Genomic DNA, 525248 nt, shown 5'->3' on the forward strand with positions numbered 1-525248 from the left:
CCTCTGTTGGTCTCTGTAGGCTTCCCAATCCCCTGGTTTCCCACTGCTCTTCGCCACATTGTAAGCTTTCTCTTTAGCTTTTATGCTGTCCCTGACTTCCATTGTCAGCCATAGAACCATAGAACCATAGAACACTACAGCACAGAAAAACAGGCCATTCGGCCCTTCTAGTCTGTGCCGAAATATTATTCCGCTAGTCCCATTGACCTGCACCTAGTCAATAACCCTCCAGGCCTATCCCATCCATGTATCTATCTAATTTATTCTTCAAACTTAAGAGTGAGCCCGCATTTACCACGTCAGATGGTAGCTCGTTCCACACTCCCACCACTCTCTGGGTGAAGAAGTTTCCCCTAATGTTCCCCCTAAACCTTTCCCCTTTAACCCTAAAGCCATGTCCTCTCGTGTTTATTTCTCCTAATCTAAGTGGAAAGAGCCTACTCGCATTTACTCTGTCTATACCCCTCACAAGCCATGGTTGCCTTGTCCTCCTTTTAGTATGCTTCTTCTTCCTAGGGATGAATTTTTCCTGCGTCCCCCAAATTACTCCCAGAAATTCCTGCCATTGCTGTTCCACTGTCTTTCCTGCTAGGCTCATCTCCCAGTCAATTCTGGCCAGCTCCTCCCTCATGCCTCTGTAGTTGCCTTTATTCAACTGTAATACCGTTACATCTGATTCCAGCTTTTTCCTCTCAAATTGCAAGGTAAATTCTATCATATTATGGTCAGTTCCTCCTAAGGGTTCCTTCACCTTAAGTTCCCTTATCAAATCTGCCTCATTACACATCACTAAATCTAAGAATCTCCTGGTGTATCTTGTGCCCCACATCCTGACTACTGTTCGGAGGCCTGTACATAACTCCCATTATGGTTTCTTTACCTTTGCGGTTCCCCAACTCCAACCACACAGATTCTACATCATCTGACCCTACGTCGTTTCTTGCTATCGATTTAATTTCATTTCTTACTAACAAAGCAACCCCACCCCCTCTGCCAACCTGCCTATCTTTTCGATAGGATGTATATCCTTGGATATTTAGCTCCCAGTCCTGATCCCCTTGCAGCCATATCTCCGTAATGCCCACCACATCATACCTGCCAATTTCAATCTACACCACAAGCTCATTTACCTTATTTCGTATACTGTGTGCATTCAGATACAACACCTTCAGTCCTGTATTTCCCGTCCCCTTTCTCATTGTCGTCCCTTTATCTGATGTGCTTGAAGTTAGATTCCTAGCCCTTTCCAAACACCCTGTCCTATTTTGTGTTCTGATGACTTTAATAGCCTCTCCTGGGCTCTCCTTTCTATTCAGTTTTTTCATAATTTTCCATGAAGTTGAATCCACCCCCCAACACGCTAACCTGCTGCTTTGTTTCCCATTAGTCATATTTCTTGGAGTTCTACCCTTCCCTCCCCCCCAACTTTCTAGTTTAAAGTCCTGTTGACCACCCTATTTACCCTTTTTGCTAGAACATTGGTCCCAGATTGGTTCAGGTGGAGACCGTCCCAACGGCACAGATCCCTCCTGTTCCAATACTAATGCCAGTGCCCCACGAAATGGAACCCTAACCCTAAACCTAACCCTAACCCTAAACCTAATCCTGATCCCTAACCCTAAACCCTAACTTCAACCCAACCTGTAACCTTAACCATAATCCATCTCTCATTAACCCACGTAGAAATTCAACTTCACATAGAACACGCTCACCTTCATGCCAATAACCGAACTTCAACTCTATTCTTAATTCTTGCTTTAACATCTTAACCATTATTCTAACCCCAAAGATAACAATTAAACCAGATATAAAATAGCACAAGAGGAGAACATCTCAATGCAACTCCAAACCTAAGTGGTGCATACTATCACAGACAAAACCAAAAATACCTGGAAAAACTCAGCAGGTCTGACAGCATCTGCGGAGAGGAATAGTTAACGTTTCGAGTCCATATGACTCTTCACCAGAACTAAGGAAAAATAGATAAGAGGTGAAATATAAGCTGGTTTAAGTGGGGGTGGGACAAGTAGAGCTGGATCGAAGGCCAGTGATAGGTGGAGTTAGCCAAAAGATGTCATAGGCAAAAGGTGATGTTGTTGTCTGGCGTACTGGCCTCTACCTCACAGAGGCTGAGCGTCAACTCACAGACACTTCCTCCTACCTCCCCCTGGACCATGATCCCACCACTGAACATCAAGCCATTGTTTCCAGGACTGTCACTGACCTCATCTCCTCTGGAGATCTTCCCTCCGCAGCTTCATAGTCTCCCAACCTCGGACGGCCCACTTCTACCTCCTACCCAAAATCCACAAACAGGACTGTCCCGGCAGACCAATCGTGTCAGCCTGTTCCTGCCCCATGGAACTCATTTCTTGCTATCTTGACTCCATTCTCTCTCCCCTTGTATACTCTTTCCACCTACATCTGTGATTCCTCTGACATCCTACATCATATCAACAATTTCCAGTTCCCTGGCCCCAACCGCCTCCTCTTCATCATGGACATCCAATCCCTCTTCACTTCCTCCAAATAAAAGGTGTGGCTACGGGTACCCGCATGGGCCCCAGTTATGCCTGTCTCTTTACGGGGTACGTGGAACATTCCTTGTTCTAGTCCTACTCTGGCCCCCTCCCACAACTCTTTCACCAGTACATCGATGACTGCTTTGGTGCTGCTTCATGCTCTCGTCTGGACCTGGAAGAATTTATTAATTTTGCTTCCAATTTCCACCCCTCCATCATTTTTACATGGTTCATCTCTGACACTTCCCTTCCCTTCCTTGGCCTCTCTGTCTCAATTTCTGGTGATAGACTGTTCCTTCGCCTTCTCTTCCCTTTCTTGGCCTCTCTGTCTCAATTTCTGGTGATAGACTGTTCCTTCACCTCTGTCGCATCTGTTCTGATGATGCTACTTTCAAAAACAGTTCCTATGACATGTCTTCCTTCTTCCTTAATCGAGGTTTTCCACCCACGGAGGTTGACAAGGCCCTCAACTGTGTCCGGCCCATCTCCCGCGCATCCGCCCTCACACCTTCCTCTCCCTCCCAGAACCATGATAGGGTCCCCCTTGTCCTCACTTATCACCCCACCAGCCTCCGCGTTCAAAGGATCATCCTCCGCCATTTCCACCAACTCCAGCATGATGCCACCACCAAACACATCTTCCCTTCACCACCCCCCGGCGGCATTCCGCACGAATCGTTCCCTCCGGGACACCCTGGTCCACTCCTCCATCACCCCCTACACCTCAATCCCCTCCCACGGTACCTTCCCATGCAACCGCAGAAGGTGCAACACCTGCCCCTTTACTTCCCCCCTCCTCAATGTTCAAGGGCCCAAACACTCCTTCCAAGTGAAGCAGCATTTCACTTGCACTTCCCTCAATTTAGTCTACTGCATTCGTTGCTCCCAATGCAGTTTCCTCTACATTGGAGAGACCAAACGCAGACTGGGTGACCGCTTTGCGGAACACCTTTGGTCTGTCTGCAAGCATGACCCAGACCTCCCTGTCACTTGCCATTTCAACACACCACCCTGCTCTCATGCCCACATGTCCGTCCTTGGCCTGCTGCAATGTTCCAGTGAAGCTCAATGCAAACTGGAGGAACAGCACCTCATCTTCCGACTAGGCACTTTACAGCCTTCCGGACTGAATATTGAGTTCAACAACTTTAGATCATGAACTCTCTCCTCTATCCGCACCCCTTTTCCGATCCCCCTTTTTCCAATAATTTATATATATTTTTCTTTTCCCACCTATTTCCATTATTTTTAAGTGTATTTCCATCCATTGTTTTATCTCTACCTTTTAGCCTATTTCGGCCCCTTCCCCCCACCCCACCCCCACTTGGGCTATCTGTACCTTGCTCATCCTGCTTTCTACCCTTAATGTCACCATTAGCGCATATCTTAGCTAATATCACCACCTCTTTGTCCTTTTGTCGATGACACCTTTTGGCAATCTCCACCTATCACTGGCCCTCTATCCAGTTCTACTTGTTCCACCCCCCCTTAAACCAGCTTATATTTCACCTCTTTTCTATTTTTACTTAGTTCTGATGAAGAGTCATACAGACTCGAAACGTTAACTGTGTTCCTCTCCGCAGACGCTGTCAGACCTGCTGAGTTTTTCCAGGTATTTTTGTTTTTGTTTCCGGCATCCGCAGTATTTTGCTTTTATCTTGGTACATTACTATGTTCCAATGAGTGCCAACAACAATCAAAGAAAAGAATTAACCTGAGTCACAAAGATATGTCTACAAAGCCAATGATTGGCAAAAACCTCTAAAACAAAGGACTCATATGATTGCTGATGAGAGACTTCATTGGTGTAGCATGCACGAGTGTGACAGTTGGAATTAAAATCTTTTCTGAATATTTTCCTTAGTCACCTGCACCTCATTTGGAGCTGGACTTTTCTGGAATACGTTGAGACTGCTGTCTGTCATAAACAAATCAGTAAGAGCTTGAGTCTTTTACAAGCTGTATGAAAACTTCTTTTCACAGAAAATATTTTGGCTCACTACGGTTGAGATTTGTATTTTTGTGGATCATTTTTTTCCCCTGGTGAAGCAACAGAAATTGCAAAAAATGTCAGGAATATAATCTCAGAAAAGGTGAAATAAGCCACAGTGAAGCCTCAGTAGAGAAAACCTAAGTCCAAGTAACATTTCAACCATTGTATTAATTGAGCATAAATTTTCAATTAATTTTGTACTTTTACACAAACATCCTCAGAAAAGGAATATTTTTAGAAGCAAAGAAGGCTGTCCGAAGCGAAGGAAACAAAAAAGACAATTGCCACTTTACTTGATTTCATAACAAAGACAAGAGATCCTTGAACAAAGGGAGAATTTTTGATCTGGCAAGATGATCCTTTAAGAAAAAACATTCTAGAAAAGGAGCAATTTTTGAAACACAAGGACCAACCCCCAACAGAAGAAACCTCAAACTCTAATAACACCCTTTAGCATATTGGAGCAACTCAGTCTCATTGGAAAAAGGACTTTATGACACAAAGGCCGGCCTCAACAGAATTGTCCAACAAACTCTAGCAGCATATTGGATCTATTAAAAGTGGTCACCATTTTAATTGATTCCTTAAAATACAATGTATATATTGTATATGTACAACATGTTTTGGTTAATAACATTTCTCAAAATTTATCAGGAATATTTCCCTTTTGTTCTATATCTGAATAACTGTAGCCCTAACTGTTTACCCTTGGCACTAACACCTTAGCCCTTAACCCCAGGCCCAAATCACAACACCTAATGCACACCTAATGCCAAATTCTAACTTAAACCCTAACCCTACGCTAACCATAACCCTAATTACCCTACCCTAATAACTCTAACCCCAACCCTAAACACTAACCCCAACCCTAAACACTAACCCCAACCCCAACATCAACCCCTAACCCTAACTTTAACCCTTATCCCTAACCCTAAACCTAACCTTAACCCTAATCCTAGCCCTAACACTCACACCAACCCACAAACTAACCCTAACACGAACCCTAACCCTAATGCACCCTAGCCCTAAATGCACCAACCCTAACCCCTAAACCTTAACCCACACCCTTACCCTGAACCTAATCCTCACCCTAATCCCCCCAATCATAGACCTAACCCCCAAACCCTAACTCTAACCCACTAACTCTACCTCTAATCCTAACCTTAACCCATGAAGGGGAAAATAAAGAAGTTGCAGAAGCAAAGGCTGAAAAGCCCCAGAACGGGAACAGCTAAGCACATGAGGGGGTTTGCCCCCTTCTGCCCCATCCCTAAAACCTAACCATAAACCTAACCCTAACCCTAACCTCTAACACTAACCCAAACACCAACCCAAATTTAAAACAGGCAACTGTAGAAAATTTCTGAAGGCAAAGAATTCTAGGCAGATAAGAATGCTGGGCGTGAGCCAAAAAAAGTGGCAGAACCATAGGCTAATGAGCCCAAGAACGGGAATAGCCAAGCACAAGAGGGGAATTGCCCCCCTACTGTCCAAACCCTGAAAACTAACCTAAAAGTGACACGTACATTAGTTGGTCCAAATAGTGCCACAAAAACGTAGAAACAAATAATACAATCCTCTCCTAAACCGATCCCTAACCAGTCACCACACCCCAATCCTTACTCCAATCCTTGCCTCTTAACCCTCACTCCGAGAGGCACGAGTGAGACGGTTGGAATTAGAATCTTTTCTGAACATTCTAGAACATTTCTTTACTCACCTGTCAAGAGTCAGAGGGAGATAGAGGAGCAGAAATGTCGGCAAATCTGAGAGAAGTGTAAAAATAATAGGGTAATAATAGTCGGGGATTTTAACTTCCCCAATATTAACTGGGATAATCTTAGTGTGAAAGGCTTAGAGGGGGCAGAATTCTTAAAGTGCATCCAGGAGAGCTTTTTGAGCCAGCACGTAGAAAGTCCAATAAGAGAATGGGCGATACTGGACCTAATCTTAGGGAATGAAGCCGAGCAAGTGGTAGAAGTGTCAGAGGGGGAGCCTCAGGGATCAGTCCAGGGGCCACAATTATTTACAATATATAATAATAACTTAGATGAGGGAAATGAATGTACTATCGCCAAGTTTGCAGATGGCACAAAAATAGGTGGGAAGGCAAGTGGTGAGGATGACAAAAGGAGTCTACAGAGGGATACAGACAGGTTAGGTGAGTGAGCAAAAACTAGGCAGATGAAATATAATGTGGGAAAATGTGAAGTTATGCACTTGGCAAGAAGAATAAATGAGCTGAATATTATTTAACTGGAGAAAGACTGCAGAAAGCTGCGGCACAGAGGGATTTGGGGGTCTTTGTGCATGAATCGCAAAACGTTAGCATAGAAGTTTAACAGGTAATAGGGAAGGCAAATGGAATGTTGGCCTTTATTTCAAAGGGAATGGAGTATAAAAATAAGGAAGTGTTGCTAAAACTATACAAGGCACTAGTTAGAACACACCTAGAATACTGTGAACAGTTTTGGTCCCCTTATCTAAGGAAAGATATACTGGCATTGGAGGCAGTCCAGAGAAGGTTCACTAGGTTGATCCCGGGTATGGAGGGATTTTCTTATGAGGAGAGGTTGAGTAGGTTGGGCCTGCACTCATTGCAGTTTAGAAGAATGAGAGGCGACCTTATTGAAACATATAAGATTCTTAGGGGGCTTGACAGGGTAGATGCTGAGAGGTTGTTTCCCCTTGTGGGAGAGTCTAGGACCAGAGGGCATAATCTCAGAGTAAGGGGACATCCATTTAAAACAGAGATGAGGAGGAATTTCTTCTCTCAGAGGGTAGTCAATTTGTGGAATTCTTTACCGCAGAGGGCTGGAGAGGCTGGGTCGTTAAGTATATTCAAGGCTGAGATAGACAGATTTTTGATCAGTAAGGGAATCAAAGGTTATGGGGAAAAGGCAGGAAAGCAGAGTTGAGGATGATCATGTCAACCATGATCTCATTGAATGGCGGAGCAGATTCGATGGGCCGAATGGCCTACTTCTGCTCTTACATCTTATGGTCTTATGTGTCTGCCACTCCTTTTATCCCTGCCTCTCACCTTTCACCCCCTTATTGCTGCTGCCCTCAGACGTCAGGTGGCTTTTCTTTTCATCCCAACTCTGGTCCCACTCTTGCTGCTCCTCACATAATCACAGAATTGTTATGCAGAAGGAGGCTATTCGGATCATCGACTCTGCACCAGCTCTCCGAATGAGCATCATGACTCAGTCCCATGCCGTTGCTTTTTCCCGGTAACCCTGCACATTGTTTCCATTTAAATAATCATCTAACGTCCTCTTGAATACCTCGATAGGTCCCCATGAACCTATAATTTTCCTATAATTGTAAAGCACTCTGAAAGAGACACATAGGCTGCATGACCTACCTACATGCTGAATCACTTTATGATTTAACACTCAAAACAAAGCTCAAATAGTTGCACCAAACCCCCGTAGCACTAAAATAAGACAAAACACTCACAAAGTAGTTTGTTCAATTAATTTTAACATTTAATCATAAAATACTCAATATACATTTCATTGCCATTGTTTACAATCTCCAAAAATGATTGATAATGAAAGCAGCAACATCTAAAGTGCATCTAAAGCTATTTCTTAAGCAGCTGGACTGAGCAATGACCCATATTCAAATATCCAACAAGGACACTAATGCAGTGAGTCAAATTTTCCAAACTTACCTGTCTAATCAGACTTGTCCATTCACAGATATGAGGTAATGTTGTAGCAATGACTCCATCTGCATACCTTGAACGTACTGAATTAGTCAAACAAGACAAAATACTGAAAGTGAACAGAGGGCTATATGTTTTTGTTGAGAAAAGTGCACTGTATTACTCATTCACTTTTGTGCTGCTGGCTATCTGGCTACCCTACTAAATTTAGCAATCATGCATTCACAGTGGGGTGTCAGGCCAGAGATAAAGAAAAGGTGGCAGCTATATAGCGCCTTTCAGGTCCAAAGGACATCCCAAAATGCTTTTCAGCCAATTGAAGTAGGGTTACTGTTGCTGTGTGGGATACGCTGCAGCCAATTGACACACGTGCTCCTATAAACAGCAATGTGATAATAACTAGATAATCTGTTTTTGTGATGTTGATTGAGGGATAAATATTGGCTAGAACACCAGGGATAACTCCTCTGTTCTTTGAAATAATGCCAAATAATGCCATGGAATCTTTTATGTCCACCTGAGAGAGCCCACAGGGCCTCGGTTCAATGTATCATCCATAAGGCAACAACTCTGACAGTGCAGTATTCCCTCAGTACTGCATTGGAGTGTGGGTCTAGATCGTTGTGCTCAAGTCCTGGACCCCACAACCTTCTGACATAGAGGTGAATGTGCTGCTCACTGTGCCTGGGCTGACACTGGTGAATGGGGCCATAACAGATTCTTCAATCCCTGCTCTTCAAGAGCAGTAGTGTTGAATTTGCCTTTATGACTAGATAGTAACACATGAACAATTACATCTGATCAAGCAATGTACATAGTTGCTGGTGAACACAAAGGTCCATCTGTCACATTCAGCTGCAATGTGTTGTGACTGAGAAATTCCAAAAGCTAAAGGCGCATATTTGATTTTTAAGTTCAAAGTTTTCCTAATAATGTAAAAGCTTTTTAATGAAGCCAAAGCATTTCATTTTTCAAACATTTCACTCTTATCAGTAATTTAAAATTTGCTGTAAAATCCTTTTGCAATGACAGTAAAAAATATTCAATATTTATTTTTGTTACTATAATTGTGCCATAGAACAATTTTGACACTTGCCCTGAAATATAAATAAAATGTTACTATAATACCTTAAACTTTTCTAACTCTCAATCTTGAAGGTGGTCGGGCACAATTCAACAGGTGCAAAGTCCACTCTGGCATTTCAATCAAGTGGTCATTCTTCATACGTGCCTGGCGTGAGTGTCGGAGATTATTCTATAGTGTTTTCACTGCCAAGTCCAGTCCTAAACTGATGTCCAAATGGCCAAAAGTAGCAGCCTGAAAGGTTTTCATTCCACCCTCAGCTCAGACAATGGGAATGAGCAGGTTGTCTTATGAGGAAAGGTTGGCCAGACTGGGCTTGTTTCCACTGGAGTTTAGAAGAGTGAGGGGTGATTTGATTGAAGTATAATCTATACAAGATCCTGAACGGCCTTGACAAGGTGGACGACAAAAGGATGTTTCCTCTTGTGGGTGAGTCCAGAACTAGGGGACACTGTTTTAAAATTAGGGGTCGCCCTTTTAGGACAGAGATGAGGAGAAATTTTTTCTCTCAGAATGTTGTGCAACTTTGGAACTCTCTGTCTCAGAAAGTGGTGGAGGTGGGGACATTGAATATTTTTAAGGCGGAGGTAGATAGATTCTTGTTAGGCAAGAGAATTAAAGGTTATCAGAGTTAGATGGGAATGTGGAAATTGAAACACAAGCAGATTAGCCATGATCTTATTGAATGGCAGAGCAGGCTTGAGAGGCCGAATGGCCTACTCCTTCTATTTCTTATGTTCTTATTTTATGGGGTTTTCTGACAGTGAACTGTGCTTGTCATTGATTTAGTGCATAGGAAGATTAACGCTGAAGCCCTTAAGTTGTGGGTTGTCACCTACTGTTCTGACACAGGCTTTGCTGCCACCTCCTCCCTGATCCCAATTTCAGAGCCAAAAATTAGTAAAGTCAGTTGGTGTGATGAGAACTTACCCTTTTCTACTCTCCTATTGCTGTTAGGAATGCTGTAAAAAGTTGCACCTTGCTCAATCAGCTGCAACTGTGTTTTAACAGTGATCTGAGGAATAACAATTGCTGAATAACTGCTCTGGCCCTGAAAAAGTAATTTTACATCTGTGGAATGTTGTTAAAAGTGATATGATTCCAACAGCTAAGGGAACAGATGAATGTTTCTGTGGCCAAAGGTGTGAATCCAGGATGTTGTGTTGCCTCCCAGGTACTAGGGTCAAGGTCACTGAGAAACTGTAGAGCACTCTAAGTGGGGAGAGTCAATGATCATGGTCCATATAAGTACCAATGACATACGTAGAAAGAGGGATGTGGTCCTGCAGTCAGGTTTTAGGGAGTTAGGAAAGAAACTCACAAGGAGGACCTCAAAGGTAGTAATCTCCAGATTACTCCCAGTACCAATTGCTAGTGAATATAGAAATAGGAGGATAGAGTACAAGAACACAAGAATATAAGAACCAGAAGGACATAATTGGAAAGAATACAGAAGAGATTTTTTAAAAATTCATACATGGGATGTGGATGCCTCTGGCTAGCCCATCCCGTGTTCACAGGGCATCTAAGAGTCAACCACATTGCTATGGGCCTGGAGTCACATGTAGACCAAGCCAGGTAAGGATGGCAGATTTCCTTCCCTAAAGGACATTAGTGAACCAGATGGATTTTTACAACAATCAGCAATGGTTTCATGGTCATTATTAGACTCTTAATTCCAGATTTTTATTAAATTCAAATTTCACCACATGATGCTGTGGTGGGATTCGAGCCCAGGTCCCCATAGAATTACCCTGGGTCACTGGAATATTAATCCAGTGACAATGCCACTGCACCACCACCTCCCCTGATTTACAAGAATGTTGCCAGGGTTGGAAAATTGCAGCTATGAGGAGGGATTGGATAGGCTAGGGTTGTTTTCCCTAGAACAGAGAAGGCTGAGGGGTGACCTAATTGAGGTGTACAAAATTATGAGGGGCTTAGATAGGGTCGACAGGAAAGACTTATTCCCTCTAGCTGAGGGGTCAATTATCAGGGAGCACAGATTGAAGGTGATTGGTAGAAGGATTAGAGGGGACATGAGGAAAAACTTTTTCACCCAGAGGGTGGTGGTTGTCTGGAATTCACTGCCTAAATTGGTGGTTGAGGCTGAAATGCTCAACTCATTTAAAAGGTACCCAGATCTGCATCTGAAATTCTGTAACCTACAAGGCTACAGACCAGGTGCTGGAAAGTGGGATTAAAAATGAGCAGCTAGTTTCCCTTTTTCTCTTTTTTTGGCAGACACAGGCACGATGGGCTGAATGGCCTCTTTCTGTGCCGTAACTTTTCTATGGTTCAATGGTGAAGACCATGCAGTCCATCAAACTGGTTAATCTTGGGCTTGAACTCCACTTTCCTGCCCACTCCCCATATCCCTCATTTTGCTGAGAGACCAAAAAGGTTTCTCAGTCTTAAATATATTTAACAATGGTGTATCCACAACCTTCTGGGGTAGAGAATTCTAGAGGTTCACAACTCTTTGAGTGAAGAAATTTCGGCTCATCTCCGTCCTAAATAATCAGCCCCTTATCCTGAGACTGTGCTCTATGTTTTAGATTCCCCAGCCAGGGGAAACAGCCTCTCAGTATCCACCCTGTCAAGCTCCTTCAGTTCTTGAATATTTCAATGAGATCACCTCTCATTCTTCTAAATTGCAGGGAGTTATTCAGCCTCTTATCATGGAACAACCCTCTCATACCAGGGACCAACCTAGTGAATCTTTGTTGTACTGTCTCCAATGCAAGAATATCCTTTCTTAAATACAGAAGCCAAAATTGCACACAGTACTCCAGATGTGGTCTCACCAAAACCCTGTACGATTGTAGCAAGACTTCTTTATTCCTGTACTCCAATCCCCTTGCAATAAAGGCCAACATGCCATTTGCTTTCCTAATTGCTTGTTGTACTTGCATGCTAACCTTCTGCATTCCTTGTACAAGTACAGCCAAATCTCTCTATTTACAATTTTCAAGCATGTAAACAAAACTCCGATTTTCCATTCTTATGACCAAAGTGAATAACCTCACACTTCCCCACATTATACTCCATCTGCCACCTTGTTGTCCATTCATGTAAACTGATTATATCACTTTTCAGCCTCTTTGTGTCCTCCCAACTGCTTGTATTCCCACCTAGCTTTGTATCATCAGCAAACTTGGATCGAGTCACTCTTTGTCTCTTCATCTAAGTCAGTGCTTTCAACTGGGGTTCCCCGAAACCCAAAGGTTATACGAGGATCTCTAAAGGATCAGCTCAATTTTCAGGTAATTTGAAATTTGTACCAACAAAGAGGATTTTAAAACAAGTTTTGCACTCAAAACTAAATTGAATTAATTATGCTAACAATATGCAATCCATAATAACTGTTGCTATTGCTGAGTTCTTGATTTTACCTGCTTACCGAGCAATAATAAAGACAATGTTTGGAGGAGAGGGAACTCAACAAGGTCCCACTTTCTGATAATGGTAGGCAAATTACTGACATGTCAAATGATATTGAAAGCAATATCATGGATAAATTTTTAAAAATTGTTTGCCCTTCAAGTGGATGAATCCATGGATATTAGTCAAAGCACAGCTTCTGACATTCAGTCATATTGTTGAGATGGGATTATAACTGAACACTCCATTTCCTGTATAGAACTACCAGAAAGAACAAAAGGCCAAGATGTGTTCGGCACTTTAACTTCTTATTTGGAATCTTGCAATTTGTCATGTAATCTATGTGTGGGGATTTACTCTGACGGTGCAGCTTCAATGATAAACTTTGTCAATTAAGAAGCGAAAGAATCCTAAAGTTGCAACCACTCATTGTTTGTCACATCAGGAAGCCCTTGTTGCTAAAACAAAGGACATGATTCCAAAATAGTCTTAGATCAAGTTGTAAAAATGGTGAATCATGTAAAACAAAGACCATTGAAATTGTGCATTTTAATAAAATTTTCAAAACTATGGAATTCTGTGCATGTCAACTCATACAACATGTTGCGGGAAAGATATTGTCCCGAGTTTATGAACTAAAAGAATTGTTGCTTCTCTTTATATAAGAAAATCTAGTTGATTTTTCTAATTTGCTCAGCAATGAATTCTGGTGTTCAAAGTTGACATACTTAGCTGAAATTTTTTTAGCATTTGAACAAGCTGAACACTAATATGCGGGACTAAGAGAGAATATCCTGAGTTCAACTGACAAAATTAAGATGTGGAAGATGTGTGCCTCAGACGGGAATCTGGGCATGTTGGTCTGGTTGTCCAGACGAAATATGAAGAAACTCACCCCCTTATTTCAGATCATCTCAATTTGTTACAAGAAAGTATCGGTTGTTATTTTCCTTCTTTGTCAGTTGAAAACTACGATTAGATTAGAAACTCATTCCTAAAAGTACCTTACAGTGCAGGGCAATTCACTCTCAAGAAGAAGAGGAGCGGACAGATATTCAAAATAATTGAACACTGAAGTTGAAATACCTCGATCTACCTCTGGTCTTACTTTGGATATGCATCAAACCAAATACCCCAACATTGCAAAGAAGGTCCTGAGAATTTCATCTGTGCAAACACAGATTCTCAGCTCCTACCAAAATCAAAATTAAGAAAAGAGAATGGCTATCTGTCAAGAAAAAATGTGAATGATTTTATTCACAATTCATCCAAGAATCAAAGAAATATGGAAAAGTCATCAATCTCAAGTTTCACACTGAATCTTAATTTTTCAAATTTCAAGAAAGATTTTTTTTTTGCATTTTCAATTGTGTTTTGCTTTGTTTTCATTTTTGCTTTATCTGGTGGGAGGGGAGGTTGGAGAGAGGGTTAGGGTTTCACAGGATTTTACAATATGGTATAAGGTTTATTAACCCTTAATGTAAATAGCTGAGGCCCCAGCACTGATTCTTGTAGGACACCACTAGTCACAGCCTGTCAACTTGAAAGTGCCTCATTTGCTCTACTCTGCTTCCTGCCTGTTAACAAATCTTCTATCCCTGCTAAGGCATTACCCTGAACTCCATGAGATCTTGTGTATTAAACTTTTTGTGTGACACCTTACCAAAAGTCTTTTGAAAATCCAAGTATACAACATCCACTGGTTCCCCTTCATCTAGCCGACTAGAGACATCCTCAAAAAACTCTACCAAATTTGTCAAACAAAATTTCCTTTTCATAAAATCATGTTGACTTGTTCCAATCATACCATGTTTTTCTAAGCACATTGCCAAAACTTCCATAAAAATAGATTCCAGTACCTGTTTTCCCTCTCTTTCCTTTCTTCACACTTGTTACATTTGCTAACTCCAATCTGCTAGGACTGTTCCAGGATCTGCGGAATTTTAGAAAATCATAGCCAGAGCATCCACTGTCTTTACAGATATCTCGTTTAGAACCCTAGGGTGTAAGCTACCAGGTCCTGGGGATTTGTCAGACTTTAGTCCCTTGAGTTTCTCCAGTAATTTTCCTCCACTCTTATCAGCCCCTCTTACCCTCTATTTCTGATTCTGTGTCATCTACTGTGAAGACAGACATAAAACATTTGTTCAATGTCTGTGCCAGTTCCTCATTACCCATGATAATTTCTCCTGCTCTGCTTCTAAGGATCCATATCATTTAACTACTCTGTTGCTTTTTATTACCCAGTTTATGCCCTCTCTACAGTCTTAGCTATATGACCCAACTGGACACTAGCCCCAATGCAGTTCAGGTGAAGAACAGTACAACTCCCTCTTTTGCCAGTACTGATGCCAATGTCCCATGAATCAAAGCCCATTTCTCCCACACCAATCTTTGTGCCACGTATTCATCTCACTAATCTTATTTACTTTATGCCAATTTGCTCATGACTCAGTAATCCAGAGTCTATTACGTTTTTAATTGAGTCCCTGGCTGCTAATATGCTCTCAGGAGAACCTCTTCTTTGTCTTCCCATGTCATTAATACCCATGTGGACCACGACAACTGGATCCTCCCACTCCAAGTTCCTTTCCAGCTTGGAGGAGAAGTCCTGGCACTGGGCAGGCAACACAGCCTTCAGGATTCACGCTCACGCAACAACATTGTCTAACTCTCTAACTATACCGACACCTCCTGCAATAACACTCCTTCTTACTCCCCGCAGAGCCTAAGGGCTGGAGAGATGGTGTGGGTTAGATTCCTGGGTCATTGAGACTGGTTCTGGATGAGGTAGGATCTACACAGGTCAGATAGGAGCAATGTTCTTGTGGAGTTAGAGCTAGGGTTAGGAGTCAGTATTAAGACCAATACTATTCAACATTTGCAGATGTTGCAAGACTTGGAAGTATTGTGAACAGTAAAGAAGATAGTAACTTCAAGAGGGCATGGGCAGGCTGGTGGAATGGGTGGAGAGGTGGAAAATAAGATTTATTGCAGAGAAGTGTGAAGTGATACATCTTGGTAGGAAAAATGAGGCAATAAAAATGAAGGATACAATTCCAAAGAGGGTGCAGGAGCAGAGGGACCTGGAGTCTATGTGCACAAATCAATACACGCATACGAGCAGGAGCAGGCCACTCAACCCTTCGCACCTACTCTGCCCTTAAATAAGATCATGGCTGATTTGATTGTAACCTCCTCTCCACATTCCCGCTTACCGCTGATAACCTTCCACCCCACCCCTCCCCACTTATCAAGAATCTATCCACCTCTGCCTGAAAAATATTCAAAGATTCTGCTTCCAGCACCTTTTGAGGAAGAGAGTTCCAAAGACTCACTACTCTCTGAGAGAAAAAATTTCACCTCATCTCTGTCTTAAATGGGTGGCCTCTTATTTTAAACAGTGACCCCTAGTTCTAGGTGCTTCCACAAGAGGAAACATCCTCTTCACATCCATCCTGTCACGACCCCTCAGGATCTCATATGTTTCAATCAAGTTGCCTCTTGCTCTTCTAAACTCCAGTGGATACAAGCCTAGTCTTTCGAAGCTTTCCTCATAAGACAACCCACTCATTCCAGGTATTAGTCTGAGAATCACAGAATTTTAACAGCACAGGAGGCCATTCGGCCCATTGTGTCTGCACCAGCTCTCCAAATGAGCATTATGACCTGTGCCATTGCCCTGCCTTTTCCCTGTACCCCTGCACATTGTTTCTATTCACATAACCATCTAATGCCCTCTTGAATGCCTCAACTGAACCTGCCTCCACCACACCTCCAAACAGTGCATTCCAGACTCAAACCACTCGCTGTGTGAAACAGTTTTTTCTCACGTCACATTTGCTTCTTTTCCAAATCACTTTAAATCTGTGCCCTCTCGTTCTTGAGTCTTTTACGAGCAGGAACAGCTTCTCCCTATCTTCTATGTCCAGCCCCCTCATGATTTTGAACATCTCTATCTAATCTCCTCTCAGCCTTCTTCTCTCCGGGGAGAACAGTCCCAATCTCTCCAATCTATCCTCGTAGCTGCAGTTTCTCATCCCTGGAGCCATTCTTGTAAACCTCTTCTGCACTCTCTCCAATGTGTTCACATCCCTCCTATAATGTGGCGCCTAGAACTGTACACAATGCTCCAGCTGAGGTCTAACTAGTGTCTTGTATAAGTTCAGCATAACCTCCTTGCCCTTGTACTCTATGCCCCTATTAATAAAGCCCAGAATACTATATGCTTAGATAACTGCTCTCTCCACCTGCCCTGCCACCTTCAATGATCTATGCACATATACACCCAAGTCTTTCTGCTCCTGCAGCCCTTTCAAAATTTCACCCCATATTTTATATTGTCTGTCCATGATCTTCCTACAAAATGCATCGCCGCACACTTCTCCACATTGAAGTTTACCTGCCACCTATCTGCCCACTCCACCAACTTGTCTATGTCCTTCTGAAGTTCCACACCGTCCTCCTCACAGTTCACAACACTCCCAAGCTTTGTATCTTCTGCCAACTTTGAAATTGTCCCCTGCACACCAAGATCTCGATCATTAATATATATCAGGACAAGCAAGGGTCCCAATACTGACCCCTGGGGAACTGACCATTACTCTCTGCTTCTTATTTTTCAGCCAATTTTGTATCCAATTTTGTATTTCTACTGTCCCTTTTATTCCATGAGCGATAACTTTTCTCACAGGTCTGTTGTGTGGCTCTGTATCAAATGCCTTTTGAAAGTCCAGGTACACCACATCAACAGCATTACCTTCATCGACCTTTCCTGTTGCCTCTTCAAAAAACTTCAACAGTTAGTTAAACATGATTTTCCTTTAGAAATCCACATTGGCTCACTAGTCTTGTAAACCTTCTCTGAACTACTTCCAATGCATTTACATCCTTCCTTAAATAAAGTGACCAATACTACACAGTACTCCAAATGTAGTCTCATCAATGCCCTGTACAATTGAAGCATAAACTTCCTACTTTTTATATTTAATTCCCCTCACAATAAACGATAACATTCTATTAACTTTCCTAATTACCTGCTGTACCTGCATTCTAACCTTTTGTGATTCATGCACTAAGACACCCAGATCCATCTGCATCTCAGAGCTCTGCAATCTCTACCATTTAGATAATATGGTTGTCTTTTATTCTTTCTGCCAAAATGGACAATTTCACATTTTCCCACATTATACTTCATTTGCCAGATCTTTGCCCACTTACTTAACCTATCTACGTCCCTTTGTAGCCTCTTTATGGCCTCCTCAAAACTTACTTCCCTACCTATCTTTGTATCATTAGCAAATTTAGCAACTATCCCATCCAACCTTTCATCCAAGTCATTGATATAAATTGTAAAAATGTACCAGGGCAGGTTGACGAGCACCCTTGTTTCACTGCTTCCAATGAAGGGCATTGAGGTGAAATGTAGGGTCCCTCCTGCTGCCCTGGGAAGATATGTTATCACAGTGCAGGAGTGGAAACTGGAACTTTTCTTGTCTGCATGACTAATTATCATCCCACAATTTTAAAAAAAAAAGAATTCTTTAATGGGATCTGAGCACACTGGCTAGGCCAGCATTTATTGCCTATCCCTTATTGCCTTTGAGAAGGTGGTGGTGAGCTGCCTTCTTGAACCGCTGCAGTCCATGTGGTGTAGGTACACCCACAGTGCTGTTAGGGAGGGAGTTCCACGGTTTTGACCCAGTGACAGTGAAGGAACGGCGATATATTTCCAATTCAGGATGGTGAGTGGCTTGGAGGGAAACTTCCAGGCGGTGGTGTTCTCATCTATCTGCTGCCCTTGTCCTTCTAGATGGTAGTGGTCACAGGTTTGGAAGGTGCTGATGAAGCAGCCTTGGTGAGTTGCTGCAGTGAATCTTGTAGATGGTACACACACTGCTGCTACCATGTGTGTCAGTGGTGGATGGAATGGTAGTTGAAGGTGGTAGATGGAGTACCAATCAAGTGGGCTGTTTTGTCCAGTGTGCAGCTGACTAACTGAGTGAAGGCTTGGAGTTTGGTGAGAGGGGAGTTTTAAGTGTTTTAATTGTCCTTAAATTTTCCTCTTAAAAATTAATCTAGTCTGTAATTGGCAGTAACTGGAAAGTCCTGTGTAAGCAGGCTAAATTCTTTCTTTCTTGCAGTTTAGACGGGATAAACTCACTCTTGGCTGGAGGGGCTGAGTAGTTAATTAGCTAACTGGTTGAATTCGATTACTGTAGCCCCAGTTCAGTTTACTATAAATTCAGGGTTCTTTAATGCAGCCTTGACTAACTGAGTGAAGGTTGGGAGTTTGGGAAGGAGGTGTTTGTTTCCTCTTTCTATCTTTCCATAGAAATTGCTCTACTACAGGGAAAGGAGCTAGCTGTTTGGTGAGTATCTGGTGAGTGGATAAGTTCCATTCTATTCCTAAGGTTTAAAATAGTACACAATTTAGTGGTAAAGTTAATAAAATATATAAGAAAGCAACATAAATAAGTGATTAATGTCATGAAGTAATTATTTAAAACACATTGAGGATGGCACAAAGGTGATGTGTGAAGGCTGCAGCCTGTGGGAGCTCCTGGATAACATTGTGATCCAGAGCAAACACGTCGGCAGTAAATGTTTGCAGCTCGAGGAACTTCAGCTCAGAGTCACTGAACTGGAGGCTGAGCTGCAGACACTGCGACACATCAGGGAGGGAGAAAGTTACCTGGATGCTTTATACCAGGAGACAGTCACACCACTGAGGACAGGGTCTTCTGATTTATTCAGTGGCCAGGGCCAGGAGGGTGTGCCTGCGAGTAAGGCAGGTAAGAGGACCCACATGGCAGGAGTACAGGAGTGTGAGCCTCTGCAATGGTCCAACAGGTTTGGGGTTCTCTCAGTTTGTTAGGATGAGTGGGGGCTGCAGGGTGGATGAGCAAACTGACCATGGGACTGTGATGTAGGAAGCCATCAAAGTGGGGGGAGCAAAAAGGAATGCAGTGGTAGTAGGGGGCAGATTAGTAAGGGGGATTGACACTGTTCTCTAGCAAGGAGCGAGAGTCCAAAAGGCTTTGTTGCCTGCCTGGTGCCAGGGTTCAGGACATTTACTCAGTGGTAGGGGGAGGATCTAGTGGTCATGCTCATATAGGTACCAATGACATAGGCAGGATGAGGAAGGAGGCTCTGCATAGTCAGTGTGATGACCTAGGCACCAGATTGAGAAGCAGAACCTCAATAGTAATAATTTTACACCCCTAACCAAACTGTTCCAGTACAGCTACAACACTGGATTTGAACCCAGGCCCCCAGAGCATTACCCTGGCTATCTGGATTACCAGTCCAGTGACAATACCACTAAACCATCACCTCCCCAATTACCACCCAATCAGTCTACTCATGATCATCAGTAAAGTAATGGGAGGGATCATCAACAGTGCTATCAAGCGGCACTTACTTAGCAATAACCTGCTCACTGACGCCCAGTTTGGGTTCCACCAGGGCCACTCAGCTCCTGACCTCATTACAGCCTTGGTTCAACCATAGGAAAAAGAGCTGAACTCCCGAGGTGAGGTGAGAGTGACTGTCCTTGAAAGGCCGCATTTGGCCGAGTGTGGCATCAAGGAGCCCTAGCAAAACTGGAGTCAATGGGAATCGGGGAAAACTCTCCACTGGCTGCAGTCATACCCAGCACAAAGGAAGATGGTTGTGGTTGTTGGATGTCAATCATCTCAGCTCCAGGATATCACCGCAGGAGTTCGTCAGGGTAGTGTCCTCGGACCAACCATCTTCAGCTGCTTCATCAATGACCTTCTTTCCATCATAACGTCAGAAGTGGGGATGGGGGGGTGGAGGTGGTGTTCACTGATGATTCCTCAGATACTGAAACAGTCCATGTCCAAATGCAGCAAGACCTGGACAATATCCAGGCCTAGGCTGACAAGTGGCAAGTAACATTTGTGCCACACAAGTGCCAGGCAATGACCATCTGCAATAAGAGAGAATCCAGCCATCGCCCCTTGATGTTCAATAGCATCACCATCACTGAATCCCCCACTATCAACATCCTGGGGGTTACCATTGATCAGAAACTGAACTGGACTAGTCATATAAATACTGTGGCTACAAGAGCAGGTCAGAGGCTAGGAATCCTGCGATGAGTAACTCACCTCCTGACTCCCAAAGTCTGTCTACCATCTACAAGGCACAAGTCAGGAGTGTGATGGAATACTCTCCACTGGCCTGGATGAGTGCAGCTCCCACAACACTCAAGAAACCTGACACCATCCAGGACAAAGCAGCCCATTTGATTGGCACCACATCCACAAGCATTCACTCCCTCCACTACCAACACACAGGAGCAGCAGTGTGTGTACCATTTACAAGATGCACTGCAGAAATTCACCAAGGCTCCTTAGATAGCACCTTCTAAACTCACGACCACTACCATCTAGAAGGACAAGGGCAGCAGATAGATGGGAACATCACTACCTGGAAGTTCCCCTGCAAGTCACTCACCATCCTGACTTGGAAACAAATCACCGTTCCTTCACTGTCCTGGAACTCCCATCCTAACACCACTGTGGGTGTACCTACACCACATGGACTGTAGCGGTTCAAGAAGGCAACTCACCACCACCAACTCAAGGGCAACTAGGGATGGGCAATAAATGCTAGCCCAGCCAGTGAAGCCCACATCCCATGAATAATAATAAAAAAAAATTGGTATCATTACCTGAACCACGTGCAAATTGGCATAGGACAAATAAGATGAGAGAAATGAATGCGTGGTTCAAAGACTGGTGTGGGAGAAGTGGTTTCTGGTTTGTGGGGCACGGGCCCCAGTATGGGGGAAACTGGGATCTGTACCATTGGGATGATCTACACCTGAACCATGCTGGGGCTGGTGTCCTCACACACTGCCTAATTATGGTTTTAAACTAAATAGTGGGGGCAAGGGTGGTAAACAAAAGAGCAGAGACAAGGCAATAGAGACAGTTATTAATATGGGAAATGATAAACAGACCATGACAGGAAGGGACCATAGAACCATAGAACACTACAGCACAGAAAAACAGGCCAATCGGCCCTTCTAGTCTGTGCCGAAATATTATTCCGCTAGTCCCATTGACCTGCACCCAGTCCATAACCCTCCAGGCCTCTCCCATCCATGTATCTATCCAATTTATTCTTAAAACTTAAGAGTGAGCCCGCATTTACCACATCAGATGGCAGCTTGTTCCACACTCCCACCACTCTCTGAGTGAAGAAGTTCCCCCTAATGTTCCCCCTAAACCTTTCCCCTTTCATCCTAAAGCCATGTCCTCTCCTGTTTATCTCTCCTAATCTAAGTGGAAAGAGCCTACTTGCATTTACTCTGTCTATACCCCTCATAATTTTGTAAACTTCTATCAAATCTCCCCTCATTTTTCTACGCTCCAAGGAATAAAGTCCTAACCTGTTTAATCTTTCCCTGTAACTCAACTCCTGGAGACCTGGCAACAACCTAGTAAATCTTCTCTGCACTCTTTCAATCTTACTGATATCCTTCCTGTAGTTAGGCGACCAGAACTGCACACAATACTCCAAAGTTGGCCTCACCAATGTCTTATACAACCTCACCATAACATCCCAACTCTTATACTCAATACTTTGATTTATGAAGGCCAGTATGCCAAAAGCTTTCTTTACAACCTTGTCTACCTGTGATGCCACTTTCAGGGAATTATGTATCTGAACTCCCAGATCCCTTTGCTCCTCTGCACTCCTCAGTGCCCTACCATTTACCGTGTATGTCCTACCTTGGTTTGTCCTTCCAAAATGCAACACCTCACACTTTTCTGCATTAAATTCCATCTGCCATTTTCTGGCCCATTTTTCCAGTTGGTCCAGATCCCTCTGCAAGCTTTGAACAGAGTACAAATCTAAGAGTAAATCAGCAGATAAGGCTGGACGCTACAAAAATAATAAAAGGACAAAACTAAAAGCTCTGTATCCAAACACACGTAGCATTCAAAACAAAACAGATGAACTGATAGCACAAATAGAAATAAATAAGTACAATCTGATAGCCATTACAGAGACCTGGCTACAGGATGACATAGATTGGAACCTGAATATCGAAGGGCATGTGACAATTAGGAAGGATAGGAAGTTAGGAAAAGGTGGAGGGGTGGCTCTGTTAATTAAGGATAGTATTAGCACATTAGAGAGGGTTGATCTAAGTTCAGGAAACCATGATGCAGAAGTGGTTTGGGTTGAGATGAGGAATGATAAAGGCAAGAAGTCACTTGTGGGAGTGGTGTACAAGCCCCTCTAATTGTAACTACACAGTAGGACAGAGTATAAAAGAAGAGATAATGGGAGCTTGCTAGAAAGATACAGCAATAATCATGGGGGATTTAAACAAAGATATAGACTGGAAAAATCAGGTGGGCAAAGGTAGCGCAGGTGAGGAGTTCATAGAATGTTTTCAGGGTAGTTTCTTAGAACAGCATGTTCTGGAGCCAACCAGAGAGCAGGCTATGCTAGACCTGGCATTGTGCCAGGAGATAATGATTAATTGATGACCACCTAGTGAAAACACCCCTAGGTAGCAACGATCATAATATGATTGAATTTTGCATTCATTTTGAGGGAGAGAGAAGTGCACCCAAGACTAGTATTTTAAACTTAAATAAGGGCAATTATGAGGGCATGAAAGCAGAGCTAGCTGAAGTGAACTGGAAAATAAGGTTAAGGGATATGTCAATAGAAGTTCAATGGCAGACATTTAAAGGGATATTTCAGAATACACAGAATATATGTATCCCAATGAGAAAGAAAATTCCAAGGGGAAGGCCCACCATCCATGGTTAACTAAAAAAGTTAAAGACAGTACCAAACTTAAAGAAAAAGCATAAAATTATGCAAAGACATGTGGCAGGTCAGATAATTGAAAAGAATATAAAGAACAGCAAAGAATGACAAAAAGATTAAGGAGGGAAAAATTAGAGTATGAGAGAAAGCTACCTAATAACAAAGATAGATGATAAGAGTTTCTATAGATATTTAAATAAGAATTGAATTAACAAAGTGAGCATTGGTCCTATAGAGCGTGTGTCTAGAGAATTGATAATGGAAAGTAGGGAGATGACAGATGAATTAAAAATGTATTTTGCTTCGGTCTTCACTGTAGTGGACACAAGTAACATCCCGGAAATAGCTGTAAATCAGGAAATGGAAGGGAGGGAGGAACTCGGAAAAATTACAATCACCAGGGAAGTGGTATTGAGCAAATTGTTGGGGCTGCGGGCTGACAAATCCCCAGGTCCGGATGGGCTTCACCCTAAGGTCTTGAAAGAAGTGGCCAGTAAGATAGTTGAAGCACTGGTTTTTAAAAAAAGAAAACACCGGCTTTCATTAATATGCGATGGCGAAGCATGGCCAAATGTTTGTCTTTTGCTATTTATAAAAAGTTATTCAAATGGTTTTAATGTTCCAAAATTCCCTAGATTTGGGGAATGCTCCATTAGATTGGAAAACAGCAAATATAACTCTTTATTCAAAAGGGGAGGGAGACAGAAAGCAGAAAACTATAGGCCAGTTAGCCGAACATCTGTCAGAGTGAAAATGTTAGAAGCTATTATTAAAGATGTTATAGCAGGGCATTTAGAAAAATTCAAGGAATTCAGGCAGAGTCAATATGGTTTTCAGGAACCTTGGATAACGAAGGATATTGTGAGATTAGTCAAAAAGAAAAGGGAAGCATTCGTAGGGGCTAGAAGGCTGGGAACAGATGAAGCCTGTGGAGAATATAAAGAAAGTAGGAAGAAACTTAAACAAGGAGTCAGGAGGGCTAAAAGGGGTCATGAAAAGTCATTGGCAACCAGGATTAAGGAAAATCCCAAGGCGTTTTATACATGTGTAAAAAGCAAGAGGGTAGCCAGGGAAAGGGTAGGCCCACTCAGGGACAGAGGTGGGAATCTGTGTGTGGAACTAGAAGAAATGGGAGAGATACTAAATGAGTACTTCTCATCAGTATTCACCAAAGTGAAGGACTTAGTGGTCGATTTGTCTAGGTGAGAGTGTGTAGGTAGCCTGGATCATGTTGAGATCAAAAAAGAGGTGTTAGGTGTCTTGAAGAATATTAGGGTGGATAAGTCCCAGGGCCAGATGGGATCTACCCCAGAGTACTGAGGGAGGCAAGGGAGGAGATTGCTGGGGTCTTGACAGAAATCTTTGTATCCTCACTGGCTACGGGTGAGGTCCCAGAGGACTGGAGAATGGCTAATGTTGTTCCATTGTTTAAGCAGGGATAATCCAGGAAATTACAGGCCGGTGAGCCTTATGTCAGTGGTAGGGAAATTATTGGAGAAGATTCTTCATGACAGGATTTACTACCATTTGGAAGCAAATGTGCATATTAGTGAGAGGGAGCATGGTTTTGTGAAGGGGAGGTCGTGTCTCACTAACTTGATCGAGTTTTTCAAGGAAGTGACAAAGATGATCGACGATGGAAGGGCAGTGGATGTTATACACATGGATTTCAGTAAGGCCTTTGACAAGGTCCATCATGGCAGACTGGTACGGAAGGTCAAGTCGCACGGGATCAGAGGTGAGCTGGCAAGATGGATACAGAATTGGCTTCGTCATAGAAGACAGAGGGTAGCAGTGGAAGGGTGTTTTCTGAATGGAGAGCTGTGACTAATGGTGTTCCGCAGGGATCAGTGCTAGGACCTTTGCTGTTTGTAGTATACGTAAATGATTTGGAGGAAAATGTAACTGGGCTAATTAGTAAGTTTGCAGATGACACTAAGGTTGGAGGAGTTGCAGATAGTGAAGAGGATTGTCAAAGGATACAACGGGATATAGATCGGTTGGAGACTTGGGCGGAGAAATGGCAGATGGAGTTTAATCCGGACAAATGTGAGGTAATGCATTTTGGAAGGTCTAATACAGATAGGAATTATACAGTAAATGGCAGAACCCTTAAGTGCATCAACAGGCAGAGGGATCTGGGTGTACAGGTCCACAGGTCACTGAGAGTGGCAACGCAGGTGGATAAGGTAATCAGGAAGGCATATGGCATGCTTGCCTTCATCGGCAGGGGTATTGAGTATAAAAGCTGGGAAGTCATGCTGCAGCTGTATAGAACCTTGGTTAGGCCACACTTGGAATATTGCGTGCAATTCTGGTTGCCACATTACCAGAAGGATATGGAGGCGTTGGAAAGGGTGCAGAGGAGGTTTACCAGGATGCTGCCTGGTCTGGAGGTTATTAGCTATGAGGAGAGGTTGGAGAAACTCGGATTGTTCTCACTAGAGCGACAGAGGTTGAGGGGCGACTTGATAGAAGTTTACAAAATTGAGTGGCATGGACAGAGTAGATAGTCAGAAGCTTTTTCCCAGGGTGGAAGGGTCAATTACTAGGGGACATAGATTTAAGGTGAGAGGAGAAAACTTTAGAGGAGATGTGCGGGGCAAGTTTTTTATGCAGAGGGTAGTGAGTGTCTGGGTTTCACTGCCAGAGGAGGTGGTGGAAGCAGGTACGATAGTGGTGTTTAAGAGGCAGCTTGACAAATACATGAATAGGATGGGAATAGAGGGATACGGACCCTGGAAGTGCAAAATGTCTTAGTTTGACAGGCAATATGATCGGCGCAGGCTTGGAGGGCCGAAGGGCCTGTTCCTGTGCTGTACTTTTCTTTGTTCTTTGTTTTGTAAAAGGGAAATCATGTTTAATTAATTTATTGGAGCTCTTTGAAGGATTCACATGTGCTTGGGTAAAGAGGATCTGGTGGATTTACTTTACTTACATTTCCTGAAGGCATTTGATAAAGTGCCACATCAAAGGTTACTGCGGAAAATAAAATCTCATGATGTAGGGCGTAGAATGGATAGAAGATTGGTTAGCTAACAGGAAGCAGAGAGTTAGCATAAATGGGTCTTTTTCTGATTGGCAGGATGTGACGAGTGGTGTGCCACAGGGATCAATGCTGGGGTCTCAACTTTTTACAATTTATATAAATGACTTGGATGAAGAGACCAAAGGAATGGTTGTTATATTTGCTGATGACTCAAATAAATGTAGGAAAGTAATTTGTGAAGAGGACGTAAGGAGGCTACAAAGTGGCATAGAAAGGTTGCGAGTGGGCAAAGATCTGGCAAATGGAGTATAATGTGGACAAATATGAAATCATTCATTTTGGCAGGAAGAATAAAAACGCTTATAATCTAAATGGTGAGAGATTGCAGAGCTCTGAGATTCAGAGGGACCTGGGTGTCCTAGTGCATGAATCACAAAAGGTTAGTTTGCAGGTGCAGCAGGTAATTAGCAAAGCTAATAGAATATTATTACTTATTGTGAGGGGAATTGAATACAAAAGTAGGGAGGTTATGCTTCAGTTACACAGGGTGTTGATGAGACCACATCTGGAGTATTGTGTACAGTACTGGTCTCCTTATCTAAAGAAAGATGTAAATGCGTTGGGAGCAATTCAGAGAAGGTTTCCTAGATTAGGAATGGGTGGGTTGAACTGTGAGGAAAGGTTGGGCAGGTTAGGCTTGTATCCACTGGAGTTTAGAAGAGTAAGAGGTGACTTAATTGAAACCTTTAAGATCGTGAGGGGTCTAACAGGATGGATGTGGAGAGGATGTTTCCTCTTGTGGGAGAATCTAGAACTAGGGGTCACTGTTTAACAATAAAGGGCCACTCATTTAAAACAGATGAGGAGAATTTTTTTTCTCTCAGAGGGTTGTGAGTCTTCAGAGTTCTCTTTCTCAAAAGGCGGTAGAAGCAAAATCTTTGAATATTTTTAAGGCAGAACTAGAGAGATTCTTAATTAACAAGGAGGTGCAAGGTTATTGGGGTAGGCAGGAATGTGAGGTTGAGGTTACATTAAGATCAGCCATAATCTTATTGAATGGCAGATCAGGCTTGAGGGGCCTACTCCTGTTCCTAATTCATGTGTTCGTATGTGCTGGGTGGTGTCGAGCTTCTTGAGTGTTGTTGGAGCTGCATGCATCCAGGCAAGTGGACAGCATTCCATCACACTCCTGACTTGTACCCTGTAGATGGTGGATAGGCTTTGGGGAGTCAGGAGGTGAGTTACTTGTTGCAGGATTCCTAGCCTCTGACCTGTTCTTGTAGCCACGGTATTTATACGGCTAGTCCAGTTAAGTTTCTGGTCAATGGTAATCCCCAGGATGTTGATGGTGGGGAATTCAGTGATGGTAATGCCATTAACTGTCGAGGGGAGTTGATTAGATTCTCTCTTATTGGAGATTGTCATTGCCTGGCACTTGTGTAGCATGAATGTTATTTGACACTTATCAACTCAAGTCCAAGTCTTGGTATGGACATGGACTGTTGGAGGGAAGGTCACTGATGAAGCAGCAGATGTTTGGGCCTCGGACACGACCCTGAGGAACTCTCACAGCGAAGTCTCAGGACTGAGATTATTGAACTCCAAAAACCACAACCATCTTCCTTTGTGCTAGGTCTGACTCCAACCAGTGGAGAGTTTCCCCCCTTATTTCTTTTGACGCCAGTTTTGCCTCGGGCTCCTTGTTGCCACACTCAGCCAAATGCTGCCTTGATGTCAAGGGCAGTCACTCTCACCTCTCCCTGAGCGCAGCTCTTTTTTCCATGTTTGAACCAAGGAATAAATGGATTTTTTTTGGTGTGGCAGGCGGTGACTAGTGGTGTACTGCACGGATCAGTGTTTGGGCCCCAGCCATTCACAAGATATATCAATGATTTGGATGAGGGAACCAGGTGTAATATTTCCAAGTTTGATGACAACACAAAACTTGGTGGGAATGTGTGTGCTGAGGAGGTTGATAGATTGGGAAATGTTGATGTACAAAGAGACCTAGTTGTCCTTGTACACCAATCACTGAAAGCAAGCTGTTAAGAAGGCAAATGGTATGCTGGCCTTCCTTGCAAGAGGACTTGAGTACAGGAGCAAGGATGTCTTACTGCAGCTGTACAGGGCTTTGGTGAGACCACGCCTGGAGTATTGTGTGCAGTTTTGGTCTCCTTACCTAAGAAAGGATATACTTGCCATAAAGGGTTTGCAGCGAAGGCTCACCAGACTGATTCCTGGGATGGCAGGATTGTTGTATGAGGAGAGATTGGTCCGGCTAGGCCTGTATTCACTGGAGTTTAGAAGAATGAGCGGAGATTTCATTGAAACATATAAAATTATGACAGGGATGGACAGACTGAATGCAGGGACAATATTTCCTCTGGTTGGGGGTCTAGAACAAGGAGTCACAGTCTCAGGATATGGGGTAGGCCATTTAGGACTGAAATGAGGAGAAACTTCTTCACTCAGAGGGTGGTGAACCTATGGAATTCTCAACCACAGAGGGCTGTGGAGGCCAAGTCACGGCGGGAAATTGGAGTTGAGGCCAAAATGAGATCAGCCACGATCGTAATGAATGGCGGGGCAGGCTCGAGGGGCTGAATTGCCTCCTCCTGCTCCTAGTTCTTATGTCCTTAATATATTTAAGAAGGAAATAGATTTCTGGACTCTAAAGATGTCAAGGAGAATAGGGGGAGCATAGGAGTAGAGTGTTGAGTTAGAGGATCAGTCATGATCATAATGAATGGCGGAGCAGGCTCGAAGGGCTGAATGACCTACTCCTGCTCCTATTTTCTATGTTTCTATATTTTTAAGGCAAAGGTAGATAGATTCTTGTAAGGCAAGGGAATCAAAGGTTATCAGTGTTAGATGGGAATGTGGAAATCACAACACAAGAAGGTCAGCCATGATCTTATTGAATGGCGGAGCAGGCTCGAGGGGCCGAATGGTCTACTCCTGTTCCTATTTCTTATGTTATGTTTTTAAGGCTGTAAGGTGGTCAGGAGCTGAATGGCCCTGTTAGAAATCAAATTGAGCATCAGCGAGCAGGTTACTGCTAAGTAAGGGCCACTTGTTAGCACTGTCGACGACACCTTCCATCATTTTGCTGATGATCGGGAGTAGCTGATGGGGTGGTAATTGGCTGGGTTGGATTCATCCAGCTTTTTATGGATAACATCTATTCAATAAGCTCTGAGACAACTCTACCTTACAAGTATTAGTGCACAAACTCATAGCTAATCAAGCAATATATAAAATACGGCCTACAGACTCTTAAAAGTGGAATTTTTTGAAGTTTACTTACAGAACATATTCTGTGTACTGCAGGAATAATAACATATCAAACAATTAGAAAAGACCAGACATCCTCTGTGTTTCGATCTGAATCCACTTTAACCTGAACACACAAATCCTGAACTAGATATCAATCTCTTTCGGTAAGCTAGGCTCATGAAATCAGCATCCGAGCTCTCTGCAGCAAAGCTGGTTTATGATTTCCCCTTTGGTGCAGTGGCACTGTAGTGTCCTATCGTCCTGTATTAGGTTCTGTGCATTTGTGACCAGTGAACAACCATTTGAATATATGAAATGTAATCTAGCTTTTATAGTACACTTTGGGATCAGCACCATCTGGTACTTGCAATAGTGAGGTCAAGTGACAATCATCTTCAGGAAGACTTGGCTCCCCTTCCTCCACTCGCACAGGGTTGTCCACATGTTCAACACTTGCAGTGAAAGAGAAACCAAGCTTTTGCTTGTAGGAGAACAAAGAGAAATTGGTAGTAAGAGTATCTGAAATTTGCCATGCAATTGGCCAGAAACTGAACTGGACTAGCCATATAAATACTGTGGCTACAAGAGCAGGTCAGAGGATAGGAACCCTGCGAAGAGCAACTCACCTCCTGGCTCCTCAGTCAGCCTGTCCACCATCTACAAAGCACAAGTCAGGAGTGTGATGGAATACTGCCCTGGATGAGTGAAGCTCCAACAACACAAGAAGCTTGATACCATCCAGGATAAAGCAGCTGGCTTGATTGTCACCATATCCACAAACATTCACACCCTCCACCACCGATGCACAGTAGCAGCAGTGTGTGCCATCTACAAGATACACTGCAGGAATTCACCAATGCTCCTTAGACAGCACCTTCCAAACCCACGACCACTACCACCTAGAAGGGCAAGGGCAGCAGACATGTGGGGACACCACCACCCTTCACCTCCTTCACTGTCGCTGGGTCAAAATCCTGGAGCTCCCTCCCTAACGTACACCACATGGACTGCAGCGGTTCAAGAAGGCAGCTCACCACCACCTTCTCAAGGGCAACTAGGGATGGGCAATAAATGCTGACCTAGCCAGCAAAGCCCACATCTCAGGAATGAATAAAAAAGAAAAATGCAGATTTAAATAAGTAAGGAAAAAAGAGTGAACCCTGCGTTAGGTCTCCACACCTTCGATTACTGCTGTGCACGATGGCCAGCTTTCTCTGAAGGGGGATAGGATGTGCTGCTACGTTCCACCTTCCTCACTGGAAGCCTTCTGTCTCAAAGTATATGAATGAAAGAACAGAAAAGAATCCATTCAGTCCTCCAATCTGTTCTGACATTGAATTAGATTATGGCTGATGTGTATGTGAACCTTGTTTACTCACCTTGGTTCCATATCATTAGTATCCTTACCTAATAAAAATTTATAATTCTCAGTCTTTAAATCTCCAATTATTCAGACATCCACTAGACTTGACAGCATTTGAATGAGTGTGGCATCAAGGAGCCCTGGCAAAACTGGAGTCAATAGAAATCAATGAGGAAACTCTCCTCTGGTTGGAGTCATGCCTAGCACAAAAGAAAATAGTTGTGGTTGCTGGAGGCCAATCATCTCAGCCCCTGGACATCAAGGTAGGAGTTTCTCAGGGTATTGTTCTAGGCCTAACCATGTTCAGCTCATTCGTCAGAATTGGGCATGTTCACTGATGTTAGGAGTGTTCTGTACCATTTGCAGCTCCTCAAATCCTGATGCAATCTGTACCCGGATGCAGCAAGAGCTGAAGAACATTCAGGTTGGGGCTATAAAGTGGGAAGTAATATTCATAAGTGCCAGTCAATGGCCATCTCTAACAATAGAAAACTTAACCATCTGCATTTGACATTCAAAAGCATTACCGCTGAACCCCCCACGATCAACATCCTCAGAGTCAGATTTGACCAGAAACTTAACTGGACCGAACACACAAATACTGTGACTAATGATCAGGTTAGACCCCGTCCACCACCATAAACATCCACCAACAGTGCACCATGGTTGCAGTGTGTATCACCTATAAGAGGATCGTGAGTCTGTGGAACTCTCTTTCCCAGTGAGAGGTAGAGGCAGGGTCATTGAATATTTTAAGGCAAAGGTAGATAGATCCTCGACTAACAAAGGAGTCAAAGGGTATTGGAGGTAGGCATGAAAGTGATGTTGAGGCCACAGTCAGATCAGTCATGATCTTATTAAATAGCAGATCAGGCTCGAAGAGCGGAATGACCTACTCCTGCTCCTAATCATATGTTCGTATGCAAATCACCAAAGCTTCTTTGATAACACCGCCTTGACCCCTTTCGCCAAGAAGAACAAGGGTAGCAGGAGCAACAGCACTTTCAAGTTCCCCTTAAAGTTGCTATAATCCTGACTTGGAAATATCGCTGGGTCAAAATCCTGGAATTCCCTCTCTAACAACAGTCTGGTGTACCTATATTACTAAGACAGAAGCTGTTCAATAAGGCAGCTCACTATGAGGTTCTCAAGGGAATTAGGGATGGGCAATAAATGTTAGCCTTGCCCAAGGATGCACATATTGTTTTTCTATTTATTCATGGGATGTGGGATTGTTCAGAGGGCACTTAAGAGCCAACCACATTGCTGCTGGTCTGGAGTCACATGTAGAACAGAACAGACCTGGTACAGGACAGCAGATTTCCATCCCCAAAGGACATCAGTGAACCAGATGGGTTTTTACAACAATCATTTCATGGTCATCATTAGACTTTTAATTCAAGGTGATTTGAATAAATTCAAATTCCACCATCTGTCATGGGAACCCAGGTCCCTGGATTACTAGTCCAGTGGCAATACCACTACACCATCACCTCCCCCATGAACCAATAAAGAAAAACTTAATGCTTGATGATGTAGGAAAACTCAATATCAAGAGAAGGAGGGAAATTACCTCCTCCGGAGGTCCCCAGCATCACAGGTGCCAGTCTTCAGCCAATTCAATTCACTCCGCATGATATCAAGAAACAACTGAAGGCACTGGATACTGCAAAGGCTATGGGCCCTGGCAATATTCCAGCAATAGTACTGAAGACTTGTGCTCCAGAACTTGCCGTGCCCCTAGCCAAGCTGTTCCATTACAGCTACAACACTGGCATCTACCTGGCTATGTGGAAAATTGCCCAGGTATGTCCTGTACATAAAAAGCAGGACAAATCCATCCCGGCCAATTACCGCCCCATCAGTCTACTCTCGATCATCAGTAAAGTAACATAAGGAGTCATCAACAGTGCTATCAAGCTGCACCTGCTTAGCAATAACCTGCTCACCGATGCCCAGTTTGGGTTCCGCCAGGGCCACTCAGCTCCTGGCCTCATTACAGCCTTGATTCAAACATGGACAAAAGAGCTGAACTCCCGAGGTGAGGGAAGAGTGACTGCCCTTGACATCAGGGTTGCATTTGACCAAGTGTGGCATCAATGTGCCCTAGCAAAACTGGAGTCAAAGGGAATCAGAGGGAAAACTCTCTGCTGGTTGAAGTCATACCAAGCACAAAGGAAGATGGTTGTGACTGTTGGAGGTAAATCATCTCAGCTCCAGGACATCACTGCAGGATTTCCTCAAGGTAGTATCCTCAGCCCAACCATCTTCAGTTGCTTCATCAATGACCTTCCTTCCATCATAAGGTCAGAAGTGGGGATGTTTGCTGATGATTGCACAATGTTCACCATTCGCAACTTCTCAGATGGTGAAGCAGTCCATGTCCAAATGCAGCAAGACCTGGGGTAGGATTTTCCCGTTGGTGAGCGGGGGGCAGGACCCGCTCGCCAGCGCGTAAAATGACATGTGGTGACATCGGGCGGAACTCCACCACGCCTCATTTAAATTTTCAGGTAGGCGGGGGCTCAACAAAATTAGCTGTGTGCCTGCTGACCTGTCAATGGCCAATTGAGACCATTGACAGAGTCATTTAAGTAATTAATGGACCTGCCCGTCCAACCTTAAAGTTGGCGGGCAGGCCAGGGGCCCTGGCGGGCATTAGAAAAAGCAGGAAACCTCATCCATGGGCGGGATGTGCTTTCATGTAGGTTTTAAAAAGTTATGGACATGTCCCAACAGTGTCACGAGGGGACATGTCAGGGACTTTTTTTTTTCTATTTTTAATAATTTTGTATAATAGAGCCGATCTCCCCGAGGCAGCACTTAGCTGCAGGGAGATGAGTCGCTCTGTCGTGTGCATGTGCAAAAGAGCGCACTCTCGGGTTTAGGGGAATCCCCCCGCCCGCACAGGGAGCGCATAGCACTTCCGTGCGGACGTCACGCTGGGCAGGCCTTAATTGGCCCACCCACGTAAAATGGCGGTGCACCCCCAACCAGGGGCGATGATCGGAGGCGCGCCTCTGCGGCCCCGCTCTTCAACTTCCCCTCGACGGGGGGAAAATCCTGCCCCTGGATAATATCCAGGCTGGGGGCTGACAAGTGGCAAGTAACATTTGTGCCACACAAGCATCAGGCAATGACCATCTCCAACAAGACAGAATCCAACCATCACCCCTTGATGTTAAATGGCATTACCATCACTGAATCCCCCACTATCAACATCCTGGGGGTTAGCATTGACCAGAAACTGATCTGGACTAGCCATATAAATACTGTGGCTACAAGAACAGGTCAGAGACTAGGAATTGTGCGACTAGTAACTCGCCTCCTGATTCCCCAAAGCCTGTCCACCATCTACAAGGCACAAGTAAGGAGTGTGATGGAATACTCCCCACTTACCTGGATGAGTGCAGCTCCCACAATACTCAAGAAGCTGGACACCGTCCAGGACAAAGCAGCCTGCTTGATTGGCACTACATCCATAAACATTCACTCTCTCCACCACTGATGCACAGTGACAGCAGTGTGTGTACCATCTACAATTGCACTGCAGGAATTCACCAAGGCTCCTGAGACAGCACTTTCCAAACCCACGACCACTACCATCTAGAAGGACAAGGGCAGCAGACAGATGGGAACACCATCACCTGGAAGTTCCCCTTTAAGTCACTCGCCATTCTGACTTGGAAATATATCACCGTTCCTTCACTGTCACTGGGTCAAAATCCTGGAACTCCCTCCCTAACAGCACCGTGGGTGTACCTACACCACATGGACAGCAGCGGTTCAAGAAGGCAGCTCACCACCACCTTCTCAAGGGCAACTAGGGATGGGCAATAAATGCTGGTCCAGCCAGCGAAGCCCACATTCCGTGAATGAATAGAAAAAAAAATGATGGAATATACAACTCATAGACGTTTAAAGCACAAAAGGAGGCCATTTGGCCCATCATGTCTGCGCCTGTCAACAAAGATCTGACTACATTAATCCCATTTTCCAGCGCTTGTCCCAATAGCCCTGGAGGCTATGACAACACAAGTGAATATCTAAATACTTCTTAAATATTATGAGAGTTTCTGACTCAACCACCCTTTCAGGCAGTGAGTTCCAGACTCCCACCACCCTCTGGGTGAAAAAATTTCTCCTCAACTCCCCTCTTAGCCTTCTACCTCTTACCTTAAATCTATGCCCCCTGGTTATTGACCCCTCTACTAATGGAAAAAGTGCCTTCCTATCCACCCTCTCTATGCCAGTCATAATTTTATACACCTCTATCAGGCCCCCTCTCAACCTTTGCTGCTCCAAGGAAACCCCAGCCTATCCAATCTTTCCTCTGCATCAAAACCATTTCGTGAGGTTAGAACCATAGAACACTACAGCACAGAAAACAGGCCATTCGGCCCTTCTGGTCTGTGCTGAAATATTACTCCGCTAGTCCCATTGACCTACACCTAGTCCATAACCCTCCAGACCTCTCCTATCCATGTATCTATCCAATTTATTCTTAAAACTTAAGAGTGAGCCCGCATTTACCATGTCAGATGGTAGCTCGTTCCACACTCCCACCACTCTCTGAGTGAAGAAGTTCCCCCTAATGTTCCCCCTAAACCTTTCCCCTTTCACCCTAAAGCCATGTCCTCTCATGTTTATCTCTCCTAATCTAAGTGGAAAGAGCCTAGGTTCAGGTTCAGCTGCAAATCTGCAGTTCAAATACAAATAACATTGAATTGTTTAAAACATTGCAAGATCTTGCTGGAGGGGGTTGCACAGTTGCAGTGGCCAACCTCCCAGCATTAGTATGTAGCAATTAGGGCCACTTGAGGGTCTAACTGCGGCACGATGCCACCGCCACAATCCCCCCAATCTTAGCTCTCTGCTGAAATCTGACAGGCACCTTTCTTTAAATTTATTTTTTCATGGGATGTGGGCACCACTGGCAAAGCCAGCATTTGTTGGCCAGCCCTAATTGCTCTTCAACTGAGCTGAGTCATTTCAGAGGGCTGTTAAGAGTCAACCACATTATTGTGGATCTGGAGTCACATGTAGGCCAGGCAAGGATTGAAGATTTCCTTCCCTAAAGGATATGAGTGAACCAGATGGGTTCAACTGATGATAGTTTCATGGTCATTATTACTATTATATTCTAGATTTTATTAATTGAATTCAAATTCCACCAGCTGCCATGGTGGGACTTGGGCCCACACCCCCAAAGCCTGGGCCTCTGTATTACAAGTCCAATATCATTACCACTGGGCCACTGTCATCTGGAGGCAGCTTCTTGGTAGAAGGTGGGGGCTGGGGCCCATCGATGCCTCCTCTTATACCCCATCCTAGAGCTGTAGTGATCAGAGTGTTAATGCTATGTGGAAGGCACTGTTTGAATAAGTATCTTGAGCACATATAAAGAGAGACTTCCTAACTGCACTTGAGGCATAGAGGCAGCTCAAACATCTGGTAGATTCTTATCTGAACTGACACCATTTGGGCACAATTTCACATTGGCCCTCTGTCCCTAAACCTGCCTGAGGGACCCTGGCCCCAACATTTGAGCTGTCTTGTGGAAATTCCCTCCGTGCCTTTCCTTTCTGCACAGAGGAGTTTCTTGTACGGGTTGCTGCTGCACACCCTTCATTCACTTCCTTGGCCTTGTCAACCATCTGGACATGCCATCCGCAGGTAGCGGGGGTCCCGAGTGGAGTGCTGCCTACATGGGGGTCCTCCCCTTTACCATCGGGGATTTGGAGGGTGTTGTATTCAGCAGTCCTATATAAGCCATCTGTATTTTTTGTGGCCCCGATGAGTCTGTGTTCCACGTTTATATCGGTTGAGCAAGGTTGCAGCCCTTTTTCGTCTATTTGAGGGTGCTGCTCCTCAAATTCTGGTTACACTTCAGCCTCGTGTTCCTGATCTTCGGCCACCCCCCGAGGGGCTCGAGCAGATTGGAGGACTTCTCGTGGGTCTGCTCCTGGTTCTGGCCAAGGTAGCCATGAACAAGTCCAGGCAATGGGCCATGGAAGGGGTCGTTAGGCTTGACTTTCTGCCCCTCTTCTACGACTACATTTGTGCTCTGGTGTCCCTGGAGAGGGAGCATGCAGTGTCCACAATCAGCCCCAGAAACAGTGCCCCTTTAAGGGGCTTTCACCCAATTAATTAGTTTGTTTATGAGTTTTAAAAAAGCATATACAGAGACACTCCTGGAACACTGGGGGTTGGTTCGGGAGGAGACAGGCATTTGTAATGATTTATCCTTTAAATAAAGCTAGTATTAAGCAAAGGATTGGTGTCTGGTTTCCTACTTCACCAACTGGCTTCACAGAATCACAGAATCTCACAGCGCAGAAGAGGCCCTTCAGCCCATCGAGTCTGCACCAGCACATGAGAAACACCTGACCTACCCACCTAATCCCATTTACCAGCACTTGGCCCATAGCCTTGAATTAATTAACACAGAGGGCCACAGCCACAAACATAAACCATCCTGTGGAGTAGCTCCCCCTCCACAATATGGGCCTGACAGCTGTAGGTATTCTTTATTTTTAAATTTCTGTATGGCTTCAGAGGCTTGAGGCACCCTCTAACATCCTTCAGCAGCACTCACCTCTTTTAGCAGGGGTGCCAGCCATCCACATCTTTAGGCCCTGTGAATTGGCCTCCCGCCTTAGCTGCCTGACCACTGTCCTTAATTGGACTTGGAACACAGAAAAGCCTCTTAATTAACCACCCCCGGGAAGATCAAGGAAATGGGTGGAACACATTGGGTTCAGAACCCTGGTATCCCAAGTATCCTCTAAGGTTAGAAAATTCTGACCAGAGAGTGGGAGACATGGAAATAGAGAGAGAGAGAGTGGGAGAGAGGGAAAGAGAAAAATAGAAAGAAAGAGAAACAGAGTTGTGAGCATGTCAGCAATAGAATCTTACACAACAAATAAATATATCTTGTAGACTTTTCAAGTCTGAATTCATTCCTACCACATCCTATAAATAATATTTAAAATTCAGGGCTTCACATTTTCCACTAATGAATGAAGAAGATTAAATATATATATATATTTATAATAATCCTACAACATGTAAATCACATTTTACCTGCCCATTAATATTTTCCCCAACATAAAATCATAGAATTATTGAATGGTTACTGCACAGGAGGTGGCCATTTGGTTTATCATGCCTTTGCTGAAGGAACAAATCACCTAGTGCCATTCCCCTACCTTTCCCCATTGCCCTGAAACTTTCAGATAAATGCTTAACTAAACAATATATTTTTACAACAAGTCACATTTGTGAGGGCATCCTGGAAAGTTTGGCACAGCTCTGACACTGCCAGTTTACATTGGCAGTAATTAATATCAACAAAATAAATGCATCCGACTCTCACTAGGCACATGCAATACACTTACACAAAACCAGTCAGTGACATCCCACTAATCAGAACGATTATTATTATACCTTAAATGAATTAACAGCAGTCTGTCTTTACATCATGATGTAATGTTACTTATAGAGTCTGCAAAAGCTAGTTTTGTATCTTGGATCATGACTGTAATGGGCTTTGCATAATACAGTTTCACAATGGAGCACACTGCTTCATTATTGAATATTTCACTGCGAACATAATGTACCTTGCACATTACATTATGTTGGGCTGTGACTGTAATGAACTTGCAAAGAACAATGACATTTATTCCCACTTAGAACAAATTTTGCAGGTTTGATTGCAGTTGTAAATTGAATGATTTACTGAGGATGCATACATTTCATGTCACTGTTGCCATTGATACTCCAGGTACCTGAAGGCAGCCTCCTGGTAGAAGGCTCATTGACAGCACCTTCCAAACCTGCAACCTCTAACATCTTGAGGACAAGGGCAGCAGATAGATGGGAAGTTCCCTTCCAAGTCACTCACCAACCTGAGTTGGAAATATATCGCCGTTCCTTCACTGTAGCTGGGTCAAAATCCTGGAACTCCCTTCCTAACAGCACTGTGGGTGTACCTGGAATTTTTAAAAATTCCAGTTCCTAGAATAAAATTGATCAATAAATATCATGTGCAGATAATTCCAAAGCCAAAATAATTACCTTATGTACTTTTTTAAATTAATTCATTCATGGCACATCACTGGCTAGGCTAGCATTTATTGCCCATCCCTAATTGCATTTAAGAACCAACCACATTGCTGTGGGTCTGGAGTCACATGTAGGTCAGTGGATTTCCTTCACCTGAAGGGGATTAGTGAACCAGATGGGTTTTTACAACAATTGTTCTATGATCATTAGACTTTTAATTCCAGATTTTTATTGAATTCAAATTCCATCTGCTGTAGCAGGATTTGAACCCAGACCCCAAAGCATTACCCTGGTTATCTGGATTACTAGTCTAGCAACAATACCACTATGCTATTGCCTCTCCATGGTATGCAGCAGCTCAAGAAGGCATCTCACCACCACCTTCTCAAGGGCATTTAGAAATGGACAATAAATGCTGGCCTAGCGATGCCCACTTTCCATGAACAAATTAAAAAAAAAGTACCTAGTACATAAGGCATAGTACATACTTCGGCTTTGGAATTATCGGCACATGATATTTATTGATTAATTTTATTCTAGGAAATAAAGTTCACGATAACATTTCAAAAAAGGCAGTGAGAACTGATATTGGGATTTGGGGAGCCAATGGTATTGGGACTTGGAGGGCCAATGATATTGGGACTTGGAGGGCCAATGGTATTGGGACTTGGAGGGCCAATGATATTGGGATTTTGAAAGCTAATGATATCGGAACTTGGAGGGCCAATGGTATTGGGATTTGGAGGGCCAGCGATATTCGGATTTGGAGGGCCAGCGATATTCGGATTTGGAGGGCCAATGATATTGGGATTTGGAAAGTCAATGATATTGGGGCTTGGAGGGCCAATGACATTGGGATTTGGAAGGTCAATGAAATTAGGATTTCGAAAGCTAATGATATTGGGACTTGGAGGGCCAATGACATTCTCTGAATAATCTGAAATATGTTAACGCCATGAAGAAACTCTGAGATAACAAGATTTAAAATTAGTCATTTGGCAATACGTAACTTGAGTATTGCTGAAAAAAGATATCTTGTCAAAGCTTTTTGTCTTGCACTCATCAGGACAATCGCAAGAATACCAATGTCAGGGGAAGCATTAACTTTATAGTGTATGAGAAAAGAGTGCTGATTGGTTGGCAAATGGACACTGATTGGTAGAGGTATTGCAATGGAGAATGCACCAGTTAATGGTGACTGACAGTTAACTGCCAAGCATTGTTTGACATTTTAAACCAGGTGGAGATGATGGCATAGTAGTATTGTCGCTGGACTAGTAGTCCAGAGAACCAGGGTAATGCTCTGGGGACCCAGGTTCAAATATGTCATGGCAGATGGTGGAATTTGAATCCAATAAAAATCTGGAATTAAAAGCCTAATGATGACCATGAAACCATTGTTGATTGTTGTAAAAGCTCATCTGGTTCACTAATATCCTCTAGGGAAGGAAATCTGCTGCCCTTACCTGGTCTGGCCTACATGTGACTCTAGACCCACAGCAAGCCAATAAGTTGTATCACAAATTCACAAAAAAGGAATGAAACTGGATGGACTGCCCAGCATCAACCTAGGCACTGGAAACGACAATGGCAGTTGCAGTCCTATCGACCCTACAAAGACCTCCTTACAAACATCTGGGGGCTAGTGCCAAAATTGGGAGAGCTGTCTCACAGGCTAGTCAAGCAACAGCCTGACATAGTCATCCTCATGGAATCATACCTTACAGATAACCATCATCATCATCCCTGGGTACGCCCTGTCCCACTGGCAGGACAGACCCAGCAGAGGTGGCTGCACAGTGGTATAGAGTCGGGAGGGAGTTGCCCTGGGAATCGTCAACATCAACTCCGGACCCCATGAAGTCTCATGGCATCAGGTCAAACATGGGCGTGGAAACCTCCTGCTGATTGTCATGTACCGCCACCCAACGCCCCCCTCCCCTCCCCTGCCTACAGCTGATGAATCAGTGCTCCTCCATGTTGAACATCACTTGGAGGAAGCACTGAGGATGGCAAGGGCACAGAATGCACTCTGGGTGGAGGACTACAATGTCCATCACCAAGAGTGGCTCGGTAGCACCACTACTGACCGAGCTGGCCGAGTCCTAAAGGACATAGCTGCTAGACAGGGTCTGTGGCAGGTGGTGAGGGAAAAACATACTTGACCTCATCCTAACCAACCTACCTGCCGCAGATGCATCTGTCCATGACAGTATCAGTAGGAGTGACAACCGCACAGTCACTGTGGAGAGGAAATCCCGCCTTCACATTGAGGATACACTCCATCGTGTTGTGTGGCACTACCACCGTGCTAAATGGGATAGATTTCAAACAGATCTAGCAACTCAAGACTGGGCATCCATGAGGCGCTGTGTGCCATCAGCAGCAGCAGAATTGTACTCGAACATGATCTGTAACCTCATGGCCCGGCATGTCCCCCACTCTACCATTACCATCAAACCAGGGGATCAACCCTGGTTCAATGAAGATGCAGGAGGGGATGCCAGGAGCAGCACCTGGTATTCTTGTGATTGTCCTGATGAGTGCAAGATGAAAAACTTTGACAAGATATCTTTTTTCAGCAATACTCAAGTTATGTACTACCAAATGACTATTATCTCAAGAGTTTCTTCATACCTAAAAATGTTGAGTCAACCTGGTGAAGCTATAACACAGGACTACTTGCAAGCCAAACAGCATAAGCAGCAAGTGATAGACAGGGCTAAGCAATCCCACAACCAACGGATCAGATCTAAGCTCTGCAGTCCTGCACATCCAGCAGTGAACGGTGGCGAACAATTAAACAACTCACTGAAGTAGGAGGCTCCACAAATATCCCCATCCTCAATGATGGAGGAGCCCAGCACAGCAGTGCAATAGATAAGGCTGAAACGTTCGCAACAATCTTCAGCCAGAAGTGCCGAGTGGATGATCCATCTCAACCTTCTCTGGAGGTCCCCAGCATCACAGATGCCAGTCTTCAGCCAATTCAATTCACTCCACGTGATATCAAGAAACGGCTGAAGGCACTGGATACTGCAAAAGCCATGGGCCCTGACGATATTCCGGCAATAGTACTGAAGATTTGTGCTCCAGAACTTGCCGCGCCCATAGCCAAGCTGTTCCATTACAGCTACAACACTGGCATCTACCCGTCTATGTGGAAAATTGCCCAGGTACTGTACACAAAAGCAGGACAAATCTAACCCGGCCAATTACCGCCCCATCAGTCTACTCTCGATCATCTGTAAAGTAATGGAAAGGGTCATCAACAGTGCTATCAAGCTGCACCTGCTTAGCAATAACCTGCTCATTGATGCCCTGTTTGGGTTCCGCCAGGGCCACTCAGCTCCTGAACTCATTACAGCCTTGGTCCAAACATGGACAAAAGAGCTGAACTCCTGAGGTAGGTGAGAGTGACTGTCCTTGACATCAAGGCCACATTTGATAGAATGTGGCATCAAGGAGCCCTAGCAAAACTGGAGTCAATGGGAATCAGGGGAAAACTGTCTGCTGGTTGGAGTCATACCCAGCACAAAGGAAGGTGGTTGTGGTTGTTAGAGGTCAGTCATCTCAGCTCCAGGACATCACTGCAGGAGTTCCTTAGAGTAGTGTCCTAGGCCCAACCATTTCCAGCTGCTTCAACAATGACTTTCCTTCCATCATAAGGTCAGGAGTGGGGATGTTCGCTGATGATTGCACAATGTTCAGCACCATTTGCAACACCTGCTACTGAAGCAGCCCATGTCCAAATGCAGCTAGACCTGGACAATATGCAGGCTCAGGCTGACAAGTGGCAAGTAACTTTTGTGCCACACAAGTGTCAGGTAATGACCATCTCCAACAAGACAGAATCCAACCATCACACCTTGATGTTCAATGGCATTACCATCATGGAATTCCCCATGATCAACATCCTGGGGGTTACCATTGACCAGAAACTGAACTGGACTAGCCATATAAATACTGTGGCTATAAGAGCAGGTCAGGGGCTAGGAATCCTGCTATGAGTAACTCACCTCCTGACTCCCCAAAGCCTGTCAGGGCACAAGTCAGGAGTGTGATGAAATACTCCCCACTTGCCTGGATGAGTGCAGCTCCCACAACACTCAAGAAGTTGGACACAGTCCAGGACAAAGCAGTCTGCTTGATTGGCACCACATCCACAAACATTCATTTCTTCCACCACCGACACACAGTAACAGAAGTGTGTACCATCTGCAAGATGCACTTCAGGAATTCACCAAGGCTCCTGAGACAGCACCTTCCAAACACACGTCCACTACCACCTAGAAGTACAAGAGCAGAAGATAGATGGGAACATCACCACCTGGAGCTTCCCCTCCAAGTCACTCACCATCCTGATTTGGAAATATATCACCGTTCCTTCACTGTTGCTGGGTCAAAATCCTGGAGCTCCCTTCCTAACAGCACTGTGGGTGTACCTACACCACATGGACTGTAGCGGTTCAAGAAGGCAGATCATCAGCACCTTCTCAAGGGCAATTAGGGACGGGCAATAAATGCTGGCCTAGCTAGCGAAGCCCACATCCCGTGAATGAAAAAAAAGCTTGACTCTAATTGGTCAAGGCATTGCACTGAGGAATGAACCAGCGAATGGCTATCACTTTATTTTGTTTAGCTGAAACAGGTGCAATATATATACATGTTCTTTCTGTTTGCAAAGAACAGGGCCTTGTTTATTAATATATGTAGCTTCCAGTACACCCAAATGCGCCACATTGCAAGCCCGGCTGACAGCCTGGTTGTTAGCATAATTTTTAGCACACTGAGGATTATTTAGAAAATGCTGTCCAATCATGGAATCACATCCAAATGTATCGATAATCCTAAAGTGAGAATAGTCCCACAATTAAACGAGCATTTATGCGAGATGAGAATGTACAGATTGGTAATAGGGTTACTAATATGCGTCCGCCTATGTATGATCTGCCCAAGACATACAAAAGTGATGGTCCTTTACACCCCATCTTATCCATGACTGGTTCTGCCCAACATGAACTGGCCAAATGTTTGGGCGAGTTGTTACAACCAATTTTGAATAAGTAAATACAGTGACTGATTCCTTCACACTTGCAAAGGCCACACATGACCTGCATATCGATAGCAATGCTGTGTCCTTGTGCTCATTTGGCATTGCTAGCCTATTCACCAATGTTCCACTTAAGGAAGCCATAGGTATTTGCATTGGTGATCTAGACTCGCCACCATTGCGTGAATCAGTATTCATTGGACTTATGAACTCAACAACTCACGCAGTTGAGTTCAGTTTTAATGACATCATGTATGCTTAAATAGATGGTGTTGCCTTGGGATCCCCTCTAGGCCCAGCTCTCGCAAACATCTTTGTTGGATTCCATGAGAAACATGTCTTTGATGGAATGACACCTAACGTCCTACCACTTGTGGACGATACGTTTACTATATTTAAATCCGTAGCAGTATGTAATAATTTCTTTGCATGTCTTAATGGGCTCCATTCTGCACTCAAATTAACCTTTGAAATGGAGCATTAAATGAACTACCTTTCCTTGGTGTGTCAGTTGAGAAATTTGCCGGATGTTCTCTACCACAAGAATACCTTCACTGGTCAATACATGTGCTGGGATTTTTACAGTTCCACACGCTATAAGATTGGCCTTATAGACCCAAGCCATTTGTTCACCATGCAAGCTTGACACTAAAATAGGGCACATTAAAGACAAAATGCGGGATATTGACTACTCTGATCAGATCATCTCACATGGTATATCACACAATCTTATGAACGGGCCTAAGGCCGTCACTTTCGGCCATGAAAAGTGTCCAGTTTACCTCAGATTATCCTGGAAGGGCAAGGTATCTCAAAAAGTTTAAGCAACAGGTGAAGTTAGCTGTTTCATGCTGCTACAATGCAGTAGCAACACAAATGATATTCGCCACGAACCAGATGCTGCCATCAAGCCAAAAAGACGTTTTGCTTATCACACAAATGAGTGATGTGGTATATGAATCTCAGTGCCAGTGTGATGCTGGGTGTGTAGGCTGTACGTCCCAAAGACAGGCAGGTCATATCAAACAGCATGTCCCTTCCGCTATTCGCAATGGGCAAGATAGAGACCGTACCCAACCAGCCTGTGCTTGCAAAACACAGTGTCCAACATTAAATGTGATTCCGTGATTGGACATTTGCTAAATAATCCTCAGTTAAAAATTATGCTGACAACCAATTTAAGATTAACAGAATTACCTGGAAAAACTCAGCAGGTCTGGCAGCATCGGTGGAGAAGAAAAGAGTCGACGTTTCGAGTCCACTCTTTTCTTCTCCACCGATGCTGCCAGACCTGCTAAGTTTTTCCAGGTAATTCTGTTTTTGTTTTGGATTTCCAGCATCCACAGTAGTTTTTTGTTTTTACCAATTTAAGATTGTCAGTTGGGCTCTCAGTGTGATGTATTTGCATGCACTGGAAGCTACATATATTAATACCTAAAGCCCTGTTCTTTGCAGACAGAAAGAACATGTATACACATTGCTCCTGTTTCGGCTGAACAAAATAAGTGATAGCCATTCACTGGTTCATTCTTCAGGGCAATGCCTTGACAAATCAGAGTCAAGCTGTCAGTCACCATTAACTGGCATGGCAAAGCCTCTACCAATCAGTGCCCACTTGCCAACCAATCAGTAGTCTCTTCTCGTACAATATAAAGTTGTTGCTTCCCCTGACATTGGTATTCCTGCGATTGTCCTGATGAGTGCAAGATGAAAAACTTCCACAAAAAGCATTTTTCAGCAATACTCAAATATCAATAATGCCCTCATGTCATTGCCAATTCTAATATTGGAAATGGACTGTTTAGGTACTTAGCAGCCTCTCATATTCAATAGGAAACCAGTTTCAACAGAAAAGAATCTGATCATCTGCTTTAGTGCTAAGATAGATGGTGTCACACAGAGTTTTATTGTTTGAAAAGCTGATTTTAACAATGTGGCAAAAACTTTAGTATGGCTCACTCTCTGGTGGCTCTTGTAACTGCTACCCTCTCCCTTACAGGGGTTCAGGTAGTGCCGATTCAAACTATTGCTTCTCCTCTTGCTCGATAAAATTTAGGGCTTTGAAACAAGACTTTGTGCAGAAGCTCAGAAAATATATTTTTGCTGCAATTTGGTGCCTTCATGACTAAAATATAATTGAATCAAATACTTACTATGAGAAGAGGAGAAGCCATGAGTAGAATGGGTGACGTGACCTTCTGTAAATGAAAGGGAGCTGTAAGAGATTAGCATCATCCCTTCCCACTTCATAGTCAGTGAGAGAGGATTTGTGACCACACTAACTGATACTGGGGCTTGCAGGGCCAGTGGAAACAGCCTGCAGTATAAATGGTTCTAGTGTTAAAGGTGTGATTCACAGAGAGTCACTTGGGTTGATATTGTTTCTATTAAGTGCAGTCTCACCTGAAGAGTCACTGGTTCAAAGGCTGTTCCATTTTGGAATGTTTCATAAAGAAAAGCACAACGAGAGTGGCATTTTGGCCCCCCCACCAGCTCATCCTTCTATACAAACTTACTGTCCTGCCAATAGATCATGCAACTGGCTTTCAATCTCATAGCCAGAAGTCCAGCTCTTGACAGTGTGAAAAACTGCTTTCTGATCTCAGGCCTATGTTGCTTTTTACCAGATTGTATGTTCAGCTCCTCCTTGTCCTGAAGCTGTAGTTTCATTTCATTTGATATGTTACACACTTCTCTAAGGTACCCTGTCAAGGTCTTGCTACTCAGAGGTCTTTTCACTCAGACACCATATGGTTTGATATTGGCTACATTACAGGGTGTCACACTGAAACATCAGTTGATTTAGTGCTGGTTCCATTCATTTATCTGATGGTTTCAACACAATTGGTTTCAGTGGGCAAATTAATGTTGTTCCTTTATAGGGTGCCTCATTGAGAAGTTACTTAGCTTGTTGCTGCTTCTAACACAGACCTTCAGGGTGACTTGGTTTAATGTTGGCTCATTTGATTGAATAATAGGTCTGAACTGATGTTTCCAATATGTCTTATTGCAGATAGTTGGTTTAATTCTATCTTTTTAAATCGGGTATGTTGTAGATGCTTTATTGGCTTAATGATAGTTGCAGTACCGAGTGAGCTGAGCTGTAAAGGCTCTGTTAGCTTCTCGTTCTGATCAAACATTTTAGTAAAATGTGTTTTCAGTAAATGGTACTTTTCAGTCGAAGTGATGGTTTCAGTTGAGATTGCTTCAGTTTGTTTTTGTAAACTTCAACAAATACTTTCCGCTTTGATATGAAGAATTTTTGAAAAGCCAGGCCTTTTCTTCAGAGCCTAATGGGTTTAAGCAGAAAGATATAATCCATCAAATCAGTAAACTGTAAAGCATGTAAAAAGAACCTCATAGTATCTGATCAGAGCAAGCTTTGACATAAGAACATCAGAACATAAGCAATAATAGCAGGAGTAGGCCATTCAGTCCTTGGCGCCCGCTCCACCATTCAATAAGATCAATTAGTTGTGGGTGGTACTATAACTTAGTAAACACAGTAAATTGCAGTATACATAGGAATTATTCTAAATTAATTAAGAAAGTAACTGAATTAACTAAATAACATACGCAACAATGGCAGGACGGGTGTTATGTTGCAGCTGTGGAATGTGAGGGCTTTTGGACATCAAGGCGATCCATGACAAACAAGTTTGCAGGAAGTGTAAGCAGCTTGAGGAATTCCGGATCAGGATTATTGATCTGGAAGCCGAACTGCAGACACTACGCAACACAAGGGAGGGGGAGAGATACCTGAACACCTTGCTCTAGAAAACGGTCACACCTCTTAGAATAAGGTGGTCTGTTTTGGCCAGCAGTGAGGGATAGGAGGATGTGACCTTGAGTAAAATAGGTAAAGGGACCAAGCAGACAGGAGTGGAGGGTCCTCAGAACTTTCAACTGTCAAACAGGTTTGAGGTGCTCAAAACTTGTGTGGACGAAGGCTAGATTTGCAAGGTGGATGAGCACCATGGTACAGGAAGCCTTTCAGCGGGGGGAGAAAATACAAATGTAATTGTAGTAGGAGACAGTATAGCGAGGGGAATTGATACTCAATCCCCTTCAAAGAGCAAAGAATGAGAGTCCAGATGAGTGTGTTGTCTGCCCGGCGCCAGGGTTCAGGACATCTGCTCAGAGCTGGAGAGGAACTTGCAGTGGGAGGGGAGGATCTGGTTGTCGTGGTCCATGTTGGTACCAACGGCATAGGTAGAACTAGGAAAGAGGTTCTGCATCATCAGTATGAGAAGCTAGGCATTAAAATAAGGAGCAGAGCCTCTGCAAATTGACATAGGACAAATCAGATTAGGGAGATGAATACATGGCTCAAAGACTGGTGTGGGAGAAGTGGGTTCCGGTTCGTGGGGCACAGGCACCAGTACTGGGGTAAGTGGGATCTGTACCGTTTGTAAGGTCTACAGCTGAACTGTGCTGCAACCGGTGTTCTTGCGAGCCATATAATTTAGTTAATTGCTAAATTAAAGAAAGATTAGACTTTCCCTCAATTTAACCCTTAAACTCCCTCAGTCACCAAACTTCAACTGAAGCTCTCTACTGCACCCAAATACAGCACTCCTGTGCAGGCTAGAGAAGTAGAGAGGGTTTTAAACTAAGTAGTGGGGGCAAGGGATCAAATTTGGGAAGATGTGGTAAATCAAAGAGTTGAGTCAAGGCAAAAGATTGGCTGATTAACAGAAAGCAAAGAGTAAGCATAAATGGGTCTTTTTCAGGTTGGCAAGATATAACGAGTGGTATGACACAGGGATCAATGCTGGGACCTCAACGGTTTACAATTTTTATAAGTGACTTGGATGAAGGGCTGGATGGGATGGTTGCCAAATTTGCTGATGACATAAAGGTAGGTAGGAAGGTAAGCTCTGAAGAGAATGAAAGGAGGCTACAAAAAGACATAGGTAGGTTAAGTGAGTGGGTAACGATCTGGCGAATGGAGTATAATGTGGGAAAATATAAAATTATCCATTTGGCAGGAAGGATAAAAGAGAAGCATATTATCAAAATGGTGAGGGATTGCAGAGCTCTGAGATGCAGAGGGATCTTGGTGTCTTAGTGCATGAATCACAAAAGGATAGTATGGAGGTAGAGCAAGTAATTAGAGAAGCTAATAGAATATTATCATTCATTGCGAGGGGAATTGAAAACAAAAGCAGGGAGATTATGTTTCAATTGTACAGAGACTAATACCTGGAATGGGTGGGTTGTCTTCAAAACATAGAAAATAGGAGCGGAGTAGGCTATTCAGCCCTTCAGACCTTTTGATCATGGCTGATCCTCTATCTCAATGCCATATTCCCACTTTCTCTCCATACCCCTTGATGCCCTCAATGTCAAAAAATTTATCAATTTTTTTCTTGAATATACTGTGACCCGGCCTCCAAAGCCTTCTGTAGTACAGAATTCCACAGGTTGACCACCCTCTGAGTGAAGAAATTTTTCCTCATCTCAGTCCTAAATGGCCTGCCCCGTATCATGACACTGTGGCCCCTGGTTCTAGACTCCCCAGCCAGGAGAAACATCCTCCCTGCATCCAGTCTGTATAGCCCTGTTAGAATTTTATGCATTTCAATCAGATCCCCTCTCATTCTTCTGAACTCTAGTGAATACAGGCCCAGTCGAACCAATCTCTCCTCATACAACAGTCCTGCCATCCCTGGTATCAGCCTAGTGATCGTTCGCTGCACTCCCTCTATGGCAAGTATATCCTTTCTCAGGTAGGGAGACCAAAACTGCAGGTAATACTCCAGCTGTGGTCTCACCAAGGCCCTGTATAACTGCAGTAAGACATCCCTACCTCTGAACTCAAATCCTATTGCAATGAAGGCCAACATACCATTTGCCTTCCTAATTGCTTGCTGCACCTGCCTATTTACTTTCATTGACTGGTGTACAATGACACCCAGATCCCTTTGTACATCCACATTTCCTAATATATCACCATTTAAATAATACATATGTTTTTCACACTGAAGCATATAACTTCACATTTATCCATGTTATACTGCATCTGCCATGTGTTTGCCCACACACACTTGTCCAAATCGCCCTGAAGCCTCCTTGCATCCTCCTCACAACTCACAACCCCGCCCAGTTTTGTGTCATCAGCAAACTTGGAAAAATTGCATTTGGTTCCCCCATCCAAGGCATTTATATATATCATGAATACCTGGGGCACAAGCACTGATCTCTGCAGTACACCATTAGTTACCACCTGCCAACTGGAAAAAGACCCATTTATTCCCACTCTCTTTCCTTTCTGTCAACCAATTCTCAATCCATGCCAGTATATCACCCCCAATCCCATGTGCTTTAATTTTGCCCACTAGCCTCTTATGTGGGACCTTATCAAAAGCCTTCTTGAAATCCAAATACACCACATCCACTGGTTCTTCCTTATCTATTCTATTAGTTACATCCTCAAAAAACTCCAGTAGATTAGTTAAGTATAATTTCCGTTTCATAAACCCATGCCGAATTTGTCTAATCCCATTAATCCTTTCTAAGTGATCTGTCACCATGACTTTTATAATAGACTCTGGCATTTTCCCCACTACTGATGTTATGTTAACTGGTCTGTAATTCTCAGTTTTTTCTTTCCCTGTGTTTTTAAATAGTGGGGTTACATTTGCCACCCTCCAAACTGTAGGAACTGCTCCAGAGTGCATAGAATTTTGGAAGATGACCACCTATGTATCTACTATTTCCAGGGCCACTTCCTTTAGTACTCTGGGGTGCAGGATATTAGGCCCTGGACATTTTACAGCTTTTAACCCCATTAATTTCTCTAGCACCATTTTTTCACTAATACTGATTTTCTTCAATTCCTCCCTCTCACTAGACCCTTGGTTCCCTAACACAGAATCACATAGTGCAGAAGAGGCCCTTTGGCCCATCGAGTCTGCACCGACACATGAGAAACACCTGACCTACCTACCTAATCCCATTTACCAGCACTTGGCCCATAGCCTTGAATGTTATGACGTGCCAAGTGCTCATCCAGGTGCTTTTTAAATGATGTGAGACAACCTGCCTCCACCACCCTCCCAGGCAGCGCATTCCAGACCGTCACCACCCTCTGGGTAAAAACGTTTTTCCTCATATCCCCCCAACACCTCCTGCCCCTCACTTTGAACTTGCGTCCCCTCGTAGCTGCTCCCTATCCATCCTGTCCATGCCCCTCATAATCTTGGACACCTCCATCAGGTCGCCCCTCAGTCTTCTCTGCTCCAACAAAAACAACCCAAGTCTATCCAAACTCTCTTCATGACCTGAATGTTTCATCCCAGGCAACATCCTGGTGAATCTCCTCTGCACCCCCTCCAGTGCAATCGCATTCTTCCTATAATGTGGCGACCAGAACTGCACACAGTACTCCAGCTGTGGCCTCACCAAGGTTCTATACAATTCCAACATGCCTCGATTGATCAAGGCAAGTGTCCCATATGCCTTTTTCACCACCCCACTAACATGCCCCTCCGCCTTCAGAGATCTATGGACACACACGCCAAGGTCCCTTTGTTCCTCAGAACTTCCTTGTGTCATGCCGTTCATTGAATACTTCCTTGTCAAATTACTCCTTCCAAAGTGTATCACCTCACACTTTTCAGGGTTGATTTCCATCTACCACTTACCTGCCCATTTGACCATCCCATCTATATCTCCCTGTAGCCCAAGACACTCAACCTCACTGTTAACCACCCGGCCAATCGTTGTGTCATCCGCAAACTTACTAATCCTACCCCCCACATAGTCATCTATGTCGTTTATATAAATGATGAATAATAGGGGACCCAGCACAGATCCCTGTGGTACGCCACTGGACACTGGCTTCCAGTCACTAAAGCATCCTTCTGTCATCACCCTCTGTCTCCTACAACTAAGCCAATTTTGAATCCACCTTATCAAATTACCCTGTATCCCATGTGCATTTGCCTTCTTTATAAGTCTCCCATGTGGGGCCTTGTCAAATGCTTTGCTGAAATCCATATAAACTACATCAACTGCACTACCCTCACCTACACACCTGGTCACCTCCTCAAAAAATTCAATCAAATTTGTTAGGCATGACCTCCCTCTGACAAAGCCATGCTGACTATCCCTGATCAAACCTTGCCTCTCCAAGTGGAGATAGATTCTCTCCTTCAGAATTTTCTCCAATAGTTTCCCTACCACTGACGTGAGACTCACTGGCCTGTAGTTCCCTGGCTTCTCTCTACAATCCTTCTTAAATCGCGCAACCACATTAGCTGTTCTCCTGGAAAAACTCAGCAGGTCTGGCAGCATCGGCGGAGAAGAAAAGAGTTGACGTTTCGAGTCCTCATGACCCTTCAACAGAACTGAGTAAAATTAGGAGAGGGGTGAAATATAAGCTGGTTTAAGGTGAGGGGGGTGGTGGGAGGAGAGAAGTTGTGGGGGGGCGGTGATTGTAGGGACAAGCAAGCAGTGATAGGAGCAGATAATTAAAAGATGTCACAGACAAAGGATCAAAGAGGTGTTAAAGGTGGTGATATTATCTAAGAGAATGTGCTAATTAAGAATGGAAGGCAGGACACTCAAGGTACAGCTCTAGAGGGGGTGGGGTGGAAAGACTGACAGGGCATTACAGGTATAGATTTAAAAATAATGGAAATAGGTGGGAAAAGAAAAATCTATATAAATTATTGGAAAAAACAAAAGGGAGGGGGAAGAAACGGAAAGGGGATGGGGATGGAGAAGGGAGTTCAAGATCTAAAGTTGTTGAATTCAATATTCAGTCCGGAAGGCTGTAAAGTGCCTAGTCGGAAGATGAGGTGCTGTTCCTCCAGTTTGCGTTGGGCTTCACTGGAACAAGGCAGCAAGCCAAGGACAGACATGTGGGCAAGAGAGCAGGCTGGAGTGTTAAAATGGCAAGCGACAGGGAGGTTTGGGTCTTTCTTACGGACAGACCGCAGGTGTTCTGCAAAGCGGTCGCCCAGTTTACGTTTGGTCTCTCCAATGTAGAGGAGACCGCATTGGGAGCAACGAATGCAGTAGACTAAGTTAGGGGAAATGCAAGTGAAATGCTGCTTCACTTGAAAGGAGTGTTTGGGCCCTTGGACGGTGAGGAGAGAGGAAGTGAAGGGGCAGGTGTTGCATCTTCTGCGTGGGCATGGGGAGGTGCCATAGGTGGGGGTTGAGGAGTAGGGGGTGATGGAGGAGTGGACCAGTGTGTCCCGGAGGGAACGATCCCTACGGAATGCCACCGGGGGGGTGAAGGGAAGATGTGTTTGGTGGTGGCATCATGCTGGAGTTGGCGGAAATGGCGGAGGATGATCCTTTGAATGCGGAGGCTGGTGGGGTGATAAGTGAGGACAAGGGGGACCCTATCATGTTTCTGGGAGGGAGGAGAAGGCGTGCGGGCGGATGCGCGGGAGATGGGTCGGACACGGTTGAGGGCCCTGTCAACAACCGTGGGTGGAAAACCTCGGTTAAGGAAGAAGGAGGACATGTCAGAGGAACTGTTTTTGAAGGTAGCATCATCAGAACAGATGCGACGGAGGCGAAGGAACTGAGAGAATGGGATGGAGTCCTTACAGGAAGCGGGGTGTGAGGAGCTGTAGACGAGGTAGCTGTGGGAGTCGGTAGGCTTGTAATGGATATTGGTGGACAGTTTATCACCAGAAATTGAGACAGAGAGGTCAAGGAAGGGAAGGGAAGTGTCAGAGATGGACCACGTGAAAATGATGGAGGGGTGGAGATTGGAAGCAAAATTAATAAATTTTTCCAGGTCCCGACGAGAACATGAAGCAGCACCGAAGTAATCATCGATGTACCGGAGAAAGAGTTGTGGGAGGGGGTCGGAGTAGGACTGGAACAAGGAATGTTCCACATACCCCATAAAGAGACAGGCATAGCTGGGGCCCATGCGGGTACCCATAGCCACACCTTTTATTTGGAGGAAGTGAGAGGAGTTAAAGTAGAAATTGTTCAGTGTGAGAACAAGTTCAGCCAGACGGAGGAGAGTAGTGGTGGATGGGGATTGTTCGGGCCTCTGTTCAAGGAAGAAGCTAAGGGCCCTCAGACCATCCTGGTGGCGGATGGAGGTGTAGAGGGATTGGACGTCCATGGTGAAGAGGAAGCGGTTGGGGCCAGGGAACTGGAAATTGTTGATGTGACGTAAGGTGTCAGAGGAATCACGGATGTATGTGGGAAGGTACTGGACAAGTGGAGAAAGAAGGGAGTCAAGATAACGAGAAATGAGTTCCATGGGGCAGGAACAGGCTGACACGATCGGTCTGCCAGGACAGTTCTGTTTGTGGATTTTGGGTAGGAGGTAGAAGCGGGCCGTCCGAGGTTGGGCGACTATCAGGTTGGAAGCTGTGGGAGGAAGATCTCCAGAGGAGATGAGGTCAGTGACAGTCCTGGAAACAATGGCTTGATGTTCAGTGGTGGGGTCATGGTCCAGGGAAAGGTAGGAGGAAGTGTCTGCGAGTTGACGCTCAGCCTCCGTGAGGTAGTAGTGATGGTACTGAGCCACTCTTGGTAATTGGACATTGAAGTCCTCCCCCCCGCCAAGAGTGCATTCTGCACCCTTATCACCCTCAGAGATTCTCAACATGGAGGAGCACTGATTCATCAGCTGAGGGAGGGCAATACATGGTAATCAGCAGGGAGTTTCTTTGCCCATGTTTGACCTGATGCCGTGAGACTCCACAATCGATGTTGAGGACTCCCAGGGCAACTCCCTCCTGACTATATACCACTGTGCCACCACCTTTGCTGGGTCTGTCTGTCTGTCCTGCCCACAGGGGCAGTGCATACCCAGGGATGGTGATGTTTGTTGAATTCAAATTCCACCATCAGCCATGGCAGGATTTGAACCCGGGTCCCAAGAGCAGTATCCTCAGTCTCTGGAATACTAGTCCAGCAACAATACCACGATGACATCACCTCCCCCTAGTACATGAGTCACAAAAAGTTAGTATGCAGGTACAGCAAGTAATTAAAAAGGTTAATGGAATGCTATCCTTTATTATGAGAGGAATTGAACATAAAAGTAAGGATGTTATGCTTCAGTTATACAGGGCATTGGTGAGACCACATCTCCAATACTGTGGGCAGTTTTGGTCTCCTTATTTAAGGAAGGGTGTAAATGCATTGGAGATGGTTCAGAGGAGGTTTACTAGATTGATACCTGGAATGAGTGGGTTGTATTATGAGGAAAGGTTGGACAGACTGGGCTTGTATCCACTGGAGTTTACAAGAGTGAGGGGTGATTTGATTGAAGTGTATAAGATCCTGAACAGCCTTGACAAGGAGGACGTGGAAAGGATGTTTCCTCTTGTGGGTGAGTCCAGAACTAGGGGGCAATGTTTTAAAATTAGGGGTCACCCTTTTAGGACAGAGATGAGGAGAAATTTTTTCTTTCAGATGGTTGTGCGACTTTGGAACTCTCTGCCTCAGAAGGTGGTGGAGGCGGGGTCATTGAATATTTTTTAAGGTAGAGGTAGATAGATTCTTGTTAGGTAAGAGAATCAAAGGTTATCAGGGTTAGATGAGAATGTGGAAATCGAAACACAAGAAGATCAGCCATGATCTTATTGAATGGTGGAGCAGGCTCAAAGGGCCGAATGGTCTACTCCTGTTTCTATTTCTTATATTCTTATGAGTCTTTGGAGTTCTGTTCCTGAAAAGGCAGTGGAAGCAGAGTCTTTGAATATTTTTAAGGCAGAGGTGGACAGATTCTTGGTAAGCAAGGGGATGTTAGGTTATCGGGGGTACACGCGATGCAGATTTGAGGATACTATCAGATCATCCTTGATCTTATTAATTGGTGGAGCAGGCTCGAGGGGCTGAATGGCCTACTCCTGCTTCTTGTTTGTATGTTCATATCTCTGTGCCACTGATCGGTCCAGGCCACTCAGAGTCGCATGCACCCTGTGTATGTCAGTACACTGGGAGTAATTTGGGAGACACAGCAAAAATTCATCCCTAGGAAGAAGAAGCACACTAAAGGGAGGACGAGGCAACCATGGCTGACAAGGGAAGTCAGGGACAGCATAAAAGCTAAAGAGAAAGCATACAATGCGGCAAAGAGCAATGGGAAACCAGGGGATTGGGAAGTCTACAAAGACCAACAGAGGACAACTAAAAAAGAAATAAGGAGGGAGAAGATTAAATATGAGGGGAAACTAGCCAGTAATATAAAAGAAGATTGCAAGAGTTTTTTTAGATATATAAAGGGTAAGAGAGAGACAAAAGTGGACATTGGGCCACTGGAAAATGATGCTGGAGAAGTAGTAGTGAGGAACAAAGAAATGGCGGAGGAACTGAATAGGTACTTTGCGTCAGTCTTCACAGTGGAAGACACGAGTGACATCCCAAAGTTCAAGAGAGTTGGGGGGCAGAGGTGAGTATGGTGGCCATTACCAAGGAGAAGGTGCTAGGAAAACTAAAAGGTCTGAAGGCGGATAAATTACCTGGACCAGATGGATTACACCCCAGAGTTCTGAAGGAGATAGCTGAAGAGATAGTGGAGGCGTTAGTGGTGATCTTTCAGGAATCACTGGAGTCAGGGAGGGTCCCAGAGGATTGGAAAATCACTAATGTAACCCCCCTGTTTAAGAAGGGAACGAGGCAAAAGACGGGAAATTACAGGCCGATTAGCCTGACCTCGGTCGTTGGTAAGATTTTAGAGTCCATTATTAAGGATGAGATTTCAGAATACTTGGAAGTGCATGGTAAAATCGGGCAAAGTCAGCATGGTTTCATCAAGGGGAGGTCATGCCTGACAAATCTGTTAGGATTCTTTGAGGAGGTAACGAGTAGGTTAGACAAAGGAGAGCCAATGGATGTTATTTACTTGGACTTCCATAAGGCCTTTGACAAGGTGCCGCACAGGAGGCTGCTCAGTAAGGTAAGAGCCCATGGTGTGAGAGGCAAGGTACTAGCATGGATAGAAGATTGGCTGTCTGGCAGGAGGCAGAGAGTGGGGATAAGGGGGTCCTTCTCAGGTTGGTGGCCGGTGACTAGTGGAGTTCCGCAGGGGTCAGTGTTGGGACCACAACTTTTCACTTTATACATTAATGATCTAGATGAAGGAACTGAGGGCATCCTGGCTAAGTTTACAGATGATACAAAGATAGGTGGAGGGACAGGTAGTATTGAGGAGGCGGGGAGGCTGCAGAAGGATTTGGACAGGTTAGGAGAATGGGCAAAGAAGTGGCAGATGGAATACAACGTGGGGAAGTGTGAGGTCATGCACTTTGGTAGGAAGAATAGAGGCATAGACTATTTTCTAAATGGGGAGAGAATTCAGAAATCTGGAGTGCAAAGGGACTTGGGAGTCCTAGGCCAGGATTCTCTTAAGGTTAACTTGCAGGTTGAGTCGGTAGTTAGGAAGGCAAATGCAATGTTGCCATTTATTTCGAGAGGACTAGAATATAAAAGCAGGGATGTGCTGCTGAGGCTTTATAAGGCTCTGATCAGACCACATTTAGAATATTGTGAGCAATTTTGAGCCCCGTATCTCAGGAAGGATGTGCTGGCCCTGGAGAGGGTCCAGAGGAGGTTCACGAGAATGATCCCAGGAATGAAAGGCTTAACATATGAGGAACGTTTGAGGACTCTGATCTATACTCGATGGAGTTTAGAAGGATGAGGGGGGATCTGATTGAAACTTACAGAATACTGAAAGGCCTGGATAGAGTGGACGTGGGGAAGATGTTCCATTAGTAGGAGAGACTAGGACCCGAGGGCACAGCCTCAGAGTAAAGGGAAGATCTTTTAGAACAGAGATGAGGAGAAACTTCTTTAGCCAGAGAGTGGTGAATCTATGGAATTCATTGCCACAGAAGGCTGTGGAGGCCAGGTCATTGAGTGTATTTAAGACCGAGATAGATAGGTTCTTGATTGGTAAAGGGATCAAAGGTTACGGGGAGAAGGCGGGAGAATGGGGGTGAGAAACTTATCAGCCATGATTGAATGGCGGAGCAGACTCGATGGGCCGAATGGCCTAATTTCTGCTCCTATGTCTTATGGTCTTACACAGATCCTGCTCTCCAAGTGCTGCTCTATAGGATTCTGGCAGTGTATCCAAGATTGTCCAATGATGCTTTGTCACTGACAGTGGCTGTTATCTCAACCCAGGCCTACTTGGTTTGTATGGATGGCTCTCCCTCATCGCTTCCAGCGAGGCAGGCAGGTAGTGCAGGAATTCCCCGAGGATATCTCACTCTCTAACTGCTTTTCCATTTTGGATACTGGTGAGCGAGATGGTTCCTCAGAGGACTGTAGCAAGAGCCAAATTTGTGGCACCACAGGTGACTCAGCTGCACAGGAGGGGAGGAGGAAGAGTGGAAGTGCTATAGTGGTAGGGGATTCCATAGTTAGGGGAGCAGACAGATATTTCTGTGGCCATAGCCATGACTCCAGGATGGTATGTTGCCTCCCTGGTGCCAGGGTGAAGGATGTCACAGAAAAGCTGCAGGATATTATTTTGGGGGAGGGTGAACAGCCAGAGGTCATGGTCCACATTGGGACCAATGACATAAGCAGGAAAAGGGATGAGGTGCTGAAAGCAGATTTTAGGGAGTTAGGAAGGGAATTGAAGTTTTCTTTCTTTTTCCACACACTAACTTGCAATAAGTATTTAAACACTGGGCAAAATTTTAAATACTTACTGCCTCAAGCTTGCACACACCACTCCAAACATTGAAGGCAAAAAGCAGCACTTCCTTCCTCCACTGCATCAAATTTCCACTCTCATTAAATTCCCAACTTTGATACTCTGTTTACAATACATTCTGTTAATGACCAGCATTAGGGTACCATTGATATAATTTACTTGTTTACATCGTTCATTTCTCTATATTCATAGAACATCACATTGTTTGTTATATAATTTGGTAGGGAAATTATTGGAGAAAATTCTGAAGGAGAGAATCTATCTTCACTTGGAGAGACAAGATTTGATCAGGGATAGTCAGCATGGCTTTGTCAGATTGAATTTCTTGAGGAGGTGACCAGGTGTGTAGATGAGGGTAGTGCAGTTGATGTAGTTTATCTGGATTTCAACAAAGCCTTTGTCAAGATCCCACATGGGAGACTTATAAAGAAGGCAAATGCACATGGGATACAGGGTAATTTGATAAGGTGGACTCAAAATTGGCTTAGTTGGAGGACAAAGGGCGATGACAGAAGGACGTTTTAGTGACTGGAAGCCAGTGTCCAGTGGCATACCACAGGGATCTGTGCTTGGTCCCCTATTATTTGTTATTTATACAAACGACATAGATGACTATGTGGAGGGTAGGATTAATAAGTTTGCGGATGACACAAAGATTGGCCAGGTGGTTAACAGTGAGGTTGAGTGTCTTGGGCTACAGGAAGATATAGACGGGATGGTCAAATGGGCAGATAAGTGGCAGATGGAATTTAACCCTGAACAGTGTGAGGTGATACACTTTGGAAGGAGTAATTTGACAAGGAAGTATTCAATGAATGGCATGACACTAGGAGGTTCTGAGGAACAAAGGGACCTTGGCGTGTGTGTCCATAGATCTCTGAAGGCGGAGGGGCATGTTAGTGGGGTGGTGGAAAAGGCATATGGGGCACTTGTCTTTATCAATCGAAGCATAGATTACAAAAGTAAGGAGGTCATGTTGGAGTTGTATAGAACCTTGGTGAGGCCACAGCTGGAGTACTGTGTGCAGTTCTGGTCACCACATTATAGGAAAGATGTGATTGCACTGGAGGGGGTGCAGAGGAGATTCACCAGGATGTTTCCTGGGATGGAACATTTATGAAGAGAGGTTGGATAGACTTGGGTTGTTTTCGTTGGAGCAGTGAAGACTGAGGGGCGACCTGATCGAGGTGTACAAGATTATGAGGGGCATGGACAGGGTGGATAGGGAGCAGCTGTTCCCCTTAGGAGAAGGGTCAGTCACAAGGGGACATAAGTTCAAAGTGAGGGGCAGGGGGTTTAGGGGGGATGTGAGGAAAAACTTTTTTACCCAGAGGGTGGTGATAGTCTGGAATGCGCTGCCTGGGAGGGTGGTGGAGGCGGGTTGCCTCACATTCTTTAAAAAGTACCTGGATGAGCACTTGGCACGTCATAACATTCAAGGCTATGGGCCAAGTGCTGATAAATGGGATTAGGTAGGTAGGTCAGGTATTTCTCACGTGTCGGTGCAGACTCGAGGGGCCGAAGGGCCTCTTCTGCACTGTGATTCTGTGATTTTGTGAACTAGAAAAAATAAATTCATTTAATTATCAATTCCTGAATATAAAAATTATAAGTCTTACAATCATAAAACCATAAATATTGGTTTGATCTGGTGGGTTTTTTAATTATTCCATATTACAGGACACAAGGAATCTACCTGAAGTTTGCTGACCATTTCCTCAAACAACTTTCGAGCTTCTGGGCTGTCAGGATCTTCAAAGTAATCGACTATACCAATGTGCACCACAATCGATTTTAAACTGCGACAGACACCTTGGAAAGGAAGAACAGTCATAGTTATCATGAGAGGTACAGATCATACCTTAAGGGACTGGGTAGCCAGAATATTCCAACAGTTTCATTGTGCAGAAACAGAGAGAGATTCAGACAGAAAGACAGCTAAGAGATAACAAAAACTGAAAGTGCTGGAAAAACTCAGCAGGTCTGGCAGCATATGTGGAGAAAGAAACAAAGTTAACGTTTTGAGTCCAAAATGATGTTGAAAAGAGGGAGAGGGTCAGTTGGAGCAAAAGAGAAGGTAGGGATAGGTGCTCTCACTATTTCTGTCATTGGACTGCTGCAATGTTTCAATTTTTGAATTCCAATGCAAGCTTGAGGAACAGCACCCCATTTCAAATTACACACTACAGCCTTCTGGGCTCAACATTGAGTTCAACAACTTCAGACCATGAACTCTGTCCTCCATTTTGTCCTGGTCAAGTAGAGAGGCTCTGTATCATGGCCAAAACTATCCAACCCAACTCCATTGCCATTAACATGAGCACAAAAGTGACATGGGTGTTTTTCAAAAACAAGTTTTACTTGTAAATATTTCACATTACATTGGTTTCACTTTACTCAAGTATGCATTATTGTTATTTGTTGAGACTAACTCAGGCAGAAAGGTAAATGTACTGGCACAGCTCATGGTTAGCACATATCGATGGTTACAAGGTGTTAGGGACATTTCCCTTATTGTGGAAGAAACAATGTTATGTTTTTTTCACTCTTTATTGAAAGTTCATGTTAGCGTCCAGTGTTACTCTCTCCACTCTGTTGGACATGGCTGAACTTACAGGCTCGGCTGGCCCTCCCTTCTACGCAATCCAGGCAGATTTCAGGCTGGAAAATGTAACTCCACTATTTAAAAAAGGAGGGATGGAGAAAACAGCAAATTTCAGACTGGCTAGCCTAATATCAGGAGTAGGGAAAATGCTAGAGTCTATTATAAAGGATGCTAAAAAGACCACTTAGAAAATATCAACGGGATTAGGCAAAGTTGGTCTGCACTTGAGTGCTGATTTGGCTGCAGTTGAGTGCTTCAGTTGGTGTTTGTGACTGAGGGAGTTTAACGGTTAAATTAAGGATTAAATTTTATCTAAAGTCCTATCTTTTTTTAATTTAGCAATTAACTAAAAATTGCTGTTAGGGTTGGAAGAAGGTGAGTTTTATTTCAGCCTTAAAACAGGTTCATACAGGCTCTGCTTGCAGCTGTAACTAGTTAATTAGATACAAAAACAAAAAGTGCTGGAAAAACTCAGCAGGCCTGACAGCATCTGTGAAGAGAAAGATAGAGTTAACGTTTCGAGTATGACTCTTCTTCAGAACTAAAGAGCAGTAAAAATGTCGCAAAATAGATACTGTTTAAGGGAGGTGGGACAAGTGGAGCTGAATAGAAGGCCAGTGATAGGTGGAGGCAAAGGAGAGATTGCAAAAGATGTCATAAACAAAAGGTCGAAGGGGCGTTGATGGTGGTGATACTGGCTAAAGGAGGTGCTATTGGTGACATGAAGAGTAGAAAGCAAAGTGAACAAGTGACAGATGGCCCTAGTGGGGGTGGGGTGGGAGGAGGGGATGGTGTGAGAAAAAAGATCGAAATAGGCTAAAAGGTGGGGATAAAACAATGAATGGAAATACATTTAAAAAATAAATAAAAATAGGTGAGAAAAAAAAATATATAAAAATTAAAAAATAAATATTTGAAAAAAGGGGATCGAAAAGGGGTGAGGATGGGGGAGAGAGTTCATGGTCTGAAGTTGTTGAACTCAATGTTAAGTCCGGAAGGCTGTAAAGTGCCTAGTCGGAAGATGAGGTGCTGTTCCTCCAGTTTGCTTTGAGCTTCACTGGAACATTGCAGCAGGCCAAGGACGGACATGTGGGCATGAGAGCAGGGTGGAGTGTTGAAATGGCAAACGACAGGGAGGTCTGGGTCATGCTTGTGGACAGACCGAAGGTGTTCCGCAAAGCAGTCACCCAGTCTGCGTTTAGTCTCTCCAATGTAGAGGAAACCGCATTGGGAGCAACAAATGCAGTAGCTAAACTGAGGGAAGTGCAACTGAAATGCTGCTTCACTTGAAAGGAGTGTTTGGGCCCTTGGACGGTGAGGAGAGGGGAAGTAGAGGGGCAGGTGTTGCACCTTCTGTGATTGCATGGGAAGGTGCTGTGGGAGGGGGTTGAGGTGTAGGGGGTGATGGAGGGGTGGACCAGGGTGTCCCGGAGGGAACGATCCCTGCGGAATGCCACCAGGGGGGGTGAAGGGAAGATGTGTTTGGTGGTGGCATCATGCTGGATTTTACGGAAATGGCGGAGGATGATCCTTTGAATGCGGAGGCTGGTGGGGTGAAAAGTGAGGACAAGGGGGACCCTATCATGGTTCTGGTAGGGAGAGGAAGGTATGAGGGCGGATGCGCAGGTATGGGTCGGACACAGTTGAGGTTGTTCTGTCTTTCTCTCTACAGATGCTGTCAGGCCTGAGTTTTTCCAGCAATTTTTGTTTTTGTTTCAGATTTCCAGCATCCGCAGGACTTTGCTTTTATCGTAGTTAATTAGATAACTGGCTTAATCAGGTTTTCAGAGGCTAGGTTCAGAGAATATAAAGGTAGGCTATCTTATAGTGCTGACTTTGTCTGCACTGGAGTGCTGTCTTTGGCTGCAGTCGAGTGCTTCAGTTGGAGTTTGGTGACTGAGGGAGTTCATGGAGGAGGTGCTCTTTTCTTTTCCTACCTTTTCTCAGAAAGAAAAGCGGCGGCTTTGGTAAGTAGGACCTGGGAGTAAATTAGAAAAGTGTGATATTTTTAAACAAGTTGCTATACTTGTATTTAACTGAGAAATGCCAGGAATAAGGGAAATTTAGGGCCAATATAATGAATTAATATAAATAGTCCAAAGTAGAATAAAGTTAACGTAAGGGAAGTAGAGTTAAGACATGGCAGGGCATTTCAGTCGAGTGGAATGCATGTCCCGTAATATGTGCAAAGTCATGGAAGCTACCGGTGTCCTAGATGACTACATGTGCAGGAAGTGCTGTCAGCTGCAGAAACTTGAGCTCTGGGTTTCAGAGCTCGAGCAGTGGCTGGAGTCACTGTGAAGCATCGCGAGGCTGAGAGCTATATGGATAGCACACTCAGGGAGGTGGGCACACCGCAGCTTAAGGGCCTGGAGACAGAAGGTGAATGGGTGACCACCAGGCAGTCCAAGATAAGTAGGCAGGTAGTGCAGGAGCCCCCTGGGGTTCTGCTCACAAATTGGTTTTCCGTTTGGAAGCTAGTGAGGCCACTGATTCCTCAGAGGAGTCCAGTCAGAGCCAAGTTTGTGGCACCATGAGCGCTTGTTTGTACAGGAGGAGGGAAGAAGAAAGGAAGAGCTATAGTGATAGGGGATTGCCATGAATAGATATTAATGTCTATAATGTTATTGGAAATTATTTTTTAAATAGAATTGTAGTGGGGTGTGTGCCTGTGTGTGTCTTAATTGGATTAAAGCTAGCTAGTCTGAGCACTATGATGTACAAAAAGGAGTAGGTTTGAGATGGTAATTAGATAAACATGGAGAAGTTTAGAAACATAGGTGTCAAGGGGGCAATTTGTATTTTTAAATAAAGCATTCAAAAAAATGAGTAAAATCTTATACCCAGCTGGGAGACACCAAAAAATGTGGTTATATTAATAATAAAATTAGTGGAATGAAAATATTATTGTTAGAAGATATGATGTTAAAAGTCTCGGATACAATGGAAAGTTCGCATTCAAAGGGAAGCTAAGTATAAACAGAAAGGAGTTTGTGTGTGCAAGTCAGAGGAATTTAAGATCTAACCAGCCTGTAAGCTTACAACTGTGTCTGCAAAGAAACCAAATTGCAAGGAACCTCATTTTGAATTTGTAAGGTCAAATGTGCTTTGCCTGGTGTCTGTTTAAAATCTATGGGCTATTGTTGCCTTGGTGAAGATTTATCTGGGAGGGATAATTTGGGGATTTGTTTAAAAGTTATTATGGTAGTAATTTGTAGACATGTGCACGTGTTTAATTTGTTGTTAAATTAATAAATGTTGAAATTAGTTTTATATAAAAAACCTTTTAAGGCTTGGCGGTTTTATTTCTGAATTCTGAGCTGCATCTCGAACATACCCAATTGAAAATATAGGTTATGACAGTTGCTCAAATTTCCCTCTGGGATTTAAACAACTCAGCCTTTGCCAACTACTGTGTCATAACAGGATTCATTGGTTAGGGGAGCAGGCAGGCATTTCTGTGGCCGTAGACGTGACTCCAGGATGGTACGTTGCCTCCCTGGTGTCAGTGTCAAGGATGTCACAGAGCGGCTACAGGACATTCTTCTGGGGGAGGGTGATCAGCCAGAGGTTGTGGTCCACCTTTGTATCAATGACTTAGGTAGGAAGGGGGATGTGGTCCTGCAATGTGGAGCTAGGTAGAAAATTAGCAAGCAGGACGTCAAATGTAGTAATCTCTGGATTACTCTCCCAGTGCCACATGCCAGTGAGTACAGAAATAGGAGGATAAGGTGGATGAATGCATGGCTGGAAAGATGGTGCAGGAGGGAGGGCTTTAGATTCCTGGGACACTAGGACTGGTTCTGGGGGAGATGGCACCTGAACAAGCCCAATGGGTTGCACCTGAACAGAGCCGGGACTGAGTTCCTTGCGGGTCATTTTGCTAGTGCTGTTGGGAGGGCTTTAAACTAACTCGGCAGGAGTGTGGGAAGCAAGAGAAAATATTAGAGAGGAATACCAGGGTGCACAAAATACTGGGAGGGACAGATAGCACTAGTATAGAGAATAGTAAGTTAATAGGTAAAAAAGGAGATTGAAATTAAGACAAAGAAGAAAAAGTGTGCTTATGACAGGTGTCAGGTAGAAAATACAATTGAGAACCAAGAGGAATAGAAGATTCAGAGGGGAGGTGAAAAAGCACATTCGAGAAGCGAAGAGAGATTATGAAAAAAGACTGGCAGCCAACATAAAGGGGAATCCCAAAGTCTTCTATAGACATATAAATAGTAAAAGGGTGGTAAAAGGAGGAGTAAGGACGATTAGGGACCTAAAAGGTAATTTACACATGGATGAAGGGGCCATGGCTGAGGGATTAAATGAATACTTTGCATCTGTCTTTACCAAGGATATAGATGCTGCCCAGGCCATGGTGACAAACGAGGAAACTCTGAAACTAGAAGGATTCAAAATTGGCAAGGAGGAAGTGTTGAATAGACTGTCGTTACTTAAAGTTGACAAGGCACCAGGACCAGATGAGATGCATCCAATTATATTGAAGGAAGTGAGATTAGAAATTGCAGCGACACTGGCCATAATCTTTCAGTCTTCCCTAGGCTCGGGGATGGTGCCAGTGGACTGGAGAATTGCAAACATTACTCCCTTGTTCAAAAAAGGTTGTAAGGATAAACCCAGCAATTGCAGGCCAGTCAGTTTAACTTCAGCGGTGAGCAAGATTCTAGAAACAATGATTCGGGATACAATTGGTAGTCACATGGAAAAATATGGGTTGATAAGAAGAGCCAGCATGGATTTCGAAAGGGGAAATCACGTTTAACTAACTTGCTGGAGTTTTTTGAAGAGGTAACAGAAAAGGTCGATGAGGGTAATGCTGTTATGTGGTGTACATGGACTTTCAAAGGGCATTTGATACAGAGCCACACAACAGGCTTGTGAGAAAAGTTATTGCTCATGGAATAAAAGGGACAGTAGCAACATGGATGCAAAATTGGCTGAAAAATAGGAAGCAGAGAGTAATGGTGAATGGATATTTTTCGGGCTGGAGGAAGGTTTGTAGTGGAGTTCCCCAGGGGTCAGTATTGGGACCCTTGCTTTTCCTGCTATATTAATGATCTAAAATTTGGTGTGCAGGGGACAGTTTCAAAGTTTGTGGATGATACGAAGCTTGGGAGTGTTGTGAACTGCGAGGAGGACAGCGTGGAACTTTAAGAGGACATAGACAAGTTGGTGGAGTGGGCAGATAGGTGGCAGATAAAGTTCAATGTGGAGAATGTGATGCATTTTGGTAGGAAGAACATGGACAGACAATATAAAATAAGGGGTAAAATTTTGAAGGGGGTGTAGGAGCAGAAAGACTTGAGTGTTTATGTGCATAGATCATTGAAAGTGGCAGGACAGATTGAGAGAGCAGTTAATAAAGTATATAGTACCCTGGGCTTTATTAATAGGGGCTTAGAGTACAAGAGCAGGGAGGTTATGCTAAATTTATATAAGACACTCATTAGACCTCAGCTGGAACATTGTGTACAGTTCTGGGTGCCACATTATAGGAAGGATGTGAACACATTGGAGAGAGTGCAGAAGAGGTTTACAAGAATGGTTCCAGGGATGAGAAACTTCAGCTACGAGAATAGATTGGAGAGATTGGGACTGTTCTCCTTGGAGAGAAGAAGGATAAGAGGAGATTAGATAGAGAAGTTCAAAATTATGGGCTGGACAGAGTAGATAGGGAGAAGCTGTTCCTGCTCGTAAAAGGATCAAGAACGAGAGGGCACAGATTTAAAGTGATTTGCAAAAGAAGCAAATGTGAGGTGAGAAAAAGCTTTTTCACACAACGAGTGGTTCAGGTCTGGAATGCACTGTCTGGGAGTGTGGTGGAGGCAGGTTCAATCAAGGCATTCAAGAGGGCATTAGATGGTTATTTGAATAGAAACAATGTGCAAGGTTATAGGGAAAAGGCAGGGCCAGGGCATTAATGCTCATAAGAACATAAGAACAAGGAGCAGGAGTAGGCAATTCAGCCCCTCGAGCCTGCCCCGCCATTCAATACGATCATGGCTGATCTCATTTCGGCCTCAACTCCAATTTCCCACCCTCTCCCCATAACCTTTCAACCCGTTACTAATTAAAAATCTGTCTATCTCCTCTTTAAATTTATTCAGCATCCTGGCATCCACTGTGCTCTGAGGTAGTGAATTCCACAGATTCATGACTCTTTGAGAAAAGTAATTCCTCCTCATCTCTGATTTAAATCTACCACACCTTAGCCTAAAACTATGGCCTCTCATTCTAGAATGCCCCAGAAGGGGAAACATCCGCTCCACGTCTACTTTGTCTATCCCCTTTAGCATCTTATATACCTCAATTAGATCGCCTCTCATCCTTCTAAACTCTAGCGAGTATAAGCCTAAACTGCTCAATCTCTCCTCACAAGACAAACCCCACATCTCTGGAATCAATCTAGTGAACCTCCTCTGAACCACCTCCAGTGCAATTACATCCTTCCTCAAGTAAGGGGACCAAAACTGTGCACAGTACTCCAGGTGCAGTCTCACCAATGCCTTGTACAGTTGCAACAACACTTCCCTATTTTTATACTCTATTCCTTTAGCAATAAATGCCAAAATTCCATTTACCCTCCTTATTACCTGCTGTACCTGCATACTAGCTTTTAGTGATTCATGCACGAGGACACCCAGATCCCTCTGCACTGAAGCATTCTGAAGTTTCTCTCCATTTAAATAATAAGTCGCTTTTTTATTCTTCTGACCAAAATAGATAACCTCACACTTATCCACGTTGAATTCCATCTGCCAAATTCAGGCCCATTCACCTAACCTGTCCGTATCCATTTGTATCACAGAATCACACAGTGCAGAAGAGGCCCTTCGGCCCATCGAGTCTGCACTGACACGTGAGAAACACCTTACCTAGCTACCTAATCCCATTTATCAGCATTTGGCCCATAGCCTTGAATGTTATGACGTGCCAAGTGCTCATCCAGGTACTTTTTAAAGGGTGTGAGGCAACCTGCCTCCACCACCCTCCCAGGCAGTGCATTCCAGACCATCACCACCCTCTGGGTAAAAAAGTTTTTCTTCACATCCCCCTTAAACCTCTTGCCCCTCACCTTGAACTTATGTCCCCTTGTGACTGACCCTTCAACTAAGGGGAACAGCTGCTCCCTATCCACCCTGTCCATGCCCCTCATAATCTTGTACACCTTGATCAGGTCGTCCCTCAGTCTTCTCTGCTCCAACGAAAACAACCCAAGTCTATCCAACCTCTGTTCATAACTTAAATGTTTCATCCCAGGCAACATCCTGGTGAATCTCCTCTGCACCCACTCCAGTGCAATCACATCCTTCCTATAATGTGGCGACCAGAACTGCACATAGTACCCCAGCTGTGGCCTCACCAAGGTTCTATACAACTCCAACATGACCTCCCTACTTTTGTAATCTATGTCTCAATTGATAAAGGCAAGTGTCCCATATGCATTTTTCACCACCCCACTAACTTGCCCCTCCACCTTGTAAATTTCTTATTTCTTCATTGCAACTTACTTTCCCACCTATTTTGGTGTCAGCTGCAAATTTAGCTATAGTACCTTCTATCCCTGAATCTAAGTCATTAATATAGATTGTAAATAGTTGGGGCCCATGGACCAAACCCTGTGGCACCCCACTAGTTACAGCTTGCCATCCAGAAAAAGACCCATTTTTCCCGACTCTCTGCTTTCTGTTGGTTAGCCAATCCTCTATCCAAGCTAATATATTACCCCTAACTCCGTGTGATCTTATCTTGTGTATTAATCTTTTGTGCGGCACCTTATCTGGAAGTCCAGATATACTACATCTACAGGATCCCCATTATCCACTTTGCTCGTCACATCTTCAAAGAACTCTAGCAAATTAGTCAAACATGATTTACTCTTCATAAAACCATGCTTCATTTGGAGAGCCGGTGCAAACACGATGGGCCAAATGGCCTCCTTCTTTGCTGTTAAAATTCTGTGATTCTATGATTCTGATTCTGTGAAGTTAACCTGGATTTATGAAAGGGAAATCGTGTTTGACAAACCTACTGAGTTTTTTGAGGACGTAACTAGCAGAATAGATAAGGATGTGGATGTGATATATTTGCATTTTCAGAAAACTTTTGATAAAGTCCCATATAAGGGTGAAAAATTAAAGCACATGGCATTGGGGATAATATATTGGCATGGATTGAGAATTGGTTCGCAGACAGGAAGCAGAGAGTAGGAATAAATGGGTCTTTTCTCAGAGTGGCAGGCAGTGACTAGTGGGGTACTGCAGGGATCAGTGCTTGTGTCCCAGCTATTCACAATATATATCAATGATTTGGATATGATTTGTAATATTTCCAAGTTTGCTGACGACATGAAACTTGGTGGGAATGTATGTGATGAGGAGGGTGTTAAAAGGCTTCGAGGCAATTTTGACAGGTTGAGTGAGTGGCCAGATACATGGCAGATGCAGTATAATGTGGATAACTGTGAAGTTATCCACTTCGGTCCGAAAAACAGAATGGCAGAGTATTATTTAAATGATGATAGATTGCGAAATGTTGATGTACAAAGGGACCTAGTTGTCCTTGTACACCAATCACTGAAAGCAAACATGCAGGTGCAGCAAGCAGTTAAGAAGGCAAATGGTATGTTGGCCTTCATTGCGAGAGGACTTGAGTACAGAAGCAAGGATGTCTTACTGCAGCTGTACAGGGCCTTGGTGACACCACACCTGGAGTATTGTATGTGCAGTTTTGGTCTCCTTATCTTCTTTTTTTATTCACTTACGGGATGTGGGTGTCGCTGGCTAGGCCAGCATTCATTGCCCATCCCTAGTTGCCCTTGAGAAAGTGCTGGTGAGCTGCCTTCTTGAACCGCTGCAGCCCATGTGGTGTAGGTACACCCACAGTGCTGTTAGGAAGGGAGTTCCAGGATCTTGACCCACTGACAGTGAAGGAACGGTTATATATTTCCAAGTCAGGATGGTGAGTGACTTGGAGGGGAACTTCCAGGTGGTGGTGTTCCCATCTATCTGCTGAACCTTGTCCTTCTAGATGGTAGTGGTCGTGGGTTTATAAGGTGCTGTCTAAGGCGCCTTGGTGAATTCCTGCAGTGCATTTTGTAGATGGTACACACTGCTGCTACTGTACGTCGGTGGTGGAGGGAGTGAATGTTTGTGGATGTGGTGCCAATCAAGCGGCTGCTTTGCCTGGAAGGTGTCCAGCTTCTTCAGTGTTGTGGGAGCTGCACTCATCCAGGCAAGTGGGGGGTATTCCATCACACTCCTGACTTGTGCCTTGTAGATGGTGGACAGGCTTTGGGGAGTCAGGAGGTGAGTTACTTGTCACAGGATTCCTAGCCTCTGACCTGCCGAAGAAAGGATATGCTTGCCATAGGGGGAGTGCAGCGAAGGTTCACCAGACTTATTCCTGGGATGGCACAATTGTCATATGAGAGAGATTGGGCCAACTAGGCCTGTATTCACTAGAGTTTAGAAGAATGAAAGGAGATCTCATTGAAACGTATAAAGTTCTGACAGGGCTGGACAGACTGGATGCAGGGGTGACGTTTCCTTCCTCTGGGGGTTCTAGAGCAAGTGGTGATAATCTCAGGATACAGGGTAGACCATTCAGGACTGAGATGAGGAGAAACTTCTTCACTCAGAGGGTGGTGAACCTATAGAGTTCTCCACCACAGAGGGTTGTGGAGGCCAAGTCACTGAATATATTTAAGAAAGAAATAGATAGATTTCTGGACTCTAAAGGCATCAAGGGGCATGCGGAGCGGGATTACAGCATTGAGATAGAGAATCAGCCATGATCATACTGAATGGTGGAGCAGGCTCGAAGGGCCAAATGACCGTATTGCCGATATCACTGTCAGCGGGGATAATTGAAATGTTCTCGGTGAATTCAAAGTCCTCTAAGGACTCTGCCAACCAATACCCTTTTGTGTGCTACCAGCCCAGTACTGACAGCACCCTTTAGGCCCCTCATTTTCTTACCTTGACTGACTGTTCCCATCACCCCTCCCCCACCACACCCAGGACATCAAGCCATTCCCACTTCACTCCTCCATGCACCTGACCCTATCCTCTTCCCTCCCTTAGATCCCTCTTCCACTCTTCCATATCCCTGACTCCACTCCATACTGCCCCCACTCCATACTGACCCCCCCACTCCATACTGACCCCCCCACTCCATACTGCCCCCACTCCAAACTGCCCCCACTCCATACTGCCCCCACTCCATACTGACCCCCCCACTCCATACTGCCCCCACTCCATACTGCCCCCACTCCATACTGCCCCCCACTCCATACTGCCCCCACTCCATACTGCCCCCACACCCCCCGACCACTCACTCATCCTTGCTGGTCCTGAGCAAGCTGCCATTCTCCTGCTACTCTCCTTTGTGTGATAGAATTAAACAAGAAAAACCACCAACCTTACATGCAATTGCACAAAGCCAACTGGTGCACACTACCTTTAAAACAAGTGTGAAGTGGGTGCAATGAGATTCTTGTGCGTTGCTAACTTTATCTTTCAGGTAGGATATAATGGAAAAAGAATCACAGAATCACACAGTGCAGAAGAGGCCCTTCGAGTCTGCACTGACACGTGAGAAACACCTGACCTACCTACCTAATCCCATTTACCAGCACTTGGCCCATAGCCTTGAATGTTATAACGTGCCAAACGCTCAACCAGATACTTTTTAAAGGATGTGAGGAAACCCGCCTCCACCAACCTGCCAGGCAGTGCATTCCAGACTGTCACCACCCTCTGGGTAAAAAAGTTTTTCCTCACATCCCCACTAAACCTCCTGCCCCTCACCTTGGACTTATGCCCCCTTGTGACTGACCCTTCAACTAAGGGGAACAGCTGCTCCCTATCCACCCTGTCCATGCACCTCATAATCTTGTACACCTCGATCAGGTCGCCCCTCAGTCTTCTCTGTTCCAATGAAAACAACCCAAGTCTACCCAACCTCTCTTCATGACTTAAATGTTTAATCCCAGGCAACATCCTGGTGAATCTCCTCTGCACCCCCTCCAGTGCAAACACATCCTTCCCATAATGTGGCGACCAGAACTGCACATAGTACTCCAGCTGTGGCCTCACCAAGGTTCTATACAACTCCAACATGACCTCCCTACTTTTGTAATCTATGCCTCGATTGATAAAGGCAAGTGTCCTATATGCCTTTTTCACCACCCCACTAACATGCCCTTCCGGCTTCAGAGATCTATGGGCACACACGCCAAGGTCCCTTTGTTCCTCAGAACTTCCTAGTTCATGCCGTTCATTGAGTACTTCCTTGTCAAATATTAATTCCAATGTGTATCACCTCACACTTTTCAGGGTTAAATTCCATCTGCCACTTATCTGCCCATTTTACCACCCCGTCTATATCTTCCTGTAGTCCAAGACACTCAACCTCACTGTTAACCACCCGGCCAATCTTTGTGTCATCCGCAAAATTACTAATCCTACCCCCCACATAGTCATCTATGTTGTTTATATAAATGACGAATAATAGGGGACCCAGCACAGATCCCTGTAGTACGCCACTGGACACTGGCTTCCAGTCACTAAAGCATCCTTCTGTCATCACCCTCTGTCTCCGACAACTAAGCCAATTTTGAATCCACCTTATCAAATTACCCTCTATCCCATGTGCCTTCTTCATGAGTCTCTCATGTGGGACCTTGTCAAAGGCTTTGCTGAAATCCATATAAACTACATCAACTACACTACCCTCATCGACACACCTGGTCACCTCCTCAAAAAATTCAGTCAAATTTGTTAGGCATGACCTCCCTCTGACAAAGCCATGCTGACTATCCCTGATCAAACCTTGCCTCTCCAAGTGGAGATAGATTCTCTCCTTCAGAATTTTCTCCAATAGTTTCCCTACCACTGACGTGAGACTCACTGGCCTGTAGTTCCCTGGCTTATCTCTACAGCCCTTCTTAAACAGCGGAACCATATCAGCTGTTCTCCAGTCCTCTGGCACCTCCCCCGTGGACAGAGAGGAATTAAAAATTTGGTCAGAGCCCTTGGCCTCCCTCAGCAGCCTGGGACACAAATCATCGGGAGCTGGAGATTTGTCCACTTTTAAGCCTGCCAACACCTCCAATACCTTGTCACTCCCTATATCAATTTGCTTAAGAACCTCACGGTCTCTCTCCCCGAGTTCGATACCTTCATCCTCATTCCCTTGGGTGAAGACGAATGTGAAGTATTCATTCAACACTCTAGCGATGTCATCAGGCTCCATCCACAGATTGCCCCCTTGGTCCTTTATGGGCCCTACTCTTTCCCTGGTTATCCTCTTCCCATTGATATACTTATAGAATATCTTGGGATTTTCCCTACTTTTACCAGCCAGAGCTTTCTCATATCCCCTCTTTGCTCTCCTAATTGCTTTCTTAAGCTCCACCCTGCACTGTCTGTACTCCACTAATGCCTCTGCTGATTTGCTTCCCTTGTACCTGCTAAAAGCCTCTCTTTTCCTTCTCATTGTAACCTGAATATCTCTGGTCATCCATGGTACTCTGGGCTTTTTTCTCTTCCCTATCACCCTAGAAGGAACATGTTGAGACTGTACCCTCCCCATTTCATTTTTGAACGCCCCCCACTGTTCCTCTGTAGATTTCCCCACAAGTAGCTGTTCCCTGTATGTCTTGGCTAGATCCTGCCTTATTTTACTGAAATCCACTCTACCCCAATCCAAAACGTTTTTTTGCGACTTGTCTATTTCATTGTCCATGACAAACTTAAACTTTACCATGTTGTGGTCGCTATCACTAAAATGCTCGCCCACCACCACCTCAGCCACCTGTCTGGCTTAATTCCACAGAATTAGGTCCAGCACTGCGCCATCCCTTGTTGGACTCTCTACATATTGACCTAAAAAGTTCTCCTGTACACTTTTCAAGAAATCCACTCCATCCAAGCCGTTAACACTATGTCTATCTCAATTAATGTTGGGAAAGTTGAAATCACCTAATATAATTACCCTATTGTTATTGTTTTTACACACCTCCGCAAATTGTGCACATATTTGTTCCTCAATTTCCCGCTGACTATCTGGGGATCTATAATAAACGTCTAACAATGTGGCTGCCCCTTTTTTATTTCTAAGCTCTACCCACAAAGCTTCATTCGATGCCCCCTCCAAGATATCATCTCTCCTTACTGCAGTAACTGACTCCTTAACTAATAATGCAATGCCTCCTCCTCTTTTACCCCCTCCCCTGTCTCGCCTGAAGATTCTATATCCCTGAATGCTGAGCTGCCAATCCTGCCCTTCCCTCAACCACATCTCAGTGATGGCTACTATATCACAATTCCACGTCTCAATCCTCACCCTTAACTCATCAGTTTTACCTGTAATACTCCTGGCATTAAAGTAGAGGCCATCCAGCCTTGCCTTACTCCCTTGAAACTCAATGCAGCTGTACTCCCTCTGACTTGATTGTTTTACTGTATTATGATGTGTCCCTATTCTGCTAACATTCTGTGTCCCCTCCCCTTGCCGAATTAGTTTAAACTCCTCCCAACAGCACTAGCAAACCCGCCCACAAGGATGTTAGTCCTGCTCTGGTTCAGATGTAGACCGTCCCACTTGTACAGGTCCCACCTTCCCCAGAATACCCGCAGGATTCCTAACCTCTGACCTGTTCTTGTAGCCACAGTATTTATATGGCTAGTCCAGTTCAGTTTCTGGTCAATGCTAACCCTTAGGATGTTGATAGTAGGGGAATTCAGTGATTGTCATTGAATGTCAAGGGGCGAAGGTCAGATTCTCTCTCACGTTGCAGATGGTGGAATTTGAATTCAATAAAAACCTGGAATTAAAATTCTAACGATGGCCATGAAATCATTGTTGATTGTTGTAAAAACCCATCTGGTTCACTAATGTTTAGGGAAGGGAATCTGCCATCTTTACTTGGTCTGGACTACATGTGACTCCAGACCCACAGCAATCTGGTTGACTCTGAAATGGCCTTGCAAACCGCTCAGTTGTATCAAACTGCTACAAAGTCTCAAAAAAGTAATGAAACCAGACGAACCACTCGGCATCGACCTAGGCACTGGAAATGACAATGGCAATCTCAGCCCTGTCGACCCTGCAAAGCCCTCCATACTAACATCTGGGGGCTAGTGCCAAAATTGGGAGAGCAACAGCCTGACACAGTCATCCTCATGGAATCATACCTTATAGATAATGTTCCAGACACCACCAACACCATCCCTGAGTATGTCTTGTATCACCAGCAGGATAGACCCAGCAGAGGGGGTGGCACAGTGGTATACAGTTGGGAGGGAGTTTCCCTGGGAATCCTCAACATCAACTCCGGACCCCATGAAGTCTCATGGCATCAGGTCAAACATGGGCAAGGAAACCTCCTGCTGATTACCATGTACCGCCCTCCCTCAGCTGATGAATCAGTGCTCCTCCATGTTGAACATCACTTGGAGGAAGCACTGAGGGTGGCAAGGGCGCAGAATGTACTCTGGGTGGACTTCAATGTCCATCACCAAGAGTGGCTCAGTAGCATCACTACTGACCGAGATGGCTGAGTCCTAAAGGACATAGCCGCTAGACTGTGTCTGTGGCAGATGGTGAGGGAACCAACAAGAGGGAAAACCATACTTGACCTCATCCTCACCAACCTGCCTGCCGCAGATGCATCTGTCCATGACAGTATCAGTAGGAGTGACCACCGCACATTGTGGAGATGAAGTCTTGTCTTCATACTGAGGATACCCTCCATCGTGTTGTATGGCACTACTTCCGTGCTAAATGGGATAGATTTCGAACAGATCTAGCAACTCAAGATTGGGTATCCATGAGGCGCTGTGGGCTATCAGCAGCAGCAGAGTTGTACTCAAACACAATCTGTAACCTCATGACCTGGCATATCCCCCACTCTGCCAATACCATCAAGCCAGGGATCAACCCTGGTTCAATGAAGAGTGCAGGAGGGCATGCCAGGAGCAGCACCAGGCATACCTAAAAATGAAGTGTCAACCTGGTGAACAGGACTGCTTGCATGCCAAACAGCATAAGCAGCAAGTGATAGACAGGGCTAAACGATCCTACAACCAACGGATCAGATCTAAGCTGTGCAATTCTGCCACATCCAGTTGTGAATGGTGGTGGACAATTAAACAACTCGCTGGAGGAGGAGGCTCCACGAATATCCCCAACCTCAACGATGGGGAAGCCCAGTACATCAGTGCAAAAGATAAGGCTGAAGCATTCGCAACAATCTTCAGCCAGAAGTGCCGAGTGGATAATCCATCTGAGACTCCTCCGGAGATCCCCAGCATCACAGATGCCAGTCTTCAGCCAATTCAATTCACTCCACTTGATAGCAAGAAACAGGTGAATGCACTGGATAGTGCAAAGGCAATGGGGCCTGACAATATTCCAGCAATAGTTCTGAAGGCTTGTGCTCCAGAACTTGCCGTACCCCTAGCCAAGCTGTTCCAGTGCAGCTATAATACTGGCATCTACCCGGCTATGTGGAAAATTGCCCACAATTGTACACAAAAAGCAGGACAAATCTAACCTGGTCAATTACCGCCCAATCAGCCTACTCTCGATCATCAGTAAAGTAACAGAAGGGGTCATCAACAGTGCTATCAAGTGGCACTTGCTTAGCAATAACCTGCTCACTGATGCCCAATTTGGGTTCTGCCAGGGCCACTAAGCTTCTGACCTCGTTACAGCCTTGGTCCAAACATTGACAAAAGAGCTGAAGTCCAGAGATGAGGTGAGAATGACTGCCCTTGACATCAAGGCCTCATTTAACCGAGTGTGGCATCAAGGAGCCCTAGCAAAACTGGAGTCAATGGGAATCAGGGGGAAAACTCTCCGCTGGTTGGAGTCGTTCCTAGCACATAGGAAGATGATTGTGGTTGTTGTTGGCCAGTCATCTCAGCTGCAGGGCATCACTGCAGGAGTTCCTCAGGGTAGTGTTCTCGGCCCAACCAATTTCAGCTGCTTCATCAATGACCTTCCTTCCACCATAAGGTCAGACGTGGGGATGGTGATTTCACAATGTTCAGCACCATTTCCTCAGACACTGAAGCAGTCCATGTCCAAATGCAGCAAGACCTGGACAATATCCAGGCTTGGGCTGACAAGTGGTAAGTAACATTCGGGCCACACGGCAAGAGAGCATTATCCAGAGCATTACCCTGGGTCTCTGGATTACTAGTCCAGCGACAATACCGCTACGCCATCGCCCACACCCCTCCCTCCCCACCTCCCCATGATATAACAGCACCAATCAGTGACTGGGTAAACACGTTGGTTAATTTATTTAGACTAGGTACACAAGAACATTTATACAAAGGCAGAAAACGTGAAGAAATCAACAGCAGAGCTGTGTGTGCTGTGTTCTGCTCAAAGGCCAAAGTGAAATTGAGACTGGATCACATGACACACTTCCTTTCTAAGGATGGCATGCTGCTATTCCTTAAAGGCATATTACAACATCCACCCCCGTTTTTTTAAAGATACATCCCCCCCTTCCAAAGAAGTACAACTATTTACACTACACGTTCACATTTAGTTACCAGTGCATAAGTATACAACCGACGAATCCATGAGTCTCTAAAAAGCAGAGGTAATCTGCTGATATGTCCAGATATTGTAATGAATACCTTATCTGGAGCTTTCTTTGATGGTTCACAGTGATCTGTGTGGCTGTCATTTTTGGATGTCGTTCCTGGTTGTGTTTGGGATCTAGCCCTCGATACAAGAGGACTGCATGGTGAATGAGGATCTGGAATGGAACTGATTTGTCCACCTGTTCTGTCTCACTGTTACACCTTTATGTGTGATGATATCATAGGGCCTTGGCTCTGAACAAAGCCCTGTCACCTTGGCTGGTTGCCACGTACCTTCTGTGGGATCCTGGATGTGAACTTGTTGTCCCAGCTGTAAACTTGATAAATTCTGTACCTACATTTTTATCGTGCACATTGGTCATCTTCTCTTGCAGTCTTAAAAGTTGCGCTCTTGTTTCTGAGAGAGTAAAATGGGTAAGAGTAGGTAGATTGGTACACACTGGTCTGCCAAACATGAACTCTGGTGTTGCTCTCTCTCAGCTGTCACATTGCAATGAGTAGATCTTGCTTGGCCAGTCTACATTTGAGAATACGGGATTTCACCCTGCAAATCATTTGTTCAGCTAGGCTGTTAGACCTAGGGTCATGAGGAGAAGGAATTGTGTGATTGATATTCCACTGCTCACCCGTATCCTGAAATGGCTTACCAATAAATTGCAGACCATTATCAATAATGATCTCTTTGGCACACCAAATAAACTGAAAATAGCACTTAGTGTGTGCGGCAGTTGCACTTGATGTATTATGCAATTGTCAAATAAGGGGTTCTTGGTAAAGTAGTCGATCATGGACATGAAAGAGGTCAGATGCAATTTTTCACCCAGGATAGGTAGGAACTTCATGTGGAATCAGTGGTTCTTTGTGCTGACTTGGCAGGTGCTTTTGACATGCTTCGCACTTCTTGGCAACGACTTCAGCATCATTGTACAGTAACCATGCTGCAATTTCAACACTGTCTGACACTGCAAACTCATTGTGGTCCGATCAGAATGTCAGGAGTCATCTCACAGAATGTTACTATGCAGAAGGAGGCCATTCGGCCCATCATGTCTGCACCAGCTCTCCGAATGAGCATTTCACCTAGTGCCATTCTCCTGCCTTCTCCCCTGAATATTGTTGCTTTTCAAATAATCATCAAATTCCATCTTGAATGCATTGATTGAACCTGCTTCAACCACATTCTGAGGTAGTGTATTCCAGATCCAAACCACTCACTGTCTGAAAAAGATTTTCTCATATTGTTTTTGCTTCTTTTGTGTCTCATGCCACGTAGCACAATCTAAGCCTGTTTAACAAGTCATTCCTGTACTTAATGTTGCTTCCAGACTGTTTGACCACCAGTGGACACTTTGTCCTGTTTTTATACTGATATAAAGGCAGCAATTATTCATAAAGGATACACATAGTGGGTTCATGTATTTAGACTAGGCACAAAAGAACATTTATACAAAGGTAGAAAGCATGAAAACATCAGCAGCGGAGCTGTGTGTGCTGTGTTCTGCTCACAGGCCAAAGTGAAACTGAGACTGGATCAAATGACACACTTCCCATCTAGTGATGGCATGCTCCTATCCCTTAAAGGCATATTACAATGGTAACCACCACCTAGAAGAGTGGGGGAAAGAGAACCCAGAGGCAGTAGCCACCACCTAGAAGAGCGGGCAAAAAGAGGACCCAGAGGCAGTAATGACCATCTAGAAGAGCAAGTGAAGAGGACCCAATGACACTCAGCAGCACCTAGAAGAGCCATCAATCCAGTGCAATCTGTGGCTCCAGAGCAGAGTGGCCATGTCCTGAGAGAAGTCAAAGTGTGATATCATAGGAAAATAGATGCGATTGGTTGGTGAATATTTTGCCCTTTTATCTTCAAAACTCAAATAATTTGTTAGTAATTGTAAAGTTTTATCAGTTGTAGTAAGGTTTACCAGCAGGGATAAAGGTTATTGGGAGTATAGGGAGTAAAGGGAGTGTTTATTAATTATAAAGATACCAGGGTGATCAGGGCAAACAAATCTGCAGTAACTAGCTTGAGGAACTTTGGCTCAGAGTCATTGAGCTGGATGTTAAGCTGAAGATACTGTGATGCATCAGAAAGAGGGAACATTACTTGGACACTTTGTACCATGCCCTTTAGGATTGAGTCTTCTGACTTGGTCAATGGCCAGAGACAGGAGGTCATGACTGTGAGTGAGGCAGGTGTGGGGACCCAGGAGGTAGATGTGGAATTGCAATTGTCTAACAGATTTGAGGCTCTTGCAGCCCGTATGGATGAAAGTGATGGCTGCATGATGGACCAGAAACCTGACAACGTTCAGGAAGCCATTCAAGTGGAGGGAGTTAATAGGAATGTAGTGGTAGTTGGGGACAGTCTAGTCAGGGGGATAGGCACAGTTCTCTGCAGCTGAGAGTGGGAGTACAGACGGCTATGTTGCCTGCCCAGTGCCAGGGCTTGGGACATCTGCTCTGCGCTGGAGGGGAACTTGCAGTGGGAGGGGGAGGATCCAGTGGTCATGGTCTATGTAGGTACCAGTGACATAGGTAGAACTAAGAAAGAGGTTCTGCTGCAAGAGTATGAGCAGCTAGGGGCTAAATTAAAAAGCAGAACCCCAAAGGTAATAATCTCTGGATTACTACTTGTCATGAAGAGATATTAATGTCTATAATGTTATTAGAAATTATTTTAAAAATGGAATTGTAGTGGGGTCTGTGTCTATGTTTGACTGCGCATGTCTTAATTGGATTAAAGCCAGCTAGCCTGGGTGCTTTGATGTATAGTAGTTTGAGGTGTTAATTGGGTAAACAGTAAGGAGGATAGAAGGTAAAGTGTAAATTTGTATTTGCTGAATAAAGCATTCAAGAGTGGGAGTAAAACCTTGTACCTAGCTGGGAGACACCAAGCAATGTGTTTATATTACTAATAAAATTGGTGGAATGAAAGTCTATTATTGTTAGGAAATGTAATATTAACAGCCTGGTGTTACAATGGAGAATTTATATCCAAAGGAAAAGTTAGGTATAAACAGAAGGGAGTTTGGGTGTGTAAATCAGAGGCATTTATGATCTAACCAGCCTGTAAGCTTACAACTGTGTCTGCAAAAGAACCAAATTGCAAGGAACCTCATTTTAAATTCGTAAGGTCAAATGTGCTTTGTCTGGTGTCAGTTTAAAGTCTATGGGTTACTATTGCCTTGATGGAGATTTACCTGGGAGTGATTAATATGGGGGTTTGTTTAAAAGTTATTATGGTAATAATTTGTAGACATGTGCATGTTTAATTTGTTGTAAATTAATAAATGTTTAGTTTAGGTTTATGTAAGAAACCTCCTGAGGCTCGGTGGTCTTATTCCAGAATTCAGAGCTGCATCTCAAACATACCAATTAAAAATATAGGTTATGACAGTTGTTTTAAGTTTCCCTTTGGGGCTTAAACAATGCTACCTGAGCCATGAGCAAATTGCCATCAGGAAAATCAGATTAGAGAATTAAATGCATGGCTCAAAGATAGGTGTGGGAAAGTGGAAGTTGTACTGTTGGGATGGCCTTCACCTGAAATGTGCTGGGACCAGTGTTCTGGCAAGTTATATAACTAGGGTAAAAGAGAAGGCTTTAAACTAAATAGTATCAAGGTATCAAGTTTTGGAAGATGTGATAAATTAAATAGGGAAGACAAGGTAAAAGAGCAAGGTCGAATTAAGGAAATGATGATCAGAGTGTGGTAGGAAGGGACAGAGTGTACAAACCTAAGAATGAATCAGCAGGTAAAACTAGAGGTTACAACAAAGTAAAAAGACAGAACTAAAGGGCCCTATCTGAATGCAGGTAGCATTCATAACAAAACAGATGAATTGACAGCACAAATAGAAATAAATGGGGAGGTGATGGCGTAGTGGTATTGTTGCTGGACGAGTAATCCAGAGACCCCAGGCAACTGCTTTGGGCCAGGTTTGAGTCCCACCACGGCAGATGGTGGAGTTTGAATTCAATAAAAATCTGGAATTAAAAGTCTAATGATGACCATTGTCGATACCCTCTGAAATGGCCTAACAAGCCACTCAGTTGTAACAAACCGCTATGAAGTCAACAAAAAGGCTGAAACTGGATGGACCTCCCGGCATCGACCTAGGCTCTGGAAACGACAACGGCAATCACAGCCCTGTCGACCCTGCAAAGTCCTCCTTACTAACATCTGGGGGCTAGTGGAAAATCTGGCCCACAACTTTCTTCACATTAAGGATACCCTCCATCGTGTTGTGTGGCACTACCACCGTGCTAAATGGGATAGATTTCAAACAGATCTAGCAACTCAAGACTGGGCATCCATGAGGCACTGTGGGCCACCAGCAGCAGAGTTGTATTCGAACACAATCTGTAACCTCATGGCCCGGCATATCCTCCAGTCTACCATTACCATCAAGCCAGGGGATCAACCCTGGTTCAATGAAGAGTGCAGGAGGGCATGCCAGGAGCAGAACCAGGCATACGTAAAAATGAGGTGTCAACCTGATGAAGCTACAACACAGGACTACTTGCGTCCCAAACAGCATTAGCAGCAAGTGATAGACAGAGCTAAGCGATCCGACAACCAACGGATCAGATCTAAGCTCTGCAGTCCTGCCACATCCAGTTGTGAATGGTGGTGGACAATTAAACAACTCACTGGAGGAAGAGGCTCCACAAATATCCCCATCCTCAGTGATGGAGGAGCCCAGCACAGCAGTGCAAATGACAAGCCTGAAGCATTTGCAAGAATCTCGAGCCAGAAGTGCCGAGTGGATGATCCATCTCAGCCTCCTCCGGAGATCCCCAGCATCACAGATGCCAGACTTCAGCCAATTCAATTCACTCCACGTGGTATCAAGAAACAGCTGAAGGCACTGGATACTGCAAAGGCTATGGGGCCTGATAATATTCCGGCAACAGAACTGAAGACTTGTGCTCCAGAACTTGCTACGCCCCTAGCCAAGCTGTTCCAGTGCAGCTACAATACTGGCATCTACCTGGCTATGTGGAAAATTGCCCAGATATGTCCGGTACACAAATAGCAGGACAAATCCAACCCAGCCAATTACCACCCCATCAGTCTACTCTCCATCATCAGTAAAATAATGGAAGGTGTCATCAATGGTACTATCAAGGGGCACTTGGTTAGCAATAACCTGCTCACTGATGCCCAGTTTGGATTCCGCCAGGGCCACTCAGCTCCTGACCTCATTACAGCCTTGGTTTAAACATGGACAAAAGAGCTGAACTCCAGAGGTGAGGTGAGAGCAACTGCGTTTGATATCAAGGCAACATTTGACCGAGTGTGGCATCAAGGAGCCCTAGCAAAACTGGAGTCAATGGGAATCAGGGGGAAAACTCTGTGCTGGTTGGAGTCATACCGGGCACAAAGGAAGACAGCTGTGGTTGTTGGAGGTCAGTCACCTCAGCTCCAGGACGTCACTGCAGGAGTTCCTCAGGCTAGTGTCCTCGGCCCAACTATCTTCAGCTGCTTCATCAATGACCTTCCTTCCATCATAAGGTCAGAAGTAGGGATGTTCACTGATGATTGCACAATGTTCAGCACCATTCGTGACTCCTCAGATACTGAAGCAGTCCATGTTTAAATGCAACAAGACCTGGGTAATATCCAGGCTTGGGCTGAGAAGTGGCAAGTTACATTCGCACCACACAGTGTCAGGCAATGACCATTTCCAACAAGAGAGAATCCAACCATTGCCCTTTGATGTTCAATGACATTACCATTACTGAATCCCCCACTATCAACATCCTGGGGATTACTATTGACCAGAAACTGAACTGGACCAGCCATATAAATACTGTTGCTACAAGAGCAGGTCAGGGGCTAGGAATTGTGCGATGTGTAACTCACCTCCTAACTCCCCAACGCCATTCCACCATCTACAAGGCACAAGTCAGGAATGGAATACTCCCCACTTGCCTGGATGAGTGCAACTCCCAGAACACTGAAGAAGCTGGACATCGTCCAGGACAAAGCAACCCGCTTGATTGGTACCACATCCACAAACATTCACTCCTTCCACCACCAACACACAGTAGCAGCAGTGTGTGTACCATCTACAAAATGCACTGCAAGAATTCACCAAGGCTCCATAGACAGCACCTTATAAACCCATGACCACTACCACCTAGAAGGACAAGGGCGTCAGATAGATGGGAACATCACCACCTGGAGGTTCCCCTCCAAGTCACTCACCATCCTGACTTGGAAATATATCACCGTTCCTTCACGGTCACTGGGTCAAAATCTTGGAACTCCCTCCCTAACAGCACTGTGGGTGTACCTACACCCCATGGACTGCAGTGGTTCAAGAAGGCAGCTCACCACCACCTTCTCAAAGGCAACTAGGGATGGGCAATAAATGCTGATCTAGCTAGTGAAGCCCACATCCTGTGAATGAATAAAACAAATATGTATGATCTGATAGTCATTACAGAGACATTAATATTCAAAGGTACATAATGTTTAGGAAGGACTGGAAGCTAGGAAAAGGTGAAAGGGTAGCTCTGCTAATTAAGGATGAGATTTATAGAGTAGAGATGACCTTAGTTCTGGAGATTATTTTTATATATTCATTCATGGGATGTGGGCGTTGCTGGCTAGGCCAGCATTTATTGCCCAGCCCCAATTGCCTTTGTTCACAGAGCATTTAAGAGCCACCCACACATTATTGTGTGTCTGGAGTCACATGTAGGCTAGACCAGGTAAAGACAGCAGATTTCAGGAATAATTAATGCCTTCATGGTGAAGGCACCCATCGGTAACAGTGATCATAATATGATTGAGTTTCGTATTCAGTTTGACGGAGGGAAGATTGTATCTAAGGCTAGTATTTTAAACTCAAGTAAGGGCAATTATGAGGGTATGAATACAGAACTGGGAAATTAGGTTAAGGGATAAGTCAGTAGAGATACAGTGGCAGACATTTAAAGAGATATTTCAGAATGTTCAGAAAAGTTACATTCTAGTGAGAAAGAAAGACCTGAAGGGAAGGACTAACCATCCGTGGCTGACTAAGGAAAGCAATGATAGCACCAAATTGAAAGAAAAAGTGTATAATTCCTCAAAGATAAGTGGCAGGTCAGAAGATTGGGCAGAATACAAATAACAGCAATGACTAATAATGACTTAAAGGTTAATAAGGAGGGAGAAATTAGAGTACGAGAGAAAGCTAGCAAGAAATAGAAATTTTCCTGAAATAGTGAGTTCCTACAGGTACTTAAAAAGGAAAAGAACAAGTAAAGTGAGCATTGGTCCTCTTGAGAGTGAGAATGGGAAATTAAAAATGGAAAGAAAGGAAATGGCAGATGAATTGAACAGATACTTTGTCTGTATTCATGGTGGAGGATACAAATAACATCCCAGAAATAATTGTGAATCAGGAGGTGAAAGGGAGGGAGGGACTTAAAACAATTACAATCAACAGGGAAAGGGGACTGAGAAAATTATTAGAACTAGAAGCTGACAAGTCCCCAGGTCATAGAAACATAGAAAATAGGAGCAGGAGTAGGTCATTCGGCCCTTCGAGCCTGCTCCGCCATTCAATATGATCATGGCTGATCCTCTATCTCATTGCCGTACTCCCGCTCTCTCCCCATACACCTTGACGCCATTAGAGTCCAGAAATCTATCTATTTCCTTCTTACATATATTCTGTGACCTGGCCTCCACAACCTTCTGTGGTAGAGAATTCCACAGGTTCACCACCCTCTGAGTGAAGAAGTTTCTCTTCATCTCAGTCCTAAATGGTCTACCCCGTATCCTGAGACTGTGATCCCTTGTTCTAGACCCCCCAGCCAGAGAAACTATCATCCCTGCATCCAGTCTGTCCATCCCTGTCAGAATTTTATTTGTTTCAATGAGATCCCCTCTCAGTCTTCTAAACTCCAGTGAATACAGGTCAAGTTGGCCCAATCTCTCCTCATATGACAATCCTGCCATCCCAGGAATCAGTCTGGTGAACCTTCGCTGCACTCCCTCTATGGCAAGTTTTATTTTTTTTTCATACATTCACGGGATGTGGGCTTCACTGGCTGAGACAGCATTTATTGCCCACCCCTAGTTGCCCTTGAGAAGGTGGTGGTGTCAGGAAGATATAATAATTCTCATAATGTAATTAGAATTTATTGTAAAATAGTGGTATCTGTTATCGGTAAAATAGTGTGTGTGTGTGTGTGTCTGTGTGTGTGAGACTTAATGGATGAAAGGCAGCTGGTCTGAAGGCTTTGATGTAAACATGGTAAACATGGGGGAAGTTTAGAATGTAAGGTGCAAAAAGGACATTTGCATTTTTAAATAAACCAGACTGATTGTGTTCACATTTTTATGAACTAACAAGTGTGAAAAGCCTTCAGCATCCATGCCTCAACCCATGTTGTTTTCAAAGAACTGAAGTTAAGAAAACTCACTTTGAATTTGACTGGTTGTGTGTCACCTTGCCAGGGTCTTTTAGAATCTACGTGCCTTACTGTTGCCTTAACAAAACTGGGAGTTAGGTTAATTAGGAGATTTAGAAGTTATCATAGTAGTAATTTGTAGATCTATGTATGTGTTTAAAATCATTTCTCTTATTAATAAATAGAACCGTAGAACCATAGAACACTACAGCACAGAAAACAGGCCATTCGGCCCTTCTAGTCTGTGCCGAAATATTATTCCACTAGTCCCATTGACCTGCACCTAGTCCATAACCCTCCAGACCGCTCCCATCCAAGTATCTATCTAATTTATTCTTAAAACTTAAGAGTGAGCCCGCATTTACCATGTCAGATGGTAGCTCGTTCCACACTCTCACCACTCTCTGAGTGAAGAAGTCCCCCCTAATGTTCCCCCTAAACCTTTCCCCTTTCACCCTAAAGCCATGTCCTCTCGTGTTTATTTCTCCTAAACTAAGTGGAAAATGTTTAATCTAGTTTTGCAAAAACCTATAAGACTTGGTGATCTTATTACCACTGATATCAAGGCACGCATCTCGAAATTTATACAAACCGCAAAACAAGTTGTGACAGTTGTTTCAAATTTCCCTTTGGGATTTGAACAACTCAGCATTTACCATCAGCTGTGCCATTACATAGTTGGGGGCTCTTTGCGGGATTCATTTGAAATTCCTTGATTGGTTTGGAGTTGGTGTAAGGTTACAAGTACGAGAAGCACTTTGAATTCCGGAGTTCGGGTGAGTCCTTTTTGTAATGGTGAGACTGCAATATGGCTTTGGCAGTTGCTCAGGCTTGTTTGGGAGTTGAAGTTATAACTTTGACTGGTTTACAAAAGGTACCTAAAGTTAAGTTAATGGAATTGGCGGATAAAATACAACTGGGGTTACCTGCAGGAGCTAAGAAAGCAGATATAATTGAAGGGATAGCGCAGCATTTAACGTTGGAAGTGATACCTGACACAAGTGAGTCACAGCAGGAGGTAGTAAGACTTCTGTTAGAAATGAAAGGGCTTGAACGTTAACAAGCAAATGAACTGAGAAAACTTGAATTGGAGGCAAACGAAAATGAAAAAGAATTGGAAATGAAAAAACTAGAACTAGAGGCAGCAGAAAAAGAAAGGGAAAAAGAGAGATTATGTCAAAAAGAATGGAAAAACGAAAATGCGATCTCCAGGGGGAAAAGTTAGCCGTATGTTGGAGCCTCTCACGCTGTTTTTATAATCCCTCCGCTTCTCAGAATCGCAGAATCACACAGCGCAGAAGAGGCCCTTCGGCCCATCGAGTCTGCTCCAACACGTGAGAAACACCTGACCTACCTGCCTAATCCCATTTACCAGCACTTGGCCCATAGCCTTGAACTTATGACGTGCCAAGTGCTCATCCAGGTACTTTTTAAAGGATGTGAGACAACCCGCCTCCACCACCCTCCCAGGCAGTGCATTCCAGACCATCACCACCCTCTGGGTAAAAAAGCTTTTCCTCACATCCCCCCTAAACCTCCTGCCCCTCACCTTAAACTTTTGTCCCCCGGTGACTAACCCTTCAACTAAGGGGAACAGCTGCTCCCTATCCACCCTGTCCATGCCCCTCATAATCTTGTACACCTCGATCAGGTCGCCCCTCAGTCTTCCCTGCTCCAACGAAAACAACCCAAGTCTATCCAACCTCTCTTCATAACTTAAATGTTTCATCCCAGGCAACATCCTGGTGAATCTCCTCTGCACCCCATCCAGTACAATCACAACCTTCCTATAATGTGGTGACCAGAACAGCACACAGTACTCCAGCTGTGGTCTCACCAAGGTTCTATACAACTCCAGCATGACCTACCTACTTTTGTAATCTATGCCTCGATTGATAACGGCAAGGGTCCCATATGCCTTTTTCACCACCCCACTAACATGCCCCTCCGCCTTCAGAGATCTATGGACACACACGCCAAGGTCCCTTTGTTCCTCAGAACCTCCTAGTGCCATGCCGTTCATTGAATACTTCCTTGTCAAATTACTCCTTCCAAAGTGTATCACCTCACACTTTTCAGGGTTAAATTCCATCTGCCACTTATCTGCCCATTTGACCATCCCGTTGATATCTTCCTGTAGCCCAAGACACTCAACCTCACTGTTAAGCACCCGGCCAATCTTTGTGTCATCCGCAAACTTACTAATCCTACCCCCAACATAGTCATCTATGTCGTTTATATAAATGACGAATAATCGGGGACCCAGTGCAGATCCCTGTGGTACGCCACTGGACACTGGCTTCCAGTCACTAAAGCATCCTTCTGTCATCACCCTCTGCCTCCTACAACTAAGCCAATGTTGAATCTACCTCATCAAATTACCATGTATCCCATGTGCATTTGCCTTCTTTATAAGTCTCCCATGTGGGACCTTGTCAAAGGCTTTGCTGAAGTCCATATAAACTGCATCAACTACACTACCCTCATCTACACACCTGGTCACCTCCTCAAAAAATTCAATCAAATTTGTTAGACATGACCTCTCTCTGACAAAGCCATGCTGACTATCCCTGATCAAACCTTGCCTCTCCAAGTGGAGATGGATTCTCTCCTTCAGAATTTTCTCCAATAGTTTCCCTACCATTGACATGAGACTCACTGGCCTGTAGTTCCCTGGCTTCTCTCTATAATCCTTCTTAAATAGTGGAACACATTAGCTGTTCTCCAGTCCTCTGGAACCTCCCCCGTGGCCAGAGAGGAATTAAAAATTTGGGTCAGAGCCCCTGCGATCTCCTCCCTTGCCTCCCTCAGCAGTCTGGGCCACAAATCATCCAGACCTGGAGATTTGTCCACTTTTAAGCCTGCCGACACTTCCAATACCTTGTCACTCCCAATATCAATTTGCTCAAGATTCTCGGAATCACAGTGCAGAAGAGGCCCTTCAGCCCACCGAGTCAGCATCGACATGTGAGAAACACCTGACCTACCTACCTAATCCCATTTACCAGCACTTGGCACGTCATAACATTCAAGGCTATGGGCCAAGTGCTCATCCAGGGATTTTTTAAAGGATGTGAGGCAACCCGCCTCCACCACCCTCCCAGGCAGCGCATTTCAGACCGTCACCACCCTTTGGATAAAAAGATTTTCCTCACATCACCCCCTAAACCTCCTGCCCCTCACCTTGAACTTATGCCCCCTTGTGACTGACCCTTCAACTAAGGGGAACAGCTGCTCCTTATCCACCGTGTCCATGCCCCTCATAATCTTGTACACCTCGATCAGGTCGCTCCTCAGTCTTCTCTGCTCCAATGAAAACAACCCAAGTCTTTCCAACCTCTCTTCATAACTTAAATGCTTCATCCCAGGCAACATCCTGGTGAATCTCCTCTGCGCCCCCTCCAATGCAATCACATCCTTCCTATAATTTGGCAACCAGAACTGCACACAGTACTCCAGCTGTGGCCTCACCAAGGTTCCATACAACTCCAACATGATCTCCCTACTTTTGTAATCTATGCCTCGATTGATAAAGGCAAGTGTCCCATATGCCTTTTTCATCACCCCACTAACATGCCCCTCTGCCTTCAGAGATCTATGGACACACATGCCAAGGTCCCTTTGTTCCTCAGAACTTCCTAGTGCCATGCTGTTCATTGAATACTTCCTTGTCAAATTACTCCTTCCAAAGTGTATCACCTCACACATTTCAGGGTTAAATTCCATCTGCCACATATCTGCCCATTTGACCAACCCGTCTATATCTTCCTGTAGCCCAAGACACTCAACCTCACTGTTAACCACCCGGCCAATCTTTGTGTCATCCGCAAACTTACTAATCCTACCCCCCCACATAGTCATCTATGTCGTTTACATAAATGACAAATACTAGGGGACCCAGTACAGATCCCTGTGGTACGTCACTAGACACTGGCTTACAGTCACTAAAGCAGCCCTTTGTCATCGCCCTCCATCTCCTACAACTAAGCCAATTTTCAATCCACCTTATCAAATTACCCTGTATCCCATGTGCCTTTGCCTTCTTTATGAGTCTCCCATGTGGGACCTTGTCAAAGGCTTTGCTGAAATCCATATAAACTGCATCAACTACACTACCCTCGTCTACACACGTGGTCACCTCCTCAAAAAATTCAATCAAATTTGTTAGGCATGACCTCCCTCTGACAAAGCCATGCTGACTATCCCTGATCAAACTTTGCCTCTCCAAGTGGAGATAGATACTCTCCTTCAGAAATTTCTCCAATAGTTTCCCTACCACTACTGGCTTGTAGTTCCCTGACTTATTTCTATAACCCTTCTTAAATAGGAAACACATTAGCTGTTCTCCAGTCCTCTGGCACCTCCCCCGTGGACAAGAGAGGAATTAAAAATTTTCGTCAGAGCCCCTGCGATCTCCTCCCTTGCCTCCCTCAGCAGTCTGGGACACAAATCATCAGGAGCTGGAGATCTGTCCACTTTTAAGCCTGCCAACACCTCCAATACCTTGTCACTCCCTATATCAATTTGCTTAAGAATCTCGCAGTCTCTCTCCCCAAGTTCCATACCTTCATCTTCATTCTCTTGGGTGAAGACGGATGAGAAGTATTCGTTCAACACTCTAGTGATGTCCTCTGGCTGCACCCATAGATTGTCCCCTTGGTCCTTTATGGGCCCTACTCTTTCCCTGGTTATCCTCTTCTCATTGATATACTTATAGAATATCTGGGATTTTCCCTACTTTTACCAGCCAGAGCTTTCTCATTTTCCCTCTTTGCTCTCCTAATTGCTTTGTTAAGCTCCACCCTGCACTGTCTGTACTCCACTAATGCCTCTGCTGATTTGCTTCCCTTGTACCTGCTAAAAGCCTCTCTTTTCCTTCTCATCGTAACCTGAATATCTCTGGTCACCCATGGTTCTCTGAGCTTGTTACTCCTTCCTATCACCCTAGAGGGAACATGTTGAGCCTGTACCCTCCTCATTTCCTTCTTGAACACCCCCCACTGTTCCTCTGTAGATTTCCCCCCCCCACAAGCAACTGTTCCCACTCTACCTTGGCCAGATCCTGTCTTATTTTACTAAAATCCACTCTCCCCAATCCAAAACATTTTTTTGCAATTTGTCGATTTCTTTGTCCATAACAAAACTTAAACTGTACCATGTTGTGGTCGCTATCGCTAAAATGCTCGCCCACCACCACCTCAGCCACCTCTCCGGCTTCATTCCCCAGAATTAGGTCCAGCGCTGCGCCGTCCCTTCTTGGACCCTCTACATATTGACTTAAAAAGTTCTGCTGTACACATTTCAAGAAATCCAATCCACCCAAGCCCTTAACACTATGCCTATCTCAATTAATGTTGGGAAAATTGAAATCAACTAATATAATTACCCTATTGTTATTGTTTTTACACATCTCCGCAAATTATGCACATATTTGTTCCTCAATTTCTCGCTGACTATTTGGGGGTCAATAATAAACACCTAACAATGTGGCTGCCCCTTTTTTATTCCTAAACTCTACCCACAAAGCTTAATTCGATGCCTCCTTGCAATCTCTCGCCCGGGGTTTGATACCTTCATCCTCATTCTCTGGGGTGAAGACGGATGTGAAGTATTCGTTCAACACTCTACCGATGTCCTCTGGCTCCACCCATAGATTGCCCCCTTGGTCCCTAAGGGGCCCTACTCTTTCCCTGGTTATCCTCTTCCTATTGATATACTTATAGGATTCTCGTCTGTTTTTATAATCCCTCCACTCTCAGATCTGTCCCCGCTTCTCGGCTATTTTTATAATCCCTCCAGGAAGTGCCACTGGCTAGACCAGGTTGAGCAACGGGTTTCGGAGCTTGAGTGTCAGCTGGAGACACAGTGATGCATCCGCATGGCTGAGGGTTACGTGGATAGCACATTTTAGGTGTGACCACCAGTCAGATGAAGGGAGGCAGGCAGGTAGTCAGGAACGCCCCAGAGTGCATCTCACTCAAGATCCATTTTTCTGCGTTGGAAAACAGTGAGGGTGAATGTTCCTCTGGAGGGTGCAGCCAGAGCCAAGAGCCAGAAGGCGGGGAGGCTGCAGAAGGATTTGGACAGGTTAGGAGAATGGGCAAAGAAGTGGCAGATGGAATACTACGTGGGGAAGTGTGAGGTCATGCACTTTGGTAGGAAGAATAGAGGCATAGACTATTTTCTAAAGGGTAGAAAATTCAGAAATCTGAAGTGCAAAGGGACTTGGGAATTCTAGTCCAGGATTCTCTTAAGGTTAACTTGCGGGGTGACGCGGTAGTTAGGAAGGCAAATGCAATGTTGGCATTTATTTCAAGAGGACTAGAATATAAAAGCAGGGATGTGCTGCTGAGGCTTTATAAGGCTCTGGTCAGACCACATTTAGAATATTGTGAGCAATTTTGGGCCCCGTATCTCAGGAAGGATGTGCTGGCCCTGGAGAGGGTCCAGAGGAGGTTCATGAGAATGATCCCAGGAATGAAAGGCTTAACATATGAGGAACGTTTGAGGACTCTGGGTCTATACTCGATGGAGTTTAGTAGGATGAGGGGGGGATCTGATTGAAACTTACAGAATACTGAAAGGCCTGGATAGAGTGGACGTGGGGAAGATATTTCCATTAGTAGGAGAGACTAGGACCCGAGGGCACAGCCTCAGAGTAAAGGGAAGACCTTTTAGAACAGAGGTGAGGAGAAACTTCTTTAGCCAGAGAGTGGTGAATCTATGGAATTCATTGCCACAGAAGGCTGTGGAGGCCAGGTCATTGAGTGTATTTAAGACCGAGATAGATAGGTTCTTGATTGGTAAGGGGATCAAAGGTTACGGGGAGAAGGCGGGAGAATGGGGTTGAGAAACTTATCAGCCATGATTGAATGGCGGAGCAGACTTGATGGGCTGAATGGCCTAATTTCTGCTCCTATGTCTTATGGTCTTCATGGCACTGTGGGTGGCTCAGCTGCACAAGGGGGGAGGAGTAAGAGTGCAAGAGCAATAGTGGTAGGAGACTCAATAGTGACGGGTGCAGACACGCACATCTGCGGCCGTAGACGTGACTCCCTGGTGCAAGGGTTAAGGATGTCACAGAACAGCTGCAGGGCATTCTGAAGGGGGAGGGCGAACAGTCAGAGGTTGTGGTTCACATTGGTACCAACGACATAGGTAGGAAGGGGGATGAGGTCCTGCAATAAGAATTTAGGGAGTTAGATAGCAGGTTAAAAAGCAGGACCTCAAAGGTTGTAATCTCTGGATTACTCCCTGTGCCATGTGCTAGTCAGTATAGGAGGAGGAGGATAGAGAGGATGAATGAGTGGCTGAAGAGATGGTGCAGGAGGGAGGGCTTTAGTTTCCTGGATCACTGGGTCTGTTTCTGGCGAAGGTGGGACCTGGACAAGTCAGACGGGCTGCACCTGAACCTGAACGGGACCAACATCCTTGTGGGGAGGTTTGCTAGTGCTGTTGCCGGGGGTTTAAACTAATTTGGCAGGGGATGGAATACAGAGTGGAGGTGCAGTTGGGGTGACGCACAGCCAAACATAGATGAGAAACTAAGTGTCTGGAAGGCAGAGCTAATATCGACCTGTTAAAGCTGGATTGTATCTATTTTAACGCAAGGAGTCTTACAGGTAAGGCCAATGAATTGAGGGTGATGATTAACACATGGGAATATGATATTGTTGCTATCACAGAGACATAGAAACATAGGGGAGAATTCTCCCCCCGTTGAGGGGGTTTGTATGGGGTGGGCGCGGACTTGATCAGTGCTGCCGATCGGATCTGTGCCGCCATTTTAGGTGGGTGGGCCAGTTAAGGCCCGCCCAGCGTGACAAGCATCCGGAAGCACTGAGCGTCCCTGTGCGGGCTTGGGTTGGGGGGGTGGGTGGGACGGGTTCCCTGAGCGCAGAAAACTCCTGGAGGCACAGAGCTGCATTAGGGAGATTAGTTTAAGTTCCCAAAATTTTAATAAAGAAGAGAAATAATTTGAAGACATGTCCCGTCATGTGAGTGTCACATGAGCTGGGACATGTCACTGAACATTAATGAAAAAATTTATTTAATTTATAAACCCTTCATGAAACCTCATCCCGCCGTGGATGAGGTTCCAAGAAAAATGCGGAGGCTGCCTGGGCTCTTCACCTGCCCGCCAACATTAAGGTTGGACGGGCAGCCCAGCTCATTAGTTTAATGCGACCACAACATGGTACGGTTTAAGTTTGTTATGGCAAAGAAATAGACAAGTTGCAAAAAAATGTTTTGGATTGGGGGAGAGTGGATTTTAGTAAAATTAGGCAGGATCTAGCCAAGGTAGACTGGGAACAACTACTTGTGGGGAAATCTACAGAGGAACAGTGGGGGGTGTTCAAAAAGGAAATGGGGAGGGTACAGCCTCAACATGGTCCCTCTAGGGTGATAGGAAGGAGTAACAAGCCCAGAGAACCATGGATGACCAGAGATATTCAGGATACCATGAGAAGGAAAATTTAGAGGATTTTATCAGGTACAAGGGAAGCAAATCAGCAGAGGCATTAGTGGAGTACAGACAGTGCAGGGTGGAGCTTAACAAAGCAATTAGGAGAGCAAAGAGGGGATATGAGAAAGCTCTGGCTGGTAAAAGCAGGGAAAATCCCAAGATATTCTATAAATATATCAATGAGAAGAGGATAACCAGGGAAAGAGTAGGGCCCATAAGGGACCAAGGGGACAATCTATGGATGGAGCCAGAGGACATCGGTAGAGTGTTGAACGAATACTTCACATCCGTCTTCACCCAAGAGAATGAGGATGAAGGCATGGAACTCGGGGAGAGAGACTGCGAGGTTCTTAAGCAAATTGATATAGGGAGTGACAAGGTATTGGAGGTGTTGGCAGGCTTAAAAGTGGATAAATCTCCAGGTCCGGTTGATTTGTGTCCCAGACTGCTGAGGGAGGCAAGGGAGGAGATCACAGAGGCTCTGACCCAACTTTTTAATTCCTCTCTGGCCACGGGAAGGTGCCAGAGGACTGGAGAACAGCTAATGTGGTTCTGCTATTTAAGAAGGGTTGTAAAGATAAGCCAGGGAACTACAGGCCAGTGAGTCTCACGTCAGTGGTAGGGAAACTATTGGAGAAATTTCTGAAGGAGAGAATCTATCTCCACTTGGAGAGGCAAGGTTTGATCAGGGATAGTCAGCATGGCTTTGTCAGAGGGAGGTCATGCCTAACAAATTTGATTGAATTTTTTGAGGAGGTGACCAGGTGTGTAGATGAGGGTAGTGCAGTTGATGCAGTTTATATGGATTTCAGCAAAGCCTTTGACAAGGTCCCACATGGGAGACTTATAAAGAAGGCCAATGCACATGGGATACAGGGTAATTTGATAAGGTGGATTCAAAATTGGCTTAATTGTAGGAGACAGAGCGCGATGACAGAAGGCTGCATTAGTAGAAGCCAGTGTCCAGTGGCGTACCACAGGGATCTGTGCTGGGACCCCTATTATTCGTCATTTATATAAACGACATAGATGACTATGTGGGGGGTAGGATTAGTAAGTTTGCGGATGACACAAAGATTGGCCGGGTGGTTAATAGTGAGGTTGAGTGTCTTGGGCTACATGTAGGTATAGACAGGATGGTCAAATGGGCAGATAAGTGGCAGATGGAATTTAACCCTGAAATGTGTGAGGTGATACACTTTGGAAGGAGTAATTTGACAAGGAAGTATTTAATGAATGGCATGGCACTAGGCAGTTCTGAGGAACAAAGGGACCTTGGTGTGTTTGCAGAGATCTCTGAAGGTGAAGGGGCATGTTAGTGGGGCGGTTAAAAAGGCATATGGGACACTTGCCTTTATCAACCGAGGCATAGATTACAAAAGTAGGGAGATCATGTTGGAGTTGTATAGAACCTTGGTGAGGCCACAGCTGGTGTACTGTGTGCAGTTCTGGTTACCACATTATAGGAAGGATGTGTTTGCATTGGAGGGAGCGCAGAGGAGATTCACCAGGATTTTGCCTGGGATGAAACATTTAAGTTATGAAGAAAGGTTGGATAGACTTGGATTGTTTTTGCTGGAGCAGAGCAGACTGAGGGGCGACCTGATCAAGGTGTACAAGATTATGAGGGGCATGGACATGGTGGATAGGGAGCAGCTGTTCCCCTTAGTTGAAGGGTCAGTCACAAGGGGACATATGTTCAAGGTGAGGGGAAGGAGGTTTAGGGGGGATGTGAGGAAAAACCTTTTTACCCAGAGGGTGATGACGATCTGGAATGCGCTGTCTGGGAGGGTGGTGGAGGCGAGTTGCCTCACATCCTTTAAAAAGTACCTGGATGAGCACTTGGCACGTCATAACATTCAAGGCTATGGGTCAAGTGCTAGTAAATGGGATTAGGTAGGTAGGTCAGATGTTTCTCACGTATTGGTGCAGACTCGATGGGCCGAAGGGCCTCTTCTGCACTGTGATTCTGTAATGGATATTTAAATAGTCTTAATAGGCCTTTGACAGATCGCCGGGTGCGCAGCGCAGTTAACAGCCCACCCGCCGAACTGAAAATCCAAATGGTACGCAGTGATGTCGGGACGCCCGCCCGATGTCATCACGCGTAATTTTATGCCTTGGTGATTGGGACCCACCCCTGCTCGCTGAGCCGAAGATTCAGGCCATAGAAACTAGGAGCAGGAGTAGGCCATTCGGCCCTTCGAGCCTGCTTCTTCCATTCAATATGATCATGGTTGATCCTCTATCTCAATGCCATATTCCCGCTTTCTCTCCATACCCCTTGAAGCTCTCAGTATCCAAAAATTTATCGATTTCTTTCTTGAGTATACTCAGTGACCCGGCCTCCACAGCCTCCTGTGGTAGAGAATTCCACAGGTTGACCACCCTCTGAGTGAAGAAATTTTCCCTCGTCTCAGTCCTAAATGGCCTGCCCCGTATCCTGAGACTGTGGCCCCTGGTTCTAGACTCCCCAACCAGGGGAAATATCCTCCCTGCATCCAGTCTGTCTAACCCTGTAAGAATTTTATGTTTCAATCAGATCCCCTCTCATTCTTCTGAACTCTAGTGAATACAGGCCCATCCGAACCAATCTCTCCTCATACGACAGTCCCGCCATCCCCGGTATCAGCCTAGTGAACCTTCGCTGCACTCCCTCCATGGCAAGTATATCCTTTCTTAGGTAGGGAGACCAAAACTGCACGTAATACTCCAAGTATGGTCTTACCAAGGCCTTGTATGACTGCATTGAGACATCCCTACTTCTGAGCTCAAATCCTATTGCATTGAAGGCCAACATACCATTTGCCTTCCTAATTGCTTGCTGCACCTGCCTATTTACTTTCATTGACTGGTGTACAAGGACACCCAGATCCCTTTGTACATCCACATTTCCCAATATATCATCATTTAAATAATACTCTGCCTTTCTGTTTTTCACACCAAAGCGTATAACTTTATATTTATCCACGTTACACAGAATCTGCCATGTGTTTACCCACACACACAACTTGCGTAAATCACCCTGAAGCCTCCTTGCGTCCTCCTCACAACTCACAACCCCGCCCAGTTTTGTGTCGTCAGCAAACTTGGAAATATTGCATTTGGTTCCCTCATCCAAGTCATTTCTGGTTGAGGGAAGGGCAGGACTGCCAGTGGTACAGGAATACCAGCGGTACAGGAATACCAGCGGTACAGGAACACCAGCGGTACAGGAACACTAGCGGTACAGGAACACCAGTGGTACAGGAACACCAGCGGTACAGGAATACCAGCGGTACAGGAACACCAGCAGTACAGGAACACCAGTGGTACAGGAATACCAGCGGTATTCCAGGGTACAGAATCTTCAGGCATGACAGGGGCTGGGATGTAAAAGAGGAGGTGATATTGCACTATTGATCAAGGAGTCTGTAAGGAGGGATGGTATCTTAGAAGGTTCCTCAAATCAGGCCATATGGGTAGAACTTAAAAACAAAAATGGGGCAGTCACTTTGCTGGGAGCTTACTATAGGCCTCCAAACAGTCAGGGGGAGATAGAGAAGCAGATATGTAGGCAAATCTCAGATAAGTGTAAAAATAATAGTAAGGGATTTCAACTTCCCCAAATTAATAGTCTGGGACTATCTAGACTGGGAGCAGCTACTTGTAGGAAGGTCTACATCAGACCAGTGGGAGTCATTCAAAAAGAAAATAGTGAGAGTTCAGGGCCAACATGTTTCCCGTAAAGGTGAAGGGTAGGACCAACAAGTCCGGGGAACCCTGGATGTCAAGGGATATAGAGGATTGGATAAGGGAACAAAAAGGAGGCTAACGGCAGATACAGAGGGCTGAAAACAACGGAAGCTCTAGAGAGTACAGAAAGTGACGGGGGGTACTTAAAAAAGAAATTAGGAGAGCATGAAAAAGCACTGGCGGGCAAGTTAAAGGAAAATCCCAAAGCATTTTATAAATATATTAAGGGCAAAAGGATAACCAGGGAAAGAGTAGGGCCCATTAGCGACTAAAGTGGCAATCTGTGCAAGGAGCCGGAGGACGTAGGTGAGATTTTGAATGATTACTTTTCATCTGTGTTCACTATGGAGAAGGACGATGTATGTGCAGAAATCAGGGAGGGGGGGACTGTATATACTTGAACAAATTAGCATTGGAAGGGAGGAGGTATTAGCGGTTTTAGCAGGCTTAAAAATGGATAAATCCCAGGCCCAGATGAGATGTATCCCAGGCTGCTATGTGAGGAAAGGGAGGAGATTGCAGGGGCTCTGACACTAATTTTCAAATCCTCCCTGGCCACAGGAGATGTGACAGAGGACTGGAGGACAGCGAATGTGGTACCATTACTCAAGAAGGGTAGTAGGGATAAACCAGGTAATTACAGGCCAGTGAGTCTGACATTAGTGGTAGGGAAACTATTGGAAAAAATTCGGAGGGACAGGATTAATCTCCACTTGGTGAGGCAGGGATTAATCAGAGACAGTCAGTATGGCTTTGTCAGGGGGAGATCATGTCTAACAAATTTGATTTAATTTTTCGAGGAGGTGACTAGTTATGTAGATGAGGGTAGTGCAGTTGATGTAGTCTACATGGATTTCAGTGAGGCTTTTGACAAAATTCCGCATGGGAGAATGGTCAAGAAGGTAAGAGCCCATGGGATTCAAGGCAATTTGGCAAATTGGATCCAAAATTGTCTTAGTGGCAGGAGGCAGAGGGTGATGGTCGAAGAGTGTTTTTGCGATTGGAAGCCTGTGACGAGTGGTGTACCACAGGGATCGGGGCTGGGACCCTTGCTGTTTGTAGTGTACATTAATGATTTCGATGTGAATATAGGGTGTATGATCAGTAAGTTCGCAGATGACACGAAAATTGGTAGTGTTGTAAATAGTGAGGAGGAAAGCCTTAGATTACAAGACGATATAAATGGGCTGGTAAGATGGGCAGAGCAGTGACAAATGGAATTTAATAATGAGAAGTGTGAGGTGATGCATTTTGGGAGGACTAACACAGCAAGGGAATACACAATGAATGGTAGGACTCTAGGAAGTACAGAAGATCAGGTGGACCTTGGTGTACATGTCCATAGATCCCTGAAGGCAGCAGCACGGGTGGTTAGGAAGGCATATGGGATACTTGCCTTTATTAGCCGAGGCATAGAATGTAAGTGCAGGGAGGTTATGTTGGAGCTGTATAGAACCTTGGTGAGGCCACAGGTGAAGTACTGTGTGCAGTTCTAATCACCACACTATAGGGAGGATGTGATTGCACTGGAGAAGGTGCAGAGGAGATTCGCCAGGATGTTGTCTGGGCTGGAGAATTTTAGTTATGAAGAGAAACTGGATAGGCTAGGGTTATTTTCCTTAGAGCAGAGAAGGCTGAGGGGGGACCTGATAGAGGTATACAAAATTATGAGGGACATAGGGAAGATAGGAAGACACTTTTTCCCTCAGCAGAGGCGTCAGTAACTAGGGGGCATAGATTTAAGATAGGAGGTTTAGAGGGGATTTGAGGAAAATTTTTTTCACCCAGAGGGTGGTTGGAATCTGGAACACACACCCCCTGAGGGGGTGGTAGAGGCAACAATTAAGAAACATTTAGATGAGCACTTGAAACGCCATAGCATACAGGGCTACAGGCCAATTGCTGGAAAATGGGATTAGAATAGATTGGTGGTTGATGGCCAGAATGGACATGATGGGCCGAAGGGCCTGTTTCTGTGCTTTATAACTCTATGACAACCATAGTTCAAACATGGTCAACAAAGCTGCGCTCAAGAGGTGTGGTGAGAGCGGCTACCCTTTTGACCGTGTATGGCATTATTTTTTCCTCTTTTTTCATTCACGAGATGTGGGCTTCACTGGCTGGGCCAGCATTTATTGCCCATCTCTAGTTGCCCTTGAGAAGGTAGTGGTGAGCTGCCTTCTTGAACCGCTGCAGTCCATGTGGTGTAGGTACATCCACAGGATGTTAGGGAAGGAGTTCCAGGATTTTGACCCAGTGACAGTGAAGGAATTGCAATATATTTCCAAGTCAGGATGGTGAGTGACTTGGAGGGGAACTTCCAGGCGGTGGTGTTCCCATCTATCTGCTGCCCTTGTCCTTCTAGGTGGTAGTGGTAATGGGTTTGGAAGGTGCTGTCAGAACAGGCTTCGTGAGTTCCTGCACTGCATCTTGTAGATGGTACACACCGCTGCTACTGTGTGTCAGTGGTGGAGGGAGTGAATGTTTGTGGATGTGGTGCCAATCAAGTGGGCTGCTTTGTCCTGGACAGTATCAAGCTTCGAGTGTTGTTGGAGCTGCACTCATCCAGCAAGTGGGGAGTATTCAATCACACTCTTGACTTGTGTCTTGTAGATGGTGGACAGGCTTTGAGGAGTCAGGAGGTGAGTTACTCACCGCAGGATTTCTAGCCTCTGACCTGCGCTTGTAGCCACAGTATTTATTTGGCTAGTCCAATTCAGTTTCTGGTCGATGGTAGCCCCCAGGATGTCGATAATGGGGTTTCAGCGATGGTAATGCCATCAATGGAGATGGTCATTGCCCGGCACTTGTGTGGCACGAATGTTACTTCCCACTTGTCAGCCCAAGCCTGGATCTTGCTGCATATGGACATGGACTGCTTCAGTATCTGAAGAGTCATGGATGGTGCTGAACATTGTAGAATTATCAGCGAACATCCCCACTTCTAACCTTATGATGGAAGGTCATTGACCTCCAACAACCACAAACACCTTCCTTTGGGCTAGGTATGACTCCAACCAGTGGAGAGTTTTCCCCTTGATGCCACACTTGGTCAAATGCTGCCTTGATGCCAAGGGCAGTCACTCTCACCTCACCTCTGGAGTTCAGCTCTTTTGTCCATGTTTGAACCAAGTCTTTGATGAGGTCAGAAGCTGAATGACCCTGTCGGAACCCAACGGCATCAAGGTGCCCTAGCAAAACTGGAGTCAACGGGAATCCGGGGAAAACTCGCCACTGGTTGGAGTCATACCTAGCACAAAGGGAGATAGTTGTGGTTGTTGGAGGTCAATCATCTCAGCTCCGGGACGTCACTGCAAGAATTCCTCAGGGCAGTGTCCTCGGCCAAACCATCTTCAGCTGATTCATCAATGACCTTCCTTCCATCATAAGGTCAGAAGTGGGGATGTTCGCTGATGATTGCACGATGTTCAGCACCATTCGCGACTCCTCAGATACTGAAGCAGCCCATGTCCAAATGCAGCAAGACCTGGACAATATCCAGGCTTGGGCTGACAAGTGGCAAGTAACATTCGCGCCACACAAGTGCCAGGCAATGACCATCTCCAACAAGAAAGAATCCAACCATCGTCCCTTGACATTCAATGGCATGACCATTGCTGAATCCCCCACTATCAACATCCTGGGGGTTACCATTGATCAGAAACAGAACTGGACTAGCCACGTAAATACTGTGGCTACAAGAGCAGGACAGAAGCTGAGAATCATACGACAAGTAACTCACCTCCAGAATCCCCAAAACCTGTCCACCACCTACAAGGCATAAGTCAGGAGTGTGATGGAACTCTCCCCACTTGCCTGGATGAGTGCAACTCCCACAACACTCAAGAAGCTGGACACCATCCAGGATAAAGCAGCCCACTTGATTAGCACCATATCCACAAACATTTACTCCCTCTACCACCGATGCACAGTAGCAGCAGTGTGTACAATCTACAAGATGCACTGCAGGGATTCACCAAAGCTCATTCAACAGCACCTTCCAAACCCACGACCAATACCATCTAGAAGGACAAGGGAAGCAGATACATGGGAACACCACCACCTGGAAGTTCCCACCAAGCCACACAACATCCTGAGTTGGAAATATATCACCGTTCCTTCACTGTCGCTGGGTCAAAATCCTAGAACTTGCTCCCTAACAGCACTGTGGGTGTACCTACACCACATGGACTGCAGCGGTTCAAGAAGGCAGCTCACCACCACCTTCTCAAGGGCAACTAGGGGTGGGCAATAAATGCTGGCTCAGTGAAGCCCACATCCCATGAAAGAATTAATTGCCCTGTCTTCAAAGGAGATGTGAATTATTAGGCTTCTATCCTCTGGAGTTTAGAAGAGTAAGAGGCGACATGATTGAAACATGTAAGATCCTGAGGGGTCTTGACAGGGTGGATGTGGAGAGGATTCTTGTGGAAGAATTTAAAACTAGGGGTCACTGTTTAAAAATAAGGGGTTATCTATTTAAAACAGAATTTTTTTCTCTCAGAGGGTTATGAGTCTTTGGAACTCTCTTCTGGAAAAGGTGGTGGAAGCAGTCTTATGGCAGCGGTGGATAGATTCTTGGTAAGCAAGGGGGTGATAGGTTATCTGGGGTAGCTGGGATGCAGATTTGAGGTTACTATCAGATCAGCCATGATCTTATTAAACGCGGAGCAGGCTTGAGGGGTTGAATGGCCTACTCCTGCTCCTTGTTCAAATGTTCATATTCGTATAATTTCCTAAATCAAAGCAAGATTGGAAAACAACTAATAAACAAGGAAAGGTCTTAAAATATTCATATACTTTTCAGATCAAAGAGCATGTTTTGAAAGGTAATCTGTGACAACCCAAGCATGCCAAGTTGCCATGGGGAAAGGTAGCAGCGGTTTTGAGTCAGTTTCCTCACAGACACAAACAGTTAATGTCTGGAGACTAACCTTAGGTTAGTGTCAGGAGAAGTGAAGGAGCCCTAAAGGTCCCAGAAAGTATAGGGGAACTCTTGGGTGGAAATAATAACAAAACAGGGAGTGACCCACTGGGATTTTCAGGCATAAATCACACGAGTTTAGGAATATCGCGTTAAATTAATAGCACTTTCCTTCTTTAATTCTCGTGCAGTAAAAGTTTTTATTTAAAACATTAAATCTTGTGGCATAATTCTTTCAGTTAATAACTGGGAGTTTGAGTTTCTTTTTAAAAGTTAATGGTCTCCCTTGAGATCATAATTGATATTTCTTTGATTGCAATTTTAAGTGAAAAGACACACTCCTGATTTTCCTAAATTCACATCTCATCTCAGCCATAGGTATTGGTATTGAGTGAGATTTTATGAAAAGAGATTTTTGACTAACAAGGGAGTCAAAGGATATCAGCAGGTGTGCAGGAAAGTGGAGTTGAGGCCACAATCAGAACAGCCATGTTGAATGGTGGAGCTGGCTCGAGGGGCCGAATGGCCTACTCCTGCTCCGTACGTTTGTAATATCCTGTTGCAAATATTCAAATTTCCAATTGTCCATCTCTCAACCACTACTAACATTATTCCTTTTTCCTGTGTGAAATCTGTAGAATGTTTGCAAGAACAAATTCTACTTACTGTTAAAATGGAGTAGAGCTTTAGGGGTGACAGGGGTTGATGTCAGGACCAGCATTTCTAATCCCTTTAATCCTTCCCGACAAACTTCTGCTGCTACTTCCTGGTTTATTTCAGTCACGTGATCAAGTTCCAGAACTTGTAATCGGATGCAGTTCCGAGCTGAAGAATAAATTTTATTCAGAATGTAATTAATAAATAACCCCATGATAAAATTTTACTGTTTAACAGCAGAACAATCTAGAAATCATGGACTGATTTAAGTAGTACTTAAGACAAAGCCAGTTCAAAATTTGTATGTGTAGTGCCTGTTTTTTTGGGCACAACAAAATAGCATATAAAATGGCATCTGTACTGCACACACACATTAGTGTGATCCATGCCAAACACCATACTGGTCGTCAATATTGAGTGTGCTGCCGAGATAAGTGAATTTATCTGCTGAGACAGGTTCTGGTCTTGGACTAAAACTATGGGCTCGAGATAGGGCTTTCCTTGAGTAGGCTGGTACATTACTTCAGTTTTCTTTGTGCCAATCTTAAGTCCGAAGTTGTGGCATGCGTTGGAGAACAAATCCATGCTACATTGCATGTCCAGCTCTGAACCGACAGCTGATGCAGATATCGGCAAACAGGAAATCATGAAGCACAGCACAGACAGGTGGCCTCCTTGTCGCTGTAACCATGCTATGATGTCCTTGGAGACTTTGGCCTTTGCCTGGATTCATCTACGATTGAGCAGCTTCCTGTACATGTGATATCTGATTTCGATGTCAAGGTATTCAGCATCTAGGAAGGATAGGCAAAAAGGAAAGGGAGGTGGGGTAGTGCAGTTAATAAAGGGTGAGATCAGTATGGGTGGAGATAAGAAACAGCAAGGGGAAGTAAACATTGGTAGGAGTTGTTTATAGACCACCAAACAATAGTGGTAATGTAAGTAAAGGCAAAATGCTGGAAATCTGAAACAGAAACAAAAAATGCTGAAAAAACTCAACAGATCTGACAGCATCTGCGGAGAGAAAGACAGAATTAACGTTTCGAGACCGTATGACTCTTCTTCAGAGCTCCTGAAGAAAAGTCATATGGACTCAAAATGTTAACTCTGTCTTTCTCTCCACAAATGCTGTCAGACCTGCTGAGTGATAATGTAGGACTCAGTATAAAGCAGGGGATTAGAGGTGCATGTAACAAGAGTAATATGTAACCATGGGGAACTTCAAATTACATGTGGACTGGGTAATCCTAAACACCACTAATGCTGTGGAGGACAAATTCTTGAAATGTGCACGAGGTGATTCTCGAGAACAGTTTCCTAGGTCAGAGGCTAGGAATCATGCGGCAAGTAACTCACCTCCTGACGCCCCAAAGCCTGTCCACCATCTACAAGCCACAAGTCAGGAGTGTGTTGGAATACTCTCCACTTGCCTGGATGAGTGCAGCTCCCACAACACTCAAGAAGCTGGACACCATCCGCTTGATTGGCGGATCCACATCCACAAACAATCACTCCCTCCACCACTGACGCACAGTAGCAGCAGTGTGTACAATCTACAAGATGCACTGCAGGGATTCACCAAAGCTCTTTCAACAGCACCTTCCAAACCCACGACCACTACCATCTAGAAGGACAAGGGCAGCAGATATATGGGAAAACCGCCACCTGGAAGTTCCCACCAAAACACACAACATCCTGAGTTGGAAATATATCACACCGCAGATGAAGGGACCTGAGGAAGAAAGGGAATAGGTGACTACCAGGCAGTCCAAGAGAAACAGGCAGGTAGTTCAGGAGTCCCCTGGGGTCCCGCTCGCAAATCAGTATTCCATTTTGGAGGCTGATGAGGGCGCTGGTTCCTCCAGGGAGTGCGGACAGAGCCAAGCTTCTGGCACCACAAGCAGCCTGTCTGTACAGGAGGGGAGGAAGGGAGGAAGAGCAATAGTAATAGGGGATTCTATAGTCAGGGGAACAGATAGGTGCTACTGTGGCCATCAACATGACTCCAGGATGGTGTGTTGCCTCCCTGGTGCCAGGGTCCGGGATGTCACTGAACAGCTGCAGGGCATCCTGAAAGGAGAGGGTGATAAGGCAGAGGTCATGGTACATGTTGGTACCAATGACATAGGTAGAAAGAGGGATGAGGTCTTGCATCAGGAATTCAGGGAGCTAGGCAATAGACTAAAAAGCAAGACCTCTCGGGTTGTAATCTCTGGATTACTCCCAGTGCCATGTGCTAACGAGCTCAGAAATAGGAGAATAGCGCAGATGAATACATGGCTTAACAGTTGGTACAGGAGGGAGGGTTTTAGATTCCTGGATCACTGGGACCATTTCTGGTGGGACCTGTACAAGCGGGATGGTCTACACCTGAACCAGAGCGGGACTAACATCCTTGCAGGCGTGTTTGCTAGTGCTGTTGGGAGGAGTTTAAACTAATTCGGCAGGGGGAGGGGAAACAGAATGTTAGCAGAATAAGGAGACATCATAATTTTGAGATCAAAAAAGAGGTGTTAGGCCGCTTGAAGAATATTAAGGTGGATAAGTCCCCAAGGCCAGATGGGATCTACCCCAGAGTACTGAGGGAGGCAAGGGAGGAGATTGCTGGGGCCTTGACAGAAATCTTTGTATCCTCACTGGCTACGGGTGAGGTCCCAGAGGACTGGAGAATGGCCAATGTTGTTCCATTGTTTAATAAGGGTAGCAGGGATAATCCAAGAAATTACAGGCCGGTGAGCCTTACGTCAGTGGTAGGGAAATTATTGGAGAAGATTCTTCGTGACAGGATTTACTACCATTTGGAAGCAAATGGGCGTATTAGTGAGAGGCAGCATGATTTTGTGAAGGGGAGGTCGTGTCTCACTAATTTGATCGAGTTTTTCGAGGAAGTGACAAAGATGATCGACGATGGAAGGGCAGTGGATGTTATACACATGGATTTCAGTAAGGCCTTTGACAAGGTCCCTCATGGCAGACTGGTACAGAAGATAAAGTCGCACGGGATCAGAGGTGAGCTGGCAAGATGGATACAGAATTGGCTTGGTCATAGAAGACAGAGGGTAGCAGTGGAAGGGTGCTTTTCTGAATGGAGAGCTGTGACTAGTGGAGTTCCGCAGGGATCAGTGCTGGGACCTTTGCTGTTTGTAGTATACATAAATGATTTGGAGGAAAATGTAACTGGGCTAATTAGTAAGTTTGCAGACGACACTAAGGTTGGAGGAGTTGCAGATAGTGAAGAGGATTGTCAAAGGATACAACGGGATATAGATCGGTTGGAGACTTGGGCGGAGAAATGGCAGATAGAGTTTAATCCGGACAAATGCGAGGTAATGCATTTTGGAAGGTCTAATACAGGCAGGAATTATACAGTAAATGGCAGAACCCTTAAGTGCATTGACGGGCAGAGGGATCTGGGTGTACAGGTCCACAGGACACTGAAAGTGGCAACGCAGGTGGATAAGGTAGTCAGGAAGGCATATGGCATGCTTGCCTTCATCGGCAGGGGTATTGAGTATAAAAGCTGGGAAGTCATGCTGCAGCTGTATAGAACCTTGGTTAGGCCACACTTGGAATATTGCGTGCAATTCTGGTTGCCACATTACCAGAAGGATATGGAGGCGTTGGAGAGGGTGCAGAGGAGGTTTACCAGGATGCTGCCTGGTCTGGAGGTTATTAGCTATGAGGAGAGGTTGGAGAAACTCGGATTATTCTCACTAGAGCGACAGAGATTGAGGGGCGACTTGATAGAAGTTTACAAAATTATGAGTGGCATGGACAGAGTAGATAGTCAGAAGCTTTTTCCCAGGGTGGAGGAGTCAATTACTAGGGAACATAGATTTAAGGTGAGAGGAGAAAACTATAGAGGAGATGCGCGGGGCAAGTTTTTTACGCAGAGGGTAGTGAGTGTCTGGAATTCGTTGCCAGATAGTGGTGTTTAAGAGGCAGCTTGACAAATACATGAATAGGGTGGGAATAGAGGGATACAGACCCCAGAAGTGCAAAATGTTTTAGTTGACGGGCAATATGATCATCGCAGGCTTGGAGGGCCGAAGGGCCTGTTCTGTACTGTACTTTTCTTTGTTCTTTGTTCTAATACAGTAAAACAATCAAGTCAGAGGGAGTACAGCTGCAATAAGTTTCAACGGAGTAAGGCAAGGCTGGATGGCCTCTACTTTAATGCCAGGAGTATTACAGGTAAAACGGATGAGTTGAGGGTGAGGATTGACATGTGGAATTGTGATATAGTAGCCATCACTGAGATGTGGTTGGGGGAGGGGCAGGATTGGCAGCTCAACATTCCGGGATATAGAATCTTCAGGCGAGACAGGGGAGGGGGTAAAAGAGGAGGAGGCGTTGCAGTTAGTTAAGGAGTCTGTTACTGCAGTAAGGAGAGATGATATCTTGGAGGGGGCATTGAATGAAACTTTGTGGGTAGAGTTTAGGAATAAAAAAGGGGCAACCACATTATTAGGTGTTTATTATAGAACCCCAGATAGTCAGTGGGAAATTGAGGAACAAATATGTGCACAATTTGCGGAGGTGTGTAAAAGCAATACCAATAGGGTACTTATATTAGGTGATTTCAACTTTCCCAACATTAATTGGGATAGAGATAGTGTTAACGGCTTGGATGGAGTGGATTTCTTGAAATGTGTACAGGAGAACTTTTTAGGTCAATATGTAGAGGGTCCAACAAGGGACGGTGCATTGCTGGACCTAATTCTGGGGAATGAAGCCAGACAGGTGGCTGAGGTGGTGGTGGGTGAGCATTTTAGCGATAGCGACCACAACATGGTACAGTTTAAGTTTGTTATGGACAAAGAAATAGACAATGTTTTAGTTTGAGGGAGAGTGGATTTTAGTAAAATAAGGCAGGATCTGGCCAAGGTAGACTGGAAACAGTTACTTGTGGGGAAATCTACAGAAGAGCAGTGGGGGGTGTTCAAAAAGGAAATGGGGAGGGTACAGGCTCAACATGTTCCCTCTAGGGTGATAGGAAGGAGTAACAAGCTCAGAGAACCATGGATGACCAGAGATATTCAGGTTACGATGAGAAGGAAAAGAGAGGCTTTTAGCAGGTACAAGGGAAGCAAATCAGCAGAGGCATTAGTGGAGTACAGAAAGTGCAGGGTGGAGCTTAACAAAGCAATTAGGAGAGCAAAGAGGGAAAATGAGAAAGCTCTGGCTGGTAAAAGTAGGGATAATCCCAAGATATTCTATAAGTCTATCAATGGGAAGAGGATAACCAGGGAAAGAGTAGGGCCCATAAGGGACCAAGGGGGCAATCTATGGGTGGAGCCAGAGGACATCGCTAGAGTGTTGAATGAATACTTCACGTCCGTCTTCACCCAAGAGAATGAAGATGAAGGTATGGAACTCGGGCAGAGAGACTGCGAGGTTCTTAAGCAAATTGATATAGGGAGTGACAAGGTATTGGAGGTGTTGGCAGGCTTAAAAGTGAACAAATCTCCAGGTCCAGATGATTTGTGTCCCAGACTGCTGAGGGAGGCAAGGGAGGAGGTCGCAGGGGCTCTAACCCAAATTTTTAATTCCTCTCTGGCCACGGGGGAGGTGCCAGAGGACTGGAGAACAGCTAATGTGGTTCCGCTATTTAAGAAGGCTTGTAGAGATAAGCCAGGGAACTACAGGCCAGTGAGTCTCACGTCAGTGGTAGGGAAACTATTGGAGAAATTTCTGAAGGAGAGAATCTATCTCCACTTGGAGAGGCAAGGTTTGATTAGGGATAGTCAGCATGGCTTTGTCAGAGGGAGGTCATGTCTAACAAATTTGATTGAATTTTTTGAGGAGGTGACCAGGTGTGTAGATGCGGGTAGTGCAGTTGATGCAGTTTATATGGATTTCAGCAAAGCCTTTGACAAGGTCCCACGTGGGAGGCTTATAAAGAAGGCAAAGGCACATGGGATACAGGGTAATTTGATAAGGTGGATTCAAGATTGGCTTAGTTGTAGGAGGCAGAGGGTGATGACAGAAGGATGCTTTAGTGACTGGAAGCCAGTGTCCAGTGGCGTACCACAGGGATCTGTGCTCGGTCCCCTATTATTTGTCATTTCTATAAACGGCATAGATGACTATGTGGGGGGTAGGATTAGTAAATTTGCGGATGACACAAGGATTGGCCGGGTGGTTAACAGTGAGGTTGAGTGTCTTGGGCTACAGGAAGATATAGACGGGATGGTCAAATGGGCAGATAAGTGGCGGATGGAATTTAACCCTGAAAAGTGTGAGGTGATACACTTTAGAAGGAGTAATTTGACAAGGAAGTATTCAATGAACGGCATGGCACTAGGAAGTTCTGAGGAACAAAGGGACCTTGACGTGTGTGCCCATAGATCTCTGAAGGCGGAGGGGCATGTTAGTGGGGTGGTGAAAAAGGCATATGGGACACTTGCCTTTATCAATCGAGGCATAGATTACAAAAGTAGGGAGATCATGTTGGAGTTGTATAGAACCTTGGTGAGGGCACAGCTGGAGTACTGTGTGCAGTTCTGGTCGCCACATTATAGGAAGGATGTGATTGCACTGGGGGGTGCAGAGGAGATTCACCAGGATGCTGCCTGGGATGAAACATTTAAGTTATGAAGAGAGGTTGGATAGACTTGGGTTGTTGTTGTTGGAGCAGAGAAGACTGAGGGGCATCTTGATCGAGGTGTATAAGATTATGAGGGGCATGGACAGGGTGGATAGGGAGCAGCTGTTCCCCTTAGTTGAAGGGTCAGTCACAAGGGGGCATAAGTTCAAGGTGAGGGGCAGGAGGTTTAGGGGGGATGTGAGGAAAAACCTTTTTACCCAGAGGGTCTGGAATGCACTGCCTGGGAGGATGATGGAAGCGGGTTGCCTCACATCCTTTAAAAAGTACCTGGATGAGCACTTGGCACGTCATAACATTCAAGGCTATGGGCCAAGTGCTGGTAAATGGGATTAGGTAGGTAGGTCAGGTGTTTCTAACGTGTCGGTGCAGACTTGATGAGCCGAAGGGCCTCTTCTGCACTGTGATTCTGTTCCTTCACGGTCGCTGGGTCAAAATCTTAGAACTCCCTTCCTAACAGCACTGTGGGTGTACTTATGCCACATGGACTGCAGCGGTTCAAGAAGGCAGCTCACCACCACCTTCTCAAGGGCAACTAGGGATGGGCAATAAATGCTGGCCCAGCCAGCGAAGCCTACATCACGTGACTGAATTTCAAAAAAGTTTGTGGAAGAGCCAACTAGAGATTGGGCTATTTCAGGTCAAGTATTGTGCAATGAGAAAGGGCTAATTAATACGGATGGTGATGGCGTAGTGGTATTGTTGTTGGAGTAGTAATCCAAAGACCCAGAGTAATGCTCTGAGGACTTGGGTTTGAATCCTGCCATGGCAGATGGTGGGATTTGAATTCAACTAAAAGTCTAATGATGACCATGAAACCATGGTAGAGTGTTGTAAAAACCCAACTGGTTCACTGATGTCCTTGAGAGAAGGAAATCTGCCATCCTTACATGGTCCGGAAAAGTGTGAGGTAATGCACTTGTGAAGGGCTAACAAGGCAAGGGATTACACAATGAATGGTAGGACCCAGGAAAGTACTGAAGATCAGAGGGACCTTGGTGTGCATGTCCACGGATCCCTGAAGGTAGCAGGGCAGGTAGGTAAGGTGGTTAAGAAGGCATATGGGATACTTGACTTTATCGGCTGAGGCATAGAATATAAGACCAGGGAGGTTATGCTGGAACTGTATAAAATGCTGGTTAGGCCACAGTTAGAGTATTGCGTGCAGTTCTGGTCACCACATTATAGGAAGGATGTGATTGCGCTGGAGGGGGCGCGGAGCAGATTTACCAGGATGCTGCCTGGGCTGGAGGGTCTGAGCAATGAGGAAAGATTGGATAGGCTGGAGTTATTTTCCTTGGAGCAGTGAAGGTTGCGAGGGGACTTGTTTGAGGTGTATAAGATTATGAGGCACATAGGTAGGGTGGATAGGAAGGCACTTTTTCCATTAGCAGAGGGGTCCATAACCAGGGAGCATAGATTTAAGGTAAGAGGTAGAAGGATAAGAGGGGAGACAAGGAAACATTTTTTCACCCAGAGGGTGGTGGGAGTCTGGAACTCACTGCCTGAAAGGGTGGTTGAGTCAGAAAACCTCATAACATTTAAGAAGTATTTAGATATTCACTTGCGTTGCCATAGCCTCCAGGGCTATGGGCCAAACGCTGGAAAATGGGATTAGTGTAGTCAGATCTTTGTTGACCGACGTGGACACGATGGGCCAAATGGCCTCCGCCTGTGCTGTAGGCACCAATGAGAACTTTCTAATGCTATGAACTCTTTTAAATCACATGTGTATCGGGAATGACACCCTGAAATATATCCTGACAGTTACCCAAGGAGGCTAGTCCCTGCAGTCCACATCCTGCACCACCAACTCCCAGTGCTCGCAAGTGTGGCCAACAGCGTCCGATCATCTGTAGGCTACGGTTGTTGAATCGAGTTGGCTGGTGGCTGGAGGGAAAGAGATTGAGAGAAAAACACCACATTACGGAGAGTTACTCATCTTAAAATCATACAAAACAACTGATTGAAAAGAACCACAAACAGTTACAATCTAAACTATTTCTATCTTTCAGTCCAAAGATGGCATTTTCCATCCTTTCCACATGAATTGCAGTTCCCATGAAGATGTAAAAGTATTCGATTACAGCAGCTTCTAAACATTGATTTAAGCCTCAGTAAATTATTCCTATTTGGCGTTGAGGAGTTGATGACAATCTACAAGTGCTCTCCCTGTACGTACTATATCCCCCAGGGCTTAACCCAATCACAACACCAATCCAGAATTGTACATGTAGAGATCAAGTTGTCGATAGTCGCCTTAGTCCTGAAACCAAGATGATACTGTAAGGCTTCGTGGCCCAATGGGGCCTTGTGAGGAAGGTAGGGTGCTAATCATGGGTGATATGAATCTACATATAGATTGGACAAATCAGATTGGCAAAGGTAGCCTGGTTGATGAATTCACGGAGTGTTTTCGGGAGAGTTTTAGAGCAGCATGTATTAGCACCAACCAGAGAGCAGGCTATTCAAGATCTGGTAATGTCCAATGAGACAGGACTAATTAATGACATCATAGTGAAGGCACCCCTAGGTAGCAGTGATCATAGTAGGGTGGAAATTCACATTCATAGAGTCATACAGTCATAGATGTCTACAGCACAGAGAAAGGCCCTTTGGCCCATTGAGTCTGCACTGGTGAAACAAGTACCTAATCCCATTTTCTAGCACTAGGCCCATAGCCTTGTATACCATGGCATCGCAAGTGCACATCCAAATACTTCTTAAATGGTATGAGGGTTTCTGCCTCTACCACCCTTTCAGGCAGTGATTTCCAGATTCCCACCACCTGCTGAGTCAAAAAATTCTTCCTCACATCCCCTCTAAACCTCCTGCCCCTTACCCTAAATCTATGCCCCCTGGTTATTGATCCCACCACCAAGGGGAAAAGTTCCTTCCTGTCTACCCTATCTATGCCCCTCATAATTTTATACACCTCAATCATGTCCCTCCTCAATCTCCTCTGCTCCAGGGAAAATAACCCCAGTCTATCCAATCTCTCCTCATAACTAAAACTCCAGCCCAGGCAACATCCTGGTAAATCTCCTCTGCACTCCCTCTAATGCAATCACATCCTTCCTATATTGCGGATTCCAGAACTGCACACAATACTCTAGCTGTGGCCTCACCAGCGTTTTATACAGTTCCAGCATAACCTCCCTGCTCTTATATTCTATGCCTTGGCTAATAAAGGCAAGTATCCCATATGCCTTCTTAACCGCCTTATCTACCTGTCCTGCAACCTTAAGGGATCGGTGGACACGCACGCCAAGGTCCCTCTGATACTCGGTACTTCCCAGAGTCCTACCATTCATCGTGTATTCCCATGCCTTGTTTGCCCTGCCTCAGTGCATCACCTCACACTTATCCAGATTAAATTCCATTTGCCACTGATCAGCCCATCTGACCAGCCCGTCTATATCCTCCTGTAGTCTAAGGCTATCCTGCTCACTATTTATCACCCCACCAATTTTTGTGTCATCCACAAACTTACTGAACATCCCTCCTACATTCAAGTCTAAATCGTTTATATATACCACAAATAGCAAGGGACCCAACACCGATCCCTGTGGAACCCACTGGACATAGGCATCCAGTTACAAAAACACCCCTCGACCATCACTCTCTGCTTCCTGCCCCTCAGCCAATTCTGGATCCAATTTGCCAAATTGCCTTGGATCCCATGGGCTCTTACCTTTGTTGTCAATCTCCCATGCGGGACCTTATCAAAAGCCTTGCTGAAGTCCAAGTAGACTACATTGAATGCATTGCCCTCATCTACACACCTGGTCACCTCTTCGAAAAATTCAATCAAATTGGTCAGACATGACCTCCCCGTAACAAAACCATGCTGACTGTCCTTGATTAGTCCCTGCCTCTCCAAGCGTAGATTAATTCTGACCCTCAGAATTGCTTCCAATAGTTTTCCCACCACTGAGGTTAGACTGACTGGCCTGTAGTTCCTTCGTTTATCCCTCGAATAACAGTACCACATTGGCTGTCCTCCAGTCCTCTGGCACCTCGCCTGTGGCCAGAGGTATTGAAAATTATTGCCAGTTTGAGGGAAAGTGGATATAAGACTAGTGTTTTAAATTAAATAAGGGCAATGTTGAGGGCATGAAGACAGAACTGGCTGAAGTGAACTGGGAAATTAGGTTAGGGGATAGGTCAATGGAGATGCTGTGGCAGACATTTAAGGAGATGTTTCAGAATATTCAGAAAAGATGCACTCCAGTGTGAAAGAAAGACTTGAAGGGAAGGACGCACCATCCCTGGCTAACTAAGGAAGTTAAAGGTAGTATTAAATTGAAAGAAAAAGCATAAAATTCTACAAGGATGAGTGGCAGGTCAGAAGATTAGACAGGATATGATGAACAACAAAAAGGTTAATAAGGAGGGAAAAATTAGAGTGCTAGAGAAAGCTAGATATATAAAAACAGATAGTAAGAGTTTCTACAGGTATTTAAAAAGGAAAAGAGTAAGTAAAGTGTGTTGGTCTTACAGAGAATGAGTCTGGGGAATTAATAATGGAAAATAAGGAAATGTTGAATGAATTAAACAGATATTTCGCATCTGTCTTCACTGTAGAGGAGAGAAAATAACATCCCAGAAATAACTGTGAATCAGGAGGTGAAAAGGAGGGAGGAACTTAAAACAATACAATCACCAGGGAAAGGGCACTGAGAAAATTATTAGAACTAAAAGCTGACAAGTCCACAGGTCCTGGTTGGCTCTGTCCTAGGGTCTGGAAAGAAGTGGCTGCTGAAATAGTCGATGAATTGGTTTTAATTTTCCAAAATTTCCTCGATTTTGGAAAGGTCCCATCAGATTGGAAAATAGTACCATAAGACGTAGGAGCAGAGTTAGGCCATTCGGCCCATCGAGTCTGCTCCGCCACTCAATGAGATCATGGCTGATCTGATAATCCTCAACTCCACTTTCCTGCTCTTTCCCCATAACCCTTACTGATTAAAAATCTGTCTATCTCAGCCTTGAATATACTTAACGACCCAGCCTCTACTGGCCTCTGCGGTAAAGAATTCCACAGATTCACCACCCTCTGAGAGAATAAATTCCTCCTCATCTCTGTTTTAAGTGGGCGCCCCCTTACTCTGAGATTATGCCCTCTGGTTCTAGACTTTCCCACAAGGGGAAACAACCTCTCAGCATCCATCCTGTCAAGCCCCCTAAGAATCTTATATGTTCCAATAAGGTTTTCTCATTCTCATTCTTCTAAACTCCAATGACTACAGGCCCAATCAACTCAACCCCTCCTCATAAGAAAATCCCTCCATCCCAAGGATCAGCCTAGTGAACCTTCTCTGGACTGCCTCCAAGGCCAGTATATCATTCCTTAGATAAGGGGAACAAAACTGTTCACAGTATTCTAGGCTTTCTCTAACTGGTGCTTTGCATAGCAAAGACTTTTGCTTAGCAAGACTTCCCTATTTTTATACTCCATTCCCTTTGAAATAAAGGCCAACATTCCATTTGCCTTCCCTATTACCTGCTGAACTTGTATATTAGCTTTTTGCGATTCATGCACGAGGTCCCCCAAAACCCTGTGCTACAGCTTTCTGAAGTCTTTCTCCATTTAAATAATATTCAGTTCCTCTTTTCTTCCTGCCAAAGTGCATAGCCTCATATTTTCCCACAATATATTTCATCTGCCAAATTTCTGCCCACTCACTTAACCTGTCTATACCTCTCTGTAGACTCCTTGTGTCATCCTCACCACTTACCTTCCGACCTATTTTTGTGTCATCCGCAAACTTGGCGATAGTACATTCACTTCCCTCATCCAAGTCATTAATATATATTGTAAATAATTGTCACCCCAGCACTGATCCCTGTGGCACTCTACTAGTTACAGGTTGCCATCCTGAAAATGCCCCCCTTATCCCAACTCTTCTTCTATTAGTTAGCCAATCCACTCTCATATACTACCCCCAGCACCATGGGCTTTTATTTTATTAAGTAGCCTTATCGGTATCAGTAATAAACTGAATGTGAAATTCCAAATATATTACATCTACTGGTTCCCCTTTATCTATCCTGCTTGTTACCTCCTCAAAGAATTCTAATAAATTTGTTAGGCATGATTTCCCCTTTATGAAGCCATGCTGACTCTGCTTGATTAGATTATGTATTTCTAAATGCTCTGCTATTACATCCTTTATAACAGACTCTAACATTTTCCCAATGACAGATGTTAAGCTAACAGGCCTATAGTTACCTGTTTTTTGTCTCCCTCTCTTTTTGAATAAGGGTGTTACATTGGCAGTTTTCCAATCCTCTGGGACTTTTCCAGAATCTAAGGATTCTTGGAAGGTTACCACCAGTGCACCCACTCTCTCTGCAGCTACTTCCTTTAATATCCTAGGATGTAACCCATAAAGTCTGAGGACTTATTGGCCTGTATCCCTATTAGCTTCTCTAGTACTTTTTCTCAAGTGATTGTTATTGTATTTATTTCCTCCCCCTCCTTTTGCCCCTTGATTATTTAGTATTTTTGGAATGATATTAGTGTCTTCTACCGTGAAGACTGATGCAAAGTATTTATTCAACTCCTCTGCCATTTCCTGGTTCCCCATTATTATTTCCCCAGCCTCAATCTCTAGGGGGTCGATGTTCACTTTGACCTCTCTCTTCCTTTTTATTTATTTAAAGAAGCTCTGACTGTCTATTTTTATATTACTTGCTAGTTTACCCTCAAAGTTTATTTTCTCCCTCTTTTTTATTTCTTTTGGTCATCTTTTGTTGGTTTTTAAAACTTTCTCAATCCTCTGGCTTACCACTAATCTTTGCCACATTGTACGTTTTTTCTTTCAATTTGACACTATCCTTAACTTCCTTGGTCAACCATGGTTGGTTTACCCCCTTCCTAGAATCCTTCTTCCTCAGTGGGATATATCTTTGCTGTGGGTCATTATTATGGCACAGCTGATGGTAATGGCTGAGTTGTTCAAATCCCAGAGGTAAACTTGAAACAACTGTCATAACCCATTTTTGCAATTTGTATGTTTCGAGGTGCAGGCTTTGAATTCAATAGTAATAAGACCACCAAGGCTTAAGAGGTTTTTATAAAACTATATTAAACATTTATTAATACAAGAAAGATTGTAAACACATACATACATCTACAAAATTACTACTATAATAACTACAAAAATTCCCTAATTAACCTGCCTCTCAGTTACACCTCCGTTAAGGCAACAGTAAATCTCATAGATTTAAAGAGACATCTGGCAAAGCAAATCCTGGACAGTCGCATTCAAAATGAGTTTCTTTCAGCTATGGGTCCTTGCAGGCAGCAACTTGAGGCTTACAGGCTGGAGGCTTCTCACACTTGTTGGATCTTAAAATGCCTCTCCCTTACACACCGTCTCCTTTCTCCTTTATACATATCTTTCTCTTTGAATGTCAATTTTCCATTGTATCACAAGGCTTTTAACTTTACCTCTTCTAACAATAACCCACCAATTTTATGAGTAAGCTGAAAAAAAATAAGCACGTTGCCTGGCATCTTCTCACTAGGTGCAAGATTACGGGTGAAATTTTACACTTGATCTTCTACCCTCCTTACATTTACCTAATTAACATCTCAAAACTACTATACATCAAAGCACCCAGATAAACTGGCTTTAATCCAATTATGACACACACAGACACGGAACCCATTAGAACACTATTTTAAAAATAATTTCCAATAACATTATAGACATTAATATCTCTTTGTGACAGTCATGAACTATTTTCTTAAACGTCTGCCATTGTTCATCAACTGTCTTTTCTGCTAAACTCCCTTTCCTGTCCACTCCAGCCAACTCTGCTCTCATTCCTTTGTAATTACCCTTGTTTAAGTTTAGCACAATTATTTCTGACCTAAGTTTCTCACTCTCAAACTGAATGCTAAATTCTACCATGTAATGGTCACTGTTCCCTAGGGGATCTTTTACTCTGAGATCATTTATTAAACATGCCTCATGACACATTACCAGATCCAAAATAGCCTGATCCCTGGTTGGATTCACAGAGTCACACAGTGCAGAAGAGGCCCTTCAGCCCATTGAGTCTGCACCGACACGTGAGAAACACCTGACCTATCTATCTAATCCCATTTACCAGCACTTGGCCCATAGCCTTGAATGTTATGATGTGCCAAGTGCTCATCCAGATACTTTTTAAAGGACGTGAGGCAACCCGCCTCCACCAGCCTCCCAGGCAGTGCATTCCAAACCGTCACCACCCTCTGGGTAAAAAAGTTTATCCTCATATTCCCCTTAAACCTTCTGCCTCTCATCTTGATCTTATGTCCCCTCGTGACTGACCCTTCAACTAAGAGGAACAGCTGCTCCCTATCCACCCTGTCCATGCCCCTCATAATCTTATACACCTAGGAAACTGTCCCGAATACACTATGAATTCTTGCTTGTGGCTACCTCTGCCAATTTGATTTTCCCAATCTACATGAAGATTAAAGTCACCCATGATTAATGTACTGCCTTTTTTACATGCCCTCATTATCTCCTGATTTATTCTCTGCCCTACAGTATAGCTACTGTTAGGGGGCCTATAGACTATTCCCACCAGTGTCGTCTTCCCTTTGTTATTTCTTACCTCCACCCATATGGATTCTACATCTTCCGATCCAAGGTCATTTCTTGCTATCGTACTTATTCCATCTCGTGCTAACAAAGCTACCCCACCACCCTTTCCTTCCTGCCTGCCCTTTCAAAAAGTCACATACCTCTGAATATTTAGTTCCCAGCTTTGATCTCCTTGTGACTATGTCTCCGTAATGGCTATAAGATCATATCCAGTAACCTCTATTTGTGCCCTTAATTTATTTATTTTGTTCCGAATACTACATGCATTTAAGTAAAGAGCCATTAATTTTTTTTTGTCTTTTTACCATTTTTTTCCCCCTTTGACCCTATTTGCTGCTGTTTTTTTTATATTTGTACACTCTGTCCCTTTCTGTCACGCTCTGGGTATCATTACCTAAATAGCTACCCTGGAAGGCTGCCATGTCCTTTTGCTTTGTAAGCCTACGTATTCCCCTCTCCAGAACCCTCCCCCCACTCTATTTAGTTTAAAGCCCTTTTACAGCCCTAGTTATTTGATTTGCCAGGATACTGGTCCCAGCACGGTTCCAGTGAATCCTGTCCCACTGGAACAGCTCCCTTCTACCTGAATACCCATGAACTGAAACCCATTCCTCCCACACCAATCTTTGAGCCATGCATTCAACTCCTTGACTTTATTTACCCTATGCCAGTTTGCCCACGGCTCAGGTAGTAATCCTGCGATTATTACCTTGCTTTTTAATTTAGCCCTTGGAAACACGTTGCTCCCATGGCAAACGGGATCCTCCTCCGCCCGCCTGCCATCATCCCGCTGTTAGATCATGCCAGGTCCCATGTTTAAAGGTCAGCTGCAAGCATAATGCTCATTGCTTCCAGCTCACCACTGCTGCCCAGGAGACATGGCCCTCAAAGGCCAGAAGACTGCAGCCCCCAGGTTTAATAACGGATCCCACGAGTGACTGCTGGATGCCGTGGAAGCCTGCCAGGATGTCCTGTACCCCCACTATGGCCGCAGGATGGGCAGCAACGTGACCAACCCGGCTTGGGAGGCGGTGGCAGTCAGTGCTAACGCCCTGCAGAAGAGAACAGCCACCCAGTGCCGCAAGGGGATGAATGACCTCCTCCATTCCGCCAGGGTAAGTCACTCTTTTCATCACTCTCAACTCACACACTCACAAACCCATCACACATCCAGAGAACTCTCACTCACTGCCAGTGCAAGGGACATCACCATTCACCCTCTCACACACACACCTTCATTGTCCTCAGCCCATGCATAGGATCACTCACCACCCACATAGGCCAGGCATGTTTATCATCTGGCCCGGCAGGTGTCCTGATACACTTTCCTCATCTCTATCCATGTTGGACAAGCTGGCACACAACAAGGGGGAGAGGTCGCAGATCGGTGGAGCAATGCCAGAGATCAAGGGCCTCACAGACTTCGAAAACAGAGCCATCCAGCTGGCCGGCGATGACCAGGACCGTTACTGTGCTGACGGTGAGGTTGGCGCTGCTCTACCAAGTGAGGATCCAGCAGTGCAACATCCATCAGACAACCATGCCGTGAGTGATGTGTCCTCTTTCACAGGCCACTACCATGCACTAATTATCTCTCCTTGCTTCCGCAGGCACATCTGCCAAACAGCCGACAGAGTCCATGACCATGGGCCTCCAATCAAGCCCCGGTGAGACCTCCGAAAATGAATCTGAAGGCACCCTCCCCTGAAGTCCTGTCACAGCGCTCCATACCCATACCCTCCACCAGTGCAGAGATACACACCTCAGTGGGACCTAGCTTTAGAATAGACACGGGATCACAATCTGGTGAGCACATCGCACTGTCTGAATCCACAGCAGGCAGCGGCAGAGACTTCCCAGGTCCCTGGCACTCGGAGGACTGCTGAAGGCCAGAACGTTGCTGAGTCTGAGTCAGATGATGAGCCTCTGGACTCAGTCATGTCTCAGTTGCTGGAGCTGCAAAGACAAGCTTGGGAACATCAGGAAGGGATGTCCTTTGCACTCCACAGATTGCAAGGCACGATGGAGGAGTCCATCTGTCTTCAGGCTGAGGTGATACTGCCGGCAAACCAAAGCACCAAGGTCAACACTGGCAGGATGGCAGCCGCCATGGAGACCTTGGTCCAGGACGTCGCGACTGCACTGCTGCGCGGGCTCAACTGAATGGCTATAAATTGAGAGAGGGGAATGTGCAACGAGACCTGGGTGTCCGGTACACCAGTCACTGAAGGTAAGCATGTAGGTGCAGCAGGCGGTAAAGAAGGCAAATGGTATGTTGGCCTTCATAGCCAGAGGATTCGAGTACAGGAGCAGGGATGTCTTGCTGCAATTGTACAGGGCCTTGGTGAGACCACATCTGGAATATTGAGTGCAGTTTTGGTCTCCTTATCTGAGGAAGGATGTACTTGCTATAGAGGGAGTGCAGTGAAGGTTTACCCGACTGATTCCTGGGATGGCAGGACTGACATATGAGGAGAGATTGAGTCAATTAGGATTATATTTGCTGGAGTTCAGAAGAATGAGGGGGGATCTCATAGAAACCTATAAAATTCTAACAGGACTAGACAGGGTAGATGGAGGAAGGATGTTCCCGATGGTGGGGGAGTCCAGAACCAGGGGTCACAGTCTGAGGATATGGGGTAGACCATTTAGGACTGAGATGAGGAGAAATTTCTTCACCCAGAGAGTGGTGAGCCTGTGGAATTCGCAATCGCAGAAAGTAGTTGAGACCAAAACATTGTATGTTTTCAAGAAGGAGTTAGATATAGCTCTTGAGGTGAAAGGGATCAAAGGATATGGGGAGAAAGCGGGAGCAGGCTATTGAGTTGGATGATCAGCCATGATCATAATGAATGGTCGAGCAGGCTCGAAGGGCCGAACGGCCTACTTTTGCTCCTAGTTTCTATGTTTCTATGTTAATTCCATCACTGACCATAGTTGGCCTCCAACAGCGTGTACGCGAGAGGGGTGTTGGGAAGCTTGGTCTCACTCCAGCTACCCTTTCCTATCAAGGAGTCAGCCAGGGGCCTTCGGGCACCCAAGGGAGGAGGATCAACAGGTGCGCACTGCGGGCCCATCCACCCAGGTGACTCTGGGAGTGACCAGCCCATCCGAATCCCCTTAAGCTGCGGTGTGACCACCTCTCTGAACATGCTATCCACGTAGCTCTCACCCCGCTGATGCGCCACAGTGACTCCAGCCGCCGCTCAAGCTTTGAAACCCGGAGCTCAGGTTTCTGCAGCTGGCAGCACTTCCTGCACATGTGGTCGGCTAGGACACCGGTAGCTTCCATGACTTGGCAATTGACTGTGCTGCCGTGCCATGTCTTAATTCTACTTCCCTTATGTTAACTTTATTCTACTTTGTATTATTTATGTTACTTTGTTATATTGGCCCTAATTTTTCCTTATTCCTGGTGCTTATCAGTTAAATCCAAGTATAGCTACTTGTTTAAAAATATTACACTTTTCTAATTTACTCACCAGGTCCTACTCACCAAGGCAGCAGCTCTTCTTTCTGAGGAAAGGTAGTAAAGGAAAGGAGCACCTCCTCCATGAACTCCCTCAGTCACCAAACTCCAACTGAAGCACTCTACTGCAGCCAAAAACATGCCAGTGCAGACAAAGTCAGCACTATAAGATAGCCTACTTTTATACTCCCTGAACCTAGCCTCTGAAAAACTGATTAAGCCAGTTATCTGATTAACTAGTTGTATCTGCAAGCAGAGCCTGTATGAGCCTTGTTTTAAGGCTGGACTAAAACTCACCTCCTTCCAACCCGAACAGCAACTTTTAGTTAATTGCTGACTTAAAGAAAGATGAGGCTTTAGATAGAATTTAACCCTTAAACTCCCTCAGTCACCAAACTCCAAAAGAAGCTCTCTATGGCAGCCCAAAGCAGTACTCCAGAATTAATGATAGTGTTAGCACATTAGAGAGGGATTCCCTAACCTCAGGAAAACAGGATGTAGAAGCGGTTTGGGTTGGGATGAAAAATGATAAAGGCAAGAAGTCACTTGTGGGAGTGGTGTACAAGCCCCTTAATTGTAACTACACAGTAGGACAGAGTATAAAAGAAGAGATAATGGGGGGTTGTCAGAAAGGTACAGCAATAACCAGGGGGGGTTTTAATCTACATATAGACTGGAAAAATCAGATGGGCAAAGGTAGCATAGTTGAGGAGTTCATAGAATGTTTTCGGGATAGATTCTTAGCACAGCACATTCTGGAGCCAACCAGGGAGCAGGCTATACTAGGATAAAAGCAAAAAACTGCAGTTGCTGGAAATCCAAAACAAAAATAAAAATACCTGGAAAAACTCAGCAGGTCTGACAGCATCTGCGGAGAGGAACACAGTTAACGTTTCGAGTCCGCGTGACTCTTCAACAGAACTAAGGAAAAATAGAAAAGAGGTGAAATATAAGCTGGTTTAAGGGGGGGTGGGACAGGTAGAGCTGGATAGAGGGCCAGTGATAGGTGGAGATAGCCAAAAGATGTCATAGACAAAAAGGACAAAGAGGTGTTGACGGTGGTGATATTATCTAAGGAATGTGCTAATAGATAACATTAAGAGTAGAAAGCAGGACGAGCAAGGTACAGATAGCCCTAGTGAGGGTGGGGTGGGGGGAAGGGATCGAAATAGGCTAAAAGGTAGAGATAAAACAATGGATGAAAATACATTTAAAAATAATGGAAATAGGTGGGAAAAGAAAAATCTATATAAATTATTGGAAAAAGAAGGGGAAAATCGGAAAGGGGGTGCGGATGGAGGAGAGAGTTCGTGATCTAAAATTGTTGAACTCAATATTCAGTCTGGAAGGCTGTAAAGTGCCTAGTCGGAAGATGAGATGCTGTTCCTCCAGTTTGCGTTGACCTTCACTGGAACAATGCAGCAAGCCAAGGACGGACATGTGGGCATGAGAGCAGGGTGGAGTGTTGAAATGGCAAGCGACAGGGAGGTCTGGGTCATGCTTGCGGACAGACCGAAGGTGTTCTGCAAAGCGGTCACCCAGCCTGCGTTTGGTCTCTCCAATGTAGAGGAAACCGCATTGGGAGCAGCGAATGCAGTAGACTAAACTGAGGGACGTGCAAGTGAAATGCTGCTTCACTTGAAAGAAGTGCTTGGGCCCTTGGACGGTGAGGAGAGGGGAAGTAAAGTGGCAGGTGTTGCACCTTCTGCGGTTGCATGGGAAGGTGCCGTGGGAGGCGGTTGAGGTGTAGGGGGTGATGGAGGAGTGGACCAGGATGTCCCGGAGGGAACGATCCCTGCGGAATGCCGCCGGGGGGTGTGAAGGGAAGATGTGTTTGGTGGTGGCATCATGCTGGAGTTGGCGGAAATGTGGAGGATGATCCTTTGAATGCGAAGGCTGGTGGGGTGATAAGTGAGGACAAGGGGGACCCTATCATGGTTCTGGGAGGGAGAGGAAGGTGTGAGGGCGGATGCGCGGGAATGGGCCGGACACGGTTGAGGGCCCTGTCAACCACCGTGGGTGGAAAACCTCGGTTAAGGAAGAAGGAAGACATGTCAGAGGAACTGTTTTTGGAAGTGGCATCATCAGAACAGATCTTAACCAGCTTATATTTCACCTGTTTTCTATTTTTCCTTAGTTCTGTTGAAGAGTCATACGGACTCGAAACGTTAACTGTGTTCCTCTCCGCAGATGCTTGTCAGACGTGCTGAGTTTTTCCAGGTACTTTTATTTTTGTTTTGTAGCAGGCTATACTAGACCTGGTTTTGAACAACGAGATAGGATTAATTAATAACCTCCTAGTGAAGGCACCCCTAAGTAGCAGAGATCATATGATTGAATTTTACATTCATTTTCAGTGAGAAATGAATGCGTCCAAGATGAGTATTTTAAACTTAATTAAGGGCAATTATGAGGGCATGAAAGTGGCAGATATTTAAAGTGATACTTCTGATGCAGGTGTAGAAATCAGGGAGGGGGTGTGTGATATACTTCAACAAATTAGCATTGAAAGGGAGGAGGTATTAGCGTTTTAGTGGGCTTTAAAATAGATAAATACCCAGGCCCAGATGGGATGTATCCCAGGCTGCTTTGTGAGGCAAGGGATTGCAGGGGCTCTGACACTAATTTTCAAATCCTCTCTGGCCACAGGAGAGGTGCCAGAGGACTGGAAGACATTCGGTAGGTAGAAAGGTAGTAGGATAAACCAGATAATTACAGACCAGTGAGTCTAACATCAGTGGTGGGGAAACTATTGGAAAAAGTTCTGAGGGACAGAATTAATCAGGGATAGTCAGCATGGCTTTGTCAGGGGGAGATCATGTCTAACAAATTTGATTTAATTTTTCGAGGAGGTGACTAGTTATGTAGATGAGGCTAGTGCAGTTGATGTAGTCTACATGGACTTTAGTAAGGCTTTTGACAAGGTCCCACATGGGAGAATGGTCAAGAAGGTAAGAGCCCATAGGATCCAGAGCAATTTTGCAAAGTGGATCCAAAATTGGCTTAGTGGCAGGAGGCAGAGGGTGATGGTCGAAGGTTGTTTTTGCAATTGGAAGCCTGTGACGAGTGGTGTACCACAGGGATCGGTGCTGGGACCCTTGCTGTTTATACTGTACATTAATGATTTATACGTGAATATAGGAGGTATGATCAGTGAGTTCGCAGATGACACGAAAATTGGTGGTGTCGTAAATAATGAGATAGAAAGCTTTAGATTACAGGATGATATAGATGGGCTGGTAAGATGGGCAGAGCAGTGGCAAATGGAATTTAACCCTGAGAAATGTAAGGTGTTGCATTTTGGGAGGACTACACAGCAAGGGAATGCACAATGAATGGTAGGACCCTCGGAAGTACAGAGGATCAGAGGCACCTTGGTGTACATGTCCATAGATCCCTGATGGCAGCAGCACAGGTAGATAAGGTGGTTAAGAAGTCATTTGGGATACTTGCCTTTATTAGCCAAGGCATTGAATATAAGAGCAGGGAGGTTATGTTGGAGATGTATAAAATGCTAGTTAGACTACAGCTGGAGTACTGTGTGTAGTTCTGGTTGCCACGATAGAGGAAGGGTCTGATTGCACCGGAGAGGGTACAGAGGAGATTCACCATGGTGTTGCCTGGGCTGGAGCATTTCAGCTATGAAGAAAGACTGGATAGGCTAGGGTTGATTTCCTTAGAGCAGAGAAGGCTGAGGGGGCACCTGATAGAGGTACACAAAATTATGAGGGCATAGATAGGGAAGATAGGGAGAAACTTTTCCCCTTGGTGAAGGTATCAATAACCAGGGGGTATAGATTTAAGGTAAGGGTCAGGTGGTTTAGAGGGGATTTGAGGAAAATCTTTTTCACCCAGAGGGTGGTTGGAATGTGGAACACACGCCTGAAGGGGTGGTAGAGGCAGGAACCCTCACAACATTCAAGAAGTATTTAGATGAGAACTTGAAAAGCCATAGCATACAGGGCTATGGGCCAAGTGCTGATAAATGGGATTAGAATAGATAGGTGCTTGATGGCCGACACAGACACGATGGGCTGAAGGGCCTGTTTCTGTGCTGTATAACTCTATGACACAAGTAACATCCCAGAAGTAGCTGTAAATCAGCAAATGGAAGGGAGGGGGAACTCAGGAAAATTACAAGGGAAGAGGTAGTGAGCAAATTGTTGGGGTTCGGGCTGACAAATCCTCGGGTCCAGGTGGACTTCACCCTAAGGTCTTAAAAGAAGTCGCTACTGAGATAGTTGATGCATTGGTTTTAATTTTATGAAGCTCCCTGGATTCAGGGAAGGTTCCATTAAATTGGAAAATAGCAAATATAACTCCTCCATTCTGCAATGGAGTGCTGCTCTGGGCTGCAGTAGAGTGCTTAAGCTGGAGTTTGGTGACTGGGAGACCGGTGAGGAGGGAACGAGGTGATCCTTTGAGTACTGTGAGTATGGCTGGGTAAGTATTTACTATTTTTGTCGCTTATAGTTTTTAAGCTCTTATTTTGTAGTTCATCATTTGTAAGGGCTATGTTCTGCAACAATGAGGAGCAGGGAGGAAGGGCCCTAGAGTAATTGATATTATTTGATATTAAGCATCTTCCAAAAGGTTTAGTTTAACTTAATTTAAAGGGGTAAGTCATAGCAGGAGAGCTCAAAGCCGTGGTATGCTCCTCCTGCTCTATGTGGGAAGCCGGGAACATTTCCAGTGCCTGGGGCCAGCATGTGTGCGGGAAGTATCTCCAGCTGCAGCTCCTGGAAGCTCGGGTTTCAGAGCTAGAGAGGAGGCTGGGGACACTGTGGAGCATCCGCGAGGTGGAGAGTATCGTGGATAGCACGTATAGAGAGGTGGTCACACCACAGGCTAAGAGTCCACAGGCAGGAAGGGAATGGGTGACCACCAGGCAAAGCAAGAGGACTAGGCAGGCAGTGCAGGAATCCCCTGTGGCTATTCCCCTGCACAACAGATATACCGCTTTGGATACTGTTGGGGGGAATGGCCTCTCAGGGGAAAGCAGCAACAGCCAAATTCGTTGCATCACAGTTGGCTCTGCTGAACAGGGGAGGAGTAAAAAGTGTGGGAATGCAATAGTTATAGGGTATTCAATTGTAAGGGGAATAGATAGGCGTTTCTGTGGCTGCAAACGAGACTTCAGGATGGTATGTTGCCTTCGTCTCCGTGCTCACTTCTTTGGGCAGGAGTCCTCTCCTCGTTCAATGGATCCTTTTACCCACCTCCAATATTCTCCCTCCACCTGAACCCCTCCCTCTGGATTCTTACCTTCTCTTGATCTTTTCATTGAGAACTGTCGGCATGACATTAGTCATCTCAATTTCTCTGCTCCTCTCACCCATTCTAACCTGTCTCTCTCTGAACTTGTTGCACTCCGTTCTCTCAGGTCCAACCCTGACATTGTCATTAAACCCGCTGACAAGGGTGGTGGTGTTGTTGTCTGGCGCACTGACCTCTACCTCGCAGAGGCTGAGCGTCAACTCACAGACACTTCCTCCTACCTCTCCCTGGACCATGACCCCACCACTGAACATCAAACCATTGTTTCCAGGACTGTTACTGACTTCATCTCCTCTGGAGATCTTCCTTCCACAGCTTCCAACCTGACAGTCTCCCAACCTCGGACGGCCGGCTTCTACCTCCTACCCAAAATCCACAAACAGGACTGTCCCAGCAGACCGATCGTGTCAGCCTGTTCCTGCCCCATGGAACTCATTTCTTGCTATCTTGACTCCATTCTCTCTCCCCTTGTCCAGTACCTTCCCACCTACATCTGTGATTCCTCTGACACCCTACATCATATCAACAATTTCCAGTTCCCTGGCCCCAACCGCATCCTCTTCACCATGGACGTCCAATCCCTCTACACCTCCATCCCCCACCGGGATAATCTGATGGCTCTCCGTTTCTTCCTCGAACAGAGGCCCGAACAATCCCCATCCACCACTACTCTTCTCCATCTGGCTGACCTTGTTCTCACACTGAACAATTTCTCCTTAAACTCCTCTCACTTCCTCCAAATAAAAGGTGTGGCTATGGGTACCCGCATGGGCCCCAGCTATGCCTGTCTCTTTATGGGGTATGTGGAACATTCCTTGTTCCAGTCCTACTCAGGCCCCCTCCCACAACTCTTTCTCCGGTACATCGATGATTACTTCGGTGCTGCTTCATGCTCTCGTCTGGACCTGGAAAAATTTATTAATTTTGCTTCCAATTTCCACCCCTCCATCATTTTCACATGGTCCATCTCTGACACTTCCCTTCCCTTCCTTGACCTCTCTGTCTCAATTTCTGGTGGTGGACTGTCCACCAATATCCATTACAAGCATACCGACTCCCAAAGCTACCTCGACTACAGCTCCTCACACCCCGCTTCCTGTAAAGACTCCATCCCATTCTCTCAGTTCCTTCGCCTCCGTCGCATCTGTTCTGATGATGCCACTTTCAAAAACAGTTCCTCTGACATGTCTTCCTTCTTCCTTAACCGAGGTTTTCCACCCACGGTGGTTGACAGGGCCCTCAACCGTGTCCGGCCCATCTCCTGCGCACCCGCCCTCACACCTTCTTCTCCCTCCCAGAAACATGATAGGGTCCCCCTTGTCCTCACTTATCACCCCACCAGCCTCCACATTCAAAGGATCATCCTCCGCCATTTCTGCCAACTCCAGCATGATGCCACCACCAAACACATCTTCCCTTCACCCCCCCGGTGACATTCCATAGGGATCGTTCCCTCTGTGACACCCTGGTCCACTCCTCAATCACCCCCTACACCTCAACCCCCTCCCACTGCACCTTCCCATGCAACCGCAGAAGATGCAACACCTGTCCCTTCACTTCCCCTCTCCTCACCGTCCAAGGGCCCAAACACTCCTTTCAAGTGAAGCAGCATTTCACTTGCACTTCCCTCAACTTAGTCTACTGCATTCGTTGCTACCAATGCGGTTTCCTCTACATTGGAGAGACCAAATGCAGGCTGGGTGACCGCTTTGCAGAACACCTTCGGTCTGTCCGCAAGCATGACCCAGACCTCCCTGTCGCTTGCCATTTCAACACTCCACCCTGCTCTCATGCCCACATGTCCGTCCTTGGCTTGCTGCATTGTTCCAGTGAAGGTCAACGCAAACTGGAGGAACAGCATCTCATCTTCCGACTAGGCACTTTACAGCCTTCTGGACTGAATATTGAGTTCAACAATTTTAGATCACGAACTCTCTCCTCCATCCGCACCCCCTTTCCGATTTTCCCCTTCTTTTTTGTTTTTTCCAATAATTTATATAGATTTTTCTTTTCCCACCTATTTCCATTATTTTTAAATGTATTTCCATCCATTGTTTTATCTCTACCTTTTAGCCTTTTTCGATTCCTTCACCCCACCCCACCCCCACTAGGGCTACCTGTACCTTGCTCGTCCTGCTTTCTAACCTTAATTAGCACATTCCTTTAGATAATATCACCACCATCAACACCTCTTTGACCTTTTGTCTGTGATATCTTTTGGTTATCTCCACCTATCACTGGCCCTCTATCCAGCTCTTCTTGTCCCAATCCCCCCTTAAACCAGCTTATATTTCACCCCTTTTCTATTTTTCCTTAGTTCTGTTGAAGAGTCATGTGGACTCGAAACGTTAACTGTGCTCCTCTCCACAGATGCTGCCAGACCTGCTGAGTTTTTCCAGGTATTTTTGTTTTTGTTTTGGTATGTTGCCTCCCATGTGCTAGGGTCAAGGATGTCTCAGAGCGGCTAGAGGACATTCTGAAGGGGGAGGGTGAACAGCCAGTGGTGGTGGTACGCATTGGTACAAACGACACAGGTGAAAAAAGGGTTGAGGACCTAAAAGCAGAATATAGGGAGTTGGGAAGTAAGCTGAAAAGTAGGACCTCAAAGGTAGTGATCTCAGGATTACTACCAGTGCCACGTGCTAGTCAGAGTAGAAATAGCAGGATATATCGGATGAATACGTGGCTGAAGAGATGGCGTGAGGGGGAGGGTTTCAGATTCCTTGGACATTGGGACTGGTTCTGGGGGAGGTGGGACCAGTACAAACTGGACAGGCTACACCTGGGCAGGACCGGGACTGATGTCCTAGGGGGAAGATTTGCTCGAGTGGTTGGGGAGGGTTTAAATTAAAATGGCAGGGGGATGGGAACCTATGCAAGGAGTCAGAGGAAGGGGAATCAAAGACAAGAAAAAAAGGCAGAAAGGGGAATAAGAAAAGTGATAGGCAGAGAAATCAAGGTCAAGAATCAAACAGGGCCCCAGTGAAAAATAGTGGGAAAGGGACAAGTAATGTTAAAAAGACAAGCCTTAAGGCTTTGTGCCTTAACGCGAGGAGCATTCACAATAAAGTGGATGAATTAACCGCGCAAATAGATGTAAACAGGCATGAAATAGTTGGGATTATGGAGACATGGCTGCAGGGTGACCAGGGATGGGAAATGAACATCCAGGGGTATTCAGTATTTAGGAAGGACAGACAAAAGGGAAAAGGCGGTGGAGTTGCATTGCTGGTTAAAGAGGAAATTAACACAATAGTGAGGAAAGATATTCGCTCCAACGATGTGGAATCTGTATGGGTAGAGCTGAGAAACACTAAGAGGCAAAAAACGTTAGTGGGGGTTGTATATAGACCCCCAAACTGGTAGTGGTGATATTGGGAATGGCATTAAACAGGAAATTAGAGACGCATGCAATAAAGGAACATCTGTAATTATGGGCGACTTTAATCTGCATATAGATTGGGCAAATCAAATTAGTAACAGTACTGTAGAGGAGGAATTCCTGGAGTATATACGGGATGGTTTTCTGGACCAGTACGTTGAGGGAACCAACTGGAGAACAGGCCATCCTAGGCTGGGTATTGTCATGAGAAAGGAATAATTGGAATCTCGTTGTGCGAGGCCCCTTGGGGATGAGTGACCATAATATGATAGAATTCTTCATCAAGATGGAGAGTGATGTAGTTGATTCTGAGACTAGGGTCCTGAACTTAATAAAGGAAACTACGATGGTATGAGACGTGAGTTGGCTATGATGGATTGGGAAACGTTACTTAAAGGGATGACGGTGGATAGGCAATGGCAAACTTTCAAAGAGTGCATGGGTGAACTGCAACAATTGTTTATTTCTGTCTGGCGCAAAACTAAAATAGGGAAGGTAGCCAAACCATGGCTTACAAAGAAAATTAGAGATAGCATTAGATCCAAGGAAGAGGCATACGAATTGGCCAGAAAAAAACAACAGACCTGAGGATTGGGAGCACTTTAGAATTCAGCAAAGGAGGACCAAGGGATTGATTAAGAAGGGGAAAATAGAGCTCGAAAGTAAGCTTGCGGGGAACATAAAAGCTGACTGTAAAAGTTTCTATGGGTATGCGAAGAGAAAAAGATTGGTGAAGACAAATGTAGGTCCCTTACAGTCTGAAACAGGAGAATTTATAATGGGGAACAAAGAAATGGATGACTAACTAAATGCATACTTTGGTTCTGTCTTCACAAAGGAGGACACAAATAACATACCAGAAATGTTGGGGAACACAGGGTTTAGTGAGAGGGAGGAACTGAAAGAAATCAATATTAGTAGGGAAATGGTGTCGGAGAAATTGATGGGATTGAAGGCCGATAAATTCCCAGGGCCTGATAATCTACATCCTAGAGTACTTAAAGAAATGGCCCTAGAAATAGTGGATGCATTGGTGGTCATCTTCCGAGGTTCTATCGACTCTGGAACAGTTCCTACAGATTGGAGGGTAGCTAATGTAACCTCATTATTTAAAAAGGGAGGTAAAGAGAAAACAGGGAATTATAGACCAGTCAGCCTGACGTCGGTAGTGGGGAAAATTCTAGAGTCCATTATTAAAGATTTAATAGCTGAATACTTGGAAAACAGTGGCAGAATCGGACAGAGTCAGCACGAGTTTATGAAAGGGAAATCATACTTGACAAATCTACTGGAATTTTTCGAGGATGTAACCAGTAGAGTTGATAAGGGAGAACCAGTGGATGTGGTTTATTTGGACTTTCAGAAGAATTTCGACAAAGTCCCACATAAGAGACTGGCGTGTAAAATTAAAGCACATGGGATTGTGGGTAGTGTCTCGAGATGGATAGAAAACTGGTTGGCAGACAGGAAATAGAGTAGGAATAAACGGGTCTTTTCTGAATGGCAGGCAGTGACAAGTGGTGTACCGCAGGGGCTGGGACCCCAGCTATTCACAATATATATTAATGATTTAGATGAGGGAACTAAGTGTAATATCTCCAAATTTGCAGATGACACAAAGCTTGGTGGGGGGGTGAGCTGTGAGGAGGAGGCAGAGATGCTTCAGTGTGATTTGGACAAGCTGCGTGAGTGGGCAAATGCATGGCAGATGCAGTATAATGTGGATAAGTGTGAGGTTATCTACTTTGGTAGCAAAAACAGGAATGCAGATTATTATCTGAATGGCTATGAATTGAGAGAGGGGAATGTGCAATGAGACCTGGGTGCCCTCGTGCACCAGTTGCTGAAGCTAAGCATGCTGGTGCAGCAGGCGGTAAAGAAGGCAAATGGTACATTGGCCTTCATAGCCAGAGGATTCGAGTACAGGAGCAGGGATGTCTTGCTGCAATTATACAGGGCCTTGGTGAGAGCACACTTGGAATATTGTGTGCAGTTTTGGTCTCCTTATCTGAGGAAGGATGTTCTTGCTATAGAGGGAGTGCAACGAAGGTTTACCCGACTGATTCCTGGGATGGCGGGACTGACATATGAGGAGGGATTCAGTCAGTTAGGATTATATTCGCTGGAGTTCAGAAGAATGAGGGGGAATCTCATAGAAACCTATAAAATTCTAACAGGACTAGATGCAGGAAGGATGTTCCCGATGGAGAGGGAGTCCAGAACCAGGGGTCACAGTCTGAGGATACAGGGTGGACCATTTAGGACTGAGATGAGGAGAAATTTCTTCACCCAGAGAGTGGTGAGTCTGTGGAATTCGCTACCACAAAGTAGTTGAGGCCAAAACATTGCATGTTTTCAAGAAGGAGTTACATATAGCTCTTGGGGCGAAAGGGATCAAAGGGTATGGGGAGAAAGCGGCGGCAGGCTATTGAGTTCGATGATCAGCCATGGTCATAATGAATGACGGAGCAGGCTCGAAGGGCCAAATGGCCTACTCCTGCTCCAAGTTTCTATGTTTCTATTCAACAAGGGAGGGAGACAGAAAGCAGGAAACTACAGGCCAGTTAGCCTAACATCTGTCATAGGGAAAATGTTACAAGCTATTATTAAAGATATTGTAGCAGGGCACTTAAAATAATTCAAGGCAATCAGGCAGAGTCAATATGGTTTAGTAAAAGGGAAATCATGTTTAACCAATTTATTGGAATTCTTTGAAGGAGTCACATGTGCTGTGGATAAAGGGGAACTGGTGGATTTACTTTACTTAGATTTCCAGAAGGCATTTGATAAAGTGCCACATCAAAGGTTACTGCAGAAAATAAAAGCTCATGGGTATAGGGTGCAACGTATTGGCATGGATAGAAGATTGGCTAGCTGACAGGAGGCAGAGTGTTGGCATAAATGGGTATTTTTCTGGTTGGCAGGATGTGACGAGTGGTGTGTCACAGGGATCAATGCTGGGACCTCAATTTTTTATAATTTATATAAATGACTTGGATGAACGGATTGAAGGAATGGTGGCTAAATTTGCTGATGACACAAAGATAGGTTGGAAAGTAAGTAGTGAAGGGAGCATAAAGAGACTATAAAGTGACAGATAGGTCAAGTGAGTGGGCAAAGATCTGGCAAACAGTATAATGTGGGCAAATGTGAAATTGTCCATTTGGCAGGAAGAATGAAAAAAGCTTATAATCTAAACGGTGAGAGATTGCAGAGCTCAGATTCAGAGGGATCTGGGTGTCCTAACACATGAATCACAAAAGGTTAGTATGCAAGTACAGCAGGTAATTAGAAAAGCTAATAGAATGTTATCATTTATTGTGAGGGGAATTGAATATAAAAGTAGGGAGGTTATGCTTCAGTTGTACAGGACATTGGTGAGACCACATCTGGAGTATTGTGTACAGCATTGGTCTCCTTTATTTAAGGAAAGATGTAAATATGTTGGAAGCAGCTCAGGGAAGGTTTACCAGACTAATACCCTAATACCTGGAATGGACGGGTTGTCTTATGAGGAAAGGTTGGACAGGTTAGGCTGGCATTTAGAGTAAGAGGCGACTTGATTGAAACATATAAGATCCTGAAGGGTTTTGACAGGATGGATGTGGAGAGGATGTTTCCTCTTGTGGGAGAATCTAAAACTAGGGGTCACTGTTTAAAAATAAGGGGTCGCCCATTTAAGACGGAGATGAGGAGAAATTTTTTCTCTGAGGGTCGTGAGTCTTTAGACCTCTCTTCCTGAAAATGTGTTTGGGGGGGGGGGGGGGGGGTGGAAATTGGTGGGGCAAGTGCTGCCCTGCCTCGGAGGCCACTGGCGGGTGTGGGGGGATGCAATGCTGCCCTGGCATTGAATCTCACGCACAAGCATTTGAGGTGGGGGCGGCGTAGGATGGGTGAGGGATTCAGCCACGCATTAGGGACTACATTGGGATCATGGAGCCTGGTGAACTAGCTGTATGCCTGATGACCTACAGGTTGTAAAGAAGATGGAGGAGAGAGCGACTGAGGCTCCTGGCTGCACAGAGGCAGGAGCAGCAACCTCATGGAGAAGGGGCGGCTGGGGCTCCCGCACATGCTGCCCAAGAGCCACAGCAAGCTGACTGGTGCCGAGTAACACCCAAGGTCTATAGACGTTGCCTTTCGTTCCTGCAGATCACCGAGAACCAGTGTCACCGAAGACGGCACACGTCTTGGGAACTGGTCACTCACGTCTGCCATTCACTACAGGATTTGGTGCCATGGGTCCATGGAGGGTATCCACTGCCAGTGGCTGTGAAAGTGACCACAGCGCTAATTTTTTATACCGGTGGCTCCTTTCAGGGCTCCACAGGTGACGTCACAGACTCATAGGCATTTACAACATAGAAGGAGGCCATTCGGCCCATGTCCGCGCTGGTCAACAAAGATCTGACTACACTAATCCCATTTTCCAGCTCTTGGCCCATAGCCCTGGAGGCTATGGCAACACAAGTGAATATCTAATACTACTTAAATGCTACGAGAGTTTCTGACTCAACCACCCTTTCAGGCAGTGAGTTCCAGACTCCCACCACTGTCTGGATGAAAATATTTCTCCTCAACTCCCCTCTTAGCCTTCTACCCTTATCTTAAATCTACGCCCCCTGGTTATTGACCCCTCTACTAATGGAAAACGTTCCTTCCTATCTACCCTATCAGGTCCTCTCTCAACCTTTGCTGTTCCAAGGAAAACAACCCCAGCCTATCCAATCTTTCCTCATAGCTCAGGCCCTCTAGCCCAGGCAGCATCCTGGTAAATCTCCTCTGCAACCTCGCCAGTGCAATCACATCCTTCCTATAATGTGGTGCCAAGAACTGCACGCAGTACTCCAGCTGTGGCCTAACCAGCATTTTATACAGTTCCAACATAACCTCTCTGCTCTTGTATTCTATGCCTCGGTTAATAAAGACAAGTATCCCATATGCCGCCTTAACCACCTGCTACCTTCAGGGATCTGTGGATATGCACACCAAGGTCCCTCTGATCTTTAGTATTTTCCAGGATCCTACCATTCATAGTGTAATCGCTTGCCTTGTTAGCCCTCCCCAAGTGCATTACCTCACACTTTTCCGGGTTGAATGACATTGGTTCTCTCAAGCCTCCACCCACAAATGCATCGATGAGATCACGGATGCCATCTTCTCCATGGCACACAACTTTATGCATTTTGCCCAGGACCAGGACAGCCAGATGCAAGAGCGATTGTATTCGCCCAGATCTTGGCTTTTCCACAGCTGCAGGGTACGACTGACTGCACTCATATGGCACTCAGACCTCTATTGCAACACAAAACGGACTACAACGGCTTTCATTCGCTGAATATGCAGCTGGTGTGCAACCACCAGAAACGCATCCTGCAGGTGTGCGCATGGTTTCCAGGGAGTGTGCACGGCGCCTACATCCTGAGTCGCTCGTAGATCCCTGCAGTCTTCCAGGATCCACAGAGGCTGCAGGGTTGGTTCCTTGGGGTCAGGGGCTACCCTCAGAGGCCGTGGCTGATGACACCCGTGAGGTGGCCTCAGACTGCTGCAGAGCGACGCTATAATGAGGCTCATGCAGCAGCTTGCAACTTGGTGGAGCAGATCATCGCGATGCTGAAGAAGCGGTTCCAGTGCCTGGACCGGTCTGGTGCAGCCCTAAAATACAGTCTGCAGAGGGTGTCACGCATCATTGTCGTCTACTGCTCCCTTTGCAACCTGGCGCTGCAACGGGGAGACGAGCTGGCTGAGGAGGAGATGAGGGAGCTGGAGGTCTCCTTAGTTAAGGAGGGCATTGGCAGGGATGAGCGTGAGGTGGTGACGATGATGGGGATGAGGCTCTCACAATGGATAGATGAGGCAGGCGCGCTCGGGAGGCCCTCATAGCTGCCAGATTTGGGGAGGATGATGACGACATGCAGTGTGGTGAACCTGTAGATCCTCACATTGCAGTTGTGAACGTTTGAGTTCGATCTGGCTTATGGCAGCGTGAATACCCTCTGAGAATGCTCCTGTCATGGCGATGCAGTGGAGTCCCTAATAGTCGCTCGGTCGCAGGAGGATGATGACAACATGCAGTGAGGACACTCCATAGATCTTCACGTAGCCTCTGAGAATGTCTGACTCCTGTCTGGCTGAGGGAAGCTCGCTTCCGCTCCATGATCAGAGTCATCTCATAGAGATGCAGCCATGAGAATTTAGAAACATTTGATGCTTTGTCCGCCTTCACCTGAGCCCCTTAGGAGCTGGAGCACAGCATTAGTGGTTACAGATGCTAAAGAAATGAGAACCAGCCCCTCAAAGTGCCTTAGGATCTGAGAGCACAGCGAGGGAATGAGAGAACTCTGTGGCGTCTGCCAGTACATTCTGGCAGCAATGACCTGCACTGCCGAGTTGCAGGCAACAGTAATGCTTCCAGGGTGTGTGAGGCTGGACCAATACTTTGGTCTGAAAGCTACACAGAGCAAATGGGAAGAGGCCCTGTACTGCGACATCTGCCTTTATCTCACACAGAAATGTTTCACATCAGAGTGAAATAGCATTGAGGAATGGGTGACCACCAGGCATGCGAAGAGAAGAAGGCAGGTAGTGCAGGAGCTCCCTGGGGTCCAATTCACAAATCGGTTTTCTGTTTTGGAAGCTGGTGAGGGTGCTGGTTCCTCGAGTGCAGTCAGATCCAAGTTTGTGGCACCACAAGCGGCTCAGCAGTACAGGAGGGGAGGAAGAAGAAAGGGAGAGCTATAGTGATAGGTTAGGTGACTCACATTAGTTAGGGGAGCAGATAGGCATTTCTGTGGCCATAGAAACATAGAAAATAGTAGCAGGAGTAGGCCATTCCGCCCTTTGAGCCTGCTCTGCCATTCACTATGATCATGGCTGATCATCCAGCTCAATAGCCTGCTCCCACTTTATCCCCATATCCTTTGAACCCTTTCACCCCAAGAGCTATATCTAACTCCTTCTTGAAAACATACAATGTTTTGACCTCAACTACTTTCTGTGATAGCGAATTCCACAGGCTCACCGCTCTCTGGGTGAAGAAATTTCTCCTCATCTCAGTCCTAAATGGTCTACACTGTATCGTCAGACTGTGACCCCTGGTTCTGGAATCCCCCATCATAGGGAACATCTTTCCTGCATCTACCCTGTCTGGTCCTGTTAGAATTTTATAGGTTTCTATGAGACCCCCCCACCTCATTCTTCTGAACTCCAGCGAATGTACAGGGCCTTGGTGAGACCACACCTGGAATATTGTGTGCAGTTTTGGTCTCCTTATCTGAGGAAGGATGTTCTTACTATAGAGGGAGTGCAGCGAAGGTTTACCAAACTGATACCTGGGATGGCGGGACCGACAAATGAGGAGAGATTGAGTCGATTAGGATTATATTCGCTGGAGTTCAGAAGACTGAGGGGGGATCTCATAGAAACCTATAAAATTCTAACATGACTAGACAGGGTGGATGCACGAAGGATGTTCCCGATGGTGGGGGAGTCCAGAACCAGGGGTCACAGTCTGAGGCTATGGGGTAGACCATTTAGGACTGAGATGAGGAGAAATTTCTTCACCCAGAGAGAGGTGAGCCTGTGGAATTCGTTACCACAAAGTAGTTGAGGCCAAAGCATTGTATGTTTTCAAGAAGGAGTTAGATATAGCTCTTGGAGCGAAAGGGATCAAAGGATATGGGGAGAAAGCAGGAGCAGGCTATTGAGTTCGATGATCAGCCATGATCATAAGGAATGGCAGAGCAGGCTTGAAGGGCTGAATGGCCTACTCCTCCTATTTTCTATGTTTCTATATAATCCTAACCGACTCAATCTCCCCTCATATGTCAGTCATGCCATCCCAGGAATCAGTCTGGTAAACCTTCGCTGCACTCCCTCTACAGCAAGAACATCCTTCCTCAGATAAGGAGACCAAAACTGCACACAATATTCCAGGTGTGTTCTCACCAAGGCCCTGTATAATTGCAGCAAGACATCCCTGCTCCTGTACTCTAGTCTTCTTGCTATGAAGGCCAACATACCATTTGCCTTCTTTACCGTCTGCTACACCTGCATGCTTACCTTCAGCGACTGGTCTATGAGGACACCCAGGTCTCGTTGCACATTCCCCTCAATTTATAGCCATTCAGATAATCTGCCTTCCTGTTTTTGCTACCAAAGTGGATTATCTCTCATTTATCTGCATTATACTGCATCTGCCATGCATTTGCCCACTCACTCAGCTTGTCCAAATCATGCTGAAGTATCTCTGCATCCTCCTCACAGCTCACTCTCCCACCCAGCTTTGTGTCATCTGCAAATTTGGAGAAATTACATTGAGTTCCCTCATCTAAATCATTAATATATATTGTGAATAGCTGGGGTCCCAGCACCGATCCCTGCGGTACCCCACTAGTCACTGCCTGCTATACAGGAAAAAGACCTGTTTATTCCTACTCTTTATTTCCTGTCTGCCAACCAGTTTTCTATCCATCTCAATACACTACCCCCAATCCCATGCGCTTTAATTTTACATGGTAATCACTTATGTGGGACTTTGTCGAAAGCCTTCTGAAAGTCCAAATAAACCACATCCACTGGCTACCCCCCATCAACTCGACCAGTTACATTCTTGAAAAATTCCAATGGAGACCACATCCTGAGTGAGACACAGCCAGAATGGGTATTGGCAATTTGGTGCAAAGTGGGAATTCGATGCATAGGGGATGAGGTGCTCTTTGCACTTTTTCTTTGCTATCCAACTTCTTAAATCTTCAGAGCGTGGGTCTTGCCCTGCTGCAGCAGTAGAGGCTACAAGGGAAAGGAATCACTGGTAAGTAGTGGGTAAGGTATTTACTACTTTAATCGCTTTTGGTTTAAGGTCTTTTTGTAGTTTACAGTTTGTATATTCTGTAGTAACGAGGATCAGGAAAGAAGGGCCCTAGAGTAATTGATTTAAAAGGTTTAATTTAAAGGGATAAGACATGGCAGGAGAGCTCAAAGCCGAAGTGTGCTCCATGTGGGAAGCCGGGGACATTTCCAGTGCCCAGGACCAGCATGTGTACAGGAAGTGTCCAGCTGCAGCTCCCGGGAGCTCAGGTTTCAGAGCTGGAACGGTGGCTGGAGACACTGTGGAGCATCCGCGAGTCTGAGAGCATCGTGGATAGCAAATTTACATAGGTGGTCACACCGAAGATGAAGGGACTTGAAGGAAGGGAATGGGTGACCACCAGGCAGTCCAAAAGAAACAGGCAGGAAGTTTAGGACTCCCCTGGGGTCCTGCTCACAAATCGATATTCCATTTTGGAGACTGATGAGGGCACTGGTTCCTTCAGGGAGTTAAGACAGAGCCAAGCTTCTGGCACCACAAGCAGCCTGTCTGTACAGGAGGGGAGGAAGAGCAATAGTAATAGGGGATTCTATGGTCAGGGGAACAGATAGGCGCTACTGTGGCCGTCAACGTGACTCCAGGATGGTATGTTGCCTCCCTGGTGCCAGGGTCCGGGATGTCACTGAACGGTTGCAGGGCATCCTGAAGGGGGAGGGTGATAAGGCAGAGGTCATGGCACATGTTGGTACCAATGACATAGGAAGAAAGAGGGATGAGGTCTTGCATCAAGATTTCAGGGAGCTAGGCAGTAGACTAAAAAGCAAGACCACTCGGGTTGTAATCTCTGGATTACTCCCAGTGCCATGTGCTAGCGAGCTCAGAAATAGGAGAATAGCGCAGATGAATATGTGGCTTAAGAGTTGGTGCAGGAGGGAGGGTTTTAGATTCCTGGATCACTGGGACCGTTTCTGGGGAAGATGGGACCTGTACAAGCGGGACGGTCTACATCTGAACCAGAGCGGGACTAACATCCTTGCAGGCGGGTTTGCTAGTGCTGTTGGGAGGAGTTTAAACTAATTCGGCAGGTGGAGGGGGACACAGAATGTTAGCAGAATCGGGACACATCATAATACAGTAAAACAATCAAGTCAGAGGGAGTACAGCTGCATTAAGTTTCAAGGGAGTAAGGCAAGGCTGGATGGCCTCTACTTTAATACCAGGAGTATTACAAGTAAAACTGATGAGTTAAGGGTGAGGATTGACACGTGGAATTGTGATATAGTAGCCATCACTGAGACGTGGTTGAGGGAAGGGCAGGATTGGCAGCTCAACATTCCAGGATATAGAATCTTCAGGCAAGACAGGGGAGGGGGTAAAAGAGGAGGAGGCATTGCATTATTAGTTAAGGAGTCAGTTATTGCAGTAAGGAGAGATGATATCTTGGAGGGGGCATCGAATGAAGCTTTGTGGGTAGAGTTTAGGAATAGAAAAGGGGCAGCCACATTGTTAGGTGTTTATTATAGGCCCCCAGATAGTCAGTGGGAAATTGAGGAACAAATGTGTGCACAATTTGCGGAGGTGTGTAAAAAAAAAAACAATAGCGTAATTATATTAGGTGATTTCAACTTTCCCAACGTTAATTGGGACAGACATAGTGTTAAGGGCTTGGATGGAGTGGATGTCTTGAAATGTGTACAGGAGAACTTTTTAGGTCAATATGTAGAGGGTCCAACAAGGGACGGCGCATTGCTGGACCTAATTCTGGGGAATGAAGCGGAGAGGTGGCTGAGGTGGTGGTGGGTGAGCATTTTAGGGATAGCGACCACAACTTGGTACAGTTTAAGTTTTGTTATGGACAAAGAAATCGACAAGTTGCAAAAAAATGTTTTGGATTGGGGGAGAGTGGATTTTAGTAAAATAAGGCAGGATCTGCCAAGGTAGACTGAGAACAGTTACTTGTGGGGAAATCTACAGAGGAACAGTGGGGGGTGTTCAAAAAGGAAATGGGGAGGGTACGGGCTCAACATGTTCCCTCTAGGGTGATAGGAAGGAGTAACAAGCCCAGAGAACCATGGATGACCAGAGATATTCAGGTTACGATGAGAAGGAAAAGAGAGGCTTTTAGCAGGTACAAGGGAAGCAAATCAGCGGAGGCATTAGTGGAGTACAGAAAGTGCAAGATGGAGCTGAAGAAAGCAATTAGGAGAGCAAAGAGGGGATATGAGAAAGCTCTGGCTGGTAAAAGTAGGGAAAATCCCAAGATATTCTATAAATATATCAATGGGAAGAGGATAACCAGGAAAAGAGTAGGGCCCATGAGGGACCAAAGGCGTAATCTATGGGTGGAGCCAGAAGACATCACTACAGTGTTGAATGAATACTTCACATCTGTCTTCACCCAAGAGAATGAGGATGAAGGTATCGAACTCGGGGAGAGACTGCAAGGTTCTTACGCAAATTGACATGGGGAGTGACAAGGTATTGGAGGTGTTGGCAAGCTTAAAAGTGGACAAATCTCCAGGTCCGGATGATTTGTGTCCCAGGCTGCTGAGAGAGGCAAGTGAGGAAATCGCAGGGGCTCTGACCCAAATTTTTAATTCCTCTCTGGCCACAGGGAAGGTGCCAGAGGACTGGAGAACAGCTAATGTGGTTCCGCTATTTAAGAAGGGTTGTAGAGATAAGCCAGGGAACTGTAGGCCAGTGAGTCTCACGTCAGTGGTAGGGAAACTATTGGAGAAAGTTCTGAAGGAGAATATCTATCTCCACTTGGAGAGGCAAGGTTTGATCAGGGATAATCAGCATGGTTTTGTCAGAGGGAGGTCATGCCTAATAAATTTGATTGAATTTTTTGAGGAGGTGACCAGGTATATAGATGCGGGTAGTGCAGTTGATGTAGCTTATATGCATTTTATCAAAGCCTTTGACAAGGCCCCACATGGGAGACTTATAAGAAGGCAAATGCGCATGGGATACAGGGTAATTTGATAAGGTGGATTCAAATTTGGCTTAGTTGTAGGAGGCAGAGGGTGATGACAGAAGGATGCTTTAGTGACTGGAAGCCAGTGTCCAGTGGCGTAACACAGGGATCTGCGCTGGGTCCCCTATTATGTGTCATTTATATAAACGATATAGATGACTATGTGGGGGGTAGGATTAGTAAGTTTGCGGATGACACAAGGATTGGCCAGGCGGTTAACAGTGAGGTTGATTGTCTTGATTACAGGAAGATATAGACGGGATGGTCAAATGGGCAGATAAGTGGCAGATGGAATTTAACCCTGGAAAGTGTGAGGTGATACACTTTGGAAGGAGTAATTTAACAAGGAAGTATTCAATGAACGGCATGGCACTAGGAAGTTCTGAGGAACAAAGTGATCTTGGCGTGTGTGTCCATAGATCTCTGAAGGCGGAGGGGCATGTTAGTGGGGTGGTGAAAAAGGCATATGGGACACTTGCCTTTATCAATCGAGGCATAGATTACAAAAGTAGGGAGGTCATGTTGCAGTTGTATGGAACCTTGGTGAGGCCACAGCTGGAGTACTGTGTGCAGTTCTGGTCGCCACATTATAGGAAGGATGTGATTCCACTGGAGGGGGTGCAGAGGAGATTCACCAGGATGTTGCCTGGGATGAAACATTTAAGTTATGAAGAGAGGTTGGATAGACTTGGGTTGTTTTTGTTGGAGCAGAGAAGACTGAGGGGCGACCTGATCGAGGTGTACAAGATTGAGGGGCATGGACAGGATGGATAGGGAGCAGCTGTTCCCCTTAGTTGATGGGACAGTCAGAAGGGGGCATAAGTTCAAGGTGAGGGGCAGGAGGTTTAGGGGGGATGTGAGGAAAAACTTTTTTACCCAGAGGGTGGTGACGATCTGGAATGCGCTGCCTGGGAGGGTGGTGGAGGCGGGTTGCCTCACATCATTTAAAAAGTACCTGAATGAGCATTTGGCCCATAGCCTTGAATGTTATGACGTGCCAAGTGCTGGCAAATGGGATTAGTTAGGTCAGGTGTTTCTCACATGTCGGTGCAGACTCGATAGACCAAAGGGCCTCTTCTGCACTGATTTGTAAAGCACGATTTCCCTTTCGTAAATCCATGCTGACTTTGTCCGATTCTGCCACTGTTTTCCATGTGCTCAGCTATTAAATCTTTTATAACGGATTCTAGAATTTTCCCCACTACCGCGTCATGCAGACTGGTCTATAATTCCCTGTTTTCTCTCTACCTCCCTTTTTTAAATACATAAACATGACTCCAGGGTGGTATGTTGCCTCCCTGGTGCCAGGGTCAAGGCTGTAACATTGCGGCTGTTGGACATTCTTCTAGGGGAGGGTGATCAGCCAGAGGTCGTGGTCCACATTGGCACCAATGACTTCGGTAGGAAGGAGGATGTGGTCCTGCAATCAGAATTTAGGGAGCTAGGTAGAAAATTCGCAAGCAGGACCTCTAATGTAGTAATCTTCAGATTGCTCCCAGTTCCACGTGCCAGTGAGTGAGTACAGAAATAGGAGGATAAGCCAGATGAATGTGTGGCTGGAAAGATGGTGCAGGAGGGAGGGCTTTAGATTCCTGGGACACTGGGACTGGCTCTGGGACAGATGGTGCCTGTACAAACCGGACAGATTGCACCTGAACAGAGCTGGGGCTAAGATCCTTGTGGGGCGTTGGGAGGGCTTTAAACTAACTCGGCAGGAGTGTGGGAAGCAAGAGAAAATGTTATAGGAACACCAGGGTGCACAAAATACTGGAAAGGACAGATAGCACTAGTCTAGAGAATAGTAAGTTAATAGGTAAAGTCAGGGTAAGGAAGAAAGTAACAGAATCTAAATTAATGTTACCATGCATGTATGTGAATGCACGGAATATAGTAAATAAGATTGGGGAGTTACAGGCACAAATTGCCATGTGGAAATGTGAATTTGTGGTGATAAGAGACCTGGCTCAAGGAAGGGCAAAACCGGGTGTCAAATATTCCCAGGTACAAGGTGTTCAGAAGAGATAGGAAAGTAGGAGGAGTGGGGATATTGGTTAAGGAAAGCATTGCAGTACTGGAGAAAGAGGATGTCCCAGAGGGTTCGAGGACAGAATCAATTTGGCTAGAGCTAAGGAACAAAAGGGGTGCAATTACATTGCTCTGTGCAGTCTATAGGCTGCCAAATAGTGAGAAGGACGTAGAAGAACAAATCTGCAGGGAAATTACAGAGATGTAAGCATTACAGAGTAGTTACAATGGGGGACTTTCATGACCCAAATGTAGACTGGGACAGTGGTAGTATAAAGGGCGGAGAGGGGCAAAAGTTCTTAGATTGTGTTGAGGAGAATTTTCTACAGCAGTAAGTGTCCAAACCAACAAGAAAAGACGCACTGTTGGACCAGGTTCTTGGAAATAAGGTGGGCCAAGTAGATCAAGTGTCAGTGGGGGACATTTAAAAGACAATGATCATTGTATTGTGCGTTTTAGGATGATGATAGAAAAGGATGATAGGCAATCCAGAGTAATTAACTGGGTGAAATCTGACTTTGATGGGGCAAGAAATGAGCTGGGTCAGATAGACTGGGACAAAAGATTGGTAGGAAAAACTGTAGCTGAACAATGGGCTACCTTCAAAAAAGAATTGGTTCGGGCACAGGTAAGGTATATCCCATCGAAAGGGAAAGGTAAGGCAAACAAATCCAGAGCTCCTGGAAGAGAAAGGATATAGAAATTGAGATAAAGAAAAAAAAAGTGTGTTTATGACAGGTGTCAGGTAGAAAATACAATTGAGAACCAAGAGGAATACAGAAGGTTTAGAGGGGAGGTGAAAAAGCACATTCGAGAAGCGAAGAGGGATTATGAAAAAAGACTGGCAGCCAACATAAAGGGGAATCCCAAAGTGTTATATAGGCATATAAATAGTAAAGGGGTGGTAAAAGGAGGAGTAAGGCTGATTAGAGACCTAAAAGGGAATTCACACATGGATGAAGGGGCCATGGCTGAGGTATTAAATGAATGCTTTGCATCCGTATTCAGCAAGGAGGTGGATGCTATCCAGGCCATGGTGACAGACAAGATCACTAGAAGCTAAAAAAAAAAGTATAGAGTAGTACTGTACAAGTATAATTAGTCAAGAAACAAGGTTCCTAGCTAACATAAATAAGCCCCAAGCTAGCGTATTTTTTTAAGGGAGTAACTAGCTTAATCGAGAGGGACGTCATGGCAGGAGAACTCAGATCTGTGATATGCTCCTCCTGCAGGATGTGGGAAATGAGGGACGCTTCCAGCGTCTCTGTTGACCATGTGTGCGGAAGGTGTGTCCAAATGCAGCTTCTAGCTAACCGGATTTCGGAGCTGGAGCTGCGGGTGGACTCATTGTGGAGCATCCGTGATGCTGAGCAAATCGTGGATAGCACGTTTAGCGAGGTGGTCACACCGTAGGTGAAGATTACACAGGCAGAAAAGGAATGGGTGACCATCAGGAACAGTAAAAGACTCAGGAAGGTAGTGCAGGAGTCCCCTGTGGTCATCCCCCTCTCTAACAGATATACCGCTTTGGATACTGTTGGTGGGGATGGCCTCTCAGGGGAAAGCAGCAACAGCCAAGTTCACGGCACCGTGGGTGGCTCTGCTGCTCAGAGGGGCGGGAGGAAAACAAGTGGCAGGGCTATAGTGATAGGGAATTCAATAGTTAGGGGCACAGACAGACGCTTCTGTGGCTGCAAACGTGAATCAAGGATGGTATGTTGCCTCCCTGGTGCCAGGGTCCGGGATGTCACGGAGCGGTTGCAGGACATTCTGGGGAAGGAAGGTAAACAGCCAGTGGTCGTGGTACACATTGGAACCAATGACATAGGTAAACTAAGGGATGAGGACCTGCAAGCTCAGTACAGGAAGTTAGGAGATAAATTAAAATGCAGGACCTCAAATGTAGTAATCTCAGGATGCTAGCGAGAGCAGGAATAAGAGGATAGACCAAATGAACACATGGCTGGAGAGATGGTGTAGCCGGGAGGGATTCAGATTCTTGAGGCACTGGGACTGGTTCTGGGGAAGGTGGGGCCTATACAAACCGGATGGGCTACACCCAGGCAGAGCTGGGACCAGTGTCCTTGTGGGGGCTTTTGCTAGTTCTGTTGGGGAGTATTTAAACTAGTGTGGCAGGGGGATGGGATCCCAGGAGTAGGATCAGATAGGTCAGATTCAGATCAGAAAAATGGAGGTAGAACATTAGCTAGGGACGTTGTGATAGACATGGAGTTACAGGAGAAGCAAAGTTTACAAAGTGTCCAGCAAGGGAAATTGACGGGGTTAAACTGTTTATACTTCAATGCAAGGAGTATTACAAACAAGGTAGATGAGTTAAGGGCACAGGTAGACACATGGCAGCAGGATGTCATTGCTATAATGGAGACCTGGCTAAAGAAGGGACAAAAATGGCAGCTTAATATCCCTGGTTATAGAGTCTTCAGACACAATAGAGTAGGAGATAAAAAAGGAGGGGGGGTAGCACTAATGGTTAAAGAATCAATTCCAGTTGTGAGAAGGGATGATATACTAAATGGGTCAACAAACGAGGCTTTATGGATTGAGCTTAGAAATAAAAAAAGGGGCAGTCACACTACTGGGAGTATACTACAGACCCCCAAATAGTGAAAGGGAGATAGAAGGACAAATATGTAGACAAATTTCTGCTTGGAAGAACAAGAGGGCAATAATAGTAGGAGACTTCAATATCCTAATATCAACTAGGATTCAAACAATACAAGGGGCACTAAGGGAGAAAAATTCATGCAGTGTGTCCAGGAAAATCTTTTCAACCAATTAGTGACAAACCCAATGAGAGGAGATGCAATTCTAGACCTAGTCTTGGGGAACGAAGAAGGGCAAGTGGGTGAAGTGACAGTTGGCGACCATATCGGGGACAGTGATCACAATTCAGTTAGATTTAGCATTACCATGGAAAAGGACTGAGATAAGGCAGGAGTAAAAGTCTTGAACTGGGGTAAGACAAATTTTGCAGAAATGATAAGGGACTTTGCTGAGGTGGACTGGACAGCACTGCTGGAGGATAAAACAGTGGAAAACCAGTGGGAAGCACAAAAAAGTGAGATCCTAATTGTACAAAGTAGACATGTCCTCTACAAAAATAAGAGTGGTACTGCCAAATCTAGACCTCCCTGGTTGTCTAGAGGAATACAGGGGAAGATCAAACAGAAAAAGAAAGCGTACAATAGGCACAAAGAACTAAGCACTGCAGATAGCCTAGACGAATATAGGAAGTGCAGGGACGAAGTAAAAAAGGAAATAAGGAAATCAAAGAGAGGGCATGAAAAAAGATTAGCAAGTAAAGTTAAAGATAACCCAAAGATGTTTTAGGGAGGTGATGTTGGAGTTGTATAGAACCTTGGTGAGGGCACAGCTGGAGTACTGTGTGCAGTTCTGGTCGCCACATTATAGGAAGGATGTGATTGCACTGGAGGGGGTGCAGAGGAGATTCACCAGGATGTTGCCTGGGATGAAACATTTAAGTTATGAAGAGTGGTTGGATAGACTTGGGTTGTTTTTGTTGGAGCAGAGAAGACTGAGGGGCGATCTGATCAAGGTGTACAAGATTAAAGGGGTATGGACAGGGTGGATAGGGAGCAGCTGTTCCCCTTAGTTGAACGGTCAGTCACAAGGGGGCATAAGTTCAAAGTGAGGGGCAGGGGATGCGAGGAAAAACTTTTTTACCCAGAGGGTGGTGACGGTCTGGAATGCACTGCCTGGGAGGGTGGTGGAGGTGGGTGGCCTCACATCCTTTAAAAAGTACCTGGATGAGTACTTGGCACATTATAACATTCAAGGCTATGGGCCAAGTGCTGGTAAATGGGATTAGGTAGGTAGGTCAGGGGTTTCTCACATGTCGGTGCAGACTCGATGGGCCAAAGGGCCTCTTCTGCACTGTGATTCTGTGTGTGTGTGTTTTACCAATACATTAATGCTAAAAGGTTAGTTAAGGAAAAAGTGGGACCTATCAGAGATGAAGATGGAAACTTGTGTGTAGATGCAGAGGCTGTGGGAAGGGTTTTGAATGAATATTTTATCTGTGTTTACAAAGGAAAAGGAGGACGTAAATATAGTAGTCCAGGAGGAACACTGGGAGATATTGGACGGGATAGTCATAAAGAGAGAGGAAGTACTCAAAGGGTTGAAATCCTTGAAAGTTGATAAATCACCAGGGCCAGATGGATTGTTTCCGAGGCTGCTGAAGGAAGTCAGGGAGGAGATAGCAGATGCATTGAGGATGATTTTCCAATCTTCACTGGATACAGGGGAGGTACCGGAGGACTGGAGAAATGCAAACGTAGTTCCATTGTTTAAAAAGGGATCAAAGGAAATGCCAAACAATTATAGGCCAGTTAGTCTTACATCGGTGGTGAGCAAATTAGTAGAATCAACCCTGAGAGATAGGATTAATTGTCATGTGGAAAGGCATGGACTAGTCAGGGATGGTCAGCATGGATTTGTTAAAGGAAGGTCTTGTCTCACAAATTTGATTGAATTCTTTGAGGAAGTGACAAGAAGGGTTGATGAAGGTAGTGCAGTGGATGTTGTGTACATGGATTTTAGCAAGGCATTTGACAAGGTCCCACATGGTAGATTGGTCAGGAAAGTAAAAGCCCATGGGATTCAGGGTAATGTGGCAAACTGGATAGAGGGTTGGCTTTGTAACAGGAAACAAAGGGTAATGGTCGATGGATGCCCTTGCGAATGGAAAGTTGTCTCAAGTGGTGTTCCACAGGGCTCGGTGTTGGGACCCTTGCTGTTTGTATTATATATTAACGATTTGAACGTGAACGTGGGGGGCACGATTGGGAAATTTGCAGATGACACAAAGATTGGCCGAGTAGTGGATAGTGTAGAGGATAGCCATAATCTCCAAAACGATATAGATGGGTTGGTGGAGTGGGCGGTAAAGTGGCAGATGGATTTTAACATAGAGAAGTGTGAGGTCATACATTTAGGGAGGTCAAACAGTTACAGGGATTACACAATAAATGGGAATATACTAAGAGGGGTAGATGAAGTGAGAGATCTTGGCATACAAGTACACAGGTCCCTGAAGGCAGCAGTTCAAGTAGACAAGGTTGTAAAGAAGGCATATGGAATGCTCTCCTTCATTGGCAGAGGTATAGAATATAAAAGTAAGGATATAACGTTGGAATTGTATAAAACATTGGTGAGGCCACAACTGGAGTATTGTGTGCAGTTCTGGTCACCACATTACAGGAAGGACGTAATAGCTCTGGAGAGAGTGCAGAGGAGGTTTACAAGAATGTTGCCGGGGTTAGAAAAGTGTAGCTACGAGGAGAGATTGGATAGGTTGGGGTTATTTTCCTTAGAACAAAGAAGACTGAGAGGTGACTTGATTAAGATGTACAAAATTGAGGGGAATAGATAGAGTGGACAGAATAAAATTGTTTCCCTTGATGGAGAATTCTAGAACCAGGGGATATAGATTCAAGATAAGTGGCAGAAGGTGTAGGGGGGACATGAGGAAGAACTTTTTTACGCAGAGGGTAGTGGGTGTCTGGAATTAGCTGACCAAGTTGGTGGTAGAGGCAAAAAAAGTACCTGGATCTGCACCTTAAGTGCTGTAAACTGCAGGGCTATGGGCCGGGTGCAGGACGGTGGGATTAGAAAGGGCACCTGGGTGTCCTCAGTCTGGCATGGACAAGATGGGCCAAATGGCCTCCTTCTGTGCTGTAACTTTTCTATGGTTCCACGGGCTTGACAGGGTAGATGCTGAGAGGCTGTTTCCCCTTGTGGGAGAGTCTAGGACCAGAGGGTATAATCTCAGAGTAAGGAGTCACCCATCTAAGACAGAGATGAGGAGGAATTTCTTCTCTCAGAGGGTGGTGAATTTGTGGAATTCTTTACCGCAGAGGGCTATAGAGGCTGGGTCGTTAAGTGTATTCAAGGTTGAGATGGACAGATTTTTAATCAGTAAGGGAATCAAGTGTTATGGGGAAGACAGGAAAACGGAGTTGAGGATTATCAGATCAGCCATGATCTCATTGAATGGCGGAGCAGACCCGATGGGCCTACTTCTGCTCCTTAGTCTTATCCTCTTTTTATGAAAGGCTATGTGTCAGAAGGCCATGTAAAATCTAATAGGAGTACGTGAAATATCCATAATGAAACCTTCGGCATTTGTGCGTAAGTCTGCTGTATAACAAAACTGAAGTTGGGGAAAGCCATTTGGAATTCCACTACCAGGTGGGTATTGTGTTAACTTGCTGGTTCTGTTTTAAATCTTAAAATCTATTCTGGACAGTTGCCTTAAAGGCAGTGTAACTGGGGGTCATGTTTCTTAGTAATTTTAGGAGTTATTATAGTAGTAAGTAATTGTATTCTTATCTATGTACTTGAAATCTTTTATAATTTGTTAATAAATATTTTAATTTAATTTTAAAATCTCAAGGTCTTGGTAGACTTATTACTTCTGAATTCAGTGCACACATCTCGTAATAAATGCAAATTATAAAACGGTTGTGATAGTGCGACCAAGTTTCCCTTGTGGATTTGATCCACCTGGTGCACATCATCTGCCACGTCCTGACAAATTGAGGGCTCTTTGCGGGATATTTGAAATTCCTTGATGATTTGGAGTTACTGAATCTTAAAGCTACAAGTACGAGAAGGACATTGAATTCAGGAGCTTGCTGTAATGGATTTTGAAGTGGTGAGACTGGAAAAATGGCTGTATCCATGGCTAAAGCCTTTTTGGAAGTAGAAGATATAACCTAATTGGGTTACTAAAACTACCTAAGGATTAGTTAACAGAGTTGGCGGATAAGTTGCAGTTGAGGTTACCTGTAGGGGCAAAGAAAGCAGACATAGCTGAAGTGATAGCACAGCGTTTGAAGTTGGAAGTGATACCTGACACTAGTGAGTTACAGCTGCAGGTAGTGAGGCTTCAGTTACAAATGAAGCTTGAATTTGAACAAGCAATGTAAATGAAAAAACTTGAACTAGAGGCAACAGAAAAATAACAGTATTTCAAAGGGAAATGGAAATGCGAAACCCCAACCTCCAGAGGGAAAAGTTAGCAATGGAGGAGAGAGAGAAGGAAAGAGAAAGAACACTAGCTTAAAAAGCTGAACTTTAAAAAAAGAGACCTCAGATCATGAAGGTTCTGATGATGAAAAAATCTTCAACCTAAAACTCACTGGGGGGGATGTTTAAATCTGTGCAAGCTCTTCCGAAGTTTGAAGAAAAGGACGTAGAGGCGTTCTTTATTTCATTTGAGAAGATAGCTAAGCAGATGAAATGGCCACAATAAAACTGGACATTGCATTTACAGCCTAGGTTAGTGGGTAGAGCTCATGAGGTTCATGCTACACTGTCAGAAGAAGTGGTCCCAGGGATGAGAAATTTCAGCTATGAGGGTAGATTGGAGAAGTTAGGACTATTTTCCTTGGAGAGGAGAAGGCTGAGAGGAGACTTGATAGAAGTTTTCAAAACCATGAGGGGACTGGACACAGTAAATAGGGAGAAGCTATTCCCACTCGTTAAAAGGATCAAGAATAAGAGGGCACAGATTTAAAGTGATTTGCAAAAGAAGCAAATGTGATGTGAGAGAACTTTTTCATACAATGAGTGGTTCGGGTCTGGAATGCACTGCCTGGAAGTGTGGTGGAGGCAGGTTCAATTGAGGTATTCAAGAGGGCATTAGATGATTATTTGAATAGAAACAATGTGCAGGGATACGGGGAAAAGGCAGGGCAATGGCACTAGGTCATAATGCTCATTGAAGAGCCAGCGCAGACACGATGGGCCGAAGGCCTCCTTCTGTGCGTTAAGATTCTGTGCTGATGCGGTAAAAATAGCTATTTTGAGTGCATATGAGTTGGTTCCTAAGGCATACAGGCAGAAATTTGGGAATATAAGGAAACAGCCTGGGCAAACTTTTATATTGAGTTTGAGAGAGTAAAACAAAGTAATTTTGACCAGTGGATATGGGCATAAGGTAGAGACAACATATATAGCTCTTAGAGAAGTAATTCTTTTGGAAGATTCAATTCCTTCCGTAGTGAGAACTCATTTGGAGAAAAGAGGGTTAAAACGGTAAGACAAGCAGCAGAGATAACAGATGATTATGAGCTAGTCCATAGAGCTAAACCTTTTCTTCGTCACCCTTACAAATCAGAGAAGGATAGGAAGTGGCAAGGTGAAAGGAAGGTGGGTAGTCGGGGGAGAGAAGGAGTAGTTGGAAATTACCAAAAAGTTTTTTCGCAGACTACAAAGGAAGCTGCTGAGGGTAGAAGTGACTTTCAAAAATTGAGGTGTTTGATTTCGTGTGCCCAACATTATTACAATGAAATGTGTTGGAAGTAACAGGTTTTACCCGTAACAGTAATTGGGATGCAGAAAAGTTCTGTAAGTAAGAGTACTGTGGGTTTTGAGGTTCAGGTTGCGTACAGGTAAAGAAGGAAGAATCAGTAATAGGTAAAGAAGTGGGAATGTGTTCACAATTTACCCAAGGAAGCCCTTAAGAGCAGGTTGCAGAAATGTTTAAAGATTTTGTATGTGAACAGTCTTTCCACGCGTACAGGGTGCAGTAGATAAAGATATTTAAATTTTAAGAGACACGGGCTAGTCAATCCTTAATGATATGGGATAGTGATATTTGTTGTTCAGATGGTGTTTTGCAGGAACAGGTGATAATAAGTGGGGTTCATGGAGATGCTAAACCTATTCCATTGTGGAAGGTAAATTTAAAGAATAAGTGGAAAACATGTGAGGTGATTGTAAGAGTAGTAGAAAAATTGCCCATTTCAGGGGTCCAATTTATTTTAGGTAATGATATAGCTGGGTCACAGATTTGGGTGATGCCTATGGTAGTTGAGCAGCCTGTAGAGGTGCATTCAACAGAAGTGTTGCAGAAAGAGCATCCTGGATTGTTTCCAGATTGTGTAGCAACGAGATAAGCTCATAGGTTGAACAGGAAGAAGAGGAAGTTAAAAGGCAGGGAAAAGGTTTTGAAGTCCAATTAGCTGATACTATCTTTGGTAAGATTGTTCAGGAAGAGAGAATGAAGCTGAAATGTTTAGCTCAAGGCATTTGGTAGAGTTACAACAAAGGATCCGTGAATAAAGCAGTTATATCAGACAGCTTACTCAGAAACAGAGGCAAAATGTATTCCAGAATGTTATTACCTTAAGGTTAATGTGTTAATGAGGAAGTGGCGACTGTATCCAGTTTCAGCCGATGAAAAATGGATGGAGGTGCATCAGATTATTATACCATCTGGATAGATTAGCTCATTAAAGTCCTATAGGGGGACATTTAGGAATTAGAAAGACACAGGTGAAAATACAAAAACATTTTTTATTGGCCTGGATTGTATAGAGATGTAGTCAAATTCTGTAGACCATGTCACACATATCAGGTGATAGAGAAACCACAATCGGTGTTTAAGCCGGCACCTTTAATTCCAGTTCAAGCATTTGAGTAACCTTTTACTTGGGTCATGATTGATTTGTGTAGGATCCCTCCTTAAGCTAAAAGTGGAAATCAGTACTTACTGACAATAATGGATGTGTCTACAATGGTTCCAGAAGTGATACCTTTGAGATAAATGCAGGAGGTATGATCAAGAAGTTCGCAGATGACATGAAAATTGGTAGGGTGGTAAATAGTCAGGAGGATATCAATGGACTGGTCAGGTGGGCAGAGTAGTGGCAAATGGAATTCAACCTGGGAAAGTGTGAGGAATTGCACCTGCGGAGGGCTGACAAGGCAAGGGATTACACCATGAATGGTAGGACCCTGGAAAGTACTGATGGTCAGAGGGACCTTGGTGTGCATATCCACAAATCCCTGAAAGTAGCAGGTCAGGTAGATAAGGTGGTTAAGAAGGTATATGGGATACTTGCCTTTACTAGCCGAGGCATAGAATACAAGAGCAGGGAGGTTATGCTGGAACTGCATAAAACACTGGTTAGGCCACAACTGAAGTACTGTGTGCAGCTCTGGTCACCACATTATAGGAAGGATGTGATTGCACTGGGGGGGTGCTGCAGAGGAGATTTACCAGGATGCTGCCTGGGCTGGAGGGTCTGAGCTGTGAGGAAAGATTGGATAGGCTGGGGTTGTTTTCCTTGGAGCAACAAAGGTTGAGAGGGGTTGATAGAGGTAATAAGATTGAGGGGCATAGATAGGGTGGATAGGAAGGCACTTTTTCCATTAGTAGAGGGGTCAATAACCAGGGGGCATAGATTTAAGGTAAGAGGTAGAAGGGAGTTGAGGAGAAATTTTTTCACCCGGAGGGTGGTGGAGTCTGGAACTCACTGCCTGAAAGGGTGGTTGAGTCAGAAAACCTCGTAACATTTAAGAAGTATTTAGGTATTCATTTGCATTACCATAGCCTCCAGGATTATGGGCCAAGCGCTGGAAAGTGGGATTAATGTAGTCAGATCTTTGTTGCCCGACGCAGACACGATGGGCTGAATGGCCTCCTTCTGTGCTCTAGATGTCTGAGTCAAATTTCATGTCACAGCTGTTTAAGGAAGTAATGCACAGTTTGGGGATAAAACAGTTTAAGTCAACAGCTTATCCTGAATCACAAAGGGTTTTGGAAAGATGGCATCAAATTTTAAAAACCATGATGAGGGCTTACATTCAAAATATCCACAGGGTTGGGATGAAGGTGAAGGCAGATAGGAGAGCAACAGCTCATAGTTTTGTTGCTGGGGAAAAAGGGTTAGTTTTATTACCAGTTGTGAGTGGTGGCCGAGTTTGTAGTATAGATAGAGTTGATCAGCAGACACTTCTTAGATGGAAACTTTTAGTTTATTTACAAAGGTACTCAGCAGCAAACACATTTGTGCTTTCATTTCAAACTCTACCTCTGCACAACTAACTACAGAGGTAGCCTGTGCTACTCTCCTATTGGGTACTAAAGATCACGTGATCTTCCTGAACAACCATTCTTAAAGGTGTATTACACACTAAATAAAGCCAAAGTGACCACACCAGTACTGGGTGAATCGTTAGTGGGCCTTATAGGATTGAAAAGAAACCGAGTGAAGTAAATTATTTAATAAATACTCGAGATAGAAGCAGTGTGTGTGTCATGTAAATATCGATCCACAATATTTAATCAAATCCCTTCCTTGTTTAATCAAAATTCAGAATTGGAAATTTAAGAAAAATTGATGGTGGGCTCAGAGCATCTCTACCTTCAGTCAAACATTTGAGCAGAGCTTTGTCCTGGTCCTTAAATTTAAAAAAAGCTCTCGCCCAGTTCACTTACAACAGCACTTTCAAAACCCCAACTTTCGAGTTCTTGGCACTTCATGGGGAGGCGGTGGTGTGGTCCTGTTACTGGACAGAGATCCAAAGTAATGCTCTGGGGACCTGGGGTCGAATCCTATCGGATTTGATATCCGTGGCATTCAATAAAATGTTTAATGATGATCATGAAATCATTGTCGATTGTTGTAAAAACCCATCTGGTTTACTAATGCCCTTTAGGGAAGGAAATGTCTGACCTACATGTGACTCCAGATGTGTTTGACTCTGAAATGGCCTAGCAAGCCACTCAGTTGTATAAAACCACTACAAAGTCTAAAAAGAATGATAGCCCATCCAGCAATGACCTAGGCACCAGAAATGACAATGACAAGCTCAGCTCTGTCGACCCTGCAAAGTCCTCCTTACCAACATCTGGGGGCTAGTGCCAAAATAGGGAGAGCTGTCTCACAGACTAGTCAAGCAACAGCCTGACATAGTCATCCTCACGGAATCATACCTTACAGATAATGTCCCAGGCACCACCATCACCATCCCTGGGTATGTCCTGTCCCACTGGCAGGACAGACCCAGCAGAAGTGGTGGCACAGTGGTATACAGTCGGGAGGGAGTTGCCCTGGGTGTCCTTAACATTGACTCTGGACTCCATGAAGTCTCGTGACTTCAGGTCAAACATGGGCAAGGAAACCTCCTGCTGATTACCACGTACCGCCCTCCCTCAGCTGATGAATCAGTGCTCCTCCATGTTGGACAACACTTGGAGGAAGCACTGAGGGTGGCAAGGGCACAGAATGTACTCTGGGTGGGGACTTCATTGTCCATCACCGAGAGTGGCTCGGTAACACCACTACTGACCGAGCTGGCTGAGTCCTAAAGGGCATAGCTGTTAGACTGGGTCAGCAGCAGGTAGTGAGGGAAAAAAACATACTTGACCTCATCCTCACCAACCTGCCTACCGCAGATGTATCTGCCCATGACAGTATCGGTAGGAGTGACCACTGCACAGCCCTTGTGGAGACGAAGTCCCATCTTCACTCTTTTTTCTTTATTCATCCACAGGATGTGGGCTTCACTGGCTGGGCCAGCATTTATTGCCCATCCATAGTTGCCCTTGAGAAGGTGGTGGTGAGTAGCATTCATGAACTGCTGCAGTCCAAGTGGTGTAGGTACACCCTCAGTGCTGTTAGGAAGGGAGTTCCAGGATTTTTACCCAGCGACAGTGATGGATATATTTCCAAGTCAGGATGGTGAATGACTTGGAGGGGAACTTCCAGGTGGTGGTGTTCCCATCTATCTTCTGCCCTTGTCCTTCTAGATGGTAATGGTCGTGGGTTTGGAAGGTGCTGTCAAAGGAGCCTTGGTGAATTCCTGCAATGCACCTTGTAGATGGTACACACTGGTGCATCGGTGGTGGAGGGAGTGAATGTTTGTGGATGTGGTGCCAATCAAGCAGCTGCTTTGTCCTGGACGGTGTCAAGCTTGTTGAGTGTTGTGGAAGCTGCACTCATCAAGGCAAATGGGGAGTATTCCATCACACTCCTGACTTGTGCCTTGTGGACAGGCTTTGGGAAGCCAAGAGGTGAGTTACGCGTCGCACGATTCCTAGCCTCTGACCTGCTCTTGTAGCCACAGTATTTATATGGCTAGTCCAGTTCAGTTTCTGGTCAATGGTAACCCCCAGGATGTTCATAGTGGGGGATTCAGTGATGGTAATGCCATTGAACATCAAGGGGCGATGGTTGGATTCTCTCTTGTTGGAGATGGTCATTGCCTGGCACTTGTGTGGCGCGAGTGTTACTTGCCACTTGTCAGCCCAAGCCTGGATATTGTTCAGGTCTTGCTACATTTGGACATGGACTGCTTCAGTATCTGAGGAGTCATGAATGGTGCTGAACATTGTGCAACCATCAGTGAACATCCTCACTTTTGATGTTATGATGGAAGAAGGTTGATGATGAAGCAGCTAAAGATGGTTAGGCCGAGGACACTACCCTGAGGAACTCCTGCAGTGATGTCCTGAAGCTGAGGTGACTGACCTCCAACAACCACAACCATCTTCCTTTGTGCTCGGTATGACTCCAACCAGTGGACAGTTTTCCTCCTGATTTCCATTGACACCAGTTGTGCTAGGGTTTCTTGATGCCTTACTCAGTCAAATGCTGCCTCGATGTCAAGGGTTGTCACTCTTACCTCACCTCAGGAAGTCGGCTCTTTTGTCCATGTTTGAACAAAGGTTGTAATGAGGTCAAGAGATGAGTGGCCTTGGCGGAACTCAAACTGGACATCATTGAACAGGTTATTGCTAAGCAAGAGCTGCTTGATAGCACTGTTAATAATTCCTTCCATTACTTAAGTGATGATCCAGAGTATACTGATGGGGCGGTAATTGGCCGGGTTGGATTTGTCCTGCTTTTTGTGTATAGGACATACCTGGGCAATTTTCCACATAGCCGGGTAGATGCCAGTGTTGTAGCTGTACTGGAACAGCTTGACCAGGGGTGCGGCAAGTTCTGAAGTGCAAGTCTTCAGTATTATTGCCGAAATGTTGTCAGGGCCCATAGCCTTTGCAGTACCCAGTGCCTTCAGGTGTTTCTTGATATCACGTGGAGTGAATTGAATTGGCTGAAGACTGGCATCTGTGATGCTGGGGACCTCCGGAGGAGGCTGAGATGGATCATCCACTCGGCACTTCTGGCTGAAGATTGTAGCAAATGCTTCAGCCTTATCTTTTGCACTGATATGCTGGGCTCCTCCATCATTGAGGATGGGCATGAGTTGTTTAATTGTCCACCACCATTCACAACTGGATGTGGCAGGACTGCAGAGCTTAGAGTTGATCTGTTGGTTGTGGGATCTCTTAGCGCTGTCTATCACTTGCTGCTTATGTTGTTTGGCATGCAAGTAGTCCTGTGTTATAGTTTCACCAGGTTGACACCTCATTTTTAGATATGCCTGGTGCTGCTCCTGGCATGCCCTCTAGCATTCTTCATTGAACCAGAGTTGATCCCCTGGCTTGATGGTAATGGAGTGGGGGATATGCCAGGCCATGAGGTTACAGATTGTGTTTGAGTACAATTCTGCTGCTACTGATGGCCCACAGTGCCTCATGGATGCCCAGTCTTGAGTTGCTAGATCTGTTTGAAATCTATCCCATTTAGCACGGTGGTAGTGCCACACAACACGATGGAGGGTATCCTCAATGTGAAGGTGGGACGTCGTCTCCACAATGATTGTGCGGTGGTCACTCCTACAGTGAGGTTGAGTGTCTTGGGCTACAGGAAGATATAGGTGGGATGGTCGATTGGGCAGATAAGTGGCAGATGGAATTTAACCCTGAAAAGTGTGAGGTGATACACTTTGGAAGGAGTAATTTGACAAGAAAGTATTCAATGAACGGCATGACACTTGGAAGTTCTGAGGAACAAAGGGACCTTGGCATGTGTGTCCATAGATCTCTGAAGGCGGAGGGGCATGTTAGTGGGGTGGTGAAAAAAGCACATGGGACACTTGCCTTTATCAATCAAGGCATAGCTTACAAAAGTAGGGAGGTCATGTTGGAGTTGTATAGAACCTTGGTGAGGCCACAGGATTACTGTGTACAGTTCTGGTCGCCACATTATAGGAAGGATGTGATCGCACTGGAGGGGGCGCAGAGGAGATTCACCAGGATGTTGCCTGCTGTTGCAGCTGATGTAGGAGGGGAGGCATCAGATTTCTGGGGCATTGGGCCCAATTCTGGGGAAAGTGGGACCTGTACAAGCTGGACAATCTACACCTGAAAAGGACTGGCATGAGTATCACAGAATCACAGTGCAGAGTCTGCACCAACACGTGAGAAACACCTGACCTACCTACCTAATCCCATTTACCAGCACTTGGCCCATAGCCTTGAATGTTATGAAGTGCCAAGTGCTCATCCAGGTGCTTTTTAAAGGATGTGAGGCAACCCGCCTCCACAACCCTCCCAGGCAGCGCATTCCAGACCATCACCACCCTCTGGGTAAATATGTTTTTCCTCATATCCCCCCTAAACCTCCTGCCCCTCACCTTGAACTTATGCCCCCTTGTGACTGACCCATCAACTAAGGGGAACAGCTGCTCCCTATCCACCCTGTCCATGCCCCTCATAATCTTGTACACCTTGATCAGGTCACCCCTCAGTCTTCGCTGCTCCATCGAAAACAACCCAAGTCTATCCAACCTCTCTTCATAACTTAAATGTTTCATCCCAGGCAACATCCTGGTGAATCTCCTCTGCACCCCATCCAGTGCAATCACATCCTTCCTATAATGTGGCGACCAGAACTGCGCACAGTACTCCAACTGCGGCCTCACCAAGACTCTATACAACTCCAACATGACCTCCCTACTTTTGTAATCTATGCCTTGATTGATAAAAGCAAGTGTGCCACATGCCTTTTTCACCACCCCACTAACATGCCCCTCCGCCTTCAGAGATCTATGGACATAGACGCCAAGGTCCCTTTGTTCCTCAGAACTTCCTAGTGTCATGCCATTCATTGAATACTTCCTTGTCAAATTACTCCTTCCAAAGTGTATCACCTCACACTTTTCAGGGTTAAATTCCATCTGCCCATTTGACCACACCGTCTAAATCTTCCTGTAGCCTAAGACACTCACCCTCACTGTTAACCACCCGGCCAATCTCTGTGTCATCTGCAAACTTACTAATCCTACCCATAACATAGTCATCTATGTCGTTTATATAAATGACAAATAATAGGGGACCCAGTGCAGATCCCTGTGGTATGCCACTGGACACTGGCTTACAGTCACGAAAGCAACTTTCTGTCATCACCCTCTGCCTCCTACAACTAAGCCAATTTTGAATCCACCTTATCAAATTACCCTGTATCCCATGTGCATTTGCCTTCTTTATAAGTCTCCCATGTGGGACCTTGTCAAAGGCTTTGCTGAAATCCATATAAACTACATCAACTGCACTACCCTCATCTACACACCTGGTCACCTCCTCAAAAAATTCAATCAAATTTGTTAGGCATGACCTCCCTCTGATAAAGCCATGCTGATTATCCCTGATCAAACCTTGCCTCTCCAAGTTGAGATAAATTCTCTCCTTCAGAATTTTCTCTAATAGTTTCCCTACCATTGACGGGAGACTCACTGGCCTGTAGTTCCCTGGCTTATCTCTACAACCCTTATTAAATAGTGGAACCACATTAGCTGTTCTCCAGTCCTCTGGTACCTCCCCCGTGGCCAGAGAGGAATTAAAAATTCAGAGCCCCTGCGATCTCCTCCCTTGCCTCCCTCAGCAGTCTGGGACACAAATCATCTGGACCTGGAGATTTGTCCACTTTTAAGCCTGCCAACACCTCCAATACCTTGTCACTCCCCATATCAATTTGCTTAAGAACCTTGCAGTGTCTCTCCCCGAGTTCGATACCTTCATCCTCATTCTCTTGGGTGAAGACGGATGTGAATTATTCATTCAACACTCTTGCGATGTCATCTGGCTCCACCCATAGATTGGTCCCTTATGGGCCCTACTCTTTCCCTGGTTATCCTCTTCCCATTGATATACTTATAGAATATCTTGGGATTTTCCCTACTTTTACCAGCCAGAGCTTTCTCAGATCCCCTTTTTGCTCTCCTAATTGCTTTCTTAAGCTCCACCCTGCACTGTATATACTCCACTAACGCCTCTGCTGATTTGCTTCCCTTGTACCTGCTAAAAGCCTCTCTTTTCCTTCTCATCGTAACCTGAATATCTCTGGTCATCCATGGTTCTCTGGGCTTGTTACTCCTTCCTATCACCCTAGAGGGAACATGTTGAGTCTGTACCCTCCTCATTTCCTTTTTGAACACCCCCCACTGTTCCTCTGTAGATTTCCCCACAAGTAACTGTTCCTAGTCTACCTTGGCCAGATCCTGCCTTATTTTACTAAAATCCACTCTCCCCCAATCCAAAACATTTTTTTTGCAACTTGTCTATTTCTTTGTGCATAACAAACTTAAACTGTACCATGTTGTGGTCGCTATCACTAAAATCCTGGAACTCCCTCCCTAACAGCACTGTGGGTGTACCGATTCAAGAAAGCAGCTCAACACCACCTTCTCAAGTGTCAACTAGGGATGGGCAATAAATGCTGGCCCAGCCAATGAAGCCCACATCCCGTGATTCGTTAAAAAAATGATACTCACCAAACAGCTAGATTCTTCTCCAAGCAATCAAATTGCTTCTTCCCTGTGATGTCATAATTTTCTTTCCATTTTCCTTTCGAGTGCTGGCCGGTTCTGAGCAGCTGACAGGTCCACCTCTCCGACTGCTCTTCCCCAAGGTGAGTGATGTAGGCCGCACTCCCCGGGCTCCATTTATCCTCTCTCTGCTCCATGTATCTCCTGCAGGTCTGCCTCTCTGACTGCTCTTCCCGAAGGTAAGCTCCTCTCCAGCCCTGAGCATATGTCCCAAACCTTGACAACAGGCGAACAACACAGCCTTCTGGACTCTCACCCTTTGCTGCAGAGAACAGTGTCAACCCCCTCACTATACTGCCCCCTGCTACCACTGCATTCCTTTTTGCTCCCCCCCCACCCCCAGCCTGCCCTGGTTGAACTGCTCCTTGTACCATGGTGCCATAGCTAACCTGCTCATCCACCCTACAGACCTTGCTTTCATCCACAGAGGTTGCAAGCACCTCAAACCTGTTTGACAACTGCAAAGGATGAGGGCTCCGCCACTACCGTCTGCTCGGTCCCTTTACCTGCCTCACTCATGGTCACATCCTCCTGTCCCTCATCGCTGACCATAACAGATGACCCTATTCTAATGGGTGTGACCATCTCCTGGTACAAAGTATCCAGCTATTTCTTCCCCTCTCTGATGATGCACAATGTCTGCAGTTCAACTTCCAGATTAATAATCCTGAACCAGAATTCGTTCAGCTGCTTACACTTTATGCAAGCATTGTGCCCTGGATCGCTTTGGTGTCAAGGGTCCCACATTCCACAGCTGCAACACAACACCTGTCCTGCCATTGTTACTTGTGTTACTTAGTTAATTTAGTTTAATACTTTCTTAATTAACTTAGACTAATTCCTATGCATACTCCAATGTACTGTGCTTATTAAATGCCAGTGCCACCTACAATAAGTTATACATTTCTTAATTCCTAATTGACTTACCAGATACTCACTCAACAACTAGCTCCTTCCACCACACTAAAGTAAGAAAAAGGTAGAAAAAAAAACAATTCTTCCCCCTCACTGAACTCCCCACTCACCAAACTCATATCAGCTTATTCTGCTTGCAATGTATTTCTTTCTGTTTCATCTACGTATAGCCTCCACTCTCAACCTCACATCAGCAATGGTAGTTCATTCTATATCACAACTAAGTCCTCAGTTCCACTATTTTATAATTGCATACACTTATGCAATACAGGTAAATACTTAGTAAATATCTCACATCATTCAGTGTGAAACCTCGCAGTCTTTCTTTTACATCAAAATTTGAAACTTTGGCAAGAATTTATCAGAAAAATCACACCTTAGTGCAGCTTCTAGGTTTTAGCCAGCTGTTGCACATGGAATTTTGACTTCATCAGCGTGGGATGGCTGAGAGTGTTGAGTTGCACAATCAATTGAGTCACATATGGAGCACAGCTTACCGGTAGAAATTCTTAAAACTGAATAGTCATCTTCAGTCAGGATGATTGGCTACATTTTCAGCATAGCTTGGTGTATCAAGGTCACATACCCGACAATAGCGTATCTTACTCATTTGCCACATCTGGATTCCCAATTCTAGTGGCAAATAGTTAACAGTTGATGAAGAATGGAAGGTAATGTCCTTACCATGGATGTAATGGTGCAACCTGCAGAGAGATGATGTCTCTACACCCGGCTCCCAAAGCCCAAATCACTTCATGGCCAACTGGATCTGTTGAACTCCTTAAAATATAATATAAATTTAAGGTTTAGTTAGAACAAACTGGAAAGAACACAAATCAATGTAAAACTATGGCAATAGCAGTTCAGTTGCCCCTGTCATTTTTTTTCATTCATTCATGGCATGTAGGCTTCGCTGGCTGAGCCAGTATTTATTGCCCATCCCTAGTTGCCCTTGAGAAGGTGGTGGTGAGCTGCCTTCGTGAACCGCTGCAGTCCATGTGGTGTAGGTACACCAACAGTGCTACTGAGAAGGGAATTCCAGGATTTTGACCCGACGACAGTGGAGGAACGGTGATATATTTCCAAGTCAGGATGGTGAGTGACTTGGAGGGGAACTTCCAGGTGGTGGTGTTCCCATCTATCTGCTGCCCTTGTCCTTCTAAATGGTAGTGGTCGTGGGTTTGGAAGGTGCTGTCGAAAGAGTCTTGGTGAATTTCTGCAGTACATCTTGTAGATGGTACACTCTGCTGCTACTGTGCATCTGTGGTAGAGGGAGTGAATGTTTGTGGGTGTGGTGCCAATCAAGCGGAGCTGCTTTGTCCTGGACGGTGTCGAGCTTCTTGAGTGTTGTAGGAGCTGCACTCATCCAGGCAAGTGGGGAGTATTCCATTACACTCCTGACTTGTGCCTTGTAGATGGTGGACAGGCTTTGGGGAGTCAGGAGGTGAGTTACTCATCGCACGATTCCTAGCCTCTGACCTGCTCTTGTAGCCACAGTATTTATTTGGCTAGTCCAGTTCAGTTTCTAGTCAATGGTAACCTCCAGGATTCAGTGACGGTAATGCCATTGAACATCAAGGGGTGATGGTTGAATTCTCTCTTGTTGGAGATGGTCATTGCCTGACACTTGTGTGGCGCAAATGTTACTTGCCACTTGTCAGCCCAAGCCTGGATATTGTCCAGGTCTTGCTGCATTTGGACATGGATTGCTTCAGTATCTGAGGAGTCACGAACAGTGCTGAACATTGTGGAATCATCAGCGAACATCCCCATTTCTGCCCTTATTATGGAAGGAAGGTCATTGATGAAGCAGCTGAAGATGGTTGGGCCGAGGACACTACCCTGAGGAAATCCTGCAGTGATGTCCTGGAGCTGAGATGACTGACCTCCAACAACCACAACCATCTTCCATTGTGCTCGGTATGACTCCAACCAGTAGGGAATTTCCCCCCTGATTCCCATTGACTCCAGTTTTGCTAGGGCTCCTTGATGCCACACTTGGTCAAATGCTGCCTTGATGTCAAGGGCAGTCACTCTCACCTCACCTTGGGAGTTCAGCTGTAATTGCCCAGGTTGGATTTGTTCTGCTTTTTGTGCACAGGGCATACCTGGAATTTTTCCACGTAGCTGGGTAGGTGGCAGTATTGTAGCTGTACTGGAACAGCATAGCCAGGGGTGCGGCAAGTTCTGGAGCATAAGTCTGCGGTGCTATTGCCGAAATATTGTCAGGGCCCATAGCCTTTGCAGTATCCAGTACCTTCAGCTATTTCTTGATATCATGCGGAGTGAATCGAATTGGCTGAAGACTGGGACATGGACTTTAGTAAGGCCTTTGACAAGGTCCCACATGGGAGGTTAGTTCAGAAGGTTCAGACACTTGGTATCCATGGAGAGGTTGTAAACTGGATTCGAAATTGGCTGTGTGGGAGAAGACAGAGAGTGGTATTGGATGATTGCTTCTCAGACTGGAGGTCTGTGACTAGTGGTGTGCCTCGAGGATCTGTACTGGGACCATTGTTGTTTGTTGTCTATATCAATGATTTGGATGATAATGTGGTGAATTGCATTAGCAAGTTTGCTGATGACACTAAGATTGGAGGCTTTGTGGACAGCGAGGAAGGCTTTCAAAGCTTGCAGAGAGATCTGGACCAACTGGAAAAATGGGCCAGAAAATGGCAGATGGAATTTAATGCAGAAAAGTTGAGGTGTTACATTTTGGAAGGTCAAACCAAGGTAGGACAGACACAGTAAATGGTAGGGCACTGAAGAACTCGGAAGAACAAAGGGATCTGGGAGTTCAGATACATAATTCCCTGAAAATGGCGTCACGGGTAGACAAGGTTGTAAAGAAAGCTTTTGGCATACTGGCCTTCATAAATCAAAGTATTGAGTATAGGAGTTGGGATGTTATGGTGAGGTTGTATAAGACATTGGTGAGGCCAACTTTGGAGTATTGTGTGCAGTTCTGGTCGCCTAACTACAGGAAGGATATCAGTAAGATTGAGAGAGTGCAGAGAAGGTTTACTAGGATGTTGCCGGGTCTTAAGGAGTTGAGTTACAGGGAAAGATTAAACAGGTTAAGACTTTATTCCTTGGAGCGTGGAAGAATGAGGGGAGATTTGACAGAAGTTTACAAAATTGTGAGGGGTATAGACAGAGTAAATGCGAGTAGGCTCTTTCCACTTAGATTAGGAGAAATAAACACGAGAGGACATGGCTTTAGGGTGAAAGGGGAAAGGTTTAGGGGGAACATTAGGGGGAACTTCTTCACCCAGAGAGTGGTGAGAGTGTGGAACGAGCTACCATCTGACGTGGTAAATGCGGGCTCACTCTTAAGTTTGAAGAATAAATTAGATAGATACATGGATGGGAGAGGTCTGGAGGGTTATGGACTAGGTGCAGGTCAATGGGACTAGCGGAATAACATTTCGGCACAGACTAGAAGGGCCAAATGGCCTGTTTTCTATGCTGTAGTGTTCTATGGTTCTATGGGACCTGTGATGCTGGGGACCTCCGGAAGAGGCCGAGATGGATCGTCCACTCAGTACTTCCGGCTGAAGATTGTAGCAACTGCTTCAGCCTTATCTTTTGCACTGATGTGTTGGATTCCTCCATCATTGAGGATGGGGATATTGGTGGAGCCGCCTCCTCCAGTGAGTTGTTTAATTGTCCACCACCATTCACAACTGGATGTGGCAGGACTGCAGAGCTTAGATCTGATCCGTTGGTTGTGGGATCGCTTAGCTCTGTCTATCACCTGCTGCTTATGCTGTTTGGCATGCAAGTAGTCCTGTGTTATAGCTTCACCAGGTTAACATCTCATTTTTAGGTATGCCTGTTGCTGCTCCTGGCATGCCCTCCTGCACTCTTCATTGAACCAGGGTTGACCCCTGGCTTGATGGTAATCATAGAGTGGGGGATATGCTGGGTCATGAGGTTACAGATTGTGTTCGAATACAATTCTGCTGCTGCTGATGGCCCACAGTGCCTCATGGATGCCCAGTCTTGAGTTGCTAGATCTGTTTGAAATCTATCCCATTTAGCATGGTGGTAGTGCCACACAACTCGATGGAGGGTATCCTCAAAGTGAAGGGATTTCGTCTCCACAATGATTGGGCAGTGGTCACTCCTACCGATACTGTCATGGACAGATGCATCTGTGGCAAGCAGGTTGGTGAGGATGAGGTCAAGTATGTTTTTCCCTCTTGTTGGTTCCCTCACCACCTGCTGCAAACCCAGTCTAGCAGCTATGTCCTTTAGGACTCGGCCAGCTCGGTCAATAGTGGCGCTACCGAGCCACTCATGATGGACACTGAAGTCCCCCACCCGGAGCACATTCTGCACCCTTGCCACCCTCAGTGCTTCCTCCAAGTGATGTTCAACATCAATCATCATCTGAGGGAGAGCGGTATGTGGTAATCAGCTGGAGGTTTCCTTGCCCATGTGTGACCTGATGCTGTGAGGACCCCCAGGGCAACTCCCTCTCGACTGTATACCAATGTCCCAACACCTCTGCTGGATCTGTCCTGCAGGTGGGACAGGACATACCCAGGGATGGTGATGGTGGAGTCTGGGACATTATCTGTAAGGTATGATTCCATGAGGATGACTATATCAGGCTGTTGTTTGACTAGTCCATGAGACAGCTCTCCCTTTAGCACTACCCCCCAGATGTTAGTAAGGAGGACTTTGCAGGGTGGAGAGGGCTGTGATTGCCTTTGTCGTTTCCAGTGCCTAGGTCGATGCCGGGTGGTGCGTCCGGTTTCATTTCTTTTTTGCCTACATGTGACTCCAGGTAAGGACGGCAGATTTCCTTCCCTAAAGGATATTAGTGAACCAGATGGGTTTTTACAACAATCGACAATGGTTTCATAGTCATCATTAGACTTTTAATTCCAGATTTTTATTGAATTCAAATTCCACCATCTGCCGTGGCTGGATTCAAACCCAGGTCCCCAGAGCATTACCCTGGGTCTTTGGATTATTTGGATTAATTGTTTCAGTGACAATACCACTACTCTATCGCCTCCTCCTTTCCATATTCCTGAGCTTGCATCTCTGTCTCCAATTTCTCCCCTAGCTCCATTCATTTCCCATTCAAAATCCAAGGCTTCATCCATCTTCAGCTCCATAACACCCATTGGTCTATGTTTCTCCAAATTTGGTGCATCCCCAACTTGCTCTGGAGTTTCCAACCCAAACCTTTTTGTCGTCTCATTATTAAAACCTACCACTTTGTCCGAATGTCAGCATTTTACGCTCAAAGTAAATTTTAACTGATAACTCTCTTGTGAGATATCTTGGGATGCTTTATTATGTTCCAAGGCGCTACATAAATGTAGGTTGTGTTATGACGTGGCAGATGATGCCAGGCGGACCAAATCCACGAGGGAAACTTGGTCACACTATCACAACGGTTTTGAAATTTGTATTTATGACATAGAAACACAGAAACTAGGAGCAGGAGTAGGCCATTCGGCCCTTTGAGCCTGCTCTGCCATTCAATATGATCATGGCTGATCCTCTATCTCAACACCATATTCCCGCTTTCTCTCCATACCCCTTGATTCCCCTAATATCCAAAAAATTGTCAATTTCTTTCTTGAATATACTCAGTGACCCGGCCTCCACAGCCTTCTGTGGTAGAGAATTCCACAGGTTGACCACCCTCTGAGTGAAGAAGTTTTTCCTCATCTCAGTCCTAAATGGCCTGCCCCGTATCCTGAGACTGTGGCTCCTGGTTCTAGACTCCCCAACCAAGGGAAACATCCTCCCTACATCTGGTCTGCCTAATCCTGTAAGAATTTTATGTTTCAATCAGATCCCCTCATTCTTCTGAACTCTAGTGAACGGAGGCTCAGCCAAACCAATCTCTCCTCATACGACAATCCTGCCATCCTCGATATTAGCTGAGTGAACCTTCGCTTCACTCCTTCTATGGCAAGAATATACTTTCTTAGGTCGGGAGACCAAAACTGCACACAATACTCCAGGTGTGGTCTTACCAAGGCCTTGTGTAACTGCAGTAAGACATCCCTACTTCTGAACTACCTACACCACATGGACTGCAGCAGTTCAAGAAGGCAGCTCACCACCACCTTCTCAAGGTCAACTAGGGATGGGCAATAAATGCTGGCCCAGCCAGCGAAGCCCACATCCCGTGAATGAATGAAAAAAAAAAGAACTCAAGTCCTCTTGCAATGAAGGCCAACATAACGTTTGCCTTCCTAATTGCTTCCTGCACCTGCCTATTTACTTTCATTGACTGGTGTACAAGGACACCCAGGTCCCTTTGTACATCCACATTTCCCAATATATCACCATTTAAATAATACTCTGCCTTTCTGGTTTTCACACCGAAGCGTATAACTTCACATTTATCCACATTATATTGCATCTGCCATGTGTTTACCCACACACAGAACTTGCCTAAATCACCTTGAAGCCTCCTTGCATCCTCCTCACAACTCACAAACCCGCCCAGTTTTGTGTCGTCAGCAAACTTGGAAATATTGCATTTAGTTCCCTCATCCACGTCATTCAAAATATCATGAATACTGATCCCAGCAGTACACCACTAGTCACTGCCTGCCACCCAGAAAAATGATCAGGCCCTGGGAATTTTTCAGCCTTTAACAGTCCTATTAACCAAAATATGCATTCAATTCTTCTGCCATTTCTTCATTCCCCATTATAATTTCCCCCGCTTCTGACTGTAAGGGACCTACATTTTTCTGTGCTAATCTTTTTTTCTCTTCACATATTTATAGAAGCTTTTATAGTCAGTTTTTATGTTCCCTGCAAGTTTATTCTCATACTCCATTTTCCCTTTCTTGATCAATCTTTTTGTCCACTTTTGCTGAATTCTAAACTGCTCCCAATCCTTAGGCTTGCTGCTTTTTCTGTCTAATTGATATGTCTCCTGTGTGGATCTAATACTATCCCTAATTTCTTTTGTAATCCATGGTTTAGCCACCTTTCCTGTTTTATTTTTGTGCCAGCCAGGAATGAATAATTGTTGTTCATGCATACGTTCCTTAAATATTAGTCATTGCCTATCCACCATCAACACTTATAGTTCCCCAAGTCCAATAAGGTTCCCCAGTCCATAATTGCCAACTCGCGCCTCATACCCTCGTAGCTCCCTTTATTTAGACTCAGGACACTAGTTTTGCATTCAACTTCTTCACTCTCCATCTTAATGAACAATTCTATCATTTTATGGTTGCTCTTCCCCAAGGGACCCTGCACAACAAGACTGTTAGTTAATCCTTTCTCATTGCATAATATCCGATTTAGGATAGCCTGCTCTCTAGTTGGTTCCTCAACATATTGGTCTAAAAAACCATCACGTACACACTCCAGGAAATCCTCCTCCACAATATTATTGCTAGTTTGGTTTGTCCAATCTAAATGTAGATTAAAGTCACCCATGATTACAGTTGTACCCTTATTGCATGTGTCTCTAATTTGCCATTTAATGCCTTCCCTTACATCTCCGTTACAGTTTGGGGGCCTATAGACAACCACCACCAACATTTTCTGCCCCTTGGTGTTTCTAATCTCCACCCAGATTCCACGTCATGATTTTCCAAGCCAATAGTTCACGAATGTGTTGATTTCTTCCTTTACTAACAATGCTACCCCACCTCCTTTCCCTATTTGTCTGTCCTTCCTAAATATTGAATACCCCTGGATATTCAGTTCCCATCCTTGGTCACCCTGCAGCCATGTCTCCGTAATTGCAACTAAATCATAACTGTTTATATTTATTAGCGCTGTTAATTCATCTACCGTATTGCAAATGCTCTGTGCATTAAGATACAATGCCTTTAGACTTGTCTTTTTAACCTTGTTAGTCATCTTAGCTTTATTTTACACTTTGACCCCATTTGTTTTTCACCCTTGTATTTTCACCATTTCTTCAGCCACGTATTCACCCGATATATCCTGTTATTTGTATTCTCGCTAGTACATGGAACTGGTAGTAACCCTGAGTTTATTAGCTTTGAGGTCCTACTTTTCAATTTACATCCTAACTCCCTATATTCAGCTTGCAGAGCCTAATCCCTTTTTTTTTACCAATGTCGTTGGCACCAATATGTACCACAACAATTGGCTGTTCGCCCTCCCCATTCAGAATGCCCTGCAACCTCTCTGAGACATCCTTGACCCTGGCACCAGGGAGGCAACATACCATCCTGGAGTCTCTTTTGCAGCCGCAGAAATGCCTGTCTGTTCCCTTTACTGTTGAATCCCCGATCACTTTAGCCCTGCCACTCTTCTTCCTTCCCTCTTGTGCAGCAGAGCCACCCGTGGCACCATGGACTTGGGTCCTGCTGCTTTCCCCTGAGAAGTCGTCTCCCCCAACAATATCCAAAACGGTATATCTGTTAGAGAGGGAGACAGCCACAGGGGACTCCTGCACTACCTGCCTTCTTCTACTCTGCCTGATGGCCACCCATCCCCTTTCTGCCTGTTCAGTCTTTACCTGCGGTGTGACCACCTCACTGAACGTGCTGTCCATGACAATCTCAGCATCGCGGATGCTCAACAGTGAATCCAACCGCAGCTCCAGCTCCGAAATGCCAGTAGCTGCAGCTGGGCACACTTCCTGCACACATGGTTGCCAGGAACACTGGAAGTGTCCACAGCTTCCCACACAGCACAGGAGGAGCATATCACGGGTGTGAGCTCTGCTGCCATGACTTCCCTTCAGATTAAGCTCATTAGTTACTCCCTTTAAAAAGAGTACTAATTTTGCTAGGGGCCTTATTCCACTCCAAACACTCCCACTACAGTACAAAGTCCTCACCTTATTTTATTTAAGCTAATGGACTGCAGGAAGTTTAATAAGTAGAAAAAGTAGAAGGGGAAGTATCCACCTGACCCTACTTACCAACCAGCTACCTCCCCTGCATCGCGTCACTTTTTGAATCGTGATGTCACTTCGAACTCCACCGCCTGAAGGTCCCTGAGGGTACATCTCTCCTCTCCGGTCTCTGCCTCTGTTTCTCGTGCCCTTTCATACTGCTCTTGCTGGCCTCTGCTCTCCGGTCTAAAACTCACCACCTTCTTCCTCACCTAACAGCAACTTTTAGTTAACTGAAGCTCTCTACTGCAGCCAAACACAGCACTCCAGTGCAGACAAATTCAGCACTATAAGATAGCCTACTTTTACACTCTCTGAACCTAGCCTCTGAACCTGATTAAGCCAATTATCTAATTAACTATTTACAGTTGCAAGCAAGCACAATCTGTATGAGCCCTGTTTTAAGGCCGGACTAAAACTCACCTCCTTCCAACCCTAACAGCAACTTTTAGTTAATTGCTAAATTAATGAAAGATGTGACAGTTGTTATTAAGACTGTTTCTTCTACAGGTGACATGAGGTGATTCCAAAGAGACTGGAGCCATGAATGGATGGACATGTGGCATGTGGCAGATGAAATTTAATAGCAAAGTGTGAAGTGATACATTTTCGAAAAAAGAACAAGGAACAAAATAAAAGATAAAACGCTAATGGGGGTGGAGGAGCAGAGGACAATGGGGGTCTATGTACACAAATCTTTGAAGCTGGCAAGGCAGGTGAAAAAAGTGGTTAGTAAGGTATACATCCTGGGCTTTATGAATAGAGCCAAAGAGAACAAAAGCAAGGGAAATGGTGAACCTTTATAAAACATCAGTTCGGCTGTATCTGAAGAGAGAAAATGCAAGGCTATGAGGAAAAAGCAGGAGATTGTGATCACCTGAGTTGCTCTTACAGGGAGCAAGCATGGTGGCCTCATCTATGCTGTGGCCAATCTAGTATCTATGCATTTTTCAGCCAATTATATTAAACCTGTGTCCTTGGTTTCTGATCTGCCTGATATTGGAAACAGTTTTTCTATCTACTCTACCAAAACCTAATATAATTTTGCACAGCAAAATTTTGAATTTTAAATCTCCTTTTAACAATCTTTGCTTTATGATAAAAAACAGAGCTACCCTAGTCTCCAACCAAAATTGAAGTATGTCATTGCTGGTACCATTCTGGTAAATTTCCTTTTCAAGGCCTTGAGATACTTCCTAAAGTATGGTGCCCAGAACTGGACACAGTACTCCCGCTGGGGCCTAGCCAGTAATTTAAAAAGTCTTAGCATTGTTATGATCCCAGCTGATGTTACTACTGGACAAGCCTGACCCCAGGGAAGATCCCTTAAGGTAGCGAGACAGGTAGATAGGGTGGTGAAGAAGGCATATGGGATACTTGCCTTTATTAGCCGAGGCATAGAATATAAGAGCAGGGAGGTTATACTGCAACTGTATAAAATGCTGGTTAGCCAACAGCTAGAGTATTGCGTGCAGTTCTGGAATCTGCATTATGGGAAGGATGTGATTGCACTAGAGAGAGTGCAGAGGAGATTTACCAGGATGTTGCCTGGCCTGGGGAGTTTTAGTTATGAGGGGAGATTGGATAGACTGGGGTTATTTTCCCTGGAGCAGAGGAGATTAAGGGGGGGGACATGATTGAGGTGTATAAAATTATGAGGGGCATAGTTAGGGTAGACAGGAAGGAACTTCTCCCCTTGGTGGAGGGATCAATAACCAGGGGTCATAGATTTAACGTAAGGGACAGGAGGTTGAGAGAGGATGTGAGGAAATGTTTTTTCACCCAGAGGGTGGTGGGAATCTGGAACTCGCTGCCTGAAAGGGTGGTAGAGGCAGAAACCCTCATAACATTTAAGAAGTATTTGGATGTGCACTTGCGATGCCATGGCATACAAGGCTATGGGCCTAGTGCTGGGAAATGGGATTAGAATAGTTAGGTACTTGTTTGATGCAGACTCAATGGGCTGAAGGGCCTTTTTCTGTGCTGTAGACTTCTATGACTCTATGGGCTGAATTTCCCCCCCATTGGGGGGGAAGTTGATGGGGGGTTCGCTTCCGATCGGTGCCCCCAATCGGAGGCGCACCGCCATTTTATGTGCGCAGGCCAATTAGGGTCCGCCCAGCGTGACGTCTGCACAGAAGCGCTATGCTTCTGCCCCTCACCTTGAACTTATGTCCCCTCGTGACTGACCCTTCAACTAAGGGGAACAGCTGCTCCCTATCCACCCTGTCCATGTCCCTCATAATCTTGAACACCTCGATCAGGTCGCCCCTCAGTCTTCTCTGCTCCAACAAAAACAACCCAAGTCTATCCAACCACTCTTCATAACTTAAATGTTTCATCCCAGGCAACATCCTGGTGAATCTCCTCTGCACCCCTCCAGTGCAATCACATCCTTCCTATAATGTGGCGACCAGAACTGCACACAGTACTCCAGCTGTGGCCTCACCAAGGTTCTATACAACTCCAACATGACATCCCTACTTTTATAATCTATGCCTCGATTGATAAAGGCAAGTGTCCCATATGCCTTTTTCACCACCCCACTAACATGCCCCTCCGCCTTCAGAGATCTATGGACACACATGCCAAGGTCCCTTTGTTCCTCAGAACTTCCTAGTGCCATGCCGTTCATTGAATACTTTCTTGTCAAATTACTCCTTCCAAAGTGTATCACCTCCCACTTTTCAGGGTTAAATTCCATCTGCCACTTATCTGCCCATCTGACCATCCAGTATATAATCTTCCTGTAGCCCAAGACACTCAACCTCACTGTTAACCACCCGGCCAATCTTTGTGTAATCCGCAAATTTACTAATCCTACCCCCCACATAGTCATCTATGTCGTTTATATAAATGACAAATAATAGGGGAATTTCCAGCATTATCTGGCTTTATTTATGAATAGCACTGCATTTGTCCCTTCACTTATTTCTCACAGTTAAACTCAGATAAGTTATAAAAAGATGACCATTTTACTTACCTGTAAGTTACTGCTTGTAGTGCACGGCAGTAACAGCTTGCCAACCAAAGAGAACGGTCAGTCAGGATGTTTGGACAATGGGAAACCTTCAAAATTAAGAGGTTGCTGCCAGCCGCCTTCAGCAGGGATTCCAGCCCAGTCTCCAGACAGCCACTGGCATAACAAAATTAAACATGTGTTTATTTGTGGACTCATTGAAAACATCTTTACAATGACACCAGAGCTATTCGACTTGTGTCCCAACTGTTATTGTTAACAGACCTTTGTCTTTTACACTCCCAGCATTTTGTAGCTGATATCAACAACATTGCCAAATATCCTCTCCACCACATTTTCAAGGGCAATTAGGGATGGGCAATAAATGTTGGCCTCGCCATTGATTCTCACACCCCATGAACCTTGTATAGAACCTTGGTGAGGCCACAGCTGGAGTGTCGTGTGCATATTATAGGAAGGATGTGATTGCACTGGAGGGGGTGCAGAGGAGATTCACCAGGATGTTGCCTGGGATGAAACATTTAAGTTATGAAGAGAGGTTGGAAAGACTCGGGTTGTTTTCATTGGAGCAGAGAAGACTGAGGGGCGACCTGATCGAGGTGTACAAGATTATGAGGTGCATGGACAGGGTGGATAGGGAGCAGCTGTTCCCCTTAGGTGAAGGGTCAGTCACAAGGGGGCATAAGTCAGGGCGTTGCATAGGGTATAGAATATAGGGATAATCAGGGGGAATCATTATGTAAGATATCACAACATAATGCCATATGCAGTAGAGATAGAGGGTAGTATGGTTAGTACTTCATTAGATAGATGCACTCATAAGAACATAAGAAATAGGAGCAGGAGTAGGTCATTCGGCCCCTCAGGCCTGCCCCGTCATTCAATAAGATCATGGCTGATCTACCCCAGGCCTCAACTCCTCTTTCGTGCCAGCTCCTCATAGCCCTCAACTCCCCGATATTTCAAAAATCTATCAACCACCTCTTTAAATACTTTCAGTGATCTAGCCTCCACAACTCTCTGGGGTAGAGAATTCGAGACATTCACTACCCTTTGAGAAAAGAAATTCCTTCAAATCTCAGTTTTAAATGAGTGTCCCCCTATTCTGTAACTATGCCCCCCTAGTTCGAGATTCCCCCACTAGCATCTACCCTAGATCAACATCTACCCCATCAAGCCTCCTCAGAATCTTGTACATTTCAATAAGATCATCCCTCATTCTTCTAAACTCTAATGGATAAAGGCCTAACCTGTTTAGCCGTTCTTGATAAGTCAACCCCTTCATCCCAGGAATCAGCTTAGTGAATCTCTTTTGAACTAATGCCAGTATATCCTTTCTTACATACGGGGACCAAAACTGTATACAGTACTCCAGGTGCGGCCTCACCAACACCCTGTACAGTCGTAATAAGACGTCCCTATTTTTAAACTCCAACCCCCTAACTCATCCAAAATATGAAACAGAAGAGGCAAGGTGCGGATTTAATGCTACAGCTAATTATACAATGGAGACGATATGGGCTGCAAAAGAGCCAACAAGTTGCATACATGGGTAATGGGAGATATTGTATTACCACGTGGCAGAAAAAGTTCTGGTACGGGTACATGGTACGGGGTCATGCCCAAAGACAACCATTCAGTGAAGTGCTGGCAAGAGTGGGGAAGGTACAACTGGTTGAAATATATGAGAGGAACAGTTAATGTTCAAGCTGTGGAAAGTGTAAAAGGCAACCTGACGTAGTATATAGGGATTTGGGAGTCCTAGTCCAGGATTCTCTTAAGGTTAACTTGCAGGTTGAGTCAGTAGTTAGGAAGGCAAATGCAATGTTGGCATTTATTCCGAGAGGACTAGAATATAAAAGCAGGGATGTGCTGCTGAGGAGTTATAAGGCTCTGGTCAGACCACATTTAGAATATTGTGAGCAATTTTGAGCCCCGTATCTCAGGAAGGATGTGCTAGCCCTGGAGAGGGTCCAGAGGAGGTTCACGAGAATGATCCCAGGAATGAAAGGCTTAACATATGAGGAACGTTTGAGGACTCTGGGTCTATACTCGATGGAGTTTAGAAGGATGATGGGGGATCTGATTGAAACTTAAAGAATACTGAAAGGCCTGGATAGAGTGGACGTGGGGAAGATGTTTCCATTAGTAGGAGAGACTAGGCCCCGAGGGCACAGCCTCAGAGTAAAGGGAAGAGCTTTTAGAACAGAGATGAGGAGAAACTTCTTTCGCCAGAGAGTGGTGAACCTATGGAATTCATTGCCACAGAAGGCTGTGGAGACCAGGTCATTGAGTGAATTTAAGACCGAGATAGATAAGTTCTTGATTGGTAAGGGGATCAAAGGTTACGGGGAGAAGGCGGGAGAATGGGGTTGAGAAACTTATCAGCCATGATTGAATGGTGGAGCAGACTCGATGGGCCGATTGGCCTAATTTCTGCTCCTATGTCTTATGGCATCTCAGCCAGTTGCTATGCTATTCCACTATTGCCCAAGCACCTCACCCTAATCCAGGCTAAGGCCCAGAGAGTGTATAGAACATATTATATTCTCCAGAAACAGGCTCGAGCCTTAACTGATGACATTAGACAAATAGATTCTACCACCTGATAGGAGGAACTGTGGAATTGGGGATCGAATGTACAGATACACCCGTGGATTTGGGTTATCTCCCATGCTCTGGTTATTGCCCAACTATTATTAATTTTATATTAACATGCCTGATCTATCGCACCAGGAGGTTGCACAGGGAATGGCGATGGGGACTCTAAACTTGGGGCAACAAAGTGTTAAATCAGGGGCCTAAATTGAAGAGCCGACTAGTACAGATGGCCTGACCCATTACCTTTACATCCCTAAGCAGGATACCTGGCCAGCATCAATGGGTGGCAGAGCATAAAGGGAAAGGACTGCACCACTGAATTGGCTACCATGGTCTAGGTCAAGGGCCAAAAGGGGGGACTGTAAGAGGTAAACAGGGATTTCTAAGGTCAGCAAAACTCTCCAGAAAGACCTTGGGATCGTAAGGGATTAACTGCTTTGAGGTTTTGGCTCGAGAGGCTTAGGCGAGCAGAGGCTGAGGACGAGCTTGCTCCCAGTGGGGTAGGGCCGGGTAAAGTCCTTTAAGTAAATTAGGAGTAGGTAATGGAGGCAGCAGTTGGGGCAGTCGAGTGCTCCGAATGCAGCATGTGGGAAGTCATGGACAGCACAATTGTCCCTGATGACTACACCTGCAAAAGGTGCATCCAGCTGCAGCTCCTGAGAAGCCGAGTTAGGGAACTGGAGCTGGATGAACTTCGGATCATACGGGAGGCAGGGGCAGTAATAGACAGGAGTATCAGGGAGACAGTCACCCCTAAAAGTCAGGAGGCAGGTAGCTGAGTGAATGTCAGGAGAGGGAAGGGGAATCGACAGAAAGAGCAGAGCACCCCTGTGGCCGTTCCCATCAACAATAGGTATACCGTTTTGGATACTGTTGGTGGGGACAACCTACCAGGGACAAGTTGTAGTGGTCGCGTCTCTGGCACCGAGGCTGGACCCTCAGCTCAGAAAGGAGAGAGGGAAAAGAGGAGAGCAGTAGTGATAGGGGATTCGATAGTTAGGGGGACAGATAGGAGGTTCTGTGGGAGAGATCGAGAATCCCGGATGGTCTGTTGCCTCCCTGGTGCCAGGGTCCGCGATATCTCGGATCGAGTTCTCAGTATTCTCAGGAGGGAGGGTGAGCAGCCAGATGTCGTGGTCCATGTAGGGACCAATGGCGTGGGTAGGAAGGAGGAGGAGGTCCTGCAAAGAGAGTTTAGGGAGTTAGGTGCAAAGTTGAGGGACAGGACCTCCAGGGTTACGATCTCAGGAGTGATACCCGTGCCACGTGCTAGTGAGGCTAGAAATAGGAGGATAATGCAGCTAAATACATGGCTAAGGAGATGGTGCAGGAGGGAGGGCTTCATGTTTCTGGACAATTGGGCTCTGTTCCTGGGAAGGTGGGACCTGTTCCAACGGGACGGTTTGCACCTGAACTGGAGGGGGATTAACATCCTTGCGGGTAGGTTTGCTAGTGCCACTCCTGGGCATTTAAACTAGATTTGCAGGGGGAGGGGAACCAGAGTGTTAGAACAGATAGTGAGGTGAAGGAGGATAAAGGTCAAGCGAGGAATGCATGTATAGATAGAAATCAAGGGTCCGTACGTGATAGAAATGTTCTCAGGTGCATCTATTTCGATGCAAGGAGTATAGTCGGAAAGGCAGATGAGCTTAGGGCGTGGATTGGCACGTGGGATTACGACATTATTGCTATTAGTGAGACTTGGTTGCAGGAGGGGCAGGACTGGCAGCTCAATGTTCCGGGGTTCCGTTGTTTCAGACGTGATAGAGGGGGAGGGATGAAAGGGGGAGGAGTGGCATTACTAGTCAGCGAAAATATCACAGCTGTGCATAAGCAGGACAGCCCGGAGGGCTCGTCTACAGAGGCCATATGGGTGGAGCTGAGGAATGGGAAAGGTGTGACCACACTAATGGGGTTGTATTATAGACCGCCCAATAGTCAGAGAGAATTGGAGGAGCAAATCTGTAGAGAGATAGCAGACCGATGTAAGAAACAGAAAGTTGTGATAGTAGGAGATTTTAACTTTCCACATATCGACTGGGACTCCCATACTGTAAAAGGGCTGGATGGCTTGGAGTTTGTCAAATGTGTTCAGGAAAGTTTTCTAAATCAATATATAGAGGTACCAACGAGAGAGGATGCAATACTTGATCTCCTATTAGGGAACCAGACAGGTCAGGTGACAGAAGTATGTGTAGGCGAACCTTTTGGGTCCAGTGACCACAATGTCATCAGTTTTAAGCTAATTATGGATAAGGATAGGTCTGGTCCTCGAGTTGAGATTCTAAATTGGAGAAAGGCCAATTTTGTGGAAATGAGAAAGGATCTAGGAAGAGTGGATTGGCATAAGTTGTTTTCTGGCAAGGATGTGTTCAGTAAGTGGAAGGTATTCAAAGGCGAAATTTTGAGAGTGCAGAGTTTGCATGTTCCTGTCAGGATTAAAGGCAAAGTTAACAGGCATAGGGAACCTTGGTTTTCAAGGGATACTGGCGATCTGGTTAAGAAGAAGAGAGAGGTGTATAGCAGGTATAGGCAATAAGAAGCAAATGAGGTACTTGTAGAGTATAGAAAATGTAAGAAAATACTAAAAAAGGAAATCAGGAAGGCAAAAAGAAGACATGAGGTTGCTTTGGCAGATAATGTGAAGGTAAACCCGAAGGGTTTCTACAAGTATATTAAGAGTAAAAGGATAGTAAGGGACACAATTGGTCCCCTTGAAGATCAGAGTGGCCGTCTATGTGTGGAGCCTCACGAGATGGGGGAGATCTTAAACAGTTTTTTTGCATCAGTATTTACTCAGGAAACCGGCAAAGTGTATAAGGAAGGAAGGGAAACAAGCAGCAGTTTCATGGAACATATTGAGATTGAAGAGGAGGAGGTGCTTACTGCCTTACAGCGAGTAACGGTAGATAAATCCCCCAGGCCTGACATGATATTCCCTCAGACCTTGAGGGAGACTAGTGTAGAAATTGCAGGGGCCTTGGCAGAAATATTTAAAATGTCCTTAGCCACGGGTGAGGTGCCGGAGGATTGGAGGGTTGCTCATGTTGTTCCGTTGTTTAAAAAAGGCTCCAAAAGTAAACCAGGTAATTACAGGCCAGTGAGTCTGACGTTAGTGGTAGGTAAATTATTGGAAGGTGTTCTGAGAGATCGGATATATAATTATTTGGACAGCCAAGGGCTGATTAAGGATAGTCAGCATGGCTTTGTGCGTGGTAGGTCGTGTTTAACGAACCTTGTAGAGTGTTTCGAGGAGGTTGCCAAGAAAGTAGATGAAGGAAAGGCTGTGGATGTTGTCTACATGGACTTTAGTAAGGCCTTTCACAAGGTCCCACATGGGAGGTTAGTTCAGAAGGTTCAGACACTTGGTATCCATGGAGAGGTTGTAAACTGGATTCGAAATTGGCTGTGTGGGAGAAGACAGAGAGTGGTAGTGGATGATTGCTTCTCAGACTCGAAGCCTGTGACTAGTGGTGTGCCTCAGGGATCTGTACTGGGACCATTGTTGTTTGTTGTCTATATCAATGATTTGGATGATAATGTGGTGAATTGCATTAGCAAGTTTGCTGATGACACTAAGATTGGAGGCGTTGTGGACAGCGAGGAAGGCTTTCAAAGCTTGCAGAGAGATCTGGACCAACTGGTAAAATGGGCCAGAAAATGGCAGATGGAATTTAATGCGGAAAAGTGTGAGGTGTTACATTTTGGAAGGTCAAACCAAGGTAGGACATACACAGTAAATGGTAGGGCACTGAGGAGTGCGGAGGAACAAAGGGATCTGGGAGTTCAGATACATAATTCCCTGAAAGTGGCGTCACAGGTAGATAAGGTTGTAAAGAAAGCTTTTGGCATACTGGCCTTCATAAATCAAAGTATTGAGTATAGGAGTTGGGATGTTATGGTGAGGTTGTATAAGACATTGGTGAGGCCAACTTTGGAGTATTGTGTGCAGTTCTGGTCGCCTAACTACAGGAAGGATATCAGTAAGATTGAGAGAGTGCAGAGAAGGTTTACTAGGATGTTGCCGGGTCTTAAGGAGTTGAGTTACAGGGAAAGATTAAACAGGTTAAGACTTTATTCCTTGGAGCGTGGAAGAATGAGGGGAGATTTGACAGAAGTTTACAAAATTGTGAGGGGTATAGACAGAGTAAATGCGAGTAGGCTCTTTCCACTTAGATTAGGAGAAATAAACACGAGAGGACATGGCTTTAGGATGAAAGGGGAAAGGTTTAGGGGGAACATTAGGCGGAACTTCTTCACTCAGAGTGGTGAGAGTGTGGAACGAGCTACCATCTGACGTGGTAAATGCGGGCTCACTCTTAAGTTTTAAGAATAAATTAGATAGATACATGGATGGGAGAGGTCTGGAGGGTTATGGACTAGCTGCAGGTCAATGGGACTAGCAGAATAATATTTCGGCACAGACTAGAAGGGCTGAACAGCCTGTTTTCTGTGCTGTAGTGTTCTATGGTTCTATGGTTCTAACTGGATAGAAGACAGAAGTTGGGGGTGAGGATAAACAGATTAGGTGAAGGGGGAGGCAGTGGTGTAGTGGTATTGTCACTGGACTGGTAATCCAGAGACCCAGGGTAAAGCTCTGGGCATCCAGGTTTGAATCCCACCACGGCAGATGGTGAAGTTTGAATTCAATAAAAATCTGATGATGACGATGGAACCATTGCTGATTGCCATAAAAACCCATGTGGTTTACTAATGGCCTTCAAGGAAGGGAATCTACTGTCCTTACCTGGTATGGCCTACATGTGACTCCAGACCCACAGCAATGTGGTTGATTCTTAAATGCCATCTGAGCAAGGGGGCAATTAGGGATGGGCAATGAATGCTGGCCTGGCCAGCGATGCCCACATCCCAAGAATGAATTAAAAAAAACAGGGCCAAGTATGGAGCCAGGCTAGAACAAAATAAAGAGACCCTGTCCTTGGATCGGAAGATGTAGAATCTATATGGGTGGAGGTAAGGAATAACAAGAAGAAAAAGACAATGGTGAGAGGAGTCTATAGGCCCCCAAGCAGTAGCTATACTGTCGGACAGAGGAAAATATCAGGAAACAATGAGGGCACATAAAAAAGGCAGTATATTCATCATGGGTAACATTAATCATAGAATCACACAGTGCAGAAGAGGCCCTTCGGTCCATCGAGTCTGCACAGACACAAGAGAAACACCTGACCTACCTACCTAATCCCATTTACCAGCACTTGGCCCATGGCCTTGAATGTTAGGATGTGCCAAGTGCTCATCCAGGTACTTTTTAAAGGATGTGAGGCAACCCGCCTCCACCACCCTCCCAGGCAGTGTATTCCAGACCGTCACCACCCTCTGGGTAAAAAAGTTTTTCCTCACATCCCCCTTAAACCTCCTGCCCCCCACCTTGAACTTAGGTCCCCTTGTGACTGACCCTTCAACTAAAGGGAACAGCTGCTCCCTATCCACCCTGTCCATGCCCCTCATAATCTTGTACACCTCGATCAGGTCGCCCCTCAGTCATCTCTGCTCCAACGAAAACAACCCAAGTCTATCCAACCTCTCTTCATAACTTAAATGTTTCATCCCAGGCAACATCCTGGTGAATCTCCTCTGCACCCCCTCCAGTGCAATCACATCCTTCCTATAATGTGGCGACCAGAACTGCACACGACACTCCAGCTGTGGCCTCACCAAGGTTCTATACAACTCCAACATGACCTCCCTACTTTTATAATCTATGCCTTATTATCTATGCCTAATCTATGACACACATGCCAAGGTCCCTTTATTCCTCAGAACTTCCTAGTGCCATGCCGTTCATTGAATACTTCCTTGTCAAATTACTCCTTCCAAAGTGTATCACCTCACACTTTTCAGGGTTAAATTCCATCTGCCACTTATCTGCCCATTTGACCATCCCGTCTATATCTTCCTGTAGCCCAAGACACTTAACCTCACTGTTAACCACCCGGCCAATCTTTGTGTCATCCGCAAACTTACTAATCCTACCCCCCACATAGTTATCTATGTCGTTTATATAAATGACGAATAATAGGGGACCCAGCACAGATCCCTGTGGTATGCCACTGGACACTGGCTTCCAGTCACTAAAGCATCCTTCTGTCATCACCCTATGCCTCCTACAACTAAGCCAATTTTGAATCCACCTTATCAAATTACCCTGTATCCCATGTGCAATTGCTTCTTTATAAGTCTCCCATGTGGGACCTTGTCAAAGGCTTTGCTAAGATCCATATAAACTGCATCAACTGCACTACCCGCATCTACACACCTGGTTACCTCCTCAAAAAATTCAATTTAATCTCCATGTAAATTGGGAAAATCAAATTGGCAGATGCAGACACGAACAAGAATTCATAGAGAGTATTTGGGACAGTTTCCCAGAACAATATGTTGTGGATCCAACCAGGGATCAGGCTATTTAGGATCTGGTAATGTGTAATGAGGCAGGTTTAATAAATGATCTCAGAGTAAAGGATCCCCAAGGAAACAGTGACCATAACTGGAATTTAGCATTCAGTTTGAGAGTGAGAAACGTAGTTCAGAAACAACTTTGCTAACTTTAAATAAGGGTAATTACAAAGAAATGAGAGCAGAGTTGGCTGGAGTGGACTGGGAAAGGAGTTTAGCAGAAAAGACAGTTGATGAACAATGCCAGATGTTTAAGAAAATACTTCATGACTCACAACAAACATACATCCCAGTGAGGAAGAAGGATTGTAGGAAGGAACTAACCAACCATGGTTAACTAAGGAAGTTAAAGTTAGTATCAACGTGAAAGAAAAATCATACAATGTGGCAAAGATTAATGGTAAACCAGAGGATTGAGAAAGTTTTAAAAACCAACAAAAGATGACCCAGAAATAATAAAGAGGGAGAAAGTAAACTTTGAAGGTAAACTAGCAAGCCATTCGGTCCACCATGTCCGTGCCGGTCAACAAAGATCTGACTACGCTAATTCCATTTTACAGCGCTTGGCCCATCGCCCTGGAGGCTATGGCAATGCAGGTGAATATCTAAATACTTCTTAAATGTTACGAGAGTTTCTGACTCAACCACCCTTTCAGGCAGTGAGTTCCAGACTCCCAACACCCTCTGGGTGAAAAAAGTTCTCCTCAACTCCCTTCTTAGCCTTCTACCTCTTACCTTGAATATATGCCTCCTGGTTATTGACCCCTCTACTAATGGAAAAAGTGCCTTCCTATCCACCCTATCCATGTCCCTCACAATCTTACACACCTCTATTAGGTCCCTTCTCAACCTTAGTTGCTCCAAAGAAAATAACCCCAGCCTATCCAATCTTTCCTCATAGACCAGACCCTCCAGCCCAGGCAGCATCCTGGTAAATCTCCTCTGAACCCTCTCCAGTGCAATCACATCCTTCCTATAATGTGGTGACCAGAACTGCACACAGTACTCCAGCTGTGGCCTAACCAGCATTTTATACATTTCCAACATAACCTCTCTGCTCTAATATTCTATGCCTCGGCTAATAAAGGCAAGTATCCTATATGCCTTCTTAACCACCTTATCTCCTGACCTGCTACTTTCCGGGATCTATGGATATGTACACCAAGGACCCTCTGATCATTGGAACCGGTTCTGGGGGAGGTGGGACCAGTACAAACTTTACAGGATACACCTTGGCAGGACCGGGACTGATTGGCAAGACCGGGACTGATGTCTTTGGGGGGAATATTTGCTCGAGTGCTTAGGGAGGGTTTAAACTAAAATGGCAGGGGAATGGGAACCTATGCAAGGAGTCAGAGGAGGGGGAATCAAGGACAAGAACAAAAGGCAGAAAGGGGAATAAGAAAAATCAAGGGAAAGAATCAAACAGGGCCTCAGTCAAAAATAGTGAGAATGGGACAGGTAATGTAAAAAAGACAAGCCAATAAAGTGGATGAATTAACAGCGCAAATAGATGTAAACAAGCATGATATAGTTGGGATTACGGAGACGTGGCTGCAGGGTGACCAGGGATGGGAACTGAACATCCAGGGGTATTCAGTATTTAGGAAGGACAGACAAAAAGGAAAAGGCGGTGGAGTTGCATTGCTGGTTAAAGAGGAAATTAACGCAATAGTGAGGAAAGATATGAGCTCCGACGATGTGGAATCTGTATGGGTAGAGCTGAGAAACACTAAGGGGCAAAAAACGTTAGTAGGGGTTGTGTATAGATCCCCAAACTGTCGTGGTGATGTTGGGAATGACATTAAACAGGAAATTAGAGAAGAATGCAATAAAGGAACATCTGTAATTATGGGTGACTTTAATCTGCATATAGGTTGGGCAAATCAAATTAGTAACAATACCGTCGAGGAGGAAATCCTGGAGTGTATATGGGATGGTTTTCTGGACCAATACATTGAGGAACCAACTATAGAACAGGCCATCCTAGGCTGGGTATTGTGTAATGAGAAAGGAATAGTTGGCAATCTAGTTGTGCGAGGCCCCTTGGTGATGAGCGACCATAATATAATAGAATTCTTCATCAAAATGGAGAGTGACGTAGTTGATTCTGAGACTAGGGTCCTGAATCTTAATAAAGGAAACTACGATGGTATGAGGCGTGAGTTGGCTAAGATGGATTGCGAAACGTTACTTAAAGGGATGACAGTGGATAGGCAAACGCAAACGTTCAAAGAGCGCATGGGTGAACTGCAATAATTGTTTATTCCTGTCTGGCGCAAAAGTAAAATAGGAAAGGTGGCCAAACCATGGCTTACAAGGGAAATTAGAGATAGTATTAGATCCAAGGAAGAGGCATACAAATTGGCCAGAAAAAACAACAGACCTGAGGATTGGGAGCATTTTAGAATTCATCAAAGGAGGACCAAGGGATTGATTAAGAAGGGGAAAATAGAGCTCGAAAGTAAGCTTGCGGGGAACATAAAAGCTGACTGTAAAAGTTTCTATAGGTAGGTGAAGAGAAAAAGATTGGTGAAGACAAATGTAGGTCCCTTACAGTCTGAAACAGGGGAATTTATAATGGGGAACGAAGAAATGGCTGACCAACTAAATACATACTTTGGTTCTGTCTTCAGAAAGGAGAGCACAAATAACATACCAGAAATGTTGGGGGACACAGGGTTTAGTGAGAGGGAGGAACTGAAAGAAATCAGTATTAGTAGGGAAATGGTGTTGGAGAAATTAATGGGATTGAAGGCCGATAAATCCCCTGATAATCTACATCCCAGAGTACTTAAGGAAGTGGCCCTAGAAATAGTGGATGCATTGGTGGTCATCTTCTGAGATTCTATAGACTCTGGAACAGTTCCTACAGATTGGAGGGTAGCTAATGCAACCCCACTATTTAAAAAGGGAGGTAGAGAGAAAACAGGGAATTAAAGACCAGTCAGCCTGATGTTGGTAGTGGGGAAAATCCTAGAGTCCATTATAAAAGATTTAATAGCTGAGCACTTGGAAAACAATGGCAGAATCAGACAGAGTCAGCGTGGAGTTACGAAAGGGAAATCATGCTTGACAAATCTACTGGAATTTTCCGAGAATGTAACTAGTAGAGTTGATGAGGGGGAGCCAGTGGATATGGTTTATTTGGACTGTCAGAAGGCTTTTGACAAAGTCCCACAAAAGAGATTAGCGTGTCAAATTAAAGCACATGGGATTGGGGATAGTGTATTGAGATGGATAGAAAACTGGTTGGCAGACAGGAAACAAAGAGTAGGAAAAAACGGGTCTTTTTCCGAATGGCAGGCAGTGACTATTGGGGTACCGCAGGGATCAGTGCTGGGACCCCAGTTATTCACAATGTATATTAATGATTTAGATGAGGGAACGAAATGTAATATCTCCAAATTTGCAGATGACACAAAGCTGGGTGGGAGGGTGAGCTGTGAGGAGGATGCAGAGATGCTTCAGTGTGATTTGGACAAGCTGAGTGAGTGGGCAAATGCATGGCAGATGCAGTATAATGTGGATAAATGTGAGGTTATCCACTTTGGTAGCAAAAACAGGAATGCAAATTATTATCTGAACCTATAAATTGAGCGAGGGGAATGCGCAATGAGACCTACGTGTCCTCGTACAGCAGTCGCTGAAGGTAAGCATGCAGGTGTAGCAGGCGGTAAAGAAGGCAAATGGTATGTTGGCTTTTATAGCGAGAGGATTAGAGTACAGGAGCAGGGATGTCTTGTTGCAATTATCCAGGGCCTTGGTGAGACCACACCTGGAATATTGTGTGCAGTTTTGGTCTCCTTATCTGAGGAAGGATGTTCTTGCTATAGAGGGAGTACAGCGAAAGTTTACCAGACTGATTCCTGGGATGGCATGACTGACATATCAGGAGAGATTGAGTCGGTTAGGATTATATTCGCTGGAGTTCAGAAGAATGAGGGGGGATCTCACAGAAACCTATAAAATTCTAACAGGACTAGACAGGATAGATGCAGGAAGGATGTTGCCGATGGTGGGGGAGTCCAGAACCAGGGGTCACAGTCTGAGGATATGGGGTAGACCATTGAGGACTGAGATGAGGAGAAATTTCTTCACCCAGAGAGTGGTGAGCCTGTGAAATTCACTATCACAGAAAGTAGTTGAGGCCAAAACATTGTGTGTTTTCAAGAAGGATTTAGATATAGCTCTTGGGGCAAAGGAATCAAAGGATATGGGGAGAAAGCGGGAGCAGGCTATTGAGTTGGGTGATCAGCCATGATCATAATGAATAGCGGAACAGGCTCGAAGGGCCAAATGGCCTACTCCTGCTCCTATTTTCTATGTTTCAGTACTTTCCAGGGTCTTACCATTCATAGTGTAATCCCTTGCCTTGTTACCCCTCCCCAAGTGCATTACCTCACACTTTTCCAGGTTGAATTCCATTTGCCACGACTCTGCCCAACTGACCAGTCTATTGATATCCTCCTGCAGTTTACGGCTATCCTCCTCACTATTTACCACTCTACCAATTTTCATGTCATCCGCGAACTTCTTGATCATACCCACTACATTTAAGTCCGAGTCATTTATGCACACCACAAACAGCAAGGGCCCCAGCACCGAGCCCTGTGGAACCCCACCGGAAACAGACTTCCATTCACAGAAACATCCCCCTACCATCACCCTCTGCTTCCTGCCTCTCAGCCAATTTTGGGTCCAATGTGCCACTTTGCCTTGGATCCCATGGGCTCTTACTTTCTTGACCAGTCAGCCATGAAGGACCTTATCAAAAGCCTTGCTAAAGTCCTTGTAGACCACAACATTACCCTCATCAACACTCCTGGTTACCTCCTCAAAAAATTCAAATTTGTCAAACATGACCTTCCCTTAACAAATCCATGCTGACTATCCCTGATTAATCTGTGTCTCTCCAAGTGCAGATATATTCTGTCCCTCAGAATTTTTCCAGTAACATCCCCACCACTGAGGTTAAACTGACTGGCCTGTAATTTCCTGGTCTATCCCTTCCTCCCTTTTTTAATAATGGGTCAACGTTAGCAGTCCTCCAGCCCTCTGGCATCTCACCTGAGGCCAGAGCAGATTTGAAAATTACTGCCAGGGCCCCTGATATCTCTTCCCTTACCTCCCTCAACAGCCTGGAATACATCTCATCCGGGCCTGCGGATTTATCCACTTTTAAGGCCGCTAAACCCACTAGTACCTCCTGTCTCTCTATGTTAATTTCCTCTACTACCTCACAGTCCTCCACCCTGATGTCTATACCTGCGTCATCCTTTTCCATTGTGAAAACCGACACAAAGTATTCATTGTACCCACCTCTTCCGGGTCCACACACAGATTACCTCTATGGTCCCTAATTAGCCCTACTTATTCTCTTGCTCTTGATATATTTAAAAAACCCCTTTGGGTTTTCCTTTATTCTACCCACCAATGCTTTCTCATGCACTCTCTTCGTTTTCCCAATTTCCTTTGTCAGTTCCCCTCTGCACTTTTTATACTCCTATAAGGACTCTGCTGTATTGAGACCTCGGTATCTGCCATAAGCTTCTCTTTCTTTTTTAATCCTAACCTTTATGTCCCTTGACATCCAGGGTACTCCGGACTTGCTCCCCCGCCTTGTCTTTATGGGAACATATTTGCCCTGTACTCTCGCTATTTCCTTCTTGAATATCTCCCACTGCTCTGACAGTTTAATCTGCAAGTAGCTGCTCCCTTTTCCACTTCTACTAGATCGCATCTCACCCTTTCCCCAGTTTAGAACTTTTATTCCCGGCCCAACCTTATCCTTTTCCATAATTATCCTAAATCTAACTGAGTTATGGTCACTATCTCCAAAGTGCTCCCCGACTGATACACCTTCCACCTGCCCGGGCTCATTTTCGAATGTTATGTCCAGAACTGCCCCCTCCCTTGTTGGTCTTTCTACGTACTGGCTAAAAAGGTTTTCCTGGATGCAACTGAAGAATTTTGCTCCATCCCCACCTTGCATACTAAAACTATCTCAGTTAATATTAAAATCCCCTACTATTACTGCCCTATTATTCTTACACTTCTCTGAAAGTTGATTACATATTTGATCCTCTATCTCTCCCTGACTGTTTGGGGGTCTATAGTACACACACAACAGCATGTTTGCCCCGTTTGCGTTTTTTACTTCTACCCATATGGCCTCATTTGATGATCCTTCCAAGATATTGTCCCTCCTCACTGCTATAATTGATTCCTTAATCAATATTGCAACTCTCCCTCCTCTTCTATCCCCTTACCTCGCTTGAATATCCTATAACCAGCAATGTTGAGTTGCCAATCCAGCCCTTCTTTTAGCCAAGTCTCGGCTATAACTATGATATCATACTCCCACATGCCTGTCTGTGCCCTCAGCTCATCTGTCTTATTCCTCAAGCTCCTTGCATTAAAATATATTCCATTCAGCCTTGCTAAACTCACTTCTTTCTTATCTAGCCTATGTTTCCTCTGCCTTCCAGACTCACTGTTGAATGAATACTTCACGTCCATCTTCACTCAAGAGAATGAGGATGAAGGTATCGAACTTGGGGAGAGAGACTGCAAGGTTCTTAAGCAAATTGATATAGGGAATGACAAGGTATTGGAGGTGTTGGCAGGCTTAAAAGTGGACAAATCTCCAGGTCCGGATGATTTGTGTCCCAGGTTGCTGAGGGAGGCAAGGGAGGAGATCGCAAGGGCTCTGACCCAAATTTTTAATTCCTCTCTGGCCACGGGGGAGGTGCCAGAGAACTGGAGAACAGCTAATGTGGTTCCGCTATTTAAGAAGGGTTGTAGAGAGAAGCCAGGGAACTACAGGCCAGTGAGTCTCATGTCAGTGGTAGGGAAACTATTGGAGAAATTTCTGAAGGAGAGTATCTATCTCCACTTGGAGAGGCAAGGTTTGATCAGGGATAGTCAGCATGGCTTTGTCAGAGGGAGGTCATGCCTAACAAATTTGATTGAATTTTTTGAGGAGGTGACCAGGTGTGTAGATGAGGGTAGTGCAGTTGATGTAGTTTATATAGATCTCAGCAAAGCCTTTGACAAGGTCCCACATGGGAGACTTATAAAGAAGGCAAATGCACATGGGATACAGGGTAATTTGATAAGGTGGATTCAAAATTGGCTTAGTTGTAGGAGGCATAGGGTGATGACAGAAGGATGCTTTAGTGACTGGAAGCCAGTGTCCAGTGGCGTACCACAGGGATCTGTGCTCGGTCCCCTCTTATTTGTGATTTATATAAACGACATAGATGACCATGTGGCGGGTAGGATTAGTAAGTTTGCGGATGACACAAAGATTGGCCAGGTAGTTAACAGTGAGGTTGAGTGTCTTGGGCTACAGGAAGATATAGACGGGATGGTCAAATGGGCAGATAAGTGGCAGATGGAATTTAACCCTGAAAAGTGTGAGGTGATACACTTTGGAAGGAGTAATTTGACAAGGAAGTATTTAATGAATGGCATGGCACTAGGCAGTTCTGAGGAACAAAGGGACCTTGGCGTCTATGTCCATAGATCTCTGAAGGCATAGGGGCATGTTAGTCGGGCGGTGGAAAAGGCATATGGGACACCTGCCTTTATCAATCGAGGCATAGATTACAAAAGTAGGGAAGTCATGTTGGAGTTGTATAGAACCTTGGTGAGGCCACAGCTGGAGTACCGTGTGCTGTTCTGGTCGCCACATTATAGGAAGGATGTGATTGCACTGGAGGGGGCGCAGAGGAGATTCACCAGGATGTTGCCTGGGATGAAACATTTAAGTTATGAAGAGAGGTTGGATAGACTTGGGTTGTTTTCGTTGGAGCAGAGAAGACTGAGGGGCAACCTGATCGAGGTGTACAAGATTATGAGGGGCATGGACAGGGTGGATAGTGAGCAGCTGTTCCCCTTAGTTGAAGGGTCAGTCACAAGGGGGCATAAGTTCAAGGTGAGGGGCAGGAGGTTTAGGGGGGTGTGAGGAAAAACATTTTTACCCAGAGGGTGGTGACGGTTTGGAATGCACTGCCTGGGAGGGTGGTGGAGGCGGGTTGCCTCACATCCTTTAAAAAGTACCTGGATGAGCACTTGGCACGTCATAACATTTCAGGCTATGGACCAAGTGCTGGTAAATATGGGATTAGGTAGGTAGGTCAGGTGTTTCTCACGTGTCGGTGCAGACTCGATGGGCCGAAGGGCCTCTTCTGCACTGTGATTCTGTGGTTCTGTGATTCACTTGCTGGTCTTTTAGCTTCTAATTCTATTTCAGCTTCTCTCCCTCTAAACTGCTTTTCAGGATCCCATCCCCCTGCCAATTTAGTTTAAATCCACCCCAACAGCATTAGCAATCCTCCCCACGAGGATGTTGGTCCTGTTCTTGTTCTCATAATCCCAAAGTCTTCTGTAAGCACATAAACAGTAAAAAGGTAATAGGAGGAGTAGGGCCGATTTAGGGATCTAAAAGAGAATTTTCACATGGATGAAGGGGCCATGGCTGAGGTATTAAATGAATACTTTGCATCCATCTTTACCAAGGATGTAGATGGTACCCAGGCCATGGTGACAGACAACGAATCGCTGTCACTAGAAGGGTTGAATAGACTGTCAATAGTTAAAGTTGACAAGGCACCAGGACCGGATGAGATGCATCCAAGGATATTGAAGGAAGTGAGAGTAGAAATTGCAGGGGCACTGGCCATAATCTTTCAGTCTTCCCTAGGCTCAGGGGTGGTGCCAGGGGACTGGAGAATTGCAAACATTACGTCCTTGTTCAAAAAAAGTTGTAAGGATAAGCCCAGCAATTACACACCCGTCAGTTTAACTTCAGTGGTGGGCAACATGTGGTGTACGTGGACTTTGAAAAGGTATTTGACACAGTGCCACACAACTGACTTGTGAGAAAAATTATTGCACCTGGAATAAAAATGACAGTAGCAACGTGGATACAAATTTGGTTGAAAAATAGGAAGCAGAGAGTAATGGTCAATGGATATTTTTCAGGCTGGAGGAAGGTTTGTAGTGGAGTTCCTCAGGGGTTGGTATTGGGAACCTTGCTTTTCCTGATATATATTAATGATCTTTGTGTGGGGACAATTTCAAAGTTTGTGGATGATACGAAGCTTGGGAGTGTTGTGAACTGTGAGGAGGATGGTGTGGAACTTCAAGAGGACATAGACAAGTTGGTGGAGTGGGCAGATAGATGGCAGATGAAGTTCAATGCAGAGAATTGTGAGGTGATGCATTTCGGTAGGGACAACATGGACAGACGATACAAAATAAGGGGTTGAAATTTTGAAGGGGGCACAGGAGCAGAAAGACTTGGGTGTTTTTGTGCATAGATCATTGAAGGTGGCAGGACAGGTGGAGAGAGCAGTTAATAAAGCATTTAGTGTCCTGGGTTTTATTAATAGCGGCATAGATACAAGAGCAGGGAGGTTACGCTGCATTTATATAAGACACTCGTTCGCCCTCAGCTGGAATATTGTGTATAGTTCTGGGCACCATGCTATAGGAAGGATATGAACACATTGGAGAGAGTGCAGAAGAAGTTTACAAGAATGGCTCCAGGGATGAGAAACTTCATTTATGAGGATAGATTGGAGAGGTTGGGACTGTTCTCCTTGGAGAGAAGAAGGCTGAGAGGAGATTTGATAGAGATGTTCAAAATCATGAGGGAGCTGGACAGAGTAGATAGGGAGAAGCTGTTCCCGCTCATAAAGGATGAGGGTGCACAGATTTAAAGTGATTTGCAAAATAAGCAAATGTAATGTGAGAAAAAACTTTTTCACACAATGTGTGGTTTGGGTCTGGAATGCACTGTCTGGGAGTGTGGTGGAGGCAGGTTCAATCGAGGCATTTAAGAGGGCATTGGATGATTATCAGAAACAATGTGCAAGAATACGGGGAAAAGGCAGGGCAATGGCACTAGGTCATAATGCTCATTTGGAGAGTCGGTGCAGCCATGATGGGCCAAATGGCCTCCTTCTGTGCCGTTAATATTCCGTGATTCTGAGACCCAGGACAAATTGAGCGATGTTTCCGAGGTGTAAATAGCAGTCTTAGTGATGGCGCAAGCATGAGGCCATAAGTTCATGTCAGGGTCAAACATGACACAAAGATTGCAAACAGACTGGTTTAATCTCAGATTGATGCCAGGGAGAGGGATGGGGAATGCAACTTGGAGCATGGACTGAAAACAATGCTTTCACTCTTCCCAATATTTAACCAGAGTTGTGGAGGCAAGATCACTGAATGTGTTTAAAGAGGAGGTAGACAGATTTTTGAAATATCGGGAGCTGAGGGCTATGAGGAGCTGGCACGAATGAGGAATTGAAGCCTGAGGTAGGTCAGCCGTGATCTTATTGAATGGCGAGGCAGGCTTGAGGGGCCGAATGGCCTACTCCTGCTCCTATTTCTTATGTTCCTCTGAAATACATCTAAAGTATTTGCTTTCAACACTCCCTGAGGACATGAACTCCACATTGTCATCATTGTTTGGACAATAAAGTCTTGCAACTCACTGCGTGCTTTTGAGATATTCCTCCTTACTCTCCTTCTTCCCTTTTGGACGAGGTTTGATGCCTTGCAGAGTAAGTGAGTGTGTCTGTGTACACCATTGGGAAAGGGTCACCATGAACTGAAACATACAGAATATTATGTTACTGTAATTGCAATCCAAACAGATTTCACCTATACATATGAAGAAAAGAGATGCAGGATGTTACTAATGAGTAAATAAAATCACCTGACACGCTCTTAAATTTCATCTGCTCTTGTCCGCCCATTCCACCAACCTATGTCCTTTTGAAGTTCTGAGTTCCTGACCTCATTACAGCCTTGGTCCCAAAGAGCTGAACTTAAAGGGTGAGGTGAGAGTGACTGACCTTGACCCTCAAGGCAGCATTTGACCGACTGCGGCATCAAGGGGTCCTAGCAAAACGAGTCAATGGGAATGAGGGGGAAAACTCTCCACTGGTTGGAATTACTCCTAGCACAAAGGAAGATGATTGTGGATACATATGAACACAGAATTATGAGCAGGAGTAGGCAGTAGCATAGTGGTCTTGTCTGGAATCAGTCTGGTGAACCTTCGCTGCACTTCATCTATGGCAGGTATATCCTTTCTTGGGTAAGGTGACCAAAACAGCACACAGTACTCCAGATGTGGTCTTACAAAGGCCCTGTAGTAAGACATCCTTGCTCCTGTACCCAGGTCCTCTCGAAATGAAGGCCAACATACCATTTGCCTTTTTAACTGCTTGCTGCACCTGCATGCTTGCTTTCAGTGATTGATGTACAAGGACACCCACGTCCCTTTGTTGACCCATGGCTGATCTGGCTCAACTCCACATTCGTGCCTACCCCAGTAACCTTTGACCCCCCCTTTAGACAAGAATCTATCTACCACTGCCTTCAAAATATTAAATGACCCTGTCTCCACTGCTCTCTGCGGAAATGACTCACAACTTCAGAGAAAAAAGTTTATCCTCATCTCCATTTTAAATGGGAGACCCCTTATTTTTAATCACCCCTTTCTATCCCATTTTCGATCCTTTTTCCCCCACCATCGCCCATCCTCCCACCCCACCCCCACAAGGGCCATCTGCTACTTGTCCATGTTATTATTTTCAGAGTGCTTACCCTTGTTAAAAAAAATTGGTAGCTCTGAAGAAGAGTCATACGGACTCGAAACGTTAACACTGTTTCTCTTTCCACAGATGCTGTCAGACTTGCTGAGTTTTCCCAGAATTTTCTGTGTTTGTTTCAGATTTCCAGCATCTGCAGTATTTTGCTTTATTTTAGCCCTTCTTTTATGTTCCATTCCCTTTGCAACACATAGGAACACAGGGGATAGGAGCAAGATTAGGCCATTCAGCCCATCGAGCCTTCTTCGCCATTCAAACAGATCATCTACCTCTATCATTCTTCCCCACTATCCCCTATCCCTTGATTGTCATCAGTATCCAGAAATCTATCAATTTCTGTCTTGAACATGCTCAACGATTGAGCTTCCACAGCCCTCTGGGATAGAGAATTCCAAAGATTAAATGGCCTATCCACATCTACCCTCTCATGCTCTGTAAGAATGTTCTCAGTTTCAATAAGATCACCTCTCATTCTTTGAAACTCTAGAGAATACAGGCACAGTTTCCTCAGCCTCTCCTCATAAGACTAGTATTCCAGAGACCCAGGGTAATGTTCTGGGGACCTGGGTTCAAATCCTACCACGGCAGATGGTGGAATTTGAATTCAATAAAAATCTGGAATTAAAAGTCTAATGATGGCCATGAAACCATTGTTGATTGTTGTAAAAACCCATCTGGTTCACTAATGTCCTTTAGGGAAGGAAATCTGATGTCCTTACCTGGTCTGGTCTCCATGTGGCTCCAGTCCCACAGCAATGTGGTTGACTCTTAAATGCCTTCTGAACAAGGGCAATTAGGGATGGGCAATAAATGCTGGCCTGGCCAGCGATGCCCACATCCCATGAATGAATTTGTAAAAATCCTGCCATCCCAGGCATTAGTGTGGTAAGCCTCCATTGCACTCCCTCTATAGCAAGTATATCCTTCCTTAAATAGGGAGACCAAAACTGTACACAATACTCCAGATGCAGTCTCACCAAAGGCTCTATATGATTGCAGCAAGACATCTTTACTCCTGTACTCAAAACTTCTTGCAATGAAGGCCAACATACCAGTTGCCTTCCTAATTGCTTGCTGCACCTGCATGCTGCCCCCCACAAGGTCCATTTGGGCATCAACACTCCCCAATCTCTCAACATTTATGAAATATTCTGCCTTTCTGTTTTCCTACCCAAGTGGATAATTTCAGGCTTATTCACATCTGCCATGTTCTTGCCCATTCATTGAAGCTGCCAAATGCCCATGAAGCCTCCTTGCATCCTCCACACAACTTACATTCCAACCTAGTTTCATGTCATCAGCAAATTCAAAACTATCGCATTTGGTCCCCACATCAAATCATTTATATAGAGGGACAAAGTATTTGACAAACAAATGGGACTAAATGGGACAAACTAATGGGATAAAGGCAGATAAGTCGCCAGGACCTGATGGCCTGCATCCAAGGGTTTTTAAGGAAGTGGCTGCAGAGATAGTGGAGGCATTGGTCGAAATATTCCAGAACTCACTGGATTTCAGGAGGGCCCCAGCGGATTGGAAAACCACTAATGTGATGCCTTGTTCAAGAAGGGAGGGAGGCAAAAAGCAGGAAACTATAGACCAGTCAGCCTAACATCTGTCATTGGGAAAATGCTAGAACCCATTATTAAGGAAGAAATAGCAGGACATTTAGAAAAGCTTAATGCAATCAAACACAGTCTGGATTACTAGTGCAGCGACAATACCCCTACGCCATCACCTCCCCGTTTATTGCAACTCTCTCTTTTCTGGCCATTAACAAATTCTCAATCCATAGCAGTATATTAACCCCAATCCCATGTGATCTAATTTGGTTTACTAGCATCCTGTGTGGGACCCTATCAAAAGCCTTCTGAAAATCCAAATTCACCACATCCACTGGTTCAACTTTATCTATGCTACAAGTAGCATCTTAAAAAACTCCAATGGGTTTGTCAAACATGATTTCCCTTTCATAAATCCATGTTGACTCTGCCCATGGCAATGCTAAATCTAACTGAATTGTGATCACTGTCCCCGATATGGTCGCCAACTGTCACTTCACCCACTTGCCCTTCTTCGTTCCCCAACTCTAGGTCTAGAATTGCATCTCCTCTAGTTAGGTTTTTTATTCTCCATTATAAATTTATAGGTTTTTTATTCTCCATTATAAATTCGCTTGTCTCCACATGAAATGGGCCCACATTTGTTCTTGCTAATCTTTGATTGCCTTGTCTAACAAGAATCTATCTATAAGGTGTTTACTAAAACCCGCTTTCACAGCCATATTTCCTTCCTCAGTGACTGTCTCCGTCTCCGACTTACCCCACGTGGATTTCAACTGAAGTTCCATCCCTCATGTTTCAAAACCACCCAGGATTTCTGGTATCTCCAGGACATACAACAATCCTCGGACTGCTGTTCTCGTAGCATTCTGAGATCCACACTCAGTGCCATGCACCGCCATATGAACACACTCGACCTCTTCCTCAGCACCGCCGCATCCTTTTTCTAAGCTGCGCGTGCCCCAAGTTTAATTTTATTCTTCGTCTCATCCGACACCTCAACAAGAAACTTTTTCTCTTTCTCTCAAGTGCTAAGGAATGCAAGCTTCAACAACTCATCGACACCAACACCCATCTAGGACCCTCCACCCCTGCCTGTCCCTCTGTCCCCATCCCGTCTTCCAATCCCAGCCCCGGCCGTGTATTCACCATACCCCCTGACCTTCCCCTCTCCGAAAATAAAAAAATTATTAACATGTCCCCCTCATGTGACAATGCCACATGAGATGGGACATGTTAATAAATATGACTAAAACTTTATTAAACTTTTTAAAATCAGACATGAAACCTCATCCCGCCAGTGGATGAGGTTTCATGTTTTTTCAGAAGCCCACTGGGGCTCCTGGCCTGCCCACCAGCCTTAAGGTTGGATGGGCAGGGCCTTTATTTGGGTTAACTACCCTGTCAATGGCCTCAATTGGCCATTGACAGGTCGGCGGGCGGACAGCTGATTTCGCTGTCCCCCTGCCTTCCTGAATATTTAAATGGGGCGGGATGACGCTGGGGGGAACCCCTGATGTCATCCCGCATCATTTTCGCGACAGCAAGCGGGCCCCGCCCCCAACTCACCAATGGAAAAATTCTGGCTATTGTTTCTGAGTTTAACCTGGTTAAGTGTAATATTTCACCTGCTCTTTTGAATGGTCTATTTAAAAATGCAAATAACCCCCTTTACACCTCACCTTCTAATTCCCTATGTCTACCTAATTACCATTTCAAACCGACTTCTCATCTGTACATCAAAGCTTCTAGACAAACTGACTTAAATCCAATTAAGACACACACACATACACCACTAAATTCTATTGTAAAATAATTTCCAATAACATCATAGACATTATTACATCTTCTTGACAGCCTGTATCTGTTTAAGTCTATATTTTTTTTACCGTTGTCTTAACAGTGGTGTAACTGGAAGCTAGATTAATTAGCGGTTTTAGGAGTTATTTTAATAGTCATTTGTAGACCTATATATGTGCTTGAAATCTCTTCTTTTGTTAATAAATGTTTAATTTAGTTTTCCAAAAGGTCTCTGAAGCCTTGGTAGACTTATTACTTCTGAATCCAGGGCACGCACCTCGATATAAAAAGCAAATTGTAAAATTATTGAGACTGTGAGATTAAATTTCCCTTGTGGATTTGATCCGCTTGGCACACATCGTCTGTCGTGACATAACAGTCTCCTTATTTAAAGAGAGATGTAAGTAAGTTAGAAGCAGTTCAGAGAAGGTTTACTAGACTAATACCAGGAAAGGCTGGACAGATTATGCTTGTATCCACTGGAATTTAGAAGAGTAAGAGGTAACTTAATTGAAATTTTTAAGATCCTGAGGGTTCTTGACAGAGTGGCTGTGGAGAGGATGTTTCCTTTTGTGGGAGAATCTAGAACTAGGGCTCACAGAATCACATATTCTTAACGACACAGAGGGTGGCCATTTGGCCCATCGTGTTTGCACCAGCTCTCCAACTGAGCATTATGACCTAGTGCCATTGCCCTGCCTTTTCCCCGTATCCTTGCACGTTGTTTCTATTCAAATAATCATCTAATTCCCTCTTGAATGCCTTGATTGAATCTGCCTCCACCACACTTCCAGACAGTGCATTCCAGGCCCAAACCACTGTGTGAAAAAGTTTTTTCTCATGTCACATTTGCTTCTTTTGCAAATCATTTTAAATCTGTGCCTCTCATTCTTGATCCTTTTACGAATGGGAACAGCTTCTCCCTATCTACTCTGTCCAGCCCCCTCATGATTTTGAACATCTCTATCAAATCTCCTCTCAGCCTTCTTCTCTCCGGGGAGAACAGTCCCAAATTCTCCAATCTATCCTCATAGATGAAGTTTCTCATTCCTGGAGCCATTTCTATTCAAATAATCATCTAATTCCTTCTTGAATGCCTTGATTGAATCTGCCTCCACCACACTTCCAGACAGTGCATTCCAGGCCCGAACCACTCAGTGTGAAAAAGTTTTTTCTCATGTCACATTTGCTTCTTTTGCAAATCATTTTAAATCTGTGCCTCTCATTCTTGATCCTTTTACGAATGGGAACAGCTTCTCCCTATCTACTCTGTCCAGCCCCCTCATGATTTTGAACATCTCTATCAAATCTCCTCTCAGCCTTCTTCTCTCCAGGGAGAACAGTCCCAAACTCTCCAATCTATCCTCATAGCTGTAGTTTCTCATTCCTGGAGCCATTCTTGTAAACCTCTTCTGCACTCTCTCCAATGTGTTCACATCCTTCCTACAATATGGTGCCCAATATTGTACACAATATTCCAGCTGAGGTCTAACGAGTGTCTTATATTTCCTATTTCTGTGTAGAATAAACTAACCTTTGAGGAAATACTTCAGTTTGCTGTGGATTATTCGTGAAATTGGATCACACAAAAACCCAGGGATTTGGAAAATGTGTCACTGCTTATTCTTTAAAAAAAATTAATTCAAAACACCTTCTGATTACGGATAGGTGGTAAGAGGAAACTAATGGTGTTTGAACTGCCCCTTCTTGTCCTTAAAACTGTAAAGGAACCATTTGGAAATAGTGACCATAACATGATAGAGTTTTACATTAAGTTTGAAAGTGATATAGTTCATTCTGAAAATAGAGTCCTAAATCTGAACAGGAATAATTATGAAGCTATGAGGGGAAAGTTGTCTGCGGTGCATTGGGAAAATACATGAGAGGTTTTGACAGTAGATGGGCAATGGCTAGTATTTAAAGAAGTATGACCTGGTCTACAACAAATATGCATTCCTCTCATACAAATACCCAACAGCAAAGGTGAATCAACAGTGGCTATGAAAAGAAGTTAAAGATTGCATTCAATCCAAGAACATGGCTTATAACAAGGTGAACATGGAAAGGATGTTTCCTCTTGTGGGTAAGTCCAGAAATAGGGGCCACTGGTTTAAAATTAGGGGTCGCCCTTATAGGACAGAGATGAGGAGAAATGTTTTTCTCTTAGAGAGTTGAGAAACTTTGGAACTCTCGCCTCAGAAGGCAGTGAAGGCAGGGTCATTGAATATTTTTTAAGGTGTAGGTAGATAGATTCTTAACAAAAATAAAAATACCTGGAAAAACTCAGCAGGTCTGGCAACATCTGCGGAGAGGAACCCACAGTTAACGTTTCGAGTCCATATGACTCTTAACAGAACTAAGTAAAAATAGAAAAGAGGTGAAATATAAGATGGTTTAAGGGGGCGGGGTGGGACAAGTAGAGCTGGATAGAGGGCTAGTGATAGGTGGAGATAGCCAAAAGATGTCATAAACAAAAGGACAAAGAGGTGTTGAAGGTGGTGATATTATCTAAGGAATGTGCTAATTAAGGGTAGAAAGCAGGACAAGCAAGGTACAGATAGCCCTAGTGGGGGTGGGTTGGTGTGAAGGATTCGAAAAAGGCTAAAAGGTAGAGATAAAACAATGGATGGAAATACATTTAAAAATAATGGAAATAGGTGGGAAAAGAAAAATCTATATAAATTATTGGGAAAAAAAGGGGGGGATTGGAAAGGGGGTGGGGATGGAAGAGAGAGTTCATGATCTAAAATTGTTGAACTCAATATTCAGTCCGGAAGGCTGTAAAGTGCCTAGTAGGAAGATGAGATGCTGTTCCTCCAGTTTGCGTTGAGCTTCACTGGAACATTGCAGCAGGCCAAGGACGGACATATGGGCATGAGAGCTTCGGTCTGTCTGCAAGCATGACCCAGACCTCCCTGTCACTTGCCATTTCAACACTCCACCCTGCTCTCATGCCCACATAGGAGGCAGAGGGTAATGACAGAAGGATGCTTTAGTGACTGGAAGCCAGTGTCCAGTAGCATACCACAGGGATCTGTACTCAGTCCCCTATTATTTGTCATTTATATAAACGACATAGATGACTACCAAGATTAAGGAAAATCTCAAGGCCTTTTATACATATGTAAAAAGCAAGAGGGTAGCCAGGGAAAGGGTAGGCCCACTCAGGGACAGAGGTGGGAATCTGTGTGTGGAGCCAGAAGAAATGGGAGAGATACTAAATGAATACTTCTCATCAGTATTCACAAAAGAGAAGGACTTAGCAGTCGATTTGTCTAGGGAAGAGTGTGTAGATAGCCTGGATCACGTTGAGATCAAAAAAGAGGAGGTGTTAGGTGTCTTGAAGAATATTAAGGTGGATAAGTCCCCAGGGCCAGATGGGATCTACCCCAGAGTACTGAGGGAGGCAAGGGAGGAGATTGCTGGGGCCTTGACAGAAATCTTTGTATCCTCACTGGTTACGGGTGACGTCCCAGAGGACTGGAGAATGGCCAACGTTGTTCCATTGTTTAAGATGGGTAGCAGGGATAATCCAGAAAATTACAGGCCGGTGAGCCTTACGTCAGTGGTAGGGAAATTATTGGAGAAGATTCTTCGTGACAGGATTTACTACCATTTGGAAGCAAATGGGCATATTAGTGAGAAGCAGCATGGTTTTGTGAAGGGGAGGTCGTGTGTCACTAACTTGATCGAGTTTTTCGAGGAAGTGACAAAGATGATTGACGATGGAAGGGCAGTGGATGAGGGGCGACTTGATAAAAGTTTACAAAATTATGAGTGGCATGGACAGAGTAGATAGTCAGAAGCTTTTTCCCAGGGTGGGAGAGTCAATTACTAGGGGACATAGATTTAAGGTGAGAGGAGAAAACTATAAAGGAGATGTGCGGGGCAAGTTTTTTACGCAGAGGGTAGTGAGTGTCTGGAATTCGCTGCCAGAGGAGGTGGTGGAAGCAGGTACGATAGTGGTGTTTTAGAGGCAGCTTGACAAATACATGAATAGGATGGTAATAGAGGGATACGGACCCTGGAAGCGCAAAATGTTTTAGTTGACGGGCAATATGATCGGCGCAGGCTTGGAGGGCCGAAGGGCCTGTTCCTGTGCTGTACTTTTCTTTGTTCTTTTATCCCCTGAACTCTCTGTGTTTGATCTGCCGGGTCCTCGCTGTTTTATCTCCTGAACTCTCGCTGCTTTATCCCCCAAACTCTCGCTATTTTATCTCCTGAACAATTCCTGTTTTATCCGCTGAACTCTCACTGTTTATCCCCTGAACTGTTGCCGTTTTATCCCCTGAACCAACGCTGCTTTATTCGCTGAACTCTGTTTTATCTCCTGAACTCCCACTGTTTTATCTCGCAAACTCTCGCTGTTTTATCACAACTCTCGCTGCTTTATCCGCTGAACTCCCACTGTTTTATCTCCCAAAATCTCGCTGTTTTATCCCCTGAACTATTACTGCTTTATCTGCTGAACTCTCGCTGTTTTATCCACTGAACTATCACTGTTTTATCTCCTGAAATATCACTGTTTTATCTCCTGAACTCTCACTGTTTTATCTCATGAACTCTCGCTGTTTTATCTTATGAACTCTCGCTGATTTATCCATCGAAAGTCCGCTGCTTTATCTCCTGAACTGTCACTGCTTTATCCCCTGAATTCTCTGTTTTATCCCCTGAACTCTCACTGTTTTATCTCTTGAACTCTCACTGTTTTATCCCCCAACTCCCATTGTTTTATCTCCTGAATTCTCACTCTTTTATCCCCTGAACTCTGTTTTATCCCCTGAACTCTCTGTTTTATCTCCCGAACTCTTGATATTTTTTCACTCCTGAACTCTCTCTGTTTTATCTCCTGAACTCCCACTGTTTAATCCCCCGAACTCTCGCTGTTTTATCCCCCTAACTCTCGCTGTTTTATCCTCTGAACTATTGCTGTTTTATCTGCTGAACTCCCACTGTTTTATCTCCTGAACTCTCGCTGTTTTATCCCCTGAACTCTGTCTGTTTTATCCCGTGAAGTCTCGCTGTCTTTTCTCTCAAACTCCCACTGTTTTATCCCCCGAACTCTTGCTGTTTTATCCCCTGAACTCTCGCTGTTTTATCCCCTGAACTCTCGCAGTTTTATATCGTGAACTCTCGCTGTTTTATCCCCTGAACTCTCGCTGTTTTATCTCGTGAACTCTCGCAGTTTTATATCGTGAACTCTCGCTGTTTTATCCCCTGAACTCTCGCAGTTTTATATCGTGAACTCTCGCTGTTTTATCCCCTGAACTCTCGCAGTTTTATATCGTGAACTCTCGCTGTTTTATCCCCTGAACTCTCGCTGTTTTATCCCCCGAACTCTGGCTGTTTTATCCCCTGAACTCTCGCTCTTTTATCCGCCGAACTCTGACTATTTTTTCTCCTGAACACCCACTGTCTTACCTCCTGAACTCTTGCTGTTTTATCTCCTGAACTCTCGCTGTTTTATCCCCTGAACTCTCGCAGTTTTATATCGTGAACTCTTGCTGTTTTATCCCCTGAACTCTCGCAGTTTTATATCGTGAACTCTCGCTGTTTTATCCCCTGAACTCTTGCTGTTTTATCTCGTGAACTTTTCGCAGTTTTATATCGTGAACTCTCGCTGTTTTATCCTCCGTACTCTTGCTGTTTTATCCCCTGAACTCTCGCTCTTTTATCCGCCGAACTCTGACTATTTTTTCTCCTGAACACCCACTGTCTTATCTCCTGAACTCTTGCTGTTTTATCTCCTGAACTCTCGCTGTTTTATCCCCCGAACTCTCGCTGTCTTATCCCCCGAACTCTCGCTGTCTTATCCCCCGAACTCTCGCTGTTCTATCCCCCGGATTCTCGCTGTCTTATCCCCCGAACTCTCGCTGTCTTATCCCCCGGACGCTCGCTGTCGGATCCCCCGAACTCTCGCTGTTCTATCCCCCGAACTCTCGCTGTTCTATCCCCCGAGCTCTCGCTGTCTTATCCCCCGAACTCTCGCTGTCTTATCCCCCGGACGCTCGCTGTCGGATCCCCCGAACTCTCGCTGTTCTATCCCCCGAACTCTCGCTGTTCTATCCCCCGAACTCTCGCTGTTCTATCCCCCAAACTCTCGCTGTTCTATACCCCAAACTCTCACTGTTTTATCCCAAATACAGGAGGCTTTTCACACTTCTGGTAGATCTTACAATGCCTTCCCTGACAGATAGCCTCATTCTCCTTTATACACATTTCTCACTTTTAATGTCAATCCCATTGTTCCCATATGTCTTTGGAGCTTTATTTTCTCATAATGAAACCATTTCATGGTGTTAATATCAGTAACCTTTGGGAAAAATAAACACACTGCTTGGCCTAGCTTCTCTGGCTAGGTGTAACATCCTACCATCTCTTTGAAATTCAAACTGCCCTGATTTATATAAAAAATGCAAATTCTCCTCACCTCACATTCTAAGACTTCAGCCATGTTTGCATATTTAGCATTTCAAACCTAGTTTTTTTTTAATGAGTCAAAGCCTCCAGACCAGCTGTCTCCAATTTAATTAAAGATAACGCGCACACACACCCACACGCACACCCACACACATGCACAGAAACTATCCAAACCCCACTATTAACCTGCTTTTACAATAAATCACAATAATATTATAAGAATTATTACATTTTCATGACAGAGGACCAGTACTGTACATGATACTCCCGATGTGGATTCAGCAATCTCCTGTACAACTGAAGCATAGTCTCCCTACTTTTGTAATCAATTCTCCTCATAATAAATGATAACAATCTATTAGCTTTCCTAATTACCAGCTGTACCTGCATACTAGCCTTTTGTGATTCATGCACTAGGACACCCAGATCCCTCTGAATCTCAGGGCTCTGCAATCTCTCACCATTTGGATAATAAGCTTCATTTTTATTCTTCCTGCCAAAATTAACAATTTCACATTTGCCCACATTATACTCCATTTGCCAGATCTTTGCCCACTAACATAACCTACCTATGTCACTTTGTAGCCTCCTTACATCCTCTTCACAATTTGCTTTCCTACCTATCTTTGTCTCATCAGCAAATTTAACATACATTCCTTCGGTCCTTTCATCCAAGTCATTTATCTAAATTGTGTAGGTCCCAGCACTGATCCCTGTGACGCACCACTCGTCACATCCTGCCAACCAGAAAAACACCCATTTATGCCAACTCTTTACTTCTTGTTCGCTAGCCAATCTTCTATCCATGCCAATATGTTACTCTCTACACCATGAGCTTTCATTTTCTACAATATCTTTTGACATGGCACTTTATCAAATGCCTTCAGGAAATCCAAGTACAGTACATCCCCTTTATCCACAGCACATGTGATCCTTCAAAGAACTCCAATAAATTGGTTAAACATGATTTCCCTTTTACAAAACTGTGTTGACTGCCTGATTGCCTTGAATTTATCTAAATGCCCTGCTATAACATCTTTAATAATAGCTTCTAACATTTTCCCTGTGATAGATGTTAGGCTAACTGGCCTATAGTTTCCTGTTTTCTGTCTCCCACCCTTTTGAATAAAGGAGTTACATTTGATATTTTCCAATCTATTGGAACCTTCCCCAAATCTAGGGACTTTTGGAAAATTAAAACCAGTGCATCAACTATCTCACTAGCCACTTCTTTCAAGACCTTAGGGTGAAATCCATCTGGACCTGGGGATTTGTCAGCCCCAACAATTTCTTAATACCATTTCTCAATACCACTTCCTTGGTGATTGTGATTTTCCTGAGTTCCTCCCTCTCTTCCACTTCCTGGTTTACAGCTATTTCCGGGATGTTGCTTGTGTTCTCTATAATGAAGCAAAATAGTTCTGAAAAAGAGTCATACGGGCTCGAAACGTTAACTCTGTCTTTCTCTCCGCAGATGCTGTCAGACCTGCTGAATTTTTCCAGCAATTTTTGTTTTTGTTTCAGATTTCCAGCATCCGCAGTATTTTGTTTTTACCTTTTTAATTTGTCCGCCATCTCCCTACTCCCCATTATCAATTCTCCAGACGTACTCTCTGTAGGACAAACTCTCACTTTGTTAACTCTTTTCTTATGTAAATATCTATAGAAACGCTTGCTACCCATCTTTATATTATTAACTGACTTTCTCTCATACTCTAAATTTTTCCCTCCTTATTAATTTTTTTGTCATTCTTTGCTGTTCTTTATATTCTTTCCAATTTTCTGACCTGCCACCTGTCTTTGCATAATTATATGTTTTTTCTTTCCCCTCCCCTTGGAGTTTTCTTTCTCATTGGAATTTATCAATTCTGTGTATTCTGAAAAATCCCTTTAAATGTCTGCCACTGAATTTCTATTGAAATATCCCTTAACCTCATTTGCCAGTTCACTTTAGCTAGCTCTGCTTTCATGTCCTCATAATTGCCCTTATTTAAGTTTAAAATACTAGTCTTGGCCACAGTCATTTCTCTCTCAAAATGAATGTAAAATACAATCATATTATGAACTCTGCTACATAGGGGTACCTTCATTAGGAGGTTATCAATTAATCCTATCTCATTGCTCAATACCAGGCCTAGTCTGGTCTGCTGTCTGGTTGACTCCAGAATGTGTGGTTCTAGGAAACTATCCTGAAAACATTCTATGAACTCCTCATCTTTGCCCATCTGATTTTTCCAGTCTATGTGTAGATTAAAATCCCCCCCATGATTATTGCTGTACCTTTTCTGGCAAGCTTCCATTATCTCTTCTTTTATGCTCTGTCTTACTGTGTAGTTACAATTAGGAGGCCTGTACATCGCTCCCACAAGTGACTTCATGCCTTTATCATTCCTCATTTCAACCCAAACTGCTTCTAAATCCTGGTTTCTTGAACTTGGGTCATCCCTCTTTAATGCGCTAATACCATCATTAATTAACAGAGCTAACCCTCCAACTTTTCCTAACTTCCTGTCCTTCCTAAATGTCACATGCCCTTCAATATTCAGGTCCCAATCTATGTCATCCTGTAGCCATGTCTCTGTAATGGCTATCAAATTGTACTTATTTATTTCTTTTTGCCCTATCAGTTCATCTGCTTAGTTTTGAATGCTATGTGCATTTAGATACAGAGGACAGAATTTTGCCCTTGGTGGACGTGCGGTCCCCACCGGCTCGGCAGTGGACGGACAGCCAACCCCCCCGCCGAAACGGGGCCCGCTGCCATTTTGAGTGGGCGGGCCAATGAAGACCTGCCCAGCGGCCTGCCCGACAGGAAGCGCTATACACATCCTGTGCCAGGGGTGGGAGGGAATCCCCAGCTGTCAAAGTGCGCTCTTTCACACATGTGCGCATTGTTCCCTGAGGCAAAGTGCTGTCTCAGGGAGATTAGTGACAGTGTAGAAAACTTAAAAAATAGAAAAATAAAAATATTATTAACATATTAACAATTCTGGCCAGAATTGACTGGGAGATGAGCCTAGCAGGAAAGACAGTGGAACAGCAATGGCAGGAGTTTCTGGGAGTAATTTGGGAGACACAGCAAAAATTCATCCCTAGGAAGAAGAAGCACACTAAAGGGAGGACAAGGCAACCATGGCTGACAAGGGAAGTCAGGGACAGCATAAAAGCTAAAGAGAAAGCACACAATGCGCGAAGAGCAGTGGGAAACCAGGGGATTGGGAAGCCTACAAAGACCAACAGAGGACAACTAAAAAAGAAATAAGGAGGGAGAAGATTAAATATGAGGGTAAACTAGCCAGTAATATAAAAGAAGGTTGCAAGAGTTTTTTTTAGATATATAAAGGGTAAGAGAGAGGCAAAAATGGACATTGGGCTGTTGGAAAATGACGTTGGAGAAGTAGTAGTGGGGAACAAAGAAATGGCGGAGGAACTGAATAGGTACTTTGTGTCAGTCTTCACGGTGGAAGACACGAGTAACATCCCCAAAGTTCAAGAGAGTCAGGGGGCAGAGGTGAGAATGGTGGCCATTACCAAGGAGAAGGTGCTAGGAAAACTGAAAGGTCTGAAGGTGGATAAATCACCTGGACCAGATGGATTACACCCCAGAATTCTGAAGGAGATAGCTGAAGAGATAGTGGAGGCGTTAGTGGTGATCTTTCAGGAATCACTGGAGTCAGGGAGGGTCCCAGAGGACTGCAAAATCGCTAATGTAACCCCCCTGTTTAAGAAGGGAGTGAGGCAAAAGACGGGAAATTACAGGCCGATTAGCCTGACCTCGGTCGTTGGTAAGATTTTAGAGTCCATTATTAAGGATGAGATTTCAGAATACTTGGAAGTGCATGGTAAAATAGGGCAAAGTCAGCATGGTTTCATCAAGAGGAGGTCATGCCTGACAAATCTGTTAGAATTCTTTGAGGAGGTAACGAGTAGGTTAGACAAAAGAGAGCCAATGGATGTTATCTACTTGGACTTCCAGAAGGCCTTTGACAAGGTGCCGCACAGGAGGCTGCTCAGTAAGATAACAGCCCATGGTGTGAGAGGCAAGGTACTAGCATGGATAGAAGATTGGCTGTCTGGCAGGAGGCAGACAGTGGGGATAAGGGGGTCCTTCTCAGGATGGCGGCCGGTGACTAGTGGAGTTCCGCAGGGGTCAGTGTTGGGACCACAACTTTTCACTTTATACATTAATGATCTAGATGAAGGAACTGAGGGCATCTTGGCTAAGTTTGCAGATGATACAAAGATAGGTGGAGGGACACGTAGTATTGAGGAGGCGGGGAGGCTGCAGAAGGATTTGGACAGGTTAGGAGAATGGGCAAAGAAGTGGCAGATGGAATACAACGTGGGCAAGTATGAGGTCATGCACTTTGGTAGGAAGAATAGAGGCATAGACTATTTTCTAAATGGGGAGAGAATTCAGAAATCTGGAGTGCAAAGGGACTTGGGAGTCCTAGTCCAGGATTCTCTTAAGGTTAACTTGCAGGTTGAGTCAGTAGTTAGGAAGGCAAATGCAATGTTGGCATTTATTTCGAGAGGACTAGAATATAAAAGCAGGGATGTGCTGCTGAGGCTTTATAAGACTCTTTTTAGACCACATTTAGAATATTGTGAGCAATTTTGAGCCCTGTATCTCAGGAAGAATGTGCTGGCCCTGGAGAGGGTCCAGAGGAGGTTCATGAGAATGATCCCAGGAATGAAAAGCTTAACATATGAGGAACGTTTGAGGACTCTGGGTCTATACTCGATGGAGTTTAGAAGGATGAGGGGGGATCTGATTGAAACTTACGGAATACTGAAAGGCCTGGATAGAGCGGACGTGGGGAAGATGTTTCCATTAGTAGGAGAGACTAGGACCCGAGGGCACAGCCTCAGAGTAAAGGGAAGCCCTTTTAGAACAGAGATGAGGAGAAACTTCTTTAGCCAGAGAGTGGTGAATCTATGGAATTCATTGCCACAGAAGGCTGTGGAGACCAGGTCATTGAGTGTATTTAAGACCGAGATAGATAGGTTCTTGATTGGTAAGGGGATCAAAGGTTACGGGGAGAAGGCGGGAGAATGGGGTTGAGAAACTTATCAGCCATGATTGAATGGCGGAGCAGACTCGATGGGCGGAATGGCCTAATTTCTGCTCCTATGTCTTATGGTCTTATGTCCCCCTCATGTGACAATGTCACACGAGATGGAACATGTTAATAAATATCACATTACATTTATTAAAGTTTTTAAAAAGGAACATTAAACTTCATCCCGCCAGTGGATGAGGTTTCATGTATTATCAGAAGCCCACTGAGGCTCCTGGCCTGCCCACCAGCCTTAAAGTTGGACAGGCAGGGCCTCTAATTACTTTAATTAACCTGTCAATGGTCTCAATTGGCCATTGACAGGTCAGCGGGCGGACAGCTGATTTCGCTGTCCGCCCAACTTCCTGAAAATTTAAAGGGACCGGGATGACGCCGGGGGTTCCTCCCGACATCATTCCGCGTCATTTTCCCCTCGGCAAGCGGGCCCCGCCCCCAAATCGCCGACTGGAAAATTCAGGCTAGAGCCTTCAGTTTGTCCTTTTATTATTTTTGTAGTGTCTAGATGTATCTGCTCATTTAGTCTTAGAATTGTACTCTCTGTCCCTTCCTGCCATGATCTGTTCACCATTTCCCATATTAATAACTGTCACTCTTAGAACATAAGAACATAAGAACTAGGAGCAGGAGTAGGCAATTCAGCCCCTCGAGCCTGCCCCGCCATTCATTACGATCATGGCTGATCTCATTTCGGCCTCAACTCCAATTTCCCGCCCTCTCCCCATAACCTTTCAACCCGTTACTAATTAAAAATCTGTCTATCTCTTCCTTAAATTTATTCAGCGTCCCGGCATCCACTGCGCTCTGAGGTAGTGAATTCCACAGATTCACGACCCTTTGAGAAAAGTAATTCCTCCTCATCTCTGATTTAAATCTACCACCCCTTAGCCTAAAACTATGGCCTCTCGTTCTAGAATACCCCAGAAGGGGAAACATCCACTCCACGTCTACTTTGTCTATTCCCTTTAGCATCTTATATACCTCAATTAGATCTCCTCTCATCCTTCTAAACTCTAGCGAGTATAGGCCTAAACTGCTCAATCTCTCCTCATAAGACAAGCCCCGCATCTCTGGAATCAATCTAGTGAACCTCCTCTGAACCGCCTCCGATGCAACTACATCCTTCCTCAAGTAAGGGGACCAAAACTGTGCACAGTACTCCAGGTGCGGTCTCACCAATGCCTTGTACAGTTGCAACAACACTTCCCTATTTTTATACTCTATTCCTTTAGCAATAAATGCCAAAATTCCATTTGCCTTCCTTATTACCTGCTGTAAATAGAAAATAGGAGCAGGAGTAGGTCATTAGCCTGCTCCGCCATTCGATATGACCACGGCTGATCCTCCATCTCAAAGCCATGCTCCCACTCTCTCTGAATATCCCTTTAGAATCTAGAAATCTATCTTATTCCTTCATATTCAGTGACTTGGCCTCCACAGCCTTTTGTGGGAGAGAATTCCACAGATTCACCAACCTCTGAGTAAAGAAATTTCTCCTCATCTCAATCCTAAATGGTCTACCCCGTATCCTGAGACCATGACCCCTTGTCCTAGACCCCCCCAGCCAGAGAAAACATCATCCCTGCATCCAGTCTGTCCAGCCCTGTCAGAATTTAATACGTTTCAATGGGATCCCCCTCATTCTTCTAAACTCCAGCGAATACAGGCGGAGTCGACCCAATCCCTCCTCATACAACAATCCTGCCATCCCAGGAATCAGTCTGGTGAACCTCCGCTAATCTCCCTCTATGGCAAGTATATCCTTTCTTAGGTAAGGGGACCAAAACTGCATGCAATACTCCAGGTGTGGTGTCACCAAGGCCCTGTACAGTTGTAGTAAGACATCCTTGCTTCTGTACTCAAATCCTCTTCCAGTGAAGGCCAACATACCATTTGCCTTCTTAACTGCTTGCTGCACCTGCATGTTTGCTTTCAGTGATTGGTGTACAAGGACACCATAGGGGCCACGGTGGCAAAGTGGTATTGTTACTGGACTAGTCGTCTAGAGACCTGGGGTAATTCTCGGGGGACCTGGGTTTGAATCCCAACATGGCAGATGGTGAAATTTGAATTCAATAGAAAAGATCGGGAATTAAAAGTCTAATGATGGCCATAAAACCGTTGTCGATTGTCGTAAAAAACAACCTGGTTCACTCATGCCCTTTAGGGAAGGAAATCTGCTGCCCTTACCTCGTCTGGCCTACATGTGACTCCAGACCCACAGCAATGTGAAATGGCCTAGCAAGCCACTCAGTTCTCAAGGGCAATTAGGGATGGGCAATAAATGCTGGCCCAGCCAGCAATGCCCACATCCCATGAATTAATTTAAAAAAAAGGTCCCTTTGTACATCAATGTTTCCCAATCTATAACCATTTAAATAATACTCTGCCATTCTGTTTTTCCTACCAAAGTGGATAACTTCACACTTATCCATGTTGCACTGCATCTGCCATGTATTTGCCCACTCACTCAACCTGTCTAAATTGCCTTGAAGCCTCTTCAGTGGTGGTCAAGATTCTAGAAACAATTATTCGGGATAGATTTAGCAGCCACATGGAAAAATATGGGTCGATAATGAAGAGTCAGCAAGGATTTATAAAAGATAATCATGTTTAATTAAATTGTTGGAGTTTTTTGAAGAGGTAACAGAAAAGGTCGATGAGGGTAATGCTGTTGATGTGGTGTACATGGACTTTCAAAAGTCATTTGATACAGTGCCACACAACAGACTTGTGAGAAAAGTTATTGCTTATGGAATAAAAGGGACAGTAGCAACGTGGATACAAAATGTATATATATATATGTATATGTAAGTATGTATATGTGTATATGTATGTATATGTGTGTATATATATATATGTATGTGTATATATGTATATATGTGTATATATATGTGTATATATATAAATACATATATGTATGTATGTGTGTGTGTGTATATATGTGTGTGTATATATATATATATATATATAGTAATGATCTTGGTGTGCAGGGGACAATTTCAAAGTTTGCTGATGATAGGAAGCTTGGGAGTGTTGTGAACTGTGAGGAAGATGGAGTGGAACTTCAAGAGGACATAGACAAATTGATGGAGTGGACAGATAGGTGGCAGATGAAGTTCAATGCGGAGAATTGTGAGGCGATGCATTTTGTTAGGAAGAACATGGACAGACAATATAAAATATGGGGTGAAATTTTGAAGGGGGTTCAGGGGCAGAAAGACTTGGATATATATGTGCATAGATCATTGAACGTGGTAGGACAGGTGTAGAGAACAGTTATCTAAGCATATCGTATCCTGGGCTTTATTAATAGGGGCATAGAGTACAAGGGCAGGGAGGTTATACTGCATTGCATAAGGCACTTGTTAAGCTTCAGCTGGAGTATGGTGTACAGTTCTGGGTGCCATATTATAGGAAGGATGTGAACACATTGGAGAGAGTGCAGAAGAGGTTTACAAGAATGGTTCCTGGGGTGAGAAACTTTAGTTATGAGGATAGATTGGAGAGATTGGGACTGTTCTCCTTGGAGAGAAGAAGGCTAAGAGGAGATTTGATAGAGATGTTCAAAGTCATGAGGGGGCTGGACAGAGTAGATAGGGAGAAACTGTTCCCACTTGTAAAAGGATCAAGAACGAGAGGGCACAGATCTAAAGTGATTGGCAAAAGAAGCAAATGTAACATGAGAAAAAGCTTTTCACACAGTGAGTAGTTTGGGTCTGGAATGTACTGTCTGGGAGTGTGGTGGAGGCAGGTTCAATCGAGGCATTCAAGAGGGCATCAGGTTACAATTTGAATAGGAACAATTTGCAGGGGCACGGGGAAAAGGCAGGGCAATGCTCATTTGGAGAGCCAGTGCAGACATAATGGGCTGAATAGCCTCCTTTTGTGTCGTTAAAAGTCTGTGATTCTGTGATTCCTCACCTGTCGCACTCATGTAATCCGCAACCTTGGAAATATAACACTTGGTTCCCCCATCCAAATCACTGATATATATTGTGAATAGCTGAGGCACAAGCACTGATCCCTGCAGTACCCCACTAGTCACTGCCTGCCACTCTGAAAAAGACCCATTTATTCCTACTCTCTGTTTCCTGTCTGCTAACCAATTCTCAATCCATGCCAATATATTACCTCCAATCCCATGAGCTTTAATTTTGCACACCAACCTGTGTGGGACTTTATCAAAAAATCCTATCACACCACATCCACTGGTTCTCCCTTATCTATTCTCCTAGTTATGTCCTCAAAAACTTCAGTAGGCTTCTCAAACATAATTTCCCTTTCCTAAATCCATGCTGATTTTGTTTAATCCTGTTGATATTTTCTAAGTGTCCTGTTAATCACTTCCTTTATAATAAACTCTAGCATGTTCCCTACCACTGTTGACTTCCCAGGAGGACATTAGTGAACCAGATGAGTTGGATGCCAGCTGCTGTTTAATTGTTTAGTTGTTTAGTTGTCCAGCACCATTCATGACTGGGTGTAGCAGGACTGCAGAGCTTTGATCTGATCCATTGGTTGCAAAATCACTTGGTTCCTATCACATGCTGCTTCTGTTTTCTGCTGCATCTGGTGGCCTTTGATAGGAAGCAGCACTATAAGGAAAATTCATAATTTCTTTAAAACATCTGTGGCATCTATAATTGGTTTTAAGAATGTTTGAAAAGGACTTTGAGTTTGCATCAAATGTAAAGAGATCTGTAGTAATTTTATTGAATAATAAAGTGACTTGGTGACCCTTGACCTAGAAGCAGTAATAACAGGAAGGAAGTTAACATACAAAAGTTGTGTGGCCAGACAAAAAGGGGAATGGAGGCTAAGGAGAGTTGCAGGAGAAAGGAAAACAGAGAAGACACATTTATAAGTACGTACGTGTGTGCATGTAATGCAGTTAAACAGGACAGAAAGCTGAAGACAGGATATTGTGAATTGGACAATTTTACTGCTGCTCCTTTACTTTTGCCAGAACCAACCAGGCCGTTTATGGGACAAAAAAAAAATACTAGAAAAACTCAGCAGGTCTAACAGCATCTGTGGAGAGAAAGACAGAGTTAACATTTCAAGTCCGTATGACTCTTCTTCAGCGTTTTTGTTCCAGATTTCCAGCATCTGCAGTATTTTGTCTTTACATTAGACCATTTATGGGGTTTATTTCATGGATCAGATAAAGGAGTGTCTAGGGAATCTGTGCCATGAAGACTGTCTTGAAGCTACCTAAGGAGATTCTACAGCCGTGCCGTTTGGGTGACTGCTGCTCCTGACATGTCCGCCTTCACTCTTCATTGAACCAGCATTGATCTCTTGGCTGATGGTAGTGGTAAAGTGAAGGATATACCAGGCCATGAGGTTACACATTATGATTGAATACAATTCTGCTGCTCATGGGAGCCCAGTTGTGAGCTGCTAGATCTGCTCTGAATTTTTATTTATTTATTTACTCATGGGATGTCATGTATGGATGTCACTGGCTAGGTCAGCATTGATTGCCCAATCCTCATTGCCCTTGAGAAAGTGATGGTGAGTTGTCTCCTTGAACCACTTGCAGTCCATGTGGTGTAATTACACCCACAGAGCTGTCAGAAAGGGAGTTCCAGAATTTTGATCTAGCAACAGTGAAAGAACGGCGATATAGTTCCAGGTCAGGATAGTGTGTAGCTTAGAGGGGAATTTGCTGATGGTGGTGTTCCCATGCATCTGTCATCCTTGTCCTCCTAAGTTGGTGAGGTTGCAGGTTTGTGGGGAAAACTTTCCACTGGTTGGAGTCATCCCTAGCACAAAGGAAGATGGTTGTGGTTGTTGAAGGTCAATCATCTCAATCCCAGGACATCACTGCAGGAGTTCCTCAGGGTTGTGTCCTAGGCCCAACTATCTTCAACTCCTTCACCAATGACCTTCCCTCCATGATTGCACAAATGCTCAGATCCATTTGCGACTCCTCAGATACTGAAGCAGTCCCTATCCGTGCGCAGCAAGACCTGGTCAACATTCAGACTTGGATTGATAAGTGGCAAGTAACATCATGCTAGTCAGGTGCCAGCCAATGACCATCTCCAACAAGAGAGAATCTAACCATTGCCCCTTGACATTCAGTGGCATTATCATCGCCAAATCCCCCACTATCAACATTCTGGGAGATACCATTGACCAAAAAACGGAACTGAACCAACCATTTAAATACTGTGGCTACAACAGCAGGTCAGAGGCTACTGAATGTCAGGGGGTGATGGTTAGATTTTCTCTTGTTGGAGATGGTCATTGCCTGGCACCTGTCTAGCATGAATGTTACTTGCCACTTATCAATCCAAGGGAATTCTGCAGAGAGTAACTTACCTTCTGACTCCCCAAAACTTGTCCACCATCTACAAGGCACAAATCAGGAGTCTGATTGAATACTCTCCAATTGCCTGGATGAGTGCAGCTCCAATCATACTCAAGAAGCTGAAAAACATCTGGGACAAAGCAGCCTGTTTGATTGGCACCCTATCCACCACCTTCAACAATCGCTTTCTCCACCATTGAGGGTTTTCCCCCTGATTCCCACTGACTTCAGTTTTGCTAGGGCTCCTTGATGCTGTACTTGGTCAGATGGTAGAGCAATTGGATGGCAGGCAAATTGATACGACGGATGTACTGAAAGGGCTGGCTATGCTTACAGTGGATAAATCACCTGGTCTGGATGACTTGCATTCCACTTTGCTGAAGGAAGTGGAGGTGGAGATAGCAGAAGAGCTTGCCATAATCTTCCAATCTTCCCTCAATACAGGGGAGGTGTACAAGATTATGACAGATTTAGATTAGATAGCTGATGGTACATGGACGCGGGGAGAAAGATTTAAGGGTTGGGGCAAGAGTTTCAAGGGTGATGTAAGGAAGAATTCTTTTACACAGAGAGTGGTAATGACCTGGAACATACTGTGTATGAGGGTGGTGCAAGCTTAGATGATGAATGATTTCAGTAAGAAATTGGATAGTGACTTAAGAGAAATAAACTTGCACAGCTACAGGGATAGAGTGGGAGAATGAAAGTAATTGGATTGCTCTGCCTGGACTTGATAGGCTAAATAGCCTCCTTCTAGAACCATAGAACACTACAGCATAGAAAACAGGCCATTCGGCCCTTCTAGTCTGTGCCGAAATATTATTCCGCTAGTCCCATTGACCTGCACCTAGTCCATAACCCTCCAGACCTCTCCCATCCATGTATTTATCTAATTTATTCTTAAAACTTAAGAGTGAGCCCGCATTTACCACGTCAGATGGTAGCTCGTTCCACACTCTCACCACTCTCTGAGTGAAGAAGTTCCGCCTAAACCTTTCCCCTTTCACCCTAAAGCCATGTCCTCTCATGTTTATTTCTCCTAATCTAAGTGGAAAGAGCCTACTTGCATTTACCCTGTCTATACCCCTCACAATTTTGTAAACTTCTATCAAATCTCCCCTCATTCTTCTATGCTCCAAGGGATAAAGTCCTAACCTGTTTAATCTTTCCCTGTAACTCAACTCCTTAAGACCCGGCAACATCCTAGTAAATCTTCTCTGCACTCTCTCAATCTTACTGATATCCTTCCTGTAGTTAGGCGACCAGAACTGCACACAATACTCCAAAGTTGGCCTCACCAATGTCTTATACAACCTCACCATAACATCCCAACTCCTATACTCAATACTTTGATTTATGAAGGCCAGTATGCCAAAAGCTTTCTTTACAACCTTGTCTACCTGTGGCGCCACTTTCAGGGAATTATGTATCTGAACTCCCAGATCCCTTTGTTCCTCCGCACTCCTCAGTGCCCTACCATTTACTGTGGATGTCCTACCTTGGTTTGACCTTCCAAAATGTAACACCTCATACTTTTCCGCATTAAATTCCATCTGCCATTTTCTGGCCCTTTTTTCCAGTTGGTCCAGATCTCTCTGCAAGCTTTGAAAGCCTTCCTCGCTGTCCACAACGCCTCCAATCTTAGTGTCATCAGCAAACTTGCTGATCCAATTCACCACATTATCATCCAAATCATTGATATAGACAACAAACAACAATGGTCCCAGTACAGATCCCTGAGGCACACCACTAGTCACAGACCTCCAGTCTGAGAAGCAATCATCCACTACCACTCTCTGTCTTCTCCCACACAGCCAATTTCGAATCCAGTTTACAACCTCTCCATGGATACCAAGTGTCTGAACCTTCTGAACTAACCTCCCATGTGGGACCTTGTGAAAGGCCTTACTAAAGTCCATGTAGACAATATCCACAGCCTTTCCCTCATCTACTTTCTTGGTAACCTTCTCGAAAAACACTACAAGGTTCGTTAAACACGACCTAGCCATGCTGACTATCTTTAATCAGCCCTTGGTTGTCCAAATAATTATATATTATATATTATGTATTCTGTGTGGTAGTTACTCTATGACTGTGCCATAATTATTCTATGATTGTATAGCTACCCACAATAAGCAGACAAGTCCAACCTGACTAATTAACGCCCTATCAGTCTACTTCTCAATCATCAGCAGAGTGATGGAAGTCATTGTCGACAGTACTGTCAAGAGACAACAGAATACTGTGGATAAAAGCAAAAAACTGCAGATGCTGGAAATCCAAAACAAAAACAAAAAAACTCAGCAGGTCTGGCAGCTTCTGTGGAGAGGAGCACAGTTAACGTTTCGAGTCCGAATGACCTTGAATTGACCTTCTGTTGAAGGGTCATTCGGACTCGAAACATTAACTGTGCTCCTCTCCACAGAATACTGCGGATTTTGGAAATCTGAAATAAAAACAGAATCACAGAATTGTTACAGCACAGAAGCAGACCATTTGGTTCATCATATCTGCACTGGCTCTCCAAAAGAGCAATTTACCTAGTCCACTCCCCATAGCCCTGTACATTCTTCCTTTTCAGATAATAACCCCTTGAATGCCTCAATTGAACATGCCTCTACCACACTCTCAGACAGTACATTCCAGATCCCAACCACTCATTGCGTGAACATCTGTCTAATTCAATAATTCAGCCTTGAATAACTACGCTCTGATTGACATGAAAAACTAATGTAACAATGAGTGATCTTTAAGGAGGAGATATTTCAGGTACAGGCTAGATACATTCCAATTGGGCGTAAGGTGAGGGAAGCAAAACCAGGGCTCTTTGACCTCCTGTCTCCCCAAACTCTATCCACACCATCTATAAGGTACAAGTGGTTTTCTGTGGTTCTAAGTCAAGAGTGTGATGGAATACTCTCCACTTGACTGAGTACTACAACACCATACACCAAGCTCAACACCATACAGAACAAAGCAGCCCACTTGATCAGCACCTCACCCACTATCTTAAACATTCACTCCCTCTACCACTGATGCACCATGGCATCCTGTTATTTTAATTCTTCACCTTGCTCTCATGCTGACCACGCCATCATGCAGTGTTCCAATAAAGCTCAACATCAGCTCAGGGAACAGCACCTCGTATTTTGTTTGGGAACTTTACAACCTTCTGGACTCAACACTGAGTTCAACAATTTTGGACCATAATCTGCCCTATTTTGTTTCCTTTCCTTCTGCAGGTTTTAGTTTTACTCACATTTTTCTCTTGTTTTTACTATCCAACAGTAGCTCTTCATCATTCTGTCATTCACACCTCCTCTTATATTTGTCCCTTTACCATTCCATTTTTAGTTGTTTAAATTCTCCTGTCCTTCCACCCTATCACAGACTTTCCTTTTTGTTCTTTACCCACTCTCCCACCTTTCATTTCCTCCCTAACATTTCCCAGTTCTGATAAATGATCATCAACCTGAAAGGTTAACTCTGCTATGCTGAATATTTCCAGTATTTTCCTTTATCTTGCAGATTTCCAGAATATGCAATATTGTACCTTTGTTTTTATGCTCAAGTGCCTGACTCAGAGGTGAGAATGCTAATAACTGAGCCATGAATGACACCTAAAAAATAAACCCACTGGTCACCGAGACTCCTCTCAATAGCTACACGACTATTGATTCCAACCCAAATAAATTCCCTTGTTAATACTTTTTTTTAGGTGTCATTACAGCAAAAGAACTGTTCCCAATGTGAATAAATTATTAACATTTCATACTAATGTACAATGGGGAGTAACTTAGAACATGTATTTATATAATTCATACCTTGGAGGACACTCGAGCGTTCTCCAACAGAACTCTGGTCCAAACTGCTGGATGTCGAGCCACATATTTCCAGTCCCGACAGACCTCAGCTGTTTTCAACAATGTCTTAGTGTCCAGGTATGTGAAAATACAAAATAATGCTGCTCGCATCTTTAGAACCTCAGGGCTGATAACTTCATTAGATCGGGAGGGGCTGCCCTTCTGGAGTTTGGCTGCTTTGTAACCAACTGGTTTGGCATTACCTAAAGAGAAATATCAAGGACACATAAGTTTCAGAGCCAAAACACTGATATGAATAAAGCTATAAAAGAATGTTCAAAACGACTAAATTGTAGAATGATGCACAGAAATGTATTTTTACGTCCAAACTAGCCCTGGATAATTTTTCTTTTCTAATGCCATTGAATGTCAATGATAGATGTTTAGATTCTCTTCTGTTGGGCATGGTCATTGCCTGGTACTTGTGGAGCAAATGTTACTTGCCACTTATGGGACCAAGCTTGAATGCATCTAGGTCTTGCTGCATTTAAGCATGTGCTACTTCATTATAATGAGGAGCTGCAAGTGGAACTGAACACTGAAATCACAGAAACATAGAAAATAGGAGCAGGAGTAGGTCATTTGGTCCTTTGAGCCTGCTCCGCCATTCAATATGATCATAGCTGATCATCTATCTCAACGTCATGCTCCCACTCTCCCCCCATACCCCTTGATGCCTTTAGACTCTAGAAATCTATTTCCTTCCTTCTTAAATATATTCAGTGACTTGACCTCCAGAGTCTCCTGTGGTAGAGAATTCCACAGGTTCACCACCCTCTGAGTGAAGATGTTTCCCCTCATCTCAGTCCTAAATGGCCTACCCTGTATCCTGAGACTGTGACCCCTTGTTCTAGACCCCCCCAACCAGGGGAAACATCATCCCTGCATCCAGTCTGTCAGAATTTTATTTGTTTCAATCATATCTCCTCTCATTCTTCTAAACTGCAGTGAATACAGGCCTAGTCAGCCCAATCTCTCCTCATATGACAATCCTGCCATCCCAGGAATCAGTCTGGTGAACCTTCGCTGCACTCCCTCCATGGCAAGTATATCCTTTCTTAGGTAAGGAGACCAAAACTGTGCACAATACTCCAGGTGTGATTTTACCAAGGCCTTGTACAGCTGCAGTAAGACATCCTTGCTCCTGTACACAAGTCCTCTCAGAATGAAGGCCAACATACCATTTGCTTTCTTTACTGCTTGCTGCACTTGCATGTTTGCTTTCAGTGATTGGTGTACAAGGACACCCAAGTCCCTTTGTACATCAACATTTCGCAATCTATCACCATTTAAATAATACTCTGCCATTTTGTTTTTCCACCAAAGTGGATAAACATAGAAAAACTAGGAACAGGAGTAGGCCTTTCGGCTCTTCGATCCTGCTCCGCCATTCAATATGATCATGACTGATCCTCTATCTCAACGTCATACTCCCGCTCTCGCCACATACCCCTTGATGCCTTTAGAGTTTTTTTTTATTCATTAATGGGATGTGGGCATCGCTGGCTAGGCCAGCATTTATTGCCCATCCCTCATTGCCCTGTTTAGAGGAATCACATTTAAGAGTGAACCACACTGCTGTGGATCTGGAGTCACATGTAGGCCAGACTAGGTAAGGATGGCAGATTTCCTTCCCTAAAGGACATTAGTGAACCAGATGGATTTTTACAACAATCAAGTCCAAAAATCTATTTCCTTCTTAAATATATTCAGTGACCCGGCCTCCACAACCCTCTGTGGTAGAGAATTCCACAGGTTCACCACCCTTTGAGTGAAGAAGTTTCTCTTCATCTCAGCCCTAAATTGCCTACCCCGTCCCCTGAGATTATGACCTCTTGTTCTAGACAGTGTCAGAGAAAACATCATCCCTGCATCCAGTCTGTCCATCCCTGTCAGAATTTTATACGTTTCAATGAGATCCCCTCTCATTCTTCTGAACTCCAGTGAATACAGGCCTAGTCAGCTCAATCTCTCCTTAACAACTTCACACTTATCCACATTATACTGCATCTTCCATGTATTTGCCCTCTCACTCAACCTGGCGAAATCACCTTGAAGCCTCTTAACACCCTCCTCACCGTACATATTCCCACCAAGTTTCTTGTCAGCAAACTTGGAAATATTACATATGGTTCCTTCATCTAAATCATTAATATATATTGTGAATAGCTGGGGCCCAAGCATTGATCCCTGCGGTACCCCATTAGTCACCACCTGCCAATCCAGTAAAGACCTATTTATTCCGTTTCTTGTCTGTTAACCAATTCTCAATACATGCCAAAATAGTAACCCCAATCCCTTGTGCTTTAATTTTACACATTAACCTCCTATGTGGGATTTTATCAAAAGTTTTCTGAAAATCGAAATACACCACATCCACTGGTTCTCCCTTATCTATTCTGCTAGTTACATCTTCAAAAAGCTCCAGCAGGTTTGTCAAACATGACTTCCTTTTCATAAATCCATGTTGACTTTGTCTAATCCCATTGATATTTTCTAAGTGTCCTGTTACCACATCTTTTATACTAGGCTCTAGCATGTTCCCTGCTAGGAGATTGGGCTAACCGGTCTGTAATTCCCTGTTTTCTCCCTCTGTCCTTTTTTAAATAGTGGGGTTACATTTGCCACCCTCCAATCTGCCAGGTTCTACAGAATTTTGGAAGATGACAACTAACGCATCCACTATTTCCATGGCCACTTCCTTTAGGATCCTGGGATATAGATTATCAGGCCCTGGGGATTTATTGGCTTTCAGCCCATAGTGCCTAATCTTTTGGGTCAATCATAAATGTGAAATATTGGATTTTTTTCCAAAACTCTTTTACTGTGCTCCTTTCATTTTATTCTCAGAAGTAGAAAATGAAAGCGCTCCAGCACTATTGTTTTAGCAATACTAATTTCCTTCAATTCCTCCTTCTCACTAGACCCTTGGTTCCCTAGTATTTCTGGGAAGTTATTTGTGTCTTTCTCTGTGAAGACAGAACTAAAGTAGTTGCTCAATTGCTCTGCCATTTCCTTGTTTTCTATTATAAATTCTCCCGTTTCGACTGAAAGGGACCTATATTTGTCTTCACTAATCTTTTTCTTTATACACACTTATAAAAGCTTTTACAGTCCACTTTCATGTTCCCTGCAAGTTTACTCTCATCTTCTATTTGCTCCTCTTAATCAATCTCTTGGTCCTCCTTTGCTGAATTCTAAACTGCTCCCAACCCTCAGGCTTGCTATTTTTTCTAGCAACTTTATATGACTCCTCTTTGGATCTAATACGATCCTTAATTTCTTTTGTTAGCCATGGTCGGACCATTTTTGTGTCAGAAAGGAATGTTTAACTGTTGCAATTCATACAATTCATTCCTTAAATATTAGACATTGTCTAGTCACTGTCATGCCTGTTAATGAAATTCCCCAATCTATCTTAGCCAACTCACTCCTCATACCATCGCAGTTTCCTTTGTTAAGATTTAGGACCCTAGTTTCAGATTGGACTACTTTATTTTTCATCCAAATGAAGAATTCTATCATGTTATGGTCACTGTTCCCTAAAAGACCCCTCACAACAAGATTATTAATTAAAGGTTGGAAAGGTTGGTCAGACTGGGCTTGTTTCCACTGGTGTTTAGAAGAGTGAGGGGTGATTTGATTGAAGTATACAAGATCCTGAATGGCCTTAACAAGGTGGACGTGGAAAGGATGTTTCCTCTTGTGGGTGAGTCCAGAACTAGGGAGCACTGTTTTAAAATTAAGGGTTGCCTTTTTAGGGCAGAGATGAGGAGAAAATTTTTCTCTCAGAGGGTTAAGCGACTTTGGAACTCTCTGCCTCAGAAGGTGGTGGAGACGGGAACATTGAGTATTTTTAAGGCAGAGGTAGATAGATTCTTGTTAGGTAAGAGAATCAAAGGTTGTTGGGGTTAGATGGGAATGTGGAAATCGAAACACAAGAAGATCAGCCATGATCTCATTGAATGGTGGATAAGGCTGGAGGGGCCAAATGGTCTACTGCTGTTCTATTTCTTATATTCTTAACCTTTCTCATTGCACAATACCAAATCTAAGATAGCCTATTCCCTAGTCAGTTCCTCAATGTTATGGTCTAAAAAACCATCTCGTACACACTCCAGGAATTCATCCGCCACAGTATTATTGCTAATTTGGTTTACCCAGTCTATATGCAGATTAAAGTCACCCAGGATTACGCTAGCACCCTTGTTAAATGCATCTCTAATTTACTGTTTAATGCCACCCCCACCTTATCACTACTGTTTGGAGGCCGACAGACAACTTGCACTAATGCTTTCTATGCTTTTGTTGCTCTTTAGCTCCACCCAGACTGATTGATTTTCTCACTATCACTATCGCACTGATTTCATCCTTAATTAACAACGCCACACCATCTCCTTCTCCTTTTTGCCTGTCCATCCTAAATATTGAGTCTGAATAGTTTATCTTTGTTTCTCTCTCTCATGTCTTCCCACTCAGGTTCCCATCCCCCTGCCAGTCTAGTTTAAACCCTCCCGCACAGGACTAGAAAATACCCCTGTGAGGATATTGGCCCCGGTCCTGCTGGGATGCAACCCGTCCAGCTTGTACAGGTCCCATCTTCCCCAGAGTTGGTTCCAATGTGTCAGCAATCTAAATCCTTCCCTCCTACACCATCTGTCCAGCCACATATTCATCTGGTCTATTCTCCTATTCCTGATCTCACTACCACATGGCATTGGGAGTAATGCTGAGATTACTACTGTTGAGGTCCTGCTTTTTAATTTATTTCCGAGCTCCCTAGATTCTGCTTTCAGGACCTCATCTCTCTTTTTACCTATGTCGTTGGTACCGATATGGACCAAAACCACTGGCTATTTACCCTCCTTCAGCATGTCCTGCGAGGAGGTGATGCTGTAGTGGTATTGTCACTGGACTAGTAATCGAGAGACCCAAGGTAATGCTCTTGGGACCTGGGTTCGACTCCCATTATGGCAGATGGTGGAATTTGAATTGAATAAAAATCTAAGGATGATCTGTCGTCCTTACCTGGCTTGGCCTACATGTGATTCCAGATCCACAGCAATGAAATGGCCGAGGAAGCCACTCAGTTGCATTACGACTGCTACAAGGTCACAAAAAAGGAATGAAACCGAACGGACCACCCGGAATCGACCTAAACACCGGAAACGACAATCACAATCTCGGTCCTATCGACCCTGCAAAGTCCTCCTTACTAGCATCTGGGGGCTAGTGCCAAAATTGGGAGCTGTCTCACAGACTAGTCAAGCAACAGCCTGACATAGTCATCCTTACAGAATCAGACCTTACAGATCGCGCAAATGAATACGTGGTTTAAGAGTTGGTGCAGGAGGGAAGGTTTTAGATTCCTGGATCACTGGGATCGTTTCTGGGGTAGGTGGGACCTGTACAAGCGGGACGGTCTACATCTGAACCAGAACGGGACTAACATCCTTGCGGGCGAGTTTGCTAGTGCTGTTGGGAGGAGTTTAAACTAATTGGGCAGGGGGAAGGGACACAGAATGTTAGCAGAATAGCGACACATCATAATACAGTAAAACAATCAAGTCAGAGGGAGTACAGCTGCAATAAGCTTCAAGGGAGTAAGGCAAGGCTGGATGGCCTCTACTTTAATGCCAGGAGTATTACAGGTAAAATGGATGAGTAAAGGGTGAGGATTGAGACGTGGAATTGTGATATAGTAGCCATCACTGAGATGTGGTTGAGGGAAGGGCAGGATTGGCAGCTCAACATTCCAGGATATAGAATCTTCAGGCGAGACAGGGGAGGGGGTAAAAGAGGAGGAGGCATTGCATTATTAGTTAAGGAGTCAGTTATTGCAGTAAGGAGAGATGATATCTTGGAGGGGGCATCGAATGAAGCTTTGTGGGTAGAGTTTAGGAATAAAACAGGGGCAGCCACATTATTAGGTGTTTATTATAGACCACCAGATAGTCAGCGGGAAATTGAGGAGCAAATATGTGCACAATTTGTGGAGGTGTGTAAAAACAATAACAGTAGGGTAATTACATAAGGTGATTTCAACTTTCCCAACATTAATTGGGATAGACATAGTGTTAAGGGCTTGGATGGAGTAGATTTCTTGAAATGTGTACAGGAGAACTTTTTAAGTCAATATGTAGAGGGTCCAACAAGGGACGGTGCATTGCTGGACCTAATTCTGGGAATGAAGCTGGACAGGCGGCTAAGGTGGTGGTGGATGAGCATTTTAGTGATAGTTACCAAAACATGGTACAATTTAAGTTTGTTATGGACAAAGAAATCGACAAGTTGCAAAAAAATGTTTTTGATTGGGGGAGAGTGGATTCTAGTAAAATAAGGCAGGATCTGCCCAAGGTAGAATGGGAATAGCTACTTGTGGGGAAATCTACAGAGGAACAGTGGGGGGTGTTCAAAAAGGAAATGGGGAGTGTACAGGCTCAACATGTTCCCTCTAGGGTGATAGGAAGGAGTAACAAGCTCAGAGGACCATGGATGACCAGAGATATTCAGGTTACGATGAGAAGGAAAAGAGAGGCCTTTAGCAGGTACAAGGGAAGCAAATCAGCAGAGGCATTAGTGGAGTACAGAAAGTGCAGGGTGGAGCTTAACAAAGCGATTAGGAGAGCAAAGAGGGGATATGAGAAAGCTCTGGCTGGTAAAAGTAGGGAAAATCCCAAGATATTCTATAAGTGTATCAAAGGGAAGAGGATAACCAGGGAAAGAGTAGGGCCCATAAGGGACCAAGGGGGCAATCTATGGGTGGAGCCAGAGGACGTCACTAGAATGTTGAATGAATACTTCACGTCCGTGTTCACCCAAGAGAATGACGATGAAGGTATCGAACTTGGGGAGAGAGCCTGCAAGGTTCTTAAGCAAATTGATATAGGGAGTGACAAGGTATTGGAGGTGTTGGCTGGCTTAAAAGTGGACAAATGTCCAGGTCCAGATGATTTGTGTCCCAGACTGCTGAGGGAGGCAAGGGACGAGATCACAGGGGCTCTGACCCAAATTTTTAATTCCTCTCTGGGAACAGGGAAGGTCCCAGAGGACTGGAGAACAGCTAATGTGGTTCCGCTATTTAAGAAGGGTTGTAGCGATAAGCCAGGGAACTACAGACCGGTGAGTCTCACGTCAGTGGTAGGGAAACTATTGGAGAAAATTCTGAAGGAGAGTATCTATCTCCACTTGGAAAGGCCAGATTTGATCAGGGATAGTCAGCATGGCTTTGTCAGAGGGAGGTCATGCCTAACAAATTTGATTGAATTTTTTGAGGAGATGACCAGGTGTGTAGATGAGGGTAGTGAAGTTGATGCAGTTTATATGGATTTCAGCAAAGCCTTTGACAAGGTCCCACATGGGAGGCTTGTAAAGAACGCAAAGGCACATGGGATACAGGGTAATTTGATAAGATGGATTCAAAATTGGCTTAGTTGTAGGAGGCAGAGGGTGATGACAGAAGGATGCTTTAGTGACTGGAAGCCAGTGTCCAGTGGCGTACCACAGGGATCTATGCTGGGTCCCCTATTATTCGTCATTTATATAAACGATATAGATGACTATGTGGGGGGTAGGGTTAGTACATTTGCAGATGACACAAAGATTGGCTGGGTGGTTAACAGCGAGGTTGAGTGTCTTGGGCTACAGGAAGATATAGAGGGGATGGTCAAATGGGCAGATAAGTGGTAGATGGAATTTAACCCTGAAAAGTGTGAGGTGATATACTTTGGAAGGAGTAACTTGACAAGGAAGTATTCAATGAATGGCATGGCGCTACGAAGTTCTGAGGAACAAAAGGACTTTGGCGTGTGTGTCCATAGATCTCTGAAGACAGAGGGGCATGTTAGTGGGGTGGTGAAAAAGGCATATGGGATACTTGCCTTTATCAATCGAGGCATAGATTACAAAAGTAGGGAGGTCATGTTGGAGTTGTATAGAACCTTGGTGAGGCCACAGCTGGAGCACTGTGTGCAGTTCTGGTCGCCACATTATAGGAAGGATATGATTGCATTGGAGGGGGCGCAGAGGAGATTCACCAGGATGTTGCCTGGGATGAAACACTGAAGTTATGAAAAGAGGTTGGATAGACTTGGGTTGTTTTCATTGGAGCAGAGAAGACTGAGGGGTGACCTGATCGAGGTGTACAAGATTATGAGGAGCATGGACAGGGTGGATAGGGAGCAGCTGTTCCCCTTAGTTGAAGGGTCAGTCACAAGGGGACATAAGTTCAAGGTAAGGGACAGGAGGGTTAGGGGGGATGTGAGGAAAAGCTTTTTTACCCAGAGGGTGATGACAGTCTGGAATGCACTGCCTGGGAGGGTGGTGGAGGCGGGTTGCCTCACATCCTTTAAAAAGTACCTGGATGAGCACTTGGCACGTCACAACATTCAAGGCGATGGGCTAAGTGCTGGTAAATGGGATTAGGTAGGTAGGTCAGGTGTTTCTCACGTGTCAGTGCAGACTCGATGGGCCGAAGGGCCTCTTCTGCACTGTGATTCTGTGATAATGTCCCAGACTCCACCAGTCTTTGGTATGTCCTGTCTCATCACCAAGAGTGGCTCGGTAGCGCTACTGCTGGCCGAGTCCCAAATGACATAGCCGATGCGGCTGGGGGTCAGGGAACCAACAAGAGGGTCAAACATAATGACCTCATCCATTCCAACCTGCCTGCTGCAGATGCATTTGTCCCTGACTGGGACTGATGTCCTGGGGGGAATATTTGCTAGAGTGGTTGGGGAGGGTTTAAACTAAATTGGCAGGGGGTGGGAACCTATGCAAGGAGTCAGAGGAGGGGGAATCAAGGACAAGAACAAAAGGCAGAAAGGGGAATAAGAAAAGTGATAGGCAGAGAAATCAAGGGTAAGAATCAAACAGGGCCTCAGTGAAAAATAGTGGGAATGGGACAAGTAATGTTAAAAAGACAAGCCTTAAGGCTTTGTGCCTTAGCACAAGGAGCATTCGCAATAAAGTGGATGAATTAACTGCGCAAATAGATGTAAACAGGTATGATGTAGTCGGGATTACGGAGACATGGCATCCAGGCGTATTCAGTAATTAGGAAGGACAGACAAAAAGGAAAAGGCGGTGGAGTTGCATTGCTGGTCAAAGGGGAAATTAACGCAATAGTGAGGAAAGATATGAGCTCCGACGATGTGGAATCTGTATGGGTAGAGCTGAGAAACACTAAGGGGCAAAAAACATTAGTAGGGGTTGTATATAGATCCCCAAACTGCAGTGGTGATGCTGGGAATGGCATTAAACAGGAAATTAGAGACACATGTAATAAAGGAACATCTGTAATTATGGATGACTTTAATCTGCATATAGATTGGGCAAATCAAATTAGTAACAGTACCGTAGAGGAGGAATTCCTGAAGTGTATACGGGATGGTTTTCTGGACCAATATGTTGAGGAACCAACAAGAGAACAGGCCATCCTAGACTGGGTATTGTGTAATGAGAAAGGAATAATTGGCAATCTAGTTGTGCGAGGCCCCTTGGGGATGAGCGACCATAATATGATAGAATTCTTCATTAAGATGAAGAATGATGCAGTTGATTCTGAGACTAGGGTTCTGAATCCTAACAAAGGAAAATACGATGGGATGAGACGCGAGTTGGCTATGATGGATTGGGAAACCTTACTTAAAGGGATGACGGTGGATAGGCAATGGCAAACGTTCAAAGAGCGCATGGGTGAACTGCAACAATTGTTTATTCCTGGGATGGGAACCTATGCAAGGAGTCAGAGGAGGGGGAATTAAGGACAAGAACAAAAGACAGAAAAGGGAATAAGAAAAGTGATAGGCAGAGAAATCAAGGGTAAGAATCAAACAGGGCCTCAGTCAAAAATAGTGGGAACAGGACAGGTAATGTTAAAAAGACAAGCCTTAAGGCTTTGTGCCTTAACACGAGGAGCATTCTGCCGCAAAAGTAAAATAGGAAAGGTGGCCAAACCATGGCTTACAAGGGAAATTAGAGAAAGTATTAGATCCAAGGAAGAGGCATACAAATTGGCCAGAAAAGACAACAGACCTGAGGATTGGAAGAACTTTAGGATTCATCAAAGGAGGACCAAGGGATTGATTAAGAAGGGGAAAATAGAGTACGAGAGTAAGCTTGCGGGGAACATTAAAACCGACTGTGAAAGTTTTTATAGGTATGTGAAGAGAAAAAGATTGGTGAAGACCAATGTAGGTCCCTTACAGTCTGAAACAGGGGAATTTATAATGGGGAACAAAGAAATGGCTGACCAACTAAATACATACTTTGGTTCTGTCTTCACAAAGATGGACACAAATAACATACCAGAAATGTTGGGGAACACAGGGTTTAGTGAGAGGGAGGAACTGAAAGAAATCAGTATTAGTAGGGATATGGTTTTGGGGAAATTGATGGGATTGAAGGTCGATAAATCCCCAGGGCCTGATAATCTACATCCCAGAGTGCTTAAGGAAGTGGCCCTAGAAATAGTGGATGCATTGGTGGTCATCTTCCGAGATTCTATAGACTCTGGAACGGTTCCTATAGATTGGAGGATAGCTAAAGAGGGAGGTAGAGAGAAAACAGGGAATTATAGACCAGTCAGCCTGACGTCGGTAGTAGGGAAAATTATAGAGTCCATTATAAAAGATTAAATAGCTGAGCACTTGGAAAAACAGTGACAGAATTGGACAGAGTCAGCACGGATTTATGAAAAGGTGCTTGACAAATCTACTGGAATTTTTTGAGAATGTAACTAGTAGAATTGATGAGGGGGAGCCAGTGGATGTGGTTTATTTGGACTTTCAGAAGGCTTTCGACAAAGCCCCACATAAGAGATTAACGTGTAAAATTAAAGTGCATGGGATTGGGGGTAGTGTATTGAGATGGATAGAAAACTGGTTGGTAGAAAGGAGTCAAAGAGTCGGAATAAACGGGTCTTTTTCCGAATGGCAGGCAGTGACTAGTGGGGTATCACAGGGATCGGTGCTGTGACCCTAGCTATTCACAATATATATTAATGATTTAGATGAGGGAGCTAAATGTAATATCTCCAGATTTGCAGATGACACAAAGCTGGGTGGGAGGGTGAGCTGTGAGGAGGATATAGAGATGCTTCAGTGTGATTTGGTCAAGCTGAGTGAGTGGGCAAATGCATGGCAGATGCAGTATAATGTAGATAAGTGTGAGGTTATCCACTTTGGTAGCAAAAACAGGAAAGCATCTGTGGTGGCCTCGACAACTATAGGGAGCCCACTCAGTATTGAAAGGGTGAATGGAGAAATTGAATTAAATGCTTAGGCCTAAGAGAAAAATGAGAAACCTTGAAGAACAATAGCATATTGTCTGACCACTATAGCAGGATGGGCCTTGAGACATTCCATTTCTCTATCTCTTGGGCTGAATGTAATCAAAGTTGTGATAGTCAAATTATAAACAACTGCACTTGTGTAGGAATGGAAATTTACTGGAACATGGATTGGTCAGTTAACATATGCAAATAAGTGGATTGAGATGTGCAAAATTTACTGATTGGTTGTAAAATGCTTTTAAGTAAGTGTTTGTGTATTCTGCTTTGAGACGGTACAATAGCTCTCGCTGTATTGTTCTCCCTTGTGCACAAGTAATAAATGGGGTTTCTATGTACGAAATGATGCCTCGGCGTGATTAATCTCCAACACATCTGAATGGCTATAAATTGAGAGCGGGGAATGTACAACAAGACCAGGGTGTCCTTGTACACCAGTCGCTGAAGGTAAGTATGCAGGTGCAGCAGGCAGCAAAGAAGGCAAATAGTATGTTGGCCTTCATAGCGGGAGGATTCGAGTACAGGAGCAGGGATGTCTTGCTGCAATTGTACAGGCCTTGGTGAGACCACACCTGGAATATTGTGTGTAGTTTTGGTCTCCTTATCTGAGGAAGGATGTTCTTGCTATAGAGGGAGTGCAGCGAAGGTTTACCAGACTGATTCCTGGGATGGCGGGACTGACATTTGAGGAGAGATTGAGTCGGTTAGGATTATATTTGCTGGAGTTCAGAAGAATGAGGGGGGATCTCATAGAAACCTATACAATTCTAACAGGACTAGACAGGGTAGATGCAGGAAGGATGTTCCTGATGGTGGGGGAGTCCAGAACCAGGGTTCACAGTCTGAGGAAACGGGGTAGACCATTTAATACTGAGATGAGGAGAAATTTCTTTGCCCAGAGAGTGGTGAGCCTGTGGAATTCGCTACCACAGAAAGTAGTTGAGGCCAAAACATTGTATGTTTTCAAGAAGGAGTTAGATATAGCTCTTGGGGCGAAGGGGATCCAGACATATGGGGAGAAAGCGGGAGCAGGCTATTGGATGATCAGCCATGATAATAATGAAGGTGGAGCAGGCTCAAAGAGCCGAATAGCCTACTCCTGCTCCTATTTTCTATGTTTCTATGGCCACCGCATGAGATGAAGTCCCGCCTTCACATTGAGGAGTCCCTCCATCGTGTTGTGTGGCACTACCACTGTGCTAAATGGGATAGATTTTGAACAGATCTAGCAACTCAAAACTGGGCATCCATGAGGCGCTGTGGGCCACCAGCAGCAGAATTGTACTCAAACACATTCTGTAACCTCATGGCCTGGCATAGCCCCACTCTACCATTACCATCAAGCCAGTAGATCAACCTTGGTTTCAGGGCATGCCAGGGACAGCACCAGGCATACCTGAAAATGAGATGTCAACCTGGTGAAGCTATAACACGGGACTGCTTGTGTGCCAAACAGCATAAACAGCAAATGATAGACAGGGCTAAGCAATCCCACAACCAACGGATCAGATCTAAGCTCTGCAGTCCTGCCACATCCAGTTGTGAATAGTGGTGGACAATTAAACAACTCACTGGAGGAGGAGGCTCCACAAATATCCCCATCCTCAATGATGGAGGAACCCAACACATCTGTGCAAAAGACAAGGCTGAAGCATTTGCTACAATCTTCAGCCAAAAGTGCTGAGTGGATGATCCATCTCGGCCTCCTCTGGAGGTCCCCAGCATCACAGATGTCAGTCTTCAGCCAATTCAATTCACTCCACGTAATATCAAGAAATGGCTGAAGGCACTGGATACTGCAAAGGCTATGGGCCCTGACAATATTCTGGCAATAGTACGTCAGTACTATTCTTCAGACTTGTGCTCCAGAACTTGCCGCGCCCCTTGCCAAACTCTTCCAGTACAACTGCAACATGGCATCTACCCGGCTATGTGGAAAATTGCCCAGGTATGTCCTGTACACTAAAAGGACAAATCCAACTGGCCAATTACCGCTCCAGCAGTCTACTCTCGATCATCTGTAAAGTAATGGAAGGGGTCATCAACAGTGCTATCAAGTAGACTTGCTTAGCAATAACTTGCTTGCTGACGATCAGTTTGGCTTTCGCCAGGGTCACTCAGCTCCTGACCTCATTACAGCCTTGGTTCAAACATGGACAAAAGAGCTGAACTCCTGAGGTGAGGTGAGAGTGACTGCCCTTGACATCAAGGCAGCATTTGACAGAGTGTGGCATCAAGGAGCCCTAGCAAAACAGGAGTCAATGGGAATCGGGGGAAAACTCTCAGCTGGTTGGAGCCATACCTAGCACAAAGAAAGATGATTGTGGCTGTTGGAGGTCAGTCATCTCAGCTCCAGGGCATCACTGCAGGAGTTCCTCAGAGTAGCGTCCTCAGCACAACCATCTCCAGCTGCTTCTTCAATGACCTTCCTTCCATCATTATGTCAGAAGCGGGGATGTGCACTGATGATTGAACAATGTTCAGCACCATTCACGACTCCTCAGATACTGAAGCAGCCCATGTCCAAATGCAACAAGACTTGGACAATATCCAGGCTCGGGGCTGACAAGTGGCAAGTAACATTCACGCCACACAAATGTCAGGCACTGACCATCCCCAACAAGAGAGAACCCAACCATCGCCCCTTGATGTTCAGTGGCATTACCATCACTGAATCCCCCACTATCAACATCCTGGGGGTTACCATTGACCAGAAACTGAACTGGACTAGCCAAATAAATACTGTGGCTACAAGAGCAGGTCAGAGGCTAGGAATAGTGCGACAAGTAACTCACCTCTTGATTCCTCAAAGTCTGTCCACCATCTACACGGCACAAATCAGGAGTGTGGTGGAATACTCCCCACTTGCCTGGATGAGTGCAGCTCCCACAACACTGAAGAAGCTGGACACCATCCAGGACAAAGCAGCCGCTTGATTGGCACCACATCCACAAACATTCACTCCCTCCACCACCGATGCACAGTGGCAGCAGTGTGTACCATCTACAAGATGCACTGCAGGAATTCACCAAGGCTCCTTCGACAGCACCTTCCAAACCCACGACTATTACCATCTAGAAGGACAAGGGCAGCAGTTACATGGGAACACCACCACCTGGAAGTTCCCCTTTAAGTCACTCACCATCCTGACTTGGAAATATATCGCCGTTCCTTCACTGTCGCTTGGTCAAAATCCTGGAACTCCCTCCCTAGCAGCACTGTGGGTGTTCCTACACCACATAGACTGGAGTGGTTCAAGAAGGCAGCTCACCACCACCTTCTCAAGGGCAACAAGGGACGGGCAATAAATGCTGGCCCAGCCAGCGAAGCCCACACCCTAACAATTTGCTTAATACCACTTCCCTGGTAATTGTAATTTTCCCCGAGTTCCTCCCTCCCTTCCATTTCCTGATTTACAACATCCAGGATGTTACTTGTGTCCTCTGTAGTGAAGACCAAAGCAAAATATCTTTTTAATTCGTCTGCCATCTCCCTACTTTCTATTACCAATTCCCCAGACGCACTCTCTGCAGGACCAACACTCACTTTGTTAACACTTTTCTTATTTAAATATCTATAGAAACTCTTACTATACATCTTTATATTGCTAGCTAGTTTTCTCTCATAATCTAATTTTTCCCTCCTTATTAATCTTTTTATCATTTTTTGCTGTTCCCTATATTCTTTCCAATCTTCTGACCTGTCACCCATCTTTTTCTTTAAGTTTGATACTGTCTTTAACTTTTTTAGTGAACCACAGATGGCGGGCCCTCCCCTTGGAATTTTCCTTTCTCATTGGAATGTGTAGAATATAACATGTCATACATGGATATTGGTTTCAATGGTTTCACAATATCAGAGTAGAGTGTAGTACTTACTCGTACTCAGTCGGTAAGCTCTGACACGATTCGATCCAAATTTCTGTAGCTCTGCTGAACTTTTACTTTCTGGTTCCCAAGCTTCCGCCTCAGATTCTGTTGTTCTGGATCCTGCATCTGACACATCACCTTCTTCTCCCTCTGTGCTGTTACGATACGGCCTCTGGTGCCAGTTTTCAACAGCTTGCCTCCGTAGTGCTGAACTCCGGGACATGGGATCCCTGATGCACCTACCCGCTGAGTTGCGGCTTTGTTTATGATAATAGATCCTCTCAGGAGTCTGTTCAATGTGCTGCATATCTACAGATGGCGTGAAACTGTCACTATCATAGCATCGTGACACATGCGCTACTGGTTTTGATCTAGTGGAAACAGTACCAAAACAAAAAAGAAAAGTTAATAGATCTCCTTAGCTGAAAAATGTTTCAATAAATCATTCATTATATTAAATATCATTGATTAACCGTTAGTTCTATAATATAGCTCCCAATTATAAAGAACAAATTGCGTGGATAAGTACATAAAAAGGAGAAATAATGAATTATTTAACCAATCAAGCTCACTTTTCCAGTGGAAGCTGTGTAAAACAGCAGTACCATCCAACCATTAGCATCTATGCTGCCGCTTTGGAGATAACAAATCCCACTGCCCCACTTGCTTCCCATAATCTCATCAATCCAAAATTAATCCCATTTTCCATCTCTTTTTTAGAAGAATGAAAGGTGATCTTATTGAAACATATAACATATTAAGAGGCTTGACAGGGTAGATGCTGAGAACAGGGGAACGATCTCATCCTGAGTGAGACACAGCCAGAGTGGGTATTGGCAATTTGGTGCACAGTGGGAATTCAGTGCAGAGGGGAAGAGGTGCTCTTTGCATTTTTCCCTTGCTATCCAACTTCTTAAATCTTCAGAGAGTGGTCTTGCCCTGCTACAGCAGTAGAGGCTACAGGGGAAAGGAGTGACTGGTAAGTAGTGGGTAAGGTCGGGTATATATTTACTACTTTAATCGCTAATAATTTAATGACTTTTTGTGGTTTATAGTTTGTATATTCTATAGTAATGAGGATCAGGAAAGAAGGGCCCTAGAGTAACTGATTTAAAAGGTTTAATTTAAAGGGATAAGCCATGGCAGGAAAGCTCAAAGCCGTGGTGTGCTCCTCGTGCTCCATGTGGGAAGCTGGGGACATTTCCAGTGCCCGGGACCAGCATGTATGCAGGAAGTGTGTCCAGCTGCAGCTCCTGGAAGCTCGGGTTTCAGAGCTGGAACAGCGGCTGGGGACACTGTGGAACATCTGCAAGTCTGAGAGCATCGTGGATAGCACATTTAGAGAAGTGGGAGGGTGATAAGGCAGAGGTCATGGTACATGTTGGTACCAATGACATAGGTAGAAAGAGGGATGATGTTTTGCATCAAGAATTCAGGGAGTTAGGCAGTCGACTAAAAAGCAAGATCTCTCGGGTTGTAATCTCTGGATTAACGCTGGAGAAGTAGTAGTGGGGAACAAAGAAATGGCGGGGGAACTGAATAGGTACTTTGCGTCAGTCTTCACAGTGGAAGACACGAGTGACATCCCCAAAGTTCAAGAGGGTCGGGGGGCCGACGGGGTCGGTGGTCGGAGGTAATGGTGGCCATTACCAAAGAGAAGGTGCTAGGAAAACTGAAAGGTCTGAAGGTGGATAAATCACCTGGACCAGATGGATTACACCCCAGAGTTCTGAAAGAGATAGCTGAAGAGATAGTGGAGGCGTTAGTGGTGATCTTTCAGGAATCACTGGAGTCAGGGAGGGTCCCAGAGGACTGCAAAATCGCTAATGTAACCCCCTCTGTTTAAGAAGGGAGTGAGGCAAAAGACGGGAAATTACAGGCCGATTAGCCTGACCACGGTCATTGGTAAGATTTTAGAGTCCATTATTAAGGATGAGATTTCAGAATACTTGGAAGTGCATGGTAAAATTGGGCAAAGTCAGCATGGTTTCATCAAGGGGAGGTCATGCCTGTCAAGTCTGTTAGAATTCTTTGAGGAGGTAACGAGTAGGTTAGACAAAGGAGAGCCAATGGATGTTATCTACTTGGACTTCCAGAAGGCCTTTGACAAGGTGCCGCACAGGAGGCTGCTCAGTAAGATAACAGCCCATGGTGTGAGAGGCAAGGTACTAGCATGGATAGAAGATTGGCTGTCTGGCAGGAGGCAGACAGTGGGGATAAGGGGGTCCTTCTCAGGATGGCGGCCGGTGACTAGTGGAGTTCCGCAGGGGTCAGTGTTGGGACCACAACTTTTCACTTTATACATTAATGATCTAGATGAAGGAACTGAGGGCATTCCGGCTAAGTTTGCAGATGATACAAAGATAGGTGGAGGGACACGTAGTATTGAGGAGGCGGGGAGGCTGCAGAAGGATTTGGACAGGTTAGGAGAATGGGCAAAGAAGTGGCAGATGGAATACAACGTGGGCAAATGTGAGGTGATGCACTTTGGTAGAAAGAATAGAGGCATAGACTATTTTCTAAATGGGGAGAGAATTCAGAAATCTGGAGTGCAAAGGGACTTGGGAGTCCTAGTCCAGGATTCTCTTAAGGTTAACTTGCAGGTTGAGTCGGTAGTTAGGAAGGCAAATGCAATGTTGCCATTTATTTCGAGAGGACTAGAATATCAAAGCAGGGACGTGCTGCTGAGGCTTTGTAAGGCTGAGGAAGAGAGATCCAAAGACTCACAACCTTCCGGGAGAAACAAATTCGCTTCATCTCTGTCTTAAATGAGCGACCCCTTCTTGTTAAACAGTGACCCCAAGTTCTAGATTCTCCCACATGAGGAAACATCAACCCACAAGTTACCGTGTACATCTCTGACAGGCCCTACTTTTTTTTCTTAGTTATTCTCTTGCTCTTAACATACAGGTAAAACATCTTAGTATTTTCTTTGATTTTATCTGCCAATTTTTGTATCCTCTCTTTCACAGAATCACACAGTGCAGAAGAGGCCCTTCAGCCCATCGAGTCTGCACCGACACGTGAGAAACACCTGACCTACCTACCTAATCCCATTTACCAGCACTTGGCCCATAGCCTTGAATGTTATGACGTGCCAAGTGCTCATCCAGATATTTTTTAAAGGATGTGAGGCAACCCTCCTAGGCAGTGCATTCCAGAGCGATGTCCTCTGGCTCCACCCATAGATTGCCCCCTTGGTCCCTAATGGGCCCTACTCTTTCCCTGGTTATCCTCTTCCCATTGATATACTTATAGAATATCTTGGGATTTTCTCCACTTTTACCAGCCAGAGCTTTTTCATATCCCCTCTTTGCTCTCCTAATTGTTTTCTTAAGCTCCACCCTGCACTTTCTGTACTCCACTAATGCCTCCGCTGATTTGCTCTTTGCTTTCCTAATTTCCATTTTTACTTCACCCCTGTACTTTCTATACTCCTCTGGACTTTCTATAGTATTAAGTCTTGTGTGGCTGTCATGAGCTTTCTTTTTTTGCTTTAGCTTGGCCTGTATGCTTCCAGTTAACCAGGGGGCTCTAGATTTGCCAGTACCACCCTTCTTCTTTTGCGGTCATGACTACACTGTGCCCGTAGAATCTCGCCTTTGAATGCCTCCCACTGATGACAGTTTTTCGTCCTAATAACTGTATCCAGTCCACTCTCACTAGCTCACCTGTCAGCTTTGTAAAATTTGCCTTCTCCCATATTATGGTCACAATCTCCAAAATCGTCCCCACTGCTACTTCATCCACTTCCCCAGCTTCATTTCCTCAGACTAAATCTAGAATTGCATCCCCTCTCATTGCACTTGTTACATGCTGGCTAAAAAAGCTCTCTTGAATGCAGTTCAAGAATTTTGCACCCACTATGTCCTTCACACTGTTCATACCCCAGTTGATATTCAGGTAGTTGAATGCCCAACAATACTGCCCTATTGTTTTGCACTCAGAAATCTGTCTACATATTTGCTCTTCTAACTCCCTTCCACTATTCGGGGGTCTATAGTACACTCCTAGCAGCAGTGTGGCTGCCCCTTTTTTATTTCTGAGCTCAACCCATATGGCCTCATTTGATGCTTCATTTAGTAATCCCTCCTCACAGCTGCAGAACCATAGAACCATAGAACACTACAGCACAGAAAACAGGCCATTCGGCCCTTCTAGTCTGTGCCGAAATATTATTCCGCTAGTCCCATTGACCTGCACCTAGTCCATAACCTTCCAGACCTCTCCCATCCATGTATCTATCTAATTTATTCTTCAAACTTAAGAGTGAGCCCGCATTTACCACGTCAGATGGTAGCTCGTTCCACACTCTCACCACTCTCTGGGTGAAGAAGTTCCCCCTAATGTTCCCCCTAAACCTTTCCCCTTTCACCCTAAAGCCATGTCCTCTCGTGTTTATTTCTCCTAATCTAAGTGGAAAGAGCCTACTCGCATTTACTCTGTCTATACCCCTCACAATTTTGTAAACTGTCTATACCCCTCACAATTTTGTAAACATACAACACACACCAATGACAGGTGGTAAGAGTGGCAGAGATTCCTGGTCAACCATATGATGGAAAGAAAGTTGAAGCCTCTACCATCATTGTCCTTAACTCCCGACTACAACATGGATGTGAAAGTGCATGCTGCCACAGCATCTCAGATTTCAAATGATCCGTAACACACCACCACTATTACATTTCCTAGATTTCAATTCTGCACAACTTCTCCGGCACTTAGTTAAGTTTTCAAATGACAAATAATCATCATATTTTCTTTCTGTACCATGGGTTAAACATCATTCAGCCTAGGGGATTTAAAATTAATGTACATGATGAATTCTCATTTGTAGATAAATCTGAATAATGAATAAAGAAAATCTGTTTAACCTTTTTAAAATCCATCATATTTGTGATCCAGTATAAAAACATGAACAAAGAACTATATTAGAACATTAAACTCAGGCTGTTTGGTTCCCCTAGAGCCCATACCTGACATTTGGTAATGACTGTTGCTCAGATGCAGGCACATTCCCTCGGGAAACTCCAGCTGGAGGAATGGGTCTTTCACCCTGGAGAACAGGAAGGAATTGGAAAGTGAAGCGAAAATGAAATAAAAAGTGAAAATTAAATCTAAATCAAAAGTTAGTCCAACAATCAGAACCATTTCAAGGAATTTGAATGTTAATGCGGCACTGTGCAATGGAATTCATCAAATCATTCAATTTGTGGTAAAGTATCAGAAAAATGACCAACGCTCCAAGTAATCGTAAGAAGTCCCACTGATTTACTAATATCCTTTAGAGAAGAAGACCAGCCACCCCAACCCAGACCTAAACCACATTGTTGATTCACTATGGGTCATCAGCAGCAGCATAACTGTTATACCAACAAAATCTGTAACTTGCAGGCTGACATACCCTTCACTCCTTAATCCCTAAAGCAGGAATAGATCCCTGATTCAAAACATAAAGAATATGTCAGGCAGAGAATTAGGAATACTTTAGAATCAAACAGCTACAGAATGCACTGCGGGTATACCTACAACACATTTACTGCAGAAATGATCCATTTCTTTCTTGAATATACTCAGTGACCCGGCCTCCACAGCCTTCTGTGGTAGGGAATTCCATAAGTTGACCGCCCTCTGAGTGAAGACATTTTTCCTCATCTCAGTCCTAAATGGCCTGTCCCATATCATGACACTGTGGCCCCTGGTTCTAGACTCCCCAACCAGGGGAAACATTCTCCCTGCATCTAGTCTGTCTAACCCTGTAAGAATTTTATATGTTTCAGCCAGGTCCCCTCTCATTCTTCTAAATTCTAGTAAATACAGGCCCAATCAAACCAATCTCTACTCATACGACAGTCCTGCCATCCCCGGTATCAGCCTAGTGAACTCTCAACGGCAAGTATATCCCTTCTTAGGTAGGGAGACCAGAATTGCACACAATACTCTATTGTGGTCTCACCAAGGCCTTGTATAACTGCAGTAAGACATCTCTACTTCTGAACTCAAATCCTATTGCAATGAAGGCCAACATACCATTTGCCTTCCTAATTGCTTGCTGCACCTGCCGGTTTACTCTCATTGACTGGTGTACACAAGGACACCAAGATCCCTTTGTACATCCAAATTTCCCAATATATCGCCATTTAAGTAACACCCTGCCTTTCTGTTTTTCACACCAAAGCGTATAACTTCACATTTATCCATGTTATACTGCATCTGCCATGTGTTTGCCCACACATTCTTTTCTAAATCGCCCTGAAGCCTCCTTGCATCCTCCTCACAACTCACAACCCCGCCCAGTTTTGTGTCATCAGCAAACTTGGAAATATTGCATTTGGTTTCCTCATCCAAGTCATTTATATATATCATGAATACCTGGGGCACAAGCACTGATCCCTGCAGTACACCACTAGTACGCCTACCATCCAGAAAAAGACCCATTTATTCCCACGCTGTTTCAGGTCTGTCAACCAATTCTCAATCCATGCCAGTATATTACCCCCGATCCCATGTGCTTTGATTTTGCCCACTAGCCTCTTATGTGAGACCTTATTAAAAGTCTTCCTGAAATCCAAATACACCACATCCACTGGTTCTCCCTTATCTATTCTACTAGTTACATCCTCAAAAAACTCCAGCAGTTTAGTTAAGCATGATTTCCCTTTAATAAGCCCATGCTGACTTTGTCTAATCCCGTTAATGCTTTCCAAGTGTTCTGTTACCACGTCTTTTATAATAGACCTTAGCATTTTCCCCACTACTGATGTTAGGCAAACTGGTCTGTAAATTCTCTGTTTTTTCTCTCCTTCCTTTTTTAAATAGTCGGGTTACATTTGCCACCCTCCAATCAGTAGGAACCGCTCCAGAGTCTATATCCGATATATTTACTCCAGAGTATATTTCCAATATATACATATCCAATATTTCCAGAGCCACTTCCCTTAGTGCTCTGGGGTGTAGGCTATCAGGCCTTGGAGATTTCTCAGCCTTTAACCCCATTAATTTCTCTAGCACCATTTTTTTTACTAATACTGATTTTCTTCAATTTCTCCCTCTCACAAGACCCTTGGTTCCCTAACATTTCTGGGAAATTATTTGTGTCCTCTTTTGTGAAGACAGAACCAAAATACGTGTTCAATTCTTCAGCCATTTCTTTGTTCCCCATTATAATTTCCCCCGTTTCTGACTGTAAGGGACCTACATTTGTCTTTGCTAATCCTTCTCCCTTCACATATTTATAGAAGCGTTTACAGTCAGTTTTTTATGTTCGTTGTAAGTTTACTCTCATGCTCCATTTTCCCCTTCGTGATCAATCTTTTTGTCCACTTTTGCTGAATTCCCATCTACTCCCAATCCTCAGGCTTGCTGCTTTTTCTGCCAATTTTATGTTTCCTTTTTGGATTTTTAAAAATTCATTCACGGGATCTGGGCTTCGCAGGCAGGACCAGCATTTATTGCCCATCCCTAGTTGCCCTTGAGAAGGTGGTGGTGAGCTGCTTTCTTGATCCGCTGCAGTCCATGTGGTGTAGGTACAGCCACAGCACGGTTAGGAAGGGAGTTCCAGGATTTTGAGCCATCCAACCCGGCCAATTACCGCCCCATCAGCCTACTCTTGATCATCAGTAAAGCAATGGAAGGGGTCATCAACAGTGCTATCAAGCGGCACTTGCTTAGCAATAACCTGCTCACTGATGCCCAGTTTGGGTTTCGCCAGGGCCACTCAGCTCCTGACTTCATTACAGCATTGGTTCAAAGATAGACAAAAGAGCTGAACTCCTGATGTGAGGTGAGAGTGACTGCCCTTGGCATCAAGGCTGCATTGACTGAGTGTGGCATCAAGGAGCCCGAGCAAAACTGGAGTCAATGGGAATCCGGGGGAAAACTCTCCGCTGGTTGGAGTCATACACAGCACAAAGGAAGATGGTTGTGGTTGTTGGAGATCAGTCATCTCAGCTCCAGGATATCACTGCAGGAGTTCCTCACGGCCCAACCATCTACAGCTGCTTCTTCAATGACCTTTCTTCCATCATAATGTCAGAAGTGGGGATGTTCACTGATGATTGCACAATGTTCAGCACCATTCGCGACTCCTCAGATCCTGAAGCAGCTCATGTCCAAATGCAGCAAGACCTGGACAATATCCAGGCTTGGGATGATAAGTGGCAAGTAACATTCGCGCTACACAAGTATCAGGCAATGACCATCTCCAAGAAGAGAGAATCCAACCATCGCCCCTTGATGTTCAATGGCATTACCATCACTGAACCCCCCACGATCAACATCCTGGGGGTTACCATTGACTATGTGTGTGTGTGTGTGTGTGCGTGTGTATGGTTCTTATGTGGGGCTAATTTAATTAAACTAGAGGCAATTAGGCTGCAAGTTTTAAATTATCAAAGAAGTGGGGTATTGTTAGGAAATAGAGATAGTTTAAGTAAAATGTATTTGTATTTGTATTTTTTAATGTTTAAATTTGATTTGTAATTCTGCATCTCTGTGTTAAGAAAGGTCAAATTGAATTTTAGTTTCACTTTAAAAGGTACTTGCATTTCTAATGAGAGTTTTACGGCTGTAAGCTAAGTCAAACAAACAAGAGTAGAAAAAACAGTGAAGTTGCCTTGCAACAGGGGTCCAGAGAGGCAGGTCCCTCTCACAAACACACACAGAAGAAACTAGAAAACAGCAGTTTGATTTGGAAGCTGTTGAGTTCAGTCGGTTTTGAAAGTAGCTGCCAGGAGAGCCTTGAGAAAAAGGGACAGATAGCCAGCCCCAAGATAAAGAATAAGGTCCCCAAGAATCCAGGGGAGTGGAACAGGAGAAAGTCCCAAGCAGACCTTACAGTCAAAGGAAGGATAGGAACCTAGAAAAGGTCCTGTTAAGTGAAGTTACAAGTGAGGGGCAGAGAGAAAGGCTCCAAGCTTCAGATTTAAAGAGACAAAAGCTGCAAAAAGCAAATTTAAAGTGAGAACAGCTTACAAAAGACAAGAAGGTCCAAAAAAAGGCTGAAGGTCTGTAACTCGTTGCTATGGGCATGGTTAACACCTGAGTCAGTGAGAGAGAATGTGTGGAAGACAGCTTGAATGCATGTGGTGACCCAGGGGAGAGGAACAGCAGGAGGAGAGTTCAAAACCCTGGAGGTGAACCCTTGCGGAAGGCGTCTGAGAGAAAGCGTTGGTTTGGGAGAAGATTCGAAGGCGAGTTCTTGGAGAGAGGTGATTGGAAACCTTCGTGTGAAAGACGGAGTTCAGTGAGACGGATTGGCTTATGGTGTGACTGGTGTCTGGGGGGGGGGGGATGAGGAGAGATCCATAGCATCTGGTTCAGGTGGCATCTGTAACTTGGTTTCAGAGTGTGGTGTGTCTGACCACAGGGTGCCATAGATTTATATGAACTGTGTATGTACTGGGAACATTAAAATATAAGATCATTTTTGTAGCTTGTGTTATCCTTACAAATCTGTATATATCTGTAAAGGTATAGCTGTGGGTGAAGGAGTATTGTAATATTTCATCTTTTCCTATTGAATAAATGTTTTATTCCTTTGTTAAAAGTTCACCAGCTGACTTCTGTGACTCTTATCAGTAGCTACTCTCCATTTATCTAAACAAAGAATAAAAGTTAGGATCTATGAAGCTGGGTTCCACTCTGGGATCAGGCTTGTCCAGGGGTAACCTCAGCTGGGATCATATCAGTGCAAAATAAGCATTTGAAATGCTAGGGTGAAGTCAGCAGATACCATGTGAATGAAATTTGCACTTACAGGCAAGCGGGGAAGTGTTTGATTTTCAAAGGGACATGGAAAATGTTTACAACTGGCAAGATGAATAAGGCAAGAGTTTTTTCCCACATGTGCCAGCCATAATAAGACATGAAAGACTTTTATATTCTGGGAGAAGTAACTTTTAAAAACAAGTGGGAACACTGGGATTTACAAATCCTCAAAATGGGATAAAATATATTTAAAGAAGGTTGGAAGGCTGTGTGAGGTGTGGCTGTGTGAGATCTAGAAAGGTGACTGTCATAGATTCATAGAGGTCGACAGCACAGAAAAAGGCCCTTTGACCCATCGAGTCTGCGCCGGTCAAACAAGTACCTAACTATTCTAATCCCATTTCCAGCACTAGGCCCATAGCCTTGTATGCCATGGCATCGCAAGTGCACATCCAAATATTTCTTAAACGTTATGAGGGTTTCTGCCTCTACCACACTTTCAAACAGTAAGTTCCAGATTCCCACCACCCTCTGGGGGAAAAAATTATTCCTCACATCCCCTCTAAACCTCCTGCCCCTTACCTTAAATCTATGTCCCCTGGTCATTGATCCCTCCACCAAGAGGAAAGTTCCTTCCTGTCTACCCTACCTATGCCCCTCATAATTTTATACACCTCAATCATGTCCCCCCTCAATCTCCTCTGCTCCAGGGAAAATAACCCCAGTCTATCCAATCTCTCCTCATAACTAAAATTCTCCAGCCCAGGCAACATCCTGGTAAATCTCCTCTGCACTCCCTCTAGTGCAATCACATCCTTCCTATAATGCGGATTCCAAAACTGCACGCAATACTCTAGCTGTGGCCTAACCAGTGTTTTATACAGTTCCAGCAGGACCTCCCTGCTCTTACATTCTATGCCTCGGCTAATAAAGGCAAGTATCCCATATGCCTTCTTAACCACCTTATCTACATGCCCCATTACCTTAAGGGACCGGTGGACATGCACACTAAGGTCCCTCTGATCCTCGGTACTTCCCAGGGTCCTACCATTCATTGTGTATTCCCGTGCCTTGTTATCCTGCTCAGGTGCATCACCTCACACTTTTCAGGATTAAATTCCATTTGCCACTGATCAGCCCATCTGACCAGCCCGTCTATATCCTCCTGTAATCAAAGGCTATTCTCCTCACTATTAGCCACCCCACCAATTTTCGTGTCATCCGCGAACTTACTGATCAACTCTCCTACATTCAAGTCTAAATTGTTTATATATACCACAAACAGTAAGGGACCTAAAACCGATCCCTGTGGAACCCCACTGGACACAGGCATCCAGTCACAAACACCCCTCGACCATCACCCTCTGCTTCCTGCCCCTCAGCCAATTTTGGATCCAATTTGCCAAATTGCCTTGGATCCCATGGGCTCTTACCTTCGTTGTCAGTCTCCCATGCGAGACCTTATCAAAAGCCTTGCTGAAGTCCAAGTCGACTACGTCAAATGCATTGCCCCCATCTACACTAAACTAAATAGTGGAGGGGAGGGTTCAGTTGCATGGAAATATAAAAATCAAAGTTTAAGGGGAGGGTAAGAGTGCAGGTTAATGACGAGGCTGATTGTTACCAACAACTGAAAGGAAGGGACAGAGTATGTGAACACCATAATGCACCAAAGAATCATATAAGAGTAGGGAAAATTGACAATAGGGCAAACTTAAAAAGCTTTGTATCTGAATGCGCGTAGCATTCGGAGTAAAACTAATGAGTTAACGGCGCAAATAGAGATAAATAGGTATGATTTGGTGGCAATTACTGAGATGTGGTTACAGGGAGAACAGGTTTGGGAGTTGAATATCCAAGGGTACTCAGTGTTTCAGAAGGATAGGCAGGGAGGAACAGGAGGCGGTGTAGCTTTGTTAGTAAAGGAAGAGATCAGTGCTATAGTGAGGAATGATATAGGCACTGGAGAGCAAGACGTAGAGTCAGTCTGGGTAGAAAGAAGAAATAGCAAGGGAAAGAAGTCCCTGGTGGGAGTAATCTATAGGTCCCCAAACAGTAGTTTAGCTGTAGGGCACAGTCTAAACCAGGAAATACTGGGAGCATGTAAGAAAGGCACGGCAATAATCGTGGGTGATTTTAATATGCGTATAGACTGGACTAATCAAATTGGCAAGGGTAGCCTCGAGGGAGGGTTCATAGAGTGTATTAGAGATTGTTTCTTGGAGCAATATGTTCTGGAACCAACCAGGGAGCAGGCTATTCTGGATTTGGTTTTGTGTAATGAGATGGGATTAATTAATGATCTCATAGTAAAGGATCCTCTAGGGAAGAGTGATCATAGCATGCTAGAATTACAAGTTCAGTTTGAGAGCGAGAAACTTGAGTCCCACACTAGTGTTCTGGAGTTAAACAAAGGTAACTACATAGGCATGAGGGCAGATTTGGCCCTAGTGGACTGGGCAGGAAGACTACAAGGTAGGACAGTTGATGAACAGTGGCAGATATTTAAGGAGATATTCAATTCCTCCCAAGTAAAATATATCCCAATGAGGAAGAAAGATGGTAAGAGGGGAAAAAAGCATCCATGGCTAAGCAAGGAAGTTAAAGATAACATAAAGGCAAAAACTAAGGCATACCAAATTGCAAAGGTCAGTGGCAGGCTGGAAGATTGGGAAACTTTTAAAGATCAACAAAGGGTTACTAAAAAAAAATAAAAAGAGCAAAGGTAAATTATGAAAGAAAACTAGTGCAAAAATGTAAAAACTGATAGCAAAAGCTTCTACAAGTATATAAAAGGAAAGAGAGTAGCTAAAGTGAATGTTGGCCCTTTGGAGGATGAGACTGGGTGTTAATAGTTGGGAACGCAGAAATGGCAGAGACGCTTAATCAATATTTTGCCTCAGTTCTCACAGTGGAGGACATTAGTACCACCCCAATAGTAACAGGTAGTGCAGAGGGTATAGAGAAGGAGGAACTTAGAACAATCACCATCACTAGAGAAAAAGTACTGAGCAAACTATTGGGATTAAAGGGTGACAAGTCCCCAGGACCTGATGGCCAAATCCCAGGGTCTTAAAGGAAGTGGCAGCGGAGATAGTGGATGCATTGACTATAATATTCCAAAAATCCCTGGATTCTGTAAAGGTTCCAGTGGATTAGAAAAATGCTAATATTGCCCTTATTCAAAAAGGGGGGGGAGGCAGAAAGTAGGAAACTATAGACCAGTTAGTTTAACGTCTGTCATTGGGAAATTGTTGGAATCCATTATGAAGGAAGTAGTAATGGGGCATTTGGAAATTCAAAATGCAATCCATCAGAGTCAGCATGGTTTTATGAAGAGTAAATCATGTTCGACTAATTTGCTAGAGTTCTTTGAAGATATGACAAGCAAAGCGGATAATGGGGATCCTGTAGATGTAGTATATCTGGACTTCCAGAAGGCCTTTGATAAGGTGCCGCACAAAAGATTAATACACAAGATAAGATCACACGGAGTTAGGGGTAATATATTAGCTTGGATAGAGGATTGGCTAACCAACAGAAAGCAGAGAGTCAGGATAAATGGGTCTTTTTCTGGATGGCAAGCTGTAACTAGTGGGGTGCCACAGGGTTCGGTCCTTGGGCCCCAACTATTTACAATCTATATTAATGACTTGGATTCAGGGATAGAAGGTACTATAGCTAAATTTGCAGATGACATCAAAATAGGTGGGAAAGTAAGTTGCAATGCAGAAATAAGAAATTTACAAATGGATATGGACAGGTTAGCTAAATGGGACAAAATTTAGCAGATGGAGTTTAACATGGATAAGTGTGAGGTTATCCATTTTGGTTGGAAGAATAAAAAGGCGGCTTATTATTTAAATGGAGAGAAGCTTCAGAATGCTTCAGTGCAGGGAGATCTGGGTGTCCTCGTAGTATGCAGGTACAGCAGGTAATAAGGAAGGTAAATGGAATTTTGGCATTTGTTGTGAAAGGAATAGAATATAAAAATAGGGACGGGTTGTTGCAACCGTACAAGGCATTGGTGAGACCGCACCTGGAGTACTGTGCACAGTTTTGGTCCCCTTACTTGAGGAAGGACGTAGTTGCATTGGAGGCTGTTCAGAGGAGGTTCACTAGATTGATTCCAGAGATGCGGGGCTTGTCTTATGAGGAGAGGTTGAGCAATTTAGGCCTATACTCGCTAGAGTTTAGAAGGATGAGAGGAGATCTAATTGAGGTATATAAGATGCTAAAGGGAATAGACAAAGTAGACATGGAGTGGATGTTTCCCCTTGTGGGGCATTCTAGAATGAGAGGCCATAGTTTTAGGCTAAGGGGTGGTAGATTTAAATCAGAAATGAGAAGGAATTACTTTTCTCAAAGGGTCGTGAATCTGTGGAATTCACTACCTCAGTGCGCAGTGGATACCGGGACGCTGAATAAATTTAAGGAGGAGATAGACAGATTGTTAATTAGTAACGGGTTGAAAGGTTATGGGGAGAGGGCGGGAAATTGGAGTTGAGGCCGAAATGAGATCAGCCATGATCGTAATGAATGGCGGGGCAGGTTCGAGGGGCTGAATTGCCTACTCCTGCTCCTAGTTCTTATGTACACACCTGGTCACCTCTTCGAAAAATTCAATCAAATTGGTCAGACATGACCTTCCCTTAACAAAACCATGCTGTCATTGATTAATCCCTGCTTCTAAAGTATAGATTAATTCTGTCCCTCAGAATTGCTTCCAAGTTTCCCCACCACTGAGGTTAGACTGACTGGCCTGTCGTTCCCTCGTTTATCCCTTCCTCCCTTCTTGAATAACGGTACCACATTGGCTGTCCTCCAGTCCTCTGGCACCTCTCCTGTGGCCAGAGAGATATTGAAAATTATTGCCAGCGCCCCTGATATCTCCTCCCTTGCCTCACTCAACAGCCTGGGATACATTTCATCTGGGCCTGGAGATTTATCTACTTTTGAGCCTGCCAGACCACTTAGAACCTCCTCCCTTTCTATGCTAATTTCTTTAATTATATCACAGTCCTTCTGCCTGATTTCCATACCCATGTCGTCCCTCTCACTTGTGTACACCGACCCAAAGAATTCATTTAGAACCCTACCTACGTCTTCCGGCTCCACATACAAATTACCACAATGGTCCTTAATAGGCTCTATTCTTTCCCTAGTTATCCTCTTACTCTTAAATGTACTTGTAAAATAACTTTGGATTTTCCTTTATTTTACCTGCCAATGGTTTTTCATTCCCCCCTTTTGCTCTCCTAATTTCCTTTTTAAGTTCCCCCCTACACATTCTATACTCCCCTCAGGCTTCCGCTGTTTTGAGCCCTTGGTATCTGTCACAAGCCTCCCTTTTTCTCTTTATCCAATCCTGTATATCCCTCGACATCCAGGGTTCCCTGGATTTGTTGGTCCCACCCTTTATCTTTACTGGAATATGTTGGCCTGTACTCTCCCTATTTCCTTCTTAAATGAGTCCCACTGCTTTGACACAGATTTTCCTAAAAGTAGCTGCTCCCAGTCCACTCTGGCCAAATCATATCTGATCTTAATAAAATCGGCCTACCCCAAATTTAGAACTCTGATTTCTGACCCATCCTTGTCCTTTTCCATAACAACCTTGAATCTAATGGAGTTATGATCACTATCTTCAAAATGCTCCCCCACTGATACCTCTACCACTTGCCTGGCTTCATTCCCTAAAATTAAGTTTAGGACCGCCCCCTCTCTTGTAGGACCTTCTACGTACTGGCTGAAAAGGCTCTCCTGGATGTATTTTAAGAATTCCGCCCCCTCTAAATCTATCACACTATGACTAACCGAGTTAATGTTGGGGAAGTTGAAACCCCCCACTATTACTACCCTATTCTTTTTACACTTCTCTGAAATTTGCCTCCATAGCTGCTCTTCTATTTCTCTCTGAGTGTTTGGGTAAAACAGACTTCGGGAAAAAGCCTCCAGCCACCTGCAGAAGTTTGCTGTTCCAGTAATCAAAGTTGTATTAAAAGCCTTCGGAAATCCATTGTCCAGCAGGTGCTTGTGGAAAAATTGCTGAATGACTTTATAAATTTGGAATCTATTTGCACTGTTACCTTAAAGGGAGTGTGTAGTTGGAAGTCTGATTAAGTAGAAATTTTGGGAACCATTATAGCTGTGTAACTGTAATCTTGTATGTGTGTTTAGGTTTGTTCTTCTTTTGTTAATAAATATTTTAATTTAATCTTTAAAATCTCTAAATGTGGTAGTCGACTCATTACTTCTGACTTCAGTGCACAAGCCTTCTCATAATAAATACAAATTGCAAAATCGTTGTGATAGCGTAGCTAAGTTTCCCTGTGGATTTGGATCTGGCAAATACGACCTGCCCTTAAGATCAACAAAAGTTTCCATCACTTTTCTGTTGATCAAAAGTAAACTGATAGGGCAGTAATTGGCTGGATTGGATCGTCCATCTTTTTATGGAAAGTTACTGGGCAATTTTCCACATTGCTGAGTAGACGTTAGTTGTGCAGCTATACTGCAGCAGCTCGTCTAGCACAAGTCTTCAGTGCTATTGCCAGAGTATTGTCAGGGCCCATAGCCTTTGCAGTACCCAGTGCCTCCAGACGTTTCTTGATATCACATGGGGTGAATTGAATTGCTGAAGACTGGCATCTGTGACGCTGGGGTCTAGATCACCCACTCAACATTTTTGGTTCAAGATGGTCACAAATGCTTGAAGCTTGTCTTTTGCACTGGTGTCTGGGCTCCCCCATTATTGAGAATGGGGATATTTGTGAAGCCTCATTCTCTGATAAGCTGTTTAAATGTCCATCACTATTCACGACTAGATGTGGCAGGACTGCAGAGCATTGACTTGATCCATTGGTTGAGGGATCACTTAGCTCTGTCTATCGCATGCTGTTTCCACTGTTTGGCACACAATTAGTCCTGTGCTGTAGCTTCACCTGACACCTTATTTTTAGGTATGCCTGGTGCTGCTCCTGTCATGCCCTCCTGCATTGAACCAAGGGTGATTCCCTGACTTGTTGGTAATGGTAGACTGATGGGTGATATCCTCATGGACAGATGCACCTGTAACAAGAAAATTGGTGAGGACGATGTCAACTAAGTCAGTCAGCAGTGGTACCACCATCAACATCCTGGAGTTATCATTAACCAGAAACTTTATTGAAATAGTCACATAAATGCAGTGCCTATACGAACAGGTCAGCGCTGGAATTTTGCAGATGGTAACTCAACTCCTGACTCCCCAAAGCCTCTCCACCATCTACAAGGCACAAGTCAGGAGTGTGATGGAATACTCTCCACTTGCCTGGATGAGTGCAGCTCAAACAGCACTCATGAAGCTCGGCACCATCAAGGACAAGGCAGCCCACTTGATTGGCAACACATCTACAAACACTCACTCCCTCCACGACCGACACACAGTGTGTACTATCTACAAGATGTATTGCAGAAACTCGCCAAGGTTCCTTCGACAGCACCTTCCAAACCCGCATCCTCTGTCATGTAGAAGGACAAGGGCAGCAGGCGCATATGAACGCCACTACTGCAAATTCCCCTCCAAGACACAGATCATCCTGACTTGGAAATATATCGTTGTATCTCCACTTGGTCAAAATCCTGGAACTCGCTCCCTAACAGCACTGTGGGTGTACCTACACCATACGGACTGCAGTGGCTCAAGAAGGCAACACACCACCACCTTCTCAAGGTCAATTAGAGATGGGCAATAAATGCTGACCTAGCCAGCGACACCCACATCCCATGAATGAATTTTTATAAATAAATAAACAAATAAATAAGTAAATAGATGAATTAGTGAATGATGCCCACATGCCATGAAAGAATTTTTAAAAATGCCAGCGCCTCAAAGTACCGGAGAAGTACCACCAGTGATGTCCTCACAAGATCCTCCAAATCCAATGGCAAGAAAGGGTGATAGGAAGGAGTAACAAGCCCAGAGAACCATGGATGACCAGAGATATTCAGGTTACGATGAGAAGGAAAAGAGAGGCTTTTAGCAGGTACAAGGGAAGCAAATCAGCAGAGGCATTAGGTGAGTACAGAAAGTGCAGGGTGGAGCTTAAGAAAGCAATTAGGAGAGCAAAGAGGGGATATGAGAAAACTCCGGCTGTTAAAAGTAGGGAAAATCCCAAGATATTCTATAAGTATATCAATGGGAAGAGGATAACCAGGGAAAGAGTAGAGCCCATTAGGGACCAAGGGGGCAATCTATGGGTGGAGCCAGAGGACATCGCTAGAGTGTTGACTGAATACTTCACGTCCATCTTCACCCAAGAGAATGAGGATGAAGGTATCGAACTCGGGGAGAGAGACGGCGAGGTTCTTGAGCAAATTGATATAGGGAGTGACAAGGTATTGGAGGTGTTGGCAGGCTTAAAAGTGGACAATCTCCAGGTCCAGATGATTTGTGTCCCAGACTGCTGAGGGAGGCAAGGGAGGAGATCGCAGGGGCTCTGACCCAAATTTTTAATTCCTCTCTGGCCACGGGGGAGGTGCCAGAGGACTGGAGAACAGCTAATGTGGTTCCGCTATTTAAGAAGGGTTGTAGAGATAAGCCAGGGCCAGTGAGTCTTACGTCAGTGGTAGGGAAACTATTGGAGAAAATTCTGAAGGAGAGTATCTATCTCCACTTGGAGAGGCAAGGTTTGATTAGGGATAGTCAGCATGGCTTTGTCAGAGGGAAGTCATGCCTAACAAATTTGACTGAATTTTTTGAGGAGATGACCAGGTGTGTAGATGAGGGAAGTGCAGTTGATGTAGTTTATATGGATTTCAGCAGAGCCTTTGACAAGGTCCCACATGGGAGACTTATAAAGAAGGCAAAGGCACATGGGATACAGGGTAATTTGATAAGGTGGATTCAAAATTGGCTTAGTTGTAGGAGGCAGAGGGTGAGGACAGAAGGATGCTTTAGTGACTGGAAGCCAGTGACCAGTGGCGTACCACACGGATTTGTGCTCAGTCCCCTATTATTTGTCATTTATATAAACAACATAGATGACTATGTGGGGGGTAGGATTAGTAAGTTTGCGGATGACACAAAGATTGGCCAGGTGATTAACAGTGAGGTTGAGTGTCTTGGGCTACAGGAAGATATAGACGGGATGGTCAAATGGGCAGATAAGTGGCAGATGGAATTTAACCCTGGAAAGTGTGGGGTGATACACTTTGGAAGGAGTAATTTGACAAGGAAGTATTCAATGAACGGCATGGCACTAGGAAGTTCTGAGGAACAAAGGGACCTTAGCGTGTGTGTCCATAAATCTCTGAAGGCGGAGGGGCATGTTAGTGGGGTGGTGAAAAAGGCATATGGGACACTTGCCTTTATCAATCAAGGCACAGATTACAAAAGTAGGGAGGTCATGTTGGAGTTGTATAGAACCTTGGTGAGGCCACAGCTGGAGTACTGTGTGCAGTTCTGGTCGCCACATTATAGGAAGGATGTGATTGCACCGGATGGGGTGCAGAGGAGATTCACCAGGATGTTGCCTGGGATGAAACATTTAAGTTATGAAGAGAGGTTGGATAGACATGGGTTGTTTTCGCTGGAGCAGAGAAGACTGAGGGGCGACCTGATTGAGGTGTACAAGATTATGAGGGGCATGGGCAGGGTGGATAGGGACCAGCTGTCCCCCTCAGTTGAAGGGTCAGTCACAGGGGGGCATAAGTTCAAGGTGAGGGGCAGGAGGTTTAGGGGGGATGTGAGGAAAACATTTTTACCCAGAGGGTGGTGACAGTCTGGAATACGCTGTCTGGGAGGGTGGTGGAGGCGGGTTGCCTCACATCCTTTAAAAAGTACCTGGATGAGCACTTGGCACGTCATAACATTCAAGGCTATGGGCCAAGTGCTGGTAAATGGGATTAGGTAGGTAGGTCAGGTGTTTCTCACGTGTCGAAGGGCCTCTTCTACACTGTGATTCTGTGAAAGGCAGTCCAACAGCAACATCTCTCCCAAGCCAAAACGCCCATCATCAAGGTGCTAATCACTCAAAACCAGCGTCGCTGAGTGGACATGTCGTTTTTGTGTGCCTGACGCCAGACTCCCAAAGCGATTGCACTACCTGGAGCTCAGTCGTGGCAGGAGACTCCCAGGAGGACGGTGGAAACGCTTTACAGATGTCCTCAAAGCATCAAACATCCTCACCAACTCAGGGAAGTCCCTGGCTTGTGGCCCACAAAAATGGAGAAGGTTCATTTGGGAGGCGCCAAATACTGAGAGACTTTGTCAGAAACATGCAGAGGCAAAGTAAAGGCATCGGGGAAAGTACACAAACTCCCAAAACACCTCATCTACCAGACCCTTCAAACACTACCTGCCCTGCATATGGCAGAGTCTGCAGACCACACATTGGGCTTATCAGCCATCCCAGAACCCACCAAACCTGACTAGAAGCTCATATGCTTTGTTAACCACTCTCCCAAAATACCCTGTCATCTTCAAAGATCTAGGTGCACTCTTTATAATTCTGTCATTAAGTCGATATTGCCTCTCCCCGTCCTTTCTGCCAAAATGCATCACCTCACACTTCTCTGTATTAAATTCTATCCAATTTGCTAGTTTATGTCTTGTTGTAGCCTTGTAATGACGATAAGATCTAAACCGTTTGCCTCATTTGTGCCACAAATTCATCTGTCTTATTGGGCATGCTTCATGCATTCAGGTAAAGAGCCTTAATTTTTTTAACTGCTATTCTTTTCATGGACCTAATTCACTGTTGTATATTGCAATTAATCTCTTTCCTTTCTTATCCAATTTTACTCAAATCATCACGACTCTCTGCTTCAACTTTTGTCTTTAGATTTCTAAAACTCCCTCACTTGACCCCTTCCGCTCCCACCTTTTGATGCAAAACCCTAGCCACAGCCCTAGTTATATGATTTGCCAGGACACCGATTACAGCCTGGTTTAAATGGAGACCATCACAAAGGAAAACCTTCCTCTTTCCCTAATACTGGTACCAGTGCCCATGAATCATAACCCCTTCTTCCCACACCAATCTTAGAAACACATGTTTAATTCTCTAGTCTGATTGACCAATGCCAATTGGCACATGACCAGGAAACAACCCAGAGATTATTATGTTTGAAGTTCTGCACTTTTATCTGGGTCCTAATTTGGGATCCTCAAAATCTCTCAGCAGAATATCATTCTTGTTCTGCCTATGCTGTTGGTTCCTCTGTGGACCACGACAACTGGATCTATCCCCTCTCACTCCATGTTCATCTCCAGCTGTGAGAAATCCTTGACTCTTTACAGGCAACACACCTGGTCGGGGCTTCAGAGAACAGTATCTATCCCCCCTAACTATATTGTCTCCTACCACTAGCACATTCCTTTTCACTCTTCCCACTTGAATGGAATCCTGTACCATGGTGCCATGGTCAGTTTGTCCATTGTATTTGTTCTCATCCACACAAATAGCAAGTACCCAGCACCCAGCTCTGAAGAAGAGTCATATGGACTCAAAACATTAACTGTTTTTTTTCTCTCCACAGATGCTGTTAGACCTGCTGAGTTTTTCTAGCATTTTCTGTTTTTGTTTCAATACCCAGTAACTGCTGGTCAAGATCAAGGATCGTGGCTCCTCCAACACTGCATGCTTGTTCCCCATGACTGCCTGACTCACAGTCACACTCCTGTCTCTGACCAGTGACCAACTCTAAAGTCCTACTTAACCTAAGGGGTGTGACTGCCTCAGGGAACAAAGTGTCCAGGTAACTCTCACCCTTCGTGATGTCCTGCAATGTCTGCACTTGTGACTCAAGCTCAGCAAATGTGGTTAGGGAGGTTTCAAACTAAACTGACAGAGGTGTGGACACCAGAATATAGAAGTAGGAATGAGGAATAAGGTGCATAAAATGTGTTTGACAATACTAGAGAAGGGAGCAGTAACATATTAAATTGGAGCAGATTCTGAACTATGAGAAACGCATAGAGAGGTGTAGAATGCATGAAGTGAATGCACAAAGTATGGTGAACAGATGTATGGAGAGCTAGAAGCACAAATAACCATGTGGAGATATTATGATGGAGTGACAATAACGGAAATGTGGCTTAAAAATGATGAAGACTGAGCGCTTAATATACAAAGATATGAAGAGGTCAGAAATAATGGACAACAGAAAAAGGGAGGTGGGGTGGCATTGCTGATTAGGGAAACCATTCACCAAATTTGTACTTCACCAGACCCACCCGACCCAACCCAAGGAGTGGGCTCACAGGCAGTAGGGCAGTCGTCGTGGGATATGGCCAGTCCAGTTCAGTTTCTGGTCAATGGTAACCCCCAGGATATTGATAGTTGGGAATTCAGTGATGGTAATGCCATTGAACATCAAGGGGCGATGGTTAGATTCTCTCTTGTTGGAGATGGTCATTGCCTGACACTGTGTGGTGCGAATGTTGCTTGCCACTTGTCAGCCCTGGCCTGGATACTGTCCAGGTCTTGCTGCATTTGGATAGAAATTGCTTCGATATCTGAAGAGTCACAAATGGTGCTGAACATTGTGCAATCATCAGCGAACATCCCCACTTCTGAACTTATGATGGAAGGAAGGTCATTGATGAAGCAGCTGAAGATGGTTAGGCCGAGGACACTACCCTGAGGAACTCCTGCAGTGATGTCATGGAGCTGAGATGACTGACCTCCAACAACCACAACAATCTTCCTTTGTGCTAGCTATGACTCCAACCAGCCGAGAGTTTTCCCGCTGATTCCCACTGACTCCAGTTTTGCTAGGGCTCCCTGATGCCACACTCTGTCAAATGCAGCCTTTATGTCAAGGGCAGTACTCCCACCTCACCTTGGGAGTTCAGCTCTTTTGTCCATCTTTAAACCAAGGCCGCCGTAATGAGGCCAGGAGCTGAGTGGCCCTGGTGGACCCCAAACTGGGCATCAGTGAGTAGGTTATTGCTAAGCAAGTGCTGCTTGATAGCTCTGTTGATGACCCCTCCCATTACTTTACTGATGATTAAGAGTAGACTGGTAGTTGGCTGGGTTGGATTTGTCCTGCTTTTTGTGTACAGGACATACCTGGGCAATTTTCCACATAGCTGGGTAGAAGCCAGTGTTGTAGCTGTACTGGAACAGCTTGGCTAGGGGCACGGCAAGTTCTGGAGCACAAATCATCAGTACTATTGCAGGAATATTGTCAGGGCCCATAGCCTTTGCAATATCCACTGCCTTCAGACATTTCTTGACATCACATGGAGTGAATCGAATTGGCTGAAGACTGGCATCTGTGACGCTGGGGACCTCCGGAGGAGGCCGAGATGGATCATCCACTTGGCACTTCTGGCTGAAGATTGAAGCAAATGCTTCAGCCTTACCTTTTGCACTGATGTGCTGGGCTCCTCCATCATTGAGGATGGAGATATTTGTGGAGCCGCCTCCTCCAGTGAGTTGTTTAATTGTCCACCGCCATTCACAACTGGATGTGGCAGGACTGCAGAGCTTAGATCTGATCCGTTGGTTGTGGGATCGCTTAGCTCTGTCTATCACCTGCTGCTTATGCTGTTTGGCATGCAAGTAGTCCTGTGTTATAGCTTCACCAGGTTGACACCTCATTTTTAGGTATGCCTGGTGTTGCTCCTGGCATGCCCTCCTGCACTATTCATTGAGCCAGTGTTGATTCCCTGGCTTGATGGTAACAGTAGAGTGGGGGATAGGCCAGGCCATGAGGTTACAGATCATGTTTGAGTACAATTCTGCTGCTGCTGATGGCCCACAGCGCCTCATGGATGCCCAGTCTTGAGTTGCTAGATCTGTTCAAAACCTATACCATTTAGCATGGTGGTAGTGCCACACAACACGATGGAGGGTATCCTCAATGTGAAGCCGGGACTTTGTCTCCACAACGACTGTGCGGTGGTCACTCCTACCGATACTGTCATGGACAGATGCAATGGCGGCAGGTAGATTGGTGGGGGTGAGGTCAAGTATTTTTTTCCCTCTCGTTGGTTCCCTCACCACCTGCCCCAGACCCAGTCTAGCAGCTATGTCCTTTAGGACTCGGCCAGCACGGTCAGTAGTGGTGCTACCGAGCCACTCTTGGTGATGGACATTGAAGTCCTCCATCCAGAGTACATTCTGCGCCCTTGCCACCCTCAGTGCTTCCTCCAAGTAGTGTTCAACATGGAGAAGCACTGATTCATCAGCTGAGGGAGGGCAGTTCGTGGTAATCAGCAGAAGGTTTCCTTGCCCATGCTTGACCTGATGCCACCTCTGCTGGGTCTGTCCTGCTGGTGGGATAGGACATACCCAGGGATGGTGATGGTGGTGCCTGGGACATTAGCTGTAAGGTGTGATTCCATGAGGATGACTATGTCAGGCTGTTGCTTAACTGGTCTGTGAGACAGCTTTCTACCCTAAAGGACTAATGTGAACCAGATGGGTTTTTCGACAATGGTTTCATGGTCATCGGGAGACTTTTAATTCCAGATTTTTATTCAATTCAAATTCCACCATCTGCCATGGCGGGATTTGAACCCGGTTCCCCAGAGCATTATCTCTGGATTACTAGTCCAGTGAGAGTTAACGAGCTGGACACGAGCTGCAGGCATTGCAACGCTTCAGGGAGGGAAAAAGTTACCTGCACACCTTGTTCCAGAAGGCAGTCACACCCCTTAGGTTAGCAATGTCTGATTTGGTCAGTGGTTAGTGACAGGCAAGTATGACTGCGAATCAGACAGGCAGGTAAGGAAGGGGATTGAGAAAATGGGACTGGGGGAGCCTGAGCACTTGCAATTGAGCAACAAGTTTGAGGTTCTTTTAACTTGTATGGGCAAGACCGAGGGCTGTAAAGGGAAAGAGCAGACTGACCATGGTACCATGGTACCGGAAGGTATTCAAGTGGGGTGAGTTGAAAGGAATGTAATGGCAGTCTCAAACAGTATAGTCAGGGGAATTGACACTGTTCTCTGCAGCTGAGAATCCAGATGGCTGTGTTGCCTGCCCGGTGCCAGGGTTCAGGATATCTGCTCAGGCCTAGAGTGAAACTTGCAGTGGGAGGGGGATGATCCAGTTGTCATGGTCCAAAAATGTACCAATGACATAGGTAAGACTAGGAAAGAGGTTCTGCACAGGGAGAATGAGGAGCTTGGCACTAAATTAAAAAGCAGAACGTCACTGGATTATTACCTGAGCCACATGCCAATTGGCATTAGCTAAATAAGATTAGAGAGATGAATGCATGGCTTAAAGACTAATGTGGGAGAAGTGAGTTCTGGTTCGTGGGGCACTGGCACCAATACTGGAGAAAGCGGGTGATGTACAGTTGGGACAGACTTGACCTCATCGATACTGAAACCAGTGTTCTAGTGAGTCGTATAACTAGGGAAGTAGAGAGGCCTTTAAACTAAATGGCCTTCCAATATGTAGGGGAAGATTGAATTAAGTAAAGGGAAATGACAAGGCAGTCGATCAAGGTAACAATAAAGGTAAAGATCATCAGAGTATGGCAGGAAAGGACAGTGATTGCAAACTTAAGAGTGTGCCAGCTGTTAGGGCCAGAGTTTACAGAAACAGTAAAACAAACTGAATTAAGGGCTCTGTATGTGAATGCCCATAGCATTCACAATAAAACAGATGATTTGTCAGCTCAAATAGAAATTCATATGTCTGGCTGGATAGCCATTACAGAGACGTGGCTACAAGGAAATGAAAGCTGGGACCTGAATATCCAAGGGTATGTGACATTTGGGAAAAGGTGCTGGGGTAGCTCCGTTAATTAAAAAGGGCATTAGTACTGTAGTGAGAGATGACCTTAGTTCTAAAGATCGAGACAGAGATCCAGTTTGGGTGGAACTAAGAAACAGCAAGAAGCAGAAAACATCCTTTATAGGCCACCAAGCAGCAGTGGTAATGTAAAGCACAGTATAAATCAGGAAATTAGAGATTTGTGTAACAAGGATAATACAGTAATCATGGGGGATTTCAATCTACATAAACACTGGATAAAGTAATTAGTACTAATGTTGTGGAGGACAAATTCTTGGAATGTATACGAGATGGTTTTCCAGAGCAGTATGTTGATGAACCAACTAGGGAATGGGCTATTTTAGATCTAGTACTGTGCAATGAAAAAGGGCTAATTAATAAACCTGTTGTATAGAAGCCTTTAGGAAAGAGTGGAAGAATACGATAGAATTTTACATTGACCTTCAAAGTGTCAATCGGAAACTGGGGACTTGAATCTAAAGGAAGAAAACTGTGACAGTATGAAGGGCAAATTGGCTATGGTGGATTGGGAAACTACATTAAAAAGTATGACAGTGGACAGGCAATGGCTAACATTAAAAGAACTAAAACATAGTTCACAACAAAAATACATTCCTTTAATGCACAAAAACCCAACAAAAAAGTGTTCCAAATGTGGCTAACGAAAGAAATCAAGGATTGTTATAGGTCAAAGGAAGAGGCATATGAAGTTGCCAATAAAAATGGTAAGCCTGAGGATTGGAAGCATTTTAGAATTCTGCAAAGGAGGACAAAGAAAAGGTCAGGAAAGGGAAAATAGAATGTAAAAATAAACTAGCAAGAAACATAGCAATGGATTATGAACCACAGAACCATAGACTCATTGACTCATAGACGTTTACAGCACAGAAGGAGGCCATTCGGCCCATCCCATCGGCACCGGTCAACAAAGATCTGACTACACTAATCCCATTTTCCAGCATTTGGCCCATAGCCCTGGAGGCTATGGCAACACAAGTGGATATCTAAATATTTCTTAAATGTTACGAGAGTTTCTGACTCAACCACCCTTTCAGGCAGTGAGTTCCAGACTCCCACCACCCTCTGAGTGAAAACATTTCTCCTCAACTTCCCTCTTAGCCTTCTACCTCTTACCTTAAATCTATGCCCCCTGGTTATTGACCCCTCTGCTAATGGAAAAAGTGCCTTCCTATCCACCCTATCTATGCCCCTCACAATCTTATACACCTCAATCATGTCCCCTCTCAACCTGCGCTGCTCCAAGGAAAACAATCCCAGCCTTTCCAATCTTTCCTCACAGCTCAGACCCTGCAGCCCAGGCAGCATCCTGGTAAATCTCCTCTGCACCCTCTCCAGTGCAATCACATCCTTCCTATAATGTGGTGACCAGAACTGCACGCAGTACTCCAGTTGTGGCCTAACCAGTGTTTTATACAGTTCCAGTATAACCTCCCTGCTCTTGTATTCTATACCTCGGTTAATAGAGGCAAGTATCCCATTTGCCTTCTTAACCACTTTATCTACCTGCCCTGTTACTTTCAAGGATCTGTGGATATGCACACCAAGGTCCCTCTAATCTTCAGTACTTTCCAGGGTCCTACCATTCATAGTGTAATCCCTTGCCTTGTTATCCCTCACCAAGCGCATTACCTCACACTTTTCCTGGTTGAATTCCATTTGCCACGACTCTGCCCACCTGACCAGTCCTCCTGCAGTTTACGGCTATCCTGCCCATTATTTACCACCCTACCAATTTTCGTGTCATCCACAAACTTCTTGATCATAAACATTTAAATCCAAATCCTTTATATTCACCCCAAACAGCAAGGGCCCCAGCACCGAACCCTGCAGAACCCCACTAGAAACAGGCTTCCAGTCACAGAAACATCCCTCTACCATCACTATCTGCTTCCTGCCTCTCAGCCAATTTTGGATCCAACATGCCACTTTGCCTTGGATCCCATGGGCTCTTACTTTCTTTACCAGTCTGCCTTAAGGGACCTTATCAAAAACCTTGCTAAAGTCCACGTAAACCACATCAAATGCATTACCCTCATCAACACTCCTGGTTACCTCCTCAAAAAATTCAATCAAATTTGTCAAACACAACCTTCCCTTAACAAATCCATGCTGACTATCCCTGATTAATCTGTGTCCCTCCAAGTGTAGATATATTCTGTCCGTCAGAATTCTTTCTAGTAACTTCACCACTACTGAGACGGACTGGCTTGTAATTTCCTGGTCTATCTCTTATTCCATTTTTAATAATGGGACAACGTTAGCAGTCCTCCGGACCTCTGGCACTTCACCTGTGGCCAGAGAGGATTTGAAAATTAATGCCAGGGTCCCTGGTATCTCTTCCCTTACCTCCCATAGCCTGGGATACATCTCGTCCGGGCCTGCAGATTTATCCACTTTTAAGGCCACTAAAACCGCTAGTACCTCCTGTCTCTCTATATTAATTTCCTCTAATACTTCACCGTCCTCCACCCTGATGTCTATACCTGCATCGTCCTTTTCCATTGTGAAGACTAACTCAAAGTATTCATTGAGGACTGTACCCATGTCTTACGGGTCCACACACAGATTATCGCTATAGTCCCTAATTGGCCCTACTCTTCCCCTAGTTAGTCTCTTGCTCTTCATATATTTAAAAAAACACTTTAGGTTTTCCTTTATTCTACCCATCAATTCTTTCTCATGCACTCTCTTAGATATCCTAACTTCCTTCTTAAGTTCCCTCCTGTACTGTTTATACTCCTCCAGGGACTCTGCTGTATTGGGCCATGAGCTTCTCTTTTTTTCTTAATCCTAACCCTTATGTCCCTTGACATCCAAAGTTCTCCAAACTTGGAGCCCCCCTTTGTCTTTACGGGAACATATTTGCCCTGTACTCTCGCTATTTCCTCCTTGAATACCTCCCATTGTTCTGACACAGGTTTATCTACAAGTAGCTGTTCCCAGTCCACTTGGGCCAAATCCTTAGTAAAATGAGCCTTTTCCCAGTTTAGAACATTTATTCCTAACCCAACCTTATCCTTTTCCGAATATTAGGTCCAGAACTGCCCCCTCCCTTGTTGGGCTTTCTACGTACTGGCTAAAATAGTTCTGGATGCAACTGAAGAATTTTGCTCCCTCCCTACCCTGCACACTAAAACTATCCTAGTTAATATTTGGGTAGTTAAAATCTCCTACAATTAATTCTTACACTTCTCTGAAATTTGATTCCATAATTGATCCTCTATCCCTCCCTGGCTGTTTGGGGGCCTATAGCACACACCCAGCAGCATGTTTTCACCTTTTGTGTTTTTTACTTCTATCCATATGGCCTCATTTGATGATCTTTCCAAGAGGGCTGATCAGCGGCAAATGGAATTTAATCCGGATAAGTGTGAGGTGATGCACTTGGGCAGGACAAACAAGGCACGGGAATACACAATGAATAGTAGGGCCCTGGGAAGTGCCGAGCATCACAGGGAACTTGGTGTACATGCCCATCGGTCCCTTAAGGTAGCAGGATAGGTAGATGAGGCGGTTAAGAAGGCATATGGGATACTTGCCTTTATTAGCCGAGGCATAGAATATAAGAGTAGGGAGGTTATGCTGGAACTGTATAAAATGCTGGTTAGGCCACAGCTAGAGTATTGTGTGCAGTTCTGGAATCCACATTATAGGAAGGATGTGATTGCACTAGAGAGAGTGGAGAGGAGATTTACCAGGGTGTTGCCTGGGCTGGAGAGTTTTAGTTATGAGGAGAGATTGGATAAACTGGGGTTATTTTCCCTGGAGCAGAGGAGATTGAGAGGGGACATGATTGAGGTGTTATAAAATTATGAGGGGCATAGATAGGGTAGACAGGAAGGAACTTTTCCCCTTGGTGCAGGGATCAATAACCAGGGGGCATAGATTTAAGGTAAGGGGCAGGAGGTTTAGAGGGGATCTGAGGAATAATTTTTTCATCCAGAGGGTGGTGGGAATCTGGAACTCACTCAAAGGGTGGTAGAGGCAGAAACCCTCATAACATTTAAGAAGTATTTGGATGTGCACTTGCGATGCCATGGCATACAAGGCTATGGGCCTAGTGCTGGAAATGGGATTAGAATGGTTAGGTACTTGTTTGACCGGCACAGACTTGATGGGCCAAAGGGCCTTTCTCTGTGCTGTAGACCTCTATGACTTTGAGACTCTATATCATCCCTCCTCACAGCTATAATTGATTCCTTGATCAATAAAACGACCCCCTGCTCCTCTTATCTACCTCTCTATATCGTCTGAATACCCTATAACCAGGAATGTTGAGCTGCTAATCCTGCCCTTCTTTTCACCAAGTCTCAGTTATAGCTATTATATCACACTCCCACATGCCTATCTGTGCCCTCAACACATTTGTCTTCTTCCTCAGGCTACTTACATTAAAATATACTCCATTTAGCCTTGCTAAACTCACTTCTTTCTTCTCTAGCCTATGTTTCCTCTGCCTTCCAGACTCACTCACTAGCATTTTAACTTCTAATTCCACCTCAGCTTCTCTCCCCTCTGAACTACTTTTCAGGATCCCATCCCCATGAGAATTTAGTTTAAATCCACCCCAACAGCATTAGCAAACCTCCCCGCGAGGATGTTGGTCCCGCTCCTGTTAGATGTAACCATAGAAAAGTTACGGTGCAGAAAGAGGCCATTCAGCCCACCGTGTCTGCACCAGTCAAAAAGAAAAAAATAGAAACTAGCCATTCAATTTGATCCCACTTTCCAGGATCTGGTCCGTAGCTTCTATAGATATGTAAAAAGGAAAAGATTATCACAGAATCACAGAATCTTAACGGCACAGAAGGAGGCCATTCAACCCATCGTGTCTCCAAATGAGCATTATGACCTAGTGCCATTCCTCTGCCTTTTCCCTGTACCCCTGCACATTGTTTCTATTCAAATAATCATCTAATGCCCTCTTGAATACCTCAATTGAACCTGCCTCCACCACACCTCCAGGCAGTGCATTCCAGACCCAAACCGCTCGCTGTGTGAAAAAGTTTTTTCTCACGTCACACTTGCTTCTTTTGCAAATCACTTTAAACCTGTGCCCTCTTGTTCTTGATCCTTTTACGAGTGGGAACAACTTCTCCCTATCTACACTGTCCAGCTCCCTCATGATTTTGAACATCTCTATCAAATCTCCTCTCAGCCTTCTTCTCTCCAAGGAGAACAGTCCCAATCTCTCCAATCTATCCTCATAGCTGTGGTTTCTCATTCCTGGAGTCATTCTTGTAAACCTCTTCTGCACTCTCTCCAATGTGTTCACATCCTTCCTATAATGTAGTGCCCAGAACCATATACAATATTCAAGCTGAGGTCTAACGAGCGTCTTATATAAATTCAGCATAACCTCCCTGCTCTTGTACTCCATGTCCCTATTAATAAAACCCAGGATACTATATGCTTTATTAACTGCTTTCTCCACCTGTCCTGCCACCTTCAATGATCTATGCACATATACACCCAAGTCTTTCAGCTCCTGCACCCTCTTCAAAATTTCACTCCTGATTTTGTATTGTCTGTTCATGTTCTTCCTACCAAAATGTATCACCTCACACTTCTCCGTATTGAACTTCATCTGCCACCTATCTGCCCACTCCACCAACTTGTCTATGTCCTCTTGAGGCTCTACACTGTCCTCCTGACAGTTCACAACACTCCCAAGCTTTGTATCATTTGCAAACTTTGAAATTGTCCCCTTAACACCAAGATCTAAATCATTAATATATATCAGGAAAAGCAAGGGTCCCAGTACCGACCCCGGGGAACTCCACTACAAACGTTCCTCCAGCTCAAAAGTATCCATTGACCACTACTCTCTGCTTCCTATTTTTGAGCCAATTTTGTATCCACGTTGCTACTGCCCCTTTTATTCCAAGAGCAATAACTTTTCTCACAAGTCGGTTGTGTGGCACTATGTTAAATGCCCTTTGAAAGTCCATGTGCACCATATCAAAATCATTACCCTCATCGACCTTTTCTGTTACCTCTTCAAATTAAGCAATGTGAGGTGTAAGGAACATTTGCATTTTTAGATAAATTAGGTTAATCTGAATTTCAAAGAGATGGTAAGATGTTACACCTAGCTAGAAGAAGCCAAGCCAAACAGTGTGTTTATTTTTCCCAAAGGTTACTGATAAAATAAGCACTATGAAAAGATTTATATTATGAGAAAGGTAAAGTTCCAAAGTCATATTGGAACAATGGAATTTGCATTAAAAAGGGAGAAACATGAATAAAGGAGATGAGTCTATGTGTAAGATGAGAAGGCATTCTAAGATCTAACACAAGTGTGAAAAACCTCCAGCCTCTCTGCACCAAGTTGCTGTCTACAGAAACAGAAACTAAGAAAACTCACTTTGAATATCACTTTCCAGGGTATTGTGTCGCTTTGCCTGCGTCTGCTTAAATCTGTTTGTTTTTGCTGTTGCCTTAACTGAGGTGTAACTGGGAGTCAGATTAATTAGGAGTTATTATAATAGTAATTTGTAGACTTATGTATGTGCTTGAAATCTTTTCTTTTGTTAATAAATTTTAATCTAGTTTTCTGAAAACCTCTGAAGTTGTGGTAGTCTTTTTACTTCTGAATTCAAGGCACACATCACGAAATAAAATACAAATTGCAAAACAGTTGTAACTGTGTAATCAAGTTTCCCTCGTGGATTTGATCCGACTGGCACACATCATCTGCCACATCATAACACTGACGCATGCAAAGGATCAAACCACTAGCAGCACAGATGTTAAGGAGTGCAATTTAATTCAGCTATCAAAAAACAAGGTACATAAAAGCAAAGAATAATATGTGTTTACCAAAAAGAAGCTGTGGCCTACCAGTTAGCAGAGGATAGAAAAGCAAGTAGTAAAGTTTACTCTGCCTGGAATCTGTTAGCTATCAGATTGTGGCCTGTCTGCCACATCGCATCCTTGCAATGGCCTCTGTGTGTGCCTCTGCGACATCCTGGCCCTTGTCAACACCATCTCTTCATCACTCGAAGAGATATCTCGGTCCTCCATGCCAAGACATGCCCCCAGGTAGCACGAGGTTGTTCAGGGCGCAGCAGACAGCGATGATCTGGGGCACTCCCTGTGGGAGCATTGGAGTGCCCTGCCCAAGCGCTCCAAACATCTAAACCCCATCTTTAGGAAGCCTATCACCTGCTCAATCGTGGCGTGGCCCTTATGAGACATTTGTGGCACTTGGAGGCAGTCTGCAGGCAGTCAAGGCTTCTGGGGTTTCCCTTGTCCCCAAGGAGCCAGCCCTCCAATCGCTGAGGTCCTTCAAAAATTTGTGGCACCTAGGAGTGATTCAGAATGTAGGCATCATGAAAGCTCCCTGGGAACCGAGCTGAATGTGACTGACTGACTGATGCCAGGGAGCACTCGAGGCCATGTGTGTGCACCTATGGGAAACCCGCAATTTCTGCAAAACCCAATTCTCTGGCAGGCTGGCTTTTGGAATTCAGGCAGAATTTGACAAGTTGGTGCAATCTCCTGAAGAGAGCATCTGTCACCTCCCAGATGTACTTGTGCGCCACTGCCTGGGAAATGTCACACAGGTCCCCAGTGGAGCCACTGGCAAAGAAGTTTACCATGGTGGTTGAATTTAATGCCACTAGCGTGGGATTGATTCCAAGTCCTTGCAACCGCAGGTCTCCGTGGAGAAGCTGGCAGATGCGAGCAAGCACGTTCCAGGACATTACGGGGAGATGGTGGTGTAATTGTAAAGTCACTGAACTAGTAACCCAGAGGCCCAGGCTAACACTCTGGGGACATGGGTTCAAATCCCATCACGGTAGCCGGTGGAATTTGAGTTCAGTAAACAAAATCTGGAAGATAAAACTAGTTTCAGTAATCGATTATCATAAAAACCCATCTGGTTCACTAATGTCCTTTAGGGAAGGAAATCTGCCATCCTTATTTGGTCTGGCCTACATGTGAATCCAGACCCACAGCAATGTGGTTGACTCTTAACTGCCCTCCGAAATGGCCTAGCAAACCACTCAGTTCAAGGGCAATTAGGGATGGTCAATAAATGCTGGCCTTGCCAATGATGCCCAATCCCATGAAAGAATAAATTTTAAAAATCCTAAGGCGTCTCTAGCATTGCCTTTCGCTCATCTGTAGGTAGCTGCACTGCCTGTGACATAGCCGAGTTTGGGCTAATGCTCAAAGTCGAACTGGCCCCTGGTCGCCAGCATCCTGACCTTCTTGACGCCCTGTTGCCTCTTGCTGCTCAGGCCATTGCTCCTCCTGGCCCTGGGCTAACCTGTGCCGGTTCTTACTCATCTGGACGAGAGCCAGTAGAAAGGCAGGGTTGCTAGCAACTTGCAACATCTAGGCCTCAGCGGATCTGTAAATGAATTGCAGTAATCCATTTAGTGAGCATATTCTTCATAGATTAGCCTCTAGCTCTGAGCCACACAGCCAATGCTAAGCCCTGTGCCTAGCTTCCATCTGGGCATGGCATCTCCACCCCAACCCTCGCAGGTGAAGGACATACAATAGGACCACAGATGAGTGTTCCTTCTGTTCATATATGACTGGGTACGGAGACATTGCGCATTGACCGGGGTCATGAGAGCCATGTACGATAACCCTCCCTCAGACACTATTCCGCTTGCCTCCATTACCCTCGAGACTCTATAGAGAGGCCATTGTTTTGGCATCATAGAAAGACTTATCACATAAGCACTTGTCAGCCATGACTGTTTACCAGGGAGGATGGAGGTTCTGAGTTAGGACTTTGCTGCGTCCACCATTCGTGCCCCTTGGAGGGATCTACCTCCCTTCCTTCCTCTCTTCATCCCTGCCTCTGACAGCAGCAGATGCCAATTTGCACAGAATGTACAATAGCTCCAGACCTTAATGGTTCTCACTGGAATGCAACCTATTAGTCTTGCAGCAAAGCTGATTTATTGGGCATTGGAACCCTGAACCCGGTCCTCCGTGGAGTGTCCCTTTACTTGGCCCAAAAAAATGAAGCACTAACTCCTCCCACCTGAGATGAGACCCCTCCCATATCGAATGTTTGCAAGGTTTTACGAACTGCGCAACAACCTTTACAGCTTCAGCATGATGCGTGTGAGGTTTCCCAGTGCATCAAACAGCATCCACCCTCCCCCTCTTACCCACTAAAGTCTCCCCATCCTCCTACATAATCACCGTCTTGTCATTTCTCTTCCTCCTGTAACCATCCACCTTCCCCCTGTCACCCTGGACCCAATTATCATTTTTGTGCCCATTCCTACTTTCTCCCCATGCCCCATGCCCCTCCTGACCCCTCCCATTCTTGTAGCCACCAGTACCCTGACTTTTGCGACCATCCTCCATGAAACCATCCACTACCTGCCATGAGCCTAACACTTCCACCCTACCTGGTCCAACTCCCGCCTCTGACTGTGACTGTACCTTCTGTGTCCCAGTACCCTCATTCAAGCCCTTGTGACCAATTTCTTGAACTCATGGACCACGCCCTTTAGACCCATCTCTCTACAATGCTCACTGCCAGAGAGGTCTTTCACCCTCCTACAACAGCAGCCAGACATGCTTACCCTTCTAAACAAGCCCCAGACAGTCTGGTTTCCATCCCCGGACTTTCTCTGATCAAGCCCTGGACAGTCTGCATTCTTTCCCCAGACACCCTCCCACTCTTCCCTGCTGGTCCTTCCTCCCCTGTCCAGCCTTCACTACACCCTTTCCCCCTTAGCCTGCCTTCCCTGACCAGCATCTCCTCCACTGTTCCCCACTGGTACTCCCTCCCCTGTCCAGCCTTCACTCCACCCTTTCCCCCTTAGCCTGCCTTCCCTGACCAGCCTCTCCTCCACCCTTCCCCATTGGTCCTCCCTCCCCTGTCCAGCCTTCTCGGAGCTTGGCCTACCGACACCTGATCTTAATGAAGAAGTTGACATTTCTTTGTGGTCCTCAAGAAGGCAAAGCAGCGGCTACTCACTTCGATATCCTGGAAGAAGACTACCTCGCCAGGTGCACACTATTTGTATGCAGTCATAAATGTGAACATTCTAATTTCTCACTGGCAGGGTACTTAATTCTGGCGAGCTGGCCTTTTAATGAACATGCATGACATGCAAATGCATGCAAAAGGTGCTCCCAACACTGTTTGTCAGGAAGCTCAACCTGCCTTTAAAGCCTTGAGAACTTAATTGCAAAAGCTCATCCCGCCACCTGGAAACTAATTTTTGGCCTCCCGCCAAATTAAGTTCCCCACTCGCCAAGGTGGGACTGGAATATTCTGGCCATAGAGTTATTATAGCACAGTAGAAGGCCACTTAGTATATCGAGTCAATGCTGGTTCTCTGCAGGCTAACCCAGTCAATCCATAACCCATGCAAGTTTATTTCCTTTGAGTGCCCATTCAACTTCTCGTTGAAATCATTCATCATCTCTGCGGAGCAAGTTCACATCTCCCCTGTATCTCTTGCCCAAAACTTTACATTAGCTGATGGTATAAGGACTAACAGACAATAATGTGAATGGCTTTTCTCTGTCTACCTTATCTAATCCTGTCGTAATCTTGTATACCTCTATCAAATCTCCCCTCAATCTCCTTGGCTTCAAGAAGAATAACTCCAGCATGTCCAAACTAATTTTATAGCTAAAATCCCTCATCCTGGAACCATTCTGGTAAATCTCTTCTGCACTCTCAAATGCCTTCTAAGGTACGCTAACCAAAATTGGATGCAACACTCCAGTTTTGGCCAAATTAGAGTCTTATAAGTGTTCAGTATAACAATATATCCTGCAACCTTCAAAGATCTATGCATATGAACCCCCAGGTCTCTCTCTCCCTGCTGCACACTCTTTAGAACTGTGTCATTTGGTCTGTATTGCCTCTCCCAATCCCTTCTTAAAATGCATCACCTCACACTTCTCTGTATTAAATTCCATTTGCTACTTGTCAGCCCAATTTGCTAGCCTATATATGTCCTGTTGCAGTCAATTAGTATCATCCTCACTGTTTACCACTCCTGCAAGCTGGGTATCATCGGCAAATTTTGAAGTTTTTTACTCTGTTTTCCAATATCCAAGTCATTTATATATAGCAAAAATCGCAATGATCCCTGACGCTTGGGGAACACCACTTTTTATGATCCTCCAGTCCAAAAACAATCAATGCCGTTTTCTGTATTTAAGCCAATTTTTTATCCCAGGTGAACCCTTTGTTCACCTGCCTTTTATGTGGTACTTTGTCAAATGCTTTGTTAAAATCCACATAGACTTTATCCACTGCATTCCCTTCAACCTTCACTGTTACTTCATCAAAATATTCAATGAGCTGAGTCAAGCACCATCTCCCTTTTACAAATCTGTGCCAGTTCTCTTTTTTTTTTGCTTGTTGCTTTTTTCCCCCTTTTCCCTTCTAAAACCTTACATACCACCGATTTAAACCCACTGGCCTATAGTTACTCGGAATGTCCTACACTTTCTTGAATAAGGGTGTCAGCTTTGCCACTTTCCAATCCTCTGGCACCTCCCCAATATCTAGGGAAGATTGGAAGATTATGGCAAACCTTTCCACTATCTCCACGCCCACTTACTTTAGCAACATGGATGGCAAGCTATCCAGACCAAGCAACTAAGCTAGCCAGCCTTTCCAGCACATCCGGTATTTCAATTTTCAGTAAATTGATGAAGAACTGCCAAGCAATGGCCGTCTTCAACAAAAAGAGGGTCTAACTATTTACCTTTCACATTCAACAGTATTTACCATCACCTGATCCATTATCAACATCCTGGGGATTACCATTGGCCAGAAACTAAACTGGACTAGCCATATAAATACTGTGGCTACAAGAGCAGATCAGACGCTAGGAATCCTGTGATGAATAACTCACCTCCTGACTCCCCAAAGCCTGTCCAGCATCTACAAGGCACAAATCAGAAATGTGGTGGCTCCTCTTGTCTGGATGTCTATGGCTCTATCTACACACAAAAAGCTTGACACCATCCAGGAACAAGCAGCAGCTTGATTGGCACCCCATCCACTAACTTAAACATTCACTCCCTCCACCACAGGTGCACCGAGCCTTCACTGCGCACCATCTACAAAATGCACTGCAGCAACTCACCAAGGTTCGCAACATTGCCTTCCAAACCTGTAGAACAACAAGGATAGCAGGCACGTAGGAACCATCACCTGCAAGTTCCCCATCCAACTTCCACAATATCTTGACTTGGAACTATATTGCCATTCTTACATCATCACTGGGTCAAAAACGTGGAACTCCCTCCCTAACAGTACTACCAACGAGTAACTGCACCATATGACTGCAGTGATTCAAGCAAGCTGATTGGCCTGATTAACAACATCCACAGCCCATGAATGAATAATCGAAAAAAAAAATTTGGTAACTCCACTTTTCTGTTCCATCTCAGGTTTCATTTTCAATTGCTGAATATGTACAATCCAAGTACCTGTTCTCTGCTAATTCCCTTTGCCCCTGGGTTGCTGCACCTTCCCAGACTGCCATTAGGTGTCGTACCACAACTACTGATCACCATTAGCTGCTTTTCGGCCCTGTCTGCTCTGTCCAAAAGTTCCTCAATAAACTGCTGCAGGCGAACTTTCGCATTTGCTTCTCGTGCTGCTGTCTCTTGTAAGAACTGATCAATCTGTGACACCTCCCTGCAAAAATCAACAGCGGAAAACAGAGAAAATATTAAATCACAAAGGCAGACGATTCAGTTCATTAAAAAGTTCCAATGGTGAGCATGCAAACACATCAGTGACACATGGAACAATTTTGTATGCAGGCACAGCAGGTAATTAGGAAAACTAATAGAATGTTATCATTTTTTGTGAGGAGAATTGAATACAAAAGTAGGGAGGTTATGCTTCAGTTGTACAGGGCACGAGTGAGATCACATTTGGAGTGTTGTGTACAATATTGGTCTCTTTATTTAAGTAAGGATGTAAATGCGTTGGAAGCAGTTCAGAGAAGGTTCACTGGACTAATGGAATGGGCAGGTTGTCTTATGAGGAAAGGTTGGACAGGCTAGGCTTGTATCCGCTGGAGTTTAGAAGACTAAGAGGTGACTTGATTGAAGCATATTAGAGGGGTCTTGACAGGGTGGATGTGGAGAGGATGTTTCCTCTTGTGGGAGAATCTAGAACTAGGGGTCACTGTTTAAAAATACAGGGTTGGCCAGGCAGGGATGAGGAGAAATTTTTTCTCCCAGAGGGTAATGAGTCTTTCTTCCTCAAAAGAGTGTGGAAGCAGAGTCTTTGAATATTTTTAAGCCAGAGCTGGATAGATTCTTCATAAACCAGGGGGTAAAAGGGGATAGGCGAGAGGTTACAATCAGATCGGCCATGATCTTACTGAATGGCGGAGCAGGCTCGAGCAGCCGAGTAACTTACTCCTGCTCCTAATTCATATGCTCATATGTTCGCATGCATCAGGACACTCAGATCCCTCTGTATCTCAGAGCTCTGCAAGCTTTCTCCATTTACATAGTATACTTCCTTTTTATTCTTGTTATTATTGTTTTCCTCTTATATTGGTATTTTTGCGAAGTGTCCTAATGAGTTCAAGAGGGCATTAGATGATTATTTGAATAGAAACAACGTGCAGGGGTACGAGGAAAAGGCAGGGGAATGGCACTAGGTCAATGCTCATTTGGAGAGCCGTGCAGACACGATGGGCTGAATGGCCTCCTTCTTTGCCGTTAAGATTCTGTGATTCTGTGAGTGCAACATGAAAAGCTTTGACATGTCTCTTTTTGCAGCAATACTCAGGTTCTGTACTATCAAACGACTATTTGTATACCTGAGACAGAGCTACGACAAAGACCAAATTTGGGATATCAACAACATAGTTTGACTTACAGGTGAGTTAAGAACAGGTAAGCTATCTTTTAAATGTTTCCAAGCATGTGTTCTCCATGGCAATGCCTCTACCAATCAGAGTCCACTTGCCAACCAATCAGCATTCTCTTCACATATAGTAAAATTGTTGTTTTCCCCTTGTATTGGTATTCCTGCAAAGTGTCCTGATTGAGTTCTTTTTTAAGCAATACATTTTATTCAAAATGGAGAATTTCATATTTTCCCACATTATACTCCATTTGCCAGATATTTGCCCACTCACTTAACCTATCTATGTCACTCTGTAGCCTCCTTACGTCCTCTTCACAACTACTTTCCTACCTATCTTTGTATCATCAGCAACTTTAGCAAGTATACCTTCGGTCCCTTCATCCAAGTCATTTATATAAATTGTAAACAGTTGAGGCTCCAGCACCGAACCCTGTGGCACATCACTTTCTACATCCCGCCAATCAGAAAAAGACCCAATTATGTCAACTCTCTGTTTCTTGTTAGTCAGCCAATCTTCTATCCAAGTCAATATGTTACCCGCTATGCCATGAGCTCTTATTTTCTGCAATAACTTTTCATGTGGCACTTTATCAAATGCCTTCTGGAAATCTAAGTACAGCACATCCATCAGTTCCCCTTTATCCACAGCACATGTGACTCCTTCAAAGAACTCCAATAAATTGGTTAAACATGATTTCCCTCTCACAAACCATGTTGACTCTGCCTGATTACCTTGAATTATTCTAAATACCCTGCTAATAACGTCTTTAATAATAGCTTTGAACATTTTCCCTATGACAGATATTAAGCTAACTGACCTGCATTTGGCTGCTTCCTGTCTCCCTTTTTGAATAAAGGAGATACATTCACTATTTTCCAATCTGATGAGACCTTCCCCAAATCTAGGGAATTTTGGAAAATTAAAACCAACACATCAACTATCTCACTAGCCACGTCTTTAAAGACCCTAGGATGAAGTCCATCAGGACCTGGGGACTTGTCAGCCCACAGCTCCAACAATTTGCTCAGTACCGAGTCCTTGGTGATTGTAACTTTCTTGAGTTCCTCCCTCCCTTTTATCTCCTGATTTACAGCTATTTCTGGGATATTACTTGTATCCTCTATAATGAAGACTGATGCAAAATACCTGTTCAATTCATCTGCCATCCCCTTGTTTTCCATTATTAATTCCCCAGACTCACTTTCTATAGGATCAATGCTCACATTGTTAACTCATTTCTTTCTTAAATATCTATACAAGGTCGGTATTCTACAATGAAATAGGGCATTGGTTCCTTGGAGGAGTGCAGTCAGAGCCAAGTTTGTGGCATCACAATCAGCTCTACTGTACAGGAGGGGAGGAAGAAGAAAGGAAGAGCTATAGTGATAGGGGATTCATTGGTTAGGGGAACAGACAGGCATTTCTGTGGCCATAGACATGACTCCAGGATGGTATGTTGCCTCCCTGGTGCCAGGGTCAAGGGTGTCATGGAGCGGCTGTAGGACATTCTTCTTGGGGAGGGTGATCAGCCAAAAGTTGTGATCGACGTTGGTACCAGTGACTTAGGTATGAAATGGGATGGGCTCATGAAAGCAGATTTAGGGGAGCTAGGAAAGAAATTGAGAAGCAGGACCTCTAAAACAGAGTAATCTCAGGATGTGATTCAGGAACCCATGTGCAAGTGAGTATAGAAATAGGAGAACTGAGCAATTAAACACGTGGCTGGAAAGCTGGTGTAGGAGGGAGGGCATCAGATTTCTGAGGCATTGGGACCGGTTCTGGGGAACCTGAGGGCAAATTCAGAGCAGGGAAAGGGAAATAGAAAATTAGTGAGTCACTCCAAAAGGCAGAAGCAGCACAGGTTAGAAAGTGTACAGCACAGGAATTTGGCAGTGTTAACAGGTATATATATAAATGCAAGGAGTATAGTAAATAAAGCTGATGAACTGGGGGCACAGGTAGACAATTGGCAGTGTGATATCATCGCTAAAATGGAAACTTGGCTTAGAGAGGACTATATATGGCCGATCAAAATCCCTGGATATAGAGTTTTCAGGCAGGATAGAGAGGGGGAAAAAAAAAGGGGTGTAGCATTATTGGTTAAAGAATAAATTACAGCTGTGAGGAGGGATGATGTGCTAAATGAAGTATCAAATGAGGCCTTATGGGTTGAGCTCAAAAATAAAAAAGGGGCAGCTACACTGCTAGGAGTGCACTATAGACCCCCAAGTAGTGGAAGGGGGTGAGAAGAGCAAATATATAGACAGAATTTCTCAGTGCAAGAACAATAGGGCAGTAATAGATCTTGGTCTGCACTGGAGTGCTGATTTGGGCTATATTAGAGTGCTTTCATTGGAGTTTGGTGAGGGAAGGAGTTCGGTGGCAAGGGAAGGAGGTGTTCCTTTCATTTTCTACCTTTCTTCAGTGAGAAGAGCCACAGCCTGAAGCTGAAGCTGAAGCTTCCAGCTGAAGCTACTTGAAATCCACGTTTCGGAATTGGAGCAGCAGCTGGAGTCACTGTGGAACATCCGCAAGGATGAGACCTTTGTGGATAACACGTACAGTGAGGTGGTCACAACGCAGGTGAAGAGTGCACAGGAAGAAAGGGAATGGGTGACTGCCAGACAGAGGAAATGCATTAGGCAGGTAGTGCAGGGGTCCCCTGGGTCCATCTCCCTCTCTAACAGATTTTCCATTTTGGATATTGCTGGGGGAGATGGCTTCTCAAGGAAATGCAGCAAGAGCCAAGTCCGTGGTGCTATGAGTGGCTCAGCTGCACAGACAGAGAGAAAAAAGAATGGGAGAGCAAAAGTGATCAGGGGTTCTATCATAAGGGGAACAGAGGTGTAACACCAGGATGGTATGTTGTCTCCTTTTGCTAGGATCAAGGATGTCACTGAGCAGCTGCAGGATATTCTGAAGGGGTAGAGTCTTGGTCCATATTGGTACCAACGACATAGGCAATAAGAGGGAGAGGTCCTGAAAGCTTGGAAATAAATTAAAAAGCAGGAACTGAAAGGTAGAAATCTCAGGATTACTTCCAGTGCCATGTGCTAGCAAGATCATAACAGGAGAATAGACCAGATGAATGCATTGGTGAGAGACGGTATAGCAGGGAGGGATTTAGATTCCTGAGGCATTGGGACCGATTCTGGGGAAGATAGGACCCATACATAGGCTGGATGGGTTGCACCGCAGCAGGACCGGGACCAATATCCTCACAGGGGTATTTGTTAGTACTTGGGGGGGGTGTTTAAACGAGAGTGGCAGCGGGAAACACAAGAGAGCGAAACAAAGATAGGAATGAAAGACAGAAAAGTAGAAAGCAAAAGTGGAAGGCAGAGGAAACAAGGGCTAGCAGCAAATAGGGCCATAGTATAAAAAATGTTAAAAAGAGGAGTTTGGCAATGTATTTGAATGCACAGAGCATTGGTAATAAGGTAGACGAATTAACAGTGCAAGCAGATGTAAAAGGGTACAATATAATTGTGATTACGGAGAAATGACTGCAGGGTACCAAGACTGAGAACTGAATATCCAAGAGTACTCAACATTTAGGGAGGGCAGGCCAAAAGGAAAAGGAGGTGGGGTGGCATTGTTAGTTAAAGACGAAATCAGTGCAATGCTGAAAGAGGATATTGGCTCAGAAAATCTAGATGCAGATTCAGTCTGGGTGGAGTTAATGAGCAACAAGGGGCAGAAAACATCAGTGGGAGTTGTCTATTGGTCTCCAACCACTAGCGGTAAAGTAGGGACGGTAACAACGGTGCTATAGTAATCACGGGTGGCTTTAATTTACATATAGGCTGGGCAAATCAAATTAGCAATAATATTGTGGCAAATTAATTCCTAGAGTGTGCATGAGATGGTTTTTTAGATTAGCACGTCCGTTATAGCAATGACATCTTGCTGCCATGTGTCTACCTGTGCTCTTAACTCATCTACCTTGTTTGTAATACTCCTTCCATTGAAGTATAAACGACTAGGGAACAGGCCATCCTAGATTTGGTATTCTGCAATGCGAAGGGGTTAATTAATACTCTTGTTGTGCTGGGTTCTTCAGGGAACAGTAACTATAACATGATAGAATTCTACATTAGGACAGAAAGTAAAGTAGTCCGATCTGAAACTAGCGTCCTAAATCTACACAAAGGAAGCTACGAAGTTATGAGGCGTGAGTTGGCTAAGATAGATTGGGGAACTTCATTAACAGGCATGACAGTAGATAGACAATGGCTAATATTTAAGAAATGAATGTATACATTGCAACATTTATACATTCCTTTCTGGCACAAAAATACAAAAGGAACAGCAGCTGAACCATGGTTAACAAAAGAAATTAAGGATATATTAGATCCAAAGAGGAGTCACATAAGGCTGCTAGAAAAAATAGCAAGCCTGAGGATTGGGAGCAGTTCAGAATTCAACAAAGGAGAACCAAGAGATTGATTCAGAGGGGAAAAATAGAGTATAAGAGTAAACCTTCAAGGAACATAAAAGCGGACTGTAAAAGCTCCTATAAATAAAAAAGAAAAAGATTAGCAAAGACAAATGTAAGTCCCTTACAGTCCGAAATGGAAGAATTTATAATACAGAACAAGGAAATGGCAGAGCATGAAACAACTACTTTAGTTCCGTCTTCACGGAGGAAGACACAAATAACTTCCCAGAAATGCAAGGGAACCAAGGGTCTAGTGAGGAGGAGGAATTCTGTTGGGGCGTATTTAAACTAGTGTGGCAGGGGGATGGGATCCCAGGAGTAGGATCAGATAGGTCAGATTCAGATCAGAAAAATGGAGGTAGAACATTAGCTAGGGACGTTGTGATAGACATGGAGTTACAGGAGAAGCAAAGTTTACAAAGTGTCCAGCAAGGGAAATTGACGGGGTTAAACTGTTTATACTTCAATGCAAGGAGTATTACAAACAAGGTAGATGAGTTAAGGGCACAGGTAGACACATGGCAGCAGGATGTCATTGCTATAGCGGAGACCTGGCTAAAGGAGGGACAAAACTGGCAGCTAAATATCCCTGGTTATAGAGTCTTCAGACACAATAGAGTAGGAGATAAAAAAGGAGGGGGGGTAGCACTAATGGTTAAAGAATCAATTCCAGTTGTGAGAAGGGATGATATACTAAATAGGTCAACAAACGAGGCTTTATGGATTGAGCCTAGAAATAAAAAAGGTGCAGTTATACTACTGGGAGTATACTACAGACCCCCAAATAGTGAAAGGGAGAGAGAAGAACAAATATGTAGACAAATTTCTGCTTGGAAGAACAAGAGGGCAATAATAGTAGGAGACTTCAACTATCCTAATATCAACTAGGATTCAAACAATACAAGGGGCACTAAGGGCGAAAAATTCATGCAGTGTGTCCAGGAAAATTTTTTCAACCAATTAGTGACAAACCCAACGAGAGGAGATGCAATTCTAGACCTAGTCTTGGGGAACGAAGAAGGGCAAGTGGGTGAAGTGACAGTTGGCGACCATATCGGGGGCAGTGATCACAATTCAGTTAGATTTAGCATTACAATAGAAAAGGACTGAGATAAGGCAGGAGTAAAAGTCTTGAACTGGGGTAAGACAAATTTTGCAGAAATGAGAAGGGACTTGGCTGAGGTGGACTGGACAGCACTGCTGGAGGATAAAACAGTGAAAAACCAGTGGGAAGCACAAAAAAGCGAGATCCTAATTGTACTAAGTAGACATGTCCCCTACAAAAATAAGAGTGGTACTGCCAAATCTAGACCTCCCTGGTTGTCTAGAGGAACACAGGGGGAGATCAAACAGAAAAAGAAAGCGTACATTAGGCACAAAGAACTAAGCACTGCAGATAGCCTAGACGAATATAGGAAGTGCAGGGACGAAGTAAAAAAGGAAATAAGGAAATCAAAGAGAGGGCATGAAAAAAGATTAGCAAGTAAAGTTAAAGATAACCCAAAGATGTTTTACCAATACATTAATGCTAAAAGGTTAGTTAAGGAAAAAGTGGGACCTATCAAAGATGAAGATGGAAACTTGTGTGTAGATGCAGAGGCTGTGGGAAGGATTTTGAATGAACATTTTGTCTCCGTGTTTACAAAGGAAAGGGAGGATGTCGATATAGTAGTCCAGGAGGAACACTGCGAGATATTGGACGGGATAGTCATAAAGAGAGAGGAAGTAATTGAAGGGTTGAAATCCTTGAAAGTTGATAAATCACCAGGGCCAGATGGATTGTTTCCGAGGCTGCTGAAGGAAGTCAGGGAGGAGATAGCAGATGCTCTGAGGATGATTTTCCAATCTTCACTAGATATGGGGAGGTACCGGAGGACTGGAGAAATGCAAAAGTAGTTCCATTGTTTAAAAAAGGATCAAAGGAAATGCCAAACAATTATAGGCCAGTTGGTCTAACATCAGTGGTGAGCAAATTAGTAGAATCAATCCTGAGGGATAGGGCTAACTGTCATGTGGAAAGGCATGGACTAGTCAGGGATGGTCAGCATGGATTTGTTAAAGGAAGGTCTTGTCTCACAAATTTGATTGAATTCTTTGAGGAAGTGACAAGAAGGGTTGATGAAGGTAGTGCAGTGGATGTTGTGTACATGGATTTTAGCAAGGCATTTGACAAGGTCCCACATGGCAGATTGGTCAGGAAAGTAAAAGCCCATGGGATTCAGGGTAATGTGGCAAACTGGATAAAAATTTGGCTTTGTAACAGGGAACAAAGGGTAATGGTCGATGGATGCCCTTGCGAATGGAAAGTTGTCTCAAGTGGTGTTCCACAGGGCTCGGTGTTGGGACCCTTGCTGTTTGTATTATATATTAACGATTTGGACGTGAACATGGGGGTCACGATTGGGAAATTTGCGGATGACACAAAGGTTGGCCGAGTAGTGGATAGTGTAGAGGATAGCCATAATCTCCAAAACGATATAGATGTGTTGGTGGAGTAGGCAGTAAAGTCGCAGGTGAATTTCGACATAGAGAAGTGTGAGGTCATACATTTAGGGAGGTCAAACAGTTACAGGGATTACACAATAAATGGGAATATACTAAGAGGGGTAGATGAAGTGAGAGATCTTGGCGTACAAGTACACAGGTCCCTGAAGGCAGCAGTTCAAATAGACAAGGTTGTAAAGAAGGCATATGGAATGCTCTACTTCATTGGCAGAGGTATAGAATATAAAAGTAAGGATATAATGTTGAAATTGTATAAAACACTGGTGATGCCACAACTGAGTATTGGGTGCAGTTCTGGTCACCACATTACAGGGAGGACTTAATAGCTCCGGAGAGAGTTCAAAGGAGGTTTACAAGAATGTTGCCAGGGATAGAAAAGCGTAGCTACAAGGAGAGGTTGGATAGGTTGGGGTTATTTTCCTTAGAACAAAGAAGGCTGAGAGGTGACTTGATTGAGGTGTACAAAATTATGAGGGGAATAGATAGAGTGGACAGGATAAAATTGTTTCCCTTGATGGAGAATTCTAGAACCAGGGGACATAGATTCAAGATAAGTGGCAGAAGGTGTATGGGGGACATGAGGAAGAACATTTTTACGCAGAGGGTAGTGGGTGTCTGGAATTCGCTGCCCAAGTTGGTGGTAGAGGCAGAAACTTTAAACTCTTTTAAAAAGTACCTGGATCTGCACCTAAAGTGCTGTAAGCTGCAGGACTATGGGCCGGGTGCAGGATGGTGGGATTAGAAAGGGCACCTGGGTGTCCTCTGGCTGGCATGGACAAGATGGGCCGAATGGCCTCCTTTTGTGCTGTAACTTTTCTATGGTTCTATGGTTCTAATTGAAGGAAATTAGTATTACTAAAACAAAAGCGCTGGAGAAATTAATGGGACTGAAAGCCGATAAATCACCAGGGCCTGATAATCCACATCCCAAGGTACTAAAGGAAGTGGCCATGGAAATACACGATTCACCAAGGCTCCTTAGACACCACCTTCCAAACCCACGACCACTACCATCTAGAAGGACAAGGGCAGCAGATAGATGGGAACACCACCACCTGGAAATTCCCCTCCAAATCACTCACCATCCTGGCTTGGAAATATATCACCGTTCCTTCACTGTCGCTGGGTCAAAATCCTGGAACTCCCCCCCTAACAGCACTGTGAGTTTATCTACACCACATGGACTGCAGCGGTTCAAGAAGGCAACTGACCACCACCTTCTCAAGGGCAATTAGGGATGGGCAATGAATGTTGGCCCAGTCAGCGACGCCCACATCCTGTGAATGAATGCATTGGTTGTCATCTTCCAAAATTCTGTCGATTCTGGAACAGTCCCTGCAGATTGGAGGATGACAGGTGAAACCCCACAAAAAAGGAGGGAGGGGGAAAACAGGGAATTACAGCCTACCAACAGTAGTAGAGAAAGTGCTAGAGTATGTTGTAAAGGATGTGATAACAGGACAATTGGAAAATATCAACAGAATTAGAAGAAGTCAATGTTGATTTATGAAAAGGAAATCATGTTTGACAAACCTACTGGAGTTTTTTGAGGACATAACTAGCAGAATAGATAAGGGAGAACCAATGGATGTGGTATATGTAGATTTTAAGAAAGCTTTTGATAAAGTCCCACATAAAAGGTTAATGTGCAAAATTAAAGCACGTGGGATTGGGGGTAATATATTGGCATGGATTGAGAATTGGTTAGAAGACAGGAAACAGAGAGTAGGAATAAATGGGTCTTTTTCAGAGTGGCAGGCAGTGACTAGTGGGGTACTGCAGGGATCAGTGCTTGTGCCTCAGCTATTCACAATATATATCAGTGATTTGGACGGGGGAACCAAATGTAATATTTCCAAGTTTGCTGATGACGTGAAGCTTGGTGGGAATGTGAGTGGTGAGGAAGATGTTAAGAGGCTTCAAGGTGATTTAGAGAGGTTGAGTGAGTGGGCAAATACATCGCAGATGGAGTATAATGTGGATAAGTGTGAAATTATCCACTTCTGTAGGAAAAACAGAATGGCAGAGTATTATTTAAATGGCGATAGATTGGGAAATGTTGATGTAGAAAGGGACCTGGGTGTCCTTCTACATCCTTTAGGGAAGGAAATCTGCCATCCTTTCCTGGTCATGTGACTCCAGACCCACAGCAATGTGGTTGACTCTTAAATGCCCTCTGAAGTGCCCTAGCAAGCCAATCAGTTGTATCTAACCACTGAAAACTCACAAAGAAATGAAACCGGATGGACCACCCGGCATCAACCTAAGCAGTGGAAATGACAACGGCAAACTTAGCCCTGTCGAACCTGCAAAGTCCTCTTCACTAACATCTGGAGGCTTGTGCAAAAATTGGGCGAGCTGTCTCACAGACTAGTCAAGTAACAGTCTGACATATTCATCCTCATGGAATCACACCTTACAGATATTGTCCCAGACTCCACCATCACCATCCCTGGGTTTGTCCAGTCCCACCAGCAGGACAGACCCAGCAGAGATGGAGGCACAGTGGTATGCAGTCGGGAGGGTGTTGCCCTGGGAGTCCTCAACATCGACTCCAGACCCCATGACATCTCATGGCATCAGGTCAAACATGGGCAAGCAAACCTCCTGCTGATTACTATGTATTGTCCTCCCTCAGCTGATGAATCAGTGCTTCTCCTTGTTGAACATCCCTTGGAGGAAGCACTGAGGATGGTAAGGGCACAGAATGTACTCTGTTGGGGGGGACTTCAATGTCAATCAACAAGAGTGGCTCGGTGGCACCACTACTGACCGAGATGGCCGAGTCCTAAAGGACATAGCTGCTAGACTGGGCCTACGGCAGGTGGTGAGGGAACCAACAAGAAGGAAAAACACTAAAATAAAAGCAAAATACTGCGGATGCTGGAAATCTGAAACAAAAACAAAAATAGCTGGAAAAACTCAGCAGGTCTGACAGCGTCTGCGGAGAGGAACACAGGTTGCAGTCATACCTAGCACGAAGAAAGATGGTCGTGGTTGTTGGTGGCCAATCATCTCAGCCCCAGGACATGACTGCAGGAGTTCCTCAGGGTAGTGAGGAGCTAAACTGCAATCTGGGTGTTCTTACAGTATGTGGACTGCAGCCATACAATAAGGCAGCACATCTTCTCAAGGGCAAATAGGGATGGGCTATAAATGCTGCCCTAGTCAGCAACGCCCATGTTCCAAGAACGAATGAAAAAAATCTTAGAATAATCACCATCGCCAGGGAGAAGGTGCTTGGAAAACTATTAGAACTGAAAGGCTGACAAGTCCCCAGGATAAGAGGGCCTGCATTCTAGGGTCTTAAAAGAAGTGGCTGCCGAGACAGTAGATGCATTGTTTATAATCTTCCAAAATTCCTTAGATTCTGGAAGGATTCCAGCGGATTGGAAAATAGCTAATGCCACACCTTTATTCAAGAAAGGAGGGAGACAGAAAGGAGGAAACTACAGGCCAATTAGCCTAACATCGCTCATAGGGAAATTGCTAGAATCCATTATTAAGGAGGTTATTGCAGGATATTTAGAAAATCATAATGTGATCAGGCAGAGTCAACAATGCTTTGTGAAAGAGAAATCATGTTTAACTAATTTATCAGAGTTTTTGGAGGAACCAACACGCAAGTTGGATAAAGGGGAACCTGTAGATTTTTTTAATTCATTCGTGGGATGTGGGCGTCGCTGGCTAGGCCAGCATTTATTGCCCATCCATAGTTGCCCTTGAGAAGGTGGTGGTGAGCTGCCTTCTTGAACCACTGCAGTTCATGTGACGTAGGTACACCCACAGTGCTATTAGGGCGGGAGTTCCAGGATTTTGACCCAGAGACAGTGAAGGCACGGCAATATATTTCCAAGTCAGGATGGTGAGTGATTTGGAGGAACACTTCCAGCTGGTGGTGTTCCCATCTATCTGCTGCCCTTGTCCTTCTAGATGGTAGTGGTTGCGGGTTCGGAAGGTGCGGTCGAAGGAGCCTTGGTGAACTCCTACAGTGCATCTTGTAGATGGTACACACTGCTGCTACTAGGGAGTGAATGTTTGTGGATGTGGTGCCAATCAAGCGAGTTGCTTTGTCCTGGATGATGATGAGCTTCCTGAGTGTTGTTGGAGCTGCAATCATCTAGGCAATTGGGGAGTATTCCATCACGTTCCCGAATTGTGCCTTGTAGATGGTGGACAGTCAGCAGATGAGTTACTCGTCGCAGGATTCCTAGCCTCTGACCTGCTCTTGTAGCCACAGTATTTATATGACTAGTCCAGTTCAGTTTCTGGTCAATAGTAACCCCCAGGATATTGATAGTGGGGAATTCAGTGATGGTAATGCCAGTCAACATCAAGGGGCAATGGTTGGATTCTCTCTTTTTGGAGATGGTCATTGCCTGACACTTGTGTGGCGTGAATGTTATTTGCCACTTGTCAGCCCAAGCCTGGATTTTGTCCAGGTCTTGCTGCATTTGGACATGGACTGCTTCAATATCTGAAGAGTCACCAATGGTGCTGAACATTGTTCAATCATCAGCGGACATGGTGGTGTACTTGATTCCCAAAAGGTATTTGATAAGGTGTCACTTCAAAGATTACTACACAAGAGAATAGAACATGGTGTGGGAGCCCTAACAGGAAGCAGTTATTAGGAATAAATGGGTCCTTTTCAGGTTGGCAATCTGTAACAGGTGGAGTGTCACAGGGACCAGCACTAGGGCCTCAACTATTTACAATCTAATCAACGATTTGGATGAAGGGATCAAATGTATGGTACCTAAATTTACCAATGACACTATCATAGGAAAGAAAGTAAGTCAAAAGGAGGTAGAGAGTCTGCAAAGGGATATAGCAGGTAAAGTGAGCGGGCAAAAAAATTGGCAGATGGAGTATGATATGGGGAAATGTGAACTTGTCCACTTTGGCAGGAAGAGTGGAAAAGCAGAATATTATTTAAATGGAGAGAGATTGCAGAACCCTGAGGTACAGAAAGATCTGGATGTCCTGGTACATGAGTCACAAACAGTTCGTATGCAGGTGCAGCAAGTATTTTTTTTTAATTCTTTCATGAGGTGTGGGCATCACTGGCAAGGACAACATTTGTTGCTGATTTGTTGCCCTTGAACTGAGTGGCTTGCTAGGCCATTTTAGAGGGTAATTGAAAATCACCCACATTGCGGAGGGTCTGGAGTCACATGTAAGCCAGACAAGGTAAAGATGGCAGATTTCCTTTCCTAAAAGGCATTAGAAGGGTTTTTATGACAATTGATAATAGCTTCATGGTCACCCAGCTTTCAATTCTAGATTTAATAATTGAATTTAAATTCCGCCAGCTGCCATGGTGAGAATCTGAACCCATGTCCCAGAACATTAGCCTAAACCTCTGGATTACCAGTCCAGTAACATTACCACTGTGCTACCATCTCCCCCAAATTAGTGGGACAAATGGAATGTTGGTGTTTATTGCGAGGGGAATGAAATATAAAAGTAGGGAAGTTTTACTACAGCTGTACAGGGCATTGGTGAGACCACATCTGGAATACTGTGTACAGTTTTGGTCTCCTTAATTGAAAAAAGTATATAATTGCGTTAGAAGCAGTACAGCGAAGGTCCACTCAACCCATTCCATAAAACCATAGAAAAGTTACAGCACAGAAGGAAGCCATTCGGCCCATCTTGTCCATGCCAGCCCGAGGACACCCAGGTGCCCTTTCTAATCCCACCTTCCTGCACCCAGCCCATAGCCCTGCAGCGTACAGCACTTAAGGTGCAGATCCAGGTACTTTTTAAAAGAGTTTAGAGTTTCTGCCTCTATCACCAATTTGGGCAGTGAATTCCAGACACCCACTACCCTCTGCGTAAAAAAGTTCTTCCTCATGTCCCCCCTACACCTTCTGCCACTTATCTTGAGTCTATGTCCCCTGGTTCTAGAATTCTCCACAAAGGGAAACAATTTTATCCTGTCCACTCTATCTATTCCCCTCATAATTTTGTGCACCTCAATCAAGTCACCTCTCAGCCTTCTTTGTTCTAAGGAAAATAACCCCAACCTATCCAATCTCTCCTCTTGGCTACACTTTTCTAACTCTGCCAACATTCTTGTAAACCTCCTTTGCACTCTCTCCAGAGCTATTACATCCTTCTGTAATGTGGTGACCAGAACTGCACACAATACTCCAGTTGTGGCATCACCAGTGTTTCATACAATTCCAACATTATATCCTTACTTTTATATTCTATACCTCTGCTAATGAAGGAGAGCATTACATATGCCTTCTTTACAACCTTGTCTACTTGAACTGCTGCCTTCAGGGACCTGTGTACTTGTATGCCAAGATCTCTCACTTCATCTACCCCTCTTAGTATATTCCCATTTATTTTGTAATCCCTGTAAAATCCATCTGCCATTTTACCGCCCACTCCACCAACCCATCTATATCGTTTTGGAGATTATGGCTATCCTCTACACTATCCACTACTCAGCCAATCTTTGTGTCATCTGCAAATTTCCCAATCGTGACCCCCACGTTCACGTCCAAATTGTTAATATATAACACAAACAGCAAGAGTCCCAACACCGAGCCCTGTGGAATACTACATGAGACAACTTTCCATTCACAAGGGTATCCATCGACCATTACCCTTTGTTTCCTGTTACAAACCCAACCTTTTATCCAGTTTGCCACATTACCCTGAATCCCATGGGCTTTTACTTTCCTGACCAATCTGCCATGTGGGACCTTGTCAAATGCCTTGCTAAAATCCATGTACACAACATCCACTGCACTACCTTCATCAACCCTTCTTGTCACTTCCTCAAAGAATTCAATCAAATTTGTGAGACAAGACCTTCCTTTAACAAATCCATGCTGACCATCCCTGACTAGTCCATGCCTTTCCACATGACAGTTAGCCCTATCTCTCAGGGTTGATTCTACTAATTTGCTCACCACCGATGTTAGACCAACTGGCCTATAATTGTTTGGCATTTCCTTTGATCCCTTTTTAAACAATGGAACTACATTTGCATTTCTCCAGTCCTCCGGTACCTCCCCTGTATCTAGTGAAGATTGGAAAATCATCCTCAATGCATCTGCTATCTCCTCCCTGACTTCCTTCAGCAGCCTCGGAAACAATCCATCTGGCCCTGGTGATTTATCAACTTTCAAGGATTTCAACCCTTTTAGTACTTCCTCTCTCTTTATGATTATCCCATCCAATATCTCGCAGTGTTCCTCCTGGACTACTATATCTATATCCTCCCTTTCCTTTGTAAACACGGAGACAAAATATTCATTCAAAACCCTTCCCACAGCCTCTGCATCTACACACAAGTTTCCATTCCTGGGATGAAGAAAGGTTGAACAGGTTGGACCTATACCCATTGGAATTTAGAAGAATGAGAGGTGATCTTATTGAAACATATAAAATCCTGAGTATATATTAGGAGGATATTTCCAATTGTGGGAGAGATGAGAACTAGGGGGCACAGTTTAGAATAAGAGGTCTCCAATTTATGACTGAGACAAGGAGAAATTTTTTCTCTAAGAGGGTGTTAAGTCTATGGAATTCTCATCCCCAGAGAGCAGTTGAGGCTGGATCATTGAATTTATTGAAGGTACAGTTAGACAGATTTTTGATAGACAAGGGAGTCAAGGGTTATGGTATGGCAGGGGGCTGCAAACAGAAGAGGAATCACAACCAGATCAGCCATGATCTTATTGTTCAAAACCGTTGGTAAGGATAAGTCCAGCAATTACAGACCAGTAAGTTTAACATCAGTGGTGAGCAAAATTCTAGAAACAATTATTTAGGGATAGAATTGGTTGTCAAATGGAAAAATATGGGTTGATAAGGAAGGGCCAGCATGGGTTTCTAAAGAGGAAATCGTTTTTAAATAACTTGCTGGAGTTTTTTGAAGAGGTAACAAAGAAGGTCGATGAGGATAATGCTGTTGATGTGGTGCACATGGGCACGGATTTCCCGGTCGGTGTGCAGGGGGCGGGGCCCGCTCGCCAACGTGTAAAATGATGCGATATGACGTTGGACGGAACTCCCGACATCACCCCGCTCCATTTAAATTTTCAGGTAGGCGGGGGCTCAGCAGAATCAGTTGTGTGCACGCTGTCCTGTCAATGACCAACTGAGGCCACTGACAGAGTCATTAAAGTAATTAGTGGATCTGCCCGTCCAACCTTAGGGTTGGCGGGTGGGCCGGGAGCCCTAGCGGGTATTAGAAAAACATGAAATCTCATCCACGGGCGGGTGAAAAACTGTAATAAAAGTGTATTTGAAAGCGATGAACATGTCCCAACTTATGTGACAGTGTCACATGAGGGGACGTGTCAAGGAAATTTTTTTTTCTATTTTTAAGATTTTTTATTGTGGAGCCGATCTCCCTGAGGCAGCACTTAGCCTCAGGGAGATGAGTGCGCTCTTTCGTGCGCATGCGCGAAAAAGCGCATTCTCGGCTCAGGGAATCCCCTCCCCCGCCCGCACAGGAAGCGCATAGCACTTCCTTGCGGACATCACGCTGGGCGGGCCTTAATTAGCCTGCGCACATAAAATGGCAGCGCGCCCTCAATGGGGGGTGCCAATCGAAAGCGAACCCCCACGTGCCCGCTCCAAAACTTCCCCCTCAATGGGGGGACACTTCTGCCCATGGACTTTTCAAAGGTATTTGACACAGTGCCACACAACAGACCTGTGAGAAAAGTTATTGCTCATGGAATAAAAGTGACAGAAACAACATGGATACAAATTTGGCTGAAAAATAGGAAGCAGAGAGTAATGGTCAATGGATACTTTTCGGGCTGGAGGAACGTTTGTAGTGGAGTTCCCCAGGGATCGGTATTGGGACCCTTGCTTTTCCTGATGTATATTAATGATCTAGGTCTTGCTGTTCAGGGGATGATACGAAGCTTGGGAGTGTTGTGAACTGTGAGGAGGACAGTGTGGAACTTCAAAAAGGACATAGACAAGTTGGTGCAGTGAGTAGATAGGTGGCAGATGAAGTTCAATGTGGAGAAGTGTGAGGTGATGCATTTTGGTAGGAGGAACATGGACAGACAATGTAAAATAAGGGGTGAAATTCTGAAGGGGGTGCAGGAGCAGAAAGACTTGGGTGTATATGTGCATAGATCATTGAAGGTGGCAGGACGGGTGGAGAGAGCAGTTAATAAAGTATATAGTATCCTGGGCTTTATTAATAGGGGCATAGATACAAGAGCAGGGAGGTTATGCTGAATTTATATAAGACACTCATTAGACCTCAGCTGGAGTATTGTGTATGGTTCTGGGTGCCACATTATAGGAAGGATGCGAACACATTGGAGAGTGCAGAACAGGTTAACAAGAATGGTTCCAGGAGTGAGAAACTTCAGTACGAGGATAGATTGGAGAGATTGGGACTGTTCTCCTTGGAGAGAAGAAGGCTAACAAGAGATTTGATAGAGATGTTCAAAATCATGAGGGGGCTGGACAGAGCAGATAGGGAGAAGCTGTTCCCGCTCATAAAAGGACCAAGAACGAGAGGGCACAGATTTAAAGTGATTTGCAAAAGAAGCAAATGTGATGTGAGAAAAAACTTAATATTAATAATAAACAAAAGTAGGGAGGTCATGTTGGAGTTGTATAGAACCTTGGTGAGACCACAGCTGGAGTACTGTGTGCAGTTCTGGTAGCCACATTATAGGAAGGATGTGATTGCACTGGAGGGGGTGCAGAGGAGATTCACCAGGATGTTAAACAAAAACAGAATTACCTGGAAAAACTCAGCAGGTCTGGCAGCATCGGCGGAGAAGAAAAGAGTTGACGTTTCGAGTCCTCATGACCCTTCAGCAGAACTGAGTAAAGTTAGGAGAGGGGTGAAATATAAGCTGGTTTAAGGTGGGGGGGTGGGGGGGGCGCAATCACCAGGATGTTGCCTGGGATGAAACATTTAAGTTATGAAGAGAGGTTGGATAGACTTGGGTTGTTTTCATTGGAGCAGAGAAGACTGAGGGGCGACCTGATCGAGGTGTACAAGATTATGAGGGGCATGGACAGGGTGGATAGGGAGCAGCTGTTTCCCTTAGTTGAAGGGTCAGTCACAAGGGCACATAAGTTCAAGGTGAGGGGCAGGAGGCTGAAGGGGGACGTGAGGAAAAGCCTTTTTAACCAGAGGGTGGTGACGGTCTGGAATGCACTGCCTGGGAGGGTGGTGGAGGCGGGTTGCCTCACATCCTTCAAAAAGTTCCTGGATGAGCACTTGGCACGTCATAACATTCAAGGCTATGGGCCAAGTGCTGGTAAATGGGATTAGGTAGGTAGGTCAGGTGTTTCTCACGTGTCTGTGCAGACTCGATGGGCCGAAGGGCCTCTTCTGCACTGTGTGATTCTGTGATTCTGATTCATAGAAACATAGAAAATAGGAGCAGGAGTAGACCATTCGGCCCTTCGAGCCTGCTCCATTCATTATGATCATGGCTGATCATCCAACTCAAGAGCCTGCTCCCGCTTTCTCCCCATACCCTTTGATCCATTTTGCCCCAAGAGCTATATCTAACTCCTTCTTCAAAACATACAATGGTTTGGTCTCAACTACTTTCTTTGGTAATGAATTCCACAGGCTCACCACTCTCTGGGTGAAGAAATTTCACCTCATCTCAGTCCTAAATGGTCTACCCCATATCCTCAGACTGTGACCCCTGGTTCTGGACTCCCCCACCATCGGGAACATCCTTCCTGCATCTACCCTGTCTAGTCCTGTTAGAATTTTATAGGTTTCTATGAGATCCCCCCCTCATTCTTCTGAACTCCAGCGAATATAATCCTAATCGACCCAATCTCTCCTCATATGTCAGTCCCGCCATCCCAGGAATCAGTCTGGTAAACCTTCGCTGCACTCCCTCTATAGCGAGAACATCCTTCCTCAGATAAGGAGACCAAAACTACACACAATATTCCAGGTGTGTCTCACCAATTACAATTGCAGCAAGACAACCCTATTCCTGTACTCGAATTTTCCGGCTATGAAGGCCAACATACCATTTGCCTTCTTTATCGCCTGCCGCACCTGCATGCTTACCTTCAGCAACTGGTGTACGAGGACACACAGGTCTCATTGCACATTCCCCTCTCTCAATTTATAGCCATTCAGATAATAATCTGCCTTCCTGTTTTTGCTACCAAAATGGATAACCTCACATTTATCCGCATTATACTGCATCTGCCATGCATTTGCCCACTCACTCAGTTTGTCCAAATCATGCTGAAGCATCTCTGCATCCTCCTCACAGCTCACCCTCCCACCCAGCTTTGTGTCATCTGCAAATTTGGAGATATTACATTTAATTCCCTCATCTAAATCATTAATATATATTGTGAATAACTGGGGTCCCAGCACCAATCCCTGCGGTACCCCACTAGTCACTGCCTGCCATTCGGAAAAAGACCCGTTTATTCCTACTCTTTGTTTCCTATCTGCCAACCAGTTTTCTATCCATCTCAATACACTACCTCCAATCCCTTGCGCTTTAATTTTACACGCCAATCTCTTATGTGGGACTTTGTCGAAAGCCTTCTGAAAGTCCTAATTAACCACATCCACTGGCTCCCCCACATCAACTCTACCAGTTACATCCTCAAAAAATTCCAGTAGATTTGTCGAGCATGATTTCCCTTTCATAAATCCATGCTGACTCTGTCCGATTCTGCCACTGTTTTCTACGTATTCAGCTATTAAATCTTTTATAATGAACTCTAGAATTTTCCCCACTACCGATGTCAGGCTGACTGGTCTATAATTCTCTGTTTTCTCTCTGCCTCCCTTTTTAAATAGTGGGGTTACATTAGCTACCCTCCAATCTGTAGGAACTGTTCCAGAGTCTATAGAATCTCAGAAGATGACCACCAATGCATCCACTATTTCTAGGGCCACTTCCTTAAGTACTCTGGGAGTATTCTGAGTGGTTCAGGTCTGGAATGCACTGCCTGGAAGTGTGGTGGAGGCAGGTTCAATTGAGGCACTCAAGAGGGCACTGGATGAATATTTGAATAGAAACAATGTGTAGAGGTACGGGGAAAGGGCAGGGCAATGGCACTAGGTCATAATGCTCATTTGGAAGACACAATGAGCCAAATGGGCTCTTTCTGTGCCATTAAAATTCTGTGATTCTCTGATGGAATGGTGGAGCAGGATCAAAGACCCGAATGGCCTACTCCTGCTCCTCACAACATACAAACATAAGAAATAGGAGGAGGAGTAAACCATAGGCCCATTGAACCTGCTTCATTATTGAATGTGATCATGGCTGATCCTGGGCTTCAACTCCACTTTCCCGCCTGCTCCCCATATACCTTAATTCCCTGAGAAACCAAAAAACTGTCTCTCTTAGCCTTAAATGTATACAACGATGAACATCCACAACCCTCTGGGGTAGAGAATTCCAGTTTCCCAACCCTTCGAGTGAAGAAGTTTATCCTCATCTTAGTTTTAAATGATTGACCCCTTATCCTGAGACAGTGCCCCCATGTTTTAGATTCTCCCGACCAGCGGAAACAATCTCTCAGCATCCACCCTGTCAAACCCCTTCAGAATCTTGTAGGTTTCAATGAGATCACCTCTCATTCTTCTAAACTCCATAGAATATAAGCCCAGGTTACTCAGCCTCTCATCACAGGTCAATCCCTTCATCCCAGGGACCAATCTAGTGAACCTTCGCTGCACACAGTACTCCAGATGTGGTCTCATTAAAACCCTGTACGATTGTAGCAAGACTTCTTTGTTCTTGTACTCCAACCCCTTGCCATTTGCCTTCCTAATTACTTGCAGCACCTGCATGCTAACTTTTTGCTTTCCTTGTACAAGCACACCCAAGTCTCCTTGAACATTAATACTTACAAGGTTCTCACCTTACAAAAATGTTCTGCTTTTTTCTTACAACCAAAGTGAATAACTTCACACTTCCTCACATTATACTCCATCTGCCATCTTGTTGCCCACTCACCTAACCTGTCAATAGCTCTTTGCAGCCTTTCTGTGTTCTCCCCACAGCCTACCTTCTCACCTATATTGGTATCATCAGCAAACTTTGATATATTATTCTCTGTCTCTTCATCTCGGTCATTAATATAGATTGTAAATAGCTGAGGCCACAGCATTGATCCTTGCAGCATTCTACTATTCACTGTCTGCCAACTTGAAAAAGCCCCAGTTATGCCCACTCTCCGTTTTCTATCCGTTAACCAATCCTCCATCTTGCCTTGGTAGCCCTTCCCAAGTATCCTGATGCTACCTCCTTAAGAATAGATAGAAGCATTTTTCCAATAACAGAGTTAAACTAACTGGCCTATAGTTTCATAGGAACACAAGCAAATGAAGGAAGTATTAACAATGCTCTTAGAAAAGCATAGTATGATTAGACCACTACCACCTAGAAGGACAAGGGCAGCAGATAGATGGGTACACCATCACCTAGAAGTTCCCCTCCATGTCAATCACCGTCCCGACTTGGAAAAATATTGCCGTTCCTTCGCTGTCGCTGGGTCAAAATCCTGGAACTCCCTCCCTAACAGCACTGTGGGTGTACCTACACCACATGGACTGCAGCGGTTCAAGAAGACGGCTCACCACCACCTTCTCAAGGGCAACTAGGGATGGGCAATAAATGCTGGCCCAACAAGGCCCTGGAAAGTACTGAAGATCAGAGGGACCTTGGTGTGCATATTCCCAGATCCCTGAGGGTGGCAGGGCAGATAGATAAGGTGGTTAAGAAGGCATATGGGATACTTGCCTTTATTAGCTGAAGCATAGAATACAAGAGCAGGGGGGTTATGCTGGAACTGTATAAAACACTGGTTAGGCCACAACTAGAGTACTGCGTGCAGTTCTGGTCACCACATTATAGGAAGTATGTGGTTGTACTGGAGAGGGTGCAGAGGAGGTTTTTTTTATTCATTCATGGGATGCGGGCTTCGCTGGCTGGGCCAGCATTTATTGCCCATCCCTAATTGCCCTTGAGATGATGGTGGTGAGCTGCCTTCTTGAACTGTTGAGAGGGGACCTGATAGAGGTGTATAAGATTATGAGGGGCATAAATAGGGTGGATAGGAAGGCACTTTTTCCATTAGTAGAGGGGTCAATAACCAGGGGGCATAGATTTAAGGCAAGAGGTAGAAGGCCAAGAGGGGAATTGAGGAGAAATCTTTTCACCCAGAGGGTGGTGGGAGTCTGGAACCCACTGCCTGAAAGGGTGGTTGAGTCAGAAACTCTCGTAACATTTAAGAAGTATTTAGATATTCACTTGCATTGCCATAGCCTCCAGGGCTATGGGCCAAGCGCTGGAAAATGGGATTAGTGTAGTCAGATCTTTGTTGACAGGCGCAGACACGATGGGCCAAATGGCCTCCTTCTGTGCTGCAAACGTCCATGAGTCTATTTAGAAAACCATTACACAATCAGGCAGAATCAACTTGGTTATGTGAAAGGGAAATTGCGTTTGATGAATTTATTAGAGTTCTTTAAGGATGTAACAAGCAGGGTACATAAAGGGGAACCAGTAGAAGTAGTTAATTTGGTTTTTCAAAAGGCATTTGATAAGGTGCCACATTAAAGGTTACTGCAGGAAAGCTTGGCATTAGGGCAATATATTAACATGGATATTGGATTGGCCAACTAACAGTAAACAGAATCGGGATAAATGGATGACTTTCAGGTTGGCAATCTGTAACTAGTGGAGTGCCACAGGGGTCTGTGCTGGGCCTCAGCTATTTTTTTATATGCTTTCATGGGATGTGGGTATCGCTGGCTAGACCAATATTTATTGCCCATCCCTAAGTGCCCTGGAGAAGGTGGTGGTGAGCCAGCTTCTTGAACCGCTGCAGTCCATGTGGTATAGGTACACCCACAGTGTTATTAGGGAGGGAGTTCCAGGATTTTGACCCAGCGACTGTGAAGGAACGGCGATATATTTCCAAGTCAGGAACGTGTCTGGCTTGGAGGGGAACTTGCAGGTGTTCCAATGCATCTCCTGCCATTGTCCGTCTTGATGGCAGAGATTGCAGGTTTGGAAGGTACTGTGAATGCAGCCTTGGTGAGTTGCTGCAATGCATTAAGTAGGTTGTGCACACTGTTGCCACTGTGCATCAGTGGTGGAGGGAGTGAATGTTGAAGGTGGTGGTTGTTGTGCCAATCAAGCAGCTGCTTTGTCCTGAATGGTGTCAATATTCTTGATTGTAGTTACATTGATGGGAGTTACACTCATCCAGGCAATTGGAGAATATTCCATCACACTTCTGACATGTGCCTTGTAGATGGTGGACAGGCTTTGAGCAGTCAGGAGATGAGTTACTTGCTGCAGAATTCGCAGCCTTTAACCTGCTCTTGCAGCCACAGGATTTACATGGCTATTTACAATCAATATTAATGACTTAGATGAAGGGATCTACTGTATTGTAGCCAAATTTGCTTTGATGCAAGGAGGAAATAATTTTTGTGAGGGGGATACAAAGAGTCTGGAAAGGGATATGGATAGGTTAAGTGAGTGGGCACAAATGTGACAGATGGCGTATAATCTGGGAAAATGATACAGAGGGATTTGAATGTTCTTGTACATGAATCACAGAAAGTTAGCATGCAGGTACAGCAAGGGCTCTCTGGTGCCTCTATATTCTTTTTTATAATATGGCAACCAGAACATCCATTTGAAGTGAATAATGCAGATGCATTTAAGGGGAAGCTAGACAAACATAGATGAGAGAGAAGAGAAGAGAATAGATGGTTACAATGGTTGATTAGATGAGAAAAAATGGAGGAGGCTCGAGTGCAGCATAAGCACCAGCATGGACTAGTCCTGCTGAATGGGCTGTTTCTGTGCCGTATATCCTATATATTTTATGTAACTGGGACTAACTGGATTGCTCTTCCAAAGTTAGCAAGTGAAGATGGTGGCGTAGTAGTAATCTCAGTGGACTAATAATCCAAGTTAATGCTTTGGGTTCAAGGGTTCAAATCCCACCATGGCAGCTAGAATTGAAATGTTAGTCTCAGTAATGGTGATCATGAAGCCATTGTTGTAAAAACCTTTCAGGTTCACTAATCCCCTTTAGGGAAGGTAATCTACTGTCCTTATTTGGTCTGGCCTATGTGTGACTCCAGACCTACAGCAATGTGGTTGATTCTTAACTGCTCTCTGAAATGGCAAGCCACTCAGTTCAAGGGCAATTAGAGATGGGCAACAAATGATGGCCTTGGCAGCAATGCCCATGTCCCATGAACTAATGAAGAAAAAAAAAGCAGACAGAGTGGGTTGAATGGCCTCCTTCAGTGCTGTTACCCATGATTCTACCATAAAATGAAGTGCATCATATATGAAAGACATTTTTTATCCATTTATGAGAGGTGGGCTTCGCTGATGAGGCCAGCATTTATTGCCAATTCCTAATTGCCCTTGAGAAAGAGGTGATTAGCCGCCTTCTTGAACCACTGCAGTCCATGTGGCGTTAGGGAGCTGATTTATAGATGATTATTACAAACACACGTAGCCACTTGGCACAAGCCCATACTATTTATTTATAAATCCATATTTAACATTCTTTATAATATTACTGACCACAACATATGTACTTACTGCTGTTTGCGGGCAAGTTCCTGGTCCTTCTGCACCAAATCTTGCTTCAATGTAGCCAGCATCTCTACACTCACATCAACCTGGCGTGATAACTCAGAGGCCTTTTCTTCAAGATCTTGCTTTTCTCGACTCAACCTCACGCTTTCCTGTTTGGCTTTCTCCAACTCTGAGCTTTTTTTCTCAAGTTCTGTCTGAAGTTTGTCTACACGGGCTGTGATTTTCTGCTCCACTTCCTCTGATAGTTTCTCTAAACGTTCATTTAAATCTAATTTCTCAAGAGCTTGAATCTTTAATCGAGCTAGCCCTTCCTCATAAACAGCATCCACTGCTGCTGCAGCTAGAGCAGCAGGAGGAGCAGAAGAGGTCACTGCCTTTCTCATGAGTATATCGTTTACCGGAACTTCAACCTCAGGGAAGTAACAGGTGGAACCAAGTGGTAATTCCTCCCCACACTGTAAATCATACAAATATCTCTGCTCTTTACCTCTGAACGAGGTGCTTTCAAAGATTTCTTTACAGGAAGCAGGTATCAGAATAGACTTGTCGACTCCTGAAGACAGAACACTCGCATCACAGATGCTGTTGGACTTAGAAAGCACATAAAGTGTCTCATACGTGTGATTATATTCTAGATGAGCTCGCAATGAAGACAGACTTCTAAAACGCTTGTGTTCTCCACACCTTGGACAGCGGTAGGGTAGGTCCAAAGAGGCCATTCCTCAAAATGCCCCACGACATTGATGTCCACTGCACTGTGCATGGAGAGGACCGTTTCTCATACTGAATGATTGTGCTCATATATCTTCAGAGGTAGAATACAAAATGATGGTGCAGACTTAAGTTTATGTGATATCATTGTGCAGACATTATAACTTTCCTCCAATTCAAATTGCCAGTTCTTTCAGGTCAGCACATCTGACCTCAAAAGGCATCATAAGGAGCTTTACCTGATGAGAGAAAGAGACAACATCTATCAAAATAACAAACGAGCCATCCTGAAGCAACACTGAAGCTGCAGATAAATCAACATTCAAAACTAGCACTAACTACAGATCGCATCGTACACAGGTCCACAGAAGTAATAGCAGAGGTCAGGTCACACTGACCTCGGTGCGAAGTGATTGGACGAGATCACACTAACACACTTGGGACAAACAGCAGTCTGCTTTCTGGGTAATCATTCACAAATCTCCTGCCCCATGAGAAGATGCAATGTCTTATAAGGGCAGGAACAGTATATCATTGAAAATTCAATACATTGCCTAGCTGTCTGACAAACCTGAATGAACATTTGAAGAGGTGACTGACGTAGTGGCAAGGTGAATGTCTTATAGATGTGTTTTTTCATTCGTTCATGAGTTGCAGGCATCACTGGCTAGGCCAGCATTTATTGCTCATCCTAAATAGGAACATAGGAACAGAGGAACAAAGGAGCAGGAGTTGAGCTCCGCCATTTAACTGGATCATGGCCAATTTTTTTTATCTCAACGCCATCTTCCCGTACTATCCCCATATCCCTTAATGTCATTGGTAAGAGGAAATTGTCTGTTGAGCTACCTTCTTGAACCGCTGTAGTCCATGTGGTTTAGGTACACCCACAGTGCTGTTAGGGAGGGAGTTCCAGGATTTTGACCCAGCAGCAGTGATGAAACAGCAATACATTTCCAAGTCAAGATGATGAGTAACTTGGACGGAAACTTGCAGGTAGGAATGTTCCCATGCATCTGCTGCCCTTGACCTTCTGGGTGGCAGAGGTCTCATGTTTGGAAGGTGCTCTTGAAGGAGACTGGATGAGTTGCTACAATGCAACTTGTAGATGACACACTGCTGCCAATGTGCGTTGGTGGTGGAGGGGTGAATGTTTGTGGATGTGGTGCCAATCAAGCGGGCTGCTTTGTCCTGGATGGTGTCAAGCTTCTTGAGTGTTGTGGGAGTTGCACTCATCCAGGGAAGTGGGGCGTATTCCATCATACTCCTGACTGTGCCTTGTAGATGGTGGACAGGCTTTCGGGAGTCAGAAGGTGAATTACTCGTCATAGGATTCCTAGCCTCTGACCTGCTCTTGTAGCCACAGTATTTATATGGCTAGTCCAGTTCAGTTTCTGGTCAATGGTAACCCCTAGGATGTTGATAGTGGGGGATTCAGTGATGGTAATGCCATTGAACATCAAGGGATGATGGTTAGATTCTCTCTTGTTGGGGATGTTAATTGCCTGACACTAGTTTGGCGCAAATGTTACTTGCCACTTGTCAGCCCAAGCCTGGATATTCTCCAGATCTTGCTGCATTTGGACATGGACTGCTTCAGTATCTGAGGAGTTGCAAATGGTGCTGAACATTGTGCAATTATCAGCAAACATCTCCACTTCTGACCTTAGGATGGAAGGAAGGTCATCAATGAAGCAGCTGAAAATGGTTGGGCCAAGGACACAACCCTGAGGAACTCCTATAGTCATGTCCTGGAGCTGAGGTGACTGCCCTCCAACAATCACACCCATCTTCCTTTGTGCTAGGTATGATTCCAACCAGCTGAGTTTTCCCCCTGATTCCCAGTGACTCCAGTTTTGTTAGGGCTCCTTGATGCCACACTGTTGTCAAATGCTGCCTTGATGTCAAGAGCAGTCACTCTCACCTCGCCTCTGGAGTTCAGCTCTTTTTTCCATGCTTGAACCAAGGTTGTGTTAAGGTCAGGAGCCATGTGGCTCTTGTGGAGCCCAAGCTGAGTATCAGTGGGCAGGTTATTGCTGAGTAAATGCCGTTTGATAGAACTATTGACAAAACTTTCCATCACTTTGTTAATTATCGAGAGTATACTGATGGGGCAGTAATTGGCCGGGTTGGATTTGTCCTACATATTTTGGACAGGAGATACCTTGGCAATTTTCCACATTGCCGGGTAGATGCCAGTGTTGTAGCTGTACTGGATCAACTTGGCTAGGGGTGCGGATAGCTCTGGGGCACAAGTCTTCAGTACTATTCTGTTCAGTCCTTCAGGGAAGGGAATCTGCCAACTTCACCTGGTCTGGCCAACATGTGACTTCAGATCAATAGCAATGCGGTTGACTTTTAAATGCCCTCTGAAATCACCGAGCAACTCAGTTGGATCAAACCGCTAAAAAGTCAATAAGATGTGGAACCGATGGACCACCCGACATCGATCTGGGCACAAAGAGAGACAACAGCAAACTCACCCCTGTTACCCCCACAAAGTCCTCCTGACGAACAATGGGGGCTAGTGCCAAAATTGGGAGAGCTGTCTCACAGACGAGTCAAGCAACAGCCTGACACAGTTATACTCACGGAATCGCACCTTACAGATAATGTCCCAGACACCACCATCACCATCCCTGGGCATGTCCTGTCCCACTGGCAGGACAGACCCAGCAGAGGTGGCGGCACAGTTGTATACAGTTGGGGGTGGAGTTGCCCTGGGAGTCCTCAACATCGACTCCGGACCTCATGGAGTCTCATGGCATCAGGTCAAACATGGGCAAGGAAACCTCCTGCTGATTGCCATGTACCGCCCTCCCTCAGCTGATGAATCAGTGCTCCTCCATGTTCAACACCACTTGGAGGAAGCACTGAGGGTGGCAAGGGTGCAGAATGTACTCTAAGTGGGGGACTTCAATATCCATCACCAAGAGTGGCTCAGTAGCACCACTATTGACCGAGCTGGCCGAGTCCTAATGGACATAGCTGCTAGACTGGGTGTGTGGCAGGTGGTGAGGGGACCAACAAGAGGGCAAAACATATTTGGCCTCATCCTCACCAACCTGTCTGATACAGATGCATCTGTCTGTGACAGTATCGGTAGGAGTGACCACCGCACAGTCGTTGTGGAGACGAAATCCCGCCTTCATGTTGAGAATACCCTCCATCGTGTTGTGTGGTAGCGCCACCGTGCTAAATGGGGTAGATTTCAATCAGATCTAGCAACTCAAGACTGGGCATCCATGAGGCGCTGTGAGCCATCAGCAGCAGCAGAATTGTACTCGAACACAATCTGTAACCTCATAGCCCAGCATATCCCCCACTCTACCATTACCATCAAGCCAGAGGATCGACCCTGGTTCAATGAAGAGTGCAGGAGGGCATGCCAGGAGCAGCACAAGGCATATCTAAAAATGAGATGTCAACCTGGTGAAGCTATAACACTTGCGTGTCAAACAGCATAAGCAGTAAGTGATAGACAGAGCTAAGCAATCCCACAACAGATCAGATCTAAGCTCTGCAGTCCTGCCACATCCAGTTGTGAATGGTGCTGGACAATTAAACAACTCACTGGAGGAGGAGCCTCCATAAATATCCACATCCTCAATGATGAAGGAGCCCAGCCATCACTGCAAAAGATAAGGCTGAAGCATTTGCAACAATCTTCAGCCAGAATTGCCGAGTGGATGATCCATCTCAGCCTCCCCTGGATGTCCCCAGCATCACAGATGCCAGTCTTCAGCCAATTTGATTCACTCCACAACGGCTAAAGGCACTGGATACTGCAAAGGCTATGGGCCCTGACAATATTCCGGCAATAGTACTGAAAACTTGGGCTTCAGAACTTGCAGCGTCCCTAGCCAAGCTGTTTCAGAACGACTACAGCACTGGCATCTACCCGGCTGTGTGGAAAATTACCCAGGTACGTCCTGTACACAAAAAGCAGGACAAATCCAACCCGGCCAATTACTGCCCCATCAGCCTACTCTCCATCATGAATAAAGTAATGGAAGGGGTCATCAACAGTGCTATCAAGCGGCACTTGCTTAGCAATAACCTGCTCACTGATGCCCAGTTTGGGTTCCGCCAGGGCCACTCAGCTCCTGACCTCATTACAGCCTTGGTTCAAACATGGACAAAAGAGCTGAACTCCCGAGGTGAGGTGAGAGTGACTGCCCTTGACATCAAGGCAGCATTTGACCGAGTGTGGCATCAAGGAGTCCCAGCAAAACTGGAGTCAACGGGAATCAGGAGGAAAACTCTCCACTGGTTGGAGTCATACCGAGCACAAAGGAAAATGGTTGTGGTTGTTGCAGGTGTGGATGTTGATGGCGGGGAATTTAATGACTGCATCCCCTCAGCTACTGGAGCCCAATAATTGATTATAGTCGGTATTTAATCACTGGGTTACCTCACAAACTGGAGTCCAGTAATAGATTCTAGTTGGTATTTAATCTCTGGACTACCTCAATTATAAGAGCCCGTTAATCGCTATGGCTCAGTTCATAGCACCCTCGCCTTTGAATCAAAGGGTTGTGGGTTCATGTCCCACTCCCGGAAACCAAGAACTGTGATTGTACTCGAAAGAGTTACAATCTGTGACTGTTGATAACTCGAAAGAGTTTCATGTTTGGTATTTAATCACTGGATTACCTCACCAACAGGTGCCCTGTAATCGATTCCAGTTGGTATTTAATGGTTCAATTGGAGCCTAGTAATTTATTCGAGTCGGTATTTAACAACTGGATCACTTAACCAACCAGAGCACAGTAATCGATTCTAGTCAGTATTTAATCACTGGATTAACTCACCAACTGGAGCCCAGTAATCAATTCTAGTCTGTATCTAATCACTGGATTACCTCACCGACTGGAGCCCAGTAATTGATTCCAGTCGGTATTTAATGACTGGATTACCTCACCACCTAGAGCCCAGTGATCGATTCTAGTCGGTATTTAATCGCCGGATTACCTCACCAACTAGAGCCCAATAATCGATTCTCGTCTGTATTTAATTACTGGGTTACCTCACAAACTGGAGTCAAGCAATAGATTCTAGTCAGTATTTAATGACTATATTACCTCACCTATCAGAGCCCAGTAATTGATTTGAGTTGGTAGTTAATGGCTGGGTAACCTCACCAACTACTGTCCAGTAATCGATTCTAGTTGGTATTTAATCACTGGATCACCTCACCAACCAGAGCCGAGAAATTGATTCTAGTCAGTATTTAATGGCTGGATTACCTCATCAGCCGCAGCCCAGTAATCGATTCTAGTCGGTGTTTAACGACTGGATTACCTCACGAACTGGAGCCCAGTAATAGGTTTTCGTCAGTATTTAATCACTGGATTACCTCACCTACCAGGGCCCAGTAATCGATTCGTCAGTATTTAGAACCAAAGAACCATAGAAAAGTTACAGTACAGAAGGAGGCCATTCAGCCCATCTTGTCCATGCCAGCCCAAGGACACCCAGGTGCCCTTTCTAATCCCACCTTCCTGCATCCGGCCCATAGCCCTGCAGTTTACAGCACTTAAGGTGCAGATCCAGGTACTTTTTAAAAGAGTTTAAAGTTTCTGCCTCTACCACCAACTTGGGCAGCGAATTCCAGACACCCACTACCCTCTGCGTAAAAAAGTTCTTCCTCATGTCCACCCTATACCTTCTGCCACTTATCTTGAATCTATGTCCCCTGGTTCTAGAATTCTCCACCAAGGGAAACAATTTTATCCTGTCCACTCTATCTATTCCCCTCATAATTTTGTACACCAATCAAGTCACCTCTCAGCTTTCTTTGTTCTAAGGAAAATAACCCCAACCTATCCAACCTCTCCTCGTAGCTACACTTTTCTAACCTCCTCCGCACTCTCTCCAGAGCTATTACATCCTTCCTGTAATGTGGTGACCAGAACTGCACACAATACTCCAGTTGTGGCATCACCAGTGTTTTATACAATTCCAACATTATATCCTTACTTTTATATTCTTTACATCTGCCAGTGAAGGAGAGCATTCCATATGCCTTCTTTACAACCTTGTCTACTTGAACTGCTGCCTTCAGGGACCTGTGTACTTGTACGCCAAGATCTCTCACTTCATCTACCCCTCTTAGTATATTCCCATTTATTATGTAATCCTTGTAACTGTTTGACCTCCCTAAATGTATGACCTCACACTTCTCTATGTTAAAATCCATCTGCCACTTTACCGCCCGCTCCACCAACCCATCTATATCGTTTTGGAGATCATGGGGCTATCCACTATTCGTATTTAATCAGCGGATTACCTCACCTACCAGAGCCCAGAACTCGAATCTTGTCATTCTTTAATGATTGGATAACCTCACCAACTAGAGTAATCGATTCAAGTCGCTATTTAATCACTGGATTGACTCACCAACTGGTAGCCAGTCCTCAATTCTTGTCAGTGTTTAATGACTGGAATACCTCACCAACCGGAGCCCAGTAATCGATTCTAGTCGGCATTAAATGACTGAAATAACATAACTCGGTATTTACTGTAATTCGGTATTAACTGTAATTCGGTGTTTAATGATTTACTGTAATTCGGTATTTACTGTAATTCGGTATTTAATGATTTACTGTAATTCGGTATTTACTGTAATTCGGTGTTTAATGATTTACTGTAATTCGGTATTTACTGTAATTCGGTGTTTAATGATTTACTGTAATTCGGTATTTACTGTAATTCGGTATTTAATGATTTACTGTAATTCGGTGTTTAATGATTTACTGTAATTCGGTATTTACTGTAATTCGGTGTTTAATGATTTACTGTAATTCGGTATTTACTGTAATTCGGTGTTTAATGATTTACTGTAATTCGGTGTTTACTGTAATTCGGTGTTTAATGATTTACTGTAATTCGGTGTTTACTGTAATTCGGTGTTTAATGATTTACTGTAATTCGGTATTTACTGTAATTCGGTGTTTAATGATTTACTGTAATTCGGTATTTACTGTAATTCGGTGTTTAATGATTTACTGTAATTCGGTATTTACTGTAATTCGGTGTTTACTGTAATTCGGTGTTTAATGATTTACTGTAATTCGGTGTTTACTGTAATTCGGTGTTTACTGTAATTCGGTGTTTAATGATTTACTGTAATTCGGTGTTTACTGTAATTCGGTGTTTAATGATTTACTGTAATTCGGTATTTACTGTAATTCGGTGTTTACTGTAATTCGGTGTTTAATGATTTACTGTAATTCGGTGTTTACTGTAATTCGGTGTTTAATGATTTACTGTAATTCGGTGTTTACTGTAATTCGGTATTTACTGTAATTTGGTGTTTAATGATTTACTGTAATTCGGTGTTTACTGTAATTCGGTGTTTAATGATTTACTGTAATTCGGTGTTTACTGTAATTCGGTGTTTAATGATTTACTGTAATTCGGTGTTTACTGTAATTCAGTGTTTACTGTAATTCGGTGTTTAATGATTTACTGTAATTCGGTGTTTACTGTAATTCGGTGTTTACTGTAATTCGGTGTTTAATGATTTACTGTAATTCGGTATTTACTGTAATTCGGTGTTTACTGTAATTCGGTGTTTAATGATTTACTGTAATTCGGTGTTTACTGTAATTCGGTGTTTACTGTAATTCGGTGTTTAATGATTTACTGTAATTCGGTGTTTACTGTAATTCGGTGTTTACTGTAATTCGGTGTTTAATGATTTACTGTAATTCGGTGTTTACTGTAATTCGGTATTTACTGTAATTCGGTGTTTAATGATTTACTGTAATTCGGTGTTTACTGTAATTCGGTGTTTAATGATTTACTGTAATTCGGTGTTTACTGTAATTCGGTGTTTAATGATTTACTGTAATTCGGTGTTTACTGTAATTCGGTGTTTAATGATTTACTGTAATTCGGTGTTTACTGTAATTCAGTGTTTACTGTAATTCGGTGTTTAATGATTTACTGTAATTCGGTGTTTACTGTAATTCGGTGTTTACTGTAATTCGGTGTTTAATGATTTACTGTAATTCGGTATTTACTGTAATTCGGTGTTTACTGTAATTCGGTGTTTAATGATTTACTGTAATTCGGTGTTTACTGTAATTCGGTGTTTACTGTAATTCGGTGTTTAATGATTTACTGTAATTCGGTGTTTACTGTAATTCGGTGTTTACTGTAATTCGGTGTTTAATGATTTACTGTAATTCGGTGTTTACTGTAATTCGGTATTTACTGTAATTCGGTGTTTAATGATTTACTGTAATTCGGTGTTTACTGTAATTCGGTGTTTACTGTAATTTGGTGTTTAATGATTTACTGTAATTCGGTGTTTACTGTAATTCGGTGTTTAATGATTTACTGTAATTCGGTGTTTACTGTAATTCGGTGTTTAATGATTTACTGTAATTCGGTGTTTACTGTAATTCAGTGTTTACTGTAATTCGGTGTTTAATGATTTACTGTAATTCGGTGTTTACTGTAATTCGGTGTTTAATGATTTACTGTAATTCGGTATTTACTGTAATTCGGTGTTTAATGATTTACTGTAATTCGGTATTTACTGTAATTCGGTGTTTACTGTAATTCGGTGTTTAATGATTTACTGTAATTCGGTGTTTACTGTAATTCGGTGTTTACTGTAATTCGGTGTTTAATGATTTACTGTAATTCGGTGTTTACTGTAATTCGGTATTTACTGTAATTCGGTGTTTAATGATTTACTGTAATTCGGTGTTTACTGTAATTCGGTATTTACTGTAATTCGGTGTTTAATGATTTACTGTAATTCGGTGTTTACTGTAATTCGGTGTTTAATCTGAGCCGGCATTTGACGGTTATTCGGTGTTTATTTGACGGTTATTCGGTGTTTATTTGACGGTTATTCGGTGTTTATTTGATGATTATGATGAATTTGGATGAATTTTGATGATGAACAGACGGTGAGAATGATGATTTTTACTGTGGTGATTTTAACGGTGAATTCGGTGATTATAACGGTGAAGACGGTTATTACTGTGATGATTATAACGATGACGATGATTTTTACTCTGATTCTAATGTTTTTACTTGAATTTTTCTCACCTGAAAATCTCCAAATTCCCCAAATTCTCGGATTTTTTCATCCGCGGAGACAAACATTGAACTTCCGGTAGAGGCCGGAAGCCCGGCCCCTACACCGACCAATCAGAGCGCGAACTGCCTCTGATCGACACTTGTAGCAGCCAATAGGAGCGGAGGAAACTGGAATAACTGGGCGGACCTTCTGGGTCAAAAATAGAAACTGCTCCTTGGAGAAAGGGATAGAGATAGATAGATAGAGAGAGGGAGATACAGAGAGTTATAGAGAGAGATAGAGGGATAGATAGAGATAGAGAGGGAGGGATAGAGAGAGATAGATAGAGAGAGGGAGATACAGAGAGTTATAGAGAGAGATAGAGGGATAGAGAGGGAGGGATAGAGAGAGATAGATAGAGGGAGATACAGAGAGTTATAGAGAGAGATAGAGGGATAGAGAGAGGGAGATACAGAGAGTTATAGAGAGAGATAGAGGGATAGAGAGGGATAGATAGAGATAGAGAGGGAGGGATAGAGAGAGATAGAGAGAGGGAGATACAGAGAGTTATAGAGAGAGATAGAGGGATAGAGAGAGATAGATAGAGATAGAGAGGGAGACACAGAGAGTTATAGAGAGAGATAGAGGGATAGAGAGGGAGATACAGAGAGTTATAGAGAGAGATAGAGGGATAGAGAGGGATAGATAGAGATAGAGAGGGAGGGATAGAGAGAGATAGATAGAGAGAGGGAGATACAGAGAGTTATAGAGAGAGATAGAGGGATAGAGAGAGATAGATAGAGATAGAGAGGGAGACACAGAGAGTTATAGAGAGAGATAGAGAGAGGGAGATACAGAGAGTTATAGAGAGAGATAGAGGGATAGAGAGGGATAGATAGAGATAGAGAGGGAGGGATAGAGAGAGATAGATAGAGAGAGGGAGATACAGAGAGTTATAGAGAGAGATAGAGGGATAGAGAGGGATAGATAGAGGGATAGAGAGGGAGGGATAGAGAGAGATAGATAGAGGGAGATACAGAGAGTTATAGAGAGAGATAGAGGGATAGAGAGAGGGAGATACAGAGAGTTATAGAGAGAGATAGAGGGATAGAGAGGGATAGATAGAGATAGAGAGGGAGGGATAGAGAGAGATAGAGAGAGGGAGATACAGAGAGTTATAGAGAGAGATAGAGGGATAGAGAGAGATAGATAGAGATAGAGAGGGAGACACAGAGAGTTATAGAGAGAGATAGAGGGATAGAGAGGGAGATACAGAGAGTTATAGAGAGAGATAGAGGGATAGAGAGGGATAGATAGAGATAGAGAGGGAGGGATAGAGAGAGATAGATAGAGAGAGGGAGATACAGAGAGTTATAGAGAGAGATAGAGGGATAGAGAGAGATAGATAGAGATAGAGAGGGAGACACAGAGAGTTATAGAGAGAGATAGAGAGAGGGAGATACAGAGAGTTATAGAGAGAGATAGAGGGATAGAGAGGGATAGATAGAGATAGAGAGGGAGGGATAGAGAGAGATAGATAGAGAGAGGGAGATACAGAGAGTTATAGAGAGAGATAGATAGAGAGAGGGAGATACAGAGAGTTATAGAGAGAGATAGAGGGATAGAGAGGGATAGATAGAGAGAGGGAGATACAGAGAGTTATAGAGAGAGATAGAGGGATAGATAGAGATAGAGAGGGAGGGATAGAGAGAGAGAGAGGGGTAGAGAAATAGGGGGAGATAGAGAGAGTGATAGAGAGAGGGATAGAGAGAGAGAGATAGAGAGAGGGAGATACAGAGAGTTATAGAGAGAGATAGAAGGATAGAGAGGAAAAGATAGAGAGAGATAAGGAGGGAGGGATAGAGAGAGAGGGGTAGAGAGATAGGGGAGATAGGGAGAGGGCTAGAGACAGAGATAGAGAGAGAGGGGTAGAGAGATAGAGTGAGATAGAGAGAGGGATAGAGAGATTGGGATAGAAAGAGGGATAGAGAGATAGATAGACTGGGATAGAGAGATAGAGAGAGGGATAGCGAGATAGAGAGAAAGAGATAGAGAGAGGGTTAGAGAGATAGAGAGATTGGGAAAGAGGGATAGAGAGATAGAGACAGAGATAGAGAGATAGATAGACTGGGATACAGAGATAGAGAGAGAGGGATAGAGAGATAGATAGACTGGGATAGAGAGAGGGATAGAGAGATAGAGAGGAATAGAGAGAGATAGAGAGAGGGATAGAGAGATAGAGAGGGATAGAGAGATAGAGAGGGACAGAGAGTTAGAGGGAGGGATAGAGAGATATAGAGAGGGATAGAGAGAGGGCGAGATAGAGAGAGTTAGAGAGATAGATAGAGAGAGAGATAGAGAGGGTTAGAGAGTTAGACGGAGGGATAGAGAGAAAGAGAGATAGAGAGGGAGAGATAGAGGGCGAGATAGAGCGATAGAGAGAGGGATAGAGAGAGATAGATAGATAGATAGACTGGGATAGAGAGATAGATAGACTGGGATAGAGATAGAGAGAGGGATAGAGAGAGATAGAGAGAGAGAGAAAGAGAGGGATAGAGAGAGATAGAGTGATAAATAGAGAGAGGGATAGAGAGAGAGAGATAGATAGAGAGAGATAGATAGATAGAGAGGGATAGAGAGAGAGATAGAGAGGGATAGAGAGAGAGATAGGGAGGGATAGAGACATAGAGAGAGATAGAGACAGAGAGATAGAGGGGGATAGAGATAGGGATAGATAGAGAGCGATAGAGAGAGATAGATAGACTGGGATAGAGAGATAGATAGACTGGGATAGAGAGATGGAGATATAGAGAGGGATAGAAAGATAGAGATATAGAGAGAGATATAGAGGGATAGAGAGAGATGGAGAGGGATAGAGAGAGGGATAGATAGAGAGATAGAGAGGGATAGAGAGAGAGAGAGATAGAGCGAGGGATAGAGAGATAGAGACATAGAGAGGGATAGAGAGATATAGATAGAAAGAGGGATAGAGCGAGAGAGGGATAGAGAGATAGAGAGGGATAGAGAGATAGAGACATAGAGAGGGATAGAGAGAGATAGAGAGATATAGATAGAGAGATAGAGACATAGAGAGAGAGATAGAGAGAGGGATAGAGAGAAATAGAGAGGGATAGAGAGAGAGAGGGATAGAGAGATATAGAGAGAGAGGGATAGAAAGATAGCGACATAGAGAGGGATAGAGAGAGATATAGATAGAGAGAGGGATAGAGACATAGAGAGAGGGCGAGATAGAGAGAGGGATAGAGAGACAGAGAGAGGGATAGATAGAGAGGGAGAGAGAGAGTGAGATAGAGAGAGCGATAGAGAAACGGATAGAGAGAGAGGGATAGAGAGATAGCGAGAGAGAGAGATAGGGAAAGCGATAGAGAGCGAGAGACAGATAGAGAGAGGGTAGAGAGAGAGGGATAGAGAGAGAGAGACAGAGAGAGGGATAGAGAGAGAGAGGGATAGAGAGAGAGGGGGATGGAGAGAGAGAGAGGAGTGGAGGGAGAGAGACAGAGAGAGAGACAGAGAGAGAGGGGTGGAGATATAGAGAGAGGGATGGAGAGATAGAGGGATGGAGAGCGAGAGAGATAAAGAGAGGGAGGGAGAGAGGGAAAGAGAGGGATAGAGCAAGGTGTAGAGGGAGGGATAAAGATATAGAAAGGGAGAAATAGACGGGGAGAGAAAGATAGAGATAGAGAGACAGAGTGAGAGATAGACAGAGGGCAAGATAGAGCAAGAGAGAGATAGGGATAGAGAGAGGAACAGAGATGGCATATATAGAGAGTGAGATAGAGAGATGGATTGAGAGGGAGGCATAGAGAGGGAGAGATAGAGGGGGACAGATAGTGGGAGATAAAGGGAGAGGAAGAGAGAGATAGATAGAGATAGAAAGGGAGAGATAGAGATGGATAGAGAGAGATCAAGATAGATAGAGAGAGGGAGAGAGAGAAAGGGAGAGATAGCGAGAGGGATAGATAGAGAGATGGAGAGAGGGATAGAGAGGGAGGGATAGAGATAGGGAGGGATAGAGAGGGAGGGATAGAGAAGGAGGGATAGAGATAGGGAGAGATAGAGAGGGAGACATAGAGGTTGATAGAAGGAGTGATAGGGAGAGGGAGAGATAGAGATAGATAGAGAGAGGGAGAGACAGAGAGAATGATAGAGATTGAGAGGGATAGTGAGAGAGATAGAGAGGGAGAGAGAAGCATAGATAGAGAGAGGGATGGAGAGAGACCAAGATAGAGAAAGGGATGGAGAGAGACCGAGATAGAGAGAGAGGGATAGAGAGAGAGATAGATAGAGAGACAAAGAGATAGAGAGAGGTATAGAGAAAGAGGGATAGAGAGAGTGAGATAGATAGAGGGATAGAGAGAGAGAGATATAGCGAGAGGGATAGGGAGAGAGAGAGATAGAGAGGGATGGAGAGAGAGATACAGATAGGGATAGAGAGAGGGAAAGACCAAGAGATAGAGAGAGTGATAGAGAGGGTTAGAGAGAGAGATAGAGAGGGAGAGAGATGGAGAGAGATAGAGAGAGGGATAGAGAAGGAGCGATAGAGAAACGGATAGAGAGATAGGTGGAGAGAGGGAGATCGAGAGTGAGATAGATAGAGAGAGGGATAGAAAGAGCAATATAGAGAGAGGGATAGAGAGAGAGGGATAGAGATACAGAGTGGAATAGACAGAGAGCGATACAGAGAGAGAGAAGGAAAGCAGGAGAGAGGGATAGAGACAAATGGAGATAGCGGGATAGAGAGAGTAGGGTTAAGAGAGAGAGAGGGATAAAGAGAAAGGGATAGAGAGACAGATAGAGAGAAAGAGAGGAATAGAGAGAGATACAGAGAGGGATAGACAGAGCAATAGAGAGAGAGAGGGATAGCGAGAGAGAGGGATAGAGGCAAATGGAGAGAGAGGGATAGAGAGAGAGGGGATGGAGGGAAATAGAGAGAGAGACAGAGATAGAGAGAGAGATAGAGAAAGAGCTACAGAGAGGGATAGATAAAGAGGAATAGAGAGAGTTGAGAGAGATAGATAGAGAGAGATAGAGAGAGAGGGATAGAACAAGAGAGAGGGATGGATAGAGAGAGAGAGATATAGCGAGAGAAGGATAGAGAGAGATACAGAGAGGGATAGAGAGAGAGATAGAGAGAGTGATACAGAGAGAGGGATACAGAGACAGAGGGATAGAGAGGGACGGAGATAGAGAGAGGGGTAGAGAGAGAGATAGAGAGAGGGATAGAGAGAGAGAGATATGGAGAGCGATAGAGAGAGAGTACGGAGAGAGAGAGGGATAGAAAGAGATAGTGACAGACAGACGGATAGAGAGAGGGATAGAGTGAGAGGGAGATGGAGAGAGAGATAGAGGGGAGTGCAGGGAGAGAGACATAGAGAGAGGTGGAGAGATAGAGAGAGCGATGGAGAGAGAGGAATAGAGCAAGGTATGGAGGGCGGGATAGAGAGGGATATAGAGAGATGGAGAGGGATGGATAGAGAGAGATAGAAAGGGAGGGATAGAGAGGGAGAAATAGAGGGGGAGAGAAAGAGATAGAGAGACAGAGTGAGAGATAGAGAGAGGGCAAGATAGAGCAAGAGAGAGAGCGGGATAGAGAGAGGAATAGAGATGGCATAAATAGAGAGTGAGATAGAGAGATGGATTGAGAGGGAGGCATAGAGAGGGAGAGGTAGAGGGAGATAAAGGGAGAGAAAGAGAGAGATAGATAGAGATAGAAAGGGAGAGATAGAGATGGATAGAGAGAGATTGAGATAGATAGAGAGAGGGAGAGATAGGGAAAGGGAGAGATAGAGAGAGGGATAGATAGATGGAGAGAGGGATAGAGAGGAAGGGATAGAGATAGGGAGAGATAGACAGGGAGACATAGAGATTAATAGAGAGAGGGAGAGACAGAAAGAGGGATAGAGATTGAGAGGGATAGTTAGAGAGGGAGAAAGAAGCATAGATAGAGAGAGGGATGGAGAGAGACCGAGATAGAGAGAGGGATGGAGAGAGACCAAGATAGAGAGAGGGATGGAGCGAGACCGAGATAGAGAAAGGGATGGAGAGAGACCGAGATAGAGAGAGAGAGATGGATAGAGAGACAAAGAGATAGAGAGAGGTATAGAGAAAGAGGGATCGAGAGAGTGAGATAGATAGAGGGATAGAGAGAGAGAGATAGCGAGAGGGATAGAGAGATAGAGAGGGATGGAGAGAGAGATACAGAGAGGAATAGAGAGATAGAGAGAGGGAAAGAGCGAGAGATAGAGAGAGGGATAGAGAGAGAGAGGTAGAGAGGGAGAGAGATAGAGAGAGAGGTATAGAGAGAGAGATAGAGAGAGTGAGATAGAGAGAGCACTAGAGAAACGGATATAGAGATAGATAGAGAGGGATAGAGAGAGTGAGATAGATAGAGAGTGGGATAGAGAGAGAGTGATACAGAGAGAGAGAAGGACAGCAAGAGAGAGGGGTAGAGACAAATGGAGATAGCGGAATAGAGAGGGTAGGGTGAAGGGAGAGAGAGGGATAAAGAGAAAGGGATGGAGAGACAGATAGAAAGAGAGGAATAGAGAGATAGAGGGATCGAGAGAGATACAGAGAGGGATAGACAGAGAGAGAGTGATAGAGACAAATGGAGAGAGAGGGATAGAAGAGAGGGGATGGAGGGAGATAGAGAGGGATAGAGAAAGAGACAGGGATAGAGAGAGATAGAGAAAGAGCTACAGAGAGGGATAGAGAGAGAGGGATAGAGAGAGTTGAGAGAGATGGATAGAGAGAGAGAGGGATAGAACAAAAGAGAGAGATGGATAGAGAGAGATACAGTGAGAGAAGGATAGAGAGAGGGATAGAGAGAGAGATACAGAGAGGGATAGAGAGAGAGAGATATAGAGAGTGATACAGAGAGAGGGACAGAGGGATACAGAGACAGAGGGATAGAGAGAGAGAGGGGGATAGAGAGAGAGAGCTAGAGAGAGGGAGAGAGAGAGAGGGATAGAGAGAGATATAGAGCGAGAGAGATAGAGAGAGAGGGTAGGGAGAGAGAGGGATAGATGGAGAGTGAGGGATAGAAAGAGAGAGAGAGACAGAGAGGGATAGAGTGAGAGAGGGAGATGGAGAGAGATAGAGGGGACTGCAGGGAGAGAGACATAGAGAGGGGTGGAGAGATAGAGGGATGGAGAGAGAGAGATAGAGGGATGGAGAGCGAGAGAGATAAAGAGAGGGAGGGAGAGAGGGATAGAGCAAGGTATAGAGGGAGGGAGAGAGAGAGATAGAGAGGGAGGGATAGAGAGAGATAGAAAGGGAGAGATAGGGAGAAATATAGGGCGAGAGAAAGAGATAGATAGAGACAGAGTAAGAGATAGGGAGAGGGAGAGATAGAGATAGATCGAGAGAGGGAGAGACAGAGAGGGATAGAGATTGAGAGGGATAGTGAGAGAGGTAGAGAGGGAGAGAGAAGCATAGATAGAGAGAGGGATGGAGATAGACCGAGATAGAGTGAGGGATGGAGAGAGAGAGAGTGATAGAGAGAGAGAGATACAGAGAGGGATAGAGAGAGAGGGATAGAACAAGAGAGAGGGATGGACAGAGAGAGAGTGATAGAGAGAGATACAGAGAGGGATAGAGAGAGAGAGATAGAGAGAGTGATACAGAGAGAGGGAGAGAGGGATACAGAGACAGAGGAATAGAGAGAGAGATAGAGAGGGACGGAGATAGAGAGAGAGAGAGAGATAGAGAGAGAGGAGTAGAGAGAGAGAGAAATAGAGAGAGGCATAGAGAGAGAAAGATAGGGAGAGCGATAGAGAGCGAGAGACAGATAGAGAGAGAAATGGTAAGGAGAGAGAGAGGGAGATGGAGAGAGATAGAGGGGAGTGCAGGGAGAGAGACATAGAGAGGGGTGGAGAGATAGAGAGAGGGATGGAGAGACTGTTAGAGGGATGGAGAGCAAGAGAGATAAAGAGAGGGATGGAGGGAGGGAGAGAGGGATAGAGCGAGGTATAGAGGGAGGGATAGAGAGGAATAGAGAGGGAGGGATAGAGAGGAATAGAGAGGGAGGGATAGAGGGGGAGAGAAAGGGATGGATAGAGAGACAGAGTGAGAGATAGAGAGAAGGCAAGATAGAGCAAGAGAGAGCGGGATAGAGAGAGGAATAGAGATGGCATAAATAGAGAGTGAGATAGAGAGATGGATTGAGAGGGAGAGATAGACGGGGAGAGGTAGAGGGAGATAAAGGGAGAGAGATAGAGATAGAAAGGGAGAGATAGAGATGGACAGAGAGAGATTGAGATAGATAGAGAGAGGGAGAGATAGGGAAAGGGAGAGATAGAGAAAGGGATAGATAGATGGAGAGAGGGATAGAGAGGGAGGGATATTGATAGGGAGAGATAGAGAGGGAGACATAGAGATTGATAGAGAGAGGGAGAGATACAGATAGATAAAGAGGGATTGATAGGGAGAGGGAGAGATAGAGATAGATAGAGAGAGGGATAGAGATTGAGAGGGATAGTGAGAGAGATAGAGAGGGAGACATAGAGATTGATAGAGAGAGGGAGAGATACAGATAGATAAAGAGGGATTGATAGGGAGAGGGAGAGATAGAGATAGATAGAGAGAGGGAGAGACAGAGAGAGGGATAGAGATTGAGAGGGATAGTGAGAGAGATAGAGAGGGAGATAGAAGCATAGATAGAGAGAGGGATGGAGAGAGACTGAGATAGAGAGAGGGATGGAGAGAGACCGAGATAGAGAATGGGATGGAGAGAGACCGAGATAGAGAGAGAGGGATAGATAGAGAGAGAGATGGATAGAGACAAAGAGATAGAGAGGTATAGAGAAAGAGGGATGGAGAGAATGAGATAGATAGAGGGATAGAGAGAGAGATAGAGAGGGATGGAGAGAGAGGTACAGAGAGGGATAGAGAGATAGAGAGAGGGAACGAGCGAGAGATAGAGGGATAGAGAGAGAGATAGAGAGGGAGAGAGATAGAGAGAGAGGGATAGAGAGAGATAAAGAGAGGGATAGAGAGATTGAGATAGAGAGGGCGATAGAGAAATGGATAGAGAGATAGATAGAGAGAGAGGGATAGATAGAGAGAGGGATAGAAAGAGAAATATAGAGAGAGGGATAGAGAGAGAAGGATAGAGATACAGAGAGGGATAGACAGAGAGAGAGAAGCATAGCAAGAGAGAGGGATAGAGACAAATGGAGATAGTGGGATAGAGAGAGTAGGGTAAAAAGAGAGAGAGGGAGAGAGAGGGATAAAGAGAAAGGGATGGAGAGACAGATAGAGAGAAAGAGAGGAATAGAGAGAGAGAGGGATAGCGAGAGAGAGATATAGAGACAAATGGAGAGAGAGGGATAGAAGAGAGGGGATGGAGGGAGATAGAGAGAGAGGGATAGAGAAAGAGACAGGGATAGAGAGAGAGATAGAGAACGAGCTACAGAGAGGGATAGAGAAAGAGGGATAGAGAGAGTTGAGAGAGATGGATAGAGAGAGAGACAGAGAGAGAGGGATAGAACAAGAGAGAGGGATGGATAGGGAGAGAGTGATAGAGAGATGGATAGAGAGAGATATAGCGAGAGAAGGATAGAGAGAGGGATAGAGAGAGAGATACAGAGAGGGATAGAGAGAGAGCTATAGAGAGTGATACAGACAGAGGGAGAGAGGGATACAGAGACAGAGGGAGAGAGAGAGGGAAAGAGAGAGAGATAGAGAACTAGAGAGAGGGAGAGAGATAGAGAGAGAGGGATAGAGAGATAGAGAGAGGGATAGAGAGAGAGAGTTAGGGAGAGCGAGAGACAGATAGAGAGAGAGAGGGTACAGAGAGAGAGAGGGATAGAAAGAGAGAGACAGACACAGGATAGAGTGAGAGAGCGAGATGGAGAGAGAGATAGAGGGGAGTGCAGGGAGAGAGACATAGAGAGGAGTGGAGAGATAGAGAGAGGGATGGAGAGAGAGCGATAGAGGGATGGAGATCAAGAGAGTTAAAGAGAGGGATGGAGGGAGGGAGAGAGGGATAGAGCGAGGTATAGAGGGAGATATGGAGAGGAATAGAGAGATAGAGAGGGAAGGATAGAGAGAGATAGAAAGGGAGAGATAGAAAGGGAGAAATAGAGGGGGAGAGAAAGAGATGGATAGAGAGACAGAGTGAGAGATAGAGAGAGGGCAAGATAGAGCAAGAGAGAGAGCGAGATAGAGAGAGGAATAGAGATGGCATATGTAGAGAGTGAGATAGATGGATTGAGAGGGAGGCATAGAGAGGGAGAGATAGAGGGGGAGAGGTAGAGGGAGATAAAGGGAGAGAAAGAGAGTGATAGAGAGAGGTAGAGAAAGGGAGAGATAGAGATGGCTAGAAAGAGATCGAGATAGATAGAGAGAGGGAGAGATAGAGATAGATAGAGTTAGAGAGCGGGATAGATAGAGAGATGGAGAGAGGGATAGAGAGGGAGGGATAGAGATAGGGAGAGATAGAGAGGGAGACATAGAGATTGATAGAGAGAGGGAGAGGTACAGATAGATAGAGACGGAGTGATAGGGAGAGGGAGAGATAGAGACAGATAGAGAGAGGGAGAGACAGAGAGAGGGATAGAGATTGAGAGGGATAGTGAGAGAGATAGAGAGGGAGAGAGAAGCATAGATAGAGAGAGGGATGGAGAGAGACCGAGATAGAGAAAGGGATAGAGAGAGACCGAGATAGAGAGAGAGGGATAGAGAGAGAGAGAGATGGATAGAGGCAAAGAGATAGAGAGAGGTATAGAGAAAGAGGGATAGAGAGAGTGAGATAGATAGAGGGATAGAGAGAGAGAGATATAGCGAGAGGGATAGAGAGATATAGAGAGGGATGGAGAGAGAGATACAGAGAGGGATAGAGAGATAGAGAGAGGGAACGAGCGAGAGATAGAGAGAGTGATAGAGAGGGATAGAGAGAGAGAGAGATAGAGAGGGAGAGAGACAGAGAGGGATAGAGGGAGATGGAGAGAAGGATGGAGAGAGAGATAGCGAGAGGGATGGAGAGAGAGATAGAGAGAGGGATGGAGAGAGAGAAATGCAAGAATGCTTAGCAAGAGTTTCTGCAGGTATTTAAAAAGGAGAAGAGTAAGTTAAGTGAGGGTTGGTCCTCTAGAGAGTGACAGTGGGGAGTTAATAGTAGATCATAAGGAAATGGCAAAAGAAATGAACAAATATTTTGCTTCTGTGTTCACTGTAGAGGATACAAAAAATATTCCAGTAATAGCTGCAAATCAGGAGGTGAATGGGAGAAAGGAACTTGGTGAAATTGAAATCACTAGGGAAATGGTACTGAGCAAATTGATGGAGCTGTGGGCTGGCAAGTCTCCAGATCCCGAAGGACTATACCCTAGGGTCTTAAAAGAGGTGGCTTATGAGGTGGTCGATGCGCTGGTATTAATTTTTCAAAATAGCCCTAGGTTCCGAAAAGTTCCATCAGATTGGAAAGTAGCAAATATAACCCCTCGATTCAAGAAGGGAAGGAGGCAGAAAAAAGGAAACTATAGGCCGTCTGTCGTGGGGTAGTTATTAGAATCGATCATTAAGGAGGTTATAGCTGGGCACTTAGAAGAGCTCAAGGCAATAGGGAAGAGTCAGCATGGTTTTGTGAAACGAAAATCATGTTTAACCAATTTAGTAGAGTTTTTTAAAGGGGTAACATGCGCAGTGGATAAAGGGGAGCCTGTAGACGTGCTGTCCTTGGATTTCCAGAAGGCATTTGATAAGTTGCCACATCAAAGATTATTACGGAAAATAAAAGCGTATGGTGTAGGGAGTAACGTATTAGCATGGATAGAAGATTGGCTGGCTGGCAGAAAGCAGAGAGTATGAATAAATGGGTCTTTATCTGATTGGCAGGATGTGACAAGTGGTGTCCCACAGGGGTCTGTGCTGGGGCCTCAACTTTTTATGGTTTGCATCAATGACTTAGATGAGGGGAGTGAAGACATGCTAGCTAAATTTGCAGATGACACAAAGATAGGTAGGAAAGTATGTTGTGAAGAGGGCATGAGGAGGTTGCAGATGGATATAGATAGGTTGAGTAAGTGGGTAAAGATCTGTCAAATGGAGTTTAATGTAGGAAAATGTGAAGTTGTTCACTTTGGCAGGAAGTACAAAAAAGCAGAGTATCACTTAAATGGAGAACGGTTGCATAATTCTGAGGTGCAGAGGGGTCTAGGTGTTCTAGTACATGAGTCACAAAAAGTTAGTATGCGGGTACAGCAAGTAATTAAGAAGGTTAATGGAATGTTATCCTTTATTATGAGAGAGATTGAAAATAAAAGTAAGGATGTTATGCTTCAGTTATACAGGGCATTGGTGAGACCGCACCTCGAATACTGTGTGCAGTTTTGGTCTCCTTATTTAAGGAAGGGTGTAAATGCATTGGTGGCGGTTCAGAGGAGGTTTACTAGATTGATACCTGGAATGAGTGGGTTGTCTTATGAGGAAAGGTTGGACAGACTGGGCTTGTTTCCACTGGAGTTTAGAAGAGTGAGGGGTGATTTGATTGAAGTGTATAAGATCCTGAACGGCCTTGACAAGGTGGACGTGGAAAGGATGTTTCCTCTTGTGGGTGAGTCCAGAACTAGGGGGCAATGTTTTAAAATTAGAGGTCACCCTTTTAGGACAGAGATGAGGGGAAATTTTTTCTCTCAGAGGGTTGTGCGACTTTGGAACTCTCTGCCTCAGAAGGTGGTGGAGACGGGGACATTGAATATTTTAAGGCAGAGGTAGATAGATTCTTGTTAGGCAAGAGAATCAAAGGTTATCGGGGGTAGATGGGAATGTGGAAATCGAAACACAAGATCAGCCATGATCTTATTGAATGGCGGAGCAGGCTCGAGGGGCCGAATGGTCTACTCCTGTTTCTATTTCTTATGTTCTTATGTACTTGCACTCCAGGAATGTGATTCCTGCACATGGAATTAGTGAACTGTTGTATGCTGAAAGTTGCGCAGTAGTGGGTTTTGCCATGACTTTCCATGTGGATAAGTGTCTTTTAGAATCTGCAGAGATAGTATGTTGGCACTTTCCCCTGTCTCAGTCTTGGCCAACAATGAATAGTTGCTAACTTTATCTGGGCAGATAATTCAAATGTTGGCAAACACTTTGCACAATGTGACAGGTTGAAGATGTGAAACCTGTGTTCACCGCTCTTCATCTCATCATGCACACCTTTGTCATGTTTGGTTTGTCAATCACCTCATGTATGTGTTTCTGACGGGGTATTGGATGGTCATTCTTATGGTTTGAAGGATTGCATATGGTCTGTTTGGATCAGTGCACGGCTCTTTGTAGCTGCATCAGCCTTTGCTCTTGTGCACTGCCGCTGCCAATGGCCCTTCCTGCCACATGCCTTGCAGAATTGATGGAAAGCTGGGAATTCCCTTGGTCCATGCACAGGGCCACACCTTCCCCATGTCTTGCTAGGTTTATGTGCACTAGCAAGTGCGTCAAGATTTGGTGTTTTACTTAGGGTCTGTAAGCTCCGTCGTCATGCGAGAACCGTGTCGTACCTTCGTCCATCCTCGAGTAGCTCTTCAATGGGCTTGTCTAGCAGATCTTTCCAGAACATTTCCATGGGAGTGCGATCACTAACTCAACGGGCTGAATTTTCTGTTTGTCGGGTGGGCGGAGCTGACCCAATCGCGGGCCGTGCCACCATTTTGCGCAGGTGGGCCAATTAAGGCCCGCCCAGCGCATTTCACACTCCCGTGGAGAGTGGGATTTTCAAATTTGCGGCGGGTGTGTACAGACCACTGGTTCCATGGGGGAACCGGCAGTCTGTATAAAGAAAGGCCAGGCAGCCTCCTTTAGGTGCAGGGGGTCTGCACAGCAGGCTCCAGTGGAGGGAAGGCCAGAGGAGGAGGGCAGGCTGCAGGGTAGGCCAGCGGGAACCCAATGTGCCCCTCGCTTCTCTGATGCCTGCCTTGCTGCCCTTCTCGAGGAGGTGGCAGCACGGCGAGAGGTCTTGTTTCCCCAGGATGGGAGGAGGAGGGCCCCCCATGTTACGAAGCAGGCCTGGCAGGAGGTGGCGGAGGTGGTCAGCTCCATGGATGTTCTGTGGCGACTGTGGACCCAGTGCCACAAGCGCTTCAATGATTTGTTGAGCTCTGGAAGGGTGAGGACCATGTCGGCCTTGGTCATTTAACCCAGCAGGTAGCCTTAGCCTTTGAGGTGCCCCCCCCTCCCCCACGTCTTAGTGTTGTTACTGCATTGGGCATTTGGCACACGCTGGATGGGCAAACAGATAGTGACCATGCTCATATCAGCCATAGTGGTTGAGGAGAAGATGGGTTCTCCCCGCAGCAAATGTTGGTGTTTGTCGCATTTGAGTAGTCTGGGGGCAACCTGCAGGGGAGGCAGCTAGACACATACTCCGAACTCCAACACATGTCTTATTGATGGTGATGAGATGGTGGCAGGGGAGCCTCAAGGTGTCGTGGCCAAGAGCCATCTGCTGGCCTTGGCGCCGCACTTAGTTGTGCCTCCTTGCCATGGGCGCTAAGACCCGTGTGTTATTCAAAGCGATGGACGCCGAATGTGTCCAAGGTGTCCGTTGGGGGAGGGGGTTGGGACCAGCCGTACTATCTTCTGGGGACTGATCACCAGTAGTGCGGACAGGAGCCGCTGGAGGCCTCAGATGGGCCACTGTGGTTGGGGTACGGCGTGCGCGTGCAGAGTACATGAGCGATCAGCCACAATAAATCCTCTTCTCTGTTCTACAGGCGAAAACTGCGCACAACACCCATGAGCGTTTGTTTATTGGTGGTAGCCAGGCCATGCTCCACACACTGACCCGATTCAAGGAACAGGCCATGGAGCTGGAAAGGAGCCAAGCGGCCAGGTCGGCAGGTGTCGGTGAGGCTGGGGTGCAGCGGCCAGGTATTTCAGGCCCACAGTCCCACCCACTCTGTCTCCCCACCATCCAAAGCACTGATGGTTGCTGCAATCGTTAATGCAGCAACACTGCTCATTCACAGGCTGATGCAGTCAGACGTAGAACCATAAAACGATAGAACACGACATCAGAGAAAACAGGCCATTCAGCCCTTCTAGTCTGTGCCGAAATATTATTCCGCTAGTCCCATTGACCTGCAGCTAGTCCATAACCCTCCAGACCTCTCCCATCCATGTATCTATCTGATTTATTCTTAAAACTTAAGAGTGAGCCCGCATTCACCACGTCAGATGGTAGCTCGTTCCACACTCTCACCACTCTCTGAGTGAAGAAGTTCCCCATAATGTTCCCCCTAAACCTTTCCCCTTTCACCCTAAAGCCATGTCCTCTCGTGTTAATTTTTCTAATCTAAGTGGAAAGAGCCTACTCGCATTTACTCTGTCTATACCCCTTACAATTTTGTAAACTCCTATCAAATCTCCCCTCATTCTTCTACGCTCCAAGAAATAAAGTCCTAACCTGTTTAATCTTTCCCTGTAACTCAACTCGAGACCCGGCAACATCCTAGTAAATCTTCTCTGCACTCTCTCAATCTTACGGATATCCTTCCTGTAGTTAGGCGACCAGAACTGCACACAATACTCCAAAGTTGGCCTCACCAATGTCTTATACAACCTCACCATAACATCCCAACTCCTATACTCAATACTTTGATTTATGAAGGCCAGTATGCCAAAAGCTTCCTTTACAGCCTTGTCTACCTGTGACGCCACTTTCAGGGAATTATGTATCTGAACTCCCAGATCCCTTTGTTCCTCCGCACTCCTCAGTGCCCTACCATTTACTGTGTATGTCCTACCTTGGTTTGACCTTCCAAAATGTAACACCTCACACTTTTCCGCATTAAATTCCATCTGCCATTTTCTGGCCCATTTTTCCAGTTAGTCCAGATCTCTCTGCAAGCTTTGAAAGCCTTCCTCGCTGTCTACAACGCCTCCAATCTTAGTGTCATCAGCAAACTTGCTGATCCAATTCACCACATTATCATCCAAATCATTGATATAGACACCAAACAACAATGGTGCCAGTACAGATCCCTGAGGCACACCACTAGTCACAGACCTCCAGTCTGAGAAGCAATCATCCACTACCACTCTCTGTCTTCTCCCACACAGCCAATTTCGAATCCAGTTTACAACCTCTCCATGGATACCAAGTGTTTGAACCTTCTGAACTAACCTCCCATATGGGACCTTGTCAAAGTCCTTACTAAAGTCCATGTAGACAACATCCACAGCCTTTCCTTCATCTACTTTCTTGGTAACCTCCTTGAAAAACTCTACAAGGTTCGTTAAACACGACCTACCACGCACAAAGCCATGCTGACTATCCTTAATCAGCCCTTGGCTGTCCAAATAATTATATATCCGATCTCTCAGAACACCTTCCAATAATTTACCTCCTACTGATGTCAGGCTCACTGGCCGGTAATTACCTGGTTTACTTTTGGAGCCTTTTTTAAACAACGGAACAACATGAGCTACCCTCCAATCCTCCGGCACCTCACCCGTGGCTAAGGACATTTTAAATATTTCTGCCAGGGCCCCTGCAATTTCTACACTAGTCTCCCTCAAGGTCTGAGGGAATATCATGTCAGGCCCGGGGGATTTATCTACCGTTACTCGCTGTAAGGCAGTAAGCACCTCCTCCTCTTTAATCTCAATATGTTCCATGAAACTGCTGCTTGTTTCCCTTCCTTCCTTATACGCTATGCCAGTTTCCTGAGTAAATACTGATGCAAAAAAAACTGTTTAAGATCTCCCCCATCTTGTGAGGCTCCACACATAGACGACCACTCTGATCTTCAAGGGGACCAATTGTGTCCCTTACTATCCTTTTACTCTTAATATACTTGTAGAAAACCTTCGGGTTTACCTTCACATTATCTGTCAAAGCAACCTCATGTTTTCTTTTTGCCTTCCTGATTTCCTTTTTTAGTATTTTCTTACATTTTCTGTACTCTACAAGTACCTCATTTGCTTCTTGTTGCCTATACCTGCTATACACCTCTCTCTTCTTCTTAACCAGATCGCCAGTATCCCTTGAAAACCAAGGTTCCCTATGCCTGTTACCTTTGCCTTTAATCCTGACAGGAACATGCAAACTCTGCACTCTCAAAATTTCACCTTTGAATGCCTTCCACTTACTGAACACATCCTTGCCAGAAAACAACTTATCCCAATCCACTCTTCCTAGATCCTTTCTCATTTCCACAAAATTGGCCTTTCTCCTTCCCGGGGCACAGTGGAGAGGGCACTTCACAATCGCTGGAGGAGATGGCACAGACAGAGAGTGCCGATGGCGCCAGCAGCCAGAGGACTGCAGGGGACCAGGCACACGCTGAGTTGGACAGTGATGATGTGCCTCTGGAGATGTCTGCCATGCAGCAGCTGCAGGACAAGCAGCTGGATGCTCAGGAGCATCTGGCAGGGTTGCATGAGAGTATGCTTCACTTGGTCTCTGTGGTGAAGGAATCCAGGCAGAGTGTCAGCGATGGCATGAACCTTAGGACAGAGCGTCAGGCTTCCTCCATTGAGAGATTGGTGACTCTCATGGAGAGGGGCTTCCAACAGATTGATCAGCATCTGATTGGGTTACGCTCTGACCTGCAAGCCCTCACAGCGTTAATGGCCACAGGTGGTCATTCGCAATGTGGGAGATGTTCTGGGCACCAAGTGTCCCAGCTCGGTGCCCATCCATCTGCAGTGAGCAGGGAGGTTCAGTGTGACCTCACGTTGGCGCAGCAGCTGCCTGTTGTCTCTGCGAGCTCCTCTCATGGTGCTCCAGATGAGGGCAGCAGCTCCTCCACTCCTCTGCCAGTCACTGTTGCATCCGGTGAGGCTGCAACAACTGGGGAGATGCCAGCTCTGGAACTGGCCACTCCCTCCCAGGCGGGGCCAGCACAGGCTCCACGGGCCAGAGGACGGCCGTCAAGGTCATCGATGCCAACAGGACAGCAGAGTCAACAGCTGTCTCACAAGCCACTCCGAGCGATGGGGCGGCACCAAGACGTAGCACCCGCAAACGTAAGCATAAGGCACGTTAGACACTCCACCGACAGAATTTTGCCCTTGGTTGGCAGGTGTGCCCCACCGGCTCGGCGGTGGGCGGGCAGCCAAACTCCACCGCTGAAACGGGGCCCGCCGCCATTTTGAGTGGGCTGCGGCCTTCCCGATGGGAAGCGCTATATGGTTCCTGTGCGGATGGGGGAGGAATTCCCCAACTGTCAAAGTGCGCTCTTTCGCACATGTGCATTGCTCCCTGAGACTAAACGCTGTCTCAGGGAGAGCGCTGACATTCTAAAAAACTTTAAAAATAGAAAAATATAAAAATTATTAACATGTCCCCCTCATGTGACAATGAGATGGGATATGTTAATAAGAAGCACATAAACTTTATTAAAGTTTTTAAAAATGGACATGAAACCTCATCCCACCAGTGGATGAGGCTTTATATTTTTTCATGTTTATGCTGGGGCTCATGGCCTGCCCACCAGCCTTAAGGTAGGATGGGCAGGGAATTTAATTACCTTAATTATCCCGTCAATGGCCTTTATTGGCCATTGACAGGTCGGCGGGCGGACAGCTGATTTCGCTGTCCACCCACCTTCCTCAATATTTAACTGGACCAGGATGATGTCGGGGGTTCCTACCAACATCATCCCGCGTCATTTTCCCGTCGGCGAGTGGGCCCCGCCCCCAAATTGCTGATGGGAAAATTCAGGCCCATGGGTTTCTCACTGGTGCTTTTCTGTTGCCCCAAGATTGTCAATGTCAGAGTGATGTTTTGTTTTGTTTTTTGTGGCACCATCTGATGGATGGGAATAAAGTCCACATTTATTACCATGGCTGAGGGTGTCTCCTTTCTGCTGCATTTATATGTTTCACAGACATCTCATGAGTGTTTGAGTGGACATTGATGTTTCTGTACTAAGCTCTTAGTTGCAGCTGATGAGGTGGAAGATGTAGCACTTAAGTGCCATGTATGGATGCGCCAGGCAATGATGGTCCTGCAGATCCATGTGTGTGGAGCTAGCTGAAGGTTCGTTGGATTAAAGTCTCCCGGGTTTCTCTGCCTCCTTGGTGTAGTAGCGAGTCAGCGTGCTGCCCCTCATCATCGCCCTGTGCTTCCTCATCCTCTGAGCCACTGCTGGATTCATCATGTGCAGCCGCATCCACTGCGTTAATGTCTTCATCGTCAACTGCATCCCCCCTTTCCAGCGCAAGATTGTGCAGAGCGCAGCATGCTACCACTATCACAGAGACGCGATCTGGGGGGTACTGGAGTGCACCCCCTGAGTGGTCCAGGCATTGGAAGCACATCTTGAGAAGACCAATGGCTCTCTCCACCACAGTCCTTGTGGAGCCGTGGCTCCTATTGTACCGCGGCTCTGCCTCTGTTTTTGGATGGTGGAGAGGCATCATGAGCCACCTTCTGAGGGGATAGCCCTTGTCACCCAGCAGCCATCCATCCAACCGGGCTGGAGCGCTGAAGAGCCCCGGCACCTGGGAGTGTCTGAGGATGTAGGCGTTGTGGGAGCTGCCTGGGTACCTTGCACAGACTTGCAGAATCTGCATCCTGTGATCACACACTATCTGCACGTTCATGCAGTGGAAGCCCTTCTTGTTGACTAAGGCACTGGGCTCACCTGCTGGTGCCTTGATGGCCACATGTGTACAGTCTATAGCACCCTGGACATGGGGGAAGCCAGCAATGGCCGCGAAGCCTCTGGCTCGCTGTGCCTGACTTGCCTGGTCGCAGAGGAAGTGGATGAAGCTCAATGCCCGTCTGAACAGAGCGTCTGTAACCTGCTTGACACAAGTGTGGACAGCTGATTGGGAGACACCGCAAAGATCACCCACCGAGACCTGGAAGGAGCCAGATGCATAAAAATGGAAGGCAACTGTGACCATCAGAGCTGCTGGCATGGGGTCTCCACCCACACAGGGGAGATATCAGGTCCAATCATCTGACAGATATAGTTGACTGTTTCTCTTGACAGTCGGAGCCTCCTTCAGCACTGCACCTCAGCCATATTGAGATAGCTGCTTTGCCGCCTGTATACCCTGGCAGCAGGATAGTGGCGTCTTCTGTGGCCCCTTCCACCTTGGACAACTCTTGGCCCTGCGCCCCTTGTGTCTGCGCCTGGCTCCCAAAGGTGGCTCCCCTGGAGGCTGATTGTCCACTCCTGGCCTCCTCCTTATGATGTGGGCAGGGTTCTCAATGAGTACTTTGTCTCTGTCTTCACTAAGGAGAGGGATAAAGCAGACATTCTAGTCAAAGAGGAGGAGTGTGAAATATTAGATACAATAAGCATAATGAGAGAAGAAGTACTGGAGGGACTGACATCCTTAAAGGTGGATAAATCATCAGGGGCCAGATGGATTGTATCCCAGGCTGTTAAGGGAAGCCAGGGAGGAAATAGCAGATGCCCTGAGGATCATTTTCTAATCCTCGCTAGATACAGGTGAGATCCCAGAGGATTGGAGGTCTGTGAACTTTGTACAAATATTTAAAAAGGGTGAGAGGGATAGGCCAGAAAATTATAGTCAGTCTGACTTCAGTGGTGGGCAAATTATTGGAAACAATTCTGAGAGAAAAGATAAACTGTCACTTAGAAAGGCAACGATTGATCAGGGATAGTCAGCATGGTTTTGTTAGCGGAAGATCATGTCTTACTAACTTAATAGAATTTTTTGTGGAAATAACAAGGAGGATTGATAAGGGTAGTGGAGTGAATGTTGTGTACATGGATTTCAGTAAGGCATTTGACAAGCATTCGACAAGTAAAGCATTTGCCACATGGCAGACTGGTCAGGAAAGTGAGATCCCATGGGATACAGGGGAAGGAGGCAGGTTGGATCCAAAATTGGCTCAGTGACAGGAAACAAAGGGTAATGATGGATGGATGTTTTTGCGAATGGAAAACGTTTTCCAGTGGTGTTCAACAGGGCTCAGTGTTAGGTCCTTGCTGTTTGTTATATATATTAATGATGTGGACATAAATATGAGAGGTGTGATTGGGAAATTTGCAGATGACACCAAAATTACCTGTGTAGTTGATAGTGAAGAGGATAGCTGTCCACTCCAGAATGATATCAATGGTTTGGTTGAGTGGGCAGAGAAGTGGCAAATGGAATTCAATTTGGAAAAGTGTGAGGTAATGCATTTGGGGAGGGAAAACAAAGCAAGGGAATAGTCAATAAACAGGAGGATATTGAGAGGGGTTGAGGAAATGAGAGACCTTGGAGTGCATGTCCACAGGTCCCTGAAAGTGGCAGGACAGGTGGATAAGGTGGTAAAGAAAGCATATGGAATGTTTTATTGAATACAAAAGCAGACATGTAATGCTTGAAGCACATAAAACTCTGGTTAGGCCACAGCTGGAGAGAGTGCGAGGAGATTTACAAGAATGTTGCCAGGGCTTGGAAATTGCAGCTATGAGGAGGGATCGGATAGGCTCGGATTGTTTTCCTTCGAACAGAGGAGGCTGAGGGGTGACCTAATTGAGGTATATAAAATAATAAGGGGCCTAGATAGGGTCGATAGGAAAGACTTGTTTCCCCCCTCGCTGAGGGGTCAGTTACCAGGGGGCACAGATTGAAGGTGATTGGTAGAAGGATTAGAGGGGGAATGAGGAAAAACTTTTTCACTCAGATGGTGGTGGGCATCAAAATTGATGGTTGAGGCTGAAACGCTCACCTCATTTAAAAAGTACTTGGATCTGCATCTGAAATGCTGTAACCTGCAAGGCTACGGACCAAGTGCTGGAAAGTGGGTTTAAAATTAACAGCTAATTTTTTTTTTTCTCCTTTTCGGACGGCACAGACATGATGGGCTGAATGGCCTCTTTCGGTGCCGTAACTTTTCTATGGTTCTATGGTGTATACTTCAATGCAAGGGGTGTAGCAAGTAAAGCAGGTGAGCGGAGGGTGCAGATAGAAATGTGGCAGTATGTTATCACAGCTATTACAGAAACATGTCTTAGCGTGGGACAGGATTGGCCACTCAACATTCCTGGTTCTGGGTATTCAGGCAATAGAGCGGGGATTAAAAAAGGAGAGGAGGGTTAGATATTTTGGTTAGAGAAGATATTACAGTTGTGAGGAGGGATGATATGTTAGAAGAATCATCAATTGAGGCCATATGGATTGAATTTAGGAACAAAAAAGGGGCAGTCACACTAATGGGCGTGTACTGTAGATCCCCAGTCAGAGGGAGATTGAAGAGCAAAGATGGAGACAAATCTCTGAAATGCAAAAAGAGTAGGGCAGTAATGGTGGGGGATTTTAACTACCCTGATATTAACTGGGATAGTTTTAGTGTGAAAGGAGTGGAGGGAATAGAATTCTTGAGATGCATTCAGGAGAACATATTTGGCCAGAATGTAGCAAGTCCAACAAGACTTTTTCTGGGCTTCTGGTTCTGGGCTTAGTTTTAGGAAATGAAGCTGGGCAGGTGGAAGGAGTGACAGTGGGGGAGCATTTTGGTGGTAATGATCATAATCGATTCACTCCACGTGATATCAAGAAACAGCTGAAGGCACTGGATACTGCAAAGTCTATGGGCCCTGACAATATTCCGGCAATAGTACTGAAGACTTGTGCTCCAGAACTTGCCACGCCCCTAGCCAAGCTGTTCCAGTACAGCTACAACACTGGCATCTAGCCAGCTATGTGGAAAATTACCCAGGTCCGTCCTGTACACAAAAAGCAGGACAAATCCAACCCGGCCAATGACTGCCCCATCAATCTACTCTCGATCATCAGTAAAGTAATGGAAAGGGCCATCAACAGTGCTATCAAGCAGCACTTGCTTAGCAATAACTTGCTCATTGATGCTCAGTTTGGGTTCCGCCAGGGCCACTCAGCTCTTGACCTCATTACAGCCTTGGTTCAAACGTTGACAAATGAGCTGAACTCCCGAGATGAGGTGAGAGTGACTGCCCTTGACATCAAGGCAGCATTTAACCGAGTGTGGCATCAAGGAGCCCTAGCAAAACTGGAGTCAATGGGAATCGGGGAAAACTCTCCGCAGTTAGGGTCATACCTAGCACAAAGGAAGATGGTTGTGGTTGTTGGAGGTCAGTCATCTCATCTCCAGGACATCACTGCAGGAGTTCCTCAGGGTAGTGTCCTAGGCCCAACCATCTTCAGCTGCTTCATCAATGACCTTCCTTACATCATAAGGTCAGAAGTGGGGATGTTCGCTGATGATTGCACAATGTTCAGCACCATTCGCAACTCCTCAGACACTGAAGCAGCCCATGTCCAAATGCAGCAAGACCTGGACAATATCCAGGCTTGGGCTGACAAGTGGCAAGTGCCACACAAGTGTTAGGCAATGACCATCTCCAACAAGAGAGAATCTAACCATCACCCCCTGACGTTCAATGCCATTATGTATAAAACATATAAAATTTTAGCAGGGCTAGACAGACTGGATGCAGGGAGGATGTTTCCCCTGGTTGGGGAGTCTAGAACCAGGGGTCACAGTCTCAGAATACTGGGTAGGCCATTTAGGACTGAGATGAGGAAACATTTCTTCACTCAGAGGGTGGACAACCTGTGGAATTCTCTACCACAGAAGGCTGTGGAGGCCGGGTCGCTGAGTATATTCAAGAAAGAAATTTATAAATTTTTGGATCTTAGGGGCATCAAGGGGTATGGAGAGAAAGTGGGAACATGGAGTTGATACAGAGGATCTGCCATGATCATATTGAATGGTGGGGCAGGCTCGAAAGGCCGAATGGCCTACTCCTGCTCCTAGTTTCTATGTTTCTACCATCACTGAATCCCCCACTATCAACATCCTGGGGGTTACCATTGACCTGAAACTGAACTGGATTAGCCATATATATACTGTGGCTACAAGAGCAGATCAGAGGCTAGGAATCCTACAACGAGTAACTCACCTCCTGACTCCCCAAAGCCTTTATACACCACGTGGACTGCAGCGGTTCAAGAAGGCAGCTCACTACCACCTTCTCAAGGGAAGCTAGGGATGGGCAATAAATGCTGGCCCAGCCAGCGAAGCCCACATCCCATGAATGAATAAAAGAAAGTGATGGTGAGCTGCCTTCTTGAACCGCTGCAGTCCATGTGGTATAGGTACACCCACAGTGCTGTTAGGGAGGGAGTTGCAGGATTTTGATCCAACGACAGTGAAGGAACGGCCGATATATTTCCAAGTCAGTGGTGAGTGACTTGGAGGGGTACTTCCAGGTGATGGTGTTCCCATGTATCTGCTGACCTTGTCCTTCTAGATGGTAGTGGTAGTGGGTTTGGAAGGTGCCGTCTAAGGAGCCTTGGTGAATTCCTGCAGTACATCTTGTAGATGGAACACACTGCTGCTACTGTGCATTGGTGGTGGAGGGAGTGAATGTTTGTAGATGTGGTTCCAATCAAGTGGGCTGCTTTGTCCTGGATGGTGTCCAGCTTCTTCAGTGTTGTGGGAGCTGCACTCATCCAGGCAAATGGGGAGTATTCCATCACACTCCTGACTCCTTGCAGATGGTGGACAGGTTTTGGGGAGTCAATAGGTAACTAGGGATGGGCAATAAATGCTGGCCCAGCCAGTGAAGACCACATCCTGTGAATTAATTTTTAAAATGAAGCTGGGCCGGTGGAAGGAGTGACAGTGGGGGAGCATTTTGGTGACAGTGATCATAATTCAGTTTTAACATATTAATGGAAAATGACAAAGGTAAAACAGGAGTTAAAATTCTAAATTGGGGCAAGGCCAATTTTACTAAACTGGGGAGTGATTTAGCAAAAGTGAACTGGAAATGGCTACTTGAAAGTAAATCAGTGTCAGAGCCATGGGAGGTATTTGAAGGAGAGATTGAAGGGGTTCAGAGTAAACATGTCTCCATAAAGAAAAAGGGTGGGGCGGCCAAATCTAGAGCCTCCTGGATGTCAAGGAGTTTACAGGGTAAAATAAGACAGAAAAGGAAAGCTCACATGAGAACTCAATACTACAGGAAGCTGGGGGGAGTGTAGAAAGTAGAGGGGTGAAATCAAAAAGGAAATTAGAAAAGCAAAGAGAGGGCATGAAGGAATATTGGCAAGAAAAACCAAGGAGAACCCAAAGATGTTTTATCAATACATTAAGAGTAAGAGGATAACTAAGGAAGGAATAGGGCCATAAAAGACCAAAAAGGTAACCTGTGTGTGGAGGTGGAGGATGTGGGTATGGTTCTTAATGAATACTTTGTGTCTGTCTTCACAAAAAGAGGGGGACAAAGCAGACATTGTAGTTAAGGATGAGGAGTGTGAAGTATTGGATGTGATAAACAATGGGAGCGAGGAAGTAATTAAAGGGATTCTTATCCTTGAAAGTGGATAAATCACCAGGCTGGACGAAATGTTCCCCTTGTGGAGGATCTTTTTTAAAATTCATTCACGGTCTGACTATCAGTTTCCAATCCTCACTGGATGCAGGTGAGCTGCGGGATCATCATACCTTTGTTTAAAAAGGGAGTGAGGGACAGACTGAATAATTACAAGCCAGTCAGTTTGACCTTGGTAGTGGGCAAATTATTGGAATCAATTCTGAGGGACATGATAAACTGTCACTTAGAAAAGCACAGAGTAATCAAGAACAGCCAGCATGGATTTGTTAAGGGAAGGTCATGTCTGACTAATTTGATTGGATTTTTTGAGGAAGTAATAAGGAAGATTGATGAGGATAATGTAGTTGATGTGGTCTACATGGATTATGACAAATCAGCAAATTTAGCAATGGTACCTTCAGTGCCTTCATCCAAATCATGTCTATAAATTGTGAAGAGTTGAGGCCCTCGCACTGATCCTGGTGACACACGACTAGTTACATCTTGCCAACCAGAAAATGATCCATTTATGCCTTCTATACATGCCCATACATTACCCCCTGCACCATGAGCTTTTATTTTCAGCAGTAACCTTTAATGTGGCACTTTATCAAATGCCTTCTGGAAATCTTAGGACTGTAAATCCACCGATTCCTCTTTATCCACAGCACATGTTACTTCTTCAAAGAACTCCAATAAATTGGTTAAACATGATTTCCCTTTCACAAAATCATGTTGACTTTGCCATTACCTTGAATTTTTCTCAGTGCCCTGCTATAACATATTTAATAATAGCTTCCAACATCTTCCCTATGACATAGAAACATCGAAAAATAGAAGCAGGAGTAGGTCATTCGGCCCTTCGAGTCTGCTCCGCCATTCAATATGATCATAGCTGATCCTCTATCTCAACTCTATACTCCTGCTCTCTCCCTATACTCCTTGATGCCTTTAGAGTCTAAAAATCTATCTATTTCCTTCTTAAGTATATTCAGTGACTCCACAACCCTCTGTGGTAGAGAATTCCACAGGTTCACCACCCTCTGAGTGAAGAAGTTTCTCCTCATCTCAGTCCTAAATGGTCTACCTCGTATCCTGAGACTGTGACCCCTTGCTCTAGACCCCCCAGCCAGAGGAAACATCCTCCCTGCATCCAGTCTGTCCAGCCCTGTCAGAATTTTATACGTTTCAATAAGATCCCCTCTCATTCTTCTAAACTCCAGTGAATGCAGGCCTAGCATTCTCTCTTCATACAACAATCCTGCCATCCCAGGAATCAGTCTGGTGAACCTTCGCTGCACTCCCCTATGGCAAGAATATCCTTTCTTAGGTAAGGAGACCAAAACGGCACACAATACTCCAGGTGTGGTCTCACCAAGGCCTTGTACAGCTGCAGTAAGACATCCTTGCTCCTGCACTCAAGTCCTCTCGCAATGAAGGCCAGCACACCATTTGCCTTCTTAACCGCTTGCTGCACCTGCATGTTTGCTTTCAGTGATTGGTGTACAAGGACACCCAGGTCCCTTTGTACATCAACATTTCCTAATCTATCACCATTTAAATAATACTCTGCCATTCTGTTTTTCCTACCAAAGTGGATAACTTCACACTTATCCACGTTATACTGCATCTGCCATGTATTTGCCCACTCACTATGTCTAAATTACCTTGGAGTCTCTTAATACCCTCCTCATCGCTCACATTCCCACCAAGTTTTGTGTTGTCAGCAAACTTGGAAATATTACATTTGGTTCCCTCATCCAAATCACTGATATATATTGTGAATAGCTGGGACACAAGCACTGATCCCTGCAGTACCCCACTAGTCACTGCCTGCCACTCTGAGAAAAGACCCATTTATTCCTACTCTCTGTTTCCTGTCTGCTAACCAATTCTCAATCCATGCCAATATATTACCCCCAATCCCACGTGCTTTAACTTTGCACATTACCCTTTTATGTGGGACTTTATCAAAAGCTTTCTTAAAATCCAAATATACCACATCCACTGGTTCTCCCTTATCTATTCTGCTAGTTACACCCTCAAAAAACTCCAGTAGGTTTGTCAAACATGATTTCCTTTTCATAAATCCATGTTGACTTTGTCTAATCCTGTTGATATTTTCGAAGTGTCCTGTTATCATATCCTTTATAATAGATTCTAGCATTTTCCGTGCTGATATTAGTCTAACCGGTCTGTAATTCCCTGTTTTCTCCTTCCCACCTTTTGTATATAGTGGGGTTACATTTGCCACCCTCCAATCTGCTGGGACTATTCCAGAATCTACAGAATTTTGGAAGATGACAACTAACGCATCCACTATTTCCATGGCCACTTCCTTTAGTGCCCTGGGATGTAGATTATCAGGCCCTGGAGACTTATCAGCTTTCAGTCCCATTAATTTCTCCAGCACTATTGTTTGAGTAATACTGATTTCCTTCAATTCCTCCTTCTCACTAGACCCTTGGTTCCCTAGTATTTCTGGGAAGTTATTTGTGTCTTCCTCTGAGAAGACAGAACTAAAGTAGTTGTTTAATTGCTCTGCCATTTCCTTGTTTTTGATTATAAATTCTCCCGTTTCAGACTGTAAGGGACCGACATTTGTCTTCACTAATCTTTTTTCTTTTTACATACTTTTAGAAGCTTTTACAGTCCACTTTTATGTTCCTTGCAAGTTTACTCTTATACTCTATTTTTCCCCTCATAATCAATCTCTTAGTCCTCCTTTGCTGAATCCTAAACTGATGCCAATCCTCAGGCTTGCTACTTTTTCTAGCAACTTTATATGACTCCTCTTTGGATCTAATACTATCCTTAATTTCTTTTGTTAAGCATGGTTGGATCACTTTTCCTGTTGTGTTTTTGCACCAGAAAGGAATGAATAACTGTTCCTATGCATACATTAGTTCCTTTAATATTAGCCATTGCCTATTCACCGTCATGCCTCTTAATGAAGTTCCCCAATTTATCTCAGCCAACTCATGCCTCATACCCTCGTAGTTTCCTTTGTTTAGATTTAGGGCCCTAGTTTCAGATCGGACTGCTTCACTTTCCAACCTAAGGAAGAATTCTATCACGTTATGGTCACTGTTCCCTAAAGGGCCCCTCACAACAAGATTATTAATTACAAAACAAAAACAGAATTACCTGGAAAAACTCAGCAGGTCTGGCAGCACCGGCAGGGAAGAACAAAGTTGACGTTTTGAGTCCTCATGACCCTTCAACAGAACTGAGTAAAGTTAGGAGAGGGGTGAAATATAAGCTGGTTTAAGGTGGGGGGAGAGAAGTGGAGGGGGGGTGGGGGGTGGTTGTAGGGACAAGCAAGCAGTGATAGAAGCAGATAATCAAAAGATGTCACAGACAAAAGGAACAAATAGGTGTTGAAGGTGGTGATATTATCTAAGAGAAAGTGCTAATTAAAAATAGATGGCAGGACACACAAGGTACAGCTCTAGTTGGGATGGGGTGAAATAAGACTAACAGGGCATAAAAGGTATAGATTTAAAAATAATGGAAATAGGTGGGAAAAGAAAAATCTATATAAATTATTGGAAAAAACAAAAGGGAGGGGGAAGAAACGGAAAGGGAGTGGGGATGGAGGAGGGAGTTCAAGATCTAAAGTTGTTGAATTCAATATTCAGTCCGGAAGGCTGTAAAGTGCCTAGTCGGAACATGAGGTGCTGTTCCTCCAGTTTGCGTTGAGCTTCACTGGAACATTGCAGCAAGCCAAGGACAGACATGTGGGCAAGAGAGCAGGGTGGCGTGTTAAAATGGCAAGTGACAGGGAGGTTTGGGTCATACTAGCGGACAGACCGCAGGTATTCTGCAAAGCGGTCGCCCAGTTTGCGTTTGGTCTCTCCAATGTAGAGGAGACCGCATTGGGAACAACGAATGCAGTAGACTAAGTTGGGGGAAATGCAAGTAAAATGCTGCTTCACTTGAAAGGAGTGTTTGGGACCTTGGACGGTGAGGAGAGAGGAAGTGAAGGGGCAGGTGTTGCATCTTTTGCATATGCATGGGGAGGTGCCATAGGTGGGGGTTGAGGAGTACGGGGTGATGGAGGAGTGGACCAGCGTGTTCCGGAGGGAACGATCCCTACGGAATGCCGCCAGTGGGGGTGAAGGGAAGATGTGTTTGGTGGTGGCATCATGCTGGAGTTGGCGGAAATGGAGGAGGATGATCCTTTGAATGCGGAGGCTGGTGGGGTGATAAGTGAGGACAAGGGGGACCCTATCATGTTTCTGGGAAGGAGGAGAAGGCGTGAGGGCGGATGCGTGGGAGATGGGCCGGACACGGTTGAGGGCCCTGTCAACGACCGTGGGTGGGAAACCTCGGTTAAGGAAGAAGGAGGACATGTCAGAGGAACTGTTTTTGAAAGTGGCATCATCATATCAGATGCGACGGAGGCGAAGGAACTGAGAGAATGGGAAGGAGTCCTTACAGGAAGCGGGGTGTGAGGAGCTGTAGTCGAGGTACCTGTGGGAGTCGGTAGGCTTGTAATGGATATTGGTGGACAGTCTATCATCAGAAATTGAGACAGAGAGGTCAAGGAAGGGAAGTGTCAGAGATGGACCATGTGAAAGTGATGGAGGGGTGGAAATCGGAAGCAAAATTAATAAACTTTTCCAGGTCCAGACGAGAGCATGAAGCAGTACCAAAGTAATCATCGATGTACTGGAGAAAGAGTTGTGGGAGGGGGCTGGAGTAGGACTGGAACAAGGAATGCCCCATACCCCATAAAGAGACAGGCATAGCTGGGGCCCATGCGGGTACCCATAGCCACACCTTTTATTTGGAGGAAGTGAGAGGAGTTAAAGGAGAAATTGTTCAGTGTGAGAACAAGTTCAGCCAGACGGAGGAGAGTAGTGGTGGATGGGGATTGTTCGGGCATCTGTTCAAGGAAGAAGCTAAGGGCCCTCAGACCATCCTGGTGGGGGATGGAGGTGTAGAGGGATTGGACGTCCATGGTGAAGAGGAGGCGGTTGGGGCCAGGGAACTGGAAATTGTTGATGTGACGTAAGGTGTCAGACGAATCATGGATGTAGGTGGGAAGGGACTGGACAAGGGGAGAGAGAAGGGAGTCAAGATAACGAGAAATGAGTTCCGTGGGGCAGGAACAGGCTGACACGATCGGTCTGCCAGGACAGTCCTGTTTGTGGATTTTGGGTAGGAGGTAGAAGCGGGCCGTCCGAGGTTGGGCGACTATCAGGTTGGAAGCTGTGCGAGGAAGATCTTCAGAGGAGATGAGGTCAGTGACAGTCCTGGAAACAAGGGCTTGATGTTCAATGGTGGGGTCATGGTCCAGGGAGAGGTAGGAGGAAGTGTCTGCGAGTTGACGCTCAGCCTCCACGAGGTAGAGGTCAGTGCGCCAGACAACAACAGCACCACCCTTGTCAGCAGGTTTGATGACAATGTTAGGGTTGGACCTGAGAGAACGGAGTGCAGCAAGTTCAGAGAGAGACAGATTAGAATGGGTGAGAGGAGCAGAGAAATTGACAGACAGGGCCCTCAACCGTGTCCGGCCCATCTCCCGCACATCCGCCCTCACGCCTTCTCCTCCCTCCCAGAAACATGATAGGGTCCCCCTTGTCCTCCCTTATCACCCCACCAGCCTCCGCATTCAAAGGATCATCCTCTGCCATTTCTGCCAACTGCAGCATGATGCCACCACCAAACACATCTTCCCTTCACCCTCCTGGCGGCATTCCATAGGGATCGTTCCCTCCGAGACACGCTGGTCCACTCCTCCATCACCCCCTACACCTCAACCCCCACCTACGGCACCTCCCCATGCATACGCAAAAGATGCAACACCTGCCCCTTCACTTCCTCTCTCCCCACCGTCCAAGGTCCCAAACACACCTTTCAAGTGAAGCAACATTTCACTTGCATTTCCCCTAACTTAGTCTACTGCATTCGTTGCTCCCAATGCGGTCTCCTCTACATTGGAGAGACCAAACGCAGACTGGGTGACCGCTTTGGCCTGTCCACAAGCATTACCCAGACCTCCCTGTCACTTGCCATTTTAACACTTCACCCTGCTCTCTTGCCCACATGTCTGTCCTTGGCTTGCTGCATTGTCCAGTGAAGCTCAACGCAAACTGGAGGAACAGCACCTCATGTTCCGACTAGGCACTTTACAGCCTTCCGGATTGAATATTGAGTTCAACAATTTTAGATCTTGAACTCCCTCCTCCATCCCCACTCCCTTTCCGTTTCTTCCCCCTCCCTTTTGTTTTTTTTCCAATAATTTATATAGATTTTGCTTTTCCCACCTATTTCCATTATTTTTAAATCTATACCTTTAATGCCCTATTAGTCTTTCCACCCCACCCCCACTAGAGCTGTACCTTGTGTGTCCTGCCATCCATTCTTAATTAGCACATTCTCTTAGATAATATCACCACCTTCAACACCTATTTGTTCCTTTTGTCTGTGACATCTTTTGATTATCTGCTCCTATCACTGCTTGCTTGTCCCTACAACCACCCCCCCCTCCACTTCTCTTCCCCCACCCCCCACACTCCCCCCCCCACCCGCCCCCCCACCCCGCCCCACCTTAAACTAGCTTATATTTCACCCCTCTCCTAACTTTACTCAGTTCTGCTGAAGGGTCATGAGGACTCGAAACGTTAACTGTGTTCCTCTCCACCGATGCTGCCAGACCTGCTGAGTTTTCCCAGGTATTTCTGTTTTTGTTTTGGATTTCCAGCATCCGCAGTTTTTTGTTTTTATATATATATTAAGATTATTAATTAACCCCTTCTCATTGCAAATTGGTATAAAAGCATCAATCATTCATGTGGAATTGAGTAAACACTTTGTTGATTCATTTATTTAAAGTAGGCTCATGAGAACATTAACATGGATAGAAAACTTGAAGACATCAGCAGCAGAGCGCTGTGTGAGCTTTTTTTTCTGCTCACAGGCCAATGTTAAATTGAAACAGGATCCCATGACACACTTTCCTTCTTGTGATGGCATACATCAGCAATCCTGTAAAAGCATCTTACAACAACCCCCACAATTGACCAGCCCACCCCCTCACCCCCTCACGTCCACAATTACAACCCCACATCCCCCCCACCCATACCCGGAACCCCTCCTGACCCATCCTACCCACTTACACACGAGAATAACAGCATACCAGTTAGGAGCAAGAGCAGCCTGCTCCACCATTCAATCAGGTCATGGCTGTTTTGATTGTGGCCTTAGCTCCACATTCATATCTGCCACAGTAACATTCCCTTGTTAGTCAAGAGTCTATCTACTTCTGCCTTAAAAATATTCAATGACCTGCCTTCATTTCTCTCCCTCTCAACAGGGAAGAGAGTTCCAAAGGCTCACGATTATCTGAGAGAAAAAAAAGTGTCCTCACTGCTGACTTAAATGGGAGACCCTTATTTTTAAATTGTGTTCCCTAATTCTAGCCTCTCCCACAAGGGGAAACATCCTCTCAGCATCCACCCTGTCAAGTCCCCTCAGGATCTTATATGTTTCAATAAGATCACCCCTCAGTCTTTTAAACTCCAATGGATACAGGCCCAGCCTGTCCAACCTTTCCTTATACTATAATGCCCCTATCGCAGGGATCCATCAAACGAACCTTCTCTGAGCTGTTTCTAATGCATTTCTATCCTTTATTAAATAAGGAGATCAAAATGGTACACAGTACTACAGATGTGAACTGAAGAATACAAAATATAGGAGCAGGAGTAGACCATGTGGCCCAGTGAGCTTGTTTTTTTGATTTGTTCTTGGGATATGGGCGTTGCTGGCTAGGCCAGCATTTATTGCTCATCACTAATTGCCCTTGTTTAGAGGGCAATTAAGAGCAAACCACATTGCTGTGTGTCCGGGTCCTGATGGACACCATCTTAGGGTCTTAAAAGAGGCGGCTAATGAGGTAGTAGACCCATTGGTGTTAATTTTCCAAAATTCACTAGATTCTGGAAAGGTTCCATCAAACTGGAAAATAGCAAATATTACCCTTCTATTCAAGAAGGGAGGGAGGCAGAAAACAGGAAACTACAGGCCAACAAAAACAGAAAATGCTGGAAAAACTCAGCAGGTCTAGCAGCATCTGTGGAGAGAGAAACAGAGTTAACGTTTCGAGTCCATTTGACTCTTCTTCAGGTCTGAAGAGAAGTGGAAATGTGATGAAATTTATACTGTTTAAGGGGGGGTGGGGCAGGTGGAGCTGGATAGAAGGCCAGCGATAGGTGGGGGCAAAGGAGGGACTGACAAAGATATCATGAACTAGAGGACAAAGAGAGTGTTAATGGCAGTGGTTAGTGCTAAAAAAGGTGCTGATAGTGGCATAAAAGTAAGAAAGCAGAATGTGATTATAGCAAAACAAGGGTCGCGTTGGGTGAAAGAAAAACATGGAACAAGTGACAGATGGCCCTGTGGGGATCGGGTGGGGGGAGGGGGCAGTGGTGGGGTAAAAAAGGATAGAAAATGGGATAAAAAAGGGGATAAAACTATGGATAAATAAATAAAAATAAAAATAAAATAAATGGATAAAAAATAAAAATGAATGTAAAAGAAAGGGGATAAAAAAGGGGTGGGGATTGAGGAGAGAGTTCATGATCTAAAATTGTTGAACTCAATATTCAGTCCGGAAGGCTGTAAAGTGCCTAGTCGGAAGATGAGGTGCTGTTCCTCCAGTTTGCGTTGAGCTTCACTGGAACAATGCAGCAAGCCGAGGACGGACATGTGGGCATGAGAGCAGGGTGGAGTGTTGAAATGGCAAGCGACAGGGAGGTCTGGGTGATGCTTGCGGACAGACCGAAGGTGTTCTGCAAAGCAGTCGCCCAGTCTGCGTTTGGTCTCTCCAATGTAGAGGAAACCGCATTGGGAGCAACGAATGCAGTAGACTAAATTGAGGGAAGTGCAAGTGAAATGCTGCTTCACTTGAAAGGAGTGTTTGGGCCCTTGGTCGGTGGGGAGGGGGGAAGTGAAGGGGCAGGTGTTGCACCTTCTGCAGTTGCATGGGAAGGTGCAGTGGGAGGGGGTTGAGGTGTAGGGGGTGATGGAGGAGTGGACCAGGGTGTCCCAGAGGGAACGATCCCTGCGGAATGCCGCCGGAGGTGGGGGGGCGGGGTGAAGGGAAGATGTGTTTGGTGGTGGCATCATGCTGGAGTTTGTGGCAATGGCGGAGGATGATCCTTTGAATGTGGAGGCTGGTGGGGTGATAAGTGAGAACAAGGGGTCTGGGAGGGAGTGGAAGGTGTGAGGGCGGATGCGCAGGAAATGGGCCGGACACAGTTGAGGGCCCTGTCAACCACAGTGGGGGGAAACCTCTGTTAAGGAAGAAGGAAGACATGCCAGAAGCGCCGTTTTGGAAAGTGGCATCATCGGAACAGATGCGACGGAGGCGAAGGAACTGAGAGAATGGGATGGAGTCCTTACAGGAAGCGGGGTGTGAGGAGCTGTAGTCGAGGTAGCTGTGGGAGTCAGTGGGTTTGCTATGAATATTGGTGGACAGTCTATCAACAGAAATGGAGACAGAGAGGTCAAGGAAGGGAAGAGAAGTGTCAGAGATGGACCATGTGAAAATGATGGAGGGGTGGAAATTGGAAGCAAAATTAATAAGTTTTTCCAGGTCCAGACTGAGAGCATGAAGCAGCACCGAAGTAATCATCGATGTACCGGAGAAAGAGTTGTGGGAGGGGTCCTGAATAGGACTGGAACAAGGAATGTCCCACATACCCCATAAAGAGACAGGCATAACTGGGACCCATGCGGGTACCCATAGCCACACCTTTTATTTGGAGGAAATGAGACTAGTTTAGGGAGAAATTGTTCAGTGAGAGAACAAGTTCAGCCAGACGGAGGAGAGTGGTAATGGATGGGGATTGTTCAGGCCTCTGTTCAAGGAAGAAGCGGAGAGCCCTCAGACCATCCTGGTGGGGGATGGAGGTGTAAAGGGATTGGATGTCCATGGTGAAGAGGAGGCGGTTGGGGCCAGGGAACTGGAAATTGTTGATATGACAGAGGGCATCAGAGGAATCACGGATGTAGGCGGAAGAGACTGGACAAGGGGAGAAAGAACAGAGTCAAGATAGAAAGAAATAAGTTCCATGGGGCAGGAACAGGCTGACACGATCGGTCTGCCAGGACAGTCCCGTTTGTGGATTTTGGGTAGGAGGTAGAAACGGGCCATCCGAGGTTGGGAGACTATGAGGTTGGAAGCTGTGGAGGGAAGATCTCCAGAGGAGATGAGGTCAGTTACAGTCCTGGAAACAATGGCTTGATGTTCGGTGGTGGAGTCATGGTCCTGGGGGAGGTAGGAGCAAGTGTCTGGGAGTTGGCGCTCAGCCTCTGTAAGGTAGAGGTCAGTTCACCAGACAACAACAGCACCACCCTTGTCATCAGATTTGATAACTATGGCCAGTTAGCTTGACATCTGTTGTGGGGAAGTTATTAGATTCGATGATTAAGGAGGTTATAGCTGGGCACTTAGAAAATATCAATGTAATTAGGATGAGTCAGCATGGTTTTGCAAAAGGGAAATCATGTTTAACCAATTTATTGGAGCTTTTTGAAGGAGTAACATAAGCAGTGGATAAAGGGGAGCCTGCGGACATACTGTACTTGGATTTCCAGAAGGCATTCGATAAGGTGCCACATCAAAGATTATTGCAGAAAATAAAAGCTCATTGTATAGGGGTAACATAATAGCCTGGCTAGAAGATTGGCTGGTTGGCAGAAAACAGAGATTCTGAATAAATGGGTTTTTGTCTGATTGGCAGGATGTGACGAGTTGAATCCCACTGGGGTCTGTGCTGGGCTTCAGCTTTGTACAATTTATATAAATGACTTAGGTGAGGGGAGCGAAGGCATCGTTGCTAAATTTGCAGATGACACAAAGATAGGTGTTGTGAAGGAGACATAAGGAGTTTGTAGATGGATATAGATCGGTTGAGTGAGGGAGCAAATATCTGGCAGATAGAGTATAATGTGGGAAAATGTGAAGTTGTTCACTTTGGCAGGAAGTACAAAAAAGCAGAGTATTACTTAAATGGAGAACGGTTGCATAATTCTGAGGTGCAGAGGGATCTAGGTGTTCTAGTGCATGAGTCACAAAAAGTTAGTATGCGGGTACAGTAAGTAATTAAGAAGGTTAATGGAATGCTATCCTTTATTCCGAGGGGGATTGAACATAAAAGTAAGGATGTTATGCTTCAGTTATACAGGGCATTGGTGAGACCGCACCTCGAATACTGTGTGCAGTTTTGGTCTCCTTATTTAAGGAAGAATGTAAATGCATTGGTGGCGGTTCAGAGGAGGTTTACTAGATTGATACCTGGAATGAGTGAGTTGTCTTATGAGGAAAGGTTGGACAGACTGGGCTTGTTTCCACTGGAGTTTAGAAGAGTGAGGGGTGATTTGATTGAAGTGTACAAGATCCTGAACGGCCTTGACAGGGTGGACGTGGAAAGGATGTTTCCTCTTGTGGGTGAGTCCAGAACTAGGGGGCAATGTTTTAAAATTAGGGGTCGCCCTTTTAGGACAGAGATGAGGAGAAATTTTTTCTCTCAGAGGGTTGTGTGACTTTGGAACTCTCTGCCTCAGAAGGTGGTGGAGACGGGGACATTGAATATTTTTAAGGCTGAGGTAGAAAGATTCTTGTTAGGCAAGAGAATCAAAGGTTATCGGGGTTAGATGGGAATGTGGAAATTGAAACACAAGAAGATCAGCCATGACCTTATTGAATGGCGGAGCAGGCTCGAGGGGCCGAATGGTCGACTTCATCTCCTAATTTGTATGTTCCCATGACAATGGGCCGAATGGCTTCCATCTGTGCTATAACTATTCAGATTCTATGAATAGTAACTGCTGAGAATTCAGTGGTGGGGGATGTGACAATGGTAATGCCAAGAGGTAGTGGTTAACTCTTTCTGGTTGGTGACTGCTATTGCCTGGCATACGTGTGACATGAACTTTATTTGCCGCTTTACAGCGTGGGTTTGCGAGGTGGCAGGTTCCAGGACTGTAGAGAGGAAAGCGAGATTGGTGAAACAGAGAAAATGTATAAGGATGGAATCTGAAGCAGGCAGAACTTGAACTTTCCATTCATGGTGAGGTTGAAGGTTCTTGAGCTTGAACACTTGGTGCATTGAGCAGAAAGGTTGAAGTGAATGAAGCCAGTGTGTGTACAATGTGTGTGTGAGCCAAAGGGCCTGTGAGGGGTGGAGAGGCAGCATTCAGACAGCTGGCTCCCTCTCAGGAATGTACAGCTGGCTCCCAATGAATGTGAGTGGGAGGCGGCCCCGATCCCGATCCCCGGCCCCCGCCCCCCAGCCCCCGACCCGCTCTCTGAACTGGAGCCGCCCGCTCCACATTTTCATCCGGCTCCCATCCGACTTCTTTAAACCGGATCCTCAGGCCCTGGAGAAGGGATTCCGGCCAGAAACTCCCTGAGGAGCAACTAGAACCGGGGGCTGACCAGTCCGGGACCGGGGAGTGACCAGTCCGGAGGCCGGGGAGAGTCCAGTCCGGGGAGTGTCCAGTCCGGAGGCCGGGGAGTGTCCAGTCCGGAGGCCGGGGAGAGTCCAGTCCGGGGAGTGTCCAGTCCGGAGGCCGGGGAGTGTCCAGTCCGGAGGCCGGGGAGAGTCCAGTCCGGAGGCCGGGGAGAGTCTAGTCCGGGGAGTGTCTAGTCCCGGGAGAGTCCAGTCCGGAGGCCGGGGAGAGTCCAGTCCGGAGGCCGGGGAGTGTCCAGTCCGGAGAGTGTCCAGTCCGGAGGCCGGGGAGAATCCAGTCCGGAGGCCGGGGAGAGTCCAGTCCGGAGGCCGGGGAGAGTCCAGTCCGAGGAGAGTCCAGTCCGAGGAGAGTCCAGTCCGAGGAGAGTCCAGTCCGGAGTCCGGGGAGAGTCCAGTCCGGGGAGAGTCCAGTCCGGAGTCCGGGGAGAGTCCAGTCCGGAGTCCGGGGAGAGTCCAGTCCGGAGTCCGGGGAGAGTCCAGTCCGGAGTCCGGGGAGAGTCCAGTCCGGGGAGAGTCCAGTCCGGAGTCCGGGGAGAGTCCAGTCCGGAGTCCGGGGAGAGTCCAGTCCGGAGTCCGGGGAGAGTCCAGTCCGGAGTCCGGGGAGAGTCCAGTCCGGAGTCCGGGGAGAGTCCAGTCCGGAGTCCGGGGAGAGTCCAGTCCGGAGTCCGGGGAGAGTCCAGTCCGGAGTCCGGGGAGTGTCCAGTCCGGAGTCCGGGGAGTGTCCAGTCCGGGAGATGAGCCGGTTTGCTGGACTTGGGCAGTAAATAGTCCTGAAGCGGCAGAAATGGATGAAACAATCCGGATTATGGAGGATCTGAACCTGATTTACATTCGCCAGATCGTTCTGAGCCTTCAGGTAAGATCGGGGGATCTCCTGGATCGTTCTGAGCCTTCAGGTAAGATCGGGGGATCTCCTGGATTTCCCCGATCTCCTGGGGAATGGCAGCCAACATAATAAAGGATCCTAAAGACTTCTTTCTGCGGGGAAATAGGGAAAAGAGGAGATCGGGAAAGGGGATTACACCTGGAGACAGGAGCATGACTGAGCTCTGAGCTGTTAAACTTGTACCTGTCTTGACCAAGGAGGCAGATGCTCCTCAGGCCATGGAGACAGAGGAAGTAATTCAGAAACTAGAAGGGTTTGAAGTTGGTAAGGAGACAGTGTTAAAGAGGTTTTCTGTACTTAAAGTGGACAAGGCACCAGGACCAGATGAGATGTATCCAAAGATACTGAGGGATGTAAGAGTGGAAGTTGAAGAAGCATTGGCTATAATCTTTCCCTTTTCAGATTTAGGTGGTGCCAGAGGACTGGAGAATTGCAAACATTTCATCCTTGTTCAAAAAAGTGTGTAAAGATAAGCTCAGCAACTGCAGGCCAGTCAGCTTAACTTCAGTGCTGGTGAAACTTTTAATAATTCAAGACAAATTTAATAGTCACATGGACAAATGTGGCTTAATTAAGGAAACCAGCATGGATTTCTTAAGGGAAAATTGTGTTTAACTTGATGATGGAGTTTTTTGAAGAGGTAACAGGTTGACAAGGGTAATTATAGTAATTATAGTTTTGATAAGCATAGGACTGTAGCTTGAAGAATAATCCTGTGTTGTAAGATCACATGATCTCTGTAAACCAATCAGTTTGTGGCATGGGGAACTGTGAGGAGGGAGTTCTTCTTCAGTTATGGAGTTTGATGCACACATGTAGCTGCTGCTGCTGTCTTGTAAATAAAGTTAAATGTGTCCACCAAGAAAAACTGCCTAGAAAATCAACTCTATAACAAACTGGTGACTCGGATAGATCAGATCTGGTGCTGTCCCTCACCCAGTGATTGTGAGTATCTAAGATAATTAAAGAGAAAGGAAGATATACTCATCCGGGATGCCACAGTTTGGCAGAATCGATCCCTTTGAGCCAGCCACAGAAGACTTGTCTCAACATATAGACTGTCTGAGGTTCTACTTTCTAGCCAACAAAATCACGGGGGGAGGAAAAGAGGGGAGCAGTTCTATTAAGTATTTGTGGGAGCAAGACCTACAGCTTAATTTGATGCTTGACAGCACCCAGTGTCCCAATTCCAAGACCTTCAGTGAATTAGTAGACCTTGTTAAGGGACATTTTCAACCCAAGCTATTAGGAAATAGAGATAGTTTAAGTAAGTTTTATTGGTATTTATGGGTGTTAGGAATGCGTTTTAGCTTTAAAGTTTAAGTTTGATTTGTATTTCTGTATCTGTGTTAAGATCAAATTGAGTTTTAGTTTAGACCTATTGCAGTACCATAGAACTGTAGAAAAGTAGGCCATTCAGCCCATCAAGTCTGTGCCAGCCAGAAAAAGATGAAAAAGAAACTAGCTGCTCATTTTAATCCCACTTTCCAGCACCTAGTCCATAGCCTTGCAGGTTACAGCACTTTAGATGCAGATCCAAGTACCTTTTAAATGAATTGAGTGTTTCAGCCTCAACCACCGATTCAGGCAGTGAATCCCAGACACTCACCACCCTCTGGGTGAGAAGGTTTTTCCTCATGTCCCTTCTAATCCTTCTACCAATCACCTTAAATCTATGCCCCCGATAATTGACCCCTCAGCTAGGGGAAACAACTCTTTATTGTCCCTATCTAGGCCTCTCATAATTCTGTACACCTCAATTAGGTCACTCCTCTGGCAACATTCTTGTAAATAAGACGTAGGAGCAGAAGTAGGCCATTCTCTATACTTTCTGCACTCTCTCCAGAGCAATTATGTCCTCCCTGTAATGTGGTGACCAGAACTGTACACAAAATTCCAGCTGTGGCCTAACCAGCGTTTTATACAGTTCCAGCATTACATGTCTGCTTTTGTATTCAATCCCTCGCCCAATAAAGGAAAACATTCCATATGCTTTCTTGACCACCCCATCCACCTGTCCTGCCATCTTCAGGGACCTGTGGACATGCACTCCAAGGTCTCTCACTTCCTCAACCCCTCTCAATATCCTCCTGTTTATTGACTATTCCCTTGCTTTGTTTGCCCCCCCCAAATGCATTACCTCACACTTTTCCGGATTGAATTCCATTTGCCACTTTTCCGTCCACTCAGCCAAACCATTGATATAATTCTGGAGACAACAGCTATCCTCTTCACTACCAACTACACGGCCAATTTTGGTGTAATCTGCAGATTTCCCAATCATACTCCCATATTTATGTCCAAATCATTAATATATACAACAAACAGCAAGGGCCCAACACTGAGCCCTGTTGAACACCACAGGAAAACGTTTTCCATTTGCAAAAACATCCATCGACCATTACCCTTTGTTTCCTGTCACTGAACCAATTTTGGATCCAACCTGCCTCCTTCCCCTGTATCCCATGGGATCTCACTTTCCTGACCAGTCTGCCATGTGGGACCTTGTCAAATGCTTTACTGAAATCCATGTAGACAACATCCACTACACTACCCTCATCAATCCTCCTTGTTACTTCCTCAAAAAACTCTATTAAGTTAGTAAGACACAATCTTCCCCTAACAAAAGAAAGCAGGAAGAAACTTAAGCAAGGAGTCAGGAGGGCTAAAAGGGGTCATGAAAAGTCACTGGCAACCAGGATTAAGGAAAATCCTTTTATACATATGTAAAAAGCAAGAGGGTAGCCAGGGAAAGGGTAGGCCCACTCAGGGACAGAGGTGGGAATTTGTGTGTGGAGCCAGAAGAAATGGGAGAGATACTAAATGAATACTTCTCATCAGTGTTCACAAAAGAGAAGGACTTAGCGGTCGATTTGTCTAGGGAAGAGTGTGTAGATAGCCTGGATCATGTTAAGATCAAAAAAGAGGAGGTGTTAGGCGTCTTGAAGAATATTAAGGTGGATAAGTCCCCAGGGCCAGATGGGATCTACCCCAGAGTACTGAGGGAGGCAAGGGAGGAGATTGCTGGGGCCTTGACAGAAATCTTTGTATCCTCACTGGCTACGGGTGAGGTCCCAGAGGACTGGAGAATGGCCAATGTTGTTCCATTGTTTAATAAGGGTAGCAGGGATAATCCAGGAAATTACAGGCCGGTGAGCCTTACGTCAGTGGTAGGGAAATTATTGGAGAAGATTCTTCGTGACAGGATTAACTACCATTTGGAAGCAAATGGGCGTATTAGTGAGAAGCAGCATGGTTTTGTGAAGGGGCGGTCATGTCTCACTAACTTGATCGAGTTTTTCGAGGAAGTGACAAAGATGATCGATGATGGAAGGGCAGTGGGTGTTATCTACATGGATTTCAGTAAGGCCTTTGACAAGGTCCCTCATGGCAGACTGGTACAGAAGGTAAAATCGCACGGGATCAGAGGTGAGCTGGCAGGATGGATACAGAATTGGCTTGGTCGTAGAAGACAGAAGGTAGCAGTGGAAGGGTGCTTTTCTGAATGGAGAGCTGTGACTAGTGGAGTTCCGCAGGGATCAGTGCTGGGACCTTTGCTGTTTGTAGTATACATAAATGATTTGGAGGAAAATGTAACTGGGCTAATTAGTAAGTTTGCAGACGACACTAAGGTTGGAGGAGTTGCAGATAGTGAAGAGGATTGTCAAAGGATACAACGGGATATAGACCGGTTGGAGACTTGGGCGGAGAAATGGCAGATGGAGTTTAATCCGGACAAATGCGAGGTAATGCATTTTGGAAGGTCTAATACAGGCAGGAATTATACGGTAAATGGCAGAACCCTTAAATGCATCGATGGGCAGAGGGATCTGGGTGTACAGGTCCACAGGTCACTGAAAGTGGCAACGCAGGTGGATAAGGTAGTCAGGAAGGCATATGGCATGCTTGCCTTCATTGGCAGGGGTATTGAGTTTAAAAGCTGGGAAGTCATGCTGCAGCTGTATAGAACCTTGGTTAGGCCACACTTGGAATATTGCGTGCAATTCTGGTCACCACATTACCAGAAGGATATGGAGGCGTTGGAGAGGGTGCAGAGGAGGTTTACCAGGATGCTGCCTGGTCTGGAGGTTATTAGCTATGAGGAGAGGTTGGAGAAACTTGGATTGTTCTCACTAGAGTGACGGAGATTGAGGGGCGACTTGATAGAAGTTTATAAAATTATGAGTGGCATGGACAGAGTAGATAGTCAGAAGCTTTTTCCCAGGGTGGAAGAATCAATGACTAGGGGACATAGATTTAAGGTGAGAGGAGAAAACTATAGAGGAGATGTGCGGGGCAAGTTTTTTACGCAGAGGGTAGTGAGTGTCCGGAATTCGCTACCAGAGGAGGTGGTGGAAGCAGGTACGATAGTGGTGTTTAAGAGGCAGCTTGACAAATGCATGAATAGGATGGGAATAGAGGGATACGGACCCCGGAAGTGCAAAATGTTTTAGTTGACGGGCAATATGATCGGCGCAGGCTTGGAGGGCCGAAGGGCCTGTTCCTGTGCTGTACTTTTATTTGTTCTTTGTTCAAAACCATGCTGACTATCCCTGATCAATCGTTGCCTTTCTAAATGACAGTTTATCTTTTCTCTCAGAATTGTTTCCAATAATTTGCCCACCACTGAAGTCAGACTGACTATAATTTTCTGGCCTATCCCTCTCACCCTTTTTAAATATTTGTACAAAGTTCACAGACCTCCAATCCTCTGGGATCTCACCTGTATCTAGTGAGGATGAGAAAATGATCCTCAGGGCATCTGCTATTTCCTCCCTGGCTTCCCTTAACAGCCTGGGATACAATCCATCCGGCCCCTGATGATTTATCCACCTTTAAGGATGTCAGTCCCTCCAGTACTTCTTCTCTCATTATGCTTATTGTATCTAATATTTCACACTGCTCCTCTTTAACTAGAATGTCTCCATCATCGATAAAAGCAAAATACTGCAGATGCTGGAAACCTGAAAGAAAAACAGAAAATGCGAGAAAAACTCAGCAGGTCTGACAGTCTCTGTGAAGAGAAAAGCAGAGTTGGCTTTTCGAGTCCATATGACCATTCTTCAGAAGAAAGATCACATGGATTCGAAATGTCAATTGATTTTCTCTCTACAGATGTTGTCAGACCTGCTGAGCTTTTCCAGCATTTTCTGTTTTTCTTCTAAGTTTGCTTCATCTCTCTCCTTAGTGAAGACAGAGACAAAGTACTCATTGAGAACCCTGCCCACATCTTCAGCATCAACGCATAAGCATCCATGTACATCTCTGATAGGCCCTTCCCTTTCCTTAGTTATTTTCTTGCTCTTAATGTACTGGTAAAACATCTTTAGGTGTTCTTTGATTTTACCTGCTGATATTTTTTCGTATCCTCTCTTTGCTTTCCAATTTTCATTTTTACTTCATCCCTGTACTTTGCATACTCCTCTAGGCTTCCTACAGTATTAACTAGTAATAGAGGCAGTTGCAGCACAGATACAAAATTGACTGATAAATAGGAAGCAGAGGGTAATAGTCAATAGATATTTTTCGGGCTGGAGGAAGGTTTGTAGTGGAGTTCCCCAGGGGTCAGTATTGGGTTAGAATTTGGGATAGAATTAGTCATCACATGGGTTGATAAGGCAGAGCCAGCATGGATTTCTAAAGAGGAAATTGTGTTTAATTAACTCACTGGATTTTATTGAAGAGGTAACAGAAAAGGTTGATGAGGGTAAATCTGTTGATGTGGTGCACATGGACTTCCAAAAGGCATTTGATACAGAGCCACACAACAGACTTGTGAGAAAAGTTATTGCTCTTGGAATAAAAGGAACAGTAGCAATGTGGATACAAAATTGGCTCAAAAATAGGAAGCAGAAATTATTGGTGAATGGATATTTTTCAGGCAGGAGGAAGGTTTGTAGTGGAGTTCCCCAGGGGTCGGTATTGGGACCCTTGCTTTTCCTGATATATATTAATGATCATATATTAATTATCGAGATCTTGGCGTGCAGGGGAGAATTTTCAAAGTTTGCGGATGATACGAAGCTTGGGAGTGTTGTGAACTGTGAGGAGGATGGTGTGGAACTTCAAGAGGACATAGACAAGTTGGTGGAGTGGGCAGATAGGTGGCAGATGAAGTTCAATGCAGAGAAGTGTGGGGTGATGCATTTTGGTAGGAAGAACATGGACAGACAATGTAAAATAAAGGGTGAAATTTTGAAGGGGGTGCAGGAGCAGAAAGACCTGGATGTATGTGTGCATAGATCATTGAAAGTGGCAGGACAGGTGGAGAGAGCAGTTAAGAAAGCATTTAGTGTTCTGGGCTTTATTAATAGGGACTTTGAGTATAAGAGCAGGGAGGTTATGCTAAATTTATGTAAGACACTCGTTTGACAAGGTCCCACATGGGAGACTAATAAAGAAGGCAAAGGCACATGGGATACAGAGTAATTTGATAAGGTGAATTCAAAATTGGCTTAGTTGTAGGAGGCAGAGGGTGATGACAGGAGGATGCTTTAGTGACTGGAAGCCAGTGTCCAGTGGTGTACCACAGGGATCTGTGCTGGGTCCCCTATTATTTGTCATTTATATAAACGACATAGATGACTATGTGGGTGGTAGGATTAGTAAGTTTGCGGATGACACAAAGATTGGCCGGGTGGTTAACAGTGAGGTTGAGTGTCTTGGGCTACAGGAAGATATAGACGGGATGGTCAAATGGGCAGATAAGTGGCAGATGGAATTTAACCCTGAAAAGTGTGAGGTGATACACTTTGGAAGGAGTACTTTGACAAGGAAGTATTCAATGAACGGCATGGCACTAGGAAGTTCTGAGGAACAAAGGGACCTTGGCATGTGTGTCCATAGATCTCTGAAAGCGGAGGGGCATGTTAGTGGGGTGGTGAAAAAGGCACATGGAACACTTGCCTTTATCAATTGAGGCATAGATTACAAAAGTAGGGAAATCATGTTGGAGTTGTATAGAACCTTGGTGAGGCCACAGCTGGAGTACTGTGTGCAGTTCTGGTCGCCACATTATAGGAAGGATGTGATTGCACTGGAGCGGGCGCAGAGGAGATTCACCAGGATGTTGCCTGGGATGAAACATTTAAGCTATGAAGAGAGGTTGGTTAGACTGGGTTGTTTTTGTTGGAGCAGAGAAGACTGAGCGGTGACCTGATCGAGGTGTACAAGATTATGAGGGGCATGGAAGGGTGGATAGGGAGCAGCTGTTCCCCTTTGTTGAAGGGTCAGTCACGAGGGGACATAAGTTCAAGGTGAGGGGCAGGAGGTTTAGGGGGGATGTGAGGAAAAACCTTTTTACTTTGAGGGTGGTGATGGCCTGGAATGCGCTGCCTGGGAGGGTGGTGGAGGCGGGTTGCCTCACATCCTTTAAAAAGTACCTGGATGAGCACTTGGCACATCATAACATTCAAGGCTATGGGCCAAGTGCTGGTAAATGGGATTAGGTAGGTAAGTCAGGCGTTTTTCACATGTCGGTGCAGACTTGATGGGCTGAAGGGCCTCTTCTGCACTGTGAGATTCTGTGATTCTAGACCTCAGCTGGAGTATTGTGTACAATTCTGGGCACCACATTATGGGAAGGATGTGAACACATTGGAGAGAGTGCAGAAGAGGTTTACAAGAATGGTTCCAGGAGTGAGAAACTTCAGTACGAGGATAGATTGGAAAGATTGGGACTGTTCTCCTTGGAGAGAAGAAGGCTGAGAGGAGATTTGATAGAGATGTTCAAAATCATGAGGGGGCTGGACAGAGTAGATAGGAAGAAACTGTTCCCACTCGTAAAAGGATCAAGAACGAGAGGCACAGATTTAAAGTGATTTGCAAAAGAAGCAAATGTGATGTGAGAAAAAAGTTTTGTGACTGTCATAAGCTTTCTTTTTCTGCTTTATCTTGGCCTGTATGCTTCTGGATAACAAAGGTACTCTAGATTTGGCAGTACCACCTTTTTTTGTTGAGGGGAGGGGACACATGTCTACACTGTGCCCATAGAATCTCGCTTTTGAATGCCTCCCACTGATTTGACACAGTTTTCCCTTTTAATAACTGTATCCAGTCCACTTTCACCAGCTCACCTCACAGCTTTGTAAAATTTGTCTTCTCCCAATTCAGAACTTTTACTCCTCTTCTGTCTTCGTCTTTTTCCATAATGATGCTAAATCTAACTGTATTTTGGTCGCTATCTCCAACATGGCCCCCAATGCTACTTCATCCACTTGCCCAGCTTCACTTCCTAAGACTAAATCCAGAATTGCGCCCTTCTCATTGGGCTTGTTACATGCTGGCTAAAAAAGTTCTCTTCAATGCAGTTCAATAATTTCAGTTCAAGAATAGAAACATAGACACTAGGAGCAGGATTAGGCCATTCGGCCCTTCGAGCCTGCTCCGCCATTCATTATGATCACGGCTGATCATCCAACTCATTAGCCTGCTCCCGCTTTCTCCCCATACCCTTTGATCCCTTTCACCCCAATAGCTATATCTAACTCCTTCTTGAAAACATACAATGTTTTGGCCTCAACTACTTTCTGTGGTAATGAATTCCACAGACTCACCACTCTCTGGGTGAAGAAATTTCTCCTCATCTCAATCCTAAATGGTCTACCCCAGATCCTCAGACTGTGACCCCTGGTTCTGGACTCCCCCACCGTCGAGAACATCCTTCCTGCATCTACCCTGTGTAGTCCTGTTAGAATTTTATAGGTTTCTATGAGATCCCTCCCTCATTCTTCTGAACTCCAGTGAATATAATCCTAATCGACTCAATCTCTCTTCATATGTCAGTCCCGCCATCCCAGGAATCAGACTGGTAAACCTTCGCTGCACTCCCTCTATAGCAAGAACATCCTTCCTCAGATAAGGAGACCAAAACTGCACACAATATTCCAAGTGTGGTCTCACCAAGGCTCTGTATAATTACAGCAAGACATCCCTGTTCCTGTACTCGAACCCTCTGGCTATAAAAGCCAACATACCATTTGCCTTCTTTACCGCCTGCTGCACCTGCATGTTTACCTTCAGCAACTGGTGTACGAGGACACACAGGTCTCGTTGTACATTCCCCTCTCTCAATTTATAGCCATTCAGATAATAATCTGCCTTCCTGTTTTTGCTACCAAAATGGATAATTTTGTGCCCTCTGTGCCCTTCACACTGTTCATAATCCATTCGGGTAGTTGAAGTCCCCAATGATTACTGCCCTACTGTTTTTGTGTACTCAGAAATTTGCTCTTCTAACTCCCTTCCACTATTCGGGGGCCTATAGTACACTCCTAGCAGTGTGGCTGCCCCTTTTTTATTTCTAAGCTCAGCCCATGTGGCCCATTTAATGCTTCATTTAGTATATAATCCCTCCACACAGCTGTAATTTATTCTTTAACCAATAATGCTACAACCCCACCTTCTTTATCCCTCTTCCTATCCTGCCTGAAAACTCTATATCTAGGGATTTTGAGCTGCCATTTTTGCCCCTTCTTAAGCCAAGTTTCTGTTATAGCAATGATATCATTTTGCCGTGTGTCTATCTGTGCCCTCAGCTCATCAGCTTTATTTACTGTGTTCCTTGCATTTACATAGATACCTGTTAACACTGTCAAATTCCTGTGCTGTACACTTTTTAACCTTTGCTGCTTCTGTCCTTCAGAGTCACTCAATAATATTCTATATCCCTTCCCCTGCTCTGAATTTGCCCTCAGTCTCCCACCCCCCTGCCCCACCCACCACAGCAGCAGTCGCAAATCTCCCTGCAAGGATATTCATCCCAGTCCTGTTCAGGTGTAGACCATCTGGCTTGCACAGGTCCCACCTTCCCCAGAACCAGTCGCAATCCGATGCCCTCCCTCCTACCAGCTTTGCAGCCAAATGTTTGTTCACTCAATTCTCCTATATCTATACTCACTTGCACATGGGCACTGGGGTAATCCTAAGATTACTTTTGAGTTCCTGCTTTTCAATCTCCTTCCTAGCTCCCAAAAGTCTGCTTTCAGGACCTCATCTTTCCTACCTAAGTCATAGGTACCATCGTGGACCAACCTCTGGCTGATCATCTTCCCCCAGAAGAATGTCCTGCAGCTGCTCCGTAACACCCTTGATCCTGGGCACCAGGGGGGCAACATACCATCCTGGAGACACATCTATGGCCACAGAAATGCCTGTCTGATCCCCTATCACCAAAGCTCTTCCTTTCTTCTTCCTCCCCTCCAGAATAGCTGAGCCGCTGGTGGTGCCACAAACTTCCCTCTGACTGCACTCCTCTGAGAAAACAGCGCCCTCACCAGCTTCCAAAATGGAAAACCGATTTGTGAGCAGGACCCCAGGGGACTCTTGCACTACCTGCCTAATTTTCTTGGACTGCCTGGCAATCACTCATTCCCCTTCTGTCTCCAGGCTCCTAAGTTGCGGTGTGATCACCTCTCTGAAAGTGCTATCTTTGTAACTCTCAGCCTCGCAGATGCGCCACAGTGACTCCAGCAGCCGCTCGAGCTCTGAAATCCGGAGCTCAAGGTTCTGCAGCTGGTGACACCTCCTGCACGTGTAGTCATCTGGGAGATCAGGAGTGCCCACGACTTCCCACATATTACAGGACCCACATTCCACATGACAGAGCTGTCCTGCCATGGCTTCCGTTTACATCTTTTACATTTCCTTTATTGTTACTTTGGTTTACTTTTTTTAACTTTATATTATTGGCCCTACTTAATAAACCTTACCAAAAAACCTTACCTACTTTATTTCAAACCTTAGGAATAGATTAAGCCTTAAACACTTACCAGATACTCATCAAACAGCTAGCTGCTTCTCCAACCAATCAAATTGGTTCTTTCCTGTGATGTCACAATTTGTTTTCCTTTCATTCTCCTTTCGAGTGCTGGCTGGTTCTGAGCAGCTGACAGGTCCACCTCTCCGACTGCTCTTCCCCAAGGTGAGTGATGTAGGCCGCACTCCCCAGGCTGTATTTATTCTTTCCCCACTCCGAGTATTTCCCAAAGGTCCACCTCTTTTTTTATATTTGTTCATGGGATGTGGGCAAACACCTATGGAATCCCTAATTGCCCTAGTTCAGAGGGCATTTAAGAGTCTACCACATTGCTGCAGGTCTAGAGTCACAGAGACCAGGGATATTAATGAACCAGATGGGTTTTTACAACAATCGACAATGATTTCATGGTCATCAGTAGACTTTTATTTCCAGATTTTTATTGGTGGGATTTGAACCTGGATCCCCAGAGCATTCCCTGGGTCTCAGGATTACTAGTCCAGCATCAATACCGGTATGCCACCGCTATTCAACTGCTCTTCCCGAAGGTAGTAGGAATGCCTAAGGAATCCTCAGGAAAAGTTTGAAGTTAACAACGAAATGGTTGTTAAAACTGTAGCAGTGGTTCAGGTGAAACGTGTTCTCTCAGAACATACAGGAAAGGGGGATATAGTTCAGGATAGTCCAGAGAATTCTTCTTTAATCACTAGTGAAGGAAGTCAGGCTAACAGAGGGTTTGGATATTTCTTCTTGCAGGGAGAAGTGTTCCCTTACTCCTCCTACAAAATAAATAAACAGGTTAGAATTTTGAGAGATACAGGTGCAGATCAATCATTGATGGTGGCTAATAGCTTTATGAAGGAAAAGTGGTATTAATGGAATTTATGAACCTATTCCTTTGAAAGTTAACTTACAAAGTCACTTTGTAAATTGAATTGTTACGACAGAAATTATTCCTAACTCACCTATTGAAAGGGTGGATTTTATTCTGGGTAATGATTTGGCTAGTAGAGACAGTAATGTGGCAACAACTGTGTTGCAGCAGACGGTTGATTATGCTGATCTTAACCAACTTCAAGAAATTACTGTGGCCTAAAATGAGATGCTTATTGTCAATAACAAGCAATTAAAAGAAAACCTGATTAACGTAGAAAACCAATTTTCATGTATGAAAGAGGAGTTTGCTCATGAAAGTAGAGAAGTGGTGGGAACAGTTGAGAATCAGTCAGAGAGAGTAGAATACTTGACTGAGGACTTGAAATGTCTCAATGATAAACTTGTAGAAGCAAATTTAACAAAGGTCAAATTTCAGTTCAAATTTGATGAACTTCAAGCATCAGTAGTTACTATGAAATATCAGGGAAAATGCTTTGATCAGGAAAAGGAATTGTTGACAATTCAGAATAATTGGTTGAATGCAGAATTAAAAACCAAAACTAACGAGCTGTTAGAACTTTGTTGTGAAAAGAATAATGAGATTCTCAAACTTCAGTGCAAGCTGGAAAAGATGAAAGGGAAGATGTGTGATTATGGAGTGTCACAGTCCCACAGTTGTTCCTGTGAAAAAAAAACTCTTTGCTGAATTGTGGTCCAGCAAAGAACTGATCAAAGTAAAATTACTGATAAATCAACCTCAGTAATGGACAATATGAAAACAACTAAAGTGCCTGCAGAATTGGAAATCAAGAATTGCCAATAAAAAGGACTGAAATCACAAAATAGTCTGAAAACGTCAATGACCAGAGACACTGGTTTATAAGAGATTGCTGGTGCTAATATACAAAATACAGCAGCTGGAATCCAGGCAAATGGACAGGTTGTGAAAGACCATTCAAAACCTAGAAAGGAGTGGAATGATATAGTTCCTGGGTTATGCAAAAGAATTGAAGGGTTGGAACGAACTATGAAACTCCAAAAGGAGAATATAATTGACATTGCTCAAGGGGAAGTGGAAAAGATCTTTTCAAAATGGGATCTGGAGAAACAAAGTATCATAAAAAGTTTAAAGATCAAACCAAGCAAGAGTATGAAACACTTTTGTATGAACATAAAAATCATCTCAATAACATCTTTGAAATGGCAAATAGAGATTTTGACCAGAGAAGAAATGAGTTGTTAACTCACAAAAATGCCTTTTTTATTTTGCTAAGTTGAAATGAGAACTTACCACATGTGAGTTGGGAAAATGAGCTTGAGGATGGAATTATGCCTGCAGAAAATGAAAAGGACGATTGGGCTGTAAACTTAAGTGTCATGAGTTAAAGACTGGGAATAAGAGGAAAAGGAAACATAAGGATTGGGTTATGATAATACTAGGAGGTACAAATTCTGCTAATCATTTTACATTTATTGGCTTTGTTTTTCTTAAATCTATGTAATTGTATAATATGATGTGTAATTATGCAACAAAATAGAAAAATTATTTTTTACAGTATGTAGTAAGCTATTGTTAGAGGTTTATGCTAAGTTTGTGTGAGGCAGATGTTTAAACATTAGAGTTTAGAAGAATGAGTGATGATCTTATTGAAATGTACAAGATGCTGAGGGGGCTTGACAGGGCAGATGTTGAGAAGATGTTTCCACTAATGGGGGAATCTCGAACTAGGGGACATAGTTACAAAATAAGGGGACACTCATTTAAAACTGAGATTTGAAGGAATTTCTTCTCTCAGAGGGTAGTGAATGTCTGGAATTCTTTACCCCAGAGAGTTGTGGAGGCTAGATCACTGCAAGTATCTAAAGAGAACATAGATAGATTTTTGAAATATCGGGGAGTTGAGGGCTATGAGGAGCTGGCATGAAAGAGGAGTTGAGGCCTGGGGCAGATAAGCCATGATCTAATTGAATGGTGGGGCAGGCTTGAGGGGCCAAATGGCCTACTCCTGCTCCTATTACTTATGTTCTTATGTAAGGCCATCGTAAAGAAACCTTCACTGTTGTGAAGTTCTCTTTCCTCCGAATTGGAAGGTGTTAGGAAATAGAGATAGTTTAAGTAAGTTATATTGGAATTTGTGGTTGTTTTAGCTTTAATGTTTCAGTTTGATTTGTATTCTGTATCTTTGTGTAAAGAAAGGTCAAATTGAGTTTTAGTTTCACTTTAAAAGATGCTTGCATTTCTCATGAGGTTTTTTACAACTGTTGCAGCCGAGGTAAGCAAAGAAGATGAAAAGCAAAAACAATAAGTGTTGGAAATACTCAGCAGGTCTGACAGCATCTGTGGAGAGAAAGACAAAGTTAAAGTTTCGAGTCCACATGATCCTCCTTCAGTTCTGAAGAAGAGTCATACGGACTCGAAACTTTAACTTTGTCTTTCTCTCCACAGACGCTGTCAGACCTGCTGAGTTTTTCCAGCATTCTTTTGTTTATGTTTCAGATTTCCAGCATCCGCAGTATTTTGCCTTTATATTGCCTAGCTAAGGAATAAGAAGGGGGCAATTACATTTCTCGATGTAATATATAGACCACCAGCTAGTGGGAAGGATATATGGGAACAAATCTGCAAGGAAATTATAGAGAGGTGTAAATATCGTAGGTTAGTTATAATGGGGAACTTTAATTACCCATATATAGACAGGGATAGTGGTAGTGTAAGGGGCAGTGAGGGACAAGCCTTCCTAGATTGTGTTCAGGAGAATTTCCTACAGCAGTATATGTCCAGTCCAACAAGAAAGGAGGTACTGCTAGACCTGGTTCTTGGGAATAAGGTGGGCGAAGTAGATCAAGTGATAGTGGGGGAACATTTAGGGGACAGTGATCATTGTATCATAAAGGTTTAGGATGATGGTGGAAAAGGACATTGGTCAATCCAGAGTAAGAATAATCAACTGGCAGAGAGTGGACTTCAATGGGGCAAGAACGGAGCTGGGCCGGATAGACTGGAACCAGAGGTTGGCGGGAAAAACAGTAGCTGAACAATGGGCTACCTTCAAAGAGGAGATGGTTTGGGCACAGTCAAGATATGTTGCCTCAAAGGGAAGGGCTAGACAAAGGAATCCAGAGCATCCTGGATGACAAAAGAGATAGAAATTAAGTTAAAGAAGAAAAAGTGCACTTACAACAAGTCTCAGGTAGCAAATACAATTGAGAACCAAGTTGAATACAGAAGGTTCAGAAGGAGTGTGAAAAAGCAAATACGAGAAGGCAAGGGGGATTATGAATAAAGGCTGGCAGCTAACATGAAGGGAAATGTCTGGGAAGAGAATCTGCATCACGGTGAAGCATTCTGGGAAGAGTGTCCCGCAGTCTGCATCACGGTGAAGCAGTCTGGGAAGAGTGCCCTGCAGTCAGCATCGCGGTGAAGCAGTCTGGGAAGAGTGCCCTGCAGTCAGCATCATGGTGAAGCAGTCTGGGAAGAGTGTCCTGCAGTCAGCATCACGGTGAAGCAGTCTGGGAAGAGTGTCCTGCAGTCAGCATCATGGTGAAGCAGTCACTTCAAAAAGTGACGGCAGCACAAAGGTGAGAGCTGATTGGTGAGTAGTGGATAAGTGTTTTTCTCCAGTTTTTTTTCTCCAGTTTTTCTTCAGATTAAAATAGATCAAGCTAAGGAAAGGTAAGGGTTCTAGTTTTTATTTAAAGTACATAAATAATTTAACTTTTTTTTTACTATATAACATAAAGTAAGGTTTTTTTTCAACTAGAGGCATGGCAGGGCAGCTCAGTCCCGTGTTATGTACCGCCTGCAACATATGGGAAGTCCTAGACACTCCTTGCGCTCTGACTGACCACATGTGCAGGAAGTGTCACCAGCTGCAGCTACTTGAGCTCTGAGTTTTGGAGCTTGAGCAGCAGCTGGAAGCACTGAGGTGCATCCGCGAGGCTGAGAGTTTCGTGGATAGCACGTTTTTAGACGTCACCCCACAGCTTACGGAAGTGCAGACAGAGAGGGAATGGGTGACCATCTGTCAGAAGAAAGGTGTCAGGCAGGTAGTCAGGAAATCCCCAGGGTGCATCGTGCTTGAGAACTGTTTTTCTGTGTTGGAAAATGATGAGAGTAACGGTTCCTCTGGGGAGTGCGGCCATGCTCATGGCACTGTGAGTGGCTCAGCTGCACAGGGGGGGGAGGAAAAAGAGGGGAAGAGCAATAGTGGTAGAAGACTCGATAGTAAGGGGAACAAACAGGCATTTCTGCGGCCGTAGACGTGACTCCAGGATGGTATGTTGCCTCCCTGGTGTCAGGGTCAAGGATGTCACTGAACGGCTGCAGGGCATTCTAAAGGGGGAGGGCAAACAGGGATCGTGGTACATACTGGTACCAACGACATAGGTAGAAAGAGGGATGAGGTTCTGCAAGCAGAATTTATGGAGCTAGGAAACAGATTAAAAAACAGGACCTCAAAAGTAGTAATCTCTGGATTACTTCTGGTGCCACGCACTAGTGAGTATAGAAATAGGAGGTTAGTCCAGATGAATGCGTGGCTGGAGAGATGGTGCAGGTGGGAGGACTTTAGATTTCTGTGACATTGGGACCATTTCTGGGGGCGGTGGGACCTGTACAAGGTGGACGGGTTGCACCTGAACCAGAATGGGACCAACATCCTTGCGGGGAGGTCTGCTAGTGCTGTTGGGGAGAGTTTAAACTAACTTGGCACAGAATCACACAGTGCAGAATAGGCCCTTCGGCCCATCGAGTCTGCACCGACATGTGAGAAACACCTGACCTACCAACCTAATCCCATATTTACCAGCACTTGGCCCATTGCCTTGAATGTTATGACGTGCCAAGTGCTCATCCAGGTATTTTTTAAAGGATGTGAGGCAACCCGCCTCCACCACCCTTCCAGGCAGTGCATTCCAGACAGTCACCACCCTCTGGGTCAAAAGGTTTTTCCTCACATCCCCTCTAAACCCCCTGCCCCTGACCTTGAACTTATGTCCCCTCGTGACTGACCCTTCAACTAAGGGGAACAGCTGCTCCCTATCCACCCTGTCCATGCCCCTCATAATCTTGTACACCTCGATCAGGTCATCCCTCAGTCTTCTCTGCTCCAACGAAAACAACCCAAGTCTATCCAACCTCTCTTCATAACTTAAATGTTTCATCCCAGGCAACATCCTGGTGAATCTCCTCTGCACCCCCTCCAGTGCAAGCACATCCTCCCTATAATGTGGCGACCAGAACTGCACACAGTACTCCAGCTGTGGCCTCACCAAGGTTCTATACAACTCCAACATGATCTCCCTACTTTTGTAATCTATGCCTCGATTGATAAAGGCAAGTGTCCCATATGCCTTTTTCACCATCCCACTAACATGTCCCTCCACCTTCAGAGATCTATGGAGATACACGCCAAGGTCCCTTTGTTCCTCAGAACTTCCAAGTGTCAAGCTGTTCATTGAATACTTCCTTGTCAAATTACTCCTTCCAAAGTGTATCACCTCACACTTTCCAGGGTTAAATTCCATCAACCACTTATCTGCCCATTTGACCATCCCGTCTATATCTTCCTGTAGCCCAAGACACTCAACCTCACTGTTAACCACCCGACCAATCTTTGTGTCACCCGCAGACTTACTAGTCATCTATGTTGTTTATATAAATGACAAATAATAGGGGACCGAGCACAGATCCCTGTGGTACGCCACTGGACACTGGCTTCCAGTCACTAAAGCATCCTTCTGTCATCACCCTCTGTCTCCTACAACTAAGTCAATTTTGAATCCACCTTATCAAATTACCCTGTATCCCATGTGCATTTGCGTTCTTTATAAGTCTCCCATGTGGGACCTTGTCAAAGGCTTTGCTGAAGTCCATATAAACTGCATCAACTGCACTACCCTCATCTACACACCTGGTCACCTCCTCAAAAAATTCAATCAAATTTGTTAGGCATGACCTCCTTCTGACAAAGCCATGCTGACTATCCCTAATCAAACCTTGCCTGTCCAAGTGGAGATAGATTCTCTCCTTCAGAATTTTCTCCAATAGTTTCCCTACCACTGACGTGAGACTTACCTGCCTGTAGTTCCCTGGCTTATCTCTACAACCCTTCTTAAATAGCGGAACTACATTAGCTGTTCTCCAGTCCCCTGGCACAGCACCACCCCCGTGGCCAGAGATGAATTAAAAATTCGGGTCAGAACCTCCCTTGCCTCCCTCAGCAGCCTGGGACACAAATCATCCGTACCTGGAGATTTGTCCACTTTTAAGCCAGCCAACACCTCCAATACCTTGTCACTCCCTGTATCAATTTGCTCAAGAACCTCGCAGTCTCTCTCCCCCTGAGGGCAGGGGGATGGGATCCTGACGGAAGGTTCAGCAGGGGGAGATGCACAGCCAAAATTAGAAGAGAGAGCAAGTGAGTCTGGAAGGCATTGAAATTATAGGCTAGTTAAGGCACCAGGGAGTTTGGCAAGGTTGGATGGTATTTTAATGCAAGGGGTCTGACGAATAAGGCAAATGATTTGAGGGCACAAATTAACGCATGGAAGTATAATGTCAATGCTGTTACAGAGACATGGTTGAGAGAGGGGCAGGATTGGCAGCTCAATATTCCAGGATATAGGGTCTTCAGGTGAGATAGGGAAGGAGATAAAAGAGGATGGGGCATCACAATATTGATCAAGGAATCAAATACAGCAGTAAGGAGGGATGACATCTTGGAAGGCTCCTCAAATGAAGCCTTATGGGAAGAACTGAAAAACAAAAAAGGAGCAATCACATTGCTGGGAGTGTACTATAGGCCCCCAAACAGTCAGAGAGAAATAGAAGAGCAGATATATAGGCAAATTTCAGAGAAATGTAAAAATAATAAGGTAGTAATAGTGGGGGATTTCAACTTCCCCAACATTAACTGGGTTAGTCATAGTGTGATAAGCTTAGAGGGAGTGGAATTCTTAAAATGTATCCAGGAGAGCTTTTTAAGCCAGTAGGTAGAAGGTCCTACAAGAGACCTGGACTTAATTTTAGGGAATGAAGCCGGGCAAGTGATTGAGGTAGCAGTGGGGGAGCATTTTTAAGATGATGATCATAACTCCATTAGATTCAAGGTTGCCATGGAAAAGGACAAGGATGGGCCAGAAATCAGAGTTCTAAATTGGGGGAAGGCCGATTTTAATAAGATCAGATATGATTTGGTCAGAGTGGACTGGGAGCAGCTACTTTTAGGCAAATCTGCGTCAGAGCAGTGGGACTCAATCAAGAAGAGAATAGGGAGAGTACAGGGCCAACATATTCCAGTAAAGATAAAGGGTGGGACCAACAAACTCAGGGAATCCTGGATGCCGAGGGTTATACAGGATTGGATAAGGAGAAAAAGGGAGGCTTATGGCAGATACCAAGGGCTCAAAACAGTGGAAGCCTGAGGGGAGTATAGAATGTGTAGGGGGGAACTTAAAAAGGAAATTAGGAGAGCAAAAGGGGGGAATGAAAAACCATTGGCAGGTAAAATAAAGGAAAATCCAAAGTTATTTTACAAGTACATTAAGAGTAAGAGGATAACTAGGGAAAGAGTAGGGCCCATTAAGGGCCATAGTGGTAATTTGTGTGTGGAGCCGGAAGACGTAGGTAGGATTCTAAATGAATACTTTGTGTTGGTGTTCACAAGTGAGAGGGATGACATGAATATGGAAATCAGACGGAAGGACTGTGATATAATTAAAGAAATTAGCATAGAAAGGGAGGAGGTTCTAAGTGGTCTGGCAGGCTCAAAAGTAGATAAATCTCCAGGCCCGGATGAAATGTATCCCAGGATGTTCAGTGAGGCAAAGGAGGAGATAGCAGAGGCGCTGGCAATAATTTTCAATACCTCTCTGGCCACAGGAGAGGTGCCAGAGGACTGGAGGACAGCCAATGTGGTATCGTTATTCAAGAAGGGAGGAAGGGATAAACCATGGAACTACAGGCCAGTCAGTCTAACCTCAGTGGTGGGGAAACTATTGGAAGCAATCCTGAGAGACAAAATTAATTTACACTTGGAGAGGCAGGGATTAATCAGGGACAGTCAGCATGGTTTTGTTAAGGGGAGGTCATGTCTGACCAATTTAATTTTTCGAAGAGGTGACCAGGTGTGTAGATGAGGGCAATGCATTTGATGTAGTTGACTTGGGCTTCAGCAAGGCTTTTGATAAGGTCTTGCATAGGAGACTGATAACGAAGGTAAGAGCCCATGGGATCCAAGGCAATTTGGCAAATTGGAGTGGCAGGAAGTAGAGGGTGATGGTCAAGGGGTGTTTTTGTGACTGGATGCCTGTGTCCAGTGGGGTTCCACAGGGATCGGTGTTGGGTCCCTTGCTGTTTGTGGTATATATAAATGATTTAGACTTAAATGTAGGAGAGTTGATCAGTAAGTTTGCGGATGACATGAAAATTGAGGTGGTAAATAGTGAGGAGGATAGCCTTAGATTACAGGAGGATATAGACGGGCTGGTCAGATGGGCAGATCAGTGGCAAATGGAATTTAATCCAGATAAGTGTGAGGTGATGCACTTGGGCAGGACAAACAAGGCACGGGAATACACGATGAATGGTAGGACACTGGGAAGTACCGAGGATCAGAGGGACCTTAGTGTACATGTCCACCAATCCCTTAAGGTAGAGGGGCAGGTAGATAAGGTGGTTAAGAAGGCATATGGGATGTTTGCCTTTATTAGCCGAGGCATAGAATATAAAATCAGGGGGATTATGCTGGAACTGTATAAAACGCTGGTTGGGCCACAGCTAGAGTATTGCGTGCAGTTCTGGAATCCACATTATAGGAAGGATGTGATTGCGCTAGAGGGAGTGCAGAGGAGATTTACCAGGATGTTGCCTGGGCTGGAGAGTTTTAGTTATGAGGAGAGATTGGGTAGACTGGGGTTATTTTCCCTGGAACCGAGGAGATTGAGGGGGGACATGATTGAGGTGTATAAAATTATGAGGGGCATAGATAGGGTAGACAGGAAGGAACTTTTCCCCTTGCTGGAGGGATCAATAACCAAGGGGCATAGATTTAAGGTAAGGGGCAGGAGGTTTAGAGGGGATGTGAGGAAGCATTTTTTCACGCAGAGGGTGGTGGGAATCTGGAACTCACTGCCTGAAAGGGTGGTAGAGGCAGAAACCCTCATAACATTTAAGAAGTATTTGGATGTGCACTTGCGATGCCATGGCATACAAGGCTATGGGCCTAGTGCTGGACAATGGGATTAGAATAGTTGGGTACTTGTTTGACCGGCACAGACTCAATGGGCCGAAGGGCCTTTTACTGTGCTGTAGGCCTCTATGATTCTATGATTCAATGAAATCCCAAAGTTTTCTATAAACTCATCAATAGTAAAAGGGTGGTAAAAGGAGGAGTAGGGCTGATTAGGGACCAAAAAGGGGATTTACACATAGAGGCAAGAGGCTTGGCTGAGGTGGATACTTTGCAGCTGCGTTTACCTACAAGGTAGATGCTGCCCAGGCCATGGTGACAGAGGAGGAAACTCAGTCACTAGAAGGGTTTAAAATTGATAGGGAGGAGATATTGGATAAGCTGTTGGCACTTAAAGCTGATAAGGCATCGGGACCGGATGAGATGCATCCAAGAATATTGAAGGAAGTGAGAGTGGAAATTGCAAGGCACTGGCCATAATCTTTCAATGTTCCCTGGATTCGGAGGAGGTGCTGGAGCTCTGGAGAATTGCAAACATTACGCCCTTGTTCAATGAAGGTTGCAAAGATCTGCCCTGCAATTACAGACCAGTCAGTTTAACTTGATGGTGGGGAAACTTCTAGAAACAATTATTTGGGATAGAATTAATAGTCACATAGAAAAATGTGGATTGATTCTGAAGAGTCAGCATGGATTTGTTAAAGGAAAATCACGTCTAATTAACTTGCTGGAGTTTTTTGAAGAGGTAACAGAGATGTTTGATGAGGGAATTGCCATTGATGTGGTGTATATGGACTTCCAAAAGGTGTTCCAAACATTGCCACACAACAGAAGTGTGAGGTCATACATTTGGGGAGGCCAAACAGTTACAGGGATTACACCATAAATGGGAATATACTAAGAGGGGTAGATGAAGTGAGAGATCTTGGTGTACAAGTACACAGGTCCCTGAAGGCAGCAGTTCAAGTAGACAAGGTTGTAAAGAAGGCATAGGGAATGCTCTCCTTCATTGGCAGAGGTATAGAATATAAAAGTAAGGATATAATGTTGGAATTGTATGAAAAACTGGTGAGGCCACAACTGGAGTATTGGGTGCAGTTCTGGTCACCACATTACAGGAAGGACGTAATAGCTCTGGAGAGAGTACAGAGGAGGTTTACAAGAATGTTGGCAGGGTTAGAAAAGTGTAGCTACGAGGAGAGATTGGATAGGTTGGGGTTATTTTCCTTAGAACAAAGAAGGCTGAGAGGTGACTTGATTGAGGTGTACAAAATTATGAGAGGAATAGATAGAGTGGACTGGATAAAATTGTTTCCCTTGATGGAGAATTCTAGAACCAGGGGACATAGATTCAAGATAAGTGGCAGAAGGTATAGGGTGGACATGAGGAAGAACTTTTTTACGCAGAGGGTAGTGGGTGTCTGGAATTCACTGCCCAAGTTGGTGATAGAGGCAGAAACTCTAAACTCTTTTAAGAAGTACCTGGATCTGCACCTTAAGTGCTGTAAGCTGCAGGGCTATGGGCCGGGTGCAGGATGGTGGGATTAGAAAGGGCACCTGGGTATCCTTGGGCTGGCATGGACAAGATGGGCTGAATGGCCTCCTTCTGTGCTGTAACTTTTCTATGGTTCTATGGTTCTAACAGACTTGTGAGGAAAGTTATAGGTCATGGAATAAAAGGGATAGTAGAAATGTGGATACAAAATTGGCTGAGGGATAGGAAACGGAGAGTAATGGTCAACTGATATTTTTCGGATTGGAAGAAGGTTTGTAGTGGAGTTCCCCAGGGATCAGTGTTGGGACCCTTGCTTTTCCTGATATATATTAATGATCTAGATCTTGGTGTTCAGGGGGCAATTTCAAAGTTTGCGGACGACACAAAACTTGGGAGAATTGTGAACTGTGAGTCGGACAGTGTAAAACTTCAAAAGGACATTGACACATTGGCGGTGTGGGCAGATAGGTGGCAGATGAAGTTCAATGCAGAGAAGTGTGAGGTGATGCACTTTGGTACAAAGAACATGGAGAGACAGTATAAAATAAAGGATACCATTCTAAAGGCTGTGCAGGAGCAGACAGACCTGGGTTTATATGTACCTAAGTCATTGAAGGTGGCAGGACAGGTAGAGAGAGCTGTTTCTAAAGCATAACTTTTCCATGCTTCATTAATAGGGGCATAGAACACAAGAGCAGGAAAGTTATGATGAACTTATGTAAGACATTGGCTAGATCTCAGCTGGAGTATTGTGTACAGTCCTGGGTGCCACACTATAGGAAGGATGTGAAGGCATTGGAGAGAGTGCAGAAGAGGTTTACAAGAATGGTTCCAATGATGAGAAACTTCAGCTACGAGAATAGATTGGAGAGGTTGGGACTGTTCTCCTTGGAGAGAAGAAGGCTGAGAGGAGATTTGATAGAGATGTTCAAAATCATGATGGGGCTGGACAGAGTAGATAGGGAGAAGCTGTTCCTGCTCGTAAAAGGATCAAGAACGAGAGGGCACAGATTTAAAGTGATTTGCAAAAGAAGCAAATGTGACGTGAGAAAAAACTGTTTCAGACGATGAGTGGTTTGGGTCTGGAATGCACTGTTTGGAAGTGTGGTGAAGGCAGGTCCAACTGAGGCATTCAAGAGGGCATTAGATGGTTATTTGAATAGAAACAATGTGCAGGGGTACGGGGAAAAGGCAGGGCAATGGCACTAGGTCATAATGCTCATTTGGAGACCCGGTGCAGACACGATGGGCAGAATGGCCACCCTCTGTGCCGTTAAAGTTCTGTGATTCTGTGAATCTGAGTTCTTTGAGAGTGGAGATTGGAAACCCTCATGTGAAAGACCGAGTTCAGTGAGACTGGTTGGCTCACAGTGTGACAAGCATCTGGGAGTTGAGGAGAGATCCATAGCATCTGTTTGAGGTGGCATCTGTCACTTGGTTTCAGAATGTGGTGTGTCTGACCATGGAGTGCCTAATGGTACATAGATTGTGTACTTACTGTGGACATTAGAGTATAAGATAACTTTTGTAACCTTTGTTATCCTTACAAATCTGTATATACCTGTAAAGGTATAGTTGTGGGTGAAGGAGTATTGAAATATAGTTCACCTTTTCTTGTTTTAAAAGTGTTTTATGCTTTTGTTAAAAGTTCATCAGCTGACTCCTGTTACTCTGTTCAGTTGCCCCTCTCCACGTGTCTAAACAAATAAAAGTTAAGATCTGTCCACTCTTGGATCAGGCTTGTCCAGGGGTAACTTTAGCTGGGATCGTTCAAAAGCCTTTGGTCACAATGCAGAGGTTCAGGTCTGATTCACAGGATCGAGCCCCGGGGGAGACTATTCCTACCTATGTGATGAAATTAAAACAGCTAACGGAATATTGTGATTTTGGTGAAACCCTGAATAATATGCTCAGGGATCGTTTGGTCTGTGATGTGCAAGATGATGCTATTCGGCGAAGATGGCTGACTGAAGTGGATCTTAATTTTAAGAAAGCATTAGAAATAGCGCTTGCGATGGAAAGCGTTGTAACGGATTCATAAGTGATTCACGGTGCACAAAATGGCGCCCTTTTCCTAGTTGGGCTGGAAGGGTCAGCCGAAACAGCTCAGCAGCAAGTTCAAAAACTAATTGTTATTGACACGGAAACAATTATACTCCTAACAATTGCCGATTTAAAGAGGTGGAGTGCTATTTTTGTCACAAAAGAGGGCACATATTGAAACAGTGCAAAGCGAAATTAAAACAAGCTTCCAGGCAACAAACAAAGTCCAATGAAGTTTATAATGTGGGAGAACCAGAAACAACCAATTCTGATATTTGTTTATTTGAGAGGCTGGGTGGCATAAAAGCGGTTTAGTTCTCAGAGTGGGCAGCACCCATAGTCCCTGTCCTTAAACCAGATCAGATCATCCAGAACTGTGGAGACTCTAAACTAATGGTCAAGAAAGCAGCCAAACTGGACAGGTACCCTATTCCCAAGATTGAAGATCTCTATGCCAAACTAGCAGGAGGGACAATGTATATGAAGCTTGACATGAGTCATGCAAACCAGCAACTGGAGCTGGATGATGCCTCCAGAGAATTGGTGACCATAAACACCCACAGGGTTATATAAATACACACACCTGCTGTTCAGTGTTTCTTTGGCCTATGCCATTTTCCAGAGGGCAATGTAGAGCTCACTACAAGGATTACCTGTGGTCGTGGTCTACCTGGGCAATGTACTGATAACTGGATTCACAGAAATGCAACGCTTGGCTAATCTGGAGGAAGTCCTGAAACAATTTTTAGAAGCAGGAGTGAGCCTAAAGAAGGAAAAATGCACTTTTCAGGCAAATGAAGTCATTTATTTGGGCCACTGGCTAGATGTCCAAGGGCAACAACCTGTTGAAGAGAAGGTTTAAGTGATCAGAGAGGCACTTGCACCTAAGAATGTTTCTGAACTTAACTCATTTTTAGGGATGGTAAACTATTATAGTCGATTCCTACCCAACTTATCAACGGTTCTAAACCCCCTACATTCGCTGCTAAAGAAAAACCAGCGTTGGGTTTGGAAGTCACCCCAGGAAGAAACTTTCATGAAAGTCAAACAGCTCTTGCACTCTTCAGACTTGTTGTCCCTACAGAGGAATTGGTGCTAACCTGCGTTGTGTCTCCGTTATGGAGTGGGAGCTGCACTGCTTCACATGATGGATGACAGTGCAGAGAAGCCAATAGGCTATGTATCCAGGACACTTAGCACAGCCGAAAAAACATTTTCCAAATCGAAAAGGAAAGCCTGTCGATTATTTTTGAAGTAAAAAAAAATTCCACCAATATGTTCATGGGTGACACTTCAAGATAGTATCAGACCACAAACCACTTTTGGATCTGTTTAGTGAGGAAAGGCTATCCCTCCCATAGCTTCTGCACAAATTCAAAGATGGGCCCTAATTTTAGCAGCATATGGATACACTTTTGTGCATCGACCAAGGGATGCTTGTAGCTAATGCCGATGTCCTAAGCCGCCTTCCTTTGCAAGAGAGCCACGAGCATGTCCCAATTCCCCAAGAACTCGGGTTAGTGATGAATTTCCTGGATTCCTCCTCAGTCTGTGCCAGGCAGATAAGAAACTGGATGAATTGTGATCCAGTTCTGTCTCGAGTGAGAGACCAAATATTAAATGGTTAGTCCCAGGGACCAGTCCCTGATGAATTGAAGCCATTTTTCAATCGAAGAGACTAAATGAGCAGTCAAGATGGTATCCTATTGTGGGATGCACGAGTAGTAGTTCCTTTACAAGGAGGAGAACCGTTCCTAGTAGAGTTACACAGTGCCCATCCGGGAATCTCCAAAATGAAGACAATAGCGCAAAGTTATCTTTGGTGGCTGGGAACGGACAGTGATATTGAGAAGGCGGTTAAACACTGTGCAATGCCAACAGCTACAGAAGTTGCTGATGGCAGCTCCATTACATCCATGGGAGTGGCCTGGTAGGCCCTGGGTGAGATTACATCGGTCCTTTCCTTGGAACCACGTTTCTACTGATTATAGATGCTCATTCCAAGTGGTGAGATGTTTATGAGGTTAAGTCACCAACATCAGGCGCTAGGAACGTAGGAACAGGAAAAGGCCATTCAGCCTGTCGAGCCTGCTCTGCCATTCAATATGACCATGGTTGAATCACGGAATCACAGTACAGAAGAGACCCTTCGGACCATCGAGTCTGCACCGACATGTGAGAAACACCTGACCTACCTACCTAATCCCATTTACCAGCACTTGGCCCATAGCCTTGAATGTTATGACGTGCCAAGTGCTCATCCAGGTACTTTTTAAAGGATGTGAGGCAACCCGCCTCCACCACCCTCCCAGGCAGTGCATTCCAGACCGTCACCACTCTTTGGGTAAAAAAGTTTTTCCTCACATCCCCCCTAAACCTCCTGTCCCTTACCTTGAACTTATGCCCCCTTGTGACTAACCCTTCAACTAAGGGGAACAGCTGCTCCCTATCCACCCTGTCCATGCCCCTCATAATCTTGTACACCTCGATCAGGTCGCCCCTCAGTCTTCTCTGTTCCAACAAAAACAACCCAAGTCTATCCAACCTCTCGTCATAGCTTAAATGTTTCATCCCAGGCAACATCCTGGTGAATCTCCTCTTCACCCCCTCCAGTGCAATCACATCCTTCCTATAATGTGGCGACCAGAACTGCACACAGTACTCCAACTGTGGCCTCACCAAGGTTCTATACAACTCCAATATGAACTCCCTACTTTTGTAATCTATGCCTCGGTTGCCTTTTTCACCACCCCACTAACATGCCCCTCTGCCTTCAGAGATCTATGGACACACACGCCAAGGTCCCTTTGTTCCTCAGAACATCCAAGTGTCATGCCATTCATTGAATACTTCCTTGTCAAATTACTCCTTCCAAAGTGTATCACCTCACACTTTTCAGGGTTAAATTCCATCTGCCACTTATCTGCCCATTTGACCATCCCGCCTATATCTTCCTGTAGCCCAAGACACTTAACCTCACTGTTAACCACCCGGCCAATCTTTGTGTCATCCGCAAACTTACTAATCCTGCCCCTCACATAGTCATCTATGTCGTTTATATAAATGACAAATAATAGGGGACCCAGCACAGATCGCTGTGGTACACCACTGGACACTGGCTTCCAGTCACTAAAGCATCCTTCTGTCATCACTCTCTGCCTCCTACAACTAAGCCAATTTTGAATCCACCTTATCAAATTACCCTGTATCCCATGTGCATTTGCGTTCTTTATAAGTCTCCCATGTGGGACCTTGTCAAAGGCTTTGCTGAAATCCATATAAACTACATCAACTGCACTACCCTCATCTACACACCTGGTCACCTCCTCAAAAAATCCCTCTGACAAGGCCATGCTGACTATCCCTGATCAAACCTTGCCTCTCCAAGTGGAGATAGATACTCTCCTTCAGAACTTTCTCCAATAGTTTCCCTACCACTGACGTGAGACTTACTGGCCTCTAGTTAGCTGATCAAACACTTCAATGCCTTGTACCCACACTATCCCCAGGACCCTTTATGCTTTTGTTAATCAGCAATCTATGAATCTCTACCTTAAACATACTTAATGACTGAGCTTCCACGGCCCTCTGGGGTAGAGAATTCCAAAGATTCACAACCCTCTGAGAAAAGACATTTCTCCTCATCTCGGGCCTAAGTGGCTTCCCCCTTATTTTGAAATTGTGTCCCCTGGTTCTAGACTCCCTGACCAGGGGAAATATCTTAACTGCATCTACCCTCTCTATCCCCTTAAGTATTTTGTAGGTTTCAATAAGATCAACTCCCATTCTCTAAAACTCAAGAGAACACAGGCCCAATTTCCCCAATCTCTCTTCATAGGACACTCCCGCCATCCCCGAAATAAGTCTGGTGAAGCTTCATTGCACTCCCTCTATGGCAATAATATCCTTTCTGAGGTAAGGGGACCAAAAATAACCAAGCGTCTATACAATTGAAGCAAGACTTCACCACTCCTGTACTCAAATCCTCTTGTGATATAGGCTAACATTCCATTAGCTTCCGAATTCCCTGCTGCACCTGCATGTTAGCTTCCAGTGACTTATGGACAAGGACACCCAGGTCCCTTTGTACATCTACACTTTCTAATCTCTTACCATTTAGGAAATACTCTGCACATCTGTTCCTTCTACCAAAGTGGATAACCTCACATTTTTCCACATTATATTCCATCTGCCATGTTCTTGCCCACTCACTAAGTCTGTCCAAACCCTCCTGTAGCCGCTTTATACCTTCCTCACAACACACATTCCCACCTGGCTTTGTATCATCCGCGAACTTGGAAATATTGTATTTGGTCCCCACATCCAAATCATTGATATATTGTGAACAGCTGGGGCCCAAGTACTGATCCTTGCGATACTCCACTAGTCACAACCTGTCAATGCGAGAATGACCGTTTATTCCTACTCTCTGTTTTCTGCCTGTTAGCCAATCCTTACCCCACGCCAGTACATTGCCTCCTATCCCATGTGCTTTTATTTTGCTAATCAACCTCCTGTGGGGGACTTTATCAAAAACGTTCGGAAAATCCAAGTACACTACGTCCACTGACTCCCCTTTATCAATTTTGTGAGTAACATCCTCAAAAAAAACACCAACAAGTTCATCAAACATGATTTTCCATTTGTAAATCCATGCTGACTGTGCCCAATCAGATCATGATTATCCAAGTATCCATTTATCACATCCTTTATGAAAGATTCTAGCAGTTTCCCCTCTACTGATGTAAGGTTAACAGGTCTGTAGTTCCCTGTTTTCTCTCCCCCTCCCTTCTTAAATAATGGGGTGACATTTGCTACTTTCCAATCTGCAGGAACCATTCCAGAATCTACAGAATTTTGGAAAATGATCACCAATGCATCCACTGTCTCTATAGCAACCTCTTTCAACACTCTGGGATGCAGAACATCAGGTCCCGGGGACTTATCAACTTTCAGTCCCATTAATTCCTCCAATACAACCTTCTGACTTATACTAATTTCCTTCAACTCCTCATTCTTCCCTAGTCCCTTGGATGTCTAAATCTGGGAGATTTCCTGTATCTTCCTCAGTGAAGACAGACACAAAGTAATCATTTAGCGTCTCTGCCATTTCTCTATTTCCCCATTATAAATTCTCCTGACTCTGCCTGTGATGGACCCACATTTGTCTTAACCAAACACTTCCTTTTTACACACCTATAGAAACTTTTACAGTCTGTTATTATGTGTTTTGCTAGATCACATTCATATTCTACTCTCCCTTTCTTTACCAGTTTCTTGGTCTTCCTTTGCTGTTTTCTAAAAACCTCCCAATCCTCAGGTTTACGACTACTTCTGGCAACTTTATAAACCTTTCCTTTTAATCTTATACAATCCTTCACTTCTTTTGTCAGCCACGGTTGACTGACTTTGTTTGGGTTTTTGCACCTTGAAGGAATGTATAGGTACTGTAAGCTGTGTAATAGTTCACAGAATCCCAGTGCAGAAGAGGCCCTTCGGCCCATCGAGTCTGCACCGACATGTGAGAAACACCTGACCTACCTACCTAATCCCATTTAACAGCACTTGGCCCCATAGCCTTGAATGTTATGACGTGCCAAGTGCTCATCCAGGTACTTTTTAAAGGATGTGAGGCAACCCGCCTCCACCACCCTCCCAGGCAGCGCATTCCAGACCGTCACCACCCTCTGGGTGAAAAAGTTTTTCCTCACATCCCCCCTAAACCTCCTGCCCCTCACATTGAACTTATGTTATGTCCCCTCGTGACTAACCCTTCAACTAAGAGGAACAGCTGCTCCCTATCCACCCTGTCCATACCCCTCATAATGTTGTACACCTCGATCAGGTCGCCCCTCAGTCTTCTCTGTTCCAACAAAAACAACCCAAGTCTATCCAACCTCTCTTCAAAACTTAAATGTTTCATCCCAGGCAACATCCTGGTGAATCTCCTCTGCACCCCCTCCAGCGCAATCACATCCTCCCTATAATGTGGCGACCAGAACTGCACACAGTACTCCAGCTGTGGCCTCACCAAGGTTCTATACAACTCCAACATGATCTCCCTACTTTTGTAATCTATGCCTCGATTGATAAAGGCAAGTGTCCCATATGCCTTATTCACCACCCCACTAACATGCCCCTCCGCTTTCAGAGATCTATGGAGACACACGCCAAGGTCCCTTTGTTCCTCAGAACTTCCTAGTGCCATGCCGTTTATTGAATACTTCCTTGTCAAATTACTCCTTCCAAAGTGTATCACCTCACACTTTTCAGGGTTAAATTCCATCTGCCACTTATCTGCCCATTCGACCATCCCGTCTATATCTTCCTGTAGCCCAAGACACTTAACCTCACTGTTAACCACCCGGCCAATCTTTGTGTCATCCGCAATATTACTAATCCTACCCCCCACATAGTCATCTATGTCGTTTATATAAATGACTAATAATAGGGGACCCAGCACAGATCCCTGTGGTACGCCACTGGACACAGGCTTCCAGTCACTAAAGCATCCTTCTGTCATTACCCTCTGTCTCCTACAACTAAGCCAATTTTGACATACTTATGGAATATCTTGGTATTGTCCCTACTTTTACCAGCCAGAGCTTTCTCATATCCCCTCTTTGCTCTCCTAATTGCTTTCTTAAGCTCCACCCTGCACTTTCTGTACTCCACTAATGCCTCTGCTGATTTGCTTCCCTTGTACCTGCTAAAAGCCTCTCTTTTCCTTCTCATCGTATCCTGAATATCTCTGGTCATCCATGGTACTCTGGGCTTGTTACTCCTTCCTATCACCCTAGAGGGAACATGTTGAGTCTGTACCCTCCCCATTTCCTTTTTGAACACCCCCCCACTGTTCCTCTGTAGATTTCCCCACAAGTAACCGTTCCCAGTCTACCTTGGGCAGATCCTGTCTTATTTTACTAAAATCCACTCTCCCTCAATCCAAAACATTTTTTTGCAACTTGTCTATTTCTTTGTCCATAACAAACTTAAACTGTACCATGTTGTGGTCGCTATCGCTAAAATGCTCCCCCACCACCACCTCAGCCACCTGTCCGGCTTCATTCCCCAGAATTAGGTCCAGCACTGCACCGTCCCTTGTTGGACCCTCTACATATTGACCTAAAAAGTTCTCCTGTCCACCTTTCAAGAAATCCACTCCGCCCAAGCCCTTAACACTATGTCTATCCCAATTAATGTTGGGAAAGTTGAAATCACCTAATATAATTACCCTATTGTTATTGTTTTTACACATCTCCGCAAATTGTGCACATATTTGCTCCTCAATTTCCCACTGACTATCTGGGGGTTTATAATAAACACCTAACAATGTGGTTGCCCCTTTTTTATTCCTAAGCTCCACCACAAAGCTTCATTCGATGCCCCCTCCAAGATATCATCTCTCCTTTCTGCAGTAACTCACTCCTTAACTGATAATACAATTCCTCCTCCTCATTTACCCCCTCCCCTGTCTCGCCTGAAGATTCTATATCCCGGAATGTTGAGCTGCCAATCCTGCCCTTCCCTCAACCAATGGGGAGGGTACAGACTCAACATGTTCCCTCTAGGGTGATAGGAAGGAGTAACAACCCCAGAAAACCATGAATGACCAGAGATATTCAGGTTACGATGAGAAGGAAAAGAGAGGCTTTTAGCAGGTACAAGGGAAGCAAATCAGCAGAGGCATTAGTGGAGTACAGAAAGTGCAGGGTGGAGCTTAAGAAAGCAATTAGGAGAGCAAAGAGGGGATATGAGAAAGCTCTGGCTGGTAAAAGTAGGGAATTTCCCAAGTTATTCTATAAGTGTATCAATGGGAAAAGGATAACCAGGGAAAGAGTAGGGCCCATAAGGGACCAAGGGGGCAACCTATGGATGGAGGCAGAGGACATCGCTAGAGTGCTGAATGAATACTTTATGTCAGTCTTCTCCCAAGAGAATGAGGATGAAGGTATGGAACTCGGGGAGAGAGACTGCGAGGTTCTTAAGCAAATTGATATAGGGAGTAACAAGGTATTGGAGGTGTTGGCAGGCTTAAAAGTGAACAAATCTCCAGGTCCGGATGATGTGTGTCCCAGACTGCTGAGGGAGGCAAGGGAGGAGATCGCAGGGGCTCTGACCCGAATTTTTAATTCCTCTCTGGCCACGGGGGAGGTGCCAGAGGACTGGAGAACAGCTAATGTGGTTCCACTATTTAAGAAGGGTTGTAGAGATAAGCCAGGGAACCACAGACCAGTGAGTCCCACGTCAGTGGTAGGGAAACTATTGAAGAAATTTCTGAAGGAGAGTATCTATCTCCACTTGGAGAGGCAAGGTTTGATCAGGGATAGTCAGCATGGCTTTGTCAGAGGGTGGTGACGGTCTGGAATGCGCTGCCTGGGAGGGTGGTGGAGGCGGGTTGCCTCATATCCTTTAAAAAGTACCTGGATGAGCACTTGGCACGTCATAACATTCAAGGCTATGTGCCAAGTGCTGGTAAATGGGATTAGGTACGTAGGTCAGGTGTTTCTCATGTGTCGGTGCAGACTCGATGGGCTGAATACCTAAAAATGAGGTGTCAACCTGATGAAGCTATAACACAGGACTATTTGAGTGCCAAACAGTATAAGTAGCAAGTGATAGGCAGGACTAAGCGCTCCCAGAACCATCTGATCAGATTTGCTCTGCTCTGCAGTCCTGCCACATCCAGTTGTGAATGGTGCTGGACAATTAAACAACTCACTGGAGGAGGAGGCTCCACAAATATCCACATCCTCAATGATGGAGGAGCCCAGCACATCAGTGCAAAAGATAAGCCTGAAGCATTTGCTACAATCTTCAGCCAGAAGTGCCAAGTGGATGATCCATCTCAGCCTCCTTCGGAGGTCCCCAGCATCACAGATGCCAGTCTTCAGCCAATTCGACTCACTCCACGTGAGATCAAGGAATGGCTGAAGGCAGTGGATACTGCAAAGTCTATGGGCCCTGACATTATTCCTGCAATAGTACTGAAGACTTGCATTTCAGAACTTGCCGCGCCCCTAGCCAAGCTGTTCCAGTACAGCTACAACACTGGCATCTACCCGGCTATGTGGAAAATTGCCCAGGTATGTCCTGTGCACAAAAAGCGGGACAAATCCAACCCGGCCAATTACCGCCCCATCAGTCTACTCTCCATCATCAGTAAAGCAATGGAAGGGGTCATCAACAGTGCTATCAAGCGGCACTTGCTTAACATTAACCTGCTCACTGATGCCCAGTTTGGGTTCCGCCAGGGCCACTCAGCTCCGGGCCACTCAGCTCCTGACCTCATTATAGACTTGCCTCAAACATGGACAAAAGAGCTGAACTCCCGAGGTGAGGTGAGAGTGACTGCCCTTGACATCATGACAGCATTTGATCGAGTGTGGCATCAAGGAGCCCTAGCGAAACTGGAGTCAATGGGAATCAAGGGGAAAACTCTCCACTGGTTGGAGTCATACCTAGTACAAAGGAAAATGGTTGTGGTTGTTGGAGGTCAGTCACCTCAGTTCCAGGACATCACTGCAGGAGTTCCTCAGGGTAGTGTCCTCGGCCCAACCATCTTCAGCTGCTTCATCAATGACCTTCCTTCCATCATAAGATCAGAAGTGGGGATGTTCGCTGATGATTGCACAATGTTCAGCACCATTCGTGACTCCTCAGATACTCAAGCAGACCATGTCCAAATGCAGCAAGACCTGGACAATATCCAGGCTTGGGCTGACAAGTGGCAAGTAACATTCGCGCCACCTAAGTGTCAGGCAATGACCATCTCCAACAAGAGAGAATCTAACCATCACCCCTTGATGTTCAATGGCATTAACATCACTGAATCCCCCACTATCAACATCCTGGGGGTTACCATTGACCAGAAACTGAACTGGACTAGCCATGTAAATACAATGGCTACAATACTATAGCAAGTCAGAGGAATCGTGCGATGAGTAATTCACCTCTTGTCCCCCCAAAGCCTGTCCACCATCTACAAGGCACAAGTTAGGAGTGTGATGGTATACTCCCCACTTGCCTGGATGAGTGCAGCTCCCACAACACTCAAGAAGTTTGAGACCATCCAGGACAAAGCAGCCGCTTGATTGGCACCACATCCACAATCATTCGCTGCCTCCACCACCGATGCATAGTCGCAGAAGTGTGTACCATCTACAAGATGCACTGCAGGAATTCACCAAGGCTGCTTAGACAGCACCTTCCAAACCCACAACCACTACCATCTGGAAGGACAAGGGCAGCAGATAGATGGGAACACCACCACCTGGAAGTTCCCCTCCAAGTCACTCACCATTCTGACTTGGAAATATATCACCGTTCCTTCACTGTCGCTGGGTTAAATTCCTGGAGCTCCCTCCCTAACAGCATTGTGGGTGTACCTACACCACATGGACTGCAACGGTTCAAGAAGGTAGCTCACCACCAACTTCCCAAGGACAACTAGGGATGGGCAATAAATGCTGGCCCAGCCAGCGAAGCCCACATCCCATGAATGAATGATATTCCACAGAGCGGTGGAGGGAGGGTCAATGAATATATTTAATGCAGAGGTAGATTTTTGACCAGCTGTTATGACCGATGCAGTTGGTAAAGCAGAGTTATTTAAAAATCCCAGAGGGAAACTTTAAACAACTGTCATAACCTATAATTTTAAGTGCTTTGTTTGAGATGTGACTCTAAATTCAGGAATCAGACCACCAGTTCTCGAGGCTTTACATTCAACTAAATGAAACATTTTATTCATTTACACAGGTTAAAATAGATATACACATGGCTACAAATTACAACTGTCATAACTTTTAACAAATTCCCAAACTAATCTTCATTAAGGCTACAGCAACCCATAGGCTTAACCAAATACCAGGCAAAGCATTTTCACCTTACGAATTCAAAATGAGGTTCCTTTCACTGTGGAGCCAGTTGGAGGCTTCCAGCTGCCTTTTGATCTTAAATTGCCTCAGCTCTGCACACCCGAAAACTACTGAAGTTATACCCACAGCCACTGATTGAATTCAAAAATTTTCATTGTCTCATCTGCCTCTTTGAACTTCACCTTTTATCAATAAAACCCCATTCATTGTACCAATTGTATTAGTAATATAAACATATTGTTTGGTAGCTGCTAGAAAGGTGTCAGTTTTTACCCCACTTCTTGAATGCTCTATTCAAAAAATGCAAATTCACTCTATCTCTTTTCCATATCAAAACTAGTACCCATCAAAGCACCCAGACTATCTGGCTTTAATCCAATTAAGACACACCTGCAGACTAAACCTCTGTTTAAAGAAAAATATTTTCCAAAATATTATATACATGAATAGCTTCATGACACCAGCAAGGGAGTTAAAGGTTATGGGGGGTAGGCAGAATGTGGAGTTGTGGCCACAACCTGATCAGCCATGATCTTATTTAATGATGGAGCAGGCTCGATGGGCTGGATGGCCTTCTCTTGCTCCTAATTCGTATGGTCATGATATTTCATTTAGATTTCGACAAAGCTTTTGATAAAGTGCTCATTGGTCCATGTTTTGCAGGACACTGATTTCCAGAAGAAGATTGACTATGAAATCCGGATGCGAGATGGAGCCTGCAAACTGCTGGCAGCCTGTACACAGAGGGAACAAGCCTTGGAGGCAGCAAAGAGCTTTCTGACCTGCAACACTCGCATCATGGCCTACATGTCAGAGGTACAAAGACTGAAGGAAGCTCAGGTCATCGAGCGGAGGGTCAGGCGGTAAGTAACTGTACTCACACCTGTCAAGATTTAGGGAGTAAGTTCTAGATATATCTCTTCCTGAAATAGTGAGTGAAGGAGGGAGTTTGTACAAAGTTTTCCAGAAACCGAGCAAAGAAACCAGAGCTGATTAGAGACAGCAGCAGCTGTGGAGGATAAATCAGAGAGTGGGAGAAGGATGGAGCGTTCCAGTTGAGCGTTCGTGTTTGAAAGAAGTGAGGGGAAAAATCAAACCGTGACATTACAGGGAGGCTGTGAGTCGATTGGCTGCTGTTTCCCTTTCTCCAAAGTGAAGGATTAGTCTAAGTAGCTGGGAAATTAAACAGTTCATTTTTTTTAGATAAGGGTTAAGTGAACTTTCCTTTATTTAAATAACGTCTTCAGAAGGAAAATGAGTAGCTGGTGAGTCTTCCTCTTCTAAGTAGTAAATTTTATTGTCTAATAGATAGAAGAATGACAGGTAGCTCTGACATCTCGACTGCATGTCCAGTGTCATGTGGGAACTCCAAAAGAATGTACAAATTGGGGGCAGGAGTAGGCTATTCGGCCCCTCGAGCCTACTCTGCCATCCTGTAAAGTCATGGCTAATCTGATTATGGCCTCAACTCTGTCTAACTCTTGTACATTTAGAATCTTGATTGACAAGGGAATCAATCTGCAAAGAACAAGGGCCCTGTGTATTAATATATGTAGCTTCCAGTACACCCACATACACCACACTGAGAGCCCGGCTGACTGGCTTAAATTGGTTGCCTTAAAAATATTCAATGACCCTGCCTCCACAGCTCTCTGGAGAAGAGAATCCCACAGACCAACAACCCTCTGAAGGGGAAAAAAAATTTCTCCATCTCTCCCTTAACTGGGAGACCCCTTGTTTTTAAACTGCGTCCCTTAGTTTTGGTCCTTCCTATGTCCTGGATAACCATTTGTGCAGGAAGTGTGGTCAGCTGCAGCAGCTCAGTCTCCAACTTTCGGAGCTTGAGCAGCAGCTAACGCCATTGTGATACATCCTTGAGGTTGAGGGTATCGTAGATAGCATGTTTATGGATGTGCTCACCCTGCAGCTTTCCAAATTCCTCCTCGTATCCATCTGAAATGAGAGACCCCTTATATTTAAACTGTGCCCCCTAGTTTTAGATTCTGAATCTTAAGAATTCTCTACCCCAGAGGATTGTGGCTGCTTTATCATTGAATATATTTAAGCTGGGATAGACAGATTTTTAGTGTCTCAAGGAATTAAGAGATATGGGGAGTGGGTAGGAAAGTGGAGTTGAACGGCAGAGCAGGTTTGATGGGTTGATTGGCCGATTCCTATTTCTTGTGTTCTCCCTCATGAAGCAAGCACCACTCATATTGTAGCTGCATAGTAGCATCGTGAAACAGCTAGCTTCACCTGTTGATGCAGCACTAGAAAGCTTTTGGCATACTGGCCTTCATAAATCAAAGTATTGACTATAGGAGTTGGCATGTTATGGTGAGGTTGTATAAGACATTGGTGAGGCCAATTTTGGAGTATTGTGTGCAGTTCTGGTCGCCTAACTACAGGAAGGATATCAGTAAGATTGAGAGAGTGCAGAGAAGATTTACTAGGATGTTGCCGGGTCTTAAGGAGTTGAGTTACAGGGAAAGATTAAACAGGTTAGGACTTTATTCCTTGGAGCGTAGAAGAATGAGGGGAGATTTGATAGAAGTTTACAAAATTGTGAGGGGTATAGACAGAGTAAATGCGAGTAGGCTCTTTCCACTTAGATTAGGAGAAATAAACACGAGAGGACATGGCTTTAGGGTGAAAGGGGGAACATTAGGGGTAACTTCTTCACTCAGAGTGGTGAGAGTGTGGAACGAACTACCATCTGACGTGGTAAATGCTGGCTCACTCTTAAGTTTTAAGAATAAATTAGATAGATACATGGATGGGATAGGTCTGGAGGGTTATGGACTAGGTGCAGGTCAATGGGACTAGCGGAATAATGTTTCGGCACAGACTAGAAGGGCCGAATGGCCTGTTTTCTGTGCTGTAGTGTTCTATGGTTCTACTATATCATGGCAATCTAGACCCGCCACCATTGCGTGAATCAGTATTCATTGAACTTATGAACTCATCAACTCACACAGTTGAGTTCAGTTTTAACTACACCATGTGTGCCCAAATAGATGGTGTTGCCATGGGATCCCCTCTAGGCCCAGCTCTCGCAAACATCTTTGTTGAGTTCCATGAGAAACATGTCTTCGATAGAATGACACCTAACCTCCTACCCCTCACATATTTCCGATATATGGATGATACGTTCTCTATATTTAAATCCACAGCAGCATGTAACACTTTCCTTACATGTTTTAATTGGTTCCATTCTGCACTAAAATGGAGCATCAAGTGAACTCCTTGATGTACTAGTTGAGGAATCTGCTGGGGATTTTCTACCACGGTTGACCACAAGCCGACCTTCACTGGTCAATATACACGTTGGGATTCTTATAGTTCCACACACTATAAGATTGGTCTTATCGACAACCTCGTAAAAAGGGCCCAAGCCATTTGCTCACCATGTAAGCTTGATGCTGAAATACGGATATCAAAATCATCCTGTGGGATAATGGCTGCCCTGATCAGATCATTTCACACTGTATATCTCACAAACTCATGAACAGGCCTAAGGCCATCACTTTTGGCCCTGAAAAGTGCCCAGTCTTCCTCAGATTACCCTGGAAGGGCAAGGTATCTGAAAAATTTGAGTAACGGGTGAAGTTAGGTGTTTCACGCTGTTACTATGCAGTAGCAACATGAGTGGTGTTCGCCACTAACAGGATGCTGCCCTCAAACCAAAAAGACGTTCTGCTTATCACACAAATGAGTGATGTGGTATATGAATCTCAGTGCCAGTGTGATGCTGGGTGTGTAGGCTGTACGTCCCAAAGACAGGCAGGTCATATCAAACAGCATGTCCCTTCCGCTATTCGCAATGGGCAAGATAGAGGCCGTACCCAACCAGCCTGTGCTTGCAAAACACAGTGTCCAACATTAAATGTGATTCCGTGATCGGACATTTGCTACATAATCCTCAATATGCTAAAAATTTAAGCTGACAACCAATTTAAGATGGTCAGCCAGGCTCTTAGTGTGATGTATGTGGGTGTACTGGAAGCTAGGAATATTAATACACAGGGCCCTTGTTCTTTGCAGACAGGAAGAACATGTTGTTATGACTGATGCAGTTGGTAAAGTGGAGTTATTTAAAAATCCCAGAGGGAAACTTTAAACAACTATCATAAACTATAATTTTAAGTCCTCCAAAATAAAAGGTGTGGCTATGGGTACCCGCTTGGGCCCCAGCTATGCCTGTCTCTTTATGGGGTATGTGGAACATTCCAGTCCTACTCCGGCCCCCTCCCACAACTCTTTCTCCAGTACATCAATGACTGTTTCGGTGCTGCTTCATGCTCTCGTCTGGACCTGGAAAAGTTTATTAATTTTGCTTCCAATCTCCACCCCTCCATCACTTTCACATGGTCCATATCTGACACTTCCCTTCCCTTCCTTGACCTCTGTCTCAATTTCTGATGATAGACTGTCCACCAATATCCATTACAAGCCTAGCGACTCCCACAGCTACCTCGACTACAGCTCCTCACACCCCGCTTCCTGTAAGGACTCCATCCCATTCTCTCAGTTCTTTCGCCTCCATCGCATCTGTTCTGATGATGCTACCTTCAAGAACAGTTCCTCTGACATGTCTTCCTTCTTCCTTAACCAAGGTTTCCCACCCATAGTGGTTGACAGGGCCCTCAACCGTGTCCGATCCATCTCCTGCACCTCTGCCCTCACACCTTCCTCTCTCTCCCAGAAACATGATAGGGCCCCCCTTGTCCTTACTTATCACCCCACCAACCTCCACATTCAAAGGATCATCCTCAGCCATTTCCGCCAACTCCAGCATGATGCCACCACCAAACACATCTTCCCTTCACCCCCCCTGTCGGCATTCCATGGGGACCATTCCTCCGGGACACCCTGGTCCACTCCTCCATCACCCACTACACCTCAACCCCCTCCCACGGCACTTTCCCATGCAACCGCAGAAGGTGCAACACCTGCCCATTTATTTCCTCCCTCCTCACCGTCCAAGGGCCCAAACACTCCTTTCAAGTGAAGCAGCATTTCACTTGCACTTCCCTCAATTTAGTCTACTGCATTCGCTGCTCCCAATGCGGTCTCCTCTACATTGGAGAGACCAAACGCAGACTGGGCGACCGCTTTGCAGAACACCTTCGGTCTGTCCGCAAGCATGACCCAGACCTCCCTGTCGCTTGCCATTTCAACACTCCACCCTGCTCTCATGCCCACATGTCCATCCTTGGCCTGCTGCATTGTTCCAGTGAAGCTCAACGCAAACTGGAGGAACAGCACCTCATCTTCCGACTAGGCACTTTACAGCCTTCCGGGCTGAATATTGAGTTCAAGAACTTTAGACCATGAACTCTCTCCTCCATCCTCACCCCCTTTCCGATCCCCATTTTTCAAATATTTATTTTTTAATTTTTATATATTTTTTCCCACTTATTTCTATTATTATTTTTAAATTTTATTTACATTCATTGTTTTATCCCCTTCTTTTAGCCTATTTCAATCCCCTCCCCCCACCCCACCCCCACTAGGGCCATCTGTCACTTGCTCACTTTGCTTTCTACTCTTCATGTCACCATTAGCACCTCCTTTAGCCAGTATCACCACCATCAACACCCCTTTGACTTTAGTTCATAACATCTTTGTCAGTCCCTCCTTTGCCCCCACATATCACTGGCCTTCTATCCAGCTCCACCTGCCCCACCCCCTTTAACAGTATATATTTCACCACATTTCTACTTCTCTTTAGTTCTGAAGAAGAGTCATACGGACTCAAAACATTAACTCTGTCTTTCTCTCCACAGACGCTGTCTGACCTGCTGTGTTTTTCCAGCAATTTTTGTTTTTGTTTTAATTTTAAGTGTTATGTTTGAGATGCGACTCTAAACTCAGGAATCAGACCACCAGTTCTTGGGGTTTTACATTAAACTAATTGAAACATTTTATTAATTTACACAGGTTAAAATAGATATACACATGGCTACAAATTACTACTGTCATAACTTTTAACAAATTCCCAAACTAATCTACATTAAGGCAACAACAACCCATAGACTTAACCAAACACCAGGCAAAGCATTTTCACCGTACGAATTCAAAATGAGGTCCTTTCACTGTGGAGCCAGTTGGAGGTTTGCAGCTGCCTTTTGATCTCTCATTGCCTCTGCCCTGCACACCCAAAAACTACTGAAGTTATACCTACCACCACTGATTGAATTCAAATTCTCATTCTGTTGAAGGGTCATGAGGACTCGAAACGTCAACTTTTTTCTTCTCCGCTGATGCTGCCAGACCTGCTGAGTTTTTCCAGGTAATTCTGTTTTTGTTTCAAATTCTCATTGTCTCACCAGCTTCTTTGAACTTTACTTTTTAATAATGAAACCCCATTCATTGTACCAATTGTATTAGTAATATAAACATATTGCTTGGTATCTGCTAGAAAGGCAGCAAGTTTTCACCCCACTTCTTGAATGCTCTATTCAAAAAATGCAAATGCAGTCTACCTCTCTGTTTACATCTCAAACCAAATCATCAAACCACCCAGACTAGCTGGCTTTAATCCAATAAGACACGCCCGCAAATTAAGCGTCTATTTTAAAAGATAAATACTTCCCAAAATATTATATATATTAATCGCTTCATGATACATATACAGACATTGTGCTTGTTTCAGCTAAACAAAATGAGTGACAGCCATTCGCTGGTTCATTCCTCAGGGCAATGCCTTGATCAATCAGAGTCAAGCTGCCTGGTTTAAATTTCAAACAATGCTTGGCAGTTAACTGTCAGTCATCACTAATTGTTGCATTCTCCATGGCAACATGGAGGAGAGTGCGAGGGACAGGCAGTCAGCAGCACTGAGAATAGAGTGTGAGAGGAGGACCCTGTGAGGGGGAGTTTACCTGTGAGGGAGCGGAGCAGCTGTATAAAGAGCGGAGTTTACCTGTGAGGGGGCGGAGTTTACCTGCGAGGGGGCGGAGTTTACCTGCGAGGGGGCGGAGTTTACCTGCGAGGGGGCGGAGTTTACCTGCGAGGGGGCGGAGTTTACCTGCGAGGGGGCGGAGTTTACCTGCGAGGGGGCGGAGTTTACCTGCGAGGGGGCGGAGTTTACCTGCGAGGGGGCGGAGTTTACCTGCGGGGGGCGGAGTTTACCTGCGAGGGGGCGGAGTTTACCTGCGAGGGGGCGGAGTTTACCTGCGAGGGGGCGGAGTTTACCTGCGAGGGGGCGGAGTTTACCTGCGAGGGGGCGGAGTTTACCTGCGAGGGGGCGGAGTTTACCTGCGAGGGGGCGGAGTTGAGTTTACCCGCGAGGGGGCGGAGCTGAGTTTACCCGCGAGGGGGCGGAGCAGAGTTTACCCGCGAGGGGGCGGAGCAGAGTTTACCCGCGAGGGGGCGGAGCAGAGTTTACCCGCGAGGGGGCGGAGCAGAGTTTACCCGCGAGGGGGCGGAGCAGAGTTTACCCGCGAGGGGGCGGAGCAGAGTTTACCTGTGAGGGAGTGGAGTTTACCTGTGCGGGAGCAGAGCAGCTGTATAAAGAGCAGCAGAGTTTACCTGTGAAGGATACTAAGAGGGGTAGATGAAGTGAGAGATCTTGGCGTACAAGTACACAGGTCCCTGAAGGCAGCAGTTCAAGTAGACAAGGTTGTAAAGAAGGCATATGGAATGCTCTCCTTCACTGGCAGCGGTATAGAATATAAAAGTAAGGATATAATGTTGAAATTGTATAAAACACTGGTGAGGCCACAACTGGAGTATTGTGTGCAGTTCTGGTCACCACATTACAGGAAGGGCGTAATAGCTCTGGAGAGAGTGCAGAGGAGGTTTACAAGAATGTTGGCAGGGTTAGAAAAGTGTAGCTACGAGGAGAGATTGGATAGTTTGGGGTTATTTTCCTTAGAACAAAGAAGGCTGAGAGGTGACTTCATTGAGGTGTACAAAATTATGAAGGGAATAGATAGAGTGGACAGGATAAAATTGTTTCCCTTTGTGGAGAATTCTAGAACCAGGGGACATAGATTCAAGATAAGTGGCAGAAGGTATAGGGGGTCATGAGGAAGAACTTTTTTACGCAGAGGATAGTGAGTGTCTGGAATTTGCTGCCCAATTTGGTGGTAGAGGCAGAAACTTTAAACTCTTTTAAAAAGTACCTGGATCTGCACCTTAAGTGCTGTAAAATGCAGGGCTATGGGCTGGGTGCAGGAAGGTGGGATTAGAAAGGGCACCTGGGTATCCTCGGGCTGGCATGGAGGGATAGGCCGAATGGCCTCCTTCTGTGCTATAACTTTTCTATGGTTGTATGGTTCTCAGTCTTCAGCACTATTGCTGGAATATTGTCAGGGCCTATAGCCTTTGCAGTGCCCAGTACCTTCAGCCATTGATATGTGGAGGGAATCGAATTGGCTGAAGACTGGCATCTGTGATGCTGGGGACTTCCGGAGGAGGCTGAGATGGTTCATCCACTCGGCACTTCTGGCTGAAGATTGTTGCGAATGCTTCAGCTTTATCTTTTGCACTGCTGTGCTGGGCTCCTCCATCATTGAGAATGGGGATATTGTGGAGCCTCCTCCAGTGAGTTGTTTAATTGTCCACCACCATTCACGACTGGATGTGGCAGGACTGCAGAGCTTAGATCTGATCCGATGGTTGTGGGATTGCTTAGCTCTGTCTGTCACTTGCTGCTTATGCTGTTTGACACGCAAGTAGTCCTGTGTTATAGCTTCACCAGGTTGACACCTCATTTTTAGGTGTGCCTGGTGCTGCTCCTGGCATGCCCTCCTGCACTCTTCATTGAACCAGGGTTGATCCCCTGGTTTGATGGTAATGGTAGAGTGGGGGATATGCCGGGCCATACCACATTGTGTTTGAGTACAATTCTGCTGCTGCTGCTGGCCCACAGTGCCTCATGGATGCCCAGTCTTGAGTTACTAGATCTGTTTAAAGTCTATCCCATTTAGCACAGTGGTAGTGCCACACAACATGATGGAGGGTCTCCTCAATCTGAAGGTGAGACTTCATCTCCACAACGACAGTGCGCTGGTCACTCCTACCGATACTGTCATGGACAGATGCATCTGCGGCAGGCAGGTTGGTGAGGATGAGGTCAAGTATGTTTTTCCCTCTTGTTGGTTCCATCACCACCTGCCCCAGACCCAGCCTAGCAGCTGTGTCCTTTGGGACTCGGTCAGCTCGATCAGTAGTGGTGCTACCGAGCCACTCTTGGTGATGGATATTGAAGTCCCCCACCCAGAGTACATTCTGCACCATTGCCACCATCAGTGCTTCTGCTGAATGGTGTTCAACATGGAGGAGCACTGATTCATCAGCTGAGGGAGGGCGGTACGTGGTAATCAGCAGGAGGTTTCCTTGCCCATGTTTGACTTCATGGGGTCTGGAGTCGATGTTGAGGACTCCCAGGGCAACTCCCTCCCGATTGTATACCACTGTGCCTCCACCTCTGCTGGGTCTGTCCTGCCGGTGGGACAGGACATACCCAGGGATGGTGATGGTGGTGTCTGGGACATTATCCGTAAGGTATGATTCCATGAGGATGACTATTTCAGGCTGTTGCTTGTCTGTCTGTGAGACACAGCTCTCCCAATTTTGTGTCTAGCCCCCAGATGTTAGTCAGGTGGTGTTGCTGACTAGGCCCAGCAGTTGTTGCCTTTGTTCAAGGGGTATTTAAGAGTCACCCAGGTTGCTGTGGGTCTGGAGTGTCATGGAGGCCAGACCAGGTAAGGACGTCAGATTTCCTTCCCTAAAGGACATTAGTGAGCCTCCCCCCACCCGATCCCCTACAGGTCCATCTGTTACTTGTTCCATGTTGTTCTTTCACCCAACGCTTGTTCTGCTATTATCACATTCTGCTTTCTTACCTTTATGCCACTATCAGCGCCTTTTTTAGCACTAACCACTACCATTAAAACTCCCTTTATCCTTTAGTTCATAACATCTTTGTCAGTCCCTCCTTAGCCCCCACCTATCATTGGCCTTCTATCCAGCTGCACCTGCCCCACACCCCCTCTTAAACAGCATAAATTTCATCACATTTCCACTTCTCTTCAGCTCTGATAAATGGGGTTAGGTAGGTAGGTCAGGTGTTTCTCACATGTCGGTGCAGACTCAATGGGCCGAAGGGCCTCTTCTGCACTGTGTGATTCTGAAGAGTCATATGGACTCGAAACGTTAACCCTGTTTCTCTCTCCACAGATGCTGTTACACCTGCTGAGTTTTTCCAGCATTTTCTGTTTTTGTTTCAGATTTCCAGCATCCGCAGTATTTTGCTTTTATCTGTAGTTACGAAGGCTTATGGAATCCTTTAATTTATTAGCCGAGGTATAGAATGCAAGAGCAGGGAGACTATGCTGTAAGTATGTAAACCATTAGTTAGGCCACAAGTTGAGTACTGTGTCCAGTTCAGGTCACCTCATTACTGAAAGGATGTGATTGTATTCGAGAGGGAGTCGAGGAGATTGACGCGGATGTTGCCAGGGCTGGAAAATTGCAGCTATGAGGAGAGATTGGATAGACTGGGATTGTTCTCCTTGGAACAGAGGAGGCTGAGGGGAGATTTAATTGAGATGATTGGTAGAAAGATTAGAGGGAGATGAGGAAAGGTTTTTTCACCCAGAGGGTTGTGGGGGTCTGGAACTCACTGCCTGAAAGGGTAGTAGAGGCAGAAACCCTCAACTCATTTAAAAGGCATCTGGATATGCGCCTGAAGTGCTGTAACCTGCAGGGCTACAGACCGAATGCTGGAAAGTGGGATTCGGCTGAGTGGCTCGTTTTTTTGGCCTGTGCAGACCCGATGGGCCGAGTGGCCTCTTTCTGTGCCATAACCTTTCTATGATCCTCAGTAAAATAAAAAAGACATTGACAGTCTAGGTTGATGTCGTCTCATGTGTGACGTTAGACCAAGTCTCAATTTGCGTAACCGATTGCAAATACTGCAGATGAAGTCAGTGTTGGAGGGATGGATGGACGTATTGGCTTTGTGCCACACTTGCTTGTCCTGAAGATACTGACTCTGTTCTCCCCAAATGTCAAAATCACTTGATGACCAAGAGTTCTCTATTTGGGTCTGCCCAAGGTTGTTTTTTCCCATGTATTGGGATATAGCTTGAGGTTGACACTCAGATTGTCTTTCTGTCTAAATTTGACAGTCAATAGTTGATTAAGAGGAGGGAGGTTATGCTGAATTTATATAAGACACTAGTTAGACCTCAGCTGGAATATTGTGTACAATTCTGGGCGCCACATTACAGGAAGGATGTGAACACCTTGGAGAGTGCAGAAGAGATTTACAAGAATGGCTCCAGGGGTGAGAAACTTCGTTTATGAGGATAGATTGGAGAGGTTGGGACTGTTCTCCTTGGAGAGAAGAAGGCTGAGAGGAGATTTGATAGAGATGTTCAAAATCATGAGGGGGCTGGACAGTGTAGATAGGGAGAAGTTGTTCCCACTCGTAAAAGGACCAAGAATGAGAGGGCACAGATTTAAAGTGATTTACAAAAGAAGCAAATGTGATGTGAGAAAAAACTTTTTCACACAGCGAGTGGTTTGGGTTCTGGAATGCACTGCCTGGAGGTGTGGTGGAGGCAGGTTCAATCGAGGCATTCAAGAGGGCATTAGATGATTATTTGAATAGAAACAATGTGCAGGGGTACGGGGAAAAGGCAGGGCAATGGCACTAGGTCATAATGCTCATTTGGAGAGTCGGTGCAGACACGATGGGCCGAATGGCCTCCTCCTTCTGTGCCGTTAAAATTCTGCGATTCTGTCATCCTGCTCTTGTATCTATGCCCCTGTTAATAAAGCCCAGGATACGAAATGCTTTATTAACTGCTCTCTCCACCTGTCCTGCCACTTTCAATGATCTATGCAGATGCTCCTTTTTTTAAAAATTCATTCGTGGAATGTGGGCATCACTGGCAAGTCAGCATTTATTGCCCTTGTTCAGAGGGCATTTAAGAGTCAACCACATTGCTGTGGGTCTGGAGTCACATGTAGGTCAGACCTGGTGAGAACAGCAGATTTCCTTCCCTATAGGACATTAGTGAACCAGATGGGCTTTTACAACAATTGACATTGGTTTCATGGTCATCATTAGACTTTTAATTCCAGATTTTTATTGGATTCAAATTTCACCATCTGCCGTGGTGGAATTCAAACCCGGGTCCCCAGAGCATTACCCTGGGTCTCTGGATAACTAGTCCAGTGACAATACCACTGCGCCATCGCCTCACCTTTTGCACACCCTTTAGAATAGTATCCTTTATTTTATACTGTCTCTCCACGCTCTTTGTACCAAAATGTATCATCTCACACTTCTCTGCATTGAACTTCATCTGTCACCTATCTGCCCACACCGCCAATGTGTCAATGTCCTTTTGAAGTTCTACACTATCCTACTCTCAGTTTAGTGATCCAAATTTTATGTCGTCCGCAAACTTTGAAATTGTCCCCTGGACACCAAGGTCTAGATCATTAATATATATCAGGAAATGCAAGGGTCCCAACACCAGGGAACTCCACTACAAACTCCAATAAATACCCATTGACCATTACTCTGTTTCCTGTCTTTTGGCCAATTTTGTATCCATGTTGCTACTGTCCTTTTTATTCCATGAGCAATAACTTTTCTCACAAGCCTGTTGTGTGGCTCTGTATCAAATGCCTTTTGAAAGCTCATGTACACCACATAACAGCATTACCCTCACTGACCTCAGTAGGTCTAACAGTATCTGTGGAGAGAAAAAAAAGAGTTAACGTTTCGAGTCCGTATCACTCTTCTTCAGAGTTTTTCCAGCATTTTCTGGTTTTGTTTCAGATTTCCAGCATCTGCAGTATTTTGCTTTTACCCTCATTGACCTTTTCTGTTGCCTCTCCAAAAAGTCATATAAACACAATTTCCCCTTTGGAAATCCATGCTGGCTCTTCCTTATAAACCCATAGTTTCCATGTGACGACTAATCCTATCTTCAATAAGCTTCCCCACCGCTGAAGTTAAACAGACTGGTCTGTAATTGCTGGACTTATCCTGACAACCTTTTTTGAACAAGGGCGTAATGTTTGCAATTCTCCAGTCCCCTGGCACCACCCCTGAGTCTAGGGAAGACTGAAAGATTATGGCCAGTGTTTCTGCAATTTCTACTCTCACTTCCTTCAATATCCTTGGATGTATCTCATCCGGTCCTGGTGCCTTGTCAACTTTAACTATCGACAGTCTATTCAACACTTCCTGCTTTTCAATTTTGAATCCTTCTAGTGACAGAGTTTCCTCGCCTGTCACCATAGCCTGGGTAGCATCTACCCCCTTGGTAAAGATGGATGCAAAGTATTCATTTAATACCTCAGCCCTGGCCCCTTCATCCATGTGAAAATTCCCTTTTAGCTCCCTAGTCGGCCCTACTCCTCCTTTTACCACCCTTTTACTATTTATATGTCTATAGAAGACTTTGGGATTCCCCTTTATGTTGGCTGCCAGTCTTTTCTCATAATCCCTCTTTGCTTCTCGAATGTGCTTTTTCACCTCCCCTCTGTACCTTCTGTATTCCTCTTGGTTCTCAATTGCATTTTCTACCTGACACTTGTCATAAACACACTTTTTCTTCTTTATCTTAATTTCTATCTCTTTTTTCATCCAGGGAGCTCTGGATTTGTTTGCCCTACCTTTCCCTTTCGATGGGATATACCTTAACTGTGCCCGAACCAATTCTTTTTTGAAGGTAGCCCATTGTTCAGCTAGTTTTTCCTGCCAATCTTTTGTCCCAGTCTATCTGACCCAGCTCCGTTCTTACCCCATCAAAGTCAGATTTCACCCAGTTAATTATTTTTACTCTGGATCGCCTATTGTCCTTTTCTATCATCATCCTAAAACGCACAATACAATGACCACTGTCTTTTAAATGTTCCCCCACTCACTGGTTACGATGAGAAGGAAAAGAGAGGCTTTTAGCAGGTACAAGGGAAGCAAATCAGCAGAGGCATTAGTGGAGTACAGACAGTGCAGGGTGGAGCTTAAGAAAGCAATTAGGAGAGCAAAGAGGGGATGTGAGAAAGCTCTGGCTGGTAAAAGTAGGGATAATCCCAAGATATTCCTTAAGAATATCAAAGGGAAGAGGATAACCAGGGAAAGAGTAGGGCCCATTAGGGACCAAGGGGGCAATCTATGGGTGGAGCCAGAGGACATCGCTAGAGTGTTGAATGAATACTTCACGTCCGTCTTCACCCAAGAGAATGAGGATGAAGGTATCGAACTCGGGGAGAGAGACTGCGAGGTTCTTAAGCAAATTGATATAGGGAGTGACAAGGTATTGGAGGTGTTGGCAGGCTTAAAAGTGGACAAATCTCCCGTCCAGATGATTTGTGTCCCAGGTTGCTGAGGGAGGCAAGGGAGGAGATCACAGGGGCTCTGACCCAAATTTTTAATTCCTCTCTGGCCACGGGGGAGGTGCCAGAGGACTGGAGAACAGCTAATGTGGTTCCGCTATTTAAGAAGGGTTGTAGAGAGAAGCCAGGGAACTACAGGCCAGTGAGTCTCACGTCAGCGGTAGGGAAACTATTGGAGAAATTTCTGAAGGAGAGAATCTATCTCCACTTGGAGAGGCAAGGTTTGATCAGGGATAGTCAGCATGGCTTTGTCAGAGGGAGGTCATGCCTAACAAATTGGATTGAATTTTTTGAGGAGGTGACCAGGTGTGTAGATGAGGGTAGTGCAGTTGTTGTAGTTTATATGGATTTCAGCAAAGCCTTTGACAAGGTCCCACATGGGAGACTTATAAAGAAGGCAAATGCACATGGGATACAGGGTAATTTGATAAGATGGATTCAAAATTGGCTTAGTTGTAAGAGACAGAGGGTGATGACAGAAGGCTGCTTTAGTGACTGGAAGCCAGTGTCCAGTGGCGTACCACAGGGATCTGTGCTCAGTCCCCTATTATTTGTCATTTATATAAATGACATAGATGACGATGTGGGGGGTAGGATTAGTAACTTTGCGTATGACACAAAGATTGGCTGGGTGGTTAACAGTGAGGTTGAGTGTCTTGGGCTACAGGAAGATATAGATGGGATGGTCGAATGGGCAGATAAGTGGCAGATGGAATTTAACCCTGAAAAGTGTGAGGTGATACACTTTGGAAGGAGTAATTTGACAAGGAAGTATTCAATGAATACAATGAACACAAGGAAGTTCTGAGGAACAAAGGGACCTTGGTGTGTGTGTCCATAGATCTCTGAAGGCGGAGGGGTATGTTAGTGGGGTGGTGAAAAAGGCATATGGGACACTTGCCTTTATCAATCAAGGTATAGATTACAAAAGTAGGGAGGTCATTTTGGAGTTGTATAGAACCTTGGTGAGGCCACAGCTGGTGTACTGTGTGCAGTTCTGGTTGCCACATTATAGGAAGGATGTGATTGCACTGGAGGGGGTGCAGAGGAGATTCACCAGGATGTTGCCTGGGATGAAACATTTAAGTTATGAAGAGAGGTTGGATAGACTTGGGTTGTTTTCATTGGAGCAGAGAAGACTGAGGGGCGACCTGATCGAGGTGTACAAGATTATGAAGGGCATGGACAGGGTGGATAGGGAGCAGCTGTTCCCCTTCGTTGAAGGGTCAGTCACAAAGGGACATAAGTTCAAGATGAGGGGCAGGAGGTTTAGAGAGGACGTGAGGAAAAACGTTTTTACCCAGAGGGTGGTGACAGTCTGGAATGCGCTGCCTGGGAGGGTGGTGGAGGCGGGTTACCTCACATCCTTTAAAAAGTACCTGGATGAGCACTTGGCACGTCATAACATTCAAGGCTATGGGCCAAGTGCTGGTAAATGGGATTAGGTAGGTAGGTCAGGTGTTTCTCACGTGTTGGTGCAGACTCGATGGGCCGAAGGGCCTCTTCTGCACTGTGATTCCTTTCCTATCCCTTCTGAACACCTTATACCCGGGAATATTTAACACCCAGTCCTGCCCTTCTTTGAGCCAGGTCTCTGTTATCGCCACATCATCATAGCCCTAACAGCCCTTTGGCTGATTTGATCGTAACCTCCTGCATACCCCTGATAACCTTTCAGCCCCTCATTAATCAAGAATCTCTCTAGCTCTGCCTTAAAAATATTCAAAGACTCTGCTTCCACCGTCTTTTGAGGAAAAGAGTTCCAAAGACTCCTGACCCTCGGAGAGAAAATGTTACTCATCTTTGTCTTAAATGAGCAACCACTTATTTTTAAACAGAGACTCCTAGTTCTAGATTCTCCCACAAATGAAACATCCTCTCCACATCCACCCTGTCAAGATCCCTCAGGATCTTTTAGGTTTCGATTAAGTTGCCTCTTACTCTTCTAAACCCCAGTGGATACAAGCCTAACCTGTCCAACCTTTCCTCATAAGGAAACCCGCCCATTTCTGGTATTAGCAGTGGTGTCCATGACTTACCACACTTTACAGGATGTGCATTCCACATGTCTTACCTTTACTTCCCTTATGTTAACTTTATTTTACTTTGGTTTACTTATATTACTTTACACTACTGTCCCTGACTTCCCCTTATTCCTAATGTTTCTTATTCAAATCCAAGTCGCTAGCTTTTTAAAAATTATGCATTTTTCTAATTTACAGCTATTTAAAGACACTCCCTAACAGCAGTTTCTTACCCACCAATGAACTTGCTGTTCAATTTTTTTTTTCTTCAAGCTACCTCCGGAGGTGAGGTTTACACCCAGGTCCGTTTCTGCTCAGCTGCTTCTGTTCCTGATTTAGAATAATTCCGATGTAGACTGTACCTCTTTCCCCCATGCCCTGAATTCTCACGTGAGCCTAATTAGCTACTCCCTCAGTCTCTGCCTCACTCTGGCATATTTACCTGTCTAACTGCTGTGCTGAATGGAGGGGTGTGTTATTGTTAGTGACCGTGGGGTCTTCGAGTACGTGGCCAGGGCAGGTTGATGTGACATACAATGGTGGAATTTTATGGCCCTGTCACAGCAGGGGCGGGGCTGTAAAATGCAGCAAGTGTTTAAAAGTCTATTGACTTCAGCGGGACTGTAAAATCCCCCGGCATAAAATTCCACCCCAAGTTGTCTTGAGACTTAGCATAAGGCCAGAGTGTTCTGAGGTGAGGGGATTGGCGATGACCATTGTGAAACAAGCGAATGACTGATCATCTTAGCAAGGCAGTCATGTTTATGGAGAATCTTCCATAGGCCCTTCTCGATTTACTGTATCAAAAGCCTTGGTCAGGTCACTGAGCACCATATAGAGGCTCTTATTTTGTTCGCGGGACTTCTCTTGAATTTGACGTGCTGCAAAGATGATGCCCACTGTTCCCCATCCCTCAGACAAGCCACACAGTGATCCTGGGTACACAGTCAATGAGGTGAGTGACAATCCAATTAAGGATAACCCTTGTAAGAACTTTTCCTGCTGTTGAAAGAAATGATATTCCATGATGATTGCCACTAGCATACTTGCTTACTTTCCATGTGAGAGATGAGTTCTGGAGGCACCCTTGTAGGCTCAGTACCCTGGTTCCAGATTAGGCAGAAGAGATTTGTGAGTTTTCTAACCATGTGAGTTCCTCTGTACTTGAATATTTCAGTTGGGATGTCATCAGCTGCCAGTACCTTGTCCATAGAAAGCCGGTTTATGGCCTTTCTGACTTCTGCTTGAGAAGGATTGAGAGAAAACTCTTTCCAAGCGAGGTGCCGTGGAAGTGACTCACTGGTGTTATTGCACACTCTGGGTTGTTGGCTTAGGAAGTTCCTGAAATGCTGTGCCCAATGTGAGAGTCACACAACAGCAGCTTTCCAAAGTTCCTTTGACAGCACCTTGCAAACCCATGATCTCTACCACTGAGAAGAACAAGGATGGCAGTCGCATGGAAACTGTAACCTGCATGTCCCCCTCCAAGTCATACCCCACCCTAATGAGATACATTGCCAGTCCTTGTATAACTGGCCGACTTGCCTAACCTGATGCCTAGCCAGAGCCCCACCACTGGACTGCAACAAGAAGGCCCAACACTGAACCCTAGGCAATTCAGAAAGGGTAATTAAACCTGCCTCTCATCATTGCCGATGCCCCAAGAAGAAAGCTGAAAATATCACTTTAATTAGAAGCTGGTTTTGTCTGTCTCTGAGGTGATTTGATGGTTTCTCCGCAGATCCTCGGATGCCGGCTTGCTTAAAGATCGATCACCATGCAAAGGAAAAGTTGCCATATCTGGTAAGAACTGGTATAATTCCCCTGGATACATCCTGGTTAGGTGAATGTCCAGGGACAGGAAAACAGAGGGTTTGTATTGGAAAGAAGTGTGACCTAACCTGCACAATCATTGTTGGGAATCTGTTTCAAACCCTAATTGCTTAAACTGCTCGAATCCATGTTTCAGTCCCACTCTGAAAAAGATGCTCCACTAATATCCCACTGTTATCCCTGTTACCCTCCAGCTGCAGATCCAGACACCTTCAGAATGAGTTGAGAGTTTCAGGCAGTGAGTTCCAGATCCTCACAACCCTCTGCGTGAAAAAACCTTTCCTCATCTCCCTCTAATCTTTCTACCAATCAATTGAAATCTATGCCCCCTGGTCACTGAACTCTCTGCTAAAGTAAATGGGCCCTTCCTGTTCACTCTATCCAGGCCCCTCACAATTCTGTACATCTCAATAAAATGTACCCTCAGCCTCCCCTGTTCCAAGGAGAACAATCCCAGCCTATCCAATCTTTCCTGATAGCTGCTATTTTCCAGTCCTGGCAACATCCTCGTCAATCTCCTCAATTCCCTTTCAAAAATAATTACATCCTTTCTGTAATGAAGTGACCAGAACTGCACACAGTACTCAAGTTGTGTCCTAACTAACGTTTTATATAATTCCTGCATAACCTCGTCCCATCAACAATAGGTATACCGTTTTGGATACTGTTGGTGGGGACGACCTACCAGGGACAAGTTGTAGTGGTTGCGTCTGTGGCACCGAGGCTGGACCCTCAGCTTAGAAAGGAGAGAGGGAAAAGAGGAGAGCAGTAGTGAAAGGGGATTCGATAGTTAGGGAGACAGATAGGAGGTTCTGTGGGAGAGATCGAGAATCCCGGATGGTCTGTTGCCTCCCTGGTGCCAGGGTCCACGATATCTCGGATCGGGTTCTCAGTATTCTCAGGAGGGAGGGTGAACAGCCAGACGTGGATAGGAAGGAGGAGGAGGTCCTGCAAAGAGAGTTTAGGGAGTTAGGTGCAAAGTTGAAGGACAGGATCTCCAGGGTTGCGATCTCAGGAGTGCTACCCGTGCCATGTGCTAGTGAGGCTAGAAATAGGAGGATAATGCAGCTAAATACGTGGCTAAGGAGATGGTGCAGGAGGGAGGACTTCATGTTTCTGGACAATTGGGCTCTGTTCCAGGGAAGGTGGGACCTGTTCCAACGGGACGGTTTGCACCTGAACTGGAGGGGGACTAACATCCTTGCGGGTAGGTTTGCTAGTGCTGCTCCTGGGCGTTTAAACTAGATTTGCAGGGGGAAGGGAACCAGAGTGTTAGAGCAGATAGTGAGGTGGAGGAGGATAAAGGTCAAGTGAGGAATGCATGTATAGACAGAAATCAAAGGTTTGTACGTGATAGAAATGTTCTCAGGTGCATCTATTTCAATGCAAGGAGTATTGTCGGAAAGGCAGATGAGCTTAGGGCGTGGGTTGGCACGTGGGATTACGACATTATTGCTATTAGTGAGACTTGGTTGCAAGAGGGGCAGGACTGGCAGCTCAATGTTCCGGGGTTCCGTTGTTTCAGACGTGATAGAGGGGGAGGGATGAAAGGGGGAGGAGTGGCATTACTAGTCAGGGAAAATATCACAGCTGTGCATAAGCAGGACAGCCCGGAGGGCTCGTCTACAGAGGCCATATGGGTGGAGCTGAGGAATGGGAAAGGTGTGACCACACTAATGGGGTTGTATTATAGACCGCCCAATAGTCAGAGAGAATTGGAGGAGCAAATCTGTAGAGAGATAGCAGACCGATGTAAGGAACAATATATAAATCAATATATAGAGGTACCAACGAGAGAGGATGCAATACTTGATCTCCTATTAGGGAACCAGACATGTCAGGTGACAGAAGTATGTGTAGGCGAACATTTTGGGTCCAGTGACCACAATGTCATTAGTTTTAAGATAATTATGGATAAGGATAGGTCTGGTCCTCGAGTTGAGATACTAAATTGGAGTAAGGCAATTTTGTGGAAATGAGAAAGGATCTAGGAAGAGTGGATTGGCATAAGTTGTTTTCTGGCAAGGATGTGTTCAGTAAGTGGAAGGCATTCAAAGGCGAAATTTTGAGAGTGCAGAGTTTGCATGTTCCTGTAAGGATTAAAGGCAAAGTCAACAGGCATAGGGAACCTTGGTTTTCAAGGGATACTGGCGATCTGGTTAAGAAGAAGAGAGAGGTGTATAGCAGGTATAGGCAACAAGAAGCAAATGAGGTACTTGTAGAGTATAGAAATTGTAAGAAAATACTAAAAAAGGAAATCAGGAAGGCAAAAAGAAGACATGAGGTTGCTTTGGCAGATAATGTGAAGGTAAACCCGAAGGGCTTCTACAAGTATATTAAGAGTAAAAGGATAGTAAGGGACACAATTGGTCCCCTTGAAGATCAGAGTGGCCGTCTATGTGTGGAGCCTCACGAGATGGGGGAGATCTTAAACAGTTTTTTTGCATCAGTATTTACTCAGGAAACTGGCATAGTGTATAAGGAAGGAAGGGAAACAAGCAGTAGTTTCATGGAACATATAGAGATTAAAGAGGAGGAGGTGCTTGCTGCCTTACAGCGAATAAAGGTAGATAAATCCCCTGGGCCTGACATGATATTCCCTCGGACCTTGAGGGAGACTAGTGTAGAAATTGCAGGGGCCCTGGCAGAAATATTTAAAATGTCCTTAGCCACGGGTGAGGTGCCGGAGGATTGGAGGGTAGCTCATGTTGTTCCGTTGTTTAAAAAAGGCTCCAAAAGTAAACCAGGTAATTACAGGCCAGTGAGCCTGACATCAGTAGTAGGTAAATTATTGGAAGGTGTTCTGAGAGATCGGATATATAATTATTTGGACAGCCAAGGGCTGATTAAGGATAGTCAGCATGGCTTTGTGCGTGGTAGGTCGTGTTTAACGAACCTTGTAGAGTTTTTCAAGGAGGTTACCAAGAAAGTAGATGAAGGAAAGGCTGTGGATGTTGTCTACATGGACTTTAGTAAGTCCTTTGACAAGGTCCCACATGGGAGGTTAGTTCAAAAGGTTCAGACACTTGGTATCCATGGAGAGGTTGTAAACTGGATTTGAAATTGGCTGTGTGGGAGAAGACAGAGAGTGGTAGTGGATGATTGCTTCTCAGACTGGGGGTCTGTGACTAGTGGTGTGCCTCGGGGATCTGTACTGGGACCATTGTTGTTTGTTGTCTATATCAATGATTTGGATGATAATGTGGTGAATTGGATCAGCAAGTTTGCTGATGACACTAAGATTGGAGGCGTTGTAGACAGCGAGGAAGGCTTTCAAAGCTTGCAGAGAGATCTGGAATAACTGGAAAAATGGGCCAGAAAATGACAGATGGAATTTAATGCGGAAAAGTATGAGGTGTTACATTTTGGAAGGTCAAACCAAAGTAGGACATCCACAGTAAATGGTAGGGCACTGAGGAGTGCGGAGGAACAAAGGGATCTGGGAGATCAGATACATAATTCCCTGAAAGTGGCGTCACAGGTAGATAAGGTTGTAAAGAAAGCTTTTGGCATACTGGCCTTCATAAATCAAAGTATTGAGTATAGGAGTTGGGATGTCATGATGAGATTGTATAAGACATTGGTGATGCCAACTTTGGAGTATTGTGTGCAGTTCTGGTCGCCTAACTACAGGAAGGATATCAGTAAGATTGAGAGAGTGCAGAGAAGATTTACTAGGATGTTGCCGGGTCTTAAGGAGTTGAGTTACAGGGAAAGATTAAACAGGTTAGGACTTTATTCCTTGGAGCGTAGAAGAATGAGGGGAGATTTGATAGAAGTTTACAAAATTGTGAGGGGTATAGACAGAGTAAATGCGAGTAGGCTCTTTCCACTTAGATTAGGAGAAATAAACACGAGAGGACATGGCTTTAGGGTGAAAGGGGAAAGGTTTAGGGGGAACTTCTTCACTCAGAGAGTGGTGAGAGTGTGGAACGAGCTACCATCTGACGTGGTAAATGCGGGCTCACTCTTAAGTTTTTTAAGAATAAATTAGATAGATACATGGATGGGATAGGTCTGGAGGGTTATGGACTAGGTGCAGGTCAATGGGACTAGCGGAATAATATTTCGGGACAGACTGGAGGGGCCGAATGGCCTGTTTCCTGTGCTGTAGTGTTCTATGGTTCTATGGTTCTAACCTCCCTGCTCTTATATACTATCCCTTGGCTAATAAATGAAAGAATTCCATTTGCCTTCATTGACCTATTCTCCTACCTTCAGGGATCTGTGGACATTCACTCCAAGGTCTCTCACTCCCTCTACACCTCTCAGTATTCTCCCATTTATTGTGTAATCCTTTGCCTTGTTTGACCTCCCTAAATGTATCACCTCACACCTCTCTGGGTTGAACTCCATTTGCCACTTCTCTGTCCACCTGACCAGTCCATTGATATCTTCCTGCAGTCTACAGCAATCCTTCTCTCTATCTACCGCACGGCCAATTATTGTGTCATCTGTAAACTTCTTGATCATTCCCCCTACATTTACATCCAAATCATTAATATAAACACAAACAGTGGGGACCTAATTCTTAGCCCTGCGGAACCCCACTGGAAACAGCCTTCCAGGCACAAAAACACCCGTCAACAATTACCCTGTGTTTCCTGTCACCGAGCCAATTTTGTATTCAGCTTGTTACATTCCCCTGGATCCCATGGGCTTTTATTTTTTTAACCAGTCTGCCATGTGGGACCCTGTCAAAAACCTTGGTAAAATCCACATTGGAGAGACCTAACGCAGACTGGGCGACCGCTTTGCAGAACACCTGCGGTCTGTCCGCAAGAAAGACCCAAACCTCCCTGTCACTTGCCATTTCAGCACTCCACCCTGCTCTCTTGCCCACACGTCTGTCCTTGGCTTGCTGCAATGTTCCAGTGAAGCTCAACGCAAACTGGAGGAACAGCACCTCGTCTTCCGACTAGGCACTTTATAGCCTTCCGGACTGAATATTGAATTCAACAACTTTAGATCTTGAACTCCCTCCTCCATCCCCACCCCCTTTCCGTTTCTTCCCCCTCACTTTTGTTTTTTCCAATAATTTATATAGATTTTTTCTTTTCCCACCTATTTCCATTATTTTTAAATCTATACCTTTTATGCCCTTTTAGTCTTATTTCACCCCACCCCCACTAGAGCTATCTGTACCTTGCGTGTCCTGCCATCCATTCTTAATTAGCACACTCTTTTAGATAATATCACCACCTTCAACACCGCTTTGTTCTTTTGTCTGTGACATCTTTTGGTTATCTGCTCCTATCACTGCTTGCTTGTCCCTACAACCACCCCACCCTCAACTTCTCTCTCCCCCCCCCCCCACTTCTCCCCCCACCCCCCCACCTTAAACCAGCTTATATTTTACCCCTCTCCTATTTTTACTTAGTTCTGTTGAAGGGTCATGAGGACTCGAAACGTCAACTTTGTTCTTCTCCGCCGATGCTGCCAGACCTGCTGAGTTTTTCCAGGTATTTCTGTTTTTGTTTTGGTAAAATCCATGTAGATCGACTCGACTTTCTCTTAACAAATCCATGCTGACTGCCCTTGATTAAGCTGTGCCTTTCTAAGTGACAGTTTATCCTGTCTCTCAGGATTGATTCTGATAATTTTCCCACTACCAAGGTCAGACTGACTGGCCTGTAATTATTCAGTCTGTCGTTCACTCCCTTTTTAAGCAAAGGTACAACATTATCAGACCTCCAATGCCCCAGCACTTCACCTCTATCCAGTGAGGATTGGAAAATGATGGTCTGACCCTCCGCAATTTCCTACCTGGCTTCTTTTAACAGCCTAGGATACATTTCATCCACCCGGGTGATTCATCCACTTTCTGGGATGCAAATCCCTTTAATTACTTCCTCTCTCCCTATGTTTATCACATCCAATACTTCACACTCCTCATCCTTAACTACAATGTCTGCTTTGTCCCCCTCTTTTTGTGAAGACAGACACAAAGTATTCGTTAAGAACCATACCCACATCATCCACCTCCACACACAGGTTATCTTTTTGGTCTTTTATGGCCCTACTCTTTCCTTAGTTATCCTCTTACTCTTAATGTATTGATAAAACATCTTTGAGTTCTCCTTGGTTTTTCTTGCCAATATTCCTTCATGCCCTCTCTTTGCTTTTCTAATTTCCTTTTTGATTTCACCCCTCTACTTTCTACACTCCTCTCAGCTTCCTGTAGTATTGAGTTCTCAGTGTCTAACGTGAGCTTTCCTTTTCTGTCTTATTTTACCCAGTAAACTCCTTGACATCCAGGAGGCTCTAGATTTGGCCGCCCCACCCTTTTTCTTTATGGGGACATTTTTACTCTGAACCCCTTGAATCTCTTGTTCGAATACCTCCCACAGCTCTGACACTGATTTACTTTCAAGTAGCTGTTTCCAGTTCACTTTTGCTAAATCACTCCTCAGTTTGGTAAAATTGGCCTTGCCCCAATTTAGTACTTTACCTCCTGTTTTATGTTTGTCCTTTCTCATAACTATGTTAAAACTAACTGAATTATGATCACTGTCACCAAAATGCTCCCCCACTGTCACTCCTTCCACCTGCCCAGCTTCATTTCCTAAAACTAAGCCCAGAACCGTGCCCTGTCTTGTTGGACTTGCTACATTCTGGCCAAATATGTTCTCCTGAATGCATCTCAAGAATTCTGTTCCTTCCACTCCTTTCACACTAAAACTATCCCAGTTAAAATCCCCTACTATTACTGCCCTACTCTTTTTGCATTTCAGTGATTTGCCAACATCTTTGCTCTTCGATCTCCCTCACGATTAGCTGTTCTCGGGCCCTCTGGGAGGTACCAGAGGACAGGAGAACAGCTAATGTGGTTCCACTATTTAAGAAGGGTTGTAGAGATAAGCCAGGGAACTACAGGCCAGTGAGTCTCACGTCAGTGGTAGGGAAACTGTTGGAAAAATTTCTGAAGGAGAGAATCTATCTCCACTTGGAGAGGCAAAGTTTGATAAGGGATAGTCAGCATAGCTTTGTCAGAGGGAGGTCATGCCTAACAGTTAATTGGATTGAATTTTTTGTAGAGGTGACCAGGTGTGTAGCTGAAGGTAGTGCAGTTGATGTAGTTTATATGGACTTCAGCAAAGCCTTAGACAAGGTCCCACATGGGAGACTTATAAAGAAGGCAAATGCACATGGGATACAGGGTAATTTGATAAGGTGGATTCAAAATTGGCTTAGATGCAGGAGACAGAGGGTGATGACAGAAGGATGCTTTAGTGACTGGAAGCCAGTGTCCAGTGGTGTACCACAGGGATCTGTGCTGGGTCCCCTATTATTTGTCGTTTATATATAGATGACTATTTGGAGGGTAGGATTAGTAAGTTTGCGGATGACACAAAAATGGGCTGTGTGATTAACAGTGAGGTTGAGTGTCTTGGGCTACAGGAAGATATAGATGGGATGGTCAAATGGGCAGATAAGTGGCAGATGGAATTTAACCCTGAACAGTGTGAGGTGATACACTTTGGAAGGAGTAATTTGACAAGGAAGCATTCAATGAATGGCATGACACTAGGAAGTTCTGAGGAACAAAGGGACCTTGGCGTGTGTGTCCATAGATCTCTGAAGGTGGAGGGGCACGTTAGTGGGGTGGTGAAAAAGGCATATGGGACACTTGCCTTTATCAATCGAAGCATAGATTACAAAAGTAGGGAGGTCATGTTGGAGTTGAATGGAACCTTGGTGAGGCCACAGCAGGAGTACTGTGTGCAGTTCTGGTCGCCACATTATAGGAAGGATGTGATTGCACTGGAGGGGGTACAGAGGAGATTCACCAGGATGTTGCCTGGGATGAAACATTTAAGTTATGAAGAGAGGTTGGATAGACTTGGGTTGTTTTTGTTGGAGCAGAGAAGACTGAGGGGTGACCTGATCGAGGTGTACAAGATTATGAGGGGCATGGACAGGGTGGATAGGGAGCAGCTGTTCCCCTTAGTTGAAGGGTCAGTCACAAGGGGGCATAAGTTCAAGGTGAGGGGCAGGAGGTTTAGGGGGGATGTGAGGAAAAACTTTTTTACCCAGAGGGTGGTGACGGTCTGGAATGCACTGCCTGGGAGGGTGGTGGAGGCGGGTTGCCTCACATCCTTTAAAAAGTACCTGGATGAGCACTTGGCACGTCATAACATTCAAGGCTATGGGCCAAGTGCTGGTAAATGGGATTAGGTAGGTAGGTCAGGCGTTTTTCATGTGTCGGTGCAGACTTATGGGCTGAAGGGCCTCTTCTGTACTGTGATTCTGTGAACTGTAATTGCTTCTGTAACCAAATTACCCACCCCCCTCCCTTTTTAATCCCCTCTTTATCTCGTCTGAATACCCAGAACCAGGAATGTTGAACGGCCATTCCTGTCCCACTCTAAGCCATGTTTCCATAAGTAGTATCCTTTTCTTTCCTGCTCCATTGTGGATTAAATGGCATCAGTTGTCCTTTGCCTGCCTTAGAGGGGATGTAACAAGCATTTACTGGATTAATTCCTGTGGTGAAGGATATGACTCATGAGGAGAGAGAGAGGAGAGTGGACCGCTAGGCCCTAGGAGGCTGGCTGTGAGGTAGTGTGAGGAGTGATTAAAATTGTGGGGAGCTATGTCAGATTGAAAGCCCCCATGCAGCGCCTCCTGCTGGGTCATTGTCCCAGCAGCAGGACTAGGATAGGAGTGGAGACGAGCAGCCAATGACTAGAATTGGGGGGCATTTTAGGGTGCTGTCAATTTTCTATGTAGGAGGCTGCCAGTTAAATAGAGTTTGCCTCCCTGTGGCATCCTAGGTTGGGGTGAGGCTTGGTGACAGAAAGCTGGGGTCACAGGCAGGGAAAAAAACAGCTTCCACCAAGGCCCTGACATTCTCCACAACACGACGTCTGGTGATTTAAATTGTTTTTTCCGTCTGGCTCAGTTTCTGAGGAATACTGCACACGTCAGTGATGCCCAGCACTCCTGATCGTACTGTTGAGGCTTCAGACCTGCTAACCCTCTGATAAAGATTACAGGCTGGTCAATTTAACATTGGCCATGGGCAAAGTTTTACAAACAATAATCAGGGAAAACAGTCGACAGGCACTTGGAGAGGTTTGAGTTCATTAAAGAGGGCCAGTCCAGATTTGTAAAAGGCAGACCTCCCACCAGACTAATTCAGTATGAACATGGTTAATCTTCTATCTCAATCCCACCTCCCTGCTTTACATCCATATACCTTCATTCACTTAGATTCGTGTACAAAATTGAATCTGCTCAATAACTGGATAATCTCCGCCACAGAGTATAGATGATCAAAGGTTCACAATCCTCTGAATGAAAAAAATCTCCTTATCTCAGTCCTAAGTGGCTGACGCCTGATCCTGAGAGTGGACCCACCTTGTTCTAGACTCTTCCTGTGGAAAGAACGTGGCAGCATCTACCCTATAGAACCCGCTCAGCATCTACCCTATAGAACCCGCTCAGCATCTACCCTATAGAGCCCGCTCAGCATCTACCCTATAGAGCCCGCTCAGCATCTACCCTATAGAGCCCGCTCAGCATCTACCCTATAGAGCCCGCTCAGCATCTACCCTATAGAGCCCGCTCAGCATCTACCCTATAGAACCCGCTCAGCATCTACCCTATGGAGCCCGCTCAGCATCTACCCTATAGAACCCACTCAGCATCTACCCTATAGAGCCCGCTCAGCATCTACCCTATAGAGCCCGCTCAGCATCTACCCTATAGAGCCCGCTCAGCATCTACCCTATAGAGCCCGCTCAGCATCTACCCTATGGAGCCCACTCAGCATCTACCCTATAGAGCCCGCTCAGCATCTACCCTATAGAACCCGCTCAGCATCTACCCTATGGAGCCCGCTCAGCATCTACCCTATAGAACCCACTCAGCATCTACCCTATAGAGCCCGCTCAGCATCTACCCTATAGAGCCCGCTCAGCATCTACCCTATAGAGCCCGCTCAGCATCTACCCTATAGAGCCCGCTCAGCATCTACCCTATGGAGCCCACTCAGCATCTACCCTATAGAGCCCGCTCAGCATCTACCCTATAGAGCCCGCTCAGCATCTACCCTATAGAGCCCGCTCAGCATCTACCCTATGGAGCCCACTCAGCATCTACCCTATAGAGCCCGCTCAGCACCTACCCTATAGAACCCACTCAGCATCTACCCTATGAAGCCCGCTCAGCATCTACCCTATAGAACCCACTCAGCATCTACCCTATAGAACCCGCTCAGCATCTACCCTATGGAGCCCGCTCAGGATCTTTCACGTTTCAATGAGATCACCTCTCATTCTGATAAACTCCGCACAGTTTATTCCCATTCTACACAATCTCTCCTCGTTGGACAACCCACTTATTTCAGAAATCAGCCTATTAAACCATTGTTGCAGCTCCCCTCAATGCAAGTATATCTTTCCTTAAATTGCTTGCTGTATCAGCCTGTTAACCACCTAGCTACAGTTGTACTGTGCTTTGGTGGGACCACATCTCGAATACTGTGTGCAGTTTTGGTCTCCGTATTTAAGGAAGGATGTACTTGCATTTGAGGTGGTACAGCGAAGGTTCACTAGATTGGTCCCTGGGATGAAGGGATTGACCTGTGATGAAAGGCTGAGTAACCTGGGCTCATATTCTATGGAGTTTAGAAGAATGAGAGGTGATCTCATTGAAACCTACAAGATTCTGAAGGGGTTTGACAGGGTGGATGCTGAGAGATTGTTTCCGCTGGTCGGGAGAATCTAAAACATGGGGGCACTGTCTCAGGATAAGGGGTCAATCATTTAAAACTAAGATGAGGATAAACTTCTTCACTCGAAGGGTTGGGAAACTGGAATTCTCTACCCCAGAGGGTTGTGGATGTTCATCGTTGAATACATTTAAGGCTGGGAGAGTCTCTCAGGGAATGAGGGGATATGGGGAGCGGGCGGGAAAGTGCAGTTGAAATGCAGTGATTATGTTGAATGGTGGAGAGGTTTGATGGGCCGTGTGGTCTTCTCTTCTTTCTTACATTCGTATATACTTATGTTTTTGTTTCTTGTACACCCAAATCCGTCTGAACATCAATATGAGAGGGTTTTTAATAGTCGCTAACTAGTTTAAGAATATTCTGCTTTTCTATCCTTATGTCCAAAGTAAATACCTCACATTTCCCCACATTATACACCATTTACACCTTGCTGCCCACTGACTGCTTATTTCTCTTTGCAGCCCCTTTGTGTGTTTCCCACAACTTACATTTCCACCTGGCTTAGTATTGTCAACAAACTTAGAGACATTACTCTCAGCCTCCTCATTTAATCTGATATAGATAGTATCAAGGCCCCAGCACTGGTCAGAAACTTGATGATGATGATCTGTTCTCCTTGATAGATCTTCGAATTCCCCTGATGTGGAAGGATACTGACTACTTCAAAAACAAAGGAGGTGAGAGATATTCTTTTTTCTGAGTGGACGTTAATTGAGATATCTATTTGTTGGAGGCTTGGGTTTGGAAAGGTACAGGATGGAGTTTGTTGGACAGGAATGGAAAGTGGTGAAAGAGGGTGAAAATGAGCGGGGAATGTGGGAACATGGGGCAATGGGTGTGAGTCATTCTGTGCATTGAAAATGATTATTTCTAGGTCTGATTCTCTCTGTGTCCCCTCAGATTTCCATCGCTATGCTGTGTTTGCATTGATAAAGATTGGCTGTGACATCTATGACACCGACATGGTGATGGTGGATCGGACCATGACAGATATTTGTTTTGAAAATTCCTTTGTGTTGTAAGTAGAAAACTCTGCTTCCCAGGCCAAACAATCAAATGACTCGAGATATGTCTGTACTTCAGGACTTTTGTTTTTATACATTGTTCAGATCTTGGTGACCCGGCACAAGAATCACAAAGTTAGTAGGAAGGGAAATGGAATTTGTTGTTTACTGTAAGGAGAATGGAATATAAAAGTCGGAATGTTTTGCTACGGTTATACAGGGCGTTAGTGAGACCCTATAGAGTACTGTGTACAGTTTTGGTCTCCTTATTTAAGAAAGGATATAATTGTATTGGATGAAGTTATTTTTATATTTATTCTTTCATGGGATGTGGGTGTCACTGGCAAGACCAGCATTTGTTGCCCATCCCTAATTGCCCTTGAACTGAGTGGCTCGCTAGGCCATTTCAGAGGGCAGTTAAGAGTCACCCACATTTGCTGTGGGTCTGGAGTCACATGGAGGCCAGACCAGGTAAGGACGGCTGATTTCCTTCCCTAAAGGACATTAGTGAACCAGATGGGTTTTTACAACAATCAACAATGGTTTCATGGTCACCATCACTGAGACTAGCTTTATATTCCAGATTTATTAATTCAATTTAAGTTCCACCAGCTGCCATGGTGGGATTTGAAACCATGTCATAGAATCACAGATTTTGTTTTGGTGCAGAAGGAGGCCATTTGGCTCATCATGTATGCACTGGTTACCTGAATGAGCATTATGACTTTGTGCCATTCTCCTGTCTTTTCCCCGTGCCCTTGCCCACCACCTCCTCAAGTTCACAGAAGGTTCACTGGACTGATTCTTGGGATGGGGGTTATCTTATGAGGAAAGGTTGGACAGGCTGGGCCTGTATCTATTGGAGTTTAGAAGATTGAAGGGTGATCTTATTGAAACATATAAGATCCTGAGGGGACTTGACAGAGTGGATGCTGAGAGGATGTTTCTCCCTGTGGGAGAGATTAGAACCTGGGGGGGACAAATTAAGAATAAGAGGTCTCCAATTTAAGATGGAGTGCCCTTAACGTTGTCTTTTTATCACTATTCTGTATTTTGATCCTGTTCGATGCTTGTACACAGCATTCGCACCAAGGTCAGTCATTTGAAGGCACATATAGAAGTAAATGGGTATGACTTAATTGCTGTTACAGAGACATTCTGGCTACATTATGATTAAGATTGGGAACTAAATATTCAAAGATATTTGGTGTTTAGAAGGAAGGATAAACATATAAAATTCTAACAGGGCTAGACAGACTGGATGCAGGGAGGATGTTTCCTCTGGTTGGGGAGTCTAGAACCAGGGGTCACAGTCTCAGGATACGGGGCAGGCCATTTAGGTCTGAGATGAGGAAAAATTTCTTCACTCAGAGGGTGGTCAACCCGTGGAATTCTCTACCACAGAAGGCTGTGGAGGCCGGGTCACTGAGTATATTCAAGAGAGAAACTGATAATGTTGTGGTAACTTTGACAAATGGACCACAGGAGGTTCACGTGCAGGTTACGCGATTGTTTATTCGAGCAATTGCAAGGAGAGAACCACCTCAAAGCAGCTTGAGGTAGCACTCTACCAAATTACAAATATACAGCTTATTTATACATCGCTGATCACGTACAAGAACATTGTTCAGATTCCAATCTTGTCAGCATATAGGTTTACATTAAACAGATATCTCTGTTTCCAGGTACATACATCCCTCTTCACCCAGGCAGAGCCTTCTCCCCCTATCTAAGCTGGGACCATCTGTCCTTTCCTTATCTGTTGAAGAGCGCACTTAATCTATCTTGTTTTCATCCTCCATCTCCAGTCTGTCTCCCAGGGTCTTTCTGGTGATTGCAAGCCCTAAGGGTGTTCAAGGTTCATCTGGTAACCCTTAAATGTTAATGTACTTGATGGCACTGGCTGCCTGAAGATTCTAAGTAATTCCCTTTCAATAAATTCTTACTGTATTCCCCCACACAAATTTCTGGATATAGGGGCTTCAAGGGGTATGGAGAGAAAGTGGGAATATGGTGTTGAGACAGAGGATCAGCCATGATCATATTGAATGGTGGAGCAGGTTTGAAGGGCCGAATGGCCTACTCCTCCTCCTCGGTTCTATGTTTCTAAAAAAACTTCAAAAAGCTCATTAAACATGATTTCCCATTCGCAAATCCATGCTGACTATGCTCAATTAGATTATGATTATCCAAATATCCATTTATCACATCCTTATCATAGATTCTAGCATTTTCCCTATTATTGATGTAAAGCTACAGGTTGACAGGATTAATTAATGATCTCAGAGTAAAGCACCGGTAGGTAGCAGTGACCACAACATGATTGAATTTTACATCCGGTTTGAAAGGGAGAAGAGTGGGTCTAAGACTAGTATTTTAAACTTAGATAAGGGCAACAATGTGGGGATGAAAGCTGAGCTAGCTGAAGTGAACTGAGAAACTAGGCTAGAGGATAGATCAATAGAGAAATAGTGGCAGACATTTAAGGGGATATTTCAGAGTATTCAGAATAAGTACATTCCTACCATAAGGAAAAATTCTAAGGGGAGGACCCACCATCCGTGGTTAACTAGAGATGTTAAGGAAAGCATCAAACTTCAGGGAAAAGCATACAACTCCGCATGATTGGACAGGATATAAAGAATGGCAGAGAATGACAACACCTCTGCTCACAGACAGATGATGGGAAAAGTAAAGAGTTCAGTTTGTCTCTCTCCCCTGTCCGTAACAGAAATTGGGGTATCAAGTCCAAGATAGAATCCATTACAAATGAGCCAAAATTTGACCAAAGTCCAAATTTAAGAAACAATCTAAATCTGATACTAAAAGGAACAAATTGGAAGCCAAGAAAGAAAGTTCAGCAGCTGAAATGATCTTTAAAGCAATTAAACTAATACCTGGGACCAGAATGAAAGCTGGCTTGATTTTTAGTTGTTTTTAAAACCGTGGAGGGTACTTAGTGAAACAGATTGACAGGAGTCTGTTGTTGATTTTTTAACCTGGAAGATTTCAACACAGACCCAAAGGAAAAAATGATTCAAAATCATGCTATCCCTTTTACCTCAGTAATACCCACAAAGACCCAACACTCCAGGGAAGAGACACCACTATTCCCACACCAAGGCAAGAGCTGGCTCGTTATAAAGAGGTTTCTTTTCCAGTCGACTTATGAGCATTCACTAGAGGTTCTTCCACAAGTGGTATCTCCCCTGGTATATCCAGAAAACTCACTCTAAACTCACTATTGTTTTGACTTTAGAGCAACACACTGAGTTCCTTAAACTCACTTCCTCAGCTGTCTGGCATCATTTCCAGCTTGAGAGAGTCTTAGACTTGTGCTCTCTTCACTCTGTGGTATACACATACCAAGGATGACAGATTTCCTTCCCTAAAGGGCACTGGTGAACCAGATGGGTTTTCACAACAATTGACAGTGGTTTCCTGGTCATCATAAGACATTGAAGTCCCCACGCAGAGTACATTCTGCGCCCTTGCCACCCTCAGTGCTTCCTCCAAGTGGTGTTCAACATGGAGAAGCACTGATTCATCAGCTGAGGGAGGGCGGTACATGGTAATCAACAGGAGGTTTCCTTGCTCATGTTTGACCTGATGCCATGAGACTTCATGGGGTCTGGAGTCGATGTTGAGGATTCCCAGGGCAACTCCCTCCTGACTGTATACCACTGTGCCGCCCCCTCTGCTGGGCCTGTCCTGCTGGTGGGACAGGACATACCCAGGGATGGTGATGGTGGTGTCTGGGACATTATCTGTAAGGTATGATTCTATGAGGATGACTATTTCAGGCTGTTGCTTGACTAGTCTGTGAGATAGCTCTCCCAATTTTGGCACCAGCCCCCAGGAGTTAGTAAGGAGGACTTTGCAGGGTCGACAGGGCTGAGTTTGCCGTTGTCATTTCCAGTGCCTAGGTCGATGCCGGGTGGTCCGTCCAGTTTCATTCCTTTTTTGTGACTTTGTAGCGGTTTGTTATAGCTGAGTGGCTTGCTAGGCCATTTCAGAGGGTATTTAAAAGTCAACTTAGATTGCTGTGGGTCTGGGTGGGGACTTCAATGTCTATCACCATAGAGATAAAGAATAGAGAAATACCAGAATAGAGAAATGGCAGAGAGGCTAAATGGTTACTTTGTGTCTGTTTTCACTGAGGAAGATACAGGAAATCTCCCAGATTTAGAGATCCAAGGGACCAGGGAGAATGAGGAGTTGAAGGAAATTAGTATAAGCCAGAAGGTTGTGTTGGAGGAATTAATGGGACTGAAAGTTGATAAGTCCCTGGGACCTGATATTCTACATCCCAGAGTGTTGAAAGAGGTTGCTATAGAGACAGTGGATGCATTGGTGATCATTTTCCAAAATCCTATAGATTCTGGAATGGTTCCTGCAGATTGGAAAGTAGCAAATGTCATCCACTATTTAAGAAGGGAGGGGGAGAGAAAACAGGGAACTATAGACTTGTTAGTCTTACATCAGTAGTGGGGAAAATGCTAGAATCTATTATATAGGGTGTGATAAATGGATATTTGGATAATCATGATCTGATTGGGCACAGTCAGTATGGATTTGCGAATGGGAAATCATGTTTGATGAACTTGTTGGTGTTTTTTTTGAGGATGTTACTAACAGAATTGATAAAGGACAGTCGATGGACGTAGTGTACTTGGATTTTCCGAACGTTTTTGATAAAGTCCCCCACAGGAGGTTGATTAGCAAAATAAAAGCACATGGGATAGGAGGCAATGTACTGGTGTGGGGTAAGGATTGGCTAACAGGCAGAAAACAGAGAGTAGGGATAAACGGGTCATTCTCGCATTGACAGGTTGTGACTAGTGGAGTATCGCAAGGATCAGTACTTGGGCCCCAGCTGTTCACAATATATCAATGATTTGGATGTGGGGATCAAATGCAATATTTCCAAGTTTGTGGATGATACAAAGCCAGGTGGGAATGTGTGTTGTGAGGAAGGTATAAAGCGGCTACAGGAGGGTTTGGACAGACTTAGTGAGTGGGCAAGAACATGGCAGATGGAATATAATGTGGAAAAATGTGAGGTAGAAGGAACAGATGTGCAGAGTATTTCCTCAATGGTAAGAGATTAGAAAGTGTAGATGTACAAAAGGATCTGGGTGTCCTTGTCAATAAGTCACTGGAAGCTAACATGCAGGTGCAGCAGGGAATTCGGAAGCTAATGGAATGTTAGCCTATATCACAAGAGGATTTGAGTACAGGAGTGGTGAAGTCTTGCTTCAATTGTATAGACGCTTGGTTAGACCGCACCTGGAGTAGTATGTGCAGTTTTGGTCCCCTTACCTCAGAAAGGATTTTATTACCATAGAGGGAGTGCAACAAAAGTTCACCAGACTTGTTTCGGGGATGGCGGGAGTGTCTTATGAAGAGAGATTGGGGAAACTGGGCCTGTGTTCTCCAGAGTTTCAGAGAATGAGAGGTGACCTTATTGAAACCTACAAAATACTTAAAGGAATAGACAGGGTAGATGCAGGCAAGATATATTCCCTGGTTGGGGAGTCTAGAACCAGGGGACACAATTTCAAAATAAGGGAGGAGCCACTTAGGCCCGAGATGAGGAGAAATGTCTTTACTCAGAGGGTGGTGAATCTTTGGAATTCTCTACCCCAGAGGGCCATGGATGCTCAGTCACTGAGTATGCTAAAGGTAGAGATTGATGGATTTCTGATTAACAATAATGTAAAGGGTTATGGGGATAGCGCGGGTAAAAAGTATTGAATTGTTCGATCAGCCATGATCATTTTGAAAGGCTGAGCAGGCTTAATGGGCTGAAGGTCCTTCTCCTGTTCCTATTCTGACCGAGCTGGCCAAGTCCTAAAGGACATAAAGGACTGGGTCTGTGGCAGGTGGTGAGGGAACCAACAAGAGGGAAAAAACATCCTTGACCTCATCCTCACCAACTTGCCTGCTGCAGATTCATCTGTCCATGACAGTATCGGTAGGAGTGACCACCACACAGTCCTTGTGGAGACGAAGTCCCAGCTTCACATTGAGGATACCCTCCATCGTGTTGTGTGGCACTACCACCGTGCTAAATGGGATAGATTTTGAACAGGTCTTGCAACTCAAGACTGGGCATCCACGAGGCGCTGTGGTCCATCAGCAGCAGCAGAATTGTACTCGAACACAATTTGTAACCTCATGGCCTGGCAAATCCCCCACTCTACCATTACCATCAAGTCAGGGGATCAACCCTGGTTCAATGAAGAGTGCAGGAGGGCATGCCAGGAGCAGCACCAGACATACCTAAAAATGAGGTGTCAACCTGGTGAAGCTTAAAGACTCTTAGATATTTACAGTATAGAAGGAGGCCATTTGGCCCATCGTGTCCGCGCCAGTCAACAAAGATCTGACTACACTAATCCCATTTTCCAGCGCTTGGCCCATAGCCCTGGAGGCTATGGCAACGCAAGTGAATCTCTAAATACTTCTTAAATGTTACGAGGTTTTCTGACTTAACCACCCTTTCAGGCAGTGAGATCCAGACTCCCACCACCCTCTGGGTGAAAACATTTCTCCTCAACTCCCCTCTTATCTTTCTACCTCTTACCTTAAATCTATGCTCCCTGGTTATTGACCCCTCTGCTAATGGAAAAAGTGCCTTCCTATCCACCCTATCTGTGCCCCTCACAATCCTATACACCTCAATCATGTCCCCTCTCAGCCTTCGCTGCTCCAAGGAAAACAACCCCAGCCTATCCGATCTTTCCTCACAGCTCAGACCCTCCAGCCCAGGCAGCATCCTGGTAAATCTCCTATACTGCACCCTCTCCAGTGCAATCACATCCTTCCTATAATGTGGTGACCAGAACTGCACACAGTACTCCAGCTGTGGCCTCACCAGTGTTTTACATAGTTCCAGCATAACCTCCCTGCTCTTGTATTCTATGCCTCGGCTAATAAAGGCAAGTATCCCATATGCCTTCTTAACCACTTTATCTACCTGCTTTATTACCTTCAGGGATCTGTGGATATGCACACCAAGATCCCTCTGATCTTCAGTACTTTCCAGGTCCTACCCTTCATAGTGTAATCCCTTGCCTTGTTAGCCCTCCCAAGTGCATTACCTCACACCATTCCAGGTTGAATTCCATTTGCCACCGCTCTGCCCACCTGACCAGTCCAAGAACCTCTTTCCTAGTTCTACCTATGTCATTGGTACCTACATAGACCATGACAACTGGATCCTCCTCCTCCCACTGCAACTTCCTTTCCAGCCCTGAGCAGATGTCCTGAACCCTGGCACTGGACAGGCAACAAAGCCATCTGAACTCTCGCTCTTTGCTGTAGAGAACAATCTGCCCCCTACTACCACTGCATTCCTTTTTGCTCCTCCCACTTTGATGGCTTCCTACATCACAGTCCCATGGTCAGTTTGCTCATCCACCCTGCAGCCCCCACTCATCCAAGCAAACTGAGAGAACCCCAAACCTGTTGGACCATTGCAGAGGCTCACACTCCTGTACTCCTGCCATCTGGGTCCCCTTACCTGCCTTACTCGCAAGCACACCCTCCTGTCCCTGGCCACTGAACAAATCAGAAGACCCTGTCCTAAGGGGGGTGACTGTCTCTTGGTATAAAGCACCCAGGTAACTTTCTCCCTGATGTGTCGCAGTGTCTGCAGCTCAGCCTCCAGCTCAGTGACTCTGAGCTGAAGTTCCTCGAGCTGCAAACATTTACTGCCGACGTGTTTGCTCTGGATCACAATGTTATCCAGGAGCTCCCACATGCTGCAGCCTTCACACATCACCTTTGTGCCATCTTCAATGTGTTTTAAATAATTACATTATTCACTTACTTATTTTTCTTTTTTAATATATTTTATTAACTTTACTATCAGTTTGTATACTATTTTTCTCATTGGAACCGACAAAGATCAAAGATGCTTGTGAAAGCTGAGCCTTGTGGGGGTCCAGTGGCAGCATCTTTGGTGCTGTTAAAGTAGGAACTCAGCAACTCTCAGAGTTGAGTTCAAAGTTCAATAAATACTGATTCACGCAATGGTGGCGGGTCTAGATCACCATGATATAGTGCTGCAGTGCAAATATCTATGGCTTCCTTAACTGGAACATTGGTGAATGGCTATAAATTGAGAGAGGGGAATGTGCAATGAGACCTGGGTGTCCTTGTACACCAGTCGCTGAAGGTAAGCATGCAGGTGCAGCAGGCGGTAAAGAAGGTAAATGGTATGTTGGCCTTCATAGCCAGAGGATTTGAGTACAGGAGCAGGGATGTCTTGCTGCAATTATACAGGGCCGTGGTGAGACCACACCTGGAATACTGTGTGCAGTTTTGGTCTCCTTATCTGAGGAAGGATGTTCTTGCTATAGAGGGAGTGCAGTGAAGGTTTACCAGACTGATTCCTGGGATGGCGGGACTGACATATGAGGAGAAATTGGGTCGATTAGGATTATATTCGCTGGAGCTCAGAAGAATGAGGGGGATCTCATAGAAACCTATAAAATTCTAACAGGACTAGACAGGATAGATGCAGGAAGGATGTTCCCGATGGTGGGGGAGTCCAGAATCAGGGGTCACAGTCTGAGGATATGGGGTAGACCATTTAGGACTGAGATGAAGAGAAATTTCTTCTCCCAGAGAGCGGTGAGCTTGTGGAATTCGCTACCACTGAAAATAGTTGAGGCCAAAACATTGTAGTTTTCAAGAAGGAGTTAGATATATCTCTTGGGGCGAAAGGGATCAAAGGATATGGGGAGAAAGTGGGAGCAGGCTATTGAGTTGGATGATCAGCCATGATCATAATGAATGGCAGAGAAGACTTGAAGGGCCAAATGGCCTACCCCTGCTCCTATTTTCTATGTTTCTATGAATAGGCTAGCAATGTCAAATGAGCACATGGACACAGCATTGCTACCGATATACAAGTCTTGCGTGGCCTTTGCAAGTGTGAAGGAATCAGTCACCGTCTATGTGGAAAACTTGCTCAGATCTGGTTGTCGCAGCTCACCTAACTATTTGGCCAATTCATGTTGGGCAGAACCAGTCGTAGATAAGATGGGGTGTAAAGGGCCATCACTTTTGTGTGTCTTCAGCAGTCGATATATTCTCGGACACAGTGAACCGTAAGGATGAATCCTGTCATATCTACAATGTCCAATTACAGAGTTTTGTCATTTGCTTTTGAGCAGGTCTGTCTGGTCATGTTTAGTGGCAGATCCAATGGATACGAATTTGAATCTGTTTAATTTTCTCTCTGTCCCCCTCCCTCTGTCAGTGTAGCTGTTGTTGTCTTTCTAATTCTGTTATTCTCTATTGTAGCTCCAGTGTTGAACCTGATTTTGAGATGAAGATGGAGATTTACAGCTGTTGTGTAGAAGAGGATTTCTCAATTACCAGTGCACCGAAAAAGCTTGCTAGCAAACTCAGCAGCTCCCTTGGACGCTCAACAGGGAAGAAGGTTCGAGCCAGCCTTGACAGCACTGGAGAGAGTGCAATGGCCAATGGTGGTCCCAGCCCTGTCTTGTTGCCAGCTGCAGCTGTGGTGTATGTTCTTCATAGAATCATAGAATGGTTACCGCACAAAATAAGGCTATTCAGTCCATCTGATCTGTGCTATCTTTCTGCAAGACCAACTCAGCTAGTTTTCAAGGACAATTTGAGATGGGTCACCAATGCTGGCTTTGCTTCCCATGAATGAATGAAAAAAAGCCTCTTAGCCCTCACCATTTCCAGTTCCTGCAAATTCTTTCTCATCAAATAATTATCCAGTTCCCTTTTGAAAGCCATGTCCTGCCCCCACACTCTCTCAGGCAGTGCATTCCAAATCCCAACCACACATTGCATAAAATGGTTTTCCTCATGCTGCCTTTGTTTCTTTTACCAGCCACCTTAAACCTGTGCCCTGTGGTTCTTGATCCTTCCACCAATAGGAACAGTTTCTCCCTATTTACTCTGTCCACACACCTCAAAATATTGATACCTCAACCAAAACTCTTCAACCTTCTCCATGGGAAAACAACCTCAACTTCTCCAATCTACCTACGTCATTGAAAACCCTTATACTCACGACCCTCTGATTGAAAAATCGTCTCTTCATCTCCGTTTTAAATTGGCAACCCCTCATTTTTAAACAGTGATACCTAGTTTTAGATTCTCCCACAGGTGGAAACATCCTCTCCACATCCACCCTGTCAAGACCCCTCAGGATCTTATTTGTTTGAATCAAGTCACCTCTTACTCTTCTAAACTCCAGTGGATACAAGCCTAACCTGTCCAACCTTTCCTCATAAGACAACTCACACATTCCGGGTATTAGTCTGGGAAACCTTCTCTGAACTGCTTCTAATGCATTTACATCATTCTTTAAATAAGGTGACCAGTACTGTACACAATACTCCAGATGTGGGCTCACCATTGCCCTGTACGCCTGAAGCATAACCTCCCTACTTTTGTATTCAATTCCCCTCACAATAAATGATAACTTTCTATTAGCTTTCCTAATTACCTGCTGTACCTGGATATTAGCCTTTTGTGACTCATGCACTAGGACACCCAGACCCCTCTGAATCTCAGAGACCTACAATCTCTTACCATTTAGATAATATGCTTTTTTTATTCTTCCTGCCAAAATGAACAATTTCACATTTTCCCACATTATATTTCATTTGCCAGATCTTTGCCCACTCACTTAACCCATCTTTGCCACTTTGTAACCTCCTTACATCCTCTTCACAATTTACTTTCCTATCTACCTTTGTGTCGTCAGTGAATTTAGCCACCATTCCTTCAATCCCTTCATCCAAGTCATTGATATAAATTGTAAACAACTGAGGTCCCAGCACTGATCCCTGTGACACACCACTCGTCACATCTTGCGAACCATTTGTGCCAACTCTCTGCTTCCTGTTCGCTAGCCAATCTTCTATCCATGTCAATATGTTAGCCCCTACACCATGAGCTTTTATAATCCACAATAACCTTCGATGTGGCACTTTATCAAATTCCTTCAGGAAATCCAAGGATAGCACATCCATCAGTTCCCCTTTATCCACAGAACATGTGACTCCTTCAAAGAACTCCAAGAAATTGGTTAAACATGATTTTCCTCTCACAAACCATGTTGACTCTGCCTGATTGTCTTGAATTTTTCTAAGTGCCCTACTACAATATCTTTAATAATAGCTTCTAACATCTTCCCTATGACAGACGTTAGGCTAACTGGCCTGTAGTTTCCAGCTTTCTGTCCAATTGAACCTTGCTTGAATCTAAGGAATTTTGGAAAATTAAAACCAATGCATCAACTATCTCACTAGCCACTTCTTTTAAGATCCTAGGATGAAGTCCATCAGGACCTGAGGACTTGTCAGCCCAGAGCTCCATCAATTTGCTCAGTACCACTTCCCTGGTGATTGTAATTTTCCTGAGTTCCTCCCTCCCTTCCATTTACAGCTATTTCTGGGATGTGACTTGTGTCCTCTATAGTGAAGACTGATGAAAAATACTTTTTCAATTCACCTGCCATCTTTTTTTCCATTATTAATTCCTCAGACTCACTTTGTTAACTAGTTTCTTTTTTAAATATCTCTAGAAACTCGTACTATCCATCTTTATATTACTGGCTAGCTCTCTCTCGTACTCTAATTTCTCCCTCCTTATTAACCTTTTAGTCATTCTTTGCTGTTTTTAATTTTTTTTTTATTCATTCACGAGATGTGGGCATCTTTGTCTAGGCCAGCATTTATTGCCCACCCCTAACTGCCTTTGTTCAGAGGGCATTTAAGAGTCAACTAATCTTCTGACCTGCCACCTGTCTTTGCACAATGCTTTTTCTTTATGTTTGATACTGTAGCTTTTCTAGTTAACCACGGATGGTGGGTCCTCCTCTTGGAATTTTCTTTCTTGTTGGAATGTATCTATTCTGAGTATTTCCAAATATTTCCTTAAATGTCTGCCACTGAACATTTATTGACCACCCCTTAACCTCATTTGCCAGTTTAACAAACTTTAGCAAACTCTGCTTTCAAGCCCTCATAATTGCGCTTATCTATGGAACCATTCTTGTGAATCTTTTCTGCACACTCTGATGCCTTCACATCCTTCCTACAACATGGTGCCCAGGACTGGGTGCAATCCCCCACTTGAGGACAAAACAGTGTTTCATAAAGATTCACTGTAAGATCCTGGCTTTTGTACTCTCTACTCCGATTTTTAAAGCACAGGATTCACTTTCTCAACCTGCCCCGTCACCTTCAGTGATTTGTCTACATATACCTCCCAGTTCCTCTGCCCCTTTTTGAATTGAACTCTTTTATTTTCTCTGCATGAAATTTCATTCCCCCAAAACCTTGCCAAGCCATGTGCTTCCTCTGCCTGTTTCTCTTTGAGAAGGGAGAATGATTTGGAGTCTTATTGGTTCACGGTGATCCAGTTGAAGTTGTTCTTTTTGGAATGTCACTTTTGAGATTATCCAGGAGTGTTCGAACATTCCATGTTGAAAAATTTAACGTTTTCTTTCTTTGATTACAAAGTTGGTGATCCTGCAGGCCATGGTTCCCCAGCCAGGACAGAGTGACACAGCCCATTTTTTGGGCACCTTTTCTAGCCCCTTCCTCATTTGGGGTGAGTAGAGGGTATCCTGAAGAGGACTGCTCAGTTACAGATGCTGCTGCCCAAAGACACCTCAGTCCCAACACAGATGTCCAGCGACCTTTATGTATCTGTTGCCTGTGTGCAGATTCTTGACTTGGGACTCCCAGATTCTCAGCCCTGTCTCCATCACCAATGCTCCATCGCCACAGGACTTGGCAAATGAACTTGGTAGATGTTTGTGAGTGACTTTGCTTAACGTGGGCACCTTAGGTGCTGTCATTGTCTACATGATCTCGATGGGTTGGTCATCAGATTTAGGTGGCATGTTGAACCACAGTGAATAGGGCTGTTTTGCCACTGCAGCCTTCACCTGTCTTCGCAGCCAATGAGATGCACAGCCTTCCTTTAAATGCTCTGCTGTTGAAGACCTTTTGGATCATGCATTGTCTGGAAGCACCCCTGACCTTGTTGCCATGGGCAGCCCTACAGGAGCAACGAGCTCCCAATGGCATCGCTCAAGGACTGGTCGGAGTACCCAAGCCTCTCCACCACCAATGTAGTATATCTTTAAGTTGATTTGTCCATAATCTTTATCCATTATCAGACAGGATATGATGTCATATGTCATGTGATACGGGATGGAATTCTCCCATCCTGCCCGTGGCCCGAGCAGAATCTCATGGGAGCCAAAAAATTGGGATTACCCTGACGTGAAAAGAGTTTGTGATTCTCCTGATGCCGGGTTAATACCAGGCCGGGTGCCCAGCATACTGACGGAGTGAATGGTCATTAAATCTGCTGTTCGACAGAATCACCGCCGCCCTCCAGTCTTGTTTCACGCCAGCGGGGAATCACACCAATCGGAATCACATTTAAAAAAGGAGGGCGTGCAGTGGTCAAACCTCACTTTGCCTGTGTCTTCAAGGTAAGTGCTACATTCACCGCCGACCTGCCACAGTGTGTGCCGCTGCCATTATGATGCCAGTGGAGTGCCACACTGCTGCGGGTGTAGGATTGGACGGTTCCCACTGGGTATCTTCGTAGTCCTGAAGGACAGCACTGCAGCGGTACTTGAGCAGTCAGACAAAGGTCAGCAGTTCAACCGGGGGCAGGGGGAAAGGATAACAGACACAAGGGGGGCAAAAGGGCAGGAAGGCATTGAAAGGCATTGAGGAGGAGGGGAAACGATGGAAGACAGAGTGGAGGCCGAGGGGTGGGAAACTGGACCCTGACAAGGGAAGCTGAAAGGCTGTCAAACGGGGTGAGAGCGAGAACACATGTATGAATGGGAGGGGATGCTCACAGACTCGGGCATAGGAAAGGGTGGGGGCGGTGTGTTAGTGTGGCTCAAGAGGAATGGGTCACACTCATAAGAGGGAGTGTTGGAAAGGGAGACGGTGTAGTCTGAGGGCAATGGGGAACTCGTTGAAAGTCAAAGTACTTGGTATGGGGCCAAGAGGTCAGAATGAGAGAGTAGAGACACTCCTGGGGTTTACAGTCGGGAGTGAGAGAGTAGAGACAATCCTGGGGTTTACAGTCAGGAGTGAGAGAGTAGGGACAGTCCTGGGGTTTACAGTCAGGAGTGAGAGAGTAGAGACAGTCCTGGGGTTTACAGTCAGGAGTGAGGAGTAGAGACAGTCCTGGGGTTTACAGTCGGGAGTGAGGAGTAGAGACAGATCTGGGGTTTACAGTCAGGAGTGAGGAGTAGAGACAATCCTGGGGTTTACAGTCAGGAGTGAGAGAGTAGAGACAATCCTGGGGTTTACAGTCAGGAGTGAAGAGTAGGGACAGTCCTGGGGTTTACAGTCAGGAGTGAAGAGTAGAGACAGTCCTGGGGTTTACAGTCAGGAGTGAGAGAGTAGGGACAGTCCTGGGGTTTACAGTCAGGAGTGAAGAGTAGAGACAGTCCTGGGGTTTACAGTCAGGAGTGAGAGAGTAGAGACAGTCCTGGGGTTTACAGTCAGTAGTGAAGAGTAGAGACAGTCCTGGGGTTTACAGTCAGGAGTGAGGAGTAGAGACAGTCCTGGGGTTTACAGACAGGAGTGAGGAGTAGAGACAGTCCTGGAGTTTATAGTCAGGAGTGAGGAGTAGAGACAGTCCTGGGGTTTACAGTCAGGAGTGAGAGAGTAGAGACAGTCCTGGGGTTTACAGTCGGGAGTGAGGAGTAGAGACAGCCCTGGGGTTTACATTCGGGAGTGAGGAGTAGAGACAGTCCTGGGGTTTACAGTCAGGAGTGAAGAGTAGAGACAGTCCTGGGATTTACAGTCGGGAGTGAGGAGTAGAGACACTCCTGGGGTTTACAGTCAGGAGTGAGGAGTAGAGACAGTCCTGGGGTTTACAGTCGGGAGTGACGAGTAGAGACAGTCCTGGGGTTTACAGTCGGGAGTGAGGAGTAGAGACAGTCCTGGGGTTTATAGTCAGGAGTGAGGAGTAGAGACAGTCCTGGGGTTTACAGTCAGGAGTGAGAGAGTAGAGACAGTCCTGGGGTTTATAGTCAGGAGTGAAGAGTAGAGACAGTCCTGGGGTTTACAGTCAGGAGTGAGGAGTAGAGACAGTCCTGGGGTTTACAGTCAGGAGTGAGAGCGTAGAGACAGTCCTGGGGTTTACAGTCAGGAGTGAGAGCGTAGAGACAGTCCTGGGGTTTACAGTCAGGAGTGAGGAGTAGAGACAGTCCTGGGGTTTACAGTCAGGAGTGAGAGAGTAGAGACAGTCCTGGGGTTTACAGTCAGGAGTGAGAGAGTAGAGACAGTCCTGGGGTTTACAGGCAGGAGTGAGAGAGTAGGGACAGTCCTGGGGTTTACAGGCAGGAGTGAGAGAGTGGGGACAGTCCTGGGGTTTACAGGCAGGAGTGAGAGAGTAGAGACAGTCCTGGGGTTTACAGGCAGGAGTGAGAGAGTAGAGACAGTCCTGGGGTTTACAGTCAGGAGTGAGAGAGTAGAGACAGTCCTGGGGTTTACAGTCAGGAGTGAGAGAGTAGGGACAGTCCTGGGGTTTACAGTCAGGAGTGAGAGAGTAGAGACAGTCTTGGGGTTTACAGGCAGGAGTGAGAGAGTAGAGACAGTCCTGGGGTTTACAGTCAGGAGTGAGAGAGTAGGGACAGTCCTGGGGTTTACAGTCAGGAGTGAGAGAGTAGAGACAGTCCTGGGGTTTACGGTCGGGAGTGAGAGAGTAGAGACACTCCTGGGGTTTACAGTCAGGAGTGAGAGAGTAGAGACAGTCCTGGGGTTTACAGTCAGGAGTGAGAGCGTAGAGACAGTCCTGGGGTTTACAGTCAGGAGTGAGAGAGTAGAGACAGTCCTGGGGTTTACAGTCAGGAGTGAGGAGTAGAGACAGTCCTGGGGTTTACAGTCAGGAGTGAGGAGTAGAGACAGTCCTGGGGTTTACAGTCAGGAGTGAGGAGTAGAGACAGTCCTGGGGTTTACAGTCAGGAGTGAGGAGTAGAGACAGTCCTGGGGTTTACAGTCAGGAGTGAGGAGTAGAGACAGTCCTGGGGTTTACAGTCAGGAGTGAGAGAGTAGAGACACTCCTGGGGTTTACAGTCAAGAGTGAGAGAGTAGAGACAGTCCTGGGGTTTACAGTCAGGAGTGAGAGAGTAGAGACAGTCCTGGGGTTTATAGTCAGGAGTGAAGAGTAGAGACAGTCCTGGGGTTTACAGTCAGGAGTGAGGAGTAGAGACAGTCCTGGGGTTTACAGTCAGGAGTGAGAGCGTAGAGACAGTCCTGGGGTTTACAGTCAGGAGTGAGAGCGTAGAGACAGTCCTGGGGTTTACAGTCAGGAGTGAGGAGTAGAGACAGTCCTGGGGTTTACAGTCAGGAGTGAGAGAGTAGAGACAGTCCTGGGGTTTACAGTCAGGAGTGAGAGAGTAGAGACAGTCCTGGGGTTTACAGGCAGGAGTGAGAGAGTAGGGACAGTCCTGGGGTTTACAGGCAGGAGTGAGAGAGTGGGGACAGTCCTGGGGTTTACAGGCAGGAGTGAGAGAGTAGAGACAGTCCTGGGGTTTACAGGCAGGAGTGAGAGAGTAGAGACACTCCTGGGGTTTACAGTCAGGAGTGAGAGAGTAGAGACAGTCCTGGGGTTTACAGTCAGGAGTGAGAGAGTAGGGACAGTCCTGGGGTTTACAGTCAGGAGTGAGAGAGTAGAGACAGTCTTGGGGTTTACAGGCAGGAGTGAGAGAGTAGAGACAGTCCTGGGGTTTACAGTCAGGAGTGAGAGAGTAGGGACAGTCCTGGGGTTTACAGTCAGGAGTGAGAGAGTAGAGACAGTCCTGGGGTTTACGGTCGGGAGTGAGAGAGTAGAGACACTCCTGGGGTTTACAGTCAGGAGTGAGAGAGTAGAGACAGTCCTGGGGTTTACAGTCAGGAGTGAGAGCGTAGAGACAGTCCTGGGGTTTACAGTCAGGAGTGAGAGAGTAGAGACAGTCCTGGGGTTTACAGTCAGGAGTGAGGAGTAGAGACAGTCCTGGGGTTTACAGTCAGGAGTGAGGAGTAGAGACAGTCCTGGGGTTTACAGTCAGGAGTGAGGAGTAGAGACAGTCCTGGGGTTTACAGTCAGGAGTGAGGAGTAGAGACAGTCCTGGGGTTTACAGTCAGGAGTGAGGAGTAGAGACAGTCCTGGGGTTTACAGTCAGGAGTGAGAGAGTAGAGACACTCCTGGGGTTTACAGTCAAGAGTGAGAGAGTAGAGACAGTCCTGGGGTTTACAGTCAGGAGTGAGAGAGTAGAGACAGTCCTGGGGTTTACAGTCAGGAGTGAGGAGTGAGACAGTCCTGGGGTTTATAGTCAGGAGTGAGAGGGTGGACACGAAACAGTGATGGGTCCTGGGCTCAATGCTGCCTTCTTGAAGGTTCTCATAGAATGGAGGAGGAGAAGGGACAGGCGACCCTGTGCTTGGCTTCAGGAGGAGGCCCCGCCTGAGGTCCAGGGTCAAGGGGAGCCACAGCAAGATTATGAGGATAGACCCAGAGCACAGAGGCGACGTGCTGGACCTTGGGTCTACTGAAGAAGCCTCTCCTATTTGCAGATGAGTGAGAGACACTGCCCCACACGTCTGTGCTTGTCCTGAGCTCTGGTCAATCACATCTGCCACATTCTATGGGAGGACCTAATGCCCAGTGGAGTGGGAGGCTATCCCCCGCCAGTGGCCTTGATGGTCACCGCCATGAGCAATTTCTTGGCCTGTGGGTCATTCCAGGGACTCACAGGGGACCTGTGCAGCATCTAAAGTCCACCACACATCGATGCATCAAGGAGATCACAGATGCTCTCTACAGCAATGTACATCACTGTGTGAGGTTTCCACTCAGTGAAGATAGGCAGGCTGCGAGATTCAGTGGGTTTGCAGATATCTCGGTGCAATCGACTGTACCCAGGTGGCTTTGAAGGCTCCATAGCAGCAGCCCCTAATATTTATCAACTGTAAAGGGTTCCACTCCATCAACGTTCAACTGGTGTGCGATCTTCAGAAGCACATTATGCACGTCTGTACCAGGTACCCTGGGAGTTGCCATGACTCCTACATCCTGAGTCACTCCCAGGTGCCTCACATACTCAAGAGGCCTGACTGTCTACAGGGATGGCTGCTGGTGATAAGGGGTACCACTGAAACGCTGGCTCATGACACCCATGTGTTGGTCTCAAAGTGCCTCGGAGGAGAGGTACAACATGGTTCACAGCTCCTCACGGTCCCTAATCGGGCAGACCAGTGGCATTCTGAAGATGAGCTTCAATGTTTGGACCACTCAGGTGGAGCAGTGCACTCCCGATAGGCTCTCCCACATCCTTGCTGTGTGGTTAACACCCTTCACAACCCAGTGCTGCAAAGGGGGGGATCCCTTCCCAGAGGGTGAAATGGAGGAGGATGAGAAAGAGCAGGAGGGGCAGGAACCTGAAGAGGCTGTTGAGGGTCAGCTTACGTGGGACGATGTCATCAAGGAAGAAGCACGAGGTGGGAGATATGCCCGTGACACTTTAATTGGTACCAGATTCCAGGAGGAGTAAAGTGAAAGCGAGGGGAGATGGTCACATTCCTCTCACCGTAATGCATTTCCATTGTATTGGAAGGGATGTCCAGTCACATTGAGAGCACGTTCAGCATTCTGAATTGCAGTTTCCACCCTCATGATTGACCAGGCCATGACCCCTAAGAAGGTCAGCAGTGCCTCCTGTCTGCGCTTGTTCTGGGAAGTGAAAGTTAACACGACAGTGAGAATGTTGCAGCAACTTACTTGCTGCATTCATCGCCACATTAATGAGAAATGAGATCAGCCAGTGAGATGGTTGGAGATATCTTCCTCCCATCCAGGTCTTGTCCTTTGGCACTGCCACTGAGGAGACACTACTGCTGCTAATCACTTGAGGCTGCTGAGCTTCCCTCACACAACGGTGAACCATGAGGAAAAAGGGTTACTAACACATTCATCATGCATTTCCATTAGAGATTTTAACACATCTCCCTGACATCGCAGAAACTATCTTCAGTGAGGTTGACATCACAGGAATGTGAATCTCACAGAGAGACTGTCACTGAGTGGGAGAATGGCTAAACCTCGAAATAAGAGGATCCAAACATACATAATGGCAACACCTTCAGTCGACCAAGTCGTTCATATAAACACAAATGTATTTACAAAAGTGCAATATTTTTACAGTGGTTACATACCTGTGACCCGTAAGTGATTTCAATATTTCTTAATTTTCCTAACACTACCACTATGCCTGGGTACAGCCCCAGAGGTGGAGGCAGCCTCCTGACTGCTACGCCCTGATGTCTGTGATGTCCTCTGGTGGTCTGAAGCCTAGAGGGCTCCGGCCTGATGAGGGTCACCTGCTCAGGGGCAGAAGAGCCCTCAGCAGCCTGAGAAACTGGAGTGGATGGGGTCACAGGCAGACAGGGCTGTGAGCGGCTGCACAGCCTTGGAGTGTCGTGAGAGGAGGCCCCCGGGGTGTCCCATTGATGCTGACCCTCCCTATGGGTGCCCAAGGGCCCCACCCTGACTCTTGCAGGGGATGGTGCACTTGGAGTGAGGTCAAGGTGCCTCATCCCCAAGTCACCTACATCCTGAAGGCGCCCTCCAGGGTGTGTGGCCGTGGAGTGCAAGGCCGAGTGCAAATCCGGCAAGACCTGCTGGACCAAGGTGTCCATGGTGGTTGCCTGCCTTCCCATGGTGACCTCAAGGTCGGAGTCACGACATCAGACGGAACGCGGACGGGCTCCTCCATCCTTCGCTCCAGTCTGCTGAGTGACTGCCGAATCTCTGCCTGATGTTCCGTCGCTTGTCGTTACATCTCCAGCATTGAGTTGGTGGCCACTCCCTGAGGCTCATCATCTAACTCAGACCGAGCGGGTAGCTGGTCTCCAGCAGCCCTCCGTGTGCCAGAGACCTGGGCTGTCCCGACCTCGTGGAGACAGCTGGGTTGGAGGGAGTGAGATATATGTGCTCGGGTTGTGGTTAAATATGGTGCCCAGATCTTCAACCCTCATTGGGTAACAGCAGAGCCGACAAATCAGTTCCTGACCTGGCAAGTTGCAAAGACTGAGAGATTGCACATGATCTGATATGTGTGTGGGAAGTAATGCGAGTGCCTGTAACCATGTGACATGAATCTTTTAAATTAGAGTATGAGAGAAATATCAAAACAGATTAACTGTGTGTCAGTCCTCTAGAGAATGGATATGGGAATTAAGAATAGAAAACAAGGGAACAGCGGAGGTGTTGAACAGGTTTTTTGAGTCTGTCTTCATTGTAGAAGACTTAGAAAATTTCCCAAAGATATTTGAAAATCAAGGGGTGAATGGGAGGGAGGAACTTAAAACAATCACCATCACCAGGGAAAAGGTACTGGGGAAATGATTAGACCTAAAGGCTGACAAGTCCCCAGGATAAGAGGGCCTGCATCCGAAGGCCTTAAAACAAGTGGCTGCAGAGACAGTAGATGCATTGTTTATAATCTTCCAAAATTCCTTAGATTCTGGAAAATAGCTAATGCCACACCTTTATTCACAAAAGGAGGGAGACAGAAAGTAGGAAACTACAGGCCAGTTAGCCTAACATCGCTCATAGGGAAATTGCTAGAATCCATTATTAAGGAGGTTATTGCAGGATATTTAGAAAATCATCATGTGATCAGGCAGAGTCAACAACTAATTTATCAGAGGTTTTTGAGGGAGGAAACTGGATGTGGTGTGTGTGGATTTCCAACAGGCATTTGACAAGCTGCCACATCAAAAGTATGACACAAAATAAGAGCTCATGGTGTAGGGGGTAACATAGTAGCACAGATAAAGGGTTGGTTAGCTAACAGGAAGCAGAGAGTAGGGGTAAATGGGTCTTCGTGTTGACAGGCTGTAACTAGTGGAGAGCCACAGGGATCAGTGCTGAGGCCTCAACTATTTACAATCTATACCAATGATTGGATGAAGGGACTGAGCGTATGGTACCTGAATTTACCGATGACACCAAGATTGGTAGGAAAGTAAATTATCAAGAGGAGGTAGAGAATCTGCAAAGGAAAGGCATGTGCAGGATAATTAAGGAAAACCAGCATGGATTCATCAAGGGAAAATCACGTTTAACTAACTTGCTGGAGTTTTTTGAGGAGGTAACAGAGAAGGTTGATAAGGTCAGTGCTGTTGATGTGGTGTATGTGGATTTTCAAAAGGCATTTGATACAGTGCCACACAACGGACTTGTGACCAAAATTCTAGCTCATGGAATAAAAGGGAAAGTAGGCACTTGGATAAGAAGTTGGCTGAGTGACAGGAAACAGAGAGCAGTGATAAATGGTTAGGGTTAGTGTTCCTCTCCGCAGATGCTACCAGACCTGCTGAGTTTTTCCAGGTATTTATTTTTGTTTTGGATTTCCAGCATCTGCAGTTTTTTGCTTTTACCTTAGTGATAAATGGTTGTTTTTCAGATTAGAGGAAGGTTTGTAGTGGAGTTTCTCAGGGGTCAGTGTTGGGACCCTGGTTTTTCCTGATATATATTAATGACCTAGACTGAGTGTGCAGAGATGATTTCAAAATTTGCAGATTTGAACTTCAAAAGGACATAGACATGTTGGTGGGCAGACAAGTGGCAGATGAAGTTCAATGCAGAGAAGTGTGAGGTGATTTGTTTTGGCAGAAAGAATATGATGAGACAGTACAAAATAAAGGGAGAGTCTCTAAAGGAGATGGAGGAACAGAGGGACCTCAGTGTATACGTACATAGGTCATTGAAGATGGCAGGGCATGTTGAGAGAGTAGTTAATAAAACATATAGTGTCTTAGGCTTTATTAATAGGGACATTGAGTACAAGAGTAAGGAGGTCATGTTGAACTTGTATAAGACACTAGTTAGGCCTCATCCGGAGTACTGCATCCAGTTCTGGGCACATACTTGAGGAAGGATGTGAAGGAATTGGAGAGAATACAGAGGAGATTCACAAGAATGATTCCAAAGATGAAGAACTGTAGCTATGAGGATAGATTGAAGAGTTTGGGACTGTTTTCCTTGGAGAAAAGAAGGCTAAGAGGAGACTTGATTGAGGTATTCAAGATCCTGAGGGGTATGGACAGGGGAAATAGTGAGAAACTGTTCCCACTCAAGAGAACATCAAGAACTAGAGGGCCAAGATTCAAAATAATTGGCAAGATGAGTAAATGTGATGTGAGGAAAACTTTTCACCCAGAGGGTGGCTGGAATCTGGAACAAACTTTCTGAAAGGAGCCGTGGAGGCAGGTTTGATTGAGGTATTCAAAAGGGAATTGGACTGTTACCTGAAAAGAGAGAATGTGCAAGGTTACAGGGATAAGGCAGGGGAGTGGGGCTAGGGAGAATGATCTTTCACAGAGCCAGTGCAGACTCGATGGGCTGAATGGCCTTCTTTGCATTGTAAAGATTATGTGAATTTACCACTTTGTTTTGAATACACTTCATCTGTTGATTCATGTTTGAATTATGCTGATTTTAGTTGGTTTGTTACAGTAAAAGTTGCAAAGAGTGAAATCTTGTCCAGTGGTTTTCTTTCCTTTGGCAAGGTGGGAATTCCTTTCCCTTTTTTAAAGCTATTGGTCTCTATTGCAATCGTAACGACATAAATCTCTGATGTTGGCAGGACAAGTGAGAAGGAATGTGGGAATACCAACACGGAATAGGAAACAAAAGCAGGGAAGTTATACAAAACCTTTATAAATCACTGATTAGAGTTCAGCTGGAGCACTGTGTTCAGTTCTGAATTCCACACCATGGAAAGAATATCAAAGCTTGGAAAAGGTGCAGAGAGGATTTATTGGTGTGTTACCAGAGTTCAGGGACTTCAGTTGGTACAGATAGAGCATTGCTAAGGTTAAATAAGGAAAAACTGTTTCCATTGGTGGGATAGTGGTTGTGGGGGAGGGGGTTAGTGGTGAGGTGGTGGGGAGTGGGGGCAGTGCGGGTGGGTAGTCAGTAACTAGGAAACACAGACTTAAGGCAACCTGCAAAGGAAGTGGAGCGGAGACGAGGAGAATGCTCCAACTGAAAGGGCAGTGGGAGTAGTTTCAACAGTAATTTCCAAAAGGTGCAGGATATATACTTAGAATGGGAAGAACATGGGATTTGGGCTCATTCGATAACATTCAAAGAGTCAACACAGGAATGAGGATTGTTCTGTGCTTCTTGGGACTGTGCATTTTCATGGTATTGGGGCATTGCCAGTTTGTGTTCTAGGGAAACAGTCGTGGATTCGATTAAATTCCTTTGCGCACCTTGTTTCTGAGTTATTTCTGTTTAATTGCAGGGGTCCTAAATATCATCTCTTGGCTCATAGCAGCCTCTCTCTCGCAGCAATCCACAGCAGTTTCTGGACACAGAGTCTCAGCACTATAGGAAATGGTATGTATAGTCTTTTACTGTGCCTCTCTCTCCCTCTTGATGTCGCTATGTGTCTCTGTCTCGTTTTCTCTCTCTCACTGTCTCACTCTCTTGCTCTCTCTCTGTCTCTCTCTGCCTCATTCTTATGCATGCACATATTCATATTGTTTTTTTCTCTCTCTTTCCCTTATAGAGGGTTGCTCCTTTTGGTTACCTCTCTATGGCAGTGTGTGTTGCCAACTTGCTGCCCAGCCTCATTGTATGACCCAATGTATGATTTCGAGCTTTTTAAACCTGCAGGTGAGTGGACTCAGACACAGTCAGCCTGATATACTGGCTGGTGAAAAATTGCTCAGAATTACTCCACAGTTTGTTCAACAGCACTGTCCAGATCACTAAGAAACAGAAATGCAAATCCTGACTCCAAATAAGTGTAGAATCAGAGGAGGAGGCCATTCAGGCTATCCTGCCTGTGCTGGCCCCTTTGGCGAATCTATCCAATTAGTTTCACTCATTCCTTTGGGCAATGGATTTTTTTCCAAGTATTTATCCAATTCCCCTTTGAAAGTTAATATTGAATTATATTATTTATTTTAATTATATATTAAATGAATAAGGCAAAGGAATACACAATAAATGTGAGGATACTGAGAGGTGTAGAGGAAGTGAGGAACCTTGGAGTGAATGTCCACAGACTCCTGAAGGTAGGAGGACAGGTCGATAAGGTGGTTATGAAAGGGGAGAAGGGCTGAACTGGATCCCCTGTATTCAGCCTCCTTGGTTGGTCACAGCAAAGGTTTAAGTTTCTTTTTTACAAGGAATTGTCTTTTCCAAATGGGAATATATTTAACTATTTAAACTGTGAGCACCAAGGAGCCAATCAAACAAGGCTTTCTTGAGTGAAAGAAAGAGCAAATTTATTAACCACTAAACTTAGAAAAATAATTTTAAAAGTGATGCCACACACACATCAGTCAGAAATGCCATTAAGTGTCCTTTGATTGTCCGTGAGGAGTAGATTTTTAAATGTTGCGGCCGATTTGGATTAGTTGGTTTCATGGATGTGGTCAGATGTATGAGATGTTGCAATTATTACGAGATCTCGGTTCACTGGTAGATTTCTAGTCAGTTAGCTTTCCAAGCCAGTTAATACACTTGTTCTAAAAGAGGAGAGGGAGAGAGCTCAGATTTCAGCCTGTTTCCTCTGCGGGTCTTTCTTACAATCTTGCTGCAGCTTGGCCTGAAATAGAAATATAGAAACTAGGAGCAGGAGTAGGCCATTTGGCCCTTCGAGCCTGCTCTGCCATTCAGTATGATCATGGCTGATCCCATTGTGTATTTCCAAGGAGCTTTGAGTGGGTCTGTCTGTGGCAGCCATTGTTTCAATATCCAGCACTTAGCATTTTAATGCCTCTTCCTCAGACTGTGGTGAGTTTCCATGGGTCTGTGAATTATAGGGAATGTCCCTCTTTTCACACTCCCCTGAGGGTGACTTGTTTGTTTTTGCCCTTCACCTTGGAAAGTGGTTTTGCATTTTTAAGTAGTTTTGTTCTGTCTCATTTCGAATTGCAAAATTTACTGTCAGTCAAAAGTTTGAAAATCATAACCTTGTGGAATATGGAATGCCCCGATATAAACCTTCCTCTAGTCCAAAAAACAACTGGTTCCCATTACTGTCACTCAATCCATTGTGCCCAGGTCCTTTTTATTCCATGGGCTCCAGCAGCTTAGTGAGCTCCTATATCCAATGTCTATTGGAAGTGTTATCATCTGGTCAGGGACCAGTAACTGTTCAAAGTCAACAAAGTTTGAATTCCCAGTTACCCACGAGGAGAATAAAACCACAAGAATCCACGGTTTTAAACAAACAAAATAAACTTCACTATACAGATTCAGAAAAGTGAAACAGTTTAATCTAATATTCTAACATTCAGAATTGACATGAGGTAAATATGAATTCACAGGCAAACTGTGATCAGAAATATCACACCAAACTAAACGGCCAAAGTGATCTCTCAGATTTCTCAGTAATCTAAACAGACATAAGTGACCACTGAGAGTCACTCTCTCAGTAAAACTCTGACTCCCTCACCAGGGACTTCAACTTGACACTTTTGAAGATCGAGCCATGAAATTCCCTCAAAAGCTGCTTCACCTTGAACTGCCTCAATGACAGCTCACTTCACAATGATTTAATCCTTTCTCCTGAGACTTTTTGTCTCTTTCACAGGATGTGGGCTTTGCTGGCTGGGCCAGCATTTATTGCCCACCCCTAGTTGCCCTTGAGAAGGTGGTGGTGAGTTGCCTTCTTGAACCGCTGCAGTCCATGTGGTGTAGGTACACCCACAGTGCTGTTAGGAAGAGAGTTCCAGGATTTTGACCCAGTGACAGTGAAGGAATGGTGATATATTTCCAAGTCAGGATGGTGAGTGACTTGGAGGGGAACTTCCAGGTGGTGGTGTTCCCATCCATCTGCTGCCCTTGTCCTTCTAGATGGTAGTGGTCGTGGGTTTGGAAGATGCTGTCGAAGGAGCCTTGGTGAATTCCTGCAGTGCATCTTGTAGATGGTACACACACTGCTGCCACTGTGCATCGGTGGTGGAGGGAGTGAATGTTTGTGGATGTGGTGCCAACCAAGTGGCTGCTTTGTCTTGGATGGTGTCAAGCTTCTTGAGTGTTGTGGGAGCTGCACTCATCCAGGCAAGTGGAGAGTATTCCATTACACTCCTGACTTGTGCCTTGTAGATGGTGGACAGGCTTTGGGGAGTCAGGAGGTGAATTACTCACCGCAGGATTCCCAGCCTCTGACCTGCTCTTGTAGCCACAGTATTTTTATTTTATGTGTCCCTGACTCACCTTCTGGGAGCGGAAACAACCGGACCTGCGAGGGACACCTCCATTCGGGTAACGGATAAATGGAGGGTGAGGCTCGGGGCCTTCACTCACTTTCCGGGAGTGGGTACAGCCGGATCTGCGAGGGACACCTCCACTCGGGAGTGGGCTGAGTTTGAAAAAGAAAATCCAGGAGTGACATCACAGGAAAACTGTAAGTTCATTGGTTGGTTAGAAGCTTAAGACTGGAAAAACGTATAATTTATAAAGAAGTAGCTACTTGGATTTCAGTGAGGAACACTAGCAATAGGGAAGTAAAGTTAAATCAAGTCAAAGTGAAATAAAGTAAAAAGTAAACCAAAGTAAGATAAAGTTAGCGTAAGTGTAGTAAAGTTGTTACCAGTAATTTATTCTACTTACTCTTAAATGTAATAAATAGCTTTTTGAGTTATGGGATGGCAGGTCAGCTTGGCCAAGTGGAGTGTACATCCTGCAGTATGTGTGAAGTCGTGGATGCACCATGTGTCCCTGACAAACTCGTCTCTAGGAAGTGTCACCAGCTACACAAGCTTGAGCTCCGGGTTTCGGAACTTGAGCAGCAGCTGGAGTCGCTGTTGTGCATCCACAAGGCAGAGGACTACATGGATAGCATGATTAGGGAGGTGGTCACACCTCAGGTCAGGGGCGTATGGCCAGAGAGGGAATGGGTGACCACCAGGCAATCTAAGAGAACCAGGCAGGTAGTGCAGGAGTCCCCTGAGTCTATCCCGCTTGCTAATCAGTTTTCCATTTTGGATGCTGATGAGGGCGATGGTTCCACAGGGGAGTGCAGCCAGAGGCATGCCTATGGCACCATGGGCAGCTCAGCTGTGCTAATCCTACCCCCCACATAGATGACTATGTGGGGGGTAGGATTAGTAAGTTTGTGGTTGACACAAAGATTGGCCGGGTGGTTAACAGTGATGTTGAGTGTCTTGGGCTACAGGATGATATAGACAGGATGGTCAAATGGGTAGATAAGTGGCAGATGGAATTTAACCCTGAAAAGTGTGAGGTGATACGCTTTGAAAGAAGTAATTTGACAAGGAAGTATTCAATGAACGGCATGGCACTAGGAAGTTCTGAGGAACAAAGGGACCTTGGCGTGTGTGTCCGTAGATCTCTGAAGGCAGAGGGGCATGTTAGTGGGGTGGTGAAAAAGGCATATGGGACACTTGCCTTTATCAGTCGAGGCATAGATTACAAAAGTAGGGAGGTCATTTTGGAGTTGTATAGAACTTTGGTGAGGGCACAGCTGGAGTACTGTGTGCAGTTCTGGTCGCCACATTATAGGAAGGATGTGATTGCACTGGAGGGGGTGCAGAGGAGATTCACCAGGATGTTGCCTGGGATGAAACATTTAAGTTATGAAGAGAGGTTGGATAGACTTGGGTTGTTTTTGTTGGAGCAGAGAAGACTGAGGGGCGACCTGATCGAGGTGTACAAGATTATGAGGGGCATGGACAGGGTGGATAGGGAGCAGCTGTTCCCCTTAGTTGATGGGTCAGTCACAAGGGGGCATAAGTTCAAGGTGAGGGGCAGGAGGTTTAGGGGGGATGTGAGGAAAAACTTTTTTACCCAGAGGGTGGTGACGGTCTGGAATGCGCTGCCTGGGAGGGTAGTGGAGGTGGGTTGCCTCGCATCCTTTAAAAAGTACCTGGATGAGCACTTGGCCCATAGCCTTGAATGTTATGATGTACCAAGTGCTGGTAAATGGGTTAGGTAGGTAGGTTAGGTGTTTCTCACATGTTGGTGCAGACTTGATGGGCCGAAGGGCCTCTTCTGCACTTTGTGCTTCTGTGAGGAAGAAGAATGAAAGGACAATAGTGATAGGGGATTCAATAGTCAGGGGATCAGACAGGTATTTCTGCGGCAGTAAATGTGACTCCAGGATGGTTTGTTGCCTCCCTGGTGCTAGGGTCAAAGATGTCACGGAGCGGCTAGAGGACATCCTTCAGGGGTAGGGGGATCAGCCATAGGAGGTGGTCCACATTGGTACCAGCGACATAGGTAGAAAGAGGGTTGAGGTCCTGAAAGCAGATTTCAGGGAGTTAGGGAGGAAATTAAAAAGCAGGACCTCAAGAGCAGTAATCTCAGGGTTACTCCCAGTACCACGTGTTAGTGAGCATTGGAATAGGAGGATTGATGGATTAAATACATGGCTGGAGAACTGGTGTAGGAGGGAGGGCATCAGATTTGGTGAGGCATTGGGACCGGTTCTGGGGCTGGTGGGACCTGGACAAGCTGGACGGGTTACATCTTAACAGGACTGGGACTGATAGACTCGCTGGGAGATTTGCTGGTGTTGTTGGGATTGGGTTAAACTAACTTGTCAGGGGGTGGGAACCTGAGGGGTGGCTCAAATTGGCAGAAAGTAAAGTTGGTAACAGGAAGTAGTAGTGAGTCTAGAAGGCAGGAGAAACAAAGCAGAGCATTGAATATGCTTCGAATGTGAAATGATGTCAGAAAGACAAAGTTAAGGATACTCTACCTGAATCGCGCAGTATTCGCAATAAGGTAGATGATCTAAAGGCACAAATAGAGGTAAATGGGTGTGATATAATTGCCATTATGGAAACATGGCTGCATGGTGACCAAGACTGGGAACTGAATATTTAAGGATATTTGATGTTTAGGAAGGACATACAAGAGGGAAAGGAGGTGGAGTTGTGCTGATAATTAGGGATGGGATCAGTGCATTAGTAAGGGAGGATTTCAGATCGGAGGAACAATGTGTGGAATCTGTTTGGGTGGAGCTAAGAAACAGCAAAGGGCAGCAGACATTGGTTGGAGTTATTTATCGGCCAGCAAACAGTAGTGGTAATGTGGGGCATGGTATTAATCAGGAGATGAGAGAAGCATGTAGCACGGGCAATACAGTAATCATGGGTGACCGCAATCTGCATATAGACTGAGTAAACCAACTGAGCACTAATGCTGTGGAAGACGAGTTTCTGGAGTGTGTTAGGGATGTTTTCTAGAGCAGTGTGTTGAGGAACCGACTAGAGAACAGGCTATTTTAGATCTAGTTTTATGTAATGAAAAAGGGCTAATTAATAATCTTGTTGTAAAAGAACCTTTAGGGATGAGTGACCACAATATGATAGAATTTTACATTGCGTTTGAAAGTGAGGTCGTTCACTCTGAAGCAAGGGTGTTAAAGTTGAATAAAGGAAATTATTAAGGCATGAGGAACAAATTGGCTGAGGTGAATTGGGAAAATACATGAAAAGGTATGACTGTACCTAGGCAATGGATAGTCTTCAAAGAACTATTACACAGCTTACAGCACCTATACATTCCTTCAAGGTGCAAAAACCCAAACAAAGTCAGCCAACCGTGGCTGACAAAGGAAGTGAAGGATTGTATAAGATTAAAAGGAAAGGTTTATAAAGTTGCCAGAAGTAGTCGTAAACCTGAGGATTGGGAGGTTTTTAGAAAACAGCAAAGGAAGACCAAGAAACTGGTAAAGAAAGGGAGAGTAGAATATGAATGTGATCTAGCAAAACACATAATAACAGACTGTAAAAGTTTCTATAGGTGTGTAAAAAGGAAGGTTTGGTTAAGATAAATGTGGGTCCATTACAGGCAGAGTCAGGAGAATTTATAATGGGGAAATAGAGAAATGGCAGAGACGCTAAATGATTACTTTGTGTCTGTCTTCACTGAGGAAGATACAGGAAATCTCCCAGATTTAGAGATCCAAGGGACTAGGGAAGAATGAGGAGTTGAAGGAAATTAGTATAAGTCAGAAGGTTGTATTGGAGGAATTAATGGGACTGAAAGTTGATAAGTCCCTGGGACCTGATATTCTACATCCCAGAGTGTTGAAAGAGGTTGCTATAGAGACAGTGGATGCATTGGTGATCATTTTCCAAAATCCTATAGATTCTGGAATGGTTCCTGCAGATTGGAAGGTAGCAAATGTCACCCCTCTATTTAAGAAGGGAGGGGGAGAGAAAACAGGGAACTACAGACCTGTCAGCCTTACATCAGTAGAAGGGAAAATAGAGAATCTATTATATAGGGTGTGATAAATGGATACTTGGATAATCATGATCTGATTGGGCACAGTCAGCATGGATTTACAAATGGGAAATCATGTTTGATGAACTTGTTGCTGTTTTTTGAGGATGTTACTCACAAAATTGATAAAGGGGAGTCAGTGGACGTAGTGTACTTGGATTTTCCGAACGTTTTTGATAAAGTCCCCCACAGGAGGTTGATTAGCAAAATAAAAGCACATGGGATAGGAGGCAATGTACTGGCGTGGGGTAAGGATTGGCTAACAGGCAGAAAACAGAGAGTAGGAATAAACGGGTCATTCTCGCATTGACAGGTTGTGACTAGTGGAGTATCGCAAGGATCAGTACTTGGGCCCCAGCTGTTCACAATATATCAATGATTTGGATGTGGGGACCAAATGCAATATTTCCAAGTTTGTGGATGATACAAAGCCAGGTGGGAATGTGTGTTGTGAGGAAGGTATAAAGCGGCTACAGGAGGGTTTGGACAGACTTAGTGAGTGGGCAAGAACATGGCAGATGGAATATAATGTGGAAAAATGTGAGGTAGAAGGAACAGATGTGCAGAGTATTTCCTCAATGGTAAGAGATTAGAAAGTGTAGATGTACAAAAGGTTCTGGGTGTCCTTGTCCATAAGTCACTGGAAGCTAACATGCAGGTGCAGCAGGGAATTCGGAAGCTAATGGAATGTTAGCCTATATCACAAGAGGATTTGAGTACAGGAGTGGTGAAGTCTTGCTTCAATTGTATAGACGCTTGGTTAGACCGCACCTGGAGTAGTATGTGCAGTTTTGGTCCCCTTACCTCAGAAAGGATTTTATTGCCATAGAGGGAGTGCAACAAAAGTTCACCAGACTTGTTTCGGGAATGGCGGGAGTGTCTTATGAAGAGAGATTGGGGAAACTGGGCCTGTGTTCTCCAGAGTTTCGAAAAATGAGAGGTAACCTCGTTGAAACCTACAAAATACTTAAAGGAATAGACAGGGTAGATTCAGGTAAGATGTCTCCCCTGGCTATAGTCATAGTCATAGAAGTCTACAGCACAGAAAAAGACCCTTCGGCCCTTCGAGTCTGTGTCAGTCCATCAAGTACCCAACTATTCTAATCCCATTTTCCAGCACTAGGCCTATAGCCTTGTATGCCATGGCATCGCAAGTGCACATCCAAATACTTCTTAAATGGTATGAGGGTTTCTGCCTCTACCACCCTTTCAGGCAGTGATTTCCAGATTCCCACCACCCTCTGGGTGAAACAATTCTTCCTCACATCCCCTCTAAACCTCCTGCCCCTTACCTTAAATCTATGCCTCCTGATTACTGAACCCTCCACCAAGGGCAAAAGCTCCTTCCTGTCTACCCTATCTATGCCCCTCATAATTTTATACACTTCAACCATGTCCTCCCTCAATCTCCCCTGCTCCAGGGAAAATAACCCCAGTCTATCCAATCTCTCCTCATAACTAAAACTCTCCAGCCCAGGCAACATCCTGGTAAATCTCCTCTGCACCCTCTCTAGTGCAGTCACATCCTTCCTATAATGTGGATTCCAGAACTGCACACAATACTCTAGCTGTGGCCTAACCAGCGTTTTATACAGTTCCAGCAGAACCTCCCCTGCTCTTATATTCTATGCCTCGGCTAATAAAGGCAAGTATCCCATATGCCGCCTTAACCACCTTACCTACCTATCCTGCTACCTTAAGGGACCGGTGGACATGCACACCAAGGTCCCTCTGATCCTTGGTACTTCCCGGGGTCCTACCATTCATCGTGTATTCCTGTGTCTTGTTTGTCCTGCCCAAGTGCATCACCTCACACTTATCCGGATTAAATTCCATTTGCCATTGATCAGCCCATCTGACCAGCCCGTCTATATCCTCCTGTAATCTAAAGCTGTCCCCCTCACTATTTACCACCCCACCAATTTTCGTGTCGTGGTTGGGGAGTCTAGAACCAGGGGACAATTTCAAAATAAGGGAGAAGCCACTTCGACCCAAGATGAGGAGAAATGTCTTTACTCAGAGGGTTGTGAATCTTTGGAATTCTCTACCCCAGGGGGCTGTGGAAGCTCAGTCACTGAGTATGTTTAAGATAGAGATTGATCGATTTCTGATTAACAATATTTTAAATGGTTGTGTTGGTAGAAGGCATTGAAGTGGCCGATCAGCCATGATCATATTCAATGGCGAAGCAGGCTAGATGGTCCGAATAGCTTTCTCCTGTTCCTTTGGCTAGTCTAGTTTTGTTTCTGGTCAATGGAAACCCCCAGGATGTTGATGCGTTCCACAATATTCACAAAGCTGCACTCCTACCTCAAATTACCTCAAGCACACTTCCAACTCTTTCACAGACCGCTAGCTTCACTAAGCTAACGCTGCCCCTGAGTTTCTCAGAACTCCAATCTCCCAGCTACACCAAGCTATCAAGGGCTTCTTCTGAGCCCTAACTGCACCAGAGAGCTCCCAGGATTTTTCTGTGAGTTGCAAACCACACGAGTTCCAAACTGCAACTCTCAGCTGCACCGAATGACTCCCAGGGCTTCTCTGGGCCCTGACTGCCTGGAGCCTGCAAACAGCAGCACCTTTTCAGTATGAAGCCTCTTCCCCTGCCACAGAACACTAATAAATTGAAACCAGAGAACCTTCCTAAGCTCCACCCATCTCCATGATGACGTAGCCTTTCAGGGATCACTGAATGCTTTTAAATTAAGCGTAGCTCTAACTAGCTCTAAAGCCCAGCATTTTAGTTATGTTACCTTCACAACAACAATCTTCCCAGAGCTAAGCATTACCTTTAAAATATTAACATGAACTAGATAATTGTCACAAAAATCTCTCCTCAAAACGTAATCCAATTAGTTGGGCGGATTCACACCAGCTCAGTGTGTAATCCGTATTTATCCACCTGAAGTGAATTTTGTCCCAGATTAGTGTTGTCTGGAAACTTGCCCAGCACCATGTTTACAGTGACTGGTCTGTATCCGTTTAATTTGTTGTGTTTGTTTTGTGTTACAGCAGATGGTGGGTGAACGATACAACTGGACCAGGATGTATTGTGTCTTACAAGGAACAAGCCTCCTTTGTTACTATTCTCCAGAGGAAGTGGAGGCCAAAGTGGATGCTGCTTTCACAATTGCCATAAATAAGGTATTTTCAAATAGAATTTCCTTGGGAGCTTTTGAAATGTTTCCTGTCGCCCTGAAATGGTGTAAATAACACTTGCTTCTCTACACCAAGATTTTCAACAATTTTTTTTATTATTCGCTCATGGGATGTGGGCGTCTCTGGCTAGGCCAGAATTTATTGCCCATCCTTAATTACCCTTAGGGTGGATCCATCAGCCTCATTTCATTCTACATGGGCAATGAGTGGGGGAATCGAGCAAGGGGAGGGGTTTCTGGGGGCATTGTTCAGTGTAACAAACGGGAACATCAAGCAATAGGAGTGTTTGGGGGCATTGAACAAGGGTTCTTGAGGAATTGACAGCAGGTATTGGAAATAGAGGGTCATGGTCTGTTGGACAAAATGCCTCAGGAATATCAGAGGAGCCAAGTCTTCAATTTCTTGGACCTTAACTTGAACTAACAGTCTCTTTGGAGAGTCAACTTACGCAATGCACCAAAGACCCTTGGTCCACTTGGGCCATTCTGCAGCATCAGACCCAGCAATGCCTCCTTTCTAGTTGGGCCAAGAATATACTGGCCAAGGAAATTCTGCTGAATATATTTCAGAAGTTCTTTTCCCTCCTTACCCCTTATTCTAATACTATCCCAATCGATATTTATATAATTGGAACCCTCAATCTCACCAGTTGAAGCGGTTGACAGTAGATGCTGAGCAGGTTCCCCTTGTGGGGAATCTAGAACTTGGGGGGTCACAATTTCAAAATAAGGGCTCTCCCATTGAAGACAGAGATGAGGAGGAATTTGTTCCCTCAGATGTTTGTCTCTGTTTGGAATTCTCTCCCCCAGAGAGCAGTGGAGGCTGGGTTATTGTCTAACTCAGCTTGAAATGGTGTGGTAGTAGTATTGTCACTGGACGAATAATCCAGAAACCCATGGTAGTGCCCCAGGGACCTGGGTTTGAATCCCACTAAGGCAAATGGTGAAATTCAAATTCAACAAAAATCTGATGACCATGAAACCATTGCTGATTGTCAGAAAATCCCTGACTAATGTCCTTCAGGGAAGGAAATCTGTTGTCTTTATCTGGTCTGGCCTACACGTGACTCCAGACCCATAGCAATGTGGCCTAGGAAACCTCTCAGTTGTAACAAACCGCTAGCAAAAAGCCAAAAAGGAACGAAACCGGACGGACGTCCCGGCATCGACCTAGGCATCGGAAACAACGGCAATCTCAGCCCTGTCGACCCTGCAAAGTCCTCCTTACTAACACCTGGGGGCTAGAGCCAAAATTGGGAGAACTGTCTCACAGACTAGTCAAGCAACAGCCTGACATAGTCATCCTCACGGAATCATACCTTACAGATAATGTCACAGACTCCACCATCACCATCCCTGGGTATGTCCTGTCCCATCGGCAGGACAGGGCCAATGGTGGTGGCGACACAGTGTGATGTGATTGAGCTGACTAGGCCTGTATTCATTGCAGTTTAGAAGAATGAGAGGGGTTCTCATTGAAACGTATAAAATTCTGACAGGGATGGACAGACTGGATGCAGGGATGATGTTTCCCCTGGTTGGGGGGGTCTAGAACAAGGGGTCACAATCTCAGGATACAGGGTAGGCCATTTAGGACTGAGATGAGGAGAAACTTCTTCACTCAGAGGGTGATGAACCTGTGGAATTCTCTACCACAGAAGACTGTGGAGGCCAGGTCACTGAGTATACTTAAGAAGGAAATAGATAGATTTCTGGACTCTAATGGCATCAAGGGGTATGGGGAGAGAGCGGGAGTACGGCAATGAGATTGAGGATCAGCCATGATCATATTGAATGGCTGAGGAAGCTCGAAGGGCGGAATGGCCTACTCCTGCTCCTAGTTTCTATGGTCTACAGTCGAGAGGGAGTTGCGCCTGGGAGCCCTCAACATCCACTCTGGACCCCATGAAGTCTCATGGCATCAGGTCAAACATGGGCAAGAAATAAAAGCAAAAAACTGCGGATGCTGGAAATCCAAAACAAAAACAAAAACAGAAATACCTGGAAAAACTCAGCAGGTCTGGCAGCATCGGCGGAGAAGAACAAAGTTGACGTTTCGAGTCCTCATGACCCTTCAACAAGAACTAAGTTAAAAAAAAAAGGGCAAGGAAACCTCCTGCTGATTACCACGTACCGCCCTCCCTCAGCTGATGAATCAGTGCTCCTCCATGTTGAACATCACTTGGAGGAAGCACTGAGGGTGGCAAGGGCGCAGAATGTACTCTGGGTGGAGGACTACAATGTCCATCACCAAGAGTGGCTCAGTAGCACCACTACTGACTGAGCTGGCCGAGTCCTAAAGGACATAGCTGCTAGACTGGGTCAGCGACAGATGGTGAGGGAACCAACAAGAGGGAAAAACATACTTGACCTCATCCTCACCAACCTGCCTGCCACAGATGCATTTGTCCATGATAGTATCGGTAGGAGTGATCACTGCACAGTCCTTGTGGAGACGAAGTCCGGCCTTCACATTGAGGACACTCTCCACCGTGTTGTGTGGCACTACCACCGTGCTAAATGAGACAGATTTCAAACAGATCTAGCAACTCAAGACTGGGCATCCATGAGGCACTGTGGGCCATCAGCAGCAGCAGAATTGTACTCGAACGCAATATGTAACCTCATGACCCAGCATATCCCCCACTCTACCATTACCATCAAGCCAGGGGATCAACCCTGGTTCAATGAAGAGTGCAGGAGGGCATGCCAGGAGCAGCACCAGATATACCTAAAAATGAGGTGTCAACCTGGTGAAGCTTTAACACAGGACTACTTGCGTGTCAAACAGCGTAAGGAGCAAGTGATAGACAGATCTAAGCGATCCCACAACCAACGGATCAGATCTAAGCTCTGCAATCCTACCACATCCAGTCATGAATGGTGGTGGACAATTAAACAACTTACTGGAACAGGAGGCTCCACAAATATCCCCATCCTCAATGATGGGGGAGCCCAGTACATCAGTGCAAAAGATAAGGCTGAAGCATTTGCTGCAATCTTCAGCCAGAAGTACCGAGTGGATGATCCATCTCAGCCTCCTCTGGAGGTCCCCAGCATCACAGATGCCAGTCTTCAGCCAATTCGATTCACTCCACGTGATATCAAGAAACGGCTGAAGGCACTGGATACTGCAAAGGCTATGGGCCCTGACAATATTCCTGCAATAGTACTGAAGACTTGTGCTCCAGAACTTGCCGCGCCCCTAGCCAAGCTGTTCCAGTACAGCTACAACACTGGCATCTACCCGGCTATGTGGAAAATTGCCCAGGTATGTCCTGTACATAAAAAGCAGGACAAATCCAACCTGGCCAATTACCACCCCATCAGTATACTCTGGATCATCAGTAAAGTATTGGAAGGGGCCAAGAACAGTGCTATCAAGCGACACTTGCTTAGCAATAACCTGCTCACTGACGCCCAGTTTGGGTTCCGCCAGGGCCACTCAGCTCCTGACCTCATTACAGCCTTGGTTCAAACATGGACAAAAATGGTAGCATTTGACCGAGTGTGGCATCAAGGAGCCCTAGCAAAACTGTAGTCAATGGGAATCAGGGGGAAAACTCTCTGCTGGCTGGGATCATACCTAGTTCAAAGGAAAATGGTTGTGGTTGTTGGAGGTCAATCGTCTCAGCTCCAGGGCATCACTGCAGGAGTTCCTCAGGGTAGTGTCCTCGGCCCAACCATCTTCAGCTGCTTCATCAATGACCTTCCTTCTATCATAAGGTCAGAATGGGAATGTTCGCTGATGATTGCACAATGTTCAGCGCCATTCGCGACTCCTCAGATACTGAAGCAGTCCATGTCTAAATGCAGCAAGACCTGGACAATATCGAGGCTCGGGCTGACAAGTGGCAAGTAACATTCACGCCACACAAGTGCCAGGCAATGACCATTTCCAACAAGAGCGAATCTAACCATCACCCCTTGATGTTCAGTAACATCACCATCACTGAATCCCCCACTATCTACATCCTGGGGGTTACCATTGACCAGAAACTGAACTGGACTAGCCATATAAATACTGTGGCTACAAGAGCAGCTCAGAGGCTAGGAATCCTGCGACAAGTAACTCATCTCCTGACTCCCAAAAGCCTGTCCACCATCTACAAGGCAGCCGTTCCTCGAAGCAACATTCCTCCTGAGTCCTGGTACAGTTATTTCCCAAAACAAGTCTCGGTTCTTATCGGTTCTTCTCACAGGCACTGCAAGGCCATACAGACTTCACAATGTCCAATTTGCTTACGCTTCTTTTGATGGTGTTTTCCCATCTGTCATCCTTCAAGTGTTACATCCATTAATCAAACTGCATCTGCTGATGACCGTACTGGGTGACCACCATAAAGTTACTCATCGCCCTGGCCTGTAGTCCAAGGGTCACTGAATGCACTAAGAAAAGGAATAAACGGAAGATAACGGGCAGAATTTAGCCCTTGGCTGGCGGGTGGGCCCCACCGGCTCAGCGGTGGGCGGGCAGCTGAACCCCACCGCCATTTTGAGTGGGCAGTCCAATTAAGGCCCGCCCAGCGGCATCCCCGACAGGAAGTGCTATGTGCTTCCTGTGCCAGGGGTGGGAGGGAATCCCCATCTGTCAAAGTGTACACTGCTCACTGAGGCAAAGTCCTTTCTCAGGGAGTTTAGTGAAAGGTAAGTAAAGTCAAAAAATAGAGACATTTTAAAATTATTAACATGTCACCCTCATGTGATAATGTCACACGAGATGGGACATGTTGATAACAAACTCATAAAATTTATTAAATTCTTACAAAACCCTAATGAAACTTCATCCCGCCAGTGGATGAAGTTTCATTAATAATCTACAGGCCGCTGGGGCTCATGGCCTGCCCACCAGCCTTAAGGTTGTCCCGGGCAGGGCCTTTAACTATCTTAATGAGCCTGTCAATGGCCTTAATTGGCCATTGACAGGTCAGCGGGCGGACAGCTGATTTCGTTGTCCGCCCACCTTCCTCAAAATTTAAATGGCCCGGGATGACGACATAGGGTCAGATGATGTAGAATCTGGGTAGAGTTGAGGAACCGCAAAGGTAAAAAAACCATAATGGGAGTTATGTACAGGCCTCCGAACATTAGTCAGGATGTGGGGCACAAGATACACCAGGAGATAGAAAAGGCGTGGAAGAAAGGCAAGGTTACAGTGATCATGGGGGATTTCAATATGCAGGTAGACTGGGAAAATCAGGTTGGTAGTGGATCCCAAGAAAAGGAATTTGTGGAATGTCTACGAGATGGTTTTTGGAGCAGCTTGTGGTGGAGCCCATTAGGGAACAGGCAATTCTAGATTTAGTGATGTGTAATGAGGCAGATTTGATAAGGGAACTTAAGGTGAAGGAACCCTTAGGAGGAAGTGACCATAATATGATAGAATTTACCCTGCAATTTGAGAGGAAAAAGCTGGAATCAGATGTAACGGTATTACAGTTGAATAAAGGCAACTACAGAGGCATGAGGGAGGAGATGGCCAGAATTGACTGGGAGATTAACCTAGCAGGAAAGACAGTGGAACAGCAATGGCAGGAGTTTCTGGGAGTAATTTGGGAGACACAGCAAAAATTCATCCCTAGGAAGAAGAAGCACACTAAAGGGAGGACGAGGCAACCATGGCTGACAAGGGAAGTCAGGGACTGCATAAAAGCTAAAGAGAAAGCATACAATGTGGCAAAGAGCAGTGGGAAACCAGGGGATTGGGAAGCCTACAAAGAGCAACAGAGGACAACTAAAAAAGAAATAAGGAGGGAGAAGATTAAATATGAGGGTAAACTAGCCAGTAATATAAAAAAAATTGCAAGAGTTTTTTTAGATATATAAAGGGTAAGAGAGAGGCAAAAGTAGACATTGGGCCGCTGGAAAATGACGCTGGAGAAGTAGTAGTGGGGAACAAAGAAATGGCGGAGGAACTGAATAGGCACTTTCGTCAGTCTTCACGGTGGAAGACACGAGTAACAACCCCAAAGCTCAAGAGAGTCGGGGGGCAGAGGTGAGTATGGTGGCCATTACCAAGGAGAAGGTGCTAGGAAAACTCAAAGGTCTGAAGGTGGATAAATCCAGATGGATTACACCCCAGAGTTCTGAAGGAGATAGCTGAAGAGATAGTGGAGGCGTTAGTGGTGATCTTTCAGGAATCACTGAAGTCAGGGAGGGTCCCAGAGGACTGGAAATCGCTAATGTAACCCCCTGTTTAAGAAGGGAGTGAGGCAAAAGACGGGAAATTACAGGCCGATTAGCCTGACCTCGGTCGTTGATAAGATTTTAGAGTCCATTATTAAGGATGAGATTTCAGAATACTTGGAAGTGCATGATAACATAGGGCAAAGTCAGCATGGTTTCATCAAGGAGAGGTCATGCCTGACAAATCTGTTAGAATTCTTTGAGGAGGTAACGAGTAGGTTAGACAAAGGAGAGCCAATGGATGTTATCTATCTATTCCAGAAGGCCTTTGACAAGGTGCCGCACAGGAGGCTGCTCAGTAAGATAAGAGCCCATGGTGTGAGAGGCAAGGTACTAGCATGGATAGAAGATTGGCTGTCTGGCAGGAGGCAGAGAGTGGGGATAAGGGGGTCCTTCTCAGGATGGCGGCCGGTGACTAGTGGAGTTCCGCAAGGGTCAGTGTTGGGACCACAACTTTTCACTTTATACATTAATGATCTAGATGAAGGAACTGAGGGCATCCTGGCTAAATTTGCAGATGATACAAAGATAGCTGGAGGGACAGGTAGTATTGAGGAGGCGGGGAAGCTGCAGAAGGATTTGGACAGGTTAGGAGAATGGGCAAAGAAGTAGCAGATGGAATACAACGTGGCGAAGTGTGAGGTCATGCACTTTGGTAGGAAGAATAGAGGCATAGACTATTTTCTAAATGGGGAGAGAATTCAGAAATCTGGAGTGCAAAGGGACTTGGGAGTCCTAGTCCAGGATTGTCTTAAGGTTAACTTGCAGGTTGAGTCAGTAGTTAGGAAGGCAAATGCAATGTTTGCATTTATTTTGAGAGGACTCGAATATAAAAGCAGGGATGTGCTGCTGAGGCTTTATAAGGCTCTGGTCAGACCACATTTAGAATATTGTGAGCAATTTTGGGCCCCGTATCTCAGGAAGGATGTGCTGGCCCTGGAGAGGGTCCAGAGGAGGTTCACGAGAATGATCCCAGGATTGAAAGGCTTAACATATGAGGAACGTTTGAGGACTCTGGGTCTATACTCGATGGAGTTTAGAAGGATGAGGGGGATCTGATTGAAACTTACAGAATACTGAAAGGCCTGGATAGAGTGGACATGGGGAAGATGTTTGCATTAGTCGGAGAGACTAGGACCCGAGGGCACAGCCTCAGAGTAAAGGGAAGACCTTTTAGAACAGAGATGAGGAGAAACTTCTTTAGCCAGAGAGTGGTGAATCTATGGAATTCATTGCCACAGAAGGCTGTGGAGGCCAAGTCATTGAGTCTATTTAAGACCGAGATAGATAGGTTCTTGATTGGTATGGGGATCAAAGGTTACGGGGAGAAGGCGGGAGAATGGGGTTGAAAAACTTATCAGCCATGATTGAATGGCGGAGCAGACTCGATGGGCCAAATGGCCTAATTTCTGCTCCTGTGTCTTATGGTCTTATGGATTCCTCCCAATGTCATCCCGCATCATTTTCCCCTCGGCGAACGGGCACCGCCCCCAATCGCCAACGGGAAAATCCTGGCCAATTTTTTTTAGTATTCCAGCTTGAAAAATAGAACATTAAGATGTAGTTTAAATCCCAGCCGTGCATGGCCAGTACAGAAAAAACAAGGCGTGAGAAAACAGATCTTACCGATTAGTATTGACTAATTCATCAAAGCAGAACCTTAGCTGGGTTAAGGTCAATGTATGATGTAATACAAGATAACTTTAAATGTTCACTGTATGGTTAAAATCAAGAGTAAAGCAAAAATAAAATGCAAATATACAAAATAGCAAAGATTCGTTGCTCCAGCCATGTTCCTATTATATAACCTCCCAAATTTACTGCATTTGGATAGGTATTGTGATATTGTTTACTGTGATACTGGCATCCCAAATCAATCCTGTGTTTTCCACACAACTTTGACAATGGTCGATGATTTGAACTCCTTTAGCTCAGAACCCTGGTTAGTATTCCCTTTGGCTAAATATCTTTCAATTCCTTTTTAGGTTTTCCATCTCTACCTCCAGACAGGTTAAATCCAAACTATTCATTAGTGGTGTCCTGTGTTAAATCCGTGGTTCTGCCATTAGTTACATCAGTGTGGTTTCTGAATTTTTACTCACTAACTTCTCCTCAGTCAGTTTGAGTGATCCTCTCACCTCATTCTCCTCCATTCTCTCTTGCTGAACAATTTATTAAAGACAGTATCAGTTAATTGCATCTCCGTCTCTTTGCCCTGTCTTCTAGACACCTCCTCCTCCTACCTCAACTTCTGAGTCTGTGATCATGTTACCACACAGTTTGGAAACAAACCAGGATGTTCCTCCTGCAACATTTCTGTGGATTGCTTTTCCACAGGCTGTTCAACTACAGCGGGCATCACCAACATCTGTGACCCAGCTACATCATCTCCCAAGATAAATTGAACCCCTGAAATAGGCAATTTCTCCACTACTCTGACAATCACTTCACCTGTTTTCAAGCTTCTTTTCAAATTCACCTTACACAATGGAATAGTTATTGTTTCTCTATGAATTCCCCTTATTAATACCTTTTGCTGCAAAATTCCCTCTGAACAACAAATATCACGATCCCATAACATTAAGGATTGACTCGCCCCCATATCCCTTAAAACCTGTATATCTTTGCCAACTGCACCTAGTACACATGAAAAGACTTTTCCCTCACAGATGAAATCTTTAAACATGTCTGCAGTCTGCCTTTCAACATTCCTTTGAATAGATTGTGAACCCATTTTCACACCTTTGTTTGCTTTTCTTCTTGAACAAATCCTGCTGGTTTGTCTTGTTCTGAAGTCTATGACTTTACAGCACCTTTCGTAGTTCCTCCTAATCCAAAAGGTTTCCCATGTAACCCCCAGCACATTGACCTCGAATGGCCAATTTTATCTCCAGCTGTTCCTTCTCTTCCTTGATGACCTACCTTCCTCTCACCTTCCCATTTTCTATCCTTCTCAGATTTAAAAGAGTGTTGGAAAAAAGGTTTTGATCTATGGCCCAGCTCATAATCACCTGCAATTTCTGCTGCCTGAATAGCAGGTTTGTTCCTCCACATGGGTTCTTACTACTGATGGATGTGAAGCTTTAAATTCTTCCAAAAGAATTTCTTCTCTAAGGGCTTCATAGGTTCCCTCTATTTTTAATGCCCATATCCACCTGTCAGAATTATTTTGTTTGACTCTTTCAAACTCAACATCAGTCTGTCCAGGCTGTTTTCTCACATTTCAAAATTACTGTCTGTGTGCCTCTGGAACCAACTCATAGGCACTCAGGATAGCCTTCTTCACTGCATCATATTCCCCAGATATTTCTTCTGACAGTGATGCTTATACTTCATTAGCTCTACCTACCAACTCAGACTGTAAAAGTAATGTCCAAATTTCTTGTGGCCATTTCATCTGTTTAGCTATCTTCTCAAATGAGATAAAGAATGCTTCAACATCTCTTTCTTCAAACTGTGGAAGAGCTTGTACAAATTTAGACATCTCCCCACTGGGTTCTGATCTGGAAATAACTCCTTCCTCACCTACTGGTGTCTCTATTTTAACTGCCAGCATTTTAAGCTGGAATTCTGTCTCTCTCTTTCCTCCTTTTCTAACCTCGCCATTTCTAATTCCCTTTCTTGTTTATTTTCTTCTCGTTCTGTTGTCTTTTCTCTTTCCTGCCTTTCTGCCTGTTACTTTTGAAATGCTTGTTCTCTTTCCTTTTCCTCCAATTCAATCTTTTTCATTTGCAGCTGAATTTGAGGCCATTCCAATGACCCACCCCTTGGAGAACTTGGTCTTTTGGAGATTCTTTCCAATTTCAAATCTGTGCTATACCTTCAATTATGTCCGATTTCCTTATCCCTGCAGGTAATCCTAATTGTAACTTATCTGACAATTCCATTAACTTAGCTTTAGTTACCTTTTGTAAACCAACCAAGGTTATAACTTCAACTCCCAGTCAAGTGTTAGCAACTGCCAAAGCCATATTGCAGCCTCCCACTTTAAAATCTCACCATACCACTCCTGGTTCAGTATATTCCTCACCCTCGTTGCCTTTAGATCCCTTCACCCCCCTGGCGGCTTTCCGCAGGGATCGTTCCCTCCGGGACACCCTGGTCCACTCTTCCATTACCCCCTACACCTCAACCTCCTCCCACGGCACCTTCCCATGCAACGCAGAAGGTGCAACACCTGCCCGTTTACTTCCCCTCTCCTCACCGTCCAAGGGCCCAAACACTCCTTTCAAGTGAAGCAGCATTTCACTTGCACTTCCCTCAATGTAGTCTACTGCATTCGCTGCTCCCAATGCGGTTTCCTCTACATTGGAGAGACCAAACGCAGACTGGGTGACCGCTTTGCGGAACACCTTCGGTCTGTCTGCAAGCATGACCCAGACCTCCCTGTCGCTTGCCATTTTAACAATCCACCCTGCTCTCATGCCCACATGGCCGTCCTTGGCCTGCTGCAATGTTCGAGTGAAGCTCAACGCAAACTGGAGGAACAGCACCTCATCTTCCGACTAGGCACTTTACAGCCTTCCGGACTGAATATTGAGTTCAATAATTTCAGACCATGAGCTCTCTCCTCCATCCCCACCCCCTTTCTGATCCCCCCTTTTCCAATAATTTATAATCTTTTTACTATATTTTTTTTCTTTTCCCTCCTATTTTTAAATTTATTTCCATCCATTGTTTTATCTCTACCTTTTAGCCTATTTCGATCCCTTCCCCCCTACCCCCACTAGGGCCATCTGCCACTAGCTTGTCCTGTTTGCTACCCTTAATGTCCCCATTAGCACATTCCTTAGATAATATCACACCGTCAACACCCCTTTGTCCTTTTGTCTATGACATCTTTTGGCAATCTCCACCTATCACTGGCCCCCTATTGAGCTGTCCTGTCCCACCCCCCTCCACCAGCTTATACTTCATCTCATTTCTAGATGTCTTAGTTCTGATGAAGAGTCATACGGATTCTAAATGTTAACTGTATCCCTCTCTGCAGATGCTGTAAGACCTGCTGAGTTTGTCCAGCTGTTTTTGTTCTAGATTTCCAGCATCTGCAGTGTTTTGCTTTTATCTAAATATTTGGCCATCTTGGTGAGTGAATTAAGCTTTAAACTAATGGTGTGACCTGTGGAGTCGTGGGGCTAGAGAAACTGTGCACTCCTCCCAACGATATAAATAGTAAAAGGTGGAGCAGGGCCGATTAGGGACCAAAAAGGGGATTTATACATGGAGGCAGGAGGCATGGCTGAGGTATTAAATAATTACTTTGCATTTGTCTTTACCAAGGAAGAAGATGCTACCGAGGCGCTGGTGAAGAATACCATCTAAGTGGGGGGAGTGAAGATGAATGTCATAGTGATAGGAGATAGTATAGTAAAGGGAATCGACATAGGTAGAACAAGGAATGATGTACTGCTAATAGAAATTGAGGATTGAAGTAAATGGAGTGCCTTATAGATAGACAGGCTTTAGAGAGTTAGGAGGTGAGTTACTCTCCACAGAATTCTCAGCCTCTGACCTGCTCTTGTAGCCACAGGTTTATGTGGCTGATCCAGTTCAGTTTCTGCTCAATGGTAAGGAATTTTTGATGACTGAATACCTTCAATTTTTTCATCTGGAGTATTGTGTACAGTATTGGTCTCCTTATTTAAGGAAGGATGTAAATGCGTTAGAAGCAGTTCAGAGAAGGTTTCCCAGACTAATACCTGGAATGGGGTGAGTTGTCTTATGAGGAAAGATTGGACAGACTAGGCTTGTATCCACTAGAGTTTAGAAGAGTGAGAGACGACTTGATTGAAACATATAAGACCCTGAGGGGACTGGACAGGGTGGATGTGGAGAGGATGTTTCCTCTTGTCAGAGAATCTAGAACTAGGGGTCACTGGTTAAAAATAAGGGGTCGCCCATTTAAAACGGAGATGAGGTGAATTTTTTTCTCTCAGACGGTCGTGAGTCTTTGGAACTCTCTTCCTGAAAAGGTGGTGGAAGCAGAGTTTGAATATTTTTAAGGCAGGGGTGGATAGATTCTTGGTAAGTAAGGGGGTGATAGGTTATCAGGGGTGGGTGGGATACAGATTTGAGGATAGTAGTCAGTCGTTGTCTTATTAAATGGCAGAGCAGGCTCGAGAGGCCGAATGGCCTACTCCTGATCCTTGTATGTTTGTAAATGACACTAAATGTAGGACCTGAAAACAGTTTTATTTAAATTGGAAAAATCTGACAAATAACCCTTAGTCTCAGCCACAATAGCCATTTGTGGTAAACCAGTCTATTTCCAGCAACCCAACCATCTTCCTTTCTGCTAAGTACGAATGCCCCCCACCCCCCAACTTCACCCTCTCTCCTCCCGCTACCCCTTTCCCATTCTCTACCCCCACTGCCTCCTTCTCCCCCCCTCTTTTCCCCTCACCCTCCTCGGTTGCCAGCTGGATGCATGATCCTGAGTATAAATTATGGAACCGTTTGCTGTGCCATAATCCGAGCCTCTCCTTCCCACATCGAGCGCATCAATTCTTTGCCAATCAAATTAATGCCTGACAAAGTTCTAATGAAAGGATGTTGTGTACATGGATTTTAGCAAGGCATTTGACAAGCTCCCACATGGCAGATTGGTCAGGAAAGTAAAAGCCGATGGGATTCAGGGTAATGTGGCAAACTGGACAAAAGGTTGGCTTTGTAACAGGGAACAAAGGGTAATGGTCGATGGATGCCCTTGTGAATGGAAAATTGTCACAAGTGGTGTTCCACAGGGCTCGGTGTTGGGACCCTTGCTGTTTGTGTTATATATTAACGATTTGGACGTGAACGTGGGGGTCACGATTGGGAAATTTGCGGATGACACAAAGATTGGCCGAGTAGTGGATAGTGTAGAGGATAGCCATAATCTCCAAAACGATATAGATGGGTTGGTGGAGTGGGCGGTAAAGTGGCAGATGGATTTTAACATAGAGAAATGTGAGGTCATACATTTAGGGAGGTCAAACAGTTACAGGGATTACATAATAAATGGGAATATACTAAGAGGGGTAGATGAAGTGAGAGATCTTGGTGTACAAGTACACAGGTCCCTGAAGGCAGCAGTTCAAGTAGACAAGGTTGTAAAGAAGGCATATGGAATGCTCTCCTTCATTGGCAGAGGTATAGAATATAAAAGTAAGGATATAATGTTGAAATTGTATAAAACACTGGTGAGGCCACAACTGGAGTATTGTGTGCAGTTCTGGTCACCACATTACAGGAAGGATGTAATAGCTCTGGAGAGTGCAGAGGAGGTTTACAAGAATGTTGGCAGGGTTAGAAAAGTGTAGCTACGAGGAGAGATTGGATAGGTTGGGGTTATTTTCCTTAGAACAAAGAAGGCTAAGAGGTGACTTGATTGAGGTTACAAAATTATGAGAGGAATAGATAGAGTGGACAGGATAAAATTGTTTCCCTTGGTGGAGAATTCTAGAACCAGGGGACATAGATTCAAGATAAGTGGCAGAAGGTGTAGGGGGGACATGAGGAAGAACTTTTTTACGCAGAGGGTAGTGGGTGTCTGGAATTCACTGCCCAAGTTGGTGGTAGAGGCAGAAACTCTAAACTCTTTTAAAAAGTACCTGGATCTGCACCTTAAGTGCTGTAAGCTGCAGGGCTATGGGCCGGGTGCAGGAAGGTGGGATTAGAAAGGGCACCTGGGTGTTCTCGGGCTGGCATGGACAAGATGGGCCGAAAGGCCTCCTTCTGTGCTGTAATTTTTCTATGGTTATTGAGTGAAAACGTTAACTATGTTTTTCTCTCCAAAGCTGCTCCCGGAACTGCAGAGTATTTGCAGCATTTTACTTTTTAATGAAATGAATGTGTTTTCCAGGAAACACGAATCAGAGCAACAGAGAAAGATGCAAAGAGAAAAAGTAACAGCATCTCAATAACTAATCACTATGCGGGAGAGGAAGTGACTCATACCCTGGTGGCTGAATCTCGAGAGGAGATGTGCAGGTGGATGGAGGCTTTCTGGCAACACTTCTGTGACATGAGTGAGTTTGAAACTAAACTGTTTGGAAATGTGGCTTCAGACAGTGAATATTCCAGGGGGTTAGTGTGAACCCTGTATCACATCCTGTAAATTTTTTTTTGAAAAATATTCTTTATTCATAAAATATTTGGAAGAACATTGCAAAATATTTCTAAATCGCTATCACAAAAAGTGCAATCAGATTCAACTTTTGTACTTGGATCATGAGGTGCTTCAATACAATCAATGAATATTACAACCATTTCAATATGGTCATTACAGACAGTCAGACAGTGCAATGGTATTGGAGTTATCAACATACATCATGTTGCACTCTGAGGGGCACATTCTGTAAATGCCCCATGTCTCTTGGTGCACCAAGCAGTAGCACAGCAGAATTGTGGTTATGTTACTGGTAAACAGGCCAGCAACACACTTTACATTTGGAGAATAAAATCTGCATTAAAAAGCCAGCTTCAGCAATGGTAACCATGAAGCTAAATTGTGGAAAAAACCCATCTGGTGAAGGAATGTGAAGAAAATCTGCCGTCTTTCCATAGCCCAGCCTGTACCAGAGCCCAGACCCGCAGTCATGTGGACTGGGTGTAATGAAGCAGCTGGTGGGCCGGCCTAGATAATCGAGTAAGCAACACATCCCATTCCCGCTGGTGGGAAAACTGACTTCCATTAAAAGAGAAGCGGGAATGGGCTCATACAAGGAACCTGCCAGCTGGTTACTTTGGCTCATTGATGAGAAACTTAAAGTTTATTATCCCTGAGCCCAGTAGGATTTAGAGGTAGCTCAGGAATTCTCCTGAACTCTTTCCCATGCCTCGTGAAGACCCCTCCCCCAGTAAACCCTGTTGGGTTTGCCAGTGACCTCCCAAGAATGTCCTCTTTCGAGCCCAATGCATCAGGAAGAAGGTGTTTGCTGAGAGTCACAAGACCCCCACACCCCCCCTGCTGGTGAAACCTCCCAACTACACCCAAACTCACCTCTCTTCAGTGATCCCACAGTGATCTCTGGCAAAGGCCTCACTGCAGGAGAGCAGCCAGCCTCTGATTGGCCGGTAGATCTTGGGGGCAGGATTTACACTGCCGGGGTCCTAAGTCCAGTGGAAGACCCAGTACTGGCCACTTAGATGTCTGACAGACACTTAATGCGGTTAGGCCGGCCTCACAAAAGAACATGCGTTTCCACTGATTCTCCCGCTCGGCAGGACCAGGAATGGGAACACCAAGTCCAGCCCGTGGTTAACTCACTGAAATGGCCGAGCAAGCCACTCAGTTTTATCAGGAAGGCAGCTCACCAACATCTTCTCAGGGGCAATTAGGGATGGGCAATAAATGCTGGTCCAGCCAGCGATGCTCACATCCCATAAAATGAATTCAAAGAAACTCAGTTAAAAAACTGTTATCTGAAAAGGAAAAATGTACAGGGTTATGGGGAGAAGGTGGGGGAACAGCACTGAGTGAATTGCTCATTCAGGGAGCTGTTGATTACAGGACGGGCTGAATGGCCTCTTTCTGCACTGCAACAAATCTGTGATTCTGTGAATTTGCCCTCATCTCAGTCCCAAATCATTGAACTCTTATTCTCAGACTGTGCTTTCATGATTTTGACAGAATCACAGTGCAGAAGAGGCCCTTCGGCCCATCGAGTCTGCACCGACACGTGAGAAACACCTGACCTACCTACCTAATCCCATTTACCAGTACTTGGCCCATAGCCTTGAATGTTATGATGTGCCAAGTGCTCATCCAGATACTTTTTAAAGGATGTGAGACAACCTGCCTCCACCACCCTCCCAGGCAGCGCATTCCAGACCGTCACCACCCTCTGGGTAAAAATGTTTTTCCTCACACCCCCCTAAACCTCCTGCCCCTCACCTTGAACTTATGCCCCCTTGTGACTGACCCTTCAACTAAGGGGAACAGCTGCTCCCTATCCACCCTGTCCATGCCCCTCATAATCTTGTACACCTCGATCAGGTGGCCCCTCAGTCTTCTCTGCTCCAACGAAAACAACCCAAGTCTATCAAACCTCTCTTCATAACTTAAATGTTTCATCCCAGGCAACATCCTGGTGAATCTCCTCTGCACCCCCTCCAGTGCAATCACATCCTTCCTATAATGTGGCGACCAGAACTGCACACAGTACTCCAGCTGTGGCCTCACTAAGGTTCTATACAACTCCAACATGACCTCCCTACTTTTGTAATCTGTGCCTTGATTGATAAAGGCAAGTGTCCCATATGCCTTTTTCACCACCCCACTAACATGCCCCTCCGCCTTCAGAGATCTATGGAGATACACGCCAAGGTCCCTTTGTTCCTCAGAACTTCCTAGTGCCATGCCGTTCATTGAATACTTCCTTGTTAAATTACTCCTTCCAAAGTGTATCACCTGACACTTTTCAGGGTTAAATTCCATCTGCCACTTATCTGCCCATTTGACCATCCCGTCGATATCTTCCTGTAGCCCAAGACACTCAACCTCATTGTTAACCACTCGGCCAATCTTTGTGTCATCTGCAAACTTACTAATCCTACCCCTCACATAGTTATCTATGTCGTTTATATAAATGACAAATAATAGGGGACCATAAGACCATAAGACATAGGAGCAGAAATTAGGCCATTCGGCCCATTGAGTCTACTCCGCCATTCAAACATGGCTGATAAGTTTCTCAACCCCATTCTCCCACCTTCTCCCCGTAACCTTTGATCCCCTTACCAATCAAGAACCTATCTATCTTGGTCTTAAAGACATTCAATGATCTGGCCTCCACAGCCTTCTGTGGCAATGAATTCCATAGATTCACCACTCTCTGGCTAAAGAAGTTTCTCCTCATCTCTGTTCTAAAAGATCTTCCCGTTACTCTGAGGCTGTGCCCTCGGGTCCTAGTCTCTCCTACGAATGGAAACATCTTCCCCACGTCCACTCTATCCAGGCCTTTCAGTATTCTGTAAGTTTCAATCAGATCCCCCCTCATCCTTCTAAACTCCATCAAGTATAGACCCAGAGTTCTCAAACGTTCCTCATATGTTAAGCCTTTCATTCCTGGGATCATTCTCGTGAACCTCCTCTGGACCCTCTCCAAGGCCAGCACATCCTTCCTGAGATACGGGGCCCAAAATTGCTCACAATATTCTAAATGTGGTCTGACCAGAGCCTTATAACTCCTCAGCAGCACATCCCTGCTTTTATATTCTAGTCCTCTTGAAATAAATGCCAACATTACATTTGCCTTCCTAACTACCGACTCAACCTGCAAGTTAACCTTAAGACAATCCTGGACTAGGACTCCCAAGTCCCTTTGCACTCCAGATTTCTGAATTCTCTCCCCATTTAGAAAATAGTCTATGCCTCTATTCTTCCTACCAAAGTGCATGACCTCACACTTCCCCACGTTGTATTCCATCTGCCTCATCCTTGCCCATTCTCCTAACCTGTCCAAATCCTTCTGCAGCCTCCCCGCCTCCTCAATACTACCTGTCCCTCCAGCTATCTTTGTATCATCTGCAAACTTAGCCAGGATGCCCTCAGTTCCTTCATCTAGATCATTAATGTATAAAGTGAAAAGTTGTGGTCCTAACACTGACCCCTGCGGAACTCCACTAGTCACCGGCCGCCATCCTGAGAAGGACCCCCTTATCCCCACTCTCTGCCTCCTGCCAGACAGCCAATCTTCTATCCATGCTAGTACCTTGCCTCTAACACCATGGGCTCTTATCTTACTGAGCAGCCTCCTGTGCGGCACCTTGTCAAAGGCCTTCTGGAAGTCCAAGTAGATAACATCTCCTTTGTCTAACTTACTCGTTACCTCCTCAAAGAATTCTAACAGATTTGTCAGGCATGACCTCCTCTTGATGAAACCATGCTGACTTTGCCCGATTTTACCATGCACTTCCAAGTATTCTGAAATCTTATCCTTAATAATGGACTCTAAAATCTTACCAACGACCGAGGTCAGGCTAATCGGCCTGTAATTTCCCGTCTTTTGCCGAGCACAGATCCCTGTGGTATGCCACTGGACACTGGCTTCCAGTCACTAAAGCATCCTTCTGTCATCACCCTCTGCCTCCTACAACTAAGCCAATTTTGAATCCACCTTATCAAATTACCCTGTAGCCTATGTGCATTTGCCTTCTTTATAAGTCTCCCATTTGGGACCTTGTCAAAGGTTTTGCTGAAATCCATATAAACTACATCAACTGCACTACCCTCATCTACACACCTGGTCACCTCCTCAAAAAATTCAATCAAATTTGTTAGGCATGACCTCCCTCTGACAAAGCCATGCTGACTATACCTGATCAAACCTTGGCTCTCCAAGTGGAGAAAGATACTCTCCTTCAGAAATTTCTCCAATAGTTTCCCTACCACTGACGTGAGACTCACTGGCCTGTAGTTCCCTGGCTTATCTCTACAACCCTTCTTAAATAGCGGAACCACATTAACTGTTCTCCAGTCCTCTGGCACCTCCCCCGTGGCCAGAGAGGAATTAAAAATTTGGGTCAGAGCCCCTGTGATCTCCTCCCTTGCCTCCCTCAGCAGCCTGGGACACACATCATCTGGACCTGGAGATTTGTCCACTTTTAAGCCTGCCAACACCTCCAATACCTTGTCACTCCCTATATCAATTTGCTTAAGAACCTTGCAGTCTCCCCGAGTTCGATACCTTCATCTTCATTCTCTTGGGTGAAGACGGATGTGAAGTATTCATTCAACACTCTAGCGATGTCCTCTGGCTCCACCCATAGATTGCCCCCTTGGTCCCTTATGGGCCCTACTCTTTCCCTGGTTATCCTCTTCCCATTGATATACTTATAGAATATCTTGGATTTTCCCTACTTTTACCAGCTGGAGCTTTCTCATATCCCCTTTTTGCTCTCCTAATTGCTTTCTTAAGCTCCACCCTGCACTTTCTGTACTCCACTAATACCTCTGCTGATTTGCTTCCCTTGTACCTGCTAAAAGCCTCTCTTTTCCTTCTCATCGTAACCTGAATATCTCTGGTCATCCATGGTTCTCTGGGCTTGTTACTCCTTCCTATCACCCTAGAGGGAACATGTTGAGGCTGTACCCTCCCCATTTCCTTTTTGAACACCCCCCACTGTTCCTCTGTAGATTTCCCCACAAGTAACTGTTCCCAGTCTACCTTGGCCAGATCCTGCCTTATTTTACTAAAATCCACTCTCCCCCAATCCAAAACGTTTTTTTGCAACTTGTCGATTTCTTTGTCCACAACAAACTTAAACTGTACCATGTTGTGGTCGCTATCGCTAAAATACTCACCCACCGCCACCTCAACCACCTGTCCAGCTTCATTCCCCAGAATTAGGTCCAGCAATGCACCGTCCCTTGTTGGACCCTCTACATATTGACCTAAAAAGTTTTTCTGTTTCATTCATGAGTATCACTTAAAAGGGACATTTTTTTGTTGAAGTTTTCATCTTGCACTCATCAGGATACTGTGCAGGAGTACGAAATGTAAAGGGAACAGCAATTGATACTGTATGAGAAGAGCGTTGATTGGTTGGCAAGTGGAATTTGATTGGTAAAGGCAATAGAGAATGCACCAGATAATGGTGACTGACAGTTAACTGCCAAGCATTGTTTGAAACATCGAAACATAGAAAATAGGAGCAGGAGTAGGCCATTCGGCCCTTCGAGCCTGTTCCGCCATTCATTATGATCATGGCTGATCATCCAACTCTGTAGCCTGCTCCCACTTTCTCCCCATATCCTTTGATCCCTTTCGCTCCAAGAGCTATATGTAACTCCTTCTTGAAAACAGGTAATCCCTTGTATCTGCTGCCCTTGTCCTTCTAGATGTTAGTAGTCGTGGGTTTGGAAGATGCTGTCGAAGGAGCCTTGGTGAATTCCTGCAGTGCATCTTGTAGATGGTACACTCTGCTGCTACTGTACGTCAGTGGTTGAGGGAGTGAAAGTTTGTGGAGGTGGTGCCAATCAAGTGGGCTGCTTTGTCCTGGATGGTGTCAAGCTTCTTGAGTGTTGTGGGAGCTGCACTCATCCAGGCAAGTGGGGAGTATTCCATCACACTCCTGACTTGTGTCTTGTAGATGGTGGACAGGCTTTGGGGAGTCAGCAGGTGAGTTACTTGTCGTAGGATTCCTAGCCTCTGACCTGCTCTTGTAACCACAGTATTTATATGATAGCTGGTCCATTGTTGGAGATGGTCATTGCCTGACAGTTGTGTGCCGTGAATGTTATTTGCCACTTGTTAGTCCAAGTCTGGATATTGTCCAGGTCTTGCTGCATTTGGACATGGACTGCTTCAGTATCTGAGGAGTTGCGAATGGTGAACATTGTGCAATCATCAGCGAACATCCCCACTTCTGACCTTATGATGGGAGGAAGGTTATTGATGAAGCAACTGAAGATGGTTGGTGTAGCCCTTGAGCATTGATCCTGTGTCCCAGGTCAGTCACCTCCCTGGCTTGGAAAGTGCAATTTTCTTTCTTGAGGCGAACTCCAGCCTCCTGAAATCTTTTTAACACCTCTACTAAATTTGTCACATGTTCAGCCTCTGTGGCCCCTGTGATGAGTATATCACCAAGGTACAACCTGGGGCAACCCCTGTAGGGATATCCTTGGGAATCATCAAGCAGCTCAAGCTGTTGATAAGCGTGACTCATGTCCAGCTTGGTATAAGCCTGGTTTCCGCCAGTTTTGCACAAAGATCTTTGATTCGTGGTTGAGGAGACTTGTCCAGCTTTGTGGCCTGATCGATGGTTTGTTTGTAATCACCGCAAATGCTGATAAGTCTTGTTGGGCTTCGAGACAGGGACGATGGGTGCAGCCCATTCTACAAACTGAACCGGCTGGATAAGACCTAATTCTTCTCACCTCTTTAGTTCAGCCTCCACTTTCTCACACGGGGCATAGAGTACCGGTCTAGCTCTGAAAAATCATGAGGCTGCTTTAGGGTTCATGTCGATTTTGGTTTGTAGCCCTTGATGCTGCCTAACTCATCCGGGAAGACACTGTCATATTTTCGTAACAATTCTGACAATCCCCCTGTCCTCATCTGGAAAATGTCAGCCCAATTTAACTTTATTTTCTTGAGCCAGTCACGGCCCAGAAGGCTTGGCCCTTCACCCATTACTACTACGATGGGTGGCTGGGCAGACTGCTGTCCATAGCTTAAGGTACAATGGTGGTACCCCTCACCTTTACTTCTTCTCCGGTGTGTGTTTTCAGCTTGGTTGAAGTGCTCTCCAAATATAAAGGCTGGGCAGCCTCTCAAACACTGGAACGTGTGGCCACCCATCACAGGGACTGATGCACCTGTACCTAGTTCCATATTTAGAGGCTTCCCATTTACACAGAGTGTTCCGGTGATTGGTTTAACTGACTTAACACCCTTGAGGTTGGATAGAGAGTGAATATCAGACTTACTGGTACCAGGGTCTTCCACACTGTGTACTTGTAACATCTTGTGGATTGGCTATTCAACTGCCTGAACTTAGCCCTGCATTGTCTCCTCGGGTGTCCTTTTTTCCTAAATAATTACACTCAGCTCCTTAAGTCGACAAGATTCAGGAGTGTGTTTACTCCCACATCGATAACATTGGACCTTAAGGATCACTGCTTGACTGCCTCCGCAGTATCTTTTAGTTCGGTAGCTGACTGGAACTGCTTCCCTATCCCCAGTGGCCTTGGGCGATTTGGTGTCAGGGCTGGCTGCTGGTTCCTGCCATAACTGGTGCACGACGCCACTTTGCGCGCCCTGGAGTTCCATTGCATCTGCCTCAGCGCGTTCCATAGCGAGTGCAATCTCCATCACGCATTGGAAATCAATATCAACTTCCACTAACAACCGACATTGTGTGGTATTGTTACGCACACCACAGACTAATCGATCACCAAGCATATCTCTCAGGGTCGTACCCAGATTGCAAAACTCTGATAATTGTTTGAGTTTCACAAAGTACGACACGATCGGCTCTCACTCGTGAATTAAACTTAAAGCGTTTCATTATGACTGGAGGTTTCAGTTGGAAATGACCCCATTCCTCTGCAGAGGAGTCGAGTGGGTCTATCCGGTCAATAAAAGGCTCCTCAGTGAGAAATATAATTTCCTATTAACAGTCATTGATTAAACACGATAGTTACGATGCAGGCGGGAGACAATGCCAGGATAGTTTTCCCTCATTGCCAATTGTAGAAACACACTCTGGGAGGCTTTTTAGTCAAACAAAACAAACTTTATTTACATGAGAGCTTCTGTGGCTGTTTGTATCCGGACAGCCTCTCAGCCATTTTCGAGGGAACTCCTTGCCTATAATTTATTCCTACGCATTGACCATAAGACGTAGGAGCAGAGTTAGGCCATTCAGCCCATTGAGTCTGCTCTGCCATTCAATGAGATCATGGCTGATCTGATAATCCTCAACTCCACTTTCCTGCCTTTTCCCCATAACCCTTGGTTCCCTTACTGATTAAAAATCTGTCTATCTCAGCCTTGAATATACTTAATGACCCAGCCTCTCCAGCCCTCTGCGGTAAAGAATTCCACAGATTCACCACCCTCTGAGAGAAGAAATTCCTCCTCATCTCTGTTTTAAATGGATGCCCCCTTACTCTGAGATTATGCCCTCTGGTTCTAGACTCTCCCACAAGGGGAAACAACCTCTCAGCATCTACCCTGTCAAACCCCCTAAGAGTCTTATATGTTTCAATAAGGTCGCCTCTCATTCTTCTAAACTCCAACACACACAGATTTTAAAAGACCCAGGTGGTATTGTCACTGGGCTGGTATTCCAGAGACCCAGGGTAATGCTCTGAGGACCCGGGTTCGAATCCCACCACGGCAGATAGTGGAATTTGAATTCAGTAAAAAATCTGAAACCATTGTCGATTGTTGTGTATTGTGCATCTGGTTCACTAATGTGGTTGTCTCTTAAATGCCCTCTGGCTGAGCAAAACTACTCAGCTGCATCAAACTGCTACAAAGACCTAGGCCCTGGAAATGACAACGGCAATCTCAGCCCTGTCGACCCTGCAAAGTCCTCCTTACTAACATCTGGGGACTAGTCCCAAAATTGGGAGAGCTGTGTCACAGGCTAGCCAAGCAACAGCCCGACATAGTCATCCTCACGGAACCATCACCTGGATATGTCCTGTCCCACAGGCAAACATGGGCAAGGAAACCTCCTGCTGATTACCACGTACCACCCTCCCTCAGCTGATGAATCAGTGCTCCTCCACTTGGAGGAAGCACTCAGGGTGGCAAGGGCGCAGAATGTACTCTGGGTGGGGACTCAAATGTCCATCACCAAGAGTGGTTCTGTAGCACCACTACACACAGATACACACACACAAAGGCAAACAGGCGAAAAGACACATACACACAGGCAAACAGACTGTGACACACAACACACACACGCACGCAAACAGCCAGACACACTGACACACACACACACACACACAGGCAAACAGACACACAGGCAAACAGACTGTGACACACACACACACGCAAACAGTCAGACACACTGACACACACACACACACACACACATGCAAACAGTCAGACACACTGACACACACACACACACACACACACACACACAGAGGCAAACAGAGACAGACACACTGACACACACAGATACACAGACTACTTGAGTGCCAAACAGCATAAGCAGCAAGTGATAAACAGAGCTAAGTGATTCGACAACCAATGGATCAGATCTAATCTCTGTAGTCCTGCCACATCCAGTCGTGAATGGTGGTGGACAATTAAACAACTCACTGGAGGAGGAGGCTCCAAAAATATCCCCATCCTTAATAATGGAGGAGCCCAGCACATCAGTGCAAAAGATAAGGCTGAAGCATTTGCAACAATCTTCAGCCAGAAGTGCTGAGTGGATGATCCATCTCAGCCTCCTCCAGAGGTCCCCAGCATCACAGGTGCCAGTCTTCAGCCAATTTGATTCACTCCATGTGATATCAAGAAACAGCTGAAGGCACTGGATACTGCAAAGGCTATGGGCCCTGACAATATTCCTGCAATAGTACTAAAGACTTGTGCTCCAGAACTTGCCGCGCCCCCTAGCCAAGCTTTTCCAGTACAGCTACAACACTGGCATCTACCCGGCTATGTGGAAAATTGCTCAGGTATGTCCTGTACACAAAAAGCAGGACAAATCCAACCTGGCCAATTACTGCCCCATCAGTCTACTCTTGATCATCAGTAAAGTAATGGAAGGGGTCATCAACAGTGCTATCAAGTGGCACTTACTTAGCAATAACCTGCTCACTGATGTCCAGTTTGGGTTCCGCCAGGGCCACTCAGCTCCTGACTTCATTACAGCCTTGGTTCAAACATAGACAAAAGAGCTGAACTCCCGAGGTGAGGTGAGAGTGACTGTCCTTGACATCAAGGCAGCATTTGACCAAGTGTGGCATCAAGGAGCCCTAGCAAAACTGGAGTCAATGGGAATCAGGGGGAAAACTTCCCGCTGGTTGGAGTCATACTGAGCACAAAGGAAAATGGTTGTGGTTGTTGGAGGTCAGTCACCTCAGCTTCCTAACAGCTGTACCTACACCACATGGACTGCAGCGGCTCAAGAAGGCAGCTCACTGTCACTTTCTCAAGGGCAACTAGGGATTAGCAATAAATACTGGCCCAGCCAGAGAAGCCCACATCCCATGAATGAATAAAGAAAAGATTAATATTACCCATGATTACTGTCGCAGCCTTAATACACACCTCTCTAATCTCCTGTTTAATGCCGTCTCCTACCTTACCACTACTGCTTGGAGGCCAATAGTTAACTCCCACTGATGTTTTCTGCCCCTTGTTGCTCCTTAGCTCCACCCAGACTGACTCTACATCTAGATCTATCCTCTCTGACAATGTCACCTCCTTTTCATTTTTGCCTTTCTGTCCTACATGTCGAGTACCTTTGGATATTCAGTTCCCAGCCTTGGTCACCCTGCAGCCATGTCTCCGTAATTGCAATTATATTGTACCCGTTTACATCTATTTACGCTATTAATTCGTTACCTTACTGCCAATGCTCCGTGCATTCAGATACAGCGTCTTTTTAACATTTTTAGACTTTTTATACTATGGCCCTATTGCTGCCATCCCTTGTTTCCTCACTTTTCTTCACTCAGAGGGTGGTGAACCTGTGGAATCCTCTACCACAAAAGGCTGTGGAGGCCGGGTCACTGAATATATTTAAGAAGGAAATAGATTTCTAGACGCTAAGGGTGTCAAGGGGTATTGAGAGAAAGCGGGAGTATGACGTTGAAATAAAGGACAGCCATGATCATATTGAACAGCAGAGCAGGCTCAAAGGGCTGAATGGACTACTCCTGCTCCTATTGTCTATGTTTCTATATTTCCCCTGAGAAACCATCTCCCCCAGCAGTATCCAAAACAGAAAATCTGTTAGAGAGGGAGATGGACCCAGGGGACTCCTGCACTACCTGCCTAATGCCTTTACAAAAACAAAAATACCTGGAAAAACTCAGCAGGTCTGGCAGCATCTGCGGAGAGGAACAGTTAACGTTTCGAGTCTGAATGACCCTTCAACAGAACTAATTAAAAATAGAAGAGAGGTGAAATATAAGCTGGTTTAAGGGGGGGTGTGACAAGTAGAGCTGGATAGAGGGCCAGTGATAGGTGGAGATAACCAAAAGATGTCACAGACAAAAGGACAAAGAGGTGTTGAAGGTGGTGATATTATCTAAGGAATGTGCTAATTAAGGTTAGAAAGCAGGACAAGCAAGGTACAGATAGCCCTAGTGGGGGTGGGGTGGAGGGAAGGGATCAAAATAGGCTAAAAGGTAGAGATAAAACAATGGATGGAAATACATTTAAAAATAATGGAAATAGGTGGGAAAAGAAAAATCTATATAAATTATTGGGAAAAAAAAGGGGGGGTGGGGAATCGGAAGGGGGGTGGGGATGGAGGAGAGAGTTCATGATCTAAAATTGTTGAACTCAATATTCAGTCCGGAAGGCTGTAAAGTGCCTAGTCGGAAGATGAGGTGCTGTTCCTCCAGTTTGCGTTGAGCTTCACTGGAACAATGCAGCAAGCCGAGGACGGACATGTGGGCATGAGAGCAGGGTGGAGTGTTGAAATGGCAAGCGACAGGGAGGTCTGGGTAATGCTGGCGGACAGACTGAAGGTGTTCTGCAAAGCGGTCGCCCAGTCTGCGTTTGGTCTCTCCAATGTAGAGGAAACCGCATTGGGAGCAACGAATGCAGTAGACTAAATTGAGGGAAGTGCAAGTGAAATGCTGCTTCACTTGAAAGGAGTGTTTGGGCCCATGGATGGTGAGGAGAGGGGAAGTAAAGGGGCAGGTGTTGCATCTTCTGCGGTTGCATGGGAAGGTGCCGTGGGAGAGGGTTGAGGTGTAGGGGGTGATGGAGGATTGGACCAGGGTGTCTCGGAGGGAACGATCCCTGCGGAATGCCGCTGGGGGGTGGTGAAGGGAAGATGTGTTTGGTGGTGGCATTATGCTGGAGTTGGCAGAAATGGCGGAGGATGATCCTTTGAATGCGGAGGCTGGTGGGGTGATAAGTGAGGACAAGGGGGACCCTATCATGTTTCTGGGAGGTAGAGGAAGGTGTGAGGGCGGATGCGTGGGAGATGGGCCGGACACGGTTAAGGGCCCTGTCAACGACCGTGGGTGGAAAACCTCTGTTAAGGAAGAAGGAGGACATGTCAGAGGAACTGTTTTTGAAGGTGGCATCATCAGAACAGATGCGATGGAGGCGAAGGAACTGAGAGAATGGGATGGATTCCTTACAGGAAGCGGGGTGTGAGGAGCTGTAATCGAGGTAGCTGTGAGAGTCAGTAGGCTTGTAATGGATATTGGTGGACAGTCTATCACCAGAAATTGAGACAGAGAGGTCAAGGAAGGGAAGGGAAGTGTCAGAGATGGACCATGTGAAAATGATGGAGGGGTGGAAATTGGAAGCAAAATTAATAAATTTTTCCAGGTCCCGACGAGAGCATGAAGCAGCACCGAAGTAATCATCGATGTACCGGAGAAAGAGTTGTGGGAGGGGGCCGGAGTAGGACTGGAACAAGGAATGTTCCACATACCCCATAAAGAGACAGGCATAGCTGGGGCCCATGCGGGTACCCATAGCCACACCTTTTATTTGGAAGAAGTGAGAGGAATTTAAGGAGAAATTGTTCAGTGTGAGAACAAGTTCAGCCAGACGGAGGAGAGTAGTGGTGGACGGGGATTGTTCGGGCCTCTGTTCAAGGAAGAAGCTAAGGCCATCAGACCATCCCGGTGGTGGATGGAGGTGTAGAGGGATTGGACGCCCATGGTGAAGAGGATGCGGTTGGGGCCAGGGAACTGGAAATTGTTGATATGATGTAGGGTGTCAGAGGAAACACGGATGTAGGTTGGAAGGGACTGGACAAGGGGAGAGAGAAGGGAGTCAAGATAACGAGAAATGAGTTCCGTGGGGCAGGAATAGGCTGACACGATCGGTCTGCCGGGACAGTCCTGTTTGTGGATTTTGGGTAGGAGGTAGAAGCGGGCTGTCCGAGGTTGGGAGACTATCAGGTTGGAAGCTGTGGGAGGAAGATCTCCAGAGGAGATGAGGTCAGTAACAGTCCTGGAAACAATGGCTTGATGTTCACTGGTGGGGTCATGGTCCGGGGGAGGTAGGAGGAAGTGTCTGTGAGTTGACGCTCAGCCTCTGCGAGGTAGAGGTCAGTGCGCCAGACAACAACAGCACCACCCTTGTCAGCGGGTTTGATTACAATGTTAGGGTTGGACCTGAGAGAACGGAGTGCAGTGAGTTCAGAGAGAGACAGATTAGAATGGGTGAGAGGAGCAGAGAAATTGAGACGGCTAATGTCACGCCGACAGTTCTCAATGAAAAGATCAAGAGAAGGTAAGAATCCAGAGGGAGGGGTCCAGGTGGAGGGAGAATATTGGAGGTGGGTAAAAGGATCCGTTGAACGGGGAGAGGACTCCTGCCCAAAGAAGTGAGCACGGAGATGAAGGCGGTGGAAGAAGAGTTCAGCATTGTGCCGAGCCCGAAATTCATTGAGATGAGGGCGTAAGGGTATGAAACTAAGTCCTTTGCTGAGCACTGAACGTTCAGCGTCGGAGAGGGGAAGGTCAGGGGTATAGTGAATACACGGCCAGGGCTGGGATTGGAAGACAGGATGGGGGCAGAGGGACAGGCAGGGGTGGAGGGTCCTGGATGGGTGTTGGTGTCGATGAGTTGTTGGAGCTTGCGTTCCTTTGCCTTTACTCTCTCTGGCAGTTACCCATTACCTTTCTGCCTGCACAATCTTTACCTGCGGTGTGGTCACCTCACTGTATGTGCTATCCACAAAGATCTCATCCTCACGGATGCTCCACAGTGACTCCAGGTACAGCTCCAGCTCCAAAACACAGATTTCGAGCATCTGCAGCTCGAGACACTTCCTGCACACATGGTTGCTCTGGAAAGTGGAAGTGTCCCTGACTTCCCACATTGAACAGGAGGAACATTCCACTTGGCCGAGCTGCCCTGTCATGACTTACCCTTAAATTACTACCTTTACCTTCTCTAGTTTAGAGAATATTAAGGACAGAAGAAATACTCACCAGGTCCTACTTACCAAGACCGCTGCTCTTCTTACTGAGGAAAGGTAGAAAATGAAAGGATCACCTCCTTCCCTCTTCAGCGAACTTCCTCACTCACCAAACTCCAACTGAAGCATTCTAATGCAGCCCAAAGCAGCACTCCAGTGCAGACAAAAGTAACACTGTAGTAATGCAGTTAACTAATTTACTAGCTGCAGCTGCAAGCAGAGTCTCTATAACCCCTGTTTTAAAGTGGGACTAAAACTCAACTTCTCCCAACCCAAAGAGCAACTTTTACTTAATTGCTTAATTAAAGGAAGATCAAACTGTAGATAGAAATTAACTCTCAAAAGTCCCTCTTTCACCAACCTCCAACTGAAGAACTCTAATGCAGACAAAAGCAGTGCTCCAGTGCAGCCAAAAGCAGTGCTCCAGTGCAGCCAAAAGCAGTGCTCCAGTGCAGCCAAAAGCAGTGCTCCAGTGCAGCCAAAAGCAGTGCTCCAGTGCAGCCAAAAGCAGTGTTCCAGTGCAGCCAAAAGCAGTGCTCCAGTGCAGCCAAAAGCAGTGCTCCAGTGCAGCCAAAAGCAGTGCTCCAGTGCAGCCAAAAGCAGTGTTCCAGTGCAGCCAAAAGCAGTGCTCCAGTGCAGACAAAAGCAGTGCTCCAGTGCAGATAAAAGCAGTGCTCCAGTGCAGCCAAAAGCAGTGTTCCAGTGCAGCCAAAAGCAGTGCTCCAGTGCAGCCAAAAGCAGTGTTCCAGTGCAGCCAAAAGCAGTGCTCCAGTGCAGACAAAAGCAGTGCTCCAGTGCAGCTTTGTGTCAGGTTTGTCTGTTCTGTGGGGACTGTTAGAATTTGATTCTCATTCACAGAGTAAAGGAGGAATCTGGAGCCAGTCTTCACCACAGTTTATTCACAAGCAGCCCAGCGCACACAGGTGCAGGCTCCCTATTCTTTCCCTCACACTGGTGGAAACTGGTTTTTACATATATTTAAGAATAATGCCCTATCTTTTCTCCATTTACAATGAGATCTTACACTTCCTTGTGACACGGTGGCAACTTTAACAGGGACCTCAGTCCCAGTTTATCACTGCTGTTGTCTGTTTCAGGTGCATGGAAGCAGTGCTGTGAGGAACTGATGAATATCGAAATAGCATCTCCACGGAAACCGCCACTATCGATCTCCAAGCAAGGAGCTTCACTGTACGACGAGATGGGTAGGAAATCTCAGAAATTAATTAATGTCCTTTTGGGTAAAAATGTTTTCCAGTGTAAACTGTTGGCAATTGGTTATGACGGACACTGCCTTGTTGCTCAGATCATCATCATATACCTGAACTTTGTTTCTTCAAATCTTAGGCATAGTGTAGACCATTCAATCCCATTGTTCCTGTGTTTTGGAAGAATTCTCCAATTTAATCCGATTTCCCCACTCTTTCCCCATGGCCCTGAAAATGTTTTTCCTTTAGGTATTAATGTAGTCCCATTTTCAAAGTATTATTGAATCTGTTTTCACTGTCCTTTCAGACAGTACATTCCAGACCTCAACATCTCGGAGTGTTAGAAGAAACTATTTCCTCAAGTTTTTTTCCTGCAGGTTCTTCTGACAATTGCCATAAATCTGTAACCTTTGTCACCATCCTGACTTAGAAATATATCGCCGTTCCTTCACTGTCACTGGGTCAAAATCCTGGAACTCCCTTCCTAACAGCACTGTGGGTGTACCTACACCACATGGACTACAGTAATGGGCAATAAATGCTGGCCCAGCCAGCGAAGCCCACATCTCATGAATGAATAAAAAAAACTGGGACAGAGACAGAAACATACATATACACACACACACACACACACACACACACACAGACACATACACATGCACACAGATACACACACAGACACACACACACAGGCAAACAGACTGACACACACACAAACAGAGACAGACACACTGCCACACACAGATACACAGACATACACACACGCACACAGATACACACACACAGGCTCTGAGATTCACTCCCACTTTTGCACACGCATACACAAGTGTCTTGTACTCAAACGCGGTCTCTCATGTTCATGTTCACACATTTATACTCATACATGTTCAAGCACATAAACACTCATGCTCTCTCACACATGTGCTCACATAAATGGGCAGAGACAGAAACATACACACACACACACACACACACAGGCAAACAGAGACAGACACACACAGACTCACTGACACACAGATACATAGAGACAAACTCCGACACACACACATGCACACAGATACATGCACACAGACACATAAGTGACTCGGAGCAGTTTCTCCATATTCACTCTATCAAAGCCATTCATGATTTTGAGACTCTATCAAATCTTATTTTAACCTTTTCTCAGGAGAACAATCACAGCTTCTCCTGTCTCTCCACATAACTGAAGTCGTTCATCCCTGTGACCATCTATTAAATCTCTTCTGTACCCTCTCCAAGGCTGTGAAATCCTTCTCAAACTGTGGTGCCCAGATTTTAACATTGCACTCTAGCAAAAGACTAACCAGGTTTAGCAGAATCTCCTTGCTTTTGTACTCAATTCCTCTGTTAATAATGACACTGTAGAATAGAAAAAAGCAGATAATTTAAATGGAGAGAGTTTGCAGAACTCTGAGGTACAGAGGGATCTGGGTGTCCTAGTACATGAATAAAGTAAAGTTTGTCTGCAGGAACAGCGAGTGATTAGGAAGGTAAATGGAATGTTAGCCCGTTTGTGTGAGCACATGTGTGAGAGAGTGAGAGTGTTTATGTGCTTGAACACGTATAAGTACAAATGCGTGAACGTGAACGTGAGAGACCGGGTTTGAGCGCGAGAGTGCTGTTAGGAAGGGAGTTCCAGGATTTTGTCCCTGTGGTGTAGGTACACCCACAGTGCTGTTAGGAAGGGAGTTCCAGGATTTTGACCAAGCGATAGTGAAGGAACAATGATATATTTCCAAGTCAGGATGGTGAGTGAGGAGAACTTCCAGGTGCTGGTGTTCCCATCTTTCTGCTGCCCTTGTCCTTCTAGATGGTAGTGGTCGTGGGTTTGGAAGGTGCTGTCGAAGGAGCCCTGGTGAATTCCTGCAGTGCATCTTGTAGATGGTACACACACTGCTGTTACTGTGCGTCGGTGGTGGAGGGAGTGACTGTTTGTGGATGTGGTGCTGATCAAGCGGCTGCTTTGTCCTGGACGGTGTCAAGCTTCTTCAGTGTTGTGAGGGCTTCACTCATCCAGGCAAGTGGGGAATATTCCATCACACTCCTGACTTGTCTTGTAGATGGTGGCCAGGCTTTGGGGAGTCAGGAGGTGAGTTACTCATCGCAGGATTCCTAGCCACCGACCTGCTCTTATAGCCACAGTATTTGTATAGTTAGTCCAGTTCAGTTTCTGGTCAATGGTAACCCCCAGGATGTTGATAGTGGGGGATTCAGTGATGGTGATGCCATTAAACATTAAGGGGTGATGGTTAGATTCTCTCTTGTTGGAGATGGTCATTGCTTGGCACTTGTGTGGCGCAAATGTTACTTGCTACTTGTCAGCCCAAGCCTGGATATTGTCCAGGTCTTGCTGCATTTGGACATGGATTGCTTCAGTGTCTGAGGAATCGTGAATGGTGCTGAACATTGTGCAATCATCAGCAAACATCCCCACTTCTGACCTTATGATGGAAGGAAGGTCATTGATGAAGCAGCTGAAGATGGTTGGGCAGAGGACACTAACCTGAGGAACTCCTGCAGTGATGTCCTGGAGCTGAGATGACTGACCTCCAACAACCACAACCATCTTCCTTTGTGCTAGGTATGACTCCAACCAGCGGAGAGTTTTCCCCCTGATTCCCATTGACTCCAGTTTTGCTAGGGCTTCTTGATGCCACACTCAGTCAAATGCTGCCTTGATGTCAAGGGCAGTCACTCTCACCTCACCTCTGGAGTTCAGCTCTTTTGTCCATGTTTGAACCAAGGCTGCAATGAGGTCAGGAGCTGAGTGGCCCTGGCAGAACCCAAACTGGGCATCAGTGAGCAGGTTATTGCTAAGTAAGTGCCGCTTGATAGCACTGATGATGACTCCTTCCATTACTTTTCTGATGATCGAGAGTAGACTGATGGAGCGGTAATTGGCCGGGTTGGATTTGTCCTGCTTTTTGTGTACAGGACATACCTGGGCAATTTTCCACATAGCCGGGTAGATGCCAGTGTTGTAGCTGTACTGGAACAGCTTGGCTAGGGGGTGCGGCAAGTTCTGAAGCACAAGTCTTCAGTACTATTGCCGTAATATTGTCAGGGTCCATAGCCTTTGCAGTATCCAGTATCTTCAGCCGTTTCTTGATATCATGTGGAGTGAATTGAATTGGCTGAAGACTGGCATCTGTGATGCTGGGGACCTCCAGAGGAGGCTGAGATGGATCATCCACTCGGCACTTCTGGCTGAAGATTGTTGTGAATGCTTCAGCCTTATCTTTTGCACTGATGTACTGGGCTCCTCCATCATTGAGGATGGGGATATTTGTGGAGCCTCCTCCTCCAGTGAGTTAACTGTCCACCACCACTTACGACTGGATGTGGCAGGACTGCAGAGCTTAGATCTGATCCGTTGGTTGTGGGATCACTAGGCTCTGTCTGTCACTTGCTGCTTCTGCTGTTTGGCACTCATGTAGTCCTGTGTTATAGCTTCACCAGGTTGACACCTCATTTTTAGGTATGCCTGGTGCTGCTCCTGGCATGCCCTCCTGCACTCTTCATTGAACCAGGGTTGATCCCCTGGCTTGATGGTAATGGTAGAGTGGGGGATATGCTGGGCCATGAGGTTACAGATTGTGTTCGAGTACAGTTCTGCTGCTGCTGATGGCCCACAGCGCCTCATGGATGCCCAGTCTTGAGTTGCTAGATCTGTTCGAAATCTATCCCATTTAACACAATGATCATGCCACACAACACGATGGAGGGTATCCTCAATGTGAAAGTGGGACTTTGTCTCCACAAGGACTGTGCAGTTGTCATTCCTGCTGACACTGTCATGGACAGATTCATCTGTTGCAGGCAGGTTGGTGAGGATGAGGTCAAGTATGTTTTTCCCTCTTGTTGGTTCCCTCGCCACCTGTTGCAGACCCAGTCTAGTGGCTATGTCCTTTAGGACTCGGCCAGCTCGGTCAGTAGTGGTGCTACTGAGCCACTCGTGATGGGCATTGAAGTCCACCCAATGTACATTCTGTGCCCTTACCACCCTCAGTGCTTCCTCCAAGTGATGTTCAACATGGAGGAGCACTGATTCATCAGCTGAGGGAGAGTGGTACGTGGTAATCAGCAGGAGGTTTCCTTGCCCATGTTTGACCTGATGCCATGAAACTTCATGGGGTCCGGAGTTGCTGTTGAGGACTCCCAGGGCAACTCCGTCCCGACTGTATACCACTGTGCCGCCCCCTCTGCTGGGTCTGTCCTGCCAGTGGGACAGGACATACCCAGGGATGGTGATGGTGGTGTCTGGGACATTATCTGTAAGGTATGATTCTGTGAGGATGACTATGTCAGGCTGTTGTTTGACTAGTCCATGAGACAGTTCTCCCAGCCCCCAGGTGTTAGTAAGGAGAACTTTGCAGGGTCGACAGGACCGAGATTGCCTTTGTCGTTTCTGGTGCCTAGGTCGATGCCGGGTGGTCCTTCCGGTATCATTCTTTTTTTGTGACTTTGTAGTGGTTTGTTACAACTGAGCGGCTTGTTAGGCCATTTCATTAAGAGTTAACCACATTGCTGTGGGTCTAGAGTCATGTGTCGGCCAGACCAGGTGAGAACAGGGTGCGTGCCTGTCTGTCTGCCTATGTGCCTGTGTGTGTGTGTGCCTGTCTGTGTCTGTCTCTGTGTTTGTGTGTGTGTCTGTCTCTGTTTGTGTGTGTTTGTGTGTATGTGTGTGTGTCTGCCTCTCTGTTTGTGTGTGTGTGTCTGCCTCTCTGTTTGTGTGTGTGTCTGCCTCTGTGTTTGTGTGTGTGTCTGCCTCTGTGTTTGTGTGTGTGTCTGTCTCTATTTGTGTGTGTGTCTGTCTGCCTCTGTGTTTGTGTATCTGTCTGCCTCTGTGTTTGTGTGTGTGTCTGCCTCTGTGTGTGTGTGTGTGTGTGTGTCTGCCTCTGTGTGTGTGTCTGTGTGTGTGTGTGTGTGTCTGTCTCTGTTTGTGTGTGTGTCTGCCTCTGTGTTTGTGTGTGTGTCTGCCTCTGTGTGTGTGTGTGTGTGTGTCTGTCTCTGTGTGTGTGTGTCTGCCTCTGTTTGTGTGTGTGTCTGCCTCTGTTTGTGTGTGTGTCTGCCTCTGTGTGTGTGTGTCTGCCTCTGTGTGTGTGTGTCTGCCTCTGTGTGTGTGTGTGTCTGCCTCTGTGTTTGTGTGTGTGTCTGCCTCTGTTTGTGTGTGTGTCTGTCTCTGTGTGTGTTTGTCTGCCTCTGTGTGTGTGTGTGTCTGTCTCTGTGTCTCTGTGTGTGTCTGCCTCTGTGTTTGTGTGTGTGTGTGTGTGTCTGCCTCTCTGTTTGTGTGTGTGTCTGTCTCTATTTGTGTGTGTGTCTGTCTGCCTCTGTGTTTGTGTGTGTCTGCCTCTGTGTTTGTGTGTGTGTCTGCCTCTGTGTTTGTGTGTGTGTCTGCCTCTGTATGTGTGTGTCTGCCTCTGTGTTTGTGTGTGTGTCTCTGTGTGTGTCTGTCTCTGTGTGTGTGTCTGTCTCTGTTTGTGTGTGTGTGTCTGTCTCTGTTTGTTTGTGTGTGTCTATCTCTGTATGTGTGTCTGCCTCTGTGTTTGTGTGTGTGTCTGCCTCTGTTTGTGTGTGTCTGCCTCTGTGTGTGTGTGTGTGTGTGTGTGTGTGTGTGTCTGCCTCTCTGTTTTTGTGTGTGTCTGTCTCTGTTTGTGTGTGTGTCTGTCTCTGTTTGTGTGTGTGTCTGTCTCTGTTTGTGTGTGTGTCTGTCTCTGTGTCTGTGTGTGTGTCTGTCTCTGTGTCTGTGTGTGTCTGTCTCTGTGTCTGTGTGTGTGTCTGCCTCTGTGTTTGTGTGTGTGTGTGTGTCTGCCTCTGTGTTTGTGTGTGTGTCTGCCTCTCTGTGTTTGTGTGTGTGTCTGCCTCTGTGTTTGTGTGTGTGTCTGCCTCTGTGTTTGTGTGTGTGTCTGTCTCTCTGTTTGTGTGTGTGTCTGTCTCTCTGTGTTTGTGTGTGTGTCTGTCTCTCTGTTTGTGTGTGTGTCTGTCTCTCTGTGTTTGTGTGTGTGTCTGCCTCTCTGTTTGTGTGTGTGTCTGTCTCTGTGTGTGTGTGTGTGTCTGCCTCTGTGTTTGTGTGTGTGTCTGCCTCTGTGTGTGTGTGTGTCTGTCTCTTTGTGTGTGTGTCTGCCTCTGTGTTTGTGTGTGTGTGTGTGTGTGTGTGTGTCTCTGTTTGTGTGTGTGTCTGTCTCTGTGTGTGTGTGAGCCATGTGTCCTTGGGAAGTTAAGATGAATGTCTGGTGAGACGATCTGATGGGCAGCATTCTGCCTCTTGAGTGAGGAATTAGGCAGTGATGGGATCTTACCCTGTTTACTGGCTAATCCAATGACAAAGCTGAATGAATTGCAATGATTTTTGGGTTTCTTTTGGATTTGTCAATTTGGAATTTCTGGGTTGTGTTTCTGATGTATTTTCTATCCTCTTTTCCTGCTGACTGGGCAGCATCCCCTCTCGCTTCTTCATGTGACGGTCTCTTACTGCAGGATAGCGCTGTGGCAGCAGAGATACGAGCTCTCCTCTCTACCTATTACAGTGACAGGTGAAGTAACTGCATCCAGTGACAAGACTGCTTCCCCACAGCTGGGCAGCACTGAGTGAAGCAAAGTGCATCTCAAACATGACATTAAAGGAGCTGACCTGGTTATCCTCAACCTTTCCTTATTTCCCCCACTGTTTAACACAATGATATAGCACAGAGAGGACCCATTAGGCCCATTTTATTTCTGCCCGCTCTCTGAAAGAGTTGCCTTACTCTATCAAAACCATTCATAATTTTGAACATCTCTATCAAATTTCCCTTGAACTCTCTCTGCTCTCAGGAGAGAGCATCTTCAGTCTCCCCATGGAGCTGAAGTCCTTCAGTACTGGAAACACTCCAAGGAATCTCTTACTCAAAGTCTTGATATCCTTCCTCAGGTGTTTGCCCAGATTACTCCAACTGGGGCCTGAGTGTTTCAGAAGGATTTATACCTCTATTTTTAAAATCCATAAATTGCTCAACTTTTCCTGCTATGATTAAAACTTGTGTCCATTCACTCTCGTGTCTCCATAGAACACTACAGCACAGAAAAGAGGCCATTCGGCCCTTCTAGTCTGTGCCGAAATATTATTCCGCTAGTCCCATTGACCTGCACCTAGTCCATAACCCTCCAGACCTCTCCCATCCATGTATCTATCTAATTTATTCTTAAAACTTAAGAGTGAGCCCGCATTTACCACGTCAGATGGTAGCTCGTTCCACACTCTCACCACTCTCTGAGTGAAGAAGTTCCCCCTAAACCTTTCCCCTTTCACCCTAAAGCCATGTCCTCTCGTGTTTATCTCTCCTAATCTAAGTGGAAAGAGCCTACTCGCATTTACTCTGTCTATACCCCTTACAATTTTGTAAACTTCTATCAAATCTCCCCTCATTCTTCTACGCTCCAAGGAATAAAGTCCTAACCTGTTTAATCTTTCCCTGTAACTCAACTCCTTAAGACCCGGCAACATCCTAGTAAATCTTCTCTGCACTCTCTCAATCTTACTGATATCCTTCCTGCAGTTAGGCGACCAGAACTGCACACAATACTCCAAAGTTGGCCTCACCAATGTCTTATACAACCTCACCATAACATCCCAACTCCTATACTCAATACTTTGATTTATGAAGGCCAGTATGCCAAAAGCTTTCCTTACAACCTTGTCTACCTGTGACGCCACTTTCAGGGAATTATGTATCTGAACTCCCAGATCCCTTTGTTCCTCCGCACTCCTCAGTGCCCTACCATTTACTGTGTATGTCCTACTTTGGTTTGACCTTCCAAAATGTAACACCTCACACTTTTCCGCATTAAATTCCATCTGCCATTTTCTGGCCCATTTTTCCAGTTGGTCCAGATCTCTCTGCAAGCTTTGAAAGCCTTCCTCGCTGTCCACAACGCCTCCAATCTTAGTGTCATCAGCAAACTTGCTGATCCAATTCACCACATTATCATCCAAATCATTGATATAGACAACAAACAACAATGGTCCCAGTACAGATCCCTGAGGCACACCACTAGTCACAGACCTCCAGTCTGAGAGGCAATCATCCACTACCACTCTCTGTCTTCTCCCACACAGCCAATTTCGAATCCAGTTTACAACCTCTTCATGGATACCAAATGTCTGAACCTTCTGAACTAACCTCCCATATGGGACCTTGTCAAAGGCCTTACTAAAGTCCATGTAGACAACATCCACAGCCTTTCCTTCATCTACTTTCTTGGTAACCTCCTCGAAAAACTCTACAAGGTTCGTTAAACATGACCTACCACGCACAAAGCCATGCTGACTATCCTTAATCAGCCCTTGGCTGTCCAAATAATTATATATCCGATCTCTCAGAACACCTTCCAATAATTTACCTACTACTGACATCAGGCTCACTGGCCTGTAATTACCTGGTTTACTTTTGGAGCCTTTTTTAAACAACGGAACAACATGAGCTACCCTCCAATCCTCCGGCACCTCACCCGTGGCTAAGGACACTTTAAATATTTCTGCCAAGGCCCCTGCAATTTCTACACTAGTCTCCCTCAAGGTCCGAGGGAATATCATGTCAGGCCCAGGGGATTTATCTACCTTTATTCGCTGTAAGGCAGCAAGCACCTCCTCCTCTTTAATCTCTATATGTTCCATGAAACTACTGCTTGTTTCCCTTCCTTCCTTATACACTATGCCGGTTTCCTGAGTAAATACTGATGCAAAAAAACTGTTTAAGATCTCCCCCATCTCGTGAGACTCCACACATAGACGGCCACTCTGATCTTCAAGGGGACCAATTGTGTCCCTTACTATCCTTTTACTCTTAATATACTCGTAGAAACCCTTCGGGTTTACCTTCACATTATCTGTCAAAGCAACCTCATGTCTTCTTTTTGCCTTCCTGATTTCCTTTTTTAGTATTTTCTTACATTTTCTATACTCTACAAGTACCTCATTTGCTTCTTGTTGCCTATACCTGCTATACACCTCTCTCTTCTTCTTAACCAGATCGCCAGTATCCCTTGAAAACCAAGGTTCCCTATGCCTGTTACCTTTGCCTTTAATCCTGACAGGAACATGCAAACTCTGCACTCTCAAAATTTCGCCTTTGAATACCTTCCACTTACTGAACACATCCTTGCCAGAAAACAACTTATGCCAATCCACTCTTCCTAGATCCTTTCTCATTTCCACAAAATTGGCCTTACTCCAATTTAGAATCTCAACTCGAGGACCAGACCTATCCTTATCCATAATTAACTTAAAACTAATGACATTGTGGTCACTGGACCCAAAATGTTCGCCTACACATACTTCTGTCACCTGACCTGTCTGGTTCCATAATAGGAGATCAAGTATTGCATCCTCTCTCGTTGGTACCTCTATATATTGATTTAGAAAACTTTCCTGAACACATTTGACAAACTCCAAGCCATCCAGCCCTTTTACAGTATGGGAGTCCCAGTCAATATGTGGAAAGTTAAAATCTCCTACTATCACAACTTTCTGTTTCTTACATCGGTCTGCTATCTCTCTACAGATTTGCACCTCCAATTCTCTCTGACTATTGGGCGGTCTATAATATAACCCTATTAGTGTGGTCACACCTTTCCCATTCCTCAGCTCCACCCATATGGCCTCTGTAGACGAACCCTTCCTCTGCCTGTACCATTTGGTTCAATACTCACGTTTCTCCCAGCAATATAAATCTGTAATGTGCCTGCCCATTTCGCTATTCTGTCAGTGTCCTTCTGAGATCTGTTACTCACCATCCTGACTTGGAAATATATCGCCGTTCCTTCACTGTCGCTGGGTCAAAATCCTGGAGCTCCCTCCCTAACAGCACTGTGGGTGTACCTACACCACATGGACTGCAGCGGTTCAAGAAGGCAGCTTACCACCACCTTCTCAAGGGCAACTAGGGATGGGCAATAAATGCTGGCCCAGCCAGTGAAGCCCACATCCCATGGATAAATAAAAAAAACTATAAAGCTCAATGTTTACTACGTTTCTGAGTTTTGAACCATGTGCAAACGTTGAAATTCTGTTTACCCAAGGTCAGGTTATTAATATATATCAAAAAATGCAGTGATCCGAAAAGCAACCCCAACAACCATTTGCTGTCATGTTCTGCTCTCAGACCCTGAGCTGTGTTTTATATCAAAAGCCACTATTCCAATCCCATGAGCTTTCATTTTACTTACTGGTCAAAACCATTCAATAAGGTAGGGTTTCCAAACTGTCTGGGTGCACAGGGCTTTCCGGCACTTGCTGTCCTTCATTAATGCAGCATTATATTACATACAGTCTTTTCAAGACCAACTTTATGTAGGATTACACAGGCCAATTACTGTCCCGTCTGGCTACTCTCATTTATCACCCAGAAAAGGGGTTGCGTTCATGTGATTTTAAAGTAATTTATTAAGAAGCAGCAGTTTAAATGCGATGCATAAGCTAAATGGACAGAAAAAGCAAACGAACTATGAGAGTTGAGAGTGGTTTACTGATCCTGGAGACAGATGAGTGAATGGAGCTGATTCCTGCAGCTGTAATGAGCCCTGTCATTTGTCCACCTGTTTGTAGCAGCCTTCCTCTGTCTTTCTTTCGTTTTGCCTCCTCAGCCCCCTGAGCACCTGCATGTTTACCCTAACAGGGTAAATCACTTGTTCAAGTCGCTCTGCCAATGACCAAAGTACAGGATTACCCAGCCGTCACCTCCTCTCTCTCCGTCACTTTGGCAGATGCCAACTTGTCACTGATCTCATGTGGGATGTCAGTTACTAACTCTGTAAGACACCTGCGTAGCGGGTGTACAGGCAGGACAAGATTCCCTGCTGTCAGTTCAGGAATATCTGTACTGTCTAGTGTTTTGAAAGAGAGAAAAGAAACTACCTTTTGTCAGCTGGTGTGGACCATCCCCGCAAATTCAATAGGAATTCAATCAGATTCCAAAATGTACAATTGCGGCACCGTGGGGGAGGTGATGACGTAGTGGTTCTGTCACTGGACTGGTCATCCAGAGACCTAGGGTAAAGCTCTAGGGACCCGGGATCAATAAAATCTGGAATTAAAAGTCTAATGATGACCATGAAATCATTGCTGATTGTTGTAAAAACACATGTGGTTGACTCCTAAATGCCCCCTGAACAAGGGCAGTTAGGGATGGGCAATGAATGCTGGTCTAGCCAGCGATGCCCACATCCCGTGAACGAATAAAAAACCCACAAAGCAATAACTTTCTCACTGATGCCCAGTTTGGGTTCCGCCAGGGCCACTCAGCTCCTGATCTCATTACAGCCTTGGCTCAAACATGGACAAAAGAGCTGAACTCCCGAGGTGAGGTGAGAGTGACTGCCCTTGACATCAAGGCAGCATTTGACCGAGTGTGGCAACAAGGAGCCCGAACAAAACTGGAGTCAATGGGAATCAGGGGGAAAACTCTCCACTGGTTGGAATCATACCTAGCACAAAGGAAGATGGTTGTGGTTGTTGGAGGTCAGTCATCTCAGCTCCAGGACATCACTGCAGGAGTTCCTCAGGGTAGTGTCCTCGGCCCAACCATCTTCAGCTGCTTCATCAATGACCTTCCTTCCATCATAAGGGCAGAAGTGGGGATGTTGGCTGGTGATATACCAAGCCTCCTTTGACAGCACCTTCCAAACCCATTACCACTACCATCTAGAAGGACAAGGGCAGCAGATAGATGGGAACACCACCACCTGGAAGTTCCCCTCCAAGTCACTCACCATCCTGACTTGGAAATATATCGCCGTTCCTTCACTGTCACTGGGTCAAAATCCTGGAACTCCCTCCCTAACAGCACTGTGGGTGTACCTACACCACATGGACTGCAGCGGTTCAAGAAGGCAGCTCACCCCCACCTTCTCGAGGACAACTAGGGATGGGCAATAAATGCTGGCCCAGCCAGCGAAGCCCACATCCCGTGAATGAATACAATAAAAAGTTTTGCTGCCAGTCCAGTTTGTCTGATAAGACTGATCCCCAGTCCAGTTTCCAGTCTAAATTCTGTTCTGTATCCTTGAACTTCCAGCTGTAAGACCAGAACCATTTAGTTGGATCTTTGATTTCTCCCACAGTGAGGGGTGTGGGGTATATCAGTGTGTTACAGTGAGGGGTGTGGGATATATCAGAGTGTTACAGTGAGGGGTGTGGGGTATATCAGTGTGTTACAGTGAGGGGTGTGGGGTATATCAGAGTGTTACACTGAGGGGTGTGGGGTATATCAGTGTGTTACAGTGAGGGGTGTGGGATATATCAGTGTGTTACAGTGAGGGGTGTGGGATATATCAGAGTGTTTCAGTGAGGGGTGTGGGGTATATCAGAGTGTTGCAGTGAGGGGTGTGGGGTATATCAGAGTGTTACAGAGAGGGGTGTGGGGTATATCAGTGTGTTACAGTGAGGGGTGTGGGATGTATCAGTGTGTTACAGTGAGGGGTGTGGGATATATCAGTGTGTTACAGTGAGGGGTGTGGGATATATCAGTGTGTTACAGTGAGGTGTGTGGGATATATCAGAGTGTTACAGTGAGGGGTGTGGGGTATATCAGTGTGTTACAGTGAGGGGTGTGGGGTATATCAGAGTGTTACAGTGAGGGGTGTGGGGTATATCAGAGTGTTACAGTGAGGGGTGTGGGGTATATCAGAGTGTTACAGTGAGGGGTGTGGGGTATATCAGAGTGTTACAGTGAGGGGTGTGGGGTATATCAGTGTGTTACAGTGAGGGGTGTGGGGTATATCAGAGTGTTACAGTGAGGGGTGTGGGGTATATCAGAGTGTTACAGTGAGGGGTGTGGGGTATATCAGAGTGTTACAGTGAGGGGTGTGGAATATATCAGTGTGTTACAGTGAGGGGTGTGGGATATATCAGTGTGTTACAGTGAGGGGTGTGGGATATATCAGTGTGTTACAGTGAGGGGTGTGGGACATATCAGTGTGTTACAGTGAGGGGTGTGGGGTATATCAGAGTGTTACAGTGAGGGGTGTGGAATATATCAGTGTGTTACAGTGAGGGGTGTGGGGTATATCAGAGTGTTACAGTGAGGGGTGTGGGGTATATCAGAGTGTTACAGTGAGGGGTGTGGGATGTATCAGTGTGTTACAGTGAGGGGTGTGGGATATATCAGTGTGTTACAGTGAGGGGTGTGGGGTATATCAGAGTGTTACAGTGAGGGGTGTGGGGTATATCAGTGTGTTACAGTGAGGGGTGTGGGATGTATCAGTGTGTTACAGTGAGGGGTGTGGGATATATCAGAGTGTTACAGTGAGGGGTGTGGGGTATATCAGAGTGTTACAGTGAGGGGTGTGGGGTATATCAGAGTGTTACAGTGAGGGGTGTGGGGTATATCAGTGTGTTACAGTGAGGGGTGTGGGATGTATCAGTGTGTTACAGTGAGGGGTGTGGGGTATATCAGAGTGTTACAGTGAGGGGTGTGGGATATATCAGAGTGTTACAGTGAGGGGTGTGGGATATATCAGAGTGTTACAGTGAGGGGTGTGGGATATATCAGTGTGTTACAGTGAGGGGTGTGGGGTATATCAGAGTGTTACAGTGAGGGGTGTGGGATATATCAGTGTGTTACAGTGAGGGGTGTGGGGTATATCAGAGTGTTACAGTGAGGGGTGTGGAATATATCAGTGTGTTACAGTGAGGGGTGTGGGGTATATCAGAGTGTTACAGTGAGGGGTGTGGGGTATATCAGAGTGTTACAGTGAGGGGTGTGGGATGTATCAGTGTGTTACAGTGAGGGGTGTGGGATATATCAGTGTGTTACAGTGAGGGGTGTGGGGTATATCAGAGTGTTACAGTGAGGGGTGTGGGGTATATCAGTGTGTTACAGTGAGGGGTGTGGGATGTATCAGTGTGTTACAGTGAGGGGTGTGGGATATATCAGAGTGTTACAGTGAGGGGTGTGGGGTATATCAGTGTTACAGTGAGGGGTGTGGGGTATATCAGAGTGTTACAGTGAGGGGTGTGGGGTATATCAGTGTGTTACAGTGAGGGGTGTGGGATGTATCAGTGTGTTACAGTGAGGGGTGTGGGGTATATCAGAGTGTTACAGTGAGGGGTGTGGGATATATCAGAGTGTTACAGTGAGGGGTGTGGGATATATCAGAGTGTTACAGTGAGGGGTGTGGGGTATATCAGAGTGTTACAGTGAGGGGTGTGGGGTATATCAGAGTGTTACAGTGAGGGGTGTGGGATATATCAGTGTGTTACAGTGAGGGTAGAAAATGCTGGAAAAACTCTGTAGGTCTGACAGTATCCGTGGAGAGAGAAACAATAATGTTTCCAGTCTGTATGACCCTTCTTCAGAGCTGAAGAGAAGGTGAAATTTGATGAAGTTTATACTGTTTAAGGGGGGGTGGGGCTGGTGGAGCTGGACAGAAGGCCAGTGATAGGTGGGGGCAAAGGAGGGATTGACAAAGGTATCATGAACACAAGACAAAGTGAATGTTAATGGTAGTGGTAAGGGCTAGAAGAGGTGCTGATAGTGGCATTAAGGTCAGAAAGGAGAATGTGTGAATAGCAAATCAAGGGTAAGCACTCTGTGAAAGAACAACATTAACCAGTAACAGATGGCCCTTTCGGGGGTGGTGTGGGGGGAGGGGGTGGTGGTTGGGGTACAAGTATTGAAGATGTGATTAAAAAAAGGGATAGAAAATGGGATAGACCAATGAATAAATGAATCAAAATGAAAATAAGTGTGTAAAGAAATAAAAATAAAGTTAAAAAGGGGGGGCTTAAAAAAGGGGTGAGGAGAGAGTTCATGGTTTGAAGTTGTTGAAATCACTGTTAAGTCTGGAAGGCTATAAAGACCCTAATCGGAAGATGAGATGCTGTTCCTCCAGTTTGCATCTTCCGATTAGGCACTTTACAGCATTCCAGACTTAACATTGAGTTCAACAATTTCAGACCATGAACCCTCTCCTCGACCTTCACCCCTTTTAAATCCAACCTGCCTGTGGCAGATGCATCTGTCCATGACAGTATCGGTAGGAGTGACCACCGCTCAGTCCTTGTGGAGACGAAGTCCCTCCATCGTGTTGTGTGGCACTACCACTGTGCTAAATGGGATAGATTTCAAACAGATCTAGCAACTCAAGACTGGGCATCCATGAGGCGCTGTGGGCCATCAGTAGCAGCAGAATTGTACTCAAACACAATCTGTAACCTCATGGCCTGGCATATCCCCCACTCCATTACCATCAAGCCAGGGGATCAAAAGCAAAATATTGCAAATGCTGGAAATCTGAAACAAAAACAGAAAATGCTGGACTCTTCTTCAGTCATAAGGACTCGAAATGTTAACTCTGTTCTTTTTCTCTCCACTGATGCTGTTTGACCTGCTGAGTTTTTCCAGCATTTTCTGTTTAAGCCAGGGGATCAACCCTGGTTTAATGAAGAGTGCAGGAGGGCATGCCAGGAGCAGCACCAGGCATACCTAAAAATGAGGTGTCAACCTTGTGAACCTATAACACAGGACTACTTATGTGTCAAACAGCATAAGCAGCAAGTGATAGACAGAGCTAAGCGATTCCACAACCAACGGATCAGATCTAAGCTCTGCAGTCCTGCCACATCCAGTTCTGAATTTAAACAACTCACTGGAGGAGGAGGCTCCACAAATATTCCCATCCTCAATGATGGAGGAGCCCAGCACATCAGTGCAAAAGATAAGGCTGAAGCATTCACAACAATCTTCAGCCAGAAGTGCCGAATTTTTAAAAATTCATTCGTGGGATATGGGTGTCGCTGGCTCCGCCAATATTTATTGCTCATCCCTATCATGCTATCCATGTCCTGGATAACCATATGTACAGGAAGCATCAGCCACAGCTCCCAGCTTCGGAGCTTGATCAGCGGCTGGTGTCACTGCAGTGCATCTGTGATTTTGAGAATTTTGTGAATAGCCTGTTTATAGGTGTGGTGACCCTGCAGCAGGAAATAGGTAACTTGTAAATTAGCTTAGTTGTAGAAGACAGAGGGTGATGACAGAAGGATGCTTTAGTGACTAGAAGCCAGTGTCCAGTGGTGTACCACAGGGATCTGTGCTTGTAATTTATCTGTGCTTTGTAATTTATATAAACGACATAGATGACTATGTGGGGGGTAGGATTAGTAAGTTTGCAGATGATACAAAGATTGGCCGGGTGGTTAACAGTGAGGTTGAGTGTCTTGGGCTACAGGAAGATATAGACGGGATGGTCAAATGGGCAGATAAGTGGCAGATGGAATTTAACCCTGAATAGTGTGAGGTGATACACTTTGGAAGGAGTACTTGACAAGGAAGTACTCAATGAACGGCATGACACTAGGAAGTTCTGAGGAACAAAGGGACCTTGGCGTGTATCTCCATAGATCTCTGAAGGCGGAGGGGCATGTTAGTGGGGTGGTGAAAAAGGCATATTGGTACACTTGCCTTTATCAATCGAGGCATAGATTACAAAAGTAAGGAGGCCATGTTGGAGTTGTATAGAACCTTGGTGAGGCCACAGCTGGAGTACTGTGTGCAGTTCTGGTCGCCACATTATAGGAAGGATGTGATTGTACTGGAGGGGGTGCAGAGGAGATTCACCAGGATGTTGCCTGGGATGAAACATTTAAGTTATGAAGAGAGGTTTGATAGACTTGGGTTGTTTTCGTTGGAGCAGAGAAGACTGAGGGGCGACCTGATGGAGGTGTACAAGATTATGAGGGGCATGGACAGGGTGGATAGGGAGCAGCTGTTCCCCTTAGTTGAAAGGTCAGTCACAAAGGGACATAAGTTCAAGGTGAGGGGCAGGAGGCTGAAGGGGGACGTGAGGAAAAGCCTTTTTACCCAGAGGGTGGTGACGGTCTGGAATGCACTGCCTGGGAGGGTGGTGGAGGCAGGTTGCCTCACATCCTTTAAAAAGTACCTGGATGAGCACTTGGCACGTCATAACATTCAAGGCTGTGGGCCAAGTGCTGGTAAATGGGATTAGGTAGGTAGGTCAGGTGTTTCTCACATGTCTGTGCAGCCTTGATGGGCCGAAGGGCCTCTCCTGCACTGTGATTCTGTGATTCAGTAGCAAATTCTGATGTTTTCAAGAAGGAGTTAGATTTAGCTCTTGTGGCGAAAAGTATCAAAGGGTATGGGGAGAAAGCGGGAGCAGGTTATTGAGTTGGATGATGAGCCATGATCATAACGAATGGCAGAGCAGGCTTGAAGGGCCGAATGGCCTACTCCTGCTCCTAATTTCTATGTTTCTATGTAAATGGTGAAGATACAGTAGGTAGTGTTGGACTCCCCTGAGTGCATCTCACTCTGCAGCCATATTTAGTTCTGAATACTGGTTAGAGTGATGGTTCATCTGGAGAGAGCAACCAGAGGCAAGTTCAGGCACTCAATAGGGAATTGGATTGTTATCTGAAAAGGGTGAATGTGCAGCGTTACGGAGAGAAGAGGGGAGAATGGCACTCAGTGTAATGTTCATTGGTAGAGCCGGTGCAGACACGATGGGCCGAATGGTCTCCTTCAGCACTGTTACAATCCTGTGATTCTGTGGGACCACAGCTGCCTTCCCTGGATGAGGGACACAAAGAACACTGGAAAAGCATTCGTGTTAAGGGACTCAATAGTTAGGGCATAGATAGGCAGTTCTGCAGCTGCAGATGTGAATCCAGAATGGTACCAGAGTCAAGGATGTAGAAACATAGAAACTAGGAGCAGGAATGGGCCATTCGGCCCTTCGAGCCTGCTCCGCCATTCAATATGATCATGGTTGATCCTCTATCTCAATGCCATATTCCTGCTTTCTCTCCATACCCCTTGATGCCCCCAATGTCCAAACATTTATCAATTTCTTTCTTGAATATACTCAGTGACCCGGCCTCCACAGCCTCCTGTGGTAGAGAATTCCACAGGTTGACCACCATCTGAGTGAAGACATTTTTCCTCATCTCAGTCCTAAATGACCTGCCCCGTATCCTGAGACTGTGGCCCCTGGTTCGAGACTCCCCAACCAGATGAAACATTCTCCCTGCATCCAGTCTGTCCAGCCCTGTAAGAATTTTATGCATTTCAATCAGAGCCCCTCTCGTTCTTCTAAACTCTAGTGAATACAGGCCCATCCGAACCAATCTCTCCTCATACGACATTCCTGCCATACCTGGTATCAGCCTAGTGAACTTTTTCTGCATTCCCTCTATGTCAAGTATATCCTTTCTTAGGTAGGGAGACCAGAATTGCACACAATACTCTATTGTGGTCTTACCAAGGCCTTGTATAACTGCAGTAAGACATCCCTACTTCTGAACTCAAATCCTATTGCAATGAAGGCCAACATACCATTTGCCTTCCTAATTGCTTGCTGCACCTGCCTGTTTACATTCATTGACTGGTGTACAATGACACCCAGATCCCTTTGTACATCCACATTTCCCAATATATATAAATAATACTCTGCCTTTCTGTTTTTCACACCGAAGTGTATAACTTCACATTTATCCACATTATATTGCATCAGCCATGTGTTTACCCACACACAGAACTTGTCTAAATTGCCCTGAAGCCTACATTGAAACATACATAGAAAATAGGAGCAGGAGTAGGCCATTCGGCCCTTCGAGCCTGCTCCGCCATTCATTATGATCATGGCTGATCATCCAACTCAATAGCCTGCTGCCGTTTTTTCCCCATATCCCTTGATCCCTTTCACCCCAAGAGCTCTATCCAACTCCTTGAAAATATACAATGTTTTCAACTACTTTCTGTGGTAGTGAATTCCACAGGCTCACCACTCTCTGGGTGAAGAAATTTCTCTTCATCTCAGTCCTAAATGGTCTACCCCATATCCTCAGACTGTGACCCCTGTTTCTGGACTCCCCCACCATCGGGAACATCCTTCCTGCATCTACCCTGTCTAGTCCTGTTAGAATTTTATAGGTTTCTATGAGATCCGCCCCCCTCATTCTTCTGAACTCCAGCGAATATAATCCTAACCGACTCAATCTCTCCTCATATGTCAGTCCCGCCATCCCAGGAATCAGTCTGGTAAACCTTCGCTGCACTCCCTCTATAGCAAGAACATCATTCCTCAGATAAGGAGACCAAAACTGCACACAATATTCCAGGTGTGGTCTCACCAAGGCCCTGTACAATTGCAGCAAGACATCCTTGTTCCTGTACTCAAATCCTCTTGCTATGAAGGCCATCATACCATTTGCCTTCTTTACCACCTGCTGCACCTGCATGCCCCCTTGCATCCTCCTTACAACTCTCAGTGCTGCCCAGTTTTGTGTCATCAGCAAACTTGGAAATATTGCATTTGGTTCCCCCATCCAAGGCATTTATATATATCATGAATACCTGGGGCACAAGCACTGATCTCTGCAGTACACCATTAGTTACCACCTGCCACCTGGAAAAAGACCCATTTATTCCCACGCTGTTTCAGGTCTGTCAACCAATTCTCAATCCATGCCAGTATATTACCCCCGATCCCATGTGCTTTGATTTTGCCCACTAGCCTCTTATGTGAGACCTTATTAAAAGTCTTCCTGAAATCCAAATACACCACATCCACTGGTTCTCCCTTATCTATTCTACTAGTTACATCCTCAAAAAACTCCAGCAGTTTAGTTAAGCATGATTTCCCTTTAATAAGCCCATGCTGACTTTGTCTAATCCCGTTAATGCTTTCCAAGTGTTCTGTTACCACGTCTTTTATAATAGACCTTAGCATTTTCCCCACTACTGATGTTAGGCAAACTGGTCTGTAAATTCTCTGTTTTTTCTCTCCTTCCTTTTTTAAATAGTCGGGTTACATTTGCCACCCTCCAATCTGTGGGAACTGCTCCAGAATCTATAGAATTCTGGAAGATGACCACCAATGCATCCAATATTCCCAGAGCCACTTCCCTTAGTGCTCTGGGGTGTAGGCTATCAGGCCCTGGGGATTTTTCAGCCTTTAACCCCATTAATTTCTCTAGCACCATTTTTTTTACTAATACTGATTTTCTTCAATTTCTCCCTCTCACTAGACCCTTGGTTCCCTAACATTTCTGGGAAATTATTTGTGTCCTCTTTTATGAAGACAGAACCAAAATGTGTGTTCAATTCTTCAGCCATTTCTTTGTTCCACATTATAATTTCCCCCGTTTCTGACTGTAAGGGACCTACATTTGTCTTTCCTAATCCTTCAACCCTCTGAGAGAAAAAAATTTCTCCTCATCTCTGTCCTAAAAGGGTGACTCCTAATTTTAAAACACTGCCCCCTAGTTCTGGACTCACCCACAAGAGAAACATCCTTTCCACGTCCACCTTGTCAAGGCCGTTCAGGATCTTGTATAGATTATACTTCAATCAAATCACCCCTCACTCTTCTAAACTCCAGTGGATACAAGCCCAGTCTGTCCAACCTTTCCACATAAGATAACCCACTCATTCCAGGTATCAATCTAGTAAACCTCCTCTGAACCGTCTCCAATGCATTTACATCCTTCCTTAAATAAGGAGACCAAAACTGCACACAGTATTCGAGGTGCGGTCTCACCAATGCTCTGTATAACTGAAGCATAACATCCTTACTTTTATGTTCAATCCCCCTCGGAATAAAGGATAACATTCCATTAACCTTCTTAATTACTTGCTGTACCCGCATACTAACTTTTTGTGACTCATTTACTAGAACACCTAGACCCCTCTGCACCTCAGAATTATGCAACCGTTCTCCATTTAAGTGATACTCTGCTGTTTTGTTCTTCCTGCCAAAGTGAACAACTTCACATTTTCTCACATTAAACTCTATCTGCCAGATCTTTACCCACTCACTCAACATATCTCTATCCATCTGCAACCTCCTCATGCCCTCTTCACAACATACTTTCCTACCTATCTTTGTGTCATCTGCAAATTTAGCTCCCATGTCTTCACTCCCCTCATCTAAGTCATTGATGTAAATTGTAGAGAGTTGAGGCCCCAGTACAGACCCCTGTGGGACTCCACTCATCGCATCTTGCCAATCAGATAAAGACCCATTTATTCATACTCTCTGCTTCCTGCCAGCCAGCCAATATTCTATCCATGCTAATATGTTACCCACTACACCAAGCACCTTTATTTTACATAATAATCTTTGATCAAATGCCTTCTGGAAATCCAAGTACAGCACGTCTACAGGCTCCCCTTTATCCACTACGCATGTTACCCCTTTAAAAAACTCCAATAAATTGGTTAAACATAATTTTCCTTTCACAAAACCATGCTGACTCTTCCCAATTGCCTTGAGCTCTTCTAAGTGCCCAGCTATAACCTCCTTAATGATCGATTCTAATAACTTCCCCACAGTAGACATCAAGCTAACTGGCCTAAAGTTTCCTGTTTTCTGCCTCCTTCCCTTCTTGAATCGAGGGGTTATATTTGCTACTTTCCAATCTGATGGAACCTTTCCAGAATCAAGCGAATTTTGGAAAATTAATACCAGCGCATCGACCACCTCATAAGCCACCTCTTTTAAGACCCTAGGGTGTAGTCCATCAGGACCCAGAGACTTGCTAGCCCACAGCTCCATCAATTTGCTCAGTACCATTTCCCTAGTGATTTCAATTTCACCAAGTTCCCTTCTCCAGTTCACCTCCTGATTTGCAGCTATTACTGGAATGTTTTTTGTATCCTCTATAGTGAACACAGAAGCAAAATATTTGTTCATTTCTTGTGCCATTTCCTTATGATCTACTATTAACTCCCCACTGTCACTCTCTAGAGGACCAACACTCACTTTACTTACTCTTTTCCTTTTTAAGTACCCGTAGAAACTCTTGCTATCCGTTTTTACATTTCTAGCTAGCTTCCTCTCATACTCTAATTTATTTCTCCTGATTAACCTTTTAGTCATTCTCTGCCATTCTTTATATTCTGTCCAATCATCTGTCCTGCCACTCATCTTTGTGGAGTTGTATGCTTTTTCCATAAGTTTGATGCTTTCCTTAACATCCCTAGTTACCCACGGATGGTGGGTCCTCCCCTTAGGATTTTTCTTTCTGGTAGGAATGTACTTATTCTGAATGCTCTGAAATATCCCCTTAAATGTCTGCCACTGCTTCTCTGTTGATCTGTTCTCTAGCCTAGTTTCCCAGTTCACTTCAGCTAGCTCTGCTTTCACTGCCACATAGTTGCCCTTGTTTAAGTTTAAGATACTAGTCCTAGACCCACTCTTCTCCTTTTCAAACTGGATGTAAAATTCAATCATATTGTGGTCGCTGCTACCGAGCGGTGCTTTACTCTGAGCTCATTAATTAATCCTGTCACATTACACAATACTCTGGTTGGTTCCAGAACATGCTGCTCTAAGAAACTATCTCGAAAGCATTCCAAGAACTAGGCTACTACTGCCATTTTGATTTTTCCAGTTTGTGTTTAGATTAAATGATTATTGCTGTCCCTTTACCACAAGCACACAATATTTTCTCTTGAATACTTTGTCCTACACTGTGGCTACTGTTAGAGGGCCTGTAGACCAGTCCCTAATGACCTTTCCCCCCTATTATTCCTCATATCCACCCGAACCGATTCTACATCCTGATCTCCTGAATCAAGGTCATCTCTAACTATTGCACCAATGCCCTCTTTGATTAACGGTGCTACCCCTCCACCTTTACCAAGCTTCTATTCTTCTTGAATATCATGTACCCCTTAATATTAAGGACCCAATCATTGTCGTCCTGCAGCCACATCTCCGTAATTGCTATCAGATCATATTTAGCTACTTCAATGTGGGCCATCAATTCGTTTGCTTTGTTATGAATGCTACGTGCATTCAGGTAGAGAGCCTTTAGTTTTGTCTTTTTGTTACCTTTGTAACATCTAGTCTTAACTGTTGATGTATTCTTAGGTTTTTTTCTCTGTCCATTCCTGCCATTCTCTGATCCTCATATCTCATGTTACTATTTTGTTCTCCTGTCTTGACTCTCCACCTTATATTGCTACCTCTACCCAAACTTGATCCCTCACACCTCTTGTTCAGTTTAAAGCCCTCTCTACTTCCCTAATTACGCGATTTGCGAGGATAGTCGTCCCAGCACGGTTCAGGTGTGAACGGTCCCAACAGCACAGCCACCACATTCCAGATCCGAACCACTCGATTGACCCTGTCTCCACCACACTCTCAGGGAGCACATTCCAGATCGTAACCACTCGATTGACCCTGTCTCCACCACACTCTCAGGCAGCACATTCCAGATCCAAACCACTCGATTGACCCTGTCTCCACCACACTCTCAGGGAGCACATTCCAGATCCTAACCACTCGATTGACCCTGTCTCCACCACACTCTCAGACAGTGCATTGCAGATCCTAACCACTCGATTGACCCTGTCTCCCCTACCCTCTCAGACAGTGCCTTTCAGATCCTAGCCACTCGATTGACCCTGTCTCCACCACACTCTCACACAGTGCATTCCAGATCCTAAAGACTCGATTGACCCTGTCTCCTCCACACTCTGAGTGAGCGCATTCCAGATACTAACCACTCGATTGACCCTGTCTCCACCACACTCTCAGACTGTGCATTCCAGATCCTAACCACTCGACTGACCCTGTCTCCTCCACACTCTCAGGCAGCACATTCCAGATCCTAACCTCTCGCTGTATAAAAAACATTTTCTTCATGTCGCCATTGCTGCTTTTGCCAATCTCCAATTCTTGACCATTCTGCTAACTGGACTAACTCTGCTGAGGCCACTTATGATTTTAACCACTTTGATTTGTCCCTTGTCTTCTGAAACCTGTGTCCTGTTGGTATCATTCTCGCTGACTGCCATACCTCCAAGTTTGTTATGAATGGATCCCTTTCTTCGAGTTTCCCTCTCCCTATGGAATTTTTCAGCTGGTACTGATGGATTCAGCTTTAACCATCTCCCCAACACATCTCCATAAAGGGTACCACTTGGTACTTTGTACGATGTATTCACCTGCACACAGGAAAGCAAGGGTGGAAATTGCACATGGCCAACCACGAACTGCAAAAGGCTCCTTTGAGAACCGTGGCATTATAAATGTCAGACTCCCGTCTCAGAGAGGACAGTCCTGGGGGATAGATGAGTTGACGGCACAAAAAATAGAAATGAATGAATGTGACTTGATAGCTGTTACGGAGACGTGGTTGCAGGGTGACCAAGACTGGGAACTCAATATTCAAGGGTATTCGATGTTCCTGAAAAATAGGCAAAAAGGAAGAGGAGGTGGGGTAGCTTTGTTAATAAAGTAAGGTATCAGTGCGGTGGTGAGTAGTGACATAGGTGCAATAGGTCGTGATGTGGAATTAGTTTGAGTGGAAATAAGGAATATCAAGGGGAAGAAGTCATGGGTGGGAGTTATCTATAGGCCCCCGAAGAGTTGCCTCACTGTAGGACAAAGTATAAATCGGGAAATAATGGAGGTGTGTAAGAAGGGTGCTACAATTGACATGGGTGATTTTAATCTGCGTATTGACTGGACAAATCAGGTCAGCAGGGGTAACATGGAAGATGAATTTGTAGAGTGCATCAGGAATTGTTTCTTAGAGCAATATGTTGTAGAACCTACCCAGGAACAAGCTATTTTAGATCTAGTAATGTTTAATTAGGGGTTAATAAGAGATCTCGTAGTTAAGGATCCTCTAGGGGGTAGTGTTCACAACTTGGTAGAATTTCAAATTCAGTTCGAGAGCGAGCAACTCGGGTCTCAAACCAGTGTCCTCAAGTCAAATAAGGCCAATTACAGAGGTATGAAGAAAGAGTTGTCTAACGTGGGCTGGGAAAATAGACTAAGGGGAAGGTCAGTGGATGAGCAGTGACAGACATTTAAACAGCTATTTCATAACGCTCAGCAAAAATTTATCCCGGTCAAAAAGGACTCGATGAGAAGGATGAACCACATGTGGTTAACAAAGGTGGTCAAGGAGAGTATCCAATCAGAAACTAAGGCATACAAAGCGGCAAAAACTAGCCAGAGGATTGGGAATTCTTTTAGGAACCAGCAGCGGATGATTAAAAAGCTAATAAAGAGGGAGAAAATTGATTATGAAAGTAAATTGGCAAGAAATATAAAAAACAAACAGCAAGAGCTTCTGCGGGTATATAAAAAGAAAGAGAGAGTAGCTAAAGTGAGTGTGGGACCGTTGAAGGATGCGACTGGAGAATTGATAACAGGGAACAGGGAAATGGCAGATAATTTAAACCAATATTTTGCGTCGGTCTTCACGGTGGAGGACACTATAAACATCCCAAAGATATCAGAGAAGCAAGGAGCTAATGGAAGGAAAGATCTTGTAACAATCTCTATCACGAGGGACAAAGTATTTGACAAACTAATGGGACTGAAGGCAGACAAGTTGCCTGGACCTGATGGCCTGAATCCAAGGGTTTTAAAGGAAGTGGCTGCAGAGATAGTGGAGGCATTGGTTGAAATATTCCAGAACTCACTGGATTCCGGGAGGGTCCCAGCGGATTGGAAAACCGATAATGTGACGCCCCTATTCAAGAAGGGAGGGAGACAAAAAGCAGGAAACTATAGGCCAGTCAGCCTAACATCTGTCATTGGGAAAATGCTAGAACCCATTATTAAGGAAGAAATAGCAGGACATTTAGAAAAGCTTAATGCAATCAAACAGAGTCAACATGGATTTGTGAAAGGGAAATCATGTTTGACAAATTTGCTAGAATTCTTTAAGGATATATCAAGCAAAGTTGATAAAGGGGAACTGGTAGATGTAGTGTATTTGGATTTCCAGGTGGCATTCGATAAGGTGCCACATAAAAGGTTACTGCACAAGATAGGAGCTCATGGTATTAATGTATTTGTGTGGATTGAGGATTGGTTAACACACAGAAGACAGAGAGTCAGGATTAATGGGTGTTTTTCAGGGTGGAAAGATGTAACCAGTGGAGGGCCACAAGGATCACTCCTAGGGCCTCAATTATTTACTATCTATATTAATGACTTGGAGGGGGGGCAGAGTGTAATGTATCCAAATTTGCTGATGATACAAAGCATGCTGGGGGCGGGGGGGTGGGGGGGCGGCATATTGCGATGAGGATGTAAGGAATCTGCAAGGGGATATAGATAGGTTGAGTGAGTGGGCAAAATCCTGGCAGATGGAGTTTAATGTAGGAAAGTGTGAGGTCATGCACTTTGGTAGGAAAAAATCAAAAGGCAGATTATTATTTAAATGGAGAGAGACTCCAAAAAAGTGCAGCACAGAGGGATCTGGGTGTTTTTGTGCATGAAACACTAAAAGTTAACATGCAGGCACAGCAAGTAAATAAGAAGGCAAATGGAATTTTGGTCTGTATTACTGGGGGGTTGGAGTTTAAAAATAGGGAAATCTTGTTACAACTGTACAGGGTGTTGGTGAGGCCGCACCTGGAGTAATGTGTACAGTTTTGGTCCCCGTATTTAAGAAAGACTATCCTGGCATTGCAGGCAGTTCAAAAGAGATTCACTAGGCTGATTCCTGGGATGAAGAGGTTGACTTATCAAGAACGGCTAAACAGGTTAGGCTTTTATTCATTAGAGTTTAGAAGAATGAGGGGTGATCTTATTGAAATGTACAAGATTCTGAGGGGGCTTGACAGGGTAGGTGTTGAGAAGATGTTTCCACTTGTGAGGGGATCTCGAACTTTGGGACAGAGTTACAGAATAAGGGGACACTCATTTAACATTGAGATGTGAAGGAATTTCTTCTCTCAGAGGGTAGTGAATGTCTGGAATTCTTTACCCCAGAGAGTTGTGGAGCTAGATCACTGAAACTAGATAGAGGAGGTAGATAGATTTTTAAAATATTGGGGAGTTGAGGGCTATGAGGAGCTGGCACGAAAGAGGAGTTGAGGCCTGGGCAGATCAGCCATGATCTTATTGAATGACGGGGCAGGCTTGAGGGGCCGAATGGCCTACTCCTGCTCCTATTTCATATGTTATGTTCTTCGATACACAGTATATCCAGAAACAAATTGGATTATCAATTGAAATGCTGTCAGCCAATAAATGACTCCAGTCTGATTATTCTATCATTTGGCCCATCAGTCTCACTCCACCCAGACTCCAGTCTTGATTTCTGATGTGGCTATACAGCTCGCAGCTCCTTGCTTTTCTTAGCCACTACATTGGGATACATTCATTCAGTTCATTAAATTAATCATATTTAAATTTACATTTGCCTCATTCTGTTGCAAATTTGAACATTATTTTCTATCCTCTTTGCAGCTATTGACTCTCCCGATATCATCGATTCTGTCCCCGATCCATCGAGCTGGCCAGTCCTCCCCACACTTGGTGGCCATGGTGATGCTGTTTTCCCTCCTTGGTATGTGCTCTTTGAAAACACTCAGAAAACAGTTTGGAGAAATACTTGTCCCTCGTCCGATGGTGGTGTTATTTCAGATACTGAAGGTTCTTCCACTGAGTCGATACAACACTGTCCACTTACAGCTGGAACCTGGAATTTCCAGGAATTCTCCGGGATCAGCACAGAGAAGCAGGCTCCCCGTGCACGGACACTTTCGTTGGATTCCAAGCTAACGAGTTTAAGGTGCCAAGTGCAGCAAGTGGATGATGTCCAGTTGTACATGAGCTGCAGTGAGGAGTCCAGTGAAGATAGCAATGCTGAACCCGCTGTGAAACCATTCTCTCAACCTGCTCCTGAGCAATCAAACTGGAGAACTATCCGAGCTAAACTGGACCCAAGGAACTGGCTCCAGACACAAGTGTAACTGCAATGATAGGAGTCAAGAGTAAGGCGCCCTCAACACTGTGAATATTATGGGATAAAGGGGCAAAATCTGGTGGGCTCCAGTCTTGACAGGGTACATATGTATCTCTGAGAGGCTTGGATGGTGTATCTGCAGGATTAGTTTGTGTGGGTATCTGTGTCTGTAGAGGGTATTTCTCTGCCTGTGTCTGGGTCCCGTGTGTCTGGGTCAAGTATGTCAGTGGTCTGTGTCCAATATGTCTGCATTTGGAATCTCTATGTCTTTTTTCAGGTCCCAGTGTCCCTCGTATCTGGGTCCCGTGTCTCTGTGTCTGGGAGCTGTGTGCCTGGCTCCAGCTCCCGTGTGCCTGGCTCCAGCTCCCGTGTGCCTGGTTCCCATGTGCCTGGTTCCCATGTGCCTGGTTCCCGTGTGCCTGGTTCCCGTGTGCCTGGCTCCAGCTCCCGTGTGCCTGGTTCCCATGTGCCTGGCTCCCGTGTGCCTGGCTCCAGCTCCCATGTGCCTGGTTCCCATGTGCCTGGTTCCCGTGTGCCTGGTTCCCGTGTTCCTGGCTCCAGCTCCCGTGTGCCTGGCTCCCGTGTTCCTGGTTCCCGTGTGCCTGGTTCCCGTGTTCCTGGCTCCAGCTCCCGTGTTCCTGGTTCCCGTGTGCCTGGTTCCCGTGTTCCTGGCTCCAGCTCCCGTGTTCCTGGTTCCCGTGTGCCTGGTTCCCGTGTTCCTGGCTCCAGCTCCCGTGTTCCTGGCTCCAGCTCCCGTGTTCCTGGCTCCAGCTCCCGTGTGCCTGGTTCCCGTGTGCCTGGTTCCCGTGTGCCTGGTTCCCGTGTGCCTGGTTCCCGTGTGCCTGGTTCCCGTGTGCCTGGCTCCAGCTCCCGTGTGCCTGGTTCCCATGTGCCTGGTTCCCGTGTGCCTGGTTCCCGTGTGCCTGGTTCCCGTGTGCCTGGCTCCAGCTCCCGTGTGCCTGGTTCCCATGTGCCTGGTTCCCGTGTGCCTGGTTCCCGTGTGCCTGGTTCCCGTGTTCCTGGCTCCAGCTCCCGTGTGCCTGGCTCCCGTGTTCCTGGTTCCCGTGTGCCTGGTTCCCGTGTTCCTGGCTCCAGCTCCCATGTTCCTGGTTCCCGTGTGCCTGGTTCCCGTGTTCCTGGCTCCAGCTCCCGTGTTCCTGGTTCCCGTGTGCCTGGTTCCCGTGTTCCTGGCTCCAGCTCCCGTGTTCCTGGCTCCAGCTCCCGTGTTCCTGGCTCCAGCTCCCGTGTTCCTGGCTCCAGCTCCCGTGTTCCTGGCTCCAGCTCCCGTGTGCCTGGTTCCCGTGTGCCTGGTTCCCGTGTGCCTGGTTCCCGTGTGCCTGGTTCCCGTGTGCCTGGTTCCCGTGTTCCTGGCTCCCGTGTTCCTGGCTCCCGTGTGCCTGGCTCCCGTGTGCCTGGCTCCCGTGTGCCTGGTTCCCGTGTTCCTGGTTCCCGTGTTCCTGGTTCCCGTGTGCCTGGTTCCCGTGTGCCTGGTTCCCGTGTGCCTGGCTCCAGCTCCCGTGTGCCTGGTTCCCGTGTGCCTGGTTCCCGTGTGCCTGGTTCCCGTGTGCCTGGTTCCCGTGTGCCTGGTTCCCGTGTGCCTGGTTCCCGTGTGCCTGGGCTGGGTCTGTATGTCCTGTGGTGTGTTCTACGACTGTCAGGAGCTGAACTCTGGAACACAATTCTGGTTACACTTGGAAAAGCGACTTGCGTTCACAAGTACAAATTCTTTTTGTCCAACCAGATGAATGATTCCTCTCTAAGTGAATAAAATCTCCATCGTGACCTGGAACAAAATATTAAAACTAGTTTCTAAATGTGTTCCCGACCAGCTGAGTATCTGTCCAAAATCTGCTTTACCGACAATCCAACTTTGTAACTTTTACTAAAAAACTAATTATTTTTGCCTGTGTTTCTGTAAAAATATTAATTTAATATTTTTGTGTAATTATTTCTCACTGTTTCACAAATGTATGAAAATTAAACAATGTATATAATTGTATGCTTATTTCAAAATAAATTAACACAAAATAACCAACTCAATTTCATATTCAGAGCATTGGTGTTAGAGCAGTCACAAGCAGCTGGGGAAAAGCTTTGGTGCAATAGCAGCGAGAGTTTCTCGATTGACCCTGTCTCCACCACACTCTCAGACAATACATTCCAGATCCTAACCATTCGATTCACCCTGTCACAGAATCACAGTGCAGAAGAGGCCCTTCGGCCCATCGAGTCTGCACCAACATATGAGAAACACCTGACCGATCTACCTAATCCCATTTACCGCCCATAGCCTTGAATGTTATGACGTGCCAAGTGCTCATCCAGGTACTTTTTAAAGGATGTGATGCAACCCGCCTCCACCACCCTCCCAGGCAGCACATTCCAGACCATCACCACCCTCTGGGTAAAAACGTTTTTCCTCACGTCCCCCCTAAACCTCCTGCCCCTCACCTTGACCTTATGTCCCCTTGAGACTGACCCTTCAACTAAGGGGAACAGCTGCTCCCTATCCACCCTGTCCATGCCCCTCATAATCTTGCACAGCTCGATCAGGTTGCCCCTCAGTCTTCCCTGCTCCAACGAAAACAACCCAAGTCTATCCAACCTCTCTTCATAACTTAAATGTTTCATCCCAGGCAACATCCTGGTGAATCTCCTCTGCACCCCCTCCAGTGCAATCACATCCTTCCTATAATGTGGCGACCAGAACTGCACACAGTACTCCAGCTGTGGCCTCACCAAGGTTCTATACAACTCCAACGTGATCTCCCAACTTTTGTAATCTATGCCACGATTGAGAAAGGCAAGCGTCCCATATGCCTTTTTCACCACCCCACTAACATGCCCCTCCACCTTCAGAGATCTATGGGCACACACACCAAGGTCCCTTTGTTCCTCAGAACTTCCTGGTGTCATGCTGTTCATTGAATACTTCCTTGTCAAATTATTCCTTCCAATGTGTATCACCTCACATTTTTCAGGGTTAAATTCCATCTGCCACTTATCTGCCCATTTGACCATCCCATCTATATCTTCCTGTAGCCCAAGACACAACCTCACTGTTAACCACCCGGCCAATCTTTGTGTCATCCTCAGACTTACTAATCCTACCCTCCACATAGTCATCTATGTCGTTTATATAAATGACATAATAGGGGACCCAGCACAGATCCCTGTGGTACGCCACTGGACACTGGCTTCCAGTCACTAAAGCATCCTTCTGTCATCACCCTCTGTCTCTGACAACTAAGCCAATTTTGAATCCACCTTATCAAATTACCCTGTATCACATGTGCATTTGCCACCTTTATAAGTCTCCCATGTGGGACCTTGTTAAAGGCTTTGCTGAGATCTATATAAACTACATCAACTGCACTACCCTCATCTACACACCTGGTCACCTCTTCAAAAAATTCAATCAAATTTGTTAGGCATGACCTCCCTCTGACAAAGCCATGCTGACTATCCCTGATCAAACCTTGCCTCTCTAAGTGGAGATAGATTCTCTCCTTCAGAATTTTCTCCAATAGTTTCCCTTCCACAGATGTGAGACTCACTGGTCTGTAGTTCCTTGGCTGATCTCTACAACCCTTCTTAAATAGCGGAACCACATTAGCTGTTCTCCAGTCCTCTGGCACCTCCCCCGTGGCCAGAGAGGAATTAAAAATTTGGGTCAGAGCCCCTGCAATCTCCTCCCTTGCCTCCCTCAGCAGTCTGGGACACAAATCATCCAGACCTGGAGATTTGTCCACTTTTAAGCCTGCCAACACCTCCAATACCTTGTCACTCCCTACATCAAGTTGCTCAGGAACCTCGCAGTCTCTCTCCCCGAGTTCCATACCTTCATCCTCATTCTCTTGGGTGAAGACGGATGTGAAGTATTTGTTCAACACTCTACCGATGTCCTCTGGCTCCACCCGTAGATTGCCCCCTTGGTCCCTAATGGGCTCTACTCTTTCCCTGGTTATCCTCTTCCCATTGATATACTTATAGAATATCTTGGGATTTTCCCTACTTTAACCAGCCAGAGCTTTCTCATATCCCCTCTTTGCTCTCCTAATTGCTTTCTTAAGCTCCACCCTGCACTGTCTGTACTCCACTAATGCCTCCGCTGATTTGCTTCCCTTGTACCTGCTAAAAGCCTCTTTTCCTTCTCATCGTAACCTGAATATCTCTGGTCATCCATGGTTCTCTGAGCTTGTTACTCCTTCCTATCACCCTAGAGGGAACATGTTGAGTCTGTACCCTCCCCATTTCCTTTTTGAACACCCCCCACTGCTCCTCTGTAGATTTCCCCACAAGTAACTGTTTCCAGTCTACCTTGGCCAGATCCTGCCTTATTTTACTAAAATCCACTCTCCCCCAATCAAAAACATCTTTTTGCAACTTGTCGATTTCTTTGTCCATAACAAACTTAAACTGTACCATGTTGTGGTCGCTATCACTAAAATGCTCACCCACCACCACCTCATCCACCTGTCCGGCTTCATTCCCCAGAATTAGGTCCAGCAATGCACCGTCCCTTGTTGGACACTCTACATATTGACCTAAAAAGTTCTCCTGTACACCTTTCAAGAAATCCACTCCATCCAAGCCCTTAACACTATGTCTATCCCAATTAATGTTGGGAAAGTTGAAATCACCTAATATAATTACGCTATTATTGTTTTTACACATCTTCGCAAATTGTGCACATATTTGCTCCTCAATTTCCCGCTGACTATCTGGGGGTCTATAATAAACACCTAACAATGTGGCTGCCCTTTTTTTATTCCTAAACTCTACCCACAAAGCTTCATTCGATGCCCCCTCCAAGATATCATCTCTCCTTACTGCAGTAACTGACTCCTTCACTAATAATGTAATGCCTCCTCCTCATTTACCCCCTCCCCTGTCTCGCCTGAAGATTCTATATCCTGGAATCCAATCATCGGGACTTCAACTGAAATGTCTCCAATCACCGGGACTTCCACTGAACCCTCTCCAATCACCAGGACTTCCCCTGAACGCTCTCCGATCACCAGGACTTCCCCTGAACCCTCTCCACGTTACTTCTGCTGTGCTTCCATTCTATAGTTTGAGACAGCCTTCATTTCTTCATGTTGCTGAATAGTTACGCATTCCTTTTGCCTTTTCCCACCTTCACAATGAGGATACCCTCTACCGTGTTGTGTGGCACTACCACCGTGCTAATTGGGATAGATTTCGAACAGATCTAGCAACTCAAGACTGGGCATCCATGAGGCGCTGTGGGCCACCAGCAGCAGCAGAATTGTACTTGAACACAATCTGTAACCTCATAGCCCAGCATATCCCCCACTCTACCATTACCATCAAGCCAGGGGATCAACCCTGGTTCAATGAAGAGTGCAGGAGGGCATGCCAGGAGCAGCACCAGGCATATCTAAAAATGAGGTGTCAACCTGGTGAAGCTATAACACTTGCATGCCAAACAGCATAAGCAGCAAGTGATAGACAGGGCTAAATGATCCTACAACCAACAGATCAGATCTAAGCTGTGCAGTCCTGCCACATCCAGTTGTGAATGGGGGTGGATAATTAAACAACTCATTGGAGGAGGAGGCTCCACAAATATCCCCATCCTCAATGATGGGAAGCCCAGCAAAAGATAAGGCTGAAGCATTTGCAACAATCTTCAGCCAGAATTGCCGAGTGGATGATCCATCTCGGCCTCCTCCGGAGGTCCCCAGCATCACAGATGCCAGTCTTCAGCCAATTCGATTCACTCCACATGATATCAAGAAACAGCTGAAGGCACTGGATACTGCAAAGGCTATGGGGCCTGACAATATTCCAGCAATATTTCTGAAGACTTGTGCTCCAGAACATGCCGCGCCCCTAGCCAAGCTGTTCCAGTACAGCTACAACACTGGCATCTACCCGGCTATGTGGAAAATTGCCCAGGTATGTCCTGCACACAATGCAAGGCGGAGCGGCATGTTTGTGGGGCAGGAGGTTTAGGGGGGATGTGAGGAAAAACCTTTTTACCCAGAGGGTGGTGACGGTCTGGAATGCACTGCCTGGGAGGGTGGTGGAGGCAGGTTACCTCACATCCTTTAAAAAGTACCTGGATGAGCACTTGGCACGTCATAACATTCAAGGCTATGGGCCAAGTGCTGGTAAATGGGATTAGGTAGGTAGGTCTGGTGTTTCTCACGTATCGGTGCAGACTCGATGGGCCGAAGGGCCTCTTCTGCACTGGGATTCTGTGAACTATTACACATCTTACAGCACCTATACATTCCTTCAAGGTGCAAAAACCCAAACAAAGTCAGTCAACCATGGCTGACAAAGGAAGTGAAGGATTGTATAAGATTAAAAGGAAAGGTTTATAAAGTTGCCAGAAGTAGTCGTAAACCTGAGGATTGGGAGGTTTTTAGAAAACAGCAAAGGAAGACCAAGAAACTGGTAAAGAAAGGGAGAGTAGAATATGAATGTGATCTAGCAAAACACATAATAACAGACTGTAAAAGTTTCTATAGGTGTGTAAAAAGGAAGTGTTTGGTTAAGATAAATGTGGGTCCATTACAGGCAGAGTCAGGAGAATTTATAATGGGGAAATAGAGAAATGGCAGAGACGCTAAATGATTACTTTGTGTCTGTCTTCACTGAGGAAGATACAGGAAATCTCCCAGATTTAGAGATCCAAGGGACTAGGGAAGAATGAGGAGTTGAAGGAAATTAGTATAAGTCAGAAGGTTGTATTGGAGGAATTAATGGGACTGAAAGTTGATAAGTCCCTGGGACCTGATATTCTACATCCCAGAGTGTTGAAAGAGGTTGCTATAGAGACAGTGGATGCATTGGTGATCATCTTTCAAAATCCTATAGATTCTGGAATGGTTCCTGCAGATTGGAAGGTAGCAAATGTCACCCCATTATTTAAGAAGGGAGGGGGAGAGAGGGGAAGAGAAAACAGGGAACTACAGACCTGTCAGCCTTACATCAGTAGTGGGGAAAATAGAGAATCTATTATATAGGGTGTGATAAATGGATATTTGGATAATCATGATCTGATTGGGCACAGTCAGCAAGGATTTGTGAATGGGAAATCATGTTTGACAAACTTGGAGTATTTTGAGGATGTTACTGATAAAATTGATAAAGGGGAGTCAGTGGACATAGTGTACTATGGGGAAAAGGGGAGCTAAGGCTAGAGCTAGAGCTAAGGGCTAGAAGGCTGGGAACAGATGAAGCCTGTGGAGAATATAAAGAAAGTAGGAAGAAACTTAAGCAAGGAGTCAGGAGGGCTAAAAGGGGTCATGAAAAGTCACTGGCAACCAGGATTAAGGAAAATCCCAAGGCCTTTTATACCTATGTAAAAAGCAAGAGGGTAGCCAGGGAAAGGGTAGGCCCACTCAGGGACAGAGGTGGGAATCTGTGTGTGGAACCAGAAGAAATGGGAGAGATACTAAATGAATACTTTTCATCAGTATTCACCAAAGAGAAGGACTTAGCAGTCGATTTATCTAGGGAAGAGTGTGTAGATAGCCTGGATCATGTTGAGATCAGAAAAGAGGAGTTAGGCGTCTTGAACAATAAGTCCCCAGGGCCAGATGGGATCTACCCCAGAGTACTGAGGGAGGCAAGGGAGGAGATTGCTGGGGCCTTGACAGAAATCTTTGTATCCTCACTGGCTACGGGTGAGGTCCCAGAGGACTGGAGAATGGCCAATGTTGTTCCATTGTTTAAGAAGAGTAGCAGGGATAATCCAGGAAATTGCAGGCCGGTGAGCCTTACGTCAGTGGTAGGGAAATTATTGGAGAAGATTCTTCGTGACAGGATTTACTACCATTTGGAAGCAAATGGGCGTATTAGTGAGAGGCAGCATGATTTTGTGAAGGGGAGGTCGTGTCTCACTAACTTGATCGAGTTTTTCGAGGAAGTGACAAAGATGATCGACGATGGAAGGGCAGTGGATGTTATACACATGGATTTCAGTAAGGCCTTTGACAAGGTCCCTCATGGCAGACTGGTACAGAAGGTAAAGTCGCACGGGATCAGAGGTGAGTTGGCAAGATGGATACAGAATTGGCTTCGTCATAGAAGACAGAGGGTAGCAGTGGAAGGGTGCTTTTCTGAATGGAGAGCTGTGACTAGTGGTGTTCCGCAGGGATCAGTGCTGGGACCTTTGCTGTTTGTAGTATACATAAATGATTTGGAGGAAAATGTAACTGGGCTAATTAGTAAGTTTGCAGATGACACTAAGGTTGGAGGAGTTGCAGATAGTGAAGAGGATTGTCAAAGGATACAACGGGATATAGATCGGTTGGAGACTTGGGCGGAGAAATGGCAGATAGAGTTTAATCCGGACAAATGCGAGGTAATGCATTTTGGAAGGTCTAATACAGGCAGGAATTATACAGTAAATGGCAGGACCCTTAAGTACATTGACGGGCAGAGGGATCTGGGTGTACAGGTCCACAGGTCACTGAAAGTGGCAACGCAGGTGGATAAGGTAGTCAGGAAGGCATATGGCATGCTTGCCTTCATTGGCAGGGGTATTGAGTATAAAAGCTGGGAAGTCATGCTGCAGCTGTATAGAACCTTGGTTAGGCCACACTTGGAATATTGCGTGCAATTCTGGTCGCCACATTACCAGAAGGATATGGAGGCATTGGAGAGGGTGCAGAGGAGGTTTACCAGGATGCTGCCTGGTCTGGAGGTTATTAGCAATGAGGAGAGGTTGGAGAAACTTGGATTGTTCTCACTAGAGCGACGGAGATTGAGGGGCGATTTGATAGAAGTTTACAAAATTATGAGTGGCATGGACAGAGTAGATAGTCAGAAGCTTTTTCCCAGGGTGGAAGAGTCAATTACTAGGGGACATAGATTTAAGGTGAGAGGAGAAAACTTTAGAGGAGATGTGCGGGGCAAGTTTTTTACACAGAGGGTAGTGAGTGTCTGGAATTCGCTGCCAGAGGAGGTGGTGGAAGCAGGTACGACAGTGGTGTTTAAGAGGCAGCTTGACAAATACATGAATAGGATGGGAATAGAGGGATACGGACTCCGGAAGTGCAAAATGTTTTAGTTGACGGGCAATATGATCGGCGCAGGCTTGGAGGGCCGAAGGGCCTGTTCCTGTGCTGTACTTTTATTTGTTCTTTGTACTTGGATTTTCCGAACGTTTTTGATAAAGTCCCCCACAGGAGGTTGATTAGCAAAATAAAAGCACATGGGATAGGAGGCAATGTACTGGCGTGGGGTAAGGATTGGCTAACAGGCAGAAAACAGAGAGTAGGAATAAACGGTCATTCTCACATTGACAGGTTGTGACTAGTGGAGTATCGCAAGGATCAGTACTTGGGCCCCAGCTGTTCACAATATATCAATGATTTGGATGTGGGGATCAAATGCAATATTTCCAAGTTTGTGGATGATACAAAGCCAGGTGGGAATGTGTGTTGTGAGGAAGGTATAAAGCGGCTACAGGAGGGTTTGGACAGACTTAGTGAGTGGGCAAGAACATGGCAGATGGAATATAATGTGGAAAAATGTGAGGTTATCCACTTTGGTAGAAGGAACAGATGTGCAGAGTATTTCCTAAATGGTAAGAGATTAGAAAGTGTAGATGTACAAAGGGACCTGGGTGTCCTTGTCCATAAGTCACTGGAAGCTAACATGCAGGTGCAGCAGGGAATTCGGAAGCTAATGGAATGTTAGCCTATATCACAAGAGGATTTGAGTACAGGAGTGGTGAAGTCTTGCTTCAATTGTATAGACGCTTGGTTATTTTTGGTCCCCTTACCTCAGAAAGGATATTATTGCCATAGAGGGAGTGCAATGAAGCTTCACCAGACTTATTTCGGGGATGGCGGGAGTGTCCTATGAAGAGAGATTGGGGAAATTGGGCCTGTGTTCTCTTGAGTTTTAGAGAATGGGAGTTGATCTCATTGAAACCTACAAAATACTTAAGGGGATAGAGAGGGTAGATGCAGCTAAGATATTTCCCCTGGTCGGGGAGTCGAGAACCAGGGGACACAATTTCAAAATAAGGGGGAATCCACTTAGGCCCGAGATGAGGAGAAATTTCTTTTCTCAGAGGGTTGTGAATCTTTGGAATTCTCTACCCCAGAGGGCCGTGGAAGCTCAGTCACTGAGTATGCTTAAGGTAGAGATTCATAGATTTCTGAATAACAATAATGTAAAGGGTCCTGGGGATAGTGTGGGTACAAGGCATTGAAGTGTTTGATCAACCATGGTCATATTGAATGGCAGAGCAGGCTCGACAGGCTGAATGGCCTTTTCCTGTTCCTACGTTCCTAGCGCCTGATGTTGGTGACTTAACCTCATAAACATCTCACCACTTGGAATGAGCATCTATAATCAGTAGAAACGTGGTTCCAAGGAAAGGACCGATGTAATCTCACCCAGGGCCTACCAGGCCACTCCCATGGATGTAATGGAGCTGCCATCAGCAACTTCTGTAGCTGTTGGCATTGCACAGTGTTTAACCGCCTTCTCAATATCACTGTCCGTTCCCAGCCACCAAAGATAACTTTGCGCTATTGTCTTCATTTTGGAGATTCCCGGATGGGCACTGTGTAACTCTACTAGGAACGGTTCTCCTCCTTGTAAAGGAACTACTACTCGTGCATCCCACAATAGGATACCATCTTGACTGCTCATTTAGTCTCTTATCTTATACTCTAACGTCCACAGTAAGTACACAATCTATGTACCATTAAGCACTCCATGGTCAGACACACCACATTCTGAAACCAAGTGACAGATGCCACCTCAAACAGATGCTATGGATCTCTCCTCAACTCCCAGATGCTTGTCACACCGTGAGCCACTCGGTTTCCAATCTCCACTCTCAAAGAACTCAGATTCACAGAATCACAGAATTTTAACAGCACAGAGGGTGGCCATTCAGCCCATCGTGTCTGCACCGGCTCTCCAAATGAGCATTATGACCTAGTGCCATTGCCCTGCCTTTTCCCCGTACCTCTACACATTGCTTCTATTCAAATAATCATCTAATGCCCTCTTGAATACCTCAACTGGACTTGCCTTCACCACACTTCCAGACAGTGCATTCCAGACCCAAACCACTCATCGTCTGAAAACGTTTTTTCTCACGTCACATTTGCTTCTTTTGCAAATCACTTTAAACCTGTGCCCTCTTGTTCTTCATCCTTTTATTAGTGGGAACAGCTTCTCCCTATCCTGTCCAGCCCCATCACGATTTTGAACACCTCTATCAAATCTCTTCTCAGTCTCCTTCTCTCCAAGGAGAACAGTCCCAACCTGGCTCAAAAGTAAAACAGGAAAGGTGGCCAAACCATGGCTTACAAGGGGAATTAGAGATAGTATTAGATGCAAGGAAGAGGCATACCAATTGGCCAGAGAAAACAACAGACCTGAGGATTGGAAGCACTTTAGAATTCATCAAAGGAGGACCAAGGGATTGATTAAGAAGGGGAAAATAGGGTACGAGAGTAAGCTTGCAGGGAACATTAAAACCGACTGTGAAAGTTTTTATAGGTATGTGAAGAGAAAAAGATTGGTGAAGACAAATGTAGGTCCCTTGCAGTCAGAAACAGGGGAATTTATAATAGGGAACTAAGAAATGGCTGACCAACTAAATACATACTTTGGTTCTGTCTTCACAAAGGAGGACACTAATAACATACCAGAAATGTTGGGGAACACAGGGTTTAGTGAGAGGGAGGAACTAAAAGAAATCAGTATTAGTAGGGAAATGGTGTTGGGGAAATTGATGGGATTGAAGGCTGATAAATCCCCAGGGCCTGATAATCTACATCTCAGAGTACTTAAGGAAGTGGCCCTAGAAATAGTGGATGCATTGGTGGTCATCTTCCGAGATTCTATATACTTGGAAACAGTTCCTACAGATTGGAGGGTAGCTAATGTAACCTCATTATTTAAAAAGGGCGATAGAGAGAAAACAGGGAATTATAGACCAGTCAGCCTGACGTCGGTAGTGGGGAAAATTCTAGAGTCCATTATAAAAGATTTAATAGCTGAGCACTTGGAAAACAGTGTCAGAATCGGACAGAGTCAGCACGGATTTATGAAAGAGAAATCATGCTTGACAAATCTACTGGAATTTTTGAGGATGTAACTAGTAGAGTTGATGAGGGGCAGCCAGTGGACGTGGTTTATTTGGACTTTCAGAAGGCTTTAGACAAAGTCCCACATAAGAGATTGGCGTGTAAAATTAAAGCGCATGGGATTGGGGATAGTGTATTGAGATGGATAGAAAACTGGTTGGCAAACAGGAAACAGAGAGTCAGAATAAACGGGTCTTTTTCCGAATGGCAGGCAGTGACTAGTGGGGTACCGCAGGGGTCGGTGCTGGGACCCCAGTTATTCACAATGTATATTAATGATTTAGATGCAGGAATTAAATGTAATTTCTCCAAATTTGCAGATGACACAAAGCTGGGTGGGAGGGTGAGCTGTGAGGAGGATGCAGAGATGCTTCAGTGTGATTTGGACAAGCTGAGTGAGTGGGCAAATGCATGGCAGATGCAGTATAATGTGGGTAAATGTGAGGTTATCCACTTTGGTAGCAAAAACAGGAAGGCAGATTATTATCTGAGTGGCTATAAATTGAGAGAGGGGAATGTGCAATGAGACCTGGGTGTCCTCGTGCACCAGTTGCTGAAGGTAAGTATGCAGGTGCAGCAGGCGGTAAAGAAAGCAAATGGTATGTTGGCCTTCATAGTGAGAGGATTCGAGTACAGGAACAGGGATGTCTTGCTGCAATTGTACAGGGCCTTGGTGAGACACACCTGGAATATTGAGTGCAGTTTTGGTCTCCTTATCTGAGGAATGATGTTCTCGCTATAGAGGGAGTGCAGCAAAGGTTTACCAGACTGATTCCTGGGATGGCGGGACTGACATATGAGGAGAGATTGAGTCGGTTAGGATTATATTCGCTGGAGTTCAGAAGAATGAGGGGGGATCTCATAGAAACCTATAAAATTCTAACAGAACTAGACAGGGTCGATGCAGGAAGGATGTTCCCAATGGTGGGGGAGTCCAGAACCAGGGGTCACAGTCTGGGGATACGGGGTAGACCATTTAGGACTGAGATGAGGAGAAATTTCTTCACCCAGAGAGAGGTGAGCCTGTGGAATTCGCTACCACAGAAAGTAGTTGAGACCAAAACATTGTATGTTTTCAAGAAGGAGTTAGGTATAGCTCTTGGGACGAAAGGGATCAAAGGGTATGACACAAAGTAGGAGCAGGCTATTGAGTTGGATGATCAGCCATGATCATAATGAATGGCAGAGCAGGTTTGAAGGGCTGAATGGCCTTCTTCTGCTCCAAGTTTCTATGTTTCTATGTAACCTCTCCAATCTATCCTCATAGCTGAAGTTTCTCATCCCTGGAACCATTCTTGTAAACCTCTTCTGCACTCTCTCCAATGTGTTCACATCCTTCCTATAATGTGGTGCCCAGAACTGTACACAATACTCCAGCTGAGGTCTAATGAGTATCTTATATAAATTCAGCATAACCTCCCTGCTCTTGTATCTATGCCCCTATTAATAAAGCCCAGGGTACTATATACTTTATTAACTGCTCTCCCCACCTGTCCTGCCACCTTCAATGATCTATCACATATACACCCAAGTCTTTCTGCTCCTGCACCCCCTTCAAAATTTCACCCCATGTTTTATATTTTCTGTCCATGTTCTTCCGACCAACAGGCATTACCTCACACTTTTCCACATTGAACTTCATCTGCCACCTACCTGCCCACTCCACCAACTTGTCTATATCCTTTTGAAATTCTACACTGTCCTCCTCACAGTTTACAACACTCCCAAGCTCCGTACCATCTGTAAACTTTGAAATTGTCCAGTGCAAACCAAGATCTAGATCATTAATATATATCAGGAAAAGCAATGGTCCCAATACCGACCTCTGGGGAAGTCCACTTTGGAATCTTCTCCAAAACCGATGCTTTCTCTTAGATGCCTTCCGCAAGGGTTCATCTCCAGGGTTTCGAACTCTCCTTCCGATGTTCCTTTCCCCTAGGTCACCACATGCATTCAAGCCATCTTCCACGCACTGTCTCTCATCGACTCAGCCGTTAATAGCACCATTACTTCACATGCCCAGACCAAAGAGTTACAGACCTTCAGCTGTCTCTTTGGACCTTCTTGCCTCTTGCAAGATGTTCTCGCTTTAAATCTGTTTTCTGCAGCTTTTTCCTCTTTAAATCTGAAGCTTCGAGCCTTTCTCTCTGCCCCTCATTCTTAACTTCACTTAACAGGACCTTTTCCCAAGTTGCTGTCTTTCCTTTGACTAGGAGGTCTGCTTGGGACTTTCTCCTGTTCCACTCCACTGGATTTTGGTGTCTTTTCTTTAGTTTGGAACTGGCAATCTGGCCCCTTTGCTCCAGTTTCTCCTGGCAGCTACTTTCAAAACCAACTGAACTCAAACAGCTTCCAAAATCAAACTGCTGCTTCTGCTCTTTTGTCTGTGTCTGTGGGAGGGACCTGCCTCTCTGCACTCCTATTCACAGAATCACAGAATTGTTACGGTGTAGAAGGAGGCCATTCGGCCCATCGTGTCTGTACCGGCTCTCTGAGCATTTTAACTTAGTGCCAACCTCCTGCCTTTTCCCCATAACCCTGCACATTGTTTTATATTTAAATAATCATCCAGTGCCCGCTTAAATGCCTCGATCAAACCTGCCTCCACCAAACTTCCAGGCAGTGCATTCCAGATCTTAACTACTCGCTGTGTGAAAAGTTTTTTCTCACCTTGCATTTGCTTCTTTTGCAAAACACTTTAAAACTGTGCCCATTGGTTCTCAATCCATTTACGAGCAGGAATAGTTTCTCCCTATCCACTCTGTCCAGACCCCTCATGATTTTGAAAACTTCTATCAAGTCTCCTCTTAGCCTTCTCCTCTCCAAGGAAAACAGTCCCAACTTGGAACCATAGAAAAGTTACAGCACAGAAGGAGGCCATTGTCCATGCCAGCCCGAGGACACCCAGGTGCCCTTTCTAATCCCACCTTCCTGCACCCGGCCCATAGCCCTGCAGCTTACAGCACTTAAGGTGCAGATCCAGGTACTTTTTAAAAGAGTTTAAAGTTTTTATCCTGTCCACTAAATATTCCCCTCATAATATTGTGCACCTCAATCAATCAAGTCTCCTCTCAGCTTTCTTTGTTCTAAGGAAAATAACCCCAACCTTTCCAATCTCTCCTCGTAGCTACACTTTTCTAACCCTGGCAACATTCTTGTAAACCTCCTCTGCACTCTCTCCGGAGCTATTTCATCCTTCCTGTAATGTGGTGACCAGAACTGCACACAATACTCCAGTTGTGGCCTCACCAGTGTTTCATACAATTCCAACATTATATCCTTACTTTTATATTCTATACCGCTGCCAGTGAAGGAGAGCATTCCATATGCCTTCTTTACAACCTTGTCTACTTGAACTGCTGCCTTCAGGGACCTGTGTACTTGTACGCCAAGATCTCTCACTTCATCTACCCTCTTAGTATATTCCCATTTATTCTGTAATCCCTGTAAAATCCATCTGCCATTTTACCGCCCACTCCACCAACCCATCTATATCGTTTTGGAGATTATGGCTATCCTCTACACTATCCACTACTCGGCCAATCTTTGTGTCATCTGCAAATTTCCCAATCGTGACCCCCACATTCACGTCCAAATTGTTAATATATAACACAAACAGCAAGGGTCCCAACACCGAGCCCTGTGGAACACCACTTGAGACTGTAATTTGATTGAATTTTTCAAGGAGGTGACCAGGTGACCAGGTGCGTAGATGGGGGCAATGCATTTGACATAGTTGACTTCGGCTTCAGCAAGGCTTTTGATAAGGTCTCGCATGGGAGACTGACAATGAAGGTAAGAGCCCATGGGATCCAAGGCAATTTGGCAAATTGGATCCAGAATTGGCTGAGTGGCAGGAAGCAGAGGGTGATGGTCAAGGAGTGTTTTTGTGACTGGATGCCTATGTCCAGTGGGTTCCACAGGGATCGGTGTTGGGTCCCTTGCTGTTTGTGGTATATATAAACGATTTAGACTTGAATGTAGGAGAGTTGATTAGTAAGTTCGCGGATGACACGAAAATTGGTGGGGTGGTAAATAGTGAGGAGGATAGCCTTAGATTACAGGAGGATATAGACAGGCTGGTCAGATGGAATTTAATCCAGATAAGTGTGAGGTGATGCACTTGGGCAGGACAAACAAGGGACAGGAATACATGATGAATAGTAGGGCCCTGGGAAGTACCGAGGATCAGAGGGACCTTGGCATGTCTGTCCACCGGTTGCTTAAGGTAGTGGGACAGGTAGATAAGGTGGTTAAGAAATTAGATGGGATACTTGACTTTATTAGCTGAGGCATGGAATATAAGATCAGGGGGGTTATGCTGGAACTGGATAAAACGCTGGTTGGGCCACAGCTAGAGTATTGTGTGCAGTTTTGGAATCCGCATTATAGGAAGGATGTGATTGCACTAGAGGGAGTGCAGAGGAGATTTACCAGGATGTTGCCTGGGCTGGAGAGTTTTAGTTATGAGGAGAGCTTGGATAGACTGGGGTTATTTTCCCGGGAGCAGAGGAGATTGAGGGGGGACATGATTGAGGTGTATAAAATTATGAGGGGCATAGATAGGGTAGACAGGAAGGAACTTTTGCCCTTGGTGCAGGGATCAATAACCAGGGGGCATAGATTTAACGTAAGGGACAGGAGGTTCAGAGGGGATCTGAGGAATAATTTTTTCACCAGAGGGTGGTGGGAATCTGGAACTCGCTGTCTGAAAGGGTGGTAGAGGCAGAAACCCTCAACATTGAAGAAGTATTTGGATGTGCACTTGCGATGCCATGGCATACAAGGCTATAGGCCTAGTGCTGGGAAATGGGATTAGAATGGTTAGGTACTTGTTTGACCGGCACAGACTTGATGGGCCGAAGGGCCTTTTACTGTGCTGTAGGCCTCTTTGATTCAATGAAATCCCAAAGTTTTCTATAAACTCATCAATAGTAAAAGGAGGAGTAGGGCTGATTAGGGACCAAAAAGGGGATTTACACATAGAGGCAAAAGGGGGGGAGGGGGAGTAAAGGGGGAGGGGGAGAGGGTGGGAGGGGGAGGGGGGAGTGAAGGGGGAGGGGGAGTGAAGGGGGAGGGGGGTAGGGAGGGGGGAGAGGGAGTGAAGGGGGAGAGGGGGGAGGGGGAGTGAAGGGGAAGGGGAGGGGGAGGGGGGGAGGGGGAGAGGGAGGGGGAGAGGGAGTGAAGGGGGAGGGAGAGAGGGGGGCAGGGGGAGAGGGGGGAGAGGAAGGGGGAGTGAAGGGGGAGGGGGAGAGGGGGGGAGGGGGGAGTGAGGGGGGGGAGAGGGGGGGAGGGGGCGGGGGGGGAGGGGGAGTGAGGGGGAGGGGGCGGGGGGGGAGGGGGGGGAGAGGGGGGGAGGGGGCGGGGGGGAGGGGGAGTGAGGGGGAGGGGGCGGGGGGGAGGGGGGAGGGGGGAGAGGAAGGGGGAGGGGGGAGTGAGGGGGGGAGAGGGGGGAGGGGGCGGGGGGGGAGGGGGAGTGAGGGGGAGGGGGCGGGGGGGAGGGGGCGGGGGGAGGGGGGGAGGGGAGGGGGAGGGGGCGGGGGGGGAGGGGGGAGGGGGGAGAGGAAGGGGGAGGGGGGAGTGAGGGGGGGAGAGGGGGGAGGGGGCGGGGGGGAGGGGGAGTGAGGGGGAGGGGGCGGGGGGGGAGGGGGGAGGGGGGAGAGGAAGGGGGAGGGGGGAGTGAGGGGGGGAGAGGGGGGAGGGGGCGGGGGGGAGGGGGAGTGAGGGGGAGGGGGCGGGGGGGAGGGGGCGGGGGGAGGGGGGAGGGGAGGGGGGAGTGAGGGGGGGGAGAGGGGGGAGGGGGAGGGGGCAGGGGGGGAGGGGAGGGGGGGAGGGGGAGTGAGGGGGAGGGGGCGGGGGGGGAGGGGAGGGGGGGAGGGGAGAGGGGGGGAGGGGGAGTGAGGGGGGGGAGAGGGGGGGAGGGGGAGTGAGGGGGAGGGGAGGGGGGAGGGGGGGAGGGGGCGGGGGGGGAGGGGGGGGAGAGGGGGGGAGGGGGCGGGGGGGAGGGGGAGTGAGGGGGAGGGGGCGGGGGGGAGGGGGGAGGGGGGAGAGGAAGGGGGAGGGGGGAGTGAGGGGGGGAGAGGGGGGAGGGGGCGGGGGGGGAGGGGGAGTGAGGGGGAGGGGGCGGGGGGGAGGGGGCGGGGGGAGGGGGGGAGGGGAGGGGGAGTGAGGGGGGGGAGAGGGGGGAGGGGGAGGGGGCAGGGGGGGAGGGGAGGGGGGGGGAGGGGGAGTGAGGGGGGGGAGAGGGGGGGAGGGGGAGTGAGGGGGAGGGGAGGGGGGGAGGGGAGAGGGGGGGAGGGGGAGTGAGGGGGGGGAGAGGGGGGGAGGGGGAGTGAGGGGGAGGGGAGGGGGGAGGGGGGGGAGGGGGCGGGGGGAGGGGGGAGGGGAGGGGGGAGGGGGAGTGAGGGTGGGGGGGGGAGGGGGGAGTGAGGGGGGGGAGAGGGGGGGAGGGGGCGGGGGGGGAGGGGGAGTGAGGGGGAGGGGGCGGGGGGGGAGGGGGGAGGGGGCGGGGGGAGGGGGGGAGGGGGAGGGGGCGGGGGGGGAGTGAGGGGGAGGGGGGGGAGGGGAGGGGGGGAGGGGGAGTGAGGGTGGGGGGGGAGGGGGGAGGGGGCGGGGGGAGGGGGGGAGGGGAGGGGGGGAGGGGGAGTGAGGGTGGGGGGGGGAGGGGGAGTGAGGGTGGGGGGGGGAGGGGGAGTGAGGGGGAGTGAGGGGGCGGGGGGGAGGGGGGAGGGGGCGGGGGGAGGGGGGGAGGGGAGGGGGGGAGGGGGAGTGAGGGTGGGGGGGGAGGGGGGAGGGGGCGGGGGGAGGGGGGGAGGGGAGGGGGGGAGGGGAGTGAGGGTGGGGGGGGGAGGGGGGAGGGGGCGGGTCGCTGTCTGTTCTGGGCAATGGTTGGGGAGTGTCCCGAACAGGGGCCGGTTCCTGTTACGGGCAGGGGGCGGGGTCTTTGACGCAGGGGGCGGGGTCTTTGACGCAGGGGGCGGGTCCGTGTCGGGGGGAGGGGTCTGTGTTGGAGGGGGCGGGGTCTGTGACGCAGGGGGCGGGTCCTTAACGCAGGGGGCGGGGTCTGTGTCGGAGGGGGCGGGTCTTTGGCGGAAGGGGCGGGTCTTTGGCGGAAGGGGCGGGTCTTTGACGGAGGGGCGGGGCCTAAGCCGCGGCCCCGCGGCCTGACGTCCTGTTGTTGCTGAGTCTCCGGGATTTTCCCGGGCCGCCCCCAGGGCCGGGAATGAGGTCGGAGCGTAGATCCGGGAGCGGAATGTTGGGTGAGAGAGAGAGAGATCCGGGACCGGGAGAGTCCGGGATCAGGGATCCGGGATCAGGAGAGACAGGGATTGGGAGAGACAGGGATCGGGAGAGACAGGGATCGGGAGAGTCAGGGATCGGGAGAGACAGGGATTGGGAGAGACAGGGATTGGGAGAGACAGGGATTGGGAGAGACAGGGATTGGGAGAGTCAGGGATTGGGAGAGACAGGGATTGGGAGAGTCAGGGATTGGGAGAGACAGGGATTGGGAGAGACAGGGATTGGGAGAGTCAGGGATTGGGAGAGACAGGGATTGGGAGAGTCTGGGATCAGGGATCCGGGATCAGGAGAGACAGGGATCGGGAGAGACAGGGATTGGGAGAGACAGGGATTGGGAGAGACAGGGATTGGGAGAGTCTGGGATTGGGAGAGTCTGGCTTTGTGCTGGTGCGTCTGATTGGGATTGGGACGGTCAGGCATTGGGAAAGGGAGAGGCATGGATTAGGATTGGGAAGACCAGGGATAGGGAGAGTTAGGGATTCAGAATGAGAGAGTCAATGATTCAGAACAGGAGAGTGGAATTGGGAGAGTCAGTGTTCAGGATTGAGTGTGTCAGGGATTGGGAGAGTCTGGTATAGGGAGATTCAAGGATTGGGATGGGGGAGTCAGGGATTGGGAGAGTCAAGGATCAAGAGAATCAGGGACCCAGAAGGAGAGAGAGAGGTACCCGGACCAGGATGGTCAGCAGTCAGGGATTGGGATGGGGGTATTTGTTGTCATTTAGTCCCATTAATGTCTTTTGGACGATTTTGTATATTGATTGCTTTCAGTTCCTTATTCTCACCCGGTCCTTGGTTTCCCATTCTTTCTGGAATCGACTGTGAAGACAGATACAAAGTCTTTGTTTAACATCTCTGCCATTTCCTTATCCCCATCTCAATCTGTCTCTAATGGGCCAATGTTAACTTTTACTAATCCCTTCCCATTTACAGACTTATCAAAATGTTTACAAACTGGTTCTCTATAATTTATTCACATATTCTCTTTCCGTATTCCTTATCACTTTCCTGGTCCTCCTTTGCTGAATTCTAAAACTGTCCCAAAGCTCTGGTGTATTCTTTTTGACAACATTGTAAACCTCTTCCTTTAATTTGATACCTATCACTAACTCTTCTTGTTAACTGTGTTTGGAGCACTTTTCCTGTGCAGTTTGTGTGATTTAAGAAAATATATACAGATATGATGTAAATGATGTATTAATACTTTAAGTGCTAACCATTGCTTGTCTATAGACCATAGACCACAGCTGGAGTATTACGTGCAGTTTTGGTCTCCCTACCTAAGAAAGGATATACTTGCCATGGAGGGAGTGCAGCGAAGGTTCACTAGGCTGATACCGGGGATGGCGGGACTGTCGTATGAGGAGAGATTGGTTCGGATGGGCCTGTATTCACTAGAGTTCAGAAGAATGAGAGGGGATCTGATTGAAACATAAAATTCTTACAGGGTTAGACAGACTGGATGAAGGGAGGATATTTCCCCTGGTTGGGGAGTCTAGAACCAGGGGCCACAGTCTCAGGATACGGGGC

The 525248-nt window shown here is 45.3% G+C and overlaps 3 protein-coding genes across 11 annotated transcripts in view; 2 read left to right on the forward strand and 1 right to left on the reverse strand.

Annotated features, from left to right (window-relative positions):
• Positions 1-47277: 47277 nt before the first annotated feature.
• Positions 47278-309346, reverse strand: fbxo41 (F-box protein 41). Of its 3 annotated transcripts, XM_078534847.1 has the most exons (13): positions 309274-309346; positions 299494-300440; positions 274550-274760; positions 241610-241689; positions 236643-237004; positions 221436-221677; positions 195305-195420; positions 175776-175928; positions 164605-164700; positions 112718-112836; positions 104349-104507; positions 60590-60705; positions 47278-47521 (listed from the first exon to the last, which is right to left on the reverse strand). In XM_078534847.1, the coding sequence occupies exons 2-13, from the start codon at positions 300207-300209 to the stop codon at positions 47459-47461; spliced, it is 2433 nt and encodes an 810-aa protein (XP_078390973.1). In that variant the 5' UTR covers positions 300210-300440; positions 309274-309346; the 3' UTR covers positions 47278-47458. The 3 variants fall into 3 exon arrangements, with proteins under 3 accessions (XP_078390973.1, XP_078390975.1, XP_078390974.1); XM_078534849.1 differs by lacking the exon at positions 164605-164700; XM_078534848.1 differs by lacking the exons at positions 47278-47521; positions 60590-60705 and adding an exon at positions 77803-78535.
• Positions 309347-347043: 37697 nt separating this feature from the next.
• On the forward strand, positions 347044-504897 carry rtkna (rhotekin a). 4 transcript variants are annotated; one of them, XM_078534856.1, is made up of 13 exons: positions 347044-347277; positions 347765-347886; positions 383821-384020; positions 401296-401357; positions 412749-412802; positions 413026-413143; positions 422448-422672; positions 436474-436568; positions 436741-436847; positions 446457-446588; positions 460632-460797; positions 476467-476574; positions 503821-504674. In XM_078534856.1, exons 2-13 carry the CDS (start codon positions 347815-347817, stop codon positions 504324-504326), a joined length of 1845 nt encoding a protein of 614 aa, XP_078390982.1. In that variant the 5' UTR covers positions 347044-347277; positions 347765-347814; the 3' UTR covers positions 504327-504674. The 4 variants fall into 4 exon arrangements, 3 of the variants coding, with proteins under 3 accessions (XP_078390982.1, XP_078390983.1, XP_078390980.1); XR_013574196.1 differs by lacking the exon at positions 347044-347277 and adding an exon at positions 504881-504897 and having other exon boundaries at positions 347676-347886; positions 503821-504645; XM_078534857.1 differs by lacking the exon at positions 347044-347277 and adding an exon at positions 483035-483131 and having other exon boundaries at positions 347676-347886; positions 503821-503950.
• An 18679-nt stretch (positions 504898-523576) lies between these two features.
• LOC144672863 (rho-related BTB domain-containing protein 1-like) overlaps positions 523577-525248 on the forward strand; it is a 102782-nt gene continuing 101110 nt past the window's right edge. For all 4 annotated transcript variants that reach the window (XM_078534850.1, XM_078534852.1, XM_078534851.1 and 1 more), the window contains exon 1: positions 523577-523679. The gene's annotated coding sequence lies outside the window, so the exon portion shown is untranslated. The remainder of the gene's footprint in view (positions 523680-525248) is intronic.

The sequence above is a fragment of the Cetorhinus maximus genome, unplaced genomic scaffold (genome assembly GCF_964194155.1).
Source record: "Cetorhinus maximus unplaced genomic scaffold, sCetMax3.hap1.1 HAP1_SCAFFOLD_125, whole genome shotgun sequence".
NCBI lineage: Eukaryota > Metazoa > Chordata > Chondrichthyes > Lamniformes > Cetorhinidae > Cetorhinus > Cetorhinus maximus.

What these genes read in the sequence shown, in the direction of transcription:
- fbxo41 (XM_078534847.1), bottom strand. Translation starts at nt 300,209, where the DNA reads ATGGCCTCTTTGGACCTACCCTACCGCTGTCCAAGGTGTGGAGAACAC. An exon ending in AGGGAATTAGCAGAGAACAG is followed by an intron (nt 241,690 to 274,549) that starts GTACTTGGATTG and finishes CCTGTTCTCCAG; the next exon opens with GGTGAAAGACCCATTCCTCC. An exon ending in AGCTCTACTCCATTTTAACA is followed by an intron (nt 60,706 to 104,348) that starts GTAAGTAGAATT and finishes TTCCTTTCCAAG; the next exon opens with GTGTCTGTCGCAGTTTAAAA.
- rtkna (XM_078534856.1), top strand. Translation starts at nt 347,815, where the DNA reads ATGGATGAAACAATCCGGATTATGGAGGATCTGAACCTGATTTACATT. An exon ending in TCACAATTGCCATAAATAAG is followed by an intron (nt 446,589 to 460,631) that starts GTATTTTCAAAT and finishes TGTGTTTTCCAG; the next exon opens with GAAACACGAATCAGAGCAAC. An exon ending in GCAACACTTCTGTGACATGA is followed by an intron (nt 460,798 to 476,466) that starts GTGAGTTTGAAA and finishes TGTCTGTTTCAG; the next exon opens with GTGCATGGAAGCAGTGCTGT.